Genomic DNA, 575436 nt, shown 5'->3' with positions numbered 1-575436 from the left:
TTGTGTGTGTGAGTGCATGCTGGTGTGTATCTGTATGTGTATGTGTGCATGCTTGTGTGTGTGCATGCTCATGTACACATGTGTATGTGTGGATACTCGTGTGTGTGCATGCTTGTGTGTGTGAGTGCATGCTGGTGTGTATGTGTATGTGTGTGTGCATGTGTGTGGGGGACCAAGTCCACCAATCTTCTTTGAGACTCCTTCCTACTGGGCTCTCCCTGGATTCAAGACGGTGTCTAATTTCCTTTGTATCTCCGAGACCTGGCATGGGGCTTGTCACAGAGTGGCCTCAGGGAATTTGGAGGGAATCAACAAAATGAATAAGATACTGGGGTGGGTGAGAACCCGCTTGGCTGCCATGACAACTGCAGCATGGAGGACTGAGAGCAGCCTGGGTCCTATTGATGAGCTGGAAGATTTTGCAGTAATTTTTCTGTGACATGGCTTGAATAGTGGAAGGCAGTTTCCATTCTCACCATCTTGGAAAGATGGTGCCCAGAAACATGGGGCAGGGTGTCAGGAGGTGACGAGAGTGCTCTCCCGGGAGCAGAGTCCTCCCACATCCATGTCCTCAGCTGTGCATTGCCATAACTACTCCAAGTCTACTGAAGACCTACTATGTGCCAATCTATTGGCTGAGCACTTTCCACTTAGCTGTGGTCCATAAGCCTCTCAAGGGCGGGAGCTGTGTCTGTCTTGCCAATAACACAACGCCAGGCACATAGAAGGTGCATAATACATACTTTGTGAATGAGTGAATGAATGAATGAATGAATGAAATGAGTGAGCCAGTGACTCTGGCTGATGCCTCACATAAAAGATAAAAGGAGGTTAGCCTTGGAAAAGTTAGGCAAAGGGAGGATAGGCAGAAGGGTGACTAGGATGGGAAGAATGTTCCAGGCACAGGAAGCCGCATATGCAAAGGCCCTGGGGTGAGAAGAAGCTTGCAGTTGGAACCCAGGCTCCATAAATGGCACTTTCACCATAGCCCATGGTCCTCTGAGATAAGTCCTTTTATTGGCACCACTCTTAATTTGAAAAGTCCTTCCCATCCCCTCCAAAGGGTCATGGAGAACATATAGAATTGGAGTGCAGGCTGCCTGGACCTGGCTCTGTCCCTAAATAGGTGTGTTTACCTGGGGTTCTTGTTTCAGTGTTTTTATCTGCCCAGTAGGGGCAACAGCAGAACCTACCCCATGGGGTTTTTGTGTCACTAAATGGGCTCATAGAATATATTATTATCTCGTAGGAAGCAGAGCTGTGCTGAGTCAAGCGCAAACTCAGTGCCTTGGTTAGACAACCCTCTTAGCAGGCAGAAGGACAAGAGCATTGGCCATCCCCTGCTGGAGGTGGAGCGTGCAGTCAGGCCTGTTCCAGCCTCTCTCTTCTGCCTGAGTCCCCCACCCCTTGGCATTGATCAGAAAGGACATTGGGGCAGAAGATTTGTCCTTTGCATGAGGCCTCCATGTTCTGAGAGTTGGTGACGGTGACGGTGTACTGGGCCCATTGTCTCCATTTCCAGACAGTTCCAGACAGGACCAAGCATGGCTGCGTCAGAAAAGCATGGAGTGAGACAAAGCTGCTATTTTAAGGCAGCTGCAAGAGCTCCGAGGGTGCGCCTGTGTTCTCCTGTCACAGGCTTGTCAGAGTTGCTGGAGTGAGCCTGGAAGTCAGGGCAGAGGGGGCAGGACAAGGAGAGGAAGGGCCCTCGGCTGACTCACAGACAGACCTGGGAAAGCCAGGGTCCCAGAGGAAACCAGACGCAGCAGGGGGACCCTCAAAAGGGGCATCTGTATATGGGGGTGGGGCAGAGAAAATGTTTATAATCACAGGCTGTGCAAATGGCCATAGAGATTTTTCGGCAAATGCCCCCATTTTACAGGTGAGAAAACTGAGGTGAGAGACGCAAGTGTGGTGGAGGGGCAGAGGCTTCTTTGTCAATTGGTGAAAGCACTTTGTTTTAAATAATCACTGTATTAAATAGTTAAATAATTATGGCACATTAATACTATAGTCTTTTGTCATATTTTAAAAAACAAAAAAGATCTGTGTGAACCAACTTAGATTTCTAAGACTTGTTAAGAGAAAAAGAAGTTGTAAGAGAAGGTGTACAGCATACACTTATTAAAAAAACAGAAACAAAGCAAGATTTCCTATTTCAGTAGGTCCAGGTATGTCTATCAAGGCTTTGAGAAAGTTCTGGAAGGATGTTAGCCAAATGGAGTAGGATGGTCAAACTTCAGAGGGGACTGGGTGGGGAGTGTGGGACAGGGGACCTTCACTTCATCAGGATTGTTGCAATCGTTAAGAGAAACTTTTCATGTGTTACTTGTGTCATTAAAACACAGGATACATAATTTTTTTAAAAAATTGTTTTCCAAAGGCTTGTTTGGCTTTGAGGCTGGATTTGTCCAGAAAAAATTTCTCTCCTGGGTATCAAACCCCCTGAAACCCTGGCCTCTCCTCTCTAAAGCCTCACCCTGCTCCCGCTCCCCCACCACACATTGGATTTTATAAAATACAGAAAAATGATAAAAATGCTAATTAAAAGACATCCACTCAACTCCTTCTGCCCAAAGGAAGGCCGTGAGAAGATGCTTTTTCTCATGGTGCCTCAGGCTTCCAGGAAATTCCCGAGCCCTGGGGGCAAGGCCTGCGGGGGTGCACCACCTCCCAGAGGTAGGGATGGAGCCCCTGCGTCCCTCTTCAGAATGTGGGGTGCTTCCCCTCCATCACTTCCCACACTTTGTCTCGAGATAAGCAGTCAGCACCCTGGACACGCTCTTCCCAGAAAAACGCACAGTTTTCATTATTTAACAATGTTTGTATATTTGCTATTTTTTCAAAATGAATTTTTAGGAGCATGAATAAAATAAGAACACATTCTCCATGATGGGAAAGGGAGTTCAGGAAGAAAAGCAAGCACTGTAGATAAGGCTAAAGTCGCTTCAAACAGCCCCCCTCTCCAGGGGTAACCACTGTTAACAGTTTGGTGCAGATCCTTCCAAACCTTTTCCTAGGTGTTTATGTGGAGTTACTTGGACTCATAGAACTCTATGACGTTGGCGTGTGTGCAAGATGGTTAAACACGACCTCAGCCTGCAGTATGCATGGGGTAATGACAGTTTCCGGTTGCTGGGCTGTGAGCCCCGCATGGTGATTCCATCTTTGTCCTGTTCCTCATGGTTTCCCCCTGCCTGGTGCATGACAGGTGTCTGCGAGGTCCCCTCTCTGCCTGGCATCCATCTCCAGGCACGGCCTTGTGACTGGCACTCTGTTGCGGTGTCAGACCCTGAACGAGCCTCTGTTCCTAACAGTGCCTCAGACGGGAGGCTTGGGGGTATGACCAAGAGGGAAGTGACCAATCAGAGGCACTCCTGGATGGGACAACCCTGGAGATCGGAACCTTATTGGGTGGCCATAAGGCCCCAGAGAGAAGAGAAGTGTGAGGAGAAGGTTTTGTGGAAATCCGGAGGGGAGAGGGCAGGGCTGGGACTCCTCAGAGCTTCCCTGGGGAAGAAATGGCGAGTTTTGATGTGGGAGTGGGCCCTCGAGGGTCCTCAGTGGGGAGGCCCATGTTGGGGGCTTGGGTCACAGCCACTGGGAGGCTGCTGGTGCCCTCCCCAGCAGAAGTCTATCAGACATCCCAAACATGTGGAGAAAGTAGACCTGGTGACTGGTCTGGAAGGGAAAAAGAGACCGTCTTTAGATATGAATAGGCCTCTTGACCAAACGAAATAGGAAAACCCACTTCCCGTGCTTCTGTGGAATTATGCTCGGATCAGCCTGGGCCCTAGTCTGGGCTCAACACTTCCTGACTCTCAGCACTTCATGTTTCCTACCTGGCAGTAGCAGGCTGTGTCCTGGGCACACTGTAGGATCTTAACCAACTTCAACTCACCTGCTCTTCAAGGGCCCTACCACTTGTGAGATGATGGCATTGACTTCTGGAATAGACTTCACTGATTCATATGTGTTGATCATCTGTGTGTGTCTCAGTCTGTTTTGCTATAAAGAAATACCTGAAACTGGGTAATTTATGAAGAAAAGAGGTTTAATTGGCTCACGGTTCTGCAGGCTGTACAGGAAGCATGGCTAGGGCGGCCTCCAGAGACTTAGAATCACGGCAGAAGGTGAAGAGGAAGAAGCATCATCCCAGGACCGGAGCAGGAGGAAGAGAGGGAAGCGGGAGGTGCCACACACTTGTAAACAACCAGATCTCATGAGCACTCACTCACTATCATGAGAACAGCAAGGGAAAATCCACTCTCATGATCCAATCAACTCCCATCGGGCCCCTCCTCCAACATTGGGGATTACAGTTTAACATGAGATTTGGGCGGGGACACAAATCCAAACCATATCAGTCAGTATCAGGGTTCCTTGGTTGCAAGTGACAGAGTAAAAGCTCCTGTGCTCTGCTGTCCAAGGCAGCATCCTCCAGGACTTCTAGGTTTCTCTCCATTTCAGGGGTTGGCTTCTTCAGCAAGGCCTCTGTAGTTGGGCTGACCTTCCTTCTGTGGTCTGAAGACAGCTGCTAGCAGCACCCATAGCTACATCTTCCTTCATTCACATCGAGTGGGAAGAGCAAGCACCTCTCTGCAGCCTTCCCACCACAGTCTTGAGTTTCCTTCTGATGGGTCATCTAGGGTCACAGGGCCTCTCTGGAGCAGGTCAGCTCAGCTGGGGCGTAGGCACTTGAGGTGGCCAGGCCAGTCACAAGTCCACCGTGGAGTGGGGTCAGTCAATTTCCTAGACTGCCTCGAGGACAGTGGGCAGCAAAAGCCCTGCACCCCTGAAGCAACAGGAGCATGGAGCCTTCTCCCTGTGCCCGCGGGTTTGGAAGATGAAGTGGGTGTCAGATCATAGGTGAGGATGGAGGCTCCTGCATCCACACACACCCCCCAGAGCCGGGCTACCTAACCTGGGAGGAGAGGTGCAACTACCCCAGTGCCTTAAATATCACCCTGTGGTGGCCAGGCGTGGTGGCTCATGGCTGTAGTCCAAGCACTTTGGGAGGCTGAGGCAGGTGGATCACCTGAGGTCGGGAGTTCATGGTGGCCAGGTGTGGTGGCTCACGGCTGTATTGCAAGCACTTTGGGAGGCCAAGGTGGGTGGATCACCTGAGGTCAGGAGTTCAAGACCAGCCTGGCCAATATGTTGAAACCCCATCTCTACTAAAAATAAAAAAATCAGCTAGGCAAGGTGGCGGGCACCTGTAATCCCAGCTACTTGGGAGACTGAGGCAGGAGAATCACTTGAACCCAGGAGGCAGGGGTTGCAGTGAGCCAAGATTGTGCCATTGCACTCCAGCCTGGGGAAAGAGAGCAAGACTCCATCTCAACAACAAAAACGAACAACAACAAAAAAGATAAAAATAAAATTACCCCATGGGGATCGCTGCTTTTAGAACCTAGATTCCCCAAGAGAGAATATCAAAATCTATCATTTTATGAGCGAGGAAACAGGAAAGTTATGACTTGCCCGGGTCACACAGCAGCTCAGGGCCAGAGCTGACAGCAGAATTCAGGGGTTCTGACTCCCAGGGGAGTGCTCAGCTTATGGGAGTGGTCAGCCAGGCGTGTGATTCATTGCACCAGAGGCGGGGGTAAATACATGCTCCTAAGTGGTGGGGGGTCACTCCTGCAATGTCTCTTCTATGTCCTGGGGTGGGTGGTGGGGGCTGCCAGGGAGCCAGCTGGGCCCTCGCTAGTCGAGCATGAGTCTAGGCTCTGGCCTGACACAGTGGGCAATCCCAGAAGCTCTCCCAGAATGTGTGGCGTGTCTCCCTGCTGATGTTGAGCTGGTCTGCCACTCTCTAGCTGTGTGACTTTAGGCAAGTTACTTCACCTCTCTGTTGCCTCCTCAGCTGTGTAATGAGACCAACCACCCTGCTTCTCTAGGGGGCTGGGAGGAAGGAATGAGACAAGATGTGTGAAGCGTCCAGCACAGTTACTGTCCATAGTCAGTACTCAGGAACAGTGCGTGGCTCCCCACAGGGGCACAGATGGTCCATCCTTGGGCACATGTGTGCCCTCGGGTAGGTCCTGGCTTAGTCTCAGGACTGGGTCTGAGGGTACCTGGAAAGGAATGGGCATTCTGCCTGGTATCTGCAGGTAAGCAGGAATTGCTTCTAGAATGCCAGGCCAGCTTGGGCATGCTGCTCCCGAAGCCTGACAGCCCACTGGCTGCCCACCCTCTGGGGAGCCTCTTTTCCTGGCCCTGCTTCTGGGGTTCCCAGGGGAGGCCTCGGGGCATCCACTGGGAGCAGCTGCAGGATGAAGACAGGGTGACTCACCTGCAGACAGGGAGGCCAAGTCAAGGGATCAAAACAAGACAGACAGACTCCTTTTCTTCCCTAGGGACAATGAGAAGATCCGAAAGGGCATCATCAGTTATTCATGAGGTCTGCAGGAACTCGTGCAAAAAGTCCAGCTGGGGAGCAGGGTGGGGTGATGGTGAGAAGCCCTTCTGGACAGCTTCCCTCCCCGAGCTAAGCAAAAGCGTTGAGGTGACGCTTGTCACCCATTCCTAGAGGATCTGCACTGAAGGCAGGTCAAGCAGGACCTGCTGTCCCCAGCACGGAGCCTTTCTTTCCACAGCTGCATGCTGCAGTGGTGACACTCTTGAGTATAAGGGCTGGCTAGCCACATTGCATGAATGAGAACACAGAGAGGCAGGGACAAGTGACTTTTCCAAGGTCTCACTGCTATGAAATGGCCAAACCAGGGATGAATGAAAGGAACGCGCTCATCTGAAGGGGAGTCAGTATTTGTTGGGCATCCACTGCCGCTCTGTGTGCTGTGGGTACCGCAGTGAACAAAGCAAAGCTTTTGCCCTTGTGGGGCTTGTAGTTTATTTGTGAGGTAACAGACAGTTAACAAGCACATAAATAGATGCGTGAAATAATTTTAGGGAAGGATAAGTGCTGACCGATGGGCTGAAGGAAAAGAGAGGATGAGAGGTGAGATGGCACGCAGGGCCATGTGCACTGTAAGTGGCTAGGCCTGTCACAGGCCATCCCCGAAGTGGGGTCTGCCAACTTACCTGACTGCTGTGTGGCCTGAGGGTTGGGGACCATGGGCAGAAAAACCCCTGTAGCAGGGACGGGCTGCTAGTTTAGATGGGGTGGCCAGGAAGGGCCTCTCTGAAGAGGTGACATTTGAGCTGAGGCCTGAATGAAGCGAGGGACTGAACTCTAAAGGCCCAGGAAGAACATTCTAGGCAGGATCACAGCAAGTGCAGAGGCCCAGAGGCTGGAGGCTGCTTGGTGTGTTCAAAGTGTGACAAGGAGGCTGGTCTGGTGCAGGGCATGCAGAGTGGTAGGAGATGGGCTTACACTGGGGCTTGGGACCAGAGGTGGGGGCCCTTGGAGGCCACAGGATGGAAAGAGACTTTAGGAGGAATATGAGATGCTGAGGCCCCAGAGTACCCGAGATGGCCTCCTCCCCTTCCAGGTCAGATCATTCCGGGTTTCCTGGTTTCCTTCCCTCCTGAAGAACCACTGGAGGAGCCAGGACTCCTAGCCTGTGGAAGGAAAGGATGAGGGGCCCACAAGTCCGTCTTCACACACCTGAAGAGCTGCTGCCACTGCTCTCTGCCTCATCCCTGTCATTTCTTTCTCTTTTATTTTCTTGAGACTTTCACTCTATCACCCAGACTGGAGTGCAGTGGTGCAATCTCAGCTCACTGCAACCTCTGCCTCCTGGGTTCAAGCGATTCTCCTGCCTCAGCCTCCCGAGTAGCAGGGATTACAGGTGTGTGCCACCATGCCCAGCTAATTTTTGTATTTTTAGTAGAGATGGGGGTTCACCATGTTGGCCAAGATGGACTCAAACTCCTGACCTCAGGTGATCCGCCCGCCTCAGCCTCCCAAAGTGCTGGGATTACAGGCATGAGCCATTGTGCCTGGCCTCCTGTCATTCCTTCAGTGCGATGCCCTGTGCCTGGCCTGAGAAATATGCACATGATCTCGTTTACTGTATGCCCCTCCACAACCCTGGGAGGAGGCACACATACTGTCATCCCACATGACACATGAGAAAACTGAGGCTCAGCCAGGACAGGCTTACTCAAGGCCACACAGCTGGAAGTGGAGCAGATCTGAGCCCAGATGTTGAGACAATGCTCTCAGCCCAGGGCAGGTCTTTGAGGACTCTGACATGTCTGCAGCTGGGACTCCCTCCAGACCACGAGCCTCTCAACCCCTCCCTGAAGAGGTAGTGATGTGCTTTATCCATGGATGCTTGCGTCTCCAGCTTCCCTTCTTCTGCAGTCCAATGCCCTACCCCTGAGCTATACCCTCACACCTTCCCTTCTTCTGGCTTCCGGGTCTTCCAGGAACCTTGGATACCCTGTGAAGCCATTAGCATTATCAGCCTCTAATAGGGAACTATGAGCCCTGCTGACCAGGGAGTCTTTGGTGAGAAATTGCATTCTAGCGCCTTCTTGACTCCTTACTAGATGGGCACCCGTGAGAATGGCAAAGGGGCTTCTTTAAAGTGAGAATGAAGTTGGAGCCATTTAGAACGAGATGTCAGCTGGCTATCGTGGCTGAAGTCCGTAATCCCAGCCACTCGGAGGTGGAGGTGGGAGGATCACGTGAGCCCAGGAGCTCAAAGCTGCAGTGCATTATGATTGGGCCATTGCACTCCAGCCTGGGCAATAGAGTGACACCCTCTCTCTAAGAAAAAAAGAAAAAAAAGTAGATATCAAAAGTCTCAAAATGTTCCCTTATCTCTTGGGCCACTCGGCAATTCTACCTCTTAAAATCTATCCAGAGAAATCGCAAGATATGTGCACAGATAAATGTCTGTGCAGTGGGAACACAGTATAGCCAAACCACTCATTTGTGACCCCTGTCCATTCCAACTGAGCCCAGAGCATACCAGTTGTTACGTATTTTGAAAGTCATCTCTGCATAGAAGGATATTCATTGTATCCGTAATGTCAATAGAGGGGAACTGGAAACAACCTAAATGCACAGTGAGGAGATTGGATAAATAAATTATGGCGCATCCATTGATTGATTACTGAGTTGCTGAGGCGGGCAGATTGCTTGAGCTTAGGAGTTTGAGACCAACCTGGGCAACATGGTAAAACCCCGTCTCCACAGAAAAATTAAAAAATTAGCCAGGCTTAGTGGAGTATGCCTGTAGTCCCAGCTACTTGGAAGGCGGAGGTGGGAAGGTCACTTGAGCCTGGGAGGCAGAGGTTGCAGTGAGCCGAGATAGTGCCACTGTGCTCCAGCCTGGGTAATGGAGGGAGACCCTATCTCAAAAACCAAGACCAAAACGAAACAAAACAAAAATGATGCTTCTGAGGAATATACAGATTGGTAAATGAAAAAGGGTTACAAAACAGCATGTTCCCAATTTAAAGAAACAAGGTAAAGTTTTCTGATCCTGGCAGTATGACAAACTGAGCTGACACTTCTCCTTCCTCGCCATAACTGATGGAAACATCTAGAAGTGCTGGATAAAACAGAAGTATTAAAAACATGTAGCTGAACTGAAAGTAAATAAAGGGAAGCCCCCATTGGGACAGTCAGAGATGCGGCTGTGATGTGCTGTGGTAGCCAGGTAGAAGTGAGATGCCTGAAGGAAGCGAAGGTCTCAGCAAGGCCTGTTTCCTGACCAGACATTTCAGAGCATGTCAATGCCTGTGCAGGTTGTCCAGACTGGCAATGTTCAAGAGATTGGCTGCATCCTCGGCTTTGGTCCCTGAAGGAGGACACAGGGTACAGATCTCAACTGATCCCTGGTAGACATGGAGTATAAGTAAGAAATAGATCTTGATTGCTGTATTAAGCCACTGAGAGCTTAGGCTTGTTTATTACCACAGCAGAACCTCACCTACTGTATTAGTCTATTTTCATACTACTATGAAGAAATACCTGAGACTGGGTAATTTATAAAGAAAAAGAGGTATACAGCTCCACATGCTGGGGAGGTCTCACAATCATGGTGGAAGGCGAAGGAGGAGCAAAGTCACATCTTACATGCGGTGGCAGGCAAGAGAGCGTGTGCAGGGGAACTGCCCTTTATAAAACCATCAGATCTTGTAAGACTTATTCACTATCACAAGAACAGCATGGGAAAAACCTGTCCCCGTGATTCAGTTACCTCCCACTGGGTTCCTCCCATGACATGTGGGGATTATGGGAGCTACAATTCAAGAGGAAGTTTGGGTGGGGACATAGCCAGACCAAATCACATACCCTAACTGCCACAGCATGGAGGGCCTAGAGAAACCCCATCCAAAATATTATCTTAACTTTGGGCTCTGAATGGGAATTAAAAAATATACTTTGATAATTTGAAATCACAGGCCTGCACCATGTGAGTGAATGGAGTTTGAATATTCACTACCCAACTATTACAGGAAGACTGAATCAAAAAAATACTGTAAAAATTGGTCTTAACTAGTGAAAGCTTAGGACACCAGCAGGAGCAAATGGAAAGATGATTTTCAAAAACATTTCCCAACCCAGCATGCATGAAAGTCTCATAGAAGCCACAGCCTGGGGAAAAGGTGAGGTTACAATAAAAAATAATAAACTACACAAGGAAAATGATCACCGTAAGGGAGAGTCAGAAAATAGAACAAATTAAAAGGATGTGTATCTCAATACCATGAGATAACAGTGCAATCAGAGGCTCAAACATACACACTTTTAAAATGATTTAGGATGGTTACTTTAAGAATACAAACAGAGCAACCATGAAAGAAAAAACAAGGCACTTGAAAAACACAGCTACCTGCATAGAAAAAAGACTGGAAGGAAATACATTCTAATTCCAACCGTATCTTTCGGTGATGAGAAAACCAGTGATGTGAATGTTTTTCTGTATTGTTCAAAATTTCTACTATGACTCTCACGTTTGTTTCAGTTCGCATTAAAATCTTTGTTTAACCATGCCGGTGCTACAAATATACAATTAAAAGAAGGTAATACAGGCCAGGTGCCGTGGCTCACACTTGTAATCTCAGCATTTTGGGAGGCCGAGGTGGGAGGATCATTTGAGTCCAGGAGTTCAAGACCAGCCTGGGCAACACAGAGAGATCTTGTCTCTACAAACAATAAAAAAACTAGCCGGGTGCAGTGGCCTGTGCCTGTAATTATAGCTATTCAGAAAGCTGAGGTGGAAGGGTGGCTTGAACCCAGGAGGTGGAGGCTGCAGTGAGCCATGATTACGCCACTGCTGGACACTTAAACCAGGGCTGAGTTTCAAAATAGGGGTTCTAGTTTGCTTCAAGGTCTGGCCACTTCTTAGCTTTGGGAGCTCAGGCAAGTCATGTTTGCTCCTTGGGCCTCAGTTTTTGTGTCTAAAATTCAATGAAAATCTGCTTTGCTGCCTCACAGGGGGGCTGTGAGGATCCAAAGAAAAAAGCTTTGTAAATGGGACAAGATGGGATAGGGGTTGTATTGGCAGACAAGAAGGAGAAGGGCTGGGTGCATTGGCTCACGCCTGTGATACCAGCACTTTGGGAGACCAAGAAGGATGGATCACCTGAACTCAGGAGTTTGACACCAGCCTGGCCAACATGGCAAAACTAAAAATGGTCTCCACTAAAAATATAAAAATTATCCAGGCCTGGCGGTGGGTGCCTGTAATCCCAGCTACTTGGGAGGCTGAGACAGGAGAATTGGTTGAACCCGGGAGGCAGAGGTTGCAGTGAGCCGAGATAGCACCGCTGCACATCATCCTGGGTGACATGAATGAGACTCTGTCTCAAACAAACAAACAAACAAAAACAAACAAAAAAGAAAACAAGGAGAAGGACATGCACCATCTGGACAGCAGGAGTAAGACAGAGAGGTGGACACACCACCTATTTCCCCCAGGCTAATGAGTACCAACATTCTAATGACAGGATCCATTTTGGGGCTCTGATCCTGTGCCAGGCTCTGGAGGCGGTGCTGGGGCCACAGGAGCAACAGAAGTGACATAACTCTGGGCTACATGGAGCTTAGGAGCAGGGACTGCAGTTTAAATTATCAAAGTGGTGTTCTGAAGGGGACACTTGTTTTCGGAGCAGTAACAGGGACCTGAGCCAGTCTGAAGTCAGGAAGGACTTCCTGGAGGAGGTGACCCTGAGCTGAGCGCCAAGAATGGGGGAGGTCACAGGGCCAGCCAGTGGAGGACAAGCACTCTGAGCAGAGAGGTCCCAGCTGGGGAAGCCAGCGCAGGCTGGAAAACCACGTGCTAACATTGCCAGAGGGATCACAGCTCATGGGAAGCAGGGACACTGCTGCCTAGGGACGTTCACTTGTTAGGGCCTCAGGAGGAGCCAGTGAAATAGGGGATCTTGCCCTCCTGGGGTTCTGGGATTCAGAGAGTTTGAGTGCTTCGCTTAAGGGCATTCAGCCTATAGGATAGTTAAGGGAAGGTTCAGATTTAGGGGAAGGTGGCTTGGGAATATACCCCGAGGACAATGAGGATGCAGTTGGAGGGCTGAGGTGGATTTGTTCCTCCAAGCAATGGGGAGCCAAAGATGTCTTAGAGCACAGCAGGTTCCCAGCACCCATGGCAGCCATTTAGCTCCAGTGTCAGAAGGCTCAGGACAGTTTCTGGGGACAACGTGCCACAGTCTGCCACACCACATGCCACGTTTAGTTATGGTCAGCAGTAAACCTCAGCCCTCTTTCAAGGCAGTAAGTGATGGTAGGGATGGCATCTGAGTGTAATTGGAGGTTGTTGCTGTGGCCGCTCTGCCCTGTGGAGGAGGAAGGCCAGCTTCTTCCTGTGAGTTGCCTGTTCTGGGAGAGACTGGGGTGGGAGAAGGGAGCTAACATTTCTATTTCTGAGCACCAACCAGGAGTCAGGAAGGGGTGGGAAGTGCACCCAGGGCAGGTCAGGTCAGCAGGTCAGTGAAATCAGGTCTTTAACACTTGTTTAACCCTCTTTTGCAGCTGCAAAGCCCGACTTTTGGCTTCACTGTATTTATTTTCATGGTTACCTGTTCTATATGGTGAATGTGTTTGGTCTTCTTTTTATGGTAGTGATAGCAAGTTTCATTTCAATACATTTTCAATACATATACTTGAATAATAAATCTTAGGCTATTTAAAGAAGAAAAAAATCATTAGTAAATAACACAGGGAGCTGAAAACTGTGGCCTGCAATGCAGGAATGGTGGAGATCCAGGAAGCCTTACCGCCTGTGGTCCTCATGGCAGCTCTGAAGCAAGGACTGTCATCCCCATTTTACAGCTGGAAAAGCTGAGTCCCCAAGAAAGTAACTTGCCCTCTGCCCCAAGCCAAGTCCGGAACCCAAGTATCTTCCCCCCTCACCCTCCCACCTTCACTAGTGAATGAGCTTCCAGACACTCCTGGCAGTTCAGAAATCTCCTGATGCCGGGGGTTCTAATCCAGGCCCTGGTGCCACCATTGACAAATTGTGGCTTTGTGCAGTTGTCTAACTCTTTGTCCTTGGTTACTGATATGGTTTGGCTGTGTCCCCACCCAAATCTTATTTTGAACTGTAGCTCCCATAATTCCTATGTATCGTGGGAGGGACCCAGTGGGGGGTAATTGAATCATGGGGGTGGGTCTTTCTCGTGTTGTTCTCATGATAGTGAATAAGTCTCACAAGATCAGATGGCTTTATAAAGGGGAGTTCCCCTGCACAAGCTCTCTTGCCTGCCACCATGTAAGACATGACTGCTCCTCATTCGCCCTCCACCATGATTGTGAGGCCTCCCCAGCCATGTGGAACGTGAGTCAATTAAACCTTTTTCCTTTATAAATTACCCAGTCTCAGGTATGTATTTATTAGCAGCATGAGAACAGACTAATACAGTTACTCATCTTAAAATGGGAATAATATGTGTACCTCAGAGGACTGCTAAAAGGATTTAATGATATGATATGTTATTTTTCCTAATTTAAAATGAGACAATAGAATCCCAGAGCCTTGAAGCCACTTGACCAAGGTCACAGAGGTAGAAAAAGGAGGAGCTGGATGCCAATGTAGGTAGATCCAAAAGGCTTCCACGCTGCTGTTTTTAATGATCCCATGGCACTGCCTTCCTTCTATAGAAAGCTGCCTCATGCCTAGGTTGGGAGCTGAGAATGTCTCCAAAGCCCAGTGGATAGAAGAGAGACCTGAACAGTGTGCCCATGTGGAAGGGGCTTGGTTTTCTTTAGGCTGGAGCCTGTGGACTCTGCCAAGGTCCCCAGAAGCAGCGAGTCGGGAGTGCGGGAGGACACTTTCCTGTGGGAAAATGTAGGGTGCTTCCACTTATAGCCTGATAATTGGGCCCAGCGAGGTCTGAGCTCAGATGATGTCATTCATTCTCTGTGGCCTTTGGGGCTGAGGAAGCCTCTAGGGAAAGAGGGGTGGGGGAGGAAGGGCTGGAGAACAGAGAACCTGGAAAGAATGACAGATAAAAACAGGAATCCGAATTTTGGGCATGCATGGAATGTGGCCAAGGGAGCTTTAGAGCCGTTGTGGCGGGACAGTCCATGGCAGGAAGTACTCATAGAATCAAGGGCAGACGGCCCGGGGGCCAGCCAGCCGGAACCCAGTGCTGGCAGGCAGTGCTGGGGGTGAAGGCATGAAAGAGTCGGGATGCGTGAGTGAATGGTTGGCTTTAGTGCAAGATCGAGGAGTGGAGATCAGTTCCTGGAAGGCAGCTGAGTCGGGGGAAGGGGTGCGCAGACAACATTGGACAGAGTTTAAATCCTGGTAGAAATTTATCAGCTGCCTCACTTGGGCTGATATCTGACCCCTCTGAGCCTCCGTGGAGCAGATGCTGTCAATTTCCAACCCGATATCCGTTTCCCAAGTCATCCTTGCCCACAGAACCCTGATTCTACTGAGGGTGATGATGCAGACAGCCTGGGCCCTCTGCATTCCCAGCCTCCTTTATAGCCAGGGGTGGCTTGGCTGAGAGCCTCAGTCACTTCGTCTCGGAATGCAAATGATTATGCCCCTTCTGCAGGGATTTGGGGAGGAGTTAGGCTGGCGCGTGCTGGGTGGACATTGCTGAGAGCGTGGCCAACTTCTGCTGCTGGTGGAGGGTCTGAATTTCTGTCTCTGGCATTTGCATCTCCAAGTGCTCCTGACACCTCTACCTCGGTTGTTCCCATTGCCTGCAATTCAACAAACCAATCAAAACCCTGCCCAGCCATCCCAGCATCCCATGCTCACCCCCAGCCCCCTCTCACCCCCCTCATCTCTGGAGCCAGTGGTGTGGACTCGAAGCTCAGTCCACCACTTCTAGCTTTACATGGCTTTGCAATGACCTGACAGGGATGCTAACAGCACCTACCTCCTGCGAGAGCGAGGGTGAAAATCAGCAATTCCTGTGAGGCCTATTCAGTGCCATGCTTAGCACATAGTGAGTGCTTGTGCAAGCTGTGTTACTGTGAAGAGGAAGGCTGACTCCTTGGCCTGGCCCACCATGCCGGAGTGACCGGGTCCCTCAGCCCTCCCTCACACCTCCAAGGCTTAGTGCTTGCTGGTCTGCCTGGAATGTTCCTCTATTCTTTTGCCCTTCCTTCTTTCTTCACTTGGCTAATTCTGCTTTATTTATTTATTTATTGAGACAGAGCCTCACTGTGTCACCCAGGCTGGAGTGCAGTGGTGCAATCTCGGCTCACTGCAACCTCTGCCTCCCAGGTTCAAGGGATTCTCCTGCCTCAGCTTCCCAAGTAGCTGGAATTACAGGCGCGTGCCACCACCCCTGGCTAATTTTTTGTATTTTTATTTTTTAGTAGGGACAGGGTTTCATTGTGTTAGTCAGGATGGTGTTGATCTCCTGACCTCATGATCCACCCACCTTGGCTTCCCAAAGTGCTGGGATTGCAGGTGTGAGCCACCAAGCTCCGCCTGCTTTATTTATTTTTAAAATAATTTAAAACAAGTCATTTTTGTCCCCTTCTCTGAGAAGCCGTCCCTCGCTCACCTCTTACTGGCTGGGGTTCCACAGGCTTCTGTACGCTGTCCAGTCAGAGGCATTCTCTTAGTGTTGCCACGGTCTGTGGTCTGAGTTTTGGCATTTCTGTCCCTCACAGCTCCTGCTCCGAGCTCTTCAAGGGCTCATACCCCGACCTCATCATCTCTGACCTTCCAGGGCCTGGCTCAGGGTGCCCGGTAACTGTTCTCATGCCTCCTCAAACACAGAAACACCACACAGTAGCGCATCGAACAATATAGCAGCTACCACTCAATTGTATTGACGGCATCCATTTCCATGTTGTGTGCCAACCCTCTTCTCACCACTTTCCTGTGGGGTATGACTGCTCTGATGGTTTGGTCATCTCGGTTAGTCTATTGAGCCCAGTGGTTTGGTCCACTGCTAGTCTAGATATTGCTGTAAAGCCAGGAGTTTGAGACTATAGTGAGCTATGATCGTGCTCCTGGACTCCAGCCTGGGTGACAGAGTGAGAACTGATTAACGTCTATAATCAGTTGACTTTAAGTAAAAAATATTACCCTTGATAATGTGGGTAGGCCTCACCTAGTCAGTTGAAGGCCTTAAGAGTAGACACCAAGGTTTCCTGAAGAAAGAACGATTTTCCCTCAACTGTAGTAAGGAAATCCTCCCTGAGTTTCCAGCCCGCTGGGCCACCCTGTGGATTTTGGACTTACCAGCCCCCATAGTCACATGAGCCAATTCCTTAAAATAAGTATACATTTCTATCCATTCCCTCCTGTTGGTTCTGTTTCTCTGGAAAACTGTAATACAACTGTCATTCCCATTTTACAGATGGGGAAGCTGAGGATCAGAGAAATTTGGTCTCATGGGCAGTGTCATACGCCACTCAGTGGCAGGGCTGGGACTGGAACCCAGGCAGCCTCTCTAGGACCAGCATTACAGATCACCTAGCTGATGCTGGGATCCAGGTCTTTTCACCTTCTTCAGGTGTTTCCAGGTGCCTAGAGCCGGCTTCCTTAGCCAAGGAAGCTGAGTGAAGCAGCCCCTCTTCAAAGTGCCCTCTTCTGTGCACCGTGTTTTCCAGAGAGACCTGGGGAAGCTTCTCTAGGTGTGAAAAGAAAAGAGAAGGGGAGGGCTGGGCGCTGTGGCTCCCACCTGTAATCCCAGCACTTCAGGAGGCCAATGCAGGAGGATTCCTTGAGCCCAGAAGTTCAAGACCAGCCTGGGAGATAGCAAAACCTTGTCTCCACAAAAAAAGTTTTTAAAAAATTAACCGGGTGTGGTGGCATATGCCTATTATAGTCCTGGCTACTGGGGAAACTGAGGTGGGAGGATCACTTGAAGCCAGGAGTTCGAGGTTATAGTGAGCTATGATCATGCCACTGCACTGCAGCCTGGGTGACAGAGTGAGACCCTGTTTCTACAGAGAGAGAGAGAGAAAGAGGGAAGGGGAGGACCTGGGGACCTGGGAGTAAGTCCTTCTTTTCACTTCCTGTCTGTGTGACCTTAAGCAAGTACCTTTGCCTCTCTGAGCTTTGGTTTCTACAGCCTAAAATTACCTCCAGACAGTGGGACAAAGTCAAGAGATTCTCTGTGTATTGATATAGAAAGGCCTTTAAGACAAAATGTAGAGGGAAAAGAGCAAAGTGTAGGACAATGTTTCTCTTTTGTATAAGTAAAGGGGGGACTTTTTTTTCGAGACAGGGTCTTGCTCTGTTGCCCAGGCTGGAGTGCAATGGCATGATCATAGGTCACTGTAGCCTTGATCTCCTGGGCTCAAGCAATCCGCTCACCTCAGACCCCCAAATAGTTGGGATTACAGGTGTGTGCCACCATGCCTGGCTGATTTTTAATTTTTTTTTGTAGAGACAAGGTCTCACTGTGTCACCCAAGCTGGCCTCAAACTCCTGGGCTCAAGCAATCCTCCTGCCTCTGCCTCCCAAAATGCTGGGATTACAGGTGTCAGCAACCACACCAAGCCAGGGGGGATTTAAGAATATATTCTGGTATTTACATAAACAGACTCTTGGGGAATATACTAGAAATTAATAAAAATTATCCTTTAAAGGAGGAGAATAGGAGCAGGATGAGACTTCTCACTGTGTTCCTTTGATTTTTGAAACGTGATTAAATTATGTAGCAGAAAATAAATATTAATAGTTTTAAAATGAGGATAATGAGAGTATCTCCTTCAAATTGTTGTATGGTTAAGCTTAAATGTAAAAATAAATGTAAAATGCAAAGCACGCAGTAGGTGCTTAAAAATGGGAGCTGGTCATCGTGCCACAGTGACCCTCCAGGATGTTTCTCCAGGAAAGAGCAAGATGATTATAATGATGCTTCGATGTCCCACTTGAACCCAATACGTGCTTTCTGCTGAGCTGGGTCCCCTGGGTGACAGAGGAAATAGTCCCCATAGGCCCTTGCTCTCAGGCTTTAATAAGCCATCTGGGGATCCTGGACTAACAGTCATGGGCTATGCAGTGCTCACCATTCATTCACCAAAGATTTGAAGAGAAAGAAGGGTCGCTAATGGGCAAGGGGAGGGGCTTTATCGGATAGGAACAAACATTCGTTGGGCTGTACCGGGTGTTCCTACATACATTCCTCCCGTAATCCTCATATCAACTCTGGGAGGAGCAGTGATTGTGTTCATTTCACAGAGAAGGAAACTAAGGCCCAGAAACTTGAGCTAGTGTGTGCAAGAACACACAGCTAGGAATTGGCAGAGTTAGGCTCTGAGGCCACGTCTCTCCAGTTGCAGGTCTCCTTGTCTTCCTACTATACAACAATGCCTGGCCAGGGTCTAGAAGGATCCGGTGGGTTAAGTGAAGTGTGGGTAGGTGGTGGGATGGGAGTGTAGTTGTAGCAGCAGCTGAGAGTGATCCCATGATCCCCTCTGAGGACCATTTAAACTTGCCAACAACCCTACTACACAAGCAGAAGACATAGTGCTATCTTCCCCATTCCCTCAGGGATTCATTCATTCATTCATTCATTCATTCCCTCAATTTAGCCAATCATTAACATTTTAGTGAGAACTAGTCCTTCCCAGGCCTTATGCTGAGAACTACGGACATCAAAATGAGTGGGTCACAGCGTCTGTACCCAAGGAGCTTACAGTCTAGCAAGAGAGAAAGACCCACAAACTGAGGTAGACAATTGAATGCTGGGATTGGAGATGAACATAGAGCCTAGAGCCTAGAGCCCAGAGGAGGTGACATTGCAGGGCAGGGGGTCTTGGAACATGTATGGGAATTTTCCATGTGTGGAGTGTGGCTCAAAGGGACAGCACATGGTAAGGACCAAGGGGAAGAAAGCACAGTGGGTTTGGGTAACAGCTAAGGCCTGGAGTGATCGGTGGGGTGCAGGTGTGGAGGGAAGAGGCTATGGATGAAGAGTTGGTTTGGGAAGAGTCAGACCATGAGGCATTGTGACAGAGACTGGACACCATCTTGTAAGCCACAGAGTTAAGCAGGGCAGCGGAGTAGCCAGGCCGATCTGGGCTTCGGAGCAACCATGCTGGGGGACCTGGGAGGAAGGGCAGGGACTGGAGAAAGAGGTCCTTCGTTCATCCTAGGGCACTCTCCAGTGCCTTGGGGTCCTCCAGGGTCTTATTTGTGCTACTTTCTCCAGCTTTTGTGTGTGTGTGTGTGAGACAGAGTCTTGCACTGTCGGCTGGGCTGGAGTGCAGTGGTGCAATCTCAGCTCACTGCAACCTCCGTCTCCCGGGTTCAAGCGATTCTCCTGCCTCAGCCTCTTGACTAGCTGGAATTACAGATGCCCACCACCACGCCAGCTAATTTTTTGTATTTTTAGTAGAGATGGGGTTTCACCATGTTGGCCAGGATGGTCTCGAACTCCTGATTCGCCCGCCTCTACCTCCCAAAGTGCTGGGATTACAGGCATGAGCCATCGTCCCCGACCACTCCCTGACTTTTGTATTGATAAACTTTGAGATAATTGCAGATTCACAGTCATAAGAAATGACTCAGAGAGACTGTGCTTTGTGCCCATTTCTCCCCAGTGGTCACATTTTGATTCCTTTGCTGCTTTTGAGAAGGAGGTGGTGGTGGGGGGTTGGGGGTGGGGGGCAGCGGGCACCAGTATGTTGAAGGAGAAATGCCCAGAGAGCTCTGGTGAGAGTTGCCTCCTTCCCCATCACCCTCCCTCTCTGTGAGACAAGACTGTTTCATAGGTGTATCATGGAGCGAGTTTGGGAAGCCTGGTGTATGCAACTCACAAGTTCATCCTATCAACCCCTTACCAATCCCTTTGCCATCTTCTCACAAGAGCCCAGGCCACTTCCCTAGGGCACCACCCTTGACATGGCCCCACCCAAAACACAGTGGATGTAGCTGAGAAGATCAACTGACCAACAGAGGATCAAGTTCCCTTTACACCATCTGTTTGGTTGTGGAGCTGGTTGGTAGGTTCCTGCCCAGCCGGGAACTACATTTCCCAGCACTCCTTGCTTCCCACATGACTAGTTTTCACCAATGCAGTGTGAGCAGAGGGATCCAGGTGCTGTCAGGACGCGGGGTTCAGTAGTGGCTATGCCATCTTCTCTTTCTTCTCCCAGTGGGCTGTTTGGATGACACCAGGACAACCTTGGGGCCACAAGATGGTAGAGGAGCCTCAAGATAGAAGTGGTCTGTGTCTCAGGGCAGCCATTGGAGGAAAACCACCCATGAGAGCCACGAGCCAGGGACACCAGCATTGGACTTTGTATGAGGGAGAAATAAACATACATAAAAACTTCAAATATGCAAAAGAAGCAGAGAGCACACTAGAATAACTCATCCTAGCCATCTATCATTCCGTTTCCAGAAATTATCAACATTTTTCCAAGTCTTCTTTAATATACCACTCTGACCACTCCCTCCCTCTGCCCTTTTTATTTTATTTTGTTTTTTTGACCGAGTCTTGTTCTGTCGCCAGGCTGGAGTGCAGTGGCGCCATCTCGGCTCACTGCAACCTCCGCCTCTGGGATTCAAGCAATTCTCCTGCCTCAGCCTCCCGAGTAGCTGGGATTACAGGCACACACCACCATGCCCAGCTAATTTTTGTAGTTTTAGTAGAGACAGGATTTCACCATGTTGGCCAGGATGGTCTCAATCTCTTGACCTCGTGATCCTCCCGCCTTAGCCTCTCAAAGTGCTGGGATTACAGGCATGAGCCACCGTGCCCGGCCTCTGACCCCATTTTAAATTGTTTGCTAGAGTATTTTAAAGTAATTACCAGACATCATGCACAAGGGCAAACAAAACCAAAAGGTAAACACCCTTTATCATGCTAAGCCACTGAGAGGAGGGGCCGTTCATCACGGCAGTTAGACAGCCCTGACTGATGTGGTGGAGACTCTCTGTACCCAGCTGTGGAATTGGACATAACGGGCCTGTTCTCCTGGGCTGTGCAGCGCGCAGAGGAATGTGTCTGGGCCCAAAGCAGCAAGGCTGCCAAGCCTTCCAGCCCTCCGAGAAGGAGTTCTCTTTGTTCTTCTGGCCCAGCTGCACCCAGCCCCTACCGCCCACTTCTTCCTCCTTCCAGGCTGGGGCTGCCCAGAGGAGAAGCAGACGAAAGGTGGGATGAGAAACAGAGTGTTTTGCAGACCGAGTCTGGCTTGGGCTGGGCTGGGTGTGGCGGGGTGAGGCTGTGCTAGAACAGAGAGAGCAGGCAGAAGGCATGGATATTGGAAAGCCAGGGCCTATAGCAGGGGCTGGAGCCAGGGGAGCAAAACCATTTTTTTGCCTTTTGGCTTGGCCTGTGTTCATGACCCTGAAGCTCAGAAGCTGGATAGAGCTTTGTGGTCAGAACCTCCAGAGAGCTTGAGTCCATGGAAGAAGGCATTACTGGGCACCAGTGGGGCAGCTCTGTGCTGTGGGCTGCATCCTGGCTTAGCTACTCTTCCCAGCCTCGTGACTTCAGAGAGGCCCCTTCAACCCTCTGAGCCACAGGCTCTCTGTATTGAAAGTGAGGATGGGAATATCAATTTTACCTGGTCCTGGGGAAATTAGACTTAATGTACATAGAAAGCCTGATACATAGCAGGTTCTCAATGACTCATAGCCATGGCTATTGATCTCTGTTAACAACATGACACAAGTATAGCAGTGCAAACTTGCATCCATCCACAGAATGGACCAGGGCCCCAGGATGCTGGGCCTCACCCTCTTGGGAGCTGTTTTCAGAGGAGGAGAAACAGAAAATGCAGGGAGCCAAAGGGCTTGCCCTGGGAGCGGCCAGGTCTGGTTTTGTATGTCAGAGGATCAAGGGTGGGTGGAATCCTACAGTTCAGGGACTCTTTCCTGGAAGGGGCTGGATTGGCAACAAAAGACTCCCTCCCTTGGAAAGTAGCCTCACAGCTGTCAGGAAAAAACAGCTGTGTGGCTTCCTGTCAAGGAGGTAAGACCTCAGTCCTGTGGGGAAGCAGAGCAAGACATGATGGAAAACAGGAACTCCCAGGCCGGTTATCTAGCAGCGATGGACTGGGTTCAAAGCCCAGCTCTGCTGCTTGCTGGCTGTGTGACCTTGGGCAAGTCACTTCACCTCTCTGAGCCTTAGTAACATGTTTTAAATGCGGATAATGATGCTCATCTCACAAGGCTACTGGGAGAAGAGGAAAAGATATTAAATCGAAAATGCCTTGCTCAGTGCCTGGTACCCTGGAAGCACTTAATAAATTGTCATTGTAAATCACTCATCCCTAGGGCTTAAAATGAACCCCTGTTTCTTCTCTTAAGAGACTTCTAAATATGGGAGGCTCCATCGTCTCTTGTTTTCCCTGCATCGACTCCCTGGATGGGCTTGTCCTCTTCCACAGCATTAAACACTGTTCCATGACATCAGCTCTGGAGATGGCACTTGAAACCAGACACCCTTGCTATTACCCTAAACGGCACCCCCACCCCCAGCCCTTCCCATTTTGGGAAGGGGCCTCCATTTGGTTGTAAGATCTTTTTTGTGTGTGTGAGTACATAGATAGATAGATAGATAGATAGATAGATAGATAGATAGATATAGATGGGGTACAGGAGATGTTTTGATACAGGCACGCAATGTGAAGTAACCACATCATAGGGAATGGGGTATCCATCCCCTCAAGTGTTTATCCTTTGAGTTACAATTCAATTATATGCTAACTTATTCTAAAATGTACAATTAAGTTACTATGGCTATAGTCACCCTATTGTGCTATCAGATAGTAGGTCTTATTCATCCTTTCTATTTTTATTGTACCCAGTTAAAGGATCTTGATTATTGTCTTTCCCCCAAGCCCTCAAGTCCAACCCACCAGGAGGTCCTGATGGCTCCATCATCAGCATGTATCTCTCATCTCACCCCTCCCCACCTCCACCGCCACTGCGACGGTCCAACCTGCCATGCTCCCAGCTCTCTGCTGCACAGACCCCTCCCCACGCTCCCTGCTCTCACTCTCGCCCCTTCTACAGTCAGCTCTCCACACAGCAGCCTCACCTTTTTCTTTTAACTTTTAACAGAAATCCTAGACTTACAGAAAAATGGCAATAGTACAAAGCCTTCCCACACAGCCTTCCCTCTACTCCCCACATTTGCTTGTCTCTTTCTATCTACAGAAGTATTTTTTCTAGAACATTAGAGTCAGTTGCAAACATGATGCCCCTTTGCCCCTAAATACTCTAGTGGGACATTTCGACACACAAGGACACTCACATGGCCGCAGCACGGTGATCAAAAGCTGCGCTTGTGACACGGTCCTGGCAGCGGATCTGCAGCCCTGTTCACTGCTGCCTGTCTCCCAGAAGGAGCGTCTGGCTCACGCATCACCTTCTGTCCTCCTGCCTCTTCAGTCTCCTTTACCTGGGAGCAGTACCTTTGTCTGTCTTCACCTGTCACGACCTTGGCATTTTGAGTACAGTCCAATTATTTTACAGCACATCCCTCAATTTGGGCTTGTCTAATATTTCCTCACACAGTGAGCTTTTAAAAGGAATAGGGAGCTGGGCATGGCGGCTCACACCTGTAATCCCAGAACTTTGGGAAACCGAGGTGGGTGGATCACTTGAGGTCAGGAGTTCGACACCAGCTTGGCTAACATGGTGAAACCTCGTCTCTACTAAAAATTAAAAAATTACCAGGCATGGTGGCACGTGCCTGGAATCCCAGCTACTCAGGAGGCTGAGGCAGGAGAATAGCTTAAACTCAGGAGGTAGAGGTTGCGGTGAGCCGAGATTGTGTCACTGCACTTTAGCCTGGGAGACAGAGCGAGACTCCATTATAAAAAAAAAAAAAAAAAAAAAAAAGTGAAATAAATAAATACATAAATAAGGTATAGGAGATCTCCTGACTTGCCGGCTCTCAACCCTGCAATGGCTGGCTGCCACATCCTGAGAAAATGCCAACTCCCCACCAGGCCCTTCACCAGAAGGGCTTTGCCCGACTCTCTCCCTCTGCTCTCTCGACACCAGCAATCTGACCTCTGTCCTCAGTGCCCTGGCCCTGCCACTCCTCTCTGGGGACTGATGGGAGGTTTGAGGGGGCTACCTGTCTTCTCACTTCTCACTGACCATTGGCTCACATGAGTGCCCCCTCTCTCCAAGAAATTATCTTAACCTATCCCATGTGATATTGTAGAATTTGTCTTGAGCCCTGGTGTGTGACAGGGAAGACCCAGAAGGGACTCCTTTGTATGACACAGGTAGACCTGGCGTGTCATGCCCTGGTGTTTCTTTTCAGCTGTGTGTCCTTAGACAAGTTACTTAACATCTCTGATCCTCTATTTCCTCATCTAGAAAGAGGGACTAGGAAGAAGAATTGAGATAGTAAACGTAAAAGTACCTGACACGCAACAGGGTCGTCTTGTCTCCGGATGGTGAAATTAGACCCATTGCATCTTCTGGAGGAACTGGAAGGGGCTTGTAGTGGGTTGAATGGTGGCCACCCCAGAAGATATGTCCCTGGAACCTGCTAATGAAACCTTACTTGAAAAAGGCACCTTTGGGCCGGGCACAGTGGCTCACACCTGTAATCCCAGCACTTTGCGAGGCTGAGGACAGTGGATCACCTGAAGTCAGGAGTTTAAGACCAGCCTGGCCAACATGGCTAAATCCCATCTCTACTAAAAATATAAAAATTAGCTGGGCGTCGTGGTGGGTGCCTGTAATCCCAGCTACTCGGGAGGCTGAGGCAGGAGAATCACTTGAACCTGCGAGGCGGAGGTTGCAGTGAGCCAAGATTGTTCCACTGCACTCCAGCCTGGGTGACAGAGTAAGACTCTGTCTCAAAAAAAAAAAAAAAAAAAAAAAAAAAAAAAGAAAAGAAAAGAAAAAAAGAAAGGCATCTTTGTCAATGTATTTAAGTTAAGGATCTTGAGATGAGATTATCCCGGGTTGTCCAGTGAACCCTGAATCCAGTGACAAGTGTCTTTAAAAGAGACACACAGAGGAGAAGACAGACACAAAGAGGAGACGGTGATGTGAAGATGGGGGCAGAGATTGGAGGGGCACATCTACAAGGCAAGAAAACCAAGGATGGCTGGCAGCCTCCAGAGGCTGGGAGAGAGACCCGGGCTGAGATGGCCTCAGAGCCTCTGGAGGGAGCCTGGCCCTGCCGACACCTCAGTTTTGGAGTTCTGACCTCCAGAACTATGAGAAAATAAATTTCTGTTGTTTGAAGCCACCGAGTTTGCGGTAACTTCTCATGGCAGACCTAGGAAATTAACATAGGAATGAATTTGGGCAAAACAACAGCGGAAGGTCCTTGTCCAGTGGAGCCCTTCCTGGATGGCACTGTCCGCACCCAGGACTTCATTCCTTCTCCATAGAGGCAGGAGTGGAGGGGGCCCTGAGGACTGAGAGTAGGAAGTGGCCCAGTCAGAAGTCTTCTGAGCCAGGGGTCTCCCAGTGCCCCCTCCTTCTCTCCCTGGAGTGTCCCTTTGAAAGGGCAAACATGAGAGAGTGGCTCAGTCCCTGGAGCATCCCAGGCTGCTTGGATCCAGGCGGAGTGGAGTTGGGGAGATGGCTGTTTGCAGAGGTTGTTCGGGGGTGCTGACTGCCAGCACCCAGGGGTCTTGGGGATCTTGGGGGCCAGTGGGATGTTATAGTTCCCCTGCCGTGGTGGTGGGAAGAGGGGGCCATTAATCTGTGGAAACAGGGTGGTCCTCCTGTAGCTCACTGCTTAGACAACATGGGAAGACATTCTGGGGTCCTTTTCAGACAGTTCTGCTCATGATACCCATCTGTCTCCAAATCTTCACCGTTTCCACCACATTACACACTCTCCCAGACAACGCTTGCCCAGAGAACTCGGCATCCTTAGCTCGAATCTAACACTTGACTGCATGGCTCATGCCTGGGCTCAGTAATTTCTGTGGAGCTCTAGGAAGCAGGTGCAGGCAGCATGGAGCCCATGGCCACAGGTCCTTGGTGTAATCTGTTGCCCAGGCTTAGGTTTACTCTCATACAGGGATGTCCCCCGAGTCTCTGCCGTCCTCTAAATGAAGGCTCCAAAGCTCTGTGTGAGTAGATCATAGGCGAGGTGGGGCTTGAGACCCCACTTCCTTTGCAATGTTCACTGCCTGAGCTTTTTTCCCCCTGGGAAAAGCCACTCCCCTCTTGGTGCAAGTCAGCTGCGTCAGAAGCAGGCTATGGCACCCACGGCAGCCTCAGATTCTCCCCACCGCGCCCCCACCTCTGTCAGGGCCGGCTCAGGGGCTGCTGCTGAATTCCCATGCGAGGCTCACTCGGCGGTCAGGAAGAGGAAAGCTGCTCTGGGAATAGCAAACTCCAGGGAGCCAGGATTACAGGCACGTGGGGGAGGCAGCGGAGGTGGCTGTTTCACACTCTGTCACAATGGAGGTAGCAGTTTCCTTTTGAGGGACTGGAAATGTGACCTACTTCCTTGTAACAAGGATGCTGCGTCAGCACTTGGATGGAAAACACAGGTGAAGGATGTGCTCCTCCCCAGACAGAACAAGAAAGAAAAAGGTCTGCGCCCTCGTTTTCAGAATGCATTGTTCTCCCTGCCTGAAACACTCCTGCTCAGCTTTTCCATCTGCAAAACCCCTCTTTGTGCTTTGTAAGCCAGCTGGAGGAATTTCCCTAGGGAAGCCTGCCGTGACCTGTCCATGCTCTGCTGCCCATGCTGGGGGAAAAGTCAGAGCCTTTAGAGTTGGATACTGGGCTGTTTTGGCCATCTGAGAAAGGGGCCATGTTTGCTCTGAATGTGGCCCAGCCCCTAGCACTGTGGCCTGCACACAGCAGGTACTCAGTAATGTTTGCTTATCAGCTGTGGAAGGTGGGCAGGTGGATTAAACTCTCTGAGCCTTGGTGTTTTCATCTGACCATAGGACTAGTATATAATAGCTGCCTTTATCAAACCCTTTATATTGACGCATTTAGGAGGTAGGGGCTATGGTTAGTCGCATTGTGCAAAAATGTAAAAAACTTATCCAAGGTCTCACAGCTGGTAAGTGACCAGTATACCTCTTCATACCTTGTTTGAGGACCAAATGTGTGTGTGTGTGTGTGTGTGTGTGTGTGTGTGTGTGTGTGTGTGTATGTGTATCTAATTCAGAGCAGTCAGTGTTTGGTACATGGTAACTGCCCAATAAATGGTAGTTGTTTTGTTTATTACCACTGCTGTCCTACTACTGCTCCCAGCATCTCCCCAGGCACTGATCACATCATGTCATACAGTCTTGTCCAATTCTCCCTGAGGCAGATCTCTGTGCACAGGTCTGCCCAGACTAGATGCTAATTACATGCTAAAGGCATGAATACAATGAATGAGGAGGTGACTTTAAACCCAATTTCAACTCCTTAACTAAAAATGTAGTTCCCAGTGAGTATCGAAGACACTTCTATAAAAGCTCATTGTCATTGCTAAGTAAAATTTCATTGTAATCGTCTCTGCAGTGTGCAGAGAATTTTTCACATTGGAAAATTCTTTCAAAACTGTAATGTCAGTTGATCCACCCAGACATGTGGTACAGAAGGGCACTGTGACTGTTTTGCAAATATAGTTGGCACCTGTTTTGTGAAGGAGGTGGTTAATGGAACTTTTGCTAATTGATGTCCAATTCATGCTCTACAACATCCTCTGTGCAATCTGGGGCAAGTCATTTCTCCATTCTGAGCCTCAGTTTCTACATTAACAAAATGTAAGTAATCCTATGAACTCATGTTGACCTAAAGGAAGAAATTTAGGCAAAATTAATATAAGTAGAGAGTTTATTTGGGTTAAATTTGAGGACTGCAACCTGGAAAACACTTCACGTTACCTTGGGAAGTGCTCCAGAGAATAAAGGAGAGGCCCCAGCTTTAAAAGAAGACAGGGCGAATCAGGAGATGGGGTGATTCCAAAAGGTGTTTCTTGGGAATCCTCATAGGTTAGTAGAAATAACATTGATTAGTAATTGGCTATATATTAATATAGGCTCTGAGTTATAATGTCAATGTGCAACATTGTTAGGTTAATTTATAGTTTCTTGGGGCATTAGTGAGTCTAGAGTCCAAATAACAAGTGGCTTCAGGAGATGATTATTTAGCTCAAGGGAGTGGGGTGGGATGTGACTACTGTCTCATTCCAATGCCTCCCTGGGCCTGATAATTTAAAGGGGGCTCACATTCCTCAGATAAAAAAGTTTCTTTGCTTTCTCACCCAATAGAGCTGCTGTGAAGCTTGCATGAGACACTATATATATAGGAGGGCAGTTAATTAGGACCAAACCATCCAAAGAGGATGATGGGAAAAGCTATATGGAAAATAACATCTTAAATGTATCAAAGAGCTAATAAGAGAATAAAGAATTAGCTGACTAAAATCTAGTAAAAAATGAGAACCCAGAGAAGTAAGCTTAATAGGTAAAGCTGTATTTTCCCTAAGGACATTTACTAATCCAGAAGAAACAGTTATAGTCTTGATGGCCTCAGGAAAAAAATATAAGGTCCAGAGTCTACCAAAAGTGGGGCCTGTGATAACTGTTCCTCTTTCCTCCCTTTCAGCTGGGATCCCAAATGGCTACCTCTGAAAGTTATGATGAAGCATAAGTAAATGAACTCCCACAGACTTATAGGTTCTAGTCATCTGGGTCATCCAGAAAACCACAAACCTAGAACTTGAATTAAGGCGGTTCCATGCTGGTAGAGTTCCCAGACTCTTGGTAAAAGCAAACAAAAATCCTTTCTGCAGAAAAATAGTACCATTTTAGGTAACAAATCATTCTTACAAATAATTTTTCAAATCAAATGTCTGGCACACAGTGAAAAATAGTCAGGTACTTAAGGAAATAAGACACTTGAGTGAGAACAACAGAAACACACACAAAACTTTAGTTATTAGAATTGTTAGACACAGACTACAAGGAAAATGTGTATCATGCTTAAAGAAATACTGGGGGGCAAAAAACTATGAGAAACCATACTGTAAATTAAGAAAAATAAAATAAACTTTGAAGGCTAAATAATAAAAAATTAAGAACTTACAGTCTGTTTAATGGTACAATAGATACAGCTGAAGAGAAAATTAATTAACTGGAAGGCAGATCAGAAGAAAGTATCCAGAATGCATCCTGAGAGACAAAAAGACTAAATATATTTAAGAAAGAATGATAAAGCACAATGAGAACATCTAACTATTGTAATTGGAGTGGAGTTCTAGAAAGAAAGAGAAATATAAAGAGATGATGGCTGAGAATTTTCAGGTCTGTAGAAAAAAACCAATTTGAATATTCATGAATTCAAGAAGCCCAAGTAGGATACAAAAAAAAAAAAAAAAAAAAAAAATCTATATCTAGGTATATCATAGTGAATCTGAAGAAAACCACAAAGAAAACAATCTTAAAAGAAGCTGGAGAAAAGGGATAGTATTTTCAAAGGAGTGACAGAACAGCTGACTTTTCTCAATAGCAACAATGGAAGCCAGAAAACAGCAAAATAACATCTTTGATGTACTGGGAAAAGTACCCCAAACCCCTAACTTAGTATTCTATACCCAGGGAAATATCCTATAGAAATGGAAGTAAAATAAATGCAATTTTTGAACAAACACCCCCCAGATAATTGGTCACCAGTAGACATTCACTAAAGGTATTCTTCAGAGGAAATAATCCCAGACAGAAGATCAGAAATGAAAGATGAGCAACAAAAGAAAAAAATAGGTAAATTGGGTTTCATGAAATTGAAAATATTTTATGCTTCCAAGAACACTATAAAAAAGAAGACAACCCACAGGATAGGAGAAAATATTTGCAAATCATATATCTTATAAAAATGTATATTTAGAATATATTAAAAACTCTTACAACTCAATAATAATAATAATAATAAATAACCCAATTAAAAAATGAACAAAGGATCTGAACAAACATTTCTCCAAGGAAGATATATAAGTGGCCAATAAGCACATGAAAATATGTACAATTTTATCAGTCATCAGGGAAATACAAATCAAAACCCTTCAGATACCTCTTCATACCCACTAGAATGGCTAAAATAAAGTGAAAGAATAACATGTTGGTGAAGATGTAGAGAAACTGGCATTTTCATACACTGCTAGTAGGAAAGTAAAATGGCACAGCTACTTCAGAAAAAGTTTGGCAATTCCTCAATAATTAAACATAGAATTACCATATGACTCAGCAATTCCACTCCTAGGTATATGCCCAAGAAACGAAAATACATGTTCTCCCAAAAACACGTACACATATTTATAGCAGCATTATTCATAATAGCCAAAAGGTAGAAACAACCCATATGTCCAGCAATAGATGAATGGCTAAAAATGTGGTATATCCATACAATGGAATGTTGTTTGGCCATAAAAAGAAGGAGGGGGACTTCTAGTTTCTAGTCCATCATATAAGGAGCTTAGAAGTTGCCACTCTGTCTTAACAAGTAAAAAGCTGAACAAACTGAAAAATAACTCTTTGTGGATCTGTAAGAGAAGTGAGGTCACTGGGCAAACTGCTGCCCCCAAACTGGAGAGACAGATAGGTGAATATAGAGAATCACAACTTACCAGAGCAGAAACCCATGAGTAGAAACCTCCGTGAGAGTCAGTGCCAGGACAGGAAAAACTGTAACTGGTGAATTGCTGGAGGCTTAGTGTGGAGTCTTAGTTTGACAGTTAAAACTCCAGGGGAACCCAGTCATAGAGGGACCACCACACTTTTGGGAGTTTTATCTCCAGGAGCTCTACTAGGTCATCACAGTGAAAAATCAGAGAGAAAATCCCCTCATGCTTCCAGCAGGGGACGGAGAAATGAACCATTTTGAAATACCCCAGAGCAGGGGTCCCCAACCCCCGGACTGTGGACCGGTACTGGTCCATGGCCTGTTAGGAACTGGGCCATACAGCAGGAGGTGAGCGGCAGGTGACCAAGCATTATGGCCTGAGCTCTGTCACCTGTCAGATGGGTGGTGGCATTAGATTCCCATAAGAGTGTGAACTCTATGGTGAACTGCTCATGCAAGGGATTTAGGTTGCATGTTCCTTATGAGAATGAAGGCCTGATGATCTGAGGTGGAACAGTTTCATCCCAAAACTATCCCCTGCCCAACTCTGTCTGTGGAAAAATTGTCTTCCACGAAGCCTGTCCCAGGTGCCAAAAAGGTTGGGGACCACTGCCCCAGAGCATTATGCTCTTAACAGGGGTTACCTGCAGAAGAAACTATTTTACCAGACTCTAATCTGCTGGGCTATGTCAGAGCCTAATTGACCTGGAGAAAGAGAAATACCCAGTTCCAGCCAGCTTTAGTCATCTTGTCACACATGGGGGAAAAAACAAAACTGAGAGGCATTGATGAAGTTCACAGTCCAGAGGTACACGTTCATTAAAAGACTGAGACCTAGGCCACATGTGGTGGATCGCTCCTGTAATCACAGCACTTCGGGAGGCCGAGGTGGGTGGATCACCCGAGGTCAGGAGTTCAAAACCAGCCTGGCTAACATGGTGAAACCCTGTCTCTACTAAAAATACAAAATTAGCTGGGCGTGGTGGTGCATGCCTGTAATCCCAGCTACTTGGGAGGCTGAGACAGGAGAATTGCTTGAACCTGGGAGGCAGAGGTTGCAGCGAGCCGAGATCACACCACTGTACTCCAGCCTGGGCACCAAAAGCAAAAAAAATAAAAAAGAAGATTGAGACCTAATTATGGAACTATAGAATAGTTCCCCTCCCCCACACCTTATTGCTACATCATTAAAGGCTGATTTACTGCAGTTACTTTTACCTAGTACATCAATCACATCCACCTTTCAACAAGAAATTACAAGACATACTAAAAAGCAAAAACACATTTTGAAGAGACTGGACAAACATCAGGACAAGAGTCAGATAGGGCTGGAATGTTAAAATTATAAAACAAATAATTTTTTTAAAAAATATGATTATGTTAAGGGCTGTAATGAAAAAGGTAGAAGGTATATAATAACAAATGGATAATGTAAGCAGGAGGATGGAAATTCTAAGAAAGAATAAAAAAGAAATTCTAGGCATCAAAAACTGTCACAGAAATGAAGAATGGTTTTGATGGGCTCATTAGTAGACTGGACATGGTTGAGGAAAGAATCTCTGAACTGAGAGTATGACAGTAGAGACTTCCAAAACTGAAAGGCAAAGATAAAAAAAAATACTGATTCCCACCCCCCACCCACCCAGAACACACTAACCAAGAACAGACTCTGAAGAACTTACAGAAAGGTGTAACATACATGTAATGGGAATATCAGGAGAAGAGACAGGAGCAGAAGCAATATTTGAAGCAGCAATGACTAAGAATTTCCCCCAAATTAATGCCAGACACTAAACAGATACATAAAGCTCACAGAATACCAAGTAAGATAAACTTCAGAAAAATGGCACCTAGGATATAATACTCAAGTTTCAGAAAACCAAAGATAAATAAAAAAAACTTTTAAAAAAGCCAGAAGGGGAAAAATGCCTTACCCAGAGAAGCAAAGATAAGAATTACATCTGACTTCTCCTCAGAAACCATGCAAACAAGAAGAGAGTATAATGAAATATTTAAAGTGTTAAGAGAAAAAACTCACCAACCTAGAATTTTTTACCCTATGAAGTTATTCTTCAAAAGTGAAAAAATAAAAATAAAAACTTTCTCAAAAAAAAATTGAGGGAATTTGTTGCCAGTAGACCTGCCTTGCAGGAAATGTTAAAAGAAGTTCTTCAGAGAGAAAGAACATACATAGGTTGGAAGCTGGATCTACATAAAGGAAGAGCATCAGAGAACGAATAAGTGAAGGTAAAATGAAAACTTTGGTTTTTCTTAGTCATAACTGATCTAACAGATAAGTTTGTCCAAAATAATAATAGCAACAATGTACTCAGATATATATATATATGCTTATGTATGCTTATATGTAATGACATGAATGACAGCAATGGTATCAGTGACAGGAAGACAGAATCAGGAATATTTTATTACTATATAGTACTTGCACTATCCACAAGGCAGTATATTTTTATTTGAAAGTGGACATGGATTAGCTGTAAATGTATATTGCAAACTCTAGGGCGACCACTAAAAGAGGTAAACCAAAAAGTATAAATGATATGCTAAGAAAGGAGAGAAAATGGAATTATATAAAATGGTCAATTAAAATCACAAAAGGCACTAAAGTAGGAACAAAGAACAAGGGCAACAAATAGAAAACAGAAACAAACACAGTAGATATAATTCAACCAGATCAATAATTACTTTAAACATAAAAATTGGTCTAAGTACACCAATTAGACAGATTGTAAGAGCGAACTAAAAACAAGACCCAAATATATATTGTCTGTAAGAAAACTACTTTAAATATAAACACACATAGATTAAAAGTAAAGGGATGGAGAAATACATATCATGCTCACACTAATCAAAAGAAAGTGGGAGTAGGTATATTAATTTCAGACAGAGCAGACTTCAGAGCAAGGAAAATTATTAGGATAAAGAAGGGTATTACAGGCCCGGCGCAGTGGCTCATGCCTGTAATCCCAGCACTTTGGGAGGCCGAGGCGGGCAGATCACGAGGTCAGGAGATCGAGACCATCCTGGCTAATACGGTGAAACCCCGTCTCTACTAAAAATACAAAAAATTAGCCCAGCGAGGTGGCGGGCACCTGTAGTCCCAGCTACTCGGGAGGCTGAGGCAGGAGAATGGCATGAACCCGGGAGGCGGAGCTTTCAGTGAGCCGAGATCGCACCACCGCACTCCAGCCTGGATGACAGAGTGAGACTCTGTCTCAATAAATAAATAAATAAATAAATAAATAAATAAATAAATATTATTAAAAAAAGAAAGCTATTACATAACGACAAGAAGGCCAATAATCCAAGAAGACAGGAATCTGTAATGTGTATGTAACTAACAACAACAAAGTGTTAAAAGACATGAGACAAAAACTGATAGAGCTGCAAAGAGAAATAGATGAATACATTATTATAGTTGGAGATTTAAACACCAGAAATTGATAGATCCATCAGGTAGGAACATTCTTGAATCTGATAGCACTATCAATCAACTGGATATAATAGACATCTACAGACTACTTCATCCAACAACTGCAGATGATACATTCTTCTCAAGATCACATGAAACATTCGCCAAGATAGACCATATTCTGGGTCACAAAACACACTTGAACAAATTTGGAAGAATGAAAATCATACGATATCTTCTCTCAAACCACAGTGGAATTAAACTAGAAATGAATAACAAAAAAGATAACTAGAAAATTTCCCCCAAAACTTGGACATTAAACAACTTTTTTTTTTTTTTTTTTTTTTTTGAGACAGGGTCTCGCTCCGTTGCCCACACTCTGTTGTGTGGCACAATCTCGGCTCACTGCAACCTCCGCCTCCTGGGTTCAAGTGATTCTCCTGCCTTAGCCTCCTGGGTAGCTGGGATTACAGGCGCATGCCACCATGCCTGGCTAATTTTCATATTTTCAGTATAGGCATGTGCCCCCATGCCTCGGCTTCCCAGAGTGCTGGGATTACAGGCGTGAGGCCCTGCGCCCAGCCTAACAAACTTCTAAATAACATATGGGTCATCGAAAATATCATGAGAAATTGATTAATTGATTGATTGACTGATTGATAAAGTCTTACTCCATCAGGTTGAAGTGCAGTGGTACCATCATGGTTCACTACAACCTCAGCTTCCTGGGCTCCATTGATCCTTCTGCCTCAGCCTCCTGAGTAGCTGGGACTACAGGGGCACACCACCACACCTGGCTAATTTTTGTGTTTTTTGTAGAGATGGGGTCTTGTCATGTTGCCCAGGCTGGTCTCAAGCTCCTGGGCTCAAGTGATATGCCCACTGTGGCCTCCCAAAATGCTGGGATTATAGGCATGAGCCACCATGCCTGGCTTTCATGAGAAATTTTAAAAATATTTTGAATGGAATGAAAATGAACATACAACTTATCAAACCTTGTGGAATACAGTAAAAGCAAGGCTTAGAAGAAAATTTATCATATTGAATACATACGCTAGAAAAGAAGACCTAAAATCAATGATGAAAACTTCCACCTTAAAAAACTTGAAAAAGAGCATATTAAATCCAAAGTAAGCAGAAGAAATAACAAAAATTATAGTAGAAATCAGTGAAATTAAAAACAGAAAATCAATAGAGAAAATCAAAATCAAAAGCTGGTTATGTGAAAAGATCAATGAAGGTTATAGACCTCTAGCCAGGCTAACTAAGAAAAAAGATAGAAGATACTTGCTAATATCAGAAATACAGGAGGGGACATTACTCCAGATTTCATGGACATTTAAAAGATAATAAAAGATATTATGAAAAACTATGCCAACAAATTTGATAACCTGGATGAAATGACCAATTTCTTGAAAGACACAATCTGCCACAACTTACATGAGCAAAAAAGGACAATCTGAATAGGACTATATCTGTTAATGAAATTGAATCAATCATTAATAACCTCGCAAAACAGAAAGCACCAAGTCCAGATGGGTTCACTAGTGAATTCTACCAAGCACTTAATGAATAAATTATATAAATTATCTACCATCTTTTTCAGAAGATAAAACTAGACAGAATACTTCCTAACTCTCTCACTCACTCTAGGTGGTCAGCATGACCTTAATACCCAAACCAGACAAAGACATTACAAGAAAACTACAGACTAGTATATCTCATGAACATAAATGCGAAAATCCTCAACAAAACATTGGCAAATTGAATAAAAAATGTATAAAAATTAAATTTATAGCACACCACCAAGTGGAATTTACCCTAGGTATTCAAGGCTGGTTCAACATTCAAAAAAATCAATTAATGTAATAAACCACATCAACAGGCTAAAGAGGAATATCACATGATCATATCAATAGGTGCCGAAAAAGCGTTTGACAAAATTCAACACCCATTCATGATAAAAACTTTCAAAAAACTAGGAATAGAAATTTACTGAACTTGATAAAGAGCATTTACAAAAAAAACCTACAGCTAATATCATACTTAATGATGAGAAACTAGACACTTTTCTTCTAAGATGAGGAACAAGGCAAGAGTATCCCCTCTCCTTTTCAATATCATACTGGAAGTCCTATCTAATTCAATAAGACAAAAAAAGGAAATAAAAGGTATATGCACTGGGAAGGAAGAAATAAAATTATCTTAGTCCATAGATGATGTGATCATTTATACAGAAAATCCTCCCTCCCAAAATTGACAACAAAACTCTTAAAACTAATAAGCAATTATACCAAGGTTGCAAGATACAAAGTTAATATACAAAAGTCCATTTTTTTTATATTGAGCAAAAAACAAGTGGAATTTGAAATTTTAAAAATTACTATATGCATTAGCACCAAGAAAAATGAAATGCTTAGACATAAATCTAACAAAATATGTACAAGATCTATATGAGAAAAAATAGAAAACTCTGATGAAAGATATCAAAGAAGTAAATAAAGGGAAAGATATTCCAAGTTCATGGATAAAAAGACATAATATTGTCAAAATGTCAGTTCTCCCCAGTTTGATCTATAGATTCAATGCAATCCCAGTCAAAATCCCAGCAAATTATTTTGTGGATATTGACAAATTGATTCTCAAGTTTATATGGAGAGGCAAAAGACCCAGAATAGCCAACTCAATATTGAAAGAAAAGAACCCCATCAGAGGACTGACACTATTTGACTTTAAGACTTGTGATAAAGCTACAGAAATCAATATAGTGTGATATTGGTGAAAGATTAGGCAAATAGGTCAACGAAACAGGTTAGAGAGCCCAGAAATAGACCCACATAAATAGTGTCAACTGATATTTGACAAAGGAGCAAAAGCAATACACTGGCACAAAGATAGTCTTTTCCACAAATTGTGCTGGAACAACTGAACATCCACATGCTACAAAATGAATCTAGACATAAGTCTTAAATCTCCCACAACAACTAATTCAAAGGATCATAGAAGTAAATATAAAACACAAAACTACAAAACTCCTAGAGGGTAATATAGGAGAAAAATCTAGGTGATTTTGGGTATGGCAATGACTTTTAGGTCCAACACCAAAAACATAATTTATTAGAGAAATAATAAGTTGAACTGTATTAAAATTAAAAACTTCTACTCTCCAAAAAATAATGCCAAGAGAATGAGAAGACAAGCCACAGACTAGAAGAAAATATTTGCAAAACACATCTGATAAATGACTTATTCAAAATATACAAAGAACTCTTGAAGCCCAACAATAAAAATAAACAACCCAATTTAAAAACGGGCAAAAGACCTGAACAGACATCTCAACAGAGAAGATATATAGATAGCAAGTAAGCATGTGAAAAGGTGTTCCACATCATGTCATTACAAAAATGCAAATTAAGACAACAATACTACCATTACATCCCTAATAGAATGGTCAAAATACAAAACACTGACAATACCAACCACTACATCCCTAATAGAATGGTCAAAATGCAAAACACTGACAATACCAAATGCTGATGAGGATGTGGAGCAACAGGAATGCTCATTCATCACTGGTGGGAAAACAAAATGGTACAGTCATTTTGGGAAGACAATTTGGCAGTTTCCTCACAGAACTAAATATACTCTTACTATACAATTCAGCAATCATACTTCTTGGTACATCCTCAAATGAATTGAAAAGTTATGTCCACCCAAAACCTGCTCATAGAAGTTTATGGTAGCTCCTATACATGGAAGTTTATGGTAGTTTTATTCATAATTGCTAAAACTAGGAAGCAACCAAGATGTCCTTTGGGAGGTGAATGGATGTATAAACTGCTATATATCTAGACAGTGGGATACTTGTTAAACACTAAAAAGAATTGAGCTATCAAGTCATTAAAAGACATGAAAGAAACTTAAATGTATATTACCAAGTAAAAGAAACCCATCTGAAAAGGCTATATGTTATATGGCTCCAACTACATGACATTCTGGAAAAGACAAGGTTATGGAGTCCCTAAAAAGATTAGTGACTGCCAAGGGTCTGTGTGGAGGGATGGATGAATAGCAGAGCACAAAGGATTTTTTTTAAGGCAGTTGAAACTACTATGTATACTACAATGGTGGATATATGTCATTTTACATTTGTCAAAACCTATAGAATGTACAACTTCAAGAGTGAATCCTAATATAAACTATGAACTTCGGGTGGTAATGATGTGCTAATGTAGGTTATTAAATTGTAAAAAATACACAATGGTGGTATGGGATGTCACTAGGAGGGGAAATTTTGCATGAGTGAGAACAGGCAGTGTATAGAAATCTGAGAACCGGGACTAAATGAGAATCTCTATACTTTCTGCTCCATTTTTCTGTGAACCCAAAACTGCTCTAAAAGTAAAGTTCATTTTTTTTTTAAAAAAAAGGAAATGAAGTCCTGATACATGCTACAACATGAATGTACCTTGAAATGGTTTTGCTAAGTGAAAGAAGTCCATCATCAAAGTTCACATATTATATGATTCCATTCATATGATAGTCCAGAGTAGGGAAGTCTATGGAAACAAAAGGGAGTGGTGGAGAGTAAGGGGTAATAGCTAATGGGTACAAAGGTTTTTTTTGTTTTTTGTTTGTTTTTTTTTTTGAGGTGATTAAAGGTAATAAAATTGGCTGTAGTGATGGTTGCACACAGAAATCTATTGAACTTTACACTTTAAGCGGGTGAATTTTATGGTATGTAACTGAAACTCAATTAAGTTGTTTTAAAAAGGTAAACATAACCTTAACACTAGCATAACACAAAGGAAATGAAAGAAGGAATGAACAGCAAACAAAGTGGTAAATATAAATGAACACCAATGGAGCCTTAAAAATATGTGTAGAATTAAAATACACAGCAACTATAATACAAAAGTTAAGCAGGGGACAAATGGTGTTAACATGTTCTAAAGTCTTTCTACTATTTGTGAGGAAGATAAAAATACAAATCAATTAGACACTGATAAGTCAAGGATGCATGGGTAAGCACTAAAAAGGTATATGACTTCCAAATTAGAAGAGAAAAAAAATCCCAAAGAAGTCAATATATAAGAGAAAATGAAACAGTTATAGGCAGGAAAAAGAACTATTAGCAATTATATTAAATGTGAATGGACTAAACTATTCTCTTAAAAGATTAACACTATCCGACCAGGGAAAATACAAAACCTAACTATATGCTATTTATAAGGGTCACATCTAAAACATAAGAATACAGAATGGTTAAAAATAAAAAGATAGAAAATGAAATACTATAGAAGTGCTGAGCAAGGGAAAACTGATGTAGCTGTGTTAAATTCCTATAAAATAGGCTTTAAGAACACACAAGTGTTCATAGCATAATTTGTAACACCCAAATATGAAATCATCCAAATATTCACTGAGAGTACAATGGATAAATTGTAGTATATTCATACAATGCAAATCAATGAACTACAACTACTCACAACCTTGATTCTTAAAAATATAATGTTGAGCAAAATGGAGTAAGGCACAAAAGCATACATACAGTATGAATCCATTTTTAAAAGCATTAAAAAAACAGGCAAAACTAACGATTTTATTTAGGGAGGAATAACTAGGTGTTTATGAAGGCCCCATTCAACCTGTCCACATTAAGGGTTCTTCCTGCAGAAATACAAGGAGATTTGTGGCAGGCTCTATATCTGGATGGGCTCTGCCCATGGTAATGAAGGGCCAGGGTAAGGAGGGGAACTTTAAAGGCCAGGATGAGCCTAACAACCACATAAAAATTGAGGCTTCTTTGACCACTTATTGCTAAGGGCAGAGAAGGTCTCAAGGGAAGGGATGATAAGGGTGAAGCCAGAGAGGAGAGAACAGAGCCCTTCTTACCTTCCTGGCCTGTACTGTCTGGCCCCAAGGTGCCAGTACTGGGTGCCTTCTTGGGCCACCCTTTGGGCTGGTGTGGCCATATTTAGTATCATATGACTCTCATTCCCAGCTGACTCATCCACTGCAAGCTTGGGATCCTGGACTCCACAGCATGTAGAATTAAAGTTGCGTGGGCCAATTTACCTGCTAGTGCATTGAACAAGGGAGATCTCAATACCTGAATTGCAGGAGCAATTAGGATAATACAATCTCAGGCTATTTCTATAGTTAGGTTGGCTCAGAGTGGAGTTTCAGTAGGAACAGGATTTTCCAATAGTGGCTTCAGTTGAGTCCCCCAAAGCTGATCTTTTCCCTTATCTCCTGTGTCTGATTTTGGCTACATCTGCAGCTGGTTGGGGAGTGTGCCTAAGTGAGTGCTTCCACTCAGACCATCTGATGCTTCAAGTGGCAAAAGCAGAAACTGCTGGTGACATTTTATTTGACCTAGTGATTCTTACAGGGTGAAAGTGATGCATGGCTTCCCTCCCTCCTGCTCTCCTGCATTATCTCCTTTCTTCCTGCCCTCTCTTCTTTTTTAACTCTTGATTCGCATTAGGATCTTAGTTGCATATTTGCAACTGTTATTACAGAAATCAATCTGGACTTACTTGTGCAAAAAAAGGGTTTATTGCAAGGATCCTGGCTTGGCAGCTTGTAGAAGGGCTGAGGGAAAGGCTGGTAGGTCAAGGACACACAGAGATGTCATCCTCAGATCTGTCCTGGCTGCCACTGGCCACTGGTCCACTGGACTTGCAACTCCATTCTGCTGCAGCCCAGTACTCAAGATCCCAGATGCCACCAACTTTGTGATAAAATAGGAAGGATTTCCGCTTCTCTCTGTCCCACATACGTGTTTGTGTCCCAGATGGAGTCACTGGACAGGCTGGCTGAATTGCAGGGGCCAGGAAAACATATGTCTGGCCCATTCGGCTTCTGCAGAGAGAGGTGAGGCTCAATAGGACTTACACAGTGGCTGTTTCTTCAAACCCAGGAAGGGGTTCTGTTGTTGGGCACACAAAAAAGTGATAAGCACAGACTACAGTGTGGTACTTCCAGTGCTGGGCACTGAGGGTGAGAGGAGAGTCAGGCACAGCCCCTGCCACCAGATGGGATACCGATGCATGATACATTGCAACATGGGGATCAAAGGGCCACCAAGTTAGCACAAAGGACAAGGAATCCAGCCTCAGTTTCCCCATCTGTAAAATGAGAGTAGTAGTCATAGTGCTTGTCTCATATCGCTGTTGTGAGGAATAAAAATAGTGTATGTAAAGCACCTTCTATTGTATGGGCATGTGTGGGGCCCTGGACTAATGGCAGGTGTTGGCATTAAAGAGGTCGTTCAGCACAGCGGTTGGGAATGTTGTCATTCTCGCTTTGGGGTCCCATGGCCCTTCTTCAGATACAGAATAGTGGAGTAGTAAAGACCATCGGCTCTGGAGCCAGATTGAAACCCAGTTCTCACTCATACTAGTTAGGAGGCTTTGGCTGACATACTTTAAGTGGCCATGCCTCAGTTTCCCTATCTGTAACGTGGGAGTGGTCATGATATCTCACACAGTTGCTGTGAGGATTGCACAAGTAGCAGCTTTAAAAGGTCTCTGAGGTCGGGCACGGTGGCTCACGCCTGTAATCCCAGCACTTTGGGAGGCAGAGGCGGGTGGATCACGAGGTCAGAAGTTCAAGACCAGCCTGACCAATATGGTGAAACCCCATCTCTACTAAAAATACAAAATTAGCTGGACCTGGTGGTGTATCCCTGTAGTCCCAGCTACTTGTGAGGCTGAGGCAGGAGAATCCCTTGAACCTGGGAAGTGGAGGTTGCAGTGAGCCGAGATTATACCACTGCACTCCAGCCTGGGCAACAGAACAAGACTCCTTTCCAAAAAAAAAAAAAAAAAGTCTGTGAATACTGCCTGGCATGTGGTTACAATCTTAAATAAATGTTAGTGATTTTTATTTTTCAGAGACCTATTATGGGCACAAAGCCCTGACAAACTCCAGACAGCCCTGTTTTGGATGCAGACAACAATCACACATGACAACTCAAGAGGAGTGAGGCATGGAGCTAGTGAAGGCTGAGCATGCTGTTCCGACTCTACGTCAGCAGCCTCAAGCCTCCGGGGCACAGCCCGTGTGTGCCTGCAACCCCACTGGATGCTGCCAGCTTCCACCAAGGTCCTACTGATCCCTACCGGCCTGTTCCACACCCAAGCCTGCCATCTTGGTTTGGCCTTATCACAATTTTCACAGCACACCTGTCTTGCTCAGCATTTTGAATTCCAACAAAGACCTGAGGGGTAATAGATTCGAGTGCCAGCTAGCCCTCTGCCATCTCGCTCAGTCCTGTTCCCCAGACAGCCCTAGGCTCTTTCTTTGTTGGTTGCAGGGCAGTGTGGTCTAATCTTTCTTTCCAAGTCTTTTCTTGGGAGCAGCCTTGCCATCTAGTCTGCCTTCCCCTTACTCTAGGACAGTGCTTCTCAATCAGGGATGACCTGGTATTCCAGGGGACATTTGGCAGTGTCCAGAAACTTTTTTTATTGTCACAATGGGGGCTGGAGTTAGGGAAGTGCCACTGGTATTTGCAGGTAGAAATTGGGGATGCTGCTAAATATCCTATACTATGCACAGGGCAGTCTCCTACGAGGAAGAATTTTCCAATCCCAAGGCCAAGAAGCCCCATTCTAGGAACCGTACTGAATGAAATGGTCTATATCTTGTTACAGTACAAAAGTATAAAGAGGAAAGCAAAAATGCCCCCCAATCTTACTATCCAGAGACAACCAGTCTTCATTTTGGTATCATCCCGCCGATCTGCATATTTACATGTAGATTTATGGATGTGTATAATTTGACAGAAACATGCTCATGCTATATGTGCTGTTTTGCAACCCATTTTTTTTTTCACTCAGCAACATATGATGGGTGTCTTTCCACTGTAAACAAATGTAAATTTGCAACATCTTTTTTAGAAGGCTGCACGGCATTCCATAGTAGGGATGTAACACTTTATTTAGACAATCCCTTATTGATGGATATTTAGATCACTTCCAGTATTTTGCTGTTATAAACAACACTGTGATGAATATCCTTGTATATACATCCTAGTGCACTTGTCTGAGTAAATCCTTAAGATAAATTCTAAGAGTGGAATTGCTGGCCAAAGAATAACATGCCCTTTTTGGACTTTGGATACTTAATGCAGAACTGCCACTTTAAGGCATATTAACTTACACGACTTCCAGCAGGGCACTGGAGTACCTATCTCTCTGCTCCTTCCTCCACACTGGATATTATAAATAGTCTTAATCTGCAAAAGCAATTGTTTAAAGCATTAGCAGAGAAGAGCCAGGAATGCTCAAAGCACAGTGTCTGCGTTTCTCTTTGGCTGTTGAATCCTGGGATTTGAGGTATCCCTTCTGGAGCCTGATTTTATTTTCTCTCCCTGAGCCCCCCTCCCTTTGTGGACTCCTCAGCCAGGCCAGAGCAGAAAGAGGAATTTGGAGAACAGACTGGGGTCCCCACTTTGGGGCTGCTGCTTCCTGGTCCTGTGGACCTCTCTGTGTGGCTGAGAACTCTCCTCTCTTCCTCGGTGGCTGCTCTGCTCCCTGGCAGTGAAGCAATCAGGGGTGTGTTCCCGCTGGGGCCTCCTCTGTCTATGGTCTTAACCATCTCTATCTATGGGGCCACCTCTATCTATGGCCTTAACCATCTCTATCTACGGGGCCATCTCAATCTATGGCCTTAACCATAACCACCTCTGTCTATGGGGCCATCTCTGTCCATGGCCTTAACCAACTCTATGGGGCCATCTCAAACTATGGCCTTAACCATCTCTATCTATGGGGCCATCTCCATCTATGGCCTTAACACGAAGCCTCCCCTATTCTTTGTGCTCAGCGGGACTGCTCCCTATTCCTGGTGAAGTCTTACATAATACTAGCTCATATGGACACAGCGGTTTCAAGCTTAGAGTGTGTGGGGTTTCTTTTGTTCCTGGTTTCCATGATTCCTCCCAAAGAGCCACACGAAGTGGTTATAATTCTTGCCCTTAATTTTCTCAATGCAGTAACTGAAGCTCAGAGAGAGGAAATGCTTGACCTAATCCCACTGCAGGTGAGCAGTAGAGCAGGTGGGATTTGAACTTGCACCTTCTGTTTTAACACATACCCAGGATTTGTTTAAATGAGGTACGGTAAGACCGACAGCTGTCACGAAGGACGAAGTGTTTACACTCACACAGCTTCCAGCAGGGCGCCGGAGTACCTGTCTCTCCGCCCCTTCCTCCACACTGGATAGTATAAATTGTCTTAATCTGCAAAAGCAATTGTTTAAAGCATTCTAGGTCCCTAGAAACAGGAGGCATCGCACGCCAGGCAAGGCCACATGGGGAAGAGCCAAGGTCCAGCAGGAGGTAGAAGGAGTGAGGGAAGGAGTTGTCCAAAAGTCTTGATTGTGGTTTCCATGGGAAAAAATGGGTGAGACAGGTTAAGAAGGTTTAGGACTGGCCGGTTTGAATAATTTCAGTGGGCTCCAGGGTGTAGGGACTGCCCCTTGTAGTCTGATACTTGGCCCTGGATTAATTAGGGCAGGAGGATATGGGAAGAGGGGGCTTGATATGGGAAGAGTTTGATGGGTAGCTGGAAAAAAATAAAGCCCAGTTGGGCTAAATTGATTGATATGCATATGGAAGGGACACTTGCAAAGAAGGCACACTTGTTTGCTATTTCCAAAAACTGGCTAGCCCTGGGAAGGGCAGCCTCTCCCCACTCAGTGGGGCCACAGATGCCAGAGCATCACGCATACAGAAAATAAGAAAACACGCACCTCCCAACTCCGTGGTGCTGGGCTGAACCAATCTCGGCTCAGCCTGCGCACTTTTCTGCTCCCCACACCCATTCTGTGGGTCTGGGATAGCTTTCCTAGAGAGAAACCTTCTCTCCAAATGACCTCCACATATTGAGAGTCTCCTGGGGTGGAACGCTATCAGTGTACTATTTTGCTTCATGCTGGTAATGACCCTGGAAGGAAGCAGTCATTATTCCTGTTTTTCCGGTGAGTCCTGAAGAGGGGAAGTGGTTGGATCCAGGGCACGCAACTGAGCTGGACCAGGTGTCCTCACTCCAGGGCTTTCGCTCAAAGAGAAGGAGCTTGCAACGAATGCCTGTTTCACATAGAATAGGAAAGAGGGGAAGGTATTTAAGAAAGTTACCTTGCACATTTATCACAGCTGCTGATAGAGGAGCTGGCTTTAGCTGACGGAACTTCTTGCTGTTTGGCTTTGAGGCTGTCACCAACAAAAGCCTGTAGAGAGGCTGCTTGGTTTGTCCCTGGTCTTGTCCACACCTCCAGCCCTGTCTCCCTCAAGTCCATGCCTGATATCTTCCCTCTCCCCTAAACTTATCTGTCCAATGCTCTGCCATTTCAGGAGCTTGTGTCAGTAGGAGCCAACTGATGTGAGGTTGTTTGCAGGGAACAGAAACCAAACTCAAATGGGATTATGCCAAAAAGACGGACATTATTGGCTCCTCATAGCCAGTCTGAGGAAAGGTCGGGAATGCAGCTGGCCTTAGGGCCTCATGTGCCACTCGCTACTCCCAACTTTGCCTTTCTCTCTGGCTCTGGCTCCAGCTCTGGGCTCTGTGGCTTCACATCCTTCCAGGTCCATGGCCCAAGGGACAAGAAGAGTTTCTCCAGCAAATCTTGTGAGAAAAAAAATCCCAGAGAAGACCTCTGATTGGCCCACTTTGGGTCACATGTCCTTCTCTGGACCAGTCAGTGGCCAGGGGAATGGAATGCTATGATTGGTCCAGACTGAATCACAGTGCTACCTTTATGGGGAGCAGGGCTAAGATTTGTTGCCAAGAGAAGAAGTCCTGGGGGTATATTTTGGATAATTGAAGACAATATGCTTTTGACTGTCTTACCAAGTAACATAGTCACACTTTCACAAGGGACTTCTGAGGATAGAATGCCCTAATGCAAGGAAATGGAATGGTGGGAATTTCAGGCACTATGACAGGAATTTAATGGAAATATTTTTGGCTTGGGAGAAACTTGGCTTCTAAGCTTGAAAATGACTCCATCCTTTTTTTTTTTTTTTTTTTTTTTTTTTTTTTTTTTTTGCCAGCAGTGCCCCACCAGCAAATTACCAGAGTGAAAACTAGTATGTATATACTGTATTTTAGAATGGTGTGGGAGTTTATGTTTCTGAAATTAGAATGCATCTTATAATTGAAGTGCATATTTAATGTGTTACCAGGCAATAGACTGTATTAGTTAAAAATGAGAGATCTTTCATTGGATGAATTTAGTTCAAATCTTGGTTCTACCAGTTCCAAGCTGTAGAAAAGTTAAATCAAATGACTTAACTCTGCAGCAACCTCCATTTTGTGTATGCAAAACGATGCTGGTAACAATATCTACCTCGCCTAGTTATTGTGAGGAGTAAATTAAAAAACAGTATGATTGAGCATAATGCCAGACACACAGAAAAGCCTCAGCAAATATTAGCTATTATTTTATTTATCTAATATTTGTAAACCTGCAAGCTAAAATTGTAAACCTATAAGCTAAACTCAGATTAATGGTTTAGCATAAGGGTTCTTGATTGGAAGCTGCAGAAATGGACTTTTTTTTTTTTTTTTTTTTTTTTTATTTATTATTATTATACTTTAAGTTGTAGGGTACATGTGCATAACGTGCAGGTTTGTTACATATGTATACTTGTGCCATGTTGCTGTGCTGCACCCATCAACTCGTCATTTACATCAGGTATAACTCCCAATGCAATCCCTCCCCCCTCCCCCCTCCCCATGATAGGCCCCGGTGTGTGATGTTCCCCTTCCTGAGTCCGAGTGATCTCATTGTTCAGTTCCCACCTATGAGTGAGAACATGCGGTGTTTGGTTTTCTGTTCTTGTGATAGTTTGCTAAGAATGATGGATTCCAGCTGCATCCAAGTCCCTACAAAGGACTCAAACTCATCCTTTTTTATGGCTGCATAGTATTCCATGGTGTATATGTGCCACATTTTCTTAATCCAATCTGTCACTGATGGACATTTGGGTTGATTCCAAGTCTTTGAAATGGACTTTTAAAGAGAAAGGGGACTTTTAGAAGGCATATCAGGGCTCATGGAATTGATGGGAGGCTGTAGACTCAGGCTTGATAAATGGGCAGAACAAAATAGATCTGGGGGAGATAAAGAATCAGGAAACACAGTAACAGTCAGAATCAGAAACCACTCTAGATATCTCAAACAGTAGGTATTTACTACAGGGAATTCATTACAAAGACTTTGGAAGGGCTGACAAGCGAAAGAGAAGACTCACAAGGAAGAATAAGGCTGTTTCCTACAGGAGAGGAAGCTGCCACCACTCCCTGGGCTGGAGCCTGAGAGCCCACATGCCCCACTGAGCTGCTGGAGGTGCCACTGTTCCTGCTGTTAAAACCTCCTTACTGTAACTGGGTTGGAATCCCAGGGCCATACTCCTGCAGATACAGCTGAAACTACATCGATGCTACTGGAAGTCCCCTGCAGTTATGCTCAGTTGTTTGCTGCTGCTGCTGAAAGCCATTGCCAGAAACCTGAAAGAAATGGCTTCTCCCTTCTTCTACCTTCCAGCTGCCTGTGAATGTGTCCCATTGGCAGACCCTAATAAAAGGTCATTGCAAGGGAAACTGGGAGAGAAAGTTTGCAGATTCCCAAACCTGATGGTACAGAGGAGGTAGCATGGGGGAGTGAGGAGGTGAGAGGCATGGACACCACTTAGTTTTTGTCCTTATCAGGCATAGGGTGGCCGAGGCACTTTTGTCCTGACCATGGGTGTCCCTCTGGCACTTGGCACTTTGAATGCCAAGCTCTACATAGGAGCACTTCACACACCCTGGTCAACAGGGAGTGGTGAGAAGGAGAGTAGATCCCCATTTAGATTTGGGGGAGGCGTGGGGGCCCTGAATCTTCCAGGAGCATACACAGTGTCGGGGGGTTCCCAAACTGAGGTGGTGGGCAAGGTTCTGAGAAGCCTCCCAAAGGACAAATATTCAACTTGATGAAGCACCTCACAATCAACAGAGATTAATGAAAACACTAGGGATGGTGCTGCCATCTTTACTAGAAGGACAAAGTAGTGACAAGACATTGGGTGAATGTCAAGAGGCAGGAGCTGGCTAGTGACCCCCTAGGAAAGTGGTGAGGGTTAGAACTGCCACTACACAAGTCCTTCAAACCTGCGTCTGGCTTCACTGTGTGTGCAGAGGGCTGAAGGAGGGGCCAGAGGAGCTGGGTCTGCTGATGCCCACTCCAGAGGCAGGCTCAGGGCAGGCCCATCGGCACCACAGCAGGAACCAATAGCAAGCCCTCGGCGGGCACCAGGCCAGTGCTTGCCACGTACTCCTCAGGTAATCCTCGTAGAACACGTCAAGCACACACTATTACCATCTCATTTTATAGAAGTGGAAACTGAGGCACAGAGCTGTGAGATAAGTTATCTAAAATCACACAACCGTTAAGAGGAGAAGCCAGAAGTCACCTATAGAATCTGGAATCTGTTTGATTCCAGAGCCTGTTTACTGATTTTAGGGGTTGGGAAGGTTCAGTAACTCCTTTAGGGTTTTCTGACCTATGGGTGGAGAAACGTGGACATCTTGGTGGGGGTGGGGAAATTCAGCCTACCGATCCTCAAAAATGCGTTTGAGTCCTTTATTCATTCAAGTAATAAGAAGTGAAACTGAAAATTTCAGATGAAGCTCCATGACACAATAAATATCAGAAACTAAATTACATGGCGAGATGAGTTCCCCTGGGCACTTATGAAATGATTCATCCAGCTCTGGTGACCTGACTCTTCAGCCCCTCACTCACATGGAGGCTGTAAAAAGGGAGGGAATGAAGCTTGAGAGAGGAGCTGGGGCCAGAAGCCCCACTCTATCCCAAGAGTACCTTTTCTTTTACTTCAGGTCAAGAGAGAGGAATTTCAATAGACCACTTGGAGGGCTTCATCCCTGTCCCTTGCAGTCAGGGGATACAGTAGTGGGCAGTGTCTGGCTCTCGCTTGGAAAATCTACAAGTTAAGACTATCTTAGTGATTTCACTGACTGCCCTGACAGCAGACGTGAAGAGAGGTTGTGGGTGCATTGGGATTGGCCACCGTCTCGAGTTTCTTGGGGAAGGCATACATGGACATTTCCCACGGATTAGATGGGGGCCACAGGGCAAAAGGGCTAGAAGGAGACCATCCGAGGTCTGTCCAAAAGGCCCCCTCCCCAGGAGGTGGTGAGCTCTCAGCAGTTGGAAGCTGGAGGGGGCAGCTGATTCTGAAAGGCTATCGATAGAGGAAGCCATGAGACTCAAGAGATGACATCACCCACATTGAGGGCCTAGCACTGGGGGGGTCTCTGAAGAACTCACAAAAGCACTCACACGAGTCAGCCTTAAGCTTGCAAGCAGAGGACAGTGTCAGGCAGTCCGCATCAAGTGGAACCTCTCCTGCCCCTGTTTACCTCCCCTCCCTTCTCCCTGCCATCCACATCCTAGTGCAGAACAGTCACAGCAGCTGGCGAGGGAGATGGGGGTGAGCGGGAAGGAAGAAACGGGCCTACCTTACCCTCTTCACAGAAGCCAGGCAGTGTTCCTGCAGCGGGAGGCGGCTTTCAGCCAAGCATCCTGTAAGCATTTCCAGGGCACCTGGTTGACACCAGGCCCAGCTTGGGCATGAAGTAGGGTCATGGGTGAAAGTGAAACGAAGCTGTAACTCCAGCAGAGCGCCTGCCATCTAGAAGCTCCCATTCTAGCCTAAGAGGCTGGCATAGACAAGGCACTTACAGAATGGTGGGATACACAATAACAAAGGCTCATCTTCACTGAGTACCTACTCTATGTGTCGGCACTTTGCCTGAATGCTAACTCAATCCTCCTAACAACCTCTAGATCAATAGTGCTGTGCCCGTTTTACAAAAGAAAACCTTGGAGCTCAAAGAGGTGATGTGGATTTGAACTCAGTGCTGGCTGACTCCAAATGTGTGGTTTTTTTGTTTTGTTTTGTTTTGTTTTGTTTTGTTGTTTTGAGGCAGTCTCACTCTTTCGCCCAGGCTGGAGTACAGTGGTGTAACCTCTGCCTCCCCGGGTTCAAGCAATTCTCTTTCCTCAGCCTCCCAAGTAGCTGGGATTATAGGTGCCCACCACCACCCCTAGCTAGTTTTTTGTATTTTTAGTAGAGACAGGGTTTTGCCATGTTGGCCAGGCTGGTCTCAAACTCCTGACCTCAGGTGATCCACCCACCTTGGCCTCCCAAAGCGCTGGGATTACAGGCGTGAGCCACTGTGCCCGGTCCAAATGGCACGTTTTTAACCACTCTGCTATAACAGCGCACAGAGGAGGCACCCAGGGTGGGTGGGGTGTGGAAGAATGGGGTTTGGGAGGATGTGCTGATAACAGAGAGAAGTGCATTCCAGAAAAGTGAATCAGCATTTTCAAACGCTGTGTAATTGTGTGGGTGCAAGACACTGTTTGTGTAGCTGCTAATTAGCATTGATTGAGCACTTACTGCATTTCAGGCACTTTCCCTGCATTTAATCCTCACAGCTTGCTGTGTATTCTCACCGACATTTTTTATAAAGGAGGGATCTTAGGCTCGGGGAGTTGTAGCCCAGAGACCCACAGACAGTAGAGGAGAGAAACCAGAACTAGCAGTCAGGTCTGTCTCAGACTAGCCGTGTTCTCTCCACTACACCAGCCATGTGGCTGGAAATTAGCATCAATAGGAAAGGACGGGGATAGCTGACTTTTGAGGGAGTTCTGGTTGACCCATTCAACCCCTTTTTTGGAACTAGCCCCGTAATTTGTTTTTAGGAAACCATAGCTCCCCAATCGTCCATCCTCTTGCTTTGAGGGGGACCCACCTGGGGACCCACCCTACTCTCTGCCAGTCAATATACTGACTGCCCCTGGCCACACGACTGATTGGGTCAGAGATGGGCACGTGACCCCAGCTGGTCCAATCACAGGGAGTTCTGGGGCTTGAAAAGGTGCTTCTGGGCGGAGGATTTCTTCCTGCCTGCCCTGGGGGGGGCTGGGCATGAGGTTCTTTCTTTCTTCTTCTTTTTAGCTTGCAAGCATTTATTTTATTCTATTCACACTGTACTGTTGTTATACAACCTGCAAACAGTACAAAAGACTAATCCATGTTTCAATGCCAGGTCAGAGCCAAGTTGCAACAAAGGAAGACAGCACGGACAGATACAAGAAGAGCTTAGGTGTCCCGTACAAGCCACAAGCCTCACTGTCACGTGAAGTATTTAAAGCTGTAAATATCACCACAGGAGAATCTCTGGTCTTTGCAGCAACCACACAGAGATAGGGGTGGGAGGAGGCCTAGGCTACAGCTCAACTGGTGTGCAGAGTGGGGGAGGGGGGCCCATGAGTGGGGGCAGAATCCTGGGTCCTAACGTGGGCATCTGGTGGGCAGCAGGGTCCCTGACCGAACCCGGCAGGCAGAGCCACTGTGGGGGGATCACGTGTTCTCTTTAAGCCGACAGACCATGCTATAAATGAAACTAGACAGAGTCAGGGACTACTTGTACTTTCTCTAATAACCGCCCACCAGACTCACAGACAGAGTGTCCCAGGTGGGTCATCAGGCAACTGCACTTCATGTCACAGTAATAAACAGGAGGCTGATATTACAGTGAAAAATTCAGCGTGGACGTTTCTGTGGGATGGCACAGTGCTTATCACTCGGAATAATGAGGCATTCCTTTCAGTATCTCGAAATGCCAAGTCCTTTCCAGCCTGGGGCTTTGGCACACCCAATTTTTGCCTGGACTGTTTGTTCTTGCCCCATATCTTCACCCAGATCCCCTTATCCAGATCCCCCATGAATTCTGCTTTTCCCTGGAGCCTCCCTGGACCCCTGAGGCTGGGCTGGCAGCCCCTGCCCCTCGGCTCCCATTGTTCCTGGCTACCAAGCAGAGGTCAGCCTGCCTTGTAGCCAGGCTGTGAGCTTTCCAAGAGTAGGGACACCTTCCCTCGTGGTCTCTCCTCTGTCTTCGGTGCCTAGCCTAAGTGCCTGACACATGCTTGTTGCCTGATTACATAAACACAGGGCAGGAATTGTGGCTGATTCATCACTGGGTGGGCATCACCCAGGGCTGGCTTCACGGGCTTGTGACCAGTGCCATCACATAAGGCCCTAGAAAGATGGGGCCTTGGTCACCACGTGTGATGTCACCATCGTTGTCTTGAAATTTTTAATAATTTTTTTTGAATTTGTGTTTTGTAAGTGAAGTCTGATGGGACCCCTGAGCGTGCTTTAGGGACTTGGAGCCTCAGCTCTAGCACAGTCCTGCCTTCCATCACCTCCCCAGGGTGGGTCAGATACCCATCCCGCCACCTCCACCCGCCTGCCCCTGCCCATGACTGCAGCTGTCCTCCACTCAGCAGGCACGCAGAGGATTAGGGGCAGGCATGCACACTTGGTGGCATCTTTCAGTGGGGCATGGCCCGGGGTTAAGCACCACAGTGCATCTGGTGAGTGGCCAGCTGGAGGCTGTGTCTCAACAAGGTCCAGCCTTTGGCCCACCCCGATCCAGGTCCCCAGGGCATGTTGGCCTGGAGCATTAAAGATTCCCAAGGATCCCTGTCTGCGGTGGGTTGGAGAATAGGCTGTGGGAAGAGGCAGGCTTGGCTCAGCTTCCCCAGACCCCGCCCTAGCCAGGGCAGGTCTTGTCAGTCCAGTCACTGGCTGAGGGTGAACCCAGCTGCCCTCAGACTCAAACAAGCCTGTGTGTCCCATGCGGCAGGGTAAGGCCCCAGGCACTTGTGAACTTCTGTCCTCTCCCCGCTAGTATCCCCCATACCAGAGAGAGTATCCCTGTACCCAGGAATGCTCCAGCAGCTGGCTCTGTGTCAGGTGTGTTTGTGTGTGTGTGTGTGGGTGTATGTATGGGTGTGTGTGTGTGTGTGTGTTCCGCTTCTCCTTTCAGCCTTCTTGTGTCTGGCTCGTTTGTCTCTTGTGGCCACTTAAGGCACCCCCATAGGGTTGAGCCACATAATACAAACTGTTAATTTCAGTGATTTTGATAAGGCATTAAATGCTTGCTCTTTTGCATTGAAAACTGGAATTTCACAATATAAAGCTGAACAATAAATTCATGCCAGTAAAAAAAAAATTTTATTCTTTTCTTTACTTAGAACATCAAATAGCAAATGAATAGCATCATAAGAAGTCAAGAGAAAGACCATGGAAGAAAGAAGAACCTTTAACAGCGCTTTTTTCATGATCTTTGAACAAGGAGCTCTAAATTGTCATTTTGCACTGGCCCTGTCCCAGCTCATGTTTGTTGAGTGAAATAATAAATAAATAAATGCATACATGCATATTTATTAAAATGTGGAACACACTGATTATCTTCCATTTCCTAACAACACTGTGTGTAATCAGGATTGCAGGCATGTTATGAAATACTAAAAGAGCTGAATATTAAAATTACTCTGGAATCATATATGCTTATTGTTGGGGTTATTTGTCACATCTCCAAAGTCATCACAGTTTTCTCAGCATCAATGTCCTCATCTCACCCCAGTCCTAGTTCTAGTCTTAGTGGAATAGATTGTATCAGACTAATCCTCTGACAGACAACAATGGTCAACTGTGCATGAAATTTTAAAACAACTATTTAAAGATGCCAGAGAGCAAACAAAAGCAGACAAGTTAGGGAGATTTCAACCCATGAAATCAATAAACATACTGACTGAGACTCATGCACACAGACATTACAGAGGGACCGAAGCTCTATGGGAGGAGGACCCTTGTCCATTTTGTTGATGGCACATAGTAGATGCTCAATAAATTTTTGTTGTCAAATGAATGTTTTGTTTGGCTGACCACATTTGTTGTTTTTTCAGTTTTACTGAGGGATGATTTATGTAAAATAAAATTCACACTTTTTAATTGTACCATTTTATGAGTTTCACAAACATATACAGTTGTGTCTGCCACTATGATCAAGACGTAGAGTATTTCCAACACCATAGAAAGTTCCTTTACACCCCTTTGCAGTTTATCTTTTCCCAGCCCCAGCACCTGGCAATCGCTGACCTGATTTCTATAGCTTTGCCTTTTCCAGAAAGTTGAATAAATGGAATCACACTAAATGTAGCCTTTTGTGTCTGGCTTCTTTCTTTCTTTTCTTTTTTTAAAGTTATTATTTTTTGAGATAGAGTCTCGCCCTGTCACCCAGGCTGGAGTGCAGTGGTGTGATCTCGGCTCACTGCAACCTCCATCTCATGAGTTCAAGCAATTCTCGTGCCTCAACCACCTCAGTAGCTGGGATTACAGGCGTGCGCCACCACACCTGGCTAATCTTTGTACTTTTAGTAGAGACGGGTTTTCTCCATGTTGCCCAGGCTGGTCTCGAACTCCTGGCCTCAAGTGATCCACCCACCTTGGCCTCCTAAAGTGCTGGGATTTCAGGCATGAGCCACTGTGCCTGGCCTGTGCCTGGCTTCTTTCTTTCACTTGTATAATACCTTTGAGATCCATCCATGTTGTTTGTGTGTATTAATACGTTATTTCTATCATGGCTGAGCAGCATTCCATTGTGTGGCTGTATCTCAAATCGTGGATTTTTGGGTTGTTTCTAGTTTCAGCAATGATGGATTAGGCTGCTATATTTGCCTGTGGGTCTTTGTGTGGATAGATTTTATTTTCTAGCAGTGGCATTGCTGGGTCATATGGGTAAGTGCATATTAACTTGGTAAGACACTGCCAAACTGCTTTCAAAACTGCTTTCAAAACGGCTGTACCAGCCATGTAATGAGAGTTCCAGTTGCTCCACATCTTCACCAACACTTAGCATTGTCAGCATTTAAAGAATTTTTTAGCCATTCTAATAGTATGTAGTGTTATCTCATTGTGGTTTTAATGTGCATTTATCTAATGATTAATGATGTCAAGCATTTTTTTTATGTCCTTATTCACATCTCTTTTTTGATGAAGTATGTGTTCAACTCTTTTGCCCATTTTAAAACTTGGATTGTTAATTTTCTTATTACTGAACTGTGAGAGTACTTTATATATTTGGGCTACAAGTCTTCTATCAAATCTGTATTTTGCAAATATTTTCTCCAGCCTGTGACTTGTCTTTTCATTCCCTTAATAATGTGTTTTGTTGGCCGGGCGCGGTGGCTTACGCCTGGAATCCCAGCACTTTGGGAGGCCGAGGTGGGCAGATCATGAGGTCAGGAGATCAAGACCATCCTGGCCAACACGGTGAAACCTCGTCTCTACTAAAAACATAAAAATTAGCCAGGCTTGGTGGCAGGCGCCTGTAGTCCCAGCTACTCAGGAGGCTGAGGCAGGAGAATTGCTTGAACCTGGGAGTCAGAGGTTGCAGTGAGCCAAGATCGCCACTGTACTCCAGCCTGCCGACAGAGCGAGACTCAGTCTCAAAAATAAATAAATAAATAAATAATAATAATGTGTTTTGTTTTGTTTTGTTTTTTTGAGACCAGGTTTCACTCCATTGCCCAGGCTGGAGTGCAGTGGAGCAATTGGCTTACTGCAGCCTTGATTTCCTGGGCTCCTGCAACCCTCCCACCTCAGCCTCCTGAGTAGTTGGAACTAAGGCACTTGCCACCACACCCGGCTACATTTGTGTAGAAAAGGTGTTTCACCAGGTTGCCCACGCGGGTCTCGAACTCCTGGGCTCAAGTGGTTCATCAGCCTTGGCCTCCCAGAGTGCTGGGATTACAGGCACCTTAAAAACATCTTTTGAAAAGCAAAATTTTAAAATTTGATGAAGTCCTATTTATCAATTTTTTTTCTTTTCTAGTTTGTGCTTTTTGCGCCCTAAGAAATCTTTGCCTAACCCAAAGTCACAAAGAATGCTCTCCTGTGTTTTCTTCAAGAAGTTTTAGAGTTTTAGGTTTTATATATTTAGGTCTATGGTTAATTTCAAGTGTTTTTTAATATATAGTATGAGATGGGGTTGAGGTACTTTTTTTTTTTTTTTTTTTGCATTTGTATGTGTAACTGTTTCAACACCATTTGCTGAAAAGACTGTTCTTTCTCCATTGAATTGCCTTTGGAACTTTGTCAAAAATCAATTGGTCAGCTGGGCGTGGTGGCTCACATCTGTAATCTCAGCACTTTGGGAGGTGGATCATCTGAGATCAGGAGTTCGAGACCAGCCTGGCCAACATAGTGAAACCCCGTCTCTACTAAAAATACAAAAATTAGCCAGGTGTGGTGGCAGTTGCCAGATACTCAGGAAACTGAGGTAGGAGAATTTCTTGAACCTGGGAGGCAGAGGTTGCAGTGAGCCAAGATCGTGCTACTGCACGCACTCCAGCCTGGGTGACAGAGCTAGACTCCATCTCGAAAAACAAAACAAAACAAAACAAAAAACAAAAAAACATAATTGGCCATATATCTGTGGATCTGCTTCTACAGATTCTAATCTGTTCCATTGATCTGTGGGTCTACCCTTTTGCTAGTCCCACATTATCTTGATTACTGCAGCCTTATAAGAAGTCCTAAAATCAAGTAACACAGTCCTCCAGTTTGTTCTTCTTTTTCAAAATTGTTTTGGCTATTCTAGTTCCTTGGCCTTTTTATATGAATCTTAATTTATCAATTTCTAGGCTGATTTGGATTTTAAATGCTATTGCATTGAATTTTTGGATCAATTCAAGGAGAACTGACATCTCAAGTATATTGAGTCTTCCAATCCATGAACACAGTATATTTTTCTGTTTAGGTTTTCTTTGATATCTCTCAGTGATTTATAGTTTGATAGTTTTCAGTATGCAGCTCTTGCACATATTTTACTAGATTTATCTCTAAGTATTTCATGTGTTTTTGATACTTTGTAAATTGCGCTTTAAAAATTTTTTAAGTTCCAATCGTTCATTTTTGGAGTATAGAAGTTAAATCGATGTTTATGTATTGACTTTGTATGCTGTGACCTTGCTAAATTCATCTGTTAGTTCAAGTTGCTTTTTCATGGATACTTTGGAATTTTCCAAGAGCAACTGTGGCACTGCACATCAGGATGTCGAACCCTTATACTTCTGTATATCCTTATATTTGCAGGACTGTCCTCATAAAGTGTAACTGTGGAGAGCACAGCTTTGCAGTCAGATGTGGTTGGATTCTGGTCCTTCCATTTCCCAGCTGTGTGACTGTGGCCTAGTTATTTGGCCTCTCTGAGCCTCCATCCTATCACTTGTAAAGTGGGGAAAAAAATCACCCCTCTCTGAGATTATCATTAGAGAATCGTTAGTTTCCAGAAGTGGGATTGTAGGTTAGCAGGCAGTCACAATTTTAAGGCTCTTGGTATCTACTGCCAAATGTTTGAATTGAAGTGCAACTCTTCACCAAGCCCAGCAACGTTGCCACTGCTGTAGTCTGAAGTTTTGTGTCCCCCAAAACTCATATGTTGAAATCATAACCCCCTAAGATGATGGTATTTGGAGGTGGGGACTTTGGGAGGTGATTAGATGATGAGGGTGGAGCCCTCGTGAATAAGCTTAGTGTCCGTATAAAAGAAGCCCCAGAGAGCTCCCTTGCCCTTTCTGCCATGTGACGACACAGGGAAAAGGCAGCCATCCACGAACCAGGAACCCTCATAGAACACTGAATCTCATAAAACACAAACCTTCAGACTATAGCAGTGGCAGTGTTGCTGGGGATGGTGAAGAGTTGCACTCCAATTCAAGCATTTTGGCAATAGATACCAAGGGTCTTAAATTGTGACTGCCTGCTCACCTGCAATCCACTCTGAACACTAACGATTCTCTAAAGATAATTTTAGAGAGGGGTGATTTTTTCCCATTTTACAAGTGATGGGACGGAGGCTCAGAGAGACTGAATAACTAGGCCACAGTCACACGGCTGGGAAATGGAAGGACCAGAATCCAATTCACCTTGATTTTGGACTTCCCAGCCTCCACAACTGAGAGAAATAAATTTCTGTTGTTTATAAACCACCCAGTCTATGATATTTTGTTCCAGCAGCCCAAATGGACTAAGACAGACATTTATAATTATGTGTGCTTTAAAAGATTTGGAGAATAATGTATACATATATCAAAACATCATGTTATACACCGTAAGTATATACATGTTTTTAACTGTCAACTTTAAAATTAATTAACCAATTAATTTTAAAAAGAGAGAAAGACTTGGAGAGACAGTCTTACCCTGTTTGCTCATAATTGTCAGCCAATTGATCTTCTTATATTTCCTGTCTGTTGTTTCTGGCCCATAGATGGCCATCACTGTTGGTTTACATATCTTATTCTTTGATGTTTGAAGTGTTTTCTGATAACCACAAGGGCAAAAAGAATTGACCTTCAGGGAGCACTTCCTCCGCGCCAGGGAGCACTTCCTCCGCGCCAGGGAGCACTTCCTCCGCGCCAGGCTGTGCTTCTCAGATATTAACGAATCTCCATGACAACCCTATGGAGTCTCTTTTCACCTCTATTTTGTAGGGGAGAAACTTGAGGTGAGAAGTCACTTGCTCCAGAGCACAGCTAGAAAGCAGCAGAGTTGGGATTTTTGCCCCCTCCCCGCCCACCCCCTCATTCAGTAAACCTAGATCTGAGCAAACTGGCCAGGGCTGAGACCCATTCCTGTCCTCATGAGCTGGGTACCCGTGAGCTAAGCGCTCAGTCCCTCTGACCCAGCTAGCCCTGTGCTCACAAAATTGTGATGAGTCTTCTGTGTCAGGCTCTCTGTTAAGTTCTAAGCCTCAGTTTCCTCATCTATAAAATGGGCCAAATGATTACGTCTATGGCACCTGCCTGTTGTGAAGAGGGGATAAGATGCTGGGGCCACGAAGGCTTGTTGATGAGCTTATGAAGGTTGGAATCTCGGAAGTTCCTGGCCATGAGTGGGGACCTTTGAGGCATGATGAGGCTCCTTGACCTTGGTCTGTGCCTGACTTGTCTCTCCACCATCTCTTAGTATAAAAATGCCAACTCCGTTCTTTCCAATTCTCACCTTGGGCGGGGAGAAAAGAAAAGTAGTCCAAGTTTCTCTTCCTTGTCCTGAACTGGGAGGGCAGGAGGGTTACCTCAAGCAAGAGGCCGGTTCTCAGGAGGACCAGGTTCTCATCCTTGCCCCACCCTTCAAAATCTGCCTGGCTTCAATCAAGTGACTGCCTTTCTCTGAACTTCCCGTTTCCTCTGCCGCAAACTGGGGAAGATTCTTCTGTCCCCCGCACCAGGGCTGAGTGAGTTAAATGAGATAATGAGTGGGAACACTCATTGTAAACTACAGGCTAAATGCGTTTTTATCATGGGTCTGCTTTGTGTCTCAGAGGCTACGTGTGGTCGGAAGACGACGGGGCTCTCGGCTGGTTTGGCTCTGGGCTCTGTTACTTATCAGCTGGGAGCGTGGCTTTCACCTCCCACAGAGCGGGGATAATACTGGGGTAGTCTGCCTGTGCGGCTCTCTGCCTCCTGTGTACCTGGTAGGATTACACGTGCTGGCCTCCCTGCGATTGAGTGGGGCCATATGACTAGCTGTGGCCGATGAGCTGTGAGCAAAAGTGCCATGTGTCACTTCCAGGGGGAACATTTAACTGCTTGAAATGAATCTTCTCTTTGTGTGTCCTGGTAAATCTGCACATAAATGGGGCCTCAATCTGGACCTCTGAGTGAAGCCCCTTAGGTAAAATATGTATCATCAGCAAAAGAGTAAATAAGCAAACGAACGCAAGCTTTAAAATTTGAAGCTGTTAAAATTGCGGAGGGTTATGGGTTATCATAGCATCGCTGTGCCTATCCTGGCTGAAACAATCTCTCCTTCCCGAGGTGGCTGTGAAACTTCAGTGTGAGGATACATGTAACACTCTTGGTTAAGAACCTGACAGGTAGTAAGCGCCCGTTGAATGGGAACGGTAATTATTACTGTGGTAAGAATACAGCAAGAAATGGTTGGATTCCAATCCCAGCTTTGCTCTTAGCCCTCTGGGTGACCTTGGACCGAGAACTTAACTCTACACAATCTGGGGCTCAGTGGGGGGATCACAGGAGCTGAGCTAACAGCCAGTGTTGCCTTGTAGTTTTAGGGCGCTGGGGCCAGACTGCCTGGCTTCAAATCCTGCTATGACCATTCATTAGCTGCTGTATGACCTTGGGCAAGTCACTTAATCTCTTTGTACCTCAGTTTCCTCATCTATGAAATGGTGATAATAGAAGTACCTACTTTAAAGGGCTATGGGGAGAATTAAATAGGCTAATGAATGCAAAATGCTCAAAAGATTTCCTGACACATGGAAGCACTCCAGAAATTTGAGATCTTATTTATTGTTGTCCATTGGACAATATAGAACTGTGTTTGGGAGCCCTGGCTGGATCCCAAACCTGTGTTTCATCAACTGTGTGATCTTGGGACCGTCATATTACTTCTCTGAGTCTCACTTTCCTCATTCATAGAACAAGGGTAGTAATACCTACTCATAGCTATTTTGTGAGGGTTAAGTGAGATAATGTATGGCACTGGTAATGTATGCAGTGCCTGGTCCTGCGAGAGCTCAGTTGGTGCCAACTGTGATGATTAACACAGGAATGAACACCCAGCACCAAGTAGGTACCTGGTCAATATTTGTCCCTCCACCATCCCTCATCTCGGACCTTCTCTCCAAGGGAAAAACAAGGCTCACCCAGGCAAAGCAACAGCCTCCTGACTCAGGTGTGCTGGTGACCATGCTGGGGCAGAGCTCCATTCTTTGCACCCCCACATCCCCCACCCCAGCTGGAGAGGCCACCATCCTGCTGGCGCTCCGGCAGGCCTCTGCTGCCCACCTGTGCTTTGCAGTGGGATGGTGAGTGGCAGCTGGACTCCGAGGGCCAGGTGGCAGAGGGGCGGGTCTCCCCTGGGCATTGCAGACACTCTAGTTACCCTCTTGGATTTCCTCACTCTCCAGGCTACATGCTGGGTGGGCCTTTGGGGGCTGGTGAAGTGTTCAGCGTCTTCCCTGCACCTTGCTGTTTCTGAGCCCCAGGGGTGCTGCCGGAGCTGGGCCCTTTACCAGGGCCACCATGCAGCGAGCAGGTCCCCAGAGAACCTCTCCCCACAGGCCATGTGGGGGTTGCGAGACCCTGTCCCTGCGGAGTGAGCTGAAAGCCGGGAGCTGCCAGCGGCTGCAAGGTAGGGAAAGCCTCCCAGGCCCAGCAGACAGCTGTCCCCAACATACATGCCTGGGTGCTCCCATCTTGGGGGGAGACTTGGGGGGAATGAGAGGGACCACTTGTTTCTCTCAACCTACCCAAAAATGCACATGGATTGAACCCTGACTCGGACCTGGCCTGATACTGAAGCTTGAGCCCAGCTCAGAGCACAGCTACAAACCCAGGGTCCCCACAAACCCAGGGTCCCTGCAAACTCAGGGTGGGGGAATGAGGGATGGTGAGGAGGAAGGGCTGTTGGAACCTTCGAAATCCTCTTTAAAATTTCTTTATTGGCATATAATAGTTGTGCATATTTTGGGGGTTCATGTGCTATTTTGATACAGTTATACAACATGTAATGATCACATCAGGGTATTAAGGATAGCCATCATCTCCAACATTGATCTTTTCTTTGTGTTGGAATATTATAACTCTTCTTTTCTAGCTACAAAAATTCTCTTTTTAAAAATAGTGTGCACCAAACTAGATCTGTGCAGCACAACAAAAATGTATTGAGCACTGTATTAGTCAGCTCCGGCTGTCACCACCAATTACCACGGACTGGGTGGCTTAAACAACAGAAATGTATTTTTTCACAGTTCTGAAGGCTGGAAGTCTCAGGTCAAGGTCCGGGCTGGGTTCCGGTGAGGGCTCCCTTCCTGGCTTGCAAACAGCCACCTTCTGGCTGTGTCCTCACTTGGACTCTTCTCTGTGCATGCATGGAGGGAGGGCAGTGAGCTCTCTGGTGTCTCTGCTGATGAAGACACTAATCCTATTGGATCAGGACCCCATCCTCATGACCTCATTCAACCTTACCTACTTACTAAAGGTCCTGTCTCCAAATACACTCACCACAGGGGTTAGGGCTTCAGTATGAGTTTGGGGGAGGGGCATAGGCATTCCGTCGGTAACGAGCATGTATTTGAGTCATGTGCCAGCAACAAGACATGCGAAGTTCTCATTAGCATGGAGCTTACGCTCCTGAGGGATGTGTGTGTAGGTGTGTGCACACAGCATGCATGTGTGGACCACTACCAACCAGATAAATAAGCACATGAGTTCACGGGCAAGCTGTGGCCAGGCCTCTGGTTTGCAGTGCCTGAGCGGAGTGGTGAACAGGGCAACATCTTGAGCTGGAAGGACCAGGCTGACTCATCTCCTGGGTCTGACACTTCAAAGTGGCGTGTCCTTGGACTTTCCCTCTCTTTATGTCAGCTTCTTTATCTGTGAAGTAAAATTAGCAATACCCACCACAGAAGGCTGTTGACATGACTGAGAATACTGACTAGTAAATCCTCAGTAAAGGGTTTGGGAGGTGGGTTATGAATAATAGATGGTTGTTATCATCATAAACAAGGAGATTACCTCTAATCGAGGTGGAGGCTTTGAGCTAGAGGCAAACTAATCTTTGAGATCATATGTTGGAAGGTCTTAGCCACAGAGTGGAGTGTATCAGGGAGAATAGGCACTATTTGGGTCTGATACGTGATGCTTTTATTGGGTATGCATCATTCATTCATTCACTCATTCATCATATTTTCATCAAATTTATCCACTACCCCCACAAAGCCATTTACCCACTACCCTCCCAAAGCCACCAAAATCAGCTGAGACCTTGTCCACTTTGCAACCTCTGCTTTGTCACACTGATCTGGCTCAGATTCTTAGAGGTCAGGCAGGGGCTGAGAAGTTTTATTAGTGCAGCTGGCTGCCCACCAGATGCAGACAGATGGAACCTACTTGACACCCATAGCATTGTCCTTGGCAACGCCAGGAGGCTCTGAAGAAGATGCCAACTGCCTGATGGGGCGACTGAGCCCACTCTGAATTCAGGGTTAGCACGCAGATGTCTGGGCAGGAGACGACTTGTCATGCCTTCCAACCCAAACTCTTTAAATATCCATTCAACATATTGAGCAGACTGTGTTCCCTGTGGCGTGGAAGGCAGGGCCCTTCTGGTGGCTGCCATAGCGTCTCCTGTATTGCGGTTGGCATTTGGGCTCCAGCTCCCACTTGGACACTCAGCCACAAAACAAAGCCCCATTGTTCACCTGCTGTCCCTGGTCCCTTCAGAAAGCCTCTCTGTGGTTACAGAGGCTCTCATCTTGAGGACCCAGGCTGGGCGGGGGTCTAACCTCCAACCAGAGGAGTCTGTAGAAGGATCTTTCCCAACCCTTCCAGTCCCTGCCTGAGAAGAGGTCTGTGCTCACCTGTCCCCATCTTATCATATCCTCAGGGCTGCCTGAGCACCCCTTGGAGACCAGCACCTCAGGGCCCAGCCTCTCAACCTTTCCTTCCTGACCTGGGGCCCCTGAGCATTTGCAGGGCAGCCTGGTGCCTGGGAGGGGTGGTTGGGCTGGATGGACCTGCAAGTTCCTTTCCTCTCGGCTGTTCTGAGGTTCTGAACACCCACCCCCTGCCCTTTCCTGGGCTTCTCCCTGGAATTCAGGGAGGGACCAGGCTTGAGCCTGCCCCTGGGAAAAGCACAGCATTGTGTGCCCTTAGCCCACAGCGGAAGCTTCCATTTTCCTCATCTGTAACATGAGGATGACCACAACAGCGCCTGCCTTCCAGAGCTGTGCTGAGGATTAAATGAGTTAACTCACGTGCAGGGCATAGACTAGTCTTGGCACGTGGGGCCAGGATGTAGAGCTAATACAGCTGTTAGCTCTACACCTGGTCTGGGATTGAGCCCATCCAGGAACCAGCGGCGGAGCAAGAAGGGCGCGGTAACATTCCAAATTCTATTGGCGACTGCATTTTCACCTTTGGATTGAGATCTTCCAGCCAAAGTGCTGGGGGAGTTTTGGATCAACACAGTATACAATGGCTAGAGTTCAATCCTTTCAGAGCTTGAGAGTCTGGGTGACACAGATGCATCCATCTACAAGTATTTATTGGCATACCTACTACATGTCAGGCACTGATTTCAGCACTGGGAATACAGCAACGAAAAACATTCCTGCTCTTTTAAAACTTACAACCTAGTAGGGAGGCAAATAGCCAATAAATCTATCTCAGAGGGTGACGAAGATTAAAAACAAAAGTAAAGCAGAATGAGGGCACAGAGAGGGATGGGGGCTACATGGGGCTTTATTTTTTACAGAGAGGCCTAGGAAGTCCTCTCTGTGATGATGTCACTTGAGTAGAGGCTGGAGTGATAGGGCCACTGAGCGATGAGGGCATTGGGGGGAAGGGCATTCTGGGCAGAGGGGACAGTCAGTGCACAGGTCCTGTGGCAGGAGTGTATCTGGCACGGATGAGGCACAGCAAAGAGGCTGGCATGACCCGAGCGGAGTGAGCGAGGGCAGGGAGACAGGATTTAAAGTTAGAAAGGTGTGGGATTCAGATTGCAGAGGGCTTTGAGGGCTGTTACAAGATCCTAGCTTTTATTCTGAGATGGAGGGCTTCTGGGGTGGCAGATGAACAGAGGAGAGGCAGGATCCAACGTACATTTTAGGTAGGCTGAAAAATGCACCCCTAAGACGTCTACAGCCGATCTCCAAACCGTCAGTATGGTTAAAAGAACTTTGCAGATGTGATGAAGGTCAAAGTCCCTGAGATGGAGAGATTACCCACTGGCATAACCACAGGTGTCCTTATTAGAGGGAAGCAAAGGAGATGCTGGTCCAGAGGAGGAGGGGAGGTGATGGCAGAAGCAAGATGTGGAGAGACGCGAGCCGAGGTGGGCAGTCTCCAGAAGCTTAGACAGGGCAAGGACTGGATTCTCTCTGAAGCCACTAGAAGAAACCAACCCTGCTGATGTCTTGACCTTATTCAGTGAATCTGATTTTGGGCTTTGAGCCTCCGAAGCTGTAAGAGAATAAATGTGTGTTGTTTTAGACCATCAGGTTTGCCTTAATTTGTTACAGCAGCCGTAAGAAACTAATACAGATCCCTCCAGCTCCTCTGCAGAAAACAAGCTAAAATTAGTCTTGGGAAGAAGCAGAAAGACCAGTCGGGAGGCTTTTCAACCATCCCCCAGAAAGGCAAGGGGGAGGGTGTGAAAAGGCAGCACGGAGGGTGTGAAAAGGTGGTGGAAAATAGCTGGATTCTGACTCCATGTTGAAGGTAGAGCCGAGGAGAATTAGATACAGGGGGGCCAAGGAAAATCAAAGATGGTCTTAAGGTTTTTGGCCAGAGTAACTGGCAGAGCAGGTGCTGTTTCCTGAGATGGGGAGGGGCAGGTTTGAAGAGGGTGGGGGCAAAATCAAGAAATTAGCCTTGTGCGTATCAAGTGTGAGCTGCTAATTAAACCACCAAGCAGGACATCCAGGAGATCATCAAATACGTGAGTCCATTTCTGGGGCGAGGTCCAGGATAGCGACATAAATGTGGGGGTCTTCAATCCAAGTTCTTGCTCTCTGCCTGAGACAAGGGTGCACTTTTCACTGAAGATGGGCTTTGGGCAGTGGTCCTAAAGAGCTTCATTCATCCGATGACTGCCCTGCTCCAGGCCCTTTGCACATGATGTCATCTGTCCCCACCAAGCCTTTGAGGCACTGTTATCACAATCCGTGTGCTACAGATGCAGACATGGAGGCTCAGCAATGCGACGTGAACTACGTGAATGGCCCACAGTCATCAGGGAGGAAGGGGCAGAGCTGAGATTTGAACCCAGGTCTGCAGGGACACCAGGGAATCTTCAAGGGTTAAGCTGGAGACTGGCCGATTAAATTCCTCCCACTACAGTCTGGGAAGGTGAATGCCATTATTTCCAAACTGTGTTGGCAGCATGATACCCCTTGCAAAGGGAGCCAGGCTTGGAGTGTTTGCCAGGAACCACCAGGAGGAAAAGAGAAGTTGCATGGCCAAAAAACCTTGAACTTGCTGAAGCCCTGATATTTCTGTAACTTTTGCCTTAGGCATCCCAAAAATTGATCACTCAGGAGAAACTGAGGCAGCACATCAGCCTTGTGCTCCCCGAAAGCTGGGCCCAGGTCAGCTCCATCTCTGCCGTCCTCCTGGCACTTAACATGCAGTCCCTTACCTGCAGGAGGTGAAGGGCTTGGTTCTATGGAGCCGCTTGTACTATATTTGGGAAGGGGAGTTGGTCCCCCAGCCCTTCTCTTCTTTGTCCCCTGGTACCCTCACTCTTTGGGCCTTGCCAACTGTCAGGCTGCTGCACACACCGGCACTCTGATGTCCTCACACCTGAGCAGAGTAAGCCAACAGCATGTGCGAGTAGCTTCAGGCAGAGTGGTGGGTGGGAAGTACAACGAGAACTTCACTATCCAGATCCCGTGTCTTGGACAGATGCATGAGCTGTGGCTATCCACTGAGGATGCCTGTCATCTCCTCCAAGAGCTGAGCTGCCGCCCAGCCTCTGACAGCTAGAAAGAACCTTTTGTTTCTTCTGTGCCTGGAGGAAGGCCTTGTGTTGTCTGTTTGTTCAACGAATAGACTCTGCCTGATTGTGGGCCATTAATAAATGCATCTGTTTGGATTTCACAAGTATATTTGAATTCCCAAGTCTTCCATGGCATACTAGGAAGCAAACACAGCCAACACTTTCAGAACTAATACCCAGCAGGAGATGTGAAGGATTAAACTGGAAACCACCAGAATGGAAGTATGCAGAGAAAGCACCTGGCACATAGCGAGGACCTGTTGTGTGTTGGGTGAGGTGGGTAGAGCTGGGCTGCGGACTCAGACAGATTGTGGTTCCAAACCTGTATCTGCCATTGACCAGCGGTGTGACTGTGCAAGGGACTGGCCTGCCTAAGCCTCGGTTTCTTTGTGTGCAGCTGAGAATTTCAACCCCTAATTGCATGGATTGTGTGGTATAACATGTGTAGAGTGGCCACACCATTGCCTCATTTATTCCTTACTCTCTAAGGCCGGTATTAGGCATCACCATTTTGCAGATGAGAACACTGAGTCTCGGAGAGGAAATCAATTGCCCCAAGTCCTACAGCCAGGAATGCTCTGTTGGGTTACAAAGTCACTGCTGACTGCTAGTCTCTGCCTTGGACTAGCCCGTTAGCTCTTCAGTCCTCGTCAACCTACACAGGGACTGGAGCTGTGGGATGATCTTGCCTAGGCCTTGTTATTGGCCAGGCGGGTGGCTGCTGGTGGGCTGGGTTAGGGACTGCGTGGCCTTCCCCTGGAACCCAGGACTTTCCCAAAGGGCGGCTTTGAGCCTGACGGCAGCTCGGCCAATTGTTTCAACACGGCCTGTCTGCTCTCAGCTTCCTGGTCGCAGTTTGAATGGCTCGGTTCCTCCTGATACTGGGCGCCTGCTGGGGGCTTCTCGCCTGCCTCTGGGACGGCCCATCCTGGTGGATGTAGATTTCCATGTATGGACTCAATACGGCTCTTCCCTGACCCTGGGCTGACTGCACACGATGTCTTTTTTTTTTTTTTCTTCCTCTCCTGTAGCTTCCTGGGACATGGCCTGTTTGATTTTTACGGGAGCTGTCACTGTAATGAAACTTCCTTGAGTTCTGTGTGGACCCTGACTCAGGCTTTGTCCCGGAAGGAAGGTGAAGTAGTGTCTCATTTCTGCCTCTCACTTGCTGAATGAGCAACTTACACGAGGGGGTTTTGCACTTGCCCCCCCCACCGCCTCAGTTTCCTCCTCTGCAACACGAGCACAAGGAAACTCAAAGGAGCCAATGAGATAACATTAACTTCATGTTTGCTAGGAGGACAGAGATGGCCTGCACACAGGCCGGCACGGCGAAGGGCACATCCGTGGGTGAGCGTGAACCCCAGGAGGGCAGGGCCTGGGTTGGCCTTGCTCTCGGCTGTGTCCACAGTGCCCAGGACACTTCTGAGCTCCTCATGCGGCTCGGGGAATGTGTGCTGAATGAATAGTTCTTGCCGTCACCTGTCTCTAGGGGCTTCCACTTAGAGCTTCATAGTCTCAGGAGAGCGCCATGAGAGAAGGCGGCTGGAACAGTTCACAGGCAGAGATGCTGCGAGGAGGAAAGGGTGTAATTAAATCGCTGTTTAAGGAGCAGCTTGTCTGCATGCTGGCAGCATCCCTGCCTGGGTCTGGGTGCACATGGCGGGGAGCGGGGCAAAGACCTGGTGCCCCCTGCGTGCCGGGTGCCGCGCGAGGCAATTCGTACACCTTAACTCATTGAACGCTTTCAAGCATTCCTCACAGGTGGGAGGTCATCCGTGTTTTGCTAATTAAGAAATTGAGGTTCAGGACGGGAAGTGACTGGTCCAAGGTCACACAGCAAAGAGGAGGGGGGCCACGAAGCCCGATAAAGTCCCCGAAGAGTGTGTCTTTACGTTTCTTCCCATTGGCCTCTCCTCCCTTTGGGGAAACACCTTCCTCTGCTCCATGACCCAGGCTTGGCCACTCAGAGGGCCACCTCTCTGGAGGCTGGGGAAGAGGGCTCTATCTGCCGGGGTGGCTGAGCTGGCACAGTGGGGTCTGGGGTGCTGCTGCCAGCCATCTTGCCCCTGTGGGGAGGGCCTCCTGAGACTGGAGCCACACAGAGGCACAGCCACACGCAGAGAGGCCCTTCCCGACAACGTGGTAGAGGCCCTGAGGCCAGCTCTGCCCTTGGGCTTTTCGGTCTCGGGAGCCAATAAAGGCCCATTTGGGCTAAAGCTAGCTGGAGTTGGGCTTCTGCCACTGGCAACCAAAACAGTCCTGGCTTGTGTCATCTGGGGTGGGAGACCGGATAAGCTCTGTGAGCTGAAAAACGTGGAGGCCATGGCCTCGTGTGCTGGACTGGAGAGGGGCTTCCTCGGTGGGAAAGGATTTGAACCGTGCCTCCAAGATCTGGGGGAATCCAACCAACACAAATGGCGCTGGCTTTGGTTCTCTCTCTCATTGGGGCAGAATCTGTCACGGACAGTTGGGTGAGAGTCTTTTCCTTGACTGACCGTCAAGCCCACCAAGGTAACACCCTATGAGTAGACTCACTCAGAGCTTTGGGAGATAAAATTACGTCTTTCTTCTCGGCATGAGCTGAGGACTCCGTCAACCTGCCGGCTTCCTCCTGCCTCTGCCTGCCCGGCACTGACTTGCTCTTTGAGAAGAGACTGGGCAAGCTGACTTCTCTTGTGACTGGGCCCCCGAGTCCCCAACAGGGAGATCTGATATCCGGGAAGACCCTGCATTCCCGGCCTTTCCTTCCCAGGGTCCCCAGCCAAGAGCAGGGAGAGTGAGTAACAGCTCGGAACACCCCGGCCAATACCAGGGCTCACTCCTGCCAGGGAGAGCTTGCTCCCTGGAGCCCAGGAAACGCCAGGGCAGCATTCTTGGCCAGCAACCTTCCCCTCTACCCCTCCAGGCTTCCCTCATTCTTCAGCCCCTCCTTCCCCCTCACTCAGAGGCCAGAGCAGCGGTTCTCAGAGTGTGGTCCCTGCACCAGCGGCATCAGTGTCATCCACATACTTGTCAGAAATGCAACATTCCAGCCCCCATGCCAGACCCAGTGTAATAATTTGCTAGGGCTGCCGTAACAAAGCCCTGTAGTTTGGGCGGCTTAAACAGCAGAGACTCCTTTTCTCTTCGTTCTGGAGGTTACAAGTATGAGACCAAGGTGCTGCCCGGGTTGGTTTCTCCCTCCCTCCCTCCCTCCCTCCCTCCCTCCCTCCCTTCCTTCCTTCCTTTCTTTCTTTCTTCCTCTCTCTCTGTTTCCTTCCTTCCTTCCTTCCTTCCTTCCTTCCTTCCTTCCTTCCTTCTTTCTTTCGAGACAGAGTCTCGCTCTGCCACCAGGCTGGAGTGTAGTGGCACGATCTTGGCTCACTACAACCTCTGCCTCCTGGGTTCAAGAGATTCCCTTGCCTCAGCCTCCCAAGTAGCTGGGACTACAGGTGTGAGCCACCATGCCTGGCTCATTTTTTTTGTGTGTATTTAGTAGAGACGGGGTTTCACCATGTTGGCCAGGATGGTCTCGATATCCTGACCTTGTGATCCGCCCACCTTGTCCTTCCAAAGTGCTGGGATTACAGGCGTGAGCCACCGCACCCAGCCTAGGTTGGTTTCTTCTGAGGCCTCTCTGCTTGGCCTGCAGATGGCCACCTTCCTGCTGTGTCTCAGGTGGTCATCCCTCTGTGTCTTGTGGCTGTGTCCTGATCTCCTCTTCTTATAAGGACACCAGTCATACTGGATTAGGACCCACCCCAGGGCTTTCATTATACCTCATTTACTTCTTTAAAGGCCCTATCTCCAAATACAATCACATTCTGAGGTACTGGAGGTTAGGGCTTCAACAAGTGAATTTTTTAGGGGGGATGCAATTCAGCCCATAACACCTACTGAATCAGAAACCCTGGGGTGGGACCTGGCAGTCTGTGTTGTAAGGAACCTCTGGTGATTTTACTACCTGCTCAAGTATGAAAACCACTGGACTGGAGTTTAGATCACCGATGAGGTAACGCCCTGTGCTAGTCACCTAATCAGTCAACAAATGGTGTTAGCTCCTGATTGATGGGTGCTGGGTCACACATAAAACTGCCCCTAGCCTCGTCCTCCTGGAGGGCACACATAGTTTGGACAGGGGGACAGAGGCAACAATTGATTTTAAACATTCCATTAAATGATTACAAGAGAGACCAGGGCTGGAAGATGCTCAGGGTGCCCTGGAGCAGAGGAGGCTTCTTGGAAGAAGCGAGGTGACTGCCTGGATCTGAAGGAAGAACGATGGTTACCAAGGTCGGAAGCAGTGGCTTCAGACAGCTGCCCCAGCCTAGGGATAGCATAGATCAGGAGCCTTGAATGTGACCCTGGGCACCCCAGGGAATGTGCACAGTAATTCCTTGGGGTGCAGGAAGAAATCATTACATTTTAAAAAATCTTGATAAACATTCAATAAAAGGATCAAAATGAGGATCCACCGATGAGGATCAGTGGCTCTCGCTGGGTTCCTTGGGACCCTGGAATTCTGTGGAGATGCCCCACGGGGAGTGGTGGACTGAGCCTTTTTGTTTTCGTTTGCCTTATATGTCTATGTTTTACCTTGCCTTTCATTCATTTCAACTATTGAAGTATACTTTAAGTTTATGCAAAAAATATGTTAGCACAGAAGTACAGGTAGATACTTTTGAAGATAAAAAGCATACCAGTATTGGGGGTGTGCTGAAAATAGTTCTATGAATGTGGTGCTTGTCAACAAAATGTGGAGACCACTGCTATATATACACAAAGGCGAGGAGGCTGGAAAGAACCAGGAAGGCTGGTATGGCTGGAATCCAGAATGGAGTGGGGCAGTACATTGACATGAGGCTGGAGGGGTATCTTAAGGGACAGTGGGGAGCCACTGAAGGTGCTTGAGCAGGAGAGGTGCTCCATATCAGATTTGTGGTTTTATTTCCATTTTTTTATTTTTGAGATGGAATTTTGCTCTTGTTGTCCAGGTTGGAGTGCAATGGCATGATCTTGGCTGACTGCAACCTCCACCTTCCGGGTTCAAGTGATTCTCCTGCCTCAGCTTACTGAGTAGCTGGGATTACAGGCATGCACCACCACACCTGGCTAATTTTCTGTATTTTTAGTAGAGACAGGGTTTCACCATGTTGGCCAGGCTGGTCTCGAACTCCTAACCTCAGGTGATCCACTCGCCTCGGCCTCCCAAAATGCTGGAATTACAGGCGTGAACCACTGTGCCCAGCCAGACTTGTGTTTTAAAAACAACAGTCTGGCTTCCCTGGAGAGGATGATGTGAAGGAGGCAAGGGCAGCTCCAACTTAGAACCTCTGTGCTCTTAGGGGTAGCAGTCTGGAGGGGTGGAGAAAGGATGTGTTCCGGAGCCCCTCGGCCTTGTTTCCAATTCCCTCTCTACTTCTTTTAGTTGTGTGACCTCATTTACAGTGTCCAACCTCTCTGTGCTTTGTTTCCTCCCCCTAAAAACAGGAGTTACTGCAGGGCTATAGTGAGGATGAAGCCACATCGTGCAAATCAAGGACTAAAAACAGAGCCCAGCACAGAGAAGGCGCTCTGTGTGTGTTCGCTGTTTTTACTGTTGTTATTGTTACTTCCGCAATTTGCCTGGGCCCTCCTCCAAGGCAGGAGACTTATCTGTCCATCCCGTGCCCTCAGCAGCCCAGGCTGCTCCTGGTAATGCTACCAACTCTCTGTGTGCCTTGGGGCAAGTCCCATCTCTATTTGGAGCCTCAGTTTCTCCTTATGCAAAATGAGGACCAAAATGAGGATCCACCAGTGAGGATCAGTGGCTCTCGCTGGGTTCCTTGGGGCCCTGGAGTTCTGTGGAGATGCCCCGGGGGAGTGGGGGACTGAGCATTTTCATTTTCATTTGTCTTATCTGTTTGGATCATGTATAAAATTTCATTTGAACAAAGAAATCCGTTGCTTCTAACAACCTTTTAAAAGCTTGAACACAAATGGATGAGCTGTTCCGTAAAGGTCGTCCAGGCCCAGAGTTGATGAATCTTGTTGCAAAATCATAATGGGGTAGCGGCTTAAGTCGCCTGTTATAAATGTCTCCCTGGCACAGAGTTCGAGTTTCTCACGTATAATCCCTGCCCCCATTAGGCCCCGTAATGCCTGTGCACCAGGATGTATAATGCTTCTCCCCCTTCGACTGCCAGCTGGCCCTCAAGATTTATGTGTGGCTCCTGTTTATCCTCATGCAAACGCTGCCCGTCGGTTCCTTCCATCTTTCCTAATAAGTCATCTTCCTTGCCCTTGGTAATCTCTCTCACTTTTCCCTGGACCACCTCCAGCTGGCCTTCGTTTATGTAGCCGGCAGATGCCAGTCGGCAGCATCCAGGGGCTCCGTGTGAAAGGGGCCGCAGTTTAGTGGGGATATTTGAGCCGAGCTTAGGGCTGCAGGTCTCAAACTTTGGTGAACATCAGAATCTCCTGGCGATGCAGTTTTCTAGGCTTCGGGTCTTCTGACCAGAGGCTGCCATGGAGTCCAGGAACCTGAATATTTAACGAACCGCATGTGGGCTTCTGAGGCAGCGTTCCTGAGAGTGTTCTGGGGCTAGGCCTCAGTGTTCTAGAGACAATGTCTTTAGATTAAGTTGCAAATCACTCCCCCTTTCACTCACATCCCTCCTCCATTCATTCATCCGGCCAGTCCGCAAGCTCTCACTGAGCACCCACCTATAGCCAGCGTTGCACTGAGAATAAAAAGATAAGCCAGACCCCGACTCTCCCCTTGCCAAATGCATGGTACAGTTTGGGAGCTTACAACTTTATGTCTAATAGAACGAGGCATGAAAGCAGCAGGTTAAAGAGGAGATGACCCAGGCTTTGGAATGAGACGGGCTGCTCACCAACTTACCGGCTGTGATGGTTAATACTGAGTGTCAACTTGGTTGGATTGAAGAATACAAAGTATTATCCTCGGTGTGTCTGTAAGGGTGTTACCAGAGGAGATTAACATTTGAGTCAGTGGGCTGGGAAAGGCAGAGCCACCCTTAATCTGGGTGGGCACCATCTCATCAGCTGCCAGCATGGCTAGAATATAAGCAGGCAGAAAAACGTGAAAAGAGAGACTGGCTTAGCCTCCCAGCCTACACCTTTCTCCCATGCTGAATGCTTCCTGCCCTCGAACATCGGATGCCAAGTTCTTCAGTTTTGGAACTTGGACTGGCTCTCAGCCTGCAGACGGCCTACTGTGGGACCTTGTGATCATGTGAGTTAATACCTAATAAACTCCCCTTTATATGTGTATCTATTCCATTAGCTCTGTCCCTCTGGAGAACCCTGACTAATAAAGCGACCCTAGGAAAAAAAAACCCTGACTAATAAGGCTTCCTCTGCCATGCTATTATTACAATGGTAATAATAACAGAATGCGCCGCTGGGGGTTATCAGGAAGATTAAACAGGGTCACGGATGGGAAGCTCTCGGCAGATGCCTGGCACATGGCAGTTTTCAATAAACAGTAGTAATTCCATTTTAGGTGGAATTTGCTTTCTTTCTTATTTTTATTTTTATTTTTATTTTTTTTCTTGAGATGGAGGCACGCTCTGTCGCCAGGCTGGAGTGCGGTGACGCGATCTCGGCTCACTGCAACCTCTGCCTCCCGGATTTTCCTGCCTCAGTCTCCCGAGAAGCTGGGACTACAGGTGTGTGCCATCATGCCTGGCTAGTTTTTGTATTTTTAGTAGACATGGAGTTTCAGGCTGGTCTTGATCTCCTGACCTCGTGATCCGCCTGCCTCGGCCTCCCAAAGTGCTGGATTACAGGCGTGACCACTGCGCCTGGCTGGAATTTGCTTCGGTATTTAGTTTCCTCTTTAATCATCCAAGTCATCTCACTGTTAGAAAAAAAATTTCTATACTTTTTGCTTTTTGTATTTCTTTTCAGATCAAGGGTTCCTTTTCCTAGTATGCCTTAGGCTGGGGCGTGACTAATCCTTCTCTAAACAAGTCCATGGCCATGTCCTCTCTTGGGAGAGTGGCTGAGAGCTCAGGCCCTGGTGCCAGGTGGGTTTGAATCTGGTTTCAGCTGTGTGGCCATGGGCAAGCCACTTCACCTCTCTGAGCCTAAGGACAGTACCTACAGCACAGTACTGTTGAGGTGTTACATGCAGTGAGATCTACAAAGCTTATCTAGGTACATATTCAGCAGTCGTAAACTATTAGCAACAACTCGTCATTCACTGAATAGGTATTTATTGAGCACCTACAATCTGCCACACGTTGGACTTTACACCAGAGACAGCAGTTCATTCAAAAACACGCCCAACAACAGGTAAACAAATACAGACATAGATATGTCACAGTGCTGAGTACCATGAAGAAAAACAAAGCAGGGGAAGGGATAGAGTGCGATGGGGGCATGGGTGGGGGTATTTAACCAGGACACTGTAGGAAGTCCTATTGCAAATGGGCTGTTTGAGCAGAGCCCTGAATGAAGGTGGGGAGAAGGCAAGCCTCTCTGTGATGTCTCCCGACCAGGGTCTGGTGGCGGGAGAGACTGGGACTGCAGCCCCGCATTGGCAGCAGGTCTTCCATGATGGGGTGCTCCTCCCAGTTCCCAGCCTCCCTCCTCCTGCTTCTGCTCCCTTTTGGCAACCTAAGAGGCTGTCCTTGGCCACGCTGCTCCCTGGGGCCAGGGTTGTCTCCCCAAGAAGGAACCCAGTCCCTGTGAAGCTCATGACAGTATTCCCTGGGAACACAAGCCGTGGAGACGCCCCAGGAGTTAACAAAGGCACTGAACTATTTAGCTTAATCTCTGACTTCTCTCTCTTGACCTCTCCTCCAACCAAGTAGATAAATGGCTGCGCTCTGTTCAGTGCTTGGCTCGGGTCACAATAAATCAGCTGGCTGCGTATGCGTGCATACTCACCCTCCCAAGCCGAGACCAGCCTTCCTGTGATAAACCACCAGTATTTATTCCAGCCTGTCCTGCGTGTGTCCTGGAAACAGAAATAATTTGGGGTTGGGGTGTGTTTTCAGGTTCATGCTCTGCTCTTCTTATCCCCCAGAGTTTGACAGAGCTAAGCCAAGCCAGAGTTACGCTGACAGACAAAAATGACACAGGCTAAACCACAAACCCTGCAAAGGCTGCTGAGTTTCATCATCCCCGTCCCAAAGGCAAGCCCCTCTTCCCCTGAGTAAGGATACCTGATGTGCATCAGGGGACTCTCCAGACGCAGACAGGAACCAAGCCCCATCCTGCCCTAGAAGAGCCTGCAGGCCGGTGGGGAGGGCAGACAACTTTCACCCAGGACAGAAGTTGCTAAGGGAATAAAGAGACATCACATTTTCCTGAGTACTCACTATGCACCAGGAGTTGTTCCAAGCTCCCAATTAGCAGTAACGCATTTAAACCTCAGAGCAGCTCAACATGGTACAGGTGTGTTCCCGTCCATAATACTGCACTGACACCACACAGCCCGGGAAGGCCGTGGGAGCCAGACTGGGTATGACCCTGTGGCCTGGGGTCAGATGTCTGCAGCTTCCCAAAGAAGAACACACTTGATTGAGCCTTGTTGGGGTGAAGAAGCACCTGACAAGTGGAAAATTCTTCCAGGCAGAAGGATAAGTGTAGGCCACGAAAGGCACGTGTGGTCCTGTGGTGTACTCTCAACCACCCCAGGTCCTATTATCGTGCCCATTTTCAGAGATCAGTGAGGTTGAGCAAGTTGCCCAGGGACACACAGGAGACACTGTTCAGATTTCCACTCCTGGTCACCAACCACTGGGTCTACTGCCTCCAGACAATGCGGGTCACAGCGGCACATCATATGGGGCCTCCTGGTTCTCATCTCAGATGTCCAAGGCATGGCCCAGAACGTGCAGGGCCCTGAGATCTGTGCTCAACGGCTTGCACTGGAGGCTGAGTGGACCAGTTGTAAGCAGGCTCTGGAGGCTATGGCCCCAGTAGCCCTAGTGGCTTAGCAGGAAGACCACAGGCTGCACCAGCCACTCACTTCCAGACCCCACACCAGGAGCCCCTGAAAGGGGGCAGGATGTGCCTCTGGACTCCCAGACACCCACCCCCTAAGATAGTCCTCCAGAGGCCCGTCCATCCCCACAGCCTTTCCTTCTTCCTCAGGGCCTTCGCCCTCCAGAGGGACTTTTTCGTGAGAACACAGCTGCCTTACCCCACCCAGTTCCCCTTCCACAACGGGAAAGCCGGACTCAGACTGCAGGGAGGGATGGAGAAGCCGGAGCTTGAAGGCTGTTGGCATGAACTGGGCTGGGGGTGGGGGGCATTCCTGTAAAGGAGGACTCGAGGCCTCCAGGGGCTGGGGCAGGAGGCAGTCAGGCTGCTCGAGATTCTGGCCACTTGGCGCAGTCATGTTTCAGAGCCTCGGCTTCCTCACCTGTAACTTGGGGACAGTTGTTCCTTGAGTCACGCCAGGAGGGGAGAATGAAGCGGAATACAGAAAGGGCCTGCCGCTGTTCCTGGCACAAGGGGGTTGCGTGCTGGGTCCCCCCGAGGACCTATTTACTGTTAGTATGAGCCATGATAGCAGTCATGTAGCAATGCCTCCTGCGGCACGAGACCAGAATGGCGGACACGGTGGAGGAAGACAGCCCCGGTTGTACTCAGCCGCACCGGGCTGTTTTCCTTCTGCTTGTGGCTGCGGCTGGGGGTGGAGGGGGCGGGTGGGGGCTGAGCTCAGCTCTTAGCTGGAGATGTCTCAGCATCTGATGTGACACTGCTGTTGTTTTTGGCTTCACATCCAAGACTCTTTCGCGGCTAATTACTCACTGTCTTGGGAGACTGGCCCAGGAGCCTGAGAAAGGAGAGAGGAGAGAGAGCGCCGGTTTCTGTTTTGCAACTGGTTAAGGAGGCAGCAGTGCTGGGACCCATGGACCTGGCTGGAAGGAATAAAGTCTTTTGCATGCTCTCAGCTTTACTGAGATATAATCTATGTACAATAAAATTCACAGTTTGGATAAACCTACTAAAAACCTACAAACCCATAAAACCAAAAAATCACCATCCCCATCAAGATTTAGGATCTCTCCAATAACATTTCCTCTTGACCCATCTGTCAGTACCCACTCTGCCTAACCAATTACTAATCTGCCTTCTATCACTATGTGTTGGTTTCACCTTTTCTAAAATTTCATATAAATGAAATCACCTAGGATGGACTCTTTTGCATCAGACTACTTTCAGGCGACGAAATGTTTCTGAGATTCACCTACATTGTTGAGTGAATCGCAGGTCCATTCCTTTTTTTTTTCTTTTGAGATGGAGTCTTGCTTTGTCACCCAGTCTGGAGTGCAGTGGCACGATCTCGCCTCACTGCAATCTCTGCCTTCCAGGTTCAAGCAATTCTCCTGCCTCAGCCTCCCGAATAGCTGGGATTATAGGAACCCACCACCATGTCTGGCTAATTTTTGTATTTTTAGTAGCTGGGACGACAGGGATGTGCCACCACACGCAGTTAATTTTTGTATTCTTAGTAAAGACAGGGTTTCACCATATTGGCCAGGCTGGTCTCAAACTCCCTACCTCAGGTGATCCACCCCCTGGGCCTCCCAAAGTGCTGAGATTACAGGCGTGAGCCATTGTGCCCGGCTGAGTCCATTCCTTTTCAGTGCCAAGTTGTATTGCATTTATGTGGACATGACACAATTAATTTATCCATTCATTTACTAATAACCATTTTAGGTTGTTTCCAGTCTTTGGGTGAACATATGCTCTCATTTCTCTTGAGTAAATACCAGGAGAGTAAATATCAGTGGAGTTATTGGCGCATATTATAAATGTAGGTTTAGTTTTATAAGGAACTTCCAGACCTTTTCCCAAAGAGGTTGTACCATTTTACATTCCCATCAGCAATGTCTAAGAGTTATAGTTACTCCATTTCCTTGCCACCACTTGATATTGGAAATCTTTTAAATCTTAGCCATGTGGTTAGTAGGGGGTGGGATCTTACTGTGGTTTCAATTTGCATTTCTCTGGTGATTGATGATGTTATGTATCTTTTCACAGGCTTGCATCTCTTAGGGGATTTTGAAAATGAAATGTGGGGAGTCTTGAACCAAGGCCTTGACACTCCCATGAGAAGACCTTAGAAATTTGGCAGGGGATTAGAGGATCATGTGCCGTTATCCCTACCTCTCCTAACCTAACTTTTAAAACTGGAATGGTTTATCACATGAGTAATACACACAAATGCATTCATCTTGCAAGAATAGAAAAAATGCCTACTGTAAGACTGGAGACTCCCATGACTGCACAGGGAGATCCCTTCATGACCCCCTATTTCTTCTCAAACGTCCTTCTTTATTTTTATTTTTTTGAGACAGGGTCTTGCTCTACAGCCCAAGATGGAGTGCAGTGGTATGATCACAGCTCACTGCAACTTCCAGCTCCCAGGCTCAAGCGATCCTTCCACCTCAGCCTCCCAAGTAGTTGGGACCACAAACGCATGCCACCATGTCCAACTAATTTTTGTATTTTGTGTGTGTGTGTGTGTGTGTGTGTGTGTATGTGTGTGTGTGTGGAGACAGGGTTTTGCCATGTTGCCCAGGCTAGTCTTGAACTCCTGAGCTCAAGCAATCTGCCTGCCTCAGCCTCCCAAAGTGCTGGGGTTACAGGCATGAGCTACCATGCCTGGCCCCTTCTTTATATTTGCAGACACTTCCCCCCCACCACAAATATCCGGTATGTGTTTTTATGGCTATGTTCTTACATGTATGATAAAATGCTGTACAAATGATTCTTCAGCTTGCTTTTCTCAACCATCAAACTCTCTTAGAGGTCTTCTCATGTCAGTACATGTTGATCTGCCTTGTTCTTTGTGTTGGTTAGAACTCCATTGTAAGGATGAATCATAGTTTATGAATCAATTTTCCTACTGCTGTATACTTAGGTTTGCTTGTGGTGTTTTGTTGTTGCAATGGTGCAGCAAACATCCTTGTCCTTGCTTCCTTTGCTGATATGTGTGTGTTTCTCAAGGCAGATTCCAAGGAGTGGAACCATCAAGTTTTTATATCAGTCATCTATTGCCACAACAATGCTGTGCAACAAACAACTCAAGATTTAGTGGCTTAAAACAACAATCATTTATTCTCATCAGTCAACTGTTGGTTGGGTAGTTCTGCTGATCTGACCTCAGCTTAACTGATCATAGCTGAGTGTTACTTATGTATTCAGGGCTGGCTGGTGCGTCAGCTGGAGGCTGGCTGGTCTTGGAGGGCCTTAGCTGGGAAACTCATCTCTGCTTTATGTGACCTCTCTTCCTCAGTCAGACTGGCTTGGGTTCCTTCTCATGGTGGAGATAGGGGCCTGAGAGAGAGTGGAATTACTGAGGGCTTCTTGAAGTCTGGGCTTAGGACTGGCTCACCACCACTCATGTTCCATTCTATCAGCCAGAGCAGGTCAGGAGACCACACAGATTCAACAGATGGGAAAATAAAATCCACTACAGTCTGTCTCCTGGGCTCAAGTGATCCTCCCACACCAGCCTCCCGAGTGGCTGGGACTACAGGTGCTCATCACCACACTTGGCTAATTTTTAAATTTTTTGTAGAGTAGAGGTCTCACTATATTGCTCAGGCTGGAAAACTTGCTTCTTGATAGGAAGAATGGCAAGTCACATTGCAAAGGGTATGAACACAGGGAGGGGAGGAATGGGGCCATTTTTTGCAGTCTGCCATGGTTTTGAATATGTACATTTTCCATTTTATTGGATGCTGCCAAATTGCTCTCCTAAACGGTTGGTTCAGTCTATACCCCACGGGCAGTGGGCAGGAAGGACCGTTTCCCTATAATGTGTCATGCATAGAGTCTGTGCACTTTGCCAGCATGTGAGCCAGATCTGTGATTCTCCAATATAGTGCAAGAGTTTACAAGGCTACAAGAGACGTGAACTGCACCCTCCAAGAGCCTTCGTTTTACTCATCTTTATGGAGGCAAAAATCCATTTCAAAAAATTAAAACAAACATGGAGATAATGCATGACCATGCAAAATTCATGTGACATTTAAAGATAAACCATAAAATTTCAAAGAAATATCTTGCTAGCAAGGCCAGCTACTTCAGACTTGACACTATACACTCAGAACTTCTGCATTTGTTCATTTGTGTGCCCAGTTAATACTCAGAGATTGCCTCCGGCATACCATGCATGATTCCTCGTATGGGGTCATAGCAGTAGATGTGAGAGTCAAGGCCTCCGTCATATTGGAGCTAAACATATAGGGGGAGGAAAGAGATTCTAAACATTAACAATTTCAGAAAGTAATAAATGCAATGAAGAAAATAAAACAGGGTGATATGATAGAGAGCCACTAGGGCTGGCGGCTGTGACCTTAGTCTGGGAGGTCAGGGAAGGTGATTTGAGTAGGTGACATTTAAGCTGAGCCCTAAGTGACAAGAAGGAGACAGCAGACTTGAAGAACTGAGTTTGGAAGTGTGTACCAGGCTGGGGAAACACAGTGCAAAGGCCCTGGGGTAGGAACAAGCTTGGTGTTGCCTAACAACAGTGGGGAGGCCAGCGAGGCGGAAGCCCGGGGAGCCCAGAAGAGAAAGGCGGGAGAAGAAGACATAGAGCGTGGCAGAGGCCAGATGGCTATTGAGCACGCACTTGTGCCAAGCACTGTGTTAGCTACCTTCACCCTCTTCTGCCCTTGGGGTAGAGAATAAGTCAGCAGACCCTCTGCAGGTCTGCTGTGAGCTGGTTAAAGTGGATTTGCATCACAGGCAGCAAGCACCAGGGGATGGCTGGCAGTGCTCACACTGACAAGATGGTGGTGATCTCCTGCCAGCATTGACAGGGGAGAGGGTGGACTTCAGGTCATGGTTTGCTCCATGGAACTGGAAAGAAAAGGGATAGGTTCAAAAGCAAGCAAGCGGGTTCCAGGAACAGCATCAAAGGCCACTGGGAAGGGGCTGGCTGTGGAGACCCAATGTCAGGTGAACCTGGGAGTGAGGCCAACTCACCCGGACTCCACCAGCCAAGCGCACATGCCCACACTTGACCACTTGGGGAACGGAAAGGAGAGCCCTGGCCAGCATAGGCCACTCCCAGCAGTGGCACATCCCAGGCAAGCCCACACTCCCAGCTGCTGTCCAGGAGAGATCTGCCTTCTGAGACTCTGCTACCTCAGTCCAGTGGCTCTGGGACCCAGGGCAAGCTGCCTCAACTCCCAGCTTTGGTTTTCTTAGTATTCTCAGCCTCAGTGAGAAGACTGTCTCCAACCACAAAGGTATCCTACTGCAACTCCCCTAGAGGTCTCTGTTCAAGTTTTGCCTCGGGTCAGTCAGTAAGCCCTTCTTTCTGTTCAGCCATGGTCTCTCTTGTGGGATCAGAAGCCCTGGGCTTGCATGCTGCCTTGGTTTCTCATTAGCTGTGACTGCCTTTCATGGGCCTCAGTATCCCATCTGTCAACTAAGGAAACTTCCGACTCCTAGATCCCATCAGACAGGAGACCAGCTACCCTCCCAAGGAGATTCCGGAGGAGTGGGGACAGATATGAGCTGATGACAACCTCCTCCCCTGTCCCTCCCATCATGCACAGGGTGGAGTGGGGGGAACAGAGCCAGCAGATGAACATCCTAGAAGCTTATAAGCCAAGTAAACAAGCAAAGAAAACGCCACAAGCTTTGCATACCCAGCCCAGAACCACTCCAAAGGGCTCCTTTGAGGTTTGTACTGGGACTGCTGCTGCCAGGTAGGTCTTGCTCCGGCAAGACACTGCCTGGGAGGCCCCTCACCATTCCTGAGAGATAAAATCCTTTCCTAATCGATTGCCTGAGTAAATGCACGCTAAGCAGCCTGGGTGGGTGAACCGACACGAGCAGCGCTCACATAGGCACACACGGTCTTAGGCAAACACTCGACTTGTTTGTTCAGGCTCAGACGCTGGCTGGGTACCTGCCATGCGCCGGGGGCTTTCCCCTGCATTGTTTCATTTGATCCGCTCTGTGAAAGCTGGGGAGCAGCTTGGCAGAAGGATATACTCTTGGTTTGTTTGTAAATTCCAGCCAGTGACCAGGCAGCAACATATGCGTTTCCTCATTCAAGTCTTCCAACAGCTCTTGGAGGTGAGGATTCCGTCTCCACCGTACAGATGAGGACGTGATGTGCTGTGCTGAGCACAATATGTGCATCCTTTCATTTGCTCCCCCTCAACGGCCCTGTAAAGTGGGTGCTCTATTTACCCCTGTTGTACCAATAAGGGAATGAGGACTCAGAGTGACAATGACTTAGCCAGGGCCACCCAGCCAGCAGAAGCAAAACCAGGATTTGAACCCAGCTCTATGGACATCAGACTCGGTGGCCGACTCCCCAACTGGGGCTGGGTTTGGGGAAGGAGCTGGCAAGAGCAAACTGGGAGAAATAAAGAGTACGGAGCCCACGGAAGACACAGCATTTCTCTTATGACCTATCTCTCTGCAGAGGAATAGAGGCATGTCGCTTGTGGCCCAGGGGCTTTGCAGGAAGTGAAATCCAGGGATGAGGCAGACAGCCAGTCTGAGCCCAGTGGGCCCTGCTACACTGATGGCAGCTGGTGGCTTTTCCCAGGCAGCGCCTGGCTCCGGGAGGGCTTTAGGAGGACTCAGTGCACCAGCTGTAGGCAACTTCCCGGGGAACAAGGACAGCTCTGCCTGGATTGCCACTGTCATGTCCCCTGGATAACAGGAGAGCGTGGTGGTTCTATCTTTGGCCCGGAAGAGGAGGGAATTGGATCTGAATCCCAGCTCTGCCACACCTGAGGCAGAGACCTGTTTTCCTGTTTTCCCATCTGTAAAACGGGGCAATCACCAACCCCTCTAAGGTTGGCAGGAAGATTGAATGAGGACTGAATGAGGATGCTGGGGACTGTCACAGGCTCTGTCTGGCCTGGAAGACTTGCTCTCTCTGGGACCGCCTTGTCTCCTGTGGTCTGCCAGGGAACATTCCAGAAATGGGGTGGGAAAACCCAGATTGCTGGCAAAGAAGGCCTGTCCCTCGCAGAGAAGGCCGTTCTCTCCTGCTGAGGGCTTGCGGAGAAGTACGAGTTTATGAGGGCTGCTGTAGCAACGTGTGACACGCTGGGGACCCTAAACTGCACAAGCGCATTGTCTCACTGCTCTGGAGGCCAGAAGCCCGGGATCAGGGTGCTGCCAGGGTCGGTTCCTTCTGAGGCTGTGAGGCAGGACCTGTTCCATGCCTCTCCCCGAGCTTCTGGCGGTTTGCTGGCACTTGGCGTTCCTTGGCTTATGGACATGTCACCTGATCTTGGCCTTTATCTTCACATCTCCCTGTATCTGTCTCTCTGTGTCTGCGTTTTGTGTTTTTATAAGGACACCAGTCATATTGGAGTATAGCCCACCCTAAAGACCTCATTTTAACTTGATGGCCTCTGTGAAGAACCTATCTCCAAATAAGGTCCCATTTGGGGATGCTGGGGGTTAGGACTCCAACGTGTAAACTTGGGGATGACACAGCTCAGGTCCTGACAGCAGGGGAGGGAAGGAAATGGCCTCTTCCGCCTGCTGTCCTTGGGAAGCTGCAGCAAGGCCGGGCTCCCGTGTGTGGCACCGTCCCCCAGAGACACCCTCTCCCCATGAAGGGGAAGGTGAGGCACTCCGACAGCTTGGAGGAGCTGCCCCACGGCACCAGTGCAGGGAGGTGGGGCCAGCAGAGCTGGGCTGGGACACTCCACCTCTCTGTAGACATCGCCACTTGGCTTAGCAGCTTTGGAAGTTTGTTAAAAGGGGTAGGCAGGCCTGGGTTTTCTGAAACACCTTTCCAAGAAAAAGGCCACCAAATTCTCCTCAAGGTCACCTCCCTCCACCTGGAACACCTCTAGGGAAAGGCCTAGACCTCATTTACACGTGAATCGACACCAACTGGCATAGGGCCTGCCTGGTGAGTGTGAGGAGCTCTGGCTTCAAGTGCCTGTCCTAACTCTTCCTTGCTGTGTGACCTTGGGCAAGCTGCTTGGGCTCTCTGAGCTTCAGTTTCACAACTAATAAAGTGGAGGCAGGAATTGTACCTACTTTCCAATGTTATTATAAAGATTAGCTCAGAGAGTGTGTGAGAAAGCCTCAGCGCAGGGCTGGGCACACAGTAACCACTCGAAAAATATTGACTCTTCTTATAACCGATTATTGCACTGGATGGATGGATGGATGGATGGACGGAATGGTTCTTAAGTTGATTGGTTTCCTGGACATTCTCTCCGTTGAGAACTCATGAAACCTGCTTCTGGCATCAGATCCAAATACCAGCCCCATCACCTATTAGATGTTGTCTTGAGCAGTTACTACCTCCTGACCCTCAGCTACCCATCTATAAAATGGGGAGAAGAAGAGGCCACCCACAGAGAGCTGATGTGAGAATAAAATAACACAATGATGTCTGGAATGAGCTTAACCCAGTGCCTGGCACGTGGGTGCTCTTGGAAAACGCCTGCTCTATCTTGGTGGCCGAACAGGCATTCAGACGAAAGCCGCTTTCATCGACAGGCGGGTACAGAAGGCCACGCCTCCTCCTGCAATAGTGTTTCCATGGCAGGCCCAGGCGCATTCTATTTTCAGATGGCACTCAGTGACATCTTAACAATGCTGGAGCTAGATAGGACCTGCCGAAACAACCGTTTCCAACCAACATCAGAGCCTTGATGGCCAGGGAGGGAGGTGTCCCTGGTTCTGGTGCAGTCCTGAGCTGGGTTCTAGCAGAACAACAGAGTTCGGGTACTGTGGTCTCTGCAGATGACCTCCTGGACCTCGACTCTCCCTGTGTGGCTCTAGACTCACTTTCCACTCAGTTCCCTGACCTGAGCCCATGGAAGCAGACCTCCATGGCCTCTGTAGCAGCTCCATTGCATGGTGACTTCTAGCTGGGTCCAGATGACAAGAGTGTGGCAGGGGCCCGGGCACTGTTGCTGCAGTTGCGTCCCTATAGGGCCACCACAGGCTAGCTTCCGCCCAGGCAACACTGCCTGCAGCCCGGGACGTGACCAGCTTCCCCACTGCCCAGCTCTGGCTTGTACTATGCCATGCTGACTTCCCTACACTCTGCCCACCCCTTTGAAAATAACTGTTCAGATGACCAGATCGAGTATACCTTAGGTTATCTTCCAAATCCTATCTGATGCATTACCTTCATTCACCGCTTCCTTCCTCCCCTCCTCTCCTCCCCTCCTTCCCTGCCACTTCCCCTCCCTTCCACCTTCTTTCCTCTTTCCTTCTGCCATAGATATTGATGGAGCATCTACCCTGTGCCAGTATCTGTTCCAGGTGGCACAACAGTGAACGGACACGGTCCCTGCTGCCCCTGTGGAGTTGACATTCTAGTGGGGAGACAGGCGAAACCTGCAAATAAAGAAACCATTTCAGAGAGTGATGTGTGCTAAGAAGAAATCAAGGAGAGGGGTGGGCAGAGAGGGATTTGGGGCAGGAGAGGTGCTGGAGCGGGTGGCTGGGGAAGGTCTCTTTGAGAAGATGTAAGCTGGACCAGGAGCAGGCTCCAGCCATGGGAGGCTCTGGAGGGAGGGCACTCTAGGCGGGGGAACAGTAAGTGCAAAGGGGTTGAGGCAGGCTTGAGCTCAGTGAGTCTGAGAACAGAATAAAGGCCAGTGTGCCCTTCACAAAGAGCCACGCTCCTTCCTCCGCTGGGTCTTTGCCTGAGCCATTCCCTGGTGTCCCTTCCTCCAGGCCAGGTGAATGCTGACTAATCCTCCATCCCCAGCTCCAACGTCCACCCCTTCAGAAGAGGGGGGCTCTCTATCCTCTTGTCAACAGCCTCATGGTCCTCTGCCACTAAGTCCTGGACTATACTGTCTGCACTGTCACGTCACAAGCCGTGGATGCCCGTCTCCCATAACAGGACAGGGCGGGGGCTCCTTCCAGTCCAGCCTAGACCCAGTCACCTTTGTGTTTTGAGTCCAACAAGATGCTCAGGGTGGATGCACAGCAAACATTTATTGGGTGAAATAAATGTACTGATGGAAAATGTCCAGGGAGTTCAAAGGACAGGACGGTCACAAGGAGCAGAAGCAGTAAGGGAAGCCTTCCTGGAGAAGCGGGGGTTGACCTGGGCCTTGAAGGAAGGATATGGAAGGGACCAGTGAGGCAGTTCCCAGCAGGGAGGGAGTTCCCAGCAGCAGGGATGGCATGTGCAAAGGCCCAGAGGATGGATCAGGGGCCAGTTAATGGCTCTATCAGACCCCAGGAGAAGCTCGGGAGATAAGTTAGAAGAAGAAGGTAAGCTCCTTCTAAGCCTCAGTTTCCCCATTTGGAAATTGGGATAATAATCTTGCGTGTGTTAAATGAGATTGTACACATGAGGCACTTGGTGTGTTATAGGCCTGGCCCATGGGAGGTTATCAGCAAATAACATGGGGTGAGCCGGTGTCACCCCAGTAAGTGCAGGACCCCAGGTCCTGGGGCACTACATGTGCCCGAGTGAGACTCTTGCTTCTCAGGAACTCAGACTGCCGGGCTTCCTGGATCTGACTGAGCTCAAAACCAGCAGGCTTCTGATCCGCCTGCCCTAATCCAGCCCCCATCCACACTCCCAGAAATTCCCAGCTTCCAAGCCCCAGCCTGTGTGGGAAATGCTGATGTCAACAAGGCTTCCCCACAAACACGTAGCAGGAGAGAGGTTCTCCCAGGTCTGCTAGACTTGATTCCACAGTGGATGTGAACTCCCACAGCTGAGTGTTGGAAGCATCCAGGGACCCCGCGGGTGGCTTACCCTCCGGCACTGTACAGCACTTAGAACCCACCAGACTTGCAGGGGCCACAAAAGTGTTCTGATTTACTGTAAAATCGCAAGAGAAAATGCATATAATGTACTCTGGATATATTCATCTCTATACCAATGTATTCATAATTTTCAACAATTTTTTCTGGAGTAAGGGGCCATGGAAATAAATGCCCACAGAAGTCATAACAGAGTCCTGCCCATTGGAAGGTGTGGGCAAACCAAGGGGGGACATGGAAACTGAGGCTCAGACCTGGATAGCCCAAGGTCACACAGTGTCTTAGTGCTGGAGTTGGGATTTGAACCCAGGGCAACCTGGCTCCTAAAATCTTTGATGGTTGTTTTTCTTCAGAGGTCCTATCAAACCTACATGTTCCAGTCTTATTTGAGGCCTCGGATTTCTGACTCCAGCGATCAGGAGGCGGTAGACAGCTTCCTCGCCACCCACACATGCACACAGAAGGTTGCCCCCTCATACCACAGGTATCCTAATGGGGAGAGCTGGGAAGAATCCTTCTGGAGCATCTGGTCTACCCGGCTCACTGCACAGCTGGGACTCCAAGGCTCCACGTGGGGAGGTGCTCTCGTGGTGCTGGGGTGGGGTGGGATCGAGACTACCTGTCACCCAGCGCTCCCTTCCACCCACCACTGCATTTACATTGAGTCTGAGTTAGACAAGAATCTGATGTTGTCCAGATGGAAAAGTCCCCCTGATTTTGGCTGAAAAGCTCCTTGCTGAGGGAACTATTCGAGGCAGGTGTACTACAGCCCAGACCCTGCTGGAAACACTCACCCGGGGTTGGGGTTGGAGATCTGCTTTCTCTCCTGCCCCCGCCCCGCCCCGCCCCGCCCCGTCCCACCTGGCTCGTCAGAACAGCAGGAGCCGGCCAAGAGGCCAAGCCCTGTCCGTCCTGTTCCCCTGAGGGAAGGTGGTGGGTTAACTGTGTTCATTTAAGGGCAGGCTGTCATCCTGGGCAGTGACTGGGGAGGCTTCTCAGCGGCACCCTGGCCTGAAGACATCCCCCTCTTGAGTGCCTAAAATCCCACCATCTGGGCTCGATTCAAAGCAGAAAGGTTGTTTACTGGGCATTTCCTTTAAAGGCAAAGAAGTGAATGACTTTGTTAAGATCATCTTTCCCTGTGGCCACGGGTCTGGGCAGCATGGGGACTCTGAGATTCTGGCTAGAAGTCTGGAGAGGGGGAGGGGATGTCATCACTGCTTTAGCCCTATATGGCCTTTTAGAGTCAACAACTTTGACCTGTCGTGTCCAGGGAGGCAGGAGAGCTTTATAGTTAGGAGTACAGGCCGACCTAGTCACAGTCCTCACTGTGTAGCTCTGAGCCCCTCCCACCTGTCAAATGGAGATGAAAATTTTCTAGGAATATTTTGAAAACATTAAGCCAATACATTTTCTTCTCTCTTCCCTGTTAAAGAGAGGAAAGAAGGAGGGAAAGATGGAAGGAAGAAGGGAGGGATGGAAGGAAGGAGGGAAGGAAGGGCAAAGGGAGGGAGGGAAGAATGGAAGGAAGAAGGGAGGGATGGAAGGAAGGAGGGAAAAGAGGGGGAAAGGAAGGAGGAAGGGAGGGAGGGAAGAATGGAAGGAAAAAGGGAGGGATGAAAGGAAGGAGGGAAAGGGGCGGGGAAGGAAGGAGGAAGGGAGGGAGGGAAGGATGAAAGGAAGGAGGGAGGGATGGAAAAAAGGAAGGAGGGAGGGTGGAAGGAAGGGAGAGAAGGAAGAAAAGATCCAGGAAGGAGGGAGGGAAAGAAGGAGGGAAAGAGGGAAGGAAGGAGGGAAAGAGGGAAGGAAGGAGGGAAGGAGGGAAGGAAGGAGGGAAGGAGGGAAGGAAGGAGGGAGGGAGGGAAGGAGGGAAGAGGAAAGGAAGGAGGGAAGGAGGGAAGGAAGGAGGGAAGGAAGGAGGGAAGGAAGGAGGGAGGGAAGGAGGGGGAAGGAAGGAGGGAAGGAGGGAAGGAAGGAGGGAGGGAGGGAAGGAAGGAGGGAGGGAAGGAGGGAAGGAAGGAGGGAGGGAGGGAAGGAAGGAGGGAGGGAGGGAAGGAAGGAGGAGGGAGGGAGGGAAGGGAAGGAGGGAAGGAGGGAAGGAAGGAGGGAGGGAGGGAAGGAAGGAGGGAGGGAGGGAAGGAAGGAGGGAAGGAGGGAAGGAAGGAGGGAGGGAGGGAAGGAAGGAGGGAGGGAAGGAGGGGAGGAAGGAGGGAGGGAGGAAAGGAAGGAGGGAAGGAGGGAAGGAAGGAGGGAGGGAGGGAAGGAAGGAGGGAGGGAGGGAAAGGGAAGGGAAGGGGGGAAGGAAGGAGGGAAGGAAGGAGGGAGGGAGGGAAAGGGAAGGGAAGGGGGGAAGGAAGGAGGGAAGGAAGGAGGGAGGGAGGGAAAGGGAAGGGAAGGGGGGAAGGAAGGAGGGAAGGAGGGAGGGAAGGAGGGAGGGGAAGGGAAGGGAAGGTTGGGAGGGAAAGGGAAGGGAAGGGGGGAAGGAAGGAGGGAAGGAGAGAAGGGAAGGGAAGGGGGAGGAAAAAGATCCCCGAATACGGAGTTGGAGGAAGGAGGATTTACGAGAATGACCCAATTTAACAAGAAGCAGAGGGAGAAGCCCCCCGTTCCAAGCTAGCTGGACATTTGTGAGTGAGGGACGTTTCCTAAACATTTGGGGTGAGAGATCAGGAGGGGTTCACTCACAGAAACACAGACGCGGTACGGTGTTGGAGTCCCCTCCTGAAAGGGACTTTGAGCCAGCACTGCAGCCCTTCCGCCCTGGCCCTCGTTCTCTCTGGCCTTCTCCCTGCATTTCTTTCTCTCTGTTCCCTGCCCATCTCTTTCCTTCTCCCCTTGCAGAGCCCAGCACCTCTGGGCTGTGTCTCCAGGCACAGTGTGTGCTCCTGCCTGGTGGCAGCCTCTGCACCTGCACCTTCAGTGCCTTGTGAGGTCATCTCGTGAGCCACACCACATCCCTGCCAGGAGGGCACCGCTGCTATCCGCATCCTACAGACGAGGATGCTGGGGCTCAGAAAGGGGAATTCAGTTCTTCCCGGCCTAACTTCTTCTTGCCCAGGGGGCCAGGGTCCTGGGAAGGAAGCCTGGAAAACCCTAGGACTTAAGGGTTTCCATGAGAAGGGGAGCCATCTGTTCCTGCGTGCCTCGCAGCTGAGAGGTAGCTCATTGTGGTGGAAAACAACTATTGTTCAGCCAGGATTTACACTCAAGTTGGAGCTAACAGTCCCCCTGTGGCAGATCTCAGTTCATCTCAATTAAGTGAAATGCGTTGTCTTAATCATAAAGCTAGCGAGGAACAGAGCCAGAATCTTAAGTCACATCTGTGTAACGTCAAAGTTTGTGCTCAACCACAAACGTGTTCAAATTGCAGCTCTTCCTCTTGTAGGCTGTGTGGCCTTGGACAAGTCACTTGACCTCTCTGTTCCTTAGCTTCACCAACTGTTAATAATAGTAACGTTTCTGCCGTTTATGCTTATCTAGAGGATTAAATGAGATAATGTCTAAAGTTGTGTCCCTGTGGGAATTCTGGGGGTTACCACCCAAGTCTCAGCTCCCATGAAGCATTGGTGATGAAAGCTAACATTTGACAGGCACCACTTCACTTTTTCCTCACCACAACCCTAAAAGGTACTGTCTCTCCCCATCTCCAGATGAGAGAACTGAGGCACAGAGAGGCAGAGTCATTTGCCCAGGGGTCACAGAAGCCACACCAGAGGCCTGGGTGTTCTGTGTGCTTAGCCCCATGCGAAGCTGTCTTCCTACATTAAAAACATACATAAATAAAATGTGAATGAATTTAACCCTTTACAAGATGCAGCATTAAAAATAGAGGATCTCAGCCCTTTCCGAGAAACAGAGCCCGGCCATGCAGAGATGCACGTTGTCTGCCAGGCTCCTTGCTAGGACCTGCTGTCTTGGAATTTCCAGCGGGGTGGGAGGGAGCAGGGCTGAGGACAGACGACATACAGAGACCCAGAGGCCCGACAATGGGGCCAGGACAGCGGGCTGGGGAGGGGTGTTGTATGATGCCAGGGCAGGGAGGCATGGATTCAGCCAGGGTGAGGGGCCAGCTATGTGCATGTTTTCGTGGGGGCAGGGGACGTTGAGGGTCACAGAAAACTGAGGTGAGGAAGGTAACAGGTCAGCCCAGTTGGTAGACAAAGAGGGTGGGCACCAGCAAAGCACGGTAACCAGAGAGCTCATGGAGAGTTTGGGGAACAGCTTGGCGGGGACACAGGCTGCTGGGGTAAGGGTGGTGGTGATACAGGTCGGAATGGAGGCTGGAGAGAGATCCTGAGCCCAGGAATCTCTTTTTAATCAGCACCAAGTGCTTCCCATGGGCGTTGTCCAAAGTTTACGCTTTGGGAATCACAGGCTACACCCAGACAACCTGTCCTGGGGCCGCAACTCCAGGCTTGGGAAGGAAAGATGGTGTAGCTCAGTCAGGAGTCAGGAAGACCTGGGGGCCAGCCCTGCTCTGGCACTGCTGGCGGTGTGCCCTTAGGCGAGTCATTTGCTCTCTGTGCCCCAGGCTTCTTGCAGGTAATATTACACTAATATTGAATTTCCAAGAAGGCTGTGAAGATTAGCTCTGAAAAAGATCTGCAAGTCACTGGCATGGTGCTGATTCATAGCAAGTGCAGGAAGCAGCCTTCCTTTCTTTCTTCTTCAGAAGGTGCTACTGTCCCCTCATGCGAGCAAAATCACAGTGACCATCTGAATTAGTCAGGTTGGTTCTATCGTCAGGGACAGAAGCCAACTCAAATTGGCTTAAAAGAAAACTGAAGAGGCTCCCGTCAAAGGGCCCAGAAGCAAAGGAAGCATGTGGGTGCCGGAATCAACATTCTGTCTGTCTCTGCTTCTCTTTGCCGTCGGCCTTATTTCTCCTCCTGCTGCTGTGCTGCCTCCAGGAGGCCAAGACTGAGGCTCTCAGAAGCCACTGCTCAGCAACCCAGGGTAGGGAGAGCCGCAGTCTCCTGATTTCTGTAGCTTAGTCCCAGGGAAGGCTCTGATTGGTTGTGTTTGGGTCATGTGCCCATTCCTTGGGCCAATCACGCTGGCCGAGGATGCAGTATTTTAAGTGGCCAGGCCTCCGGCCAGGGGAGTGCCATCTAGGATCAAGAGAGTAAGCAGCACTCCCGGGCCAGAAAAAAGCCCAAGCGAAACAACTGAAAATCCAGAACCAGCTCAGATGCTTCTTCCTTTCTGTGCATAACCTACCTTGCACAGCATCTTCCAAGCTGCATCTGCATTATGTCTCCACATCCTCTTCCCCCAAATGTGAGTTTCTCCAGATGGGACTAGACCCCACATCTCCAAAGCCCTGATGGGGCTGGGTACAGAGCAGGGGCTGACATGTCTTTACAGCCAGCGTCCAGTGTCCTCTCCACGGCCTCCATCTGAATCCACCCTCTGGTCTCTGCCAGCCTGTGCCCTGCCTTCTTCTAGGCACTGCTCCCAGGACTGCTGTGTCCTCTGGCTGGTAGGCGGACGCCAGCCCTTCCTTCCGTCTGAGTCCCCGAGGTCGGGCTGGTATCCCAGGTCACATGGTTAATTGGCTTCATGGTTGATCCTTCCTTCCTTTCTTCTATCTTTCCTTTCCTTTCTTCTTTCCTTCCTTCCTTCCTTCCTCTCCTTCCTCTCCTTCCCCTCCCTCCCGCCCTCCTTTCCTTCCTTCCTTCCTTCCTTCCTTCCTTCCTTCCTTCCTTCCTTCCTTCCTTCCTTCCTTCCTTCCTTCCTTCCTTCCTCCCTCCCTCCCTCCCTCCCTCCCTCCCTTCCTTCCTCTCCTTCCCCTCCCTCCCTCCCTCCCTCCCTCCCTCCTTTCCTTCCTTTCTTTCTTTTCTTCTCCCTCCCTCCCTTTCACTTGCTTGTTCACTTGGAAGCTCAGTGGTCCTTCACAAAATGAGTGGACTATTTTATGTTCATCTCCAACTCTGGCCATGAAGTTGAGGCAGGGAGGGCTGCTGCTGTTTCTGCGTGGGTTAGGCCGACCCCACTCACAGCCCCTCTTCCTCCTGTGGCCTGAGTATCCTGAAGCCCAGTTGGCTACACCAGAGAAAAAGAGCTGCTGCTTTTCCCCGAGATCGGTTCCCTGTAGATACCACTGGGGCTTTGTCCCCGCTCCCCTCCCCCAGTGGCCGATGCTTCCTTCCAAAGAGACATTCTTTCTTTTCTTTTTCTCTTTTCTTTTTCTTTCCTTTTTTTGGGCACTGTTTAAAAGCGAGTAATATAAGTCTCAGATCCCCTCACATCATGTTAATGTTAAAGTATGACTAAAAATAAATTGTGGGTTGCCATAGGAACCCTGGCTGTTGCTAGGTTTAGTCTGTGGGGGATTGGGAGCCCTGCTTTTTCTGGCCCTGCTGGAAGGCAGCCTCTGTGGCTGCCAGAGCACCTGGGAGGGGCCCCCAGGGCACCACCCCACCCCCCAAACCCCTTGAAAGGTGGCCTCAGAGTCAGTGCTCCACTGGGAGCACTGAGATCACCCTGGAAGGTGGACTGGGTCTCTGCAAAGCCTCTGAAAAGGAATTTCCAAGAAGGGGGTTGGAGAGGGAGAAAATAAAGGAAGGGAAGTAAAGGGAGAGAAGAAAGGGAGGGAGGGAGGATGGACATAGAGAGGGAAGGAAGGGAGAGGGCACAGGCTTGGCTGGGCCTATCCTCCAGCCAGACCCCCTCCAGGTCCCCTGTTGGACAAAGGTGCTGGTCCTCCACAGCCTCCCTGCTGTGCAGATGTCGAAGCAGAGGCAGCGAGAGGGGAGGTAACACGCCCAGTGGCACACAGCTAGAAAGAGGCACAGCAGGGCCCCAGATCACAGGCTTTCTGACCCAACCTGGGCCACAGGGCCTTTTCTGTCCACCCTTTCCCCCTCAGCCCTCTGTGCAGCTAAGCCTCTGCTTCTCCAGTGGGCCTTGGGTCACTCTGGCTCTGTCCATCCCTGCCCGCGAGTGGACTTCTCAACCTCTGTCCCCTAATCGGGGCCCACTGAGGACGCTGTATGCCAGCCCCTAGCTGTTGCCCATGTGCTGTGGGAAGTGCCTCTGTCCCTTCTCAGTCAGCCCCATTTGCAGCACAGCATGGGATCAAGAGGGCTGACTTGAGAATCAGGCAGACAGGAGTTCAAATCCATCCTCAGTGCTTGCTGCTGTGTTACTTTGAGCAATCTCCCTGCCTCTCTGAACTTCAGTTTCCTCATCAGCATGGATTCCTCCCTCGAGGGGTTGCTGTGAGAACATGTGAGAAGATGCCTGTGGGCCCTGGGCCCTGGGCCTGGCACGTGTGAAGAGCTGGCTGCCACTGTTATCTGAATGATCTCACAAAGATACCCTGTGTTGGCAGCCACAGCACACGGCACTAGCCCCACAGGGAGTGTCCCCCAGTCATGTGATCCAGGAACGCATTAGGACACTTGAGTGTTGTGCAAGCAATGCCAAAGAGGTGGAGGACTCAGGGGCAGGCCCCAGGCCGTGGCCCCCACGTGCATTTCTAGAACTGGCCAGAGAGTGCTGCCCAAGGGAGCCCCTTGCAAAGAAAGCAAATGGCAACCAGAGATGAAAGAAGGCTGGCCATCATGCAGATGCCATTGTTACCAGACTTCCCTCCCTCCCTTGCACAGACACTTCCTGACTGGATCCTCAGTGCTGGACACAGTGCCAGGACTCCAGAAAGTGTGAGGACCACTCTGCTTAGTTGTCCATGACAAGTGGAATAAACACAAGGAAGACATCATTAGAAGGGGATTCCAGACGCCCGCAAGCTCAGAGCACTCATCTCCAGTGACAGCCAAAGGGCAGAGGGAAGCAGGGGCTCTCAGGTGTGGGGCAGGCCTTGTATTTTGTCTGTCATAGGCTGGAGCTCATGGGTTCACAGTCCCACTGACTTTATAGGACCTCGATGGTTCTGTCGTCAGGATGCAGTAGGATCTCCTACCAGCAGGGCGGGGCGTATTGAAAAATGACTGTTGTGATCGAGACCATCCTGGCTAACATGGTGAAACCCTGTCTCCACTAAAAATACAAAAAAATTAGCCGGATGTGGTGGCGGGTGCCTGTAGTCCCAGCTACTCGGGAGGCTGAGGCAGGAGAATGGCGTGAACCCAGGAGGCGGAGCTTGCAGTGAGCCGAGATCACGCCACTGCACTCCTGCCTGGGTGACAGAGTGAGACTCTATCTCAAAAAAAAAAAAAAAAAAAAGACTGTCGGAGGTGGCTTCTGGAAAATAGGAAGGCCTAAAAGAGGAGGGAGAGGGAGGCACAGTGGGGAGGGAGCCAAGGTGGGCTTGGGTGGAAGTGGCAGCTTTTTGCTCGGCCATGCAGAGTCAGCCTACCCCATGATCCAGCTGCTGATGAAAGAATGGGGTGAGAGTCAGAGACTGAGTGGGACTTAAGGGGCCCAAGAGGAGTGGGAGAGGACTTTGAACTACAAGAGAAAAAGAACACAAAGGGGCCAGGCGCGGTGGCTCACGCCTGTAATCCCTGCACTTTGGGAGGCCAAGGCAGGTGGATCACTTGAGATCAGGACTTCGAGACCAGCCTGACCAACATGGTGAAATCCCATCTCTACTAAAAATACAAAATTAACTGGACCTGGTGGTGTATCCCTGTAGTCCCAGCTACTTGGGAAGCTGAGGCAGGAGAATCACTTGAACCTGGCAGGCGGAGGTTGCAGTGAGCCGAGATCACGACATTGAATACAGCCTGGGCAACAAGAGTGAAACTCCGTCTCAAAAAACAAAAGAACACAAAGGATGAGCAGTTCCCAGCGGGTCAGCCTTCCTCGTTGCCGGGTTACCCTGCCCTTATCTTGGCCCTGAGAGAGCTACAGAAAGGCAGGCTCTGTCCAGATGAGAAGAGTTTTTAAGGGGGAAGTTTGAACAAACATTGTGCTTGGTGCTTTGCAAATAATACCTCATTTTATCCGCATAAATGTGCAACAAGTGATATTGTTATCCCCACTTTATAGATGGGGAATCTGAGGCTCAGAGAGGTTGAGTGACCTGCCTAAGGTCACGCAGCTATCCAAAAAGTCTCTAACACTGTGCTCTTTTTATGACATCCATTCTTTGTGTTGCACAAGAAATAACTTGGCAAGGGGTTCAAGGAAAAGGGGGAGCATTTACTGATCACCTACCAGGAAAGCCAGGAGCTTTCCTGATTTAAGGGATGTGTCCTCACTTTACAGATGGGAAACAGAAGCCTTGAAGAGACAAAGGCAGGGGACAAAGAGGCAGAGCTGTGTCCTTTTCAACTGCACATCCCCAGCACAAAGCCCAGCACCACGTGCACAAGAGAGGATAGTGTATGTTTGTGGAGCCAAACTTGGGGGCCAGGGTGAGTCAGATTCCTGGATCTCCAGAGTGCCACAGCTGCCTTTTCAGTAGTGAGATGCTCATTTTGAGAAGAATTCAAGGCTCCTGCGTGAAGTATGGTAGAGAGAAAAGGACCATCCAGGAGCAGTTTTCCGTCAGTGTCAGTTTTCAGGTTCAACCATCACCAATCCGCCCTCCACTTGCATTGACACCTAACACTTACCTTTTTATTATCTCCTTTTAAAAAAAAACTTAATTAAATCCATCCTAATTCTAAACTCTATCTTGAAAGCATGTATACGACAGGCTAGTTATGTGATTTTTTAAATGTGTCTTAAAATTAATGCATGTCTTTTTTTTTTTTTTTTTTTTTTTTTTGAGATGGAGTGTTACTCTGTCGCCAGGCTGGAGTGCAGTGTCGTGCTCTCGGCTCACTGCAAGCTCCGCCTTCCGGGTTCAAGTGATTCTCCTGCCTTAGCCTCCCAAGTACCTGGGACTACAGGCGCCCACCATCACACCCAGCTAATTTTTGTGTTTTTAGTAGAGACAGGGTTTCACTATGTTGGTTAGGTTGGTCTTGATCTCTTGACCTTGTGATCTGCCCACCTCGGCCTCCCAAAGTTCTGGGATTACAGGCATGAGCCTTTGCGCCCAGCCAATGCATACATTTTAAATGTTTAAAGAAAAGCTTCTCTTTGCCCCCTAAAATCCTCTCATGGCCCACACCTGGGAAGTGCTGTCCTAGAGGCCACCAAGGGTCCTTCAATCCCTGAAGTCTGGGACTGAGGCATAAATGGAGCTGGAGGGTGGGGTGTCCCAACCTGTGCAGACACAGGCAGGGCCCGGGATCTGAAGGCGGAAAGCTACCCCCAACACACCTGCTTTGGCTCTGCTGGTCCCGGGGTGATGGGGATTTGTTGAGAAAACACACGAGGATAATGGGGAAGCTCACATATGGCGGAGTCCTGCCTGTGGGGATGGGGTTAGCTCTGAGGGACCTCTGGGGGTGGTCAGTGTCCCTTCTTCTGCCCCACTTGGGCAAGCTGAGCTCTCCCTACTCGACTCTGGCTCCCCCTCATTTTATTCCTCCCCTCCCTACTCTCTGCCCTTTTTTCTCATGGCTCCTGCCTCCTTGTGGTTCACTCATAGCTTGTCATGGCCCCTCCTCTCTCTACTCTGGAACTTCACACCTCTGCTCCTGCTGCTTCCAGTTCGAGGCCTCCGCACCTCCAATTCCTCCAGCTCGAGGCCTCCGCATCTCCAATTCCTCCAGCTCGAGGCCTCCGCATCTCCAATTCCTCCAGCTTGAGGCCTCCGCATCTCCAATTCTGGATCTGCAGGCCTGGATCTGCACCAGCCAGCCCTTTCTTGCTGGAGTCAGTCCCCACTGTGACCTGGTGGAAGGGATGGAGAGGAAGTTATGCCAGCACACAGCTTCTGTGTCTGACATCCCCAGTACAACTTCCCAAAGGAAACAACACTGGGACCCATGGCTACAGTCAGAACTCTGTCTTGCCTCCATGGGCCAAAAGCCCTATCTGGGACTTGTCAGAAGTTTCTGGCAGACAGGACACGTGAAGGCAGACAGAGACCTTCGCAACCCTGCTGTCCTCCCAGCCAAGGGCCACCCAGCCCAGAGAATATCAGGTACCATAGGAAGTGGCCACCCACAAGCAGGTCACCAAGGGGGAACTCTGTCTGACTGCCCTCTGCCACACCGCCCCCACTCACTTCCATCCTCACCTGCTGCCAAGTGGGGCTGGGGTAAAGTGCCCGACTCTGAGCAGCGCAGTGTTACCAGTGCTCTTGGCACAGCCTGGCTGGCATCCAGATGCCTGCCTGGAGAATAGGAGGCCAGCCCTCCTCTCCCCTGGTGTGGGCAGCAGCCTGCCAGCTGGACCCCTGCTTTCAGAGCTTCCTGTCAGATGCCCCACCCCTAGAGCCCCCAATGATTCTCCCAATCCGCACCTTGTCATTCACCCACCTGCCCCTTCTAGTAACAGACTGGGAGCCCACAGACCCACAGCCGTGTCATAGGGGCATGACAGCCAAAGCCCTCTGGGACCTGACCTGCCTGGCTCTCTGGCTTCCTACCTGTATATGCCCTGCCTCCTATATGACATGCCAGCAACACTGACCTGCTTAGCTTCTCGTACACCCATGCCGTTCTAGCCTCAAGCCTTTATTTTTGTTGTGCCTTCTGTCTACTCCTCAGACACCTAGACTGGTCTTTCCACTTCCCTGTCGTTGCTTCCACAAACCCTTGCTTCTCTGTAAGACTTGGCATTGGCACCCCCTATGGAAGGGGGGTCCTGTCATCCTCCAGGAAGCCTCCAAGGCCTTTCATGGTGCTTCCCTGTCACCCCCGACTGCACTGTCTGCTGCGTCACCGTCTTCTAGGGATGGATGCCCATCTCCCCAGCTGCTCCTGGAGAGCAGGGGCTTTGTCTGCATCATCTGATTCCCTGGTGCCCAGGGCAGGGTGCAGAGCACAGTTGGGTCCTAAGGTATTTTAACCCTAATCTTCTGCAAGGGGACAGCAAACACATCCTCTGCCTGGATACAGGGTTTGGAGGGATTTTCTTTTAGGCACGGAAGTGGTGAGACATTTCCTTTGCCAAGCTCTCACTGGGTTGCCTTGAAGCCTGGGAATTTGTCTCAGGTCCTCTTGGAAAGTCTGTGTAGTTTGGGGGGGTTTCTATTTTAGTAGTGATAGGATAAATAGATTCAAGGTTTAGAGATGCAGCCATTCCAAAGAGGCCACAAGATAGCTAAACCTGGAAATTTGCATGCTGAGGCCATGCCCACAAGGTTCAGGCCTGCTGATGAAGTCAGAGAAACCCAGTGCAGTCTCACAAAGGGTGCTCAGAGTAGCTGAACCTCTCAATTTATATTTTTTGGGGTTTTTCTGTTTGTTTGTTGTTGTCGTTTGAGGCAGGGTCTGGCTCTGTTGCCCAGGCTGGAGTGCAGTGGTGCGATCTTGGCTCACTGCAACCTCTGCCTCCTGGGCTCAAGCCATCCTTCCACCTCAGCCTCCCTCGTAGCTGGGATTATAGATGCATGCCACCATGCCCAACTAACTTCTGTATTTTTTGTAGAGATGGGGTTTGGCCATGTTGCCCAGGCTGGTCTCAAATTCCTGAGTTCAAGCAGTCTGCCCATCTTGGCCTCCCAAAGTGCTGGGATTACAGGCATGAGCCACCTTGCTTGGCCCCAGTTTGTATTTCACAGACACCATGATGGGAATTGCTGGTTCCTAACAACTTTTCTTAAAGTCCTTCTTTCCTCTTTCATCTGTTGCCTCCATACCAGCAGAGCCTCCAGGTCCATCCCCTCCCCTGTTCTTCCAAATCCACATCATCAACACCCCCAAAGAACTGAGGACAGTAGAGCCTTCCTAGGAGGGTAGGGGAAGGACCTGACTGCCCCTTTCAGTGCAGGGCCCAGACAACAGATGGGACAAGGAACTCCAGTCTCCCAAGGAGGGGTTAACACGGCAACTCTTTGCAAAGTTGCTGAAAACCACAGAGACCATCCTAGGCCTGAAGGGAAGAGAGGAGGTTGCTGGAAACCAAGGAAATAAAAGGTTGACCTCTCTCTCCCCTCCCTCCTTCCCTCCAGCCTCCAGCACTGGCCAATGGGCAACCGACTGGAAGTTAAAGAGGTGCACAGCATGGCATTGAGTAGGGTGGGGAGGGACAGGGCATCTGGAGAGACAAAGACAAGACATCCAAGCCAGGACGCTTTTTAGTGGCCAGGGGAAGGGAAAGGCCAGGACACTCAGACCATCATTTTTGCTTGGCACAAGCGATGAAGGACAAACCAACACAATAAAACAGTTTTTGATAATGATAAATTTATTTTTTTATAATAACGTATTCCCTTCTAAAAAGGGAAGAGTAGCCAAGTCCAAGGACATGCTTTGGAAAGTTCTGGAAGATTATACCATGTGTCAGGCAGCTGATAGGAACCCAAAGGGGGGTTTTTGGAGCAAGCACAAGCCACCTACCTAGCACCATAGAAACCCATTAACCGATGAGATGCTATCTAATTTTCTTTCAACGACATATCCCAATCTAAGGTCCCAACTTCCAAATTTGCAAAATGAAATGAAAATGATTAATACAATCTTCTGCAATTGTTTTCAAGCTTAATATTCTGCCTAGAACCTGTTTATGGAAATGTGCTATAATTGCATTTTAAACCACGAAGTGAAAGAAAGGGGCTGGGGCCAGACAGCCTGAGTGTGGGAGGAAAAGCTCCAGCCCGGAGACCAACTAGAGGCCAAGAAGGAGACCTGAGAGTGCAGGGGCTTCCGGGGAGATTTTCGACAAGTGAGGTTAATGAGGGTAGATGGGAGAGAGAGCCTGGGGAAGGGTCTCACCCCAGAAGCCCTTGTAAGCCCTTGTAAGGAACCAGAGGGACTGGGGAGAAACAGAGACTTTATTACCCGGCACACAATAGGAACTTAAACTCAGTTCCAATGAGCAAATGAAATGAGGCAACAAAGCTGATCAAAATTTTATTTCTCAAAATGTATTGTTCAAACTACTAGTCCCATGAGATGCCTTTGGAAAAGAGGATTTCGTGGTCAAATATCTTGGGGAAGAACCACATGTAAATCACGGAGCTCATTAAGCCATTGAAGGTGCTGAGTGAAAATACATTGAACCAGACACCACAGTGTCCACATATAGAGCCAGGGCCCATGGCGTGGATGGCTGCTAACATCCAGCGGCACAGCTCTGAGCGGAACTTCTGGGTGGTGGTCTTGGATAAACCAGTGAGGAGGAGGCTCCCTGCGGAGGAGAGAGAACCAGGGCTGGGGTTGTTTTCTCCCCGTGACTGAATACCAATAAAATGTATCTTTTTTTTTTTTTCCTGGAAGGATGAGATGGTCATAGGTGTCCCAAATAAGGTTACATCCAACTCTACCTCTTCATCTGCCAGGGACAAGTCCAAGATATGAAGTTCATTCATTCATTCAGCAAACATTTGCTGAGCAACTACTGTGTGCCAGGAACTGTTCTAGGCACTGAATGCATCAGGGCACAAGATAGACAATCCCAGCAGCAGACGAGCTTACATTCCAGGACACTGCTATGTCCCCTCCTTCTCCCACAGCCCTGGAGTGTCCTAAACCCATCCTGCCGCCATTGCTCACTGGGCCGGGGAAGGACACCTGATCCAGGAAGACCCAGTCCAGACACTGGGCCAGGCCAATTCATTTCAGAGCTCAGACCTTGGAGCCCAGCAACCTGGGTTCAAACCCCAACTTCCTTACCCATTAACTAGGTGATCCTGGGCAAGTTAACCCCTCCTAGCTTTTGTTTCCTCGTTTATTATCTTCATAAGTAAGGATGACAATAAAACTTGCCTTGTGAGGTTATTTTGAGAATTACATGAGAAAACCCACATAAAGACCTTGGACCAGTGGCCGGCACGTCACTGGGGCTCTACGAGTTTGCTGTTGGGTCGTGATGGTCATTCTTGCTCCCAGAGAGGAAGAGACTAGATTAGTTGGCTGGGCCTGGGGAACCTGTAAGTTTTGGGAAGGAAGGCTGCCATTTGAGGACAGCCATTTGGGGACCCTCATGAACAAACAGAGGAGTCTGATCTCCAAAGCAGATGAGAAAAAATGGTGATGACAGGAGAGAGGTGGGCCAAGGAGGGACAGAGCGAGCATCTGCTTTGTGTCTGACAGTTTGCTTCTTGCTTTGTGTCTGATGGTTCTTCCTCTTGAGGCCTGGTGGTTCCCCTTGGGTTCCACAACCTTTCCCAGTCTCCCATTAATTTCAGTTATTTTGACTGGGTTTTCTGTTCCTTAGATGCAAGTAGCCCCTGACCAAGCCAAGGTGTCCCAAAAACCCTGCTCAAGAGTGTAACCTAATCAGGAAAAAGAAAAGTTGTTTACAGCGAGCCCAAACTGGAGAACAAACAGGCTTCCTCTGCCTGAGCTTCCCCTCACTACGTGGGGCTCGGCACTGCACCTCCCAGCTCCTGGAGGAGGAAAAGGAAGGAGGCATTTGGAAAGTAGGAGAAAGGCCAACAAGTGGGACCCAGAAGCTCTCCCCACCCAACTCTGCCAGGCCAGACGGAAGACGTCCAAAGCTCATTAGCAAGTCCCAAGAGCCATTTCCTGTGATTCTTCAAGGCTGACTGGGTCACTCAGAGGAGCAGAAGACATCTGCTGTTTCTTCCCCTGCTGGAGATAGAGTCCCTCTCCAGCTAAGGAGGATAGGCCTGGAAACACTCCAGAGAAGCCGTCCCTCTGTTCCCTCTTCCTGGAAGGAGAGCCAGGGACACTGTGCTCTCCACAGTCCCTCTGAATGACATTTCCACTGTGCTGGGAGGCCCGGGCAGTGCTGAGATTAGAGAAGGTGGGAGGGCAGGCAGGCACGCGGGCAGAGATCGACCACGTGGGATTGCTGGGGAAGAAGGCAGCAAGAGGGGCTGGAGGTGAGGAGTTGACAGGCAAGCCCCAAAATGGCTTGGAATAGATAGTGGCCTTGAATGCTATGTCCAGGAATGGGGGAGCCACCGAAGGTCTTTAGGAGGGCATGGCAGGGTCTAACCTGAGTTGTAGGTAGATTGCTTTGGAAGCAGCACAAAGATCTGACCAATGACAAGGTGTGGCTTGGTCACAAAGAATAAGAAGCTGGGTATGCGGCCGAGGGCACAGCATCATCACACAGGGGACCCTGACAAAGCTGATGGGGATAGAGCTGTTGACCTAGAGTCCTTCAGGTCCTTGCCTGCTTCCCCCATGCCAGCCACTGAGCTGAGGGCTGGGACTGCACGTGAAGCCCAGCTGTGCTTCCAGCCTGGCTAGGGAGCTCCTTCATGACAGGCAGTTTTGGGCTAGAATGAGAGATCCGTGAGGAGGCAGGACAGAGACAAGACAATGTCACATGCTGCAGACATGTTTATTCACTCAACAAACACTCGCTACACACCTGGGCTGAGTCCTGAGCAGACACTTCCAGCCCTCCAGAGAGCACTCTTGATGGGGGTATTCTCCTCTTCCTCCTCCTCTTTTTTCTTTTTAAACCCTTGCCCTTTCTAGTACATAAGTAAGATTTGCTCTTTATATTAATTTCTTGTGGCTGCCATAAGAAAGTATAAAAGCTGGATGGCTTACAGTAGGAATTAATTCTCTCGCCATTCTAGAGAACCTGGAAGTGTGAAATCAAGGTGTCGACAGGGCCATGCTCCCTCTGAAGGCCCCAGGAGAGAATCCTTCCTCCCCACCCTCTTAGCTGTTGGTGTTGCTGGCAAACCTTGGCATCCTTGGCTTGGTGACACATTGCTCCAATCTCTGCCTCCCTCATCACACGGCGTTCTCCCTGTGTGTCCCTGTGTCTCTCCTCTTCTTACAAGGACACCAGTTATATTGGAGTATGGCCCACCCTAATCAAGTATGATTTCCATCTTAATGTGATTACATCGGAAAAGATGACAATTTCCAAGTGGGATCACACTCACAGGTAGCAGAGGTTAGGACTTCCGCCTAGTTTTTGAGCACACAATTCTATACACAACAACTTGGGTAGGAAATTGTAGTGAATGCAGGAAAAAACACAGATAAGTAAAAGAAAAAAGAGATAAAAATAAAATTGTTAAAAAGTTGCATTACCCAGAGATAACAACTCTAACCTTTTGGGATGTCTCCTAAATGCTTTTCCCTCTCTACAAAAAGTCAGTTATCCTGTGCACACCATTGGGACCTGCTTATGAAATACAGTGTCTCTTCTCATTGTTTTTCAAGCCTGTGTTAGATCTTCCCTATTACAATTGAGATGTGCTACCTATGTGCCCTTCTTGATGCAGAAAATACGACGGTTCTCGTCTTAGCCTCACTCACTGGTTCCCGCATATGTATCTTGTTAATGTCAATCTCATCACTTCCCTATAGGTCGATATTGTTGGCCCTGCTTTACAGGTGAAGATATAGATTCAGAGGGGTTAAGCACCTTGTCCCAGGTCATGAAGCCACTAAACAGCACACTGGAGATCTGCACCCAGGGCCACCGAAGGGCAGAGTTGTTTCTTTGTGTTATTACTGGAAACTACCTCCTTCGATGGAGCTGCTGTTTGGGTATTATTCTATCAGGGATGCTATTAAGATTCACCTGGCAGGTCTTGATGGATGTGAATGAAGGAGAATTTGCAGGTGAAAAGGCAGGTGGAGGAGGTGTCATGCAAGGGCACAAAAGTAGGAACCAGCTCGCCCTGAGAAGGAAAATAGCTGCTTGCTATGGCAAACGGTGAGGCAGGGCGAGGCGGGTGGGGTCAGCTGGGTTCTGCAAGGAATCTGGGCGTTATCCAGAGAGTGATCGGAGCCCCTGGCACTGTCAGCAGGGAGAGAGGTTGCGTTTTGGAGAGTTCGTTCTGGCTGCAGGGTGGAGGATGGCTGGGAGAGGTTAACCAGGGCAGAGAGATTGGGGAGCCAGGGGGTGAGTAAGGGTGGGGACTTGGGGTGGGGTGGGGTGTGGGTTGACCAGTTGTACGAGGAGAAGTGAGGCTGGGGAAGGCAGAGTAAGACCTGAGGTCCAGCAGCTGCTCTCTGGTCTCCAGAGGAAGCTGAGGTGTGGGCCTTGCCCTGGGTGACTCCACTTCAGCCCTGCTGGCCAGATCGACGGCCTTCATTGTCTTTCTTGGCAGGAGACCTCCTGGGTGGCATCAAGCTAAGCCTCAGGCCTCGCTGGTTGGAAGCTGTGGCTCCACGCCACAGATGGCACAGAGATAAGTGGTGTGGCAGGTGTACTGGAAACACAGTGTTAAACACTTAGGGACTGACAGAAAGCTGCCCTCCGGAGGGTGGGGTATGGGGCCCAGGCCCTGCCTCCTGCTCAGGAAGGCTGGGTGGTGGGGACTGGAAGAAACAAGTCCCCTCCGGGGAGTAGAAGCAGGCTCATCGCTCTCTTTCTGGGGAGTAGAAGCAGGCTCACCCCTCTCTTTGCCCCACCTCCCAACACACACACAGAGGACCTAGCCCACCCTTCCCTCATCCATCCCTCAGGCAAAAAGACGTGCTTGTTTCCTCCAGCCGCCCCCCCCCCCAGCCTTCCTGAGCAGGAGGCGGGGCCTGGACCCCATCTCCCACCCTCTGAAGGCAGCTTTATGCACACATCAGTGGTGCCGTCCACTCTCAGGAGGCGGCACTCAGGTCCCTGTGCAGGCCCTGGAAGTTTGGGCAGAGAACTCTGGGCTCCTGAGTGTCTAGAGTGAGGTCGGAAGTGGGAGAAGGAGGGTTCTGGGCTCTGGGTCTCTGGCTTGGGCAGCTGGAAAGACATAGGTGCTGCTCCCGGGTTTTGAAATTCCAGAAAAAGGAAGAGGCAGCTGGGATGGGGGCGATGATGAATTCAGCGTGAGCAGGTTGCCCTGAGGGGCTTTTGGTCAGAGGAGGCTGAATGGGGGAGCTCACCAGTCCAGGCTTAGCTACAGACCCAGGAGGGCCCCAGCTGCTGACCCCCAGCACCCCAGAGAGACGAAGGATTCCTTCCAAACTCCTGGGCCGATTGTTCCTCCCTTCCAGGTGCCAACTATAGTTACAGAGCTTGAGTCATGGGGGATGGTCAGCCCTGTCCCCTCTGGTCCCTCCCCTCCCTGGACTGCCCTCTGGAAGGTCTCTGGGGTCCTGAGCCTTCCAAGAAGAGGAAAAGACAAGATGTCTCAACTCTAAGGTCAGGGCAATTTTCTAAGGAGTATCTGGAGGTGGAAGAGTAGGCAAAGACATGAAAATGTTAAACCTGGATAGGCCCGAGCATAAAGAGCTCTGGAATAGATAGGAAGGAAGCTGCCATTGATGGACTGACTGACTGATTGACTGATTGATTGATTGATTGTAGTAAGATGCATGTAACATAAAAATTGCCCTCTTAACCATTTTAAAGTGTACAGTTCAGTGGCATTAAAGACATGCACAATGTCGTACAATGCCCACTATGGAGTTCCAGAACTTTTCATCACCCCAAGTGGAAACCCCATAAGCTACCACTGATTCAGGAGAAACTATGCACTGTGCTGCATTCTTCACTCTTATTAGCTCAGCGAACCCTCCTCACAGTGTTGAGAGGAATCTGTTCCACGGATGAGGAGAATGGAGCTCAGGAAAGAAAAGTAAGTTGCTCAAAGCCATACAGGTGGTAAATGCCCAAGACAAGATTTGTGTCCAGGTTTGTCCAACTCCAGAGCCCATTATGTCTGATAGGGGCAGCTGGAGGATGCTGAGACTGGGGGGTAACCCACCCAGCTGCTGCTGCTGCTGTCCACTGGGGTACAGCTGGGCTGATCTGTACACATACCCTAGGAGGTGGTAGAGGACCTAGCAAAGCACTCTGCTATGGGGAGGAACTGTCTAGACGAACCAGGGAATCAGGCTGGAGATGGGGCTTAGCTGGGGGAACAAGGGAGTGGGGCACAGTGCCAGGGCTTGTGACCAGTTAGGGGCTGGCAGTAGGGACCAGGGTCATCCCTATGCTGTGGAGAGCCAGCGTCAGACAGGTCCTCCATGCCAGGCAAGGGGCTGCCAGGAGCACCAGCTGGAGGTGGGGCCTGACTCCAGATCCCAAACCCTTCCCAGCAGGGGTCTGAGTCCAGGCAGGAAGTGCTCGTGGCCCTCAAATCTATGTCTCCCGTGGACTCTGAAAAACTCAAGATTTCGTTGGTGTGAAGGCCTCAGATACGCCCGTGCAGCAGGAAGTCAGAAAAGCTTTCACCTTTTCTCTTCTCTTTCTTCTACGTGTGTGCATGCAAATTCACTCAGATGTAAAAATGGAATCTTATTATACATCCAGTTTTGCCACCTGTCTTTTTTTTTTTCTTACTCAAAAATGTCACGGGAATCCTCCCAAGCTGTTTAGACACCATGCTGTTTAAAGGCAAAGCAGCAGTCCATCGCAGGCTGCCTCCTAGTTTATCTGACCCAAGGTTCTTACTGGGCAGCCTCTGGAGACATTTTTGATTGTCACAACTGGAGGGGCGGGGTGCTACTGGCATCTAGTGGGTAGAGGTCAGAGATGTTGCTAAACATCTACAATTGACAGGATAGCTCCCGGTAATGAAGAATTATCTGGTCTCAAATGTCAATGATGCTGAGATTGAAAAACCCCGGTCAGACCAATATCCCACTAATTAGCATTTAGGCCTTATCCAGTGGCCAAATCGTTTGATTATTACAATGTTGCCATTAACATCTTTTTAACACACACAGTCCATCCTCATTTTTCGTAGATTCCTACTGGCAAGTTTGCCTACTTGCTAAAATTTATTTGTAACCCCAAAAACAATATTTGCTGCACTTTCACAGTCATTCTCAGATATGCACAGAGCAGTCAAAAGTTTGCCTCGCCCAATGCGCACTTCCCAGATGAGGTGGAGCAAGGCCAGGCTCTGCCTTCCTGTGTCAGCTTCACACCGGAAATTAGCGTCCTTTTGCTGTATATTTAGTGCCACCATTTTTGTACTTTTTGTTGGTGATGTCACTGTTAAAATGGCCCAAGCACAGTGCAGACGTGCTGTCTAGTGACCCTAGGCACAAGAAGGCTGCAGTGAGCATTATGGAGGAAAGACATGTTAGAGAAGCTTCATTCAGGTTTGAGTGATGGCCAACAGTTCAACGTGAATGAATCAGCAATTTACACTAAATAAGGTGTCTTTAAACAGAAACACACATACAACGAGGTGGCGTATTGATCACTTGACAAATGTGTTGTGACTAGAAGCTTAAAGGACCCTAACCCTGTATTTCCCCTGGGAGCAATGCTTTGATGTTTGCTAATTTGGTGTTCCCAGCAACTTTAAAGAACATGACTGTCACAAATAATGAGAATTGATGGTACACCATGATTGTGTTCATGTTGTATACCCTGGAAGTGTGGTGGCTGCTTCACAGGGTGAGGTCCTTTTGAGTTTTGATACTCCGGATCAAACTAACATGCAGCAACAATGCTGTCAGTTACACTCTCACCAGTGGGGTATGAGAGTGTCAGTTCCCCACACTCTACTCAGCATGAAGTATGGTTAATTTTTTGCTTTCTTTTCAGCTGTTAAAATTTTTTTGTTTTTTCTAACTATTGACAATTTCTTGAACTCCAAGGGAATGTTCACGGAAAGAAATACAATTTTGTACATTGCCCAACATCTAATTTTTCACTTCCCATAATTAATACTCCTCAAAACAATTTAACATTCTAATAATTAAGCTGCTGAGTTCTTAAAACTTGCGAATTTAATAAATTAGATGTTCCCAAGCATTTAAACTTTGATTACAAACTTAACCAAATAAACTCTGCACACATCTATTATTTCAAATGCTCATAAGTGCTTTAAATATCTTGAAAGGTAGACAATTATATAACGATCAAGCTGACAAGAACGCTTTCACCATAACTGGTGATAGGAGGACCAACACCATGGATTTCAATTTGTCTTTTTATTCTTCTATTCTTATTTTCATTTACAATCTCTTGCTATTTCTGGTTTCTTCCTGGGGCTACGATTTTATTTACCCAACCAAAGAATTGAAGTTTACCTCCCAGGCTGCCTGAGTCTGCAGGTACCAGCCAATGGTAGATGACTCAGGAGCCTGGTTTGTGAGACTCGGGTGCATCTTTCACCCATTATGTTGCTGGGCACACCCCTTTTTAGGACTTCTATGCATTCTCTCTGTTGCATTAGGCCCAGTGCAGTGGCTCACGCCTGTAATCCAAACACTTTGGGAGGCCAAGGTGGGAGGATCTCTTGAGCCCAGGAGTTCAAGGCCAGCTTAAGAAACATGGTGAGACCTCATCTCTACAAAAAATAAAAAATAAAAAAATTAGCCAGTTGTGATGTGCGTGCCTGTGGTCCCAGCTACTTGGGAGGCTGAGGTGGGAGGATCGGTTGAAGCTATAGCGAGCCATGATCATGTCACTGCATGCCAGCCTGGGTGACACAGCAAGACCTTCTCTCAATAAATAAATAAATAAATAAATAAATGAGGTCCCTGTTATTGCCCCCAACCAAACTGATTCATTTCGATTTGTTCACAGCCCTGATCTTTTCCTTGAAAGGACACTTGTTCATTCACATCCCTTACTGCTACTGAATGACTTGACATGGGCATTCTTTGCAATCCTTTGCTCCGAATGCTTCATCTGCAGAGGATATCTGCTCATGACACCATTTCGTAAAGGTTTCTCCTGAAGGTTCTTTCTTCATGATATTACATAACCTGAATGGTTTTATTTTGTAACTGCTTTTCTTGCGAATGGAGTTTACCCCGATACGGACAAATCTAAAGCTTTTGGCTACTCTAATTATAACATATCTTTCTTATCTACCACGAAGACCTCCAGTATTGACAATAACCCAATGGGACACGCCAGCCTTTTTAGGAGCTTCGTAGTGCTCTGCTGTGGGGATGCATCATATTCTATTTAGTCAGTGCTATATTGCTTGACATCTAGTAGCATCTAGTCTTTCGCTGTTATAGTTAGTGCTGCCATGGATATTCTTATGCATGAATCTCTGTGTATTCATCCAATTATTTCCAAAAGTAGAACTGACTGGGTCTAATTTTGAAGCAGTTGCCAACAGTTAAAAATCATATTCTCACGGAAATCTGATTTCTGACTACGACTGACAGGTGGGGCAATCTGGCAGCCCAAACCCATCCCTGAGAGATGATGACCTGGAAGCGGGGTCTGCTCCCTCTAGAAGCTGGTCTCTTGGGAGTCCCACTTGGCTCTTTCTCCCATTTGCATGACCTGCCTGGCGCTTATAGATTCTGAGTATGCAAACCCTGGCATTTGTCGATCTGATGGGTTTAAAATGACATCTGATTGAAGTTGTAATTTTTATTTACTAAACGAATGGTGCAATTGAGCCTGTGCAGTTGAGGAACATCTTCTGGCTTTTATTAGCCATTGATGTGTCTTATTTTGTGACTTGCCTGTTCACGGTCTTTGCTCCAATTTTCTATTGGGTTGTCTGTAAGAGCTCTTTATCCTTTTAAAGTTAAAAGAAGAAAAAGAAAAGCATCTCTACTTTAAATTAGCCTGGCTTGGGCAGCAGACAAGATACAGGCTGTCTCATGCACACCTAGGAGGCTTCTGAAGTTGCCTGAGTCCAGGTTGGAGGGGCAGGAGATGACAGGTGGGCAGCCTGGCACTCTAATAGCCATACCTGGATGCAGCGTGGGCTAGAAAGGATATACAGACTGAAAGCAGGATCTTGGAATAACACTATTTTAGGTCAGCCTATCCCTTGATATGCATACAACTTTACATCCCATGGAATGTTCTGTAGGCAAAGAGCAATGGACTGGGAGTCAACCAGACCTGGAGTTCAGTCCCAGCTCTGCTACCTCCTAGCTGTGAGATGTTGGGTGAATCGCTTCACCTCTCTGAGCTTTTTTATTGTCCTGCCTCACGCTGTCTCACGGTCTTTCCAAAGCCAGCAGGTTCTTGCAACCATGGTTTCAAAAAAAGAAAGCCAAAAAAAAAAAAAAAAAAAAAAGTCTTGAACTGGAAGAAATAAGTTCTGGGATCTAGTCCTGATGCTTACTGTTTCTGGTTCTTAGTTTTTCCCTGTGTAAATGAGGGGCTTGGGTGCCAAAAGCCCTGAGGATGCAGCCATCTCTGGCATTCTAGGATTAAAAAGTGCCTTCTACTGTTTTATCTTGAATTCCTGGTTGGGCCAATCACTTAGACTTGATTCACGCAGCTCAGCTCAGTAGATTTCAGCTTGATTGAAATCAATAGCCATGTCCCAAGCTTCTTCAATGTACCAGGCACAAACTGGGTCAGGGACTTCAGAAAAAAGCAAAACAGATATGGTCCTTGCCCCCATGGCATCCAGGGCTAGACCAAGGGAAATTGATAGGCTGTTAATTTCTGGGAGCCCAGAAGGCATTTAGCTGAGCCTTGGATCCTGGGAGGCTTCCTGGAGCAGGAGCGGTCTGGGCCGAGGGTGAGCCGGAGTCAGATGCCCCAGGAGGGGGAACAGCATGCGCAAAGGCTCGGAAGGAAGATGAGGCATGGTTCAGTGCTGGGAGTGAACTAAGCATGGAGCGGGTGGGTTCAGGGTGGGGGAGGACCACAGAAGTCGGCAGGGCCAGATCATAGCGAGCTTTGCAAAGATGTTAAGGAATCAGGGCCTCTTTCCAGGCATGGAGAATGGTTTTGATGACAGGACTGACAAGTCAGCTTTGTATCTTCGGAAGAGCACCCTGGCTGCTGAGAGGAGGCCCAAGGATGGACTGGAGGGAGGGAGACCATGAGGACGAAAGTGGGATGGAGGAAAAGGGGTGGGGCTGAGGGTTTCCAGAGCCAAATACTGGTGTGGGTGTGGGGTGAGGAAGAGGAAGGTTAGAATGGTGGCCATCAGTGAGGCCTGGCAAGGGTGTGGAAAAGCAGCTTTAGCGGGAGGCAGATGGCCAGCGAGGCGGGGCGGCTGTGGACATTTGGTGGGGATGACTGTCCAAAGGCCAAGAGGGTAGGCTTAGTGGCTGAGAGATTCATTCACTCATTCTTCCTTTGGGGCCCACTTTGGGCCAGGCCCTGGGCTGGGCCCAGCCAGTGAATAAAAGATCACTTGTCTCTGCACTTCAGGTGGGAGAAAGGCAATAATGAAGGGATGTATTCTCCAAGGACTACCAGGATGTGGAGCACAAGGAAAAGACAGCAGAGGTGGGGGGGGTGGGGCTGCCAGGACTCAGGAGGGGTGGCAATTCTACACGGGACGACCAGGGAAGGTCTCACGAAGAAGGAGGCTTGTGAAGAAAATGTGCATCCGTTCCTCCGTCGACCCATCCTTTCATCCGTTATGTCCAACAACACTGGGGGAGGCACCAGTGTGAGGAAGTGAAGGAGGCTGCTGCAGAACTTAACCTGTGAGCAACTGTGGGCATCCGTCCTCTGGGGGTGGGTCAGAGGAGAAGCAGGGGACGAGGATGGGCTAGAGTAGGGAACTCCAAGCCCGGCAACACCTGCCCAGCTTGCTTTTGGGGATCCTCAACAACTACAGAGGGGAAAAAAAAAAGCAGAACCACTGTTGTTTAACTTGGGATTTTTTTTTTTTTTTCGAGATAGGGTTTCACTCCCATCGCCCAGGCTAGAGTGCTGTGGCATGATCTTGGCTCACTGCAACCTCTGCCTCCCAGGTTCAAGGAATTCTCCTGCCTCAGCCTCCTGAGTAGCTGGGACTACAGGCGTGCACCACCATGCCTGGCTAATTTTTTTGTACTTTTTTAGTAGGAACAGGGTTTCCCCATGTTGCCCAGGCTGGTCTCAACTCCCAAGTTCAAATGATCCGCCCACCTTGGCATCCCAAAGTGCTGGGATTACAGGCGTGAGCCACTGCACCTAGCTGGAATTTTTTTCTTTTTATAAATCAAGTCTTCTTTTTTAATGTTATTTCAAAGGTCTGAGGGGCATCATGACACAGGTGCCCAGCTGTTAGCCTGGTTAGCTGGTTAGCCTGCTGTCCTGTCCCCTCCCCAGGGCCAGACTGACCTCTCACCTTTACCGTCTTCAGAATGGCCGAGTGCAGACCTGTCTCCTCTAGTGTGCAGACTGCAACACAAACCATGAGACACAGTCGCCAGAAAATATTGGCCAGCTTTGGGGGCTCAGGCCTTGATTCCAGCTCTTGCTCTGCCTCTGACCCACCATGTGGCCATGAGGCGGCCTCCTCACTTTGCTAGGCCCCTTCTTTCCTCTTTATGATATGGGTCGGAGAGCCCATACCTGCCTACCTCCGAGGGCTGCTGCGAGGGTCAGATGAGGGAATGGACTTGAAGACACCCCAGATGTTTGTTAAGCACCTACTGTGTGCAGACACAAGGCGAGCAGAACAGTCCTGGTTCACCCTCATGGAGTCATGGTCTATGGAAAGGACAGATATTAGTCAGATAAACCCCCGGGATGGGCACTGTGGGCAGGCTCAGGGCACACAGCCGTCCAAGCGGAGACAAGCCAGGGACACAGGAAGCCATTCACGCCCCACTCAGAGGCAGAGTGCTCGGGCACTGCCCTGGCAAAGGAGCTGTGGTGAGGTGGTTGTGCTGATGTCTTGGGAATTAGCTATTACCGGTATCTGAAAATGTAGGTTTTGTCCTTGCTGTTCAGGTACGGTGGGACTAGCGCATCAGGGCTAATTTCCATTGGAAAGCGTGTTTGTGACTCATAGGTCTCAAGAGGAGAGGGTACGCCACACCCCAAAGGACCACACAGAATGCACCAGGGCCAGTTGAGAGGCAGAAGGATAGATGGGAAAATGTGGGCAAGAGCCTTTATTATCACTTTTGCAGGAAGGAACGGGTGAGGCAGGGTAAGCAGGCTTAGGATTGACTAGCTGGAACAGTTTCAGGGGGTTCTGCGGCACAGGGGTCGTCCCTAGTTGTCATTGCCTGGCCCTGGTATGATCAGGGCAGGGGGAGAGTGGCCGTTGTGAGTGAGCTGGAGAGAAGACGTGGTGGATGTGAGCTGTGGGCTGGTTAGTTTGCAGAGGAAAGCCATGCTCTCGAGGAATGGTTCACTACCCCTAGGAATTGGCCGGGCCTGGCATTGTGAGTCTGTCCAGGGTCAGCGAAGCCACAGATGTCAAAGCACCAGAATGACATGGTTAACACACCAAGGTCCCAATCTCTGCTCAGCAATTCACAAGCTTTGTGACCAGCAAGCTATTTGGCTTCTCTTTGGTTCAACTTCCTCTATCATTCTATCATTCTATCAAATGGGAGTGATAATCCCTTTTCCCCAGGGCTGTTATCGGTGACTGATGGAGTGTAAGTGCTAGTAGAGGCTTTTCACCTGGGTGGCTGGGCTTGCTGCTTCCCCATTTCTGGGATGCTGACTTCACTGGTGAACTGCAAGGCAGAGGCTTAGAAGCAACTAATGTCCCTCTGTGACTGTTCTGCTGCCTGGGTCCACAGTCCTGGGCCTGTGGGCAACCTCAACCCCCTCCTTCTGATTGCAAGACTGTGTCCCTTCAAAACGCCAGTTCCCCTATAGCTTCTAGCTTTTGTGCACTGTGCAGCCCCAAACAGTCCCAGGGAAAACCAGCTCCAAATCTCCAAGCACCTGCTATGGGCCAGGACGTCCACAGGCACCACCTCTTATAACTTCATCTCCACAAGACTGCATGGTCAGCATTTTTTCTCCCCATTCTACAGATGGGGAGACTGTGGCTGAGGGTGAGGTGACTTGCCTATGCTGACTCAGCAATTCAAAGCTGTGAGGGCTGCTGTATGTACCTGTGCAGGTCGTCACTGCACAAGGCACCCAGATGCGAGGGGAGCAGGACTGAAGTTCAGCCCATACCCTTCAACCCAGCTGTGTGCTGCAGACTGCCTGTCAGCCGGGAAGAAGGGCACCTTCAGTGTAGGGGTTTTAGACACTAGGGGGTTTAGGCACAGATCCACTGTCCCCTCTGCTTCTTTTCTAGGGACAGGAGTGTAGAGGCAGGTACATCCCGGCCTCCTCAGCAAGGCTTCTCCTTCCTCCGGGCACTGGAAGGATCTGTCATGGGGTCCTGGGTGGGCTGGAGGCAGGAGTTGCCTCAAGGACACAATCTTAGGCCTGTTCTGGGCCTAAGGGTTCATTTCCAGGCAGGGTGTAAGGGAAAACCCCCACATGTATATACACACACACACCACATACACACACCCTCACACACATACACCACACACACACCCGTGCACACACACACACCACACACACTCACACATACACCACACAGACACCACACACACACCACACGCACACAGACACCACACACACACCACACGCACACAGACACCACACACACAGACACCACACACACAACACACACACACACTGCACACACACACATCACACACACACAGACACCGCACACAACTACACACACACACCACACACACACAGACACCACACACACACACACACTGCACACACACACACCACACACACACAGACACTGCACATACAACTACACACACACACCCCACACACACACAGACACCACACACACACACACTGCACACACACACACACACACACACACAGACACCGCACATACAACTACACACACACACACACACACAGACACCACACACACACACACACTGCACACACACACACCACACACACACAGACAGACACCGCACATACAACTACACACACACACACCACACACACACAGACACCACACACACACACACTGCACACACACACACCACACACACACAGACACCGCACATACAACTACACACACACACACCACACACAGACACCACACACACGCTACACACATACACCACACACCATACACACACATACAAACACACCACACACACACACCACACACACACATACACCACACACAGACACCACACACACATGCACATAGACACCACACACAGACACCAAACATATACACACACATACACACACCCCACACACACACACACACACACACACACAGCTTTCCTGAGCTTGCTTTTCCATGCACCAGGGGCAAGGCTTTCCCCAGCCCATGCCTATGGTGACCACGTCCTTGGTGGAACGCTGAGGAGGCGTGTGTCTATGTGGGAGGGGAGCGGGGAACAGGTAATTACCCAGGTGTGTGTGATACACAGGGCACGTCTGCTGTGACGTCCTCTAGAATGTGACCTGGGATGCGGTTTGTGTGTGTCCTGGGATGCGGCGTGCGTAATGCTGCGTGTGGGGTGTGGTACGTGTGCTGTTTGTGGGTGTGGGTGTCACTGATGAGTGGGCAGAGTGCGCATACTGGCAGGTCCCAGGAGCACATGGCGGGTTGGGATGCACCGCGTGGGCAGCCGGCCCAGGCCCAGGAGCAGTTTCTTCCCCCGGAATCAAGTCATTGCCTCCCCGTCCAGCTTATTTCCATTTGCTAGGACCCGTCTGGCGCCAAGATTTTCGGCTAGCGTGATCCCTCAGTTCTGGAGCTTTCCGCAGCCACAGCCTTCATGGGCAAAGGAAGAGGCCAAGAACAATAGTGGCACCTTCCTCTGGGCCCCCAGGAGAGGAAGACCATCAGGTGGGGAGGGCTCTCTGGACACGAGGACAGGGCCAGGACTGACCTTCGTGTGTCATTTTCTTATTTAATCCTTTTCATGCCTGTGAGAAAGGGTCACCAAAATCAGTCAGGGACCCAGCAGGAAACGGGAGATTGCAGAGGAGTCCCAGGGCTGCCAATTGTACCGAGCTGTTACCTCCCTCTGCCTGGCATGAAACTGGCAAGAGCTGGACAGGGGCTGTGGCCACTGCCACCCCCTGATGACCGTCAAGGAGGGGCCGGGGAACCGACGCTGCAGCCTCTCTACTCCCATTCTCCGAGCTCTGTCGGCACTGGCCAGCTCAACCAGAAGACAGAGGGCGGGGGCCCAGGGTGACGGCTCCTGTAGAGGTCAGGCTCTGGGTTCTGAGCAGGTGGGGAAGGGTGGGGAGTGGCTCTGGAGGGGCAAGCAGAGACCTCCCAGAGCAGCTCCCATCCTGGCTTTATGGAGGTGGGCACCATAGTGATATCCACCGCCCAAGGTCTCCCATGGGGAGGCTGCAGAGCCAGAATTGAAGCCTGGCTCTGACGGATGACTCCCGCCCACTGGTAGTCAGTGGGCTGGTCGCACACCCTCAGCCTCCGGTCAGACCACAGCCCCCACGGTCTGTCTCAAGACTTTTGGGAGGGGCAAATGAGGTCTTGAAACTATAGCAGAGGATCTTTGATCTGAGTGGTTAAAAAAAAAAGTTTTTAATGCAGCTGCCAAGGTGACACAGGTGATTACCAGAATAATAAGGGGATGGGATAGGAAAGCCAGGTACTGGGGAACTCAGCTGGAACCTGGCTTTAAGAGGCCCAGAGAAGTTCTGTGGCTTGCCTCAAGGTCCCACAGCATATCGGGGCAGAGCTGGGGCAGGTAACCCTCTCTGTATTACAGGGGAGACCCCAGCCACGGGCTAGGAGGTCTCCTCCAAACATTCTCCCAGAATCATGGATAGAACCCACTCAGGGTCTCTCATCTGCTTGGGAGGGGTTCATTGCAGCCTGACAGGAAAGAATCCAAGTGCCCATCAATAGCGGGGTGGTTAAGTAGAATACAGTCTCATGCTGGAATAAGAGGTAAGTAATGAACAGGTTGAAATGAGTCTATGACTCAGAGAAACCTTCAAGATACAGTAAGACCAAAAGCCAGGCTACTAATCAAGGCCACAGTGAGATGCCACCACGTCACACCCACTGGGATGGTCACAGTCCAAGAAAGAATAACAAGTGTTGGTGAGGAAGTGGGAAAGATGCTGGTGGGGATATCAAATGGTACAGCTGCATGGAAAACGGCCTGGCGGGTCCTCCAGCAGTTAAAAAAAGAGATATCACGCGACCCAGCAGTTCGCCCCCAGGTATATACCCAGAAGAAATGAAAAGGTATGTCCACACAAAAACCTGTAGACGAATGTTTATAGCAGCTTTATTCAACTCAAGAATGATAAACAAAATGTGGTCTATGTTTTGTTTTTTCTTTTTTTTTAGTTTTGTTTGTTTGTTTTGAGACAGAGTCTCACTCTGTCACCCAGGTTAGACTGCAGTGGCACGATCTCGGCTCACTGCAACCTCTGCCTCCTGGGTTCAAGTCATTCTCCTGCCTCAGCCTCCTGAGTAACTGGGACTCCAGGGACGCACCACCACACCTGGCTAATTTTTGTATTTTTAGTAGAGACGGGGTTTCACCGTGTTGGCCAGGCTGGTCTTGAACTCCTGACCTCAAATGAGGTTTCCCAAAGTGCTGGCATTACAGGCATGAGACACTGAGCCTGACTCATAATGTGGTCTATCTATGGAGTGGAATAATATTCAGTCATCAAAAGGCATGAAGTACTGACATCCACTACAGCACGGATGAACCTTGGAAACATGCAAGGTGAAATAAACCAGACACAAAGGACACACATTGTACGATTCCATTTCTACGAAATGTCTGGAGTAGGCAAATCTACAGAGACAGAAAATAAATTAGAGGTTGCCTGTGGCTGCAGAGTATAGAGGAATTAGTGGCTGATGGCCAAAAAGTGCAGGTTTCTTTTTGCAGTACTGAAAATGCTCTAAAATTGATTGTGGCAATGGTTACAGAACTCCGAATATACCAAAAGCCATTCAACTGTACATTTTAAATGGATGAATTTTACGGTATGATAATATTTCAATAAGGCTATTTAAAAACCAGGTAATTGAAGGGTAAGTAGAGTATGATTCTAAATATGTAAGGAAAAGTGCATACATACAAATGATTGGGTAGGCATTACATCTCTCTGGAAAGATGTCATCAACAAACTGTCAGCTGAGGATGCTCAAGGAGGGGCACTGAGTGGGAGGCACGGAGGGCCGCCTTTTCTCTATGAAGTACAGTCTGTCAAATTTTCACCATGTATCTTGCTTTTATAATGGACACATGCCCTGCATCTGGTCCTTGCCTTGGGCTGGCCCGGTCCTCCTTGAGAAGCAGGCCTTGCTCCATGGGAGCTGATGTGTCCGCCTGAGCTCATGGGAGTGGTTCTCTCCAAAAGGGCAGGTCGAAAAGTCCTCCTCCTCAGGCCTGAAATAGATTCCTGTTCAAAACCTAGCAAACCAACTATTTTTGGCTGCCTGGCCTACCAGAGGCGGGTCCGAGAGCCTGCTAGGGCACCATGCCCAGGCTCCCAGGAAGGCTGTCCTAGGGACCATAATCAGTGCACCTCCCTGCCCAGACTCTAAGCAGGAATTGTATCCCACCCATAGGATGAGATTTCAGGGGGCTCCCCTTGTAAGCCCAGTAGCAAGACTGGTCTGTACCCCAAGGGAACAATTCTGGAGCCAGTACATACTAGGTGCTGAGTATTGTGTTAGTGGTGCCAATTATGTTGTGTCTCTCCCAGTGGCCCAGCCAAGGAGGGACTGTCATCATCATTTTACAGGTGGGGAAACAGGCTCTGAGATCCTACGCCTGGAGATGGGTCTCAAACTTAGGCCAGCTACTTCACCCTACTATACCACTTGTATCATTTGAGAACCAAGTGACAAAAACCCTAACTAAAGTTGATGACAATAATAGAGGAGATGTATTGATTTATTGATTCACATAGCTGAGTCAAGAATGGGTGGGCTTCAGGTGAGACTTGATCAGGACGATCAGGACTCCAGCTCCATTTTTCAGTGGTTCTATCAACTCTACCCCCTCTTTGCGTCTGTGAGCTTCATCCTTTTTATTTTTATCTTATTTATTTATTTATTTATTTATTTATTTATTTATTTTGAGATAGAGTCTCGCTTTGTTGCCCAGGCTAGAGTGCAGTGGCACAATCTTGGCTCACTGCAACCTCCGCCTCCCAGGTTCAAGCAATTCTCCCTGCCTCAGCCTCCCGAGCAGCTGGGATTATAGGCACCCACCAACATATCTGGCTAATTTTTGTATTTTTTAGTAGAGACATGGTTTTGCCATGTTGGCCAGGCTGGTCTCAAACTCTTGACCTCAGATGACCCACCCTCCTCGGTCTCCCAAAGTGCTGGGATTACAGGTGTGAGCCACTACGCCCGGCTGAGCTTCATCCTTAAGATAATTTATCTTAAAGTAGCCAGATGGCTTCTAACATCTGTCAGGGGGATCCTCATGCTTCCTCAACATATCCAGAGAAACAGCAAGAGTGTTCTGCCCTAGCATTCTGACCAAGACTCTGAGATTCACTGTGATTGAATGGGCTTAGGCCACTCCTGCCCTTGAACAAATTCCTGTGACCAGGGCACAGGCCTGAAGGCAAAAGGTTCCAGCCCAGAGCTGGGGTGAAGCTCGGCCTTCCATGGAATACAGGGAATTTGGGGGAGCAGATGGGTTGCTGAATAAAAACTAGGAATGGGAGAAAGTGCAGGTATGTTGTGCAGGTAATCATTCAGACCCCCAACCTTCTCCTCTTAGTGAACTACATAAAGACATCATTCTGGGCATATTGCACTGAATAAAATTATTTCCCAGTTTCTCATGTGTAAAATGGTTGTACAGTTGGACCAGGCCTTTATATCTAGGATGATTATTAATTTTTAATCAGTCACACTCTGGCTTGGGACACCATGAGAATAGCTGGATTGGTTGATAGCTGAATGCTTGCCTTTGTTCCCCAGACCCTGGCCTGACCCCCCTGTGAACCCCTCCAGTCCCTGCTTGAGCTCCTCCTGCTACACCTTTGCCCCCATAAGAAGCAATCCAAGCCCTTTTTCCAGGCATCGTGATCTTTGGAGCTCTGCCTCCTGCCTGCTATCCCAGCTACTGTCGCCAAAAAGGAAGAATGGGTCTAGCCTGGACCTTGGGCTTGTCTCAGGTCTCCAGAGGAGTCAGCATCCCCCAAACCATGGGGATCCCTCAACAGAAACAGGAACTGCCGGGAGAGGGACCCAGGACATGGTCACTTAGGGCCAGGTGTCAAATACCCACTCTACCCTATCCTAAGGCCCCCTGGTTGTGTTCCCTTGGGCAAGTGCCTTCACTCTCTGAGCCTCCACTTCTCCGTCTGTGAAATGGGAGCATTGATAACTGTCACCCTGTGGGGTAGCAGTAGGAGGTCTGTGTTCAGCAGACATCTTCCCCTCCTTGTCCTGCCGGAGCAGTGGGGCTGATGTGACAATGGTCGCCTCGCCCTCCTGTACTTCCCTCTCCTCCTCCCTTCTCCCTCTAGGCTTCCCTAGATGCCCCTCATCCTGGTCACCGCTTGCCTATGCCCAGCACCCCTCCAGGCCCCCTCGGCCCACATGGAGGGCACTTTCCCAGCCCAGGCGACTCCAGGACGAATGGATTTTGGAAAGAGCCCAGCCCTGCCTCCTGCCAGCGCCTTGGAGAAGACAAAGAAACAGGGGTCAGGGAGGGGACAGGGAGGGGGCAGGCAAGCCCTGGCCCAGCAGCCTTGGGGCTCATGGCCGGGCAGGGTTTCCGTGAGCAGTTCTCCGTTGCTCCCAAAAATAACCACAGTGTGTATCTTGTCGGCCTCACGCCGCAGATGTTTAGGATAAACCTTCGTAAATCTCTGTCCACCGTCCGTTAGAAAAATGCTGAAAATCAGAGGAACGTGGCAATGGCCACAGACTCACAATTTCTCTCTCTCATTTCTGTTTCTAACTCCATCTCTCTTCTCTCTCCATATCTCTCCGTGTTCTTTCTCTCTTGTTTTCTGAGTGTCGCCTTCTCTCTCTGTCTCACTATCCCTTTCCTTTCTTCCTTTCCTCAGCTCTTTCCCCCATTATTAAGCCATGAGAGAGGCCTCAGCCTACCAGACGCCCACGGAGCACATATTTTAATGCGCCTTCACAGTCTTCCAGAAAAACAGATGCAACATCTATGACATTCTTCCTGCTCACTGCAACAGCAATTAAAGAGAGAATTGGGTGAGGGGGGAGGCCTGGGAAGAGGATGGGGGGAGAGGAGAAAAGAAAAGCTCCTTGTCGGGGCTGCTTCTCAACAAAGGGAGTCGACAGTGCACGGGGCTGCTTGTGTGACCGTCTAGCACTATGACATCTTTCTCCCAGAACGTCAGCTTGGGGAGGGTGGCTGGGCTGACAGTGGTTCAGTCGGCAAAGCCTGGCATGGGAGAGGCAGTCAGGGTAACCAGGGCTCAGGCTGGGGCTTTCTTTGCCAACGTGATATTGGGAGAGAGCACAGGATTCTAAGCCCTGCGTTCAGAGCCAGGCTACTTGGGCCTGTGGGAACCCAGGCAGCTTCAACCCGTTCACTTCCTCACTCATTCATTCATTCCACAAGCATGTGCGAAGTCTACGGATGTGTGGCAGGACCACGGGGTAAATAATTACAGCACAACACGAGGGCAAGTGTGAACACGGGTCACCTGGTGGTCCTAGTGGCCCTCCTAGAGGAGATGGCTCAAGTCTGAAGGGTGAGAAAGGCTTAGGTGAATGGGGTGGGATGGGCAGGGGTCTCCAAGGGGAACTGAACTCCCATAGAGAGCAATTTACAAATGAGAAAACCAAGGATGCCCAAGAAGCTGAGAACCCAATGAGTTTGCACAGGTGGCAGAAGGCCTTCAAGAAGGCATAGAAGGCTGTCCAGACCCCAGCATCATCCATGTCACCATCAACCAGAGTTCAGCCTCAGATACCAACAGGGGAAGACAGAGGCCACAGGTAAGTGAGGCTCACCAGCCAGGTATCGGCACAGAACTCGAGGATGTGCGCCTGTCAACGAGGGTACCAAAGATTGCCATGCGTGACTGATTGCCCAAGTTTTCATGAGAAGATCGGATATGCAGACTTTTTTTTAAAGGTGAAATATTATTTTCAAATGATGGTGACTTAGTCACTCTAAAAAATTGATGGGCCAAGCTATATCCATCGGCAGGGCATGTGGGGTCCTGGGCTGCTGTTTGTTAACCTTTGGTGTGTTCTGAAGTACCAGGTTACAGCAGGCTCCACCTAAGCCCAGCATTTAGGAGGAGGCAGGCCCGATCTTCACGGTCCCTCCAGGAGCCTTGTTTCTAGAGGGCACATCAGTACCCACTTGAGCAAACTCAGGCCTCAGCACCCTGGCAAAGTCGATAGGCCTTGCCTTCTGCTTTCAGCCGTGGGCTTGAACCCTAACCCTGATGCTAAATAGCTGTGAAATCCTGAGCAAGTCCCACATTTCTTTATCCTTTACCTGATTCCAAAGAGTGTTTAAGGTTCTTCCATGAATACATTAGCAGTGCAAAATGTGGCCAGGCGCAGTCGCTCATGCCTATAATCCCAGCACTTTGGCAGGTGGATTCCTTGAGCTCAGGAGTTGGAGACCATCCTGGGCAACCTGGCGAGACCCCATTTCTACAAAAAATACAAAAACAAAAAGAAAGTATCCAGGCATTATGGTGCACACCTGTAGACCAGGGAGGCAGACGTGGGAGAATCACTTGAGCCGGGGAGTCGAAGCTGCAGTGAACTGTGATTGTGCCACTGCACTCCAGCCTGGGTGACAAAGAGTAAGACCCCGTCTCAAAAAAAAAAAGAGGGGGACATGTTATATAGATAAATAGAATCAAGTAGGAAGTCAGAATCTTTGGAAAATAAGAGACGCCAAGTAATGGAAACAAAGGTAAGATTTGTCTACAGAGCATAGGTTCTAATGACCCTGTACCACCAGTAGAGTTGGACTTAAAACATTACCTTGGGATTCCCAGCAGCCAAAGCAAAGAAGAAATCATGTTTTTGTGATTTATTGTCCTTGAAAATAAAAACATACCAGTTGATCAAAGAAGCAGTTTTCCTGGTACTGGGCTTGAGATAAAATTACTTAATGGCTCTCCCTAAAAAGACCTTTGTGTGATATAGTAAACAATAATTCTATGTGCTAGTAAAAACATTTAAGTTTCCTATAGCTATTTCTTTAATGTCCTTCTATACAGGCTGATGATGTAATATCAAAACAGATCAAGATAATGGAAGTGAGACTGAAGAATGGAGTTCTCCATTGCTTTAGTGGGCAAGTTACTTCCTGCCTCTGAATTGTATTTTTTTCACTAAAAAATAGACCAGATACAATGCCTATATCTTAAGATTGCTGAGAAGCTCAAGTGGAATAAGGTAAATAAAATGCCTGTGATGATTTCTGGCACATAGTAGATCTCATGGGATTCACCAGTGAGATTGCTGTAACAAACAACCCCTACATCCCTTAACATAATAACATTTTATGTATTGCTCACATCGTCCTCTAGTGTAGATTGTTGAGGCACAGAGGGCAGGTGTGTTTATAGACGCCGTCTTGAACCCATGCAGTCATTCAGGGATCCAGGCTTCTATGTGTGGTTCTGCCCTCCCCGAGAATGTCAAAGTCTCCATTCAGCAGGTGATGGAGAAAAAAGTTAAAATTGAGTATGAGAAGTTTCTATGGGCCAAGACTAGAAGTGACACACTTTTACCTGTAACCCATAATTTTGCCCATAATCCACTGGCCAGAAATAAGTTCCTTGCCACAATTAATGGAAAGGCAGGCTGGCAAATGTAGTCTGTGTGCTACATGTCTGGGAAGAGGAGGATGACATGGCTGTTGGTGAGGGAGCCTGTTAGTCAGTGCCACTATCAGGAATCAAAATGAAGCTTGATTCCTCATCTTGGCCAGCAGTTAGGCAGCTCTGGAACCATCAAATTTGCCCCGGCTGTCCACCCCTTCTTCCAGACATCCTCACTGCTTTCTGTGGTCTTGAAGCACAGGAAATGTGAGCAATGGTCATTGGCCTTTCCCACATGCAGTTGTTTTTAGTTTTATGGACATGAGAGAGCAGAGACCTCCTGGGTCAGCTATTTCCTCTCCTGTTGCTGAGGCAGGGAGCTTCTTTGAGTTCATTGGCCTTTTGGCCTTTTCATCTACTTGTCTGCTCAGCATGGAATGTGCTGCTCAACAGTGGGGCTAAGGCAGAGGGGGTTGAAAAGTGCCTCAGAGGTGGTTCCTACTGTCCAGGGACTCACACTTTCACTAAGGAGACAAAGGTAGCCACATAAGCAGAACATTCTCATACAAAATACCCAATCTCTTATCAAAAAGATTAAAGGCAGTTTTCAAGGGCACATTTCAAGCAAATTAAAAAGCAAAACAAAACCCTCCATCCCCCTGACTATCACGCTCTTGCTCCTGCTCATCTCTCTGATTTCACCTGTTAACCACCCATCTATCATTTTCCAGAAACCCAGTTGACTTGCAGCTCCTTGAACCCTCTAAGCTATTTATTTACTCGGCCTTTCTCCATGCTCTTCCCTTGGCCTTTTGGCCTTTTCATCTACTTGTGGCCCCCAGGGGTAGATAGGAGAATATTCGGAAAGGAAGATGGACAACCTGTCTTTGACACACACAATCCTTGCTCAACACCGTTTCTTTCAGCTGAGTTTTGACTAAATATTGCTTCACTCATTCAACAAATTCGTCTTGAGGATACACACTGCCAGGCATGGCTCAAAGCTCTGGCCCAACCGCCATGAACATAGCAGAGCAAGCTGCACACATAAATAGCAGAATAAGAGAAGGAACAAATGATAAAGCTGAGGTATAAATGAAGCCATGAATAAACCCATTCACAAAACAAACAAACAAACAAACAAACCCTGATTTCCTAGATATTTGCTGCTGTGGTTGCCATGGAATTGATGTTGAGCTTCCTAGCAGCCAGCATGAAAATGGAAATTTGGTCAATTATACAAATCACAACGATCATGCCATTTGAACAAACTATTTACCCAAGAGAATTGTAATGATAGCTAGCATCTAGTCGGTGTTTACTACTACTTATATACATACACAAGGCAGGGACTATTATTATCCCCACTTAATGGAAAAAGAAAAGTTTACAACTTGCCCACAGTCATACAACTGGTGGGACAAGGATTGGAATACAGATTGTTTAAATTCAGAGCTGGGCTCTAACTCATCTCCTAGTTCTAAGACAAGAATCTCACCAATGTTCTCACAGTGTGGACACTGTGTAATAACCAATATTCTTGCAGTGGTTGCAGCAGAGGTTCCATGTCCTTATCCTGTCTCACCAGATATTTGTGCTTTCCTGCCAACGCATGTTTCAGCCATAGTCCCTGTGGTGAGTCCTTTCTCCCGGCGGGCTCTCATCTGGCTGCCCCCAGGGGTGGATAGGAGAATATCTGGAAAGGAAGATGGACAACCTGTCTTTGACGCACACAATCCTTGCTCAATACCATTTCTTTCAGCTGAGTTTTGACTAAATATTGCTTCATTCATTCAACAAATTCATCTTGAGGATACACACTGCCAGGCACCGCTCAAAGCTCTGGCCCCACCGCCACGAACATAGCAGGCAGAATCCCCATCTTCATGAAGCTTATAGTCTTACAGAAGAGAGAGACATTAAGTGAGTAAAAAATGCAAAGAAAATACATCTTTACGTGTTATAATAAGTCTATAAAGGAAGCATAATGAAGGGGGAATAATTTCATTTGGGTTGGAGTGATGCAAGTCCCTCTGGAGGAAATACCATTTAATCTGGAAACTAAATAAGAGCAAAGATATGAGACAAAAGGCTTCCAGGCCAAGGGAAGAGCATGGAGAAAGGTCGAGTAGATAAATAGCTTAGAGGGTTCAAGGAGCTGTAAGTCAACTGAGTTGCTGGAATATGACAGATGGGTGGTTAACAGGCAAAATCAGAGAGATGAGCAGGAACAAGAGCATGACAGTCAAGGGGATGGAGCGTTTTGTTTTGTTTTTTAATTTGCTTGAAATTAGACTTCCTGGCAAGTGCATGGATTTCAGTAATTCTGTATTGTAGAGCTAAGGATAAGATGAGTAATCAATTTGTTGGAAGGATGAGTGGGTGGGTGGATGGATGGATGGATGGATGGATGGATGGATGATGGACAGATTGATGCATGGATGGATGGATGGATGGATGGATTGGTGGATGGATGGATTGGTGGATGGATGGATGGATAGCAGGCAGGCTGTGTGCTGGGAGACTCATGAAGCCATCTCAGGGAGGGAAGATTGACGGGAGGGACAGGAGGCAGGAGTCTCATCAGGACACTTTTGTCCCAACCCCTGCAAAGTCAAAAAGGACCTGATAGAGGAGGCTCCTGGAAGAAGGCTTTAGATCTGCTCTCAGAAAAGTTGTTGTGTTTGGTCAAATGAAGGTACTGGGGCCAAAGAATCCAAAAGGGGTCCAGTTCATCCCAGAGAAGACTGACTGGAGCTGGATGTGCAAAGTCCACGGTGACCTGCCTGGTCCAGAGCGGAGGGGCTAGAGGAAGCATGAAGGATTGTATGTGATGCTACTACTTCCCGTTCCTACATTTTACAAAGCACTCTGACAGTGTGATGATGATGATGATGATGATTGTCACCTACCGCCCACCTACTATGTGCTAGGCCCTATGCTAAGCACTTAAAATGCTTTGGCTCATTTAATTCTTACCACAATCTTGCATGGGCCATACTATCCCAACCCCACCTTGCCCCCATTTTGCAGATGAGGGCACAGAGGCTCAGAGAGGTGAAGCAACTTGTCCAAAATCCCACAGCTACTGAGTTCTGTCCAACCTTCCACCTCTCTAGGTCTCCTTTATTTGTAGAGCACTTTGGATATTTTGTGCTGCCCAACTCGGCCTTGCCTAAGCGCAGGTCTGAGCTGGTGTCATTTCTCACAGCATGCTAAGTGCATGGTGTGGCATTTCCAGGTGTCCTTGCTGGAAACAAAGGTAGGAGGGGGTGTTGGTATGGGGGTGAGGTAATCATGACAGTATGGGATTGAGCGATGCCTCAAGGTGCCTTCTGGGAAAAGCTTTGATGCTGTTTGGTGGAGGAATGAATCTCCTATTTGATCTCATGAATGAGCAAAGCAGTGCATCAAAGCCATGATTCCAAAGTTGCTTTCTGGACACCTATAATCCCTAAGGGCTTCATGAAATGTCCCTAAAGTTGCCCAAATAACACTTTATTTGACCATAAGTTTATAAACAGTTATTCACTAAAAACGATGCAAATGAAAACAGCAAGCAGCTACTAGTATTCTATCTACCAGATGGGCAAAATTGAAAGCCCTGGTAATAGCCATTGTTGGAGGGGTGGGGAGGGATAAACAGGCGTCTCTCGCACTGCACGAGACTGGGGGAGCACACGCTGATAACATCCTCCTGGAGAGCAAGCGGGTATTGCACATCAAAAGCCTTGGGGTTGTGCATCTGTTTTGACACGGCCCTTTCACTCTGGGGAATTTATTAAGGAAAGAATTAGGGACACAGTTATGAAGAGGGTCATCGGTGGGGTTTTGGTGTCCTGGAGCCAGCTCACACAGGCTCTCAAGGACTGTGCTCTCTTGAGAGCTTCAGTGATGTTGGTAGCTTGAAATCGGTCATGGTGGGAATATTCACACTAAGAAAATTAGCAAACACTGCAAACCAGGGTTCTTCCCCCGAGAGTGTCTAGTACGTCCCAGTTTAACAACCCTGGGTGGTCATAAGAATGTACAATTGGTAACAACCAAAACGTCCCACAGTTGGAAATTGGCTCAATAGAGGAAGGTTCACCCATCCCATAGAATGTTGTGTGGCCATTAAAAATCAGACTGGGGAGGAGTGTTTCTTGGTTGACACGGAAAACATTCTTGAGGGCCACTAAGTGAAGAAAGCATCTGCAGAACCACAGGCACATTTTGATACCAAGCACACATATATGCCTGCACATGCACACGCACACACACGCGCACACACACTTGTACACACGCAGACTCTCTAGAAGTCTCTACAAGCACACATTAGCATCACTTATTGCTAGGGAGCGAAAAGAGGAGAACTCACGCAGGAACAAAATCTTATATAAGCTTACTTTTTACTATAAATTCTTTTTACTGTAAAGGCTTTCCTACAAGCATGCTATCTGTAAACTTTTTTAAACCTACCCTCATTAAAACATCTCTCTGCTCCTTACTAACTCCGGCACAGAAAACAGGGCTGGAAGTATAAACACTAAAATGTTTATACTTTTAAACATTTTAGAGCAGGGCTTATCTCTGAGACTACCAGGGACTTGTAAAGCTTTATTTATTTATTGTCTTCGGGTTTCATTTTCTTCCTGCTTTTCTGGGGTTTCTGCATGTCAGTGAAACATTATGTTTAACACAAACAACGATCCAATTAACATGCCAAGTCTTTTTTTCGAGAGGGACAGGGTGTGTTGGAAGAATGAGGGTCACAGTTCTAACGGGTCAGCAGCATCCATTGGGAACTAAGTAACACTGGACCATGAAAACAGCTTCCCAGCCCCCGGAGTTCCAAGGGGAAGCCTGTAAGATGGTTGAGTTCAAATAAAGGCTAGTGCTGCTCGGGTCCATGATTGTGAGTTTCTTGAGACAGATTTGAGGTGAGGGAATATAGTGACCAGCCTCCTGTGCCTAGGGAAAAAGGATGGGCTTGGGGTGAGGGTGAGAGGATAGATACCAGCTGGGAGGCGCAGGCTTGAGAAGACCTAGGCGTCCCTTGGGGAGGACTCGAGATTTGCAAACCTTGAGGGTGAGCAGGCAGGATGGCTTTGTGATCAAATGTGCATGTATTCTTTCAGTAATTGATTGATTGATTCATTCATTCCACAGATAGTTCCTAGGTACCTCTTCTGCAGCAGACCTGGGTTAGAGCTGACATAAGTTATTGTAACTAATCCTTATAGTCATACTGAGAACTCTGATTCCTATTTAACAGTTGAGGTCTGAGTGCCATGGTTTACGTCTGTAATCCCAGCACTTCGGAGATAGAGGGAGGAGGAGAATATTGAGCCCAGGAGTTTGAGACCAGCCTGAGAAACATAGCAAAAGCCCATCTCTACAAAAAATAAAATTAAAAAAAATTTAGCCAGGCATGGTGGCATGTGCCTGTAGTTCCAGCTACTACGTAGGGGCTGAGGTGGGAGGATCACTTGAGACTGGGAAGTTGAGGCTGCAGTGAGCCGTGATTGCACCACTGCACTCCAGCCTGGGCCACAGAGTGAGACTCTCTCTCTAATAACAAGAAACAGTTGAGGAAACTGATGCCCAGGGATATAAGGTCAGTTGCCCAGGTCTCTCTGTAGATGCAGGTTCTCTTTTGCTGAAAGGACATGCCTTCCTTTTAGACTGAGGGACTCTTGCAGGATGGTCAAGGCTAGTGACAATCATCAGACTTTGGCAATTCATTTTTTCATCCCGTCCTTGTTATCTCTTTGGTAGCAAACATAGTAGTGTCTCAGTGGAAGAAGTGATAGTTTTGACCAAGACCTCAACCCAAACACTCAAAAGGGCCTTCCAGATCTGCCCACTCAGCACACAGATGAATGAGGAGGCTCAGGGAGACAGACCTCCTTCCCTTCGCTTCACACCATAGCCGTGCAGGGCTTAGAGGAGCTGTGGGCATGGGCGGCTACTCCACAGCCCCTCCACTGCCCTTGCCTCTGCTTGTCATCTGCACTGGGCAGCCCCACCCTAATTGCTAAGGCCAGCAAGGCCCCACCCTTGACCCCCAAAACACCAGGGTCCAGGAGATGGGGCAAGCAGGCAGGACCACTGACGTGGATGCCAGAGCCCCCAGAGCCTTGTCCTGTCTCAGCTTGGCCTTCAGTCGCAGCCCACCCTGCAGTTGATGAGTGTGACCTCAGCGCTGGAACCATGAGCCCGAGCTCCTGGCCCCCCTTCTCAGCCACACTGGTTCAGACCAGCACTCTGCCCAGAGGCAGTAGTTGTATTAGAGAGAAGGAACTTTGGGTCAACCAAGCCTGGTGCTAATTCTGGCTCTATCGCTTAGTAGCTATGCCACCTTTACCTTTCTGTGTCTCATATTTCCAAAGGTCTTGGACCCTGAAAAAGGCAATAAGAGTGTGGGGGTTAGTGTAATTCATTAATAACAGCTAATGCGGGACTTCTGCTTCTGATCACAGTAGAATAGCACAGTCTGCACTTACCCTCCCATCTGAAACAACCAAAAGCCAGACAAAATGTACAAAAAGTTGGTTTTCAAGATATTGGTCATGAGGCAACAAAGAAGAGCAATCCTAGAACATCAGGAAACAAATGAGGCCAAGCTTACTTACTGGCTGGAGAGAGTTTCTAGGCCATAGCACAGAGTACAACGGAGACCCCAACAGTCTCTCTGATTGAAGAGATGGAGCTGCGAGTCCGAGGAGGTTAAAGCTGCTAGAGTTTACACAACAGAGTTTTGGACGGGAGACAGCTCAGAGAGAGAGAGAGAGACAGACCTCCAGGGAAACTTGGAGGGTCTCCCCTGAGTATTCAGCTGATCATTGACCAGTGCCTGCACATGAAGAAACTATCTGAGCCAGAGAAAAAGCCACCCACGTGGCTTAGATGGAGCAGCACCTGGTGCTCGAACAGGGCCAGGACCAGTGCCTATTCTCCCCAGCCAGACTGGAAAGCCTCATGATTGACAGAACGTTAGACAGGATACTAACGAAAGTCTTACCTCAGCTGCCGAGAATAGTTGGCCCTGCACTAAACTCTGCTCAGATCCAGCCTATTACATTTTAAAAGCAAGACTTGAAAGGATTAAACTGTTTCTAAGTAACTTAACTTTGTCCCAGAACACAGGAATACTTTAAAAATATCCAGTTCCCAACAAGGTAAGATTCACAATGTCTGACATCTAACCAAAAAAAAAAAAAAAAAAAAAAAAAAAATGACCAGACATGCAAAGAGGCAGGAAAATATAACTATAATGAAGAGAAAAATCAATCAATAAAAACTGACCCAGAACTGACACAGATACTAGAATTAGCAGATAATGATGTTAAAACATTTATTGTACCTGTGTTTCATATGTTTGAAAAGTTAGAGACATGAAAGATATAAAATAAACTTCTAGACCCCATACTCAATGGTGAAAAGTTGAAAGCTTTTCCTCTAAGATCTGGAACAAGACAAGGATGCCCACTCTCACTTCTTCTATTCAATGTAGCACTGGAAGTTCTAGTTAGAGCAATTAGGCAAGAGAAAGAAAGAAAAGGCATCCAAATCAAAAAGAAAGAAGTAAAACTATCTCTGGTTGCAGATGACAAATCTCGATGAGGGCACGGAGGCTTCATATAGAAAATCCCAAAAGGTCCACTAAAAATCTATTAGAATAAATGAATTCAGTAAAGTTACAAGATACAAAATCAACATACAAACATCAGTAGTGTTTCCATATGCTCACAATAAGCTATCTGAAAAACAAATCAAGAAAACAATCCCATTGACAATAGCTACAAAAAGAAATAAAATACTTAGTAGTAAATCTAACCAAGGAGGTGAAAGGCCTGTACACTGAAAACTATAAAACAGTGATGAAAGAAACTGAAAGTGACGTGAATAAATGGAAAGATATCTCATGTTCACACAAGGGAAGAATTAATATTGTTAAAATGTCCATACTACCCAATGTAATTGACAGATTCAATGCAATCTCTATCAAAATTCCAATTACATTTTTCACAGATACAGAAAAACAGTTCTAAAATTCATATGGGACCACCAAAGACCCAAAAGAGCCAAAGCGATCTTAAGCAAGAACAAAGCTGGAGGCATCACACTACTTTACTTCAAAATATACTACAAAGCTATATTAATCAAAACAGCATGGTACTGGCATAAAAACAGACACATAGATCAATGGAACAGAATAGAGAGTCCATAAACAAACCTATAATTTTGGTTTTTTTTTTGAGATGGAGTCTCACTCTGTCACCCAGACTAGAGTTCAGTGAAGCAATCCCAGTTCACTGCCACCTTTACCTCCCAGGTTCAAGTGATTCTTGTGCCTCAGGCTCCTAAGTAGCTGGTTACAAATGTGTGCACCACACCCGGTTAATTTTTGTATTTTTAGTAGAGATGGGGTTTCACCATGTTGGCCAGGCTGGTCTCGAACTCCTGACCTCAAGTGATCCCCTTGCCTCGGCTTCCCAAAGTGCTGGGATTACAGGCATGAGCCACCATGCTTGGCCCCTAAACCTCCACTTTTACAGACAATTGGTTTTTAACAAAGATGCCAAGAACACGCAATGAAGAAAGACAGTTTCTTTAATAAATGATATTGGGAAAACTGGATATCCACATGCAGAAGAATAAAATTAGACCCTCATCTCACACCATACACAAAAAATCAACTCAAAATGAATTAAATGTAACACATAAAACCATTAAACTAATAGAAGAAAACACAGGGGGAAAGCTCCACAACATTGGTCTGGGCAGTGATATTTTCAATGTAATCTCAAAAGCATAGACAACAGAAACAAAAATAGATGTTGGATTACATCAAACTAAAAAGCTTCTGAACACCAGAGAAAACAATCCACAGACTGAAGAGACAACCTACAGGAGAGAATGAAGTCAGTATGTTAAGAGATATCTGCACTGCCCTATTCATCGTAGCATGATTCAAAATACTCAAGCTATGGAATCAACCTAAGTGTCCATCCACTGATGAATGGATAAAGAAAATGTGGTGTATATACACAATGGAATACTATTCAGCATTTTAAAAAAAGGAAATCCTATCATTTTCGACAACATAGATGGACCTAGAAGACATTACGATAAGTGAAATACGCCAGGCACAGGAGGACAAATACCACATACTCTCACTTATATGTGAAATCTAAAAAGGCCAAACTCATAGAAGCAGAAAGTAGAAGAGTGGTTAGCAGAGGCTGAAGGATGGAGGAAGTGGGGAGATGTGGGTCAAAGGACACAAAATTTCAGTTCAACAGGAAGAATAAGTTCAGGAGATCTATTGTATGTCATGGTAACTACAGTTAATAACAATACATCCTATGCTTGAAAATAGCTAAGAGTCTATTTTAAGTGTTTTCAGCACAAAAAATATGTGCAGTAATGCATGTATTAATTAGCTTGATTTAGCCATTCTACAATGTATACATATATGAAAACGTCATGTTTTACCTCATAAATCATACAATTGTATTTGTCAATTAAAAATTTAAAAATAAATTTCATAACAAAAAAAACTCCCAAACTTCTAGAAACGAAAACTTCCTGTGTGAGAAGGTACATTGGATGGGATTAACAGCACAAGAAAATATTAGTGAACTTGAAGACGTAGCAATAGAAATGATCCAAAATAGGCCGGGTGCAGTGGCTCACACCTGTAATCCCAGCACTTTAGGAGGCCAAGGCAGGTGGATCACTTGAGGTCAGGAGTTCGAGACCAGCCTGGCCAATATGGTGAAACCCCATTTCTACTTAAAACACAAAAAATTAGCCAGGCATGGTGGCGGGTGCCTGTAGTGTCAGCTACTCGGGAGACTGAGGCAGGAGAATCACTTGAACCCAGAAGGTGGAGGTTGCAGTGAGCTGAGATTGATCCACTGCACTCCAGCCTGGGCAACAGAGCAAAACTCTGTCTCAAAAAAAAAGCAAAAGAAATTATCCAAAACAAAACACAAAGATACTTTTTAAAAAAATTGAATGGCGCATCAGTGAGCTACGGGACAACTTCAAGCAGCTTAATATACGTGTAATTAGAGGAGTGAAGGACAGAATAAACATCTGAAGAAAGAACAGCTGACATTGTTCAAACCCCAGATCTAATAGTGAATGTTCATAGTTGTTTACTACATGCCAGATGCTAATCTAAGTGCTTATACAGATTAACTCATCCACTTGCAATTCTTACAAAAGCTCTTTAACGCTTGATCTATCCCCATTTTAAAATGAAGAAAGTGTTAACCTATTGCCCGAGGCCTGAAAGCTAGGGAGTGGGTGCGCCAGGAATGGAATCTTGGAACTTCAAACCTTGTCTCTGCGGTTTGTGAATGCTTTCCACATTAGCAAGCCACATCCGTCCACCATTTTTAGTGGCTGCGTAGTATTCCATCGCTGGAGTTTATTTAACAACCCCCCTGTGGTTGAAATGTGGCTTCTAGTTTTTCACTGTTATGAAGAATGCTGCCCAGGATAGCCTTAGAGCTGAGATGTTGATGCCCAAGTATATTCCTTGCCTCAGTTTGTAATAGTGGAGCAACTGGGGTCAAAAGAGCTTCTACTACGTATTGTCCATGGAAAGTTTCTACAGCCCCCAGAAGCCCCGCCACTGACTTTCTGTGCTGCTTCGGACAAGTAACTTCTCTGACCCTCACTGTCTTCATCTATAAAAGGAGAATACTATTCCCTACCTTTTGGGCTGTTAGGAGGATTCAGTGAGACACTGGGGCCAAGTGACTGTCACAGCACGCTGTGTGGCACTCAGTGGGTGCTCCCTTTGTATGACATCAGCGCTGAAGCAGGAGGCGGTCAGTGGAGCTTCCTGGGGAGCTGAGTAGCGCTGGGGGCGTGGGAGGAACGCAGAGGGGCGCGTTCCAGCCTGAGGCCACCCCCGTGAGTCTCCCTGAGAGACCCAGGGCTGCTCTGAGCGGCTCCAGCTGGAGCTCTCCCCATCCTGATCCGCCCACTGACTCACAGTCTCACCCAAGCCCTGGAAAAACAAACCCTCACTGTTTTCTTTCTGTGACCCTTTCCCCGATTCTATCAGCTTCTTTCAGGTAGAGAAGGTTTATACTTCATAGGTTTAACACAAAATCCCCCCCTGCACACACCCACACACAGCCGTGTGTCTCCCCACCCCTATTTTATTCCCCTAGGGACCCACACTAGCTATTTTTCCACAGGTACCTCCTAGGGACACAGTCAATGCCTGGGGTGCCCCTCACCGTGGGATTGCAGGCCCAGGGGAGCTCGGCTGCCTCCCTGTATCTCGAGCTGTACCAGCGGGCCCTGGGCCCCTGGTCATTCCCATCGTGCCTTCCTCACAGTTCCTGTGACTGACCCCAAACAGAATTTCCTAACTCAGCCAGGCGTGGTGGCTCACGCTTATAATCCCAGCATTTTGGGAGGCTGAGGCAGGAGGATGCACTGAGGGCAGGAGTTCAAGACCAGCCTGGCCAACATGGTGAAACCCCGTCTCTACTAAAAATACCAAACTTAGCCAGGCATGGTGGTGGGTCCCAGTAATCCCAGCTACTCAGAACACTGAGGCAGGAGAATCGCTTGAACCCGGGAGGCGGAGGTTGCATGAGCCAAGATCGTGCCACTGCATTCCAGCCTGGGCAACAAGAGTAAAACCCCATCTCAACAAACAAACAAACAAACAAACAACAACAACAACAACAAAAACAGAATTTCCTAACTCAAACCATCATTTCCCACTAAATCGAATTCATAAAGAAATGTCTTCCTCCCAAGCCAGGACACCTGGAAGCCTGGAAATGGTGAGTGTTTGGGGCCAGCTACCTGAGACCCGGCGGGGCTAGTTGGAAACGGCCGGAACTGGCTGTGGCAGGACCCCAAGCTCCCTACAGGCGACTTTGGGGTTTGGGACCTGAGTTCTGGCGCAGCTCGGCCCTCGGGCTCCTCGGCCTCAAGGTGGGGTTGGGCCAGCAGCCAGGACCCCGGGCGTTCTGTCCCCTGCCTGGCGACTGCGGCCCGGAAGCCCTCTCCGAGCAGCTCCGCCCCACAACCTCCCGTCTTCCCAGATTGTGCGGGGGCACACATGACATAAGGAGAATCCTGCCTTGGGTGTAGGGTTCGTGTGGGAGGAGCTGCAGTCCGTGGGGTCCCCAGCACGTTTCTTTTCTGTTAAAAATTAAACTGAGGAGCTTCTGGGTTGCTGAACACATGGCGAGGCTGGGATAGTGGGACGCCCAGAGAGAGCAGGGAGGCTCCGTATCCCCCACTCCACATCTTGCTCTATCATTCTCATCATCTGGCTCTTCATCTATGTGCTTTGTAATGTCTTTTATAATAAATAGGTAAACAAAAAAAATTAAACTGAGGCACTAAAAAAAAAAAGTCTTCCTCCTTTCCCTTCATTTTCTCCTCGAAAAACAGCTTTTAAAAATATGGTATTAATGTGGTTTTTAAAGCCTGCTAGCTAGTGTGACTAGAGATAAAAATCCTATGAGAAACATGTTCTGACAGACTGAATTACATCTTGTTTGCTAAGAAGGGAAGGAACGCTTGTTGAACACGTGCTATGCATCAGGCCTAGGGCCTGCCACTGCCTCCAATCACTCTCTTCATCCTCAACAATGCAAAGGTAGGTATGATTATTTCCCAGGTGAGGGATGAGGCCCAGAGAGCCCAAGGGACTTGCCCAGGTCACACAGCAAGTTGTGTCTGGGCCAAGGAATGGGGCCCAGAAGCCCTGACTCAGAAATGGAGTAGGGGTCTCCTCCTCTGGGGGATGCAGGAGGCTAAATGAGTCCTTTCTGGAAACGCTAGCCCAGTGGCCAAAGATGGTCTTTCCTCACCTTCATCTCACTCTGCTTAACTCAGCTCTGTGCACACAGTAGGTCCTTCTTACCTAATGACTTCTGTGCTTCATCCATCCATTCCTTTGTTCATTTGCTGAGCACCTACTGTGTGCTGGCTCTGTGCTAGGAGCCAAGGACATAGCAGTGAACAGACGCTGTCTTAGTTGGTTTGGGCTGCCATAACAAAATACCAGAGCCTGGGTGGCTCACAACAACAGACATTTATTGCTCTCAGTTCTGGAGGCTGGGAGGTCCAAGGTCAAGGCGCCAGCAGATTCCACATCTAGGGAGGGTCTGCTTTCTGGTTTCAGAGATGGCACCTTCTTGCTGTGTCCTCACACAGTGGAAGGAGTAAGGCAGCTCTCTGGGGTCCCTTTTATAAGGACACAAATCGCTCATGGTCTAATCACCTTCCAAAGGTCCCACCTCTTAATACCATCACATCGAGAACTAGGATTCCAACAGAGGAATTGCTGGGGGACACCAACATGCAGACCTTAGTAGATGGTTGTGGCCACTACCTGCATGAGCTCACACACTAGGGGAAAAGGCAAGAACCAAATAAGCTCATGAATAAATGCACACTGGGACCCATGAAAGCTGCCACTAAGAACAAATGGAGGCAGGACACCATGGCTCACGCCTGTAATCCCAGCACTTTGGGAGGCCAAGGCAGGCAGATCATGAGGTCAGGAGTTCGAGAACAGCCTGGCCAATATGGTGAAACCCCGTCTCTACTAAAAATACAAAAATTAGCCAGATGTGGTGGCGGGTGCCTGTAATCCCAGCTAGTTGGGAGACTCAGGCAGGAGAATCGCTTGAACCCAAGAGGTGGAGGTTACAGTAAGCTGAGATCCCACCACTGCACTCAAGCCTAGGTGACAGAGCAAGATTCCATCTAAAAAAACAAAACAAACAAACAAAATTTAAAAAAAGAACAAGTGGAGAGGGGTCCATGAGGTTGCAGCAAGTGGGGAAGGAAGGGAAGGGAGGTAAAGGCCCTGCTTCCTCAAAGTCTTCAGGATGCTACCTGGGCAAAGGAGGAGAGATGGGAAAGACCAGGTGCCTGGAGAGACAGAACCAAGAGTGGAGAGAGAAAGTCAGAAGATGAAGAGAGGTCAGGCCAAGCCAAGCTCAATGGGCCACAGATGGGAACTGGGGTTTGATCCCAGGATGATAAGGAGTCACTGAAGGGTTTTAAGCATAAGCGTGAGATGATCGGATTTGTGTGAATGGCATTCTAGGTGCTGTGGGGGGGAGAGGTTCTTGTGTGCGACGGGTTAGCTTTAAGTTTGGAGAAGCTGCCTGGATCAGATGCTGGGAAGGCAGAAGGCACTGGGACAACAGACACACAGTGCAGCCACAAGGAAAATCAGTCTCCACTATCCCTCTATTGCACCTGCACCCATGCTCTTTCAGAGACTTGTAAGAAATGTTGGTCCCTTTCATTATTCCTACCAGGGCCCCTGACATAGTCCCCACCTGTAACCCTTACAGGCCACTTCCCCACATTCCAGACATGCTCACACTCCCCAACAGGCCTGAGAGCCAGGTGGTATTTGATACCCATTTTCTAGAGGTGCAAGTTGGAGGTGGAAGCCGAGACATGAACTGCCCTAGGTCATTGGCCTCTAAGAAGTGGAGCAAAAATTGAGGCAGGTTCTAGTGGGTGGATTCTCTCAGGCTCACTGTCAGTTCGTTGGAAAATAAACTTATGCTTCCTGAAAGAGCAGAAGGAAGTGCACGTCCACCTGGCCACAGCCTGCCACTCTCCCTGGCTGCTGCCATGGTAGGGCTATGGGCCCCCTGAGGGCCGGGGCCTGCCTTCGTTCATCAGTGGGCACTTTGTGAGTGCCAGATAGATGGATGTGACATCGCAGCCGCCTGCTCATGGGGGAACAGGTCTCCTTCCTCTCTGTCCTTCAATTCATTTGTCACTTGCTCAAAATCCCTCTCCAGCTCCCATCGTCCTCCGTCAGACCTGTCAGGACCAGAGCCTCTCAGCAGCCAGGCTCTCACTGTCCTCTCCAGCCTCGTGTTTGGGACAAAGGATGTTTGAGGAGCCATAAGAACATCAAGCAAGGCTATAAAAAGGAGAGCTCAGGAGTGAGGCCCAGGCCCTTTGGTTTTTCTATAAGCCATTGCTAGACCACCCGCTAAGTGCTAGGAATGTACACAGAAGCACTGCCCACCCCTGCACCTACAACCAGCAGCTCGCAACAGTGCCTAGAACCCCACCATTAAAGCTGCCCCTTTGCAGCCCTCGGGAACCTGCAGATGAACAACCCACGCCTACACTGCAGACCTGTACACTACTGCCCAGAGAGGGCTGGGTTCTTGGGGAGCTGGCTCGAGTGATGAACAACGCACACCTACACTGCAGACCTGTATACCAGTCCCCAAAGAGGGCTGGGTTCTCAGGAAGCTGCCTCGCAACCTGTGGCAAGCACAAATCGAAGGGCTGTGGGAACAGGAAAACGAGTTTGAACTCGAGTAGAAATGAAAAGGTAGCCAGCCTGGGTACAACTGTGCTATCTGCTAAGAAGCATTTGGGGTGGTGTGCTTGCTATTGTACTGCTTTCCCGCTTTATAACCAGAAGGGCACTGATTGGGCATTTTATAGAGACTCCTTCAGGCCCGTCCTGCTGATCAAGACAACTTTTTTTTTTTTTTTTTTTTTTTTGAGATGCAGTTTCGCTCTTGTTGCCTAGGCTGGAGTGCAATGGCGCGATCTCGGCTCACTGCAACCTCCGCCTCCCAGGTTCAAGTGATTCTACCTGCCTCAGCCTCCAGAGTAGCTGGAATTACAGGTGCCCACCAACTTGCCTGACTAATTTTTTTGTATTTTTAGTAGCGACGGGGTTTCACCAAGTTGGCCAGGCTGGTCTCGAACTCCTGAACTCAGGTGATCCACCCTCCTCAGCCTCCCAAAGTGCTGAGATTACAGGCATGAGCCACTGCGCCCGGCCACAAACTTCGACTCTAAGGCTTAGAGCAGCACTTTGCAGCATTCCCGACAACGGAATCACAGGATGGGGTTGTCAAAATGCAGATTCCAGGGCCTTGCCCACACCTACAGAATCAGGATCTCTAGGGCAGGGCCAGGGAGTCTGCATTTCAAATGCACGGCCTCTCGTGACTCTTATGCCCACTGGGGCCTGAGAGGCCCTGACACAGGAAGAAACCCTCAGGGTGATTCTATCTAACACCGCAGACAGACAGGGGGGATTCTATCTATGTTGCTGCAGACGGACTCATTTGCTCTCCTTGGAGAACTTATTAACCCCTTTCTGGGTCACGCTGCAAACAAGAGTTCCTCCTACTGAGAACTGAAGCTGGGAGAGCCACAGAGGCGGCTGTGTCTGGGCTGGGTCGGGGAAGGCGGACTGTGATTCACCAGGCTGAAGTGGAGCGGATGACCAGAAAGGGCACTCCGGGCAGAAGAACAGCCTGCACAGAGGCTGGAGGCTGAAAGCACCACGGAGAGGAGACGGAGCTATATATACTAAGCGGTCTGGAGGACCGCTGTTGGGGGTCATCACTGGTCCACTCTAAGCAGGATCATCTTTGTGAGATGAGAATACATTTTTGTTTTGTCAATTCTACAAGACACATGGGTTTGCATTTCGACCTGTGTGAGATCAGAATGCCCTTTACAACAAAGAGCATCTTGGGTTGTGCAGTGCCGTGACCATACCTGCCTCCCATGGCCACTGGGAGGATCTGAGGGGAATGGAAGGAAAGCACCTCAGTGGCGTTTGGCAGCGCAGGAGCCCCATCAGTGGAGCTCCACTCTCTCTGAGCTGGTGAGAGCCTTTGGGAGTTGGCTTGGAAATTTCTTAAAGGGCTCCTCTCCTCCCACTTTCATTCCAATGCCCTTTATGGCCCCAGCGGTGCCCTGTAATAACTTGACTTTATGACAACAAGCTCAGGTGAGCTGCTAGTCACAGCTGCTGGCCCGAATGGCACAATCATGTGTGTGGGTGGAGTTCTTGTCCCATCACCCGTGGGCTGGGATCAAAGTCCTGTCCTTGCTGCCTGGCAACCCCCGCACTAGTTAATTAGGAGAACATTCAGCCTGTCCTTCCCTGTCCCACCAGGGTTTATTACTGAGGAGCAAAGGAGGGTGTGGGCTCAGTGCGGGGTTCTCAGCCCCAGCCCCACGCTGGGGCCTCATGGGACCAGGCAGGATGCCTACGACTGGGCTGTTGTGACCTTGGGCAAGTCACTGAACCTCTGAGCCTGTTTCTTCTCTCTAAAATCGGAGAAAGAGCAAAGCTTTGGTGAGAGTTGCTGTGAGGAACCATTCATTTGTATATTGAACAGATATTTATTGAGCGCCCACTGTGTGCACTTAGGCTCCAAAGATACATCTGTGAACAAGGCAGATGAGATGCCTGTCATGTTGCTGACTTTCCAGTGGGAAGGAAGACAATACATGGGTAACCCTATCAATATAGTTTCAGAGCCTTTGAAGAAAATAAAGCAGAGGGCTGAGATAACCCCATGCTGGAGGGAGAAGGAGCAGGAAGCTTAAATCTATCTAGTCTGAGAGGCCCCTCGAAAAAGGTCACACTTGAGCTGAGCCCCTAGTGGTAAGATGAAGCTGCTTTGGAGATCTGAGGAAAACACTCAGGCAGGGGGACGGCAGGTGCAAAGGGCCTGAGGCTGGGTGAAGCTCGGTGTTGCTTAAAGAGCAGAAAAAGGCTGGTGTGGCAGGACCGAAGTGAACACAGGCCAGGGTGGTGGGAGACAGGCAAGAGGTCCGCAGGGGCCAGGTCACACGGGGCCTTGTGGGCAGGCCAGAAAGTGGACTTCTATCCACAGAGCAAGGGGACACCACTGGGGGGACTCGACCAGGGCCATGCCATGGAATGAGGACTCTGGCCCTGAGAGTATGGATCCAGGAAGCGCGGTCCGGTGGTGTAGATCTCACTATGACTGCTATCTCTTCCCTAGGGGATCAGGAGAGCTGGGATCCCTCACACAGACCACTAGGATTAAGCACAGTCCTCCCACACCCACTGAGCTCGCGGATCTGTTCCCCTTATCCTGACGCCCCAAATGGTGATTCACGTAATGCGACAGTCAATAGCTGATGCACTCAGGTTAAATTTATGCAGACCTCGTGTGATATTAAAAATCCAGGGAGCATATATTTTGAGCACAGGGGATGCCAAAATGTATCTGCTTTTATTTCAGGAATTTATTTAAGGAATTATTGGGCTGGTGTGAGCGGATGTTTATCTGAGCTTTTGCTCCCAGTCGGGAAGAAACAGGTATGCACAGCTTGTTTGCTAAAAATAGGGGGATCCTCAGTCTGCTTTCATGTAATGGGTCCTGAAATATCACCCCCCACGTTTCCCACCCCCACCTCGGGCTGAGCAGCAGAGCAGATCCACGGAGATCTGGCTGTGGAAGAGCTTTGCCTGGGAAAGGATTTGAGGCCACAGGGCCTCGCTTCAGGGTCAGCAGCTGCTGAATAAATTCACACACTCAGTGCACGCCTATAATCAGGTCCCTCTGCAAGGCAGGTCATTGGAGTCCCAATCCCCTGCTTGACTCTGACTCTGTTCCCCTGTGTAACCTTGTGCTAGGACGCTGGGTCCAGGTGGTTGCTTCTACTCCTAGAAGACAGGGACAGTGAGGCCCACCTTGCAGGCTGCTGAGAGGCTGGAAGTGGTGATGCTCAGAAGTGAGATCTGTGCTATTAGCAGATCCGCTCATCCCAGGGTCTTCCCTGGTTCTAGCGGGGGCAGGGCCTTCAGAGCCTGACTGCCTTTGGCCAGTGGCCAGAAGAGAGCCAGAAGGAGGGTGAGGTGCTCACTGCTCGGAGAGTCCCAGATGAGTCCATTTTACAGATGGCACAGAGGCCTGGGAGGTGAGGCTGAAGGTGGCCTGGCTGAGCCTGGCCCCGGCCTTCGTCCCCCTCTGACCTTCTCCCCTGAGCCTCCTGCCAGCCTGCACTCTCCACGCTAGCTGTCTGCCTGGGCATTCCTTGCATTCATTCAGTTACTCCATCATTCATTCATTCATTCATTCATTCATTCATTCAGTTACTCCTTCTTTCTTGCATTCATTCACTCACTAATATGCAGCAACTGTTCTTGGGCCATTTCACAGCCCTGGTTCAAGGCCTTAACTGGGGCATCTGAGGCCAGGAAATTTAGACTTCGGAGGGCTTTGCCCCCCAGCTGGGTTGGGCAGGAGCTCCACTCTCTGACAGCGGCTCAGAGTGGCCAGGGTGGGCCAGAGGAGCATTCGTTCTAGAGCCGCTTCCCCAGGGGCCAGCTCAGGGGAGGCTGGGGGACTGGACAGATAGGGAAACGGAGGGAGCTGGGGAGGCCCCCAGGACGGGACTGGGCAAGACTCCTTCTGAGCTCACTTTTCCCTCTTTCCCACAGTCTTCCAGGGAGGGAGGAGCGCTTCGGCCTCTAGTTATGGTGAGGCTGGCAGTCAGCTTCAGCTGGGGACACTTCCGGGTCAAGGCCTTTGGGTGCAGAAAGATCTGGGTGAAATGTCTCAGCTTGGCCACCACCCTTCCCTCAGGTAATACCAAGGTCACTTGAGAAGACACCTCGCAGCTCATGCAGTCCCCTCTGCCTGGTGTACCCTTCCTCACACACCCACCCGCCTCTGCCTGGTGTACCCTTCCTCACACACCCACCCACCTCTGCCTGGTGTACCCTTCCTCACACACCCACCCGCCTCTGCCTGGTGTACCCTTCCTCACACACCCACCCGCCTCTGCCTGGTGTACCCTTCCTCACACACCCAGCCGGCTCTGCCTGGTGTACCCTTCCTCACACACCCAGCCGCCTCTGCCTGGTGTACCCTTCCTCACACACCCACCCGGCTCTGCCTGGTGTACCCTTCCTCACACACCCAGCCAGCTCTGCCTGGTGTACCCTTCCTCACACACCCACCCGCCTCTGCCTGGTGTACCCTTCCTCACACACCCAGCCGGCTCTGCCTGGTGTACCCTTCCTCACACACCCAGCCGGCTCTGCCTGGTGTACCCTTCCTCACACACCCACCCGGCTTCCTTCCCGCCCCCTCACGGATCCCCTCACAGGTCCCCTTTGCAAAGAGGCCTTCTCTGACCACCCTGGCTGGAGGGGCCGCCCCCACCCACACATCATGCTGAGTCGTTTGTCTCACTCCACGTAGCACCCTTACTTAGGGCAGGGACCCCAGTTCCCCTCTGAGTGGGGGAGGACAGTGGTCAGTGGTCAACTTTCCTCCCTATGGGACACACCCACTGGCTTCCACTTTGGTGACGGAGGAGTGGGGAAAGGGGATTCACAGTGTGGAATGTTCTGAGATCGGTGCTATTCCTAGCCCCATTTAGCAGGTGAGGAAATGAGGCTCAGAGAGGTAAAGCACTTGCCTGAGGCCACACAGCAGGAGCACAGAAGGGTAGACACCCAGGTTGGTTGACTGAAGCCCTGGCTATTTTCTCCTGGGGAGGTTTGTGAAGAGGTAAGGGGATGACTAGAACCCACAGCAAACTGGCTGCCGTAGAGACTGACTGAGCGCGCAACATCACTTCCATCTGTCTTCCACCTGGGCATTATTAGAATTTTTTAAAAATTTAACTATTATCTTTTGTATTGGCAGTTTGCTGAGAAGAGATATAAAGGACGGAGTGGCCCAGGGCCTGCTGTGTGAAGCCTCCTACTCGGTCTCTGTCCCCAGGCTGGGTGGCACGGTGGCTTTCCCCTCCCCAACCCCCATCTGGCGAGGACAGGGCTTGTGTTGCTGGGAGACCCTGGCGGTCACAGGGGATGGGGTGGAGGATGGTGGCAGATGGGTGGGCACAAGGCCCTTTCAAGGCAGCTGCTAGGATAGGAGCCTGCTTTGTGGGGTCTTTTCAAGAGCTGCAGCCACACACAACAGGGGACCAGAGAAGGCCCTTTCTTTGCTTTCTTCTTCCACACCTGCTCAGCCACCTGTTCCTCCAAAGGCTCCGGCCTCTCTCCTTCTCCTCTTGCTGACTCCACTGCGCTCGTCCTCCCTCTCCTGAGCCTCTTCCTGCTCCCCCACTGAGGCCCTCAGGGCTCCCTGCACCCCGGACACCTGCTCTTCTTCCTCCCCAAATCCTCAGCACAGTGCACAGCTTGGCTCCCAGGCCTTTGCCTGTGCTGTTCCTCCCCCATGAGTGCCCGTCCTGCTTGTCTTCGCTTGTCAGAGTCTACTCACACCCCCGTTAAGAAAGAGCTCTTCTGGCCTGGCGCGGTGGCTCACACCTGTAATCCCAGCACTTTGGGAGGCCGAGGAGGGTGGGTCACCTGAGGTCAGGAGTTTGAGACCAGCCTGGGCAAAATGGCAAAAACCTTGTCTCTGTTAATAATACAAAAATTAGCTGCGCATAGTGATGGGCGCCTGTAGTCCCAGCTACTCAGGAGGCTGAGGCAGGAGAATCTCTGGAACCTGGGAGGCGGAGGTTGCAGTGAGCCAAGAGCGTGCCACTGCACTCCAGCCTGGTTGACAGTGTAAGACTCTGTCTCAAACAAATGGACAAACAAACAAAAAGAAAGCGCTCTTCGTATTTGGGGTTCACATAGACCCTAAGAGAATTTTGAAAACCACGTCCCCCACACAAACGCTTTTAGTTGGCATCTGAATGTTTTATCCTAAGTGTAAATAGTTGCAAAGGTAATTTCTAGCATGCTGTATGCTTACCATGTGCTTTAAATAAAATCTCATCAAAACTTTGGAGCGTAGGTTCTGCTCACTTCTTTGCCTGAAAACTCTTCCATGCACACTGAGTGGCAAAGCCACACCATGCAGCCAGGTCAGGCTGACTTTCAGGCAGAAAACTATATGAGTTCATTTTCTAATCTACAAACATGCTAATGTGCGTGTCTGCATCAACCCTGTCTTCTGAATTTTATTTCTAAGTCTAAGATGTACAGGGCGTTTGGCACCTGGATGGAATGAGGCTTCATCCTTCTGGCTTTCTTATGATGTTATCTCACTCTCCTGCCTGGGGATGCTTCCTTAGCACCTGGATGCAAATTTCCTTCCATTTAGTGCCCTGCAAGATGTTCTTTTAAACTTCCTATTGTGAAATTCCACACACAGAGAGGGCCCATTGCGTATGGATAAAATTCACATGAAAACTAAAATGCGCAGTTCAATAATTTATCAAAAAGCAATCATCAAGTGAAGAAATAGAACATTTCTAGCTCCCCAGAACCCCGCCTTGGGCCACTGCTAATCACTACTCCTCCCTCCTGTTCAAAGGCAATCACCGTCCTGCATTTTATGATAGCCATTTCTTGCTTTTCTTTTGAGTTTTATCACCTACACATGCTGGGCTTTGAACATCATATAAATGGAGTCACGTAATATGCATTCTTCTGTGTCTGGCTTCTTTCACAGAACATTATGTGTGTGAATTACTCAGGTCGCTGTGTGTAGCTGTATTTGTTTTTTTCTCATTATGGCATAGTATTCCACTTTGTAAGTGTCTCCTAACTTATCGATCCATTCTACAGTGGATGGACATTTGGGTTGTTCTCAGTTTGGGGCCGTTTTGAATAGCATTTGATGAATGCTATGATGCATTCATCAGCAGGTCTTTAGGTTCATATAAGTAAGTATTTCTGTTGGGCATACGCCTAGGAGAGGAATTGCTGGATCATGGGGGTAGAAGTATGTTTAACTATGATAGACACTGCCAAATACTTTTCTAAAGTGGTTGTACCATTTTACACTCCTATCAGCCAGGTAGAAGAATTCCTGTCAACTCTTGGTATTGTCAAAATTTCTTCACATTTCTGTCAACTCTTGGTATTGTCAAAATTTTAAACTTCAGCCAGTCTAGTTGGGGTGCTGTGGTTATTTCATTGTAACTTTAATTTTTATTTTCCTGATTATTGATAAGATTCAGCATCTTTTATATATTTATTGGCTGTTGGAACATTGTTGTTGTGAAGTACCTGGCTTTGCTCATTTTATATTGAGTTGTTAGTTTTTATCATATTTTTAGTTGTGTTTATTCTGGGGGGAAAAAGTAGGCTCTCTTGTAGTTGTATGTGGGCAAAGTATCTTTCCCCACTCTATAACCTGCCTTTTCACTCTCCTATGAATGTCTTTTGACAGAAAGAATTTAAATTTCAATGGAGTTGATTTCATCAATCCTTTTGGTATGGCCACCACTTCCTGTGCCGTGTTGAAGAATCTGTCTACTGCTCTGAAGGCATGAAGCTATTCTCTACTTTCTAGAAGTTTTACATTTTGTCTTTAACATGTATGTCTTCAACTCCCCTGAAATTGATGTTGTGAATGGTGTGAGGTTGGGATCAAGCTTCATTTTTTTTCCATATGGATGGCCAATTGACCCAGCACCAGTCACTGAAAAGCTTGGCCTCTCTCCCACTACTTGGCAGTGTCACATTTGTCATAAAACATGCATCCATTTATGTCTGACTTTTTCATCTATCCCATAAATAGATCTATTTATCTATCCTTGTGCCAACACTGCACTTATTTACCATTGCTTTATAATAGATGTTGATAGCCAGAAGAGCTATCAACTCTTCTGGCTAAAAGTTCTTCCTTTTCAAAAATTGGCTATCCTTTACCGTTTGTGTTTCTACATACATTTTTTTGAAAACTAGAATTTGTTTTCCAAGTCACACACACAGAGACGCACACACACAGACACAGACACACACACACACACACACACACACACCTGTTAGGATTTTGATTAGAGGTGTATGTGTTGAATCTATAAATCAGTTTGCAGAGAATTGACTTATTTAAAATATTGAGTGGTCCCACCATGAAAATTATATATCTAGGCCGGGCACGGTGGCTCAAGCCTGTAATCCCAGCACTTTGGGAGGCCGAGACGGGCGGATCACGAGGTCAGGAGATCGAGACCATCCTGGCTAACCCGGTGAAACCCCGTCTCTACTAAAAAGTACAAAAAACCAGCCGGGCGAGGTGGCGGGTGCCTGTAGTCCCAGCTACTCGGGAGGCTGAGGCAGGAGAATGGCGTAAACCCGGGAGGCGGAGCTTGTAGTGAGCTGAGATCTGGCCACTGCACTCCAGCCTGGGCGACAGAGCGAGACTCCGTCTCAAAAAAAAAAAAAAAAAAGAAAATTATATATCTATTTATTTATTTTAGCATTTTTTGCTTCCTCTTAATAATATTCTATAGTTTTCTGAGTATTTTTTAGGTGAACCAATTTTTTAAAACCTATTAAGTGAGTGATAGTACTGGCAACATTTGGGTATAGCAAAATCATGAAGACAGCTTCTATCCAGCAATGTTTCCAGAATATTTTCTCTGTACCTCCAGCTGGCCTGGTATCATAGGGACTTCAAACTGTACCCATGTCTGGGCCCTGTCACTGGCCCCTCTTCCCCGGCCCACTCAAAGGCTAGCCTAGAGTTGGGGCCCTAATAAACACGTACTGAAGTGAACACTGCCTGTCGCAGGCTCACCCCAGTGTTCAACTCATTACTAGAAAACTGACAATCCAATCCATGCCAACATGCTAAGGACAGGTCTGTTTCAGCTCACTGTATAAAACTGTATCATTTCAAAAGTAGTCTATTGAGTTCTCTCCCATTAGAAAAGTTTTGGTCAGGTGTTGTGGCTCACACCTGTAATCCCAGGACTGTGGGAGGATCACTTGAGCTCAGGAGTTTGAGACCAGCCAAGGTAACATAGTGAGACTTCGTCTCTTAAAAAAAAAAAAAAAAATTTAGCTGGGCATGGTGATGCATGCCTGTGGTCCCAGCTACTTGGGAGGCTGAGATAGGAGGATTGCTTGAGCCTGAGAGCTCAAGGCTGCTGTAAGCCATGATTGCACCACTGCACCCCAGCTTAGGTGACACAGTGAGACTCTGCCTATCTCCAAAAAGAAAAAAAAAGTTTTATACATACTCATTACAGAATATTTAGAAATTGGCCAATAGGTAGACAAAGGTGGAAAAAAATCACCCATATTCCTGTTCCTCAGATATCATCACTGGCCAAGTTTTGCTGTATTGCCTTTCATCTGGTTTCTATACACATTTTGTGTTTGCTTATTTTCTTTTTACAAGCTTGAAATCACCCTGAGTTTAGAGTTCTGTGTTCAGCCTTTCTCACTTAACATTAAAACCCAAGCCTTCTCCCCGTGACTCTAAACGCTTTGGGAATATCACAGCCAGGAGCTTTGTGATTGTATTGAGTGGCTAGCCTGTTTACTAAGCCACTGCGGTAGGAGGTGTTTGTGACTTTATGTGGGTGTACGTGGTGTACAGTGAGCGTCTCTGGCCATCAATTAGCTTTGTCCCTATCTATCTGGGATTACATCCTCGGGACAGGTTCCTAGAAGTGGATTCCAGACTTGAAGAATGTGAACCAAAGCCTGTGAGGAGTTTAATAGCAGGAGTTCGAACCTGCAACCGTGGCTGTCATGGGGCACGTGTTCCTTGAGGATTTACTATTGCCAGACACTTGTGTAAATCCTGAAGCCTTATTAACTCATCTAATGCTCATGGCCCCCTCAGCTAGTTTCTGTTATTTGACTCATTCTACAGATACAGAACCTGTGGCACGGACAGGTCACGTGACCAGCCCAAGGTCACACCCAGTAAGTGCCCAAGCTGGGACTTAACCCTGGACCCTCAGGCTTCAGGACCCTGCCCTGACACCCCAAGCAAATGGAGGATCCCGCTGGCTCTTGAGACACTCGCACCTCCTCTCGTGGGCTTCTTCCTCTTGGCCTAAGGAATCTCTTCCTTCTGCAGGCGAGGAGTCAGTGAGGTGGAGGACGGGCCTGAGTCCCGTGTCCCAGCTGTGTAGCCAAAGGGCAAATCCTTCACCTCTCTGAGCTGCGGTTTCTTCATCAGTGAAACGGGCAAAGAGGGTCCCATAAGGATGAAAAGAGGCCACAAAAGGGAAACGGCTCTGTGAACTTGAAAGTGCTGCCACAGATGGGCTGTCAGCATGAACGTGCTTGGGGGAGGAAGAAGTCTCTGTCCTTGTCACCCACTCCCAGCTGGCCCAGGCCTGCAGCTCTTTCCACTTCACCTTAACTGACTGATTCTCTCAGAGCGGCATCCTGACACCAGCTGGGCTGTGATGGGCAGTCCTTGCTGGTGGCTGAGCGGGAGTGGCTGCTCATCCCGTGGTCCCCAGGGTCTGAAGCTAGGTGCTGCACAGAACAGGTGCTCCAGCAGCAGTCATGGGATGGAGTTTCAGAGAGCCCCCCTGGGATGTCACCCAGTTAAGGGACCAGTGGTAGCAAACAGGAGTGGCAGGGGGCCAGAGATTATCTTTTTACACCTCTGATGACATTAATGACTCTCCTTTATACAGTGTCCTTGTGTCCCAAGAGTTTGGCCTGTCACTGAGACCCCATTGCTCTGAGCAAGCTAAGGTCACTTGCCCAGGTCACACGGCAAGTAAGAAGGAGAGTTGGGATTTAAATCAGGGTCTGTGTGACCAAATGCTGGATTCCCTTATATAGGTGGGCCCTATATATCCCACCTCAGGACTGTGATGCCCACAGCCTCAATGTCACAGTCTCATTAGAATCCCATCTGATCCCCACAACAACCTTGCAGCCCTGATCTTTTCATGGCCATTTTACAGATGAGGACACTGAGGCCTGCCTGAGGTCCCCCTAGATGGGTAAACGCTGCAGCCTCAGCTGGTCCTGGGCTTTCTGAGTCCCAGCCAATGCCCGAACTCCTCCAGCCTCCCAAGACAGATATGTCCTCTTGAGAAGAGCAGACAAAGTGATGAAGAACAGGCCTGACACAGTGGCTCACGCCTGTAATCTCAGCACTTTGGGAGGCTGAGGCCGGCGGATCACCTGAGGTCAGGAGTTCGAGACCAACCTGGCCAACATGGCGAAACCCCATCTCTTCTAAAAATACAAAAATTAGCCAGGTGTGGTGGCATGCACCTGTAGTCTCAGCTACTCAGGAGGCTGAGGCAGGAGAATCAGGTTGAAACCAGGAGGCAGAGGTTGCAGTGAGCTGAGATTGTGCCACTACACTCCAGCCTGGGTGACTGGGTGAGACCCTGTCTCAAAAAAAAAAAGATGAAGAACAAAGACTTGGAGCCTGAGCCAGATTGTGGTAGGAAGGCTCCAGTATGGGTCAGGGTGGCTCCTTGGGTCCCTTAATAATGACTCCTTGGGTCCCTTGTCACAGAGCGCAGTCAGGGTTCCACCGTCTCTCTTGAGATAGTAATGGTGGTTCCCAGAGATGAAGAGTGTGGTCTCTACACTGGGCCATGGGGCAACAGAAGGGACACACACCTGGTTTCATTTATTCTCCCAGTGACCTGCGAGACAAAACCTGCCACCCTCTTCATTCTTCAGAGGAAGAAACTGAGGCTCCGTGAAGGAGGCTGCTTGCCAGAGGCCACGTGGCTGGGAAATACAGAACAGTGCTTTTGAGCCCACGCCAGCCTGGCCCCAGAGTCCAAGCTGTGCCCTGCTGCACTTTCCTTTCTTTTTTGAGACAAAATCTCGCTCCATCGCCCAGGCTGGAGTGCAATGGTGCGATCTCAGCTCACTGCAACCTCTGCCTCCTCCCAGATTCAAGCAATGCTCTTGCCTCAGCCTCCCGTGTAGCTGGGATTACAGGCGCCCGCCACCATGCCCAGCTAATTTTTTGTATTTTTAGTAGAGACGGGATTTCACCAGTTGGCCAGGATGGTCTTGAACTCCTGACCTCAGGTGGTCCACCCACCTCAGCCTCCCAGAGTGCTGGGATTACAGTCGTGAACCCCGTGCCTGGCCCCTTGTGCACTTTCTGAGGCCTGCTGGGTTGCACCCTCCTGATCGTCCACTTGTCCCACCAAGGTCTGCCTTTGCTCTCCTGCCTTTTCCAACCCCACCAGCCTCCTAGCAATACCTCACAAGATGCAGCTGAATCTCGCTTTACACGACAGATGTGCTTTAGAGAAAAAGTGTGCACTACGCTGGATCCTATTGTAAACATGACGGAATTTTAACCTCAGTCTTGACACAGCCTTCACTCTGCACCAGCTCCTTCCCAGGCTTCTTCTCATTTCATTCCCACTCTAGGTGTTTCTGTTCTCACTCTACAGATGAGGAGCCTGAGGATCAGAGCAGGAACATGACATGGTCAATATCCTCCCAGCTGGGTAGAAGGGGGCTGGTTGCATACCCAAGCCAGGGGCCCAGAGCTGGCCTCTGGCCTCTGTGGCATCTGTGCCAGAGCCAGAGGAAGGCCTGCATCTACTCCCCAGGGAGCCCAACTGAGTCCATGGGTGGCACATGAGGGTTGGTCTCCTGGACAAACAGGGCCCAGCACACCAAGGTTTGGTTCAGGAGGACACACATGTCCTTGCTGTCCAGGACCCCGGTTCTGCCCTAAATCCCTCCCAACTTGGGATCCCCCTACTCAGGTTGCTGCTGCAGCTTATGTCACCCTGGGTGCTTCTGTGACTCCCCTGATGCTCTGAGCCCAAATGACCCCAGCTCAAGGCAGCTGAGAAGGCCCGAAAGACCACAGAGCAACAGAGGCACCCAAGGGTTCAAGGCCCATCAGTCATGATTCACTTGCACAGTTCAGTGTGGCATCATCAAGCCCCTGGCTGGCCAACCCCTCTGGTTCCCTGCTTGGGTTCCCAATCACTTGGCTGCTCCTGACCCCGCCCAGCACCAAGACATGAAGACACCATAGTGGTCAGGGCCAAGAGAGGCAACTTCACCTACTGGGCCCGCCCTGTGTCCCCACTCTGTTCTTTTCCTCTAGGAGAAATGTGCCTCCACCCAAGCAACTGACCCCAGGAATAATAATAATTAATAATAGTGGTGACTTCCTTTTATTAAACACTTGCCATGTGCCAAGCACTATTCTAAATACTTGATACATATTATCTAATTTAATCCTCAGAACAATCCTATAGGGCTAGTACAGTTATTAGCTGATTTTACATACGAGAGAAGTAAGCACAGAGAAGTTGAATAACAAGCTCAAGGTCACACAGCTAGATAGGCGGGAAGCCAGATTATGAGCCCAGATGGTCTGGTTCCAGAATCTGACCCCTTAATGAATACCCCATAACATGTGAATGAACCCAGCCCCTGCCACTGGGTTCATCCATCCACTCATTCATTCAGTAAACATTTATTGAGCACCTACTCTGCTCTGTGCTGAGGACTTTCCATGCTTTGCCTCATTGCAAGTTTGCATCACCTATGAGGTAGATACTACTGTCATTCCCACTTTACAGATGAGGCAACTGATGTTCAGAGAGGTTAAATACATGCACAAACATACACAGCCAGCAAATTGTTCAGCAGAGCAGGAGGATGCAAGTGCTCAGCCTTCAGAAGGTGACATGAGCCAGAATATAGTAGACCTGGTGTGCCCAGCCAGGAGGCTTGGGTTTTGCCCTGCTCACGGATGATCTCTCTATGTGGCAGAGGAGGCGGAGTGGCCGCAGAGGACTGAAATAACTTGCCCAGAGTCACCCAGCCAGAGAGTGGCAGAACCAGGACTCAGACCCAGGCTGCTGGGCCCCATCTAAGCCCTCTCTGCAGGGGAAGGGAGTTTTAGCAGAGAAGGGCTGCAATCAGCTTATGGGCATGTAGGGGTGGGTTCGGGGGGAGATCCTGAGAAGGATAAGGCCTTCCCAAGCTCACATCTACTGACTGTTCACTGTGTGCCAGCCCCTTTTGATCCCTGCATCTATTTCTCCAAATGCCATATGACATAGACTCTCAGCAGCTCCATTTTACAAGTGTAGACACTGAGGCACAGAGAGGACATGTAACCCTTAAGGTCACTCAGTGAGTAGCCAAGCCAGGATTTTAGCCTGGGTTCGTAAGAGTCACACGATCCAATATTCCAGTTTTTCTTCGAAAGTCCACGTCCCCCTGGGTGGGTTCTCTGCTGCTCCAGGAAGTCAGGAGGGGACAGCGGTTTACCCCAGGGCCAGGCCAGGGCTGGGTACAGGACTCAGATGAATTAGCACAGCCCTGCCCTCAGGTTGCTGCAGGTAGGATGAGCCAGGCCCTCTGCAAACTCTCAGCCATCTGAAGGGCCAAGAGGAGGAAAGCACAGACTCTGGGATCAGAGTGGACTGGGTTCTAGTCCCGATCCTGTCGCTTTTGGCTGTGTGGCCTTGGACAAGTTGCTTCACCTCTCTGAGCCTCCCAGCATGCACTGTAGAATGGAGATGATAACAGCCCCTACCTTGCAGGAGGAGGTGAGGATTAAATGAGGAGACAAATACAAAAGTCTGAGAAGCAGCTCCTTAACCCTTAACTTCCTTTCCTGCTAATAGGGTTATTATGAGGATGAAAGAAATCAGAACCTAAGATGTTCAGCTAAACTGTTCTCTGCCTACGTGACTGTGGCCAAGCTATGTACACTCTCTGGGCTTCAGTTTCCCCATCTGTAAAATGGGCATGTTGACAGTACTATCTCATAGGGTAATTGTGAGGTTGATACATCTATTGTGAGGCTTAGAACATACCTGGCACTCAATAAATGTTAGCTATGAGGTATAGTCATTATCATTGTAATCATACAGTGGATGCTAATTATTGGGATGATAGATTGATTTCAGTTCAATTCAGCCCCTGCTGCAGGCTTCTATCCCATGCCCATGACACGCATTTCAGAGCATCTAAGCTCTGTCCCTGTGTTGTGAGAAAGTTCACTGTGGAGCACCCATGACCCCAGCTCCCAGCAGGGCTGGCTGCCTCCCTTGGGTTTCAGGAAAATGTCAGTCCTTGGCCTTTTTAGATGTCTAGCATGGGACTATCCATCTAAATGCTGTTGATGTGTCTTTGGCTAGACTCAGGAAGAAGTTCTGTCTACTACTGTGTAGCACAGATGAGCTTCCTTTGGAGCTGGCCCCAGGACCAAGCCTGTGTCTGCATGCACAGGACAAGGAAAACCAAATGATGAGCCTTCTTTCCTTTTTTACCTTGGCTGCTAGGTACATGCTGCCAGACTCTACTACATAAAAGTGACTTGCTCAGCCTGTAATCCCAGGTGAGCAGTGGCTCACGCCTGTAATCCCAGCACTTTGGGAGGCCGAGGCAGGTGGATCACGAGGTCAGGAGATCGAGACCCTCCTGGCTAACACGGTGAAACCCCGTCTCTACTAAAAATACAAAAAAATTAGCCCGGTGTGATGGTGGGCACCTATAGTCCCAGTTACTCAGGAGGCTGAGGTAGGAGAATGGCGTGAACCCCGGAGGCAGAGCTTGCAGTGAGCCGAGATTGCGCCACTGCACTCGAGCCTGGGCGACAGAGCGAGACTATGTCTCAAAAAAAAAAAAGTGACTTGCTCATTGGGGATAGTGCAGTGAGAGTACCAGGGTTTTTTGGTTTGTTTTTACTTTTTCTTTTTAAATTTAAGATTCATGTACAGGGGGTACGTATGCAGGTCTGTTACATGGTTATATTAAGATTCGGGGGTTTAAGATTCGGGGGTACATGTGCAGGTCTGTTACATGGTTATATTGTGTTTAAGATTCGGGGGTACATGTGCAGGTCTGTTACATGGTTATATTGTGTTTAAGATTCGGGGGTACATGTGCAGGTCTGTTACATGGTTATATTGTGTAATGGGGAGGTTTGCGCTTCTAGTGCACCTGTCACCCAAATTGTGACCATTGTGCTCAATAGGTAATTTTCAGCCCTCACTCCCCTCTCATTATAAAGTAAGAACATGCAGTGTTTGATTTTCTCGTTTGTGTTTGTTTGACCTGGAGTCTCGTTCTGTCTCCCAGGCTGGAGTGCAATGGCACGATCTCTGCTTACTGCAACCTCCGCCCCCTGTACTCAAGTGATTCTCCTGCCTCGGCCTCCCGAGTAGCTGGGATTACAGGCAACCGCCACCATGCCTGGCAATTTTTGTATTTTTGTATTTTTTTTTTTTTTGTAAAGATGGGGATTCACCATGTTGGCCAGGTTGATCTCCAACTTCTGACCTCAAATGATACGCCCACCTTGGCCTCCAAAAGTGCTGGAATTACAGCCATAAGCCACTGCGTCTGGCCAGTGTTTGATTTTCTGTTTCTTAGTTATTTCACTTAGGATAATGGCCTCCAGCCCCATCCATGTTGCTGCAAAAGACATGATTTCATCCTTTTACATGGCTGCATGGTATTCCATAGTGTATATGTACCACATTTTCCTTATCAAATCATCGGTTGATAGACACTTAGTTTGGTTCAATGACTTTGCTATTGGAGCGCTGGTATTGAAGCCCGAGGGATGCGGGCTCCTGGCTCCTCTGCTCACTGCTGTGCCACGTCAAGCATGTGGCCTCATCACCTGAGCTTGTTTCCTTTGTAGAGAGGACTAAGAACCCTCTGAGTTCTGCCTCCTTCTAGCTGTGTGACCTGAGCAGCTCTTTTCCGTCTCTGAGCTTCAGCTTCCTCTCCTGCAAAATGGGAATTGACTTGTGTTAATGACCATGCTGCCAGGCTGTGACAAGGATCACTTGGAGGGTGCAACGTGGGGCCCACTATGCGGTTGGCACTTCGTAACCAGCAACTGAAAAATGATGCTTTTTCAGGTAAAGGCCTGTTGGAAATGGAAGGTTTCATAGTCAGGGTTTGCAGAAAAGCAGAGCCCTCCTGCAGCCATTTTAAAACCGAGCTTTGCAGTGTGACTCCAGATACTCGGCTCTTGAGTTGTGAGGAGGAGGCTGGGCAAACAGCCTGAAGGCAGGGGTCATTTCACGCAGGTGTCCACAGTGGGCATACCCCCAGCCTGGCCCGGCAGCTCAGTGTGCACCCTTTTTACAACATGCACCTGATGGCCTGTTATTGCATGGGGCAGAGCCTGCCAGGGCATGCCCCCAGGGAACAATGCCAGGGAGCCTGGCCAGGGCGCTCCCACTACCTAACGCCCTGGGAGGCTCTGCTGACGCTGCATAATCAAGAGAGACAGCCCCACCCAGAGGCCCCTGCAACCCATGTATGGGTACTGGTGCTCAAGGAGGGTGGCACAGTCTGTGCAACTCTGGATGTGATTGGTGGAGATGTGTATGTGTGTGAAAGTCAAATCCAGGAGCGGCTGTGACTGGAGGCTGCTGCCCGGGCCCGAGGATGTCCCCACCCCATGCTCTGTCCCACAGGCTCTATGGAAGCCGTTAGTGTCTGCGGGTTCTGGTTCTGAGACCCCACCCATTCCTCTCCAGCCCCGGGGGCCTGCTGCCTTGGCGCCTGGGCAGAGCTGTCCTCTCTAACTTTAAAGGACACTGCTAAGAAGATGAGGCTTGGATATGGGCACACATAGGTTCACATCCCAACTCCTCTTAGCAGCTGCAGAGCCTTAGGCACGTGACTTTACCTCTCTGAGGCTTGGTGTCCTCGTTTGGAAAAATGGGGATGCTAGAGCCTATCTCCTTGGATGTGGTATGACTATAATATTTGGAGAAGGAAGAGATTCAGATTCCATTCCTGTGGTTATAAAGGCTCCCGTGCAGCAGGCACTCAGGGTCCAACAGTCCCTTCCCTTCCCTTGTTGCTATTAGACATAGTGCCTGGATCCCAGGCCCCTAACACATACAGACAGCAGTTCCACCGTGTCCCGGCCAGCCCTGCTTGGGAGCTAGTGGGAAGAGGTGAGATTGGAAGAGGCGACAAAAATGGGAGGGCCGCATCCCAGGAGATCAGCTTGGTACACAAGCTGCAAAGACAGGGGAGCACCTCTGCATCCTCTCAGTGTCAGTAGAGGCAGGGCCAATCAGACTTGTAAACCTCAAACCATAAATCACCCCCATGGCTTCATGTGGGTTGTAGGGGCTCAATAGATGATTGTACTGGAAGGTATACTTTAGAAGACACGTGACTCAAGAAGCCCCTCCTCAACTGGCTGGCAGGGAATATATGGTTTCTATTTGCACACCTCCTGGAACAGGGATCTCCCTCTCTCCCAAAGCCACCCTTCCACCTTTGTGGACCAGCTTTGTCTTCCTTCTCTAGTGTGGTGCCCAGAGCCAAAGCGACTTCTGGAATGGTTTAACCAACATGCACTGGAGCAACAAGCCCCTCCTTTGTCCTAAAGACTATATTTCTGTTAATGCATCCCCATTTTGCTCATTTGCTTACTTTCCCTACACATATCACTATTCATCAAACCAGGGTGTAGGGCTACTAACAGCTAAAACTCATTCCCTCACAGCCCTTTCTCTCCTCTCCCTTCTTCTCTCCCTCTCTTATTCCCCTTCTCCCTTTCTCCATTCCTTCTTTCTTCCCTCTCTTCTTCTTTCCTGTTTTTCTCTCAGCTCAGGGCAATGCATCTCTGCAGTCAATTTATACAAATGTGTATTGAGCACCTGTGTCTGCCAGCCCTGTTCTGAGCACTGGGGTTTCATAGACTATTACAGCTTGCTTCCTGCCCCCAGGAGCCTCCTGTCTGGCAGTGGAGGGGATAGAAAGTAACAGCTACAACACCTGTCTTGAGGGTGTAATTGAGGGACAGCACAAAGTGCAGAGGGACCTCAGAGGAGTAAGCAACTACTGTATGTGCCCAAATATAAGGCAATCCAAATAAAGGTTACAGGCACTCCCCCTTCTCCCTGTGAGAAGATGCACTTTATTGCTGAATAATATAAACTTAATGGGGTGAAGATGAAATAGACATCTACTTATAATATTTCATTTATTACTTTAGTTATATAAACATATTTACAATTATTCCCATATAAAATACTAATATGGAAAGATCGCTTTTGTCAGTTTCAAATTTCAGGAAACAATTTGATTCCAATTCATTTCTGTATGGCTTTGACACTAGTGTCACCATCGTGTGGGGTGGGGGGCAGGCAGCTTTTTACTAAAGCACGTCCTACTCTCAGAGATCCAGATGCTAACACACAGCGCTTTCGAATCCATGTGTCACGCAACCGCTGGGCACTGTGTCTCCACATCACAGGTCCAATCCGCATCACATTTTGACAGTGGGGATTCATTTGCTGCAGGTGAGCATATGTGATCTGTACAACCCGGCCACTTACTAAGGTATCTGAAAGTGGCCTTTAAAAGGCCTATTCACAACAACCTCTAACCTTTGCCGTCACAAAGTCATGTTTGTTTGGATTGCCTTATCTGAGGAAAATTCCCTCGATTCCCTTTATAAAATTGCAACCTCCATATGCAACCCAATCTCACATAGATTAAAGGAGGATCAGCCGGGTGAGGTGGCTCAGGCCTGTAATTCCAGCACTTTGGGAGGCTGAGGCAGAGGAACTGCTTAAGGTCAGAAGTTTGAGACCAGGTTGGCCAACATGGTGAAACCTCATCTCTACTAAAAATACAAAAATTAGCGGGGCGTGGTAGTGGGTGCCTGTAATCCCAGCTACTCGAGATGCTGAGGCAGGAGAATCGCTTGAACTCAGGAGGCAGAGGTTGCAGTGAGCCAAGATTGTGCCATTGCACTCCAGCCTGAGTGACAGAGCGAGACTGTCTCAAAAAAAAAAAAAAAAAAAAAAAAGGAGGATCATGCTAACGGACCTTTCTCAAACAGAACTTTGGGGTTAAAAATTAAGTCACTGAGCGAGCACCTGTAATATGAGAAATTTGTAACTCAAATACAAGGCAATCTTATGTTCAGACATATGACGTCAGGGTGGGGTGGGGAATCAGGCTTCCCGGAAGTGGAAGCTTGGAGCTGACTTTAAAGACCCGAGAACCCTCTGGGATGGGTCATGTACGGTAAACAGAAGGCACCGGAGATCCAGAAGGCTGTCTCCTGAATATCCCGCTTTTATTCGCATAGCTTTCAGGCCAGTTTTGCCCTGTATCATTGGAAGGTCTTGGGCACCTCTCTTCCACTCTCAGAGCCTCAATTTCCCTATCTGTGAAATGTAAGTAATAATACATATTTCATAAGGTCTCAAGGGATACAAAAGCATGGAAAATAGAATTGAAAAAAACAACTCATTTGGAATCGGGTCTTCTTGGGGAAGTCATTGCCCTTCCTGGGCCTCAGTGTTCCAACCTGTGAAATGGAGCTGGAGAAGGGCACAGCTGCACTTCCCACTGAGTGTGGTCCAGGTGCCTGAATGAAGAATGCCTGTTACTGCCTCTGCCAGGAACACTCTACCTATCTCTTCCCATGGCCAATGCCTTCTAGTCCATCAGATGGAGCTTATGTGCCCCCACCCCAGATTCTCCCTAAGCCCCCAAATAATGTCATCTCATCACTCTACTGGGATCTGTTTTATTTTCTTCCTGGCTTTGATTATTATATAATGTGATCGTAATTGCTTGTTATTTCTATCTTCAGCATGCCATCTCCAGGGCAGTGGGGACCTTGTCTGTATCTACCCGGCCCAGCACAGTGCCTGGCGCATAGAATGTGCTCAATAAATATTTTAACGAATGAGCGAATAAATTAATGAATATGGGTTCCCTCCTCCCAATCTTTGGACACTAGGTTTCTTCTATTCCTCGGCACGTGGCCTAAGGGATGGAAAAGACTCCACCCAAACCCGGGAACCCTGGGTGTACTGTCTCCAAGCCCTTTACGCGGTCCCAGGCGCCCTTCTGCCTCTGTGCAAGTTCCCCCGCGGCCAAAGCACTCTCCAAAGAGGTCTGCCGGGGCTAGGACTTGGCCGGCTGGGGTCCCGCGCCTGGAAGAGGGCCTGGCACACAGTGGGCCTTCTCAAAGTGTTAGAACAAACGGGTGACAGGCCAGCAGACTGCCGATCCTGGCACCCGAGGGCACCCAGCTGCCCTGCGCGCCTTCCCGGCCCGGGCGCGGGAGCGGCGAGGGCGGGAGGCTTGGCTGTGCTTCTCCCGCCGCCTGGTGCAAACTTTCAAAAGATGCGGCGGCCGCGGCCCCGCCCCTGCACTGTTGCAGGCGGTGGGAGGCGGGGGCGGAGCCGGCGCGCCCGGGCCGGTGGCTCCGCCTCCTCCTCCCGCAGGCGCCGCCGCCGCCTCCTTCCCGGCTCCCGCCCCAGCTGCCGCCCGCCGGCTCGCCCGTGCAGCGGCGATGCCCCGGAGCGTCGACCCCGGTCCTGGTCTCTGGCCCGCCGCGTAATTAGCCTCCGCGCGCCCAGAGCGCGCCGCCGCCGCCGCCGCCGCCAACGCCGCGCCCGACGCAGCGATGGGCAACACGGTGCACCGGACCCTGCCAGGTACGCCGGGAAGCCCTGCCCGGGAGGCGGGCGCCGGGCTTCTCTCCTCTGGGGGACCCGCTGGGTGACTCCTGGAGAGCCACCCCACGCCCCTTGGAGCCCTCGGCGCGCAGCGGGCTGGAGTCTCCGGTACCTCCCGGACCCCAGCTCGGCGCGCGCCCCGCGGCTGGGCTTTGCGCTCCGGGAGGGCGGGTGCCGCGTCCTGGTTACCTTGGGGACCCCAGTCCTCATTCTCCCGGCTTTGGCCAGATGCGCAAAAAAGGCCGCTGGGGCGATGCCGCGCGCCCCCTCGCCTTTGTTCCAGCCCGAGGGCGCTGATGAGCAAACTCAAGGCGACCTGGGTGGGGGTGACTGGAGCCAGGCTCGCCAGGGCTTCCGACGGCCAGAAGCCACCCGTGGTGCCGAGACTGCAGCTGCCGAGAGTGAGGGGTGCTCGCAGGGGCACCCCAGTTTCCAGCCTCCCAGCGCCCCCGCGGCACATGCTGCCTTGCTTTGGCCACGTTCCCACGCGCACCCCGGTTGCGCCCCCCTCTGGTGTCCGCTCCACTGGGGACTCCTTCGCCCCCTCGGAGTCGCTGCTGCAGATCGCTTCGCCCCCTAGTCTGGGGGAAATTCCCCCAGAATTTCGGGGACAGGAGTGAGGGTTATCCGGAGCAGGGTAACGGGGTAGAAGGAGGCCTTACTGGAAAATACATGGTAACTGTGGGAACAGAGCAGCGGTCCCGCGCCCGCGCGCGCCCGTGGAGGCTCAGTGCCCAGCACTTTGCATACCCCAGCTCGGTATGCAAAGAAGCTTCGCGATAAAGATGTGTATCCCAGTTTTACAAATAAAGAGATTGAGTGTCAGAAGAGGTGAAATGACTCACCCCAGGTTACACAGCTAGTAGTGGGAGAATCTGGAGTGGGACCTGTGTCTGCCCTCCCTCCCCTCACACGCCCAAGTCTTTAGAAGTATTTTGTCTTAAGGCTGAGCCTTTGTAGCATCCTTTGAGCAAAAGGTGAGAGGAGTGTGTGTGTGTTTAAAGCACAAAGGCTCGGCTCGGTGGGGAAGCAAGTCAGCTGTGAGGTTAATTGAGTGTGAGGTTCTGGAAGAGGGACATATCACCCCATCTCTGCTATAACACTCCCATATAGCTCTCCCTTCTAGGCATTACATGCAGTTAAAGAATAACTTCCCCTGGAGCGGGTTGGAATGGACAGTGCTGAGCCCAGGATTCCCAGGGTCAGCTTAAGGAAGAGGAGCCAACTCCTACTTTACAAGCCTCTGAGCTACTGCACTCAAACGTTCAAGTTCCCAGAGAGCTGAAGTCATAAGCAGAGTCACCAGCTAGTCAGTGGCAGAGGTGGAATTAGAACGCAGGTCTGCTTACTGGAGGGTGGCCTCTACCTCCTGTGGACAGGGCTATTGCCAGGTTGGGGGAGAACCCACCCGCGGGTCAGGAGATAGCTGGGGATGTTGGCAAATAGGGCAGCAGATATTCTCGCCATAAAGACCCTGGGATGAGGCACCTCAGCACAGGCCCGTTTGCTTGGTTTCTTAATTTAAAAATGTTTATACTATTCTAGTAAAAAGCCATTCTGCCACCTGTGGGTCAGCCTTGGGGTGCGTAAAGGGACAGACACACGCCAGGCAGGCTAAATATAGCTGGAGATTTATGTATTCTCCATCCCTCTCAACCCTCTTTCTGTGGGCTGGGCCACCCTAGGCTGGGAGCCTGCAGTTAAGGTTGGTTACCCACTGCAGTGTCTAAGTATGGGGAAGTCAGACTCTCCTCTGGGGCTTGAAGCTTGCACTGAGTTTGAGGAAGGGGTCAGAACTGGAATTCCTGAGTCACATCGGGTGGCTGGTGCCAAGAATATGAAGAGCCGTTAATTGTTTTCCGACCTACCAGTAATGAGTTTCTTTCACACCCTGTGCTGTTTTTTATACCTCTGTGCTTGGCATGTGATGGTCCTCACGCATGGAGTGTCCTTTCTTGTCTAGTCTGCCTTTCAAAATCCAGTTGTCGTTACCTCCTCCAGGAAGCCTTCCCTGACCACCCACAGTCTCATCCTTTGCTCTGCTACCTGGATACCTGAAGTCCCTTCCTGCTCATCGTTGCAATGACTGCATTGTCATTGCCTGTCTCTGTGACTCTTTGGGGTTCCCTGAGGACAGAGCCCTTGTCTTGATCATCTTGTATCCCTGGTTGCCTATCCCAGAGACTGGTGCCTGGCAAGGGCTCAAAAACTGGTGCTGGAGCTCAAATGTTGCCTGAATCTTAGGCTGAAGGAACACTTGGCACAGTCTTGCCCTGTAGAATCCTTGTGCTTTCGTTCTCAGGAAAAGGACACATGCGTGGGGTTCTTTCTGCGGGACTTGAAATAGAGAGCTGGCATTTGCTGAGCACCTGGATTCCATGCCAGGCTTCCTGCATATGTGGCTTCATTTACACGCCAAGCATGCTTCTCCTCAAGGCTTCTGCACTTCCTGATCCCTCTCCCCGGCACATTGTTCTCCCCTCCTCCCCATGGCTCCCACCAGGCTTCCTTGGGGTCTCTGCTTGAATGAGGGGCCTGCTGTTGCCCCAACCCCACTCACTCCTTTGACCCAGCTTTAAGTTTCTCCTTAGCATGTGTCACTATGCGACACGCTGTATGTGTAGTTAGCAGTTTCTTATCTGTCTCCCCAGGGAGATTTTGTCCATTTTATTCACTGCTATATGTTTAGCACCTGGAGCAGTGGCTAGTGCAGAGTAAATGTTCAGTAAGTATGCGTTGGATGGGATGAATGGATGAATTTAATTCTTCTGACATCCCTGGAGTGTAGGCATTATCATCTCCATATTACAGTTGAGAAGCCAAGGCTCAGAGAGGTAAAGTGGCTTGTCCCAGCTCACACAGTTCATCTAGTTCGCAGAACAGGGATTGAAATCTAGGTTAACTTGGCTCCAAAGTCCTGCATTCTTATTCTGACATGCTGTGGCCTCCCAGCCCGTGATTTAGATAACATTTATTGGGTTCCCCACCATGCACGTGGCATACTACACAACACAATAAGGAAATGCCAAAGAAAGGGAAGATTCTTTATGATCGATTGCGGAAGCCTCTTAGCAGCTCTTGCAAAGTGCATCAGCATAATCCGAGAAATGCCCTTTAAACAGAACTGTGCAGCACAGGACCTCATATCTACTAAGCTCCTACTGTGTGCTCTACATTCTCTTTCCAGTTGCAACTCAACCCTGCAAAGTAAGGTGCCATTCTCCTCCATTTTAAAGAGATTAAGACACTTTGCATACAGTTAAACAGCGGCAAAGCTGGGCTTAGAAGACTGGGACCTGTCTGACTCCTAATGCCGTGTAGTCCTTCTCTCTCGAATCCGTTAGCCTTCATCTGGGTTTTTGAAGGGAGAAAAAAAGCATAAGCAGGTAGGGATAGGGGAGGGCAGCATTCCAGGATGAGAGTGAGGGGAGGTGGAGGGAGGGACTCATCCCCTTCTTCTCCTAACAGTACATTCCAATCCCTTCCCTCTGGCCTCTGGGGCTTGCCCGCAGCTCTGGTTGGAGAATACACTAAATTCAAACTACAGGTTGGCTTTAATCATTAAGTTGGCTCACCCTTGGCCAAACCAACAGCTTTTTCGTATTAGCTCAATAATCGGGCATTCCAGAACTTTGGAGTGAGGAAAGTGTGTTGACCCCGCTCTATACCACGCCCTTGGTCAAGGGCTTTACCCACAGTATCTATTTGAAATCCTCATTACAACCCTTTAGAGGAACTATATTTATCCCCATTTTACAGGGCAGCAAGTGGACGCTCAGAGAGGTCAAGGACACAGAGTAAGGGGAGAAGCAGCCTCCCCTAACTTATGTGGACAGTCTGCAAGTGCTGCATCCAGACAAAGAAGCACTCGCCTACCCCAGACACTCTGACATTCTCACTTGCAGAGCCCCTTTCTCTTTTTGGCCCAGATAAGGGGCCATGCGGATGCTGAGCCTACCCGGGACACATCTGCTGCTCCCTGCCTTCCTATCTGAGCCATGGGTGGTGTTGCTCCTAGGGCCTGGCAGCCACTGTTTTCCCTGGATCTGGACTTTCTCAGCTCTTGGGAGGACAGCGACCCTTGTCACCCTCCTTCCAGCCATGGCAATACTGCATGGATGGCCCACGGAGTGATATTGCCTTTCCTCTTTCTACCTCTCCTCCTCCTTCCCCAGTCACCACTTCACGTTCAGTTGGTCTTTACCTTGCTTGTCTTGTCCCATCTTGCTCCCTTCTACCAGGTCATTAAGAACCACCTCTATCAGTGATTCTGTAGAATCAGAATCACTTGTTACCCTCATGAGCTGGCCCTAGTAGAAGGGGCCAACATGCTCTAACAGAACGGGACACCCAGTTGGTTACATCACTAGAGAGCACAAGGTCCTGCTACCCTGTGACTCAGAGAGGGACAGTCAGCACCCAGTGCTCCAAGCAAGGCCTGGCCACCAGACCATGTGGTCTCTCCACCGTGGGTTGTGACCAGCTGTAAAAAAATCTTTAATGACATAGAATTTAAAAAATCTTCTGCATTTATGTAGTAAGAGTATTTTTGCTTCATAAACTTTTCAGTTGCGCATGCGGGTGTGTGTGAGATGTATGTGTGTTTTGTGTGTTGCCATGTAAAATGCATTTCTTTCCCTGGGTCACAGCGGGAGCTGTTGGGAGCTGGAAGGCCCCTGGCCTACAGCAGTGCAAGGCTGGTGTTATGGTGTTAGACTCACATCTTACAGTCAAGCTGCCTGGGTTCAAATTTCAGCTCAGCCAATTCCCAATGGCGTGACCTCTCTGTGCCTCAGTGTCCTCACAGGGAGACTAGGGGTAGCTCCTTCATGGTTGGTAGGGGTGGGAATTATGTGGAATAGAGAAAGTGAGTGTTCAGCACATGCCCGGGATGGTAGCCATCGTGGTTCTGGGAAGAGAGGCCTCGGGCCTGCTCCTGGAGTCCCTGGACTCCAGCGGGTGGCTGACAGGTGCCCTTCACTCCTTGCCTTGAAAACCCTGCCCCAGGTGACCGCAAGCCTCAAACCAAGGGGCTGAAGATGGGGAGGCACCCCTTTCCTGTCCACTGACAGCAGTTCCCAAGGGTTCCTTGGGCTGTTTCCTGAACACCTGATTTCTGCTAAGAAGGATCTACCTGGTGGGTTGCATTTACAGTTCTCCTGTGTTCACCAAACCTCAAGGCCAGGCTCCATGCTGGGCAGGGGAACACAGCCTGGGTTTAGGGACTCAAGTTCTAGCAGGAGAGACCAACAAGGGCACAGCAGTTAAAGTACATGGTGTCGGGGGAGCTCAGGGAGTTGACAGCCCAGAAGATGATGCAGGGGAGGCTTCCGGGAGGAGGCGCACTCTGTCTAGCTCACACCGGAAAGAAGAGACATCAGCTAGGAGAAGGGAGTGAGAAAGGCTGTTCAGGGCACCATGTGCAAAGGCCTGAGGGAGGGGGAGCAGCACAGGTCGGGGGAGCTGTGGAGTTCTGAGGACTCTAGTGTAAATGGGGATGGGATGTGAGGTCACAGCAGTGGGAAAGGCTGGAGGCAGGGGCAGGCGGGGGATAGGTGGAGGCTTCTTATAGGCCGGGCTGCAGTCAGGAGGCTTGGATTTCTCAGCTAGCACACTCCCAACCGGGATAATGTGCTGTGTTTGCCAGCAGGGGCGTAGCATTTTCCCTGGGCTGGACCTCAAGGGCCGCTCAGCACAGGCTGTTTAATCTCCCCCATGGAGAAGAGTCAGCTCTGCCTCTCTTTTGGACCAAAGGGCTTTCTGTACTTATGGTGCTCTCTGAGGGCTTAAAATAGAAGCCCAGAAGCCAGGTGTGTGGTTAGAGCTTAAAGCAGAGAGGGAAGAGGGAGGGCGCCAGGTCGCAGCCTGGCAGGTAGCACACGCTCACCTGGGCAGCGTTGTGGGGTGGTCCAAGCTCGTGCACACCTGCCCCGCACTGGGCCCTTTATCCCATCCCATTGAAACCATCATGAGAGCCTTGCGAGGCAGTCTTCTCATGTCACAGAAGGGGAAACTGAGGCTCAGAGGGGTAGTGAGACCTGCCCAGCCCAGGTGGCCAGGAAGTGGCAGAGCGAATTGGATCGCAGGCATGCTGGGCTCCACACCCCTTCCCCCCATCCCACGGGGCACTGCACCCTGGGGTCCCTTGGGGCTCCTCTTGCTGATTTGCTGCTGCCCCTTGTCCTCATCCTGAGCACCTGAGCCCCACCCTTCTTGCAGGTGCACCCCCTTTGCCCTCTGAAGATGAATTACTTCTGTCCCCAGCAGCCAAAATGAAGCTGCACCTAGAAAAGCCGCCTGCCCCCACCCACCTCAGCCCAGGCCTGCAGACTCTGGAAATCTTGCCCGAGAGGAGAAGGGGTGAGCTGCGTTCTGTGCTCCTTCTTCCTGCGCAACTAGGACTCAGGCTCCTGACTCATCTGCCTGGTAAAAACTGGCCCATGCTGCCACCCCCAGCCCCCAGTGGCAAGCATCACAGTGCTCCCAATACCTTCCCTGGGCCCAGGGTGCTCGCAGGCCCTTCCCCCACCCTGGACCTCCAGGCAGCCCCCAGCAGTCAGTGAGCAAGGGCCCAGGTGAGGGTGAGAGCCCTTTGTCATCCAGGCCCGCATCTGTCCTGCAGGTGAGAAGCATCCTGTCCCCATGCTGTGCCCCCAGCAGCAGCAGAGTAACTGCACGGGCTGGGGTCCTTCCTTCTCGGGTCTGAGTCTGGGCCTTGCCCCTTTTTAACCTCTCTAAGCCTCGGTTTCCTCTTCTACGGAAAGGGGAGAATGATGTTACCTCTCAGGCATGCCAAGTGTCCAGCAGATACTAAGTGCTCACACGTAGCACCTGCTAGGATTATGTATTCACTGGGAGAGGAGCCGCTGCTCCACACTGAGCTTAGGATTGGGTGCTCTTAAGGGAGACAGACACAAAAGAATAACCACTAACTTGTATCACGTAGCCCGTCTGTGCCAGACATGTTCTCAGCAGGCACATCCATGCCTATCAGGACAAGCCCTGTAAGATGGCTCCTATTATTATTGCCCCAACTCTTGGGAGAACATAGGCACAGAGAGGGAAGGTAACTTTCCCAGGGAGCACAGCTCAAGCAGTCCCACATGATTCCAGCTACAGGGAAGGAACGTCAGTGTGGACGGGAGTGTTGGGTCAGGGTGGAGGGTTCCCATAGGGGCCATTTCCCATTTGCACTGGAAGCCCTCATCGTATTTGGCAGAAATCTGTAAGCATTTAGAAATCTTGGCAGGTTCATTTTTAATTGCTCACCTAGTTCTTTTAGTTTTGTCTCACGTCATACCTCTAGGCATGGGTGGGGGCCCTCTCCAGGCAGCCTGTGGGTTCACCATGGAGATTCCCAGCAGGTAGCCCCCAAGGTCTGGTGTGTGGATCTCCAATTCCCTGCCAAGGCAGGTCAGGGGAGAGTGATGCCCTGAGGGCTTTCTGGGCAGCAAAGGCCATGCCATCCCCGGGGAAGAAAAGACTCTCCAGCAGCATAGTCTGGGAGGGCCGTGGTGACCTGAGAGCTGCAGACCTGAAGGGGAAGGGCACGGTGGACCCAGTGCAGACATGACCAGTGTGTAGACATCACAGGAGAGCAGATTCTGGTTCAGCCAGAGGAGGAACTGTCTAACTGTGGGAACTGTCTGGAACTGGAAAACGGGGAGAGCATGCCTGTCACTGGAGTACACAGGTAATTAGCCCAGCTGGGACTTGACATGGTTCTTGCAAAAGCCCTGGAGTATCCAATGCATTTCAGATGAATTGTCCACGAAGATGCCTTTTGACCCTGGGGTCTTCCGGGCAATGCCTTCCAGCGCCCATCTGCTGAACTCCTGCAGAGCCCTTCACTTTTTTTTTTTTTTTTTTTTTTTGAGACGGAGTCTCACTGTGTCTCCCAGGCTGGAGTGCAGTGGCGTGATCTCGGCTCACTGCAAGCTCCGCCTCCCGGGTTCACGCCATTCTCCCGCCTCAGCCTCCCAAGTAGCTGAGACTACAGGCCCCCGCCACCACGCCCGGCTAGTTTTTTGTATTTTTAGTAGAGACGGGGTTTCACCATGTTAGCCAGGATAGTCTCGATCTCCTGACCTCGTGATCCACCCGCCTCAGCCTCCCAAAGTGCTGGGATTACAGGCTTGAGCCACCGCGCCCGGCCTTTTTTTTTTTTTTAGACAGTCTTGCTCTGTTGCCCAGGCTGGAGTGCAGTGGCGCAACCTTGGCTCGCTGCAACCTTTGCCTACCGGATTCAAGCAATTCTTCTGCCTCAGCCTCCCGAGTAGCTGAGACTGCAGGCATCCGCCACCACACCCGGCTAAATTTTGTATTTTTAATAGAGATGGGGTTTCACCATGTTGGTCAGGCTGGCCTTGAACTCCTGACCTCAGGTGATCCACCCGCCTCGGCCTCCTGAAGTGCTGGGATTACAGGTGTGAGCCACCACTCCTGCCTGGCACCCTTCACATCTCACTTAGACAGTCCCCCTTTCAGTTCTAGGAGGGTTTAGAACCACTTTATAGATCAGGACATATAAGGCACAGGACAGTGACGCCACCTGCCTCAGCTCAGTTCTCATACCTCCCTGTGTCCACCCAGCCTCAGAACTTTCAGACAGCGGCAGGTGTTTCTGAGCAGAGTTTGGGACAGCCATCCCAGGACCACAGACCCAGCCCACTCATCCCTTCTTTCATTTTCTTATTACCAGGACTCAGGGCCACCCAGAGCTGGCCTCTTGCCTCACTTCTAGGCAGAGGGGAAAGTTCTTTAATGAATAAGCCATTTGGGGAAATTGGTGGGGTGGAGGTGTCTTGGGCAGTATTGGCACTTGGCAGAATGCCCACAGCTATTAAACAGTGTACTTTGTTTACAACCTCAACATTACACATTGTTTATATCACAATTGCATCCCTCAGGCATGTGTTTTCTTTCCTTCTGCTACAAGGATGATGGATTTATGAGATGGGTCAGCACTGTACTCATGTCTCCATGGCCAGGTCTGCCTGGTAACTTTCCAGTCCAAACAAGCAGATCTCCACATCTCAGAAAAGCTTCACTTCCCTTAAAGTTTGGGCCATTCAAGAGCGGGAGATGGCAGAGTGGAATTTCCATGTCTCTGCAAGAACTTCAGCCCTGCAGATAGGTCACTCAGAGGCTCTGTTCCCAGGACCAGAGGGTACTCCAAATCCCCATTCCAGCTCCCATGTGGCATATGGGGATACTGAGGACCAGAACCTGGCACAAGGTCACCAGGTGATTACAAATGGGGTCTTTCGCTGGAATCTCAAGAAAGGTGGTAGAAAGGGCGTTGGTTTGGAGGCAGTCCCAAGTTTGAATCTCAGTTCCACTGTCTCTAAGCTGTATGATTGTGGGTAGGTCTGTTCCTCCCTGAGCTGTTACATATAAAGTTTCAGTGCTGCAAAAGGAATAGCACTCAAATATAAAATTTTCTTTTTAATTCTCAGCAAGGCAAGTTACTTCTATAGAAGGGTGTGCACTTACAGATGGAGCAATGGTGAGTGCACACTTGGACAAGGGAGGGGAAGGGGTTTCTATCCCTGATGCACGTGGCCCCTGCTGCTCTGTCGTTCCCCTATTGGCTAGGGTTCGACCGCACAGGCCAAACTAATTCTGATTGGCTAATTTAAAGAGAATGACAGGGTGAGTGCTTTGGCGGGAGTCAGGGCAGAGCAGGTAGCAGGTGATCGGAATGAGTCAGGGTGGAGTAGGTAATCGAAAAAGTTTGCTTTACGAGGAAGTTTAAAAGTAGAAGGCAAAGAATTGAACATACTGACATATTAATTATTTGAAAAGAAATTTAGAACTCATATCTGACAACCCCTCCCCTTGTATTTCCTTACAGCTTTCTTTGCAAACTATTTTTTTTAAACATGTCTTGGCTTAGTTGTTTTGCTTGATTTTCCAAAAGCAGCAGCTTCTCTGGATAAGGTGGAGGATAGTTAAGTGAGGTTTTCGTAAGTGCCGTTTTTATGAGCCTCTGTATCAACTTACGGATGCATGGTATGACATAGCACCTGACAAAAATAAGTACACCTATTATGGCTGTGAGGGAAATAAGCATTGAGGGTATTATTCCTTTCCATTTACCGAATTACTTTTTTAGCCATCCTATAAAGAGGTCATTTACCCGAGTTGCTGGCTAACTCATTGGATAGAGCAGTCAGACCTTGCAATGCCTTTGTTATACTTCCATCGGGGCGGTGTTATTTGGGATGAAGGTGCAACATTGAGTTCTAATCATGACGCAGACTCTTCCTCTTTCTGCTAATATCATGTCTAAGGCTATCCTATTTTCCTAAGCCATCTGGCTAGTAGTCCCTAATTGTTCAGCTATTCCTTTAACAGCATCTTTAGTGTAGTTAATACATCGCTGTTGGTTGTAATATATGTAGTTTATCCAATCTACATTTTTATTAACTGTCACCTACCAAAATATTGACTCAAATCCTGCAGCTATTTTATTTCGGGCTTTAAATTGATCTGGTATTTCCCGTGGGACTCCAGTTGCTTTTAAATAGATGTGAGTGTCAAAAGACCCATAAGGGCTTCTCTTGCTTTATGATGTCTTGTTTTTCCTCCCACTGGTTGATGAAATACCAGGGTGAAAGGGGTAGCCAATTGGACTAAAGCACAAGTGCCACTCCAGTTATTCGGCAGAGTGTCCAGTAAAGGTCCACCACAATACCACCATCCATCCACTCAGGGATGAACAAGAAAGGCTGACTTATTGGTAAGCTCTTGAAAGTTCTTAAGCTCACTGCATCCCTTCAGGTCTCCAAGGAAGGCTAAGTTTCCTCTCTGTCATGAGAGACACGAAGTGAACTTATTGGGAGACGGAAGCTGGATGACCCTCGGGGGCTGACCTGCAGGGTTCCGAACTTTGGGATATAGCAGAAAGAGCTTGGCACGACTTATTACTCCAGGCTGTAGAATCCTGGAAAAGAGCTACCATGCAGTCCATGCCTGGTCGACTAGAGGACCACCTTAGTGGAAAGGGGACAATCTGGGCCTCTGGCCTGCCATGTACACAAGCATAACAATTGCTTTTGTTTAACGTGTGGATAGAATATTTAATCCATTCCAACCAGGCATTTGCATCTCGGTATTCTGTCTTAATTGCCAAAGTTTAAGTCTTTAACTTCTATGGTCCTCTAGTAAAATGAATGTATGGTTTTTAGGAAATTACAAAAACCGGTTGGGGCAGTCCATCCTTGTTCTTTAGTGGTCCACGGAACATTGGACCAACTGTGGCATAAAAGCTCTACATCAGGTGGCAAGCCTCCTGGTTGACACTGGGGTCTTTATCGAAATCTCCCCAGATTAAATGGTCCCAATTTACTAATGCCTAGTCTGAAGAAAGTCAGGAGGGACAGCGGCACTTTTCTGAAGTAGAGAGCTGTCTTTGACTTGGCAAGTCCCCACAGGGTATAACAAGGCAAGCATTAAATGCAATAGTTTGAGGCAAAATTGACTCGGTTATGTTAATAACTAGATGGTCAGCAATAGAGTGAGGAAGAAGAAAGTGATAGATGAAAGAGTTTAGCTTTAGTCTGGTAGGGTTTTCTCCTGGGACTATGGTCCACGACTCTGGAGGGGGTGGCGCTTTCTTGACTCGGGTGTGATGAGTCCGTCCCTTTTTCACTGTACGAACAGCAGTCTTGGTGGCAAGCAGCACAAGGTAGGGTCCTTCCCAGGCTGGCTTGAGTTTTCCTTCTTTCCACCCTTTGATGAGAACGTGATCTTCAGGTTGGTGCTGGTTTACCGGAAATTCTAGGGGTGGTACAAGTGCTAAAAGACTTAGTTTTGAGGGAAAGGAGAGTGGAAGATAAACCAAGTATATCATTTCTAAGAAATTGACCTTTTGTTTTAAATTTGGAGACAGCAGTGGACTTTATAGTGCCTGGTGCCTTCTGAGAAATTTCCTTCAGCACCTATTTTTATTAGTTTTTATACTGAAGAAATCCAAACACCATTTTATATTTGACAATGCTTCCTATGATTTTTATACCAGGATAAGCTAAATTTCATCTTTATATTAGTATATCAATGTTAAACTTAGTTTTAATAAAACTTTGTAGACATATTTAATTTTTAATGTCTGACCATGAGGCAAGATTTTTATAGACTCTTAACCTTTTACAATTCTTGTTAAAGAGCAGGTTCGTGCTTTAAGAAAAACCCATTGTGCACTTTGGGAGGCCGAGACGGGCGGATCACGAGGTCGGGAGATCGAGACCATCCTGGCTAACACGGTGAAACCCCGTCTCTACTAAAAAAATACAAAAAACTAGCCGGGCGAGGTGGTGGGCGCCTGTAGTCCCAGCTACTCGGGAGGCTGAGGCAGGAGAATGGCGTGAACCCGGGAGGCGGAGCTTGCAGTGAGCTGAGATCCGGCCACTGCACTCCAGCCTGGGCGACAGAGCGAGACTCCATCTCAAAAAAAAAAAAAAGAAAAAGAAAAACCCATTGTGTTATTTTAATGTCCAGTTCACAGAAAAACTGGATACCCTTTTAACTTTAGCCAGTATGTTTACACACAGAATTTCCTTTATAATTAACATTTTAAAACTTGCTTAAACCTTCAAAATAAAAAAAATTTTTAACCTTTTAATGTAGGTAAAAATCCATTCTTAGGCCTCTTTATAATCCTTTTACTAAAAGTCTATTTTACTTTCCTTATACACCTTGCACATAAACTTTTTTCAATAGTTTTACATTCAGGAGGCTTAATTACTTTTAAATTATACAACATTTCTTGCATAAATTCCTTTTTATAATACACTTTTTCTTTCACGACTTTCATAGACAATTCTTCAACATGCCTCAACTTTCTGACTTATTGCAAACATCTCTTTCTTTAAACAACCAGTTATTTTAGGATAAGAATTTACCATATAACATTCTTTTTATATAAATTCTCCCCGACTTTTTTTTTTTTTTCCCTAGAGATGATAACCATTCTTTCCCAAAGCGAACTTCCTTCGTGTCTGTGGACTAGACTACCTAAAGCCATAAGATTAGAAGTTAGGATAATACATGTTGCACTGTCAACTTTTGGCAAACTTTACTTTTGTTGAAAACTGTATAAGTTTGGGATTTCAACTATCTTTTGCTGTTAATAATACCTCGTTTAGTCCAAATTAACTTAGAATTGGTATAGAGGGTTCCTTCCTGGTTCTGTAAGTACTTTAAGACTTGGCTGAGTGGAAACAGCTCACACTTTGAGCAGACCAATTATCAGGCAATTTTCCTAACTCTGCTTTGACAACAGTTTCCTTATCAATTACTGAATACCTATTGTGTCTTTTTCCCTCATCACCTGGGAGGAGCCATCTATGCCCAGTCCTGAAGGGAGCTCCTCCTAGGTCTGGTCAGACCTTTGTATGGTAATTAAGATTTAGATCCCCTGTTAGGAAACCTGCTGGGTTAAGGGAATTATCAGTGGTTAATGTTAAATCATCTAACAGAATAGCCCCATACTTTAAGATTTTTGAGTTAGTAAACTATTTTTTTTTTTTGACTTAGGATAGTTCTGAACTGGTGAGGTGTGCTCACAATGAGGTTTCCTCTAAAAGTTATTTTTCTACTTTTTTCTGTTAGCAAAGCTGTTGCCACTACAGATTGAATGTATTTGGGCCATCCGCAGGGTACTGGGTTAAGGATTTTTGATAGAAGGCTACGGGTTGTCAGTGGCCTCAGTGCTTTTGGGCTATGCTCTTGTTTACACAGACAACAAAGTGGTACCATGGATTGTTATAGGGTCACGGAGAAGACCTTTAATTATCAATTATAGGTTCTAAATGTACCTTGGCTTTTAAAGGACTAGGGTACGTTATTTTTTTTCTTGACTACTTGTATATCTCTCCCTTTCTCTTTGACTGTGTCTCTCTGACTCCCTTTTTGTCTGTCTCTTCCTCTCTCTCTTTCCCTCTCCTCTCTCTCTCTGCTGGTCTTTCCTTGCCTCTGCCAGCCGCTTAGGCTGCTGTTCTCCCCTCTCCCTCTTCACCTAGGGGAGGGACCGGCGGGAGTGGAGCTACTCTTTCTTCCCCCAAGAAGAAAGTGGGGGTTTGTGTGAGGTTCAACCCTTGAAATTAGCAGAAGGCTCAACCCCTCAAACCAGGGATGTCTCACCTTGCCTGTCCCAGAAGGCTCAGCCCCTCAAACCAGGGGCTGTCTTGCCTTGCTTGTCCTGGAAGGTTGACCTGTTTCCCCTCTTTCCCCCTCTGAAGGTCCTTTGCACACTTCCCACTCGTGCTGTCCTCTCTGGCTGCTCCCCAAGGGAGAATTAAGCTCCTCTTTGTGTTGGTGTGCTGGTATAAATCCTGTGGCAGGATCCGCCCCAAGCCATATGAGGTAGCTATGGAACCGCGAAGAGGACCCACTCTCTCCGTCCAGCAGTAGGACATGTCACCATCCACACAAATAACACCACAAGCAACGTGGTTGGTGATCACTCACGCACACACACATTTCGCCCTCTAGAATGTGACCACCAAGGAAGTACTTTACCAGCTTCCACCGCTTCTCCTTCCTTGGTCTATGCACAGAGTCATCACCGCAGTATGTGAGGATCCTTTAAGCTAGGTTGCTGGCCAATTTTTTGGCTTTTTTTTTCCCACCTACTGAGAGCTCGGGTTATTCCTCACACTGGGTGGGTCTTGATTTCTCACCCTTGAGGCTGCCACAATAGGACGGGGTGCACCTCCTCACGAGAACCAAAGACCACCCCTGGAGGGGAATGTAATCATGGGTGAGCCCCCAAATTGTTGTATATAAAGTTTCGGTGCCACAAAAGGAATAGCACTCAAATATAAAATTTTCTTTTTAATTCTCAGCAAGGCAAGTTACTTCATAGAAGGATATGCCCTTACAGATGGAGCAATGATGAGCGCACGCTTGGACAAGGGGAAGGGGTTCTTATCCCTGACGCACGTGGCCTCTGCTGCTGTGTCTTTCCCCTATTGGCTAGGATTAGACCCTGCAGGTTAAACTAATTCCGATTGGCTAATTTAAAGAGAATGAAGGGGTGAGTGTTTTGGCAGGAGTCAGGGCAGAGCAGGTAGCAGGTAATCTGAACGAGTTAGGGTGGAGCAGGTGATCAGAATGAGTTAGGGGGAGCAGGTGATCGGAATGAGTTAGGGTGGAGTAGATAATCTAAAAAGGTTGCTTTACGAGGAAGTTTAAAAGTAGAAGGCAAAGAATTGAACATACTGACATATTAATTCTTTGAAAAGAAATTTAAAACTCGTATCTAACAACCGCCACGTCCTCATCTTTAGGATGGGGATAATGACAGTCCCTCCCTCCCTAATGGGGCTGTGATGAGGAATAAATAGGAGATTCTAGGAGAAGTCCAAACCCAGCACAAGCTGGGAACTCTGTAAGTGGCCATTACCTTTTTTCCTTGGAGGCAAGGGATCTGTGCTCCCAAAATTGATCTGAGCGGTAGGACCAAATAATCCTGCTATAGACTATTTGAGTCAGCACCTCACATCCCCATGACAGATGACTGGTTGGCTGGGGAAGCAATTCTGCACGATGACCGACAGCATGCATGGGCTTTGGATTCAGACCTGAGTCGAATCCTCACCCTGCTGCTTATCTGCCTCATGAACTTGTGCCAGCCCCTTACCTTCTCTGGGCCTAAAGTCCCTGTTGTGAAATGGGCTCATAGGGCTATAGAGAGGCCCAGTGAACCAAGGACTGTCAGATCACCAGAACTTAGGACACATGGGATGGAGATTCTAATCAGGGCTCCTGTGGGCGGAGGATTACCCAGGTGCCGAGGCAAGAGACTGAAGGCACAAACTGTTTCAGTACAATAAAGAAACTAGTTAGAATAAGAATAGTCATAATACAAATTAGATATAGAGATGATCATGGACAATTATCAATCATTATAAACATTATTAATCATTAGCTTTTAATATTACTGTTTGTTGCATTACTAATATAACCTAAGAATAACCGGCGGGTATAGGGTCAGATATTGAAGGGACATTGTGAGAAGTGACCTAGAAGGCAAGAGGTGAGCCTTCTGTCACACCCACATTAGGGCCGCTTGAGGGCTCCTTGGTCAAGCAGTAACACCAGTGCCTGGGAAGGCACCTGTTACTTAGCAGACCGCAAAAGGGAGTCTCCTTTCCTTGGAGGAGTCCGGGAACACTCTGCTCCACCAGCTTCTTGTGGAAGGCTGGATATTATCCAGGCCTGCCCGCAGTCATCTGGAGGCCTAAACCCCTCCCTGTGGTGCTGTGCTTCAATGGTCATGCTCCTCTTCCACTTTCATGTTCCTCCCATAGTCCTGGTTCCTCTTTGAAGTCCGTAGTAGAGAGTGGTAGAAGGAATAGTGAAAGTCTTGAAGTCTTTGATATTTCTTATAAGTGCATAGAAGAAAACACTGAGGTATGCTGCCTTCTCTCTCTGCTTCAGCTACCTAAGAAGGGCCCCCTGTCCAGTGATCACATGACTTGCTTCACCTTGTCAATCACTTAGAAGATTCACCCTCCTTACCCTGCCCCCTGGTCTTGTATGCAATCAATAAATATCAGCGCGCCCAGCCGTTCGGGGCCACTACCGGTCTCCCAGGCCCAGCTGTTTTCTCTTTATATCTTTGTCTTGTGTCTTTATTTATTACAGTCTCTCGTCTCCGCACACGGGGAGAGCACCCACTAAGCCCCGTAGGGCTGGACCCTACAGGCTGCAGAGCATGCCTTCCAAGCACGTAGCCCTTTACCTCTTGGGGAAGGGACAGAAGGCCATGCGGGCTGCCCGCAGGCATCCCCAGTCCACGCTCACCTGCTCTCAAGAGCCCTTCAGGCATCTGGGGGAAGCCCTGCATGGTGGGTGAGCAGGAGAGAGAAGAGAAGGCTGCATCTTCAGAGAAGGACGAGACACTCATCAGAGTCACTCCCTGGGGGGCCTCAGAGCCGAGCATGGCTGGGAAGATGACATTAGCTGACCTACCTTGTGTCAAGCACTATGCTGTCCTCCTCCCCTGCAGGGATGACTTCTGCACTTTGCCGGCAGGAGCCACAGCATCTTTGTCATAGCCTTGGGAGCCAGGCTGGTATGAGTTCAAACACCCATGCCACAATTCCTGGTCATGGGCAGCTCACCCAACCTCTCTGAGCCGTCCTCCTCCCTGGGAGGGGGTCTGGTAGCCATCACCTCCTCCAGCACTGTCAGGAGGTTCCTGCAAGGTCCTATGGGTGGGGGGGCCATTGTCCCCTGGGAGGTCTGCCTCTCCCATCAGGCCCTACCCCCAATTCTTTTTCCGGCCTCAGGGACACTCAGCCCTGGGGCTCCATCCCCCTGCTGTAATCGTCACTTTCTTCCTTTTTTAGATACTTTGCTTATTGTTCGTCCCAAGTTCCGCCAAACTGTGGTCTTTGAGCAGCTCAAAACAAGCTGATTGATGACATCCACCACCATCCCTGCCGCACCCCCAACCACAGCTTCCTGCCTGAGATGAAGCCAGGGCATTGCTCACCCTCTGTGCCAGAAGGTGGATTAAGCTACTTGTACGTAGTCTAGCTTTCTTCTTGCAGGTCAGGATGTGAGAGACCTTGGGGCCAGCAAGCATTTTGCCCAGCTGTTGGGGTTGTAAAGAACATTTCCTCAGTCCAGGAGCAAGAACAGCATTGCTCCAGGGGAACTTGGGCCAATGGGTCTATTGCTCCAAAAATGCTGCCTTTCAGGCCTTGCAGGTGCTCTCCTGGGGCTGAAGTTGGGAGCAGTCAGGCTTCTGGGCACCACCCAGGCTGGGGGAGTGGCTGTCCTCAAGGCAAAGAGAAGGAGAAACGGCAGGCCTGGCAACCTCAGCCAGCTTATCACTGGGCAGCTGCCAGGGGCTGCCAGGAGGAGAAGCAGGCGCTGAGGGGCAGGACCGCGTCAACCGTTGGAAGAGACGTTCAAAACCTGGACTGTTTTCTCACGCCTGCCATGCTGGGTCACTTTGACTGGCAGGGAAGAAAGGAAGGCCCAGGGTTTCAATCTCATTTTTCAGAGAGGTGGATCCACAGGGGTTGCTTCCCTGATCCAAACCCTTCAGCAGCCCCCAGAACCTTCTGGAGGACTTCAACCTCCCTGCATGGCCTTTAAGACCCTTTGTGATACTGCCCCTGACTCCCACTCCTCTCCCCTCTCCCTTCTGGCCCGTACTTCTTGCAGTTCCCCAGTGCTCTCAGCTGATTCTCATCTCCAGGCCTTTGCGGGTGCTGTTCCCTCTGCCTGAAACACACTTCCCCATCCTTTATCATCCTCCCAGCCCTGCTTCCTCATTCTGCAGCTTCTCAGTTCCCCTGAGAAGCTGTCGCCACTGCCCCAGCCCTCCCTGGCCACCACCCTGTGCAGCCATGGGGTCTGCTTATGTCCATCCTTGCGGCTGGTCTCAGCTCGAGGGGGCAGGGACAGTATGTGACTTGTCAGTGCATGTACCCAGCAGCCAGCGCGGGCCCTGGCCCAGAGCAGATGCTCTGTAAATGTCAGATGAAGGAGGAAGTGATGTACTCGAGAAGGAATGAGGGCACATTCCCCCCACCTCTCACTGTAGTGGGGCCCTAGCCCTGGGAGCTAGCGCCTCTGAAGTTGGAGTTTCCTGGGTCCCTTTATCAAGAAGAGGCCTCAATCAAGGGGCCCGGCAGAGGGTCGGAGTCAGCTTGGGAATCCCAGCCCCTGCTAAGCATGCTTTGAGGGGGCGTCGGGATGACCTCACCCCCTGGGAACTCTCGCATCAGAGCCCACTCAAGCTGAGAGGTCTGCCACTTAGGCCTGGATGGAGTGGGCTTTTCTCCCCACAAGCAGCATCACGACCTCTGGCCTCTCTCTGGGATGTCCTTGCAGCTGTTGACGGGGTTTTGTTTGCAAAGCAAAGAGAGCAGAGTGGCAGTTTCCAGCGCGGGCTGGCCCTTTTCCCTTGGGGATGCTGGCCAACCAGGCCTCTGAAAAAGGGAACAAAGTCCCAGTAAGCTAGTGTCTGTCTCCTGAGTGCCTGTCACTGCCCCATTTGGCAGAGGTGAGGAAGGGTTAGTTATGTTTTTTTCTTTTCTTTTTATTTATTTATTTATTTTTTTTGAGATGGAGTCTCCCTCTGTCACCCAGGCTAGAGTGCAGTGGCATGATCTCAGCTCACTGCAACCTCCGCCTCCTGGGTTCAAGTGATTCTCCTGCCTCAGCCCCCCTAGTAGCTGGGATTATAGGTGCCCGCCACTACGCCTGGCTAATGTTTGTATCTTTAGCAGAGGCAGGGTTTCACCATGTTGGCCAGGCTGGTCTCGAACTCCTGACCTCAGGTGATCTGTTCACCTCGGCCTTCCAAAGTGCTAAGATTACAGGCATGAGCCTCCGTACCCAGCCTGGTTATGTTTTTTTCTAGCCCACTTTTAAACCCATCAATGGAAAATGGAACTTTGTTGGCAAAGGTGACTGGTATCTTGGCCCCTCTGGATATGGCAGGAAGCCTTGCTAACTACCAGCCTTGCCTTTTCTTCTCTCTAGAGCACAGCCTACCCCCCTCACCCCAACACACATGAGCGCCATGTTGCTTCCTACTGCCAACAACGCTGGTTTACATTTTGGACTTGGGCAAATGTCATTTGAACCAGAGATTTCTCACTCAAGATCTATAGTCCAAGGACACATGTTGTGAAGGTCCAGGTCCAGGAAGCCTCTGAAGTTGAATATCAGATTGTGCATGGTGTCTGGTGTGTTTCTGGGGGGAAAGCCTCTATACATTTTATTGCTTCTAACAAGATTCATGAACCATTCCCCACACCCCGCCAACACAAAGGTTATGGCAGTTGCCTTGAAGTAGGGGTGGGATGGAAGAAAGCGCATGAGCCTGCTCCTCTCAGACCCTCAGTTTCCTCATCTGGGAAATCAAGGTGGTAAAGCTCACTCTGGAGAGTTTTACTAAAGATTAAATCCAATCAACCAAGACATGTACCTAGTACATAGCAGAGGCTCAGTGAAACTCCAGTGTAATCCTCACGTTCAAAGGAAGAGGCAGAATAGACCATTCTTCCATTTGGCAATTCCCTTTCCTGGTGGAGAGGAATCTGCCGAAAACCTCAGCCAGCATGCCATCTGCGGAACGCCGGCAGGCTGGAAGCCGGCGTCTCGGGGCCAGAGTATCGGGAGCTGTTGCTTCCTGCCATCCTCCTGACGGTGACTGCCATTTCCTTGGGCTCTTTTTAGATCAAAGGAAGGGCTAGGCTGGGGAGATGAGTGAGGATCATTCAGGGGGTGGCACAAGGCGCATTTAGGACACCTGCTGGGATGGCTTAAAAATAGGCCTCTGTCCTTGGACACCAAGTGGAAGCGACCGCAGGGTTTTCAAGAGGCCTCTGCTGGCCAAGGTTATGAGCCCTCCACGGGAGAAATGTTTCCGAACGTATTTTCCCAGCTGCCACAGGTAGGCATCTCTGACCCAGGAACAAACCTTTCCTAGTCAAAGGAACTAAATAAGGTGGTTAGAGGAGGAGATCAAGCGTTTAATGAGCACCTACTACATGCCACACACTGTGTGTCTGATGGGTTTGCTCTGTGCCATCCTCACAACAACCTTGCAGTGTAGAGATGACTTTTCCTACTTTTCTAGGTTGTTGGGGGCTGGGGGGGGAAGAGAAGTTAAGTATGGACCTCAAGATCACACAGCTAATAAATAAGCAAAACCAGAATTTAAACCCAAGTCTGACTCCAAGCCTGTGCTCTTTTTCACCACCTCTCAAACTGTGATGTAGAAATAAAAAGCAAGAAAGAGATGGAGGTGAGAGGGCAGGGCTTATCCAGCGGTTGGACGTGTTATTTCCCATGGGGAAGGGAAGGGAATGTTGTTTATTCAGCATCTACTATGTGCCAGGACTTCTGCTGGGATTTTTCTAGGCTCTCATTGCCCCTGCCAGCAGCCTGAGACAGGGGTCTAAGGTCACGTGCCATTTACAGATGACAAAACTGCAGCTCTGGGAGGTACAGTGACTTGCTCAAGGCTTTCAGACAAATCAGTAGCAAAGCACAGGCTTTCATCCAGAGCCCATGAAGAAAACTTCACAGCCACTCAGGTAGCAGTTCTTATGTTGACCTGCCTTCCAGAAAGACTTGCAAGGCTGGGCAGTGGTGACCCTCACAGCCAGAGCAGAGTTCCCCCTCCCTAACCACAGGCAGACACTCATCACCCACCCTCCAAATCTCTGCCATGCATTTCGTGTCCGGGCACTGTTTCCTTGACTAACTCCTGGAAAGACGCTGCCCTCTAGACTTGGCGGGGCTGGAGCAGCCTGTGATTAACCATGGAGGTTGGGCTGGGCATGGTGGCTCATGCCTGTAATCCCAGCACTTTGGGAAGCTGAGGTGGGTGGATTGCTTGAGCCCAGGAGTTCAAGACCAGCCCCAGCAACCCTGACTCTACAAAAAAAAAAAAAAAAGAGCCAGGTGTGGTGGCACACACCTGTAGTCCTAGCTACTTGGGAGGCTGAAGTGGGAGAATCACTTGAGCCCCGGAGTTTGAGGCTGCAGTGAGCTGTGATCATGCCACTGTACTCAGCCTGGGAGACAGAGCAAGACCCTAACTCAAGAAAAAATTTAAAAAGCCATGGGATTGACCAGGTGTGGTGGCTCACGCCTATAATCCCAGCACTTCAGGAGGCTAAGGCGGGTGGATCACAAGGTCAGGAGTTCAAAACCAGCCTGGCCAATATGGTGAAACCCTGTCTCTACTAAAAATACAAAAATTAGCCAGGTGTGATGGCGGGCGCCTATAGTCCCAGCTACACGGGAGGCTGAGGCAGGAGAATCGCTTGAACCCAGGAGGCGGATGTTGCAGTGAGCCGAGATCACGCCACTGCACTCCAGCCTGGGTGACAGAGCAAGACTCCATCTCAAAAAAACAAAAACAAAAAAGCCATGGGATTTGGGCCAGGGCTGTCCCTTCTCCCTTCTATGAACCAGAAGGGCAACTGCAAAGGTCTCCACTGAGTTCCCACCTCACAGAAATCGCACCTCCCCGACTTCTTAGAGTCCCTGGACTCAATTCTTGGCCACAAGTAGGGGATGCGGCTCATTGGCTGGGGGCCAGCACCCATCCAAGGCCAGCAGGGCCTCGGTCTTTCATGCGAGGGTGGCCAGTGGGATTTCATCGCTGGTGTGGTTTGGGGGCCTCTTCCTGGCAGATGAGGTTTTATTTTTTTATTATTATTATTATTATTATTATTATTATTATTATTATTATTTTACCAGCGACAGGGTGTCTGTTTGAGTCTAGTCCTGGCGCCAGAAGCTAAGAATCTGCACCCACAGACTTGACCATTTGGGGGAACAGTTGTAGTGACTGCCAGGAGGCAAACGGTGGGGGACATTTGGCCCTCGATGGAATATTCCACAGCCTTGAAACAAGCAGAGAAGGCTTGGGAGCGATGCGGGGAAATGCTTTTGATGTAATGTTGAGTTAGAAAAGAAAAAGCAGGATACAAAATTGGCTATGCATTCTGATGGTAAGAAAGTCAGGCCGGGCACGGTGGCTCAAGCCTGTAATCCCAGCACTTTGGGAGGCCGAGACGGGTGGATCACAAGGTCAGGAGATCGAGACCATCCTGGCTAACACGGTGAAACCCCGTCTCTACTAAGAAATACAAAAAACTAGCCGGGCGAGGTGGCGGGCGCCTGTAGTCCCAGCTACTTGGGAGGCTGAGGCCGGAGAATGGCGTGAACCCGGGAGGCGGAGCTTGCAGTGAGCTGAGATCTGGCCACTGCTCTCCAGCCTGGGCTACAGAGTGAGACTCCGTCTCAAAAAAAAAAAAAAAAAAAAAAAAGAAAGTCAGGAAACTGGCCGGGCGCGGTGGCTCAAGCCTGTAATCCCAGCACTTTGGGAGGCCGAGACAGGCGGATCACTAGGTCAGGAGATCGAGACCATCCTGGCTAACACGGCGAAACCCCGTCTCTACTAAAAACACAAAAAATTAGCCGGGCGAGATGGCGGCGCCTGTAGTCCCAGCTACTCGGGAGGCTGAGGCAGGAGAATGGCGGGAACCCGGGAGGCGGAGCTTGCAGTGAGCTGAGATCTGGCCACTGCACTCCAGCTCTGGGTGACAGAGCCAGACTCCGTCTCAAAAAAAAAAAAAAAGAAAGTCAGGAAACTACTTACATTACTGAGTACTTCAGTGGTACTTATGGAAAAGAGTTAGGATGGGGAAAAGCACGGGCTGGGGATCAGACAGGCTGGGTCACATCTCAGTGCTGCCGCCTTGCAGCTGCGAGGAAATGTCTTTGCTCCCTGGAGCCTTGTTTTCTGCTGGATAAATGGAGACCCCAATCCTGTAGGTGAAGGTTTGTTTTAAGAATTAGCTGATATCATGTGTCAAAAAAAAATCCAGCACAGCCATGGTACATGGTGAGGGCATAGCCCACGGTTCTCATGTGAGATCGATCAGGACTGGGACAATGCAAAATGCAGAGACAGGGTGCAAAAGTGGGGAGAGGCAGCAGGCGGTGGGGTAGATCTTTCTCCTCTTTTCTGAACTTTCTATGATGTGGCTGTTGTGTTTGTTTTAGCAATTTAAATGAGAAAGTTCAGGTTTGCCATTGACATCTCCAAACTAGGATGATCCACAGGGCCCCTGGAGTCCAACCTCCACATTTTTCTGTTTCTTATAGGAACCGCTTTCCCTGAACCCAGCTAAAAGCAGATGCTGGTGTACTATTTGAGATTGCTTGTTGTTTTTCTTTTATTTTAAGCATTTTCAATTTGTGTAAATAACACATCCTCTTAGAAACTTTTTAACTCTAGTTTTCTTTATCTCACGTCAGAGCTCTGGTCTCGGGGGGCGGTGGGGGGCTGGAAATAAGAGTGTTTATCTCTTATTCCCTGAAGGAAGTCAGATCATATAATCAAGATTAAACAAATATGTAAACTTCGCTGGTTTCTTGGCCGCATTTTATCCTAACATATAGTTGGTTTTGCAGGAAACTTCCCCTATAGTAACAAGGCAGTACTTCTCTCCACCCCAGTATTCATTTAAATTGCAGGCCGCTCTTAAAGAACATCTCTTGGGATTCCCAAGCCCTTCTGTAAAGAAACTCTCCGACGGAGAGATGAGGTCAGAAAACAACAGTGAAGGGGAGGGGAGATAAAAATCATCAAATAAGGCTGACCATGGCCGCTGGTGCTCAGAAGGGCTTTTGATGTGTGGTCATATTTAATGTTTCCTGGAGGATTTGGCAGCTGGAGGGGGCCTTGGCCTGCTGGGCACTGGGCGAAGCTGCACCAGGAGCTGAGTGCCTTGTACAAGGCCACCGTGAGCATGGACAGCACAGGCCTCTGCTGTCCCTGAGCTACCTCCGCCGATGGTCTACACCCGGTGCTGCTTCCCCTGCTCATTTGGGATTTGTCCCTTCCTCTTAACCTCGTGGTTCTAGAGATGGCCCACAGCCTGACTCTGTCCACCCTCCTTGCTGCCCTGGAGGCCCCTCCCTGATAGGCAGTGTGGGCGTGGCCGTGGCCCTGCTTTGCCAAAAGCCCTGTAGTAGCTCCCTCTTGCCCGTGCAGTGCAGTCTGAGTCTCTTGGGCTGGCATTTAGGGCCTTCCCATCTGGTTCCTGTGATGTCTGCAGCACCCTCGCCCTCACCTCTGCAAGGCAGTGACTGCCCAACCTGGCACACCCTCTGCCACACCTACCATATCACTTTACCCTCCCTCCAAATTCCAGCCTCTCCCTGCTTCTGCCCCTACCGTTCCCCTTGGCTCCCTCTCTTCCCTCGAGACCTGGCTCAATGGGCATCCCACTATTCCCAGCCCCTAGCTGAGTCCAGGGCCTCCTGCAGGTCCCTAGTCCCCCCAGTGCCATCGCCTGAGATGGTCTTTATTATGCCTGTTGTCATTGGGCATTCAGCTGTGTGTCTGCTTGACCTGGAGAGACTCAGATCTCCACGAAGGCAGGATGTATGTGATCTGCAGGAAGGAGTACTGGATGAAGAAATGAATGAGCACTGGAATGAACATTTTGTCTGCTACCTGTGCCAGTCCAGTGCCTGTCAATTCTGCCCAGGGATGAAGGAAGTCAATAGGCAGCCTCTAGTCTCCCTCTCCTGCCTTAGGGGTCTATGGCCCAGCCCTTCTGTCAATCTTGTGTTGGTTTCTAAAAGGCAGAGAGACTATGGTAAAATGGTAAAAAACAAACAAACAACAACAACAACAAACAGAGCTGGGATCACACACACCTGGCTTCAATCCCTGGTTTCATCTCTGCCCTTAACTAAACCAGCTGTGTGACTTTAGGCAAGTGACTCGACCTCTCTGAAACTCCATTTGTTCATCCATGCTGGGGATGGATAACAGTAGTCCTTACCACATAGAGACACTACTAGGATTAAATGATGAAATGCATGACACATGACCAGCCCAGAGGAAGTGTCTGAATGCGCCGTGATTCTATCAGTCAGGACATTGTTGGTTGCTAGTATCAGAAACCCAGCTCAACCTGGCTTAGAGCAGAAGAGGGCGCCCCTAGCCAAAAAGTCTGCCATCATCTGATTGGCTACCCTAGTCTCTAGAGTTGGAGTGAGGTCAATCCACTAGCTGGCGGAAAGCAAGATCTCCCAAGGAAAACTGGAGCATAGTAGCCAGAAAAAGAGGGATGGATACTGGGCAGGCAGAAACAGCAGGTGCCCCCATGACTAACTGTGGTGGGAGGTGTAGAAAGGCGGAGGCCTTCACCACAGCCCAACGCTGAGGGAGATGGTGCTCAGCCACCCCTCCTGGGCCTTACCCTTCTTGCATGAAAATGACCTCCATATTCTGCCTCCCTGCATCAGGGGTGGCCTGGCCAGAAGAGCCCAAGAAAGGGCTTTCTGCCCTGACCCTGACTGACCTTGAGCTTGGGCAGACCCCTCTCCCTCTGATGGCCCATTTTCCCATCTGTAAAATGGGCTTGTTGGAGAAGACGATCCCTGAGGTCTGCTCAAGCTCTCACTGTAACACAGGCAGCAACTGGTGTTTATCAAGCCTGGTGTGTGCTGAGCCCAGAGAAACCAAAGATGGCATGGACAAGCCCCTGCCCTCCGGGATCTACTACTGGTATCTCCCTACCCTGTCCTTACCACCATTCTGCTTCCCATTCAAGTGTCTGTTATAGAACCAAAAGGTCAGCTGGGTGCGGTGGCTCACGCCTGTAATCCCAGCACTTTGGGAGGCCGAGGTGGGTGGGTCACTTGAGGTCACTTGAGGTTGCCCAGCCTGGGCAACATGGCGAAACCCTGTCTCTACTAAAAAAAAAATTAAAAATAAAATAAAAATTAGCCGAGCATGGTGGTGCACACCTGTAATCCCAGCTACTCAGGAAGCTGAGGCAGAAGAAGTGCTTAAACCCAAGAGGTGGAGGTTGCAGTGAGCTGAGATCATGCCATTGCACTCCAGCCTGGACAACAGAGAAAGATTCCATTTCAAAAAAAAAAAAGAACCAAAAGGCCTTTTTCAATTTGTTTTATCTATTGAATATAGTTGAAATGTCCAAAGCAAGTAGACTGAATGTTTTCTTTTTCCTATATAAAAATGAATGAAAACCTTCAAAGCTGTACTACCTTCAAGACATATCCAGAATCTAACCCCTTCCCACCAGCTTTACTGGTACCCACCCCCGATAGGAGCCATCATGATCTCTGCCATGGAATAATCCAGGAGCTTTGCTGGCCTGAGCATCCTTGCCCCCGCCTCCCAGCAGTCCACTCTGCACACCGTGGCCTGGGCACTCCTATCATGTCTCGCCTCTAAATCTTCAGTAAGGTCTCATCGCATTCAAAGTAAAATGGTTAAAGAAAAATCAAACAGGCTCTCCCCACTCCCCACCCCAGCTCTGATCTCATTTCTACCCGCTTCCCTCCTTGCTCCCACCATTCTGGCTACACTGGCTTCCTTGTCATTTCTCAGCCACACCTCAGGGCCTTTGCACTTGCTGTACCTCCTACCTGAAATGATCTTCCCCCAACCACCCTCCCAGCTCATTTGCTTCCCTCCTTCAGGCTTCGGCTCCAAAGTCACTCATCAGGGAGGCCCTTCCGCAAAGTCCTAAGAAAACAGCTCTCTCTGCCCCGCCTCGTTGACTGAGTTTTACTCTGTAATGCTTCCCACCAGGGAGAGTATGTTTTTTATCGTCTGACTTTGCCCACTGGAATGTCAGCTCCATCAGTGCAACAACCTTGTCTGTCTTGGTGATTGCTGTATTCCCAGTGCCTGGCATGGTGCCTGGTGCATACTACGCACTCGCTTCATATGTGTTAAGTGAATGAATGACTGAAGCCCCTTATGTTCCTTTCTAATGTGGAACCTTGGCTTTTTTATTCCTTATATTTTGTCTTCTGTGGGCCAGCAGCTTCTGTTTGGAGAGCGGCCTCCCAGCTTCCAGGCATGATTTCCTCTCCCCGTGACTGGGCCTTCCTTCTTCCAGGGCCTGGGGAGGGGCTGCATGTCTTGTTTGCCTCGTCATTGCCTCTCCCTCTTCATTTTCCCCTGCCCTAGCTCCCATCAGGCTCAGCACTCCTCGAACCACCCCGCCCCCGCCTGCACTCTGTGGTGCGCCCAGAGCACAGTGCGCCCCGTGGCTGGGCGTGGGAGGAGTGGTCTTTCATTCCCGGGGTCGCCATTCTTCTCATTGTGTGCCTTGGGCGGCCTGTGGTTTGTGAGAATTTGCCATGTAAATTGTAGTCAGCTGCTGGGTGAAGAGCAGCAGAGATTCATGTAGTAATCACCCGCCCTGCCACCCCCCAGGATCCCAGAGCCCCCCAGGAACCGCCCCTAGGATGGGAGGAGGAAAGGTAGGGAGAGAGGAAGAATCCCACTTGACATTGAGCCACCTGGCTTTGTGACCAGGTCCTTTGAAAGACCACCCCGGGATTCCCCAGGTCCTTCAAAGCAGAATGTCTTTAGAAATGAACCCCAAAGGTGTCCGTTCCGGAAAAGCCAACGTTGCTCATAAGCAATGCCTTCATTTTCTGTGGCTGAGGGGAGGGGAAGTCCCTGAATCCTGGCTTGGATGTGCTTTGGAACCTCAGTAATATATATCATCAGTAATAATATCATGATTAATGACTTTTGTTACACACACACACTGTGCCAGGTAGTACTCCAGGGACTTCATCCACATTCTCTTTCAGCAGTGAGTGGAGTCATGTCCCCGTTTTCCAGGCAAAAAGACAAGCTAGAGAAGTGACAGCTCTGCCCCATACCTCCCACCTAGGAAGTGCCAGAGCTGGGAATCAGGCTGCCATGGCCGTTTCTATTGACTGACCTGTCTTAGCTTTTGAATAAAAGCAGGGGAGGTATTTGGATGCTCTGCACAGAGAAAAGCAGCCAAATACCTCCACTACTAACCCCAAGAATCCAGGACTTTTGGAGGCGCTCTGTGGCCCAGAGGTGGCTCCGGAAGGTCCTTGTAGATTTGGAGGGATTTGATGGGGATAGAGAAGTGATGTGGCCCCTGGCTGGCTGTCGTGACAAGCTCTTGGTGTTGGCCCCTCTGACAGTGAAACAGCTCTAGTGCTTCACCACACACGCACTAAACCTTGGTTTGCTTATCTGTGGAATGGGTATGGTGACTGCTGTGGCAAAGAGATTAGGGCCGGTTAGGGCCGGTCGCCGTTTGGTGTAGCCTGGAACCTTCTTATCAATAACCAGTCCAATGAAGATGGAATTTCAAATGAAATTAAATAAAGACCAATCGGGGCCCGCAGGAGTTCGAAGGAGGCCTAACCGTGCTGCCTGTCTCTTTCCGCAGACCCGAGCCCACCGGCGCGCCTCCTGGCCACCCGGCCGTGCTGTGGCCCCGGTCCCGAGCGGCGCCCGGTCCTGGGCGAGGCGCCGCGCTTCCACGCGCAGGCTAAAGGCAAGAACGTGCGGCTGGACGGCCACTCGCGCCGGGCCACGCGGCGCAACAGCTTCTGCAACGGCGTCACGTTCACGCAGAGGCCCATCCGGCTGTACGAGCAGGTGCGGCTGCGCCTGGTGGCAGTGCGCCCGGGCTGGAGCGGCGCGCTGCGCTTCGGCTTCACTGCGCACGATCCGTCGCTCATGAGCGCCCAGGACATCCCCAAGTACGCCTGCCCCGACCTGGTCACGCGGCCCGGCTACTGGGCCAAGGCACTGCCCGAGAACCTGGCGCTGCGCGACACGGTGCTGGCCTACTGGGCGGACCGCCACGGCCGCGTGTTCTACAGCGTGAACGACGGCGAGCCAGTGCTCTTCCATTGCGGCGTGGCCGTGGGCGGCCCGCTCTGGGCGCTCATTGACGTCTACGGCATCACCGACGAGGTGCAGCTTCTGGGTAGGTCGCGGGCGCGGCGCCCCCTGGGGACCTGGCAGCGGTACCCTTGCGCGTGGGTGTGTGTTTCATTAGTAGCCACAGTCACTTACGGAGGGCTCCTTTTGCCAGGCGTGGCACTAAGCGCTTTACGCCTTTTAACTCATTTATTCCTCACAACCTACCCTCCCGTTTTACAGATGCGAAAACTGAGGCATGAAGAGGTTAAATTATTTGTGCTGCAAAGCCAGGATTGGGACCCACATGGCTTGAACCCATGCTCTGGCCCAGGTTCATTCACTAACTCATTCCTTCATTTCCTAGTTTATTTGTTCATTCATTCACTCACTCTTTCATTTACTCATTCGCACATGTATTCATTTGCTCGCTCCTTCGCGCATTCATTCACACACTTCCATTTGCTCATTTAGTCGTTCATTCACCCACTCAGCGTCAAACTTAGGCTCTGATCATAAACACCCGTGGAGTACCTCCACGGCACGTGCAGAGAGGAGTTGGGTGTGGCAAACCCTGGCCCACATTAAGGGGCTTGGGGTGCTGGGGAGGCTGACAGGTGTGAGCCCGATTCTCACGGAGGAGGCAGCCGCTAATGCCCAAATCCTGATGGTGAGAATTCATGGGAGTAGAAGTTTGCTGCCTGTATCTCAAGAGCTTTTTTAAAAAATTGTAAAATTCACATAATAGAACAGCAACCATTTTTAAGTGTACAACTGAGTGGCATATAGTTGGCAACCATCACCTCTATCCAGCTCTAAAACATGTCATCACCCCAAAGGGAAACCCTACCCATTAAGCAGCCACTCCCTATTGTCCCCTCGTTCCAGCCCGGGCAACCACTCATCTGCTTTCTGTTTGAGACCTTAGCGCTTAAACCTACAGATTGCACCGGAACCAGCCCAGCCTTGACCTCTTGGGGAGTAAAGGGAGAGCAGGTTTGTCAGGGAATCTGGACACAGCTCTTGGTGTGGCTTACATGCATTGCTGAAATGCATGGATCTAAAGGTTTGCAGATGTTGACAGACTGATACACCTGTCCATAACCCCAGAGTTGATCCTTCTGAGTCAAGCCTTCTCTTCTCCAGAGGTAGCCACTCTTCTGATTTTTCACCATAGGTTAGTTTTGCCTGTTTTTGAACTTCATGTGAATGGAATCACACAGTATTCACCCATCGGTATCTGGCTTCTTTATCTCAGCATCGTATTTTTCAGATTCATCCACACTGTTGCTGTAGCAGTAGTTTGTTCATTCTTATTGCTAAGTGTGCTAAGCAGTATCCCATGAGCTGGATGACCAGAGTTGGTATATCTGAATGTTTGAGCTATTTCTGGCTTTTCAGCTGCATCTTGTGGGAGAACCCTGGCCTGGGCTTCTTGCTCCTCTACCTCATCCCCTTCATTAGCCCACCATTAGGCAAGGAGGAAAGATTCATGCATCCAAGCTATGCCCCAACCCACAGAAGTAGGGAGACAGTAGAACATCTGAGTGGTCAAGAACAGGGTGTTGGATCACACAGACCTCTGTTCTGGAAGTGACTCTCCATTTGCCAGCTGTGTGGCCTTGGCCAGGTGACTGAACCTCTCTGTGCCTCAGTTTTTTTTTTTTTTTTTCATCTGCAAAATGGACTCATGATAGCACCCACGCCATGGGATTATTGATAAGGTTACATGAGATGATGTCTAAAAGGGATGCAGCACAGTTCCTGGCACAGAGAAGGCACTCAAGAAGTAACAGCTAAGAAATAAGAAGCTCTGCCCATTTGCAAGTGAGCCGGAGCATGTGTCCAAATTCCAGGCTTAGACCAGATTGTGAAGAACTACCCACCCTCCAAGCTGGAGCCTTACTTGGGCATTTTAACTGTGTCCCCTCATGCTCTTCTCCATGAAAGGCTTTGTTATTTCACCTCCAGGAGATACAGGTTTCTGAAACCTAGATTTCCCATCATCTTTTTTGGAGCTCTTTGTTCCTATCCAGCAGGGAAGCAATCCCACCTCATTCACCTGCTCATTCGCAGCCCATGTCTCTGAGTAACAGCCAAGAAATCACAGCCACTCCATAATCAGCTCAAGTGGATTCGGATTTTTTTAAAAAAATACAAATTGGAAGCAGCCTCTGATGACTTAATGAGGCTGCATAAATCTGTGAGGTGAACTCCCCCCCCCACTCCATTTCCTTATTCAGCAAACCCTTATTGAACTGCTACAACATTCTAGGAAGGGAGAGGTAGAGTCTGCTGGAACGTCAGTGTGACATGGCAGACGTGAGCCTCAGCTTCCCTTATCTACAGGTCATCCCTGAGCTGTGCTCATTGATGGAAAGTACCTGGCACAGGTGCCACAGGACAATGATCACAGAATTATTCTGTTTTTTTTTTTTTCTCTCTGCGTCATATGATCTGCAGGAAACACAAACATAAAAGAGGAAAATGGGATTAGAAGGAATTTCATCCATGGGTGATAAGATCATGGGTGAATTTTACTTATATCTCTGAGTCACCTTTTAAAAATACATATATGTAAAGAGCTTGTATTGCTTTTACAGTCAGAAAGAGCAATAAGGTTTATTGTCCTTTCTGAAGGTTATATGAGATAACAGAGGGGAAGTTTCTGACACGTGATTGAGGCTCAATGAGTGTTTATTTTCTTCCCAGAGGAAAAGCAAGTTGTCATTGGTTACATCTGGGTAAAGGGATTATGAGTGACTTTTTTTTTCCAAGATAACAATGATTTATAATCAGGAAAAACGTTACAATAACATAAGAAGCTAAGCAGTCATGATTTTGTATGGTTTAAGTGCAGGAGACAAATACCCTGCTGTTTCCAGGACAGGATGAGGCACCATGAGAACATCAAAAATCCCACCCGCAATCTCCCAATACCTGGGAGGATTTGGCTTCCTGAAGGTGGTGTCCAAGGTACCCAATGGATATGTAAAGAGACAGCCAGTTTCTGTGCTGTCCTGAGCACTCTGAACTCCTTTCCATCGCAGGGAACAAGGGGCTGACATGGTTCCTTTAGAGCTTCCCAGTTGTAAATTCTAGAATTGAAAACCCCTGAGACCCCTTCATTCCTCCCTCACCACAATCAGGTCGCACCTGATAAAGCCTGAAAACCAACAAAAAAAAGTGGCATTTGGGTAAATAGGGTTGTCAAACTAAGCAAATACAAATATAGGACACCCAGTTACATTTGAATTTCAGATAAACAAGGAAAAAAATTTTTTTTGACACAGGGTTTCATTCTTGTCACTCAGGCTGGAGTGCAGTGGCATGAACACAGTTCACTGCAACCTCCACCTCCTGGGGCCAAAGAATCCTCTTGCCTCAGCCTCCCAAGTAGCCAGGACCACAGGCTCATGCCTGGCTAATTAGGAAAATTTTTTAGTACAAGCATATCCCATGCAATATTTGGGACGTACTTATGCAAAAAAAAAAAAAGTGTTTATCAGAAATTCAAATGTGGCTAGGCGCAGTGGCTCACGCCTGTAATCCCAGCACTTTGGGAGGCCGAGGCAGGTGGGTCACCTGAGGTCAGGAGTTCGAGACCAGCCTGGCCAACATGGTGAAACCCCGTCTCTACTAAAAATGCAAAAATTAGCCAGGCCTGGTGGCAGGCTCCTGTAATCCCAGCTACTTGGGAGGCTGAGGCAGAAGAATTGCTTGAACCTGGGAGGCGAGGTTGCAGTGAGCCGAGATGGCACCAATGCACTCCAGCCTGGGTGACAGAGCAAAACTCCATCTCAAAAAAATAAATTAAATAAAAACATGTAACTGAGCATCCTGCATTTCATCTGGCAATCCTTGTCTAAGAAGCATCCACCCCATCTGTGGGGCTGGGGTGTGTTTTATTTGCCCTCGCTCTTGAGCCAAAGTCTCAGAAATAAAAAAGGGCTCGTAGGCCTCACATATTTTTTTTTGCCTGGTGGAACTGTGGGCCCAACCCAGTATCTTCCTGCATGGAGTCCAGCTGCAGCAGAGAGTGCTGCATCTATGGGCCAGACCCTGGGGTGCCCTTTCTAGATAAAGAATCCAGAGTTCCGAGAAGGAAAGTGACGAGCCTAGAACCACCAAGACGGTCAGTGGCAGAGCCAGGACTGGAAGACTGCTGCAGCAGTATTTAGTTCGCATTGTGCTTACCTGGGGAGCTCTGACAATCCCATTTCCCAGGCTGCACCCAGACCAATTAAATCAGAACCTCTGGGGGTGGCACCCAGGAGTTAGGATTTCTTAAGGGCCCCCAGGTGCTGCCACGGTTGTGCTCATGATCCCTTTTGCATCCCCTTTGCGTAGGTGTATATTCTCCCTTCCTTCCTCCCTCCTTGCTTGGGAACCTTGGGTGTCAAGTTCTTCGGACTCCTCTGTCCAGGGGCCATGTAGACCCTGTCTCTTGCTTTAACTGTTTTGCTTCATCCTCAATCCCCACTCCTTTTCATGCCTTCTCCTGACCAGATAGGCATCACTCTGATTCATAATCCCAAGAATGTATCTTTTGGAGTCTCGCTCTGTTGCCCAGGCTGGAGAGCAATGGTGCGATCTTGGCTCACTGCAACCTCTGCCTCCTGGGTTCAAGCTATTCTTCTGCCTCAGCCTCCCGAGTAGCTGGGATTATAGGCATCTGCCACCACGCCCGGCTAATTTTTGTATTTTTAGTAGAGACGGGGTTTCTACTGGGTACCTGTTGGTCAGGTTGGTCTCCAACTCCTGACCTCAGGTGATCCGCCTGCCTCTGCCTCCAAAAGTGCTGGGATTACAGGCATGAGCCACCGCGCCCGGCCAAATGTATCTTTTAAAAATAGGTAGATTTGTTTTATATGCATATATGGATGGTATTGTGCTAAGGATCTTATTCTGTTTTTCTTTTTCCACTCACCCTTTTTTGGGATGTATCTGTACTGTTGTATGCCTATCTGGTTCCTTTCTCCCTTGTGGCCCCTGCCCATTGAGGGACACCTGGGTTACTACCAGTCCCCCAAGCCACACACGCAGATAGTACTGTCGGGCGCATTGTCTCAGAGGGCTGCTCTATGCTTGTTTAATGTTCTCTGGGGTACAGATCAGGAGGGGCTTGTGGGTCCTGGAGTGAGTGGGTCCATCCTGAGAGGCTTAGATTTTTTGAGATGCTCCTCAGGGCCAAAGAGAAGGGACTGGGCACAGGAAAATTACTTTTCGCTGAATTTAGCAGTTCCTGGAGCCAGGAACGGAAGCTTCTGCCGGGCCATGCACTCCTTTCCCTCTCCTCTCCCTGGCTCCAGGAAGCATTTATTAGAGGTGGAGTATCCCTTATCAGAAATGCTTATGATCAGAAGCATTTCAGATTTTAGACGTGTTTGCATTTTGAAATATTTGTATTATAGTTAACATTTCAGCATCACTCATCTGATATCCGAAAATCACTGTTGATGATTCTAGATTAGTGTTTTTTCATGTTTTGTGCTCCAAAACTTCAGAGGTTGTAGCATTTCACATTTCAGATTTTCAGATCAGCGATACTCAACTTATGTCTCTTTTCTGTGGAAGCCCTTTCTGGAGGTCCTTGAGTTCAGGCCCCGTGCTTTTTTGAGGCAGCCCTGCCCCTCTTCCTAGGCAGCTCCAGGGTGGTCAGTGTCAGCCCTGCCGTCCTTCCTCTGCCCAGTGGTGGAAAGCTGGTCAGATTGAACAAGCAATGCCAGTCGAGGGTCGTGGCATATCAGACCATATTGTCAGAAATCTTTGGTTGCAAGGGACAGAAACTCAGTTCAGTCTCACTTAAGGAAAAAAAACAAAAGAAAAAGAAAGCATGTGGCTGAAAATTCCTGGGAATGGTTGCCTTTAAGCCTGGTTCAATGCAGGGACCCAAAGAACAGCACCTGGCATACTTGTCTGTCTTCATTTCTCATTTTGCTGTCTTCTCTGGTGGCCTCATCCTCAGCCGGACTGTCCCTTTGGGGTGGAGGAAAGGCCACCAGCATTTCCAGTCTTGCATCCCACGAGCTTAACAAATCCAACAGAAGAGCTGCTTTCCTAGAAGGTGTGCCCATTGTCTCTAGATGTAGCCTCATGGATCCGGCCTGAGTCACACGCCTATCTCTGAACCCATCTCCATGGCCAGGGGGATGAGATGAAGTGATTGGCCAGGTGAAGGCCCCCCTCCCAACTCCTGAGGCAATGGGAGGTGGGGGTGGGGCAGTTCCCTCCAAAGAAAAGCTGGGTGCTATTACCAGAAGAAAGGGAGTGGATGCCAGGCAGCCAGAAGCAACAGCCCTGCATGGGCCTTGGAAAGGAGTCATTTGCCCAGCTTGGAAGCGCTGAGATCCCTTGTTAAAGATAGTTACTAGGCACTTACTCTGTGCCAGGCACAATGCTGAGAGCTTGACGTGGGTCACGTCTTCTGTTCCTTACAAGAATCCTGTGAGGCAGGAAACTCATTTGCAGACTCCACATGGATAGAGAACTTGACCAAGGTTACATAACTGTTGGTGGTCCTAAAGTCAGAGTTTGTTCATTATTGTTATAAACAAAGTGTTTGATGAAGACTTGAACTTATGGAGCTAAATGCAGGGTTCAGAGGTCTGGGCGCACCATTCCAGGCTGCAGGAGAGGACACTGAGGCCCAGAGAAGGGCAGGGACTTGCCCAAGGTCTCCCAGCTGGTCAGTGGCCATGGTGAGGGAGGGAGGTGTGGAGCCAGGAGCTGTCTCTGTGAGGGGCCTGTAAGCACACCTCAGGCCGGGAGGATCGCTGCTGTGCTGCTGGCTTTAGGCAGAGCCCCAGTGGGAGCCACACACAGTCATTAGCTTTGCGGTTAGTGTTCTTTTTTTCCAAACAGACCAGGCCAGCACCCACCTCCTCACCCCAACATAAATCATTTGCATGGCAGGGTGTCCTGAAGGGTTGTCCTTTCCCAGTCTGGAGCGAGACTGCCACTGCATGGCCGCCAGCCTGTCCCACCAAGGGCTTCTGAAGGCCTGTTCTGTGCAGGCACGGAGCTGAGCGCATCGTGATCCCTGTGTTCTGCCCTCTTTAATCTTCCCCACAGGCCACTGAGATGGGATGAGGGTCCCCACTTTGCAGGTGGGCAAACTGAGGTCACATCCAGAATTGGCCAGGGTCCAAACGAGGCCTGTGTCTGCAGTCCAGCCTTCTCTGGTTGGCAGAAGGGCATCTGGAAAAGCACGAGGTCAGTGGCCCACAGACCTGGGTCCTGCCTCAGCACACCAAGGCCAATGTTTGCCATCTTCTTTTCTAGAACCCCTCTCCCTTGGTGCCCACCCCATCAGCCTTCCCCCCATGGCCATGGACAAGGAGCTCTGCTCCTGTCTCCTCCTGCCTGCTCATGGCCATGGTTCCTGTCATTTGTCCACTTCCTCTGCCTCCCCTGAATCATCCCCGTGAGCACACGGAAGAGCCCCAGTGGCGTCCATCTTTTTAAACACCCTCCGCCAGCCCCTCACCAGCCACAGTCCTGTCTCTCTGCCCTCCCTCCCTCAGAGCAGGTCTTTCTTAAGTGCTGGTTATGCCACCCTCTCCTTTTCCCTCTTAAGCTGTGCCCTGAGGCGTGCGTCCCCGCCCATCACTGACCTTCAGCCTGTCAGACCCGGAGCCTGCATCCTGGGCCTACTACCGGCCCCTCACTTTCAGCCCAGGTGACCTCTCCCGGCTGCTTGAATGTTGCTGCTTGTGGCTCCTGGGCCTTCCCGAGCCCCTGCCGTTCCTCCTGCTTTCCTGGCCACCCCTCGCCCTGCCTGTCCTCGCTATGTTGAAAGCCCCAGGGTTCTATCCTGGGCTCACTCTTTCCTTTTTACATTCTTAAATTGTGTAATACAATATGCATATTGGAAGGCATCTAAGAACAACTGTAGCATTCAACAGATTGTCATAAAGCCAGCCTGTTTCTATCTGCCCTCTTTCTCCAAGTCATCTGAGCCAATCATTGGACTTCACATCTAGGCTGTTGGCTCCCAAACCCATCTCCCTTGAACCCCAGGCCTCCCACTCCTATCCAGCCTCTCCTCCTGCATCCGAGGGGCATCCCACACTGAACATGCTCAGACACAACTCTTGAATCCCCCACCTCCTGCTTCTCAGCCAGCCCCATTGGCAATACGTAGCACCACCCACTTGGTTGGCCATTGGCAGTAAGTGGCAGCACCCACTTGGTTGGTTGGCCAGTAACCCAGGTGTCATTCTTGATTCCTCTTTTCCTTGCCTTGGATCCACTGTGTCAGTGAGTCCTGTCATTTCTGTCTTTAGTACATGGCCCAAGTCAGTCCCGCAGAGACAGAGTGGTGATTGATGGATGGGTTCCTCTGTCTCCAGTTGTCCTTGCCTTTACTTTCATGTCTACACAAAGATGGTTTCTCTTGAGACATACATTCTGCTTTACTTCCAGCCCAGATATATTGGACCTACGAGAGAAAGGGGAGGGGAAAAAAGAGAAGAGCTGGGCCCTGGAAGTGGCTTGGGAAAGTGGGAGGTCAGGGGCCTCCTTGTACCCAGCCTCCTTGCACCTGCCTGGAGATTGCTGCTGTGTGTTGGTGCTCAGTGGGTATTCATGGCAGGGAGGTGGGGACATTAGGCCCAGGGAGACTGAAACTCCGACTTTGGCCCGGTGCTGGGCAGCTCTCAGAGCTGAACGAGAACAGCAGCATTGGGAGGCAGTATTGCTAGCCAGGGGCCTTGCTCTGGACTCAAAGCCTGGGCTGGAATCCCATCTGTCACCCCCAGGCTAAGTGGCCTTCAGTAACTCACTCCACCTCTCAGAGCCTCAGTGTTCTCCCACTGTGAAATGTGCCCATTTTACAGAGTCATATAGGATACTGGTGAGGACTGAAGGGGACAATCGGTGTATGGAGCTGCATCTAGTAGATGCTTGAGAATATGGTTATGTGTGTACTTGTTTCAGCCACAGGTAGAAGCTGGGCAGTCTCGACATGCTTCCTCGGTGCCTCTTGATGTTGCTGGATTTCTGCCTATGGCCGACTGGTTCTCTTTAGAAGAAATGCCCCTTTTAGCAATGGATTCTGAAGTGTCTGGCCTAGGCCGACGCTGTGCTGTCTTGGGCCTCTCTCAATCAGGGCCCATGCCCAAGAGGAACAAAGCTCCTTCCACAGAGAATAAGTGAGGCCATGCAACCTTTTCTGAGGGGCTGCCATGTGCCAGGTACCCAGCACAATGTCACATTCATTGTAACCCAGCCTTGTAGACACACCATGCTTCCGGCACCTCAGAGTCTTCACATGTGCTGTTCTCTGTGCCTGGAGAACCTGCCCAGCCACCACTCTCTTATCTCCAGGTCGCAGCCCGTTGATCAGTCAGGGAGGCCTTTTCTGGCCTGCTTAGTCCCCGTTTTTACACCCTCAGAGAATCCCGGTTCTGTCACTCTCCAGCTCTGTGACCTCTTGGAGCCTCAGAGTTCCCCCACTGACACTTCCCCACATAGGACAGAGGCTCTTGGTGGCACTTGGCACAGTTTTCTGTAAGACAGCTTCATAGAGCCTTACTCTCCCGCTTGAAAGGGAGCTCCATGAGCACAGGAGCCACGCCTGTGTATTCACCTCTGTTCACCCAGCACACAGCAGCGCTGGGCCCACAATAAGTGCTCTATTACATTTTTATGATCATAATTAATGTTTTGAGCACTTAGTGCCATGCTCTGTATTACTCTTCATGAAAGTAATTTCCATAACATGGGGGTGTTTACCATTATCGCTCTATGTTATGCTGAGGGAGCTGAGGCTCTGGGAGGTGAAATGGCATACCTAAGGTCACATAGCCAGGAAGAGCTAAAGCCAGGACTTGAACTTAAGTCTGCTGGTCACCATAGGCCACGCTCTTAATAAGGATGCTGCACTGATGGGCTCTGGCGTGGAGCCGCTGGGGGACAGGAGGAGGAGTTGGGGTGGGGGCAGAGGCAGAGTGTTAGCAGGAGCAGGGTAAGGCCAGCGCCTTTAGGAGCGGGCAACTGTGAGTGGGGCAGGGAGCCCGGGAAAAGTGCGTTGCACCGAGACTTCCAGAAACACGTACTGTCTAAAATGCTTTTTCAAAAAAACTGCCTGTTTTATTCTACCGTTATTTATACGCCTTTTTTCTGATTATAAGAATCAATTTACGTTCATTAGAGAAAAAGAGAAAACTAGAAAACTATAAGCAGCAAATTTCTACCCAGAGATAACCACTCACATTTTAATGTATTTCTGTATTTTTCCTATGAATCCTATGTACACATTTTCTACAAAAGTAGAATCAAACCATGTGTTCAGTTTTGAATCTTTTGTTCATTTAATGTTATAGGTATTTTCCCATATTAAATATTAATTGAAAACTCGATTTTTAAAAATTTTCTTCTGCTAAAAATTTGTAGCTGTATTAGTCTGTTCTCACACTGCTATAAAGAACCACCTGAGACTGGATAATTTGTAAAGAAAAGAAGTTTAATTAGCTCATGGTTCCCCAGGCTGTACAGGAAGCATGGCTGGGGAGGCCTTAGGAAACTTAAAATCATGGCAGAAGACAAAGGGGAAGCAGGCATAGCTTACCTGGCCAGAGAGGGAGGAGGAGGGAGGAAGAGTGTGAAGTGGGAGGCGCTACACTTTTCAACCACCAGATCTTGTGAGAACTCACTGTCACAAGAACAGCAAGGGGAAAGTCCACCCCTGAGCCAATCACCTCCAACACTAGGGATTATAATTTGACATGAGATTTGGGCGGGGACACAAATCCAAACCACATCAGTAGCGTACAAGTTTATTGTAGGAAAACTAAATAATACAGAAATATCTAAAGAAAAGCCTTTCATAATCTCACCCCGAGATAATTACTATTAATATTTTCTTATGTCTGTCTCCAGCACTTGATTTCCTATGCACATAAATAAAATGACACAGACAGACAGATGTAGACAAACGCACACATATATACGTTTTTAAAGAAACAAATTGAAACCCCACTTCTTCCCTCGAGCTATGGGAAGCACCCTCGCTAAGGCAAAGCATACACACTCAGATGCCCACAGAGCCCAAACAAGTAGCTGACACCTTTTGGTGAGACCTTGAAGAGGGCCACCTCAGGGGCATCAAGAGAGATCAAACCACCTCAACACAAGGGCAAGCTTTAGCCCATTGTGGCCAGGCCAGAATTCAGCTCCTACTGCCAGATTTACTGGTTTTCCAAGTGCTGTAAACCCAGTTTAAGTGAAAGGTGTCTGAGGGGGTGCATTTGGACCCACCGGGGCCTGGGTCATAGTTTGAAAAAGCACGTGCATTCTTATGATTTCATTTCATATTTGGAAAAGAGGAAATATTTTTCAAGATACTATAGAATGATAACATTTAACAAAATCTTGGCTCAAAGTGGTCTGTTTAAAAAGTCTAAGAAACACTTACTTTCCTATTAAACAAAAATGTTATCACTAAAAAAATCCTTCAAAATATTTTAATGACTCTTTCCTGATGTTGTTGTTATTTAGCATAGCAGTCTCTTCTAGACCTTATTCATTCATTCATCCAATAAACTATTAATAGTGAAGGCTATTTGCCAAGCCCTGAGAACATGGTGGTGACCAGACTGACACAGACCCTGGCCTCGAGAGATTCATATTCCAGCTAGGGAGGCAGAAAATAAACAGGTAATCTACTAAAGTACGAACACCTGTATTACCCAAATGATTAAGCACTATTTTTGCTTTTTTACCTATGTCATATGAAGAACATTTTTTCAAATCACTAAAAATTACTTAAAAATGTTTTCATAACTCTAACTTTTAAAGAACTTTCCCTTTGGCCGGGCGTGGTGGCTCACGCCTATAATCCCAGCACTTTGGGAGGCCAAGGTGGGCAGATCACTTGCAGTCAGGAGTTCAAGACCAGCCTGGCCAACAGGGTGAAACTCCGTCTCTACTAAAAATACAGAAATTAGCAGTGCGTGGTGGCAGGCACCTGTAATCCCATCTACTCGGGAGGCTGAGGCAGGAGAATCGCTTGAACCCAGGAGGCAGAGGCTGCAGTGAGTTGAGATCATGCCATTGCACTCCAGCCTGGGTGACAAGAGCGAAACTCTGTTTCAAAAATAAAAAAAACTTTCCCTTCATTTTGTTTTACCAACTGAGACAATCTCCTGTAGACTTTTCTGTCAATGCTTAAATACCTGTGCAGGGCCAGGCACTGTGCTCTGTGCTGTGAACACAGCAGTGAGGACAAACCCAGGTCCTCGCTTCTTTCAGAGGCAGCATGTGTTGAAGAGGCCAGACTCTAGAGCCTGACAGCCTGGGTTCAAGTCATGGGTTCAAGTCGTGGCTTTGCCACTGGGTAGCCGTGTGCCCTTGGTCATGTTCCCCAACCCCTCTGCCTCAGTTTCCCTGTGAGCTCAATGGCAGGGAACTGCACATGCCTCACAGGGTGGTTGTGTAAATTAAATGAGGTAGCGTGCGAAAGCTTAGAGGTGCCTGTTGCATAAGGCCACGAGCACAGGTTTGCTTTTTATTGGAGCTTATGTCCTAGCTGGGGAGATGGACAATAAACGATTTTTAGATGCCCTTTTAATAATCAAAGTATGGAAGCCTCGGAAAGAGGAAGAGAAGGGGAAAGGGTAGATAGAAAAGGAGGGATGGAAGAGAAGGAGCCAGGTTTAAAAGGGCCTTATCTGCCCGTCCCAAAGGTAAGAGCATGTGAAGGAAACCGAGGATTGTGCTTAATGCAATTCTGTGCACCTGTGACTCCCTAAATAACACAGATGGGCAAAAGGAGAGTTGGAAGCCAGGGTGGGGTGGGGGCTGCTCGAGGCCCGGCTCAGTCGCGGAGGCCTGCAGGGAGCAGCGGTCGAGGAGTGGCTCGCGACCAGCCTCACGCGCCGCCTCTCCCCACCATGTCCCTCCCTTTGTCCGCACAGAGAGCGCCTTCGCCGACACGCTGACGCCCGCGCGCCTCAGCCAGGCCCGCTTCAGCGCCTGCCTGCCGCCCAGCAGCCACGACGCGGCCAACTTCGACAACAACGAGCTCGAGAACAACCAGGTGGTGGCCAAGCTGGGCCACCTGGCGCTGGGCCGCGCCCCGGGCCCGCCGCCCGCTGACGCCGCGGCCGCCGCCATCCCATGCGGGCCCCGTGAGCGCCCGCGCCCCGCGTCGTCGCCGGCGCTGCTGGAGGCCGACCTGCGCTTCCACGCAACACGCGGGCCCGACGTGAGCCTGTCGGCCGACCGCAAAGTAGCCTGTGCGCCGCGGCCCGACGGCGGCCGCACGCTGGTCTTCTCCGAACGCCCGCTGCGGCCCGGCGAGAGCCTCTTCGTGGAGGTGGGCCGCCCGGGGCTGGCGGCGCCCGGCGCGCTGGCCTTCGGCATCACGTCGTGCGACCCGGGCGGGCTGCGGCCCAACGAGCTGCCCGCCGACCCAGACGCGCTGCTCGACCGCAAGGAGTACTGGGTGGTGGCGCGCGCCGGGCCCGTGCCGAGCGGCGGCGACGCGCTCAGCTTCACGCTGCGGCCCGGCGGCGACGTGCTCCTAGGCGTCAACGGGCGTCCGCGCGGCCGCCTGCTGTGCGTCGACACCACGCAGGCGCTCTGGGCCTTCTTCGCCGTGCGCGGCGGCGTCGCGGGCCAGCTGCGCCTCCTCGGTGAGTCCCCTGCCCCGCGTGCGCGAGGCCCCGCCCCTCTCCAGTCCCGCCCGTTCTCGCCCTGCGGCGCTCCTCCCCGGCCCCGCCCTGCTCGCTAGGCGCTGCACCGTCCAAGGCCAGCCCGCGCTTCCCAACTGAGCGCCCGGCACGATCCACCCCGTCCAAAATTGCCGGGCTCCACCCCGGAGTTCCCAATTCAGTGGGTCCACGGTGCGTTTCTGGCAAGTGCCCGGGGATGCTGACGTTGCGGCTCTCTGGACCACATTTTATAAACCACCGACCTAGATAGGTAACTGGCTGGTCTCCAGGTTTGGCGGGCTGTATCCCCGCAGTAAATGGTCAGTGCGATTTTTAGTTCCGTTGTTATGATTTGCTATATTAGGGTGTTTTTAACATGTAATGCACAGTAAGTGTAGGGAAAAAATAAATTCGACTGCACATGAAAGAGGAAATAAGAATAGTATCGTCCACAGAAAGTGGAATGGAGGCTTGAACCATCCTATTTTGAGATAATTTTTGCCTTAATTCATGCCACAAATAGGCAAAGAGCAGCCACCAGCTGTGGGCCCGGCCGTAGGCACCAGGATAGGGCCAGCAGAGAACAGGACACACTCCATGCCGGTTAGGAGCTCACAGACACCCTAATGGAGAGCTGCACGGTGTGACATTTGCTACAGCCAGGGGCTCTTCTCCCAGCTTGGTGGAGTGAAGGAGATGTTCAGAGAAGCCTTCCCGGAGAGCCTGGCTCCAAGTTCATGGCTCAAAAAGTAGAGTCCAAGCAATATGAAGCAGACAACAGCTCATATGTTCCCTCATTGAATTTTATCCTCCCTTTGACCCTATGAAATCAGTATCATTATCCCCACCTACAGATAAGACAATGAAGCACAGAGAGATTAAATGACTGTCCCAGGGTCACATCGCTGGTCAGCTTTGAAGATGCTGGACAAATCACAGTCTCCTGAGCCTGTTTCCTTTGTGTAGAAAGAGAGGGATACCTGCTTCATGGGGTTGTCATGAGGGTGAAATCAGGTGCATATAATGCCTTGAGCGGGGCCTGACACAGCCCTGGGTTTAATCAGTGGTAACAGTAACAACAGCAGCTGCTGCTGTCTTCATGAGGGCAGAGGAGGAGCCGGGTGGCAGTGGTGGTTATTCAAGGTGTTTTTTGGGGAGGGGGAAGGTTTGTTTTGTTTTGTGTTTTTGAGGAACCATCAGACATAGTCATCATTTCAGCCCGAGATGAAGTGCCCATTATCTGTCCATTCATTCTCAGGTAGGGCAAGGGAAGGGGCATCTCTTCATCTTAAGAAATAACCTGTTATTGTCTGAACCAACAGCAGGCTTGGGGAAGAAAACTCAACCATGTTGAGCACTAGTAGTCAGGGATCTTCTTGCAAGGGGCAAAGCCCCACTCACAGTGCCCTAAGCAAAAAGGAAATGTCTGGGAGTATATTGGGTGAGTTCAGGAACAGCTGGATCTAGATACTGGAAGGATGTCAGCAGGATCCCACCTCTCTTTCCAACTCAAAGCTCTGCTTGCCTCTGTGTTGGCATCACTCTCAGGCAGGCCTTTGCCACAGGCTGGCTCTTCCAGCTCCAGGCTTCCCCCCCAATGAATGGAATGAGTTCCTTCTTTCCTAGTAGTTCCAGTAAAAGTTGCAGACTTGGGTCTCAGGGGCCTTACATGGGTTAAGTGCCCTTTCCTGAATCACTACTACTGAGACCAGGGAGTGGAAGTTCCTATAAGTTCCTGGCCCTTATCCTATGAGGGAGGGCACATTAGTATCCCAAAAGGACACCCCAGGGCTGTTTCTGAAAGAAATGAGAATGGAGGCTGGGTAGACAAAGAGCAGAGGCACCGCACTTGGACATGCTCTTCAGTCCTCAGCAGAGCCCTGGGAGATAGCTCTGGTCCTCTGGTTAGACAGACGCGAAAGCTAAGGTGCAAAGCAGTGAAGAACTGTGGACTAGCAGGGCAGGTCCAACCTCCCACTGCCCCTGATGGAATCTCTTTGGGCCTCAGGTACCCTGCAGTCCAGCCCTGCGACCACGACTCCATCAGGGTCCCTCAGCGGCTCCCAGGACGATAGTGATTCAGATATGACCTTCAGTGTCAACCAGTCCTCCTCGGCATCTGAGTCATCCCTGGGTAAGGAAATGCAAACCCGGGCAGGGGCAGGGGCTGGCAGCTGGCCTGGCTCTTCTGGCTGTGCCAACGGCCTTCCAGGGGCTGAGCAGGGTGGCCGCCTTTCCCCCGCATCCTCTCCTTCCCTCAGCTGTATGCTCAGCGGAGGGAGAAGTAGTATCTAAATAGGACATTCCAAAGGGTGACAGTGGTGGCATTTTATCTTGGTGTTTGGGAATAGAAGGGTAGAGAAAGGTGCAAAACCCAGAGGTAAACTAAAATTAGTATCTCCCAAAAGTGTCCTCCCACTGGTCCCACCGAGAAGCACTGCATTCTTGGGGTTGCCCCAACAGAGCCCACCCAAGAGAGACATTATTAATGTATGTCCTCTTCTCCCTTTCGGCAGTGACGGCCCCCAGCTCCCCGCTGAGCCCCCCGGTGTCTCCCGTGTTCTCCCCACCGGAGCCGGCAGGCATCAAGAATGGCGAGTGCACGGTGTGCTTCGATGGCGAGGTGGACACGGTCATCTACACGTGTGGACACATGTGCCTGTGCCACAGCTGCGGCCTGCGGCTCAAGCGGCAGGCCCGGGCCTGCTGCCCCATCTGCCGGCGGCCCATCAAGGACGTCATTAAGATCTACAGGCCATAGCCTAACCTGCCCACGGGCCTTGGCCAGAGCAAGGTCACCTTTCTGAAGCCCCCCTGGGCTGGGCAACCACGAGGCTGCCAGGGAGTCCACGGGCAGCGGCCGTCTCTCCAGTGGTGGGCAAGGCGTGACAGTCGTGTCGCGAGGCCCCCAGGGCCTCAGCCCAGGCAGGGGTTACTTCCGGCTCCAAAGTGCTTTGCCCCCAAAAGGCCGTCCAAGAGCAAGCTCAGGAACTGCCTGGCAGATCACCCTGTCCCTTGGTGACCTTTCAACTGGGAAACAGCGTCCTCTGTCTGTGCAATGCTTCTTGCTGGGGTTGGGTTGAGTGTGAGAGAGGGGGAGGGGAGGGAGGGAGAACAGAGAGAATGTGTGTGTGAGAGAGAGAATGAACGTGTAGCGATTTTACCAGGGGTCCCGGCTCTGGGAGGGAGCGTGCAATCCGGAGCCCCGATGTTGGCATGACTAGAAGTTGTTTGCTTTCTGGGGATGGGACATAGCTGGTTTTGAATGTACGAAGCCTGACCCTAACAGAACTCCCTGGGGTGGTGTAGAAAAGAGATGCTCAGATTCTCTAAGGGGAGGCAAAAATAACTCATTGTTTACAGCCCCAAAGCGTCAACTCCTTGAGGGGAAGGTGGGCAGAGAACAGAACAATTCACTTCTTCATTTCTTACTGGGTCTTAGAGCTAGGTGTGATGGGCACCGAGGCCAAGCCCTCTGGGTTGTGTCATCTTTTCACCCCTTCACCCCCAGACCGTCTAATAATATACACATCATACCTTGTCTCTGTCTCTAGAGGCAAGTCTCTGTAATGCTCCTCCCCGTCTCCAAGGAGAAGACCAGCGGAGGGTCTGTTTTTCTGTGGGAGAGAGAGAATCCTAGAGGCAGGTGATGCAGCTAGAGCTGGAAAGGCCACTCCACCACGCAGACAGCTCTCTACCTTCCTGCGGTGGCCCCTGGGCTTGGCATTCCCAGGGGACCTGCTGGCAGGAGGAGGAACGAGGGCTTTATAACTTTGGTTACAACTTTTGGTCCTTGTTCTGATTCTCAGTGTATCTTCCTCCGCTGGTTACGAAAGTGTTCACTGATAAGTATGTTAACTAATGATCGAGACAGTAACTACAAATGCTGGCATTGGGATTCTCTCCCTTCCCAGACCTACCTGCTGGGATTTCCTGGGACCCTGGCCCTGACCCACCCCTCACCCCTGCCCATCTCTGCAGACTCGCAGATCATACCTGGGCTGAGGGGCTGGCCCAGGCCTGTCCCTCCCTTCTTGCCCCCAGTTCTGGCCACCTCTGCCCTCTTCTGTGATGTCCCATTAGGGAAGTCCCTTGGCCTGTCTATTTTTCAGTCCCCAATTAGAAGTCTAGAACCTGACAACTCCAAGAGTTCTTGGGAGGACCAGCACAATGTTCTGAAAAGCCTGAGACGGCTTGCAAAAAGCAAGTACCATTTGTATTACAATTCCTAACCTGTTCATGTCCTGCTGAAGGAGGGAAGGAGGGACAGGGGAGTTGATGCATTCATATAATAAACACTTGCTGGGTGTCTGGGTGCCCAGAGCGAAGCTGGGCCCGGCCCTCACCAGATCCAGCCCCATAGACCAGCTGGTGCCCATGCGATGCTGGCGGGTTCAGGGCCTCCTGTTCCTCCTCTAGCTGGGAGTGGTCACGGTTGTCTGACCTGATGCTAACTTAAGGCCCCCACTCTCTTGCCCCCTCAAGAATCCCTGATTATTTACTTTTCCCTAGAAAATCTGGGGAAATTCCCACATTTTAATTTGGCAGCAGAATCTTTTGAGCAGCTTTTGGAACCGCAGTGTTTGCCAAAATAAGAGTTTGAGAATCCAGGCGGCCCTGGGTGCCTGGCTGAATTCAGTTTCCCGCATGTGCTGGGTGTGGGTGGGGCCATGCACAGGCCCTGCATGGGAGGACTCCTCACCCCAGGCCTGTGGTGCTCCAGGCAACCGTCTCCTGACTACTCTGAGACCCAGCCACAAGCTGTGGGGTCTCAGTGGCCTGGGGGAAAGCAGCTCCACTCTCCTGCCCTTCCTCGCTGCCCCTTTGGGTTCCAGCCAGGGTCACGTCCAGCCTCCACTGGGAAACCAGTGACTGAGGCCTGGACCCAGGGATGGACCAGGCATCTCCTGGCGACCTGTGACCTTGGGAAGAAGGGAGTAGTGGCCCATTCAACCTGCTCTGCAGCTGCTATAAATAGCCTCCCTGTTTCCAAGAGGAGGTAAGGGGGTGTTTATCTTCTAAAAACCAGACGTTTCCTGATGCTCTGAGCGTTAGTGCTACAGAGGAGACGCACACATCCCCACTATGTTCTGTCTTGAGAAGGAGACAAGAGAAAGAGGAAAAGGAGCCACTATATTTTATTTTGCACCTACAGTGTGCCTTGGCACTGGGCTAGAGAGGCGCCTTCCTGCGTGAATCCTGTGAGGCAGGTCTTATTGCCATAATAAGTCACATCTAAGACGCTGCCGGTCATAAAACACAGTTTTTACATACCATAAGGAAAAAACGCCGCCAATCTTAACTAAGATGCTAAAACTGTACAGCTCCTTCCAATCAGAGACGTTCACGTGTGAAGAAGAAAAAATTGTGCTACTTACACTCTATGAAAGCTGGTATTATCCCACGTGGCAGGTAAGGAAACTGAGGTCCTGTGAGTGAAACGACCTCATGATCACACAACAGGAGATGGCAGGGCTGGGATTCAAACCCAGGAGTGTCTGGTGCCACATCCCACACTCCCACTGCCTGGCTCCAAGTCCCAGGAAGCTCGAGACTGAGTTTTCTCCCTTGAAACCCACCTGGAGAGAGTCCGGGCACCTGTGCCTATGTGGAGGTTCCAGCCTCAGCCAGGGCCCCTCCGCTGCCCACACCCTGGGAGGGGAAGCGGCCTCCCTTCCAGGCTCGTCTGCTCACTGCCCACCTTCTGGCAGAGCCGAGCTCTGTGAGATCTGGACTCCAACCCAAGGGCCCTCTCTCGTTATGCAGGGGTGTCCACAGTTGGGGAGGGACCTGGGGCCCTGTTCTACCACCTTCCTAGGCCCTGTGATCGCCACCCCCTCAAGCGGGGCCCCAGCCCCTTGAGCACCCCCTCACGTGACCCAGCCCTCGGCTGTTCCAGGCTCACTGCCCATCGTGTGCTCTTCTGGGCCACAGCATCCGGGGCTCCAGGGCTAGGACAGGGGAGACCTGAAAACACCCCATTGTCAATGGTCTTGTGCCCATTCATTCGGAGCCTCCTGAAAAACTGGACTGTTTCCAAGGCAAATCTGGCTCCTTGTCCTAGCAGGTTCTCAGGGGAGTCCCCTGGGATGGAGCTGGTCCCCTCACCGCAGCACCACGTTTCCAGTCCCTTGATGCCCACTAATCAGCATGGCCTGTGTTCAGGACACAGGGTGAACTTTTCTCTGACCCCTGGTGCTGGTCCTGTCCTAACACATAGTAGGTACTCAGTAAAGGTTTGCTGAGTCAACCAGAAATCAGATTCTGAGTGCTCAGGGCTTTGGTAAAACAGCACCACATACACACACAAAGATACTCCGCAAACATTTGCTGAGCACCTAATATGTGTGAGGTGTGTGAGGATAGAGCAGAGAGGACTGTGCCCCAGCTGTGATGCCAGCAGGGGTGACACTAAGAGGGGAGTGGGGTATTTGAGGCAGAATCCACTGGGCTCTCTTGGCCATCTGCTGCCTTGGGTCCGTGGAGGTGGGTGTCCAAAGGCTGCCTTCTTGATCGGAACCTGCTGCACGCTTCACAGAACCTTCTCTGCATTGGAAATGCTGGACACGTTGCAGTCAGTGAGCTGCTGCCCAAACGGCGTTAAGCAGAACCCCCGGAAGCCCCGCGGGTTGGTGACCACCCTCAGGTCCTGCCAGGGAGACGCAGGGGGGAAGTTGGCTAATTGCTGCTTTCAGGCCCTGGAAATCAGTCGCCAAGGCCCAGGAGAACCCCAGTGAGTCCGTCCAGTTGAGGCAGAGAGGCAATAACCTCCCACTTCTCGGCCCTGCCCCTGCCCCAGTCCTGGCACGGGGCACCGGCTCAGGAACACGCGGCCTCCTGGCATTTCTTGGTATTTAACTGTCTCGCTGTCTTATCCGAGTCCCTAATGAAACAACTTGTGCGACAATCTGTCTGTGCCTTACGAAAGTGTCTGTGCACTTTTTATCCTTTTTAAAAGCAACTTTTAAAAGTGGATGGGGATGGGGGGGCTGGCATACGTGGTAGGGTTCTAGAAATCTGTGATCATCGCTGAAATTCTTTTTGCATCCTGTTTTTGATGTTGGAGTGATGAAGTGTACATCCCCCCACCCCACACACCACTACCTGTGTACAGACCTTTTAAAACATGTCTTTTCTGATTCAATACTGTGACCTCTCCAATACAGTCTAATCCTTGGGGATCTGTAATCAAAGTTTTAAAACCTGGGAAGTGGGTTGGGAAGGGTTTGCACTGGTCTTGCGTGTTGTGCTTTTCTGTGTTGTGTGTTTTGATTTTTGTCCGTTTTTATCTGTTTTATATTGACATAATTTTCCTGTTTAAAAAAAAATACAACTTTGGCTTGTTAAAAAAAAAAAAAAAACACTTCAGAACTCAATTTTTAAAATCCCACTTACATACACTGATGGGGAGTGAAGGTGAGGATCCAAATCATTGCCAGCCTTGGGGAAATAAATTGCAAAATGTCTATAGAACACCGACAATGTTTGATGCCTTTGCCAAATAGCAAACTTCTGTCAAAATCACAAGGAAATCATTCTAATCAAGGATGAAATCTACATGTAAAGATATTCACTGCAGCATCTTCTAGAGGAGTAAAAAGTTGTGAGCAACCCTAATGTCCAACAACCAGTGTGTATTCACCAAGACTGTTGGTTACAAGTGACAGAAACCCAACTCAGATAGGTTTTAGGGGGATAAAGAGCTAGGGAACTGAAAAGTCCAGTAGCAGAACCCACTCTGTGTGCAAGTGGAACCAGGGTCTGAAATGCTGCATCAGGACTAGCCTCTCCCCTCTCGCTCAGCCCTGTGATCTGGCCCCATTCCCAGGCAGGTTCTCGAGATGCCTCCTGCAGGGCCACCAGCATCCTGCCTTTGAGCAGTCCCTGCAGGGACCAGCTCAGATCACATGTCCGCTCCTGAACTAGTCACAGGACAGGGAGATACAGGGTTCTGATTGGTCAGACCCAGGATGGGTGCTCACCTGCACCCAATAGCTGCCCTGTCTGAACTCTGTGAGCTGAAAGTGGGGAATCGCAATCTCCAGAGAAAATGAGTCCTGAAGAATGCATGCCAGAGGCGGGCAGATCATGAGGTCAAGAGTTCAAGACCATCCTGGCCAACACGATGAAACCCTGTCTACTCAAGATACAAAAACTCAGCTGGGCGTGGTGGTGCATGCCTGTAATCCCAGCTACTCGGGAGGCTGAGGCAGGAGGATCACTTGAACCTGAGAGGCGGAAGTTGCAGTAAGCCGAGATTGCACCATTGCACTCTAGCCTGGGTGACAGGGCGAGACTCCATCTCAAAGAAAAAAAAAAAAAAAAAAGAATGCATGCAGGTCGGGCAAAAACAACAGGCCTCTGTGTAGGGAACAGTCGAGTAAACCATGATACCGATACATATGGGGCTAATGGCATGGGCATGAAGCCAGACTGCCAGGGCCTCACCAAGACATTGGGGAAGATGCTTAACCTCCTTGTGCTTCAGTTTCCTCATCTTCAAAGCAAGAACAATAATAGTCCCTGATTTTAGAATGGGTGTAAGTGTTACTGAGATCATACAGTGATGTGCCAGGCACAGCATCTGGCACCCAGCACCAAGCAACGATTGTTAGTTTATAACACAGGTTTATGTTAAAATGTGATTTTAAAAAATCAAGATACAAAATTGCACATACACCGTGATCTCATAGATAAAAAAAAAACAGACAAAACACCAACAGCCCAAAAACCTGCCCATGCATTGGAAAGAGCAGAAAGAAAGGAGTGAAATGTCCATGAGGGCTGTGTCTGAGTGATGGTCTTATTGGTGCCTTTTTCTCATACTTGCTCATTATAGAAAATTTCCCAGATTTCCCAAATTTCCATAATGAGCAAGTATGACTTTTCATTTAAACTTGTTACTTGGAAAAAATGATCTCCCTACTCTGCAAAAGCCAGAGAACAGCTGGCCCTTGCTGGAATTTGTCAGGAATTCCCAGGCTGATTGTCTGTGAGTTTAAGATCCAAATTTAGTCATGGTGGAGATAAGGACCTGTAAGTTTCTAGCAGAGGCCAGGCCAGCCTGACCAGTTTGGTTGGGCTTCCTCTAGGCCAGGCTTTGGGGCCCAAATTTCTGGGGTGGAACATGGCAGTGGTAGCAGGAGTGGGAGCGGGGAGTAGGGGAGTGGGGTGAACAAGGAGAGGGAGCTGCCCAGGCCTGCGCCTTCTGGATGGTTAGAACAGCCTGGCTTGGTGACACTGAGTTTTAGGAAGCAATGGGATAAGAGAAACCAGCATTTATCAAGCATCACAAACCACACATTCTCACAATGAATCTTCACAATAGTGTTCTCATTTTACAGGCAAGGAGGCCAAAGGGAAAGCAGGATTGGCCCAGGTGGGCCTGCTCCAGAGTCAAGGCAAAATCTTTCAGATACACGTTTCACACCCCTTTACCAAAGTCTTAGGGGCCGAGGCTGCCCAAAACCCAGGATCCTTTCTCCCCTTCCAGATTTCCTTCCCACAACACTATGTCCTTCTACTGGACCAGGCAACATTTTCACAGATGCTATCTGATAAGACTTTTTTGAGTAAAGAAAAAAAAGGTAGGGCCGAGCACAGTGGCTCAAGCCTGTAATCCCAGGACTTTGGAGGCCAAAGCGGGTGGATCACCTGAGGTCAGGAGTTCGAGACCAGCCTGGCCCACATGGTGAAACCTCGTCTCTGCTAAAAATACAAAAAATGAGCCGGACGTGGTGGTGTGTGCCTATAATCCCAGCTACTAGGGAGGCTGAGGCAGGAAAATGGCTTGAACCCAGGAGGTGGAGGTTGTGGTAAGCTGAGATTGTGCCATAGCACTCCAGCCTGGGCAACAAGAGCAAAACTCTGTCTCAAAAAAAAAAAGAAAGAAAGAAAGAGGAAGGTCTTTTTTTTTTTTTTGAGATGGAGTCTTGCTCTGTCGCCCAGGCTGGAGTGCAGTGGTGCAATCTCAGCTCACTGCAAGCTCCACCTCCCAGGTTCACACCATTCTCCTGCCTCAGCCTCCCGAGTAGCTGGGACTACAGGCGCCTGCCACCACGCCCAGCTAATTTTTTGTATTTTTAGTAGAGATGGGGTTTCACCGTGTTAGCCAAGATGGTCTCGATCTCCTGAACTCATGATCCACCCACCTTGGCCTCCCAAAGTGCTGGGATTACAGGCGTGAGCCACCGCACCTGGCCAAGAAGGTCATATTAATCTAGGCCCACTGCATTGTAAGAGACTGAAATCCAACTTAAGAAAAAAATAAAAATAAAAAGGAGAGGGAGCAGAATGTACTGATTCATGCCCAGAACAGATCAGTCTAGCTTCAGGAACAGCTAGATCTGGGTATTCACATGATGTCCTCAGGCCTCTGCCTCTGTCTCTCAGTTCTGCCTTCCTCTGAGCTGATGGCACTCTCAGGCAGGCTGTCCCTTTTCAGCCACCAGAACATCCTCCAGTGACTCATATCATGCCAGTTTAGTGACCCTTTAAAGAAGTTTCAGGAAAAGTCCCGTGTGCTGCCTCTCCTTTGACTCCTTGGATCAAAAGCTCAGTCTCTGAACCTGTCACATGCCCACACCTGAAACAAAACTAGGTATGTTCTTACCCTCAAGAACCAACCTATCTGGAGGGGAAGGCAGACCCCCAAACAGACGTGTTCAGACCAGTGCACTTCTGAGGTGTGGGACCCATCCAATTCAGGCCATGAGGGCTCGGGATCATTTAGCGGTGTAGTTTAGGCATCCTTCTTTCTCCTGCCCTTGTGTGTTCTTACCGACACCTGGGCCATGCTCCCTGGCACATCCGATTCCTCCTCCAGTGCTGCAGCGCACACACCCTCACCAGCCCCTGCCGCCTGCAGCGCGCCTAGCCTGGCGGTAGGACGGAGGGTTCACTACTGTGCCTGCAAATCTCTTTTCCTCATTCTCTGGGTTCCTGCAGGGCAAGCAATCCTCCAGAAAGATGATAATAATACCGGATCATTTAATGAGCACTTACTGTGTGCAAAGGATATCCATGACATCAGTACATCCTCACAAGAGTTCTCTGAATAGGCTCCATCATTACTTTCATTTTATAGGCAAGAAGCCAAGACTCAGAAGGAATCAGTAACTTTCTCCTACTTTATGTGCCCTCTCAAAGACAAAAGGTTTCTTCTCTTTCTGTTTGTAATTATGTCCTTGGACCTAGACCCCCTGGTTCCCAAGGGCAAATGGGCCTAGAACATTTGCACCTGTGATTTCCCTGAGTCCCACCAGCCACATGTTGTATTACAGTCCCATTTTACAGGGAAGGGAAGGGCTGCCCCAGATCACACTGTTCAGGAGCTGTGGGGCCATGATTTGAACCAGGCCTGGCTCTTTCCACCGCATCACAGCGTGTCTGTGGGCTCATCGTCAGGAGGAGGGGGAGGGGGAGGGAGAGGAAGAAGAAGAATAAGAAGAAAAAAACAGGCAGATTCAGCACCTCGAAGGGCTTTTTCTAGAAGGACATCAGCTGTGTCCTGACTCACACAATGCCTATCCGTTCAATTCCAGGGACAGGGAATCTTTGCTTTTCCTTCAGGCTCGGATCTCCTGGCTCTCGGAAGCTCCCACATAGGGATGTGCAAAACACGAATATTCCAGGCATCGAGCTATGGGAACAGAACCCCAACCTTGGCTGTTAAATACACCTACGGAGAAGCTTCCAGAAGCCCAGTGGCAGGGTGTGTAGGGGAGGAACTGCATCAAACTGAAGTGCCTCGGGCATCCTGATCCCCTCTGCTCAGCCTCCTCCCCTCTCAGCTTGGGCTTTCCCGGGTCTAAACCCTTCTCCCCAGACAGACAGCCTGACTCTCCTGCCTCTCTGGCTGCCCAGGGAAGGCCTTGGCCATCCTTTCAGGAGCACAAGGGCCTGCTTAGGAGGGCTGGGCCAGCCTGACTGAGTTCACATCCATGCTCCACCCCAGCCAGCGGGGGGCCTGCCCTCCCCACCGGGCCTCCTGAGAGGGCCTTTCACATACCAAACTTGATGTGAACGTGCTCCCTGGAGCTGCACGATGGGGATGTCCCCTTCTGAGCCTCCACATCGTGGCCCCTACCTGGGGCCCTGTAAGACCACAGCCTCCCTCAGCCCTTAGGAGGCTGCATCCTGGCATCTCAGCTCAGAGCTGGGGTTTCCAGTGTGATGGGGTCTAGTGTGGTGGCTGAGTTCCCTCCAGCTGAGGGGACAGGCCTGCCTGTGCTGTGGGATCCTGGGCAAGTTGCATACCCTCTCTGAACCTCAGTTTCTGGAGCTTCAAAGGAAGAGGGATGTCAAATTGTGTCAGAAGTGGCTGGCATTTAGCAGGTGCTAAATGCTTTTTAGGAGTATTCTAGACCCTGCTACACCAGCTACCCCTTGCTCATGCCCTCCCATGTCCCATCTGGGCCAGGGGCAGCCTCCATCCTCCTCCAACCTCCTGGGCCTCCCGTGCCACCTCAGTGAGCCTGCCCTGCCTGCGACACTGCCCCTGGGCCTCCCGTGCCACCTCAGTGAGCCTGCCCTGCCTGCGACACTGCCCCCTGGGCCTCCCGTGCCACCTCAGTGAGCCTGCCCTGCGACACCGTCAGCGACATCCACAGGTGACGCTGCACATCCCCGGCTCCCAACACAGGGTCTACCAAACAGTAGAGCCTTAGTGTGTACACCCCTCACCCACACCCAGTGTGGAATTTCTGGCACTAGCACTCCTCCCTTCCACGAAGAATGAACCGGAGTGGTGAGCTGCTGGTAGGGTCGTGCCAGGCCTTGGGGCCGGCCCAGGCCCCCACCCCTTGCTTGTCTTGGCTTCCAGTCGAGAGCTCTGGCCCCAGGCCTGGGAGGCTGACCGACCTTAGACTCCGGGGGAAAGCCACACTTTTGCTCAACTCCCAGGAGCAGCCCCGCATTCCAGGAGGGGCGTGGGAAGCACCAGGCCTTCCCCAACTGAGCTGAGCGGGGAGCTGCCTGCAGCCACACTGGCCCCCACAGCCTCAGCGCTGGCCCAAGCCCACTTTGGGTTCCCCAGGGACAACCACCCCACCTCAGAGGGATGGAGATGGGGCTCTGAGAGATTGCTACTGCCACCCCAGGAAAGAAACACCAGGACGTTCCCAGGGAGCCCTCTCCAGCTTCCCCATCTGTCCACAGTTTCCCACGCTGACTCCGTCTCCTTTTTCTGGTGCCACCCCACCCCGATCAGCATCAGAAGAGTTCCCTGCATGACTCTGAGCAACAGCAGACTCCCTTCCGCCTCCGTCCCCTCTGACAGGTGGTCCCAGGGCTGTCTACAACCCAGTCGAGGGCCATCCCTCCCAGCTGACCTTGCTATCTTTCCACCATGCAGCTATTTCAGCTGGAGTTGTTATGAACACAGACCCAGCTTGGGGGAGCCTCCCGCAGTGTACCCCCCAGCTGGACCTTGGAGGCTGGATGGCCCTCGGCCGGCAGAGGCTCCTCCTGGGCACTCCCTGCAGAAAGGAGCTGCCCAAACGCAGAAGCGGATGGGCCCCCGTGCTGGAGGAGCCCTCCAGGGTGGGGGCAAAGGTCCCAAGAGACATTTGCCTTCTGCAACAAACCAGACTTTCTCCAAGAGGTTCCCACGACCCTGCTGGCTGGCGCTGCTGAGCAGGCTTCCTCCCACAGGGCAGGTCCCCTTGGCCCGCCAGGAAAGGATGGACGGACAGGCAAAGGGCAATGAAACAGCCTGGGCCGGGAGTGATCCTGGGTGAGGGCTCCGTCTCCTCTGGCTTCCCTTACGGCACCCTCACCATAAGGCAGTGAAACGGAAAGTCCTGAAGCACAGGGAGGCGGCTTTCCAGGCTGCTGGGCGGATTGCGCAGGGATCGGACAGTTTCTTTCTAGAAGATGGAGCATTGTCGCCCTCTAGTGGCCATGGTGAGAAGTGGCAGAGACCGGAGCCGAAAGACATTGGTCAAGGTCCAGGTGCTGGACAAATTTACTCCCCCTACCATCCCCCCCAGCACATCCTGCAGAAGCCGCGACGACCGGGAAGCCAGACTCCTGCAAATGGCTTTGTGGATCTGGGTAACCTTGAGGAGGCATGTCAGGGTGACACTGGGTCTGGGTCTGGGGTCAAGTCTGCGTTTGTGGGTGAACTGGAGCTGAGGGTGTGGTGGGCTGGGGCTGGGGCTGGGGCTGGGGCTGGGAAAGGATCTCCCCGCCCCTGCAACGCTGGGAGGATGGTACATGGACACGATGCTTCTTTACTCTGGTCCTACTGATCTGACCTGCTCTGTTTAACCCGCACGTCTGACCCTGTGCCAGGCACATTAGAATAAAACCAGTAGGGGAGGAAAATACAATACTTTTAAAACCCTCAAAGATAGACAGAAATGACAATGCAGCTAAAACTGCACCTTTGACCATCAAAAAAAAAAAAGTGCCTCCCCAGTGCTTGAGATATTTATGCCCCAGCTGCTTCACGAAGCTTGCTCTGGGGCCAGGCATGGTGGCTCATGTCTGCACTTTGGGAGGCCGAGGTAAGCGGATAACTTGAGGTCAGAAGTTCGAGACCAACCTGGCCAAAATGGTGAAACCCTGTCTTTACCAAAAATACAAAAATTAGCCGGGCGTGGTGGCGGGCACCTGTAATCCCAGCTACTCAGGAGGCTGAGGCAGGAGAATTGCTTGAATGCAGCAGGCAGAGGTTGCAGTGAGCCAAGACTGTACCACTGCACTCCAGCCTGGGCAATACAGCCAGACTCTGTCTCACAAAAAAAAAAAAAGTTTGCTCTGGATTTGTGACAAGCTCTGTAGATTGGAAACCTCTGCAGGTTCCGCCTTTCAAGCAGGAGTAGCAGAAACCCAGCACAATTGGCCTGTGTCAGTCTTGATGGAAGGTATTTACTGGCTGTGTGGCACTGAAAGGGGTTGGACTAAATGGGTTTCAAATGATGATAGCACCATCCTCCTCTCTCACTGCCTCTGCACACGGTAGCCCTGACATGCCCAGAATCATATTCTCCCAGATTCAGGTCCAGCCTTACAGCAAGATCTGGGATTGTATCTCCCTGGACTGACTTCAGTATGAGAAGAACATTAATGATACGTTGTTAAGTAAAAAAATGTAAAAGCTACAAAATCATATATACCATATGATACCATTAAAATATACATGAATAATTTGTCATGGGAAAAAAGGCTGAAGGAATGTACCAAAATGTTAACAAAAGTCATCTTGATGGAAGTATGGTGGTGGTGAAGTAAGAGTGGTTTAATTTTCTTCTTTTGCTTCTCTACATGTAAGAAAAAATTTAAAATTCTGTAAGGAACATTTATTGTTATAGTAAGAAAAAAATTGTTATTATTGCTTAATGCAACAAGGGTCTAGATAAAGACATAAAAAAAGAACCGACAAGAGGAGACAATCTTCTTTTTTTTTTTTTTTTTTTTTTTTTTGAGACGGAGTCTCGCTCTGCCGCCCAGGCTGGAGTGCAGTGGCCGGATCTCAGCTCACTGCAAGCTCCGCCTCCCGGGTTTACGCCATTCTCCTGCCTCAGCCTCCCGAGTAGCTGGGACTACAGGGGCCCGCCACCTCGCACGGCTAGTTTTTTGTATTTTTTAGTAGAGACGGGGTTTCACCGTGTTAGCCAGGATGGTCTCGATCTCCTGACCTCGTGATCCGCCCGTCTCGGCCTCCCAAAGTGCTGGGATTACAGGCTTGAGCCACCGTGCCCGGCCAACAATCTTCTAAAGACAATGGTCAGGCCAACCGTGGGGCTCACGCCCGTAATCCCAGTACTTTGGGCTGCCGAGGCGGGCAGATCACCTGAGGTCAGGAGTTCGAGACCAGCCTCGTCAGCATGGCAAGACCCCATCTCTACTAAAAACACAAAAATTAGCCAGGTGTGGGGGTGGGCACATGTAATCCCAGCTACTCAGGAAGCTGAGGCAGGAGAATCACCTGAACCAGGGAGACGGAGGTTGCAGTGAGCTGAGATCATGCCATTGCACTACAGCCTGGGCAACAAGAGCGAAACTCCATCTCAAAAAATAGAAAATAAAAGACAGTGGTCAAAGTACAGCACGGTGAATTAGCAAATCAATCTAACACGACAAATCTCTGCTCTTACCATCCTCATTGTCAGGGACCAGGGCCAGAAATGGAAGCAGAGGTTACAACAGAATGACCAGTGTTCTGGCCAGGGTAAACCCAGGACATTGTGGGAGCCCTGACTAACCCGAGAGGGTCGGGGAGGTGTCCAGGAAGAGGAAACTTGGAGGAGCATTTTGAAGGGGGAGGTGATAGCCTCCAGGTGGAGCTGAGGACGAAAGGATTACCAGGCAGATGGAAGAGCACAGCAAAGGCGCAGGGGAAGCTTATTCCAGCTTGAGTGGCCCATCAGGCCAATAACCACCACCACAACAAAAGGTATACGAAGAAGCTGGTTTGGAGAGGATGCTGAACTCCACCTTGAGGGTTGCTTTTGAATATTTCTTTTTAAATAGTTCTTTTTGCTTTCCTCTCCTCCTTCATGTAAAATAGAAAACACTCTCTGATTCAGCTGCTAAGCCTCTCCCCAGGGGCGTGGTTTGACTAATAAATTGCAAAATTGACCTACTAATGCTAAGAAGTTAAGTCAAATTAAATCACAAGAGAGTTTCCAAGGACTACTTACCATTCCCCACTTGTCTGCCAGGGAAGAAGGAGCCATGCCCTGGGTGTGGATGAGATATGAGCCCTGTCAGCTCTGTGACCCCAGCACAGCCATTGGCACTTGCTACCCTCGGACCTCTAGGAACTGGTAGAGAATAACCCCGAACCACGAAGAGTTTGCCTCTCTCGGGGCTCCAGTGGCGTTATGAGACTCCCACCCCTTAAAGAGCCTACAGAGCCCACCCCTGCTGTAGAGAGCAACGACCGCTGCCAGGCTCAGCCCACCCCCTCCTTCCCGGATAAATGAGAAGGGCCCGCCCCTCCTTCCCGGATAAATGAGAAGGGCCCTCCCCTCCTTCCCGGGTAAATGAGAAGGGCCCTCCCCTCCCTCCCGGGTAGATGAGAAGGGCCCTCCCCTCCCTCCCGGGTAGATGAGAACGGCCCACCCCTCCCTCCCGGATAGATGAGAACGGCCCTCCCCTCCCTCCCGGATAGATGAGAAGGGCCCTCCCCTCCCTCCCGGATAGATGAGAAGGGCCCTCCCCTCCCTCCCGGATAGATGAGAAGGGCCCTCCCCTCCCTCCCGGATAGATGAGAAGGGCCCTCCCCTCCCTCCCGGGTAGATGAGAAGGGCCCTCCCCTCCCTCCCGGGTAGATGAGAAGGGCCCTCCCCTCCCTCCCGGATAAATGAGAACGGCCCTCCCCTCCCTCCCGGGTAAATGAGAAGGGCCCTCCCCTCCTTCCCGGGTAAATGAGAAGGGCCCTCCCCTCCTTCCCGGGTAAATGAGAACGGCCCTCCCCTCCCTCCCGGATAAATGAGAACGGCCCTCCCCTCCCTCCCGGGTAAATGAGAACGGCCCTCCCTTCCCTCCCGGATAAATGAGAACGGCCCTCCCCTCCCTCCCGGATAAATGAGAACGGCCCTCCCCTCCCGCCCGGATAAATGAGAACGGCCCTCCCCTCCCGCCCGGATAAATGAGAACGGCCCTCCCCTCCCTCCCGGATAAATGAGAACGGCCGTCCCCTCCTTCCCGGGTAAATGAGGGTGTGACAGGCCCACCCCTTCTCTGCAAAACGGAATCCCAGGGCTGCTTTGGGATGTGTGGCTTGGTGTTCACAGAAACCTTGGGAGTCAGAACCAGGCTCAGCCTCTGTGGCAGGACATCCAAGTTCTGTCATATCTGTTCCTCTGGCTTCTCCTGCCTCCTGCCTTGCTCCTCCACAGCCCCCACAGCCACCCTGCACCTTGCAGTACCCTAGCCAGCTTGAACCGCCTCTACAGATGCAGATTGCTCGTGGTTCCAGATACTCACTGAGTCCTCTTGACCCCTGGCATTTCCCCTGCTTACCTGGAACCTTTCCCTCCTTCCCTACTCAATGGAAAGATGCCTCAGGGCAGAAAGCAAACAGAAAGGACTCTGGATTTACTGCATAACTGATGCTCTCAGAGCGGCCTGGGCTGCCAGGGGAGCAGGCAGAATAGTGTTCTGCTCCTACTCCCCATCAACGCCTTGGCGCTATACCTCTGGAACTTGGCCGTGACCTTGAGGGAAAGGGCAGGAACCCCAGTGAAATGCAGTCGCAAAATAGAAATTAAGTTGTTGGGAAAGCAAGCTTATTTCATGCATGCCCGAGTTTATGGGTTGGGACTCACACCTGTTGCACACAGGTGTCTGTCTCAGTCTGGAAGTTTCCCACCCGCACCCCAAGTACACACACACACACACGCGCGCACACACACACACTCACATAGCCTGAATCATGCCTACTTACCTGCTCACCATCCAAACCTCAGTTTCCATATGACCTCCTCCAGAAAGCCTTCCCCGACAGACCCCACCCCTGCTCCCACATCACCGGGCTGGGTTAATCCGTAAGCATGTTCTCACTTCTCTGTCTCCTTCCGTAACTAGCAGCTCCTCGAGAACAGGGATGAGATCTAGTTCACGGTGGCGTCCCTAATGCTCAGAACAGTGCCTGGCACTTAGCGGGCACCCCACAAATATTTCTTCACTTAAACGAATGACCACATGGCAGGTGAGGAAGACAGGACTTGGGGAAGGTATCCTAAGAGGAAGCTCTTTCTGACAGCGGCAGACATCAGCGTCAGGCCATGCCTGGGACGTTCCTTCCACCTGGGTGCATGCTGAGCCTTTCGCGCCTCCGTCCTGCTGCTTAGTTTGTTCCACTTCTCCCCTCTCCACTTTTTGGGAGGGTTCCGGGGAGGGTGGGCAGAAGGGGAAAAGTGTAAGAGGTGTGCCGGCTGGGGCTGGAGGGAGGATTTTGCGGCATTTGGAAGACACAGTAGGTGGGAGACGAAGCTAGGGTGTCAGTCCCGTTGATGATGACTGGGAATTACAGTAGAGAAACGGCGCCCTGTGGGCACTGCTGGTTTTGTGTTCACAGGACTTTCCTCACACTGGCACATGGATCACAGCTTTACAAATGCCACATCCTCAAGAAAACACAGCAGACAGTTCCTGCCTCTTCCTCCACCTCCTCCTGAATCAGAAGGGAAGAGAGATTTCTATTTGCCTGGTGTGCACCGCCTTCCATAGCTTATACCTGGATCAGCTCTTCGGTTAATAAACATTTACTGAGCCCCACGTGCCCCAGGTGTGGAAGGTCCTTTATTTTCTTACGCTCTTTATTTGCATAATATTCCCTTTTAGACACACCGCCTTGGTCACTGAAGTGGACAGCTGTTATTTTTCTCCTGCCCAGCGTCTTGGAAACAGCACCTCAGTCTTCCTCAGGGACACCATCCCACCCCGCCCTGTCCCTATGCATCGCACAGGCTGACCTCATTCCCTTGGCCGAGAACTGTGGCCCGGCCCGTCAGTGCCTCCCACCTCCACTGGACCCCGCCCCAGCCAAATTCATTGTCCACGCAGCCACAGCAGGGATTTTTCTTTTTCTTTTGTTTTTGAAACAAAGTCTCACTCTGTCGCCCAGGCTGGAGTGCAATGGCACAATCTCAACTCTCTGCAACTTCCACCGCCTGGGCTCAAGTGATTCTCCTGCCTCAGCCTCCCGAGTAACTGGTATTACAGGCGCCCACCACTAAGCCCAGCTAATTTTTGTATTTTTAGTAGAGACGGAGTTTCACTATGTTGGCCAGGCTGGTCTCAAACTCCTGACCTCAGGTGATCAACCCGCCTGAGTCTCCCGACGTGCTGGGATTACAGGCGTGAGCCACCACACCTGGCCGGGATTTTCTTAAAACATAAAACCAGATTCCATCATTCCTCTGCTTAAAATCCCTCAGAGATTCTCGTATCAAACTCTAAGCTCTTTACCAGGGCCCACAGGGCCTTGCATGACCTGCATAGAAGTCTCAACTGAAATGTGACTTGCTCAGAAGGACCCTTTGTAACCACACTATGGAGACCTTTGTCTATCTCAGCACCCTGCTTTTTTGGTTTGTTTGTTTTGTTTTGTTTTGTTTTTGAGACAGGATCTTGCTGTGTTGTCCAGGCTAAAGTGCAATGGCAAGAACAGGGCTCATTGAGGCCTTGACTTCCTAGTCTCAAGCGGACCTCCCACCTCAGACTCCAAAGTGCTGGGATTACAGGCATGAGCCACTGCACCCAACCACTCTGCTTCTATTCTTTGGAACATTTATCACATTTTGTCGTTTAGCTTCCCCCTCACGACGGAGAGGGTAAGGGAGGGCAGGGACAGCCCTCTCCCCTTCACTTCTTATTCCCAGCACGTGGCACGTGGTAGGTGCTCAATCCATCTTTAAAGAAGGCTGGGATAATGACCTTGGGGTGGGGGAGGCCAAGCAGGGATGTGCTGGGCTAGTGCAGTAGCCCAGGACAGAGATGCAGAAGGTCTGCGCTCAGGGGCTGTGAAGCCAATAGACATAACTCGACGGAGGGTGTGTCTTATCCATCTGGGCTGCTCTGACAGAATACCATAGACTGGGAGGCTTGTCCACAGCAGGCACTTCTTTCTCATAGTTCTGGAGGCTGGGAAGTCCAAGATCAAGGTGCCAGCAGATTCTGTGCCTGGTGAGGGCCACTTTCTCACAGACGGTGACTTCTCGCTGAGTCCGCACATGGTACAAGGGGCAAGGAATGTCTCTGGGAACTCTTTTATAAGGGCACTAATCCCATTCGCACAGGCTTCATACTCATGACCTAATCACCTCCCAAATGCCCCATCTCCTAACACCATTACATGGTGGGCAGTGGGGTTGAATTTAAACATGTATTTTGGAGTGATACAAACATTCAGATCATAGCAGGGAGGATGTATTTTGGGGGCAGAGTAAACAGAATGGAAACTGCCTTTGCAAAAATCATAGCTGAGAAAATTACGACAGTGAAAGATACCAGACCTAACTGACCCCATCTTGCTTCTAACCTTGAAACTGTCCTTGTTCGTTCCTGGGCATAGGCTGAACTCGCTTTGGGAAGGAATTTAGTGTATGGTTTATAAAATAGGCCTTCCCAAAAGGCTAAACTGTTCTTGTAAAACAAATGAAAGGCTACCAGCCACCAAGTCAAGGTGAGAGGGGCTGGAATTCCAAATATTACCAGCCATTATTCCGGAAGTCCTAAGATTTACAACTTCCCCAATTACTCTTGAAGGTAACATCACTATTGTGAACCTACGATTGGCCTTTGGAGGTGTCTTTTTAGGATTTTGCATTTCTATCAACTAAATGGCCCCACCTGGACCTGCCAACCAATTCTGTGGCCCCCACCCAGGAACTGACTCAGCAGAAGAGAACAGCTTCGACGCCCTGTGAGTTCATCCCCAAACCAACCAATCAGCACCCCCAATTCACTGGCCCCCTACCCACCAAATTCTCCTTAAAAACTCTGATCCCCGAGTTTTCAGAGAGACTGATTTGAGTAATAACAAAACTTCAGTCTCCCACACAGCCGGCTCTGTGTGGATTACTCTTTCTCAATTGCAATTCCCCTGTCTTAATAAATCAGCTCTGTCTAGGCAGCGGGCAAGGCGAACCCCTTGGGCGGTTACAGAATGTGCTGGCAGGCTGAATGGTGGGGTGGGGGGAGAAGGACGAACCCTACATTTCCCACTTGAGCACCTGTGTGGGACGGTGGTGCCAGGGCACTTGGGACGGTGGGAGGGCAGGCGTTACAGGAAAACCCACACGTTATGTTTGGGATACATTCATGGTGGGATGTCCGTGAGACATTTAAGAGAGGGGTTGTGTAGGCAGCTAGACTATGAGTCTGGAGCCAGAGGGAAAGTCTAGATTCAAGACATAAGTATGGGGGTCAACAGCACATTGACGGTGCTGAAAATCACAAATGGTGTGAGATCCGTTGGAGAGAGCACGTGTGGAGAGAGGACGGGAGCTCGGGACTGCCCTTGAGGATGTCCAAGATTCTGAGATCACGTAGAGAAAGAGCAGCCAGCAAAGGATCCTGAACAGAAGAGGCCAGTGCAGGCGACAGGAAAACCAGGCTGGGGTGGTGGCCCTGAGCTGAGGGAAGAGTTTCTCAAGGAGAGAGAAGTCAACAGTGAAGACACTGCTGAAAGATGTGCTGAAAGATGGGAATGGAGACGTGGCCTTTGGATTCACAATAGCAAGGTCCTGGGAGCTTGACAAGAGCTATTGCAGGGCCAGGCTCGGTGGCTCATGCTTGTAACCCCAGTACTTTGGGAGGCCAAGGAGGATCACTTGAGGCCAGGAGTTTGAGACCAGCCTGGGCAATATAGTGAGAACCCATCTCTACAAAAAAAAAAAAAAAAAAAAAAAAAAGATTAGGCCAGGCACAGTGGCTCATGCCTGTAGTCCCAGCACTTTGGGAGGCCTAGGCAGATAGATCACCTGAGGTCACGAGTTTGAGACCATGCTGGCCAACATGGTGAAACCCCGTCTCTACTAAAAAATACGAAAATATTAGGCAGGCATGGTGGCACACGCCTATAATCCCAGCTTCTGGGGAGGTTGAGGCAGGAGAATCGCTTGAACCTGGGAGGTGGAGGTTGCAGTGAGTCAAGATTGTACCACTGCACTCCAGTCTGGGCGACAGAGAGAGACTCTGTCTCAAAAAATAAAATAAAATAATAAAAAATTAGCTGGGTGTGGTAGTTCACTCCTGTGGTCCCAGCTACTCACGAAGCTGAGGTGGGAGCATTGCTTGAGCCCAGGAGGTTGAGGCTGCAGTGAGCTGTGATCACACCACTGCACTTCAGCCTAGGTGACCAAGTGAGATCCTGTCTCAAAAAAGAAATGAGTAAAATAAAATAATGAATAAATAAAAGCCATCCCCCATTTTCCAAAGCCCTCCTCATGAGCAATGCTGAATCACAACTAAGAACCATTGCTCTAGTGCACATGTCAACAAACTTGTTCTGTAAGAGACAGATGGTAAAGTTTTTCAGCTTTGCAAGCCATATGATTTACTGGCACAACTATGCAATTCCATCATTGTAGTTTGATAGCAATCACAGACAATTCCTAAGCAAATGAGTGGGACTGTATTCCAATAAAACTTTATTTAAAAACACAATTGGTGGGCCAGATTTGGCCCATGAGCTATAGTTTGCCAGCCCTTGCCCTAGCATGTGTGCTGATGAGGATCACCTAAAGAAGAAGACATTGGTGATGTGGAACGGAGGGAAAACCAAACAAGTGAGGCTTCCAAGAAAGCAGGAGGGGATCCAGGGCCCAAACGCTGTGGTGGCTGTGGTGGGGAGAAGGGCATTTGCTGCTGTATGGCAGGCAGAAAGAAAATGCAGGAAGGAGGTAGGTTTGGTGGTGGGCATATGCAGCTTGCCCCTGGAGACCTTCTATTTTTCCGTGATAAATGAGTGGAAGCCTCAGCTGAGAGTGAGGGAGAAGAAGGGGTTCTGAGAATATACAGACAAGGGAAAACCATCCTCTAGAGAACCATGGTTAGAGTGCAGGGCAATGAGAGACCATTTGGGAATCATAAAACCGAATGGAAAGTGAACTCAGTCAGCTGGGCAGTGGTATTTATGTCTCCTCCCCTCCCAAATTCATATGCTGAAGCCCAAATTCCCAATGTGATGATCCTGGGACTTGGGGCCTTTGAGAGGCAATTAGGTCCTGGTGGAGCCCTTGTGATGGAATTAGTGCCCTTAGAAGAAGAGATATGAGAGCTGTCTCTCACTCTCTCTCTCTCTCTCTCTCTCTCGCTTTCTCTCCCGCTCTCTCTCTCCCCCTGCGCCCTCACCCCCGCATCCCTTTCCCTCTTCCTCCTGTCCCCAACATGGTGTGAAGACACAGCAAGAAGGTGGCCATCTGCAAGCCAGGGAGAGAGCCCTCCCCAGGAACCAAGTCACCAGCACATTGACCTTGGACTTCCAGCCTCCAGAGCTATAGGAAATAACCATCTGCTGTTTAAGCCCTGAGTCAGTGGGATTTTGTGAGAGTAGCTGAGCTGTGACAAGTGGGATTTTACTCAGCAACACTCAGCTGCTCCGGAGTGCCCTGGAAAGGGGAAAGGGTGGGTTTATCCAGGGTCAGGGCTTTGCCAGGCAAGCAAGAGGGAAGAAGCGGGGCACAGCAGGGGGTGGGAGGAAGTGACAAGGTGTGGATGGCAGACCACAGGACCTGAGCTAGGGAAGGTGGGAAATGACGGCTGCCGGGCAGGATGGATGGTGAGAAGAGGATGGGGCCAGTTGGCTGGAGGTTGAGGACCGGGGACTGGACATCGAGGAATCCTGAGCAAGTGGCCTGGAGGAGTGGGAAGTAGTGGCCGAGAACTGGGACCTAGACTTGACACATCAAAGTTGAGGCCCCTTCTGAGAATGGCGGAGAATGGTGCGATGGGGGCAGGTGGCTGAGTGGGAGGAGCAGGTGGCTGCAGGTGAGGAAGGGGTGAAGCTGTGAGGCCTGGGGACTTGCCTGGGTCACTCCCATGTGGATTAAAGTTCCCCCACCCTCCCAGTAAGCTCAAGTCTTCTGTAAATACAGGCGTGGGTCAGGGGCACGAGGTGTCCTGGGGGCCGGCAGATGGCACCAGTGACTTGGGAGAGAGCAGCACAGCCAGACGTCTGCGGCTCCCAAAGGAGAGGAAGGAGCCAGGAATCCACATATCCGCTCCAGCTCCCAGGGCCCCAGTGTGGGGAAACCTCTTCCACCTGAGATACCCAGGGCACTGTGTCCAGGACATAGCCCATTTTAGGCTCAGAGGAGTGGGGCATGAAGGCCTGCTGGACTCAGAGGGGACAGGACGCAGAGGGAGGGGAGCGTGGACTGGGACTGGGGAGAGCACCTGAGGGCAAATGCGCGTGAGCTGGGGGTGTGGGAATGTGCATGCGTATGCCAGTGACTGCAAGTGTGTATGTGAGTGTGGGGGGTGTGAGTAACCGTGTTAGTGTATGAATGTAGATGTGTGAGAGTGTGAGGGTGAATGTGTGTGTGAATGTGTGGGTGGGTGGGTGTCAGTGTGGATGAGTGAGTATGTGGTGTGGGTGTGTCTGCGAGAGAGAGAGAGAGAGAGATAGAAGAAGAGAGAGAGAGAGAGAAAGAGAGAGAGAGAGAGATGGATAGAATGGGGTTGGCTAGCGGGTGGTACAGGGCAGTGCGGGGGGAAATCCAGAAGCTGCTGGAAGGCCTTGAAGGCTGACAGGTGGGCTGGGGTGGTCGGGGGCCTCAGGGAGGGCTGTCACCGCCTCTCCTCCTGAGTACTCCTGAGGCCCCCCCAGCTGAGTGGCGGCTCTGGGGCGGCTGCTCCTCAGAGTTCCTTTCATCCACGCTATTGGCATTTTCTGGATTGCTGCTGTAGGTTTTCCTCGTTAATTTTAAGAATTGCAGCCAGGTGCAGTGGCTCACGCCTGTAGTGCCACCACCTCAGGAGGCTGAGGCGGGAGGATCCCCGGAGCCCAGGAGGTCAAGGCCACAGTGAGCCATGGTCGCAATCACCGCACTCCAGCCTGTACGACAGAATGATACCCTGTCTCAAAACAAAAGACTTGCATGGTATTGCATGGATTGTGTACTGCATTATTTATTCAGCATTCCCCTGTTAATATAACACACATTCTCCTGCTATGCAGAAATGATCAATTGCCAACATCGCTGTCACACAAGTCCCGAAGCCATCTTTTGGCTCATCCCACAATTGCTTCTACAGGATAAATTCCTTGAATGGGAATTGTTAGGTACAAACTCTGCAAAGATCTGAGATGATAAACCTATGTCGCCAAAATGCTCTCCCAAAGGGCTGAGGCAATTTACAAGTAAGCCAGCAATGTGAGAATATCCACTTCTCTCCCATCTCACCAATTCTGGGTATTATTTATTTTTCATCTCTGATCAGTTAGATACTTTAGACATATGGCATCTCATTTTCTTGCAAATTACTGTTATTTGATTATTGGCAAGCACATACATTTTATTATTTGAGTATTGTCTATCTTCCTGTGAATTGCCTTTCTTTGTCTTTTGCTGATTTTGAAGCAAAGCGTTCCTGGTTCGTAAGAATGCTGATAAAAACGAAAATCCTTTGTTAGCCATATATGTTAAAAATATTCCTCCCAGTTTGTTATTTGACTTTCTATACCAATGGGGAAATTGTGCATTTTCCTATTCCCCAAATCCTATTATTCTTTATATTTGAATTGCATAAACATCCTAAGGTAATTACTGAGAATTTATATCTTTCAAATATTAAATTCTCCCCTCCAGATACATAATAGCAATCTCCGTTATTTTTTCAAGTTTTCTTTTTTATTCCTTGTAAACTTTTATTGTTTTCTATGTTAGCTACTTCCCATGTTGCTGGAGGCTGACTACATGAAGATTTCTCCTTCATGGTGGGCGGGGCACTAACTCGGTTAAATCAGTCCTCCCACTTAGAACAACTAGAGAACCTGGACAATTTTTTTTTTTTTTTTTTTTTTTTTTTTTGAGGTGGAGTCTTGCTCTGTCACCCAGGCTGGAGTGCAGTGGCGCAATCTCGGCTCACTGCAAGCTCCGCCTCCCAGATTCAAGCGACTCTTCTGCCTCAGCCTCCTGAGTAGCTGGGATTATAGGCGTCCACCACCATGTCTGGCTAATTTTTGTATGTTTGGTAGAGATGAGGTGTCACCATGTTGGCCAGGCTGGTCTCGAACTCCTGACCTCAAGTGATCTGTCTGCCTCGGCCGCCCAGAGTGCGGGGATTACAGGTGTGAGCCACCATGCCCAGTCCTTGGATGAAATATTTTTTAATCTAGGTGAAGACATCGTGAAGTACCCAAGCAGACAGGCCCTCCGGGGCCAGCGTTTGAGGCTGCCTTTCCCTGAGGGCAGCTGCCTGTTCAGGAACAGCGACCCAGCAGCAGTAGCAGTGGCAAGGCTGAGACAAGCAGAGCTTCCACAGTCTCCTGAGGACAAAATGCAGACTTCAGGGCTGGCCACAGGCTGACGGGAACGCGTGAACACCCCGGGTTTTCCGTTGAGATCCCTCCCAAAGGGAAATTCTCTAGAAATAAGAGGAAATCAGAAATAGGTCAGACTGGTCGGGCACAGTGGCTCACAGCAGTAATCCCAACACTACGGGAGGTCGAGGCAGGTGGATCACTTGAGGTCAGGAGTTTGTGACCAGCCTGGCCAACATGGTGGTGAAACCTCGTCTCTAGTAAAAATACAAAACAATTAACTGGATGTGGTGCGTGCACCTGTAATCTCAGCTACCCAGGAGGCTGAGGCAGGAGAATCATTTGAACCCAGGAGGCAGAGGTTGCAGTGAGCCGAGATCGCGCCACTGCACTCCAGCCTGGGTGACGGAGCAAGACTCTGTCTAAAAAAACAAAAAAGAAATAGGTCAATCTTTAAAATGATGAAAGCCCACTGGCTCGTAGATATTTTCTAATTTTCTTTCAACCCTCCTTCCTTTCCGATTCATGATCTAATCTGTAATCTAATCTTTAATCTAATACATCTATCTCATACCTTTTTATATGTTGTATTTCCATTTTTATTTAGTTTCTATTTCCATTTTTATTTAGTTCCAAATATTGATATTTTCTCTTTTCCACTGAGTTCTTCTTTGACCCAGATTATTTAGAATTGCATTGCTTAATTTCTAAGTAGTTGGGGGTTTTCTAATTATCTTTTGGCTGTTGGTTTCTAACATAATTCTACAATGTTTGGATAACATACTCTGCATCAGTTTGATCTTTTGAAATTTGTTTTTCCCCTGGCACATGGTAAATCTTCACAAATGCTCTGCGTGTACTTGAGAACAATGGATATTTTGACATTGTGGAGTGTGGTGTTTGAAATACGTTAATTAGGTCAAGTTTGTTTATCATGTGGTTGAAATCTATTTTTTTTAATTTGTCATCTGCTTCAGTTGTGTTAAAAGGCTTCCTCTGTGACTGTGGATTGAATACGTCTCCTTTAGTTCTGTTGACTTTTACTTTATATATTTTGGAGTTATGGCATTAAGAGCATAAACACTTAGAATTGTTATAGCTTCATAGTACACTACAATTTTTATCCTTATGAAATGTCTCTATCCTTAGTAATGTTTGTCTTAAAATCCACTTTTCGGGGTCCCTTCTGGCCCAATCTTCTCTAAGCAGCCATCACAGGTGGGGTCAGGATCAGCCCTCACCTCCTCCGCCTCCACCATCACAGGTGGGGTCGGGATCAGCCCTCACCTCCTCCGCCTCCACACCCTTTCTCACCGTGGCATCCTCCCCTGCAGCTTTTTTAATTTTTTTTTGTCTGAGACAGAGTCTTGCTCTGTCGCCCAGGCTGGAGTGCGGTGGCACGATCTCGGTTCGCTGCAACCTCCACCTCCCTGGTTCAAGCAATTCTCCTGCCTCAGCCTTCGAGTAGCTGGGACTACAGATGCGCACCACCACGCCCGGCTAATTTTTTGTTTGTTTGTTTGTTTGTTTGTTTTTAATAGAGACGGGGTTTCACCATATTGGTCAGGCTGGTCTTGAACTCCTGACCTCGTGATCCGCCCGCCTCGGCCTCCCAGAGTGCGGGATTACAGGTGTGAGCCACTGAGCCCAGTCCCTTGCAGCTTTAATAACCCAGGTGACTCCAGAATCCGTTTCTTCCTTGGGCCACTCTCCAGAGCACTGTACCCTGTAGCCACTGGACAGCTCCTCCGAGCCACCAGCTAGGAACTGCAAACCAACACTCAATCCCAGCACCTCCCCGCATCAATCAATTACTCCATCTGTCAGTCAATCAAATAACAACACCCTGGTCCTCATCTTACATTCTCTCCAGCTGAGTAGTCCTGGTTTGTGGAGTCGCATCAGACCCTGTCTCTCCCTAACCCCCCCCCATTCAACCCATCAACCAAGTGCCACTGGTTTTACCTCCTAATTATATCTGGAGTGTGCTCTCCACTGCCCACCAGAATCCTTGTCCACAAGGCCTCCATCTCCCCTCAGGAGGGCTGCAGCAGCCCCTAACAGATCTCCCTGTTCCCATGCTGCTTTAAGCTGTCTCATGCAGAGGCTGGAGTCCTCCTGCCACTAGGATTCTCACCCTGTCACCCCCAGCTCAGAACCCGCCAATAAAAATAACAGCAACAACAATAACACATCGGCCAGGTGTGGTGGCTCACGCCCGTAATCCCAGCACTTTGGAGGCTGAGATGGGTGGATCACCTGAGGTCAGGAGTTCGAGACCAGCCGGGCCAACATTGTGAAACCTCATCTCTACTAAAAATACAAAATTAGCCCTGCATGGTGGTGCACGTCTGTAGTCCCAGCTACTCGGGAGGCTGGGGCAGGAGAATTACTAAACCCAAGAGGTGGAGGTTGCAGTGAGCCAAGATCGCGCCACTGCACTCCAGCCTGGGCAACAGAGGAGACTCTGTCTCAAAAACAAACAAACGAAAAACCCAATAACAAATCTGCCAGCCTTCACTGAGCACTGCCAAGAACCTGCACCATTCCAGGCACGTTACTTGTGCAGATTCATGTAATCGTTACAGAAGCCCTATGAAGGGGCCTCTGTTACCACTCCCATTACCCAAGCGAGAAAGCAGGCACAGAAAGCTTAAGCAACTTGCCCAAGGTCACCCAGCTGACCTAGGTAAAAACAGGACTCAAACCCAGGCAGCCTGGAGCCAGAGATCACCCCCTTAACCACGCATCACCCCGATGTGCCAAGGAGATAAATGAATCTCCTCACTGAGGCTGAGAAGGCCTTGTGAAATCAGGCCTGCCGCCCTCCCAGCCGTTCTTCCACAGCTGCCTCCTCCCATCCGACGTCTCCGGCTTTCACACTCACCAGACTTCCTGCCTGCCCAGGGCCTTTGCACATGCTATGTGCTCTAGGAAAACTTGCTCCATTCCCTGCTCATAACTTCCAATCAGCCCTCTCCCCCGGGGGCCTTGGCTGCCTGGGCCACCGGGCAGTCCCTCGGGCACACGCTCTCATGCACCCTGAATTTCTCCTCCACCCATTTCTAACAAAGGCTGTATTAATACATCTGTGCAGGTGCGTGAATACGGTCCCTGATGGACTGTGAATGTGGCCAGAGCAGCCATCGTGTCTAGCTTCGTCCAATGTGGCCTCCTGTGCCTATCCCAGTGGCACTCAAACAATGCTTGTGGAATGGATGGGTGAATAAAGAAATGAATGCGTCCCCGCAGATGGGGGGCTGCAAAGTCCTGGGGTCAGGCTCTCTGCCTTCCTCGCCTTTGTTCCTTTGTTCGCTGACCGCCAGAGGGCGCCAAAACCCGGGAAATCGCCCGCCTGATGCGCGGGACAGCCGCGTGGACTCCAGGGGCGGGTTCCCCGGCAAGGGGAAGGGGCCGGGCGTCCAGTGGGTGGGCGCCGTGGCCTCCCTGAAAAGCACGGTGGGCAAATAGAGACTAAGGCCTGGTTTGACTGCTTCCCCGGCAGCTTCTCAGCTGTGAACAGCAGACACCCTGCCCCTCAGGGGGATGGCAGAAATCCTTGCTGCCCCCGTAGGAACTGAGCCCAAGGGCCTGGGGTAGGAAGGGATGTGTCTGCACAGCAAACATTCGTGGATGGAGCCAGCCTGGAAGGGGACTTCTAAGTGAGAAAGAAAAACAAATACTGGTCCCTTACTCTCACGTGCCTTCAATCCTGGCAACTCCGATAGGTAGGTAGGCATTGCTGTTCTCCATGTCTGCAGATGGGGAAACTGAGGCACAGCTGTACCCAGTGGAGCATGGCGATGCCTTCCCACCCCTTGCCTGCCTACTGGCCACCCCTGCATCTAGCTGCCTCCACGTCAGTGGTTCTCACAGTGCAGTCCCTGGAGCAGCAGCAACACCTGTCCACCCAGACCTCCAGATTTAGAGACTCTGGGGTTGAGCCCAGCAACCTGTGGCTAAAAGCGCTCCAGAACATTCTGATGTGCAGTCAAGTATGAGAACCTCTGGTCTGCACCAGCCCTTTCTCGGGCCTGGGCAACACACCTGTGAGGACAGTGAGGCAGGACCCTGAGGGAGGGCAGTGAGAGGTCAGGCTTCTCCATGGGACAGGTGAGGCCAGTGCCCCAGGCTGACCAGAGCCCCTGCGTGGGCAGGGCCCACCAGGTGGAAAAGCCCCCGAAGATATCTTGCAGCTTCTGTGCCCACTCAAAGCCCAACAGACAGCCCAACGGCTGCAGAGGGTTGGCAAGCACCGGCCATGCAGGTTCCCAGGACCCTCCCCTGCCTCCTCCAGGGTGGGCCTGGACAGCTGCCATCCCAGCTGGTCCCCAGCCATTCCTCTGCATCCTAACACTGGAGAACTGCAGGCTCTGGAGGTTTTGGACCAGCCAGACCCAGGTGTGAATTCTAACACATCTGTGACCCTATACAAACCCCGTCCCTCCTTTGATCCTTGGACTGCTCCCGAATAGAAGACGGTCATTATGGAAAAAAAAAAAGAGAGAGAGAGAGAGAGAGGGAGAGTGTGGTTTAGAGAATCGGAGGTGGCTTGGGACATTCAGAGCAGGAAATGGGGCTTAGGGGGTGGGACCAGCAGCAGATCACAAGCAATGAATGCTATCCTCAGAGCACGGATTTTGTCCCTGGGGCAAAAGCATTATCCCAGATGGGCAAGATAATCAGATTTGCATGTTCCAACATTGCACCTGAGGGTCTGAGCTGATGAGGAGGCCATCCCTAGTGGGCTCCTGGCACCAGCTCTGGGCCAGACCGCCTGGGTCCAAATTCCTACCCTGCCCCATCCCCACGGCTGCAGGACTTTGTACAACAGACATAACCTGCCAGTGCCTCAGTGGCCTCAGAAGATAAGGGGAGTAGTATTCACGAGCACCAGATGAGAGACCTCATGAAAGTCCATGGCGGAAGGGCCCCATCTGAGGTAGCTGTTACTGTCAGTCAGTGATATTGGCCCCAGTTGGTGGGAGCCAGCTGAGGAGAGCAGTCCGTGAAGGCCCTCTGTAGGCAGCCCTAGGAACAGCATGGCCCCGTGGGCACAGTGTAACAGGATTCCCTCCACTCCTGGGTGCCCCAGGGAGGGAACAGATGCCCGGATTGGACACTAGCCCCCTCCTCCTCCCGAGGCCTTGGGCCTGGCCCTGCACACATGACCCAGCTTCCTGTTTGTGATGCCAGCGCTGGAGGGAGGAAATTCAGTGCCCCCGCCCCGGGGCTGGAGGGCAGGAATGTGGACGTGTTGACGTCAAAGCGTGTCCTAGTTCTGGGGAAGTGGGATGGGAAGGGCTTCCTGCTGAGCCGCCTTTGATTCCAGGTCTGAGCTGGGAGAGTGACCCTGGACAGCCGGCCCAGAGGGAGTTCGGACACCCAGAGCTTTCTCTGATGGCCATGACGGGCGCCAAGCTCAGGGTCCTTCCCCAACATAGCTGTGTGGCCTTGGGCAAATCACCGCGCCCCTCCAAATCCCCCACCTGTAAAGCGGGATTAAAAATGTGTATCTCAGAGCATCAGCCGCTCATCAGATGCATAGTAAGCTCCTACTGTGTGCTTCATCCTAGGGATGAAGCCTGCCCTGGCTGTGGTGGACTCTGGCCAGCATCCCCCAGGCTGGTGGACCAGGGAGTGAGAGGGGCCGGGAGGAGAGGACACTCATAGACAGAGGCACAAAGCATGTCTGGAGGTGGCTGCGAGGAGGTTTCCCAGCACTAGGGCTGTGACTCAGGCTGAAGCCTGAGCCCAGACACTTCCCGGCTGGTGACTCAGTTTCCCCGATTCGACAGCAGCATCACACAACACCTCCTTCTCAGCATCGAAGAGGCGTTGAGGCATGGCCAGTATGTGTCTGGGGGGTCCTTCAAAATCTGATTTGTCAAGCAGTTAGAGGGTGCTCAGGGTTTTGTGTACATGTTTTCTCTCTCAGGTGAGCCTGAAAAGATCAGGACTGCGACTCCCGTTCTACAGAGGGACAACCTGAGGCTCAGAGAGGCGAAGGCATTTCAAGATACTTAACAGAGGCTCCGGATCACTGTGCTAGAAAGTGGCAGGGTGGGGAAAGAGCGCTGGGCTTTCTGACTTCAGCAACACATTCTCCAGTAACCAGACTTCTGAACAGTGGCAGGCAGGGCCCTCAGCCTGGCAAGCACACACCATGGGACCTGTCCCACAGAGGGCCTCCCAGCCCGCTCTGCCAACCTCACCCGCAGGCCCCCGAACTTGATGGGGTTGACATAGGCCGTGGAGACCTGTGCAAATGTCTGTCTTCCCTTCTCCGGTTGACCGCCTGCATCCCCCAGAGAACCAGGCCAGGGCCTGGGGTCACACTGTCCTCTGCCCAGCACTCCCGGGAAGGCAGAAGGTGAGACGCAGGAGAGAATGCAAAGCGAGAGTAGGCATTTATTTGGCACGTCCTAGGTGGGCTGGGCTGCTCGATGAGTTTTTAGGTACATTATCATCTTCAAGAAGATTCTAGAGGTAATGAAACTGGCATCCAAGAGGGGAGGTGACCTCTCCAGGGTCTCCACCCTGTGTGCCTCAGTTTCCCCAGCTGTGACATTGGATGAGGGAGCTCATGCTCAGGGAGGCTGGGAGGGGTCCTGAGGAGGGCTCAGAGCAAGGCCTTGGGACAGCATAGTCCCTGCAAGGGAGTGACCGCTAGGGGCCTTCCTGGGAGCCCTCAGCCCCAGCCCCCCACCCTCCCTGCCCACCCTCCTGTTCACGCTCTTCCTTTCTCTAGAGCACAGTTCAGCCCTTTGGGGTTCTGCACTTTGGGACTAGAGAGACCTGAGTTAGAATCCAGACTTGCCACTCATTGGTTATGCAACCTGGGCTGAGCTGTTCTTTTTCTCTGAGTCTCAGTTTCGTCATCCGTCTGCATAAATAAATGAGGATAATACCAGCCGCATTACAAGGGGTCTGGAGATTAGGACATCATATCTTTCACTAGAAAGTACCTGGTACTAGTACCTGGTACGCTGTCTGACGCAGAGGAACTATTTAATAAAGCGGAGCTGTTGTTGTTGCTGTCACTGTCATTGTTGGCGTGTATTTATGAATGTCCAGGCTGCAGGCAGGCCTTGGTGGGACTGTACGGCCATTTCCCTGATGCCCGACAGGTGGCGCTAGAGACTCCTTATTGGCTCCCAAGAAAGTGCTAAGAATGAAGTCTTCACACCATCGGGAAGAAGCCAGACTTAGGCGCCTGGATGGTTTCCAGCTCTGTTAATTCCCTGGGCAGATGCATCCTGAACACCCCAACAATGTTCCCAGGTCCACTACTGGGGCTGCAGGCCTGGGGCTCCTCCCCACCTGCCACCCCGCCCTACCCCTACAGGCCTCCCTCCACTGCCTTTCTCTCCCTCCCTTTATCTCTCTTGCTTCCTCCCTCCTTCCTTCCTTCCTTCCTCCTTACAAATAGGCACTGCGCACCTACTGTGTGCTGGGCTGGGCACGATGAACTGGGGGTGCCCAGGGAACAAGACCTTTGAAAGGTTGTGCCCTTTGGAACCTCCAGACTACGTGAGGACACAGAAATAAACAAGAGAAAGGAAAAAAACAAAAACAAAAAACAAAAACAAAGATGCTTTCAGATCCTGGCAAGCATTGGGAGAAAACACAACAGGATAGTGGGATAGAGGGATGGAGGAGATGGGGTGAGGAGAAGGCGGAAGGGGGTCAGAGGGAAGGGCCAGTGCGGAGGGGGCCACCGGAGCAAGGACCCTCGGACATGCAGCCCAGCATATCATGGAGAAGAGACAAGAGGAAGCAGTCGGGTGGGGGCAGATGCTGTCAGAATCAGAAGCGGGTCTTCGAGGTACACACTAAAGGGCCGGTCAACTGCTGCAGCAACCATAGCCACCACTAATGCTTTACCGAGCACCTACTAGGTGCCAGGCACTGGCATTGTCCCATTTTATTGGCAAAGAAACTGCAGAAGGGACTGCAGCCAAAACAGAGTTTCCAGGGGTCCTGGAAGTCCCCAGGGCCACTGGTGGAAGAAGGAAGAGAGAATGCTCAGTGAGAGTGGGCATGTATTTGGCAAGTCCTCAGTGGGCTGGGCTGCTTTATGCTATTTTAGGTACATTGTCACCATCAGGAGGATTCTAGAGGTCATGAAACTGGCGTCCAAGAGGGGAGGTGACCTGCCCAAGGTCACAGTCGGGGAGTGGCAACCCTGAGACTTGAACCCAGGTCTTCCCCATTTGGGCAGACGGTCCCCTGTGTCCAGAAGCCTCAGAGCCCTCTGGAAGGCTATCTTCCTTGGGCCTCACAAATTATCTGGCTACAGTTTGCCCATGAGCCCACCTGTCAGCAAATCCACTCCACATCCCTCGGGGATCCCGCTCTATTCCACCTCCAGCACTCCCACCAATCCACATCTCTCCCTGGATGGCTGGATCCTATTTCCTCCGTTCATGACACTCTGACCATCTAAAGTTATCAGACCTACTTGTGTACATTCATCTCCCCCACCAGACTATACCCTGACCCCAGTGGGTCTCCCCAGCCTCCTGCCTCAACCCCCCTAACCTTGCACCCTACCCTTCACCACATGGACATGCTTACATCTTCCTGAACAAGCACACCACTCATGAGAGCAGGCACAGGCCCATCTTCATCCCCCTCTCCCCACAGCTGAGCACAGTGTATGCATGGAGAAGGGGCTCAGTGAAGATGGATGGATGGATGGATGGACAGACAAATAGATGAATGGATGGGTGAATGGATAGAAGTCAAATGGATGGATAATGATAGTGGACAAATGGATGAATGATGGATGGGTGGAAGGATGATTGGATGGATGGATGGATGGATAGGATGGATGGATAGGATGGATGGATGGATGATGGATGGATGGATGGATGGATGGATGGATGGATGGATGGATGGAATGGATGGATAGGATGGAATGGATGGATAGGATGGATGGACAAGATGGATGAATAGATGGATGCATGCATGGATGGATGGATGGATGGGTGGGTGGATGGATGCATGGATTGGATGGATGGATAGGATGGATGGATGAATAGATGGATGGATACATGGATGGATGGATGGATGGATGGATGAGTGGATGGATGGATGGATAAATGGAATGGATGGATAGGATGGATGGACAGGATGGATGAATGGATGAATAGATGGATGGATGCATGGATGGATTGGATAGATGGCTTGGATGGATGGATGGTGGGGTGGGTGGGTGGGTGGATGCATGTATGTATGGATGGATGGATGGATGGTTGGATGGCATGGATGGATGGATGGATGGATGGATGGATGGATGGACAGGATGGATGGATGGATTGGATGAATGAATGGATGGATGAGTAGATGGATGGATGCATGGATGGATGGATGGATAGGATGGATGGATGAATAGATGGATGGATGCATGGACGGATGGATGGATGGGCAGGATGGATGGATGGATGGATGGATGGATGGATGGATGGATGGACAGGATGGATGGATGGATTGGATGAATGAATGGATGGATGAGTAGATGGATGGATGCATGGATGGATGCATGGATGGATGGATGGATGGATGGATGGATGGATGGTTGGATGGCTTGGACGGATGGATGGATGGATGGACAGGATGGATGGATGGATTGGATGAATGAATGGATGGATGAGTAGATGGATGGATGCATGGATGGATGGATGGATGGATGGTTGGATGGCTTGGATGGATGGATGGATGGATGGATGGATGGATGGACAGGATGGATGGATGGATTGGATGAATGAATGGATGGATGAGTAGATGGATGGATGCATGGATGGATTGGATAGATGGCTTGGATCGATGGATGGTGGGGTGGGTGGGTGGGTGGATGTATGTATGTATGTATGGATGGATGGATGGATGGATGGATCGGATAGATGGATAGGATGGATGGATGGATGAATAGATGGATAGGATGGATGGATGGATGAATAGATGGATGGATGCATGGATGGATGGATGGATGGATAGGATGGATGCATGAATAGATGGATGGATGCATGGACGGATGGATGGATGGGCAGGATGGATGGATGGATGGATGGATGGATGGACAGGATGGATGGATGGATTGGATGAATGAATGGATGGATGAGTAGATGGATGAATGCATGGATGGATGGATGGATGGATGGATGGATGGTTGGATGGCTTGGATGGATGGATGGATGGATGGACAGGATGGATGGATGGATTGGATGAATGAATGGATGGATGAGTAGATGGATGGATGCATGGATGGATGGATGGATGGATGGATGGATGGCTTGGTTGGATGGATGGATGGATGGACAGGATGGATGGATGGATTGGATGAATGAATGGATGGATGAGTAGATGGATGGATGCATGGATGGATGGATGGATGGATGGATGGATGGATGGATGGCTTGGTTGGATGGATGGATGGATGGATGGATGGATGGATGGATGGATAGATGGATGGACGGACGGATGGATGTTTGAAAGACTACTTGACCTAAGCCTATGTTTGCTTTTTGACCCACAGGAAGGAGGTCAGAATGAAAGATGGCAGCAGTGACCCAGGTAAATAAGTCCTCCAGTGTGGAGCTATGGTAGGGAAAGGGGGTTAGGTGTCAGTGCTGGGGATGGGCCACCAGCAAATTCTGGTAACATCTAATGTGCAAGGAGCAATGATGAGTAAACCCCAAGACGTGACCTGGAGCATCTCTTGTAAAGAACAGAGAGAGGGTGTAGTCCCTGAAGCTGGGACCAGGGCAGCAAAGCACGTCAAGGCTCTGACTCAGCCAGGAGCCATGGGAGTTTGAGAAACTGGGTACAAACACCCACTCCATACATGAACACAGCCCTGTATAGGCACGAAGGACTCTCACTTGTGGTGCCATGACTAAGTTTCCAACGATGGTTCTTGAAGCCAGTGGGACTTTACTCATGGTGTCACAGATGGAGAAACAGATGCTTCCAGAGGGGAAGTGACTTGTCCAAGACCACTCAGCCAGAAAATGGCTCACAGTTGGCTCAGGTGGGAGTTGGTGGGGTCAAGTGGCTCTGGAGGGGGCAGAGGCTTGGGGTACTGGACCGTGAGGCCAGACTCAAGGGTCCTCAGGTGTAGACTCAGATCTGCCGCTCCAAGCTATGTCCTGAGTACCCTGAGTGCCCTTCCCCATATTCAATCTGACCATATCATGCTCTTTGTTGGAATCCTTAGGTGGCTCCCCAGTGGTGCAGGATCCTGTCCCAGCCACTGGCTTGGCCTTCTGGCTCCTTCATCTCCTGCCCCGCAGACTTCTCCAACCTTGTGCCTCCACCTTCCACTCTCTGCACGCTGCCCTCCACCACCCTGACATGCTTATGTTTTCCTGAATAAACAGACCACATGTGCTTTCTAAGGCCCACACACATTTACACAGGCTGAGCCCTCTGTTGGAAACACCTTACCAACCTTCTTCACTCCAGTAATTACTACGATGTCTTCAAGATGTAGCTCTGGCCTCAACTGTCTCTGATCCACCCACTTACATGTAGGCGGGGCAAGGTAGTCCCACTCCTTTCTGCCCCAATTACATGCTGTGCTGAACTCTACCATCAAGACAATTACCATAGGCGATAATTAGCTGGTTACTAGTCTGCCTCCCCAAATGGACTATGAATTCCAAGAGAATGAGCTTTGGGACTTATTCACCTCTGTATCTGTAATGCCTGGCACAGCAGCTAGTTATTATTTGCGGAAGGGAGGGAGGGAAGGCAGACAGCACCTTACAATCTGTGAAGTGTTCTTTCATGCATCTTATTATTTTTAAACTTGAGGCAGCAAGGAAACATGCTGGGAAGGGTCCGCGCCTCGTGAAAAGTTGTCCTGCAGCAATCCTTTATAAACCTGGTGTCTGGAACTCAAAACATAGAGGAAAATGGGGCCAAGTGTTGGACTTTTGGAATACGGATATGCAGAGAAGCAACTTATGCTAGGGAAAGGGCTCAAGCTTTGGAAGTACTGCAGTTTCAGAATGTTTCTAGCTGCACGAAAGGAAACCCAACTCCAAGCCTCCCTCTGACTTAGATAACAAGGCAGCTTGGTGGCTGGTGTGAGCTGAATCTTCAGAGTGATGCAGGCTGTCAAGGAGCTGGGTGAAGCTTTCGAGGACCTCTGTCCTCTTCATAGGTTCCCAAGTCAGTGTTGCCCTGAGCACATGGCATGTGCTTCTCATTCCTCTATAGGAGGGGACGTATTCCAGTATTCATCCAGGAGTCCATTGAGCAGTTTTTCTGATTGGACAGTCTTGGGTCACATGAGTACCCCTGAACCAATGCCTGTGGCCAAGGGAATGGGAGGCATTAACTGGTTCCAGCCCATCAGAGCCCTCCTTGGAGCTGAGGGGGCTCCCCTCCAAGCATGCTGGCTGTGGTTGGGGGTGGGGGGTGGTAGGTACTTAGAAGGAGATCCGGGGATTTTTAGAAGGAATGGGTACTGGGTAGGCAGCCAACAAGCATCCCCATCTCCTGCGTTCAAACTTTAACCCTGCTTCTTCTGTCACCGTGGGCAAGTCTCTCCACCGCTCTAGGCCTCGGTTTCCCCACCTGTAAAACGGAAGAGTTGTGTTTCCATCACAGAGTGGTCGTGAAGACTCAGGGAGACAGAGTGTAAGAGCCTAGCCCAGTGGGAGGGGCCCAGGGGATGAGCCAGGGTCCCACCTTCCCGGTTCCTGAGGTTCTCAGGCGAGACTACATTTCTCCACAAGGGAGCAGTGGTCCAGCTTATGAGAAACGTCACATGAGAAATATTTCTTGCTGTTTGTGAGACAGGAGAGCACGTTTGTCCCAACGGGGCCAGCCGAGCCATTCAGGGGACAAGAAGGGCCTGTATCTCACCTGGCCTTGGAGTCCATCTCAGCAGCACTGGGCACATCCTCATGCTCAGCCCCTGATCCGTCCCAGACTCACTGGTGTCCCTTGGCACCTCAAGTGTTCTCTTCTGCAAAAGGGGCCTGCCTGGCCATGTGGCCAAGAGCACAAACTCTGGAGCCAGGTGGCCCAAGGTCACCTCCCGGCTGTGCAATTTGGGGGCAGTTAATTGACCTCTCTGTGCTTCTGTCCCCTCATCGGAAGAACAGGGACGATCATCATTCCTACCTCCCAGAGTTGTTACAAAACTTCAAGTAAGTCAAATCTTTATAAAGCATTTTATGAATGGCTAGCACAAAGCTAAAGCTGTTGGACCCGGTTCAGTGAACGCCAGAGCATTATTTTCCAAGCTCAGTCAGTTCCAGAGCACTTTGATGATTTTTGCTAAATCTGCAGAGCACTTGTTTTCAAACTTAATATTTGTTTTTAATTGGCTCACTGAACTAAATGTATCTTAAAAGGAAACGTTGCATCACCACCCTGAATGGAAAACTGGAATCATTTCCCATCAACACAAAAATGAATATAACAAGTGCTTACCATGTGCCAGGCACTCTGCTAAGCACATTAGAAATATTAACTCATTCATCCCCATGAAAACCTTATAAGATGGACACCACTGTATCTTGGTTATATAGAGGGGGAAACTGAGGCACGGGGCTCTTAAGTAACTTGCACAAGGTCACAGCTAGAATACAGCAGAATTATGATTTGAAACAAGGCAGCCTGGCTCCAAGAAACAGATAGATAAATAAAACAAGGTCACCTCTTCTGTCTCAAGGTGGTTGCCTCCTGCAGGCTCTGTGCTAGGGCCCCTCTCTGTTTGTCAGGAAGGTAGATCAGCAAGTGGTAAAGAGGTGTTAAAGCCACAGTAGCACGAACCTGAGACTTTCTCCTTGAAGCAATCAGAGAATGGAAGGACAGCCAGAAAAAACCAAATTTCTCACTGCGGGATTTACTGATGTCCTTAACGCCGAGTGTATATAAAATCGTCTTTCCTGGAACCAGCAGTGTGCAGCCCATATTTTGTGAAAGCCTAAAGCGAAGGGAGTGCCCAGCAGCACCAGCAGCATTTGCATCCCCCCATCCACATCCCTAGCCCCTGGCATTTTTTAGGTCAGGACATTGTTCAACATCGAGATGGGCAAAGCCAAAGACAGGGATTAAGAAAGACATTAAAGCCACTTAATAAGAATAGGCGAAACCTAAAATTAATCACCAGTAAAAGCAAATTAACTACCTGGACAGCAGTAATATCATATCACTGTCATACCACAGAGAGGGGGGAAAGAACAATAACCTCTTAACAGCCTGAAGACTACATTACCCTTGTTCTAAAGGCAATAGAACTGTATTTAGTAGATTTACTGCTCACCAAGCCTGAAACGATTTTGTGGCTATTGTAGCTTTGAGCAAATGAGCAAATATCTTGATGTTAGAGAGTCAAGGTTTTCACCAAGGAAGCTATAGATATGGAATAGCGGAGATAAGAAAGAAGCCTGTGGTGTTGGACTGGAATTTCAGGTAAAAGCATAAGCTCATGACTTAAATGCACCCAAACATACTCTGTCTGCTGCAAGGGCCTGAGCCCAGTGACACCCCAGTGTCAACGAGCCCACCTATCACCCCAATCTTGGTTTCTTTTCTTTTCTTTCTTTTTTTTTTTTATTTAGACAGAGCCTCACCCAGGCTGGAGTGCAGTGCAGTGGTGCAATCTCAGCTCACCGCAACCTCTACCTCCCCCAGGTTCAAGCGATTCTCCTGCCTCAGTCTCCTGAGTAGCTGGGATTACAGATGCATACCAACATGCCTGGCTAATTCTTTTATTTTTAGTAGAGACATGGTTTCACCATGCTGGCCAGGCTGGTCTCGAACTCCTGACCTCAAGTGATCCACCCACCTTGGCCTCCCGAAGTGGTGGGATTACAGGCGTGAGCCACCGTGCCTGGCCCCCAATCTTGGTTTCTAAATCTCCTTCCCCAACAAAAGGAACCAGGGCAATTTGGGGAAATGGACAAGTCCAAGGCTAAAGCAGGAAAGATACAAGATGAGCTTGGAACATCAAGTTTTGCCAAGAAATAAGGAAGTGAACAAAGAATGCTGGGGACACATCAAAAGGACACAGGAGCCGGTTTAAAGAGGCCACTGTTCCAACTGTGGAACAATTTGGGCATTGACTCATCGCGGACAATTGAGCATTGAATAATGATGGCAGTGGATTATAACATATTAAATGAAAGAGAACCCATGAATGCACCCTGGTAAATATAAAATAAAGGGAAAAAAGGAAGGAGAGAAAGAGGGAAGGAAAAGTTTTTCCTAACGGAAAAAAATGCCACTTAATAAATGAAGAGGGAAAAATGGGTTTATACAATCCTCATTTGTGAATTATTGTAGTAAACATTAATTCATTTATCATCAGTGGATGCCGGGGGATCATCAGGTCGGAATCACCCAAGAATGGTGGAGCTAGAAAATCATTTGGCTCTGTAAAAGTAAAAATTGATTTGGTTAAGGGAGAGAGGTTTGTTGGGAAGTGGGCAGGACCTACACACAGTCTGGGAGCATCATCCTCCCTATTGCTTATGGATCCCAAAAGGGAATAGTGGCCCTTGGCAGTGGAGAAATCTGGCAGATACCAGCTTAACCAAGGGATCAGCTGGACCATCCAATGTCGAGCGCCTCTTGATATGATGTGCTAAGGACACGGCCGCACTGCTGTGCAATCCTTGCCAAAAATGTGAACCCTGAATCTAATCATGAGGAAACAATCTAACAGACCCAAACTGAGCTGAAGGACATGCCAAAACAATGAGCCTGTGTTCTGCAGAAAATGTCAAGGTTGTGAATGAGGAAGAGAGCTGAGGATGCAACTACTCCAGATTAAAGCGGGGAAAGAGGCACAGCAGCCGAGCATCGGCTGGACTCCGAGCTGGAGTTTGGATGGTTGAAAGAAGCACTCTCAAGGGTGTTATTGAGACAAAATGGGCAACATCTAAATAGAAACTTATGTACGATCCTCATATCAGAGCAATGTTGCCTTATCAAATTTCTACTGTGATTATGCGGCGGGGGATACTGAAGTATTAATATTTAGAGATGAAACGTCATGATCATGATGTCTACAACTTACTCTCAAAGGGTTAAGCAAAATAGTGTGTGTGTGTGTGTGTGTGCGTGTGTGTGTGTGTATATACAGAGAGAAAGAGAGAGAGAGAAAGCACGTGAGTCAAACATTAGCCATTGGTCAATTTAGGGAAGAGTTTCTCAAGCTTGTCACAACTGACATTTTGGACCAGATAATCCCGTGTTGTGGGGACAGCTGGCCCTGTGTATTGTATGATGTTTAGCAGCATCCCCGGCCTGTACCCACAAGGCGCCAGCAGCGTTCCCTAGTTGTAACAACCAAAACTGTTTCCAGACATTGCCTGCAGACATGTCCCTGTGGGGAGCGGGCATGCCCGATGGCTGAGAGCCACTGGTGAAGGACAGAGAGGTGTTTATTAAGCTATCCTTGGATCTTTTGAAATGTTTCCAAATAAAAATGTTTTAACGTTAGGTTATACTCCAAAGGGAGAGGGCTGCAGGTAGTGGGAGCAGGGTAAACGGAGGGTCATTTACTCCCCTGGCTGAGCTTTTACAGCTCTGCCGCCCCTGCCACCATCAAGCTCCTTGGAGGGAGATGACTTTTTCATCTCCATCGCCCCGCAAAGGGGCTTGGCCACAGTGATGTGCACCAATGCTGAGCAAATTCACAACACTCTCATTTACAACGGGAGGTCAGCTACTCAGCCATCAGATGGGCCTTGTCACCAGTCGATGGAGCCAGCGTCAAGTCAGCAGAGGTGAGGCTGGCGATGGAAGCCAGACCCAAAGGGTGAAGATTAGGCGGACAAGTGCAGAGGGAGGCTCAGAGCCACGGCCTGGACTGGAGCTCCCAGTGGATCCAGTGTGGGATGTGGAGACTTTTGATGGAGATGGACAGAGGGGATGTGAAGTAAATATTGATTGGGGTCTTAGGACCTCAGTCAGACAGAACAGCCACATCTGAGACTGAGGGGACATCAGGCCCCCAAATGCACCCCTCCAAAGGCAGTGAGATCCCTGACTGCAGCCTTCCACCCCTGCAGTCACCATGGCCATCCCAAACTGGACTGATGGAACATTCTAGAAGGAGAGACTCAGACAAGAAGGAGGAGAAAGTGGTGGGGGATATCTGTGGAATCTCAGTCCCTCTGCACAAAGCAGGTGTCTTATCTGGCCTTGCCTGGGAGAAGACTGCTGATTTGAACCTAGCCTTGCTAGAACATCCGTGGCAGTAACAGAGCCCCAAAGACACGGGTCTGGCAGCCCCCCATGGCCTGGCTCTCAGTACCTCTCCGACCTCCTCTCCTAGCACTGCTCTCCTTCCTTACCCTGCTGCAACCACGCTGGCCTCCCTGCTGCTCCTCAGGCTCATTCCACCAGTACCCCGGCCGGCTGCCTCCCTGCTGCTCCTCAGGCTCATTCCACCAGTACCCCGGCCGGCTGCCTCCCTGCTGCTCCTCAGGCTCATTCCACCAGTACCCCGGCCGCAGGGCCTTTGCACTTGCTGTTCCCGCTACTGGGAACACTTTACCTCACATCCTCTCAGCATTCCTCTCTCGCTTGTTTCAGGTCTCTGCTCAAGGATCACCTTCTCAGGGAGGTCCAATCTGGCCACCACCCCCACCCCTACCCCCACCCCAACCCCAACCCCCACCTACCCCAACCCCCAGCCATCCTACCCATCTTATTTTCTTCACAGCACTTATCACGCCCTGAAATGACATTTTCATTGGCTCTCTTGGTCATTGCCTGTCTCTCTTGCTAGCATGTAAGTTTTGTGAAGATGAGGACTTTGTCCTATTTGCAGTCATATAACCTGCACTAGAACAATGCCTGGCACATAGTGTGTGCTCAATACATACTTTAATCAATGAAATGACTTAATTAATTCATTTTCCTTCTGCTCTTTGGTAAGGTTGCTTTCATCTTCAGAGGAAAAATGCGAAACCTGCCTCTCTTCCTCTCAAGTCCTTGCTTGGCCAAACCCTTTTCTCCTACTCCAGGGGAGAATTTGATTAAGTGCTTTTTGTTTTTTGAAGGGTGGGGAGACCACAGTAAGCATGCCATTGAGCCTCACTTATCACCGCTTTGCTCTTGAAAGTAGATCCCTGAATGCAGATTCTGACCAACCCCGGAAAACCCAACATCCTATTGGACAGCACTAGGGCCTGGCTTCTGAGCCCCGCCACAGCTATTCCCTCTGCTGGAATGCCCTTCCCTTGCTGTGTGTATGAACACCTCCTGCTAACAACCCTTTTCACCTTGGCTCAAATGTTGTTTTCTCTAAAAGGACTTCCCCGATCTTCCAGTCTAAATTAATCTCTCCCACGAAAGGCAAATTCTCTTCATTGTGGGGCTCACATTTATAATGAAATACTCTCTGCTCGTTGGTTGATTTTCTGCCTCCCATACTAGACTGTCAGCCTAGGAGGGCAGGGGTCTGCCTGTGCAGTATCCCGCTGCACACCTAGTGCCCAGCGACGCCCTGCAGCAGGTGCTGGCCGAGTTTGTGTTGGAGGAGCTGGAGAACAGCCCCATCCTGGAAGCCGGCAGCCTACAGAGCCCATCTCACTGGTCCTCCTTGGTGAGAGCTCGTCTGGGTCCCGTCTGCCCATAGGGGAGCCCCACAGCCCTGCCGTGCTCCCTGTGTCCCAGGAATTGTGCTGGAACACTCCAGAGACAGGCAGCTTCTCCCCAGCACTGCACTAGGCATGGGATGGAAGGAGGACGCCTCTGGAGAATTTTCTTGAGCAGTAGAAGGGCCCCTCCTGGCCATGGGAGCGGGCACGGAGATTGTCCCTTTAGGGAGGATTCAGCCTCTCAGTCCCCACCCCCCATGGTGCAATAAAGTTTCCAGTTCAAAGTCATGACCTTCACTATTAAGACCTCAAAGGGAACAGGTCCTGGTTCTCATCCTCCCCAACTTTCCAAAGCCCTCCCGAGGCTCCCTCTGGCCCTCAGAGAAACCCCTTAGCCTGACATTCCAGGATCTCAACTGGTGACAGCTCTGGCCTCATTTGCCACCACTCCTCCCTCCCCCACACCTGCTCTGCCACACCTGGCTGCCTAGCATCCCAGGGCACCCGAGCCCTTTCACAACCTCACGAGTCTGCGTGTGTGGAGCCACTTCCAGGACACCCTCCTGACAGGGCAGAGCTGGCTTTTCCTATAGCAGCACACCCTTCGTCCAGCTGGGCCCCGAGCCTCTGCAGCAAAGGCAAACCTGTGCCGAGCACTGACCCATGCTGGACATGGCCAAGGTGCCGCTCATGAGCTCATTCAATCCTCACAACAAACCTATGGGAAGGCGCTGTTCATTCATTCAGCACGTGTTAGTTAAATATTGACTGTGGGCTCCACACTCTTCTAGGTGCTACGGATACGGCAGACAACAAAACACACAGAAACCCTGCCCTCTGCAGCTTCCATTTTAGTGAGGGGAGGCAGTCACTAAGTAAAGTGTAGGAGATATTCAGTGATGATTGGAGTTATGTGGAAAAATAAAACAAGGAGGGTGACAGAGAGATCCTGGGGGGATGGAAACTGCCCTTTAAATATGGGAGTCAAACTCTGGGAGGCTGAGGTGGGCAGATCACCTGAGGTTGGAAGTTTGAGATCAGCCTGACCAATATGGAGAAACCCCACCTCTACTAAAAATACAAAATTAACCGGGTGTAGGGGGGGCAACTGTAATCCCAGCTACTAGGGAGGCTGAGGCAGGAGAATCGCTTGAACCCAGGTGGAGATTGCGATGAGCCGAGATTGCGCTATTGCACTCCAGCCTGGGCAACAAGAGCAAAAGTCCATCTCAAAAAAAAAAAAAATGGGGGTCAAATAAAATGCTTGAAGCAAAGACCTGACAAAGGCGAAAAAGTGAAGGCTCATGTCTGGGGAAGAGCATTCCAGGCAGAAGGCACAGCCAGTGCAAAGTGCCAGGGCAGGACTTGGCCCCGCCAGTGAGAGGGAGGCCAGTGTGGCCCAGACAGAGAGAGCAAGAGCGGGTGGTAGGACACGAGGCAGGGAGGTGAGGGGAGGCCACATGGAGGGACCACGGGCCACAGGAGGACTGCAGTTGGTACTTTGATTGAAACAGGTGACCGCTGCAGAGCACTGGGAATGAGCTATTGGGAGCTGTGGTGGGGAGCAAAGAAAACAGGCAGATGACTCCTGCAATATGCCAGGTAAGAGGCAATGGCTCTGAGCAGGGGAATAAACTGGAAGGAGAAAGACACAAGTGGGCTCCGGAAATATGTGAAGGTAGGGCCACCTGGACTTCCTGATGGATCTGATTTGGGTGTGAGTAAAAGAAAAGAGTTAAAGATGTCCCCCAGGTTCTGATCCAAGCCACTAGAAGGGTATAATTGTCAACTCTTTTATAGATAAGGACACTGAGGCCCAGGGAGTCAAGCAACCTGCCCAAGATCACATAGCTGGTCATTGGCCGAGCTGGGATTTGAACCCAGACCTCTGGCCTTGGAAACTTTGACCTCGCCAATCTGCTCCAATTCACTGTGATGCTTGACAAATGCTGAACTTTGGAAGTAGGGTTTTCAAGAGAAAGAGACACAAAGAGACACAGTCAGTCCCTGATCTTGAAACACGACTGTTTCCAGGGTTGAGATGGAAAGTGTAGCTTTGGAGCACATGGACTTGGGTTTACAGAGCCTCCCCAGGACTGTCTGGTCTACACACCCTGGGCCTGCCCTGGGTCTCACTTTCCAATGCATAAAACAGAAGAATCATGATCACTGCCACCACTTACAGAGCAGCCCCGGACCTACTTCACATTATCCCTCCCAATCCTCCTAACAACTGTGTGAAGTGGGTGTTAACATCCCTTTTTCACTGATGAGGAACCTGAGGGTCAGACAGGTCCACAGCTAAGAACCAGCAGTTTGGGATTTGAACCAGAACCAAATGGACACTGGGGCCTGGGTAACTTAACTCTTGCCTAGAGCTGTCGGAATAGAGGACTGAGTACTGCACACAGTAAGCCTTCAACCCATGCAAGTTCCTTCTCTCCCTCCCCACGTTCCCCTACCCATGACCCAGTGTGGGAGGCATCCACACCCATTTGCAGATTCTCAAGAAAGTGCCTGGGTGCCAGTGCCCAAGACCTAGCTGCCCCTATGGGTTCACTTGGCTGGCCCTGGCCTGTGCGAGCCAGCTGTTTCCTGCAGTGTCCCAGGGATGGGGACAGCACCTGCGGGTGCCTGACACAGAGGACACTCCCTCACCCCCATGCAGCTTGGGGCACCAACACCACGGAGAGGCACCATCACCTCGGAGAGGAACCAACACCACAGAGAGGCACCATCACCTCGGAGAGGAACCAACACCACGGAGGGACACCATCACCACGGAGGGACACCATCACCACGGAGGGGCACCATCACCACGGAGAGGCACCATCACCACGGAGGGGCACCAACACCACGGAGGGACACCATCACCACGGAGAGGAACCAACACCACGGAGGGACACCATCACCACGGAGGGACACCATCACCACGGAGGGACACCATCACCACGGAGGGGCACCATCACCACGGAGGGACACCATCACCACGGAGGGACACCATCACCACGGAGAGGAACCAACACCACGGAGGGACACCATCACCACGGAGGGGCACCATCACCACGGAGGGGCACCATCACCACGGAGGGGCACCAACACCACGGAGGGACACCATCACCACGGAGGGGCACCAACACCACGGAGGGACACCATCACCACGGAGGGGTACCATCACCACGGAGGGGCACCAACACCACGGAGGGACACCATCACCACGGAGAGGCACCATCACCACGGAGGGGCACCAACACCACGGAGGGACACCATCACCACGGAGGGACACCATCACCACGGAGGGGTACCATCACCACGGAGGGACACCATCACCACGGAGGGGCACCAACACCACGGAGGGACACCATCACCACGGAGAGGCACCATCACCACGGAGGGGCACCATCACCACGGAGAGGCACCATCACCTCGGAGGGACACCATCACCACGGAGGGGCACCATCACCACGGAGGGGCACCAACACCACGGAGGGGCACCAACACCATGGAGAGGCACCAACAGGCCTCCGCAATATTTGGGCAATACAAGCTGGAAGGGCTCCTCCTCGTTCCAGGGCCCAGGCCTGGGCACGTCAGGGTGTGGACTTGGGGAGGGGCCTGGGGAATTCTGGGGCGCAGCCTGACAACCCCAGAGGAAAGCAGAATCCACGACTAACACCAGTGGGGTTCCCAGCACCCTCCGTCTCAGCGCTTCCTCCCTCAACCCCACCAAAGAACAATGGCTAATCCCAATTTCTGTATAGGGAAACTGAGGCTCAAAGAGGCAAGGTCACTTGGCTGGAGTGAAACAACCCAGAAATGGTAGAACCAGGATCTGCACCCCAAAGCCTATGCTCTCGCGCTGCCACAGACCCCTCACTAAGCCCAGCACGAGGGTCGTCCATTCTGGCTCACGATCCCTTACCCATAATTCCAAAACCCTGAAAACCAAAAGATAGTTCATAAGTTTGGCCCCAGAGCTCATTTAGCACGACCCAGCTCCACCATTCACAAGCTGTGAGGCCTTAAACAAGTCATGTCATCTCTCTGAGCCCCACAGTCCTGTAAACTCTGTAACACGGGAGTCGCCGTGCTGTCCTCACCAGCAGCCAGGAGGCCTGAGTAACTGGGGGGGCCCAGGATTCTGCATTTAACAAGCCCTCGAGGGACTTCTGCTGCATTCTCTGCTTGGGCACCACTCTTTTAAGTCATCTACCTGACCGTGCCACTTCCACGCTCTGAAGTCTTCCATAGCTCCTTATTGCCTGCTGGGTAAAGTCCAAGAGCCTTAGCATGGCCGGAACTAATGGGAAGCTACATATTGATAGTTTTTATTTTTTTCCACTTTGCATATGCATGCTTTGATGCAGAAACAGCTGTGTGTTTGTTTATGGATGAAGACCATCCATAAATGTGTTAAGTGATAAAGGGTGTGTCTTAGGTGGTAAAGGTTGTACAGTTAACCCTTGAATAACACAGGTTTGAACTGAGTAAGTCCACCCATACGTGGATGTTCTTCTGCCTCTGCCGCCCCTGAGACACCAGGACCAACCCCTCGTCTGCCTCTCCCTCCTCCGGCTGCTCACCGCGAAAGGATAAGGATAACGATCTTTATGATGATCCACTTCCGCTTAATGAACAGTAACTATATTTTCTCTTCTTTATGATTTTCTTAATGACATCTCCTTTTCTCTGACTTACTTATTGTAAGGATATAGTATATACAACATATAACCACAAAATATGTGTTAATTGACCACTTACGTTATGGCTTCCAGTCAGCAGCAGGCTATCAGTCATTAAGTTTGGGGGGCGTCCAAAGTTATAGGTGGATTTTGACTGTGTGGGGGGATCGGCACCCCTAATCCCCACGTTGTTCAACGGTCAGCTGTATTTCCCCTTTTAAAACCTGAAAAACCCAGAATCCTGAAACCTCCAGCCTCAAGATAAGGGATTGTGGGCCCTTAGTATTCTAAGGCACCTGTTGTTTGCTAGGCACCAGGCTGAGCGCTTTGCACAGGTGATCGTGCTTTGTCCTAGCCGACCTAGGCAGATGAGCTGTTATCATCCCCACTGGACAGGTGAGAACACTGAGGCTCCAGAGAGTGAAGCAACTTGGCCAGTTCACACGGCAGTAACAGAATGAGCCTCGAACCACCACCAGGTTCAAACCGCCACACGCGTCATTAGCATGGGCCATCCTTCTCTCCTGCCCTCGCCCCTGTCTGCCAGCCTGGCTGGGCACCAGGTAAACAGGTCTGAGGCATGAGTCACCTCCAGCAGCCTATCATGGGGCTGGGAAAACAAGCTGTCACCTCCTGTCAGCCCGGGCCATAAGGGGAGGGCTTCGAATGCTGGTTAGAGCCTTTCAATTTTATCCAGAAAACAATAGGGAGCCATGGAAGGGTTTAGAGCAGGGAAGTGTTGTGGTTATGTAGATGCCCTAAAGGAGTGGTCCCCAAACCTGAGTGCACGTCTGAATCCCCAGAAGGTTTGTTCAACACAGAGCGCTGGGCCCCACCCCAGGGTTTCTGATTCAGTCGTTCTGAGGTGGGGCTGGGGAATTTTCACTTCTAACAGGTTCCTGGGCAACACTGTTGCGGGTGGTGCAATGACCACACTTTGAGAACCAATGTTCTAGACCAACACAGTGGGGGAAGGGTAGCAGGTGCGCCTGGACTTTCCACTGTAATAAGGGCCATCATTTTGGGGTGCCAGGGATGTGCCACATTCGTCACTTAACCCTCACAGCTCACACATGATGAACTGAGCCTCAGTAAGGAGAAACTGCCTGCCCAGGGCCACACAGCTCGGAAGTGGTGGCCAAGGACTCCATTTTGGGGACTGGGGTTCCAGAAGGATCCCCCCTCACTGCCCTACCTCTTACATGGTACCTGTGACAGGGCCCGTGGGGGACAGCATGGGTGGTCTGTCCTTAGTAAGCTGCGCTGAACTGTTATGGACTAGGTCAAGGCACTCTGGAGTCAATCAAACAGATGTGGGACTTGGCACTTCCGAGCTCTGGACCCCCAGACCCACTCCTCCTGTGGGCCCCCAGCTGCGAAGAGACTGCTCTGACTCCCTGTCACTCAGGCAAGGCGAGGAGCAGTTTCAAGCAGACTCAATTACAGATGCTGCAGAGGGAGGGAGGGAGGGGTCGTCAGAGCAAGCCTGGAGACCTCCATCCCTGGAGAAGCCTCTGCCTCCAATCCCCCAAATGGCTGCATCGGAGAAATCCAGGCCATTTCTCCCACAAGCCCGGATCTCCAGCCGGATCGTGCCCTCGGCCTCCCCTCCGAAGGGCTCATCCTGGAGATGGCTCTCCTCCATGTACCCCCAGGAAGGGATGGCACTGGGGGGAAGAGGAGCCTATCAGTGGCTGTCATGGCTCTGCTCCCAACAAGGACTTGGCTCATCGTCCTGGTCCCCTTTCTGGCTGAGTGACCTTGAGCCCCAATCTGGGCTTCTCTTTCCTCATTTGCAGACTACCTGCCTGCCTCACTGGCTTTGAGGTGTGACGCAACAATATCAGGAAAACCACTGCTCCCTGAGGACCTACTATGCTGCCAGGCCTATTGTCAGAGACCTGCTAGACATTCACAACGGATGTGATGGACATTTAAACACACACAAAGACGCTGTGCCTGCCAGAGCCCTGCTGTTCAGCTTGCTCCCCAGACAGGCCTGGGTACACCCCACCATCACCCCCTGAAACAAATCAGGCAGATCATTAAGGGTTAAATAGGAGTGGCGGCTGTTTGGCTGAAAAATGATTTTCTGAACTTTTCCATATGCTTGAGATATTTTATGGTACAATCACGCCGGCCCACTGAGTGTGAAGCCGGCCTGGGAGAGAGGAGGCAGGATGGAGGAACTGGGTCAGGAGCTAGCCAAGCTCCTGGCCATCCAGATGTAATGGTGGAGCAGATGGGAGGCTGTGAGTCACCGAGAAATGCCCGGATGATTGGGATGTTGCTAAAACTCTGAAGTCCCAGATTCCCTTGTGGGCTCCTGGCAAGGGTGTGGAGCCAGTGAGTCCATCAACCAGCGAAGCAAACCAGGATGTCCAAGGTGACTGAGTCTGGGAGCAGGGACCAGCCAACAATACCCTTCTCAGTCTCTCCACGTGGTGGAATGGGGAAGTGAAGCCATTCCGGGGAGCCCTTGTGGTTCTGTGTCCAGCCTGAACCACAGCTTCACCCCACTGGCGCCGGCCAGGTGGACCTCCTGAGGTCTTGGGGTGGGCCCCTGGCTCCACAAACCAGCCAGAAGCGGCAGATCAGCTCCCAGCTCCTAACCCCTGGGCCTGGCTGGAAAGCACCTCAGCCCCAGGGACGGGTCAGCTGCAGCTTGTTGTGCTGTTGCTAAGTTCTTCGCTGATCAATCCGGGCCTCATGGGTTTTTTCCCTCTGGTTTCATGTTCTGACGGGAACTGAGTGAATCTGGAGCGAGTTAATTGCAGCCACAGCATTCCAGAGGGTGTTACGCTGCAAGTTCCTCCCGGGCCCCAGCTCCCCGAGTCCACACCCTCCCCGGCTGTGGGCTGGAGGCTGGAATATGAGCAGCTCTACAGGACCGGACCCCGAGGGATCCGCTGTCCTTTCTAAACACTTGTCTTCCAGGGAGGAAAAGGTTTAGGGTCAAAACACAGATCTTCTCCTTGGTTCCACAGCTCTCTTTTCTGGCATTTAGGCTCCACACATTTTGTTCCAAAAGTCATCCCCCAGCCTCTTGTCCCACAATGGCCTGCGCTCTCTCTGAGCCAGCCGGACCAGGCTGTTCCCCAGATAAGCCGGCACGGGCTCACCTCTCCTCTCCTTCCTGTCTTTGCCCAGCCAAATCTGACCCTCCCTCACTCCCTCCCTCCCTCCCTTCCTTCCTTCTTCCCTTCCTTCATTTTTCCTTCCTTCTCTCCTGCAGACAATATTTGTGTTGTCATTCAGTGAGACAGGCAATATTGTGAAGCTTAGAAATAATTGATTTATACCTTTCATAAATAAAATTACCAGAGAATATAATTTCAGGTGGAAATGAGCACTTTGAAAAAAGGAAACAGATGAAGAGGGGACTAGGCTGCGTGTGTGTGTGTATGTGTGTGTGTGACATATATACCCTAGTCCCTTCTTTATTGCTTCCCTCCTATTTATTTATTTATTTTTGAAACAGTGTCTGCTCTCTTGCTCAGGCTGGAGTACAGTGGCGCAATCTTGGCTCACTGCAATCTCCACCTGGCAGGTTCAAGCGATTCTCCTGCCTCAGCCTCCCAAGTAGCTGGCATAACAGGTGCCCGCCACCACACCTGGCTAATTTTTGTATTTTTAATAGAGACGGGGTTTCACCATGTTGGCGGCCAGGCTGGTCTTGAACTCCTGACCTCAGGTGACCTGCCCATCTCGGCATCCCAAAGTTCTGGGATTACAGGTGTGAGCTACCACGCCCATCCACCTCCTTAGCTTTATAAAGTGCGTATTTCCACCCAAAATGATATTCTTTTTAAATTTTATGTACGAAATGCACAAATCACTGATTTATAAACTTTACAATATTGTCCATCTCTCTAAAGTGTAAGCTCTATAACTCTATGACAATATATTATATGTATGTGGACTTGTGTGTGTATGCTGTGCCTGTGTATGTATAAGTGTGTGTGTGTATATCTATGTGTATTTGTGTATGTATGTGTGTGTGCATGTGTGTGTGTGTTTGTGTGTGGGGGGGCCAGTTGGGGAGACGAGGGAAGGCCTCTCTGAGCAGGTGAATTTGGGCAGAGACCTGGGGGAGATGCTTGCACTGTGGGGCAGGTGCCCAGGCTCTGCGGGCACCTGGGAGGGTAAGGAGAGTGAAGGCAAGGGAGGGGCTGGCAGGGCCTGAGCAGCGGGGCTTGGTGCACTGGCCAGGCACTGGGGGTGTCCCCCAAGCGTGTTGGGGAGGTGGCACTCTCAGAGTCATATTTTCAAAGGACCCTCTGGCTGCCACGTGGCCAAGGATGGAAGCCCAGGAGGGACTCGAGGCCAGGCGAGAGACAGCCGGGCGGTCCTGAGGGGTGGGCACTGGAGGGGTGGGTGGCAGCTGGGCCAGCATATATTTTGGAGGAAGAGCTGTGAGGCAGCCCTAGGTGGGAGGGAGATAAAGTCATCAAAACAGCCGCAGGCTTTGGGGCTGATCCACTTGCAGGAAGGGATGGAGGCCGCGGTGGGGAAGGTGGGAACAGAGCAGGGTCACAGAGGCAAACCCCAGAGGTGGGTAGGGTTCCAGCCCACAGGGAGCCTTGGGAGCCCCGCAGCCAACAAACAAACCTCCTCTGGACTGCTCTGAGGATAGCAGAGGAGCCACCGAAGACTTGCAGGCAGGAGAGTTCCAGGACAATTCTGATGTGACCTCCTCACAAGAGCCTCTTGGTGCACGTGGCCTCTCCCTGCCTAAAGTCATAAAGTCACTTCATCTGGTAATCTTGACTCAGTTTCCCCAATAAGTTGTTGCATTCTAAAAACTTTTGCTCTGCGTCAGGCACTGGACTAACTTCTATACCAGCGCTGTTGCATGAATGATGAGGTAGAGATTATTTACAACCCTCCACTATTTCACAGAGGCAAAGACAGACACAGAGAGGGACAGCCACTTGCCCAAGGGCACACAGCTGAGAAGCTGGGATTCAGACCCAAGCTGTCTGGCTCCTGAGTCTGCATGTCCAACCACTCCACTCCACCTCCTGGCTCCCCACACACATACACATGTGCACACACACAGAAACATACACACGTGTGTGCATCTGCACGTGAGGCATGGAGAGCCTGTGCTGGATGATGCTGCCCCAGCCTGGTTTTATGTGCAGGGTCCCTCTCTGTGTTTATTCATTCACTGGATAAATATTTCCAGGGGAGGGCCAGACTGGGGCTGCTGGGAAGCTGAGGTGAGGAGCCTGCGTTTCCTGCCTGCACAGGGATAGGGAGAGGTGGGGACCTGGGGCGGTGAAGTTCGTCAGGCAGAATGCTGGGTGCCTGGAGAGAGGGAAGCCCCACACAGGGCCAGGGACGGGCCAGAGCAGGGGCAGGAGAGCATGGGGAGTCACCCCAGCCCTGTGTGACCATAGGCAAGTCACCTCTGCTCCCAGCCCCCGATTCCACCTTGCTGTCATTGAGACAGTGATGCCTGCCTCCTAGAGCTGTTGTGAAGGTTCTGCAGGAATAGTCACAGCACCAAACACTCACAGTTGTTCTTTCTTTCCTACCTTGGTGAAAAAATGGTGACTGTCACACTGCCACTCCATGGAGAGAAGCAGGACTTCTGTTTCACAGACTGGGTTTAACATTCCCAGGGCCTTTTTTTCTCTCTCTCTCTGAGAAGTTCCTTTGCTCAGCAAGGCTGTCGGGGGCACTAGTAAAGGTTGGGTGCACCCCACTTCCCACCCTCCACCCCCCAGTGACTCTGGCAGAGGATGCGGGGACGCCAAGCCACAGGGATTCTCAGCTGTCGCTTGACGCAGCAGATTCAGGGCCCTTATTTAGAACCTTGGCTTGGGGGGCCGGGGCAGACACTCTCTGTCTCAACAGCAATTCCCTTGCTCTCCCCACCTCCTCACCCTCCTGGGGGTGGGGCTCAAGAGCTCAGACTCCCCAACCTTGGGCCCAGGTTCAGAACCTTTCCTGGGCCCTTCCAGAAACCCTCCCTGCCACTGGCTGACCAGTGGCCTGGACTCCTCCACTCAGTGGCTGCTGCAGAGTGAGTTAGTGACCTGGAGAGAAGGAAATAGAGGCTCCCTGTGGAAGGGAGGTGTGTTATCCAAATGTTTCCCTCTGCTGGGACACCCAGACCCCTACCAGTATCACTGGAATTGAACAGCACATTGGACAACATGTGTCTTCATAAGAACATAGCAGACAGCCTAGAAGGAAGACTAGAAGGAAAGATGGCAACACGTTGATATTCCTGTCTCTGGGTGGTGTGAGGTTATGAGTGGTCTTTATTTTCATGTCTTTTTTTTTCTGTATTTGCTAAATTTTCTCCATTGAAAATGTACTACTATTAAAATCACAAGAAAAAAGTACTTTTTAAAAAGGATATAATATTTCGTTAAATGGAAACATAAGATATAAAATATCTCACTTATGGATGCAAAAATATAACATTGAAAAGTGAAAATTATAAAATTGCATATAACCCACATGAGGACAGAATATATGTCAGATCTGCGACTAAAATAATGTGTATGTGCATTTGTAGATTCTGAATAAGAAAATTATATGTGAGAGAGAATGAAAGTACTATGCCCTGTAGGGTCCCCCATTACAGCACAAAGAGAGGGCTCCCATTTATTTATGTCTGACTGTCTTGCTAGGCTGTGAGGCACTTGAGTGTCAAGGGAAACTTTTACTTCTCTCTCTGTCCTTCTGAGGACATTTGTGGATGAACAAGCAAATATCTTCTTTAAAAATAAATGAGCTGGGCGTGGTGGCTCATACTTGTAATCCAGCACTTCAGGAAGCCAAGGTGGGCAGATCACTTGAAGTCAGGAGTTCAAGACCAGCCTGGGCAACATGGTGAAACCCCGTCTCTACTAAAAATACAAAAATTAGCCGGGCATGTTGGTGGGTGCCTGTAATCCCAGCTACTTGGGAGGCTGAGGCAGGAGAATAGTTTGAACCTGGGAGTTAGAGGTTACAGTGAGCTGAGATGGTGCCATTGCACTCTAGCCTGGGTGACAGAGACTCCATCTCAAAAATAAAAAAAAATAAATAAATAAACACATTAAAATTCTACAAACAAAAAGCACACCAGAAGTGATGCACTAATGTGTCTCATAAGTCAGTAAAACTCAGAGGGTTGTATATTTTCAAACAGATATCTTCAAGGGCCCTTGGGCCTGCTTGTGGGCCCTCTGTTGTGCCCACCAGGCTGGGAGGTCCAGGTGGACAGGGGCTGTCTCTGTCAATCTCAGAACCTGAGGCACCCAGTGCAGTTTGGATGTACTTTCGGGTACAATGAAAATACGTGGAAGTGGCCGGGTGTGGTGGCTCACGCCTGTAATTCTGGCACTTTGGGAGGCCAAGGCAGGTGGATCACCTGAGGTCAGGACTTCAAGACCAGTCTGGCCAATATGGTGAAACCCTGTCTTTACTAAGGATACAAAAATTAGCCGGGTGTGGTGGCATGCACCTATAATCCCAGCTACTCAGGAGGCTGAGGCAGGAGAATTGCTTGAACTCTGGAGGCAGAGGTTGCAGTGAGCCAAGATCGCACCACTGCACTCCAGCCTGGGCAACAGAGTGAGACTCCATCTCAAAAAAAAAAACAAAAAAAAAAAAAAAAAAAAAATCATGGAAGCATGTTGACAATCAGAAAAAAGCAATAGGCAGGATGTTCTTTATTTCATAAAAGAGATCAATAGGTCCTCAACATCAGACACAAAGATAGGGGCAGGTGTGTCCCAAGTACAGGCCAACATCCTCCTGAAGATGGCGCTTTCTCTTCCCACTGGGTTCTCCCATGGAGACAAGAGGCAGCCCACACCAGGAATTTAGGGGAAGTGCCATCGGCTCAAGAAGCAAATGCCAAAAGTGAGGAGGACAGAAAAGAGTTCCCTGCTGTCCTTCCTGTGTCCTGGTGCTGGGTTTACTTGTCTGCGTTTCCCTCTAGACTGAGTTCCTTACATGCTGGGGCTAGGGGTTGGGGGTGCTTCTCCATCTTTGTCTACGAAACCCAAAACAATCAATTAAATTCAAGTAGCATTTTTGTCACATTTCTACTCCCAGGCCTTTTCACTGGGGACAACAGAATGAGTGAGCATTTGGGCATTTGTTCGAAAATATTCATTGGGCTTCCAGAATGTGCCAGGCACAGCTGTGGCTTCCACACTTGTGAAGTTCACTTGTGCTATTGCAACTGCAACTGACATTTTAAATCCACTCCACACTGTATGTATTTTGACTTGGGGAATTTTTTTTTTTTCTTTTTAAAAGAAAATAGTGGCCGGGCATGGTGGCTCACATCTGTAATCACAGCACTTTGGGAGGCCAAGGCAGGCAGATCACTTGAGGTCAGGAGTTTGAGACTAGCGTGGCCAACACGGTGAAACCCCATCTCTACCAAAAATACAAAAATTAGCCGGACGTGGTGGTGCACGCCTGTGAGCCCAGCTACTCGGGAGGCTGAGGTGGGAGAATCACTTGAACCCAGGAGACAGAGGTTGCAGTGAGCCAAGATCATGTCATTGCACTCCAGCCTGGGCAACAGAGTGAGACTCTGTCTCAAGAAAATTAAAAAAAAAAGAAAAGAAAACAGATTTCCGCTCCTAGGAATATACTAGGTATATACTCAAGAGAAATGAAAATATACATCCACACAAAAACGTGTACACTCACAAATGTTCATAGCAGCATTCTTTATAATAGCAAAGAAAAAAATGGAAACAACCCAATGTCCACCAATCAAAGAATGAATAAATAAAATATAGTTTATTCATACAATGATGGATATTTGGCCCTAAAAAGGAATACAGTACTGATATGTGCTATGACGTGGATGGCTTAAGAACATGAAGCGAGGTGTAAGGAAACAGTTACAAAAGGTCACATCTTGTATGATTCCATGTATCTAAAACGTCCAGAGTAGACAAAACTATGGAGACAGACATTGGATTATCGGTTGCTTACGCTGGTGGTGAAGGGGAAGAGGAGTGACTCCTAATGGGGTAGGGGTTTCTTTCTGGGGTGATGAAAATGTTCTTAAACTGATTGTGGTGGTGGTTGCACAACTATGAATATACTAAAAACCATGGAATTGTCCATTTTGCATGGGTGAAGTATATGGTATGTGATTATATTTCAATAAAGCTGTTATAAAACAAAAAAGAAAGAAAATAGAGAATTTCCCCTTTCAAGCACGCCAAGTGTCGCGGAAATTGATTTCACAACCGAGTGGTCTGCTTTGGTTTATGAGTGGAATTTTTATTTTTCAACAGCTTTGAGCTCATTCTTCAAGACTCCTTTTCTTAAGATTTGCTTTGTCCTCAGAAGCCTCCGGTTTCCCTTGCCACCACCTGTCCCCAGTCCAGAGAACGCTATCTGTGGCCCCCGGCCCACCTCGTTCCTCGCCCGCCACTGCCCCACCCCCAGTGCCCACCCTGCCAGGCTGCTGCCAGCTCCCAAATGCCAGAGCTGCCACCTGGGGCCCTGGAGACGCCGGGGCCCACAATGTTGTGATGTGTTTGGATGGGGAGTGCATTCGGTGCCAGCGTTACCAGGCTCGAAGGGTGACTAATCTCGTCTGCATTTTTGGTTTCAGCTGCCTGGCCTGCCCAGCTGGAGAACCTCGCATCTGTCAGCTGTTTTCGGAGCAGCTCACCTCACAGTTGTGGATGCCGGAGTGTAAGCCCACTCCCCAGCCCCTCAGCACCACCTACACGTGAGTGTGTGCCACAGAAATCGATTGAACACCTACTATGTGCTGGGCACTGTTCTGAGGACACAGCAGTGACAAGGAAGAGTACTTGCTCTAACAGAATAACAAAAATACATAGGAAGGAAGGAAGGAAGGAAGAAAGGAAGGAAGGAAGGAAAAGAAAGAGAAAGAAGAAGAGAGAGAAAGGAAGGGAGAAAGAAAGAAGGAAAGAAAGAGAAAGAAAGAAAGAAAGAAGGAAAGAGAGAGAGAGAAAGAAAAAAGAAAGAAAGAAGGAAAGAAAGAAAGAAGGAAAGAAAGAAAGAAAGAAAGAAAGAAAGAAAGGAAGGAAGGAAGAAAGAAAGATCTAGATAATGTTAGAGGCTCTGCTCATCTAAATTAAACAAGGAAGCGATTGTGAATACTTAGAAGAATTTCTGATTGGGTGGTCGGTGTGGGGACGCAGCCTCTCTGAGGAGGACAAACTGCGTGAAGATCTGGAAAGAGAATGAGCCAACATGGTTCCTGCCTCACAGCCAAGGGGGAAGGAGAGAAAATGAAGTTGGGGCAGTGGGCAGGCCAGGTTTTCCTTTTTAAATGCAACAGGGCCGGGCGCGGTGGCCCACGCCTGTAATCCCAGCACTTTGGGAGGCCACAGTAGGTGGATCAGGAGGTCAAGAGATCGAGATCTTCCTGGCTAACAAGGTAAAATCCCATGTCTACTAAAAATACAAAAAATTAGCTGGGAGTGGTGGCGTGCACCTGTGGTCCCAGCTACTTGGGAGGCTGAGGCAGGAGAATCGCTTGAACCTGGGAGATGCAGGTTGCTGTGAGCCGAGATCATGCCACTGCACTCCAGAGTCTAGGCGACAGACTAGAAAAAAAAAAAAAAAAGCAACAGGAAACCATTGAGGGGGTTTCACTATAGAGGAACAGAATTTTACTTACATTTTCTGAAGCTCACTCTGGCTGCTGGGTGGGGAGTGGACAGGTATTGGGTAAAGGGAAAGTTGGGACCAGGACAGCTTTCAATCCTGGTTCAGGCCCCACTCTGTCTGCCCCCTACTTCTTCCGATGGGACCTGGGCAAGAGTCCCCGCCTCACTCTGGTAACACTGTAGTGGTTTTTGTTGAGTTTTTGTTTTTGGTTGTTGGTTTTTTTTCAGCCTCGGTTTCTTGCTCTGTTGCTAGGCTGAAGTGCAGTGGTCTCAAGCGATCCTCCCGCCTCAGCCTTCCGAGTATCTGGAGTCACAAGCATGACCCACGGCACCCAGCTAACTTTTTTTTTTTTTTTTTTTTTTTACTTTTTATGGAAGAACAGGATTTTGCTGTGTTGCCCAGGCTGGTCTCAAACTCCTGGTCTCAAGCAATCCTCCAGCCTCAGCCTCCCGAAGTGCTGGGATTATAGGTACTAGCCACTGCACCTGGCCTAACTTTACTTTTTAAAAGGAAATTATATCATAGCCAAAGGCCATGGGTTTGATGCACAGGTTACATATGTTTTCTAATCCACATGAACATAAATATATAACTTTTTTTTTTTTTTGAGATGGAGTGTCACTCTGTTGCCCAGGCTGGAGTGCAGTAGTGTGATCTCAGCTCACTGCAACCTCTGCCTCTCGCGTTCAAGTGATTCTCCTGCCTCAGCTTCCCAAGTAACTGTGATTACAGGCATGCACCACCACGCCTGGCTAATTTTTGTATTTTTATATGACAGGGTTTTGCCATGTTGGCCAGGCTGGTCTCAAACTCCTGACCTCAGGTGGTCCACCCACCTCGGCCCCCACAAAATGCTGGGTTCACAGGCATGAGCTACAGTGCCCAGCCTCCAAAATATGTAACTATTTTGAAAGTTTAGGTGACTGAGTAAATATAGTCTTAATACTAAAGATGAATAGTGAAATTATAAGAATAAAGGTTTATGGGAACACATGGATTTGATACAGTATTTTTTTCTAACATACATTAAAATAAAATAATTATTTTTTTAAAAAGTTAACCCAAGTACCAGTTTGAATCATCTCATGCAAGTTTGGGAAATAGCAATACATAAGCTAGGGTTGGAGACTTCACACCAGCTGGGCTCTGGCTATGGTACTTCCTGGCTGTGAAGCTTTGCCCTGGTTACTTAACCTCTCTGAGCCTGAGTTTCCTCTTCAGTGAAGTGGAGAGAATGACCCAACCTCATCAGGGTGTTGTGAGAATTAAATGTGTGAGAAGTGTTTAGAATGGTGCTGCACAGAGCACTGCACAATATCTAGTTACACAAATCAAACAGGCGCAATTAAATTCCACCAGGCGGCCAGGTGCACCACTGCACTCCAACCTGGGCAACAGAGTGAGACTCTGTCTCAAGAACCACAACAAAAAAAATTCCACCAGGCTTTCCTGAGCACCTACTATGTCCTGGACCCTGCAATAAGGACTAAGGGTCCAGAGGTAAACAAGAACAGGCCCTGCCCTGATACCATTAATCATCTAACTGGAAAGACAGATAAGCCTCTTCGTAATCACAACCCACGGTAAAAGGGGCATAGTAAAAGGATGCTACAAGGGGTACAGGTGGTCCAGAGGAAGGAGGGATTGCTGCTGCCTAGGGCAAAGTCATGGACAGCTTCTAGGAGAAGGTGCTGGTTAATCTGGGTTTTGATGGATGAATAGGAGTTTGCCAGGCAGACAGAGAGGAATCAGAACATTCCAGGCACAGCGAACAGCATATGCAAAGGTATGGAGGCCTGAAGTAGGAAACTACTAGAGCATAAAGTGCAAGAGGTTGATGGAGATACCCCCAGGTCCTACCTTTACCTCAAGCTTGGAAGGCACCTAAATCAATGGGGGCTGTGAACCCACGCCCCTGCCTCCATTTTCTCCTGAGCCTGAGTGGAGATAAAGAAACTGGTGGTTCAAAGATGAATAGAAAGAACTCAGACTCCAGAGTAGATGGCCATGGCGTGAAACCTTTTACCCTGTGTAAACTGGTTTCATATTTTCCTCATCTGTGACATGGGAATGAGGTACCTGATTTGCTGAGCGTTAAACAAGACAATGTGAACAAAGGGCTGGGCACAGGCCTGGCTCACGGTAGGCACTCAATGCCAGGCTTCCTCGTTCTTGTCCCCATCCCCCATCCCACCCCCACTGCAGTGTGTAGCGAGCTGAGCCACCCAGGGAGGGTGGGAAGGAGACTCCCAGCAGTCTGCATGCCCAGCCCAGCAGAAGCCAGACCAGCTAAGCCAGCCCCAGCCTGCCCTTCCCCTGGCCCCACCATGCCACTCTGCATACCCGGGAGTTCCCAGGTGGGCAGGTCATGGTGAATGAGATGCATACACATTGCTAAGGACAGCTGAGTCACCTGTGTGCTCTGGCCTCTGCGCACACGATCCCAACCAAGGACCCCTTTGCTGGATCTTGTCACAGCCCATTTTATCCTCCAGTGTGCAGACAAAGAGGCCTTGCCCAAGGTCACACAGTCGGGATCAGGATTTAAACTCAGGTAGGGGCTCCAGGATTCCTTCTTTGTCTCCTGCACACACAAGTGCATGTGTCTGTGTGGTCTGAGTCCCTCCAAGGGCCCCCCAATGAGACTTTCTGGCCACCAGCCCCACCCCTCGTTTCCTCCCTCACTCCCTCCACCCACGTCATAGGGAACCACTTGCAGTCCCTGAAGACTCTGCTTACTGCACACCCTGTGCCTTCTGCGGGCTATCCTCCACACCTGAAATACTCTTCCTGAACCCTCACTCCCCACTTCACTCCTCTCCCATCTGCCAAACTCCTACTCATCCTTTGGGGCCCAGCCCAATTGCCTCCTCCAAGAAGCCTTGCCCAACAGAGTCAGTCTTATCATCCTCCTTGATCATAGGGTATCTTTAAATCACAATGACCGAAGAGAAAACAGACTTTCAACTTTGATCCTCTTCGTGTCTACTAATCATTTACTTTTTGTTTGTTTTGTTATTGTTGTTTTGTTGGTTTGTTTTTGAGATGGAGTCTCGCTCTGTCACCCAGGCTGGAGTGCAGTGGCTCGATCTCGGCTCACTGCAAGCTCCGCCTCCCAGGTTCACACCATTCTCCTGCCTCAGCTTCCCGAGTAGCTGGGACTACAGGCACCCACCACCACATCTGGCTAATTTTTTGTATTTTTAGTAGAGACGGGGTTTCACCGTGTTAGCCAGGCTGATCTCAATCTCCTGACCTCGTGATCTGCCCGCCTCGGCCTCCCAAAGTGCTGGGATTACAGGCATAAGCCTCCGCACCCAGCCTACTAACTTCTTAATGAACAAATAAGAGAATTCATAAATCAACTACTTTGCCATTGCATGCTTTTAAGAGCTGCAATTGTGTTTATTGATTTTTGTAGTTGTTGAGAGCAGAGTGTGGCACGCTGATGGGGTTGCCATGTGCAACCTCACAGACTGTGCACTGCACAATGCCTTGGGGTGCTGAGCACACAGGCAGCGATGTGAATTACACTGTCTGGAGATGGGCAACATGCCAGCCCTGACCCTTGGCCATTCTGGAAATATTTGAAAGCCACCAGGTGGTGGAGCAAAGGGGGCACAGGCATTGCATTCAGACTTACTTGGGTTCAAATCTCAGTTTTGCCACTTCCCCACTGTGTGCTCCCAGACAAATGACTTAACCTCTCCGAGCTTCTGGGAACAGGCACCCACCTCACAGAGCTTCTGCTAGAGTTATATAAGTCAATAGAAAATGTCTAACATGTAGCAGGCCCACAATAAGTGTTCATTCCCCTCCTTGAACATCTGCAATTCCTGTTCTTCTCCCCTAACTTCCAGATTGTTTGCATGTCTAGGATGCAAATGAGATATCCTAAGCCAGGCTCTTCCTAGACCGGCTGCAATACCTTTTTTGTCCTTGCTCCTCTAAGCTTTGGCAATAGGTCCAGTTCTGACACAAATTAGTAAGGTCCTATTCCTCCAGGAATTTCTCACTGGTGCCCTCACATATGTGCATGAGAATGTGCACTGAAGTATTGTGAATAGAGGCCAAAGATTGGAAACAACCTCCATGCCCATTAGAAGAAACAGATCAATGATTTGCTTGCATGCATGCAGTGGGTGCCACACAGTTGCAACAAAGAGGCAGCTCTCCACAAACTCACAGTAAGTCAACTCCCGGATAACGTAAGAGAAAAAGAAAGGTATGGAATAATTCGTTGAATTGAGCAGCTGGGGGTCAGGGTCTAACCACAGAACAGAGAAAATGGCATGAGGGACTAATGCTCAGCTTGCCCAAGGATGGTGCAGACCTGGTACTGTCGGGATGTAGAGGAGAGAAGTTAATTCCTTACACACTACAGATGACAGGGGGCATTGAGACCTAGTTCTCTTGTGGAAGCCCCCTGAGAAAGCCTGGCCAGACCATCTCTGGAAGGACGTGCAAGAAACTGATAACATCAGTTCCTGGAATAGAGAATGAGGTGACTGGGGGTAGGTTTGCATAGAAGTCACTTGTCACAGATCAGACCCTTGAGTAGTTTTAAGTATTTTGCTATGGATGTGATTTAACCTGTAAAAATGAAAGCAAACCATTTTAAATAAGGATTTTGTAAGGCCCATATGTATGAAATAATAATAACTTGCTGTTTGACCTTGGGTGGGACTCATGGGGACTCCATATCTCCATCTTTGAAATGAAAAGACCATCTCAAGAAGAAATGCAGGCTCCACATCAGAGACCCATTCCTGAGTCCCAGCACCCAGGGCTGTGGGCCTGGGCAGAACATTGCATTTCAGTGGGACCAAACCAATCAAGGCAGGTTTGTCCTCAGAGGGAATGGGACATCAGCCATCCTGAGCCACTCCAGATTCAAGCACACACTTTATGTCCCAATAACAGAAGTTTGTTGCTTACACCGTTTCCAGGGAGCAGGATTACAGCAGCCCCTGGCTCAAGGGGCCTAATTTTAAACACTGGGTTCTGGGCAGACAGAATAAAAAGGCCAGACTCTGGTTACCTATAAGACACACGTACTGAAAAAAAAAAAGTGACCCTGAGGGCAGATAACAGAAAAGAGAAAACAGTCTCTCCCTCCTACCTTTCTCCTCCCACAGACCGACTTCTCCAGCAAGGACGTATCCTCCAGGAGCTCCAAGGAGCAGGAGACAGGCAGATATCACTGCCTTGGGGGCAGTTCCCATTTTACCCAAGTCTCAAAGCTGCCTGATCCTAAGAATTTCATCTGGAACCATTAGCTCGAAACAGATCACTAGGTCCCAGACAGGTGGTTCTTAGGGATCTATTTGAATTTCCTGATTGTATCATAATGTTTTTCATTTGTTTGATTGGTGAGTTTGCTTTACAGTTTGTTTAGATCAGAGTCCTAATGAGATCCAGACATGGTGACTGGTTGACATGTCTCCTAATCTGCTTTACTCTAGAGATGCACCCCTGTCCCGTGTTTATTTATTTACTGTTTATTTATTATTTGTCTCTTTTTTCTTGCATTTTATTTGTAGAAGAGACCAGTTGTTTATCTATAGAATGCCCCACATCTGAAGAGTGCTGACTACATCCCTGTGGTGCCACATAACATGTTCCTCTGTCCCCTGTAGCTTCTGTAACCTGGTTGAATCTAGGGACTTGTTCAGATTCAGATTACAGTTTTGGGCAAGACTGTTCCATGGGCGGTGCCACGTTGTTCCACCCAGGGCTCATACTACCTGCTTCTCTGTCTCTTTGTGATGTGAGCAGCCACAGTTGCCTAATGCCTAGTTCCATTATCCCATCAGGAGTGGAACAATGACCTTCTAGTCTATCATCCCTTCTACATTTTTAAGCAGAAATAGAAACTTCCATTCATCAACCATTTGACTACCTGGAGGTGCCATTTACATAGAAAAGGCAGAATTAATTATTCAAATCCTTTTTGGCACAGTGAATATGAGCTTGCAGTGTGAGTGGGCAGGTTCCTCTGAAAGCCTGTCTCCACAGGTGTAAACTGGAGGTGCTGGTGACCTCACAGCTTTATCCTGGTATCTGGGGAGAGCTCATTCTCTTAGCAAATGCTGTGTGCATATGCATGCTTTCCAGGGCACCTGGCAAGGTTTCCCAGCCTCTTCCCTGGCCCCTGCCTCAGCCCCAAACCCACTGTTGAAAGATGGCCAATGCCAGTAGGACCCTCCCTAAACAATGCACAAATTCTAAGCAAGACACAAATCCAGTTTGCCTCTGTGGCCCGCTCTGCAGATGAGAATGCCAGTGCCTCCCTCCCAGGGTGGTTGTGGGTACCACATGAAATAATGCCCAAGGGCCTGACACTTGGGGAAACCCAGTAAGGAGTCCTCCCTTTTCCCCCTCAGGAAGCATAGGGCTCTAGGGCCCTCCTACCCTAAGGATCGCGCGCGCGGACACACACACACACACACACACACACACACACCCCGGGCATCAGTCCCTCCCAGCAGCCCCGGCAGCCAGCCGGGCAGCCCTATTGTTCAGCCACTTTCCCAGCCCGAAGGGGGCCGTTGGGAACGCGAGGAGGCCCCAGCCCTTCCTGCTCCGTCGCTGACGCGCGGCCTGCGGAAGGAACAGCGCGTCTCTCGGGACCAAACGCATTCCATTCATGCCCCGGCCGGCCGCACGCACGTCCGCACCTCCGCTCCCAGCGCACAGGCTCACTGGCGATCGGGGCCCGACCTGCTTAGGGAGAGAGAGACTTTTTCGGAGAAGTCAGAGAAGCAGATCCCACTTGATCTCCCGAACCCTCCCTCCGGGAGCCCTGCGAGGATGGGCGCATCAGCCCATTCTAAGAAATGTGGAGCCCAGAGGCCGGGTGCGGGAGCTCACTCCTGTAATCCCAGTTCTTTGGGAGGCCGAGGCGGGCAGATCGCTTGAGCCCAGGAGTCGAGACCAGCCTGGCCAACATGGTGAAACTTTGTCTCCACAAAAATACAAAAATTTGCCTGTTATGATGGCGCAAGCCTGTAGTCCCAGCTACTTTGGAGGCTGAGGTGGGAAGACCGCTTGAGCCAGGGAGCCCGAGGCTGCAGTGAGCCATGATCGCACCGCTGCACTCCAGCCTGGGTGACATAGCAAGATTGTGGAGACAGAGAGAGAGAGAGAGAGAGACAGAGAGAGAGAGAGAGAGAGAGAGAGAGAGAGAGAGAGAGAGAGAGAAAGAGAGCCAGTACCTCCTAAGCAGCCAGTTTTCTCCTTTCATCCTCCTGACAACCTGGCCAAATACAGTATCTTTCTAGGAAGTAACTGAATCCAGGTTTTCCTGGGTCCAAAGACATCATTTCTCCATACAGCACAATGGTGGACTCTGACACCAGCACAACAGAACTTAAATCCTGGCTTCATCACTCAGCTAGCGGCCAGGCAAAGGCAAGTTGCAGCATTTCTCTGTGCCTCAGTTTCTTACGCGTAAAATGGAGATGATAACAGTCCGTACTGATAGGGTAATTGTGAACATTCTAGAAAACGATACATGTAGTTCAAGCTATTGTTATAATTTAGCTTCTAGAACTTTATTTATTTATTTATTTATTTTGAGACGGAGTCTTGCTCTGTCACCCAGGCTGGAGTGCAGTGGCCAGATCTCAGCTCACTGCAAGCTCCGCCTCCCGGGTTCACGCCATTCTCCTGCCTCAGCCTCCCGAGTAGCTGGGACTACAGGCACCCGCCACCTCGCCCGGCTAGTTTTTTGTAATTTTTAGTAGAGACGGGGTTTCACCGTGTTAGCCAGGATGGTCTCGATCTCCTGACCTCGTGATCCACCCGTCTCGGCCTCCCAAAGTGCTGGGATTACAGGCTTGAGCCACCGCGCCCAGCAGCTTCTAGAACTTTAAAACCTGTGAAATGGAGCCGGAGTGACTGATTGTCCCAGTTTGCTGGAGCTGAGAACCCTGCACGCAGGAATTTCCATGCTAAAACCAAGACAGTCCCTGGCAGACCAAGACAGATGGTCACCCATAACAAAGCTGTTGGGGGTTTTTTTTGTTTGTTTTTGTTTTGTTTTGTTTTGTTCTTAAGACGGAGTCTCACTCTGTTGCCCAGGCTGGAATGCAGTGGTATGATCTCAGCTCACTGAAACCTCCACCTCCCAGGTTCAATCGATTCTCCCGCCTCAGTAACGAAGCTGTTTTTAAAAGTCCATGCTCCTCTCTAAAGGACAGGACAAGGGCCATTTCATGCTCTCACTTTGAGATTTTCCCAGAATTCCTTGGGCCTCGAGCCCTTTGTCCTGCTCTCCCTGCTCCACCCTTGCTTAGCCAAAGGGAAACCAGACATTCTTGACATGAAAATTTTCCACATCCTTCAGGGCAATCTTTTGGTGCCAGAAATAGTTAGTAGGATTTGGGAGATAGCCCAGGCCACTAAAAATAGCTTTCATTGCCCCCCGGAAGGCCTGCGCCATCTCGACCCCAGACGGCCTATTGAGCTGCCAGCCTGAGCCAGCGCCTTAAATGACCAAGAGCTCTGCTGGTCTGGCTGACCAAGGGCACAGAGGAGGTCAGCTCCCACTCAGCTTCTTCAAACCGGCTATCAGGCCAGGACCACCCAGGCCGCCCACCCAGAGACATCCCCTCCTCCACCTGCTGTCATGGTTATGTCCTTGACTCAGGCAAGCGCAGCACCGTTGCACATGTCCACACCTGGACAATCACCCACAGCCTCACGGGCATCCATACAAACGGGAACACACAGCCACACTCTCCCTGCCTTCTGTACACTTCAACATACACAAAACAGCCACACACATGCATTCACGGCTAACATATCATTTTCACTACATAAATGTCAAGCTGTCCTCTGCATTCCTAACACAATGGTTCCAAACTTCTCTATCTTTGCATCTATTCCTCTGCAACTCCCACTCCATCCCAGGAAGATTTTTGTTAAATTTGCATTTTTCTGTTGGGACCTGGAGCTTGAGAACGAAAAAACAAGAAGTTTGAATATACGTTCTCAAAATATTTTCAAACTGTCTGCTGCTCCCCCCAATCTGACATCTGACCTCTATCTGCCTCCTATCAAATGAATGAGAATCCAAGGCCAATAAAGAAAGAGGATCCGACCCGGTGCGGTAGCTCATGCTTATAATCCCAACACTTTGGGAGGCCAAGGCAGATGGATCACTTGAAGTCAGGAGTTCGAGACCAGCCTGGCCAACACAGTGAAACCCTGTCTGTACTAAAAATACAAAAATTGGCCGGGCGCGGTGGCTCAAGCCTGTAATCCCAGCACTTTGGGAGGCCGAGACGGGCGGATCATGAGGTCAGGAGATCGAGACCATCCTGGCTAACACGGTGAAACCCCGTCTCTACTAAAAAATACAAAAAACTAGCCGGGCGTGGTGGCGAGCGCCTATAGTCTCAGCTACTCGGGAGGCTGAGGCAGGAGAATGGCGTAAACCCGGGAGGCGGAGCTTGCAGTGAGCTGAGATCCGGCCACTGCACTCCAGCCTGGGCGACAGAGCGAGACTCCGTCTCAAAAAAAAAAAAAAAAATACAAAAATTAGCTGGGCGTGGTGGCAGGAACCTGTAATCCCAGCTACTTGGGAGGCTGAGGCAGGAGAATCGCTTGAACCCAGGAGGTGGTGGAGGTTGCAGTGAGCTGAGATCGTGCCACAGCATTCCAGCCTGGGCAACAGAGCAAGACGCTGTTTCAAAAAAGAAAGAAGGAAGGTAGGAAGGAAGGAAGGAAGGAAGGAAGGAAGGAAGGAAGGAAGGAAGGAAGGAAGGAAGGGAGGGAGGGAGGGAGGGAGGGAGGGAGGGAGGGAGGGAGGGAGGGAGGGAAAGAAAGAGAGAGAAAGAAGAAAGAAAGAGAAAGAAAGAAAGAAAGAAAGAAAGAAAGAAAGAAAGAAAGAAAGAAAGAAAGAAGAGAAAGAAAGAAGAGAAAAGAAAGGAGGGAGGCAAGGAGGGAGGGAAGAAAGAAAGAAAAGAAAGGAAGGAAAGAAAGAGGAAGGAAGGAAGGAAGGAAGGAAGGAAGGAAGGAAGGAAGGAAGGAAGGAAGGAAGGAAGGAAATCCTTGGGGAGCACCCATGGGGTTCCAGATGCTCAGCCCAGCCTTGAGGCTTGGCCCTCACAGCCTGGGGAGGGAGAAGGTGGGAAGGTGCCCTGCCCAGGGTGAGGAGCCAGGGCTAGGAGGCCAGGACACCTGGGGGTCATTGTTACACGCAGGAGCAGAAGCATTTGCTGGTGCTTCTGCCTAGATTCAGCCCCAGGCTGCCTGCCTGCTCTCTGAAGGGAAGACAGAAGAGGAAGAAGAAGAGATCTATACTGGAACTAGCCCACCAAAAATGTGGAGGCCACATCCTTGCCCTGTGGAAAAGCAGAGAAAGAAGAACTGCCTGCCAGGGTCTGACAAGACCCCAGCAGCGGGCAGGAAGTGGAGTTCCCGTCAGGACCCTCCCACGCACATTCTGACCTGTGCGGGGAACTTTCCCTTCACTACGCTTCAGCTCGCACTGGCAGGTGGTGTACACAGGGCACCTTCCTGTGCAGACAGCCCATGGTCCTTGCTGTTCATCTACTCATCCATTTATTCCAAAACACATTTCTTGGGTACCCACTAGGTTCTAGTCCTGGGCTGGCGCTGGGAGAAACAACTGTGAACAAGACCACCAAGGTCCCTGCCCTACAAGTGCCTACAGGGCAGTCAGGGAGACAACATGAAGCCACAGTCACCCTTTAACAGAAGCTGGAGCAGTGCCTGGGCCATCGTGTGCTCAGGGTATGCAGGCTGCATGGGACAGCCATGGCTGAGGGTGCTATGGAACCAAGGAATGGATGCCCAGACAGAGGAACGTAGGCCACAGGAGGTAATGCGGTCGATAAGACCTTCTGAGCAGGGGGAGAAGTCAGCCTCACAAAAGGGTGTGGAGAGGGGTGGGAATATGTCGGGTGTGAGTGTGCATGTTTGTGACTGCACATGAGTGTGTATGGGAATGAGTATTGTGTGAGCAAACGTATTTGAGTGTGACTATTACGCGTGTGTGGATGTGTGTGTGATTGCTTGTGAGCGTGTGCGTGTGTTAGTGTTCAGGAATGTGCAGGTGGGTGTGAGCATGTGTGAGCGTGAGCATGCGTGAGTGCATGTATTGGAGCGTGTATGTGAGCATGCATGGTGTGTGTTTGTTGGGTGGAGGGGTTAGAGTTCCAGGCAGAGGGAAAGGTGCAAACGCTCTGTGGTGGGAGTAAGCTCAGTTTCTTGAAGAAATGAAAGAAAACCCATGTGTTGTTTGCAGTGGAAGGGACACTATCCGTAGTGATATATAGTGAGGGCTCACCATGTGCCTGACCCTGTGCTTGTTACAGTAACCCATTTGGCTCTCTCCACAACCTGATGAGCTATATTCTATTACTAACCCATTTTACAGATGAGGAACCTGAGACACTGAGAAGTTAAATAACTTGCCCAAGGTCACAGACATCGAAAGCAACACCACTAGAATTTCAACCACAAGCCTTGCTCTTAACCACTCTGCCAGAGACCCAGACTAGCTGGGCCTATGGAGGACACAGAAAGAGTTGGGCTTTATCCTGGATATGATGGCAAGCCACTGGAAGGTTCTAAGCAGAAATATGACTTCCTGTATTAGAATTAGGTTCATTTCCAATAAAAGCCCAGCATCACACTGGCTTAAACAACATAGGAAGATAAAAATACAGTTTGCTCACACACACAAAAAGCCCACCAGATTCAAGGGAATGAGAAGACAAGCCACAGACTGGGAGAAAATATTTGCAAAAGATATATCTGATAAAGAGCTGTCGTCCAAAACACACATAGAGCTCTTAAAATTCAACAGCAAGAAAACAAACAACTCACCTTAAAAATGAATAAAACATACCTGAGATACCTTACAAAGAAGACACACAGATGGCAGGTGAGCCTGTGAAAAAATGCTCAGCATTATGTGTCATCAGAGAAATACAAATTAAAGCAACAATTACACACTTAGTTAAATGGCCAAAATCCCAAACTCTGATGCCACCGAATGCTGGAGAGGATGTGGGGCAATAGGAAGTCTCATCCAGGGCTGGTGAAAATGAAAAATGCTACAGCCACTTTGGAAGACAGTTTGACAGCTTCTTACAAAACTAAACATACTCTTGCCATGCAACTCAGCAGTTGCACTCCTTGGCATTTGCCTAAGGGAATTGAAAATATTTCCACACAAAAACCTGCACGTGGATGTTTATAGCATCCAGATTCACAATTGCCAAAACCTGGAAGTAAGCATGATGTCCTTCAGTAGGTAAGTGAATAAACTGTAATACATCCAGAGAATGAAATCTTATTCTGTGTTAAAAAGAAATGAGCTATCAAAGCCATAAAAGAGACATGGATGAATCTCAAATGCATACTACTAAGTGAAAGATATCGATCTGAAAAGGCTACATACCATATGACATTCTGAAAAGGCAAAACTATGGAGACAGTGGTTGCCAGGAGTTATGGGGAGGGAGGGCTGAACAGGCAGAGTACAGAGGATTTTGAAGGCAGTGAAACTCCTCTGTATGATACTGCAATGGGGGATACCTATCACTAAACATTTGTCCAAACCCACAGAATGTTCAATACCAAGGGCGAACCCTAATGTCAACTATGGACTTCAGGTGATACTGATGTGTCAGTGTCGTTAACAGACTGTAACAAATGCACCACTCACTCTGGTGGGGAATGTTGATAGTGGAGTCTAAGTGTATGTGAGGACAGGGAGTATATGCGAAATCTCTGTACCTTCTGCTCAATTTTGCTGTGAGCCAAAACTGCTCTAAGAAATGGAGTCCATTGAAAAAAATTTTTTAAAAAGAGTCAATGATGCACACAAAAACATGGATTAATCAAAAAAAGCATGCTAATTGAAATAGACACGATAAAGAAATACTATATAATTCCATTTATAGAAAACTCTAGAAAACACAGCTTTAATCTACAGTGACAGAAAGCATAATGCTAGTTGACTAAGGTGGGCAGCTTAGGGACAGATTGGGAAGGAGCACAAAGGAATTTTTGATGACGGATATGTTCCATATCTTGAATGTATTGGTAGGTATAATACACTCTGTAAGCATTTGTTGAAATTTAAAAATATATAAAACTGTATAAATCTGTCAGAATTTATTAAACTGTAGGCTTAAGTGAGATATATTTATTAAAATAAATACTAGCTCAATGAAGTTAGAAAAAGGAAAACTTTAAAAAGTGCACCAGAGCTAATGATAGTGCTCTGCTCCATGAAGTCCTTGTCAGACATACGAAGAATCTGAGATTTATTTTCTCCCACTTGCAAACTAACAACTGAGCTTATCACAATTGCACAGATGCTAGCAGAAGACACAGGACTCTTAGGTCAGAGACAAAGGACTTTATTACTCACAACACAGTAGGCAGCACAAGCTTTATCTTTGCTCTGGTTTACTTGCCCCCTAAGTTCCATGGGGCTGGAGCAGGAGGCCCAGGTGGATGCCGTGCACACAGTGGGCTCATGTCAGAGCTGAGATATACTGAGCTTAGGAAACTCCTAATCTTATAAGCATAAGAGGCTGATAACAAACCTGGTCAACATTCGACCTGGGGAAAGGCATTATCTTTATAATCCTGGTCTGGAAATAAACCTGTCCTCTGCTCCAGAGTTCGACACTATTCCTGCTCCCCCAGGCTATCTGCCATACAGCATCCTTGAAAAGATGGTTCCACACAAAAGGTGTCACAAGAGGTATAAGAATGCCACGGAGAATTGCCCCTCAACAGTCCTAAGGGAAGGAGACTCCTTCTGTCTTGCTGCTCTGCCAACATTCCCAACATCACTTCATGGTTAAAAATGGCTGCCTCAGCTCCAGCCATCACTCTGTATTCCAGACCACAGGAAGGACAAAACAGGGAGGAAATGTATCAGCCCTCTCTTTAAGGACACTCCCTGGAAGTTGCACACACATTAGGTTTGACTTATTCAAATAGCTATGCCTGGCTGCAAGAGAGGCTGGGGAATGTGGGACATATACCTGGCTAAAAGCCTATTACTAAAGAAGACTAGAGCCTGGGGAACAACCAGCCTTTCTGCTCTACATAGTCAGTGTCACAGTGGTCTGCGAATCTCTACATAGTTAGCGTCACAATGGTCTGTCACAATGGTCTGTGAGTGGTCTATCAAGTGCTGAGGACACATGAAGCTTTATTCCAGGAATCCATGGCGGGAGCTTCTCATTTAGTAGCCATCCTTGGCACTTCCTACCTTCCCCAACCTTAAAGGGGATGTTAGGCCCCTGAGTGAGGGTGGGATTCACCCTTGTCTTGCCCAGTACAGTGGAAGGCCCTGCCAGGCTTGGGTCTTGGAACACACACTGTGTTAAACCTGAGGTATGGGCAAGTCCTCTCCGTCTCCAGGCCTCAGCTACTTACTCCAGAGGACATGGTGTATTAGTTTGTTTTGCATTGCTATAAAGGGATACCTGAGACTGGGTAATTTATAAAGAAAAGAGGTTTATTTGGCTCACGGCTCTGCGGGCTGTAGAGGCAGCACGGTGCCAGCATCTGCTCAGCTTCTGGTGAGGCCTCTGGAAGCTTCTAGTCATGGTGGAAGGTAAAGAAGGGAGCCTGTGTATCAAATGGTGAGAGGGTGCAAGAGGGAGAGGGAGGAAGGGCCAGGCTCTTTTAAACAGCCAGATCTTGGCAGGTGCAATGGCTCATACTTGTAATCCCAGCACTTTGGGAGGCCAAGGTGGGCAGATCACTTGAGGTCAGGACTTCAAGACCAGCCTGGCCAACGTGGTAAAACCTCGTCTGTAATAAATATACAAAAATTAGCCTGGCATGGTGGCAGGTGCCTATAATCCCAGCTACTCGAGAGGCTGAGGCAGGAGAATTGCTTGAACCTGGGAGGCAGAGGTTGCAGTGAGCCGAGATTGCACCACTGCACTCTCCAGCCTGGGTGACAGAGCAAGACTCTGTCTCAAAAAAAGAAAAAAAATGAACTCACTCATTCACTCATTACCCCGAGGACAGCATCAAACCATTCATGAGCCATCCCCATGGCCCAAACACCTCCCACTAGTCCCCACCTCCAATACTGGAGGTGACATTTCAAGGTGAGATTTGGAGAGGACAAAACACCCAAACCCTATCAACGGTTTGCTAAACACAGCAATAAGAAGAAGCCCGTCCAGCAGGCTAAATGGATGTACTAAATAAGTCACATATGTAAAGCACATGCTGGGTGAAACTCTGTCTTAAAATACAAAATAAAACAGATAAGTAGGAATCTGAAGCCCAGAGAGGTGATGTAACTTGCTGAGATTCACACAGCAACAAAGTGCTACACTTGGGGCTAGAACACAGAGCTGCTGCCTGAAGTCTTTGGCGATGGCTCAGGAAGTGTTAAGTCGTTGGTGACGATGAGGATATGAGGAAGGAGAGTGGCCAGTGAAACCTACTACAGACCCTTCCTCTGGCTCGTGGTAAAGGGAGAACAGCTTAAACTGCTCATCCGATGATGACATTGAGGGGAGCTGGGGCCAGCGGCCAGGCTAGTTCTTTCCAGTCCTTCTTCCCAGCCGGTCATTTCCTTGGCTTCAGAGCAGCACGGTGCCCACACTCTGAAACGCCCACCAGAGAGGTCATGGGGCTCTGATCCTTTTTGCATAAAATAGCAGGATAAGGGCAGTGACCCTTATGAGGGCTCTTGGGAATTCAATTCTAGGGAAGAAGGTTGGGCCTGGAACAAGTACTGGGGCCTTTTTTCCTCTTGTAAAATCTACGGAACAGCAGTAAATTGGCTTCAGGTCATCCCTCAGCACTTGAGATGGGAGTCCTTCCTGTGCCATGTGCTCACCCTTCTGGGGCTCAAGGGTCACCTCTTCCAGGAAGCCTTCCTGTATTGTTCTCTCATCTGCCCACTCCTCCCTGCATTTCTTCACCCCCTTGCTCTGCCCACACCTCACCTACAGCCCCAGATCACTGTGCCAAAATCATGGGCCAATGTATCAGTCTCCACCACTTGCCAGGAGAGCCTGAAGTCAGAAACCGTGCCTCCTGCATCCCTGTGCACCCAGCATCCCATGCAGGGCCCGGCACTACTCAGAGCTCAGTATGGTCAGTTCCCTGACTGAACTGTGGGCGGGGCCTAAAGCATGTGTCTCCATCAGAACTGTCTTCCAAAGCCTCCCTAGCAACACCCAGAACAGGACCCCAAACCCTGCCGCTGCCTTCAGGCTCTGCTGGGCTGGTCATATGCTAGAAGGAGGTCCCTCACCCACAAAGTGTTCCTTCCTGTATTCAACCATTCACTTCCTCACAATGTGCCTAGCCCTGCAGTGGGGGCTGGGGACACAGAAATGAAAAAGGCCCGATCTTGCCCTCAGGTGGCTCACAGTCAGGTGAGGGAGGCCAATACTCTCCCCTGCCTCCCTCCCTCCTTGACTGTCTTCCTTTTCCTTTACATATGTATTTTTTGGGCAAGAGACACACAACTACGCAGAGTGACAAGTGCCAGGAAGGTGGCTGTTAAGAGCTCTGCGGGAGTCCCGAGAAGAATCCCCAGCGGTCACTGGAGGCCTTGGCGAAGGAGATTTCCAGGAGACTCAGCACGGATATCAAATCTTCCTATTGGAGGAGAAGCTGTGAGTCATAAGCCCCAAGCAGCCCTACAGACTTCCCCATGAATCACTCACTGCCTCTTCTCTTCACTGGAGGCACACGCCATGGGGAATTCTCCTTCAGACGGGAGGGAGGAAATATGGGGGAAGTGGTGGGAGGACCGGGCTCAGAGTGGAGTCCCCGAGGTAGATTTTCCCGTTATCTTTGTAGACACAAAGCCCTGACCCCAGAAGCTGAGCCCCAGGATGGCCCAGGTCTTGAATAGCCAGGACCCTCGTGTGGCTTCCTGCTTACAAAGTGCTTTCACACACTTTATTTCATCTGCACCCCACTGTGTGTTATGGGAAGGTCTCCAAATTGCTTCATGAGGAAGGGAAAGAGGCTGGTCGAGCAGAAGAGAATCACTTCCCCCTAGCTTGGGCCCAGGACCCAGTCAGAAGGGAAGGGAATTGTCCACAGCCTGCAAAGATCTTTCACTTATCCATCACATTCATTGAGCACTCCCCTGCATGCCAGGCACTGTTCTAAGGGCAGGATGGCCAAGGTCCAGGCAGAAAGAAGAGCGTGGAGTCCAATGCAGGAGTGAACGCTGCCAGTGCTAGATAAAGCAATGAGGCCGGGCTGGCTAGAAGAGATGAGTGAGGGAGAAGAGTGGCAAAGATGCAGTCAGAGATGTGCAGCAAGACCAATATCAGGTCTCGTAGCCTTTGTTAGGATGTGTCTTTTAATCTGAGTGAGATGAGAGCCATGAGAGGGTTTGAATAGAGGAGAAAAATTATCTGATGCGCTAAAAGTTTCCCTCTGGATTTTTAAAAGCCTGACTCCCTTCCAGTCATGGCAGAGCATGTAATTCAGAACAATTCCACTGGTGAGGACAAGGTAAGTTAGACAAAATATTAACATATTTTCGTTTAAAGGCATTATGACACTAAAAGGCAGTGAGGAACTTTGGGATCAAGACCTGGGAGAAGAAAAGTCAGAAGGATAAGCTGGGCACGGTGGCTCATGCCTTTAATCCCAGCACATTGGGAGGTCGACGCAGGTGGATCACCTGAATTCAGGAGTTCAAGACCAGCCTGACTAACATGGAGAAACCCCATCTCTACTAAAAATACAAAATTAGCTGGGCGTAATGGCGCATATTTGTAATTCCAGCTACTCGAGAGGCTGAGGCAGGAGAATGGCTTGAACCCGGGAGGCCGAGGTTGCGGTGAGCCGAGATTGCACCATTGCACTCCAGCCTGGACAACAAGAGCGAAGCTGTGCCTCAAGGTAGAGAGAGGGAAGGAAGGAAGGAAGGAAGGAAGGAAGGAAGGAAGGAAGGAAGGAAGGAAGGAAGGAAGGAAGGAAGGAAGGAAGGAAGGAAGGAAGGATCAGAAGGATGAACACAGCCCTTGGGGCCTCTTTTCCCCAAAGGGTATCTGCCAATTCTAAAATAAAAGGATCAGAGGCTAAGAAGTTGAGTTGAGCTTTTAAAAGACTCATGGGCCTAATGGGATGAAAGTTAAAACTCAGGGCACACCAAGGGGGAACCTGGCACACCCCTATGCTTTTGGGAGTATTACCCAAAAAAAAAATCCAGGCTGGAGGGTCTGGTAAACCCACCAAGCTTTTAGTTGAAACTCCAAAGGGGTACACCCTTGGACTAAGAATGAACCAGTCATAACAGGATCTAAAGCCCAGCTTCAAGTCATCTCAACCCATCTCAATCTCTGATTGGATGAAGGTGATGTGGGGTTCCTAACACCCCTAGACACCTTCTACAAATGGAAGATAACATTATCTTAAGCTTCAAATAATCTCTAAAATTTTTCATATACAATGCCTGACAATCAACCAAAAATATGAGAAAATGAAACATAATCAAAAATCAAGAGAAAAAATAGGCAACAGAAATAAACATAAGGATATAGATAGTTACTGGTTACACACATTAAAATAATTCTGTTTAATAACTAAATTATATAGATGGAGAAATAATAACTGAAAATTATCCAAGGCAAATGAAAGGCATCAAACCACAGATTCAAAAACCTCATGAATCACAAGTAATATAAACAGGAAAAAAAAAAAAACTATAGGCATATTATAAATAAAACTGCTAAAAATCAAAAACAAAGAGAAATTCCTAAAGTAAAGAAAAAAGACAGATCACCCTCAGAGGGACAACAAGGCAGTTAGCTGACTTCTCAGCAGATGTCACAAGTCAGAAGACAGTGGACCGTATCTTCGAAGTTATTAAATAAGGTCAAAACTTGAATTCTTTACCCAGGAAAAATTCTTCAATAACGAGGCCGGGCACAGTGGCTCATGCCTGTAATCCCAACTCTTTGGGAGGCCAAGGCAGGTGGATCTCCTGAGGTCAGGAGTTTGAGACCACCCTGGCCAACATGGTGAAACCCTGTCTCTACTAAAAATACAAAAATTAGCCGGGCAGGGTGGCAGACACCTGTAATTCCAGCTATTCAGAAGGCTGAGGTAGGAGAATCGCTTGAACCCAGGGGGGTGGAGGTTGCGGTGAGCCAAGATCACACCGCCACTGCACTCCAGCCTGGGTGACAGAGCAAGACTCCATCTAAAAAAGAAAAAGAAATTTCTTCAATAATGAAGATAAAAACATTTGTAGGGAAGCAGAAACTAGAATTTGTCCTCAGAAGCTAATGCCCTAAACACAACACTAAAAGGAGAGCTTTGCCTGCTGGTTGAGAATAGACATAGAGGGGCAGTGCTGAGGCAAGGAAGCCAGCTTGGAAGCTTCAGTACTGTAGGCAAGATATGATGGTGGCTGGACCAGAGAGGTAGGTTTGGTCTCAAACTCCTGGCGTCAAGTGATCCTCCTGCCACAGCCTCCCAAAGTGCTAGGGTTACAGGCATGAGTCACCATGCCTAGCTCAGAGAAGTAGTTTTGGAAGTGATGAGAAGTGATATATTTGGGAAATGGATGTGTTTGAAAGTGGACCTCAGCTTGCGTTTGAATTAAACATAGGTTATGAGGGAAAGCGAGGAGTCAAGGATGTCTCCAAAGTTTTTGACCTGAACTAATGGAAGAATGAAGTTTCTATTAACAAAGGTGGGAAGACCGCAGAAAGAGCTGGTTTTAGGTGACTCAAAGGTTTGTTTTTGGAATTGCCGAATTTGGGAGTCTATTTGACAAACAAATGGAAATGTCAAGGAAGCTATTGGCTATTCAAGTCTGCAGTTAGGGGAGAGGTCTAGGCTAGAGATACGGGTTTGTTCCCTTTTTTCGTATTTCCCTCATAATGATGATGATAATGACAATGACAGTTAAAATAGCTAACATTTATTGTTAACTATGTGTCAGGTACTGTGCAAAACATTTCATATATACCATTTCATTTCACATTTCAGCTCACTGCAACCTCCGCCTCCCAAGTTTAATCAATTCTCCTGCCTCAGCCACCCAAGTAGCTAGGGTTACAGGCATGCATCAACATGCCTGGCGAATTTTGTATTTTTAGTAGAGACAGGGTTTCACCATGTTGGTCAGGCTGGTCTCGAACTCCTGACCTCAGGTGATCCGCCTGCCTCAGCCTCCCGAAGTGCTGGGATTAACAGGTGTGAGCCACTGCACCCGGTCATGAAGCAAATACTTTAACTCCCTTTTTAGAGATGTCAAAACTGAGGGTTTGAGAGGAGAAATAATCCACTCAAAGTCATACAGACACTAGTTGGACCTATCAGTTTTGTCCCAGGTGTTTGGAATAGAATCTCGAAATCTGGCCGGGCGCGGTGGCTCAAGCCTGTAATCCCAGCACTTTGGGAGGCCGAGACGGGCGGATCACGAGGTCAGGAGATTGAGACTATCCTGGCTAACACGGTGAAACCCCGTCTCTACTAAAAAATACAAAAAACTAGCCGGGCGAGGTGGCAGGCGCCTGTAGTCCCAGCTACTCGGGAGGCTGAGGCGGAGAATGGTCTAAACCCGGGAGGCGGAGCTTGCAGTGAGCTGAGATCCGGCCACTGCACCCCAGCCTGGGCGACAGAGCAAGACTCTGTCTCAAAAAAAAAAAAAAAAGATTCTCGAAATCCTCTTTGGTGGTATGATTTTCACATCTACTGGGTGTTTTACAAACCATGGGTACTTAAAATATGTTTATTGGATGAGTGAATGGTGTCAATCTTGGTGAAATTTTTAAATCCCATCTTTGCAGTGTGCTCCACTGCAGAGGGCTGTGCAGGCTGGGAAGGAAGGAGGGCCCAGGGGTCAGAAGTATGCGATGCCCCCACAGGCCCTTGTAGGGAACCCATTCCTGCAAGAACCAGTCCCATCTCCGTAACACCAACCGACCTTCTGAAGGTCCAGGACCCCTCACTACCTCTTCCCAGAAAGTGTCTATTTCCTCCCCACTTTGTCTCCCTGAACCAGCCTTCAGGAACCCTGGGGATTCCAGGACCCTCCCAAGCTTGGGTATGGAAGGGACTTAGCACTGGCAGAAGGGTGGGAGAGAAGAATAGATGAGGTTCACTGCAGGTGCTTCTTACACATGAGGGAACTGAGGCCCCGAAAGGGGAAGCAGCTTGCCCCAGGTTAGTGGGGCAGGGCTAGATGGGCTCAGAACAGAGGCCACTTCTCCAAAGCTCTGATGGCCCAGAGAAAAGTATTGTATGACGCGGGCCCAGGGTGTGACTTTGGCGAGGCAGCCCACTTTTGTTTTCCTTTGCCAGACACTCAGGCCGGAGGTACGGGGGTGCACTCCTGCTTGAGGGACAGAATGTGGAGCAGCTGAGTCACAAGAGAACGATATTACTGGGCCATATTACAGATTGGGAAAACTGAGGTTAAAGAGTTTGATAGCAGGCCGGGCGCCTTGGTTCATGCCTGTAATCCCAGCACTTTGGGAGGCCGAGGCGGGGTGGATCACGAGGTCAGGAGATCGAGACCATCCTGGCCAACCTGGTGAAACCCTGTCTCTACTAAAAATACAAAAATTAGCTGGGCGTGGTGGCGCGTGCCTATAATCCCAGCTACTCAGGAGGCTGAGGCAGGAGAATCACTTGAACCAGGGAGTCGGAGGTTGCAGTGAGCTGAGATCCCACCACTGCACTCCAGCCTAGTGGCAAAGCGAGACTCCATCTCAAAAAAAAAAAAAAAAGTTTGATAGCTTACACACCACTAACAGGTGGCAGAGTCAGGACTTGAACACAGGTCTAGTCAACTCCAAATCACGTACTATATCCACCAGTCCACAAACATACCTCAGGTCTTTGCTGCTCTCCTGGCCTTGGAGCCCTCTTCCCAGTTCACCTCTCAAATGGGCAACTGGGTTATATAATTCAGGTCTTAGTTTATCCTACCTTCATAGCCTTCATCCTTATTTTGTGAGTATCTTATTTATATACCCCCCCACCATATATAGTGCCATGAGATGGCAAGTGACAAAGTAAAATTACTTTTGCTGTTTAGTGAAAATAGTAAAAGTAATTTTAGCTACTTATGAGTAGGAATTTTGTCTTGCACCAAAGTATCCCCTGAGACTATATTTATCAATATTTGTTGAACACATGAATGAATGAATGAATGAATGAATGAATGAGTGAATGAATGTGTGGGTCTCCTGCCTAGCTTTAAAAGCCACAGTCAAGGAAAAGGTGGCTATAAGGTTATCTTCCTTGGCAGAGCACCGTTTAGTCCACTGTGGCGCTAGCACGGAGAGCGCACCCTTTGTTCTCCACAGGGTGGAAGACACCTCCTCGGCCGTCAGAGGGGAGCAGGGCTGCCGGTCTGCACCTACAGGCTGTTCTCAAACAGGCTCGCCCCGCAGAGCTCCGGAAAAGAGATGAGCAGCCCTCCCACCTGCTCTCCAGAAAGCAACCTGCAGAGAAAAACAGCCTGGGGTGACCTGGATCCACCCGGCGGGCGCGGGGCGGGGCCGCAGCAGCATTGTTTGCCTCTGTGTATGGCAACCAGAAACCACCGCAGCCAGCACTTCTCAGAGGCACCCCGCCCCCCTTTATTTTAATCTCCTAAACTGATTTGTCAGCAGCAGGAAGTGACATGACAGCTTTCCTCACAAAAGGGAAACTCCTCCGCGTTACCATGGGGATGGAGGCCACTGTAGGATCACAGATTTATATAATCTTAAAGGTGTACACACAATGATGTCAATGATGTCATCCTCCGACGGGCCAGGGAAGGGAGGGAAAGGAACGCCAGAGGCTGCAAGTCCAAAGCAAATTAGCTACGATTTGCAAAATTCCGAGGAAAGGAGAGGATGCGGTGGAGGTGGCGGGTGGGGGGGTTTGGGGGGGTTGGAGGTATTATAATGAAATAATGGGTGCCTGGAAACCACAGAAAAGCATAAAGTATGCATTGATGCATTTTCTACATCCCAGAATTAGAGAGATGGGAAGAACAGTACTGAGATCCAGTGCAAACTGGTCATTTTACAGGGTGGGAAAACTGAACCAGGAGAACTGCCAGAAGTCATTAGGACAGAAACAAGGGGATGGAAACATTTCTCCACGGCCCATTGTGTGCCAGGCACTTTACATTCATTGGCCCATGTCTTTCTCACAAGTGAGCCTCAGCTTTGTCCTCTGTAAAATGGGTATTGCTGTCAAAGGTTACTTAACCTTAGCAGTACCTGGCACAGAGTGCTCACTCTAAAACTGGCAACCATCACTGCCACATTATCAGTATTAAAAGTCTTATTTCAGTCTCTTCCTGGGAAACAAACACGTTAATAGACTTTAAGTATCTTTCTTTTCATCAGGAGGCATTTTTTTTTCCCAAGGAAAGCAGTCTGAGGCCAAATATGACATTCTCTGGAGGGTCTGAACACAGTGACTCCAGTACATGGGGATCGGGGGTTATCATCCCTGGCTCTCAGGGCTGGCATGAGGCAGAGTGGCTTGAGCTGGGAGAAGTGAGTGACTTGTTTTCACTGGCAGCTCCCTTAGGCAGCCGCTGTATTTTTCCACTGCGTGGATCACACTGGAGATTAATTTTGGTTCAGCCAGTGCCTGCCAAGCAAAAAGTGAAGGCCCTAACCCACGGGGAAGTCAGCCATGGCATCTGTCACAGACTCAATGTCGCTGGTACATTTCCACGGAGAGAGATATTTACAATAGTAAATTTCTAGGCTTTGATAAAAACACTGGGTACGATTTGTTTTGATAGGCATGAATATACTTGTAATCGGAAACCCAGCTGAGGAAATGAGCTTGCCAGCCCAGGGTAAGTTCTTAAAACTTAGAACACAGGGATCTTTCAGACCCTGGGAGTCAAGTGGCAGACAGTGAGCCAGAGGGGCAAAGTCAAGGACACTGATTCTGTGTAAAGACCTTGAACAACAGGACAGGACCAGACCCGTAGCACAGGGTGCTCTGGATAAGACAAATGGGGTATTTCCTTTTCTGCTTCCCATAGCACTTTGTCCAGAAACAGAGTGGAGTGGGGCGCTAAGGGGCCAGTAATCCAAGAACTTCACAGTTTCTTAACGCAACATTGTAGACTGGATTACAGGTTGTTAGCAATTACATCTTTTCTGTTTTTTGCCTGCTTGGCAAAGGAGTACAAATTCAGAATATTATCCTAGATCAAGTTAGGTTTAATTGCTTATCTTCAATAAAATTATGAAATCAGAACAGCTGGTGACCTGAAGGAGACAACCAGCAAAAATGCCATGTCTATATGCAGAAACACCAGCGTGAATGTCCTCCACAATGTTAGCAATGGTCAGGTTGGGAACAGGCTGTTGCAGGTGATGTATTTGCATGGTATTTGCTTATAGTGCTTTTTTTTTTTTTTTTTTTTTTTTTTTTTGCCATTCAATGTATTATTTTCACAATAACAAAAGCCTTTTTAAAAGCAAAAAGATAGGTCAGGAGTTCAAGACCAGCCTGACCAACATGGTGAAACCCCGTCTCTACTAAAAACACAAAAATTAGCCGGGCATGGTGACGTGCACCTGTAATCCCAGCTACTTAGGAAGCTGAGGCAGGAGAATGGCTTGAATTGGGAGGCAGATGTTGCAGTGAGCCAAGCTCATGCCATTGCACTCCAGCCTGGGCAACAGAGACTCTGTCTAAAAAAAAAAAAAAAAAAAGCAAAAAGAGTGCCATGAGATGGGCAAATGAAAGTCCGAAACAGATGTAGATTCCAATTCCCCTGTTTCTGCCACTTAGCCATGCTGGGTCTCAGCATCTCATCTGCAAAGGGCCTTGCTGAGTTTCTCTGGGGGCAGGTAGAACACACTGCCTTATATCATGTGTTTGGAAAAACTTTTGTCTCCTCATAACTCCAGCACAGCTCAGAGACGGTCAGGTGACTTTTTATATTAACCTGAGGAGGGTATTAAATGAAAAAGGTAATCCAGGCAAGTGGCGATTTCCTCCTAGCTTTAGCTCTGGGGACACCTTAGCATCCTGGGTGACATAGTAGGTTACAGAGCTGCTAAAATGGGCATGGGCAGACACACTGATCCAATACTAAGAGTTCAGTTGTAGCATCTGGTGTTTCATGATACTCATTTGTCTTCCTCCCTTGCAACCCAGCCATTTCATGGGACCAATGGGCCACCACAGGGATCAGATCTCAACACATTCTGCAGGCCCTTGTCGAAATTCTTCCCTAGTTCACTAGTGGGAGAGGGACTGGGTGTGGTTGCCAAAGAAATAAAAGCATTGAAATTTCAATAGAAATGCCGTAATTTATTCCATTGTATAAAAAAGTTATCCTTATGTAACAAAATGTCTTCTTAGAAGAAGAAATATATTATTTCAGGTCATAAATAATCAGCAAACATACAACTGTTGGCAACTAAAAAAAAACCCCAACACTGGTATTTTCCATCAGTGCTGAAAACAAACCTGCTTACGATATATTTACAGGATAGTACAGTACTCAAAAACAAAAATTGAGGTATTTGGTTCTTCTAGGAGTAGACAATGACATTTGTGGAGGCAGACACCTCCACAAAAATAAATAAGGTATATTCTCATATGTATATGTGTCGTCGGGAATGATAATACTGGTAGGTATGTCAAGCATGAAGAGATTCTACAAAAAACAGGAGCGAGCAAAAAGAAACTGGCTCACACACTGAGTCCTTTCTCTTCTGCCCCATTTTGTCAGAGGGACTTGATGTACCCACTACATATTGGTCCCGAATGTGCTGAGTTCAGCAGATGTCTTGACGCTAAGTCATCACAACGACTGCTTAGGAACCCAGTGGAACTCGGGTGAAGTTAAATAAATAAAGACCACCCCTCTCGAGTCCCTCCCAGAGTTACTGCATTTCTCCTCTCAAGGAGCCTGGAGTCCCAGTGGGATGTGAAGAGCCTCACCTCCCACAGCCTTTCAGCAGCTGGGAGAGGTCGTGATGGGACTCTGAAGGTAGCTCAGCGCACTGTTCGTGGAGTGGACAGGGATGGAGACGGGGAAGTTGAACACAGTGGTGGTGGAGGTGCCTCGGTCGAGCACAGCCATGGCGGGGCTCCCAGCCTCTGCCGAGCAGTGTGGGGCCAGCACCTGGGACTCAAACTGCAGCAGCTGGCCCATGAAGCTGAAGTTGGGGGAGATGATGCTTCGCCTCTGCTTCACAAACTCAAAGGCCTCGTCTAGCTTGACTCGGTTAGTCCTCATGAGGTAAGCAAGGCAGATAGTAGCTGACCGGGAAATGCCCGCCTGGCAGTGGACAAACACCCTTCCTCCAGCATTCTTGATGGAGTCTAGAAAACAAAAGGAGCGGCTGGTTACTGGAGAGCTCAGGAGAACCACCCCAAGCCCAGGTACAGTGTATCTGAGAAAGGTCATGTGTGTCTTGTCTAGAAATGGTCAACATCACCACACGCCATCACATGGCTACTGTTCATGGAAGCAACTTGGGCACTGCGCAAAGGATGGCACAGGATTTAAACTCAGACTGGGGATTTCCACTCAGCAGATAGATCTCACACCAGTCAATTCAACTTTGTGAGCCCCAGTTTGCAAATCTGTAAAGTGGGACATTGAATCAAATTCACATTTTGCAGGAATGTTGCCCACACCAGACTGATACTGAATGTCTGGAAGAAGGCTCAGAAGACTTCAAGCTCTTGCCACAGAGGTTGGGCTTAGGGGCTAAAATGAGAAGAGAGAGGCAGAAAAGCCCCAGGCATCCATTCCATTTACCTATGAAGTCAATGGCCTCGTTGAACCAGGAGCTGATGTCTGCCTTGTGGTTGTCCTCCACAGGGATGCTCTTGTATTGGTAGTGACCCTCAAAATGGTTGGGACAATTGGCTGAGACGTTGATCAAGGCAGTGATGCCCAAGGCATCCAGCATGTCCTTGCGGGAAGCGTGATAGGCACTGCCCAGGTACAGAAAGGGCAGGATTTCCACCGGGCCACCCTGAAATCCAGAAATATCCAACATTCATCAAGCTCGCTCAAAGCCAAGGCCAGTGCCCACACCCACAAAAACTTTCTGCTGGAAAAGTCAATTTCAGATAGCGAGTGAACTCAGTTCTGTTGCTGGAGGATAAATAAATAGTGAACTAAGCCCATTTGCCTGGGCAGGACCAGCAAATTCATTTCTGTAGAGCCTACAATCATATCCCTGTGTCCCCTCCGTTATAAATAATGCTGCAGGTCACTTTCTATATTCTCCCTGGCACTACTCCTCCGTGCCTTTGCCAGTTCTTACTTCTCCCCTGTGGCAGGGACACCTACTAACCTGATCGTAGAGTGGGGTACTGCAGGAACTGCACCCAGATTCCGCGCTGTCAGGGACGCTAGTACTCAGGGGAAGGCTGAGCCCCATGGGGGTCGACTGTTTGCTGCACAGCTCCGGGCAGGAAGCCGAAAACGCTTCGTATCCTCCTGGGAATACAAAGACATTTTTTTTTCCCTCATTAGTGACGCCGGGACAGGGCACCTTCATACGACTCCCCCACCCACCAAGGGCTGGAAGTTTACAGCGGAAAGGCCCAGGCAAGTCTTTGTTCCCAGAGCCAAACAAAGCCAATGACAAGTTCCAGAGATAAATGCACTCCAGCGCCCACACGCTGCAGGTGGGGCGACCCCCCGGGAGCCAAGAGCCGAGGGTACCGGGCAAAATCTCAGGGGTGTGCGGCCCGCCCCGAGCTTCCCCGAGGGCGTACCTTTGAGGAAGAAGACTTGCGCGGCGCGCGCCTCGCGGCAGAGCGCACCGGCCGCCAGAGTCAGGGTGCCGTCGCGCCTGGCGCCGTCCAGGGCGGCGCTGCGCTCGTCCAGCAATACCACGGCGTGGTAGGCGCCGGCCAGCAGGCGGCCGCGCAGCTCGGCGTTGGGCACGATGTGCTCCAGGCCCATGGCGCCCTTGGCCCGGCGCCGCACGATGGTGCTGAAGCGCACGTTGACAGAGCCGGCGATGTGGCCGGCGTTGAAGGCGAAGAAGGAGCGGCAGTCCAGCAGCAGGCATTGCGCCGCGCGCTCCCTCAGCAGCGCCCGCAGGCCTCCAGCGTCCAGGGTGCCCACTTCCATGACCATGGCCGGCCTCAGCGCCCCCAGCGTGATCAGCCCTGCGGTGCTCTTTGTCCTCGGGGCCAAGGGCAGGGCGGCGCCTTTCGAGGAAAGGCGAGACCCCCGGGTCGCTCTGCGCCGAACCAAAAGCTGCTTTTGGACTGAGAGAGGAGCGTCACGCGGGGCTCTGGGCTCCTCGGCTTCTTCGCGGTTGCCCCGACTGCCCCTTCGAACCACGTCGCACACACAGCCCGAACGTCCTTCGCAGCGAGCCCTATCCGGGGAGCTCGTTTATATGAGGCCCCTGGGCGACGGGGCGGGCCTGACCCGCGCGCAGGGGGAGGAGGGTGTTTGTTTGAATGGTGATCACGTGATGGGGCGGTGACGTCACCCGCCCTGCCCGGCCCGGCGCCGCCGAGCTACAGGGGAAGACGTCATCAGCCTCGGAGCTGGGTCCGCTCGCTGCGCGCTGGCTCGCGGCCCGGCCCCCGCCCTGCCGTCCGGCCTGCTCTTGGCGCGTCCCCAGGGACTGGGCCCGCGCCGCGCTCCGGGCCCAGCGGGGAGGCGGAGGGCTCGCTGCCAGCTGAGGCTGACCTCTGGGATGCGAGCGGCCGGGAGAATGGGCGACGTGCCACCTGCCTTGGCCTCGCCGCTCCTCCGTCTCTCCCTCCCCGAGTCCCCTTCCCCGTGCCCCTCGGCCTTCGACCTGAGCCGAAAGGGGCTTCCTGCGCTTTTGCATACTCTTGTGCCCCTTTCTCTCATTTCCTCATCACTAACAGGCGGGGAAACTGAGGTTCCCCAAGCGAAGCTACTGACTTGCCCAGAACCACACTACTGGGGTGTGGGGTGGGGCGGCGCGGGGGGCAGCACAGAGGCGCCTAAGATGAAGTTTGGAGAAAAATGAACAGCTCTGCCGATAGAAAAGTCGTTCCTACCAAAAACGACTCGAGCGAGTTGGGGCGGAGAGGTTCAGGGCAATGCTTTCCTGTTTCCCCGACTTTCTTTAAGGTGGCTTTAAAATATCTACATTTGCCATGAAAGTGTAAGCGAGCAAACCCCCACCGGGAAATAATGCTATTCCTAGTCTGTGGCCCCCGGAAGACTTGGAGCCAAGGAAGGCAGGTCAAGGGGCTGAAATCCCGGTCGGGGGTCGCAAGGCCCCGCGGTGGATTCCCGGGTTTGGCGTTTGGAGGGGTGAGGGGCGACCCGCAGCGCGACTCGACGGCGCCCCCCAGGGGCCGCCCGACACGTTTCTGTCACCTTGGCTCCAGACCGAGCTTCTCCATCCCTTTATTACACAAATAGGCAGTATACTGAGTGAGCGCCCACTAAGCGCTGGGCTGGGGGGCTCCAACCCGGAACAGAAGCCGGCCCCAACCCTCGCTCCCTGTCGTCGCTTCCGTTATAGGCTGAAGGCAAAATCCAATCCCGGGCCGTTGTGGGCGGATTGCCAGGACATGGATCGCAACGCTTGGGAACACCCCCCGCCCCCAACGCCCAGCGATATCCATGCCCTGAGTCCCAGTGACGGCCCCCTGGACAGCACAGCCTGCTGCAGCGACGCGACGCGCTAGGTACACAAACATAAACATTGCGCCACCGGCCCGGGTGCCGAGTCAGGAACATTCTGCGGTTTCCTCCCCTCCTGGGGGAGGGGATTTCACTGGCCACCCTCTGTCGTCGTTGTGCGAGCTGTATCACCAGAGGCAACTTCTGCATTTGCCTCGCTTAGCTTGTGTGTTTTCGCCTGCGCAAACGTTCTGCCTGGATTCTTCTAGAAAAGTTCAGGGAATGGAGTGCTTTTTTTTAAAAGGGCGTTTTCTACCTTCATTTGAACATTGGTCGAGGACAGCAAAGAGGTCCTCAGATAAGAGCAACACCCTCCCTGTATGGAGAGATAGAAGAAAAAGAAATTATTTGTTTATACTACTTATTCAGCTGAGGAACTCAACATACTTTTTGCGTTGAATCATAGAATGTTACAGCTGCTGACTTTTCACTGCATACCGACTTGATTTGTCCCATTTTTTTTTCTCTCACCAAGAGAATTCATTATACGTTTCCCTACTGAAATTTTTCAACAAGAAAACTCTTTTAAGGGCTGGGTGCTGTGGCTCACACCTGTAATCCCAGCACTTTGGGAGGCTGAGGCAGGCGGATCACAAGTTCAGGAGATCGAGACCATCCAGGCTAACACGGTGAAACCCCGTCTCTGCTAAACATGCAGAAATTATCTGGGCGTAGTGGTGGACGCCTGTAATCCCAGTTACTCGGGAGGCTGAGGCAGGAGAATCGCCTGAAGCCCAGGAGGCGGAGGTTGCAGTGAGCCAAGATCACACTATGGCACTCTAGCCTGGTGACACAGCAAGATTCTCTTTAGTGCCATTATCATGGTAGTAGTGGCACAGTCTGGCCCTAGAGCCAGGTATCTTCTGGCCTCTCCTGCTTTTCTCTCTCCTCCCTTGCTGGAAAGAGTATAAAAGTAGACTTGAACCCTGTCATTTTGCTGCTGGATGGTCAGAGGTGAGTCTCGACCCCTACTGAGCCTCCAAGCCCACATCTGTACCATGGGTCTACACTGGCCCACTTTGTAGATGGTTTGAGGCCCAAGTGAGAGATGGGGGGTTAGGGAACCCAGGCCCTACCCCACCCCTGCTCTTTATGATTCACTGTATCTCTCGGGTTTCCCCTTCCCAGCAGAATGGTTCTGTCCCTGTGCCTTTCAGAGACTTGCCTGAGAACCAGGGAGAAGGTCACTGCAAGCCATCTGCTTATGAGAGACATCAGCGGACAGGGGCCCGACTCAGGGAGAGCTCCTCTTTAAGACCCTCTACCACACAGCGCTCACGGTGGGTCACCTGCCTAGAGGCAAGTGGTAAACGTGTAGCCACCTAGGCCCCCAATCCAGGCAGTGGAGATGCTGCTTCTGACTGAGGATGGAGCCAAAGAGAGCCCAGCATCATCTGGTCTCTGTAACCACAGGAGTGGGGGACTCGGCCTTGTGGGCCTGGCCGCCAGAGGGAATGAAGCAGATAAATCAGTGGATGTTGACTCAGGGGAGAGAATTGGGCCTTTCTGACCTGGGCTGTTCCCAGTTCTACCTAGTCCTGCTTAGGAATAAACCTGGAGGCAGTGTGGAGTAGCGGGAAGAAGGGTTCAGAGTTCCATACTCCCCCAAAAGCTGGCCGGGATTCCCTACCTTTAATGTGTGGCCTTGAGTAAGTCCTCCCATGGTGCTGAGCTCCACCCCCTCCTTCCCATGATGGAGAGAATAATAATAACACACACCTCCAAGGACTTTGGGGAGACTGGGTGTAGCCAGGGTTGGCCCTAGCTCATAGTCCCTGTCCTAATCCTGCTCTCAAAGGCGACTTTGGATCTCTCTTGGGATCACAGTTTGAGAAGAGTGGAGCTCCCCCAATGACAGTCAGGAAGAGGCCCCCACTCACTGTCTGCTCGGTGACCTTGGGCAAGCAGCTGACCATTTCCGAGCTTCTGTTTCCCCATTTGTAAACTGGAAATAACATCCATTTAGGACCAAGTGAAACAGTGTGTAAGAACCTGATATGGATGACACCCAAAGGGGGTGTTCTCAAGAGGGGGAGCAGGGTCCCACATTCATGTTCCCTCTTTGAAAACCCACGGCCTTTTTCCTGTCTCCCCTGTGGTGTATGGGGTTCCTCCCCTCAATATCCTTCTACAACTCCCCATTTCTTAGCAAATCCAAAACGCACTGCTACTGAGCCTCGCCATCTATATGGCTCAGCTTCCCACTCTCTTTTCTTTCTCTCTTGTGCTCCAGGAAAATTCTGTGGGCCTGTGTTCCTAGAATGTTCTTGTCCTCTGCCACATCTTTGCTCACATTCCTCCCCCACCCCCTGCCAGACAGTGGCCCCTCTGGGCTTTCCAAGTGAAGACTCCTTGGGTTCCTCCAACTGCTCCCTATTCTTGGCCTGGAGGACATTGTCCATGTATTCTCATTGTGTACAAGTCACCTAGATCTTTGTCGTACTCCCCACAGGGTGTGAGCTTGTCAGCTTGAAAACAAGGGGTGTGTTTTTCTCAGCATTGCACTCCCCAGCCTACTACCTTTGATGTGGTGCCTGGCACATAGTATGTTCACAATTTGGGAAACGGTAGAATTGTTTCAAAGGGTACTGTTGAAAAGTGTCAGAAGGGTGGACGGTGGTCATTGACACTTATTAGGCCTCACCTCTGGGCCAGGTGCATTGCAGGTATCTTTCCATGAATCTGACAGTGATCCTGTGAGGTGCTTGTTGTCCCCATTTTATAGGCAAGAAAAGAGGCTCAGAGAGGAGACATGCCAAAGGTCACATGCCTGAGGTCATAAAGCTGATAATCATCAGACGCAGATCCAAACCCAGCGCCTGTCTGACTTGAGAGAGGGAGCTGGGCCTGGCTCTGTTGAGGCCTCTGCGTCTGCCAGTCTGCCAGCCCCATGTCCGGCAGCACTGCCTGGAGCCTCTGCCTCCCAGCTTCCTGGAGCTCTTCTCACTGGACAGAGTGGTCCCTGGTGTCAGCCCAGCAGGGAGCCTGGAGCCTCCTAAGACTCCCAACTCAGGCCCTCATGCCCCTGCTCAAGAGACTCTGTAGCCACTCGGGCCTACCTTGAGGGACTGGCAAAGGGCTGACATCACCCTCTACACCCAGGCAGTTGGGACAGAGCTAGCTGTCATTGCACAATCCTTACAAACAGATCTCCATGCTCAGACCTGGCAGGGCCCACCAAACTGTGTCATCCTGTCTAACCTCCTCATTTGAGAGACAAGGGCCCAGAGAGGTTAGGCAATCTGTCCAAAGTCACACAGTGTTCAGAACATTCTAACCAGTCAGCATTGTGTGAGCTGTGTGTCCAAACCCTTAACAGTGTTTATCTTTGGAGGGTGGAGTTCCTCTCATTTTCTTCCTTATGACTCTGAGTGATTTGAACTTTTTAAACTTAAATGTGTAACTTTTGTAACAAAGAATAAAAGGTAAGATTAGAAGGCAACCATATGAAGGTAACAGCATTGTCCTTAAAACCAAGTTACAGAGTTAGACCTCCTGAATTAGAATCCCAGCTTGCTTACTCACCAGCTGTGTGTATTTGGGCACGTTACTTTAGCTCTGTGAGACTCAGTTTTCTCATCTTTAAAGAGGGAATAATAATCGTATCGATCTTGTAGGATTGATAGGAAGGTTATATAAGACAGTGATTGGCAAACTATAGCCTGTAAGCCAAACCTAGCTCGCTACCTCTTTTTGTACAAACCACAAACTAAGACTGGTTTTTATGTTTTAAATGGTTGGGGGGAAAAATCAAAAGAAGAATCATATTTTATGACATGTGAATGTCATATAAAATTCAAACTTCATTGTCCATAAATGAAGTTTTATTGGAACACAGCCACACCCATTCCTTTACGTGGTATCTGTGGCTGCTTTCACACTACAATGGGAGGTGTATATTGTGACAGAGACAGTATGGCTCACAAAGCCTCAAATATTTACCCTTATCCCTTTACAGGAAAAGTTTGCCAACCCCGATAGGAGCTCATGGATGAAAAGTACTTTAGAACAATGCCTGGCACAGAGTAAGTGTTTAGAAAACTTTGTTATTATTATTATATAGATATTTATAAAATCTTCTTCCCCTCGGATGTTTTTAAAAGCAGTAATTGCTTTCATCATATAATTCATTGTGTTGAAGGCACAGTTTTCATATTTTAGCATTTCTCAGGACGTAACAATTGGAAGCATGTCATCGTTAATTGACAGCATATTCCTTTCTTAATGGTGCATAAATTAATGAAAGGGCCTCAGAACTGATGACATCTTAGAGCCAGTAGATGCAGTGAAGTGTAAAAGGTTGAAGATGGAAAAGAATTGAGTGCTACAGTCATTCAGTCAACAGCCGTTCCAGTGGTGGGACAGACTTGTTAAGTGCCAGGGTAGAAACTGGGTACCCAGGAAAGATGCCCAGAGGAGAGGACGTCTACTTGGAGATGTAAAGGCTGATGTCGGATAGAAATACCTGGAGGAAATGCCTTTGAGAGGTAGGCCTCAGTTACCTACCACTTTCCCCCTGGAAGCCTCACCTCCCTGTAAAATAAGAATAGTAGTAACCCCTAAAGACCACTTTGTCGTTCATTTTCTTTTTTCTTTCTTTTTTTTTTTTTTTGAAATGGAGTCTCACTCTGTCACCCAGGCTGGAGTGCAGTGGCACGATCTCAGCTCACTGCAAGCTCCGCCTCCAGGGTTCAAGCAATTCTGCTACCTCAGCCTCCTGAGTAGCTGGGACTACAGGCGCCCGCCACCACGCCCGGCTCATCTTTGTATTTTTATTAGAGACAGGGTTTCACCATGTTGGTCAGGCTGGTCTCAAACTCCTGACCTCATGATCTACCTGCCTTGGCTCCCAACATGCCGGGGTTACAGGCGTGAGCCACTGCAACTGGCCTGTCGGTGATCATTTCTCTCTCTCCCACTAGCTTGGAAGCAAGGGCATGGTTTCTTGTCTCTCTTGGTCCCCAGTACAAATCTCAAAGCAAGGCTTGTTGAACAAATAAATGAAGACGAGCCCAGGAGCCCAGGAAAGGGACCAGGAACAGCAGGGCCTCCATGACTCACACAAGCCTCATCCCTGAAGCAAGGATGCAGCTGCCAACAATGGCCCCAAGCCACGCCCGCCACTGGGGGAACTGATGCTGTGGTGAGAAGTGACAGCTTTCTGTTGATTCTTTTCTTTCTTTTTCTAAAACAGAATATGAATTGAGACATAATTTCATTTTCATAATGAGAAAACACTTAGTAACTAATGTTGTTGGAAACAAATGTGAACACAGTTTGTCTGTCCCAAACTCATCTCTGGGAAAAGGAGGAGGAAAAGTTATTGGCACTATGTTCAGAATCATAGCTGAAGATGCAGAAATTGTTCATCCCAATTTTGCCTTTGTAAGTAACGTGGGGGCAGTGCTTATTAATAATTGCCAATCTCTACTAAGACACAGTACTTGCTAGGTGCTTTATATTCATTTCCTGGTGTGATCATGACATTAACCCTGGGAAATGGGTACCCTTACTATCTCCATGTGAAGAAATGGGGAAACTGAGGACCAGAGAGGTGAACTAACTTGTCCAAAGACACACAGCAAGGGCTCTGACTCTCCGCTTTCCAAGTTTTTTGTTCTTATCTTTTCACAGCACATAGCAGGCATGGTATGAGGGTGGCGTGCTGCACAATTTTGCTGTTTGTTTCTTGGAATAATAATTTACAGGGGGCTGCTTCTAGATTCCAAAGGAAAGAGAAAAAGAAATATGCCCCAAACTCAGGCTTTCTGCCTGGCCCTGCCTGACTGTCTGAGCTGCATTGGACAAATGGTTTATTCACTGGCCTTGACCTCAGTGGGTTTGGCCACCCGTTGAGAGTGAAGTCACACCTCCAGCACTGCGATGCATTCATTGATCCGCTCACCTAGCTTCATGGCAGGCAAGAAACAGGCCTATGTGAGCCTGCCCAGGATCAGGGACAGGAGAGCACACAAGTGTTTCTGGATATCCTCAAGCTGTTGCTGGGCTGCTCAGTTCTTCCCTAGGAGATCCTCCGGGGGGGCCTGAATTAGTTTGCTAGGGCTTCCGCAACAAAGTGCCACAGACTGAGCAGCTTAAATAAAAATGTATCATCTCGTGGTTCTGGAGCCTGAAAGTCTGGGATCAAGGTGCTGGGCATTAGGACTTGAACATATGTTTTTTGGGGGCACACTTCAACCCATCGGAGGGCCTGTGCCCCAAAGAGAGCCTCCTTCTGTGTGCAGTGAAGGTGTGAGTTATAAACATGAGAAGAAATCACCCCTTGTTCTTGGATAGGATGACTCAATACCACAAACAGTCCATGGCCCAGGCAAATATATCCATTTAACGTGATCGTCACAAAAATACTGAGGGTGGGTGTTTTTTTCTGGAGTTAAACAAGTTGATTCTGGAGTTGATATGAAATAATAAACAAGCAAAAATAGCAGAATTTCTTTAAAAAAAAAAGGGCAGTGGGGTGGAGGTAAGCCCTACCAGACATTAAAACACACCATAAATCTTCTGTAATTGGCAAGGCACAGTGGCTCATGCTTGTAACCCCAGCACGTTGAGATGCTGTGATGGGAGGATTGCTTGAGCCCAGGAGTTTCAGACCAACCTGAGCAACATAGCGATACTCTATCTCTACAAAAATAAAAAGTTAAAAGCTAAGTGTGGTGGTGTGCACTGGTAATCTCAGCTATTTCAGAAGCTGAGGTGGAAGGCTTGCTTAAACCAAGGAATCTGAGGCTGCAGTGAGCTATGATCACACCACTGCACTCAGCTTGGGGGACAGAGTGAGACCATGTCTCTAATTTTATTTGTTTATTTATTTTTTTGAGATGGAGTCTCACTGTGTCGCCCAAGCTGGAGTGCCGTGGTGCGATTTCGGCTCACTGCAACCTCTGCCACCCAGGTTCAAGCAATTCTCCTTCCTCAGCCTCCCAAGTAGCTGGGATTATAGGCGCATGCCACTGCACCCAGCTAATTTTTGTAGCTTTTAGTAGAGATGGGATTTCATCATTTTGGCCAGGCCGGTCTTGAACTCCTGACCTCGTGATCCGCCCCGCCTCGGCCTCCCAAATTGCTGGGATTACAGGCGTGAGCCACCGCACCCGGCCTCCAAAAAAAAATTTTTTTTTTTAATGTTTTAAAGCCTCTGTAATAAAAATGGTGTACCTGGAAACGCATAGCCAGACAGACCAATGGAACACAATAGAAAGTCCAGAAATGTATCCAAGTACATGTGAAGATTTGGTGCATGGCCAAGGTGGCGTCTCAGGTCACTGGGACATAAGACTTCTTAATAAGCAGTGCTGGAACCATGACATTCCATTTGGAAAAAAGATAAAAGTGAGGCCAGGCGCGGTGGCTCAAGCCTGTAATCCCAGCACTTTGGGAGGCCAAGATGGGCGGATCATGAGGTCAGGAGATTGAGACCATCTTGGCTAACACGGTGAAACCCCGTCTCTACTACAAAAATACAAAAAACCAGCCGGGCGAGGTGGCGGGCGCCTGTAGTCCCAGCTACTCGGGAGGCTGAGGCAGGAGAATGTTGTGAACCTGGGAGGCGGAGCTTGCAGTGAGCTGAGATCCGGCCACTGCACTCCAGCCTGGGCGACAGAGCGAGACTCCATCTCAAAAAAAAAAAAAAAAAAGATAAAAGTGGATCCATACCTCACACCAAACATCAGAATAAACACCAAATGGTCCAGAGATCCAGATTTTTAAAAATGAAACCTTACAACTTCTTTTTTATTTTTCTTTTTTCTTTTTTTAAGACTAGTCAACTACAGTAGTGAGAAGAGGGGAAAGGGTAGAACAAGGAGTTTGATCAGTAACTGACAGTCAACAATTCATTGAGATAACTCACTACCTTTGGACCAGCCAAGGAAAGTTTACAACTCTTTTTTTTTTTTTTTTTTTTTTTTTTTTTGAGACAGAGTCTCACTCTGTCACCCAGGCTGGAGTGCCATGGAGCAATCTCTACTCATTGTAACCTCTACCTCCTGGGTTCAAAAGTCTCCTGCCTCAGCCTCCTGAGTAGCAGAGACTACAGGCACCTGCTACCTTGCCTGGCTAATTTTTGTATTTTTAGTAGAAATGGGGTTTCACCATTGTTGGTCAGGCTGGTCTCAAACTCCTGACCTCAAGTGATCCATCTGCCTTGGCCTCCCAAAGTGCTGGGATTACAGGTGTGAGCCACCGCACTGCCCAGTGTACAACTTTTAAAATAAAACAGAGGGAAATTTATTTATAACCCAGAAGTAAGAAAATTTTTTATTTAGGACTCAAAAGACTCAAACAGTGAAAGAAAATCTTTTTTTTTTTTTTTTTTTTTTTTGAGACGGAGTCTCGCTGTGTCTCCCAGGCTGGAGTGCAGTGGTGTGATCTCGGCTCACTGCAAGCTCCGCCTCCCGGGTTCACACCATTCTCCCGCCTCAGCCTCCCAAGTAGCTGAGACTACAGGCGCCCGCCACCACGCCCGGCTAGTTTTTTGTATTTTTAGTAGAGACGGGGTTTCACCATGTTAGCCAGGATAGTCTCGATCTCCTGACCTCGTGATCTACCCGCCTCGGCCTCCCAAAGTGCTGGGATTACAGGCTTGAGCCACCGCGCCCGGCCAGAAAATCTTGATTAAATTCAACTATATAAAAATTAAACCCGGCCAGGTGCAGTGGCTCACACCTGTAATCCCAGCACCTTGGGAGGCTGTGGAGGGCAGATCACGAGGTCAGGAGTTCAAGACCAGCCTGGCCAACATGATGAAACTCCGTCTCTACTAAAAATACAAAAATTAGCCAGGTGTGGTGGCGGGCACCTGTAATCCCAGCTACTCGGGAGGCTGAGGCAGGAGAGTCGCTTTAAATCAGAAGGCGGAAGTTGCAGTGAGCTGAGATTACACCACTGCACTCCAGCCTTGGCAACAAGAGCGAAACTCCGTCTCAAAAACAACAACAACAAACAACAACAACAACAACAAAAATCCAAATTTGTAGAAAGCTTTTTGTGCCTAAAGCTCCAGAAGCAAAGTTAAATTTTATTTTTAAAAAAGGCAAATGGGGCTGGGTGTGGTGGCTCACGCCTGTAATCCCAACACTTTAGGAGGCCGGGGTGGGCAGATCACAAGGTCAGGAGATGGAAACCATCCTGGCTAATATGGTGAAACCCCATCTCTACTAAAAATACAAAAAAAAAAAGAATTAGCTGGGCACGGTGGCGGGCATCTGTAGTCCCAGCTACTTGGGAGGCTGAGACTGGAGAATGGCGTGAACCCAGGAGCAGTGAGCCAAGATCGTGCCACGGCACTGCAGCCTGGGCAACAGAGGGAGACTCCGTCTTTAAAAAAATAAATAAATAAAAAATAAAGGCAAATGGGAAAAAAAATTGTAATTTACAGATGAAGGCCAATTTCACCAATATTAAAGGAGTTCTTAAAAACAGAGATGAAAAAGCCAAAAATATGATTTTAAAATAGACAAAAACCGTGAGCAGATAGTTTATAGAAAAAGAATTACAGTCCTTCTGAACACGTAAAATGCCCATTCTTTTTTTTTTTTTTTTCCTTTTTGAGACAGAGTCTCGCTCTATCACCCAGGCTGGAGTGCAGTGGCATGATCTCAGTTCACTGCAACCTCCACCTCTCAGGTTCAAGCTATTCTCCTGTCTCAGCCTCCCTAGTAGCTGGGACTATAGGCACGTGCCACCACACCTGGCTCATTTTGTAATTTTAGTAGAGACAGGGTTTCACCAGATTTCACCATGTTGGCCATGCTGGTCTCGAACTCCTAACCTCAGGTGATCCGCCCACCTCGGCCTCCTAGAGTGCTGGGATTACAGGTGTGAGCTACCACACCTGGCCAAGATTCCCATTGTTAATCATAATAAGAGACAAGAAAATTACTTGAGAGACTGTTTCTCATCCATCATCAGATTAGCCAAAATCCAAAAACTTGACAGCACCCTCTGGGACAAGGGAAACCTGACTATGGACTGGATATTAGGTGATATTATGGAATTGTTAACTTTGGTGGGTGCCTAGAAGAACATCTTGTTCTTAAGAGATGCATGCTGAGGTATTTAGCAGAGAAGGGTCGTGATGTTGGCAACTTGGTCTCAAATGGTTTGGGGGGGAAAAATATACACACAAATAAATCAATTAAATGTGGCAAAACATTAACGATTGTTGAGTCTATGTGATGGGCATAAGGGTGTTCACGTGCAATGCTGTTGAGCCCAGAGGGCATTACGGTGAGTGAAATAAACCAGACACAGAACGTGGTCTCACTTACATGTGGAATCTTAAAAGTTGAACTCATAAAACCAAAGAATAGAATGGTGGTTGCAAAGCACTGGGAGATGTTGGTCAAAGGGTACAAACTTTCAGTTACTGAGGATGAATAAGGATTAAGGTTAGGGTTAAGATCGAGTATACCTTATATTTATATAATTTTGTTTGTCAATTATACCTCAATAAAGCTGAAGAAAGCCACCACTAAGAAAACAAAAAGAGAAGCAGCAGACTAGGAGAAAATATTTGCCAAACCAAATCTGATAACGGACTTGTGTCCAGTATTTGCAAAGAACTTCTACAACTTAATAACAACGACAACGACAACAAAGGAGCAAAATCCCTGGTGGTCTATCGGTTAGGATTAAAAAAGAAAGAGAAAAGAAGCAGATATGAACAGATAAGAAAGAGAAAGAGAACAGATAAGAAAGAGAAATGAACAGATATTTCTCCAAAGGAGATATGCCAATAGCTAATAAACATATGCACAGATGCTCAACATCATTAGTCATTAGGGAAATACAGATTAAAATCACCATGAGGTACTACTTCACACACACTAAAATGACTAATCAAAGACAGATAACAGAAGTTGGCTAGGATGTGGAGGAACAGAACTGCTATGGTTTCAATGTCCCCTCTAAAACCCATATTGAAATTTAATTGCCATTTGCAGTATTAAGTAGTGGGACCTTTATAAATTACCCAGTCTGTGGTATTCTGTTATAGCAGCAGAAAACAAACTAAGACGAGAACCCTCATACTTTGCAGGTGGGAATATAAAGTGTTGCAGCCTCTTTGGAAAACAGTTTGAAGGTTCCTCAAAAAGTTAAACATACAATTACCATATGACCCAGCAATTCCACTCCCTAGGTATCTACCCAAGAGAAATGAAAACAGGTACTATACAAAGACTTGTGAGTCACTGTTCATACAGCATAATCCATAATAGCCAAGCACTGGAAACTACCTAAATATCCATCCACTGATGAATGAATAGGCAAAATGTGCTCTATCCATGCACTGGAACGCTATTCAACAACAGAAAGGAGCAAACTGCTGACACACGCTGCTATATGGATGAACCTCAAAGGTGGGAAAGCGAAAGAAACCAGGCACAAGAAACTGTGTATTGTATGAGTCCACTTACATGAAATGTCCAGAAAGGCAAATTTAGAGAAACAGTAAACAGATTAATGGCTGGGGCTGAGGTGGGAACATGATTATCTGTAAGTGGGCATCAGGGAGGAATCTTCCTGGGAACCATGAGAATGTTCTAGAATTTATTTATTTATTTATTTATTTTTGAGATGGAGTCTCGCTCAGTCGCCCAGGCTAGAGTGCAGTGGCGCGATCTCAGCTCCCTGCAAGCTCTGCCTCCCGGGTTCACACCATTCTCCTGCCTCAGCCTCCCAAGTAGCTGGGACTACAGGCGCCCACCGCCACGCCTGGCTAATTTTTTGCATTTTTAGTAGAGATGGGGTTTCACTGTGTTAGCCAGGATGGTCTCGATCTCCTGACCTCGTGATCCGCCCACCTCAGCCTCCCAAAGTGCTGGGATTACAGGCGTGAGCCACCGCGCCCGGCCTGCAGAATTGATTTTTAATTAATTTGTTGTTGTTGTTGTTGTTGTTGTTGTTTGAGATGGAGTCTCATGCTGTCGCCTGAGCTGGAGTGCAATGGTACGATCTCGGCGCACTCTGACCTCTATCTCCCGGGTTCAAGGGATTCTCCTGCCTCAGCCTCCTGAGTAGCTGGGATTACAGCGCACACCACCACACCCAGCTAATTTTTGTATTTTTAGTAGAAACAGTGTTTCACAATGTTGGCCAGGCTGGTATTGAACTCCTGACCTCGTGATCCTCCCGCCTCGGCCTCCCAAAGTGCTAGGATTACAGGCATGAGCCAATGAGCCCAGCCCTTTAATTAATTTTTTAAGAGATTGGATATTGCTCTGTTGCCCAGGCTGGAGTACGGTGGTGTGATCCTGGCTCACTGTAGCCTCAACCTCCCAGGCACAATCAATCCTCCCACCTTAGCTACCTGAGTAGCTGGAACTGTACGCATGAACAACTGTGCCTGATTAATGTTTAAAATTTTTTTTGTAGAGATGGGGTCTTGCCTTTTGCCTAGGCTAGTCTTAACTCCTGGGCTCAAGCAGTCCTCCAGCCTCAGCTGGGATTAAAGGCACAGGCAATTGCTCCTGGCTATAAAATTGATTTATAGTGATGGTTGCACTACTTGGTAAAGTTACAAAAAAACATTGAATTGTATACTTGAATAGGTTGAATTTTACAATATTTAAATTGTACCTCAATATTTTTTAAAAAAGATTCAAGGTTCATTTTTTTATGGTAATCCAGTATTTTATTTGTTCTGCCCATTAATGGCTATTATTTGAGAACATTTACAATATTAATGGAACTTAATCTAAGAGAAATTCAACTTATTTTTTTAAATATCTCAATACTGGGTATTAATTTTTAAAAAGTCAAAATAATTATGGTCAAAATTATGCCAAAAACTTAAAAACAAATGCTTCATATTAGTATGTCTACACACAATTCAGTATTTGGCGTAAAGCTTTTTGGCTGCAAGAAAGGATGTTTGTTTTACTTCACTACGGGGAGTATCTCTTAATGCCTTGGATGGCCTCTTTTGGTATTCCTTTTATTGTTGGTTTTTGGCCTAGTTTTCTGTGATTGTATGAATGGAGTTGAGTGGAGGGGTATCCGTTGTGCTAATTCCAAGTAAGAGTGCATAACTTACATAGTTTGGATATTTGTCCCCACCCAAATCTCATGTTGAATTGTAATCCCCAGTATTGGAGGTGGGGCCTGGTGGGAGGTGTTTGGATCATGGGAGCAGATTCCTCATGGCTAGGTGCTGTGTTCATGATAGATCTGGTCACACCTGTAATCCCAGCTCTTTGGAAGGCCAAGGCGAGCAGATCACTTGAGGCCAGGAGTTCAAGACCAGTCTGGGCAACATGGCAAAATCCCATCTCTACTAAAAATACAAAAATTAGCCAGGCGTGACGGTGGGCACCTGTAATCCCAGCTACTCAAGAGACTGAGGCAGGAGAATCAGTGGAACCTGGGAGAGGAAGTCTGCAGCGAGCCAAGATTGCGCCACTGCACTCGAGCCTGGGGGACATAGTGAGATTCCATCTCAAAAAAATAAATAAAATAAAAGTATATGGCACCCCCCACACCCTGTCTCTCTTGTTCCGGCTTTCACCATGTAATGTGCCTGCTCTCCGTTGCCTTCTGCTATGATTAGAAGCTTCCTGAGACTGAGACCTCCCCAGAAACAGATGCTGGTGTCATATCTCCTGTATAGCCTGCAGAACCATTAGCCAATTAAACCTCTTTTCTTGTAAAGTTCCCAGTCTCAGAATTTTTTTTTTTTTTTTTTTTTTTGAGATGGAGTATCACTGTGTCCCACAGGCTGGAGTGCAGTGGCTCAATCTCAGCTGACTACAACCTCTGCCACCCTGGTTCAAGCTATTCCCCTGCCTCAGCCTCCCAAGTAGCTGGGATTACAGGCTCCTGCCACTGTGCCCAGCTAATTTTTGTATTTTTAGTAGAGATGGGGTTTCATCATATTGGCCAGGCTGGTCTTAAACTCCTGACCTTGTGATCCACCTGCCTCGGCCTCCCAAAGTGCTGGGATTACAAGTATGAGCCACCGCACTCGGTCTCAGATATTTCTTTATAGCAATGCAAGAATGGCCTAACACAATAACTGATTACTAAAATAAGGAATAAGGAGGTAGACAAGTAATGTAACTGCCCAATAATTTTGAGGCCCATAAGTCAAACCTAAGGAGTTTTCTTTTTTTTTTTTTTTTGAGACCGAGTCTTGCTCTGTCGCCCAGGCTGGAGTGCAGTGGCCGGATCTCAGCTCACTGCAAGCTCCGCCTCCCGGGCCCATGCCATTCTCCTGCCTCAGCCTCCCGAGTAGCTGGGACTACAGGCGCCTGCCACCTTGCCCGGCTAGTTTTTTGTATTTTTTTTAGTAGAGACGGGGTTTCACCGTGTTAGCCAAGATGGTCTCAATCTCCTGACCGCGTGATCCACCCGTCTCGGCCTCCCAAAGTGCTGGGATTACGGGCTTGAGCCACCGCGCCCGGCCAAGCCTAAGGAGTTTAACCATGATTCAGGAATAAAGGCCCACACAATATACAGTATGAAGTTAAACTGGAAACAAGAAAAAAAAAAGGCTGGGAACTGTGGCCACACCTGTAATCCCAGCACTTTGGGAGGCTGAGGTGGAAGGATCACTTGAGTCCAGGATTTAAAGACCAGCCTGGGCCACAAGGCGAAACCCCGTCTCTACAAAAAATACAAAACTTAGCTGAGTGTTGTGACACACGCCTCTAGTCCCAGCTACTCAGGAGGCTGAGGTGGGAGGATCGCTTGAGCCCAGGAGGTCAAGGCTGCAGTGAGGCAAGATTGTGCCACTGCACTCCAGCCTGGATGACAGAGCAAGACCCTGTCAAAAGAGAAAGAAAAGGAAAGAAAATCCATAAATGCCTCTTTCTGGCAATAGCAAGGGTGAACCTTCCGCCATTTTCCCTGTGACTTTGGACAATCTCAGCACGTTGTTCACATTGTTCTCAGCACAGCTCTGGCCAGGGAACCACAGGGTCCAGATACCAAGGTTCAAGTTCAAGGATTCAGTGTTGAACACCTGACCCAGAAGGCTTTCTGACTGTGTTAGGCAAGGATAGGACCCAATCCTTTTGCCATGGAACCCTCGCTGTGCGTGGTAGCATTATAGACACCTCCCCACCCCATGTAGGATGGGGTGGTTTATATTCATTTATATAGTCAGCTCTCCACTTCGGTATAAATTTCTGAGGACAAATGGGACTTAATAAAGGCTTACAAAGTTAATAAGCATGATTTGGAAACCAGAGTCAAGCAGAAAGAGAATGCCACTTCTGAATTTTATTTCATCAAGGAAGTCTTTGATTGAGATTTAGTGTGAGAATAATAAAAAAGAAAAAATTAGCATGGTAAAAGTACAATATATTTAACCTAATGTGATTTTATCCTAGATATAAGAGAATGCTGGGCAAAAGGAAAAATAGCCCACTTAAGGTGAACAAAGTGAGCAAACAACCTACTGTTTCCCTAAAACAGGTAGGCAGAGAATGGAAAGTAAGAAAAAAAATAGGTAAATGAAAACTTTGGTTGGAGAAGCTGAAGTATCCAGATGATAAAAACATGTTATATGAAAGAAACAGAGACAGGAAGAATGAATGAAGAGTGTGCAGGAGAGAGAGAGGAGGCCAGTGTAGGGGGACAGCACGAGTGAGGGGGAGAAAGGGAGAGAAAGGAGGAAAGAGGTAGGGGACCAGACTCTGCAGGGCCTCTCAGGCCATCAAAAGGATGGGGAGCTTCTCCCCTGAGTGAAGCAGGAACCCTGGGCACAGTGGGCAGAGCAAGGACAGGATGGACGTGTGTGGTACCGGGACAGTGGGACACACTTCATTTGGGAGGTTGAGGAGGAGATGGGTTCACAGGAAAGTCCTCAGCACAGTGACACACAGTAAGCACCCACTTATATCATGCCCACCACTTATATCATGAGCCCTATTCTATCCCCCAATACCTGCAGGCCTAGAGAGTTAAAACGCCTGCTCAAGGTCACAGCCACAGACACACACAGACACACACACAGACATTTGTCCAGAGGACCGTGGGGATCTGGGCTAAGCGAGCGGGAAGTCCAGAGGGAGATTGGCTGCTGGGCAGGAAAGGGCAGAGTGCATGGTGACCGTGCCACCATTGGCCTCTAAATCTGTTCGTTACCTAGGGCATGGGGGAGTAGCAGTGACACCTCCTACATGAGTCATTTAGGTGGCACACACACACACACAAAGAAACAAACACACAGACACACACAGAGACATACAGAGACACGCATACATACAAACACACACACACACACAGACATACAGAGACACGCATACATACAAACACACACACACACAGACATACAGAGACACGCATACATACAAACACACACACACACACAGAGACATACAGAGACATGCATACATACAAACACACACACACACAGACATACAGAGACACGCATACATACAAACACACACAGACACACACAGACATACAGAGACACGCATACATACAAACACACACACACACAGACATACAGAGACACGCATACATACAAACACACACACACAGACATACAGAGACACGCATACATACAAACACACACACACACAGACATACAGAGACACGCATACATACAAACACACACAGACACACACAGACATACAGAGACACGCATACATACAAACACACACACACACACAGACATACAGAGACACGCATACATACAAACACACACACACAGACATACAGAGACATGCATACATACAAACACACACACACAGAGACATACAGAGACACGCATACATACAAACACACACAGACACACACAGACATACAGAGACACACATACATACAAACACACACAGACACACACAGACATACAGAGACACACATACATACAAACACACACACACAGACATACAGAGACACGCATACATACAAACACACACAGACACACACAGACATACAGAGACACGCATACATACACACACACAGAGAGACATACAGAGACACGCATACATACAAACACACACACACACACAGACATACAGAGACACACATACATACAAACACACACACACACACAGACAGAGACACGCATACATACAAACACACACACACAGACATACAGAGACACACATACATACAAACACACACAGACACACACAGACATACAGAGACACACATACATACAAACACACACACACAGACATACAGAGACACGCATACATACAAACACACACACACACACAGAGACATACAGAGACACGCATACATACAAACACACACACACACACACACAGATACACAGAGAGACCTCTAGAGACACACAGACACACACAGATATCCAAGAGACCTCTAGAGACACACAGACACACAGACATACAGAGACACACGCATACATACACAGAGATACACAGTTATACAGACACACAGAAAGGCATACAGAGACACACACAGACATACAGACACACACAGACACACACATTCATACACACACACAGAAACACACATGTAAACACACATAATACATTAGTAAACTGAACTGCCAAATTGTCAGAATAACAAATTCCAGAATGAGCTAAGTGTTGAAGAAATTCTTCCTGTAGAAATGAACAGAAGGGGTGACACCAGGGCTAACCTACTCAGTGATGACCTGGGTAAGGTCTTCCTAAGACAAGCTGTCACAATCTTCCCACAGAGAGAGAGACTATGCCGTTATGATTAAAATAAAGGGATATTTCCTTGACTTCTCTCCCCCTATTTTCCCAGGCAGAAAGCAGCACAGTGACATTCAGATGCAAGGACACATTAGTTTTCACCTCACACGCCACGTGGAGGGCCCGCTCCGACCCCGGCGGCCAGGAGAAGCCCAGAGCAATACTCCAGCCAGGCTCCTCACCTAGGACCTTTCATGATTCCCGCCACCTGGGTCCCACCTCCAGACTTCTGATGTCACTTACCTGCGGGAGGCCTGGGCATGGGGACTGTAAACATCTTCACAAGGATCCCAATGTACAGTCTCAGGGCTGCAAAGTACTGACTTAAAGGGTTATCTTTCATACCCAGCATACATTATGGAGTGAAAATAGCAAGTCAAGGAATCTGCACGGTGGTTGGCAAATAGTAGGTGCTCAGCATATGTTCACTGGAGGGTTGAAGTATCAGCATGGATTCCTTCCTGTTATTAGACTTGCACTTTTCCATGCTTATGCTTTCTAGCTTTGGCATTCTTTACTCCAAGCTTGTATGCTTTTTTTTTTTTTTTTTTTTTTTTTTGAGACAGAGTTTCACATTTATTGTCCAGGCTGGAGCGTAGCCTGGACACCGCAGGCTCACTGCAACCTCCGCCTCCTGAGTTCAAGCGCTCCTCCTGCCTCAGCCTCCCAAGTAGCTGGGATTACAGGCATGCACCACCATGCCCCCCTAATTTCATATTTGTAGTAGAGACGGGGTTTCTCCATGTTGGTCAGGCTGGTCTCGAACACCCGACCTCAGGTGATCTGCCCACCTTGGCCTCCCAAAGTGCTGGGATTACAGGCATGAGCCACCGCTCCCGGCCACTTGTATGCTTTTTAAAATCAATGATAATGGAGAGGATTTGCCAGCTGTTCAAGGACCCACAGGTCAGTTTCTTTTGCTTCCTTTTTCTTTCCCTATTCAAGGGACAGGAAATGCTCATAAATAGCCATGGAAAGGAAACACCTCAGTGGGGGCTGAATCTGTGAGCTGAAGCCGGCAGGGCTGAGCTGCTGAGCCCTCCAAAACCCCTTCAAGAGTCCCTGAGCAGCCTGGATCCCGCCGTGGGTTGTGGTAACAGAAAAGCTGGGGAGGCCCTGGGGGCTGGTGGCACTGGTGGGGGTTGGGGGGTGGGGGTGGGGGGTGGTCCTGGGTTCCTGAGTCAGCTAGCCTTGGCACTCCACTAGATCAAGGTCGTGGAGACAAGTCATTCTAGTGAGCTCACACTGACACAGCCACCAGGCCCCGCCTCTGGGTGTTTCAGAGAAAACTCCAGGCAGCAGGTACGGAGAACGCTCCAAGGGCTGTTATCTAGGGTAAAAGACATGTGGCGCTCTGTGAGGGCCAGATCAGGGTCCTTGGGCTGCTGATAGGGACACCAAGGCCAGGCTCAGGGTCCCTCAGTGCTGGTCCTAAGCCACACAGGCTCCTGAATTTTAGGACTCTGAAATTCCTGGCATCCTGAGGCTCGGCTCCCCTCCCGCACCGTCCTGGGACTCTGCCTCGGGCTCTCCTGGCTAGACACAGAGCAGGAGCCAGGTCACTCTACAGCCTAAGGAAGACCCCCTGGAAACCTGAAGCATGGGAAAGCAGTGGGAAATCCCCACTCCAGCCCTAAGCCTGTTGGAGCAGGGTCCCAGCAACTGCTTCCCCAACCAGAAGCGTGGCACCTGCCAGGCCAGGAACTTAGAGAAATGAAGGCCTCCCCCAATCCCGGGAGGCAATACTATTATTTCTCCTGTTTGTGGACAAGAACCATGGGGCTGAGCCATTTGGTCTCATGACCAGGGCCCTCCCTGCCAAAGGGGCAGAGCCAAGTCCCCTGACCCCGACGTGCAGGCCTCACAGTGCTTTCAGAGTGCCTGAATGGTGGAGGGGGCTGAGGGCTTTCTTCCCAGCCCTGGTCATCTCGCCACAGGCCTCAGCCTTAGGCATCTACCCAGGAAGGCCAGGAGAGGCAGGCCTGGAGAAGAATCTGGAAGGAGGACGTCCAACATAGGGCATCAAATACTTCATTTCTACGCTGAGCCAAGCTGGGCTGTAGGCCAGGGGCCCCTCGAGGGCAAGCCTCTGGGCCAGGAGCCAGGCTGACCTCTGCCCACTGAGGCCAGGATGAGTATGTCCTTTTCTGCCTCCCTCTTTCTTAGAAGTACTCTCAGCCCAGTACTTCCTGAGATTTCTGCTGCAGTGCCAAGCAGCCTGCTTAACCCCTCACCTCCCACTCCTTCTGAGGAGACTCAGAACCCAGAGGGAAGGGTCACAGGTGTACAGATGCCCAGGGGTTGCAGGGAAAGAAAGCATGCATCTGGGACCCTGGAGGGCTCTATTTCAGCTTCACCTCTTAGCCTATGCCTTAGATGAGCCACTTCACCCTTCAGAGCCTCAGTTTCTTCAGCTGTCAAGTGGAGTTGGCAGTGACAGCAGCCTGGTAGAGCGTGCTTGCAGCTGGAACAAACACAGACCTAGATGGGGCACCAAGCACCTTCTCTGGGCCAGGCACTGGTATTACTGATTGACGTGCATGTCCTATTCATTCCTTGCAATCACCCAGTGAGGTGGAAATTAATATTTCTGTCATTTTTATTTTCATGGGACTAAAGCACAGAGAGGGAAGGTAACCGTCCAAGGTCACATGGCTGGCAGGTGGTAGAGCTGGGGGTAGTTGAGTAGAGACAAAAAGAAGTCTCATTGGCCTCTGATTAGTATTCTCAGCACTTTAGGGGCTTCTGGTAGACTATGGCTCACACAGGGGTCAGGCCTGGCCCATTCACCGTGCATCCTAGCACCAGCATCTAGCAGGATGCCTGGTGCAGAGTCGGTACTCTGAATGGCAAGAGAGCAACAGTGCAGACATAGGAAGGAAATTCCCTGGGCTCTGGAGCGAGGACTCCCCTCCGTCCCCCCATCCCCACTGTTTGCCAGCCCTCTTACTTCTCCACTCTGTTCCTGCCTGATTGCTTCTGCCTCTTGGAACCTCCGTCTCCTCATCTGTAAAATACAATCATAATATAGTACCACAAAGGGGATTGTGAGGATTCCAGGGCAAGAGGCACGTATAAAGTCCCCCTACACCTGCAACGCTTAATAAATGGTACCTGCCATTATTAATTGGAAATGGGGAAGTGTCTGCAAAGGGACTTTGAAGAGCAGACCCAGTGTCTTCGGATATGTTTTGCTGCCATTGAACTTCCTGAGTTCACAGACAGAAGGAGAACTTTCCTAGGTCAGGATGAAGGTGTGAGGGCCTCAGCTCAGAGGAGGGACTCGTAGGGATATTTGATGTCACCTTGTGAGCCAGCGTGTGATGGGGCCAACCAAGGATCCGAGACACAGCCTGAGACTCGGGTGGGGCCAGCCTGGGAGCAGGCTGCCTGCTCTGGCCCAGAAGAACCCGCTGAGGGCTGCCCGCTGGATTCTCAGACCAGAGCCCAAGGCTGATGCCAGCCAGGTCGGGGGCCTCAGGCAGGTCCTAGCCCCACTGCCGTGGCCCGCTCAAAGAGCCTGCCAGGACCACCCACACCCACACCCAGCTGCTTCATCCTGATAGGGAAAAGCAAGGCCCAGTGAGGGGCAGGGACTGGCCTAGGTGCCCAGCAGGCATTCAGCAGGGACCAGGATGCCTGGCTCTTGACCCCAACCATGCCCCTCACCTGGCTGGGCACTCCAACTGAGGCCACCCTGCCCACCTCCAGTGCCCAAGAGGGGACAGACTGTGGACAGGTTGATTTCTGCCCCATGATTGCCAGCACCAAGCTGGTCTTCCCTGGTTCAGGCCCTGGCATGCAGTACTGCTTGGAAATACCTGCTGTGCAAGCGAGACCCTACTTGGCGCTGGCGCAGGGGGCAGGACCCTTGGAGCCTCACAGGGCTGCCCTCAAGGAAAGCTTGAGGTCACAGAGCTGGAAACCATGTGAATCAGTGAGGAGGGTGACACAGGCATGATTTATTAGGGTAGCAGGCTTGTGTGGAGGGTCATGGGCTTTGGGCCACACTGTCCAGGTTTGAATCCCAGTTCTATCAGGGACCAAATGTGGGGCCTTGGGAAAGTGCCTTAGCCTCTCTGTACTTCAGTTTGCTGGGTCCTGGAGTGCTGACCCCATAGGGTTGCCATGAGGATTAGTGAGATGTATGCACTTGGCATGGCCCAGAGTACAGTCAGCACTCACCCAATGGTGGCCATTGTTGCCCTCCACCATCATTGGCTCCAAGCCATGCACGTGCCTGTATATGCATGTGCGGTCCCAGAGAGCCACACTGCTTCCAAAGAGGAGCTGTTACCTCTACTCACTGGGGCAGAGCTTTCTGAAGGGCATCAGCTTTCCCTGCTGCTGCTGTTTTTTTAATTTTTATTTATTTATTTACTAGACAGGGCCTTGCTCTTGTCACCAAGGCTGGAGTGCAGTGGCAATCCTAGTTCACTCCATCCTTAAACTTCTGGGCTTAAACAGTCCTCCCACCTCAGCCTCCCAAGTAGCTGGGACTACAGGTATGCACCACCATGCCTGGCTAATTTTTTTGGTTTTTTGGTCTTTTGCAGAGACAGGATCTCACTATGTTGCCCAGGATGGTCCTGGCCTCAAGCAATCCTCCCACCTTGGGCTCCCAAAGTGCTGGGATTACAGGCATAAGTCATTGCATTTGGCCTCTGCTGCTACAGTTAATTCCCTCTGGATCTTTCCAGATGACTTCAGTCCTTCTGAAGCCCCTTCATTCCTGTCCTGGGCTGTCACCCAGCAATTCCTGGGGGTGGGGGCACTGAGGCCCATGAGCCTCCTTACTCTAAATGGTCCCTGTCTGCTGGGTGAAGTGGGGTCAGCCAAGAGCCCTGGGCGGTGGAGCAGGGCTTCCATCCTGGCTCTGCCTGTAGTTTGCGGCAGCCTCAGGCGGGGCATCTCTCCCCTCGGGGCCTCCACATTCTCGTGGTAAGGTAGGGGATGATCTAAAATAAGATTGTGATCTCCACTGCCTCTTTGATGGCACAGACTCCGTTATTCTATTTTTGTGTCTTCCGTTAATAGCATCGTTATCCTCAACAGTAACGAGCATTTATTGTACACCTGTTATATGGTGGAGACTGAACTTGGTGGTTTGTATCACGGTAGCTATCAGTTACTGCATGCTTGGATCCACCAGCCATGAGCGCGTGGCATGAGCGTCTTACTTAATCATTACAACTCCCTTCTGGGGAGGAATTATGATCATCCCTGCCATAAGGATGAGCAAAGCAGGTTCCACATGATGAGATGCCCTCATTCTGCCAATTTGGACGTAATCACCGAACCATGCCCAAATCCCACTGCTCTGTGAGGGAGGAATTTTCATCTCCCATTTACTGATTAAAGAAAAACCAGAACCCGCTGCCCAGAGAGGGGAAGTGACTCAGCCCACATCCCGCTGTTTGAGATGATGGCCTCTGAGGACATTCTGCCTTTACTCTCTATCTTCTTTGATGCCCGTGGTCTCAGCTGAGGCTTCAAAGAAATGTGCCTGGGCTTTGTGATTCCCAGTTCCTCCTCAGAATTCCTGTTCAGTTACTCTGGGCCTACAGTGAACTCCAGGTAACTAAGGGTCTAGCCTTTGGCCAGAGGTCTGACCTCCAGATAAACTTGAGCTCTAGGGAAGAAAGGCGCAGATCATGGAAGGCCACACACTCCACTGCTCCTTCCTCCCTGAAACCCAAGCAGGGGCTTCATCCCACCTGGGCCACCTGCTCTGTGCTGCACCCACGTTATCTTCTTTGTGGCCTGTGACAATTTGCCAGCTCGGGATGAAGATCTTCGTTTTGCAGATGAGGAAATTGAGGTCGAATGGTTTATCTAAGCAGGGAATCACTGAGTGGTGCCCCAAGCAGATAATATTATCAAGGACGCCTTTTAAAATTCCAGCAGACTGGAGAGGGTGGTTGGTTTTCCAGTTTTGGGTAAGGAATTTGGACTTCAGCCTGCAGGCCCTGCCTTCAGCCAGGCAGAGGAAAAGGTCACGTGAGAGATGCGTGGTTCAAAGGTCCACGTGAGAGATCACTGAACCACGTGAGAGATCACTGGTTCAAAGGTCCCTCACGGAGAAGCCTTGTCCTTCCAGCAGCCGCCACGGAAGGCCGACTTACTTGCTCTTTTCAGGCCTCTACTATCTATCACCTTTTACCCCCAAGAGCAAAGAAAAGAGGAAGCTGCTGTTTGCTTTCCGAAGGCCCAGGCAAAGTGAAAATAGGAGCACCGAAGAGAAAGATGGTGACTCATTCCCTGACGGAGGGACCAGGCCAGCTACAGCAGAGGGGCCTTGGGAAGACCTGGGCTTTTGTTCCTTTTGGGACCAAAATGAATCACTGATCTCATTAAGTCACACCGGCCAGTCCCCAACTTTCCCGGGTAGAACCACTGCAAGCATCAGATCTTAGGTGAGGCCCCATCTATGGGCATGAACAGGAGCAAAAAGGCTGAGCTTCTCCTCGCCCAAGAGGCCAGATAAGACCTTGTTCTCCTTGGAGAAAAGTGGTAGCTGGACCCAGAAGAGGGAGGTCAGGCACGATGTCTCAAACAAGGCCAGTCAGCAAGCTGGTGGCCCCCTACCTGGGCACGCTAGTGCTTTGGGACGCCTTGCAACATGCCCACTCATTTGCCCATGGATTCAGACAGGTAGTCAGCAAACATTGACAGGACATCTAGCTGCTGCCAAGTGTTCTACACGCCATCGCTTCTCCAGACCCTGCGTAAGAGGAAGAGGAGACTCATTTCACAGACAAGAAAACCAAGGTGACTGGGTGCAGTGGCTCACCCCTGTAATCCCAGCACTTTGGAAGGTCAAGGCGGGCTGATCATCTGAGGTTAGGAGTTCGAGACCAGCCTGGCCAACATGGTGAAACCCCGTCTCTACTAAAAATACGAAATTAGCAAAGTGTGGTGGCAGGCACCCGTAATGCCAGCTACTTGGAAGGCCGAGGCAGGAGAATCGCTTGAACCCAGGAAGTGGAGGTCGCAGTGAGCCGGGATTACACCACTGCACTCCAGCCTGGCAACAGAGTGAGACTCCGTCTCAAAAAAAAAAGAAAAAAGAAAACCAAGGGACTGGCCTGGCTCACACAGCCAGGAATCCATCCCAGGGTGGCTGACCCCGAACCTTTGTTCTTTTGATGCTTTCTCTACAGAGACCTACTCTTCATCGGCAGGCACTGAAGGCACATTTCACACATCATCATCTGCGTTGGTCTAGGAGAGCCTAGAAAGCCAGAGATTTTTCTCGACAAAGCAGCCTGGGTTATTTCAGAGGAGGAACCTGCTGCATGGAGAAGCAGAAACTTGGGCCCATCCTCCAAGGCCTCAGCATTCCAGAGGCCAGATGTGTGAGCCTGACGTCACCCACCAAGTCGTGGCCCCATTCCAGGCTGCGCTCCGATGGATTGCGACCCCTGTTCCTCCATGCTCTCTCCTCCTCCCTTTCCTCAGCGTGAAGGAGACTGACTGGTGCTGGCAGCCATTCCCCAGCATCTGGCGGAACATTCTGCCCCATAGTTGAGCTCTTCTCACTCCCCAGCTTCCCCTAGGGATGGCTAGTGACTCATATTTCCATTTTCAGTGTGGGGCCAGGAGCCCGATCTTTCCGTGGCCACCAGGACTGGCTATATAGCGTCGGAATCAAAGACATGAGCTGTGACATCGGATAGGTCCGAGTTCAAATCCTTCTCTATTGCTTGTTGGCTGTGTAATTTTAGGCAACTAACTCATCCTCTCTGAGCCTCTGTTTCCCCATTTGGAAATGCAGACCACAATGATCCACTCTGATGTCTTCCTTCTTGCAAAAGTCCCTTCCCTTTTGCCTGAAGCTCTGAAAAATGAACCGTTCCCTCTATCAGCTTTCTCTTTTAAATATTTACCTTTCATAAGCTAAGGAAAGAGAAAGCTGATATTAGATTTTTTTGAAATGGAACAGTAATATTTATATGCCATTTAATATGTGTAAAGGATCTATTATCAGGTGTTATTATTCACCCCATTTTATAGGTGAGGAAACTGAGGCCCAGAGAGGTAAAGTAGCTTGCCCGAACCAGTAAGTGGCACAGCTGAGATTCACAGCCAGGCTGTCTGGCTTCGGAGTCCGTGCTCTTAATCTCGATACAGAGAAATGCAAGCAAGACGAAATGGGGAAGGCCATGGCACAATGCTGGGCCCACAGTGAACTCCAAGTAAGTGTTTGCTGCTAGTACTATTACTGCTATTACTATTACTTCACCAGCGTTTCTGAGTCTCTCCTTGCACATGAGAAGAAGCAGGGCAGGGATCCCTGCCCTTCTGGCCAAATCCAGCAGTCAAAATGCTCTTGAGTTAAAGAGGGCCAGTTGCTCACCCCAAATGTGGGGGTCCCTTGTATGCCAATGGAATGTTCTTGTCATGTGGCCTGCCAAAAGGGGATGCTCTCCCTTGTCCTTAGGGTGGAAACAGGAGAGGAAGTGCTGGGTGAATATTGCCGCCCCACAGATGTCAGCAGATTGTCAGGTGACCCTCCAGCCCAGGCAGCTCTGCTCCAAGAGGCCAGGTTTCACCACTGGGCTCTCTGCTTCCCCGAGAGACCACTCCTGTCAAAAGGTGAAGCTTGCGATTTGGGCCCCCAAACCAAAAAGCCAATGAGATGCTGGGAACAGAAGCCCTCCCAGAGACAAAGCATCCCTTCGAGGTTCCAAGTGAAAGGCTGGGCACAGGAGTATCAGGAAAAGACAAAAAGAAAGCAGGGCTAACAATATGGATGACAAACAAGACAGAATTTGAGGAGAAAAGCATGAAATTGAGGGACAAGGGGACCTCTTTGTCTCCATGTGCCACCTCCAACTGGTCTCTTGAAGGGGTGGCCTGCCCCTCCACACCTGTGGGCGTTTCTCCTTAGGCGGAACGAGAGACTTGAGAAAAGAAATGAGACACAGAGACAAAGTATCAAGAAAGAAAAAGTGGGCCCAGGGGACCAGTGCTTAGCATACAGAGGACCCACACCGGCACCGATCTCTGAGTTCCCTTAGTATTTATTGATAATTATCTTTACCATCTTAAAGAAAAGGACGTGGCAGGATAATAAGATCATTATAGGGAGAAAGTCAGCAGTAAGACATATGGATAAAGTTATCTGTGACATGAATAAGTTTAAGGGCTGTGCCTTGATGTGCATATGCAAACATCTCCATAAACCTTTTTAGTGCATAAAGAGCAGCATTGCGCTAGAACCAGCAAGCTGCCTTCAGGCACTTGTTTAACAAAGCACACCCTGCACAGCCCAAAATCCTTTAAACCTTGAGTCACCATAGCACATGTCTCTTGCAAGGACAAGGTTGGGGGTAGGGTCACAGATTAACAGCATCTCAAATACAGAACAAAATGGAGTCTCTTATGTCTACTTCTTTCTATATAGACACAGTAACAGTCTGATCTCTCTTTCTTTTCTCCACAGTCTTTCATTTTTATTATCCTTCGTAGACCTGTTCCACCTCATCAAATTCTTCTGTGACCCCTTCATGGCCAAGGCCCGCCCTCTTCATGCCCCACAAGAGATAAGCCAGCCTCCAGGCCTCCCACTGCTGCTTGGTTTCCTTTCTCGGGGACTGCTGGGAGGTTGAGATCCTTTTTTTTTTTTGAGATGGAGTCTCGCTCTGTCACCCAGGCTGGAGTACAGTGGCACGATCTCGGCTCACTGCAAGCTCCGCCTCCCGAGTTCAAGCAATTCTCCTGCCTCAGCCTCCCGAGTAGCTGGAACCACAGGTGTGCAACACCATGCCCGGCTAATTTTTGTATTTTTAGTAGAGACGGGGTTTCACCATGTTAGCCAGGCTGGACTCGAACTCATGACCTTGTGATCTGCCCGCCTCAGCCTCCCAAAGTGCTGGGATTATAAGCGTGAGCCACCGTGCCCAGATGAGGTTGAGATCTTTACTGCTTGGTCTTCTTTGACCAGACAGGGCCATTGTCCCCTTTCTCCCCCTGTTTCCGAGGTTCCAACTCTGCCTTTTCTCAGGACACTAGGGAGCTTGCCTCCCCGAAGGAGTGAGAGCGAGGGTGGACACCCAAAGGCCCTCTGCCTAGCTCTTTGCTCACACAGCTGTCTCCAGCACTGGTCTTTGAGTGCAGGGCCTGGCCCACAGTAGATATCCATAAATGCGTGTTGCATAAACTCAAATGAACCCTTAGTCTATAAAATTTTGTTACTTTAACTTGAAAAAAGTGATGAGGAGGTCTTATCTGACAGTATTCATCCTAAGCGATAGAGATCATTCTAGAAAACTTCCTACCGAATGTTTTCAGCTAGAAAATAAGCTCACTGGAAGCCCCCAAGCCCATGCCTGTCCCTTACTTCCTTCATTCAACGAGCATTGATCAAGATTGCTACCAAGCTGTTGATGTTGTAAGAAATGCAAAACTGTGTAAGGCTTCAAGCTGCTACCACTATAGAAAGGACAGGAAGTCCTCCAGCCATGGGTCGATGCCTATGGAACATCAGCTATTTGCTCCCAGATATCGATTACATACAGTGCAACAGGAAACAGAACGCTTCGTGGAGCTCACACTCTCCAGTGGGGGGTGACAGACGTCAAAACCATAATCACCCCAAGCCCCAGTCTCCTCAAATTCTGTCTTGTCTGTCATCCATATTGCAAGCGCAATCACCCCACGCCCCAGTCACAGTGCCAGGCACCCCATGCAAACAGCCGCCTTTCAAGACACTCTCTTCAGAGTCAGGTTCCGCTGGCTGGCACCTCAGCTGCATCACTTACTTTGTGTGACCTTGAGCAAAAGGTATAAACTCCCTGAGGCTTAGTTTCACTTTCTGGAAAATGTAAATAATACTCACTTTCTTCTGGGGTCATGATAAAAACGAAAAGCAATGACCCAAATAGCTGGCATATCATTATTATTATTATGATCATCATTATGATAATGATCATGATAATATAATACCAGATGAATGGCACAGAAATGGGGGAGGGAGGGAAAACTTCCTGGAGAGAGGGTGGTATGAGGATAATTTTCGGGAGAAGGTGGGTGTTGGTGCTGAGCCCTAAAGGAGGGCTTGGATTTCTATACAAGGAAGTGGCAAAGAGTGAATCAGTTCAAAAGTAGAAAAATGAATGATTCAGAAGGTCATTAAAATAAAACAAATAAAGAATCTAAACCAAATGACTGGGTTCCTTAAAAATAGGACATTGCATTGCCGAACTAAGAAGCATTAGTCAGGCGGAGGAGGTCGTTACTGGGAAATTTCCCCCAGTTCAGCATTATTGAGAAGTTGTGGGTTCCTGAAGCTTTCAGTGGGAGTTGTGCAATCCAGAGGGGTTAAGGTAACACAAACCTTGGTCCAGCGAGTGAAAGGGAAGTGTTTAGGTTGGGTCAATATTAGAAAAAAGCTCCTTGAAAAGCAGAGTGGTCTCCAGGGAAAGTGGTTAAGCGTGTTGGAGGAGTCTGGGGCGGAGCCGTGACAGAGAACATCTGGAAGGCAAGGATGCAGCCCGGGGTCTGCATCTAACCCATTCATTCTCCCCGCAGTGTCTTGCAGTCTCGCCTTGCTTCTCTGCGTGCTCTCCTGCGACAGGCACACTCCACCTTCCCTGTCCAACTGGTGGAGCTTGGTAGATGGGGCTCAAACCCCAGCTCTGCCACTCACTTGCTGTGTGATGCTACGCAAGTCGCCTCACCTCTCTGTGCCTTCATTTTCCATCCGTAAGAAGGCAGATCATAATATCCACATCACAGGATTCTGGTGAGAAATAAACGAAACATGCCTGACACATATAGCTCAGAAAATGTTAGTTCCAGCACCTTCTCCCATTCTCCTCTTTGTCCTGGCCTCATCCTCTCCTTTACCTCTTCTGATGATTTATTGCTGGAAGTGACCATGGATTCTATAGGCAACTAATTGAACACCTCCAGTCTGGTGTCCTGCCAGAAAGTCATTGATTCATCTGTGTCATTCGACTTACATTTACAAATAACTATAACATGATGATGAGCATCGTTCTTAGAATTAAAACAAATATATGATACGCAGACAAATGGACGAGAGGCATACGAGAGATGGAGAGGAAGTGGCCAGGGACTGGGAAGGGAGAAGCCAACATCTGCAGTGCCCTTGTTGTGTGCTGGGCGTGGAGAAGGACCCCCAGGATCAGGAAGAGAATGGGGCCCCGCCTGGGCTTTGGAGGTGCCACAGCGCAGTGAGAGACAGATGCGCAAGCCCAAATGTTGGGGGACCCAGGACAGACTATGGTTTTACTGTCTTGGGTGAGCTGGGGAAGGCTTTTGAGAGGAGGTGATAGAGGAGCTGGGTGCCGAAGGGTGAGTATTTACCAGGAAGGGCATTTTAAACAAGAACGACCCAGGTGAAGGCCCAGTGGCATCAAAGAACAGAGTATTTGGGAAACAGTTGGGTGTCTGTTTAGAGTAAGTGAAATCAAGCCTTTTCATTTAGCATAGGACCAGACACCGAGAAAGTGCTCAGTTAAGTGATTGAGCATTGGTCTGACAGGTTGCTATTGTTAGATGGTCCATCAATTTGCCCCCAGCTCTAAGCCCATATTCCTGTGACAGCCTCATCATCTTCCAGGATGAGGGCAGCCTCAGGGTCAGAGGGAGGAAAGAAGTGAGCTCCAAACAGAGAGAGGCAGTGGAGTGGGACAGGCCAGCGCTTGTTTCCTGCTTCTCAGGGGCCTGCGCAACGTCTTTCCTGCCTGGGGCTGAATGTTCTGTTCCCTTCCCCAGACAGAACCTGAAGGTTGAGCCAGCCCACTGACCCGGGTTCAGCTAACGGGAAAGTGGGCCGCACTGGGCCCCAAGTCATCAGCTCACCCTGATGAGCCGGGCCCTGGAGATTCCGCCAGCCCCAGGCAGCATTTAGAGAAGTACCGAGTCATCAGCAGCATGCGGTCACTGCCTGCCAGGACTGCGCAGGGCGAGTGGGGAAATAAGCAGATTGCGGCACTGAGCGGTGGGAACCAAGCGCCGGGGTACTGGAGCGCTCTCCCTGGGTTTGTTACCAGAAGATGGTTATGTAATTGGCCCACTCATGCCTTCGACAAGCATATATTGAGTGCCGACCGGGTGCCAGGCACTGTTTCTAGGCTCTGGAAATATAGCTGGGACAGATACAGAGACCCTGCCTCAGGAAGGTGACATTCTGGTGGATCAATGCATGTGAACACTGTCCTCCTGCATTCAGTGTTTACTGTAAGCCAAGCTCTGTCCCAAGCACTGTGCTGGGGATATCTCATTTCACCCTCTCTGTCACTGTAGGAAGCAATCCTTATTATTATCCTGTTTTATGGAACACACTCTCCTGCCTTAAGAACCCACCAGCAAGAACCCCCTTCCCTACATCTTCCCGTGGTCCTTCTCATCCTTCAGGTCAAATTACTTCTCAAAAGGCAGTGAGGTGCCAGCACAGTGGCTCACACCTATAATCCCAGCACTTTGGGAGGTCGAGGTGAGTGGAACACTTGAGATCAGGAGTTCAAAACCAGCCTGGCCAACATGGTGAGACTCCCTCTCTACTAAAAATAAAATGTAAAAAATTTAGCCAGGCGTGGTGGCATACACCTGTAATCCCAGCTATTCGGAAGGCTGAGCCAGAGAATCACTTGAACCCGGGAGGCAGAGGTTGCAGTAAGCCAAGATCGTGCCACTGAGCTCCAGCCTGGGTGACAGAGCGAGACTCCATCTCAAAAAAAAAAAAAAAAAAAAAAGAGGCAGTGAGGTAAGGTGGGGCACAAATGATGACACCTCGCCTCACTCTCAGCTCTTGGTGATCTAATGGATCAGGAACGAGGGGCCTGGCATCTTCTGATAACAGTCAGGCCCCACCCACCCAAAGCACTCTCCTGAACTCACTGGAACTTAGAACTTTCAAATGCTATCAGAGCTTTGTAATCATGCCTTTTCCAACATTCCTTAATCATCATTACTCTGGGCTCAGGCATTTAATTGCTCATCAGTTTCTTCATACTTTCATAAATGGAGAATTTCTTCATTCTTTCAGGGCGAGTGCAGGCTTTGATCAAATTGTGCTATAGGTGAGTCCTCCCCACCCCACCGACTCTACCCCTGCCCCATAGCTAATATTCTGCCATATGCCTTCACTCACTCACATGAGCCCTGCTGTGCACCAGGAACTTGGGTCAGGAGCCCCAAGGGAAGCAGAGGAAGAAGCAGCCACCATGATCCGGGGCAGAGGGAATTGGTGAGCCCAGGGGTTGTGTCACCCTACAGGGCTAAGAAAAACATTGCCTGCCATCAGCTACATCTGAAAGGCTAATAGAAGTTATCCAGGTTCAGGGCTGTCTGGGCAGAGAGGAGTGAAAGGACATGTGGCCTTTGGGGAACCTGGACATAGCCAGGGGTGCACCACAACATGTAGGAGGTAAAGGGGCCCAGGCAGCCAAAGGGCCAGCAAAAGAGATGAGGGTGGCCAAAAGGGCAAACTCGTGAAAGGTCTTCAGAGTGGGATTAAGCATTTAACTTATTCATTCAAGAATGAATTCAAGTTGTTGAGCCATACTTCTGCCCTAGGAAACATTCTAGACCTTAGAGACTTGACTACGAAGAAGGCAAGGCCCCTGCCCTCAGGGGAGTCTACCTGGTAGTGGGAGAGTTGAAGCCAGATTGCCCCTGCTCACAAGAACAGGTTGTTTTAGATTTTCAGGAATTTGGAATGCCATGTGACGTCACATTGGTAGCCTGAAATTGGCCACAGTGGGTATGTTTGCACCACAGAAACTGGCAGACGCTATGAGACAGCCTCCCCACTACCCACAACCATCCTGCACCCAAAAGCTGATTGTTAAACATTTGCCAGGATACCACTAGGAGAGACAGACAATAAACAAGTAGGCAGATAGCAAATGTAGTAACAATAGATTGTACCTAAGGGAAAAACTCAGCAGGTCCTTATGGTACAGAGGGACTGATGGGATGGGGGTAACCAGGGAAGACTTCCAGGAAGGAAGTCACCTGAGGCTAATATCTAGATCATGAGGAGTAAGGAATCAGACTTTTATTTTGTTGTTTGTTTGTTTTGTGTTTTTGTGTAGACACAGGGTCTCATTTTGTTGCCCAGGCTAGTATCAAACTCCTGGGCTCAAGCAATCCTCCCACCCCAGCCTCCCAAAGTGTTGGGATTACAAGCATGAGCCACCATGTCCAGCTAGAACCAGGTTTTTGAAGAATTGGGACAGTGTTATAGACTGAATTGTTACCCCCTCGAAATTCATATGTGGAAGCCCTAACTCCCAGTACGTCAGCATGTGAATGTATTTGGAGATAAGGCCTTTAAAGAGGCAGTTAAGTTAGAACGAGTTGTTACAGTGGGCCCTAATCCAATGACTGGTGTCCTCACAAGAAGAGGAGATTAGGACAGACCCCAAGGATGCGTGAGCACAAAGAAAAGACTCTAAGAGGACACAGTGAGAAAATGGTTATCTGCAAGCCAAGGAGAGACCAAACCTACTGGCACCTTGATCTTGGACTTCCAGCCTCCAGAACTGTGAGGAATAAACTTTTGTTGTTTCACTATCACACACTATCCAGTGTATGGGATTTTGTTATGGCAACCTTAGAAAGCTAATAGAGACATATTCCAGGAAGATGGTACAGCAAGTGTCAGCAGCCTGGGGATATGGAAGGAGGCCAGTGCACCTGGAGCACTGTTGGGAGGAGGGGCCTTGATAAAGTACCTTTTCAAAAAAATTTTTTGTGGAGACAGGATCTTGCTAGGTTGCCCAGGCTTGACTCAAACTCCCAGGCTCAAGCAATCCTCCCACCTTAGCCTCCCAAGTAGCTGGGACTACAGCCACACACCACTGTGCCTGGCTAGAGTACCTGGTTTTCATTTAAGTGAGTTGGTGACCCATTTGGAGAGGTTTTATTTTTAAATTCATTTGTGACCTGTTAAGATGACTTTTTTGTGATCTTTCTAATATTTTCATTAAAAACTTTTCATTGGTATTAATATATAATTGTACATATCTATGGGGTACACGTGATATTTCAATGCATGCAGACAACATGTAATGATTAAATCAGGGTAACTGGCATATCCATCATCTCAAACGGTTATTATTTCTTTGTACTGGGAATTTTCAAAATCCTCTCTTCTAGCTGCTTCAAAATAAATAATAAATTGCTGTTAATTATAGTCACCCTGCTGTGCCATAGAACATCAGAACTTATTTATTCTATCTAACCATTTGTACCCATTAACCTGCCCCTCCTTACCCGCTTCTCTTCCCAGCCTCTGGTAACCACTATTCTACTCTCCACCTCTATGGAATCTGCTTTATTAGCTCCCGCTTTTGAGTAAGAACACAGAATTTATCCTTCTGCGCCTGGCTTATTTCACTTAGCAGGATGTCCTTCATTTGGAGAGTTTTAAGCAGCGAGTAACAGTATAGAGCTTAACAATAGTCATTTCTTCTTCTATCATATTACATGGGGGATCCAATGAGATGGTGAGCATTCCAACTGTTAACTGCTCTCAATATGATGAAATGTGAGAGAAATCGGGAGAATGGTAATAAGGGGGAACAATCCAACTTAGAACAAGAAGAGTCAGAGGTAGATGGTTTAATGATGGGAAGTTCTTCTTCCTCTGTAACAAGCCAAGAGGCAACACGCCTGCAGAAATCAGCTTCTAGATTCAATTCACTTCAACAAGTATCTAGTGAGCCACTCCTGAGGTGCCAGGTTTGTTCTAGGTTCTGGGGATAACCGAGACTGACAAACAGCAGACGGTCCGGGTGCAGTGGCTCACACCTGTAATCCCAGCACTTTGGGGGGCTGAGGCAGGAAGATTGCTTGAGCCCAGGAGTTCAAAACCAGCCTGGGCAATGTAACGAGACCCTGTCTCTAAACAAAATACAAAAATTAGGCAAGTGTGGTGGCATGCACCTATAGTCCCAGCTACTCAGGAGACTGAGGTAGGAGGATCACTTGAGCCTTGGAGGTTCAAGGATGCAAAGAGCTATGATTACAAATTAACCAGGTGTGGTGGCATGCACCTGTAGTCCCAGTTACTCAGGAGGTAGATCGCTTGAGCCTTGGAGGTTCAAGGATGCAAAGAGCTATGATTATGACACTGCACTCCAGCCTGGTTGACAGAGTGAAACCCTGACTAAAAAAAAAAACAACAAAAAAAACTCCTAAAAAACAAAGAACAAAACCAGCAGACAAAAATCTGTCTTGTGGAGCTGGCATTCTGGGGTGAGGGTAGGGGAGCTGGGAGACAGCAAACACGTAAGATATAGGCTATGTCAGGTGAGTGTGGTGGGAAAATAAAGCAGGGGAGCATGGGGGAGGGCGCTTGGGTGGAGAGGGGTTGCCATTTTCAACATGACAGCCAGGGAAGACGTCAATGAGAACATAACACTGGAGTGAAGACCCCAAGATGATGCAGATGCTGCAGGGCCTGTGAGCACCTGTGATATGGGGACCGCTGGAGGGTTGTGAGCAGGAGAGAGACACAATCACTCTGAGTGTTTACCAAGAATAAACTCTCACAGGAAGACAAGGAGACCGGGTGGGAGGTTACTTCAAGAATCCGACAAATGCCTTTTGAAAAGATTGAATGGTTGACTGCAGGCCTGTCCAGCCCAGAAGCCACATGTGGACATAGAATCTCTTCAACCTTCAAGAATATGTTTCCAGCCGGGCGCGGTGGCTCACGCCTGTAATCCCAGCACTTTGGGAGGCCGAGGCGGGCGGATCACAAGGTCAGGAGATCGAGACCACGGTGAAACCCCGTCTCTACTAAAAATACAAAAAATTAGCCGGGCGCGGTTGTGGGCGCCTGTAGTCCCAGCTACTCGGGAGGCTGAGGCAGGAGAATGGCGTGAACCCGGGAGGCGGAGCTTGCAGTGAGCCGAGATCGCGCCACTGCACTCCAGCCTGGGCGACAGAGCGAGACCACATGCAGCCAACTTTGGAAGGGATGTCATAGATCATCACGGGCTGATGTAGCTGTCCAAGAGATAGCACTGAATTTAAAAATCAGGTTGCAGAACAGCTTAATCCACTTTGTGCATGAAAAGTGAGTAGGTGATAGATAATAATAGAAGATAGATAGATAGATAGATAGATAGATAGATAGATAGATAGATAGATAGATGATAGACAGATAATCAGTAGATGGTAGGGAGGAAGGGAGGGAGAGGGAGTGAGAAAGGAAGAAGGAAGGAGGGGAGGGAGGGAGGAAGGGAGGGAGAGAGGAAGGAAGGAAGAAAGAAAGGAAGGAAGGGGAAGGGAACAGAAGGAAGGAAGGAAGAAAGGAAGGAAGGAAGATAGGGAGAAGGAGAAAGGAACAGAAGAAAGGAAGGAAGGGAAGAAGGAAGGGAAGGGCAGGCAGGCAGGCAGGCAGGCAGGCAGGCAGGAAGGAAGGAAGGAAGGAAGGAAGGAAGGAAGGAAGGAAGGAAGGAAGGAAGGAAGGGAGGGAGGAAGGCTCAATACCCACTTGGTACTAGCTCCTTCAGCTGCTCTTCTACTGAACTGAGGTCAATCCCACCAGACTCCATCTCCTTCTAAACCACAAATTCAACCCTATAGCATTGCCAAACGTGTGGATTTTAAAAAGTATTTTCTTTATTATGAAATATACATATAATAAGTATATATGTTCAGGTCCACCATATTGCCAGAACCCTATGTCTCGGTCACATAGATTTTACTGCTGGTTTCCTCTAGAGATGGAGGAGTGCGTTACACCACACAAGGCCCATCAGGGCTTCTGAAAACTCCACTTAAATGCCCCTTCTCTTTTCCCCAAGCTCCTCTCTCCACTGCATCCCTGGCGCCCCACCCTGAGCTGTCTGTCAAACGCCCCTCCCAGCTCCACCGCACTCTGGACGGCTTGCTTCTCCTTGCTCTTCCTAACAGTTCCAAAGCTAAGAGACTGAGAAATGGGCAAAACAAACAGTGGGCTGAGGGCCAAACTGGATTGCTGTGGTCCTTCAGGACGTCCCTGGGAGCCTGCTCAGACTCACAAAAACCTCTTTACAGGGGTTACTTGTGGGGAAGGCTCAGGGGCTTTAGCTTACCATTTGCCACACTTTTGAACAATTTCTTCCTTGGAGGTATGTTGGTTTTAGAGAGACAGTAATCATACCCCCACCCAGGCCTGTCACTCTCAGTTTAGGACACAGGCAAACAGAACAAAAGGAGGTCCTCAAGCCCTGCCTACTCCTTCCCTTCCCGCCCCGATCCAGCCTCTGGGAAGCTGTGTAGACAGCCCAGCCTGAACTTGCCTTGCCCACACCCTCACCCCCAAAGCTGCCCTTTGGTCATCCCTCAGCCCAAGGTCTACTCTTGTTTGGTCAGATGTGGAAAGAGGCCTAGGTAGGACCTGGAAATAGATTCGGGGATATTTGAGCAGGGAATTATGTCCTGGGTGCCCAGAGCATGGGGTGTGGAAGGGCAGAACAGGGGGAGGTTAATACTGTGTCCACCCGATGGTAAGATTACCAGCATCTTTCTCCTTTCGCCTCTTCTGTATTCTGTATTTTCTATCCAGCAGAACCCTGATGATCTTTGTGTGGTCTCCAAATTGTGCGGCCACATTTGGAGGAATCAAGCTGACTACACAGTGAAGCACAGTGAAGGGGAGGCCTGAGGAACCACGAAGGCCTGTAACGCATTCTGGATTTTGTCACATCTTAGCCGGGTGCCCTGAGCAAGTCCCCTTGGCTGTCTTGAGCCTCAATCTCCTTCTCTGTAAAGCAGGAATAATAATAACCACTGTGAATAATGGCACAGAGATGTTTAAGATGTAGTTACTACTATTTTTTAAATGTCAGTTGATGCCAGGAATATTCTGCCAGCCCTCCAAGGGTGGTTTCAGCAGGCTTATTTCCTGGTCATAATCACTTCCTCCATCCCCGGCTTATGTCATGCTCAGCCCTGACCTCACCACCGGCCCGCCCTGCCCCTCCCATTGGCTGCGTCACCACTGCCTGCCCCCACGTTTAGCCCAGCCCCCAGCCCAGATCTCAGCCTTAGGTGAACAGTGTCAGCCCGCACACTTTCTGTTTTACCTCCGGCTGCTCTTTTAACCTTTACCCTTTCCCTGCCCCCTTTCAGACCCTCTTACTCACCTCTGCAGATGACGTGTAAAAGAGTTCAAATCAATGTGTTACCTTTCCCGGGGTTATTTCCTTTTTAAACTGAGGTTTCATCCCCTGGTGAGAAAGCCAAAGTACCACTGCAAAGAAAGTCAGCCTGGAAGCAAGAGACTTGGATTTAAATCTTGCATCTGTACTTTCTAGTTGTGGGGTCTCTGATGACTTACTTTAGCTCTCTGAACCTCAGGGTCCTCATCTATAAAATGGAAGAATGTCCAATGCTTTGGGAGGCTGAGGTGGGAGGATTGCTTGAGCCCAGGAGTCCAGGACCAGCCTGGGCAATGTAGCAAGATCCCATCTCTACGAAAAAACCCCCACAAATTAGCTGGGTATGTTGGTTCCCACCCATAGTCCCAGCTACTTGGGAGGCTTGGGCGGCAGGATTGCTTGAGCCCCAGGAGTTTGATGTTACAGTGAGCTATGTGATCACACCAGCCTGGGCAATGTAGCAAGATCCCATCTCTAAAAAAAAAAAAACCACACACACACAAATTAGCTGGGTATGTTAGTTCCCATCTACAGTCCCAGCTGCTTGGGAGGCTGGGGCGGCAGGATTGCTTGAGCCCAGGAGTCGGATGTTACAGTGAGCTATGTGATCACACCAGCCTGGGCAATGTAGCAAGATCCCATCTCTAAACGCACACACACACACACACACACATTAGCTGGGTATGTTAGTTCCCATCTACAGTCCCAGCTGCTTGGGAGGCTGGGGCGGCAGGATTGCTTGAGCCCAGGAGTCCAATGTTACAGTGAGCTATGTGATCACACCACTGCACTCCAGCCTGAATGACAGAGCAAAACCCTGTCTCTTAAACAAACAAACAAAAAAAGAGCAAGAGAGAGAGAATGATCGATTTCTACTCAACAATTTTGTATATCGAACCACCAACATGTGTAAGACACAGAATAGGTGTTTGGTAAGTGATAGGTATGTAACCACCCAATGGGTTCATCTTGCCTGCTGCCCAGGGGAATGGAACAGAGACAGAATTTACACACGCAGAGCCTGCTGAACAGGAAACCGGAGTTTTATTATTGCGCACATCAGCCTCCCAGAAAATCTGGAGGCTAGGGTTTTTTAAAGACAGTTTAGGAGGCTGGGGTGTGGGTGCTGCTGACTGGATGGGGATGCAATCATAGCGGTGAGGAAAATGGTCCTCGTGTGCTGAGTCCACTTCCGGGTGGAGGCCTCAGGACTGGGTGAGTGGAGAGTCAGGGGTCCAGGTAGGGCCATCCAGTTGTCAGAAATGCAAAACTCTGAAAACACATCTTAAAAGGCCAATCTTAGCTTCTACAATAGTGATGTTATTTACGGGAGTAATTGGGGGGAAGTTGCAAATCTTGTGACCTCTGGAATAATGGCTGGTAATCATTTAATGATGTCTACACCTTAGCAGAATTCAGGCCCCTCTCATTCTCCTAAACTGGTGGCCTTTCATTAGTTTTACAAAAGTGGTTTAGTTTTTGGGAAGGGCTACCAAGGTCATTTAAACCAAGCTTGATCAACCCACAGCCCTCAGGCCACACGTGGCCCAGGACCGCTTTCAATACTGCTCAATACAAATTCGTAAACTTTCTTACAACATTGTGAGGGTTTTTTTTTTTTTTTAAGTTCATCGGCTATTATTAGTGTTAATGTATTTTATATGTAGCCCAAGACAATTCTTCTTCTTCCAATGTGGCCCAGGGAAGCCAAAAGATTGGACACCTTTGATTTAAACTATAAACTAAATTTCTCCCAAAGTTAACTTGGGCCATACCCGGGAATGATCAAGAGCAGTTTGGAAATTAAAGGCAAGACGGAGTTGGTTAGGTCAGATCTCTTTTACTGTCATAATTTTCTCACCGTTATAATTTTTGCAAAGGTGGATTCAGGTGGAGGCCAGATTATACAGGGCCTAAACAAGCAGATTAATGAGTTTAGACTTCATCTTGAGGGCACTAGGGAGCCATGGAAGGCTCTAATCAGAGGGTGGCACCATTAGGTGGTATAGTTGAGATATAGAAAGGTTTGCTCAGGTGGCAAGATAGGGAGAGGTAGGAGGCAGGGAGACCAGGGAACAGCCATGAGACCTGAACTCGGGCAGTGGCTGGGGAAGAAGAAACAGATTCAAGGCCCAGCCTGGAGGTGGCATCCTCAAGGGAGGAGGTGTCCTCACACTCCACTCTGCTAGCAACTGGAGGGTCTGTAAGCCCTCAGGCCAACACTGACCACCTGTATTTAGCTCTGGCAAATGAGCGGAAGGAGGAATAGTGTGTGAGAGGGAGAGAAGGTGCAAAAGAAAACAGAAACCCTGATTTTTCTGTCCCAATTTTTTGAACACTGATTTCAGCTAGAACAATCAATATATAGCAAAATAGAAGAAAAGGAAAAGTTTTTGTTGAGAAATGGTAATATATTGCTCACTTTCATTGAGCTCTTGCTGCGTGCCAGGCACCATACTAGGCGTTTGATCTATTATCTCATTTAACCATCACAGTTACCTCACGAGGGAGGTATCCCTGTTCTTTCCTTGTTAAAGATGAGAAACACAAGCATAGAGGGGTTAAAGATGTGGTCTAAGAGCAAGGATTGCAATTCAAGGTTGTCTGGCCCAAAACCCTAAATTCTTTTTTTATTTGATTTTTGTTTGGTTTTGTTTTCTTTTCTTTTTTGAGATGGGGTATCACTGTGTTGTCCAGGCTGGAGTGCAGTAGTGATATAATGGCTCACTGCAGCCTCAACCTCCCAAGCTCAAGCAATCCTCCTGCCTCAGCCTCCTGAATAGCCGGGACCACAGGTGTGTGCCACCACACCCAGCCAAGTTTTGATTTTTCGGTAGAGATGGGATCTTCCTGTGTTGCCCAGGCTGATCTCAAACTCCTGGGCTGAAGCAATCCTCCCACTCAGACTCCCGAGGTGCTGGGATTACAGGCATAAGCCATTGAGCCCAGCCCCCAAACCTCAATTTGTTAGGGGAAAACTAAACACCTAGTGAGACTACAACAAAATGAGAGCCAGAAATGTGGGTGTCCAGTAATCGCAGGTTAGTCACCATAAGGAAAAGAAAAGCACATTACAGGCAGTGTGACTATAAGCATATTTTTAGGAAACCTATACATGGATACAACATAATATTTACAAAAGCAACCACAAATATAAAGTCTCCAAGGTAAGTCATTATGGTGTTATGATCCGTATTGATTTTCATCCACAGTTCCTGGTTCGTAATCCCACAGCCCTAGTTACATTGTTTTATTACGATGTTGGGTGAGTTGGGTCTCAGGAAACAGCAACTCTCCTGCCCCCATTTCACTTACTTCAAGGAAGAACTCTAGTCTTCCCCCATCTTTTTGTCTGTGGGTTGTAAGACCCTCCCCAGAAAGGGTCCTACCCAATATCCTGGAGGAAGGAATGCTGACTGACATCACAAAGCTTCCATAAAAACCCAAGAGGACGAGGTTTGGAGAACTTTCAAGTAGCTGAACATATGGAGGTTCCCAGAGGGTAGCATACCCAGGGAGGGCATGGAAACCCCACATCCCTTCCCCTATACCTCACCCTACACGTCTCTTCTTCTTGGGTTGGGGGGGGATGGCCAGTCTTGGGAACTGACCCCTCACCCTGTGGTATCTGACACTATCTCCAGGCAGATAGTGTTGAAATTGAATTGGAGGACACCCAGCTATTGTCCATTGCTTAGTGTATGGGGAAAATACCACATATTTATTTGGTCACGGAAGTCTTCTGCTGTGTTGATGATTGTTGTGATGGTGTGAAAGCAGAAGAAAAACATGGTTTGACAAAGTTTTTCCCTGCACAGTTGTCAAGACCTCTTTAAGAAAATTGTAAATTGTATTAAGTGGCATTAAAGAAAACCTAAATATATGGAGATGCATACCATGTTCATGGACAGAAAGGCAATTATCTTCAAATTGTCCTAATGCTATTTCTTTTTTTTCGTCTTCTTCTTTTCTTTCTTTCTTTCTTTTCTTTTTTTTTTGAGAGGGAGTCTCACTCTGTTACCCAGGCTGGAGTGCAGTGGTGTGATCTCGGCTTACTGCAACCTCCACCTCCCGGGTTCAAGAGATTCTTCTGCCTCAGTCTCCCAAGTAGCTGGGACTACACATGTGTCCCACCATGCCTGGCTAAGTTTTGTATTTTTACTACAGACGGGGTTTTGCCATATTGGCTAGGCTGGTCTCAAACTCCTGACCTCATGATCTGCCTGCCTCAGCTTCCCAAAGTGCTGGGATTACAGATGTGAGCCACCGCACCCAGCATCCTAATGCCATTTCAACCAAAAGCCCCAAGCTGTTTTTAATATAATTTGACAAGCTGAAACTTCAATTTATATGAAGGAGCAAAGGATCAAGAAAGACTAAGACTTGCCCAAAGCAGAATTCTGGGCAGGTAATTGACCTCCAAATATTGAGATGTACTGTAAATAACCACAATTAAGACAGTATGAAAATGACATAGAGATTGACAAACAAATGATGGAACAGGATGAAGGACCTCAAAATGGATCCATACATGGATCCAGAATACCTGATTTCTGGTGGAGGATGCCCTGAAGACTAATGGGCGAAGAACAATTTATTTCATAAATAAAGCTGGGACAATTGGCTATCCAAATTGGAAAAACAATACCCCTTAACACATAAAAACTCAATTCTAGGCCGGGCGCGGTGGCTCAAACCTGTAATCCCAGCACTTTGGGAGGCCGAGACGGGCGGATCATGAGGTCAGGAGATCGAGCCCATCCTGGCTAATACGGTGAAACCCCGTCTCTACTAAAAAATACAAAAAACTAGCCGGGCGAAGTGGCGGGTGCCTGTAGTCCCAGCTACTCGGGAGGCTGAGGCAGGAGAATGGTGTGAACCCGAGAGGAGGAGCTTGCAGTGAGCTGAGATCCGGCCACTGCACTCCAGCCTGGGTGACAGAGCAAGACTCCGTCTCAAAAAAAAAAAAAAAAAAAAAAAAAAACTCAATTCTAGGTGGATCAAAGTCCTAAATGTGAAAATAAATCCCTACAACTCTTAGAAGAAAATGTAGAATATTTTTATGATCTCAGGGTAGAGACAGATTTTTTAAGCAAAATACAGAAAATGCAACCACAAAGAAAAAGACTGACATTTTCTTGAAACAGTAAGCTTGTGATTAAAAAAAAAACTGGCACATTTGATAAAATAATTTCTGTTCATTAAAAGACATCATAGGTCAAGCACAGTGGCTCATACCTGTAATCCCAGCACTTTGGGAGGCCTAGGTGGGAGGATTGCTTGTGGCCAAGAGTTCAAGACCAATCTAGGCAACATAGCAAGACCCTGTCTCTACAAAAAATACAAATTAGCTGTGTGTGGTGGCATGCACCCGTAGTCCCAGTTACTCAGGAGTCTGAGATGGGAGGATCTCTCGAGCCTGAGAAGTTGAGGCTGCGATGAGCCATGATTACATTACTGCTCTCCAGCCTGGGTGACACAGCCAGACTATCTCTTTAAAAAATTTGTTTTTGGCTGGGCACGGTAGCTCACGCCTGTAATCGTGAAACGGGAATTTCACCGTGTTCGCCAGGATGGTCTCGATCTCCTGACCTAGTGATCCGCCCGTCTCGGCCTCCCAAAGTGCTGGGATTACAGGCTTGAGCCACCGCGCCCGGCCAAGTCTGACAATCTTAAATGTTAGGATGTGGAGCAACTGTGATGACCAACTACTCTTGATAACACTGTGCGTTGGTGCTGCCACTTTAGAAATAGAACACTCACATCTTATGACCCAGCAATTCCAATTCTAATTACATAACTAGAAAAACTCTTGTACGTGTGCATCAGGGTATATATACAAGAATGGTCATAGCTGTTGTTTATTTAAAAATTCTGGAAACAGCTGGGCGTGGTGGCTCACACCTGTAATCCCAGCACTTTGGGAGGCTGAGGCGGGCAGATCACTTGAGGTCAGGAGTTTGAGAAAAGCCTGGCCAACATGGTGAAATCCCGTTTCTACTAAAAATACAAAAATTAGCTGGGCATGGTGGTGCACGCCTGTAATCCCAGCTACTTGGGAGCCTGAGGCAGGAGAATCACTTAAACCTGGGAGGCGAAAGTTGCAGTGAGCCAAGATTGTGCCACTGCACTCCAGCCTGGGTGACAGAGTGAGACTTCGTCTCAAAAAAATAAATAAAATTCTGGGACCATTTTACACACATTAGGATGGCTATGATTAAAAAATATATATTTTTTTAATAAAAATACTGGAAAATGACAGGTGTTGGTGAGCATGCGGGGAAATTAGAACGCTTGTGCACTACTGGTGGGAATGTAGCATGTGCAGAGACTGTGGAAAACACACGGTGAATCCTCAAGTTAAACATAGAATTACCATATGATCCAGCAATTCCACTTCTGAGAATACACCCAAAATAACTGAAAGCAGGGGTCTGGTGTGGTGGCTCACGCCTGTAGTCCCAGAACTTTGGGAGGCCGAGTGTCTCAAGTGTTCATGTGAAGAGACCACCAAACAGGCTTTGTGTGAGCAATAAAGCTTTTTAATCACCTGGGTGCAGGCGGCTGGGTCCAAAAAGAGAGTCAGCAAAGGGTGGTGGGATTATCATTAGTTTTTACAGGTTTTGGGATAGGCGGTGGAGTTAGGAGAAACGTTTTGCAGGCAGGGAGTGGATCTCACAAAGTACATTCTCAAGGGTGGGGAGAATTACAAAGAACCTTCTTAAGGGTGTGGAAGATTACAAAGAACCTTCTTAAGGGTGGGGGAGATTACAAAGAACCTTCTTAAGGGTGGGGGAGAAACAAATCACAATGGTGGAATGTCATCAGTTAAGGCTGTTTTCACTTCTTTTGTGGATCTTCAGTTACTTCGGGCCATCTGGATGTACACGTGCAGGTCACAAGGGGATATGATGGCTTAGCTTGGGCTCAGAGGCCTGACACTGAGGCAGGTGGCTCACTTGAGGCCAGTAGTTCGAGACCAGCCTGGCCTGAACATGGTGAAACCCTATCTCTACTAAAAATACAAAAATTAGCCGGGTGTGGTGGTATGCACCTATAATCCCAGCTACTTGGGAGACTGAGGCAAGAGAATCGCTTGAACCTGAGAGGTGGAGGTTGCAGTGAGCCGAGACTGCGTCACTGCACTCCAGCCTGAGTGACGGAGCAAGACTGTTAAAAAAAAAAAAAAAGAAGAAGAATTGAAAGCAGGGACTCAAACAGATATTTTATGCTGATGTTCATAGCAGCATTCTTCACAATAGCTAAAAAAGGTGGAAGCAACCCAAATGTCCATCAATGGATAAATAAATAAATAAACAAAATATGGTATATACATACAATAGAATATCTTTCAGCCTCAAAAGGGAAGGAAATTCTGACATATGCAACAACATGAATGAACCTTGCAGACATTATGCTAAGTGAAATAAGCTAGACTCACAAAAAGATAAATACTGTATCATTCCACTTATATGAGGTTCCTAAAGTCGTCAAATTCATAGAGACAGAAAGTAGAATGCTGCTTGCCAAAGGTTGCAGGGAGAGAGGAATGGAGAGTTATTGCTTAATGGGTGCAGAGTTTTAGTTTGGGAAGATGAAAAATTCTGGAGACGGATGGTGGTAATGGTTGCACAACAGTGTGAATATACTTAATACCACTGAACTATACACTTAAAAATGGCTAAAATGAGGCTGGGGCTGGTCGCTCACAATTGTAATCCTGGCACTTTGGAAGTCTGAGGCAGGCGGATCACTCGAGGTCCGGAGTTTAAGACCAGCCTGGCCAACATGAAGAAATCCCATCTCTACTAAAAATACAAAAATTAGCCGGGCGTGGTGGCAGGCGCCTGTAGTCCCAGCTACTCGGAAGGCTGAGGCAGGAGAATCGATTGAACCCAGGAGGCAGAGGTTGCAGTGAGCTGAGGTTGCACCTCTGCATTCCAGTCTGGGAGACAAGAGAGAAACTCCGTCTCCAAAAAAAAAAAAAAAAAAGAAAGAAAGAAAAGAAAAGAAATGCTAAAATGGTAAATGTTTATATACAGAGAGAGAGTATAGACATATATACACGTGTATACAACACATACACATGTATATGCTGTATGTACATGTGTATATCACAATAGAAAAATACTAATAATCATTTAACTTAATAAAATGTTTTAAAGATTAAAAAAAAAATTCCTGGAAACTACCCACGTGTGTATCAGCAGGAGCAGAGGTAGAGTGCAGTGTGTTCATACAGTGTATTCTTGTACAGCAATGACAATGAATGATCTAAACCTACACCGTCAACATGGGCAAATCGCACAAACATAATACATGAAAAGGGCAAATTGCAAAAGAATGCAATCCAATTATATATAAAGGTCAAAAACATTACATCATTTTGGGACTCTATCTATCTATCTATCTATCTATCTATCTATCTATCTATCTATCTATCTAATCTATCTATCTATCTACAGTAAAACTATATAAAGAAAAGCAAAGGGGCCAGGTATGGTGGCTCACATCTGTAATCCCAGCACTTTGGGAGGCCGAGGTGGGAGGATTGCTTGAGTTCAGGAGTGTGAGACCAGCCTGGGAAACATGGTGAAACTCTGTCTCTATAATAAATAAAAAATTAGCCAGGCATGGTGGCTCGTGCCTGTAGTCCCAGCTACTCAGGAGGCTGAGGAAGGAGGATTGCTTGAGCTCAGGAGTTCGAGGCTGCAGTGGGCCATGATCATGCCACTGCACTCCAGCAAAGGCAGCGGAGCAAGACCTTGTCTTTCTTTTTTTTTTTTTTTTTTTTTTTTGAGACGGAGTCTCGCTCTGTCACCCAGGCTGGAGTGCAGTGGCCGGATCTCAGCTCACTGCAAGCTCCGCCTCCCGGGTTTCCGCCATTCTCCGGCCTCAGCCTCCCGAGTAGCTGGGACTCCAGGCGCCCGCCACCTCGCCCGGCTAGTTTTTTGTATTTCTTAATAGAGACGGGGTTTCACCGTGTTAGCCAGGATGGTCTCGATCTCCTGACCTCGTGATCCGCCCGTCTCGGCCTCCCAAAGTGCTGGGATTACAGGCTTGAGCCACGGCGCCCGGCCGACCTTGTCTTAAAAAAAAAAAAAAAAAAAAAAATGATTCGCACAAATTCAAGATGGTGACTACTCAGGGTGGGTAGGAAGAGGCGCATGATCAGAGTGGGGCGTGAGAGGGTTTCTTGGATATTGATGATGGTCTATTATTTCTTAAGCTGGGTGATGGATACACGGGTATTCATTCTATATTTATTCTTTAATTTATACATACATGTTACATACACTTTTTGGTATCTGAATGATAACACATAATTATTTTTAAATGCTATATATAGAAAAAAGCCTGGAAGAATTCTAAATATAATGGTGTCTCAGTGGTGGGACTTTCTTTTTAGTTTATACTTTTTGTGTTTTTAAAATAGTCTTTTGTACTTTTATAATGAAAAAAAGTTGCCGGGCGCGGTGGCTCAAGCCTGTAATCCCAGCACTTTGGGAGGCCGAGGCGGGCGGATCACAAGGTCAGGAGATCGAGACCACAGTGAAACCCCGTCTCTACTAAAAATACAAAAAATTAGCCGGGCGCGGTGGCGGGCACCTGTAGTCCCAGCTACTCGGGAGGCTGAGGCAGGAGAATGGCGTGAACCCGGGAGGCGGAGCTTGCAGTGAGCCGAGATCGCACCACTGCACTCCAGCCTGGGCAACAGCGTGAGACTCCGTCTCAAAAAAAAAAAAAAAAAAAAAAAAAAAAAGCATTAAATTACAATAAGAAAAAAAGAAACAAAGAGAGTATTCCCCTCAAATTTGTTCAGAGAAAAGGGAAGTGAGAGAAGATGGGTGAAAGCTCTGGGCTTCCCCCAATGCTACTAGCAATAAAAGATGACATTGGAATTTTGAGGCTAAATGCTACTTAGGAGATAATGAGTTTTAACCGTTATCTTGGGGAGGGAAATGTTCCTCCGAAAAGCAAATTCCCTGGTCCCTTTTCTCAGAAATTCCCTGCCAGTTTCAAGAGTGGGCAGAGAGTTTTGATGTCCTTTGGAAACAAGGGGATGTAACCAAGGAGATAAAGCCACGGGACCCAGCCAGTCCTTGATCGGACTGATTTCAAATGAAAATCTTGACACAAATCCCCTTTCAACAGCCTACAGAGCAGATGAAAGAGATAAAAAAAGGAAATAATGGAGCTAATTGAAATTGTAGAGCTGGGAGATGGCTTGAGAATATATGGCCCAACACAGGTAACATCCTTCTGCCTAGTGCGATGGCCTTTTGGCTAAATTTGATTCAGGACATCTTCGGTTTCTCTTCTTAGTACTACCATCTTATGTACCTAGTCTCTTTCCCCTCATTACTCCCAACACAAGATAACAAACTCAACCATTCTCTCTCTTGAGGCATCTGTGTGCCCCACAAACACGGATGCAGCACCCACCAGGTCTGCAAACCTTGTTCGGCACCTAGAGACACAGGTGAATGAGACAGTGACTGTCCCTTCAAGGAGCTACCCCCTCAAGGTTGGGAGGCAGATACAATGACCATTAGAATGGAATGTACAAGACATTGTGGACCATGGGGAAGGGACTAACCCAGCCTGTGGTAATAGGGAGAGCAACCAAAAGGAGATGGCCCTTGTATGAAGTCATAAAGGATGAGCTGCAATAAGCCAGGCAAAGAGGGGTGAAGGTGAGTTCTTCCAGGCAAAGAGGACTACATGAGCAAAGACACGGAGGAGAAAAACGGCATGGCACGAAGGGAACCACAAGTACTGTAGTTTCTTTCTTTCTGGGAAGGTGACCGTGTGGCAGAGCCTGGCCAGGGGAGGGTGGAGAAAGTAACGGGAGCCATGTCTAGAAGATCCTTTCTCACCAGGTAGAGGGACTTAGACTCTGTTTCTTGGGCACTGGGGAGCCATGGAGGTATTTTAACAGGGAAGTGAGGTGGTCAATGAGTTCTTTGCATTATGACCGGTCTTCTATTTAAATGGCCCTCTTGATGATGTCAGGGAATCAAAAAAAAAAAAAAAAAAAAAGAAAGAAACTATAGGCAGATTAGGTGGAGGACAGATTCATGCTAAACCTGGAGAGACAAATCCTTGTCTGAATCCTGCCTCACTACTCACCAGCTGTGGTGAGTCACTTAAACATTCACTGAGCCTCTGCTCATCTGCAAAGTGGAGGCGGTGTGGGAGCAGCCAATGGAATGTTCCATGTGGAAGGCCTTGGCATATAGGGGATGGGTAGGTTTGTACTCACCTGATCTCCCAGATATATTGTTAACCCAGAAGTTAGGTGGCTGGATAATATGCACATTATCATTAAACTTAAAAGTCTAATGAAGCAAAACACACATGTATGTAAAATGCAGAGAAAAAAGTCAGAAGGAGTCACACCAAATTGAAAATAGGTGTTGCCGCTGGAGAGGTGGAAGGAAGCCAAGATTGGAACTGGAGATCAAAGGGAGATTTAGCCTCATCTGTAGCTTTCATTTGTACAAGGAAAATGTATTCCTACATCACTTTACTTGTGTCCTTAAAAATTAATTTTTAAAGACTGGGTGCAGTGGCTCACACCTGTAATTCCAGCACTTGGGATCACAAGGTCAAGAGATAGAGACCAGCCTGACCAACATGGTGAAACCCCGTCTCTACTAAAAATACAAAAATTAGCTGAGCGTGATGGTGCGCACCTGTAGTCCCAGCTACTCAGGAGGCTGAGGCAGGAGAATCGCCTGAACCTGGGAGGCGGAGGTTGCAGTGAGCCGAGATCGTGCACTCCAGCCTGGGCAACAGAGTGAGACTCTGCCTCAAAAAAAAAAAAAAAGAAAAAAAAATTTTTTAAATAACCTAATCAAAGCCCTTGACAGAGAAAGAGTAGGTGTCCAGTCAGTGTTATCGCCTTTCCTGTCACTTACACAGTAAGGGTCTTTCCAGTTCCACTGCCTAATTTACCCTCATTCCAACTTCAGTTCAAGGCCAAGAGTTATTTCTGGCCCATCATAGTCACTCAATAAATATTCGTAGAAGACCTTCTCTGAAGAGGTCAGTTGATCTCTTGCAAGTGAATTGAAGATTGTCTTGGCAGAACCATAAGCCCAGGGCTTTGATACCCTGGAGACCACAGAGGAACTGAACTAGTCCTCAGCAGCCATCCTGAGCCATACTGAGTAGCTGCCATCCCTCTGGCCTTCTGGTAGACCCTGAACTCCCTGGGAATCGTCCACTCTTGTTCCTTTCAGGATTCAGAGCTCCTGGCTGGGAAGACACAGTAATCTCTGCCTCCATTGCCTTCCCAAAGAAAGGCCAAGATTATCCCTGGCACACCAAAGAGCCCAGTCTAATAAAGGAAACCAGCATGGGTGATAAGCACCTATATATGGAAGGAGAGAGTTCCTGTCCTGCTCACTGAAGTGTCATCAACTTGCTGATGAATGAATGAGTGAACAACTGCTAATCCTCACAGGTCCCGGCTCTACAGTGGTGGCCTTTGCACCAGGGGAGGAGGGGGATGCCAGAGGGATTTCACTTCCTGCTTAGGGATGCTTTTTCTTTTTGTTCTTTTTTTTCCTGAGACAGGTCAAAAATCCTCTGTCACCCATGCTGAAGTACAATGGCACAATCACGGCTCACTGCAGCCTCGACCTCCAGGGCTCAATCAATCCTCCCACCTCAGTCTCCTGAGTAGCTGGGACTACAGATGCATGCTACCACACCCAGCTAATTTTTGTAATTTTTGTAGAGATGTGGTTTTACCAAGCGTCACAGGCTGGTCTCAAACTACTGACCTCAAGTGATTGGCCCACCTCAGCCTCCTAAAGTACTGGGATTACAGGAATGACCCACCACACTTGCCTTCGTTTTTCCTGTTTGAAAAAAAAAATGTTTAAATGTTACTTTTTATTTTTTATTTAGTTTTATTTAGGTCTCTTTTTTTGAGAGAGAGAGTCACACTCCATCACCCAGGCTAGAGTGCAGTGGCACACACTCCATCACCCAGGCTAGTGTGCAGTGGCACACACTCCATCACCCAGGCTAGTGTACAGTGGCACACACTCCATCACCCAGGCTAGAGTGCAGTGGCACACACTCCATCACCCAGGCTAGAGTGCAGTGGCACACACTCCATCACCCAGGCTAGAGTGCAGTGGCACACACTCCATCACCCAGGCTAGAGTGCAGTGGCACACACTGCATCACCCAGGCTAGAGTGCAGTGGCACACACTGCATCACCCAGGCTAGAGTGCAGTGGCACACACTGCATCACCCAGGCTAGAGTGCAGTGGCACACACTGCATCACCCAGGCTAGAGTGCAGTGGCACACACTCCATCACCCAGGCTAGAGTGCAGTGGCACACACTCCATCACCCAGGCTAGAGTGCAGTGGCACGATCTCAGATCACTGCAACCTTCATCTCTTGGGCTCAAGTGATCAGCCCACCTCAGCCTCCTGAGTAGCTAAGATTACAGGCACCGCACTAGGTTAATTTTTGTATTTTTAGTAGAGATGGGGTTTCACCATGTTGGCCAGACTTGTCTTAAACTCCCAGCCTCAAGTGATCCACCCACCTCGGCGTTCCGAAGTGCTGGAATTATAAGCATCAGCCACCACAACTGGCCTTATGTTACTTTTTAAATTAAATACATAGTATTCCTTTGATTGGATGAGACTGGGTGCATTCAGGGTAGATAGAGTATGGTATCCAGTGGAAGTATACGGGGTAGATAGAGTATGGTATGGCCATAAACCATTCTTTTAATTAATTAGTTGATGCAAACAAAAAATAAATTTTACAAATGGAAATTCTATTTTGATAACTCTGATTTAGGCCAAATGAGGGTTCTTGGTGAATATATGATTTGGGGGCTTATAGCAGAAAGAACAATGATCATTTGATGATTCTAAATATGAACAATGGTGGTATTACTTTTCTGGAGAGGAGGATACAGTTGATGTCTGTATCCTGCCCACGTAACTCCTACAGCACTCCCTGAGGCTTGGGTGAGGATTTACTGAATTTAATTCACATGGGAAGCCAAGTCCAGGGTCTGCTAAAAATGTAGCTGTTTTGTATAGGAGGGGAAAAAGTGAAGGAAGATGGGATGAAGCCACAGAGCAAGGAGAGGCCTCGGTTGCTGTCCTGACCAGTCCCCTCACTTCACCAACAAGACCATGAAACCCAGACAGGGGATGTGACTTGAGATCCAGCCAGAGTCAGATCCAGAGTTGGGAGGGCGGGGGTGCTACAATATGATCACAGAATCAACACTTGATCCCTCCCAGCTACCTGGCAAAGTGGGCACTAACTCCATTCTGCAGAGGTGGAAACTGAGGCCAGTGTGGGGAATGGAAATTGACTGGGCTAAGCTTAGAAGCCTGAACTCTGACCCCAAAGCTCTCTCTTGTACCCTTGACCCCTTATCTTGTCCTGCAGCTCTTAAGGTTACAGTGAGCCAGTTTTTCATTTTGCTTTTCTCCAACTGAGGCACCTTGGAAAATGGGGATCTGGCTGGAGCCACCTGGAACATTTGATGATTGGGCTTATTTATATTTGTAATTATCTATAGGGTGATAAGCACTTACATGCGGAAGGAGAGAGTTCCTGTCCTGCTCACTGAAGTGTCATCAACTTGCTAATGAATGAATGAGCGAACAACTGCTAATCCTCACAGATCCCGGCTCTACCGAGGAAGAGGCTGAGGCTCAGGGAGGTGCAGTGACTTGCTTCAGAGACACAGGAATCATGCCAGGAATCGTCAGGCCTCCTTTTTTTCTCAGACAAGAAAGATTGTTTCTGTTTCCTCCTCCGTCATGCTGGGCTTGTAAACCAGCCAGTCACCGGCCCTCCCTGAGGAAGCGCAGCACAGTCACCAGCCAGGAGAACAGACCCACCTGCCCCGGGACGTCAGCACTGCCCACACACGGTGCCACCCACGCACTATGACACACGCTCACATTTGGGCCCCAGACTCCCCAGGTCCAACCAAGGAGCGGGAATGGCAGAGGAGCACGCCGCGGTGGGGCAGGCACTGAACCCCGCTGGGGAATGGAGGGGGAAACGGTGAGACAGGCCCCACCCAGCCCCAACTGTCAGACGACGGAAGAAGGGGTGCAGGTGGGCTCCGGGTTGGAGAGGAAGAAGGTGAGCCAGCAGAGCCGTCACGGCAGCCTGCCAAACCGACTGCTGAGGCAGAGTTAGCGCTGGCTAGATGAGACGCTTCACACTTCACGGCTCCTGAAAAGTGTAGAGGAAATGCCCGCACCCTACATAGACCAGAGGGCCACTATCTGCTTGAAACAAATGGCCCCTTCCTGGACATCCTTTGTTCCCCTTTAGGGACAAAATGCTACTACCTTCACTTACACCCTCCCTGGAGATCCCCCAAAGGAGGAGGATGAGGGAAGCTGCCCTTGGTGGAGTCTATGCTATGTGCCTGACTCTGTGCCAAGCTCCTCCACCAAGTCAGGTGACATGATGATATGGGCACTACTAACCCTGGTTTCCCAGTGGGCAAACTGAGGCACAGAGTGGATCAGTAACTTGCCCCGAGTCACACAGGCTGGTAAACAGGGGAGCCAGGATGGCACTGAAATGCAGGTCTAGCTCAGTCCAAAGCACATCGCGGCAAGGGTCTCGCAGAGCAGGGGTCCCAGGAATGGTTACTGTGTCAGGCAGAAAAGGGCCAGGTAAGCAAGTCTCCAGCAAGAGCCAAGACTGCACTGTACCTTGCCAAGGGCATTAGATGCTTCCAGATTTATCTGGTTTCAATGACAGAGTGAGAACTCATGAAGGAAGGATAAGGTGGGGCTCAGAAAATGAGGGTCCAAAGAACTGAGATCTCATGGGCATTGAAAATGTTAGAAAGTTGTCTCCCAGGGGCTGGTGACAAAGTGGGTTTTGACGTAACTATGGGGGAGCATCTGAGCACGTCATATAAAACGGAAACACTACCCACACACTTATTTGCTCATGTGTGCACACACTTATAGGTGTGCACTCACACGCACATATGCATATGTATCCTCCCACTGGGTGTGCATGTGTGTGGCATGCAGAGGTTGGTGCTGGAGCAAGAGGGGAACACATATCTACCGTCTGTATTCCTGTTACTAATGAGCACCTACTGTGTACATGGAGCTTTGCCAGACACAGGTAGTCCAAACAGGAGTCACTGTGATTCCCGGCTCCGAGGTGGACTATATGTACAGGCACGAAGAGTTAGCTCTTCAGACTTCTCATCACTCTCCAAAGGCCTTGGATTGGTAGGTTGCTTTGTAGCTTCCAAAGCACTTCTATATATGTTCACTGTCAGTGAAAGGAAGAGCCCAGCATGGTGAATGTGGGAGAAAATGTGAAAAATGCCCTGAGCATCAGCACTACGGATGAGTCTTGCCTGAATCAATTACTGGGATGAGTACCAAGTGGTTTTCCAATTCCATCATTCCTTCTATGTCTATTTAGCTGGCATCCTACTGCAAGGGAGAGCTCCCCCTTCTCCCCTATGTAGTGATCCACTTGTTTATATTTGTATAAACCCAGATTCTTATTTTATTTATTTTATCCGTGATCATCATTATTGGTTTTGATGTTGAAATTGTCACAGATTGGCCCGTATATGGCCAGTGGGAGCTCCTTCAAGCTGGCTTCATGTCCTTTCACATGCACGTGACCATTATACCTTGAGCATGTCCTTACTTCTGACCTGAAAAGATGCTCCAGACTCATCTGGCACGTCCCCCCGGCCCAGCCGAAGAATCAGCTCCAGGCTGAGTAGCCTTTATCTGAAATGCTTGGGACCAGAAGTGTTTTGGATTTGGGATTTCTTTTTCAGATTTTGTAATATTATTTGCACATACATAATTAGATATTTTGGCGATGGGATCCAAGTCCAAACATTAAATTCATTCATGTATTATACACATCATATATACATAGGCTGAATAAAATTTTACACAATATTTTAAATAATTTGAGGATTTTGTTTGTTTTTAGTTTTTGTTGTTGTTGTCGTATTTTATTTATTTATTTATTTATTTATTTTTGAGATGGAGTTTTGCTCTTGTTGCCCAGGCTGGAGTGCAATGGCGTGATCTCGGCTCATTGCAACCTCCGCTTCCTGTGTTCAAGCGATTCTCCTGCCTCAGCCTCCCGAGTAGCTGGGATTACAGTCATGAGCCACCATGCCGGGCTTGTTGTTTTTTGAGACAGTGTCTCACTCTGTTAACCAGACTGGAGTGCAGTGGCATGATCTCTGCTCACTGCAACCTCTGCCTCCCGGATTCAAGGGATTCTCAAGCCTCAGCCTCCTAAGTAGCTGGGATTACAGGCATGCACCACCACGCCTGGCTAATTTTGTATTTTTAGTAGAGATGGGGTTTTACTGTGCTGGCTAGGTTGGTCTCAAACTCTTGGCCTCAAGTGATCCTCATCTCTTGCCAGGCAGGATTCACCTGCGTTGGCTTCCCATGATGCTGGAATTACAGGCATGAGCCAGTGTGCCTGGCCAGAAACACAGTGTTTTTTGTTTTTAAATGGAGTCTCGCTCTGTTGCCCAGGCTGGAGTGCAGTGGCGCGATCTGGGCTCACTGCAAGCTCCGCTTCCCGGGTTCACGCCATTCTTCTGCCTCAGCCTCCCGAGTAGCTGGAACCACGGGCGCTTACTGCCACGCCCAGCTAATTTTTTTTGTATTTGTAATAGAGACGGGGTTTTACTGTGTTAACCAGGATGGTCTTGACCTCCTGACCCCGTGATCCACCCGCCTCGGCCTCCCAAAGTGCTGGGATTACAGGCGTGAGCCACCGCGCCCGGCAGAAACAAAGTTTTGACCACATCTTGACTACAAGCCATCTCATGAAGTCAGGTGCGGAGTTTTCCAGTTGTGGCATCACATCAGTGCTCGAAAAGTTTCAGATTTTGGAGCATTTTTTATTTCAAACTTTCAGATTGGGGATGCTCAACCTGTGCTTCTCCATCTAGTGCTTCCTAGATGACAGAGCTAAGAAGATATATGCATATTCACACACACACTTTTCTCCATCTAATCTATCACCTGTCTATGCACATAGTAAAATCCACGAGTTCACACCAATACCTCCAATTCCAATACAAAACAACAAGGCCTCTTCTAGTCTTCCTTTTTTCCGTATTTGCAATTTCCATCTCCAAAGTAAGAACCTGATTCCCACCATCCCCAACACATAAACTTAATTGTTCAATGCTCCAGTATGTAGCAATCTCCCATTAACACAGGCCTCTTCTTTGGCCCTGGCCTTGCTGGACGTGGGGGCCACACAAGCCAAGTTCCTGCTGGCCCAGGTATCACTTCACTCTGATTTACATTCATCCCTTCAATAAATCTTTACCGATTACCTACTGTGTATGTGCCAGTCACTATTCTAGATTCTGGGAACCAAACATGTACTAAAAAATCCCTATCATCATGAAGCCGAGGTTCTAATGGGGAACAGAGACAACACGCAAAACAGGTAGATGAGAAATAAATGAGTGGAATTGTATGTTAGAAGGTGACGGATGCTATGAAAAAAATAAGAGTAGGGTGAAGGGGGATCAGGAGTATTGGGGAGGTATGTAACTTAAAATAAAGGGCCAGGAAAGCCTCCCTGGAAAGATGTTTGAGCAAAGATTTGAAGAGGAGGGGGCTGGACAAGCAGCCACTGGGGGAGAGAAGCAGTGTAAAGACCAGGGGCAGAAGCATCCCTGCTGGCTTAAGGTGTGAAAAGCCACTGCAACTAGAGCCGAGTGAGCAAGGGGAGGGGACCAGGAAAGGAGGTCAGAAGCACACTGAGGCAGACTCTGCAGACTGCAGGCCATCGTCAGGACTTGCTGTTTATTCTCAGGGAGACAGGACCCTCTGGCATGTTCTGAGCAGAGGAGATACATGGTCTGACTTCGGATAAAAGGTCTGTTCTGGCTGTGATGTTGGGAACAGGCTGCAGGTGACAAGACTGAACACAGGAAACTAGATGAATAGCAGTGCCTGACCCAGGTGATCTAAGCCATATGATGATGGCTTAGATCAGGACAGCAGTCACGTGAGGTGGTTAAAAGGGCTGATTCTGGATCTGAATTTTGAAAGCCAAGGAGACTGACATCAGAGTCAGGGTCTGTCACAATTTGATGACCCTGGTAAACCTCCCTAGCTTGGGCTGTGACCCTGAAGGGGCTGTACCCTAGAAGTAGGGGTAAAATAAAAGCAAACTAGCCCTGAGCTTCAGGTCGTGTGGGTGACCTAGTAAATTTCAACCTCTGAACTTGAAATAAGGTGATCCTAGAATGCTGATTTGCCCCAGGTGCCTGGAGAAAGGGAATAAAAAAAAAAATCATCCCAGGCCTGAAATTATTTTTATAAATATTTTTCCAAACACAGTTTTTTTTTTTTTTTTTTTTTTTTTTTTTTTTTTTAGCACATAATCAAAGACAACTAGATTTCATGAGGGGAAAAAGACACCATGAATAGTAACAAGCAGAAATGGACCTCAGGGACTCCAGACTTGGAAATCATCAGACACTGATTATAATATAATTATGCCTCGTATGTTTAAGGAGGTTAAAAGTCATGCCTGAAAATTCTGTAAGGAGACTGGAAACCATACAAAGTAACTGTGTCAGTCATGTTCTGTCCTGAACATGATGGCATAATCTAGGTGGCTGGAGGGGAGTTTAACTAAGGGATGCCTTTATTTTTATTTTCATCTTTTTTTGAGACAGGCTCTCACTCAGTCACCCAGGTTGGAGTGAAGTTGCATGATCTTGGCTCACTGCAACCTCCACCTCCCAGGTTCAAGCCATTCTCGTGCCTCAGCCCCCCAAGTAGCTGGGATTACAGGCATGTGCCACCAGGCCCAGCTAATTTTTGTATTTTTAGTAGAGACAAAGTTTTACCATGTCGGCCAGGCTGGTCTCAAACTCCTGACCTCAGGTAATCCACCCACCTTGGCCTCCTAAAGTACTGGGATTACAGGCATGAGCCTGTAATTTAGATTTATGCTTCCAAATTTATGCACCTGGTCAGATGCTTTTAACAGAATGAAAAGAGTATAGGGAAACTACAAGGGATACTCTAGGGCTAGTACCCCGGAGTAAGTAACAGTGGAGTGCTATTACTATCCCAAGGCCTGAAAGGGCAAGGAGAGGAAGTGGTTACTGGAACTAAGAAGAGTGGACCTAGGTGAAGAGTACCGCCTAATAGAAATTATGATGTTCACTGAGGGACACAATCAACCTGGATGACCACTCAGGGCAGAAGCTGGGCAAATACATACCAAAACTTCATTCTTCTCCTTCCTTCCAATCTACTGCAGGTACTCCTCACAGGCCATAATCAGTCAGAAGCCAAAAATAAGGAGCCATCAAAACAGGTCAACCTCCCAGCACACAGAAAAGGGTGAAGAAGCAGAGTTATTCTGGAGAGACAAATATTTGAAAAAGAAGCAAACACAAATTCCAAAACTGGAAAATACAATGATAAAATTAATCATTCAATGGTCAGGTTTAATAGCAGATTCAACGCAACCAAAGAGAGAATTAGTAAACTAGAAAACACATCAGAAGAAGGTATGTAAAATGAACAGAGAATAAAAGCAAGACAAGAGAAGAGAGATAACAGGGCAAAGTTAATATTCACAAATAAGTAGTTGGTAATTTTCCAGGACATTGAAAAAACGTCAATCCACAGATTCAATAAGTCCAATGAACCTCAAGTCAACACTCATACTCATTATAGTGACTCTGTAGAGACAGAGAGGAGTCAGGGATGATGGTAAGGACAACAGACAAATGGAAGTTAATGGAGTTGCCCTTGACTGAGATGAGGAGACTGAGAGGAAGGAAAATTTGGGAAATTTGAGGAATTGTCTACCTGACCCCTGTAAGCCCTTGTGTTTGAGCCCCCTAGTGCCTGGATCTTCTAAGTAGTTCTACTGCCTCCAGACCCATTCCCCACTCCCACTGACCTGGGCCTACTCCCCATCTCTTCTGAGAAGATTGTAGCAACCTCCTCCTTGGCCTCCCACTCCAGTCCGTTCTCCACATTGGCTGCCAGAGTTATGCTTCTAAAAATGGCAAACTGTTGGTGGTGTGATGTGGCCTAATTGTGGGTGATGTACTTTCCCTACTGCTCTGGTTTCTACAAAGAAGGATCTCCCCTCAAAACCCTGGGCTCCCCTCAAGCCCTACCAGGTAAGATGGGTGAATTCTGACTGGTGAGTGTGGGACTGGAGTCTGAGACAGTGGTGCCTCAGCCTTTCCTTTCTTCTTTCTTTTGGGAGAAGACCACCTGTAGGGAGCTGCATTTTGCTCTCCCCTCCCCAAGAAGGCCTGTACTTTTTCTTTGCGTTTTGTGCCTCCTGTGTGGGTCTGTCTGCCAAATTCTGAGATTCACCATTAGGAAGCCCTCTGCAGATAGAAATCACATTTGTTCAGAGCATTGGCAGAAAATAGAAACTACATTGGGTTCCCCAAAACCCCAAAACCAAAATATTACAATACATCCTAACTTAAAATGCTTCAGGGCCCCTAACTGCCTACTAAAGAAAGTTCACGTTTTTAACACAGCCCTGAAAGTCCTTCACCATCCAGCCCCCATCTACCTACCTCTCCAGCTTGATATTAGCCCAGGCTGTATCCATGCTGTCCTCTCTCCCACCACTCATGTTATTTGAATCCTTACCCAGTATGTAGCCAGTCCTTTGAAGACTACTTTATAAAAGGAACTCTCTTTCCTCACTCACACTGGGGAAGCCATATCATGAGCAGCATTATGGAGAGGTCCATGTGAGGACTGAAGCCTCCGGCCAACAGCCAAGTGAATGAGCGTCTATCCCCTAGCTCCAGTCATCTGCAGGGTCTGTAGCCTTGACCATGCCAGAACCACCCAACTAAGCCACTCTTGGATTCTTGATCCTCAGACATGGGGCCTTAATCAATTTATGCCATGGTTTAAATCCATCACCCAAATCTTATGTATTGGAAACTTAATCCCCTAATTCATGTTGATGGTATTTGGAGGTGGGGCCTCTGAAAAGTAATTAGGATTATATAAGGCCATCAGAGTGGAGTCCCCATGATGATATTGGTGGCCTTATAAAAAGAAGAGGTCAAATGTGGTGGCTCACACCTGTAATCCCAGCACTTTGGGAGGCCGAGATGGGCAGATCACCTGAGGTCGCCAGTTCGAGACCAGCCTGGCCAACATGGTGAAACCACGTCTCTACTTAAAAAAAAAAAAAAAAGCAAAGAGAGGCCTGAGCTGACATGCTCATGCCCTCTTACCATGCTATGCCCTCCACCATGTTATGACACAGGAGAAAGGTCCTCACCAGAGGCAGCCCCTCAGTCTTGCCCTTCCCACAGCCCCTAGAACTGTAAGAAATACATGTATTTTCCTTATAAATTCCCCAGTCTGTGGCATTCTGTATAGCAACAGAAAATGGACTAAGATCATGTGTATTGTTTTAAAATTTTAAATTTTGGGTAATGTATTTTGCAGCAATAGATAACTAATGTACCCAGCCTGTTTCTCTTCCCTTGACTAACTTCTTCAGGTCTCAGCTCAGACTTTTCCTCCTCCCGGATGCTTTCCCTGACTCTGTCCAAGACACCTGATGGTTTAGCCTCCCAATAACTCCTTCTCTGGCAGCACTGCCCAGACTTTTCTTTCGGGAACCACTCTTCTTCCATCTGAGTCTGTGTGTGTAGGATGGGGGTGACTCCACCCCAGGCTTGAGGGCCTGGCTGCCAGCCTAGGCCTGGCCAATCAGCACTCTCCAAACCCCTGGAGCCACTGTTTAGGCTGTGACCTAAGTCAGACCCTTGGGGGTCAGCCCAGGAGCCTTTTAGGAGGTAAGGGGGAGTGGGGAAGAGGTAATCTTTATCTCCTGGCACTGCTGAGTGGGAAAATATCAGCCTGGAGCTACAGGCACACATTTTGCCAGCACAATGGGAAGCCTGCCTCAAGATGAAGCCAGAGGAGAAAAAAGAACCTGGGAATGGGAAAAGACAGATTCCTGATGCACTTGTGAAGTGCCTGGATTCAACTGTGCCTGAAACCCAAATCTACCTCTGGACTTTTGGACTTTAATTTTTCTTTTGTCTTTCTCTCTCCCTCCCTCCCTCCATTCCTTTCTTCCTACCTTCCCTCCTCCTTCCTTCCATCCTTCTTATCTTTGTCTTTCTTTCTTTCTTTCTTTTTTTTTTTTTTGAGTGCAATAGACAGTGTGTGTTGATTTTAGATGATTTCTGTCACTTTCAGCTGACAGAGTTCAGACCAATTCATCCCCATGGGTGGAATCAGGGACTCCCTCCTAGACTCCCAGATTCTCTGGTACCACCCTTGTCACTGCACTTATCACAAAAAACTGCACCAGAGATACGTGACCCTGCCCGTCCCTGATTTTTTTGTGATGGCATCACACTTTTGCTTACCTCCTCCCTTCTTTCTTGAAATTTGAGGTATGTCAGGTTTATTTCTACATCCAGAGTACCTGCCTAAAAGAGGTATTCGGTGAATAATGGTATAATGAACAAATACAAGAAAGGATGAATGAACAAACACACGAGTGTCTTCTAGTTGGTCAAGACACTTTAATAGAGTGAGAAAAGACAGTTGTTTCTCCAGAGACCTACCTGCTATGAGATCTAAGTTACACTAAAATCCTCTCTGAGTTGACAAAGGATTATTATTTTTAAATCTCTCTTCACCCAGACCACAGCTGAACCGGCCGCACCCATGGGACACAAACCAATCTCCCATTACAGAAAAACAAATCTGATCCAGCCATTCTCTGCTTAAAACAACTTTTGGTGACGTTTCTGACAGGAGTGGGTGGAAGGGAGTGAGCATTTGGATTCAGAGAACATTCTGTGTTATAGAACATTCATTTGTTTATTGACTGACTCATTAGGCAAGCAATGAATTAGCACCTACTATGTGTGGGCATTATACATGTTACTCCATCCTCACAGCAAGCTCTGTCTTAGGGCAATGTATTTGTTATCTGCTACTGCATAACCAATTACCCTAAACCTAGGGGCTAAAGCAACAAACATTTGTTATCACACAGGAATCCAGGTGCAACTCAACTGGCTGCGTGTGGCTCAGAGTCTCTTATGAGGTTGCAGTCAAGCTGTGGGCCAGGACTGGGGTCATGTCAAGGCTCCACTGGAGCAGAAGGATCCATTTCCAAATTCATTCACGGGGTTGTTGTCAGGCCTTAGCTCAACCTTGTCCAACCTGTGGTCTGCAGGTTGCCTATGGCCCAGGATGGCTTTCAATGTGTCCCAGGACAGCTTTGAATCCAGCCCAACACAAATTCTTACACTTTCTTAAAACATTATGAGTTTTTTTGTGATATTTTTCCCCTCATCAGCTATTGTTTGTGTTACTGTTTTGTTTGTTTGTTTGTTTGTTTTTGAGATGGAGTTTTGCTCTTGTTGCCCAGGCTAGAGTGCAATGGCACTATCTCGGCTCACTGCAACCTCCACTTCCTGGGTTCAAGCAATTCTCCTGCCTCAGCCTCACGAGGTAGCTGGGATTACAGATGCCCATCACCACACCAGGCTAATTTTTTGTATTTTTAGTAGAGACGGGTTTCACCATGTTAATCAGGCTGGTCTTGAACTCCTGACCTCAGGTGTTCGGCCTCCCAAAGTGTGGGGATTACAGGCCTGAGTCTGTCTTAGAAGAATCGCTTACAAACTCATCCACAGGGTTTTTTCCTTAGGACTGCCTCACAATACGGAAGCCAGCTTATCCAGGGTGACTAATCCAAGAGATAGCAAGAGAGTGTCCAAGACAGAAGTCACCATCTCTTGAAAACCTAATCTCAGAAGCAACATGCTCATCGCTTCTGCCATATTTTGTGCACTAAAAATGAGTCGATAAGTCCAGCCTACACTTGAAGGGAGGAAATTACACAAGGGTATGAATACCAAGAGGTGGGTTAACTGGGGCAATTTCAGAGGCTACCTGCCACAGGTAAGGTATTATTAACCTTCATTTCATACCTAGACACCCAGCTGGTTAAGCAACTGGTCCAGGTCACCCAGCAGAGAGTCATCTGAGTCCGAAGTGATTTTCTATTTCCCCAGGCTGGCAGGGGGTGTGATGGAAGAAGACAGGGAGAAGTTCCTGGTAGGAAAAAAAAAAATGAGGATGGAGTCTCTGTTATTTATCTACTGCTGTGTAACTAATTACCCACAACTTAATGGCTTAAAGCAAACATTTATTATCTTATAGTTTCTATGGATCAGGAATTCTGGAGCAGCTAAGCTAAGTATTTCTCAGGGTCTCTCAAGAGCCTGTGGTTAAGCTGTGGGCTGGGGATGAAGCTTTGGAGACCTGATCAGGGCTGAGCCGCTACTTCCAAGAGAGCCCACTAACATTGCTGTTGGTGGGAGGCTTCATTCCTCACCGACCAGACCCCTTTACAATCATGTTGAGCCTCTTTAGGACAGGGCAGTTGGCTTCCCCCAGAATGAGTGATTCAAGAGTGGCTAAGCAGAGGCTCAGTGTCTTTTGTGACGTAGCCTCAGGAGTCATAACTGTCATTTCTGCAATATCCTGTTGATTACACAGGATAGGTCAGCCCTATTCATTGTGGGAGGTGATTCTAGAAGGGCATGGGAATACCAGGAGATCAGGATCACTGGAGTCTGGTTACCTACCACAGGGTTCCACAAGATTGATAATCCAAAAACCTAACTTTTATTGTCACTCCTCTGCTCAAAGAGACCCAGAGCCTTTCCACATACTGCAGACACAGTCTGATTTTCTTAGCTCCATCTCCCACTGGCTCCTGAGTGGATGGACCATCTGGGACTGACACCCTGATCTGCTCACAGACCTCACCAGTCTCAGAGTGGAGGCCCATGTTAATACCTCCCCTCCCATCCTTTGTTCTGTGGGAAGGCCTGTCTCCCCGGGAAGCCTCCATTCAGACTTCAATGCATAGTTAGTGCACCCCCAGCATGAACAGGCTATGGCAGGATGCTAGGATATGATGATGATACCACCTTCTCTCAAGGAACTGTCTTTTTTTTTTTTTTTTTTTTTTTTTTTATACTTTAAGTTCTGGGATACATGTGCAGAACGTGCAGTTTTGTCACATATGTATAGATGTGCTATTTGTGTATGGCATCATCTTTTGTGTACCCATCAACCTGTCATCTACATTAGGTATTTCTCCTAATGCTATCCCTCCCCTAGCCCCCTACCCCCCGACAGGCTCCTCTCAGGGATCTTTCACTCGGATGGGGAGGCAGTTACTAGCGAATTAGTAATAACCTAATCACACATCATGCCAAGTTCTCCCAAGGAAACCTACAGGGTACCATGGGATTATATAATAGGGGACTGGCCTAGTCCATGAGCACTGGAGCAGTCAAGTAGCTAACCAGGCTGCACAGGTGTATCAGCATTGGGTTTAGGTGTAAGTGTCTGAAAATACAGAATAATAATAGCTTAAATAAGATAGATGTTTGTTTCTCTTGGGCAGGTGTTTGAGGACAGGTATTTTGCCACTCAGAGACAGGAACTCAGGCTCTTTTTGTCTTGTTGCTCTGCTCTGTGTGGCCTCCACCTTATGGTCCAGGATGGTGACACCTACATTCCCAGCAGCCAGATGGAGAAAGGGACACAGAGGGTAAAGCAGACATACCAACTATCCCAGATGCCCCACAAGACACTTCCCTTTACTTCTCAATGCCACATCTAGCTACAGAGGAAGCTGGGAAACACAGCTTTCGTTGTGAGCACCCACATGCCCAGCCAAAAGTTGGGAGCTCTATCCCCACTCAAAAAGAGCAATGATGGTCAACCCTGTCTTGCATTTACTTTGTACCAGGCATTTGCTGACCTTGGAGATCATCCCAAATGCATACTTGATTCAGTAGGTCTGGCCTGGGGACAAGAGTATGTCCTGTGATGGCCATGTGGCTGATCTGTGGACCACATTTTGAGGAGGGAGGATGCGAGGTCAAAGATCCATCATTGCATGGTTTCCTCCCACATAGGGCCAACGAATGGCTATTTGGAAGCAGTGGCTGCTCAGGGCCCCTTAACTCTCCCTGCTGCCACTAGGTTTCCAGTTCAGGCTGAGATTTCCTTCTCTCCCCCAACAGTGTCAGACCACTGACACTGAATGAATGAATGAAGGAATGAATGAATGAAAAGGGAACGCAGAGATCAGGTCCGGCATATGCTCCAGGGGAAGGGTTTGGATCACCACACCACCCTACCCCAGACCCCGTGCTGGTGCTGTCTGTTCTGAATCCTCCTGGAGGAACCGGCACTGCGGTTCCCCTCTATTTACACAGGAGGAAACTCCGTTGACTCTGCTTTTTGAACCGGAGTCCTCACCATTCTCCCCCGGGGTTTTTTCAAGCCCTGTGCCACCACAACCTTGGAGACAGGGCCAGTGACAGAACCTGGGGGAAGTTTAGAGTGAGTTTCCCCTACTCAGGTCTTATGTGACCTCAACTACCATCTCCTCTAATCCAGCAGCCACAGAGGCAGTTGCTCTGTATTCCTGAGGAGGAAACTGAGGCTCTAAGAAGGAGACAATCGGCACAGTCCACGTTGGCCAAGTCACAGTGCAGGCCCCATCTGCCTCTGCCACAACCCTGCATGTTCTGGACGGACCTGGCTCAGAGCAGGTGCTCTATGAATACCCACTGAAGTGAACCACAGGGGCAGATGGAAGCAGGGACAGCCACCGCCAGCCTCGGTAGTTTCAGATGCCCGGCACTGTGCTAAGCCAGTCTCCTGTTTCTCAGCTGGTCCCCAGGAAAACGCCCTCAAGTAGGTGTCACCGTCCTCTTTGTGCAGATGTGCAAAAGGGGCGGGGGGCTCTGAGAAGCCCAGTGGCTTTCCCAGAGAGGCACAGCAGGCGCAGAGGTGGGTCCACCTTATTAGTCTAGGATGCCCGACCTCTTCCCTTCCCCAACAGTATTAGGCCCTCACTCAGAGCTAGACGCTGTGCACGGCCAAAGTCTGTATCACCACCCCCCTCAATCACAGTTCAGTGAAACTGTTTACAAATGCAAAAAACGGGGCTCGGAGAAGCAGAGAATTTGTCCGAGGTCATCCAAAGAGACGGAGAAAAAATCTAAGCGGGAGGCTTGAAGGAACGAGTACTGAGATCGTTGGTGGACTCCCTTCCCTTCCGACAGCCTCGACTCTCCGCCCCTTCCCTGCCGGCCCGCAGGCCCCTTTAACCGGGTGGCGGAAGGGGCGGCCGGGCGGGCGGCGCCCAATGGGCTGCGCGGAGCGTCACTTCCCGGCAGCGGGCGGCGAGTGGCGAGTGGCGAGTGTCAGGGGGACGGCCGGCGGGGGCGGGGCGGCCGGAGGAGGCGTTGGCAGCGGGCTCGGACCCACGCGGCGCCGTGGCCCGCCTGGCCTGCAGCGCTCCCACCCCCGGCGGCGGCGGCACGATGCCCTTTGACTTCAGGAGGTGAGTGTGGCGACCCCGGCCACTCGGGAGTTTCCTTCGCGGGCAGAGGGCGCGCCCCGGCACGCCGCGGACCCCTCCCGCCCTGTATGCAAAAGCGGCCCCCCGCCCTGTGCATACCTCGGCAGGCCCCTAGGGACCCCAGGCGAGCCCCCTGCAGCACACGAAGCCACGCCAGAGCCGCGGAGGCCCCCTCGTGTAGAGGGAGACAAATCCACCCACCTTTCCTCCGCCGAGCCCCCTCCTCAGCCTGCCCTGATACCTTGCATTCCCCTCCCCCACACTAGGAAAGAGATTTCCTCCGTCCCGCAAGATGGGAACAGCCCTTACACCCCAGCATCCCTCTCCTCCCTCTACGGAGACTCCTTGGTGGACCCCACCCCAGCTGACAGGTGGGGCAAGGCACCTGGAATGAGCCCAGAGTGGCCTGAGGCCCCCTGCAGCCTGACGGCAGCTGGAGGGTTTTAGGTTTCTGAAGCCTGAGGCTCCCCCAGGCCGGGCAGATCTAGAGGCCTACCCCCGCCCTTCCCCCTCCCCCCTCAGTCCCAGTCCTGTCCTCTGGGTATGGGGGCACCATGGGAAGGGGAGGAGGCGCCTTGGGCAGGGCTCTGCAGAAGGGCCACCAGGGTCTGGCCTTGGCTTTCTGCAGTCACCACAATGGGCCCTTTGTGGGGTCCAGCTGCCTCATGGTCTAGGTTGCATGGGGCATTCTGGAAGCCTGCGGGGGAAGAGATCTCCACCAGAGGTTCCTTTGAGGTGTGGAGTCCCACGGGATGTTCTGGCCTGAGGCAGCCACACTCGTTTTTTGGCTGGGAAAAGAGCAGGGCTTTAATGCAGGGAGGAGCTGGATTAGAATCCTGGCTCTGCCCTTTCTACTGAACAGCTCGGTACATTCTAGAAGTTAGGGGCAAGGGCTCTGGGTTCAGAACTCCTTGTCGCTGCTCGGCTGACTGACCTCAGCAAGTCTCTGAGCGCTCTCAGTTTCACCACCTGCAAACTGGGGCTAAAAATAAGGTCTCCGCTTGTGACGCCTAAGTGCATGAAACACCCTTAACAGAGTCTGGCATGATTTGGAGCTCAGAGATAGGGCATTAGTGGATGGGGCTGTTTCCCAGGAGGGGTTTTTCCACATCCACAAAATAGTGATTAAGATGCCTGTGCCACAGGAGGTATTTCTACACCTCCTCTTATGTGTGAAGGCAGTGTAAAGTGACAGTCTACCCCGGGAGAAAGGCCCTTAGCCTGCTGTGACCCCCATAGCATGGGATATATTGGGGTTTCAGCCCAAAGAGGACACCGGCCTTGGACCTCTTGATTGGCTGACATGGTTTTCCGGCCTGTCCTGGTCACTGATACCAGTTAGCAAATGTTTGCCGGCTTCTTGCCCCTGCCGGGCAGCCCTGAGGCTCGCTGACCCAGGCAGTTTTGAACAAGGAAAGCCCCTCTGATGGAATTCAAGGCCAGTCCTAATAGCATCATAAGAGCTGTGGTGGGCACATCAATCCCTGGTTCCACAAAGCCTCCCCTTTCCCAGGCAGATCATGGAGATTCCTGCCCCCTCCTCCCTCACCCCTGTGTGATTCAGTAGGTTCTGGTGATTTTGAGCTTGCTGGGGAGATTGATGTTTTTGATCTTTTAATCCTTTCTCCCTGCACCTCACCCTTCCGTCTTTCTGAGGAGGAAATGAGGCTCCAGGGATGAGGCCCTTATCTTGGACTTTATGGGTGCTAAATGGGAAAGGTAGACTTGGGTCTCAGGTCACACATGGCTCCCAACCATGTGCTCCTTGAATTGGTGGCTTGGAGGGGCAGGTAAGGGAAGTAAGGAAAATGGGTGAGGCCAGCCCTAGCCTTTGGCCTTGGAAGGGGCCTGTATCAGGCATTGATATTTAAAGAGAGAAACGCTCAGCTCTGAGAAGCTGGCTAGTCTGGGGCTCCCTTGGCATACTTTAGGTTCCTGAGTGCCCAGATGCCAGGGGGCCCAGCTTAACTAGGAAATACCCCCAGGGCTTGGGTTCTCTGCGGAATGGTGAGAATGGATTCAGTGCTTCACATTTGCACCTTGGAGGATGGCCATGTGTGCCCAGCAAACCTGCACTCTTTAAGCTCTGTGAACTACAAGGCTCAAGGACCTGGGTTCTACAGAAGGTTCTACCATCCCCATGTGTCTTCCTCCTCTTCAGTGTACATTTATCAAGTGTCCACTCCATGCTCAGCCCTCTGCCACAGGCCCCACCGTGGGGAGGTGGGTGGCGTGTGGTCTGGCTCTCTTTGCATTCTGAGAGAAGGGAGGAGGGCTTGATGGGGTCCCAGGAGTGGGGGTGTGCGTGAACTGGCACACAAGGAGGATCTACCGCTGTACACATACTTTGGGGTGCAGACATCGATTCCCTTGTCACCTGAGAGAGGGAGTTTTAATCTTCATTTTAAATCAAAGGAGAGGGGAACTCCACCGAGTGGAAGCCGTTTGCTCTGGCCATGCAGTGCATGAACTGGTGGAGCTGGGATTTGAACTCGGTGCCGTTAGCGCCAAAGCCTTAGATCTGGGAGAAAAGGGAGAGTTCGGAGGGGCCCACCATCCTGTCAGCTCTTTTAAGAATTGTGGAGAGTGGAGAGGGTTATACCATGATTAGTCCTCCTCCCCCAGTTCAAGAGCAGGGAGAAAACCGGTCTTCCTGCTCGTGTTCCTCTTCTTAAAGTCAGAAGCAGGAAAAATAGTGCACTCTTGCGCTTCCCTACGGATATTTCTGATTTTCTTACTGCCTGTAGAGCCTGGCGCAACTGAGTTCTGTGTTGTCCTGTCTGTGAAATGGGAGTGAGTAGAGTACCCACCTAAGTAGAACAGTTGAGGAATGAGGCAGTGCGAAAAGCATTTAGACACAGAGTAAGCGCCCCATCCATTTTGGCCGCCATATTTATTTGTGTCATTTTATTTAAGCACCCATCATCTCCCAACACACTATATAATTCACTTAATTATCATGCTGCTTCTCTCTTCCTCCCATTAGTACATGAGCTCCTGAGGGCAGGATAAAAATCTGGCTTCTTCAAGGTTGCATCTCTAGCACCTAGAACTGTGCTTGAGCCAAAGTTGATCCTTGGAGATGCCTCTTGAAATCTGTCAAGGAAGCCATAGACATGGCGTGACTTAATAAGCCAGCTTCAGTGGGCAGATTTTTCAGCCATTAGTGGAGAAATCTCCCCTCTCCACCCTTGAATCTGCCCTTTCTCGATTGTTTTTGGGGTTAAGGAAGGAGGCAGAGCGCAGGGGAGGGAGGCTGAGCTTTCAATGATTTATTGTGTTTGCTTTGCTCTTGTTAAAGTGTTTCGCTAATGGCTGGATGTTGCGGTTGTGGAACTGACCTTGTGACCCACATCCGTGTGTGTTGTTCCCAGTTCCGGCTGGCCTGGGGCCAGTAGCACCTGCTGCCTCCTGCACACCAGCCCAGGGTGGGTGAGGAGGGAAGATAACGGCATCCGGAAGCTCTGTACCCAGGCGCAGTGGTGCTTGAGCACTGCTTTCCGGGAGGTGCAGGTGGCTGCTGTCCCACAGTGGTAGCCCCCATGTTGAAACCTCAAGACCTGGGGGGTGCCGCTGTACTGGCACTGACCAGATGCGCCCTGGGGACCATTGACTTCCCCTGCCGGAGCCTCCATTTCTTCATTTTAAGGAGGGAGTGTAAACTTCGCTGCCTCACCTGGTAGAGTAGATGTAGGGGCAAGTGCGATGTCCCTGCAGTGCAGGATCAGGTCCATAATTTGTGGGGCCCAGTGCAAAATGAAAATGTGGAGTCCCTTTTTGAAAGAGTATTAAGCATTTCAGGACGGCAGCAGCAGAGCATTCAGCCAAGCATGGACCCCTCTGAGTGTGTGACCCTGTGTACCTGCACAGGTCCTGCGGCCCTGATGGGCTGGCCCTGCTGCAGGGCCTTGGTTTGGCCTCTACCACTTTTCACTCTGGCCTTCCGAGTGGTCTCTCCCCCTCCGGGATAGCCCAGACCTCCGCAGGACTCCTAGTGAGCTTTCCAAAGTTGATCTGATATTTTCATGTCCTGATTTCAGCCTTCAAATGGGTCTCATTGCTCTGAGGATCCAGTGTGAATTTCTTTTTTTAAAAAAATTATATAGAGATGGGGTCTCGCTATGTTGGCCAAGTTGTTCTTGAACTCCTGGCCTCAAGTAATCCTCCTTCCTTAGCCTCCCAAAGTGCTAGGATCACAGGCATCAGCCACTGCACCTGGCCCAGTCTTAATTCCTTAGGCCCCGATAAGGAATGGGACCCTGGTAGCCCCATCAGTTCCTACACCAAGCTAAGCCCCAGCCACCACAGGGGCCTCTGAGCACAGAGTTAACATTCAGTAGAGAGCAGCTAACATGAATGCCTATATTTCTACTTTGTTGTTTCTTCCAGAAAGAATTCCAAGGAAGCTGACAAGAACATATACTTTACGGCAAGTTTTAAAAAATATAAATAGGGGCCGGGTGCTGTGGCTCATGCCTGTAATCCCAGCACTTTGGGAGGCTGAGGCAGGCGGATTACCTGAGGTCAGGAGTTCGAGACCAGCCTGGCCAACATGGTGAAACCCTGTCTCTACTAAAAATACAAAAATTAGCCGGGTGTGGTGGCACACGCCTATAATCCCAGCTACTCAGGAGGTTGAGGCAGGACAATTGCTTGAACCCGGGAGGCGGAGGTTGCAGTGAGTTGAGATTTTGCCTCTACTCCAGCGTGGCTGACAGAGCAAGACTCTGTCTCAAAAAAAAAAAAAAAAAAAAAAAATGTAGGCCAGGCTCACACTTGTAATCCCAGCACTTTGTGAGGCCGAGGCGAGGTGGGAGGAGTGCTTGAAGATTGCAGGAGTTCAGGACCAAGCTGGCCAACATAGCAAGACCCCATCTCTATGGAAAAAAAATAAATAACTGGGCGTGGTGGTGTGCACCTGTGGTCTCAGCTTCTTGGGAGGCTGAGGTGGAAGGATCACTTGAGCCCAGGAGGTGGAGGCTTCAGTGAGCCAGGTTCATGCCATTGCATTCCACACTGGGTAACAGAGCAAGACCCTGTCTCAAAACACACACACACACAGGCTTAAAAATCGGGGCAAAAAGAAAATAAAAATTAGACCAGAGAGAAAATTATGTGAAAAGGTCAGTATTTCGTGTTTATTGAACATTTGCTAGTGCCAGGCACTGTTGTGAGGATCTTACTGTGTCAGCCCATTTAATTCCCCACAGTCCTACAAGGCAGGCACTGTTGTTACCCCACTTTACAGATGAGCCAGTGGAGGTGCCTCAGAGTTCGGAAACACGGTCGTTCCTGTTCCTGGAGCTGGGATTGGAACACTGCCTTTTGGCACCAGAGCTCCACTGTGTCCTGTAGGTTCATCTCTAAAGCTTTCTCTTTTCCATTCACTAAATTCAGAGAGAACTGAGAACTCTTCTAATTGGATTCATTGGATTTCTCTTCGCTAATCCTCACCCAGCAGCGCTCATTAAGAAGCTTAAAGCCATCAACTTTTCCCCCCCAGCCTCATGTAGCCTGACACCTGATTCTGAAATGGTCTTTAAAGACCCTCACGCTGGCTAATGGCATCACCCTCGAGGGGCTCAGTTTTCCCGTGCTGGCCGCTGAGGGTTTTCCAGCTTAGAGCATCGTGTTTACCTGCTTGCTGGGATGTGGAATGAGATGGAATGTGCTCTCCTCCCAAGGCAGTTTGGACTCCTGACTATGGTGCTGTAGTAGCAGGAGACAGGGCTTTAGTCAGCTGTGTCCTGGTTAAGTTGCATTCCCCATCTGGTAATCCTTTCATATTTTATTTGGAGTTACTCCTAGCTAGTTTTCATCAGGCGTGGGTGTGAATAGGGCAGGGATTGAAGAGGGCGTTTGGGGTGAGGCTTGCCCGGTACATCTAAATCATTGAGTCTCAACCCTGGCTGTACATTAAAGTCTCTCATCTGATTCTAATGCACAGCCAAGACTGAGGAGAATTGCTCTGAATTGGGAGAACCAATAGGAAGCAGTGCTGAGAGCACCAGGGAAGCCAGGTCGGTGGCCGTGGAGAGCCTTGCCTCGGGAGGCTGGGGCATGGAGTTGCAGTCCCACCCATCACTCCTGCATGACCTTCGGCAAATCTGTTACCCCACCAGTAAAGTGGACAGTGAGGGGCCGTAACTTTCTACTCATATCCTTGCTCTTCAAAGTGCAGTCCCAGATGCCAGCTTCAGCAGCACCTCGGAGCTTGTTGGAAGTGGAGAATCTCAATGCCCACCTGGAATCTGAATCTGTAGTTTAACAAGATCCCCAGGTGATTCATGTATTCGTTAAAATGTATAAAGCCCTGGTCTGTATGATTGATTTGACTCAGTGTCCACCATTCTGTGTCTCTCCATGCCGCACTGGCTGCCTCACTAAGGGCTCTGAAGAGTCCAGCACTGAACGAACCAGTTATTTGGTTCGGCCCAGCATTGCCACATGTATAGACTCAGATGCCCTGTTGTTTATGGAGCGGCTAGGACCATTTCTCAAAACACAATTTGGGAAACACAGCCCTAATTGATCCTTTAAGGAAGTGGCAATTAGCTTAATTGTCTGTTGTCAACTTTAACTTTTAGGTCTATTAACTTAATTACATTGATTGTGTATGTGGCAAAATTACAGGACAGGAAAAAAACCTCTAACGTTTGGCTGTATTTGTTTAAAAAAAAATCTTGACCCACGGGAGAGGCAGGGTGAACTCAGGGTTCCCTGTTACAGCCAAGAGCCAGGGGACATACGGGGCCCTTTACAGATACCTCCTCTCCCTCTGAGTGGGCATGATCCTTCCTGTTTTATGTCCAGGGAAACTGACCCTCAGAAATACTGGGTCACAGCTGGTGCATCTGACAGTGTAATCCTCATGCCCTGGACACTTAGCCTTCCTCCTGGCACCTGCCAGGCAGCACAGCTACACAGGAAGGAAGATCCGCTTGAAATGGACAAACCATTCTGTTTCTCCAAAAGGTGGGAACCCTATTCGAGATGAGAGGCCTGGCTGTAATTACAGTTAGTATAGTCAGAGGACCCGGATGTCCCTGATGTACTAAGGACTGGCGTTGTGATAGCCCCTCCATACATTAGCTTTCCTTTCCCAGATTCTGGTCTGGGTCTTGAATATCTTTGGAGGAGAAGTAATGCTTATCTTATTAGCAATGCCTTACGGCCCTTCAGCTTGTAATGTCTTGAGCACTGGGCTAGGCATGTCATTGGACTTATAAAATCACACTGGCCTTACAGACAGACACAATGATTCGTGATTTATTTTCTTTGTTTTATTTTTAAAGTTAGCATATGATAAAATTAATGTGTGTTTGTGCACTGTTCTATGAAATTTAAGATTTACCATGTAACCACCACCACCATCCAGATACAGGACAGCTCCATCTCCATCACCCCTCACATCTCATGCTGTGGTCACACCATTAATGTGGTTATTTTTTGTGTGGTAAGAATACCTAACATCAGAGCACCCTCTTTTTTGAGACAGAAATTCGTTCTTGTTGCTCAGGCTGGAGTGCAATGGTGCAATCTCGGCTCCCTGCAACCTCCACCTCCCGGGTTCAAGCAATTCTCCTGCCTCAGACTCCCAACTAGCTGGGATTATAGGCATGTACCATCATGCCCAGCTAATTTTGTATTTTTAGTGGAGATGGGGTTTCGCCGTATTTGCCTGTTTTAGATACTTCATGTAAGTGGAATCAAGCAGTATTTGTCATTCTGTGTCTGCCTTATTTCACATGACATAATGTCCACCAGGTTCATCAGTGGTGTCACAAATGACAGAATTTCCTTTTTTAAGGCTGAGTAATATTTCAGGGTGTATATATACCACATTTTCTTTGTTAATTTGTCCATTAATAGACATTTCGGTTGTTTCCACATCTTGGCAGTTATGAATAATGCTGCAGTGAGCATGGGCGTGCAGATGTCTTTGAGATCCTGATTTCAGTTCTTCTGGATAAATACCCAAAAGTGGGACTGCTGGATCCTATGGTAGCTCTATTTTTAATTTGTTGAGAAATCTTCCTCCTGTTTTCCATAGTGGCTGCACTATCTTACCTTCCCACCAATGGTGTACAAGGGTTCCTTCTCCCCACATCTTGCCAACACGTCTTTTGTTTTTCTGGTAATAGTCATCCTAACAGGTATGGAGGTGCTATTTCATTGTGATTTTTATTTGCATTTCCCTGATGAATGGGATTTTGAGCATCTTTTCAAGATCTTGGCCATTTATATGTCTTGTTTTGAGAACTACCCATTCACATATTTTTGTGCTTTTTAAAATTGGGGGTTTTTTTTGCCCGGGCATGGGGACTTATGCCTGTAATCCCAGCACTTTGGGAGGCCAAGGTGGGTGGATCACCTGAGGTCGGGAGTTTGAGACCAACCTGGCCAACATGGAGAAACCACATCTCTACTAAAAATACAAAAATTAGCTGGGCGTGGTGGCATGCGCCTGTAGTCCCAGCTACTTGGGAGACTGAGGCAGGAGAACAGCTTGAACCTCCGGGAGGCGAAGGTTGCAGTGAGCCGAGATTGTGCGACTGCACTTCAGCCTGGGTGACAGAGTGAAACTCCGTCTCAAAAATAAAATAAAATAAAATAGGGGTTTATTTTTGCCACTGAGTTTAAGGAGGTGCTTATATATTCTGGATATTAGCCCCTTATCAGGTATGTGGTTTGCAGATGTTTTCTTTATTAATTCAATTCTTAAATGGGAAGCCAAGGCACAGAGCTGGAATGGGAATGGCCCGGGACACAGCTGCTGAGGTGCGGGGCTGGGATCCCAGAGCCTGGCACCTCACACGGTGCTATCCTGCCTTGCTGATTTTTCTTCCTGTTGATTTTTATTATTCTTCACTAGATCTTCTCTCCCCTCCAACTTTCACACCAGGAGTTACCGACATATAGAATTTACATAGAGTATCCTTTGAGAACTTTGGGAAACCCTGGTGATATTTGGCTGTGTTGATGTCTTGCGGGGTCCAAGAGTATGTTCATGGTGTGCAGAAAGTATCTCCAAGTCTTCAGGGGAAAGTCGTATGTAGCGGTCCAACCCTGGCCACCCTTTCCAAATGGCCTTCTACCTTGCACACCCCTCTGGGGACTGACCACAGGTCCCCTGGGGAACGATATCAAGTGCCTTTGGAACTGACCCTCACGTTGCACTCATTCGGCAGAGCTCTCTGGATTGAAATCCCTTCCTCAGTGTTTACCAGCTTTGGACCCAGGACAAGACACTTTGCCTCTGAAAGCCTCAGTTTTCCTCATCTGCAAAGTAGGGTGTTCATACTTTCTTTGCAGGGATTTTGTGAGGGTGAGATGAGCTCATGTGGAATGTAAGACAAGTGTACTTGGAGGCGGGAGGACATTTCCCTCCTCTGCCTTTCCTGGCGGCACAGTCCTGTGCACCTCACTGAGCCGTGACAGATGTCAGTGGTGGGTCTTCTGGTAGGTGGACGTGGTAAAACCAGGGCCTCCGGGGTTTGCAGGGCACAGATGCGATCACATGGGGACACCTGGGATGGCCAGACCCAGAGTTAGACCCCTCTCCCTTTGTGGTACCTACACGGCCATAGACGTCAAACACCAATCTGTGGTAAGGGAAAAAGTGGCCAGAGGGTCACACACTCAGGCGCCCCCATGTATCAGCAGGTACCTCAGTAGGTGATTGGGCAAGATGTGGTCCGTGGCCACCTGGAGCGCAAGGCCCTGTAGGGAAGGGACAGCTGTCCTGCAGCTCTGTTGCTTACTGCCTACAGATGCCCTGATTTTTCAAGAGACAGTGAAAATCTGATAAATTGTGTGAAAATGGTTGGCCACTGATCCCAATTTTATTTCTGTTAAACACCAAACAAATCCTTCTGAAGGCTAACGATGGCCTGTGACAGGCAAGGTGCTGCCTCTGTGTCGCACATGGCAGTGTGACCAGGACAAACCCGGGGTGGGCAGGACCTTGGGTTCCTGGGAGGTGGCCTGGTGGGTGGGCGTGGACTTGAGGCTGGAGGCAGAGGAGTGAGGGACTCACAAGTCAATTGCTTTGGGCACAGGCAGTCTCGGGGGCCCATCCCACACTAAGCCCCGTTCCACCCTGGACCTGGCCTGACCCTAGGACCTTGATTCCTTCAGGTGTCAGCTGGGGCTCCCCTCCTCTGATTGTGCAGGAATGGCACCACCGGCCCCTGCCACTGGACCTGCTGGCCTCTGCTGGTCCGAGGGCTGGCCCAGGTCCCTTTAGAATGACACACCCTTTCTCCAGATCCTTCAATATCTTCAGCCCCTGGGGTGTCTGTCAGGTGACTTCCCAGGGCTATGCTGTGACAGCAGTAGGGCCCACAATAGTCCCTACTTATCGAGTGCTAGACTAAAGGCTTTTCTTGGATTCCCTCAGTCCATCCTCAAGTCTGGTAGGAGCTGTTTCCCATTCCCATTTCCTGAGGAGGACGCAGAGGTATAGAGCGGGGACAGGACTTGGCCGAGGTATCACAAACAGCGGGTGACGCAGCTAAGACCCAAGCGCCTGTCTCCAGGCCGAAGCTGGCTTAGCCGGTTTCATGCCCCAGGAGGGGAGGGTTGTTGCCTTGATTTTCTTGCAACCCCTCCATGGATACCCCCCATCTACTCAGTTGTGTTTACAGTCTGTTGCCTTGGGAGCAACGCACTGTAGAAGTCGAAGCCTTGGGGGCCCTGGTTGCTGGAGAGGAGGCCGGGCCTGGTGACCGTTTCCTACCACCCTGTGCATCTGTGGGCAAGAGATGATGCTGAGCCCCTGCCGGGGGAGTCAGGAGGAAATGCAGCACTGCCTGTGGGCAGCGGGCAGGGCTGGTCATCTTGCCGGAGGACGCTCTGACCAGTCCCCAGGTCCCCTGTCCACAGACCAGGAGCAGACTGGGCCATAGAGTCATCTGTTGGTTGAACACATGGATTGAAGGCCTGTGTGCCATGTATCATTCTAGCAACTGGGGACGTAGTGCTGAGCCAAACAGACAACCCCAGCTCTTCAACTCATGATTTAAAATTCATGCTTTAATTCTGGTATTTTGCTTCTCTCTTTTAACTAAATACACTTTTTATTTTGGAATAGTTGAGATTTACAGAAAAGCTGCAAAGCTGGTACAGACACCCTACATCCATTCCGCGAGGGTCCCCACCTTCCATTACCACATTCTCACCACTAAGAAGCTGACCTTTGCTCATGAATATTCTCTAAACTCTGTGCTTTATTTGGATTTTGCCCATATTCCACTGATGTCCTCGTGGCACCCCAGGAGCCCATCCAAGGTCCCACATTTGCATTCAGAGCCCGTGTGTCCCCAGGCTCCTCTGGGTGGGGGTAGTTTCTCAGTCGGTCCCTGTTTTCTATGACCTCGGCAGCCTTGAGGAAGACAGTCCAGGCATCCTGTAGAATGTCCCCAGCCTGGGTTTGTCTGATGTTTCTTCCTGATTGGACAGGGTTATGGTTTTGGGGAAGCATCTCCAGAGGTGAAGTCCCCTTCTCAGAACATCCCGTGGGGGTCCATGGCATGCACTTGACCTCTCTGGTGATGTGGGCCTTCAGTACCTGGTTAAGCCCTCATTTGGGTTGGTGGTCTTTCTCCCCCTCCTGCAACCCCCCGCACCCGCCTTTCCTGTAAACTGACCCTCCTGGAGGGAAGTGGACTGACTCCCAGCATCTAAAATCCCTTGTGTGATGCTACGTGACTTAACAGTGCCTCTTTCTGCACTGTCTGTGCAGGACGCCCAGCACTGGGTACTTTGACTCACTTCTGAGCCCAGCAGCGTAAGATGGGGCAGGAGCAGGAGCTTGTAAGAACCCATTGTCCTGCCCGGCCTGCCCCTTGTGCCAGGCTGAGGTCAGGCCGTTCACAGTTCTGACCTCATTTCACCGTCATTACACACCTGCAGGGTGGGAGGAACTGTCTTGGCTCTGAGTCGGGAGAGGGCAGAGCTAGGGTTGCAGCTGATCTGGGCCCCCACTCCACAGTCTTTGGGTTATGCCCTGTGCCCTTTGTAAGAAGAGCCAATAAGAAGAGCTATAGGAACCATGTCATAAGAGTAACCTTCAAAGGACTAGGAAGGTTTCTCCTGGCACAGGGAAGTGTTTTAAGAGGTGAGCGTGAGACTTGACCCAGAGTCTTTTAGGCCCTTTACGTGTGGTGGGCCTGTCTGGAGCTCATTGCTGTGGATTCCGGAGGTGACTCTTGACTGCCGTAAGGACTACATAAGTTTGCCTCTGAAAAGCTGTTAGAACTGTGCCTGGCATCTGTTAGGTGTTTGGTATCTGTTCGTTACAGAAAAAAACACCAGGATATCCAGGCTGTCAGAGAAGATTTATGGATGGGTAGGAAATTGGACTAGAGGTGCCTCCTTTGTGTTAGCCTGAGTCAGCTAATTCCTGTAAACAACCTGCAAATCTCAGTGTTGTCATGCAACATGCATTTATTTTTTTGCTCAGTGTAACTTATACTGGGACTTGATGACTGCTCGTGAAGTCCCAGCAGAAGATGGGGTGCTCCGCTCCCCCTGGGTACTCAGAGGCCTTGACTCCTTCCGTCTTCTGGCTCTGTCCTCCTCTGGGGTATGCTCGATCCTCTCCTTGGCCTGGCAGTGGTGGGGAGAGAAAGGAGGATGGGGACAATTGGGTGGCAGGTCAAGATGTGGGGCCATTACTTCTGCTCACACTCCTTTGTCCAGACCTCAGAGACCTGGTCACACCTAACTGCAGGAGAGGTCAGCAAATACAGTCTAGCAGCGAGCCCAGGGGACCAGGAAAGAAAGGGCTTTTGTGAGCACCTTAATAAACATGTCTCTACCGTGGTAACTGAAGTCAGTGGTTTTCACCCTTCCACTATTCTGCTAATATCATCACGATTTTTGGCAGATTCCTAAACAGCATATATATACACACACACACACACACACATATATATTTGTTGTTGTTGTTGTTGTTTTGAGAGAGAGTCTTGCTCTGTTGCCAGGCTGGAGTGCAGTGGCGTGATCTTGGCTCACTGCAACCTCTGCCTCCCAGGTTCAAGTGATTCTTCTGCCTCAGCCTCCCGCGTAGCTGGGACTACAGGTGCCCACCACCACACCCGGCTAATTTTTGTATTTTTAGTAGAGACAGGGTTTTGCCATGTTGGCCAGGATTGTCTCGATCTCTTGACCTCGTGATCCGCCCGCCTCAGCCTCCCGAAGTGCTGGGATTACAGGCATGCGCCACTGCACCCGGCCACATGTGTTATTTACTTAATAATTTTTCTTTGAAGTAATCAATTTTTGAACCTAACACTTTTATTGCTGAAAGGTGACCTTATAACATCTTTGAAAATGGAAAAGCAACATCACCTGCTATAAATTGATACACATAATTGCAATGTGTTTTGTTCTCACTAGCTTCTGGTGCCTGGTGAAGTTGCTGGGTCTGTTAAAAAGGAGATATTAGCGGGCCGGGCACCGGTGGCTCACGCCTGTAATCCCAGCACTTTGGGAGGCCAAGGGGGGCGGATCACGAAGTCAGGAGATCGAGACCATCCTGGCCCACATGGTGAAACCCCGTCTCTACTAAAAATACAAAACAAATTAGCCAGGCATGGTGGCGGTCGCCTGTAGTCCCAGCTACTTGGGAGGCTGAGGCAGGAGAATGGTGTGAACCCGGGAGGCGGAGCTTGCAGTGAGCCGAGATCGCGCCACTGCACTCCAGCCTGGGTGACAGAGCGAGACTCCGTCTCAAACAAAAAAAAGGAGATATTAGCAAGTGCTAGAGAAAGGAGGTGTTGAAGACATAGTAGTACTACCCTGAGACTTTCTCATTGATATTCTGAGCATGCTCAAAAGAGAGCTGAACAGGGAATAATTTTTTTCACGGTGAGATCTGATGTCATTTAACCACCAGGGAATTGGGGTTCATTCCTTTTTTCCCTCCATCAAAAATTTATTGGAGGGATTCTGGGGAAAACAAGACAGACACTGTTTCCACCTTCCTGATGATTCCAGGCTGTTGGGGAAGATGGGCAGAACAGCAGGGAACAAATCATTGCCCAGGTGCTTATTTTCCGTTGTGATGAGTGCTGAGGAGGAAGGAAAAGTAGATGCGGTGATGGAGAGTTTACAGAGAAGGAGCTAACTGGATTAGCTTGGCTAACTAGTACTCTTCCTCAAAAGAAGATCTTCCCAGACCGCCTCTTCACCCTAAGCTGGGTCACTTGCCACCCCTTTTCTGGCCGCACCTTTCTATGATGCCTAGACAGGTCCTTCAGATCACTTGGCACAATTAGCACGGTTGCAGTTGTTTATGCAGTTTGTCATCTTATGTCTGTCTTCCTTGATGGAGTCTAAGCTCTCGAGGGCAGGGGCCATATCTATTTGTTCATCACTGGATCCTGGTGCTGAGCCAGGGTCTGCACACTGTCGGTAGTCAGTAAATATTGATTGATTGAAGTAGAGAGACAGGGAGGAAGGGTCCAGCTGAGACCCTCCTGCAATGTGGCACAGGGGTTCACCTCCACAAGGATGGAGGACTTCATTGCCATATCCCTTTGTGTTTGGAAAATGTTTCTAGTTTTCTCCTAAGCGCATCTGAAAGAATTTATTTTGACTGAGTCCCGAGGAATTGGGAAGTCACACATTACTGAGGCCCTGCCTGAAGGAGGGGGGGGTGGCCCACTACCTGTCCTGATGGGAGGCCACCACATGCCACCTCCCCTTGCTTGAAGCCGTGTTAGTCCCCAGAACAGGAGTCAGGCAGTCGGGAGGGAGAAGACACCTGACATTCCACCTTCACTCCTGCCTGGGCGTCATTGTAATTATTCCCATTTTGAGGAAATGGAGACCCAGAGAAGTTGCAGACCTGGCTCAGGGTCATACCTCTGGCAAAGTAACAGACCGAAGCCCTAGCTCTACTTTCTGACTCCCAGAAAGTGATGCTTTCAGTTAGTGCACCTAACCCTGGAAATCTTAGTTGCCTGTTTTTGAGTTGAGCAACTGTGCTCTTTCTAGCAAACTGGCCGGTTTGCCTTATCACCTGGGGCCCTGTGTGGATCCAAGCGAGTCGGATTCAGGTGGCCTGGGAATCTGCATTTTCACCAGTGTCCTCAGTGATTCTTAGGGTCAGGCAAGCTGGGGAGACCCTGAATAAGGGTTCCCCCATTATGTTCCCAGTGTGACTCTGGAACTGGGTACCACAAATTTTTGTTAACCTAGTAATGACCATCACAAAAGCGAGTGACAGGACTAAGACTTCAGGAAACCTTTGAAGATGTGTGTGCATTAGGGATCATTGTTTTCTCTGCAGATGAGGAGCTGAGGCTTCGGGGGGTTGAGAGTTAGGGGTCACACCTGTGGGAACACAGCTTTTCTGAATTGGAATCCCGTACCTTTTCCAGCTGATGGCAGGAGTCATATGTATCTTGGTGAATGTCAGGTCCTCACATACCCTCAGTGACAGCAGCTGTGGATCTCCTGTCTGTCCTGGTGCATAGCACAAGACCTCACCCACGCTGTCTGCACTCAACTTGTTTCTGGAAGGCAGGGAGGAAGGAAGCTGCCAGTGCTAGACATTTGCAGGGAACAGGGGTGAGTAGGTGGTGATAGTAGAAGTGAAAACATTCCCTAAGCATCTCTGGGGTATCAGGAGCAGTGCTACAGACTATAAATATCATCTTCTTCAGTTCTTATCCATGAAGTTGGGGCTTTTATTTGTCTCATTTTACAGGTGAGAGAACCGAGGTGGAGTGATCTGATCTAGTGCTGGGTGTGTGTCAAAGCCCTGGGCTGATTAGAATTAGTAAATACAGAAGCTAGAGGGGTCCCGGGATGGGTTCACTGTCACCCTGATGTACCCAGCAAGCCAGGTGGCAGGAGCTGGTTCCACCTTTCGGGCCTGCCTGACTTTCCCCAGTTTGGCTTCCGTTGGCCAAGCTGCAAAACTGGGTCACACTCGAAGCCAGGTGATTGGTCAGAGCTGAGTTAACCCTGAGTCAAAGGAGGGCATGAGAAGGTTCGCCTACCCGCCTCCTCCCTGCCGCGCCCCACCCCACCCTGGGCCAGGCCCCTCACAGTGGAGCCACACAGGCACGTCACCCTGCTTGGGCCTCCGCCTGCCCCACACTCACCGGAGCATGACGAGTCAGCCACCCGGGATTTGGCTGTTCTAGAGGCACTGTTCCATGCTGCCAGGCAGACCTGGGACAGCTGGGCTGAGGGCTCAGGGGAGTAGAGGGAGGTGGACACAGTGTAGTGCGGAGAGACCTAGGGCTTTGGAGTCTGGTGGACCTGGGTGCTGGTCCTGGTGCTCCCACCCACTCGCTGTGTGTCCTCGGGCAGCTCACTTCACCTCTCTGAGTCTGTTTTCTGATCTACAAATGGGGATATAACCCTGACCGCAAGCGGTTGCTGTGTGGAGTTAACAAGAGCCCCTATAGCCCTAGGTCTTATTTCAGGGTGGGGCCCCTCTTTTCTTCCTGCATTTATGAAACTTCCTGACACATTTGGTCTTCTAAAGCAGAGGGTGCAAACTGGTGGCATCAGAGGTTGAGTTTTGCCCACAAATATGATTATTTGGCCCTTTTAATTTAAAAAATTTGAATTTTATGCCAGCATTTTTGAATGAAAATATTTCACATAAAAATTTGGATTTCCAGCTGGGCACAGTGGCTCACACTTATAATCCCAGCACTTTAGGAGGCTGAGGCGGGCAGATCACTTGAGGCCAGGCGCTCGAGACCAGCCTGGCCAACACGATGAAACTCCATCTCTACTAAAAATACAAAAATTAGCCGGGCGTGATGGCATGTGTGTGTAATCCCAGCTACTCAGGAGGCTGAGGCACAAAAATCACTTGAACCCAGGAGACGGAAGTTGCAGTGAGCCGAGATTGCGCTCCTGTACTCCAAACTGGGCAACAGAGCGAGACTCCATCTCTAAAAATAAATTAAAAATCCAGGTGCGGCCGGGCGCGGTGGCTCAAGCCTGTAATCCCAGCACTTTGGGAGGCCGAGACGGGCGGATCACGAGTTCAGGAGATCGAGACCATCCTGGCTAACACGGTGAAACCCCGTCTCTACTAAAAATACAAAAAAAATTAGCCGGGCGAGGTGGCGGGCGCCTGTACTCCCAGCTACTCGGGAGGCTGAGGCAGGAGAATGGCGTGAACCCGGGAGGCGGGGCTTGCAGTGAGCTGAGATCCGGCCATTGCACTCCAGCCTGGGCAACAGAGCTAGACTCCGTCTCAAAAAAAAAAAAAAAAAAAAAAAAAAAAAAAAAAAAAAAATCCAGGTGCAGTGGCTCGCATCTGTAATCCCAGCACTTTGGGAGGCCGAGGCAGGTGGATCACCTGAGGTCAGGAGTTCAAGACCAGCCTGAGCAATATGGTGAGACCTGTCTCTGCTAAAAATACAAAAATTAGTCGGTGTAGTGGCATGCACCAGTAGTCCCAGCTACTCAGGAGGCTGAGACCGGAGAACCACTCGAACCCTGGAGGTGGAGGTTCTGGTGAGCCGAGATTGTGCCGCTGCACTCCAGCCTGGGTGACAGACCAAGACTGTTTCAATAAAAAATAAAATATAAAAAAAATTGGATTTCCAATGCATCTGGAAAAATGGACCTCAGTGGCCACATGGCAGCCCAGGGCTGTTGCTGGGCAGACCTCTTGGACCTTAAAGCACAAGATGTGAGAGCCAGGATCAGGTTGCAGGGCCTAGCCAGGGAGTGGGGGTGTGGTCACCTCAGGGGCTTCAGGTGCCCGGGGACCCCTCTCAGACATGAGGACGGTCTTCCAGTGTGACTGACTTAATTCCACCTAGTGAGGAGGTGGCAGTTAGAGTCTGCGTGCCCAAGACAGGCTCCCTGGGTAAAAGGACTGCGCTTACTGGCTCCTTGGGCCAGTCACTGACTTGTCTGTGCCGCTTTCTCATTTGCAAAACAAGAGTAACGGGCTGTTAGTGTGAGCGCCCCGATACATGGTCAGCACCCCACTCATGTCAGCAGCTCATATGAGTCCATCCCAAGTAGGAGATTTGCCCGAGATCTTCTTTAAGAGATGTCTTTCTAAAGGTTCCTGGAGAGATAGGCCTGTGTCTGGAAATCCCAGGCTCTGACTGTGATCAGGCCTCCGCCTGCCAGTAGGTGAGCCAGCCGGCACGAGACCGCCAAAGCATCGGGTGCATTGCCAGGTGCATTGCCATCATTTGGTTGGGAGGGAGTGGCAGTGTTGCATTTTTTGTGCCCCCACTTTGAGCCCCGTGCTTAAAGACACCATCAAGGCCACCCCCTGATGGCCTTGGGAATGGATAGAGCTGAAAAGAGTGAGTCCCAGAGGCAGCTTTTCATTTTCCAAAACCCGGGCAGGGTCTGCCCAGGTGCCCTTTGTCAGCTCGTTAGCCTGCAGGAGCTGGTTTCTGCTGGCTGATGTGAAGTCAGAGAGGTCTCCTGGCTCTCACTCAGACGCTTCCTCATACGGTCTTCTTAGTGGGCTTCATGCTGACAGTGGATGCCAGGGACCCAGGCAGGGAAGTGTCCCTTTTGAAAGGAGCCACTGGCCTTTGGGAAATAGTAGAGACCAGTGATTAAGAGCTTGATCTCCAGAGCCCCTCATTAGGCCGTCAGTGACATGAGAACAGAGACCAGCTCAGCCTTGTTCACTGCCAGGTCCCTAGGGCCAAGGACACTGAGAGTCCTTTTTTAAAAAAAGTGTTGAATAGTAAATGAGCAGGGTCTTCCTCTTGTGTCTGAACCTCAGCTCTCCTACTTGAAGCCTGTCTTGACTTGCCAACAACTTACTGTGTCATCAACGGGGATGGTAATGGTACCTTCCTCCCGGGGGACAGTAGAGTGTCAGTGAGATAACATGTACATCACTCAGCATGGCACTCAGCCATGGGACATGCTCAGCACGTGTGGCTGTGTTGACTGTTTGGTTTGCACAGGTATTTCTATGTGTGGACCTTGACACAGGTCCCACACAGGACTCTGGCCCCATGGGTGACGGTGTTACAGCTGTCCTTTTGGAATCTTCACCTCACCTAAGCTCGCTGGCAGTAATAGCCCAGAGGAGAGAGGGCATGTGGATTTGGCCAAGGGAGAGAATCTCTGGGGAAAGTCACCTGTTTGTCCACGAAGCGCCTGTGTGTACGTGTAGGTGTGAGTGTGCAGATGTGTGAAACTGCGTGTTCTTGCCTTTGCTGTGGACTCACAAGGTGGTTTGCCACATGCTGTTGTTGCCTGGAAAGGTATTGCGCAGGATACCATGTGGTATGATGTCCCTGGCCCCAGCAGCCCCAGTGACTGGTGAGCGGCTCCTGGGTCCGCTCCTGCCTCCAGTAGAAGCAGCCCCAGGAGTCCCGGCCACAGTCCCCGTTGTGCTGGGTGCTGGCTTTTGGAAATCCCTGCATACCCGCAAGGGCTCCTGTGGTGGGGATGGAGGTGGAGGAGCTGGTCAGGCCACCCAGAGGCATCCTCCTCAGTGGAGCCTTCTGCCAGGTACCTCTCAGCTGTTTTCCAAATGACTACTTCGCATTTCCCTGCCTCCATTCCCACAGCAGCCCTGTAGGGAAGGAGTGGCCCATTTCACAGATGAGAAACTCGAGGCTCACAGAGTCAGTCTGCACAACTGCGGCTGGGGGCAATGTGCTGGTTAAAATGCAGATTCCTGTCTCCCCCCTCACTCCCCAACCCTGGAGGATGGGATGTGGGAATCAGGGCCCAGGCCTTGGTGTTCTAAGCAGCCTCTCCAAGGAGCTGCGATGTCAGGACAGTGGGAAACAGAAGCAGGAGCTTTGGGCCTTACAGTTCGGGGAATGTGCTCTGGCCCTGCTGTTTGCTCAGTTGGGGTAATGGAGTCAGCTGCCTGGGCTTCCTTCAGCCTCCTCAGCTGTGAGCTGGAGAGAGTAGGGCCCACCTCCGAAGGTCCTGGTGAAAATTCCATGATCAGTTCGTTTATCTCACTTGGGATAGTGGAATGCCTGGAGAGTTCAGTAAAGTGATTTGTTGCTGTTATTCCACATGGGATTTACTACAAAAGCAATTTCAGAAACAACCAAAAAGATATCCATGTGCATAATTGACAGTAGTGTATCTGCTCATCTCCTTCAAAGTGGGAGTTTCACAGGATGGTGAATCAGGGTTGCTCTGCCCCCGTTTTAGAGATAAAACTACAGCAGGCAGGGCACAGTGGCTCACACCTGTAATCCCAGCACTTTGGGAGACTAAGACAGGAGGATCACCTGAGCCCAGGAGTTCGAGACCAGCCTGGGCAACATAGTGAGACTCCATCTCTACAAAAAAAATAATTAGCTGGGCATGGTGGCCTGCACCTGTGGTCTCAGCTACTCAGGAGGCTGAGGCGGGAGGATCGCTTGAGCCTGGGAGGTTGAGGCTGCAGTGAGCTGTGATTGTGCTACTTCCACTTCAGCCTGGACAACAGAGTGAGACTGTCTCAAAAAACAACAAAAGCCGGGTGCGGTGGCTCACGCCTGTAATCCCAGCACTTTGGGAGGCCGAGGCGGGCGGATCACAAGGTCAGGAGATCGAGACCACGGTGAAACTCCGTCTCTACTAAAAATACAAAAAATTAGCCGGGCGCGGTTGTGGGCGCCTGTAGTCCCAGCTACTTGGGAGGCTGAGGCAGGAGAATGGCGTGAACCCGGGAGGCGGAGCTTGCAGTGAGCCGAGATCGCGCCACTGCACTCCAGCCTGGGCGACAGAGCGAGACTCCGTCTCAAAAAAAAAAAAAAAAAAAAAAAAAAAAAACAACAAAAAAAGAAACTACAGCAGGCCCTCAAATAATGTTTTGTTATAAAACATTGATGAGAAAAAAATTATTTCCTGGCTGGGGCCACTGTTTGTGTGGGGTTTGCACGTTCTACCCACGTCTGCGTGGGTCTTCTGCAGGCACCCCTACCCACCTACCCCCGGTTTCCTCCCACATCCCAAACCTGTGCCTGTCAGGTTCATCAGCACGTCTGCATGGTCCCGGTGTGGATGTGTGAGTGTGTGGGTGTGTGGGTGTGTGGGTGTATGGGCGTGTGGGTATGTGGGCGTGTGGGCATGTGTGCCCTGTGATGGGAGGGGGTGTGTGGGCGTGTGGGCATGTGTGCCCTGTGATGGGAGGGGGTGTGTGGGTGTGTGGGCATGTGTGCCCTGTGATGGGAGGGGGTGTGTGGGTGTGTGGGCATGTGTGCCCTGTGATGGGAGGGGGTGTGTGGGTGTGTGGGCATGTGGGCATGTGTGCCCTGTGATGGGAGGGGGTGTGTGGGTGTGTGGGCATGTGTGCCCTGTGATGGGAGGGGGTGTGTGGGCGTGTGTGGGCATGTGTGCCCTGTGATGGGAGGGGGTGTGTGGGTGTGTGGGCATGTGGGCATGTGTGCCCTGTGATGGGAGGGGGGTGTGTGGGCATGTGTGCCCTGTGATGGGAGGGGGTGTGTGGGCGTGTGGGCATGTGTGCCCTGTGATGGGAGGGGGTGTGTGGGTGTGTGGGCATGTGGGCATGTGTGCCCTGTGATGGGAGGGGGTGTGTGGGTGTGTGGGCATGTGTGCCCTGTGATGGGAGGGGGTGTGTGGGCATGTGGGCATGTGTGCCCTGTGATGGGAGGGGGTGTGTGGGCGTGTGTGCCCTGTGATGGGAGGGGGGTGTGTGGGCATGTGGGCATGTGTGCCCTGTGATGGGAGGGGGTGTGTGGGCGTGTGGGCGTGTGTGCCCTGTGATGGGAGGGGGTGTGTGGGCGTGTGGGCGTGTGGGCATGTGTGCCCTGTGATGGGAGGGTGTCCTGGCCAGGGCTGGTGCCCGCCTTGTTCCCGAGCAGCTGGGATGGGCTCTGGCCACCCGTGACTTGGAACTGGAATAAGTGAGTAAACAGTGATCTTACCTGTTTTGACAAATCTTTCTTAAGTGTATGTACAGCTCACATGTATTTTGATGTCTAATAGTAGAAGTGTTTTGATCTTTATTTGGAAGTTTGGTGTTGTTTTTGTGACCAGACATACGCCTTAGGAACTTAACTCTTGATTATATCCATTAGCCTGTGGGGAAATTGTTTTTCATCTTACGCTGTTTCCCTCAAAGTCATGGTTTCCAAGAACCTACCGACAACCTTAAGTGAGGCCTTGCTGTACTGAGGGGCCACTTGGGATTCACATGGGTGTTTAGCTACCAGGGCTCTGGGGCTCCTGAAATGGACCCCTTCAGAGAGCTGCCTGGGCTGTGTTCCCCCAACGGACAGGGGTAGGTGTGGGTTCGGATGTCACAGGTCACTGCACCACCCCCCACCTCCCCGGAGTGGCATTTCCCAGAACACCAGGACACACTGCCAGGTGGGAACGATGACGCTGGTTTCCAGGAGAGCAGTGGGGGTGGGAGAGGAAGCATGCTTACCTGTCTCCCATACCTGATCTGGACCCAGAGAACATGGTCCTGAGGTGCTCCACGCCCCATACCTCTCTGCTAGGGGCTCTACCCACAGCCCTTCTGCTGAGATGATCTCAGGCCTAACCAAGACCTTGCTGGCGCATTTGCTCACTCAGTCGTGTAAGAGGTGTCTGTTGCATGTTTACTATGTGCTGCACCCTGCGCTGAGGCTGGGGTATCCGGCTGACCCCACAGACATGGTACCCACTGACATGGGACTTACACTTAAACAGGAAGATGGACAGTTGGAGGATCGAGAGTTTTCCCAGCAAGAATATCCAGGGAACTCTGGGGATGTTCTGATCCAGACTTGAGCGGGGTGCGAGGAGATCCTCCCCAGGATGCTCAATTCCAGGCCTTAGTGAGGAGCAGAGCTGGTTTGGTGCTGGGGCAGGGAGCCAGGCCCATCCAGCACGGGGTGCACCAATGAGGGAATGCACCAGGCAGGCAGAGCCTTCGGGCGTGGCGAGGAGTATGCCCTGTCCTCAGCACACAGAGGCCAAGCCTTGCGTGGGGGAGCCGGATTCCGTGTGGGCTGAGAGCGGCCCACTCAGCCTGTGCTTCGGAGGCTGGCCTGGGTGCAGCCCGGTGGGGGCTGGGCCAGCGGCTGCCAGCTCCTGTGGCGTCCAGTCTTCTTGCCAAGAGGCCTCTTTAATTCACATTTTCCACATCGACTTGATGTTTTGAAAATGTTGACCTTTAGTTCATCAAATGTCACTTATTAAATCGTAAGTCACATCCCATTCAATTAAAAAAAGACAATGGACTGGTGACTCAATGCTTGGTCTCTTGGCAGGAAAGACCCTGAAGCACTGGAGGCCGGAGGAAGTCACGTGCCTTGTCAGTGATCCCTGCATCCCTCGGGGTGGGCAGCTTGTCATTCCTGTGAGAGGCTGGACTGGAGGGAGAGACTGGGTTGGCAGCCAGGCTGGAGAAGCTGTGACAGGACTGGAATACCAGGCCCAGGCAGGTGGACTTGAAACTTACTCACAAGAGCCCTGTTGGAAAGGTGGGGTTTGGTCTGTCAGGCCAGAGAGGAGTCAAGGCCACGTATGCAATAGTGCTTGACTGGAAAAGAAGCAAATGTGGAATGTATACAGGCAGGGAGTGAATGAGGGGGCTTGCTGGAGGAGGGACACTTGAGAGATGAGTTGGAGTGAAGTCAGTAGAGGTGAAGGGATTCTAGCCAATGACTCTGCAGCCCAAAGAGAGGCTGGGAGGTGGGAAAGAGCGGGAGATCCAATGGGCAGGTGGGATGGGGCTGCATGTGCTGCCTCAGGCACTGGGGAGCCCTAGCAGGTTCTTTTTTTTTTTTTTGAGACAGAGTCTTGCTCTGTCGCCCAGGCTGGAGTGCAGTGGCCGGATCTCAGCTCACTGCAAGCTCCACCTCCCGGGTTCACGCCATTCTCCTGCCTCAGCCTCCCGAGTAGCTGGGACTACAGGCGCCCGCCACCTCGCCCAGCTAGTTTTTTGTATTTTTTAGTAGAGACGGGGTTTCACCGTCTGTTAGCCAGGATGGTCTCAATCTCCTGACCTCATGATCCACCCGTCTCGGCCTCCCAGAGTTCTGGGATTACAGGCTTGAGCCACCGCGCCCGGCCCCTAGCAGGTTCTTGAGCATGCGTGTTGCTCAGGAAGAAAAATAAGATCAAGTGAATGTAAAAGCTCCCTACAGCTTGCAGGAAGGAGAACTGAAAGTCTTTTGGTTTGGGTTAGAACGGTTCCCAAAGGCTGTGAGGGGAGGGTTCTCCCTGCTGAGATGACTACGCCTTATTCAGACCTTCATGGAGATGAAAGACAGATGTGGAGGCCAACCTGAGACTGAACTCTAGCCTTGCGCTCCTACCCTTGCACCTCAGTACCCCCATTTATGAGGTGGAGAAACAGTAATCTGCCTCAGGGTTGTGCGAAACATAATTAAGCCATGCGTACAAAATGCCTGAAGCATGTTGCGGGTGTGTGGACAGCATTGGGGTAGCCAAGGGTTGGGGTCCCTGAAAATCCCACCACAAGAAATTCACAGTTGGGGAATTTAAGAGCTTTTTGAAAAAAACAGTGTTGAGGCCCCAAGGCCACCAGTAGACCTTAGGAACATGATGTATGCTGAAGTTCATTAAAATAACACAGTAAAGAGATTAGCTACCATCTTTTATGTATCTTAAATTAGGAATAAGGGGAAGTTCTTTAAGCTTCAGTTTCTTCATTTGTAAAATGGGGCTGGTGACTGCTTCACAGGGCTATTGTGAGGATGAAATGAATGGGGCTGAGACGCTTGGCATTGGATGTGGCTGGGGTAGGGTCTCAGGTGATGTCCCTGGGATGGTTCGATTCGTTGCCATGCACCATCCTTCCTCACTAGAGGAGTACGCGTTTCTGCTCCAGTAGTTTCAAGGAGATGCTTATAAATATGCGTTCCCTCCTTGCAGACATGCCTGGGCTAGGAGACTTCTCTTGAGTCTGGGACTCACTGCCTTGTGTGCAGCAATGAAGGTCACAGCTCTGGCCCCACCCTTTGCTGGCTTTGGGACCTTGGGCAGGTCCTTCATCACCCTGGGACTCAGTTTCCTCATCTGTAACAATGGGCTAATAATGGTGCCCCCCACCCACCCCCAAGCATTGTGTGAGGCCAAAATGAAAATAGTATACATGAATTGCCAATAAGGGCTCAACCATAGCCACGTGGTCATGGACCCCCTCCTCCTGGGGTCCCACGTAGCCCCAGGACCCCAGGCACCCCTCTAACACGCAACTCGGCTTCCTCCCCGGGTTCTTGTCTTACAGTTTATGTTACGGTTCCTGGAGTGAGAGGAGTAAAATTGGTCTCCCCATCTGCTCTCTGCTTTGCCTTCCTTTTCACTTTTCATCTCCCCAGGCTGTTCATTGCTCATTCATTCATACATTCACTCACTGACACATTTACAAATATTTATTTGGTTTTTTTTTTTTGTTTTTTTTTTTTTGAGGCGGAGTCTTGCTCTGTCGCCCAGGCTGGAGTGCAGTGGCACGGTCTCGGCTCACTGCAAGCTCCGCCTCCCGGGTTCCCGCCATTCTCCTGCCTCAGCCGCCTGAGTAGCTGGGACTACAGGCGCCCGCCACCACACCCGGCTAATTTTTTGTATTTTTAGTAGAGACGGGGTTTCATCGTGGTCTCGATCTCCTGACCTTGTGATCCGCCCACCTCGGCCTCCCAAAGTGCTGGGATTACAGGCGTGAGCCACCGCGCCCGGCCATTTACAAATATTTATACTGGTCACTGTGCTAGGCACTGCCAGACCCACTGGTGAATGGCAGGGATATGGCCCCTGCCCTCATGGAGTCTTGGGCTTCAGCAATTAAACATCCAATTAAATGTATAATTCTCAGTTAACATGAGACTATAAAGGAAAAAAGCAGGGGGCTGTGAGGCCTGCGTCTTCTAGGGGATCTGGGGAACCTGACTGCAGTGGTATTTGACGGCTGTCTGAAAGGTGCTTAGGGTTCACTGGGCCACCGAGAGACAGGGAGGCCCAGGTGGAGGGAGAGCATGGGCAAAGGCCCTGAGGTGGGCGGTCACAGGTTGGCTGACCGAAGTGACTGCTGGACAGAGAGCTGGGGAGTGCCAGGGCTGGAAGACTCAGCTGGCCGGGCCGTGTAAGCTGCACAAAACACCGTAAGGAGTTTATCCTAAGAAGCTTCAGCCCTTACATGGTTGTGAGCAGATCCTCACAAACTCTTAATGGGAAGGGAAGAGTGGAGCCGTTCGGAGTTTCAGGCGGTGTCCAAGCAAGGGGGCGGTGGTCTGCACATCCGCACACTAGGCCCTTCCTCTTCAGTCACACGCTAGAGGAACAACTCACGATTTGCACTTAGTCCTGAATCCTGGTGGTGACACAGAAGAAAGTCATAGACACTCGGGGTGGGGCAGAGGGGCCCTCACTGAGTCCTCTGCTGTCATCCAGCCCTGATGATTGATTCTAATCCAGGCCGCTTCTGAGGATGCGAGGAAAAGGCTGTTAGCATAGGCCCTACTGCGCACCTGGCAGACCCAAGTTCTTCATCTCAGCTGACCTTACCAGCCCCCCCACGGGCATGGGTGGGGGTCCCCTGTTGTCCACAGAAAGAAAACAGGGCTGGGAGCTTGTGAGGGCCCTGCCCAAGATCCCGAGGCCCCTGCCAGCCAGGTGTTGGGGCCAAAGTCCATGCTTCCCTTCCCTGTGGGTAACACAGGGGAGAGCACATTACTGTTTCTGAAGTACTTTGGACAGTCACGCCAGGTCAAAAGCTCTGTGTGGTCAAAAGCTACAAGGCCTGTGGCTGGGGGAGCCGCGCCCCCGCCGAGGACGTGATTTTGAGGCTTTCTTAGTCCAGACTTGCCTTCATAGCTTCCCGGGATCTCCCAGGTCTGGGTGGTCATCGGCGCCCTTACCAGGGAGGGCTCTGCTCCCCTAAATGCCCCTGTGCACCTGCCCCAGCCCCTTCCCTCCTCCTGGTGCTTGGGTCATGCCGTTCCCTGTGCATGCCAGTCCCCTTACATGCACATTTTTCCTCTATGATTTTTCCTGTTTTGATGAGACACTGCTCTTGGCCGTGCTGGTTCCCAAGAGGGGACGAGGCCCCAGCCCGGCCAGCCGGTCATTCAGGAACTTTGCTCCTAGGCCCAGCCCCACACCCAGCCGCATTCCACCAGGGCCAGAACCTTTGAGCTCCATGTGAATGGGGCCTGTCCCACCCACCCCCAACTCCCATGGCCACCTCCTTATCGCCCTTCCCAACTGACGGACAAGGCCATATTCCAGCCTGGAATTAGCTTGCCCCCATTTCTGTTTTCTTCCAGGCTGAAGGGTGGGAGAGTTTCCTAGAGTTCTTGGTCCCGCCGACATCTGAGCCCATGGCGTCGGGACCTGCTTTACAGGCTGCCATGAGGGAAGCAAAAGGAGTGGGGGTGCCTATCAAATATATTAGCTCCTTGGTTTGTTCATTCATTCATTTGACAGATGCACAGAGCACCTACTCTGTGCCAGGCATTGTTCTAGGCACTAGACATTAAAAGATTAGAAATTAAAAAGTGTCCTGGAGCCAGGTGCGGTGGCTCATGCCTGTAATCCCAGCACTTTGGGAGGCCAAGGTGGGTCAGGAGTTCGAGGTCAGGAGTTCGAGACCAGTCTGGCCAACATGGCAAAACCCCATCTCTACTAAAAATACAAGAATTAGCTGGGTGTGGTTGTGGGCGCCTATAATCCCAGCTACTCGGGAGGCTGAGGCTGGAGAATTGCTTGAGCCCGGGAGGCGGAGGTTGCAATGAGCTGAGATCATGCCATTGCATTCCAGCCTGGGTGACAGAGCGAGACTCTTGTCTCAAAAAAAAAAAAAAAAAAAAATGTCCTAAAGGTCACAGTGCCATCCCAACCTTGTGAAGTGTGGCTGCTCTCATTGGCTCCACTTTACAGGATGAAACCGGGGTTCAGAGAGCTGCCACAGATGCCTGGTGCTGCTGGTCGCTTCTCTGCTACCTCTGAGGGAATCACCTTAAAGGCCTCCTCCTTAGGGCCCCTGGAGCCCTCCGTAGCCCTCACACCTCCTGCGCTGAGCCTGGGCTGGATTGCAGCCCTTGCTTCTGTCCTCTGCAGGTGCCCTTGGGCAGGGGACAGCCTGCCCAGCTGTACACGGTGGCCTTGCCAAGACCACAGCATGGCCCATAGGTGGTGGCTTCAGGATTTGGAAGCCGTGTTTCTCTAACTCCAAACTCCAGTCAGTACTTTGGGCTTCTGGATTGTTTGTCGGCTGGGTTAGCTCTGTTCTATTTTCCCAACTGTTTCTTGCCTTTAAGCTGTGCTTTGCCTACAGGCCTTTTCTTCATTATTCAGCTTTGCCAGAGGTGCTTCTGTTGAAAGTACTTGTCCTGAGAAGTTTCAAGCTTTTAATCTTACCTTTGACGCACATTTAACTGTCCCATGCTCCTATGTGTTTGTTCATTTCTTATTTATTCTTTCACCGAACAGCGTTGGTTCAGTGCCAGGGAGGGGCAGGGACAGAGGTGAACAAGACGTGTCTCCAGCCTCAGTCGCTCAGGTGTGTGAGACCGTGCGCTCAAGTGGGCTCATCAGTTCCCTGATGGGGGAGCAGAGGAGGGCAGGAGGGTGTGGAGAGGTGTGGCAACCTTGAAGGACTTTGGTGATGATGACGATCACAGCCAGCCCTGAATAGGGTTCTCTTTATGCCGGCACCGTTCTGCCCCCTCACATCTGTTAACATGCTTCATCCCCACACCCAGTCATTAGGAACAACCTACACATTGGGAAGCCAAGGCACAGAGAGGTTAATTAACCTGCCCAGGGTTGCCCTGAGCCAGGGCAGAGCTGGGGTTTGAACCCAGGCCTCCCGGCTCCTGCATCTGCCCCCTCATCACTGCACCACACTGCATGCACAAGAGCTCCCTGGATGCAGGGTTGGGAGCATGTGTGCAGCCTCAGAGCTGTGACCGTGAAAGAAACAGACTGCTCCGAGGCTTTGCTGCAGAATCTGGGCCAGCAGGTGTCTGGGAGGAAGCCACCCTTGGGCTGGGTCCTGGGGTCAGGACAAGGAGAGGGACTGGTGCTTGAGTGCTTCTGGATCTGCAGATCCACGGTGGGGCTTCTGAATGATCTTGTGTGAGGAAGCAGTCCAGGGTGTTAACCACGCCTGTGTTTCTTTGTGAGCACAAAAACATATTCCACAGCCAGAGTTCCACAGTGTTTGGAGCTCTGCCTGAGGGCCTGGGCTGGCGTTGTGTGAGGAGGAAGGGCCAGCGAGGGCGGATGTAGGCTCAGCCAGCCTCGGCCGGAGACCGGCCCTGGCAGTGACCGCCTGGGGTCACTCTGGGTGAAACTTATCCACCCTCCTGGGCACTCTGCGCTCTGCTTCACATCCACCACCGAAAACAAGCCGAGTCCTGCCGTGGCCTGCAGGGCCTGTGGGATGTGTCCTCCATCCGCCTTGCTGACCTCGTCCCGTGCCACCTGCTCCTCCCTGCGTGCCAGCCGCAGTGGCCACTGCTGCTCCTGACACAGGCCAGCCTCACGCCTACCTCAGAGCCGTGGCCAAGCGCTGGCCATTCCCTCTGCTCAGAATGCTCTTCCCGGGCCCTTGGCAGAGTGGGTGCCTCCCTTCCCTCGGGTCTCTGCCCTGACCTTACCCAGCCTGCAGTGCTCTCCGTCTGGCTCTGTCAGACCCCCCTGTTCTCCTTCATAGCTCCTCCCACTCTCTGGAACAGTCCCATCTCCTTTTGGCTTGTTTATTATCTGTACCCTCCGTGGGAGCCTTGGTTCCTCAGAGCACAGGCCTGGCCTGTCTTGTTCACGCCTGTTGCTGCAGTGCCATCAGTGGAGCCTGGCACTTGTGGATGCTGACTACTCGTTGGCTGAATGAATGAACCTCAGTTGCCTCATTTGTAAAATGGGAAGCATCACACTGATCTACTAACGTTGGGGTAAAGATGAAAGGCATGTTATTTGGGTCAAGGCACCCAGCACCGTGCCTGACACATAGTAGGTACTTAGGAATTGGTAAATAATGCATGTGTCAGCCCAAGTGCAAGTTACTGGCCTTGTTTAGACAAAGTGTACACGGCATAGCTCTGTTTTTTGGCATTGCCAGGACAGCCGGGTGCTCCCCAGCTCTAAAACTCAGGGTGATAGGCAGGGCAGAATAAGGTAAGGGCAGAAAATAAGAAAAGAGGAGGAAGTGAAAAGGAAAAAGCGCTTTGCAGTGTGGACTGCTTTTCAGTAGAAACGTAGAAAGACATAGTTTACCTCAAGGCCTCGTTTTGCCCACTGGAAAGTTTATAAATTCCTGCCAAGAACTTTTATTTATTTATTTATTTATTTATTTATTTATTTAGATGAAGTTTTGCTCTTGTCACCCAGGCTGGAGTGCAGTGACATGATCTCGGCTCACTGCAGCCTCTGCCTCCCAGGTTCAAGCGATTCTCCTGCCTCGGCCTCCCGAGTAGCTGGGATTACAGGTGCACACCACTGCACCTGCTAAATTTTGTATTTTTAGCAGAGGCAGGGTTTCACCGTGTTGGCCAGGCTGGTCTCAAACTCCTGACCTCAAATGATCTGCCCACTTCAGCCTCCCAAAGTGCTGGATTACAGGTGTGAGCCACCTTGCCTGGGCAACTGAGTGAGACTACATCTCGAAAAAAAAAAAGCATGGCACTAGGTAAGGGGGGAGATAAGGAAGTGCAGTAGAGGAAGATGTAAGTGGAGACTTCCTTACGGCATCGAGACCACACAAATGGGCACGTGTTTATAGAAAGGCCTAGTGGTGAGGACGGCAATGGTGATGGGCACTCCTGAGCACAAAGGTAGATGCCCTTCGGCTGCAAAATCTCATTTCCTTGAAGAATTCTCTGCAGCAAGCTGGCTGGCCGGCCTTGACTTTTCTCTTCCTGAAGGGAGCCTGGTTCTCCACTGACTCAGCAGGGAACGTGTCCTTTAGTGGCACTTATTGATGTCAGGATGTGAAAAACTTCCCCAACCTCAAATTTGGGACGTCCTTACCAGTGTTTCTCAAATTTCAATCACTCTAAGGCCACTATCACAGTTTGTGCCGCACCTACATCTACTCATACTGTTATATGCTTTGTGTTTTATTTAAATGGACTCACTTTTTAAAAAGCTTGCATAGATGAATTTTAAAAGGCAAACCCTTTACCTCATCTCTAAATAAATGGAAGACCTGCCATGAGTCCAAGGCACCTGTGAAAGTCAAAGCAGTGAGATGAATGTTCTGTCCTAGAGCTATTGCTGGTAGACGGTTCCGTGCCTGAAGCCTAGCCTTCTACTTATTTATACACACATGTATACCTACATACAAAGTCTCCCTGTGTCACCCAGGCTGGAGTGCAGCGGTGCAGTCCCAGCTTACTGCAGCCTCAGCCTCCCCATTAGCAGGGACTCCAGGTAGCACACCACCACGCCTGGCTCATATTTGTGTTTTTAGTAGAGACAGGGTTTCGTCATATTGGCCAGGCTGGTGTCGAACTCCTGACCTCAAGTGATCCGCCTGCCTCTGCCTCCCAACGTGCTGGGATTACAGGCGTGAGCCATCGTGCCTGGCCTAGTGTTCTTTTTATTAAAAAAGTGTGATTATTAAGTGTCAAAAGACCTGCTGGCACCAAATGAGATTTTTTTTCTAAACTCGATGATGAGAATTGAAAGAAAAGTGGAAAAATAATCACTGCTTCTGTGGGTGATTTGTGTTATTTGCTGCCGTCTCTGGTTTTCACCTAAAACCGTCTTAGGTATACCCACTGCGCAGCCTCCCAGAACCGCCCACCTCCTTCCGGAGGGCCAGGAGACACAGACTCCTTGGGCACGTCCAGTCGCACCTTCAGGCTGAGTGGCCAGGAGTCCTCCCGTGGCCAAGCCCACCTCTCTCTTCCAGGAATTCAAGTCAGCGTTTTTGTTGGTCCAGATCTGAAGCCACTTCTTCCACGCAGCTGCCCCTGATCTCTCTACTTCATAGCATTTTGGCTCTTTAAAAAAGAAAAGAAAAGAAAAAAAACAAACGTGTGACTTTCTTAGAGGTGTTAGAATTATCCTCCTAGTATGTTATTATTCTGACTTAATTCCGAGAGCAGGGCTTTGTCATATGGAGCTGGTACCTACTATGTCACAGCACTGCATGTGGCACAACAGACCAGGGCTTTTAATCGTTTTTGACATCTACTCTCTGAAGAATACATTTTATATCACAACCCAGTGTACAATGTATGAAAACTCAACATGGCCGGGCGCAGTGGCTCACGCCTGTAATCCCAGCACTTTGGGAGGCTGAGACGGGTGGCTCATTTACAGTCAGGAGGTTGAGACTAGCCTGACCAACATGTTGAAACTTTGTCTCTACTAAAAATACAAAAAAAATTAGCTGGGCATGGTGGTGCATACCTACTCGGGAGGCTGAGGCAAGAGAATCGCTTGAACCTGGGAGGTGGAGGTTGTAGTGAGCCGAGATCACGCCACTGCACTCCAGCTTGGACCACAGAGGGAGACTCCAGTCTCAAAACATAAACATCTCAACAGTGCTTCTCTTACTACACGCAATGACAATTAGTTTTTTGTTTTTGTTTTTTTTTGAGACGGTGTCTTGCTCTGTGACCCAGGCCAGAGTGCGATCGCATGATCTCAGCTCACTGCAACCTCCGCCTGCCTCCAGGGTTCAAATGATTCTCATGCCTCAGCCTCCTGAGTAGCTGGGACTACAGGCACGCACCACACCTGGCTGATTTTTGTATTTTCAGTAGAGACGGAGTTTCACCAGGTTGGCCTGGCTGGGTCTCAAACTCCTGGCTTCAAGTGATCTGCCTGCCTCAGCCTCCCAAAGTGCTGGGATTACGGGCATGAGCCACCACACCAGGCCGTCTTTTTTTTTTTTAAATGCTGGTTGCAATCTACTACTTTGATTTCTTAACCCACTAGTTGTCCTCATCTGCGGTTGGTAAAAGCATTGCTGTAGGGGGTTAAAGCATGCACCATATTAACAGGCCCCCCCGCTTTTTTTTTTTGAGCACCTATTATATGCTAGGCACAGTGCTGAACACTGTCTCCTTTTATCGTGGCCACGTTTTGCGTGTCAGCCCACTGAGTCTCAGAGAGGGACACCACTTAAGCCCAGCTCACACAGCAAGTAAGAGCAAATTAAGATTCCAGCCTGGGTCAGCCTGGCTTACTTTCACGTCCTTGGGGCCTTGGAGCAGTTCCCTTGTGTATCTGCCGCAGAGCCTTGCTCAACGCTCTTCCCAGAGGAAGTGATCGAATGAAGGAATCAAATATCAAATTCTATAGAAATTCTTTTTTTTTTGAGACAGAGTCTCATTCTGTCACCCAAGCTGGAGTGCAATGTCACGATCTTGGCTCACGGCAACCTCTGCTTCCTAGGTTCAAGCAGTTCTCTTGCCTCAGCTTCCCAAGTAACTGGGATTACAGGCATCCACCACCACGCCTGGCTAATTTTTTGTATTTTAGTAGAGATGGGGTTTCACCATGTTGGCCAGGCTGGTCTCGAACTCTTTACCTCAGGTGATCCACCCGCCTCAGCCTCCCAAAGTGCTGGGATTACAGGCGTGAGCCACTGCACCTGGCCTATAGAAAGAAATTCTAAAACAGTCTCTTTAATATTAACCTAAGCCAGTGCAAAGAGTTCCCAAATGTGGCTGATGACTTGTTTTTTTTTCTTTCTAAATGTTTAAGGAATTTTTAAATTGAGGTATTGCAGATTGTAACGTGTTCTTAAGTATACAGTTCAATGGCTTTTTACCTGATAGTCCCATGTGGCCACCCCCAGATCAAGGTGCACACCACTTTCAGTGCCCCAGAAAGCTCGTGCTTGCCCCTTCCCCGCCAGCACCCCCGCTGTGGGGTGACCTGTCTCCTGACTTCCCTCCCCTTGCCTTAGTCTTAGCTGTTGTTCAGGTCACATGCGTGGAATCGTACGATCTGATCAGGGTGTGTTGGGCTTCTTTCATCCCACGTCCCATCTGTGGGATCCATTCTTGCGGTCGGATCAGTGCTTCATTCTTTTTTATACCTGATTGGGGTACTTTTGAGCTTATTTTTTATTTCATAGAATATTTTGGACATGTAGAATCACATAAAGAATAATATACACCCACCTCCCATCCTAAGAAGCAAACCTTAAGCTCCTGTATTTCTCTTCTGCCTGCACTTTCCATTTTGACCCATCTCCATCCCATCCCAGGAGAAATACTCTTCTAAATGTGGTATTTATCCTTCCCATGCAAGTTGGGAAATTTGTACTACCTATGTACAATTTCTTAACAGATCCTTTATTTGAATGAGTATACAGTTGCTTTTTCTTATTTTGTATTGCTGAATCCAATTAAACTTTAATGTAAACATTCCAAGTGTTTCTGGGATTCAGAACCTCACCTCCATGCTCTAGAGGTCAAGAGAGTTGGTGCAAAGTCCAGAAGGAAAGGCCAGCTGGGGAGGCAGGAGGAGAGCGGAGTGGGGAAGAGAAGTGGAGAGAAGTGGGAGTGGGAGGGAGATGCTCACAGCCCTCAGACAGCAGCCATGACCTGGTGGGGGCCCCTGCCGCTGCCCTAGATTTTCTCTCATCTTGGACCTATGGGGAATGCACCGTGCCCCTCTTTGGGGCCTAATTTCCTGTGTCCACTGGTGCCACCTCTTTGCAGAGGCAGCCTTCAGAGGGATTTGTGGGGGAGAAGGAGCTTCTCCTTTGGGGAGAAAATGCTTGTGGTCCTCCATGTACCCTACACCCTGCAACTGTGTCACAGGAGAAGCACTCCCCCATGGGGGCCAGGCACTGTGCTAAGCTTTTTCCCTGTACTAACATGCGAACCCCCTCTGAGCACGCCAGTGAAGTGAGCACTGTTTGACAGCCTGAGAAACGGAAGCACGGGGCAGTGAAGGGAATTCTCCCAGGCCACAGCTAGCAAGTAGCAGAGCTGGGACTTGAACCCAGAAAGGGCAACTCCAGGCTCACCGCCCTGTACTCTCCAGCCTGTTGTCTAGTAGAGGCAAGGGAGGCCCAGGGGTCTTCCCCGATGCTTATCTCATTCTGTAACTCTGCATTCTCAGTGGAGGTTTTCTTGACTCTAGCTCCAGGCAGGCAGAGACTGCCTTTGTTTGGCTCCCATTTTTATCATTAGCAGAGCAGGTGCTAGTGATAGTTGCTGAACGGGTGCTGGATGAACGCATGAACAAATGCATGAATGTGGAAATGAAAGGGGATGCAGATGGAGATGATGCAGATGGAGATGATGTAGATGGAGATGATGCAGATGGAGATGATGCAGATGGAGATGATGCAGATGGAGATGATGCAGGTGGAGATGATGCAGGTGGAGATGATGCAGGTGGAGATGATGCAGGTGGAGATGATGCAGATGGAGATGATGCAGATGGAGAGCAGTGGCCATGCAGAATCGTTGCAGACCTTGGCTTCAGGCTGTGGGGGATCCGCAAGCCAAGGGTTTGAATTCCAGCTCCAGTGCTTGCCAGCAATGCCACCTTGGGTGACCTTTATCGTGCTACCTGGAAAGTGGGGTTGCTGGCAGCCCCTCCCTCCTGGCATCAGTGACACTGCATGGTTAGGGTGTGATCCCTTTGGGTACAAGCGGGGGTGGTGGACCTCCCAGGTGGGCAGGTCCAGTTTGGATGAAAGGCCAAGGACAATTCACAGGCGAGCACAGGAGTCCTTGCTTAGCCCCAGCAATTCCACAGAACCTGCTGTGAACTGCTAGCTGCTGCCTGTAACTTTTCCCTGTCCTTATTTCCACTCCTTGGAGGCCGCAAGAACAACTGCTGGCTGGCCTTGGCCACTGCCTCAGTGTTCCAGCCTCTGCCGTCATTTGACACCAAGAAGACAGCCAGGCAGGCCTTGGCTCGCTGCAGAGGTTACTCCACCCCCAGTCCTCGCCGCCCCCCAGTCCTCTGGGTCCTGGCTGGGCTAGGCAGGAGGGCACTTACCTCTCCCTTCTCTCTCTACCGTAGCATGAACCAGCAGAGGGGCTCTCAACCCTGGTGCTGGGCAGCGGGTCTAGATTTCCCTCTCCGTCTGCAAGTATACCCACAATTTCCCTTCCCTGCTTTCTGGGCTCAGCAGGGCTATTCACAGGAAGCACGGAGGACCTCTCCCTCACAGTGAGCAACTGACCTTTTTTGAGCACCTAGTGAATGCCAAGGGTTCTTTCTACATTCCAATTCGTGATCTCATTCGTTTCTCAGGGAGACGTAATGCCCCTCCCCATTTTACAGATGAGTAAACTGAGACTCCAAGAGGTTCAGCCAGTTGCCTAGCAGAGGCAGGATTTGAGCCGAAAGCTGGGTTGTCTGTACTCCCCTCCATGCTGCTCTGCAGAAAAGAGAAGCCCTGAGAAAGCTCAGGAATGTAGTGTCAGTCGCAGTGCTAGCGATGATGTTAAGCACAGCTCACGTCCACCATGTGCTTGCTACGTGCTGGGAGCTGCCATTCATGCCTTACGTGCATTTCTGCGTTCTTACTTCTGTGAGGTAAGCAGTATTTTAACCCCATTTTACAGATGAAAAACACTGGCGGTTCAGAGAAGAATCTGTCTAAAGTCATGCAGCTAATGCGTGAGACAGTAGAGCCCCTGGCTCTGAAAATCCATGGGGATTGAAATGCCAAGCACACTGGTTCATCCAGACAATGGGATATTGTTCAGGATTGAAAGGTAATGAGCTAGAAAACTGTGAAAAGACATGAAGGAGCCTTAAATGCCTCTTACTGAATGAAAGAAGCCAATCTGAAGAGGTTCTATACTGTATGATTTTAACTCTGTGACGTTCTGGAAAAGGCAAAACTATGGAGACAGTAAAAGATCAGTGGTTGCCAGGGGCTGGGGGGAGGGAGGGATGAATAGGCGGACCACAGAGGATTTTTAGGGCAGTGACACTGTGTGTGATACTGCGGTGATTGATACATGTCATTATACATTTGTCTAAACCCAAGGAATGTACAGCACCAAGAGTGACCCCTGATGTAAAGTATGGACTTTGAGAGACAATAATGAGTCAGTGTTCATTCATCAGTCATAACAAATGTCCCCTCGGGTACAGGATGTTGATAGTGAGGGAGGCTGTGCATGTGTGGGGACAGGCAGGATATGGGAAATCGCTATCTTCTGCTCAATTTTGCTATAAACCTAAAACTGCTCTAAAAAAATCTTATGTTTTAAAAGAGGGACAAAAGTTAAACAGGTTCACGATGCACTTGGTGCTTGAGCCACCACAACCCCAGCAGTGATGTGCAGTGGGGTGTGGCTCTGCCTTGTGTGGGGGCTTCCCTGGCTGGCTTAGCTGTGGGCTCATCTTTTCCAGGCCTGCTGTCAGGTGTAGTTTGAAATCCAGTTCAGGAGTGCACCCTGCATGGGGAGCTAGAGGGAGGCAATGGTTGCTGTTGGGTGACTAGCAGAGGCTGAGGGGATGGCAGGCATGCCAGGGCCCTGACAGGGTATAGACAGATCTTCCCCCCTGGGGAGGAGGAAGGAGGAGGTGAGGGGAGTGACAACTGCATTCTTTGGTCCCCATTCCCCAGGACAGTGTGTGCTCAGGGGAGGCTGGCCTCACCCCTGCCAGGGAATTGCAAAATTCAGCCTCAGTTGAATGAGTGTCCTTTGGAAAAGTACATTTTGCTCAGGAGCCAAGTAAAACTGAGGACTCTGCAGCCAGCACACTGAAGTCGCTGGCCATGACTCACACCGAGTGGGATGGGGAGGGCCGAGTTGGGAGGCAAGCCACTGCTCTCTGGTGGGTCCAGGCTCCCTCTGGCGCCAGACCCCTCGGCTGGGCTCACGTCCCTCAGCTGGGATATTTTGTGTGCCAGAGGCAGCAGCCTCAGATGGCTTTGTCAGGGTTCAGACTCGCCTTGCTGTTTAGAAAAGATGTTGCCTCTAAGAAGTCATGGAGAAAATGAATCACTGTAAAAATCAAATTTTCTTATCCACTTGCATTATTGGTTTAGAGATGGCTTCTCTCCAAGATTAATTTTTGGTAGACTGCAGATCAAAATATTTAGGGGCATCTGGGGGTGTCGTGAGAAGAGCCCCAGATGGGACACTCGTTCTTCCTTGTGACATTAGGCAATTTGGTACAGCTTTCTGGATCAGTTTTTGCCTTTAAGATGCATCTGGACTCATCAAACCCAGAAAGTATGGAGCAAATGTTCCTATTGCCATGTCCTTGGCAGACATTGCTAATCTATCTCTGGGCTCCAGCAGAGTCAGGTCTCAGCCTTAGTTAGCAGCCTGGCAACCACTAGACTTGATCCCTGAGATGAAACCTCTTGACCACACAGGAACTCCATGATCTCGAAGCTCCCTTCTGGCTCTATAACTTTTATGTTTCTCTCTCTTCTTGTTATATTTTTCATTCTACTGACTATTCTGACACAAAAATACTTCATGTTCAAGATTTAAGGCCAAGTTCACAAACTGATAATACTCAGGCCACGTCTGACCCACAGAAGTGTTTTCTTTGCTTTGCATATTATTTTATTTTTAAAATACTTGGCATCATTTTTTAATTGGTGATTTCACCTCATTCCCCAGATTTCTGGTTTCGCTTATCTGGCTGCCCTGGGACCCCTTGGTTCCAGCCATGTGCCAAGCTGGGAGGCTTTCTATGGACTCCACAGTTTGCCACAGGCCACACCCAGCCCACTTCTCTACTTTCCAGTTCCTGCCTATTCTCAGTAGACATTTTCCCACGTGAAGTATACTTCTGTCCCACGTGTAAGGCCTGGCCGTCTCTCATTTGCTGATGTGAGCTGCTGGGTGACCAGTGCTTGGGTCTGTTAATTGACTTGGGGATGCTGACGTTTCCTGGAATCTCTTTCAGAGGGAAAGGTGTTTCCTCTCTGTGAATGATAACTGCCTGATGAATTAGTTTTACATTTTTATTTTCTCATGTGGGCTTTCCTTAAAGCAGGGGCTCAGTTATGCCATGAACTGTTGAAGAAAGCACAGGTTGAGGCAGATGTGGGAAATTTAGCAGGGGGAGCGGGGAACAGAGCCCTTCCCTCCCTCTCGCGGCCGCTCCTTTCCTCCCCGCCTGCCTACCTGGATCTCCTCTGTGGAGCCTCGTTGCCGGTGGGTGGTGAGGAAGCCAAGTGGCTCCCTGAGGGTACTCGCCTGCACAGCTCAGGTGAGCTCTTGGCTCAGGAAAGACCCACAGTCTTCCCTGGCTCAGTGGGCCTTTTGCTGCTTAAAGATGACGCTCCCCACTTAAGCTCACAGTGCCAGCCCCTGGGGAACCCCAAGACGTGTAAGACAACCTCCTGCCCTTGAGGAATTCACAGCTTTGAGGGGAAGACACCAATAGTATTAACGGGGCAGTGTGGGCTGTACTGTTCATTTGTGAATGCAGTCCACGCATGCTCAGTGACATCAATCACAGCATGTGCCCAGTAATAGCAGGGAGACCTCAGGGGCTGCAGAGGGCCCCCTGGGGGCACTTCATCCGGCCTGAGGCTGATTGGAGATGGCTTCTCAGAGAAAGGGATGGTGAGCTGAGTTTTCAATTGCCTGAGGCCTCTGACCTCACTGGCCACTCCAGCCATATCCGCCTCCCTGCTGCTCCCTGCTGTTCCAGGAACCTGACGCTCCCTGCCTCAAGGCCTTTGCACTTGCTGTCCCTTCTGCCTGGAATGCTGTTCCCTGGCTATCCCTGTGGCTGTTGTCTCATTTAATTCTATCTCCATTTGCGTGTTATGATCTCCTTGTCTGATGAGCCCCATCCGAAGGGCCCTGGCATTTCACTATTTCCTTAACCTGTTTTATTTTTCTTCATAACGCTTGTCAGCACTGACATATATGAGTTCCTTCACTGTTGGTCTCTCCCACTAGGAGATAATCTAGGTGAAGGCAGGGAGATTTGTGTCTGACCTCTGATGTGCTCCCAGCACCTAGATCAGTGCGTGCGTGGTCCACAGTAAGCACTCGGTGATGCAAAGTACTGTGAGCTGCTGGAGGAGAGGGCGTGATGCAGACAGATGGCACCGCGCTGGAACAGCAGTGGTCTTTGGGGAACAAAGAATGTTGGCAGGCAGTGGGGTGGGAAGAAGGGACAGATAGCAGCCAAAGACAGATCTGCTAAGACAGGCCCTGACTGTGTCTCTCTTTTTATTTATAACCTGCTTATTATAGAAAAACTGACAACACCGAGATACGCCCAAATGAAAGTGATCACCAACCAGCCTCTCAGCCAGGCCGACAAGGAGAACATGCTGACCCCTTTCCTAAGGCGCTTTTGCCTGGGATTGTGTGGAGAATCTCATCTTTTCATTTGTGAGCCAGATCTTGCTTTCTAAAGCGCACAGCTGCCTGCCCCTTCAGGTCTCTTCACTGTGCTCCCAGCTCAGTGCAGTAGCCTTGTGTTCAGATGGACGAGGACATGTACTCCTGCTTGGCCATGAGATATAGTAACCTTGGGCCTCAGGGGGCCATGAAGCTTTGCGGGAACTTCCACCCTTTCTCCTCCAGCCTCGTCCCCATGTGTCTGCCTGTACTCAAGGCCTCAGTCTGAGTCACTGTCTCTACACAGTCTTTCCTGAACCTCAGTTTTCTTTTTCTGTAAAAATGGGGATGAAGCCGGGGTTTGGACCTGAATGGTTTTGAGGATCAGATTTGAGGATCAGATGAGACAATATGAGTTACTACTTGGGTTCATGGGAGGTGCTCAGTAAATATCATTCTCCTTCCCCTCTTAAAATCTTAATCCTGCACTGTGCTTTTACCCCAGGCCTCCCCAGAACTCAGCCTTGACTTATTTCTCAAGGTCACTGAGAGTGTTGTCAAAAGGTGGTCTCAGGCCAGACTCGGTAGCTCACACCTCTAATCCCAGCACTTTGGGAGGCCGAGGCAGGTGAATCACTTGAGGCCAGGAGTTTGAGACCAGCCTGACCAACATGATGAAACCCTGCCTCTACTAAAAATTCAAAAATTAGCCGGGCATGGTGGCACATGCCTGTAATCCCAGCTACTTGGGAGGCTGAAGCAAGAGAATCGCTTGAGCCCGGGAGGGGGAGGTTGCAGTGAGCCGTGATCGTGCCACTGCACTCCAGCCTTGGCAACAAGAGCAAAACTGTATCTCAGAAAAAAGAAAAAGAGAGAGAGAAAAACGGTGGTCTCATAGCACAAAGCAAAGCTGAATCAATTGGGCAGGTGGAGGCCAAGGGACACTTGGGTTTTCCCGAAAGGGGCACCTTTCACAGGTATCTTGGCATGGCTCCTTCCCCTAAATACTCCCCTCCTAAACTTAAAAACACTGACACCAACAGTTTATGCTTTTTAAATCTCTGTGAAAGGCCGTGCCTGGCGGGGAGCCACGGGCATGAGAATCCAGTCCCCGGAATAGCTCCTGCCGCTCAGCGTTTAAATGCCATCTGTATTTTTATCCGATGATGGGTCACTTTTGAAAAACCCCGCTCATGCTCTGCCCCTCTAAGAATACATTTCCATTTATAGCATCTGCACACAGGATGTTGTTGTATCCCGGTGTGGGGCCAGGAGGCCGTGTCCTATTTCCAGTGAGTTGGAAACACTTGGGGGGCTCTTGTTCCCCCCGGCCCAGCACTCCCTGTGGCCTTGACAAGCGGGAAGCCTGACTCCCGGCCAAGCCCTGGCTGCCTTTCCTCTTCCTGTGCAAGCCTGAGCTCATCTGTCTGTTGCAGGTGGGGGAAGTGAATGGGGATGAGGGGCCCCTCTCCAGCCTTGCCCAACCAGGGCTTCCAGGTGACACAGCACCACATTTCCTCAACTCCGTGGACCCTGCATCCTTACCTCACTCACCCAGTGCCACGGCCCGCTGTCAGCATGGGCCCTGTGTGGCACAGGAGGGCAGCGATGAGTACAGAGAGCCAAGGCTCCCAGGGCCCAGTGGGGAGCTTTTGGGAGGCCAGGGAGGATCCGTGTTCAGTCTCCAGGAGGAGGCTGGCCGGGGTTCCAGTCCTGACTCTGCTTCTTGCTAGCTGTGTGAGCTTAGGCAAGTGGCTTGGCCTCTCTGAGCCTCAGTTTCTGCATTTGTTGAAGGAACCTCAGGAGTAGTAGGGAAGGTTCTGTGAATAGATCAGGCCAAGTGTCTAAGCAGTGCTTGGCCCATAGGGTAGGAGTCCAGGAAATGCCAGTCCCCTTTCCCGTCCCTCTGTTGACCTGTGGTAAGTCAGGTGGGTGCGGGCTGAAAGTCTTAGGAAATCTGCTTGAAGTTAGAAATAAACACATGCCTTACACCTTAGGAATTCTAGCTTGCATGGGCGTCTCCAGAACTGTGCTTTTCAGCAAAGCAGATTCCTGCCCTGCCTGCCTTACCCCATACCAGTTCAGTTCATTCTACAGTGGGGCCCTGGAATCTGCAATTTGTTTTCTTTTTTTTTTTTGAGATGGAGTCTCGCTCTGTCCCCCAGGCTGGAGTGCAGTGGCATGATATTGGCTCACTGCAACCACTGCCTCCTGGGTCCAAGCAATTCTCCTGCCTCAGCCTCCCAAGTAGCTGGAATTACAGGCACATGCCACCACACCTGGCACTTTTTTTGTATTTTTAGTGGAGATGGGGTTTCACCATGTTGGCCAGGCTGGTCTCAAATTCCTGATGTCAGGTGATCCGCCCGCCTCGGCCTCCCAAAGTGCTGGGATTACAGGTGTGAGCCACCTCGCCTGGCCGGAATCTGTAAATGTAACCAGCTTCCCACAGATTCTGAGGCAGTGGTCCTTGGACCACACTTTGAGAAATGTTGCCTTCTTCATCCATTGCACAAGTGTTTCTTTTGAACCTACTCTATGCCAGGCACTTTTCTAGGCCCTGGTGATGTAGACAGATGGGGTTCCAGCTGTCTGGTGACTTATATTCTGATGGAGTCAGGCAGTGAGCAGATACACATAACTCAATGTCAGGGAGTGATTTTAAGTGCTGTGAAGAAAGAAGAGGGCAGAGGCTTCGTGTGGTGGCTCACACCTGTAATCCCAACATTGGGAGGCTGAGGCAGGCAGATTGTTTGAGCCCAGAAGCTTGAGACCAGCCAGGGCAACATGGCAAAACCCCGTCTCTACAAAAAATACAAAAATTAGCCAGGTGCAGTGGTGTGCGCTTGTCCTAGCTACTTGAAAGACCAAGGTGGGAGGATCACCTGAGCCTAGGGAAGTCGAGGCAGCAGTGAGCCTTGGTCGTGCCACTGCACTCCAGCCTGAGCAACAGAGTGAGACCCTGTCTCAAAAAATAAAAAAAAAAAATTTAAAAAGAGGGCAGAGTAAGCACAGGCTCCCCCGAGGAGATGACATTTGAAAATAGACTTAAGTGAGGGAGCAAGCCGTACAGAGATGCAAGGGCAGAACCTTCCAGGTAGAACGGCAATTCATTCAAGTTCTCCAGCTGATGAATGGCGGAAAGTCAAGGCCTTTCCATACCTCCTCTGCTTTTTCTTTTACATGCTATCTGTAAGGAGTGCTTTTTTAGCTGAAGTAACAGAAAACTGGACTAGAAGAGGTTTAAATAAGAGTTTTTTTGTTTTCATTTTTTTTTTTTCTCATGTCACAAGAAGACTGGAGGTAGCTTGCTGCTGGTGTTGGCTCAGCATCTCAAGGATGCGGGAGTTTTTATTTCTGCTCTCCGCTGCACTTTTCCCTTACGGTCTCAGAGGAGCTCCCCCAGCTCCAGATGTTATGTCTGCACCCAAGACAGGAAGATGGGGTTGGGGTAGAAGTGTTAGTGCCAGTGATGTGTGACACTTTGATTGATAAAAGCAAATGCACTCTACCCCCAGCAGGCTTCTGCTTCTTATCATCAGTCAGAGCAATGTTATATGGCCACCCCAGGCCACAGAGGAGGCTGGGAAAGTGAAAGTCAGTGGTTAGGGTTAAAGGGAATCAGAATCCAACAAGGTCTACCTATTGCCTATGGATTTTATTGAGAGAGAATCTCATCCTGTTGCCCAGGCTGGAGTGCAGTGGTGCAATCATGGTTCACTAAAGTCTCAAACTCCTGTGCTCAAGTGACCCTCCCATCTCAGCCTCCTGAGTAACAGATTACAGTCATGAGCTGCCACACCTGACTAATTTTTAAATATTTTGTGGAGATGGGATCTCGCTATGTTGCCCAGGGAACTCCTGAGCTCAAGCGATTCTCCTGTCTTGGGACAACAGGCATGAGCCACCATGCCTGGTCACATCCTTTATTTATTGAAGAAACTAGGTCATTTATTCTGTAGAATGCCCACATTATGGATTGGGCTTGTTGAATCATGTAACTTGTTGCTGGTATTTTTTGTAAACTGGTGGTTAGATCTGGAACCTTGATTAGACTCAGGGTCAGTTCCCTTGGCAAGAAGCGTTCCTGGGTGCTGCTGTGTGCTTTGTATTATGTCACATTGAGAGGCACAGAACAACTGGCCTTCGTCTCTTGGAGATGCTCAGATGGATCACTGCGTTCAGGCAGGGGCAGCCTGGTCTATCTGGTAGGAAGTTTCCTGTCATTGCTGGTTATTGTCTAGATCCAGGACTTCATCAGGGGACGCACAAAGAGGATTTTTCTAATTCTCTTAGTCTTTCTGCATATATTCTTTGCAGTTATTGTATAAAACAGAACTTTGCCCTCATCAGCTATTTGGCTATCTAGAAATACATTTTATACCAAGAAAAAAAGTCAGAGTAAGTGCGTTCTCTTTATTTACCGATTTTCAGAATAATGAGTTGGTGGTGTAGGATCTTCAAGGTGTCCAACAAAGCTCGTTACTTGTTTTTAGGAAGTATCCTTATGAACTCATGGATCACTTAATGTATGGGATGTATTTTAATTATGGCTGTTAAAATGTTTTATTCAGACAGCTTTATTGAGGTATAATTGACTTACAATAAATGTCACGTCTGAAGTGTACAATGTGAAAAATATGACATATGTATACATCCGTGAAACCATTATCACAGCCAAGATAGTGGATGTCTACACCACACCCCAAAGCTTGCTCCTCCCTGTCCTTTCCGCTCTCCCTGGGCAGCTGATGATCTGCTGTCACTCTAGATTAGTTGGCATTTTCTAGCATTTTCTATAGACAGAACCATACCATATGTACCCTAGTTCGCCTGCCATTCAGCATCATTATTTTGAGAATCATCCATGTCGTTGCATGTATCAATGCTGCATTGCTTTTTGTTGCTGAGTAATATTCTATTTTATGAATATGCCACACCTTGTTCATCCATCTGTCTGTTGATGGACGTTTGGGTTGTTTCTATCTTGTGGCTATTATAAATTAAGCTTCCATGACTTTTCATATACAGTCTTTGTATGGGCACATGCTTTCATTTCTCTTGAGCAAACGCCTAGAGTGGAATGGCTTGATCATATGGTGAATGTATGTTTAAGTTTTAAGAAATTGCTAGGGCCGGGTGTGGTGGCTCACGCATGTAATCCCAGCACTTTGGGAGACTGAGGCGGGTGGATCACTAGGTCAGGAGTTCGAGACTAGCCTGGCCAACATGGCAAAACCCCATCTCTACTAAAAATATAAAATTAGCCGGGCATGGTGGCGCATACCTGTAATCCCAGATGCTTGGGAGGCTGAGGCAGGAGAATTGCTTGAACCCAGGAGGCAGAGGTTGCCATGAACCAAAATCACACCACTGCACTCCAGCCTGGGCGACAAGAGTGAAACTCTGTCTCAAAAAAAAAAAAAAAAAAAAATTTAATGAAGCCTAATTTATCATTTTTCTTTTATTAATTGAGCTTTTTGGTATCTCATCTAAAAAAGAAAAATCTTTGCCTAACCTAAACTTACAAAGATTTTCCCTTATGATTTCCTCTAGAAGGTTTATAGTAAGTCTGACATCAGATCCAATTTTGTTCTTTTTCACAGTTGCTTTGGCTATTCTAAGTTCTTTGTATTTCCATATGAGTCTTAGAACCAGCTTGTCAATTTCTACAAAAATACCTGCTGGGATTTTGATTGGAATTGAGTTGATCTATGGATAAATTTGGGAAGAAATGCCATCTTTACAATGTTGAATCTTCTGACCCACTAATGTCTATATTTCCACATTGACTTTTGCTTTCATGTCTTTAATTTCCCTCAGCAGTATTTTCAGTATATGGGTCTTGTACTTTTTTCTCAAAGTTATTTTTATATATATATATATATATATATATATATATATATATATATATATATATATTTTTTTTTTTTTTTTTTTTTTTTTTTTTGAGACAGAGTTTTGCTCTTGTTGCCCAGGCTGGAGTACAATGGCATGATCTTGGCTCACTGCAACCTCCACCTCCTGGGTTCAAGCGATTCTCCTGCCTCAGCCTCCCGAGTAGCTGGGATTACAGACATGCGCCACAATGCCCAGCTAATTTTGTATTTTTAGTATAGACAGGGTTTCTCCATGTTGGTCAGGCTGGTCTCGAACTCCTGACCTCGTGATCCGCCCACCTGAGCCTCCCAAAGTGATGGGATTATAGGTGTGAGCCACCGCACCCAGCCATATTTAATATTTTTATACATCTCCTAAGAATAATAGAAGTAACCATTCATATAAACTTTTGGTTTCCCCTTCTGTTGCTTCCTTTTGAAGATATAAGCAAGACCATACATTCATTTTTATCACTCCACCCCACCCCCCTGTCACAGGGACACACACATAAAATGTAACAGAATGCAGCATTCTGCCCTAGCCTTTTCCTCTTACTGTATCCTGGAGATTCCCCATGACAGTGTCATTGTCCCATACAGCTGTATCACCCTCTGCCTTATGGGTGATCTGTAGTGACCCCTTTGGCTGGATGTTTGGATGGTCTCCAGTCATTTGCTGTTACAGCTGGTGCTGTGGCAAATAGCCTTGTGCAGACGTCATTTTGTATTTTCACCTGGAGTTCACTGAGTGCTGTTAATGGGCCAGGCCCTGCATGACCCACAGGAGATTCAAGGACACATCTGACCCAGCCCAGCAAGGGTGGAAGATCCTGCAGCCACCCTGGGGCTGGGCCAGGTATAGTCCCCAGAGCCTGTGGAGATCGGGGAGCTGCCTTGGGATGGGGAGTGTGGTTGGTCTGGCTTTCTGGAAGCCAAGCTGTCAGATTTACTCCTCTTCCTCTTTGTCCAGACTTGGTCTTTGTGGGAAGGAGAGGAGGGGAAAGGCCAAGACTTTGTGGTCAGAGAGGGTTATTACAGATGGGAGAGGTCACATGTGGAGATGATTGGGGTAGAAGTGGAGGCTGCTGGGGCTGGGAGGCCATGCCGTGGGCACCAAGGTCTGGGGAGAGAGCTGCAGGGAGAAAACCTTATATGTGTTGGTGACATCAGCATATGTGCTCTGTATACCAGGAGTCGTCACCTAGATCTCTCATAAATCCAGGCCTTCGCTCCTTCACCTGCCAGCCTGTCTCCCTCTTCCAGGCAGGCATGTGGCCCAGGGGTGAGAAGCAGCGTTCTACTGCCAGACTGTGCCAGTTCAAGTCTTGGCCCTGCCTCTTGGGCAAGTAAAACAGAAAGAATGCTACTGTCTGCCACACAGGGTTATGACAGTGATCTGAGGTACTGAACGCAAAGTGTAAGCCCGAGGCCTTGTGCACAGTAAGCCCTCGCGATGGGGATAGCAGCAGTCATAGCTGTGATTGTTATTATTATTATTATTATTATTATTATTATTCCTCCCTCAAAGCTTCTCCATCTGGGCTAGAGACAGAGCTGGACCTTTTTTCCTTTGGACAGAGGGAGAAAGTGATATGAACTCATCTTAGTAGTATGAATGTCAAGGTCAGGATTTGAGGAGGGCGATGAGAATGATTCTAGGGCACCCTCCCGCCTGCCTCCACTTGGCTGTGGTGTGTTCATTTGCCTGCGTGCCCCCCAACACACATACATGCATGCACACACATCTGCAGGCACACACCTATACTAGTAGAGCCCCCGGCCAGGGGTTCTCAGTAAGGTGGAGGGAATGAGTAGGTGGCCAAACGAGTGAGTTTTTCGCCTCCCTGGCACTCGGCACCGAGGACTCCGACAGGCTGGTGTCCAGGGCTGACGAGCCAGAGTTTCAACTAAAAGCCTTGATGGCTATTTTTGGGACAAATGACCCACCACTTCCAATGACTTGCTCCTAAATGGCATCTAATTTCATTAAGCCTTGGAAACAGTGACATCACAAGTGCCTGCCTGTTAGCCGCCCACATATGGCGAACCACAGAGTGATCCGAGATTCGTCTGCAAGAACAGGGGAGAACTAAGGTCCCAAGCAGCAAAAGTTAAAATAGCAAAGCTGAGGCATTCTGCTATGAAAAGAAATTACAGATGAAATCCATTAGTCAGACATTTCCAGCGGCAGTTTCCTTGCTTGGGAGCAGGGGAAGACGTGTTTATTTGGGGTTGGGCTCCGCAGCCATTTCTCACTCTGTAGGCTAGATGTGGCCCGGAAAGTGGATTTCTGTTAAGGAAATCCTATGTTCTCGTTGACTTTTAGCACTGACCTTCCCATACATTCTCATGGAACTTGCTGTATCCTAAGGCGCAAGGAAGCTAGAGACATGGATTTGGCACCTTTTTGATTAACATAGTGACACTTGTACTTACCACCCCATTATAGTAAGTCACAAAGTAAATTCAGATGGACTTCATCTTTTCCTTGTGGGTTCCTTTGCGTTGTTTTTTTCCCAAGTGAGCGCTGCCTTCTCAGGCACAGAGCAAAAAGGGAGAGGGAAGCACTGCCTAACTCCAGATTGCTGGTCTCCATGGAAGCCATTAAGGCCATGGCCGTGACATCACCCATCGGGGGCAGGAGCAGCTGGAGGCCCCTCAGAGAGAGCATGGGATCAATGGGAAAATGCGTTTCCATATGGAAGGTTTTATTCCACACACAACAGAGCTTCCCAACCTCAACCCTATTGACACTTGGGGCTGGTCATTCTTTGTTGTGGGGGGACCTTCTTGTGTGCCACAGAATGTTTAGCAGCACCCCTGGCCTCTACCCATGAGATGCCAGTAGCACCCCCATACCCAGCGACGGTCCAAAAGACAAATGTCCCCTGAGAGGCAAAACCTCTCCTGACATAAGCACTATCAAGGATTGATTGGAAAGCTTTTTATTGGCTTGTTTTTATTTATTTACTTTGTTATTTATTTATTTATATATCGGAGGCAGAGTCTTGCTCTATCTCCCAGGCTGGAGTACTGCAGTGCCGCGATTTTGGCTCACTGCAACCTCCACCTCCCAGATTCAAGCAATTTTCCTGCCTCACCCTCCCCAGTAGCTGGGATTACAGGCACCTGCCACCATGCCCGGCTAATTTTTATATTTTTAGTAGAGACAGGGTTTTGGCATGTTGGCCAGGATGGTCTCGATCTCCTGATCTCAGGTAATCTGCCCGCCCTGGGGCTTGTTTTTATTTTAAAAAATTATTATTTTATTTACTTATTCTTGAGACAGGGTCTTACTCTGTCACCCAGGCTGGAGTGCAGAGGCATGATCTCAGCTCACTGCAGCCTTAACCTCCCTGGGCTCAAGCATTCCTCCCACCTCAGCCTCCCAAGTAGCTGGGACTACAGGCGACCACCACCACACCCAAATAATTTTTGTATTTTTTTGTAGAGACAGGGTTTCACCATGTTGCCAGGCTGATCTCAAACTCCTGACCTCAAGTGATCCACCCACTTCAGCCTCTCAGAGTGGGATGACGGTGTGAGAACCGCACCTGGCTTTGTTTTTGTTTTTTGATACTCTGAGTTTAATTGTACGTTCAACTGAGCAAGGCACACCTCTTCTTGAGGCTTTGGTTTTCTCTTCTGTAAAGTGAACGGGTTGGACACAGTGATCTCAGAGTCCCTGCGAGAGCTGACCATGAGGAGCATTGAGGGCAGGGGGCCCTATGGGGTCTCTGGGTCCTGTCGCAGCACGGATAATCCACATGCCCAGCTAACCCCAGTTCCCACTCCCATTCCCTTGACCCCTGGCATCCAGGTTAGTTTTTCTTAAGTCCAGTTGGTTCCTCCCTTGCTTTAATTTTGACCCATTTTCCTTTTTAAAAAGCAAAAATGTGGCTCGATGCGGTGACTCACACCTGTAATCCCAGCGCTTTGGGAGGCCGAGACAGGCAGATCACCCGAGGTTGGGAGTTTGAGACCAGCCTGACCAACATGGAGAAACCTTCATCTCTACTAAAAATACAAAATTAGCCGGGCGTGGTGGCACGTGCCTGTAATCCCAGCTACTCGGGAGGCTGAGGCAGGAGAATCGCTTGAACCCGGGAGGCGGAAGTTGCCGTGAGCTAAGATCACGCCGCTGCACTCCAGCCTGGGCAATAAGAGCGAAACTCCGTCTCAAAAAAAGAAAAAAAAAAAAAAGCAAAACTGCCTAAGTATCCACAAAAGTAGAGAAAACAGTACAGGGACCACTGTGTACTCATCGCCCAGCTTCACCACTGCCCATCTTATCTTAGTCTCATGTTTAAGGCCAACCAGTGGGCCTTATGCTTGTACAGATCCCTTCATGGACTCAGTTCCCCAAGGGCCTCGGCTGGGCAGAGAGGAGGGCAGGAGAGGAAAGATCCGGGACCTGCCCTTGAGAACTCATACGCCGGTGGCCAGGGAGGGCTGGGAGGGAGTGTTTCTTAAATAGTAAGTGTTTATGGCCGGGCGCCGTGGCTCAAGCCTGTAATCCCAGCACTTTGGGAGGCCGAGACGGGCGGATCACGAGGTCAGGAGTTCGAGACCATCCTGGCTAACACGGTGAAACCCCGTCTCTACTAAAAAATACAAAAAACTAGCCGGGCGAGGTGGCGGGCGCCTGTACTCCCGGCTACTCGGGAGGCTGAGGCAGGAGAATGGCGTAAAAACCCAGGAGGCGGAGCTTGCAGTGAGCTGAGATCCGGCCACTGCACTCCAGCCTGGGCGACACAGCGAGACTCCGTCTCAAAAAAAAAAAAAATAGTAAGTGTTTATTATCGTCCATCCTTTAGCTTTCTGTGCTTGAGGCTAAGCAGTCCAATTCTTTTTCTTCCAAATATTTTCCACCCAAATGGGCCTGATTTGTCCCCACACTGACCAGGACCCTAAAGTAGATCCAGATTCAGATCTCTGCCATGGCACTTCATAGGTGTGTGAGCCTAGCCAAGTCTCCAACCTCTCTGAGCCTCATCTGTAAAATGGAGCAATAATCCCTCATTTGCAAGTCAGTCAAGACAATTAGATGTGAACATGCTGGTCAAAGGCCTCTGTGACCCTAGGACATAGTAGGTTTGCTGTAAGCATCCCTTTCCCTCCTCCATTCTCTTCACCCTTTCCTCCACATTCTCTTGACGGAGAGCTGGCCACAACTGGTCACATCACCGCGGCGAGGGACTGACTAATGTCAGTCAGGGAGGACGGCTCACTTCCTGGTCTGTCACATGCCTGGGGTTCTCACCAGCCTCCTGATAACCCATTTTCTTAGTGACATTCATGCTGACTCACTTGGCTTGTGGTCAGTTCTGAAACCAGGCTCTTTTTGAGCTCTCCCTTTACCCCACCACTGCTGCTTAGCGTGGCTCTGTGGCGTGGGAATGGAGTCAGCATCACAGTACGTAGTGTTGAGGTGGCCAGTCCCAAGGAGCCAGGAGCTTTGCTAGATGGGCAGCTTCATGGGGTGGTGTCTGCCTTGATCACTTTCATTTCCCCACTCTCTAGAACACTGCCTGATATACTAGGTGCTTATCACATGGCTGGTGAATGAATTAATGAATTTCGAACTGGTCCCTGTCTTCCAGTGACTCTCATCTGCTCTGGGGCAGCATCTTTGGAAAAGCAGATGAACAAAACCTTGAGACCTTCATCTAATTTACCAAAAAGTACGCTCTAAACTGGTGATTCCCAGAGTACAGGCAGTGGAAGGACCATGCCCTGTGTACTCAGACTTGGGTTTGAATCCTAGCTCTGTCACTCACTGGCTTGGTGACTGTGAGCTTCTGTTTTCTCCCTGGAAAAATGAGATATGAGTATTTTCCAGGGTTTTTTTTTTTTTTGAGAAATAAATGCAAATATGTTTGTCAAAGTGCCCAGCAGAGAATGGAGTGATTATGGTTAAGCATCATTTACTCTTTCCTTTCATTGCCTTCTGTAGTTTCGGTCCAAATCTCACCTCCCTCTTAGAGCTTCATCACCACCCAGCCTGCCTCCCTGCCCCTGTCCCCATGCCCAGCAGAGACTTACTCTGCCTGATACCTAGGAGTCAGCAATCATTTGTTAAACCAGCACCTCAAATTCAGATGCCTACAAGGACCACCCATGTGTGAAGACAACAGGCTAAGTGGGATGGTGATGATGAGGATGATGATGGTTACTATTCGAGATGGTGGTCTCACTCTGTTGCTCAGGCTGGAGTACAGTGGAATGGTCATAGCTCACTGTAGCCTCAATCTCCTGGTCCCAAGTGATCCTCCCACCTCAGCCTCCCGAGTAACCGGGATTAAAGGCATGCTCTAAGTGTGAATAAGTGGCATCTCTGTCTTTGATGTTTTTCTAAATTTCCATTTGAAATACTTTTTTAGCTTTTTGTTCTGAAATAATTTCAGACTTTTCCCCCAAACTGCAAAAATAGTACAGAGTTCCTGTATGCCCTTTACCCAAGCGCCCCCAAATGTTAACATCTTACATAATCATAATGCCATGATCAAGAGCAGGAAAATCCATTAGACAGTGCCACCGGCCAGTCTGCAGTTCGTACTCAACTTTCTTCAGGTGTCCCACTGATCGCCTTTTTCTGATCCAGGATCTCATCAGATTTAGTTGTCATGTCTCTTTAGTCTCCTTCCATCTGTGACAGTTCCCCCAGCTTTTCTGGTGCTTTCTGACCTGAATGCTCTTGACAAGTGACAGCCAGTTTTTGTTTTGTTTTGTTTTGTTTTGTAGACTGCCCTTCACTTTGGATTTGTTTGATGTTTTCTCATTATTAGATTGAAGCAGTACCTTTTAGGCAGGATCCCCCCAGAAGTGGTGCTGTGCCCTCCTCAGTGTGGCATATCAGGAGGCACGGGGTGCTGATGTGTCTCCATGCTTCCGGTGTCCACTGTCTTCACCTGGTTAAGATGATGCCTGGGCCAGGCACAGTGGCTTATGCCTGTAATCCTAATACTTTGGGAGGCTGAGGCGGGCAGATCGCTTGGGCCCTGTAGTTGAAGACCAGCCTGGGCAACATTGCAAAACCGCATCTCTACAAAAAAATAAAAAAATTAGCCAGGCATTGTGGCGCGTCCCTGTAGTCCCAGCTACTTGGGAGGCTGAGGTGGGAGGATCGCCTGAGCCTTGGGAGATTGAAGCTGCAGTGTGTCATCACGTCACTGCACTCCAGCCTGGGCGACAGTGAGACTCTGTCCCTCCAGCCCCCACCAAAAAGATGATGTCTGCCGAGTTTCTCTACTGCACAGTCACTCTTTCCATTTTGTAATTAATAAGCATTTTCTGGGGAAGTGCTTTGAAGGTATGTCAATATCCTATTCTTTATCAAACTTTTGATTTGTTCATTTCTTTATTTCTATCTATGTAGATTCCTGCCTTTCTGTTTTATCCAATGGCTTATAATCTGTGATGATTGTTATTTATTTTGATGCTCACATTGTCTATTCTTTGGCCAGTGGGAACCCCCTCGAGCTTTTTTTTTTTTTTTTTTTTTTAAAGACAGGGCCTCACCCTGTAGCCCAGGCTGGAGTACAGTGCTCACCATAGCATTAAACTCCTAGATTCAAGTGGTCCTCCCACCTCAGCCTCTTGACAAGCTAGGACTAGAGGCGCCACCACCACGCCCAACTTTTGTTGTTGTTGTCTTTGTTGTTGTTGTTGTTGTTGTTTGTAGAGATGAGGTCTTGTTATGTTGCCCAGGCTTTTCTTGAACTCCTGCCCTCAAGCGATCCCCCTGCCTGGGCCTCCCAAACTGCTGGAATTACAAGCATGAGCCATTGACTGTGTCTGGCCTCTTGTTGTCCTTTTGACATGTCCTTTTCATTCTTTGAACACTTTCTTGGTTTCTGACATAAGAAGGTGCTCCAGGCCCATCTTGTATTTTTCCTGCCCAGCCTAGAATCAGCCATTCCAAGGAGCTCTGACTGCTTTAAGTAGAGAATAGTGATTAGAAGCCAAGATTTGGGTGCTCGTTACACTCACTGCTATTGGGCTGTTGCTGTTGCTGGATCTTCTCTATGGAAAGAGCGAGGAAATGTATGTATATATGATATGTATATATGCATGTGCATATTTCAGTGTTTGGGTATATTGAAAATGATTAATTCATACTGATATTTCCATTACCACTCTAATACCATGTTTTCACCCCCCTTCCCTGACAGTGAGGCACCTGGCCCCACTATCCTTGTACACGTACATGTTTGACCAGTCTCTCTGTATGTAACAATCTCCTATCTCTTCCTCACCCTGACTGAGCTTAGACACCCTGCCCCGAGCCACCGCTGCCTCCTCACCCAGAGCAGCCTCTGACTTCCAGTTTTGAAACAATGGTTCTTATATTTTTTATTTTTTAATTTTTATTATTTTATGTTTTGAGATAGAGTCTCACTCTGTCACCCAGGCTGGAGTACAGTGGCACCATCTCAGCTCACTGCAGCCTCAACCTCCCAGGCTCAAGTGATCCTCCCACCTCAGCCTCCCGACTAGCTGGGACTACAGGCGCACACCAGCATGCCCAGCTAATTTTGTTCATTTTTTTGTGGAGATGGGGTCTCTCTATGCTGCCCAGGCTGGTCTCAAACTCTTATTCTCAAGCAGTCTTCCCACCTCAGCCTCCCAAAGTGCTGGGATCACAGGCGTGAGCCGCCGTGCACAGCAGTTTCTGTATTTTTTAAATCGCGAGGCCCAGTTTCTGCTTGTCGGCCCCTGATGGTGACCTGGACAAAAGCTGGTTGTTAGCCGCTTGGGGTATCAAGCCCCAGGGCACTGCTGTCAATTCAGCTTTAATCTGTACGGGAACTTTTAGATCCCCTGTGTACCCCCTCATTTAATACTCAGAGAAGCTGAGGCCCAGCAAGGGCCAGGGATTTTCTGCAGGTCCAAGACCAAGTTGGGGTGGAGTGAGGACGAGAACTCTCCCACTGCAGCCCTTCCCCGCTGCCTGGCTACCTGCTACTCATTTCTCCAGTCTTCTTAGGAGAACCCACGTGCCCTCCCCACTGGCCCAGGCTGGCCTTCCTATGACACGAAGCGGACCACATCCTTCTCTAGCTCTGCGGGGCCTCTCTGCTCAAATGGTCACCGCCTAGGCCCCGGGCCTCATGTCATCTGCAGACACGTGTCATTTGTCCTATAGAATGTGGGCCCACCATTTGAGAATGGTGAACTTCCACGTCAAATTCCATTATTTTTGGCTTCTCTTGGAAAATCAGAAGATCTGTCCTCCTGAGTCTGCATGTCTGCCTGGCAGGCGTCAGCGGGGTCTCAGTGACGGCCACCCGCTGGTTTGTTTTCTCTCCATTCCCTCTCCCCACCCCCACCTCCCGAATTTGCTGACCTCTCATAGTCTCCCACAGTAGACCGCCCACCAGCTCCCATCGACACTTGGTGTGAGACTCCCCAGCCACGGCCTGGCCCTCAGGACTCTCTCCTCCAGCCCCGCCCCAGCTTTCCATCCTCCTCTCCCTCCACGCCAGGCCGTGCCCCATGCAGGAGAGAGGACGGTGCCCAGCTTCCTGGGTTCGGTCCTACTGTGTCTTGGCTTCTGCTCCTCTCCTTGCCTAGGCTGCTCTTTCCCTCCACCCACCTCCTCCTCCTGCTCTGTGCACACATCACCCCCTGTAGGAAGCTTCACCGAGGACCCCAGGCCAAGTCAGGTACCCCCTCCTGAGTTAATCCACCACCTCATGATGAGGATGCCACTACCTTCTCTTTCTGTTTCTTTGCCTCTACTGCTAAACTACAAACTCACTGGGCCAAGGGTTGATTTTTATCTCCTTGCGTGAGGGCCTAAAAGAGGGGGTGAGTAGTAGGCGTTGTGTAAATGTTAGTCAAACAAGCGTTAATAATAATAGTAACCACAAATATCCACATGGCATTTCTGGGTGCCAGGCTCCGCCTCAGTACTTTATATGTGCTCAGTCATTCGAGCCTCACCACCATGCTGTGAGATAGTTACTGTTGTTGCCCCCACTTTATAGACAAAGAAACTGAGGCACAGAGAGTTTGAGTGACGGACCCAGAGTGGCACAGTAGTGGTCATGGTTGAGCCCAGGCACCTGATTCCACAGCACGTACTCTTACCTCTCACACAACTCTCTGTGTTAAAGTGGCCCACACTTTCTGACTAAGGGATGTGAGTAAGTATGCACAGGTGAGTTGCAGAGACCCCTGACCTCCTGACCACACCCTAGCCCCAGCTTCTGGTACCCTCAGGGGCCCGAGCACAGGTGACTGGGAGCTAAGCAGGCAGCAGAGAAAGTGGTACCTTTTAACTTGGCAGCCCACAGGAATTTTTCTCCCCTGAGGTCTTAGGAAACTGAGCTTGTTTCACGTGTAATTAGGGTGAGCACACTGATTCAAGCATCAGCCCTTACGCAAGGTTTCCAAGGCATTGCGTCGGGTTTAGCCAGGCACACTCTTGTTTCCTAATCACCAAAGAGGAACCACGCACCAGCCTGTCACCCGCGAGGGCTGGAGCCCCTGGCCTCTCCAGCAAGTCAAGTTCTGTCTGAGAGCTGAGAATGCCGTGTGGACTGAGGAGGGTTCTGTCGATCAAACTCTGCTGTGGGAGAACTGACTGCCGCACAGGTTCAAGTGAAGGAAAGGAAGCCAAGTGCGTGGGGAGCCTCCCCTGTGAGCTCTCTGCGTCACATCCTTTACAGACACTTCTTTCCCTCACCCTGTCCGTGGCCTTGCAGGGTCTAGTGGTAATGGTCCGATATTTACAAAGGCTCAGAGAGGTGAAGTCGTTTGCTGAAGGTCACACGGTGAACAAGAGGACCAGCCGAGATTTGAACCGGGGTAGTCTGAGTCCAGGGTCTTAACTCTTAAATAGCTGCTGTTAAAGCAGAGCAAGAATTAAACCCGTGTCTGTCTGATTCCAAAACCCTGAATTCTCCCACCACACCACACGATTTCCCTGAGCTCTGGTGGGATCCACAGGAAAGAAAGATATCTGTCTGCTTCTGGGAGGGACAGAAACCACACAAGACAGGAACCAGAGCCATCACGAGCTGATGCTGAGCCTGTGGGCTCCTGGCAAGACTTTCTGTTAACCTCATGCCTTAGCATTCTTAAGAAAAATCTCCATGAGGCAGACAGCAGGAGCTAGGGGGGCGCAGCAGGAGTGAAAACAGGAGGAGGCAGGAAAGGGAAGAGGGGGAGGAGAGGTGACGTGGAGCAAGAATGCAGCATCGTCACATAACTCGAGCAGGGCTGTGCGTTTCCCTGCTTCCTCTAGCGTCAGAGTCACCCCCGACTCAGGGGTTCCATTCACTCCTTAATTATCCGGTGCCAACTAGGCACCAGGCCCATGCTAGGGTTTGGGAACGTGGCAGGGGACAAAACCTAACGAGGCCCCTGCCCTTGCGGAAGTCACACTCTGATGGAAGATCCACCGATGAGTGGGAGGGTCATCTGGTGGCTCACGCCTGTAATCCCAGCACTTTGGGAGGCCAAGGTGGGCAGATTGCTTGAGCTCAGGAGTTTGAGACCAGCCTGGGCAACATGGCAAAACCCCGTCTCTACCAAAAATACAAAAATTAGCCAGGCGTGGTGGCGCATGCCCGGAGTCCCAGCTACTCGGGAGGCTGAAACATGAGACTCACTTGAACCCGGGAGGCAGAGGTTGCAGTGAACCAAGATTGCACAACTGCATTCCATCCTCGGTGACAGAGCGAGACCCTGTTAAAAAAACAAAATGTTGGCCGGGCGCGGTGGCTCACGCCTGTAATCCCAGCACTTTGGGAGGCCGAGGCGGGCGGATCACAAGGTCAGGAGATCGAGACCACGGTGAAACCCCGTTTCTACTAAAAATACAAAAAGAAATTAGCCGGGCGCGGTGGCGGGCACCTGTAGTCCCAGCTACTCAGGAGGCTGAGGCAGGAGAATGGCGTGAACCCGGGAGGCGGAGCTTGCAGTGAGCTGAGATCCGGCCACTGCACTCCAGCCTGGGCGACAGAGCGAGACTCTGTCTCAAAAAAAAAAAAAAACAAAAAACGAAAAACAAAATGTTACGAAGTAGAGATGACAAGGGGATGTGATCTAAGGGTGTTGCAGGGAGCAGGGATTCCATCAGAGAGGCCTCCCACCAGGCATCTTGGAGAAAGTGTCCTGAAAGAGCAGAAAAACTGTGGGAAGAACCATGGTTTGCTGAACCATGTGGCACATGAGCCGGCACCACTGCCTGCTGCCTTGAGACCCACCCTTTGTGCCCACCTCACTCCTGTTCCATTTGCTCTCCGCAGGTTTGACATCTACAGGAAGGTGCCCAAGGACCTTACGCAGCCAACGTACACCGGGGCCATTAGTGAGTAGCCATCCTCTGGCCATGCCCTCTGCCGCATCTCCACTGCCCATGCCTGCTCTCTCTGTGCAGACCGTCTGAGCCAGGGAGGAAAGAAGGAAAGACGGGAGGGAGGGAAGAAATGCCGAGTATCTTGCGGGAGCCCTTCAAACATTTCTTCACTTAATCTCTATCCTTACTGTAACCCTGCAAGGTATAGGCACCATCTGGAAGGACACAAAAGAAATTGTCAAGAGTAGGTGCCAGGCCGGGCATGGTGGCTCACGCCTGTAATCCCAGCACTTTGGGAGGCCAAGGCAGGTGGATCAATTGAGATCAGGAGTTTGAGACCAGCCTGACCAACATGCTGAAACTCTGTCTCTACTAAAAATACAAAATTAGCCAGACTTGGTGGCACATGCCTGTAATCCCATCTACTCGGGAGGCTAAGGCAGGAGAATTGCTTGAACCAGGGAGGCGGAGGTTGCAGTGAACCAAGACCACGCCATTGCACTCCAGCCTGGATGACAAGAGCGAGACTCCGTCTCAAAAAAAAAACAAAAACCAAAAAACCAATAGCTGCCCCTGGGAGAGGAATCGGGCCCAGGGATGGGAGAGATTTACTTTTCTCTTTATACCTCAGAAACGATTTGAGTTGTTCACCAAAGCATGTTTTTATCCATTAAAAAAAAAATCACGATCTCATCCAGATTTGGGGTTCTGAAGACCATTCTTCAATAAAAGGAACCACGGCTCCTTGGAGAAGTGGCTGATTTCAGGGCTAGGCAGGGTAAGGAAAGAGGAGCCTGGAGCACCTGGTGTCAGCAGGACCTAGGAGCCAACTTGAAAGCCAGCCTGTGACAGTAATAAAATAAATAATGACATTATTGGCTTAGAAGCCAGAGAATGAAGAAGCAGTTCTGTGAGTCCTAATTAATATCAATAAATGGGGGAGAAGAGACAAATCCTTACCGAAGAATTCCAAAATATACAGGTTGAGTATCTCTTATCCAAAATGCTTAGGACAAGTGTCTCAGATTTTGGATTTCAGATTTTAGAATATTTGCATTTTACTTATCAGTTGAGCATCCTACATCCAAAAACCTGAAATCCAAAATGCTCCAGTGAGCATTTCCTGTGAGCATCACATTGGCACTGAAAATGTTTCAAATTTTGGAGCACTTAGAATTTCGGATTTTCAGATTTGGGATACTCAACGTGTGTGCAGCTTTTCTCCCAGCCAGGTGATAGAGTTTCATTCCCCTCTCCTCGCGTGTGGGCTTAGTAACTCTGTTTCAAAGAATAGAGAGTGGGAAGGAAAAATAAGGCCTTTACTGAGGACATGTGGCAAGTGCCAGTGAGGAGCCAGGTGAGGAAGGCTGGCATCACCAATGATAAGCCACGTGCATATCATGAGCCCCTGACAGGACGCATGGGGGCATCTTGCCTCCATGGGATCGTCCCCAAAAACCACAGTTCAGTCTAATCATGAGAAAACTTACAATCCCAGGTCAGGGGACATTCTATAGGATACTTGACCAGTACTCTTCCAAAGTGGCAAGGTCTTGAAAAACACAAAAGACCGAGGAACTGTCACTGATGAGAGACTAAGGACCCAGGATGAAAATGCAAAGTGGACTCCCGGATCAGTTCCTGAAACAGAAATCAGGAGTTTGTGGGAAAACTAGTGAAGCCCAAATAAAGTCCGTAGCCGAGTTCATGGTACTGTACCAATGTTAATTTCTTCATTTTGACAAATGTAAGATGCTAACATAAGGGGAAGCCCAGTGAAGGGCATATGGGAACTGTCTGTACTACCTTTGCATCTATGATTATTCTACAGTAAAAAGTTTTAAAAACAAACCAAAGCCACCTTGAAAACAGGAGATGCTTTCGCCTCATTTTCCCAATGAGAAAATGAGCTGAGAGAGGTGAGGTGAAATTTCACAGCTCACAAAATATGGAGCCATGACTCATACTCAGGTGGGCCTCCTGGCACCCCACATGCCCCTCAGTGCCTGGTATGGGAGAGAGACCTGCCCCGCTGACGGTCCCAGCCCTGCTGCCTGAGCAGGGTCCTGGGCCGGGCACTCGGTCATACTGGAGTCCATTTCTCCTGGTTCAGGCCGTTCTCAGTTGGGGGAGGACCTTGGGGATCCGCTGGGCCTGTTGAAGCTGCAAGATGCCTTAGAGAGCCCTGAGGAAGGGACAGCACAGCCGCATGGCGGGATGTATGTCACACAGGCTCCGTGTTCTGGTGGAGCAACATTCATCCTCCCATTTAGCAGCAGTATGACTGGGCAAGTCACTCCCCTCTGAGCCTCAGTTTCCTGATCTGGGGATTAAATGTGTCCCTGGACATGTCTTGTGCAGGGCACATGCTAACCCCTCAGTACACGGATGACTCTCCTTCTTATCACTGTCCTCCTGGAGCCTGCAACCCATGAGGGCCTCTGGCCTGAGAAGCTGTGCAGCTCTGTGCCTCGATCCCCGAGGAAAGGATATGGAGGGGACCATGAGAGAAAAGAGACTTGGTAGTTTATGAACCTGTTCCAAAAAAATCAAATGAGGTTTCCTGCCCCATTCCTACCGTCCACCAATGGCTCCATCTTCTTCCCTCTTCTCCATCTTGCAGTCTCTCCCTTGTCTGGTATGTTTAACAGTCAGGTGTGTATTTATTTTTCTAGAGTTTAAAAAAAAAACATTTAGGCTTTTTTGTTTTGTTTTTTTTGAGATGGAGTCTCGCTCTGTCCCCCAGGCTGGAGTGCAGTGGCGCGATCTCGGTTCACTGCAACTTCTGCCTCCCGGGTTCAAGCAATTCTTGTGCCTCAGCCTCCCTGAGTAGCTGGGACTACAGACGCCTGCCACCATGCCAAGCTAATTTTTGTATTTTTAGTAGAGACAGGGTTTCACCATGTTGGCCAGGCTGGTCTCAAACTCCTGACCTCGAGTGATCCACCTGCTTTGGCCTCCCAAAGTGCTGGGAGTACAGGTGAGAGCCATTGCGCCTGGCCTATTTAGGCTTTGATATACGTATATCACTGATTGAAACACAAAAAGGAGCATACTCTGCACACTGTTCTTCCCTTGCCTTTCTTCCGCTGAAACATCCTGGGCACCTTTCCTGCCAGCGGATAAATAGCCACCACATTCTTCTTTCCAGCTGTGTCACATTCTGTTATCTGGCTGACCTACGGGGCCTGTGGCCAGCCCCTGAGGGTGGACATTCCCCATTCTGGTTTGTTGGATATCCTTGTCCACATCTTTTTGTATCCTTGTACAGTTATTTCTGTAAGGCAACTTCCCTAGAAGAGGGATTACTGGGTTAAAGAGTATGAGTGTTTTGAAACTTACAAGGTCCTGCCAAAGGGCCCTCCAGGGACATGGTCTGATAGACAGTTTCAGCCACGGCACAGGAGACAGCAAATTTCCTTACACAAGAGGAAAGGCGTGAGGCATAGGAAACCAGCTCTTAGCTACCATTTAGTGCACAAATATTTATTAACCAGGTCCTTGGGCCAGGCGCCATGCCAAGCCCTGGGACTGTGCTGATGAATGGGCTTCCATCTTTGTCCTTGAGGAGCACACGGCCGGGCAGGGCAGGCCGACTCGGACACACACCATTTCATTACTTTGTGATAGGTGCTATTAATAACTGAAGGAAAGATCAGGGCGTTGGAGACTCACAGCTCAGGGTTTAAATTTTGTCTCCTCCACTTACGTGACTGTGTGACCTTGGACAAATTCCTTGGCCTTTCGAAGCCTTGGGTCTCAGGTCCAGTGCCCCCTTTGGCTGGCCGTACCAGGTTTCCTACCAGCAAGCCTTCTCCTGGGGTCACGTTCCTACTCTCCCAATGCCTGAGTCAGTTTCAGAAGAAGGCTGGAGTCGGAGAGCCATAGAGTCCTGCCCAAACATGGACTGAAAAACCTTCATCAAAAAAAGCCTTCAGTATCAGAAGGCCTTTCTGGTTGAAATAGTTCTTACCTTCTTACCTTCTGTCGTGTTTTTCATTCATTCATTCAACAAATATTTATTTTATACCTTATCTGAGCCAGGCACTGTGCTAGTCCCTGAGGCCACAGTGGCACTGAGATCTGGTCTCTGTCCTCCTCCTCTATCTGGGGTAAGGGTAACACACGCCATGAACGCGTGTGATTGGGACCTTTGGACCACTTGAATCTCTGCCAAGCAGACTTGGCACTTACTGTGTCCACCTGCTGGGCTGACCAGGCTTCAGTCCGAGCCTTGAAAAAGCACACAGATCTCAGAAGGAGGCCTTTCCATCCACATCCCCCCGGCTCTGGTGTGGATGGAATTAGAACCCTGGGACACGTCTACAGGCATGGAGCACAGAAAGTAGCTAGGAGGCCTGGACCCAGCCAAGTCAGCACCAACTTTTGAACACTCCCTGTTTTGTTTTGTTTTGTTTTGTTTTGTTGAGACAGAATTTTGCTCTCGTTGCCCAGCCTGAAGTGCAGTGGCTCACTGCAACCTCCGCCTCTCAGATTCAAGTGGTTCCCATGTCTCAGCCTCCCAAGTGGTTGGGATTACAGGCACCTGCCACCACACCTGGCTAATTCTTGTATTTTTAGTAGAGATGGGTTTTCACCGTGTTGGCCAGGCTGGTCTCAAACTCCTGACTTCAGGTTATCCACCCGCCTTGGCTTCCCAAAGTGCTGGGATTATAGGCGTGAGCCACCATGCCCAGCAACACTCCCTATTTTGTGCCTGTTCATCATTACAGCATCCAATGAGTTGTCAGGGCTTGGGGGAGGAGGGTGCAAAAGATTCTGAAATACGGGTCCCATATGATCCTGGTCAGAAAGTTGCAAGCTTCCAAAGCAAGGATGTTTTGCCTGCTCAGTTTTCCAAGAGGTTTAATAGCCTCAGTTTGCAGATGAGGAAGGGAAGAACAGGAGCCAGGAAATTTGGATTGATAGCTGATCTCTTCCAGTGGATTTGTTCAGCAGCTGGAGAAGACAATCTGAAATTAATCCCTCTGCCATTCGAAAACGAAAGAAAACACAGCCACTCAGTAAACTGATGTAGAACCTGTTTTGAAATAGATTGCTGAGTGAGCAAAGCATGGTGGAAAAGAGTGTGCCCATTACGCTGCTGTTCGCTTAGGGGGATGTATATATATGTTTCAATGTCCGTGGATGGCCACATGAAACTGTAACAGGGAATCGGGGGCTGCAGATCAGGAGAGACACTCACTTTTTTATACAGCTGGATTTTTTTTTTAATATATAATATGCATCGTTAACTTTTATTTAAAAATTTTTGTTTGTTTCTCGCTCTGTCTTATGGTGCTGATGATAACTCCTTTTTTTTTTTTTTTTTTTAAGTAAAACCTTTAAATGCTTCCCCAGTACAACTTTTTCAAAGTTTGGGAGAAACTGGGAGTAATTCTAGTATCCCCCATGTCTCAGGGTGGTTGGAGAGACTCAGTGAGCAGTCTGGGGACATCCTGCCCTTCACTTGGAGCCTAAGTTCTTGAGGTTCCTTTTCTCAGGGCGTTGGCTCTAAAACCACGTGGGTTCCAGTCCTGCCTCTCCTGCCCCCACACGGTGAAGCCTTGGGCCAGCCTCCTTGTCTCGCTGTGCCTCCACACCCTTAACATGGGCACCGCCCCCCTCAAGGTGGGTGGGAGTGTGAGGTGACAGGACATCTGTTAATGCACTCACGACAGGGCACATAGCAGGTACCCAGCGAACACTCTCTTCCCCTTTCCCTTGGAATGCATCTTTGGCTATTTGTTTTGAAGACAGACAGAAAGATGGCTATTTGCTTTGAAGATAGATTGATAGATTGATCAATGACTGTTTGTTTTAGATATAGGTAGATGGGCAGATAGATATACATAAATAGATATGGGCCAGGTGCGGTGGCTCACGCCTATAATCCCAGCACTTTGGGAGGCCGAGGTGGGCAGATCACAAGGTCAGGAGATCGAGACCATCCTGGCTAACACGGTGAAACCCCATCTCTACTAAAAATACAAAAATTAGCCGGGCGAGGTGGTGGGCGCCTGTAGTCCCAGCTACTCGAGAGGCTGAGGCAGAAGAATGGCATGAATCCAGGAGGTGGAGCTTGCAGTCAGCCAAGATTGCACCACTGCACTCCAGCCTGGGCAACAGAGCAAGACTCCATCTCAAAAATAAATAAATAAATAAATAAATAAAAATAAATAGATATGGAGTAAGAAAAATAATAGAGATAACTGGCTGTCACATCCGTGATGCTGGCTCTGCCAGTCCAGGTGCAGGCTGCAGAGAATGCAGCAGAATTAGCAAGAGGTACTGGGAAGTCGTCTTTGCAGGAAACTGAGGGTCAACCAATGTGTCAAATCACTTTCCCCAGGTCACCAAACCGTTCCCACATCTCCCTCATGGAAGTCCTACTCATGAGCTGATGCTCAAGTAATTATTACCTGCCGGGCTCTGTTTCAAGCTCAATCCTTAGGTTACTGAGATCCTCAGAGCAGCCCTATAAGGCAGGCACTACCATTGCTGCCATTTACAGGAGAGGAAGTGGAGGCACAAAGAGGTTAAGTAGCTCACTTAGGGCCATGCAGCAGGTGAGCAGTGAGCGTGGTACTGGGATGTGAGCCCTTGCCCACTAAGCTCCTCTGGGATAAACTTAGGTGGGGCGTATTCAGCCCTCATTTTGTATCCTGGGAGCTGACTCTCTGCTGTACACAATACCTATTAGTGCCTCCCATGTCCCCAGCCCCAGGCCAGGCACTGGAACTCCAGAGTATTTGTCTTTCTGGATATGAATGTAGTGGGGGAAACAGCCACAGATAACCGATAAAATGTGGAACATGTTCAAGTAGAGGCTGGGAACACAGAGGAAAGAGTGACCAGCTCCACCTCTGGGAGTGGGGGAAGCTTCCCATCAAAAGGGACATTTGAGTCGGGCCTGGGAGGATGAGTAGGAGTTCACCAACCAGAGAGGATAACCATGGAGGAGGAGGGATGATGAGTCTAGCAAAGGAACAGAAATGAAAGGCATGTTTAGGGAATAGCATGCAGCTCGGTGTGGCTGGGTGGTTGGACATTGTGGGGAGTGTCAGGAGATGGGGCCGGTGAGTGGAGTTGAGGGCCGGACCCTGGGGCACTTGTTATGTCCTGCCTCAAGGAGTGACTCCAGGGTCCACCAGCCTCAGTGTCCTTAGGCAGATGAGAGAAAAACAGCTGACATGGCCAACTCCAGAATTCTGTTCTACACTGTCAGCATTTTAAACACATTGGACCGGCCGCGTGCGGTGGCTCATGCCTGTAATCTCAGCACTTTGGGAGGCTGAGGTGGGTGGTTCACTTGAGAACAGGAGTTCAAGACCAGCCTGGCCAACATGGTGAAACCCCATCTCTACTAAAAATAAATAAATTAGCTGGGTGTCATGGCAGGCACCTGTAATCCCAGCTACTCGGGAGGCTGAGGCAGAAGAATCACTTAAACCCAGGAGGTGGAAGTTGCAGTGAGCCAAGATTGCGCCACTGCACTCCAGCCTGGGTGACAGAGCAAGACCCTGTCTCAAAAATAAAGAAATAATAAACCTATTGGGCCATTCTTCATTTCCATGAAGAATTATTTCTTCTCTGGAAGCACCGCTGTGTATAGCCTTGTTTTCCTCCTTCTAAGGACGGGGGCACAGTATGGATGGCACCACAGAGGGTGGTGATAAACAGCAATGGACTCTGCCTCAGCCTCAGAACCAGAAAGGCAGAAGGGAATGGTGGGGCCTGTGGCAAACTCGTGGGCTCAGACCCTCTGTGGGAACAAGGGTTAGATGTTCTTCTGGAGAAGGCGGAACGCTGGCCTTTTATGTGAACTATGCTGATTGTTCAAGGTGGACTCCAAATTGTGAAATATGTTATCACTCGAGCCGAACAGAACACATTTGTGGGCCACCGGTTTGCAGCCTCTACCTTTGGCTGGCCTCTGCACTAAAGAGCTCTCCTGGAACGAAGCGGGGCCAACCCCAGGAGGCTTGCTCATGTTGGCAGGTTGATCCACACCTGGAGGCCAGACCAGCACCCCGAAGGCAGGGGGTGGGGCTGCTTCATATTGAGGCTCGAGTCAGAAGGGGCTTTGGAAGGTCTGTGGGCAGGTCCCCACACCCTTGTCCTGGGGCCTCTTTCCTCTTTTCTCTAGGCTGGTCTTCCTTCATCAGTGCCCACCACCCTTAACAGTTTGCATTTCTGTTGTTTCTTCCAGTCTCCATCTGCTGCTGCCTGTTCATCCTCTTCCTCTTCCTCTCGGAGCTCACCGGATTTATAACGACAGAAGTGTAAGTCATACTTCCCCGATGGGGCATTCCAGGATGTTCTGGGACCCCAGACAAGAAGAGGGAGGGGTCTTTGGCCAGGTGGCTCACACCTGTAATCCCAGCACTTTGGGAGGCCGAGGCGGGCGGATCACCTGAGGTCAGGAGTTCGAGACCAGCCTGGCCAACATGGTGATACCCTGTCTCTACTAAAAATACAAAAATTAGCTGGGCGTGGTGGCACGTGCCTGTAATCCCAGCTACTGGGGAGGCTGAGGCAGGAGAATTGCTTGACCCTGGGAGGCAGAGGTTGCAGTGAGCCAAGATTGCACCACTGCAGTCCAGCCTGAGTGACAAAGCGAGACACTGTCTCAAAAAAAAAAAAAAAAAAAAGAGAGAGGGAGGGGTCTTAAAAAGGAGAGAAAGTTCCAAACCTTCCAACTTCTGTCTCCAAGTCTGTGGCATCGGTTGTGCTTCTGTTTCTTAAAAGGACTATAAAGTCAGAGCAAAAGTGAATATTGCCTTGTTAAAGCTGAAGAGAACATTTTGGTTCTGTTCCGTGGGGGTTCTCCTGGGTTCACAGAAGAACAGAAATAATTTGCTCATCTCTGCCATCCCTTTGTTTGGTCAGTGGGCTTTTTTCCCTCTGAATCATCACAGGGTCATTTGATGTGAGAGCTGAAGAGTCCAGAGAAACTAATGGATACAGCTTCCTACCCGAGGGGGCGAGGTTGCTGACATCAGCACCCGGCCCCCTGGACTAACCCCCTTCCCATTTCTCAGGCCCACACTTGGTGAGGAATCGGTGCAGGTTTCCTGGCAGTGGGTGACGCAGTTAATCCATCCCTGATTCCTAGAATTATCTGTTGTCTGGATAACCCAGTAAACGCTCTGGGGTGTGTGTAACAGAATGCCATTGGAATTATGCAGTCACGACCTCATCGGACGCCCCTCTGAGATGGAATTAGACCCAGGAGCTTCCTGCCTTTGGCACTGGCTTGAGGCTTCAAAGCCTCTTCGCTTCTGTGTTTACAGCCCGGAAAGTCATCACAGAGCTGGGCCCTGACCACCCACTCTCCTGCTCAGCACTGGAATTTTCTTTTTCACTAATGGGATTTCTTGGTTTCCTTTGCCTCCACTCAGCCACAAGACAATAGGAAACTAAATACGTAGCTGCTTAGCCCAAGACAACTCTCATTATACAAGCATTGCCATCTTTAGTTCTCAAACAGCCCCAGGAGGGAGCTGCCCCCTCTTTACAAAGAGGAAATTGAGGCCCAGAGAGGTGGAAGGACCTGCCCACAGCCATATAGTTAGGAGGTGGCTCCCAGCCTTCCCTGTCTCCTGAGCCCACGTGTGTTTGACCAGCACACTGAGAGGCCTATGAGATGGGAGGGCTGGTCTCGCCTTGTTTCTGGGTATACCTTTCAGCCCTCCCCTGGTATGGGAGACTTTGCCTTTCCTGGTCACTCTGATCCTGTTTTAACCCTGATGGCACCAAAGCCCAGGGGACCTTTTACAATGGTGGGAAGAGTACTGGTTAAGGCATTGGGAGACCCAGGGCCAGGTCTCTGCTTAATTACTACTTTGCTGTGTGACCCTAGGCAAGCTGCCAAACCCCTCTGGGTCTCAGTATTGGTAGCCAAATGAAGGAGAGTAGACCAGAGTCTGAGCTCCCTTCCAGCTCTGGGAGAGGTTGGTCTGCTTCCCAAGACATGACTGTGTGGCCATGCAGCATTCGAAGAAGGGGTTTTATTCGCCCCAGGCCTCCAATGGGAGATGACCACATCCAAGTCAAGCATCTTCCCCTCTGTACAACTTGGTCACTGGACATCTCACGATCACCCTATCACGAATCAGAGGTCGAAGCAGGGAGAGCAGCAAGGGGTTGAGACTTGCTGATGTTATGAGGTACCTGTTGCATGCCAGGCACCCAGTGGCCTCTGCAGGCTGTACCCCACTCTCTAGGAGAGGACCTGCTTGGCTTGGCAGGCCTGTCATGTTCTGAGCAAGGTGACAGAGGCACACATGTGTCATCTGCTGAGACCAGGCACCGGCAGGTGGCTTTATGTGTTTTGGGTAGGAGCACCAGCAGGTGCAAAGGGCCTGAGGCAGGGATTACCTGGTGCATGTAAAAGGCAGGAAGAAGGCCAATCAGCCAGGACAAAGCGAGCAAGCAGACAGGGTAGGAGATGGAGCAGGTAGGACGCAGACGGGCCAGGTAGAATTGGGACTCACTTCTTTTTTTTTTTTTTTTTTTTGGAGACAGAGTCTCGCTCTGTCGCCCAGGCTGTAGTGCAGTGGCATGATCTCAGCTCACTGCAACCTCTGCCTCCCGGGTTCAAGAGATTCTCATACTTCAGCCTCCTGAGTAGCTGGAATTACAGGTGAGTGCCACCATGTCCAGCTAATTTTTGTATTTTTAGTAGCGACAGGGTTTCACCATGTTGGTCAGACTGGTCTTGAACTCCTGACCTCAGATGATCCACCTGCCTCAGCCTCCCAACGTGCTGGGATTACAGGCGTGAGCCGCTGCGCCTGACCTGGGACTCACTTCTTGATGATGAGCTCGTGGAGCCCAGGGCTGGATCTGCTCACTCACTGCTTTGTGGCTCCACACGTGGAGGAGCTGAAAATGCCAGTGGAGGCCACAGTCAGCAAGCAAACAAGACTAGACTGTATCAATCAGGGGCAAGTGCTCCAAAGACAAGGACTAAAGCAGGGCAGCGGGTAGAAAATGAGACAGCTGCAGGCACAGGATATTTTATGAGGCTCAAACAAGATTATTTAGCTGAAAGCTACTTAATATAGTGCCGGATATACTTTAATATCACAAGGTCTGTAGCTCTTTGTGCATTTATTCATTTCCTACATAGTTCCTGTCTAACTTTAAAGAGGTTTTAAGGCCGCTCCGCACTAGGCATGTAAGTGCTCAGTGAATGTGAACTCCTCGTCCCCTCTTCCGCTTTGAGTTAAGAAGATGCCTGTCTTGCCTGCTGCTGACAGCGTGTGGGGCGGCATTCCCAGCTCATCCCACATGAGGTGGGGCACTGAGGCAATGGGCCGCCTTCAAGTGAGTTTTGACGTCACAGCTTGAGGCTCGAGCAGGTGTGGCCCCACCCGCACAATGCCTGGGAGCACTGGGGAAGGGCCCTTCCAGCAAGCCCAGACAACTCTTGCAGTCTCCCCAGGGCAGGGCTGCTGCTTTCTGACGAGCACTGTGTGTTCCCGCTGCTCCCCATTCCCCTGCGCCAGGACTTCCTCTCCCTGTCTCCCGGGGGCAGCCTGGACGCTCTGACCCCACCGAGTTCCTGGAGAGGTACAAAGCTTAGATGATGAGGGGAGGAAGGGGGCCAGGTGCAGTGACTCACACCTGTAATCCCAGCACTTTGAAAAGCCAAAGCCAGAGGATCACTTGAGCCCAGGAGTTCAAGACCAGCCTGGACAACACAGTGAGATCCTGTCTCTGCAGAAAAATTTTAAAAACATTAGCTGGCCATGGATGCATACACCTGTAGGCTCAGCTACTTGGGAGGCTGAGGTGGGAGGATCACTTGAGCTCAGGAGATCCAGGCTGCAGTGAGCCATGATGGCGCCATGGCATTCCAGCCTGGGAGACAGAGTGAGACCATGTCTCAAACAAAAACAAAGCAAAACAAAACAAAAACATGAGGGGACATTTTTTGAGCATTTGCCTGAAGTCTAACCCTGTGCTAAGTCAGCGGCTGGAGAGAGGGAGGGAGGCAGGGGTGAACAGAGAGGTCTGTCCGGAGCTGAGGCCAGAGGCTTCAGCTATGAAGGTACAGTGACCCCAATGCCCCCTTCCCTCCCTGCTGCCTCCTTACCAAGGTGCAGGAATTGCCCGAAGGGCCTCCGCAGGGTGAGCCCTAGGACTTACTAAGCAATCGAGAGGAGAAAGCATCGCATCTTTGGGGTCTTCCAGTTGTCAGAAGCTTGTGACCCCAGGAAGCCCTGCAGGTTTGGGAAGAACCGAAGGTCACAGTTCTCTTTTTCTGAGTGGCTGGCCCTCTGTGGCAGGTTTGTGGCTACAGTGGGGTCAGTGCCCCCTCCTGTCACTGTGAGATTGTAACTTAAGGAAATGAGGTCACCGTTGGTTGGATCAACATGGCTCCAGCCCCAGCCTGTGGTTATCAGTGACATAAGACGCTTATTCTGGCCTGGGCCTGGTTGCGGGGGAGCGGGAGGCACATTTGTTTGGGTGGTTGGGCTCCAACCTGTCTTTGGACAGGCCAGTAATTATCCCTGGGAAAGAGGCTCCACAGAGTGTTCTGAAACTCTGTGTTTCCAGGGAGCAGGCCCCTCCTCAGGCAACCTGGCCACAGAATGTTCCAGCCTCTGACTGCCCAGTCTCTGACTGCTCTTAATAATTGTTAACCTCACGAGGTGCTGGGATTATAGGCGTGCATACTGTGCCCAGCAGGTCAGCACTTCATGATGGTCATCTCCTTGATCATCGCAGGACCCCTCAAGGTAACTACTACTGTTCACTCCATGTTACACCTGGGGAAACTGAGGCACCAGGCGGCCAAAACCACATGAAGCAGTAAGTGGTGAAACTGTAGTCAAACCCAGGTCTGTGCTGCTAAAGCCCAGACTCAGCACCTCTCCTCTGTTTTACCCCACTTCCCTGCCCCGAGCATTTCAGGGCCCCAGGCTCATGGGAGCCACTGCTTTTTGGTTAGAATAGTTGACTGGAGGACTTGGATGCACGCTTCTAGGGTGAGGTGGCCAAACAGGCAGATGGAAGCCTGGGAGGTGGGAACTTGGAGGTCACCTGGAATCATGTTCTCACAGGCTCCCCATAGGAGGCCGGGAGTGGGGAGCAGCAGCTTAACCAGGAGGAGGAGCTGGAAGTCTTCAGGTTGCCTGCCTTGAGCCTGGGTTGTGAGCCAGGCTGGGTAGAGGGCCCCAGGCGTCCCATTAAGGAGCATGAAGGACATAGCTCTTAGCAGTAGGAGGCCTGAGGGCGTCTGAGTGTGGAGTGACAGGTTTACGTCTCGGGCAGCTCACCTCTTGTGAAGATGGGTTTGGTGTGGGGCCACCCAGAGGCCAAAGCCCTGCTGGGAGCTGGGGGATGACCCAAGTCAGAGGGGCTGAGGGTGCTGGGACTTTGGCTTTGGAGCAAGGGTGGGCAGAACCCGGTGGTTGGCTGCCAAGGGATGTATTTTAGACGTCCGCGTGGTGGGTGCTAGATGCACATACTTCCACCTGGACGAGTCAGGATTTGAAACTCAAGGTTCCGGAGCGCTGCTTGCAGAATCTCCGTCCCTCCCTCCACCCCACCCCAAGCCCTTGCGGCGGGCCTCACTGCCGCCTAAGTTTCCATTTGATCAAATTTTGAAGCATGGAGGTCAGATACTTCTGGCAGGAATCTGAACTATTTAAGGGCTCTTCTAAAAGCAAATAAAATTGTTTTGTATAGATGTCATCGAACTCATGCCTCAGACTAGAATTTCAAGGCCCTCCACCACATTCCATTTACACTCCCCCCACCCACACCTCCCCGGGCCCTTGCGTACCTCTCCCTACAAGGCCACTGCCCACCCGCACCCCACCCTCCCACGCACTCGCCACGCTGGGCCTGACTCCCTGATGCCATCTGGCGTCCCCCACCTGGAATGTGCTCCTGACGGCTCCACCAGCGCGCGCCTTGCCTGCGTCCTGCGAGTTCTGCTGAGGACTTCCTCCTCCACTCAGGCTCATTCCACCGAAGTTTGTGAGCACAAACTCTGTGCTGAGGCTCATGGAGCCCCCGTCCTGGGGGTGTTGATGGGGGTGGGGGAGGCTTGTGGGACAGACGCAACTGGACCCCTAAGCACTCCTGTATCCTGGGCCACGGTGGGGAGGGGGGGCACACCTGAAGATTATGAAAAAGGACTAGGATGCCTGTATCACAAGTCCACTTGAGGGCCACCGGCCCCTCAGTTTTTCACCGATTCCCATCCCATCCAGGCAGTGCAATGCCTTGGAAAGAGCATGGGCTCTGGGCCCCCTGTCCTTGGGCTGGGATCCTGCCTCTGCCTCCTCCTGGTCCTGTGATTTTGGCCAGCCATCTGTGCTCCTCTGAGCCTGGTTTTGTCGATGTGAAGGGAGAACAGTACCCTTATTAAACACTAGATCAACTCATTGAGCATCAATATTAATAATAATGATAAAACAGTAGACATTTATTGAGCACTTACTGTTTACTAAGACCACACTTAGCATTGCACTTGTTCTCATTTGATCTTCTCAGCAACCCCATGGCATAGATACTATGATTGTCCCCATTTTACATCTGGGGAAACTGATGGACGGGAAGCCCCTTGCCCAAGTCAATCAGCCAAGAGGTGGCAGAGCCAGGATTTGAACCCTGGTAGCCTGGGCTTCCCTCGCGATGCTGTATTTTCTTTACCAAGAAGGGTCTGGAATCAGCCCTCGAGAGAGAGGTGAGTCTCACACATGCACACTCACTGACTCACACTAACACACACTCATTCACTCACTCATTCTCCTGCCCTGGGGCAGCCAACAGCTTGACCTGGCAGTCCTCCAGCAGCCTGTGAAGTAGATGGAATCTTTATCCTTATTTTCCTCTTTCTCTCTCCTTACCTCTCTCCCTCCTTCCTTTCCTTTCTTATTTTCTTATTTTAGTGAGGTGTTTGTAACTTACATACAACAAAGTGCACAAATCTTAAGGTAGAGGCCTAATGAATTTTCACCTGTGTTTACACGTGTAACCATCACTCAGATGAAGACATAATACATTCTATCACCAAAGAAGGGTCCCTTGAGCCCCTCCCAGTCAGAGCCCCCACCACTATTATTCTGACTTCCGTTGCCATAGATTAATTTTGCCTATTTTCAAACTGATTGAAAGCTTTTCCAGTTTTACAGATGAGGAAACTGAGGCTGGGAGAGGTGAAGCAGTGTGTCCTGGGTCTCCCAGCTTCTAAGTGGCAGAGCCAGGAGGTGAGCCCACACCTGTCTGCCACTGTCTCCATTGGCCTTCCCACTGCCCACACTGGTGACGGGAGTCAGGCCCATGGAAGTCCTCAAACCACAATGAATCCACAAAAAACATTTCCTTTTCTTCCAGGTGGGTTGATTTCTGGCAGCCCGTTGGCCTTTTAAAATCAGTTCAGCCCTAGCCAATGAAGTTAGTTAGCCTTGGCAGGCCCTTGCCATGGGGTGGCTGTGGGCGAGCTTGTGGCGCTGGCTGGGGTGGCAGGAAGCCAGCAGCCTGGGAACATTTGCCTTGGACACGAAGGCGGCTTTATTGACCTCATCAGGCAGCCCAGGTGATTGAACTGTGTTTATCCCACAGCCTGGGGGCCCTCCAGGAAGGAGCCTGGGAGCAGCCAGTTCTAGCCTTACATAACCAGCCTGGCCAGAGCGCCGCAGGCCGTCCCTGCCCAGCACCGCTGCCCCCTTGTTCTGGGTGGCCCTCTAGTCCTGCGGAGCCTGTTCTGTGCTTATTCTGGTTAGGAAGACAGGGACCCACGCCTGGGAGAGGCTTCCTGGGGCCTTGTGGGTGAGCTCACCTTGGCACCACACCTGGGATTCACTTTGCTCTTGGCTGAGGTCACCTCCAGAGGGTTGCCAGTGGATGACATCATCCCACAATCCCTCAGTGCTGTGTGGAGGCCCAGCCTCGCCAGGTGGGAAAGGTGAGTTGCTTCAAGGAAGAGTCCCAGGCGGCTTCCTGGCTGGGAAGGGAAGCTGAGGCTCTCCTTAGTTGACTGTGTGTTAATCACCCAGCAATTTCATTACTCAGCAGCTCTCCAGAGTTGCAAATTACAGCTGGGGTAGAAATTGGGTGCTGAAGGCCAGGGCAGAGCATTTGGCTGTAGGGAGGCGGATCCTCCTCGGGCCTGTAACCGGCGGGTCTTTGTTCTTAGATCTGGGGTTCTTGGCCTCACGGATTCCAAGGAATGGAACCTTGGGCCATGCGGTGAGTGTTATAGCTCTATTGGAAGCCGTGGATCATGAAAGACAACTGTAGAACCCAGCGACCAGTGTTCAGCTCAGTTAGGATGAACCCGGGCACTTAGCCATGCAGGAACAACGGCAAGCCTCTAGCCCGGTCGGGAGCGGCAATGGGCGCCTGGCTGGATTAGAAGCGCAGCAGACACCCTGCTGGATCCAGAGGGGGAGAAGTCAGCGGCGGGTCTGTGACGGCTGCGATCAGCAGTGGTGGACTGCGAGCTAAAGCTCAGCTCGAGCTGGAACAAACATGGACCAGAAGAGTGTGCAGTTGCAGGATTTAATAGAGTGAAAACAGGGCTCCCGTACAAAGGAAGGGGACTCAAAGGGGGTTGCCCGATTCGGCTCGAATGCCTGCGTTTATATCCCGGTCATTGTCCCTCCCCCTGTGTTCTCAGGCGATAGATGATTTGGCTGTTTCTTTACCTCCTGCTTTTAGCCTAATTGGTATTTTAGTGAGCTCCCTTTACTACCTGATTGGTCAGCTGTGAGCTGAGTTACAAGCCCCGTGTTTAAAGGTGGGTGCAACCACCTTCCGCAGCTAGGCTTAGGAATTCTTAGTTGGCCTAGGAAATCCAGCTAGTCCTGTCTCTTGCCTCCTGGGCTCCTGTTTGCCCCTCTCCCTCCAGCTTCTTCGTTCTTGGTGGCCTCTGATTGGAGCCAACAGTACAAGCAAGGTCAAGCGCAGGCCCGTGTCTCCCCTCTCCCATCCTAAGGCTTCCCAGGACCAGGGCCCTCCTTCATTTTCTTCCTTGACCCTGATGCTGAGGAGAGGGCTGGGAGGCAGCCTGAGCTGTGGAAAGCCCGGGTTGAGATTCTAGCTCAGCTACTTGCTAGCATGTGACCCTGGGGATGGGACACACCCTCTCCGAGCCTGTTTCCTGGTTTTAAGATGGGGCTCAGGGCATTTCACAGGTGCACACGGGACGGCGTGAATGCGTGTAGTCAGCCTCCTAACTTAACGAGTGGGGGCCCATCTGTTGCACACTTGTCTCTGGGAATATCCTTGTGGGCCCCACAGAGAAACAGGTCCTAGGCGTCTTTCAGAGCCCACCGTTCCTTGTGAACAGCATCACACCAGGTGCTAGGGGTGCAAAGATGTGGTCTTAGTAAAAACGAAATTCCTTTGCTTTGGTCCTACTCATTCTTTCCCTAAGATGTGGCCATTTACAAAGCTTTCTTGGAGTCTTCATTGCTTAGATAGAGCAGTTCTCTTTTATTTTACAGCCGAGGGACGGGACCCAAGGGGCCTAATAAATGTTTAACCACAGCCCAGCCACCTGAAGCACTGCCCCCTTCAGCTGCCCCCTCCCCCCGGCCAGGCCTTTAGATTTGGTTCCCTCTGGGTGGGGGGCGTTATTGGGAATCAGATGCGGCCATCAGACATCCCAGCAGCTACTCCGGGATGCCTCCAAGACACCTGGGCTCGGCACAGCCTCTATCTCTCAGTCCCTCTCCCTCCTGCTTGTCCTGCTCCTCTTCTAGAGGCTCTCAGCCCAAAGAATGGGTCCAGGAAGAAACGCAGCAGTGTGTCTGCATTCCCCGCTCACCTCACCTCCCTCTGCCCCAGTCCCATCCATCAGCAAGTCCTGCCTGCTCTAGGTGGGTTCCTGCAGCCCCCCTCCTCTCCATTCCCATCCCACCCCGTCCAAGGCGCCGCCATCCCCCGCCTGGTCTCCCTCCTGCACAGCAGCCCCTCCAGTGGGTCTTGCTCGCAGCAGCCAGAGGGAGCCCAGGAGAGTGCAAGCCTGACTCCGTGGCTGTGCTCCTATCAAGTCTAAAGGCCTCGGCCGGGCATGGTGCCTCATGCCTGTAATCCCAGCACTTTGGGAGGTCGAGGCAGGTAGATCATCTGAGGTCAGGAGTTCAAGACCAGCCTGGCCAACCTGGTGAAACCCCACCTCTACTAAAAATACAAAAATTAGCCAGGCGTGGTGGCGCGAGCCAGTAGTCCCAGCTACTTGGGAGGCTGAGGGAGGAGAATCGCTTGAAACCGGAAGGCGGAGGTTGCAGTGAGCCGAGATCATGCCACTGTACTCCAGCCTGAGGGACAGAGCGAGACTCTGTCAAAAAAAAAAAAAAAAAAGTCTAAAGGCCTCATGCAGCCTCCTTACACTACAACCATGGTGACCTTCATTCAGTTCCCCAAACCCACTGTGCCCTCCCCAACCTCCAGGCCTTTGCACATGCTGCCAGGATGATGCCTACGCATCCCCCAGACCTCAGTCACACCTCAGAGAAGTCTTCCCAGCCCCTTCTCCCCAAAGGTCAGTGGCCCTGTAGTCCCTCTTACAGCCCCCTGCAGCTTTCTGTCAAAGCAGTAATCAGCGCTGGGAGTGGCAGCATATTTATTTAGGAGCTGAGTGATGTCTGGTTCTTGTGTCTATAAGCTTGATAAGGGCAGAGACAGCGTCTGTCTGATTCATTGCTGTTTCTGGCTCCTGACAGGTAGTAGGTACTCAAAAAGTATTTGTTGAGCAAATTTGGATTGCTAACAGATGCCAACACTGTGCTGCTGACAGCAAGGTGACATGGCTGTCTGTGGAGCCACCTGCCCCTAACTTTGGCCCATGCGGTCGACAGAATAATGACTCCCTGCCCCCAGTGATGTCTAGGTCCCTGATCCTGATGCATGTGGCCGTGTTACCTTGTATTCAAAAGAAACTTTGCAAATGTGATTACATTAAGGATCTCGAGATGGGGAGAGGATCCTGGGTTAGCCAGGTGGGCCAGATGAAGCACTTTGGGAGGGTTGTGGGGTGGGGAAGTGCGGAGCAGTGGATCACGAGGTCAGGAGTTCGAGACTAGCCCGGCCAATATGGTGAAACCCCGTCTCTACTAAAAATACAAAAATTAGCTGGAGTGGTGGCGCGCGCCTATAGTCACAGCTACTCGGGAGGCTGAGGCAGAAGAATCGCTTGAACCTGGGAGGTGGGGGTTGCAGTGAGCCGAGATCGTGCCACTGCGCTGCAGCCTGGGTAACAGAGCGAGACTCTGTCTCAGAAAAAGGAAAAAAAAAAAAAAAGGTAGAGGTCAGAGAGGGGGGAAGCTGCTGGCTTTGGAATTGGGAGGAGGGGCCACAAGCCTAAGCAGCACCTAGAAGCTGAAAAAGGCGAGAAAACGCATTCTCCCAGGAACACAGCCCGTCTTAGACTTCTGACCTCCGAAAGCGTAAGACAATGAATGCCTGTTGGTTTAGGCCGTTCACTTTGTGATAATTTGTTACAGCAGCCACAGGAAATTAATACAGCCATCCAGTTGCTTCTCAGAACCGGTTCTGCCCCTAGGGATGAGCATCAGGGAATTCCTGGCTTCCCAGCTGGGGGGAGGGGACCTCAAGAGAGGAGGCGGTAAGGTCCTCTGTGCCTGTTGGCACCAGGCCCTGATCCCTCATAAGACCCCTATTTCTCATTTTAGTGTTCGAACCACCTTATTTGTAGTGGGTGGTGTTATCCCTACTTAACAGGTGGGTTCACAGAGGTGAGCATAGCAAGTACCAGAACCAGGATTTGAACTTGAATCTGTCTGACTCTGAAAGATATGCTCTTACCACTATGCTATCCCCAGCCCTCCTCTCTTTATTTTATTTTATTTTTTTTGAGATAGAGTTTCACTCTTACTGCCCAGGCTGGAGTGCAGTGGCGCAGTCTCCACTCACTGCAACCTCAGCCTCCTGGGTTCATGATACTCAGCCTTCCAAGTAGCTGGGATTTCAGGCATGCACCACCACGCCCAGCTAATTTTGTATTTTTAGTAGAGACGAGGTTTCGCCATGTTGGTCAGGCTGGTCTTGAACTCCTGACCTCGGGTGATCCACCCACCTTGGCCTCCCAAAGTGCTGGGATAACAGGCGTGAGCCACCGCGCCTGGTCCAGCCCTCCCCTCTTGAGAGGTAAGGCTGCATTTGAAGAGTGCAACCTAGACCCATGCCTGAGGGCACAGGAAGTGCAGGCTCTGCCCAGATGGAGTCTGGGTTATCTAAGTTGTGGTCGCCAAGTGAAGTGATCCCTGGCTGTCCCCTGCAGCTGAGATCTTCGTCCCCATCTCAACAAAGGTTCCTATACTTGTCTCTCCCCTAGTGTGAACGAGCTCTACGTCGATGACCCAGACAAGGACAGCGGGGGCAAGATCGATGTCAGTCTGAACATCAGTTTACCCAATCTGCACTGCGAGTGTGAGTACTCCACACAGTCCCTCCCTCCAGCAGGACACCTCCTCAGGGCAAATGCATGTATGCAGAAGTGGCAAGATCTCCAGGACAAGCCAAGCCAACACATGGTTCTCCCCACTCTTTTTTGGAGGAGAATATAATGAGTATGCATGCACTTGGAGGTTTTCTGGCATAAAAAACACAAGACACTACTCATGGGGGTTACCTCTGGAGAGCAGCTGTGTGGGTGCAGCGAGGCAGGGAGTCTCTTAGGGTCATGTTACAGCTTCGCAGCAGAGCCTGAGTCTCATGGAAGTGACTTGTTGAGGGAGGAAGCTGTAAGGGAGTGAGAGATGCAGGATAAGGCAGTGTAAGAGGATAAGCAAAGATGTGTGTTCAGCTGAAGTCCAAACTCAGCCTGATCTCACAGGATACTGGGGGGTGTGAATGACACCATAGCATTTGTCACACCCAGTAGCAATGGGACCAGGCTGTTATTATCCATGTCATTGGGTAATGGCTGCAGAGTGGTGTGTGTGGCAGGGGTCACATCACCTCCCAAGCATCTCAAGCAAGAAGACCTCTGGTCAGCCAAGAGCATTCATCTGGAGAAGAGTGCAGCTCTGAGTCGTTGGTGGCCGACACCTATAGAAGCCGGATTGGTCCACCATCCATGAGAGTGCAGGACAGGGCTCTAGAGCACCTGCGACAGGGGAGGGCTGGGAGATTCCTTTTTTGACTTCACACCTATTTTGTTTTAACCAAAAGAATGAAATCTTTTTTTTTTTTTTTTGAGACGGAGTTTCACTCCTGTCACCCAGGCTGGAGTGCAGTGGCGTGATCTCGGCTCACTGCAACCTCTGCGTCCCGGGTTCAAGCAATTCTTCTGCCTCAGCCTCCCGAGTAGCTGGGATTACAGGTGCGCACCACCATGCCAAGCTAATTTTTGTATTTTTAGTAGAGATGGAGTTTCATCATGTTGGCCAGGCTGGTCTTGAACCCCTGACCTCAGGTGATCCACCCACCTCAGCCTCCCAAAGTGCTAGGATTACAGGCATGAGCCACCGTGCCCGGCCCAGAGTGAATTACTTCTACAAAACAAAACTCATTTGAAGTCTGATTTGGAGTCAGATCCTGGCTCCTTTGCTGGCTAAAACTGTGACCTTGGCTAAGGTGACTCTCTGAGCTTCAGGTTCCTCATCTGCAAAATGGGCTTAGTAATGTCTGTTGTCTGAGGTTCTTGGGAGAATCTAATGCATTGTCCCCAGACTCGTCCGCGAGTAGACTGGGCGCCCTCTCCTGGACTGGGGTTCCAGCCGTCCCTCCTCCCAGCCTGGCACGGAGCCTGCTGCAGGCCCTTCTCTGCCCACCCCCTCTTCCTGTTAAAGGACACAGCTGAGAGAACACTGGGTGCACCTCCGGCCAGAGATAGGGAGAGTCTCAGCCCTGTCATTGCTTTGGGTGAGATTTACGTCACAATTTTGAATCCTCGCTGGGCCCCAAGCCAGGGAACCTGTCGAAATAGGTCGGTCTTATTTTTTGTTATTTTTTTTTCTTTCACTTAGAAAAATAATTCATCTGGCAGGTTCTCATTCAGGAGTGACTGTATCTCTGGAACAAGGAAATTCTTAGTCAGACCAGAGGACTGGGACCAGTGGGGTAGGAAAGGGAAGAGATGTGGTTCCAGGAGGGGCCAGGCAACCTCTACCCCGTGCCCTGCCATGCCCTGCTGGATCTGTGGGCTATAACCTGAACCCCCAAGCCCCTCACCCCTGCTAGAGCCCAGCATTCTGGCTTTTCTTTAAAAGAACATCACATTTTTATTGTAGGAAAAAATGCATGCTCGTCATTATACTTCTCGAAAACACAGAGAAGCAAAAGAGATCACCCGTAATTCTGCTACCTGACAGCGGTGTCGGCATTTTCACATCGTTCTGTCCAGCTGGCCTTCCTCTCTGTGTTTCTCAGCATAGCTGAGATCGTGCTGCATGTATGATCTCATATCCTGCTTTTAAAAATAATATTCTTCATTATACAACTAATAGAAGAATACATGTTAATCTTAAAATAGACATACATTCAAAAATACAAAAATAATATGTTTTTTAAAAAGCAAAAGTACCCCTCCCCTGTCTCCCTTCTTGTCCCAGTATGCCATCTTCCCCAAAGGACACCTCTGCTAGAAGGTGGGTCCCTATTCCCCACCCCTACATGTGTGTGTGTCTGTGAACACATACTGGGTTTGGGTTGTTGTTGTTGTTTACATAATTAATTGGGACCCTACCATGTGGGAACCTTCTGGAGTTTCTGGGGTTTTTTTTTCTAGCTAGTGTCTTGGAGCTGTTCTCATATTACTCATAATATGAGTAAAATAATAACAGCTGCCATTTATTCTGTTCTTCCAGGCCAGGCCCTGCCCTGCATCCTTTGGCTATATTAAATGCATTGGGATTTGAGGTGTCTTAGCAGAATGGCTGAAGGGTGTGGGCTCAGAAGCAAATCCACCTGGATTTCATTCCAAGCTCTGATGTTTCCTAGCTGTGAGGTATCTGTGCCTCAGTTTCCCTAGGTGTAGAATGGGACTGATAATACTGTCTTCCCCACAGGGGTGTTTAAATGGTGTTTCGTTTGTTTGTTTGTTTGTTTGTTTTGAGACAGAGTCTCGCACTGTTGCCGGAGCTAGAGTGCGATGGCATGATCTCAGCTCACTGCAACCTCCACCTCCCGGGTTCAAGCCATTCTCCTGCCTCACCCTCCTCAGTAGCTGGGATTACAGGCGCCCGCCACCATGCCTGACTAATTTTTTGTATTTTTAGTAGAGATGGGGTTTCACTATGTTGGCCAGGTTGGTCTCAAACTTCTGACCTTGTGATCCACCCGCCTCGGCCCCCCAAAGTGCTGGGATTACAGGCATGAGCCACCGCGCCCAGCCAAGATGGTGTGTTCTTACATAAAAGGCACTTAGAAGAGAGTCTAGCACATAGTAAGTGCTGTTTTACTTTTCTTTTCTTTCTTTTTTTTTGAGATAGAGTTTTTCTCTGTCGCGCAGGCTGGAGTGCAGTGGCACAATCTCAGCTCACTACAACCCCCGGCCCCTGGGTTCAAGTGATTGTCCTGCCTCAGCCTCCAGAGTAGCTGGGATTATAGGCACCCACCACCATGCCCAGCTAATTTTTTGTGTTTTTAGTGGAGATGGGGTTTCGCCATGTTGGCCAGGCTGGTCTCGAACTGCTGGCTTCAAGTGATCCTCCCACCTTGGCCTCCCAAAGTGCTGGGATTACAGACGTGAGCCACTGTGCCCAGTCCTGTTTTACTTTTCTTTAACCCTCACAACAAGCCTGTGATAGAAGAGGAAACTGGGGCACAGAGGTTAAGTAACCTGCTCGAGGTCCCAGTGCTAGTAACTCAGCCACTGATCTGCTCTGAGCCTGCTCCATGCACCTGCATTTAGCCAATTTTTTGTACCTGCCTGCTGCACAGCACTGGGAAAGAGGGCTGTTCCACTGGCTCCGGTGACAAACAGTTGAATTGCTTCCGATTGCCACAATTTCAAATGAGGTTGCCTGAGCAGCTTTGCACAGACATCTGGACACACACTGTGTATCTAGAGGACAGGCTGCCAACATTGGAACTGCTGAGTGAAATGGGGACCTGCTTGTGTTTTCTCTAAACTTCACATTTTACCATTGGCATTTCCCGTGTCCTGTGGACCGTGAGGGTCATTTTGAATGGCTCCAGCACGTTCCCTTCTATGGATGGATCCTCATTTACTTCTCCATCCTCATCGAGGAACACAGCGTGGTTCCCATTTTTCCCATTTAAGGTTGGCCCTCTTTAAAATTGCTTCCAGCTGTTCTTCCTCTGTATGGCACCTCCTTTTTAGCGCTCCTGCCAGGGAAATTCCTGCATTTCCATAGTTCACAGGAATCCTCTCACCGCTGGCTAGTTGGACCATCTCTGGGGATGAAGTTGGCATTGGCCTGCCCATTTTACAGATGGGGAGGCCATCTGAGTCACAGTGAGGTGACAGAGGGCAGGGCCTGCCTTTTCCCTTTGTGCGTCCCTGGTGCTTATCATAGGGCCCGGTAGCATAGGCGATGGGTAAAGGAATGTGTGAATGAATGAATAAGTGAATGATGGATGAGTGGATGGGGGCCTGAGCCTATTCACCCCATAACTATCTGAAGGCCGGGAATGGTGGCCCACACTTGTAATTCCAGCACTTTTGGAGGCTGAGGCGGGTGGATCACCTGAGGTCAGAAGCGAGACCAGCCTGGCCAACATGGTGAAACCTCATCTTTACTAAAAATACAAAAAAATTAGCCGGGCGTGGTGGCGGGCACCTATAATCCCAGCTACTTGGGAGGCGGAAGCAGGAGAAATGCTTGAACCCAGGAGGCAGAGGTTGCAGTGAGCCGAGATCGTGCCATTGCACTCCAGCCTGGGCAACAGAGCGAGACTCTGTCTCAAAAAAAATAAATAAATAAATAAAAAGACTATCTGAGATCCAAGAGCTAACATTTATTAAGCACTTTCCACCTCGCATCCATCAGACCCTAAGCAAACTATTTGATCCTCATAATCTTCCAAGGAAGGTTCAATTATGGTCACCCCCCATTTTACAGAGAAAGAAACTGAGGCATCCAGAGGTTAAGTACCTGAGGCAGAACCCAGATTCAGAGGACCAGTATGGCAGACCCCCGGGGTGGTCCCGGGACCCCTACTATGCCCTGCCTCCCCTCAGCCTCACATTTAGCAGAGTCATTATTCTGTCCCCTGTAGTCTTTGGACCCCAGACCATGAGCTCCTGGAGGTCCCCAGCCCGGCCTGTCCCTGGAATGGATGAATGAAGGCTCCCAGAGAGAACAGGCTGGCCCCCATCCTCCCGTGTCTCTGGGTTTGTGACTGTTGTCTCCCTTTGGCTCCTGCAGTGGTCGGGCTGGACATTCAGGATGAGATGGGCAGGCATGAAGTGGGCCACATTGACAACTCCATGAAGATCCCACTGAACAATGGGGCAGGCTGCCGCTTCGAGGGGCAGTTCAGCATCAACAAGGTACGGAAGCCCTGCCTCAGCCCTTTCTACTTGCTCCCCATTCCCGCTGTCTCCTTGCTCCCTGGAAACTGCTTGTGGAGGTACGCACTCACTCGACCTGACCCCGACACAGCCCCCGGCGAGCGAGGGTTCGTGCCCACTTGCCTGGCCGTCCCTGCTGAGAATCTGGATGCAGGCGTCCAGGCTTCCTGCAGTTTTAAGCCCCTGATGGCCGGTTCAGGAAGGAGCTACTCTTCTCCCCAGTGAGGGAGACAATGGTGAGAAGACCTGAGGATTTGCAGCCCCCACCCCTGGGTTCAAGTCCCAGTTCTACCCCCTCTTGGCCCCTACAAGTCACTTGACCCATTTTAGGCTGAGGATGTGATGGTGATAATAATATCAGGATACCACCCACTTCACAAGTTTGTGTGGGGATTAAATGAGCTAATGCACATTCATTCATTCAAAAAAAATTTTTGAATAAGCACCTTCTGTGTTCCAGCGTCGGTGATAGGCTCTAGGGCAGCGTCCCTGGGCTGGTGGGGCTTCCATTCTGGTGGAGGGAGACAGTCTACAAACCAGAAAGCATCAGGGATGCTAAGTGCTGAGATGAGGAATAAAACCAAGGGGAGTGAGGCGAGGCGGGCTTGAAAGTACCTTGTCAGCTCTGAAGGGCCATTCAAGGTTCACTGTTGTTTTGTCCCCAGAACCAGGAGCTTCAGATCCTAAGTCAAGTGGGTGAGCGCAGTGCCCTTGGGAGGGCCGAGGCACCCGGTGGCAGCTGGCAGGGTTTTGCTCAGCACGTGCCGGCCCTCCTCGAAGCTCGGTACTGTCACAGTGGAGCCTCTCAACAACGCTGTGAGGCAGCACCATTTGACAGGTTAGGATGCTGGGGCCCAGAGAGGTTAAGTGTCTTGCCCAAGGTCACACAGCAATCCTCCTGTCCCACAACTCCCCTTCCCAGCCCCAGGCAAACTGAGGCACTTGCCACTCCTGGCTTCTCCTTGTCCCTCCTGCAGCCTCTGCTCAAAACGCCCTTCCTCCGGTCCCTGACACCTGAGCTGGGGTTGCAAACTCAGTGGCCACATCCAGCCCAAAGATAAATTATGTTTGTCCAGTATAGCATTTAACTGTATCAGAACCAGTATGAAAAGATCAGGAGTCCAAATTTCTGGCTTTTAAAAGTCAGAGGCTCTCACTACATTGGGTCCGTGTTCCCATTATGGCAATGACCTGGCACCTGTGGACAGTGCTCCCCTTTAGAGAGGGCATGTGCTGTCCCTTCCCACAGTCCTTGGCGGGCGGGCGGAAGGCCAGGCCTGGTCATCTTTCAAGCAGGGCGGACTTCTTACGTGACGGTTCAGGACTCCGTTAAGTGCTAAAGCAGAAGCCGCAAGGCCTTCTTAAGGTTTCAGCTGTTGCTGGGAGAAACCTGCCGCGTGTTATGAGTTAAAGTGAGTCTCGTACCAGCCCGGGCCTCAGGAGGAGGGACTACCGAGAGGCAGGGATGCTGAGGGTCGCGGTTCACTGGGGGCTGTCTCTGCCCATGAGCTGCCACACAGCACTTTTGCCATGCCCCGTAATTTGGATTTTATGGTGGTTGTGATGGAAAGCCATTTGAGGGTTAAACAGGGAAGCAATGTAATCAGATTTATGCTTCAGAACTGTACTATCCAATAGGTTGCCACCAGCCACAAAAGGTTATTTAAATTAATTCAAATTAAATAAAATATACAATTCAGTCATTCATTCTCATCAACCATATTTCAAGTGCTCAAAGCCATGTGCTGGCTGGGGCCGCAGCGCTAGTGCAGATAGAAAGAAAGCACTTCCATCGCTGAGGAAAGTTCTGCTGGACAGCACAGCCTTAGAAGGATGGCTTTCGCGGCCGGGTGCGGTGGCTCACGCCTCTAATCCCAGCACTTTGGGAGGCCGAGGTGGGCGGATCACGAGGTCAGGAGATTGAGACCATCCCGGCCAACACAATGAAACCCTGTCTCTACTAAAAACACAAAAAAACAAAATTAGCCGGGCGCGGTGGCGGGTGCCTGTAGTCCCAGCTACTCAGGAGCTGATGTGGGAGAATGGCATGAACCTGGGAGGTGGAGCTGGCAGTGAGCCGAGATTACGCCACTGCAGTCCAGCCTGGGTGACAGAGTAAGACTCTGTCTCAAAAAAAAAAAAAAAGGTTGGCTCGGCAGCTCCATGGGGCTGGGCCGGAGGGGGTGGCAGGTAGTGGTTGTGGCAATGGAACTGGGGAGATATGGTCGGATTAGGGAGGTAGAGTCAATAAGACTTAATGAAGAATTGGATGCGGGATTGAGGGCACATGTGGAATCAAAGAAACCTTTGACATCTTTGTCTTGACAACCAGGTGGTCCTGTTTCTGGATGTGGAAGCTTAGAAAAGCCTGGATTCTATGGGAAGTAGGTAGGGCTGGGCATTGCTCATTCCACTCTGGCTTCCTTTGGGGTTCCCATTAGGTGTCTACAGGGAGAGGTGAAATTGGAAGTTGGAGGTGTGGAGGGTTCAGGAGAGGGTTCTGGACCACAGATGTTGAGGTGGGAGTTGTCAGTGAACAGATGATGTTGGAAGTCACGGGTCCTCAAAGTGGAGGCTCCTCAAGCCCCTAGGCCAGCAGCATCAGCATCACCTGGGATATTGTTAGGAATGCAGATTCTCAGGCCCCCCTCAGACCTACTGACTCTGCTAGAACAAGCGCCGCACCCCCCCCCCCCGCCATAGATTCTGATGCCACTGAAGTTTGAGGAGCATTGGTTTAAGCAAGATTACCTAGGGAGAGGCCGTAGATCCTTGTTTTAAACCTGGGGTCCACAGACACCCCCAAGGAGAGCGGATTGAATGCAAGAGATCTATGAAGTTGGATGGGGGAAAAACTGACGTCTTTGTTTTTGCTAAACTCGAATTAAAGTTTAGCATTTCCGTCTGCGATGAATGTAGGCCACAAACCATAGTAGTATTAGCAGTGCCTGGGACCTCATCACCAACAGAAATTGCCGATATTTATAGCACGTTACAGTTGTTGCAGATAATTTCCAGAGACTGTTTATATGCATCACTGTTTTAAAATTACAGTGATTGGCCACGCGCAGTGGCTCACACCTGTAATCCCAGCACTTTGGGAGGCCAAGGTGGATGGATCACTTGAGGTCAGGAGTTCAAGACCAGCCTGGGCAACATGGCAAAACCCTGTCTCTACAAAAAAATACAAAAATTAGCCAAGCCCGTGCTTGTAGTCACAGCTACTCGGGAGGCTGAGGTGGGGGGGGCGGTCTTTTGAGCCCAGGGAGGTGGAGGCTTCAGTGAGCTGAGATTGCACTACCACGCTCCAACCTGGGTGACAAAGTGAAACCCTGTCTCAAAAAATAAATAAATAAAAATTACAGTAATTATTAGACCCACCACTGGGTCTTGTTATTTGATGCATCAGTAAAGCAGCATATTCAAATGTGTTTTTAAAAATATTTTAATTACTATTTAAATATAGTCTCTTTCCTTTGTAATCCTATGCATTTTATGCATTAAAAACATTTTAAGCGTTTAAAACATAGGTATCATTAGACTGGCAAAGGGTCATCCGTGGCACCAAAAGCCTTAAGAACCTAAGGTGTGGAGAGAAGTGCAATTTGAGGACTGAATTCTGGCGCCCCCTCCCCCCAGTCACTTCGAGGTGGGGAGATGAAGCTGGATGGGGGAAAAACTGACGTCTTTGTTTTTGCTAAACTCGAATTAAAGTTTAGCATTTCCGTCTGCGATGAATGTAGGCCACAAACCATAGTAGTATTAGCAGTGCCTGGGACCTCATCACCAACAGAAATTGCCGATATTTATAGCACGTTACAGTTGTTGCAGATAATTTCCAGAGACTGTTTATATGCATCACTGTTTTAAAATTACAGTGATTGGCCACGCGCAGTGGCTCACACCTGTAATCCCAGCACTTTGGGAGGCCAAGGTGGATGGATCACTTGAGGTCAGGAGTTCAAGACCAGCCTGGGCAACATGGCAAAACCCTGTCTCTACAAAAAAATACAAAAGGTGCAAGAAGGGGCAGTCAGACAGGAAGGAGGAAGCAAAGGCTGGGCGGAGCCTGCAGCCTGGAAAGGAACATATGTATAGATATCAAAGAGCAGGGCTGTCGCTGCCAGGCTCAGGAAGGCAGGGCCGGAATGGACAGTGATCAGTGCTGCGGAGAGTGCTCCAGAAAACGCTGATGATGGGGAGTGAAGGGGCCGCTGGCTGCAGGAGCCACGTCCTTACGAAGCAAGGGGAGCCAGATGCAGGCCGCAGTTGGGGGTTTAAGGCCTTGGAGAGATTCACAGTGCGCGCAGGCAGGTGGGGGGATTGGTGGGGGACCTCTGCTGGGCCTCCATACCCTCCCTCTGTCCCCACCTCATCTTCTGGGGAACCACTGCTCACCCACAGGCCTCAGCTAATGTGGGTCCCTCAGGGGAAGTCCTCCCTCCCCTTCCCTGCGCACCCACATTCACTCCCCACCACGCCCCTCATCACACTGCGGCTGCTGCCTGTGCCTCCTCTTTGACTTGCCCCTCCCTTTAACCACTCCACTCAGGCTTCTGTGCTACTGAGCATCCACCTTACGCCTGGCTCTGTGCTTGGTGCTGGGCTGCAGTGGGAGAGAAACAGCCATGCTTCCCGCCCTTGGTGACCCGGGGTCTATAGCTGGGGGGAAAGCGAGTGCTCAGGTAAACAGGAAATGTGTAATTTTGATAAAGCAGCCATGAAGAGAATGACGAGGAGAATGAGAGTTGGAGACCCCTAAAGTTACAAAGGCAGCCCTGTCTGAAGACTGAAGATGAAGCTGAAGATGCACAGATGAACAGACGTACACGCACACCCTCATTGTGGGCCCCCCGCCCCCAGGGAGATGCAACCACCTGGGCTGAAAAAATATATATGCCCCAGATGGTGATCAAGAAGGGATCGTGCTTATTCAAGCACCTGGAGTGACAACCCACGAGACAGCCCTGCCACCAAGCCCTCCCACCGCTTGGCAAACATGCCCCAGGCTGCAGTCTGCTCCCCTTTGAATGGGCTGTGCTGGTGCCCCCAGCCAGCTCTGGGTGAGCTTGTCCTTTGGGGTCAAACAGACCTGTGGTCAAGGATCCTGGCTACCATGGTCACTGGTTGAATGACTCTGGGCAGTTTATTTTCTCTGAGCCTCAGGTTCCTCATCTGTAAAATGGAGACAGTGATACCTCCCAGGCTGTGAAACATGAACAAACTCTGCAGTAGAGACTGGACAAGCATCCGGGCCTGCCTTATCTCCCATCAGTGCAAAGTTTCCATGACCTCATCAGCTGGCACACACCCTGCCAGTGCGCCTGTGAAAGGCACGGGGAGGGTGTCCAAGAAATGGGCCTTCTCTGGTCAACAGAGTGCCGGGGAGTCTGTGAAAGACTCACAGCAGCCTTTCTTAAACCCGTGTTACTGCCACGCACTGGGTTCTTACCCAGCCCTTTCCACATACGAACTCCTTTAGTCTTCGCAGTAGCCCGGAGGAAACTGAGGCACAGGAGATTAAGTGACCTGGTCAAGGTCACGCAGCCAGGATTTTAACACAGGCAGCCTTGCATCAGGGCCCTGACCCCCCGAGCCCACTGCCTGTGGCTGCTGCTCCCAATGTCTTGGTTACACATGTCATGACCAGCTGTGTCTGTGTGCTCTGGGTCACAGCCTCTGCCCCAAACTCCTGGAGGGAGTAGAGACCATCCCCTACCCCAGCCCAGCCACTCTCCCTCGTTAAAGATCTGTGCCTTTGAGGAGCTGCCCATCAAGAGGTGCTCAAAGAAGCCAGCGGTGTCCGTGTGCTGACGGCAGGGTCAGCAGCCAGCCCCCGCACCTCTCTCCCAGCATCAGGCTGAGACTTGTCCCATGGCCTCCTTATCCGGCCCCCAGGAGGTTGGCCAGCAGCCAGATGTCAGAGTTTGCGTGTTTTGAGCAGCAGCGGTAGCCCCACCTGAGACCGCACGGTGACCTCGTTTCATCAGCCAGCCCCGCAGGAGGAGGACAGGATGGGGTGAGGGGTATGGGGCCTGGCTGCAGCTATATGTTTTTAAAATCCATCAGAGACACTGACGTAGGTTCCTAAGTCACAGGCTCTAAAAGCGTTGCTGTTTCTTTCTTCAGCCCAGCATGTGCTGGCATGAGTCAGCCACCTGTGATGGATTTGGTGTGGAGCGGGAGTGGGTTCCTGAGTCACAGCCTTGCGGGGCTCGGCAGGGGTGGCAGGTGCTGAGGGGCCAGCCTTCTTGACTCACTTCACTCCAGGAGCACGAGGCCCAGGCCCCAATCCCAGTTCTGAACTCTGCCATGGCCCGATCGGCGGGAGGCCCTGTGTCACCGCGTAGAAAACCTCTGGGAGGACACACGCCTTATGGCTGTGGCTTTCTTACTCCCAGGGATGCTCAGCAGCAGGGTCTTTAGTCTGACTGTGTCTCGTGACTGTTTTATCATGAAAATGGGCCCAGGCATTATTTTTATCGGTGAAAATGAGGCATGAATGTGAAAACCCAGTGGGCTTTCCCTCACGCCCTGCCTCTGCGTGTTGCCTCTTCCGGCAGGGCCCTTCTTGGTTGGCTCCGATGACAAACGTATTCACCCTACAAACCCGACCTGAGGCCAGCTGCGGGCTGCTTTGCGTGCATCACCTCCATGAATCCTCCCAGTAACCTTCTGGCTTTATGCCCATTTTGCTGATGGAGAAACTGAGGCATGGAGTGGTTAGTGACCTCGCCTAAGGCCCCCCAACTAGGAAGTGGGCTGGGCTTGAGGCCACATGTAGAACTCAGAGCAACCACTCTACCGTGGGTTACTGGGTCCCTGAAGCAGGTGATGCTGTCCCTCGAGGGAGATCTTGCCACACTGTTGTTTCTGCTCCGCTCCTGACCCAGCAAGTGTCCCTTCTCAACTGTGGCCTGCGGCATGCTCCACTGCAAGTTTGCTGAGGCTGAGGCTGTGGGCTGTCAGCTTGATGCCTCCCCTGTCAGTCACAGGCTCGGGCCCTGCGGAAGTAGGAATATTCCTGCAGGAAGTCCACAGCTTTTGAAACAGACATGCTTACAAAGTCAGACTTCGACGCGCTGCTGCACAGTAAGCTGCGTTCCCTCCTCAGACACAGCTCGCACACTCTTCTTCATTGGGCTGGGATAAGGTAACCCCTGAGTTTTTCAGTGTGGCATTTGGGAGCCTTTGATAAACAGCCCCAACTCCTCCCTTGTGCCTCTTTGTTTCCTGCTGCTGCCAGCACCCTGACCCCCATCTCATTTGAAGTTCAATAATACCAGACTCTTTTAGTTCCTTAGACATGCCCGCATGCTGGGCAGTTTCTGTCCTCTGCACCTGTTCATGCTGTTCCCTCTGCCCAGATGCTTTTCCCTCTCTTCCTGAGTAATGCAGACTCATCTTCAGAGCCTTAGCACAGGATGTCCTTTCCCCTGGGAAGCCCTCCCTGAATACAGCCTGCAACCTCCATTGAGTTGGGGGCCTTCCCTCTAACCCCCATGGTCTGCAGATTCCTCTGGGTCAGGGTGGATCCCGCAGAGTCTCATTGTTCCAAGTCTGTGTCACAGGGGCTTGGCCAAGGCCCGATTCTTGTCTGCTCATCTCCCCAGTCCTGGCACCTCCTGAAGGACTGGCGCCATGTGGCCATCAGCCCAGGCTGCGGAGGTAGATGGCATCCGGCACCAGAGGAGGGAGCAGTGTGTCCAACAGACGTGAGCTCAGACTGCAGCTCTCAACATGTGACCTTAGCAAGTTTCTTCACTGCTCTGAGCCTCCATTTTCTTTTCTGTAAAATGGGAATTATCAGATCGCAAAGTCGAAGGATTCAGTGTTGTTTAGTCGTTCATTCATTCGAGAAGTGTCTATTGAGTGCCTGCTATGCGTCGGTGTCCAGGGAGCACAGCAGGGTGTGGACCTGCTAATGCAAGGAGGCAGATGAGAACCAGACGGGTATGAGATAGCAGGTGATCCCAGAGGCTGTAGCAGGTAAGGGGATGGGGAATGGGGTCAGGATGCTCTCGTGCACAGGTGGACATGGAGGGCCTCTCTGTTGGGCCCTGAGGGGCCGAGGGAGGGCCATGTGGAAGAGGGTCCCAGGAAGGGGTCAGGCACAAAGGCTTGAAATGGAGCCACACTGGATGCTGTTCCCAGCACGGCAGGGAGATCATGCAGGAAGCAGCAGAGGACGTGGCGGCAGGAGGCCAGGAGGTGGGGACATGATGCTTGACCAGTGGCCAGATGTGGCCTGTGGGCCACCCCGAGGACATGGACTTGGACTCTGAGAGAATAGAAGCCGTGGAGGGTTCTGGGGCAGAGGAGTGATAAGATCTGATGTAGGTTTAAAAAGATCTTACCAGTCATTATTGGGGAAAGGCCCAGGCTGTGGGGAACGTGGAAGCTGGCAGCCCAGGGAGGAGCCTGCCATTCTTCTCTATGAAGAGACGACCTTGGACCAGGGCAGCAGAGAAGAGCTCAGGTGCCAGGTGTGTTTGGAAGGTGGACTGACAGGGTTTCGCCTGAGGGATGGGATGTCAGGAGTGAGACGGGGGTTCCGGGATCATACCAAGAGTTCTAGTCTGAGCATCTGGGAGGAGGAGAAGGAGGAGGGGGAGGGGGAGAGGGAGGAGGAGGAGAAGGAGGAGGGACTTTGTGCTGAAACAGGGAGAAGCTGAGGTGGCTTCTGCCACATGGCTGTCACCAGCATCCTTCGTTCTATAAATACTCATCTGGCACCTCTTGCTGGCTTGGCTCTCAACGGCTTGAGACCTGGGGAAGAGATGAGGCTGCCACAGTCTGTCTATCAGGGATCCCCTGTCTAGCGCACTGGGGCAAACTTGGGTAGGAAATGATAGGGATTTGGAGTCCGAGGAAGCCCCATTAATCTGCAGGCTCGGAGGTCATCCCCCAGCCCACTGTGGGGTCAGCCATCTAGAATCCACAGAGCTGGAGGGGGAGCAGCTGCCATGAGGCCTGGCTTTGTGCCCGTTGCCCAGGTGGGCACTTCACATGCCCCCTCTCACCAGAGAGTCCTGGCAGCACCCTCGGAAGCTATGGTAGTGCCCCCATTCTGCAGATGAGGAGCCTGAGGCCCGGAGAGATGGGATGACTCCTTTGCACAGTTGAAAATGATACAGGCAGGATCCAAACCCAGATCTGCCTGATTCCAGTGTCCTCCCTGGATCACACAGCATGAAGCCCCAGTGTTCCTCCCCCTGGAGAAGGTGACCAGACTCCTGAAACTCAGCATTTCTCCCCCAGGTCCCCGGCAATTTCCACGTGTCCACACACAGTGCCACAGCCCAGCCACAGAACCCGGACATGACGCATGTCATCCACAAGCTCTCCTTTGGGGACACGCTACAGGTGAGCAGGGGACACTCGAGATGGCATGGCTGGGGGTGGGCCTTCTGGGGCTCTGTCACTCAGTGCCCTCTGTCCTCTCTGGGGACAAGGAAGAGCTACCCTTAAAGTGACATCTGAGCCAAGCCTGGAAGGGTAAGAAGGGTTTCACCAGGAACAGAACGGGGAAACGGGTCCTAGGCAGGGGGTGTCTCAAACATCACCCCTCTCCTACAGCACCCAGCTGGTGGTTTTCATATGAAAGACCCTCAAGGTTACTTTCAGAAAAATGGATCAGTAAGCGTATGTGGCATGGCATGTTGTTCTGTGCCGAGATGCCAGAGGCCCAGGGCACAAGGGCTCGCTTGACAGCTGAGAGGGCCCAGAAGCACTTGCCTGAATTGGGAGCCGGGAGGTGGGGTGTGTGGGGTGCGAGAGACCCATGTTAGATTGAGGAAGGTGGAGACTGAAGGTCTGGTTGGTGACTCAGAGCACCCATCTGCAGCAAGGAAGATGGACCCAGGAGGCAAGAGTATAGGCAGGGAAGTGAGAGAAGGGCCCAGACCAAGGCAGGGTGGAGGGGAGAGGAGCAGAGGAGGAGCTGAGGAGGGAGGAGCAGTGGTCTCGCATTGCCGCACGCAGGGGCAAAACAGAAGGACACAGAAACTGCGGTCCCAAGTTTAGTCATTAGTGGGTTGGAAATCTGATTTTTAAAAAAATGTACAAAACGGCCGGGCGCGGTGGCTCACGCCTGTAATCCCAGCACTTTGGGAGGCCGAGGCGGGTGGATCACAAGGTCAGGAGATCGAGACCACGGTGAAACCCCGTCTCTACTAAAAATACAAAAAAAAATTAGCCGGGCGCGGTTGTGGGCGCCTGTAGTCCCAGCTACTCGGGAGGCTGAGGCAGGAGAATGGCGTGAACCCGGGAGGCGGAGCTTGCAGTGAGCCGAGATCGCGCCACTGCACTCCAGCCTGGGCGACAGAGCGAGACTCCGTCTCAAAAAAAAAAAAAAAAAAAAAAAAATGTACAAAACTTAGCTTAGGGCCCATCCATCCATTCATTTTCTGTCCATCCATCTATTCAACAAGTATGTATGAAGTACCTACCATGTTCCAGGCCTTGCATACCTCGGTGAGGACAAACATGGTCCCTGCCCACCCAGAGCTTCCAGTCTAGAGGGGAAGACAGATGTTAATCAAATAATGGTACAGGCCGGGCGCGATGGCTCACGCCTGTAATCCCAACACTTTGGGAGGCTGAGGCGGGTAAACTGCTTGAGGTCAGAAGTTTGAGACCAGCCTGGCCAACACGGTGAAACTCTGTTTCTACTAAAAATACAAAAATTAGCCGGGCGTGGTGGTGGGCACCTGTAATCCCAGCTACTCAGGAGGCTGAGGCAGGAGAATCGCTTGAACCCGGGAGATGGAGATTGCAGTGAGCCGGGATCGTGCCACTGCACTCCAGCATGGATAACAGAGTAAGACTCCTCTCAAAAAAATAAAAAATAAAAATAAATGGTACAAATAAATGTGAGATAAAGCCATGACGCATGACAATGGAAGAGAACATTCTAGCCTTCTTGTCTCCGTAACCACGGTTCTCATGGGTTAGAAATGAAGCCTTCTCATGGTCAGTCTCAAGACAGCAAATAGACAAACTTCCTTTTCCTTGTTGAGGAATTGCAGCTCCTTCCACGTGTTGAGGAATTGCTTGTTGAGAACATGCAGTTGTGTGAAGTGCTCAGTAAACATCAGCCTCCTGAGACCAAGATCAGGGATTACACCATCCTGCTGCTGCCCGCCGCTCCTGGAGTGGCCATCTCCACAGAATCATGTCCCCGCCTACCTCTCTGATGTCTCCTCCTTCCTTCTATTCAGACACCTCACTTCCTTCCTCCTGGGGGCCGTGTGGGCCTGTCTCCAGACTCAAGCCTTTGTACGTGCTGCTCACCAGTTTAACTTCCCACTTTCCTCCAGATCTTGGTGTCAATGTCATTTCCTCCAGGAAGCCCTCCAGGGTGTCTAGCTCAATAACCCCTGTTAACTATGCCCATGGTAGCATGCTCCATTTACCAGGTATGCCTTGTCCTTCTTTAGATGTTCCTTGAGGCCAACCTGGTTTCCCATTGTCCTCAGAGAAAAGGTGGGATGTGGTTTTCAGTCCCACTCTACAGCAGCCCACCCCGCTGCCCGGAGGAGGGTTCTGTTCACACCTGCTGTGTGTTCTCTGCAGCAGACATGATGGGGGGCCCACACGCTGGGGCACCCCTGCCTGGACTCCTCTATGGACCTTTCAGAAGACCCTGGGATCTCAGGAGAAACCTTCTGGACTCAGAATCCACGTTCACTTGAATTTTCTGTGTGGCTTCATGAAAAGAGTCCAGCTTAGTGTCAGACAGACCTGATTTCAGAGTTTAGCTTAGCCACTTACCAGCCGGGCAAGTTTTGGTGTCTTTCCAAGCCTTGAGTTGCTCTTCTGTGAAATGGGCCCAATGATACATCAGTTGGGGCATGAAATGAAATTATATGAAGGGGCCAGGATAGAGCATCACATAGTAGGTGCTAGAGATGGGAAACAAGCTTGTGCCTACTGTGTGCCAGGCCCGTGCTGCCTCTTGCTCGCCACAAATCTCCTGGAGCCCCCTTTTACACACTGGTAGGGTTCCTAGACCAGGTGGCACCTGGCCATCCCCCACAACCAGGGCCAGGCCTGGAGGTGGAGGTGTCCTGGGGACCATCCCCTCACTGAATTTTTCCACAGGTCCAGAACGTCCACGGAGCTTTCAATGCTCTCGGGGGAGCAGACAGACTCACCTCCAACCGTATGTATCCCTGCTGGGAACAGCCTTCTGCTCCAAGATACCCAGTACAGCAGGCAGGGATGGGGGAGGGCAGAGGGGTGGGGGTGCCTGTCCAGCACCCACTCCAAGGCAAGGAGGCTGCTCATGCTCCATTCCCACAGCTAGCCAGTGGGAAGGTGGACCCAGCCCCATCTGACGGAGAAGGAAGAAGGCTTGTCAGGGGAAGGTGCATGCCATCCCTTGGCACAGTAGACGCACGCACACAGTGGATACCAGCTATTACCATTATTGTTGCTGTCATCACAGCCACATCATCATCCTTAGTTGAACTAATTACCTAAGATCCCACAGGGAGCTACAGCAGAACCAGAATCTGTTCTGGCTCCAGGTCGCATCGTGAGAACAGGTCTGTGGGTGGCCCAGTCAGGTCTGACCACATGGCTGCTTCCCCTACACCTCACTCTCCTCCTGCTCAAACTCCTCCCATCGACAGTGGCTCCCCTAGAGTCCTCACCCTCCTTAGCTCCCTGGCACCTTGGCCCAGATCAAAGACAACAGCATATCTCCACACGCAGACAGGAGAGAATGCATACCTGTGCGTGCACACCAACACACATGAGCTCACATGGCCTCAGACCCGTGCACAGAATGGGCCCGGGAGGCCTGTCTGCTCAAGCAGACCCGCAGACCCACTGCTGCACAGGGTACCTGGATTTTTCTTATTTCCTCATCTGAGCTCATCTTTTAATCCACGTCTTTTCTTATCATTTCCTGAAATGTGTTTGCTCTCCCATTGTCAGGGATCGAAGGCAAAGAAAACATTCCTCTGTGACCTGCCCCCTGACAAATCAAACCTCATTTTTCTGTGTCCCTGTGAATCCTTGTCCATAAGCAGAAGTCACTTTTCTTTTTTTCCAAGGCATGGATTGCAGTTGACTGTCTGCTTTCTGTACCTGACCTTATTACATAGCCATGATTTTCTTACTTTCCAGTTGTAATGGGAGCACAGTTGTCCATCTTGCAGCTCTGCTGTGCTTTTCTTTCTTTCTTTTTTTTCTTTTTGAGATGGAGTCTCACTCTGCCACCCAGGCTAGAGTTCAATGGCACAGTCTCGGCTCACTGCAACCGCAGCCTCCCGGGTTCAAGCAATTCTCCTGTCTCAGTCTCTGGGTAATTGGGATTACAGGTGCCCGCCACTATGCCCGGCTAATTTTTTGTATTTTTAGTAGAGACAGGGTTTCACCACATTGGCCAGGCTGGTCTCGAACTCCTGACTTCAGGTGATCTGTCCGCCTCTGCTCAGCTTTTCATTTTTTTTTTTTGAGACGGAGTCTCACTCTGTTGCCCAGGCTGGAGTGCAGTGGCCGGATCTCAGCTCACTGTAAGCTCCGCCTCCTGGGTTTACGCCATTCTCCTGCCTCAGCCTCCTGAGTAGCTGGGACTACAGGCGCTCGCCACCTCGCCTGGCTAGGTTTTTTTTTTTTATTTTTTAGTAGAGACGGGGTTTCACCGTGTTAGCCAGGATGGTCTCGATCTCCTGACCTCGTGATCCGCCCATCTTGGCCTCCCAAAGTGCTGGGATTACAGGCTTGAGCCACCGTGCGCGGCTCTGCTCGGCTTTTCTAAGGCATTGTCTTCTCACTGGGAAGCAACTGCTGTTTTCTGTGTTTCATCGTGGCAGTAATGCCTCTGATATGTACAGGGTTGGCGCTGTATTACCCGATTGCTTTTCAGCTGTGTCTGGTTCCCATTCATGCTGCCTCCAGCAACGGATAAGTAGACGGCAGCACCTCCTTATTTGAATGCAAATGTCTGGTAGTAATAGAGGTAGATGATTCTTGGTGTGGTGCTGTGGTCATTGTCGTTTTGTGTCATGGTAACATGCCATCCCACGTTGGCCGTCCACAAATGTTCGCAGCTATGATGGACGCCTCAGCTGCTGGACAGGAAAGAGGATCAAGCTAAGAAGGCCCAGAGCGTGCAAGCAGAGAGGGTGTGGACAGAAACCTTGCCTTCTCCAGGGCTAGTGACGAAAGTCATCTCAGGCTGGCTTAAGTGGAGAGAAAAAGTATGAGATCAAGCGAGGGACAGCCGGGGAAGGGCTGGCTTTTATTTCCTCGGCTCCCAAGCTCAGTCCCCGGCACTGGGCCTTTGCCTTTGGAGGTCCCTCTGTGCCCAGGTCTTGCTGTGGGGGTTGCTTCGTAGCATTAAGGTCTCAGTTCAAATGCCACCACCTCCAAGAAGCCCTCGCTGGTCACCCTATCTAAAGTAACCCCCACTCCTAAGGACAAACCTGTTTTTTCTTCCTAGCATAGACCACTCTCTGAAATCACCTTGTTCTCCCAGTCATCTGCTGCCCTTGGCTGTTGCACCAGCTAGAACATAGCACTCTGCCTTGCCCACTGCTTTGTCCCCAGGACCCAGCCCTGTGCCCAGGGTATAGTGGGTGTATAATCGATTATTAGAGGCCTGGAGGCCACCGTGGAAGAGCTCCTGCCAGATGGTGGTGCAGTGCGGTCGTGAGGACCTTGGCCTCCAGTGTCCCGCTCCACTCTTTCCCAGCCCTGTGGTCTTGGGAAAGTCATTTAACTCTGCTAAGCCTCCGTTTTTGCATCTGTAAAGTGGGAAGAATCCTCTCCACCTTAAGCCTTGCCATGAGGATTAATGAGATGCATGTACAGAGTTTAGTACACGGCCTGCCACATTGTGAGCGCTCAATAAATGTTGGCCGTTCTCTTCATTGTTGTCAACAGCTAACTTCAGGAACGAGATCCCCTAGGGCAGAATCTAAGGAGAACCTTTCCTATATCGAATTGTGTCTTGTATTGTGATACTGAATTGTTTAACTGGTCCCAAATGACATAACTGGGATGAAACCAGCTTGTCATGTATATGTAACACATAATATGGGCTGTCACATATATGTGTGTGTGTATATGTGTATGTAAGTATACACACACACACACACATATATGGGCTGCTGGTATGTAAGTGTACACACACACACACACACACATATATGGGCTGCTGGTTTAAAAACGCAGGTTCTGGGCCCCACTCCAGTGGCGGGATAGGGATGAAGCAAGATTGGCCAGACGTCGGTAATTGCTGAAGTTGGGAAGTGGGTACGTGGGAGTCCATTATACGATTCCCTATGTTTTAGATTTGGATTTTTCCATAAGAAGATTTTGCGGGTAAGGGAGGAGGGAGTGAGCCTGAAGGGAGTGTGGGCCGACCTAGACCAGGTTGGAGCCAGCAGTCTCTAGGAATGGTCAACTCACAAGGAGTCCACATGGGTCTAATTAACTGCAGTGTCTCCAGTGGGCACTTGGCAAATTGTATCAAAGGCCTTAAAAATGGTCATTGCCTTTGAGTCATCAATTGTACTCATAGGAGAGTAAGCTAAGGAAATAATTAAGAGAGTGTACAAAGATCTAGGAAAACAATGTTCATTAGGCCATTGTTTGTAAGAATGAAAATGAGGAACCACGTCAGTATTCAGGCATGGGGGTTGATTGAGCGTGGTACCTGCCCAAGATGAGCGAGGAGTGTCAGGACCTTGCTGGCAGTCGGGCAGCAAACATTTATTGAGCACCTACTATATACTGGGCATTGGGCTAGGTTCTGGGGATAGAGAGATAAATAAAACAAACCTCTATGGAGCTTATGTTCTGTGTCTTAGACCTGAAAAGTTCACGATGTTCAGTTCTTACAAAAAGATACAGTATGGTGCTATTTTAGGAAAATATAAGTGTATATATAAACATGTCTGGCAGTTTATATGTAAGAATGAGAACCATAGTTTTCTGATGGTGAATTTATGGGTGTTTTGTTTTTTTTTTTTTTTTTTTTTTACCCTTGGTGATCACCTGTGTTTTGTACAATTTTTTTTTTTTTTTGAGATGGAGTCTCGCTCTATTGCCCAGGCTGGAGAGCAGAGGCGGCTCACTGCAACCAGCGATTCTCCTGCCTCAGCCTCCCTAGTAGCCAGGACTACAGGTGTGTGCCACCACGCCTGGCTAATTTTTGTATTTGTAGTAGAGATGGGGTTTCACTATGTTGGCCAGGCTGGTCTTGAACTCCTCACCTCAAGTGATCCTCCCACCTCAGCCTCCCTAAGTGCTGGCATTACAGGCATGAGCCACCATGTCCAGCCTTGTACAAATTTTAGCAAGAAATATGACAGGGGTGATTTTGATAAGGCATTCACTTTTTCATTGCTTCAAGTTTTTAACGTAGGGCAATAGGCATTTGGACACCACTGTCAAGCGTGGTCTTGGGCTCTTGTTTTAAAAATGTAAATACTGAGCTCCACCCTTGACCCATTTAATGGGCTGCTCCTGGAAAGAGGCCCAGGTGTCCTTTAATCCAAATGATTCGACTGCTTCTGACATCTGAGAACCATTACGGGGTTGAACAGAGGGATGTTGGAGTCTTCATGGACTTGGCTTGGCGGCTGCAGGACTTGTCTCAGGTTTTCAGAGGAACCCACTCAGAACAATTCAGGAAGCACTTCCTTTGCTTACTGAGATGTGGCTTTGGCAGGAAGGGACAGGAAGGGAGTGTCGGGGCAGGGAGGGAGTGTTAGGGCAGTGAATGCTGTCTGCATCCCCAGCCTTCTAACAGAAGAGGACTGACTCGGCTATGCGACCAGGCTTAGAACCCACAGGCCTAAATTGCTGTGTTCTTTTAGCTCTGTAGTCCATGACCCGAGATTCTGGAAGGCCCATGAGCTTCCTGTAAGCATCCCAGAAGGCCCAGGACAGTTCATACCTTTCCTGGGTGATATCTGGCCGCTCTGGGCCAGCATTCTATTAGCCCAGCATTGGACTCCAGTTACCTCATGCTTATCAGCAGCTGATTCATCTGTGCTTTCATTCATGCCCCTGTCCAGTCATCCTTCCATCCGTTCATTCATTCAGTAAGCATTTGCCACGGTCCACTTGGTACCAGGCCCTGCATGGGGCTCTGGGGACACAGAGATGAGTAAGGCTCCATCCCTGCCTCCAGCAGCTCCCCCATCCAGGAAGAACTGATCTGCCGTTGATTTCTTTCCCCATTTTCAGTTACTCAGTGCTTCATCGGTGCAGTTTTTCTGGTTGATAGGCTCTTTTCTTTTTAATACTGAAACATAGTTTGTTTTAAAAGTAAAACTATTCAAACAATATCAGAGGCTGTACAATGAAATGGGATCTTTCTCAAATCCTGCCTTCCTCCCCAGAAGCTAAAGCTGCCCGTGGTTCCTTGGGCATCTTTCCAGATAATTCTCCTATATATTTACATGGATAGAGAGTGTCTCCCCGTACCCCAATCCACGACTTGGTTCTTTTCCCTGTTGGAGAATAGCTGCTCCTAGCACCCACTTTTTTTTGAGACAGAGTCTTGCTCTGTCGCCCAGGCTGGAGTGCAGTGGTGTGATCTTAGCTCACTGCAACCTCCGCCTCCCAGGTTCAGGCGATTCTCCTGCCTCAGCCTCCTGAGTAGCTGGGATTTTTGAATTTTTAGTAGAGACGGGATTTCACCATCTTGGCCAGGCTGGTCTCAAACTCCTGACTGCAGAAGATCCACCCGCCTCGGCCTCCCAAAGTATTGGGATTACAGGTGTAAGCGACCGCGCCCAGCCAACATTCACTCTTTCATGGTTGCTCTGTCGATGGACGTTTGGGTTGTTTCCAGAAATTTAATAATGTATACAGTGCAGGAGAAAGATCCTGATGGATAGAGTCTCCCAATTCCCCGTATCCAAGGGGAGATGAAGAGCAGCTGGTTGGTGGTAAAACTGTGGGGAATGAGCCCCCTGTTGTGCCCAGGGGGTTTAGGATTAGGACTGAAATGACATAGAGCTGTCAGCGGGCAGTGCCTGTCCCCCTGCTTCATTCTGCTGTGTCCTTCCCGCAGCCCTGGCCTCCCACGACTACATCCTGAAGATTGTACCCACGGTTTATGAGGACAAGAGTGGCAAGCAGCGGTACTCCTACCAGTACACGGTGGCCAACAAGGTGCGCGGGCGATGGCTGGGCCGAGCTCTGTGCGGCGGCGCCCTCTGCTGACCGAGAGCAGAGACGACAGGCGGCTGCACCGACGCACTTTCTTCTGGTTCCTTTCTGGAGGCCTTTCCTGGGGGTTAGGTTGGGCCAGGCTCTGTCTCTGGGTAAAGGTGAAAGGCCTAGTCCCTGCCATGTGGCAGTCTCAGAGTCAAGGAGAACAGATCTAACCAGGAGATAGGGTTTGAGAAAGAGCAGGTAGGCTCCGTCCTACAAAGGTCCTGGGGTTGCAGGGCTGTTTCTCAAACAGCCCTGCATCTGGTCCGAGTCCTTTAGACACAGACCCCAGGGTGCTCAACACACACAGACACTGCTGCTCTCAGGGCAAAGGCACTTTACCCAAACTCATGAGGCTGCTGAGTCACACCAAGATGGCTGTTGATTGATTTGCTGTTGATTGACAGGGGTGTCCCCAGGACCCCAACACTCAAAGTCATGGAGAAGACACCAGGCCTTAGTGGGCAGCAGAGTATGGTCAGAGTCTGCAGAGTGGGATGGCCCAGAAATTAGTAGTCTCAAGCCAAGACAGGCTTGGGCTTCCCCAGGGGCACCACACCAATGGGACATGAATACTTGAAGCCTGTTGGTTGAGATGCCCCTGCTAAACCCTGGTGGATGGGTTTTTCCCACTTACCACCAGGACTGTCCTTTTTCTTGCATTCCAAGGCTGCCCAAACCCCTTATAAGTGATACCTGTTTAGTTCAGTTAATTATAACAATAGTAGGAGGCATAGCTGTCAGTCATTGAGTACTTCCCGGGGGCTAGACATGCTAAGCTCGCTTCTTCCATCTTCTCAATCATCATGACAGCTCTGATGTTGAGACTGTTATTGAGCCCATTTTGTTGATTTGGCCATTGAGGCACTGAGAGGTGGTTGTAGAGCTATAAAGTGGCTGAGTGGGGATTAGAACAGGTTTTCCTTGAGCTCCAGAGCCTGGCTTCTTGATCACCTCATGCCTCAGTCTAAGGAAGGGGCTGTGAGTCTGCCCACCTGCAAGCTGCTCTCTGTCCAGTGACTTAGTCCCTCTGTTCTGACTCGCCCTAAATTGATGTTCCCGGGAGCTCTGTTTCTTTTATTCACTGTTTCACAAGGGGCATCTCATTGTAACCCTCACATGCTCATAGCAACTAACAGATGGAAAAGCACAGATGCAAGCTCAGGACCACACTGCAGTTCAAATTCCAGCTCAGACATTCACTAGCTATTGACCCGGGACATGTCACATAGCCACTTGTGCCTCAGTTTACTCATTCATAAAATGGAGATGATACTTTATAAGATTGCTGTCACATGAGGCAATGTTTTCAAAAATGCCTAGCCCACCAAAAAAAAAAAAAAAACCTTTAGGTAAATGATACTGACTGTTGCTATTTTTCACTCTTTTTCTCTGTCCCTCACCTCTAGGCTGTGACCCAGACAGTCAGCCTACCCCAGAAGCTCTCCTAGAGAAAGCTGATCTTCCCTTACTCAAAGCTCCTTTTCCCAATGCTTTGGCGAGGCCGAGCAGCCAGAGCAGCTTGCTCAGCTTCTCTGCGGCTGCATCCGCACTCTGCCCTGGGAGCAGGCAGCAGTGACCCAGTGGGAGGTCAGGGCTCAGTGTTACCTCTGGAGCGGCCTGGGCTCCTCAGGCTCAGCATTTGGGGTTGGGGGTACCCCAGTGGTTCAATACAGTCTCCAGTTGTTGCAGATTTTAGCACCTTGAAGTGCCCAAACTGGAGAGATCCCAGAGGTCATCATCCCAGGCCCATCAGTGTTTAGATGGGGAAACCAAGTCCCTGAGGGAGGGAGGGGCTGGCCCAAGGACGCACTGTTAGCTCAGCCCCTTAGTATCCTTAGTCCCTGCTGTGTGCATTCTTGGGAAAGTTGGTGGCAGGGCGGGGCCTTCTGGCTTTGCAGTTCGGTCCATTCCTCTGAAGAAGCTAGCCCACTCCCCACACGGGGTTTACACCCGTCACACACACACACACACACACACACACTGGGTCTCCTGTTTATCCATCATGTGTGGCTCAGAATGTCCCCTCCCCAGTCTCCCAGATGCCTCCCAGGAGAATGGGTCATTTGTTCATTTGTTCATGGCCCCCTCAACTCTCCATGTCCCTCCATCCAACATGCGTGATGTCGCAGTGTTAGGGATATTCTTATGTCTTCCTCCTTCTGCAGACTGTGACTCCCTCTGGGGAAAAGGCGGGACTTGCTCACCTCGGGTCCCCAGCAGCCAGCCATGGGCCACCACAGTGGAGGCGTTCAGCAAACCATTGTTGAATAAATGAATGGATTTCGCATGGCCTAGGGGTTGAAGGAGGCCATAGGCCTTTACTCAGCCAACAATTACACTTTTCCTTTTACAGCTCTGCTTCCTAATGTATTTTCTGATTCTGGTGCTGCTTGCAGCTCACATGGTCAATTTCTAAACAACCAAGGGGGTCACAAATGCCCAGGTGTGCTCAGCGGAGTTTAGGGCCTCCAGGGGAAGGGATGTGAGAGAGGGAGTGGGGGAGTCTGGCTTTGTGGAGCAGAGAGGGAGGAAAGTCCTTTCTGGAGGGTTACTGGGGGACCCACCCACCCTGGGACACAGTTTGTACTTCTGATTCTCATATCCTCTACCCCAGGAATACGTCGCCTACAGCCACACAGGCCGCATCATCCCTGCCATCTGGTTCCGCTACGACCTCAGCCCCATCACGGTCAAGTACACAGAGAGACGGCAGCCGCTGTACAGATTCATCACCACAGTGAGTGGCCTGGGGCAGTGGGCTGGGCCCTGAGCCAGCCACCCTGCGCCTGCTCTGGGCCCCTTTCCTTAGTGCCCCTCACCTGTTCTTGCTGAAACAGGATGCAGCCTACAGGGCTAGCGGCTCTGGTTGCGCACAGGAGGCTTCGACCCGAAGGATGCTGAGAAATGTTCTCAGAAACACATCAGTATCAATGACGTTTTGTCTAGAAAGTATTTTCCAGAGGAGAATGCCCCGAAATCCATTTAATTCCTGAAGCAAATCTCCATATGGTTCCAGGAGATGTTTAGGATTTTCTCCAGTTTTTTATTGTTATGGAAATTATTCTTAGGAGAGTTTATCCTTTAATGTGTAAATTTTACACCAAAGATTTAGCTCATTTTTTTTCAGGTCTAATTTCCAGTTGTAGCTGCTGATAGGGTCAGATTTTTCTCTTTTCCTTCCTCCCTGTTCTTTCTTTTTTGCCATGGTCTTTACCACGTCCAGTTTTCTCTAGGGCAGCTTCAAGCTGATGTTAGTTTTCCTTTATGCTGATTATTTCTATCACGTCTACTGTTTCCTGGCCTCCCATTCAGAAGGTCCTTGGGGTCAGAACAGGAGGGCCAGGATGCCCTCCTTCACCCAAGAGGCCCAGGAGGCACTGAAGAAGCCAGAGTTAGCTGAGATGGAAGAGACAGGGTGGCTATCCCTACTTCACAGATTTGGAAACTGAGACCTAAAGATAAATATAGCATTGGGAGGCCCTTATTTTTCTGTACTTCTTTATACTTGTAATGATGGTTCAAGATCAAAGGTCTTGGCTCTTTGATTTCCCACAATAACTAGGTCAGTATTAGTCAGGACTCTGTTACCGAAGATCCAGAACCAGACCTTGAGCTGGCCTAAGGAGTAGAAGGTCTCAGGCATGGCTGGATCCAGCCTCAAACATTGCCAGGAATAGGTCTGTGTCTTCGGATCTGCTTTCCTCTATACTGACTTCATCTTCAAGTCAGTAGAAATGGCCTCGTTCTCAGTCATTCTAACCAAGTCCTAGATAGGACAGTGCTCTCACTGGCCCTGCTCAGGCCTCATGCCATCCTTGTGGCCTGGGAAATCAAATGCTCTGGTTGTCCAGGCTTAGGCCCTGTACCTGCTCTGGTGTCAACCCCATCCAAACCACAGGGACAGAGATTGTGAGGAATGAGTTTCCTCAAGAGAAAAGGCAGGGGCCAGCTACTGGAAGAGGAGAGAGTGGGTGCCAGGAGGCAGAACAGTGGGATGCTGCGACAGGGCCTCTGCCTTCTCATCTGCGTCGTAAGAACGATCATCTCTGTTCCTGCCACCTCCCAGGGCCTTGTGGGACTCAGGAGATCGTGAAAGGAGAAGCTCTTTGTAGATATGAAAAGCCAAGTAGGACGGGGCACAGTGGCTCACACTTGTAGTCCCAGCACTTTGGGAGGCTGAGGTGGGAGGATCGCTTGAGGCCAGGAGTTTGAAACCAGCCTGGGCAACATTGTGAAAGCTTATCTCTAAGAATCTTCTTAAATTAGCTGGATGTGGTGGTGTATGCACCTGTAGTCCCAGCTACTTAGGAGGCTGAGGTAGGAGGATCGCTTGAGCACAGGATTTTAAGGCTACAGTGAGTCATGATCATACCACTGCACTCCAGCCTGGGCAACAGAGCGAGACCCTTTCTCTAAAAAACAAAACAAAAACCCCCACAAAACAGACAGAGACATACAAAAGGTGTCATAAGTCTGGTGCTTACATGAGCCTCAGACAGTTTTTTGCTGTTCTCTTTGACCACATAAAAGTTAGAAACTTCTGTTCAACAAATGGCACATAACATAAAGCAAAAACGCCACATGCAGCCTGGGAAGATACTGGCCACACATATGGGAAAGAGGCAGCCTTCAGAATTCATATGTAAAGAACTCCTAGAGATCAGTAAGAAAAAGTTAACCACCAGGGCGCGGTGGCTCAAGCCTGTAATCCCAGCACTTTGGGAGGCCGAGGTGGGCGGATCACGAGGTCAGGAGATCGAGACCATCCTGGCTAACATGGTGAAACCCCGTCTCTACTAAAAATACAAAAAACTAGCCGGGCAAGGTGGTGGGCGCCTGTAGTCCCAGCTACTTGGGAGGCTGAGGCAGGAGAATGGCGTAAACCCGGGAGGCGGAGCTTGCAGTGAGCTGAGATCCGGCCACTGCACTCCAGCCTAGGCGACAGAGCGAGACACTCCGTCTCAAAAAAAAAAAAAAAAAAAAAAAAAAAACAAGAAAAAGTTAACAACCAAAAAAAAGTAGACAAGGCCAAGGACCAGCTCTTCACAGAGGAGATGATACTGGCAGTGAAAAGATGCTCAAGTTCACTAGAAATTGGAGGGATGAGATTTAAAACAAGACTCAATTCAGGCCAGACATAGTAGCTCAAAGATGTAATCCCAGCACTCTAGAGGGGTGGAAGCAGGAGGATCACTTGAGGCCAGCATTTTGAAACCAGCCTGGTCACCACAGCAAGACCTCATCCCTACAAAAGAAAAGTTAAAAAATTAGCTAGACATAGTGGTGCATGCCTGTAGTTTCAGCTACTTGGGAGGCTGGGGTGGGAGGATTGCTTGAGCGTGGGAGGTTGACACTGCATTGAGCCATGATGGTGGCACTGCACTCCAGCCTGGGCAACAAAGTGAGACCTGGTCTCAGAAAAATGAAAAAATTAAAAGACCCAATTGAATCCTATTGGACTGACAGAAATTGAAAACTTGGCCGGCTCACACCTGTAATTCCAGCACTTTGAGAGGCTGAGGCAGGCAGATCACCTGAGGCCAGGAATTCAAGACCAGTCCAGCCAACATGGCAAAGCGCTACTAAAAATACAAAAATTAGCAGGGCATGGTGATGTGCACCTGTAATCCCAGCTATTTGGGAGGCTGAGATGGGAGATTCACCTGAACCTGGGAGGCAGAGGTTGTGGTGAGCCAGGATCACTCCACTGCACTCCAGCCTGGGCAACAGAGTGAGACTGTCTCAAAAAAAAAAAAAAAAAAAAAGGCCAGGCGTGGTGGCTCATGCCTGTAATCCCAGCACTTTGGGAGACCGAGGCGGGTGGATCACGAGGTCAGGAGATCGAGATCAACTTGGCTAACACGGTGAAACCCCGTCTCTACTAAAAATACAAAAAATTAGCCGGGCGTGGTGGCGGGCACCTGTAGTTCCAGCTACTGGGGAGGATGAGGCAGGAGAATGGCATGAACCCAAGAGGCGGAGCTTGTAGTGAGCCGAGATTGCACCACTGCACTCCAGCCTGGGTGACAGAGCAAGACTCTGTCTCAAAAAAAAAAAAAAAAAAATTGAAAACCTGCTACTACAAAGATTGGGAAGATGTAAAGCCATGGGAACCCACATGTACTACTGGTGTGGAGGGACATGGATGTAGCTACTCTGAGGGGAGATGCACAGACGCCAGGACCCAAAAAATCAGGGGATTTGTGAGCAAATGATTTCACCCAAGACCCCACAGGTAGCACACCCCAAGTGGGTCTTGGTGCTGAGTCTTACTCCAGCTCTCCTACTTCATTCCCACGATAAGCCACACACAGAGGTACAAGTAGGTTCCCTGGTGCCTCCATGCAGGTCTAGACCACTCCTCAGAGGCCCTAGCACCTGTAGCATTGACTGTAGCAGAGAAACCCCCTCCATCCATGCCTCCCAGTAGGGTTCAGAAGGCTCTTCTCTGTCCCTGTTTCTGTTTGCTGTTGTATGGAAAGCAGCTGAGACTCTGGGCATTAAAAATCACCTGGTAATGGCCGGGCATAGCGGCTTATGCCTGTAATCTCAGCACTTTGGGAGGCTGAGGCAGAGGGATCACTTGAGGTCAGGAGTTCAAGACCAGCCTGGTCAACATCGCAAAACCTCATCTCTACTGAAAATACAAAAATTAGCCAGGCATGGGGGTAGGCATTTGTAGTCCCAGCTACTCGGGAGGCTGAGGAAGGAGAATCACTTGAACCCAGAAAACGGATGTTGCAGTGAGCCAAGATCATGCCACTGTATTCCAGCCTGGTGCCAGAGCGAGACTCTGTCTCACAAAATAATAATAACTTGGCCGGGTGCTGTGGCTCACACCTGTAATCCCAGCACTTTGGGAGGCCGAAGTAGGTGGATCACCAGGTCAGGAGTTCGAGACCAGCCTGACCAGCATTGTGAAACCCCATGTCCACTGAAAATATACAAAATTAGCCGGGCATGGTGTTGCATGCTTGTCGTCCCAGCTACTCGGGAGGCTGAGGCAGGAGAATTGCTTGAACCTGGCAGACAGAGATTGCAGTGAGCCAAGATCACGCCACTGTACTCCAGTCTGGACAGAATGAGACTCCATCTCAAAAAAAAAAAAAGAAAAGAAAAGAAAAGAAATCACTTGGCAAGTGGCTGAGAAATGAAGGGACTTCATTTATTCATTTAACATTTGCTAGAATTCACCATGTGCCGACCTCTGTAGCAGGCACCAGGGTTAGCTGAATCATACACAGTCCCTGCCTTCAAGGAGACCCCGCTGGTGGAGCAGATGAGTGAGCGCAGGGAGCATTGACGGGGCTGTAGTGGAGATGTGTGCCTGACACTGCAGGCAAACGAGAGGGCGCCATCCCCTTTGTTTGGGAAGCTCCAAGAAGGGAATCCTGTGATGGGCCTTGAGCTGAGGAGAAGGGGCCCTGGGAAAGGGAATACTATGTGCAGAGGTGCCCAGTGTAACGTGTCCTATGCAGGCCGTGCCACCCCCTTTGGCAGGTGACAGACTCCCCAGTGAGCCGCTGACCTTCTGAGAGCAGGAGGCTCCCAGAAGCCACAGGGAAGACGCTTCCTTTGTCAGAGACCCAATGCCTCCATGATTCCTTCTTCTCTTCCTGTCCTTGGCCACCAGCCTGTCCTCCATCTCTGCCCCACCCACCTCTGCTCAAGCATGGGCTGACAAAGCCCCGGGCTCGTGGACCACACTGCTGCAGGGAACCTCCTGACATCATTAGACTGGTGGTTCTTCTGAAGGCCCCGTGCCACCACCTTGGTTGCCATGGTAACCGTGGGGGTCAGCTCTGAAGGAGCCAGCCGGCCGGCTGTGCCTGGCAGATGGCGTCATTGTGGAGCTTCAAAGGCCCTTGTCACAGGGCAGCAGATGTGGAGATGACGCCAGCACTCAGACACACACATACACACACGGCACAAAGATCCCTGGGAGCCCTCGGAGGGTGGGGTGGGGCCGGGATGGAAGTGGAGGCACCTGCTGTGGCTTCTCTTTCTCTCTTTTTAAAATCAAACACTTGCGTGCAAAGCCCCTAAACGGCAAATGGGGGCCTCTGCAAATAGCTCCTTAGAGGGGCTGGAGACGAAGAGGGGCTTAGGTCAGGATGTCGTCATGTGGCGGCTGTGGGGCTGGGAGGCAGCTGTGGGTGGGCTGGAGGGAGGGAGGGTAGAGGCAGGTGGAGCCTCCCAGATGCATGGCCAAGTGTTAAGTACCTGGCTGCTCCCAGGTTGCCCCCGCAGGGTCTCATTGTCCCGAAAGGGCTTGTTTATCCCCAGCCTAAACAGTTTTTCCTCCTGGAAGTCTTTGGCCAGGCTTCCTGGAGCTCCTCTCTCGGCACGTGGGGCACCTTGCTCACAGCGATGTTCTGTGCTCTGTCAGAACATTCCAGTGCTAAGGGAGTAAACAGATCATATTTGACGACATGCAACTAATCCCCTCCAAAGTGCTCCCCTCCCACACAACACATTTGTCCCCTGCCACTTGCTGAAGCTCCCTTTTTGAGATTGAGATTGCATTCAAGTGGGTTGTGGTGACAGACTGGATGGCTTCAGAGGTGTCAGATCTCTTTCCTTGCGTGGTTGATTTTATTTTGGAGGAACAGCCAGAAGTCCATTAAACAAAGTGCCAGTTGGGCCAGTATGGCTGGGATGGTTTTTGCCCACCAAGAAGTACCGGATGGCGATGACACCCTCCCGTTGCGTGCTACTCAAAACTTATCATTCTTGAAGATTTGTGCAGCTCACTTAACTCGAGTGGTGCTCAGGACCCTTGGCCAGGGCTTAACTTGGGTATGAGGGAGAGTTGCTACAGGGAGCCCCACCCACAGACGTTCCTCTCTGCTGCCCTCCTTCATGCTTTCTAACCAGGGGACTAATCCCCCAGACTTCAGATTGCCCTGCCTGGTTGCCAGGCCTGATGATGACCTCCAGGTCTGACTTACCTGTGTCCCTAGCATCCAGTGAAGGGCCTGGCCTGGACACAGGTGCTCAGAAATGTGTAAGGGGCAGCTGCCTAAAGAAGTGATCATATTTTCAGCCGGGCGCAGTGGCTCACACCTGTAATTCCAGCACTTTGGGAGGCCAAGGTGGGCAGATCGCCTGAGGCTAGGAGTTCAAGACTAGCCGGGCCAACATGGCAAAACCTTGTCTCTACTAAAAATACAAACAATTAGCCAGGTGTGGTGGTGCATGCCTGTAGTCCCAGCTACTGTGGAGGCTGAGGCAGGAGAATCACTTATACCTGGGAGGTGGAGGCTGCAGTGAGCCAAGATCATGCCACTGCACTCCAGCCTTGTCTCAAAAAAGAAAAAAAAAAAGATCATATTTTCCCTAGCCAGACAGGATGAGGGGAAAAAGTGATCATATAGCTACCCCTATTAAGCACCTACTATGTGCCAGGTAATTACATAGTTACCTCCTTTAACCCTCCCAGCAACCCCTCAAGGTAGATGATTTTGTTCCTCTTTTATAAATGGATTAAACTGAGGCTCAGAGAGGTGAAAAAACTCATCCAAGAACACACAGCCAGCAAATGGCAAGGCTCGAACGTGACCCCAGTGCCTGCCTCTGCAACATCCCCTACCCCCAGCACTGTCTCAGGAGCCTCTGTCTTCCAAAACAAGGGCTGTCAGGGGTGTTGCAGCAACAAAGCCCCCAGAAGTCATAGAACTCCTGGTAGGACAGACCCCAGGATCATTTGATACAGTGACTTTCATCCTGGGAATCAGGAAGAAATATTAGAGCAGGAAACAAAGTTTTATTTTATTGTGAATATGCAAGGTGAAATCACAGCTTCACACATACAAACCATTAAAAAAGCCATCATCCATCTGAGGCAGATTGGCTGATAGTTTGCATGTTTTCCTCCCCATATCTGATACCTTTTGTTCATCTGTTTAGGCTTCTGCAAACATTTGCCAGAAACTAAGGCAGCAAGGGCTGGGGCAGGAAAGAGGGCAGTGGGCGTTAAGAAGAATTGACAAGGCTGGGCTCGGTGGCTTACGCCTATAATTCCAGCACTTTGGAAGGCCGAGGAGGGTGGATTATGAGGTCGGGAGTTCAAGACCAACCTAACTAACATGGTGAAACCCTGTCTCTACTAAAAATACAAAAATTAGCCAAGCATGGTGGTACGCACCTGTAATCCCAGCTACCTGGGAGGCTAAGGCAGGAGAATCGCTTGAACCAGGGAGACGGAGGTTGCAGTGAGCTGAGATCGTGCCATTGCACTCCAGCGTGGGTGACAGAGCAAGACTCCATCTCAAAAAAAAAAAAAAAAAGAAGAATTGACAAGAGCCAAACTTCAAACTGAGAAGGTTCTACCCACTAAGATGATGTGAGTTGGAAAAATGACCGTCTTGGCCCTGGAGTGGCAGGACAGCCTTCAGAGCTCCCATATGCAGCCTCGGTTCTCTGCTCTCTGCCCCCACTACCCTGCTCAGAGTTCCCTCGGTGTCACCCTTCCTTGGACCATGAGCTCCAACAAAGCCAGGTTTAGTCATCGCTGATCTCTAGATCCAGTGCGTCAATGTGGGAATAAATAGGTGTCAAACAGTGAGCAAATAGAAGGAGAGTTGTACGCCTTGGTACACCCCCCACCAAGACGATTTCTGTTCTCCAAGGGACAGAACAGAACCCATATTAGGAGCTTGGTGATTCAGGTCTGGAAATGTGCGAAACGCTTCAGTTCAGATCCTTCCGTGGTATTCCGAGCTGAACTAGATCTTCAAGAAGGTTGTGTTCCAGAAACAGATTGCTCCAAACTGGGTCTGCACACAGACAGGGCCTCCTGGCGCGCGCGCTCCCAGAGCAGGTTCGGAGGCGGAAGAGGAACATGAGACCGAGTGGGCTCCATTTTGCACACCAGGCTGGTTTTTATAGATGCACAGCTTCTTACTTCACAGCCCTTGCTGACGGGGATCCCTTACGTCAGGAAATTTGGTACGTAAACCTTGACAGAATTGAGAAGACAGATTCCCTGCATGGAAGCTATCTGTACATGAAGACAGGGGCTAGGAAGAGTCTTCTGGCTGGGAATGGGGCAAGGTGGGCTCAGAGAAAAAGCAGGCCCTTGGCAGCCTCCCAATAGTCATCCTTGCTTACTCGGTAGCCCTGTGACCGTGGACAAGTCATTCCCTCTCTGACCTTCTGTGTCCTTGTCTGTGAAATGAGGGTCACCTAGCAGTGGCAAGGATTGAATGAGAAAAGAGGAGAAGGTGCCATCTCAGACCCAGCACATAATAGGTGCTCAACCAAAGTGAGGTTCTTTCGAGGTGGGGTGGGTGGGTATTTTGCAGCCCATAGGAATTGTGAACATGTCAGGGGGAGGCCTTTACTCTCCCGAGGCCCCCGGAGCTTTGGAAGGCCTGATACCACACCCTCTCCTCCCCCATTCCCAGCCTTTCCAGGGCCCAGTCAACCACTTCCCTTCCACGACTACACCCCCAGCCTCTGCCTCCTCCGCGACTTTGGCGTTCTCATCCCTGGCTCCAGCCTGTCTGCCGCTGCTGGAGCCTGATGAGACTCCAATTCATTATTTATTTCCTCATGCCGCGCTTCCTCCACACGCTTTTAAAGCAGTGCTGACTGAACAAGGAAAGTGACTGAACAGTTCCTGGGCGCTTAGGGTGCAGCAGGCAGCTGGACAGTGTCATCTCAGTCCCTGCAGTGGGCCCCATTCTACAGATGGGGGAAACTGAGGCTCAGAGAGGTAAACTGGCTTTCCCGGCCAGGGCCACAGAGCTGGGATTGGACCCCAGGAATGTCTAATCCAAAGCCCACAATCTCACCTCCCACGGCGGTGTGTGTGGTGCTTCTCCACTGCACACTATGGGAGAGTAATGGGGAGGGGAGTACTAATGCACTGGGAAGGCGTTTGTGCTGGTGGAAAAACAGGCATTTAGCTCCCCCTCCAGTGTGGCTAACACATCCTTCCCATAAGGAATTAAGAACCATAATGAAAATGTAAGGGAAACACACACGCACCTCTTTTAAAGGTAGACATGCTGACTTCATTCTAGTCACAGTGGGAGGCCAAGAAGCTGAGAGCCCCTGGGAGGAAGTTGCTGGTGGGCACAGAGGGGCATTATCGGATGACGTCTGATGAATGCCACTTCCTGCACTGCCCTCAGACTCACTGGGGCCCAGGTATTGAACTGGCCTTGTTTCTGTTTCTGGAGCTGTGGCTGCTGCCCAGAGCAGTGGTGCGTGCACTGGCCGAGGTGGCCCTTCCTGGCTCAGCGGCCCTGCTTCCTCATCCCCTACAGGGAAGACCCCGCCCCAGGTTGTCCCCAAGCCTTGAGGCCGAGTTGGGAGATACAAGAGCATGGCAGCGGCAAGGGACCAAGCCACTCTCAGTCAATGCCACCACAGTCCTAGGGTTTAAGCCTTCCCTTTTTTTTTTTTTTTTTTTGAGACAGAGTTTCACTCTTATTGCCCAGGCTGGAGTGCAGTGGCGTGATCTCGGCTCACTGCAACCTCCACCTCCCGAGTTTAAGCCTCCTGAGTAGCTAGGATTACAGGCACCTGCCACCATGCTCGGCTAAGTTTTGTACTTTTAGTAGAGACAGGGTTTCACCATGTTGGCCAGGCTGGTCTCGAACTCCCAACCTCAGGTGATCCACCCGCCTCGGCCTCCCGAAGTGCTGGGGTTACAGGCACGAACCACCATGGCCGGCCAGTCTTCCCATTTTAAAAAGCCACAAAACAGGCACCGGGAGCTAGGGTGGCACAAGAGCACATGGATGGGAGGGGTCCAAGCCAGTTCTGCCAGCCTCCAAAGCCCAGGCCCTCCATGGCATCGCTTTCCAGGTGCAGGGTCTCCAGGCGCAGCGACTTAGTGGAGAGGGGCACCTCCTGCCTGCCCCGTCCGGGGTCTCCCCCTCCAGGCCCACCTTTTCATCAGCACTGCCTTCCCCACGCCCCCGACTGACTCCCCTGAGCAAGTCACCTTTGCCCCTGCCTTGGGTGTGGAACTCTGTCCCTTTCCTTAGCAGGTCATTCATTCCCTCACTCTGGAACCCACCCATCTGCTCCTCATTCTTTCACTCATTCCTTTACTTATTCAACAAACGCGTCTTGTGCACCTCCCATGTGGTCCGTTGTGTCTGCTATCTTCTCTCCCTTGGGCATTCAGGAAAATGAGAGTTTTCCCGATAGACTTGAGGTGGTGAGATTTAGGGAGCTCCCTCACTGGCCAGAGGATGGAACCCACTTCTGGCCTAAGGTGCTTTGCCCCACAGGGATGTTCTTCATCACAAATACATCTTGGCACTCACCTGAGGACACCCTGTCTAGGCCTCAGCTACCCGATCTGTTGAATGGGTTGCTGGGCAACTTCAGAGGGCTCTTAGAGTGTGTGGGCCCCCGGTAGCCACAAAGAATCTGCCCGTGGTGCCTGGGACACTCTTGCTGTCCTGTTCTTGTATGACTCATCCTGCCCTCTGCTAAAAGTGCCAGAGAGAGAACGGAAGTTGAGACCCAAAGGCGTGCTCTGGGGAATAAGTAGTATTTTACTGATTTTTCTGGTTGAGTGGGTCTCGGGTTTAGAAAATTCCATATCTTAACCACAAGGTTAGAGCCTTCCAGTGAACTGAAAGATCAGATCAGGTTTCGTTTACTGAACATCTAAGTGCGAGGTGCCCCAGGTGTGTTTTCAGCAGAGCAGCAGGGGTTTTCCCGTTTTATTTTTGTTTTTATTTATGTATTTATTTATTTTGGCAACAGTCTTGCTCTGTCACCTCGGCCGGAGTGCAGTGGCTGAATCTCGACTCACTGCAACCTCCACTTCCCGGGTTCAAGCAATTCTCATACATCAGCTTCCTGAGTAGCTAGGCTTACAGGCGCCTGCCACCATGCCCAGCTGATTTTTGTGTTTTTGGTAGAAACAGGTTTCACCATGTGACCAGGCTGGTCGCAATCTCCTGTGCTGGGATTGCAGGCATGAGCCACTGCACCCAGCTGGCTTTCCTGTTTTATAGATGAAGAAACTGAGGCCCATAAAGGCTTTCCCACAGCTAGAATTAGCAAGTGATGCCACGATGCAGCCTCCAAAGGCTGGGTGCTCTCTGCTGCCACGACAGGAAAGCCGGGTGGACTCCCCAACCCTCACCTCGCGCCACTCTCACCATGTCCAACAGGGAGGTACACACCTCCCAGCCCCAGCTTTGCCCTGGGCTCCCCTGGAGAGGCCTCGTTTCTCTGTGTGAACAACAACAGGCTGTGGGAACTGTCAGGACTGCAGTTTGCTTTGTTTTCATTTTAATTCATTAGTGTTCCTCCCAGGCCCCGTCCCCACAGCCCAGGGACATGCCAATCACTGTCTTCCCTCCTGCCAGTGGCACCCCTGCCCTCCCCTTGAGTTCCTGAGATCCCGCCAGCATCTCCTCCAGCTTCAGAATATCTGCTGTTAGATCCCATTGTTCCCACATCATCCCAGGAATCCTCAATGGCAAAGCCTGTCATCTTGCCGCCGCCCATGTAGGGCCTGAATTCCAAGGCAGACACACCACCTGGCACAGCCTCGTGGCTGCATCTCCCCATGTTCCAGCAGGCATGGTGACCTTCTAAGACAGGGACAGCCATGACCAGCCACTTCCCTGAGCGGGTTCAGGTGTGGGAACGCCTTGGCGCTGGACATTTCTGAATCTTTCCATGTCGGAATCCAGGAAGTGCCACTCCTGGGAGGGCCAGAACCCCCTCCTGTGACTACGTCACCTCATGCCAGTCACCTCCTACTGACTGCCAGTGTGCTGGGGAGGCCTGAGGGATGAGAGAGAAAATAATGAAAGCAGGGCCGTGGCAATGTGGGCCTGGCCGCTAGAGTTCTCTCAGCATTTTTTGTTTGTTTGTTTTAAGTCACGGGACCAGGCATGGTGGCTGACACCTGTAATCCCAGCACTTTGGGAGGCCGAGGCGGGCAGATCAGTTGAAGTCAGGGATTTGAGACTATCCTGGCCAACATGGTGAAACCCCATCTCTACTAAAAATGCAAAAATTAGCTGGGCATGGTGATGGGCACCTGTAATCCCAGCTACTTGGGAGGCTGAGGCAGGAGTATCTCTTGAACTCTGGAGCAGAGGTTGCAGTCAGCCAAGATCACCTCCAATCTGGGTGACAAGAGTGAGACTCAATCTCAAAAAGAAAAAAGACATGATCTTGCTCTGTCACCTAGGCTGGAGTGTAGTGGTGCAGTCATAGCTCACAGCAGGCTTGACCTGGGCTCAAATGATCCTCAGGCCTCAGCCTCCAGAGTAGCTGGGACCACAGCCACCATACCTGGCCAATTTGTTTTTATTTTTTGTAGAGATGGGGATCTCATTGTTTTGCCCAGGCTGGGCTCAAGCTCCTGGACTCAAGCCATCTTTCCATCTCCCAAAGTGCTGAGATTATAGGCATAAGCCACTGTGCTGGCTGAGTTCTCTCAGCTTTGAGGAAAGCCCCGCAGAATGTGTCAGGATTTCCCCTCCCTTCACCTCCTCAAGTGAACAGTGACCAGCCCCTTCAACAGATGCGGGGTGATGGGGGCACACTGACCAGTATCAGTAGATACTCAGAGGGAGTCTGCCTCAGGGTTCCCCCTTAGCCTTCAGGCTTGCAGTCACTCACCCTGTGACTGAGCCAGTTGCATAGCAGTTTCCATGCCCCAGGGCCTCAGTTTCCCCTCAGGCGATGTGCTTTCCTGTGTACCTCAATACACACATTGTCTCCCTCTGGTGTGGGCCAGCCCCATGAAAGGAGAGTTGAGACTGAGTGCCAGGTGTCTGTGAGTCATAAGCATTCGGGTTCCAAATTGTGTGTAGATGAATACAGATGTGTGTGTGTGTGTGTGTGTGTGGTTATTTTTTATTTTTTGCTTCATTGCTCGTAAGTCACATTTTCCTATCTTCTGATCCAAGCTCTAAAAGCGTTTTGTGGTATAAAATCTCCCATCATCTGATCCACTCTACCGAAATAAACCAGCTCCCCTGCCGTCATCTTCCCTGAAAAGTACCCCTGCGTCATGCTCTAAGGCCGGCAGGGAGGGGCCGTGCCCACTTAAAACACTTCACCATAATCCCTCCAGCGCCCCCCGGTCCTCTCCACTCCCTGGGGGGCCGCTCCAGTTTCCTGGGCTGTTATTACTGGAGGACCAGCTGCTTCCTGCCACCCATCCATACAGACCTGGTCTGTCCGTCCTGGGCCTCACAGGCCTCCGCTTAGCTCATCTCATGGAAATATCATTTTAAAAAATAAACACTGGTTTGATTCGCACTTCCCTCTCGCCTTTGCTGGGTCTCCTGGCCTCCCACCACTGGGCACCACTTCATCTATTAAGGTGTTCTTGGCTCCCAGAGTTCCCCAGAGGTTGCGGGTCAGTGGCTGGCCGTCCACCTGTGGTGCCTCTGGGGCCGCTAATGGCCTCTGGGGCCACACAACTGATTATTTCTTCTGAGTCCTGTGGTCATTTAAATGCCCCTTAAATGTGGCATGGGGGGAAGAGCGAGTGCCACATGTACTGTGTGACCTCGGACAGGTTATTTCCCTCTCTGTACCCCATGGGTACTCGGTGAAGAGCCATCTCCCTCGTGGGCTGTAGGACACTGTTCCTCCGAGACCTATGGCCGCTGCTAGGATAGGAGGTGTTGGTTCTTATGAATGACATAAAGTAGATGCCGAAGAGGAAAATATGTTTAAAGTTTTCTTGCAAGGCCTGGAGCAGTGGTTCATGCCTGTAATCCCAGCACTTTTGGGGGCTGAGACAGGTGGATCACTTGAGCCCAGGAGTTGGAGACCAGCCTGGGCAACATAGCGAGACCTCACCTCTACAAATTAAAAATTAAAAAAATTAGCCAGGCATGGTGGTACCACCTGTCATCCTGGCTACCCCGGAGGCTGAGGCAGGAGAAGCACTTGAGCCTGGGAGTTGGGGTCTTCGGTGAGCTACGATCACATACTACACTGCAGCCTGGGTGACAGAGTGAGATCTTGTCCCTACAAATCAGTAAGTTTCCTTGCAAACCTTCTATGAACTTCAGTTGTCTTCCATCATCCATGCTTTGATTCTCTGAAGTCATCAGAAAGCAATTTGTAGGCCATAACATTTTGAGTAAAACATAACATTAGTTCCATTAGTCCCAAATGGTGTCCTGACCACTGCAAAGCTTTGTGATTCAATTAGGTGGGTGTTCTGCGCCTGAGAAGCAGCAGTGTGTCACATTAAGAGCAAAGACTCCAGGCCGGGCGCGGTGGCTCAAGCCTGTAATCCCAGAACTTTGGGAGGCCGAGGTGGGTGGATCACGAGGTCAGGAGATCGAGACCATCCTGGCTAACACGTGAAACCCCGTCTCTACTAAAAAAATACAAAAATTAGCCGGGAGCGGTGGCGGGCGCCTGTAGTCCCAGCTACTCGGGAGGCTGAGGCAGGAGAATGGCGTGAACCCGGGAGGTGGAGCTTGCAGTGAGCTGAGATCCGGCCACTGCACTCCAGCCTTGGGGACAGAGCGAGACTCCGTCTCAAAAAAAAAAAAAAAAAAAAAAAAAAGAGCAAAGACTCCAAAGTTTTGAACCCCTATTCAGCCACTTGCCGTGGCATTGGACAAGGGATTCAGGGTCTCTGTGCCTCAGTTTCCCTGGCTGTGAAATAGGTCTAAGAATAGTACCTACCGCCTAGGGTTGAGCTGGGGATTCACTGGGAAGGTGCTGTGTAAGTATTGTGTATTTTCTGGTGGTTAGTATATTATGATGTGGCAGTTATGAAGTACAGATGTGACAGGTGACATTCATTATCTCCCTGCTACCGCTGTTCTCAACCAGCGGCAATTTTGACCTCTGGGGACATTTGGCAATGTTTGGAGACATTGTGGTTGTCACAGCATGGGGGAAGGGGGATGACCGGCATCTCCTGAGTAGAGGCCAGGGATGCTAAAATCCTTCACTGCAAAGGACAGTCCCTGTGGCAAAAAAATTCTCTGGCCCCAAATGTCAATGGTGCCATTAGAAACCTTGCCCTAATAGAAGCTTTCTGGTAGCACCAAAAGCCTCTCTCTTCTTTGTAGCACTTGCCTTGGTTATAATTTTGCATTTATTCATATGATAATTTGCTTACTACCCATCAAATCCCAGGATGCCACTTCTTGGCTGTGTGACCTTGGGCCCCTGGGACTGCCTCTCAGAACCTCCATTTCCTTCATCTGCAAATGGGATTGTAAATATGTGATAAATCCAGAGTTGAGGTTAAGACCACAGGCTCCAGGGTTAAGACGTACCTGTGTTCAAGTTGCATCTGCTACTTATGTGGTGAACTTAGGCAAGTTACCTGATAAACCTCGGTTTCCTCCCCTGTGAAATGGGTCTAATAACTGCCTTCCTCATTCAGAGGGTGAACATGGGAATTAAAGGAGCTCATAATGGTGATAATTATTTTATTATTATTAAATCCACCATCCAACAACTGGTTTCCTTTGAGCCCTAAGTATGTGCCAGGCTCTTGGTGACTATGTAATGGGCATTATGGGCTTAACGGGGCAATGTCTACCTTGCAGAGCCCATCATCTCATGGTGTGGGAGGGGTCTGGCCTGATGCATCCTCCAGCACTGACCTCTGACACTCCCACCCCACCCCTGCCCTCTTGCAGATCTGTGCCATCATTGGCGGGACCTTCACCGTCGCCGGCATTCTGGACTCATGCATCTTCACAGCCTCCGAGGCCTGGAAGAAGATCCAACTGGGCAAGATGCATTGACGCCGCACCCAGCCTAACAGCCGAGGACTCTGGGCATCCCCAGCCTTGCCTCCAACGCCCTGTCTCCTTTGGCCCTCAATCTGGCCTCAAATCTGGCTGTGTCCCAAAGTGTGTGTGGGAGGTGGGGGGAAAGTAGAGGATGGCTCGATGTTTCGCAGCTACCTCTTTTCCCCGTGTTTCATTTTAGACAAATTACACTGCCTGAAGTTGCAGTTCCCCTTTCCCTGGGGAGCCCCAAGAGTAGAGTCAGGCAAGGGGTGGGGAGTCCAGGGATCTTGGGGACCCCTCCTAGGAGAGCTGCAGTCTCTTCCCTCTTAGGGGAATATCCCAGAACACATATCGATCAGCTCGCAGCCAGGCTTCGACAATCTCGTGGCCCCCACTGTGTGGACACACTAATGATTTGGTTTCTCCCCTGGGCAGCCAACCTGCCCCAGAGGCACCAGACCTGGGCTGTCAGCTTTGGGACCAAGCTACTCCTTTATACACCCGGCACCTTCCACGAAAGATGGTACTTCCCCAGCAAACCCCTACAATTTGTCACTATAGATGGAACCCTGACTTCTGCCCCATCCCTTCCTGCCCAACCTAGAGCCCAGGCCTCAAGCCTTTACCCCCACCCCTGTCTTGTTCTTCTAAGACGCAGATGCCCAGTTGCTCAGCAGCAGCGGTAGAGACTTGAATCTGCCCACCAGTCACAAGGCGGGTCACAGATTCCTCTTCCTCTCTTCTCCTTGTTCCTCTGAACCCCCCACCAATGTGCCTCAGCCTGTGTGCTGTGTGGCAACAGCATTTCTTGGTGAAGGGGCTGGTTCCCACTGCCAAGACCTCCCACCGCTCTGCTGGAATCTGCAGTGGTAGGGAGTGGGGGTTGTGTGAAGGGGAAGTCATCTTTTGAGATCCAGATAGACATGGTTAGTGCACTTATGTCCAGATGGGAAGCATCCTTCCTGCAACCCTAAAATCATTGTGCAGCCTCTCTCAGACGGACGCCATCAGTCCCAAGGCCTTAGGTGGAGGAACAAAGCAGGCCAGCCCTGTCCTGTCCGTGGACCTCTACCTTCTGGACTCCCTATGGGGGCAGAGCACTTGGGTCTCTCTACAACCCAGTCTTGGCCCACTTGCCACTGTGCTCCCCCATCAGCTGGTCACATGCCAACACATTCCCAGCCCCTGGGGCAGCTCCAGGGTGCCCCACCTGCTCCTGAGGTGGGTCCCTACCCTGCTGCTCCTCTTCATCCTTTCCCTTTTGTCCTGAAAGGGAGGGGCAATGGTCCAGGCATTAATTCCACCCAGGGAATTTTAGCTATGCCCTCATATCCCAGGGAGAGAGCCACACGCCTGTTTTCCATTTATAGCAAGATTGTTTGCATACTTTTGTAATGAAGGGGAGTGTCCAGTGGAAGGATTTTTAAAATTATCTTATGGATAGCTCAAGTCTCTGCCATTTGTAATTTTTGGCTCTAAGCTCCAATTGGAGAAGCTTCTCCTTGTGCATATGAGTTGACTGATGTTGTGAGTGTAAATGCATTTGGCTATTTCTGGTATCTGTGGCCACTTGGATGGATTTCTTTTTTTACATTCTGTTCCTCAGTTACAGAAAGGAGTCCCTTTGGTGTGTGAATATGTGTGCCTGTAGAGGGTGGGGCAGGGTGGGGTGGGGATGGAAATGTGTGGCATGCACATGAGTTGAAATTCTACTTTTATGCATTTTTTTGAAAAAAAAAAAACTCAGAGGACATAGGGGATGTCAGTTTCCTATGGAAGAGACACCTCTGACCTGTTATTCTTATAATCAAAATCTCAAGGGGAAAAAATGTTTTAGTTCTTTCACCACTCATTGGGTTCAACTAGATTAAAAGGCTGATTTTCAGAAATATTATGGTGTGATTCTGTCTACCTTGATTGGGGCTGGGTAACCCAGAGGCTGGAATCACAGCCAGAATGGAATTCACTTCTAGAGGAGAGAAGATAGAAGAGTTGAAAAGGAGATCTGTGAGGATGATCAGAAAGTCAAACACCCTCTGGCCAGGCACGGTGACTCACGCCTGTAATCCCAACACTTTGGGAGGCCGAGGCGGGTGGATCACCTGAGGTCAGGAGTTCGAAACCAGCCTGGCCAACATGGCGAAACCCCATCTCTACTAAAAATACAAAAATTAGCTGGGCGTGGTGGCAGGCACCTATAATCCCAGCTACTGAGGAGGCTGAAGCAAGGAGAATCGCTTGAACCTGGGAGGCGGAGGTTGCAGTGAGCTGAGATCACACCATTGCACTCTAGCCTGGGGAACAGAGTGAGACTCCATCTCAAAAAAAAAAAAAAAAAAAGAAAGAAAGAAAGTCAAGCCCCTTAGATGAAGCCCTCCCTTTATTGAGCCCTCCAGAATGTTCCTGGGTCTACCACCTTCTAGCTATGCAGCCTCAGTCCAGGTCCTTAACCTCTCAGTGCCTCAGATTTGTTGGGTGAAAACGAGGATGGTAATAAAGCTACCACATAGGGCTGTTTCAGAAATAGAATCTCTAATATGTGTACAGAAATATCAGAATGAGATTGTGTGTGTAGAAGAGTGTTTATTGCTGGTACACAGTAAGTTTTCAAAAATGGTGATTGTACCATTACGAGCATTCCCAAATAGGATATAGTCTTCTTGAGAACAAGAGTAACCTTCTTCTTTAGAGCTCTGAGCTAAGGGCTCCAAAAATGAAAGGGATTCGTAAATTCTTGATTTCAAAGGACCTGGCGCTCCTTCTTCAACCCTAAGCTCAGCAGTGAGAGATCATCATCAGCTATGAGCAATGGACTTCCATGGATCTTTCCCATCTTACTGCCCAGTCCTACAAGACTTTCATCGGAACAGCACTAACGCGGATGAACATACCAGAGATGAATGTGAGAGGGAATCAGTCTGCGAGAAACTCTTCACTAACTCTCCCCATGCTCTCGCTCTTACATACTGATACTTGACTTATGTGTGTTCCCAAACCTGTTCATACCAGTTGTGCTTTTATACTGGTAGGATGTGATTTGGGGGACTATTAGTTAAACCAGTGAACTGTGAGAAATGAACCTAGTGAAACTAAGTTGAATGCTTTAGAGAGACTTGATTAAGGTGAGTTGTTACCCCTCCTCCCTCAAAATGTCACTGAATTAGAAGTGAACAAGACTACTGTAAAAGATTTGGAAGACCAGGTGCGGTGGTTCACGCCTATAATCCCAGCACTTTGAGAGGCTGAGGTGAGAGGACTGCTTGAGCCCAGGAGTTTGAGACCAGCCTGGGCAACATGATGAAACCCCATCTCTAAAAAAATACAAAAAGTAGTGGGCGTGGTGGCACACGCCTGTAGTCCCAGCTACCCGGGAGGCTGCGGCGGGGGAAGCGGGGGAGTGGTGGAGGCTGCAGTGAACCAAGATCTAACCATTGCACTCCAGCCTGGGTGACAGAGTGAGACTCTGTCTCAAAAAAGAAAGGGAGGGAGGGAGAGGGAAGGGGGCTGTGGAGAGGGAGAGAGACAGGGAAAGGAACAACTGAAGCTTTCTGGTTGGTTTATGTAGGGAAAGTGAAGGTGAACACCGATACAGGTTTCTCAGTGGTAAAGCCTTAGCCCAGGGTCATTGTCGAATGTGTTTTACGTTGGCATACAACATTTAAGGGATGGATGCCATTTTTTAAATTTCTCCTTTCAACGAACTTTTCCAATTGTCTAACCAGACGTGGATTACAGGGGTTTCTTTTTTTTTTTTTTTTTTTTTTTTTTTTTTTTTTGAGACGGAGTCTCACGCTGTTGCCCAGGCTGGAGTGCAGTGGGGCGATCTCGGCTCACTGCAAGCTCCGCCTCCTGGGTTCACGCCATTCTCCTGCCTCAGCCTCCTGAGTAGCTAGGACTACAGGCGCCCGCCACAGCGCCCGGCTAATTTTTTGTATTTTTAGTAGAGACGGGGTTTCACTGTGGTCTCGATCTCCTGACCTTGTGATCCGCCCGCCTCGGCCTCCCAAAGTGCTGGGATTACAGGCTTGAGCCACCGCGCCCGGCGGATTACAGGGGTTTCACATAAGAGGCTTTCTAAATCAGGATTACAGAGCAAAACCCTACAGGGGTGTGTGATAGGTTGGGAGCTGTCGTGGTCCAGGCAGAAATGGCTTCCGTGGGAAGGTGTTGCAGAAGAGGTGTCTCTGGAGACGTGCTTCATGAGGAGAGAAGCTGAAGTGTTGCAGCCAACACTGGCTGGGGTGGGTGAAACCTGGGAAGAAATGGGGTGTGGCACTAGGGTTCATAAATAGTAGCTGTGGTTAGTCTTTTTTGTTTGTTTGTTTTTTGAGATGGAGTCTCGCTCTTGTCGCCCAGGCTGGAGTGCAATGGCGCGATACCGGCTCACGGCAACATCCGCCTCCCAGATTCAAGCAGTTCTCCTGTCTCAGCCTCCTGAATAGCTAGGATTTCAGGCATGCACCACCACGCCCAGCTAATTTTTGTATTTTTAGGAGAAACGAGGTTTCACCATATTGGTCAGGCTGGTCTCGGACTCCTGACCTCAGGTGATCCGCCCACCTCAGCCTCCCAAGGTGCTGGGATTACAGGCGTGAGCCATGTCACCCAGCCTGTGGTTAGTTTTTGTTACTATATGTTACAAATAATTTTTAAGTTCTTGCCAGAAACAATGTGGCAGGCCACTGGAAGTCTGAATCCCTTCTTAAGAAACTTTTTGTTTTGTTTTGTTTTTTGAGACGGTGTCTTGCTCTGTCGCCCAGGCTGGAGTGCAGTGGCCGGATCTCAGCTCACTGCAAGCTCCGCCTCCCCGGTTTACGCCATTCTCCTGCCTCAGCCTCCCAAGTAGCTGGGACTACAGGCGCCCGCCACCACACCCGGCTAATTTTTTTTGTATTTTTAGTAGAGACGGGGTTTCACCGTGTTAGCCAGGATGGTCTCGATCTCCTGAGCTCGTGATCCACCCGTCTCGGCCTCCCAAAGTGCTGGGATTACAGGCCTGAGCCACCACACCCGGTAGAAACTGGTCATTTATTCCAGAAGGTTCATCAGCTGCTGCCGCAGTTAGATGCAGTAGTCCAGGAACGTGAGTGGGGATGTGTGTGGACAAGAACACTCACTGGAGACCCTTTTTTCTTGCCCCAGCAGTTGTTTCCTGTCAGTTATGGAGTGATGAGGTCATTCACTTCATTCTGGCCAGTCATTGATATGATTTGGCATTCTCTGCATGCCAGGCAAGAGTGACTGCTCTTCAGGCCAGATCTTCCTTCGAGATGGATGTTATCTCCTTTTTAGGAAGGAGGAAACAGAGAGACCTCGTAACTTAGCGTGGCCACACAGTGAGTCACGCAGTTAGTAAGGATGGAATTCATACTCAGGTCTGCCTGACTCTGGGATTATGAAGAATTACGTGGTTCCACCTCAGTCCCAAGGTCATCTTTGCTGTGCCAAAAGGGAAAACTGGAAATAGGGGTGGTCAGAGCAGGAGGTGCTTTTTTTGGTTTTGTTTTTCCTTTAAAACAACCTGCAGAAAAAATCTAAAACATTCGCAGGGATAGCGTTCTTCACAATTTTTTAAATCTTCAAAATGTAATTTTAATTACACAAATAACACAGGCTCATAAGCCCACTGGAGGAAAATCATAAAATACTAAAAATAGTAAAAGGGGAAAAACGAAAGTCACCCATAATCCCACTAATCAGAGATGATCTTTTTTTATTATTATTATACTTTAAGTTCTAGGGTACATGTGCACAACGTGTAGGTTTGTTACGTATGTATACATGTGCCATGTTGGTGTGCTGCACCCATTAACTCGTTATTTACATTAGGTATATCTCCTAATGCTATCCTTCCCCCCGCCCCCCGCCACAATAGGCCCCGGTATGTGATGTTCCCCTTCCTGTGTCCAAGTGATCTCATTGTTCAATTCCCACCTATGAGTGAGAACATGCGGTGTTTGGTTTCAGAGATGATCATTTAATGATGACATTTTAGTGATGCCTTTTGATAAGCAAAATGGGATCATACTGTTCATATTACTCTGTAGCTTAGCCCTCTCTTAACAGACATCCTTCTAGGTTAATAAATATGGATCGCATTATTATCCTTATGGGCTGCAAGATAAATAATAACAATATTGAGCATCTAATGGTAGATTATGTCCATCGTTTGTTCCCATCTCACTCAGAGCCTCAGTTTTCCCACCTGTAAAAGGGACGATTCATACCGTTAACAGGCTGAAATGAGGTAATGCTTGTAAACCTGTCAGCACAATGCCTGACAGTAAATGCTCAGCCCATTAACAAGAGCTATTATTATTCATCTAATAAATAAATAAATAAATTCCAACATTCATTAAGTTCTTCCTCTGTACCAGGTATTATGCTAAGGGTTCATTTAATCCTGACACCAGGCTGGATTACAGGTGGCTCACACCTGTAATCCCAGCACTTTGGGAGGCTGAGGCAGGTGGATTGCTTGAGGTCATGAGTTCAAGACCAGTCTAACCAACATGGTGAAACCCTGTCTCTACTAAAAATACAAAAATTAGCCGGGTGTGGTGGTGTGCGCCTGTAGTCCCAGCTACTCAGGAGGCTGAGGCAGGAGAATCACTTGAACCTCGGAGGTGGAGGTTGCAGTGAGCCGAGATTGCACCACTGCACTCCAGCCTGGGCGACAGAGTGAGACTCTAGCTCAAAAAAAAAAAAAAAAAAAAAGGCCGGGCGCGGTGGCTCACACCTGTAATCCCAGCACTTTGGGAAGCCAAGGTGGGCAGATCACAAGGTCAGGAGATTGAGACCATCCTGGCTAACACGGTGAAACCCTGTCTCCACTAAAAAATACAAAAAATTAGCTGGGCGTGGTGGTGGGCACCTGTAGTCCCAGCTACTGGGGAGGCTGAGGCAGGAGAATGGCGTGAATCCAGGAGGCGGAGTTTGCAGTGAGCCGAGATCGCACTACTGCACTCCAGCCTGGATGACAGAGTTAGACTCCGTCTCAAAAAAAAAAAAAAAAAAAAAAAAATTCCTGACGCCAAACCAATGAGGTAAGTACTTTGTTATTCCCATTTTCTCAGATGGGAATAAAGTGAGTGACCAAAAGGCTGAATATCTTCTCCAAAGCCAAAGAGCCAGGAAATGGCGGAGATCCAATGGCCCAGGCAATTTGGGTGTCAGGGCTCAAGCACCTCCCCATGCAGCCACTCCCTCCGAGAAATAAAAGTACTCACCAGACACTTCCTCTGTGCTAGGCGCTTGAGTTCCTGTGCATGTTTCCAGGGGTGGGCATGAGACAAGCCAGCCAGTCCCACTACATCATGTAGTTAGAATGAGAGCCTCCAGCTCTTGTCATCCAGGATGTCATTGTGCCTATTTTAATTTTACTGAACCACACAGCATGTTAAAAACAAAACAAAACAAAACAAAAATCCTTCCCTGCCCTGCTTGATCATGGATACTCCTTGATGATCTTGGGTTCACAAGATCTATCTTCACATGGCTTTCCTTTACCAGTGAGGCTCTTAACTTCTTGGGAGCACTCCTTCCCAGATCTCTTTAATCAAGCCTTGTACCTGGTCCATGTGGGTACCAAATAAATTGATGAGCAAATGAATGAATGTCTGAGTAAATAAGTAGGTGAATGACAATAAATGGATATGTAATAGAGAAGTGAGTGAATAAACAGAACCAGTGAGTAAGTGAAGGAATGAACGAACTCCTTGGGGGCAGGGCATGGGTTTGACTGACACCTAAGGATTGTTCTGAGGAGAACCTCTGACCTTTTCTGTGTGTGCACTGTCAGGCCAGCATCTGCTCCCGGGTTGCCCATGGGAAATGACTTCCTTTCTTAGGACTGCCAAACGAAGAGGCACTTGGGTCCAGTCTGATTCTACAACCCCACTCTTCCAAACAGAGCCAAACAACTAGGGGGGAGTTTTGCAGAGCCAGGTGTTTGATTCACAACAATCCTCAAGCATTAGCGCACCTCAAAATCTTGGGGGGTAGGGATGGGGGAAGAATGCTTGCTTTAAATTCAGATGTGTCCCATCCTACCACTGTCTGGTTTTGTGGGACGGTGGTGGAGCCTGAAAATCTGTAATTTGAACAGGCTTCTCAGTGATTCTGAAGAAGCCGCTCTACAGATGGCATTTGGAGCCTCATGATGTTTAAAACAAGGGACAGGCGGGGCACGGTGACTAAAGCCTGTAATCTTATCACTTTGGGAGGCTGAGGCAGGAGGATCACTTGAACCCAGGAGTCCAAGACCAGCCTGGGCAACATAGTGAAACTCCACCTCTGCAAAAAATAAAAATAAAAAAATTAGCCAAGCTGGGCGAGGTGGCTCACGCCCGTAATCCCTGCACTTTGGGAGGCCGAGGTGGGCGGATCACAAGGTCAGGAGATCGAGACCATCTGGCTAACACGGTGAAACCCCGTCTCTACTAAAAATACAAAAAATTAGCTGGGTGTGGTGGCGGGCACCTGTAGTCCCATCTGCTGGGGAGGCTGAGGCAGGAGAATGGCGTGAACCCAGGAGGCAGAGCTTTCAGTGAGCCGAGATCACACCACTGCACTCCAGCCTGGGCGACAGAGTGAGACGCTGTCTCAAAAAAAATAAAAAATTAGCCAAGTGTGGTGGCCTACATCTGTAGTCCTAGCTACTTGGGAGGCTGAGGCAGGAGGATTGCTTGAGCCCGGGAGGCTGAGGCTGCAGTGAGCTGTGTTTGCAGCACTGCACCCCAGCCTGAGTGACAGAGTGAAACCCTATCTCAAAATATAAAATAAAAAAATAAATAAAACACCAGACAATATATACGCCTAGACGACCTCTGCAGCCTCCTGCGCGGAGAAAAACGGGGACAAAGAGAGTTTGCGGTAGTGAGAGACTACTGACAGGTGTGCCTATTAAAAGAACACCCGTAAGCCTCTACTGCAGGCCCTACACAAGTAGGCCCTTGTTCTCACTGGCATCGCGCTCCCGGGGACCCTAGGAACGAGACACTGCGATCCCACCCCAAGCCGCATGGGGCGCCATTCTGCTTCGCTCTTACGGAAATGGGGCTTCGATGTCTTTCTGTGCTTGCGCGGCACGGAAACTCATTTCCGGTCCTGCGCACTCAGGGTCTGAGGCCCTGGTGGCCGGGTGAGTGAGTGGAGGTTGGAGTTTTCTCGGACTCTGAAGCCCACTGCCCTGTTAGACCCTGCCATATGTGTGGTAGGGACACATGTCATCCCACAGCTCTCTTTGCGTGATCTCCCGACCACTCATTCCTGCCTAACCCTAGTATTCCTTCCTTAGCCTCAAGGTCCCAGTGCCACCCTCTCCCCACGACCCCTTTGGTCAGGCATGCGACCTCCACACGTCCCACTTTGTGTGATAGACCACTCGCATCTCTCTCTCCTCCCTTAGTTGCCTTTTCAGAGGTCACCTCCCCCGTAGAGCCTTTGTGCGGGGATGAGGAGGAGTGTCTTGGGTCGAGAACAGGCCCCTGTAACCCACTGAGCGCCCCTTCATTACGTCTCTCTCCGCCCTTTGTAGAGGGTCACCATGAAGTTCAATCCCTTCGTGACGTCGGACCGCAGCAAAAACCGCAAACGTCACTTCAATGCCCCCTCACACGTGCGCAGGAAGATCATGTCATCCCCGCTCTCCAAGGAGCTGCGGCAGAAGTACAATGTCCGCTCCATGCCCATCCGCAAGGACGACGAGGTCCAGGTACGTCTCCCTCCGGCTCTAGTGGCGCTCGGGCACCTTTGCCTGAGAACGTCATGTGTTCTTGGTCATGGAGCAGTCACAGACTCACGTGCCTCAGGACTCTGGCAAATAGTGTGACCCTTCAGATGTGTTAGGCCAGAGATAGGGTTCAGAGCCACCAGAGAGTGCCTGCGTTGCTTTAGAGCATTTAACTATTTAATAGTTATAGTAAAATTTAATAAAGCAGTATGTCAGCCAAGCAAAATCCTGCTTTTTTGTTTGTTTTGTAGACATAGGGTCTTGCTATGTTGCCCAGGCTGGTCTCGGAACTCTTGACCTCAAGTGATCCTCCCACCTCAGCCTCCCAAAGCACTGGGATTACAGGTGTGAGCCACCGTGCCCCGCCAAAAATGCTTTTGATTTAAACTTCTGGCTGCTAGTTTGCCAAGTGTTGTTGCCCAAGGTGGCTTGTTGAAGCAGACTTTGTAGGGGAAAGTGTTGCAGTGAGAGTAGTGTTCTAGTGTATTTGGGTGTAGTGGGATTGATGGACAGGGATTTGTGGGAGCTGGCCATGTGATAGCATTGGATTTGGCAGGAGAAATGGTCAAGATGCAGCGAGTCACTCTTTCATAATTTCTAAAAGAGTGGCCCATGTGAGAACGTGCAAGCCTTCTGTTCTCTGTGATGGGAGCTTAGAATGCATGAAGGGGGAAGGGAGCTGGCCATGAGTGAAATAAGCAGGGGCTGGATTCATTCCTCAAAGGAGTATTTATGGAGCACTTACCAGACATTGTTCTAGAACAAGATTGACAAGGCCCGTGTTCTCATGGAGGTCATGTTTTAGAGCAGGGTTTCCTAGCCTCAGTGCTATTGATATCTTGGACTGGATAATTGTTGTCGGGGGGTGGTGAGGGGCTCTCCTGTGCATTGTAGAATGTTTAGCAGCATCCCTGGCCTCTCCCCACTAGATGCCAGTGGCATTCCCTCCGTTCACAGTTGTGACAAGCAAAAATATTTCCAGATATTGCCAAATGCTCCCTGGGGGGCAAAATCAACTCTTCCCTCACTCAGTTAAGAACTATTGTCTTAAAGAATGAAATGACATAAGGTGATGAGGCCTGGTGTATCATCTGAGACACTGGGACTCTTTGAAGGTTTGGGGATATGTTAAGGAGGAAAAAATGTGGAGTTAAGCTGGGAGTGTGACAGGAAGAGTGGAAAGAGTAGTTCAGAGGTATGTTCAGCAGTTTCAACCCCCTCTGCCCTGGATCCTTCCCATCAGACATGTTCTAGAATGGGGGAATTGCAAGTACTTATAGGGGATGGGTAGGGATAGCTCTCACTTCCTTAAATAAGGGAAGTGAGCTGAAAAGAAAATGGCAAACTGGAAAGCTCAAGCCTCACATATAAGATATAATCATCTACCTTTAGCCCGTGGGTGCCTGGGGGAAATGCAGGCCCATTGTTAAATTCTTGGATTTTCAGAGAGAGCTGGAAAATTTGGATTCATTTCCCTAGCCCCATATTTCCTTCCAGCTATTACTCTGTTCTCTATTCATAACCAACCTCCTCAAGAGAGCTGTCTCCACTTCCTCATCTCCCATTCACTCTTGGATACTCTTCAGTCTATTCCCTGTGCCCACTGCATTATAGAACCTACTTTGGCATAGATCACCAATAACATCTTCGTGACTGAATCCAATGGATGTATCTAGCATCTCTTTCTGCTCTGTGTTCTCTATGTAGGTAGAGAATAGGTAATAATCCATTCTTAGAGCTTTAAATATCTGCTCTGTGCTAACAACTCCCAATTTTATATCCCAGTCCAGACCACTTTAGACAACCTATACATCTGACTACCTACAACACAGACCTATAGGTCTGACTATCTACAGAACATCTCTATTTAGGTAGCCCATTGACATTTCAAGCTTCTTATCCAAGAGTACTCTTGATCCTAAACCCTCTGCCTCCAGAATCCAACTCTCCTCCCATCTTCCACATCTCCAGTAAGTGCCATTTGTATCTCCCCAGTTGCATATGCCCCTAAACCTTTGTTATCTTTAACAATGCTCCTTAACCCCCTCTTGTTATCCACCATCAAGGCTTGTTGATTCTACCTCCAAAGTAAGTCTTGAACCTATTTCCAGTCCAGTTCAAGGCAGCATTGCAGCTCCCTCTCTTACCTTTGTCCATTTTCCACAGAGTGGTATTATTTGCAAATCAGGTCCTATATAAAACCTTTGACAGGCTGGGCATGATGGCTCATGCCTGTAATCCTAGCAGTTTGGGAGGCCGAGGCAGGTGGATCACCTGAGCTCAGGAGTTTGAGACCAGCCTGGGAAACATGGTGAAACTCCATCTCTGCTAAAAATACAAAAAATTAGCCGGGTGTGGTGGTGCACACCTGTAATCCCAGCTACTTGGGAGGCTGAGGCATGAGAATCGCTTGAACCCGGGAGGCAGAAGTTGCAGTGAACCAAGATTGTGCCATTGCACTCCAGCCTGGGTGAGAGTGAGACTCTGTCTCAAAAAGAAAAAAAAAAAAAAAAAAACGGCCAGGCACAGTGGCTCACGCCTGTAATCCCAGCACTTTGGGAGACCGAGGTGAGCGGATCACAAGGTCAGGAGATTGAGACCATCCTGGCTAACACGGTAAAACCCGTCTCTACTAAAAATATAAAAAATTAAGGCCGGGCGCAGTGGCTCAAGCCTGTAATCCCAGCACTTTGGGAGGCCGAGACGGGCGGATCACGAGGTCAGGAGTTCGAGACCATCCTGGCTAACACGGTGAAACCCCGTCTCTACTAAAAAATACAAAAAACTAGCCAGGCGAGGTGGCGGGCGCCTGTAGTCCCGGCTACTTGGGAGGCTGAGGCAGGAGAATGGCCTAAAAACCCAGGAGGCAGAGCTTGCAGTGAGCTGAGATCCGGCCACTGCACTCCAGCCTGGGCGACACAGCGAGACTCCGTCTCAAAAAAAAAAAAAAAAAAAAAAAAAATCAGCCGAGCGTGGTGGCGGGCGCCTGTAGTCCCAACTACCTGGGAGACTGAGGCAGGAAAATGGCATGAACCCGGGAGGTGGAGCTTGCAGTGAGCTGAGATCGCGCCACTGCATTCCAGCCTGGGTGACGAGCGAGACTCCATCTCAAAAAAAAAAAAAAAAAAAAACACCTTTGGCAGTTTTATATCTGCCAAAACTGACCTGTGCATTTTACTATATGTAAATGATGCCTCAGTTAAAAATAAAACGATTTGAAATTGTGTTTATTGCTGTGAAGAAAATACAAAGGATGCTACCATATTAATTAAAGGACCTGAAAAGGCTTCTCTGAGGAGCTAATAAATTTAAGAGAAGACCTGAAAAGTGAGGAGTTAGCCAGGTGCTTACCAGTGGTGCCTGATGTGCTTATAAAATCTAAAATCATGGCCAGGCGCAGTGGCTCACACCTGTAATCCCAACACTTTGGGAGGTTGAGGTGGGTGAATCATCTGAGGTCAGCAGTTCAAGACCAGCCTGGCCAACATGGTGAAACCCCGTGTCTACTAGAAATACAAAAATTAGCCAGGTGTGGTGGCACACGCCTGTAATCCCAACTACTCAGGAGGCTGAGGCAGGGGAATCGCTTTAACCTAGGAGGTGGAGGTTGCAGAGAGCCAAGATTACGCCACTGCACTCCAGCCTGGGCGACAGAGCGAGACTCCATCTCAAAAAAAAAAAAAAAAAAAGAAATCCTGGCTCCACACCTACACATTTACCTGTAGTTCCGCCCCTCTTATTTTCTTTCCCTCCTGTTACAATAAAAGAAACATCCCAGGCCTGGTGCAGTGGCTCACGCCTGTAATCTCAGCACTTTGAGAGGCCAAGACGGGTGGATCACTTGAGGCCAGGAGTTCGAGACCAGCCTGGCCAACATGGCGAAATTCTGTCTCTACTAAAAATACAAAAATTAGCTGGACATGATGGCACATGCCTGTAATCCCAGCTACAAGGGAGGCTGAGGCAATGAGATATCACTTGAACCCAGAAGGCGGGGGTTGCAGTGAGCCAAGATCACACCACTGTACTCCAGCATGGGTAACACAGCAAGTCTCTGTCTCAAAAACACAAAAAAAGAAATATCCCTATTTCTCCCTAAGCCTAATTCATCTGCCGCTGGGTGCTGCTCCATTCTTCTCTTGGAGCTTTTTTGGTCCCTTTTTTCTCTGTAGTTTCTTTTACCCTCTTGCTCTATACTTGTTCCTTCCCATCAGTATTTAGACACAATCATGTTTTCCCTTCTTTAAAAATAAAAAAAGTTCCCTTAGCTTTCCATCCCCCTCAAACATCTATCCCCTTCTCATCTTCAGAGCCAAGCTCCTTTGGACTGTCTTTTCTCACCTTCACCTTCTCACCTGGTACACTCATCACCTTACTGTAAATGGCTTCCATCCCACCGCTCACTGAAGGCATTCCAGCCACAGCCACTGGTGATGACCTTGTTGTCAGATCTGTTAAATACCTTACCCTCTCTGTACTTGATGGTCCCGCAGAATTTGGCATTCTTCTCTTGGCTGCTGTAACACCACACTTACATGGTTTCCTGTTCTCTCTGGCCACATTAATTTCTCACAAGCTCTTCCAAAATGCTGGCTTTTCTCACATGTGTATATTCTGCCCTTTTCTCATACCATCAGCTCCTTGAGCAAAATGAAGCTTCTGATTGCCTCTCTGTGGATGACTCCCACGTCTCTATTGCTGGCCCAGTTGGCATTCCAGCTGTGTCTGAATTCTCTATTAGAATGTCCCCAGATGCCTCAAATTTAGCATGTTCCAAACTAAACTATTTCCTCCTAAAATATGGGGCTTCCCCTATGTTCCCTGCATCTGGCAAAGGCATTTCCATCTACCTGGTTGCCCAAGCCAGACTCTGAGTATCATCCTTCCCTCTTCATCCTCACCTCTCCAGTCCAGTCGATCAGCCCGGCCCCTGTGCATGGTGTTTAATAAGCTCTTGCAGCTGGGCATGGTGGCTCACACCTGTAATCCCAGCACTTTGGGAGGCCGAGGCAGGTGGATCACTTGAGGTCAGGAGTTCGAGACCAGCCTGGCCAATATGGGGAAACCCCATCTCTACTAAAAATACAAAAGTTAGCCGGGACTGCTGGCGTGTGCCTATAATCCCAGCTGCTTGGGAGGCTGAGGCAGGAGAATCACTTGAACCTGGGAGGTGGAGGTTGCAGTGAGCCAAGATCATGCCATTACAGTCCAGCCTGGGGGACAAAGCGAGACTCTGTCTCAAAAATAAAATAAAATAAAATAAGCTCCTGCTTCCAAGGAAACCCTCATCTAGTTGGTTTTTTAATAGAGTAGATTTTTAGTACAGTAAAACAGTCCGTGAGATTTTAAATTTTTTTCTGACTTTAAAATATTTATATAAATGTAGAAATTGTGAAATTTAGAAGAATATAAATCTAAATAACAGTCATCTATAATCCTACTTCCTGCCTAATGGCAGCTGTTACCAATATTTATATATATTGTATCCCACTGTGTCATGCGATATATATGAAATGTGTGTGTGTATATATATATGTATGTGTGTATACATATATGTATGTATGTATATACATACATGTGCACATATGTAATATATATTATATATATACACATACACACATAACAGGTTGAGTATCTCAAATTCAGAATACTCCAAAATCTGAAACTCTGAGTGTCAATGTGATGGTCAAAGGAAGCGGTCTTTGGAGCTTTTGGGATTTCAGATTTTCAGATTTGTGGTGCTTAGCTAGTGATGCAGATATTCCAAAATCCCAAAAACCCTAAATCCAAAACACTTCTGGTCTCAAGCATTTCGAATAAGGGATACTTGACGTGTGTATACATATAGTTCGGAGTGTATTCTATATGTAGTTTTGTATTCTCCTTTTTTCTCTAAAGCTCATATCGCACATTTCTGTGGGATTCAGGTAAAAAGATCTCCACCCAGCCATAACACAACACAGATTTATACCAGAAAAGTAGCTAATTTTTGACTGCCAGGATTAAGCTGCTTTTGTGCATAGTTATATGTTTAGCCCATGTGTTCCTGATGGTTAGCTTCCTCATTATGATCATGCATTACAAATGGAGAGGGATTCTCTTTTGTATTTTCTCTTAGGTAGTTCGAGGACACTACAAAGGTCAGCAAATTGGCAAGGTAGTCCAGGTGTACAGAAAGAAATATGTCATCTACATCGAGCGGGTGCAGCGTGAGAAGGCCAACGGCACAACCGTCCATGTGGGCATTCACCCGAGCAAGGTATGGTCAAGGACTGAGTGGCAACAGCAGCCATGGAGTGTGTCCATACTGTTAGAAGTTATTGGTGTTCGGTACTCCCTGCACAGGTGGCTGAGGCAGGCCACGTGGACTTGATTGATTCAGTAGCTTTGTGATATCATCAAGGATCCAGATTTTTCTTCTCTTTTCTATTTTGCCTTTCTTGGTGATGGTGTCTTTTTTTTTTTTTTCTGAGACGGACTCTCGCTCTGTCGCCAGGCTGGAATGCAGTGGCACGATCTCGGCTCACTGCAACCTCCACCTCCTGGGTACAAGTGATTCTCCTGCCTCAGCCTCCCGAGTAGCTGGGACTACAGGCACCCACCACCACGCCCAGCTAATTTTTATGTTTTTAGCAGAGACGGGGTTTCACCATGTTAGCCAGCATGGTCTCGATCTCTTGATCTCGTGATCCACCTGCCTTGGCCTCCCAAAGTGCTAGGATTACAGGCGTGAGCCACTGCACCCGGCTGATGGCTGTCTAAGCTGGTTGCAAGAGGCTTCCAAGTGTTCCAGGCATCACTTCCTCCAACGTATAATATTCAGAGGGATAAGAGAGAATATATCTTCCTGTAGCCCTTATGCCTACCTAGTGGAACTGCTACTTCTCCTTTGTGTTCCTATTTTATATTGTGTTATAGGATCTGTTTTCCTTCCAGAGTTTCAGTTCCTTAAAAGTTGAATGACTGGCGGGGTGCGGTGGCTCATGCCTGTAATCCCAGCACTTTGGGAGGCCGAGGCGGGCGGATCACGAGGTCAGGAGACCATCCTAACACGGTGAAACCCCGTCTCTACTAAAAATACAAAAAAATTGGCCGGGCATGGTGGCGGGCGCCTGTAGTCCCAGCTACTCAGGAGGCTGAGTCAGGAAAATAGTGCAAACCCAGGAGGCGGAGCTTGCAGTGAGCTGAGATCACGCCACTGCACTCCAGCCTGGGCGACACAGCGAGACTCTGTCTCAAAAAAAAAAAAAAAAAAAAAAATGCTGAATGGCTGAGGTCTTACTTATGATATCTATATTGCTCAATAGCTGGTGGCGATGTGGCAATAAAGATCTGTTTTCTCACTCCCAATAGGTGGTTATCACCAGGCTAAAACTGGACAAGGATCGGAAAAAAATTCTTGAACGCAAAGCCAAGTCTCGACAAGTTGGAAAAGAGAAAGGCAAATATAAGGAAGAACTTATTGAGAAAATGCAGGAATAAATAGAACCTGTTGTGCAACCATGGTTTAACCGGAGATTTTGAGGCTAGTGTGTGTTTCTTTCTAACTTTTCAGAATGTCTCTGGAATATTTCATTTCCTGTTTTGTTACCTGTGGCTCTGTAAATCTACTTTTGCAATTTTAATTAATTTATGATTAAAAATGGGAAATGCTTCCTAATTCCAAATAGTATTTGCATTGTTTTATAAATAAATTCCACTTACTGGCCAGGCGCAGTGGCTCACACCTGTAATCCCAGCACTTTGGGAGGCCGAGGCGGGTGGATCACAAGGTCAGGAGACTGAGACCATCCTGACCATTTATTATTCATAAATAAATAAATAAATAAAATAAATTCCACTTACTATCAATTCCCCTTTGCCAGTCTTTTCCTATTTAATGTGTGGAATAGCAAAATCGCAGGGATAGGGTGAAATGGCCCTCCTCTTGCCTGGACCCTTGTGCCGATAGAGTAGAAAGGGCAGGGCTCTAGTCCTGAAAAAAATATATATATAGACATAGAATATATATAGATATAGAATACATATACTATATAGAAATATATATACATATAAAATAGAATATATATGTATATATCTATATAGAAATACATCTATATCTATATAGAAATACAGATAGATAGATAGATAAATAGATAGATAGATAGATAGATAGAGACAGGTCTCATCATCTTGCCCAGGCTGGTCTTGAACTCCTAGGCTCAAATGATCCTCCTGGGTGCCTCTCAAAGTGTTGGCATTACAGGCATGAGCCACCATGCTCTGGTCCTTGATGCAGGGATTTGCTTCACTCAGTAGCAGTCATAATGTGCACTGGCGCACTCAGGGCCCCACTGTCACATCGCAGGCCTGACAGGTTGCTCTCTGGCCTCCTGACTTGTGTTTTCCCAGCTTTCTCTCCAAGTGCCAACTAAACCAAATCATGTAGCAGCTCCCTGACCAGGCTCATCTTCCCAAAGTTTTGACTTTGCAGTTGCCATTTTCATGTGACTAAAATGCCCCTTTTCCTCTGGAACTAACTTGAGAAACTGGCAGCCTACAGGAAAGATTTAACTGAGATACTGTTTTTCCCTATATTTTATAATTTTAAAAAATTTCCAACATTTAAAATGTGGGAGACTCCACAGAGAATCACCTGCTTCACCTGGCTGCACGGGGCTCTCCTTGTTTTGCAGTGTAAAGTGCAGCCGAGGGCTTAGCGGTTCCCTATCCCACCTGTGTTGCTTCCATACGCTTCTTGCCTGGCCTCCACTGGCCTCTGCATTAGACTCCTGCTCTAACTTTCATTCTTCAAAATTTAGTTCCTTTGGCCACGCACAGTGACTCAAGCCTGTAATCTCAGAACTTTTGGACACTTGTGGGAGGATGGCTCGAGACCAGGAGTTTAAGACCAGCCTGGTTAACTACTGAGACCCCACCGCTACAAAAAAATAATAATAATAGTAATAATAAATAATTTTTTTAATTAGAAAAAAAGATTTGGTTCCTTTGAGAGATATGTAGTGAATAAAGATTTTTTAAAAATTTATCTCCAGGGCCACATTCAAAATCCTCTGTCCCTATGGGAAAAAAAAAATTTTTTTTTGCAGCCAGTAGCGCTGCTTAGTGAGAAAAGCATTATCACCAGCCATCGAGGTCTAATCCTAGCTCTGCCACTGAGCAGTCATCAGCCTTTAAGCAAGTTACTCATCTCTGGACTTGCAAACAGATGATAATACCTGCTCTGCCTTCCTATCTCATCAAAAATGTAAAGATAAAATGGCAAAAAACGGAGTCTCCCTCTTGCTTAGGCTGGAGTGTGGTGTCACTATCTCGGCTCACTGCAACCTCTACCTGCTGGGTTCAAGTGAACCTCCTACTTCAGCCTCTCAAGTAGCTGGGATTACAGGCATGCGCCACCACGGGGTTTCGCCATGTTGGTTAGGTTGGTCTCGAACTCCAGACCTCAAGTGATCTGCCCGCCTCAGCCTTCCAAAGTGCTGCGATTATAGGCATGAGCCACTGCACCTGTCCTAAAAAAATACTTTTTTTTTTTTTTTTTTTTTTTGAGACGGAGTCTCGCTCTGTAGCCCAGGCTGGAGTGCAGTGGCCGGATCTCAGCTCACTGCAAGCTCCGCCTCCCAGGTTCACGCCATTCTCCGGCCTCAGCCTCCCGAGTAGCTGGGACTACAGGCGCTGCCACCTTGCCTGGCTATTTTTTGTATTTCTTAGTAGAAACGGGGTTTCACCGTGTTAGCCAGGATGGTCTCGATCTCCTGACCTCGTGATCCGCCCATCTCGGCCTCCCAAAGTGCTGGGATTACAGGCTTGAGCCACCGCGCCCGGCCAAAAAATACATATTTTAAGAGAGGGTCTTGCTCTGTCACCCAGGTTGGAGTTCAGTGGTGTGATCTCAGCTCACTGCAGCTTTGACAGCCCAGGCTCAAGTGATCCTCCCACCTCAGCCTCCCAAGTAGCTGGGACTACAGGCATGTGCCACCACACCCAGCTAATATTTAAAATTTTTTGTAGAGATGGGAGTCTCAGTATGTTACCCAGGCTAGTCTCAAATTCCTGGCCTCAAGTGATTCTCCTTCCTTGGCCTCCCAAAGTGCTGGAATTAGACATGAGCCACCGTGACTAGCCTAAAAAATAATGATGTATTGATTAAAATGTATCAAACAGCCTTTTATGACTTTCTAGTAGCGGCTTATCTGACACACTAGAGTTTCTTAATAAATGTTAATTGAATCAGTGTTGTTTCCCATTTTGACTGATGAAGAAAATGAACTTAGGTTAACTGTCCAAATCATAGCATAAGAAATGAAGCCAAGATTTGAACCTGAGCCTGACTGCATCAAAGGCCATTCACTTCCCACATTAGCCACTTATCTTTAGTCTTCCTTCCTTCACTCTGTCAGCCTTTCACTGGAGTCTGGTAAGACACTGGACATTTATGTGAAACAGACAAGAACCTATGTGTTTGCAGCCAGTAGCGCTACTTAGTGAGAAAAGCATTATCACCAGCCGTCGAGGTCTAATCCTAGCTCTGCCACTGGGCGGTCATCAGTGTTTGAGCAAATTACTCATCTCTGGACTTCCAAACGGATGATAATACCTGCTCTGCCTTCCTATCTCATCAGAAATGCAAAGATAAAATGGCAAGATCAGGTGGGCCGTTTTTGAGTACTCTTTGAAAGCTGTGAGTATACAAATGTTAATTTCACTATCACTGTTCAGTTTATTTGTATGTACAATTCTGACATTCACTCTGCACTCAAAGAGGCAATTATTTTTCACAAAAGAAAATAGTGAGTTTGGTGGGGCGCAGTGGCTCACACCTGTAATCCCAGCACTTTGGGAGGCCGAGGCGGGTGGATCACTTGAGGTCAGGAGATCGAGACCATCCTGGCTAACACGGTGAAACCCCGTCTCTACTAAAAATACAAAAAAATTAGCCAGGCATGGTGGTGGGCACCTATAGTCCCAGCTACTTGGGAGGCTGAGGCAGGAGAATCATGTGAACCCAGGAGGCAGAGTCAAGATCACGCCACTGCACTCCAGCCTGGGCGACAGAGCGCAACTCTGTCTCAAAAAAAAAAAATCAATGAGTTCAAAAACCACAAAACTCAAGATGTGTTCTCTGACTTGGCATTGATACATTGAACTCAGTGACACAAGGTAGACAGATACTGTCGTGTCCCTGGAGTCAGACAGATTTGGGTTCAAATCCTGCTCTTGTCCCTGGGAGGTCATTTTTCTGATTCTCTGTTTTTCTATTTATGTAAAAAGCTGCCAGGCACAGTGGCTCACACTTGTAATCCCAGCACTTTGGGAGCCCGAGGTGGGAGGATCGCTGGAGCCCAGGAGTTTTGAGACCAGCCTGTGTAGCATAGTGAGACCCTATATTGCCAAAAAAATTTAAAAACTAGCTGGGTGTGGTGGCCCATGCCTGTAGTCCCAGCTACCCAGGAGGCTGAGGTGGGGAGGATTGTTTGAGTCCGGAAGGTCAAGATTGCAATAAGCCACGAAGACACCATTGCACTCCAATCCGGGCAACAGAGCGGAACCCTGCCTCAAAAATAAAATAATAAAACAGTAGGTGTCCATCATACAGCAGCTGTATAATCATTAACATGCTGAGTTCTGTATCTAATGAATATAATGAGTAGGTTAACTAGTAAATTCTGAAATTTATATTTTCTAATTTGATTCTTGTCTTTGTTCTCAACCAATACATATTTTAGGACTGCAAGAGTTGTATGAAAGTCAGATTTCATACTAAACTCACAGCTCCTTACTCTGTAGTCTGATACCTGGTCTGAGCTCCAGGCTCCAGCCATTACTTTCATTAGTAAATGTAAGTTATGATATCGTCTAGGAATCAGACTTGGCTTGTTTTCAGCAATTTATTCCAACAAAAATGACCAATAAGAGCTTTGAGAGCTGTAATCCCCCTGTAGGTATCCAAATCATACCACACTGCTTATACTGAGCCAGGTTTATAATAATAATGCGTGATCAAGAGCAGGAACTAGGCCTCAAGTTGAGTTCTAATCTTAGCTCTGTCAGTTCCTAGCTGTGTGACCTTGGACAAACTGCTTAACCTCTCTGGACCTCAGGTTTGTCATTTATAAAATGGAGATAAAATTAGTACTTATTTCATAGAGTTGTCAGACTTATTACTTGAGATAACTGTGCGTAAAGCACAGAGTGCTTAGGAAGTTGTAACTATTGTCTCTTAAAGGAGATTGGCAATGGAGTTCTTTCACAGGAACAGAAGGAAAAGTTTTTCTCTAGGGAGTTGAGACAAATACTGATTCTTGAAAAAAGGGAAGAGTTTAAGGGCAACAGTGATGTGTTTGGGCTGCTGCAGGAAATGAGGATTGGAGAATGCCAGATGGGTGGGCCTGCCTAACAAAGTTCAGGCCATGGGGTATTAGCTTGTTTTCTGGAATGAATGAATGATACAGTTTTCTACTGACCTTTTCATCACATTTGCAGATGTCCATTCCCTTGAGTGGTTCCCTTCTGCTATGCTGGGAAGATGCCAAACTTTTAAACTTCAGATAACTGCTTTTGAATATCTGCTTTCACATTGCATAGGCGTGAGATGTTCGGCCACATCATTTCTTTTCTTTTCTTTTTTTTTTTTTTCACACAAGGTTTCGCCATGTCGCCTAGGCTGGAGTGCAGTGGTATGGTTTCAGCTCACTGCAACCTTTGCCTCCCAGGCTCAAGCGATCTTCCCACCTCAGCCTCCCAAGTAACTGGGACTACAGGCACATGCCACTACTCCCAGCTAATTTTTGTGGTTTTTGTAGAGGCGAGTTTTCGCCATGTTACCCAGGATGGTCTTGAACTCCTGGGCTCAAGCAATCCGCTTGCCTCAGCCTCCCACAGTGCTCGGATTATAGGCATGAACCACCGCACCCAGCAGCCACAGAACTTTTGATGTGAGTTGGATGGGCAAGTAATTGAATCTTCCAGGAACCAGACAGAGCCCTACTAACCAAGAGCCCGCCATTCTCTGATGCTGCAGACTTGGAGCAGTTCCTATCTGATAGTTTACTGGAGGCTTGTTCATTGTCCTTTTAAACTGGTATTTTCTTAATTAGGTAAGTAGTGCTTATATATGGTACAAAATTAAAAGGTAAAACAAAAGAGTAGATGGTGAAAAGTATGTATCTTTGTCACCTTGAGTCTCAGTCACTCAGTTCGCTCCAGAGGCACTGTTTCCAGTTTCTTTTGTATCCTTCCAAAAACAGTGTTTATTATATTCATATACAATTGAATGGTCATTGAAAGTTTGATCTATGAGAAAGTCCTCATGAGAAAAGCAGGTCATCCAAATTTAACAGCAATATAAGGTTGATTTATTGTCTGAACACCATAATTACAAAAACTTGCAGAGATATGAAAATGTTATTTGCCCATCAGAAATAACTAAATTGCCGGGTGCGGTGGCTCATGCCTGTAATCCCAGCACTTTTGGAGGCCGAGGCAAGTGGATCATGAGGTCAGATCGAGACCATCCTGGCTAACATGGTGAAACCCCGTCTCTATTAAAAAAAAAATACAAAAAATTAATTGGGCATGGTGGTGGGTGCCCGTAGTCCCAGCTATTCAGGAGGCTGAGGCAGGAGAATGGTGTGAACCCGGGAGGCAGAGCTTGCAGTGAGCTGAGATCACGCTACTACACTCCCGTCTGGGCCACAGTGCGAGACTCCGTCTCAAAAAAAAAAAAAGGCCGGGCGCGGTGGCTCAAGCCTGTAATCCCAGCACTTTGGGAGGCCGAGACGGGCGGATCACAAGGTCAGGAGATCAAGACCATCCTGGCTAACACGGTGAAACCCCGTCTCTACTAAAAAATACAAAAAACTAGCCGGGCGAGGTGGCAGGCGCCTGTAGTCCCAGCTACTCGGGAGGCTGAGGCAGGAGAATGGCGTAAACTTGGGCGGCGGAGCTTGCAGTGAGCTGAGATCCGGCCACTGCACTCCAGCTTGGGCGACAGAGCGAGACTCCGTCTCAAAAAAAAAAAAAAAAAAAAAAAAAAAAAAAAAAAAAAGAAAAAGAAATAACTAAATCAACCACGTTCCAGTCTATTCTTAGCAGGAGGGCGGCTAGTGCTAGAACAGGCTTTTAAAGGTCTCATCTTATGCAGCAGATGATGTCTGAATCTTGTGAAGTTGTGTGTAATTTAGGATTCTTTGTATGCTGACTTATTTCTTGAAATAGGAGAGGCAACATGGCTTAGTGGAAAGAACAGGAGCTGTGAAGCCATGTTCAGATCCGAGCTCTGTCACTGAAAACAGCTATGCTTTGGACAAGTTACAAATCTAAGCCTTTTTAGGCTGGGCGCAGTGGCTCACGCCTGTAATCCCAGCAATTTGGGAGACTGAAGCAGGTGAATCACCTGATGTTGTGAGTTCGAGACAAGCCTGGCCAACATGGTGAAACCAAGTCTCTACTAAAAATACAAAATTAGCCAGGTGTGGTGGCGGGCACCTGTAGTCCCAGCTACTCAGAAGGCTGAGATAGGAGAATCGCTTGAACCCAGGAGGCGGAGGCTGCAGTGAGCCAAGATCGCCACCACTGCACTCCAGCCTGGGTGAGACAGAGCAAGACTCTGTCTCAAAAAAAAAAAAAGAAAAAGAACAAAAAAACAAATCTAAGCCTTTTAAAAATATGTACAATAGATTTTAAAATACCTATATTTAGTGTCATGAGCATTAAATGAGACAGATAATTCAAAGCACCTAGTGCAATGTCTGGCAGGTGGCAATCACTCCAGCAGTGGTGGCAGCAGTAGTATTGGTGGCCATACGTAGTGTACATTCCATATACACTACCTGGCAAAGGAGTAATAAATCCTGCTAGGGTTTTCAGCTGCCCCAGTAACTTCCAAGCTTCCAGAGTAGCTTGGAAAGGGGCTCTATGACAGCATATCTTCATGACTCTGCATGCCTGTTTTTACCTACAGGACTGCATTTAGGAAGGAAGGGCTCCTCGGCTCAGTGCACAATAGTGTTTCAGTCAATTCTTGTTTACCTGATGCTGCTGGGGGGCCTCTGAGGCTTTTCCTTTAGGGGTGCTTCTCAAACTTTTTGGCCTCAAGACCTGTTTACACATTTAAAAACTATGGAGGACCCGAGGGACTTACATTTATATAGGTTATAGCTATTGATATTTGCCATGTTAGAAATTAAAACATCAAATTTTAACATATTAATTGTATTATTATTATTATTATTTAAGACAAGGTCTCGCTCTTCACTCAAGCTGTAGTACAATGGTGCAATTATAGCTCACTGTAACCTTGAACTTGCGGGTTCAAGCAATCCTCCCTCCTCAGCCTCCTAAGTAGCTAGGACTATAGGAGATAGCACCATGTCAAAATTGTTTTTTGTAGAGATGGGGGTCTCACTGTTTTGCCCAGGCTGCTCTGGAACTCCTGGCCTCAAGTGATCCTCCTGCTTTAGCCTCCCAAAGCGCTGGGATTATGAGCGTGAGTCACTGCATCTGGCCAACACATTTATTTTAAATTCATATAAAAAGAGCAACAAGAAACCCACAACATGTTACCATAACATTTATATGAGAAATAGCTGTTTTTTCCAAAACTAACAAAAAATGGAAGAGTAACATTGTGTTACATTTTGGGAAAATTCCTTGATCTCTGGCTTAATAGAAGACAAATGCATTCTCATAATACTACTGCATTCAATCTGATGTGATGTTGTTTTAGATTAATTACAGGAAGAAAATTCAGCCTTACAGAGATTCACAGTTAGAAAAGACCTGCTGGGGTGGCCGGGCGTGGTGGCTCATGCCTGTAATCCCAGCACTTTGGGAGGCCAAGGCGGGTGGATCACAAGGTTAGGAGTTTGAGGCCAGCCTGGCCAAGATGGTAAAACCCCGTCTCCACTGAAAATGCAAAAATTAGCTGGGCGCAGTGGCAGGCACCTGTAATCCCAGCTACGCGGGAGGCTGAGGCAGGAGAATTGCTTGAACCTGGGAGATAGAGGTTGCAGTGAGCCGAGATCATGCCACTGCACTCTAGCCTGGGCGACAGAGTAAGATTCCATCTCAAAAGAAGAAAGAAAGAAAAGAAAGGAAAGAACCTGCTGGGGGAGTCTCAGGGACTCCCCAGGGTCCTTGGACCACACCGCCCAGAGTTCGATTTGTTTCCTGAAGACTTTAGCACCTTGAAGGCAGAGAATATTTCTTCATTTGGTGGGTCACTGAATGGGGATAGTTTTCATTCAATGTGTGATAAAATGCTTTTGACAGATTGACTGATAGAGGGAGCTATAGACCAATACTAGCCCAAATATATTAAACTGAGATACTAACTTTTCTCATTTCACAGATGAAACCAACAGATGTAGACAGAATTGGTGTCTAAAGAGTTACCTCCCTGGCCGGGTGCAGTGGCTCACACCTGTAATCCCAGCACTTTGGGAGGCCGAGACAGGTGGATCACCTGAAGTCAGGAGTTCGAGACCATCCTGGCCAACATGGCAAAACCCCATCTCTACCAAAAATACAAAAAAAAAAAAAAAATTAGCTGGGCATGTGGCACGTGCCTGTAATCCCAGTTACTCAGAAGCCTGAGGCAGAAGAATCACTTGAACTCAGGAGGTGGAGGTTGCAGTGAGCCGAGATTGCGCCATGGCACTCCAGCCTAGGCAACAAGAGCGAAACTCCGTCTCAAAAAAAAAAAAAAAAGAGTTACATCCTTGCACTTCCAGACATTGCTTCTCAAAGAGGCTGCCTAGAAGATAAAGCAAAGGTTAGACATAAAAATGGATCAATTTAAGACAAAAATGTGCATTTGTTTAAGAAATGGGAAAGAATTCACAATAACCAAAAAGTGCAAGCAACCCCAATGTCCATCGATGGATGAATGGATAAACAAAATGTGTTATATACACATATGGAATGTTATTCAGCCTTAAAAAGGAAGGGGACAGGCCGGGCGCAGTGGCTCATGCCTATAATCCCTGCACTCTGGGAGGCCGAGACGGATGGATCACGAGGTCAGGAGATTGAGACCATCCTGGCTAACACAGTGAAACCCCATCTCTACTAAAAAATACAAAAAATTAGCCAGGAGTGGTGGCGGATGCCTGTAGTCCCAGCTACTCGGGAGGCTGAGGCGGGAGAATGGGGTGAACTCGGGAGGCAGAGCTTGAAGTGAGCCAAGATCCTGCCACTGCATTCCAGCCTGGGCACACGCCACTGCACTCCAGCCTGGGCAACAGAGCGAGACTCTGTCTCAAAAAAAAAAAAAAAAAAAAAAAGACATTCTGATACTTGCACAACATGGATGAGTCTTAAGGATATTATGTTAAGTGAATAAGCCAGCCACAAAAGGACAAATGCTATATAATTCCTCTTGAAGGAACCTAGAGTAGTCAAACTCATAGAGACAGAAAGTAGAATGGTGTTTGCCATGGGCTAGGGGAGGGAATATGGGAGGTGGTTGTTTTGTTTGTTTGTTTTTTGAGACAGAGTCTTGCTTTGTCACCAGGCTGGGGTGCAGTGGCGTGATCACAGCTCACTGCAGCCTTTACCTCCTGGGCTCAAGCAATCCTCCCACCTCAGCCTCCGCAGTAGCTGGGACTACAGGCATGCACCATCATGCCCAGCTAGTTTTTGGTTTAAATTTTTTGTAGAGATGGGGGTCTCACCACTGTACCTGGCCAGAGGTGGTGGTTTAAGGGATATGAAGAAGTTCTGGGCTGGGCACAGTGGCTCACGCCTGTAATCTCAGCACTTTGGAAGGCCTAGGTGGGCAGATGACTTGAGCTGAAGAGATTGAGACCATCTGGGGCAACATGGCTAAACCCCATCTCTACAAAAAAATACAAAAAATTAGCAGGGCGTGGTGGTGCATGTCTATAGTCCCAGCTACTGGGAGGCTGAAGTGGGAGGATCACCTGAGCCTAGAAGGTTAAGGACTGGGTATGGTGGCTCACACCCCGTCTCCACTAAAAATACAAAACTTAGCTGGGTGTGGTGGCACACGCCTGTAGTCCCAGCTACTTGGGAGGCTGAGGCAGGAGAATCATTTGAACCCAGAAGGTGGAGGTTGCAGTGAGCCGAGACCACACCACTGCACTGCAACCTGGATGACAGCGAGACTCTATCTCTAAATAAATAAATAAAATAAAATAAAATAGGCCGGGCGCGGTGGCTCAAGCCTGTAATCCCAGCACTTTGGGAGGCCGAGACGGGCGGATCACGAGGTCAGGAGATCGAGACCATCCTGGCTAACACGGTGAAACCCCGTCTCTACTAAAAATTACAAAAAACTAGCCGGGCGAGGTGGCAGGCGCCTGTAGTCCCAGCTACTCGGGAGGCTGAGGCAGGAGAATGACGTAAACTCGGGAGGCGGAGCTTGCAGTGAGCTGAGTTCCGGCCACTGCACCCCAGCCTGGGCGGCAGAGTGAGACTCCGTCTCAAAAAAAATAAATAAATAAATAAATAAATAAATAAAATAAAAAAATAAAATAAAATAAAAAAGTTAAGATAGTAACTTTTATGTTACCCGTATTTTCCATTATTAAAAGGAAAGGGCCTGAATGCGGCAGCTCATACCTGTAATCCTAGCACTTTAGGAGGTCAAGGCAGGAGGGTCCCTTGAGGCAGGAGTTTGAGAACAGCCTGGGCAACATTGTGAAAACCCATCTCTACACACACACACACACACACACACACACAAGCACACACACACACAATTAGGCCGGCATAGTGGCATGCATCTGTAGTCCTAGCTACTCTGGAGGCTGAGGTGGGAAGATTCCTTGAGCCCGGGAGTTCAAGGCTGTAGTAAGCTATGATTGTACCACTACACTCCAGCCTGGGTGACAGAGCACGACTGTCTCAAAAAAAAGAAAGAAACGGGCCATGCGTGGTGGCTCACTCCTATTATCCCAGCACTTTGGGAGGCCGAGGCAAGCGGATCACTTGAGGTCAGGACTTTGAAACCAGACTGGCCAACATGGTGAAACCCCGTCTCTACTAAAAATACAAAAGCAAAACAAACAAACAAACAAAAAAACCATCCGGGTGTGGTGGAGGGCGCCGGTAATCCCAGCTACTCAGGAGGCTGACGCAGTGGAATCGCTTGAACCTGGGAGGTGGGGGTCGCAGTGAGCCAACGTTGTGCTACTGCACTCCAGCCGGGGCAACACAGCGAGATTCCACCCAAAAAAAAAAGAGAGAGAGAGAGAGGAAGGGAGGGAGGGAGGGAGGGAGAAATGAGCTGAAGTTCAAGTTAAAGTTCAAGTGGAAAGTAGAAATGAACTTCTTTCTCTAATTTTGTTCTGACTGACCTCACCCTTCTTAGCTACTCAATTCAATTGCACAATTATTTACTGAGCACATTCTATGTATAAAGTCCTCCCAGAAACAAAGATCAGTGAAACAGTGCCTATTCTCAAGGAGTTGGCCCTCTAGTAGAGCGTTGGTCAAGATACATATACAACAAGGCCAAAGAGATGCACTAGCAGGATGAAATAGGTCTTGGAGAAGGTGGTGCTTGGACTAGAACTTAAGGACCATAGGATTTCTGCTGGGGCTAAGTTTTGGGGAAGCATTATGAGCACAAAGGAGACAAATTAGTTTCCTACATTGCTGATCAGGTTAGAGGCTTAGAATCATGTCTGAAAAGTTGGTGCAGATGTTGAAGATTATTGGTCCAGTTTCCCATTTAATAACAGGAATCCATTCTACTTGATGAAAGAAATCAGGAGGTAACGCAATATGGCTATTGCAAGGAAACCATGGTCCCTGGTAAAGCACATTGCATTTATAGACCTGCTTTCTATCTTGCTTTCATCTGTAAGCTTTATCATCAAGCTCCTCAACCTCTCTGAGAACTGGCTTCCTTGTCTATTCCAAGCTTGGCGCATACTATAACTAACATGTGAAAATTCTCAGCAAGTGTTATAAGCCCTGTTTATCAGCTCAGCACGGTGGCTTATGCCAGTAATTGCAGCACTTTGGGAGGCTGAGGTGGAGGATCTCTTCAGGCCAGGAGTTTAAGACCTGCCGGGGCAACATAGCGAGGCTCTCTCTCTACAAAAAATTTTTAAAATTAGCCAGGTGTGGTGGTGCACACCTGTAGTCCCAGCTCCTCAGGAGGCTGAGGCAGAAGGATGGCTTGAGCCCAGGAGTTCCAGGCTGCAGTGAGCTATGGAGCACCACTGCACTTCAGCCTGGGTGACAGAGCAGGGCCCTGTCTCAAAAAAAAAAAAAACAAAAGCAAACAAAACTGTTTTACTTTTTTGTTTTGTTTTGTTTTTTTGAGGCAGAGTCTCATTCTGTTGCCCAGGCTGGAGTGCAGTGGTACAATCTCAGCTCACTATAACCTCTGCCTCCCAGGGGTTCAAGCGATTCTCGTTCCTCAGCCTCCTGAGTGGCTGGGACTGCAGGTGCATACCTGGCCAATTTTTGTATTTTTAGTAGAGATGGGATTTCACCATGTTGCCCAGGCTGGTCTCGAACTACTGACCTCAGGTGATCTGCCCGCCTCATCCTCCTGAAGTGCTGGCATTACAGGTGTGAGCCACCACGACTGACCTGTTTTTCTTCTTACTATTCTGGCTAATTTCTACTTGTCTTTCAAGGCTCAGCGAGGACTAGTTGGGTGGAAAGCCTTGCAGGGTCGTCCACTTACTTTCACACGCATTGAGTGGCCTGTTTGCAAGGCCATCGGCTCCCCAGAATGTGAACTCCCTCAGGGGTGCCTGATTGACTTCTGTAACTCCAGAACCTGGCACAGTGCACAAGATAAACAGTGGTGCACTAGTTAAGAGCTCTGGCCTTGAAAATCAGATCATCAGGGGTTGAATCCTGGCCTTGCCACTTACTATATGACTTTGGGCAAGATCCTTAGTCTCCTCCCTGGGCCTCAGTTTCTTCAACTGCAAAGTGGGAATAATAATTACAATTACCTCATAGGCTGAAGTAAGGAGTTCAACACAGGTTCATGCACTTTCTTTTTTTCTTTTGAGACAGAGTCTTGCTCCGTCACCCAGGCTGGAGTGCAGTGGCAGGATCTCAGCTCTCTGCAACCTCCACTTCCCGAGGGTTCAAGCGATTCTCCTGCCTCAGCCTCCTGAGTACTGGGACCACAGGCGTGCGCCACCACACCCGGCTAATTTTTGTATTTTAGTAGACAGGGTTACACCATGTTGGCCAGGCTGGTCTCGAACTCCTGACCTCAAGTGATCCGCCTGCCTCAACCTCCCAAAGTGCTGGGATTACAGGCGTGAGCCCCCGCCCCCGGCCTTGGGTTCATGAACTTAAAGATCATGACCCAATGCCAGGCACACGGGAATTCAGAATAGTAATACAGAACTATTGTTAAGTTCTCTATGTCTGTTGCATAAGTAGACGAGGCTGTAAATAACTACACTCTTTGTCTAAAAGGGCCAAGTTCGCATCAGAACACTTTGCTGAGCCCGTGGTGACCGAACCCCTGGCTCTGGGGTGAGCGACATGCCTCTAAGGAGCTGCAGCCAGGAGACAGCCAGGCGAAGGCGGGGCTCTGCCTCTGGGCTCCTCGAGGGGCGGAGGCCGGCGCGCAGGTCACGTAGGGGCGCGGGAGGCGGGGCCTGCGCACGCTGGTCACGTGGTCAGCTATTGACACTTCCTGGTGGGATCCGAGTGAGGCGGCGGGGTAGGGGCAGGCGCTCAGGCGGTGACCATGGCGTATCAAGGCCTCACGGTGCCTCTCATTGTGATGAGCGTGTTCTGGGGCTTCGTCGGCTTCTTGGTGCCTTGGTTCATCCCTAAGGGTCCTAACCGGGGGTAAGTGCACGAGGCCCGCCTTGGGAGGAACGCGCGGTGAGGAGCGAGCAGGCCGGGGCGGGGGAAAGCACGATCCCCACACGGGTCAGAGAACGTTGCATGGGCGCCCCCCGCCCTGCAGAGTCAGGCCTTCGCCCCGGCGGAACTCTTTGTGTTCCTTTTCGCAGCAGCTTCAGTGTCCTCCGGCCTGAGCGAGTGGAGGGTGACCTTTGGTGAACCCTCCTTGGAAACGAGTTTCAGGGGAATTTTTTTCTCATCATAGTCCTGTGTGGGGAGGTGCAGTCGGAAATGAGCAGGCCGAATCTGGGAGACACTGGGGCTTGTCCCCAGTCGACTCTTCCCCCTTTAGCCCTGCCTTCCACCCACGTGAGGCCTCGTTTGCCTGAACTTAAGGATCAAATAAATAAAACAGAAATTGCCCCCCTGCCTCCCATGCTGTTGCGTACAGAACAAGCTCGTTGGACGACATTGAGCCCAGGCTTGCATCTAGTGGGCTCCAGGAGGCGGTTGGGGCCTGATCTAAAGCGAGATTAATTACCAAAGAGCAGGAGGTATTGTTGAGAAAGCTGCGTCATACCTTTTGGAGGGCGCTCCGGCTCTTGTATGTGAGTGTGAGAAATCCTTAGAATGATTGGCTAGGAAAGATTTTTTTTTTTTTTCAGACTTCTTTGTTGGATAGAGCTTTGTCTATTTTGGAATTAAACTTTTTAACCGTAGTATAAAATGAGCCTTAATCTTCAAAGGAGCCTTGGAACGCCCTCTTTCTGGTTCCTCTTTTGCTTTTTAGTCATTTTTTTCTCAGTTCAAGATGATGAGAGGTGAAACTTCGACTGAAGTCAGTTTGTCAGAAACACCATCTCTTGCTTTATTCCTTCAACTTAATTGGTGGCTTCATAGTGCCTGGTTTTCACAGTACCTTGTATGCACAGGAGGCACCCAGTAAATACCTGTTGAGTGGATAGTTCTACTGTCTTTATTAAAAGAAAAAGATTTGTGGCCGGGCGCAGTGGCTCACGCCTGTAGTCCTAGCACTTTGGGAGGCCGAGGCGGGCGGATCACCAGGTCAGGAGATCGAGACCAGTCTGGCTAAGATGGTGAAACCCCGTCTCTACTAAAAATACAAAAAATTAGCCGGGCGTGGTGGCGGGCGCCTGTAGTCCCAGCTACTTGGGAGGCTGAGGCCAGAGAATGGCGTGAACCCGGGAGGCAGAGCCTGCAGTGAGCAGAGATCACTGCACTGCACTCCAGCCTGGGTGACAGCAAGACTCCGTCTCAAAAAAAGAAAAAGAAAAAGATTTTTATTACTTCCCTAGTATTTTGTGACCTGAACCCCTTTTGCTACCTGGAAGACATTTGCTTTATTAGTTTAAAATTATATTTTTTTTAAGAAAAGAAACATGGTAGGTGAATTTTTATCGTTTTTAAGTATCAAGTTCCTCCTCCCTGGTAACACCAGCTATATGGGGTCATCTCCCCTACCTATAGAGGTTGATGAACAGAGTCAGAATTCTGGCATTATTAAAGCAATTGTATTAACCAAATTTAATTAGACTTGTTTTTGCTACTGGAGTTAGAGAACAACAAAGTGCTGCTTTGATAGCAGTGACAATTCCTTTCTTAAAGAGCACTCTCTCCCCTTCCTTTGGATGTCATTGCCATTATCCAGGGTAATGAAATCCATCCTATTTCCACTCAGTTTCTAGCCCTAGTGAGTGTCATGATTCAGGTATTTGACCAGCTAGTGATATATAGACGTGTCACTTAACAAAAGGGATACGTTTGAGAAATGTGTTAGTAGGGCTTTTGTGTGAAGATCAAAGAGTTTACTTATGCAAACAGATGGTACAGCCTACTACGCACCTAGGCTATATGGTAGAACCTGTTGCTTCTAGGCTTCACACCTGTACAGCATGTTACTGTCCTTAAATACTGTATAGGCAAATGTAACACAATGATATGGAGCTTGCAGGACTGGAAGTTGCTGTGGGTGAGTCAGTGACTGGTGAGTGAATGTGAAGAACCAGGACATTGCTGTACACTGTGATGGACTTTGAAAACACTGTACACTTAGGCTACATGAAATTTCTGAAAACATGTTTTTCTTTCTTCAAAAATAAATTAACCTTAGCTTCCTGTAACTTTTTTACTTAAACTTTCGAATTCTTTTTAACTTTTCGACTCTTTTGTACTAACTTGGCTTAAAACACAAGCAAGGCTGGGCAGGGTGGCTCACACTTATCATACGCAGCACTTTGGGAAGCCAGACAAGAGGATTGCTTGAGGCCCGCCTGGGCAACATAGCGAGACCCTATCTCTCAAAAAAATTTTTTAAATTAGTTGGACATGGTGGTGCACACCTGTGGTCCTAGCTATTGGGGAGGCCGAGTGAGGAGGAGTGTTTGAGATCAGGAGTTCCAGGATGCAGTATGATCACACTATTGTACTCCAGCCCGGGCAACAGTGAGACCCTGTCTCTTCAAAAACGAAACAAGACCAGTGGCAGAGTCTGGGGAAGAGGCTGCAGGCACCATGTCCACCTTCATAGATGGCAGGAAGAAGCCCCTGAAACAGCCCAAGAAGCATTTTGAGACAGAGTCTCACTCTGTTGCCAGGCTGGAGTGCAGTGGCATGATATCGGCTCACTGCAACCTCCGCCTCCCGGGTTCAAGCAATTCTCCTGCCTCAGCCTCCCGAGTAGCTGGGTTTACAGGCGCGCACCACCATGCCCAACTAATTTTTGTATTTTTAGTAGAGACGGGGTTTCACCATGTTGGCCAGGATGGTCTGGATCTCTTGACCTCCCAAAGTGTTGGGATTACAGGCATGAGCCACCACTCCCGGCTGGAAGATACGTTTTTTAAACAAAGAGAGGAGCAGAAGAAACTGGAGGAGCCGAAAGTGAAGGCCATGGGGAAGGGGCCCCTGGTCATAGGTGGAATTAAGAAATCTGGGAAAAAATAAACTGTTCCATGTGCCTGAAGTGATCGATGGTGACCCTTGATTCTATTTGTACTTAAACATCTGGATTCCCAGCTATAACTTTTTTTTTTTTTTTTTTTTTTTTTTTGAGGCGGACACTCACTCTGTTGTCCAGGCTGGAGTGCAGTGGCACGATCTTGGCTCACGGCAACCTCTGCCTGCCGGATTCAAGCAATTCTCCTGCCTCAGCCTCCCGAGTAGCTGGGATTACAGGTGCCCACCACCATGCCTGGCTAATTTTTGTGGTTTTGGTAGAGAAGGGGTTTCACCATGTTGGCCAGGCTGGTCTCAAACTCCTGACCTCAGGTGATCCACCCGCCTCAGCCTCCCAAAATGCTGGGACTACAGGTGTGAGCTGCCACACCCGGCCCCTGCCATAACATCTTTGCCACCTATACTTAGAATGAAGTGTTATCTTGGAGCCTGTTGTACATTGTAAAAAGAGTAAACTTTTGAAAACAACACACAGACACATTGTACAGCTGTATAATTTTTTTTTTTTTAAGAGACCGAGAGTCTCACTTTGTCACCCAGGCTGGAGTGCAGTGGCTCCATCATAGCTCACTGCAGCCTTAAACTCCAAGGCTCAAGGAATCCGTCCACCTCAGCCTCCCCACTAGCTAGTACTACAGGCATGCACCACTACACTCAGCTAATTTGTTGTTGTTGTTTTGAGACAGGGTCTCTCTTTGTTGCCCAGGCTGGTCTCCAACTCTTAGCCTCAAGCAGTCCTCCCACCTTGGCCTCCCAAAGTGCTAGGGTTACAGGCATAAGCCACCTCACCTGATCTATTTTCTTTCTTTATATCCTATCCTTTAAGTTTTTTTCCATTTATATATTTTTTAACTTTTTAAACTTTTTTGTTAAAAACTAAAACACAAACACATTATTCTAGGCCTAAACAGGCTCAGGATCATCAAGATGTCACTAGGTGATAATGTTTCAGCTCCATTATCATCTTATGGGACCACCTGTCTTTATGCAGCATTCATTGACTGAAAGGTCATGAATTGACTGAAAGCTCAATTGCCAAGTGCCTGTATTATCTGGGTCCATTCACAGCCTCTGCTGCAGTCCTTGCTTTTCCTGCTCTTGGCTGGATTGAGCAGGTCTTGAAACAGTGTCCCCGCCCCCCCGCCAAGAAGAGTTGCTGTAATACATTTTGAGAAACACTGCACCTAGGCAGATGATGCCTGTGACCTTGAACAATTTAGTTAACTTTTCCATGTTCCCATTTCCTTATTTTAAAATGGAAATATGCTTTTCTGTAGGGATTTTTTTAAAAAGGAAATGTTAGTGCACAGTTTAGTTAACTTTTCCATGTTCCCATTTCCTCATTTTAAAATGGAAATATGCTTTTCTGTGGGGATTTTTTTAAAAAGGTAATATTAATGCTGAATTAGTACTAGTTCCCCTTTACCTCTTGAAAATACTGCAAATCAAATTTTTCAGGATAGATGAAGGAGCTGAAGTGCTTCACACTATGGTGAGTTGTTTTTGGGGTTTTTTTTGAGACAGAGTCTTGCTCTGTTGCCCAGTCTGGAGTGCGGTAGTGAGATCTCGGCTCACTGAAACCTCCGCCTCCCAGGTTCGAGCGCTTCTCATGCCTCAGCCTCCTGAGTAGCTGGGACTAAAGGCGCATGTCACCACGCTTGACTAATTTTTGTATTTTTAGTAGAGATGGGGTTTCGCCATGTTGGCCAGGCTGTTCCCGGACTTTTGGCCTCAAGTAATCCACTCGCCTCGGCCTCCCGACGTGCTGGGATAACAGGCTCGAGCCACTGTATCTAGCTTGTGGTGAATTTTTAATACAGGGGAGCATTTCTGATTTAACTGATCAAAAATATCTTCAAAAAAATAAAAATGGGCCTGACATGGTGGCTCACACCGGCACTTTGGGAGGCCAAGGTGGGAGGATCACTTGAAACCAGGAAATAGAGACCAAGCCTGGTTGATAAAGCAAGACTTAGTGTCTACAAAAACAAATTTTTAAAAAAATTATCTAGGCATGGTGGTGTAAACCTGTGGTCCCAGCTACTCAGGAGGCTGGGTGGGTGGATTATTTGAGCCCAGGAGGTTGAGGCTGCAGTGAGTATGATCATGCCAGTGCATTCTAGCCTAGGCAACAGAGTGAGACCCCATCCCTTAAAAAAAATTCCCTTCTGCCCTTTCTTTTACCTGCCTCATCAGGTCCTATAACCTCCTAATTACCCAGCTTTCAGCATTCTGGTGTGTAGGGGTCTCTTGAGGAAGACAATTTAACGTCAGATACGCCTCTGTTTTTCTCCCTTCTTACCTCCTCACAGGATTCCTTCATTTATCTCCTTACTGAAGATTTTTTTTTTTTTTTAATTTGAGACTAAGTCTTGCTCTGTCGCCCAGGCTGGAGTGCAATGGCACGATCTTGGCTGACTCCAACCTCTGCCTCCCAGGTTCAAGCGCTTCTCCTGCCTCAGCCTCCCGAGTAGCTGGGATTACAGGTATGCGCCACCATGCTCAGCTCATTTTTATATTTTTTAATAGAGATGGGGTTTTGCCATATTGGCCAGGCTGGTCTCGAACTTCTGACCTCAGGCGATCCACCCACCTTGGCCTCCCAAAGTGCGGGGATGACAGGAGTTGGCCATCATGCCCGGCCGAAGATTTTCTTAAATTTGTTTTTTAAAACAGCGTCTTACTCTGTTGCCCAGGCTGGAGTGCAGTGGCACAGTCAATCATAGCCCACTGCAGCCTCAACCTGGGCTCACACAATCCTTCTGCCTCAGCCTCCAGCATAGCTGGGACAACAGGCATGCACCACCATGCCTAACCAATTTAAAAAAACGTGGTAGATACTGGGTCTCATTTTATTGCCTAGGCTGGTCTTGAACTCCTGACTTCAAGCAGTCCTCCCACCTTAGCCACCCAAAGTGCTAGGATTACAGATGTGAGCACTGTGCTCAGCCAGGAAAAATTTAATGAATCTTTTCTTTTATTAAAAAAAAAAAAAAATAGCCTACGATCACTTGGAAAAAACTCTTCAGAATTTATGGATGACCTAAATAAAGCCCCTTGCTCTTTATTTTTGCAACTGAAAAGGGCCAGCTAAAATCAGGTCTGTGCCCGGAATCAGCTTTCCTGCCCATTCCAGTTTTTCATGATTTCCGTCTTTTCTCTACAGGAATCCGTAGATTCTCTAAAGCGTCCGTTTTCTCACAATGGCTTCCTAACCAGTAGATGTGGGGGAGGAGAAAAGGAAAGAGCGCAGAGATGAGTTTGCCAGGAGTTCACTCAACTCCACTTTTCTGTTTTTGTTGTTTGTTTTAATTATTTTTATTTTATTTTTATTTTTTGATTATTTTATTTAAAAATAATAGAGATGGGCTGGCCAGGCATAGTGGCTCATTCCTGTAATCCCAGCACTTTGGAAGGCTGAGGCAGGTGGATCACTTGGTCAGGAATTCAAGACCAGCCTGGCCAATGTGGTGAAATCTCGTCTCTACTAAAAATACAAAAATTAGCCGGGTGTGGTGGTTCACGCCTGTAGGCCCAGCTACTCCAGAGGCTGAGGCAGGAGAATTGCTTGAGCCCAGGAGGCAGGGGTTGAGATTGCATCACTGCACTCCAGCCTGGGCGACAGAGCGAGACTCCGTCTCAAAAATTTAAAAAAAAAGTTTTAAAAAATGGAGATGGGATCTCGCTCTGTTGGCCATGTTGGTCTTAAACACCTGGCCTCAGCCTCCCAAAGTGCTAAGGTTACAGGCTTGAGCCACCATGCCTGTTTTTTTGTTTTTTGTTTTTGTTTCTGTTTTTTTTTAAAGGGTCTCCCTGTGTTGCCCAGGCCTTGAGTGCAGTAGCATGATCATATCTCACTGCAGGCTTGATATCTTGGGCTCTAGTGATCCTCCCGCCTCAGCCTCCTGAGTAGTTGGGACTACAGGCATGCCACTGTGTCCAGCTAACTCCCCTTTTTTCATGAACGCTTTAAAACATGTAGAAAAGTAGGAAGAATAGTACAATAAGTGCCATATATTACCTCCTAGACTCAGTCATTGTTTGACATATTCAGATTTGCTTTATCTATGAGTGTGTGTATATATAATTTTGCTGAACCATTTGAAAGTAAATTGCAGTTATCGTGGCATTTCACTACTCAGCATGCAGCTCCTAAGACCAAGCACATTAGGAGCTGATATGTTAATGAGGGAGCTTTTATATGAAACTGTTAATATTAAGCAGGTAATACAAAGGAGCCTCAGCTCTTTCAGTTCTATGACATGGGCTTTTGGAGAAGAGAGAAGACAGGGAGGAGATCCCACAGTGGAGCACGGACTGGGGGAAGATGAGTAAAGGCTTGGAATTGAGAATCCTAGATATAATGTGTCTTGGGGGACAGTGAAGACGCCTACCTTCAGGAATGAAGGACTGATGTTTAAACGTAGGGGGAGGTGAGAGGGGTGGGTGGAGGGAGTCAGTTACAAATGAAGCGGGTGACTTGATTGTTTAGGTCTTTAAACATTTTTATTGTGCAACTGTCAAAATCTCTTTAGCACAATCCCCCATACATATTTATTTCTATTTTATAAGTGTGATATATAACTTATATATTTCAAGGAATCTGACCAACTCTTACGACCTGCACTGCTGCCAGCCTGATCCACTTGGATTATTATAATTCCTCTCAACTGGTTTCTCTGCTTTCTTTTTGCCCCTCTTCCTCCAGCCTCTTTCATCCCAGCAGAGAGATCCCATTAGAATTGGAATCAGATTTAGTCAGTCCTCTCCTCAAATCCCTCCAAAGAACTTCCCTTTTCTTTCTTTATTATTTATTTATTTTTGAGACGGAGTTTCGCTCTGTCGCCCAGGCTGGAGTGCAGTGGCGCCATCTCGGCTCACTGCAAGCTCTGCCTCACGGGTTCACGCCATTCTCCTGCTTCAGCCTCCTGAGTAGCTGGGACTACAGGCGTCCGCCACCACGCCCGGCTAATTTTTTTGTATTTTTAGTTGAGACGGGGTTTCTTTTTTTTTTTTTTTTTTTTTTTTTGAGACGGAGTCTGGCTCTGTCATCCAGGCTGGAGTGCAGTGGCCGGATCTCAGCTCACTGCAAGCTCTGCCTCCGGGTTTAGGCCATTCTCCTGCCTCAGCCTCCCGAGTGGCTGGGACTACAGGCGCCCGCCACCTCGCCTGGCTAGTTTTTTGTATTTTTTAGTAGAGACGGGGTTTCACCATGTTAGCCAGGATGGTCTCGATCTCCTGACCTCGTGATTCGCCCGTCTCGGCCTCCCAAAGTGCTGGGATTACAGGCTTGAGCCACCTTGCCCGGCCGAGACGGGGTTTCACCGTGTTAACCAGGATGGTCTTGATCTCCAGACCTCGTGATCCGCCCACCTCGGCCTCCCAAAGTGCTCGGATTACAGGCGTGAGCCACTGCACCCAGCCATAACTTTGCTTTTCACTCTGAGTCAAAGCCTTTTAAGAGTGAAAGTCCTTTCAGAGGCCACATGGCACCTCTTTGACCTCACCTTTCCCCAGGCTCCTTGCTCTGCTTCAGCCACACAGACCCCCTTCTTCTTTGAACTCCAGGTACCCTCTCATTGAACTCCCATGCCCAGCCATGAGGCAGTGGTTTTTATCTGTTCTGTTTATTTTTCTCTCCCCAGAGCCTAACACATATACTGGACACTCAGCGAGTGAAAATCTGTCGAACGAGTAAATGAACGTGGCAATATGTTAACCAAAGAAAATACACACACAGTGGCTCATGCCTGTAATCCCGGCACTTTGGGAAGCATAGGTGGGTGGATTACTTGAGGCCAGGAGTTTGAGACCAGCCTGGACAACATGGCAAAACCCCACTACTAAAAATACAAAAATTAGCTGGGTGTGGTGGTGCATGCCCATAATCTCAGCTACTTGGGCTGAGGCAGGAGAATCGCTTGAATCTGGGAGGTGGAGTTTGCGTTGAGCTAAGATTGTGCCACTGCACTCTAGCCTGGATGACAGAGCGAGACTCTGTTTCAAAAAAAAGACACACAGAACTTCTAAAGGATAACTTAAAAATAAATAAAAATAAGAGTTCTGGGCCAGGTGTGATGGCTCACACCAGTAATCCCCACACTTTGGGAGGCTGAGGCAGGAGGATCACTTGAGGCCAGGAGTTCAAGTACAACCTGGTCAACATATTGAGAACCCCCCGATCTCTACAAAAAAATTAAAAATATTAGTGAGGCCTGGTTGTGCACACCAGTAGTCCTAGCTACTCGGGAAGCTGAGGTGGGAGGATCAGTTGAGCCCAGGAGTTGGAGGTTACAGGGAGCTATGATCATGCCACAGCACTCTAGCCTGGGCGACAGAGACCCTGTCTCTAAAAAAACAGGAGTTACAATATTTGGTTCCTAAGTTCTAGGAAATGGTCTTGCTGTACTTAGGGTGTGGACATGCCTCTTGGAAACCAAATGATGGATGATGGAGAGGTGCCGTCAAAAGGTCTTAAGTGGAAAATCCTGGTCTTAAGTGGAAAATCCTGTTTATAGCATGAAGGAGAAGGAGGAAAATTTGAATCTGCCAGCAATTAAGCCAGGAGAACCAGCTGAATTTTGTTGCTGACAGTGGGAATAGGAAGGAAGAAATACACATGGGGAGAGATGCTTTAAAGTATAAATCCACAGTATTTGGTGACTGTGGAGGTGCAGAGGAGGCATGAGCAAAAGATGATGGATTTGAGGGTGGGTCGGATGGGTGAAAATGGCAGAGCTGCTTCTGAGGAGTAGGAGATTTAGAAGGGGAACTTTTAGAAAGAGAGATGGGAAGAGAATAGCATGAACTGAGGTTTAGAAATGTTGAAATTCTGCTGATGAGAGATCAAAGTGTAACTTTTTCAGACATGAATGGAGATGGGGAGAGCTCATTGCTCGAGAGTCATATTTTTAGAAGTACAGTGTTAATTTCATTACAGAGAATACTACCAAATAGGGTAATTACTTAGGTGTTAAAACTAATTGTCACTGCGGCATTTCCTGTTCAGTTTCAGATAAATTTTGATTGGACATCTACATGATGGCATTAACACATCTGTCTTTAAATACAAATGTTTAGTTACATAAACTTTTCCCAGGTGCACCCTGGGCACACTGCAGTTTGCTGGATATTTGAGCAGATACAGATCCATTTTCTTGGTGTGCAATCCATGCCAGTTTGATAATCTGGAAAGGGGACTTAAACCATTCTGTGATGTTGGCATAGTTTGCTAGTTATTTAATGACATTTGCTTTTCTTTTTTCCCCTAGAGTTATCATTACCATGTTGGTGACCTGTTCGGTTTGCTGCTATCTCTTGTAAGTAATTTTTTCTTAAAATAATAAGTAACTATTCTTGGTATTTGTAATGTGTGTGATTTACACATTTGTTTTATTGGAGCTCATCCCTCATGTAATATCTAGAAATAGTGTCCTAAAATTGAAAATATCACACTTTTCATGTGCTCAGTATATTTATGTAGAGTTGTACAAATAACTCTATTCTTCTGGGAATACAGTTGCAGTTTAATTGGCACAAATATAAAGCTTATAAATAGCTGGAAATTATGATTATACTACTTTATATTTTACTATGGTGAAGTATTTATTTATTTATTTATCTTTTGAGACAAGGTCCCGCTCTGTCATCCAGGCTGGAGTGCAGTGGCGTGATCTCAGCTCACTGCAACCTCAGCCTCCTGGGTTCAAGCGAGTCTCATGCCTCAGCTACCTGAATGGCTGGGGTTACAGGCACGCGCCACCACGCCTGGCTAATTTTTGTATTTTTAGTGGAGACAGGGTTTTGCCATGTTGGCCAGGCTGGTTTCAAACTCCTGACCTCAAGTGATCTGCCCGCCTTGGCCTCCCAAAGTGCTGGGATTACGGCGTGAGCCACCGTGCCCGGTGTACTATTGTGAAGTATTTAGATCTACTTATTTCACTGAAATATCTCACTAATGGAGCTAATAAAGCCATTCGTTACTGTGACTTTTGTTTATCTGATGGACAGAAATAGAGGTAGAATTATAACCAAGTAGACTAAGGATAATTTTTTAACAATTCGTTGTAAGTTGTGTGGGGAAAAGAAATAAAGATCAGACTGTCACTGTGTCTATATAGAAAGAAGTAGACATAAGAGACTCCATTTTGTTCTGTATTTGAGATGCTGTTAATCTGTGACCCTACCCCCAACCTTGTCCTTGCAAGAGACATGTGCTGTGATGACTCAAGGTTTAAAGGATTTTGGGCTGTGCGGGGGTGTGCTTTGTTAAACAAGTGCCTGAAGGCAGCTTGCTGGTTAAAAGTCATCACCATTCTCTTAATCTCAAGTACCCAGGGACACGTACACTGCCAAAGGTCGCAGGGACCTCTGCCTAGGAAAGCTAGGTATTGTCCAAGGTTTCTCCCCATGTGATAGTCTGAAATATGGCCTCGTGGGATGGGAAAGACCTGATCGTCCCCCAGCCTGATACCCGTGAAGGGTCTGTGCTGAGGAGGACCAGTACAAGAGGAAAGAAGGCCCCTTGGCGGTTGTTGGCAGTTGAGATAGAGAAAAGCATCTGTCTCCTGCCCGTCCCTGGGCAATGGAACATCTCGGTGTAAAACCCAATTGTATGTTCTGTTTACTGAGAAAGGAGAAAACCGCCTTAGGGCGGAAGGTGGGACTTGCTAGTTCAATGCTGCTCTTTATGCACTATAAAGGTTTATGAAAATGTTTGCATATGCGTATCAAGGAACAGCACTTTTCCTTAAACTTATTCATGTCACAGAGATCTTTATTCATATGTCTTACTGCTGACCTTCTCCCTACGATGATCCTATTACCCTGCCACTTCCCTTTTTCTGAGATGGTAAAGATAATTATCAATAAATACTAAGGAAACTCAGAGACCGGTGCCAGCGTGGGTCCTCTGTATGCTGAGCGCCGGTTCCCTGGGCCCACTTTTTCTTTCTCTATACTTTGTCTCTGTGTCTCATTTCTTTTCTCACGTCTCTCATTCCACCTAACGAGAAACGCCCACAGGTGTGGAGGGGCAGGCCACCCCTTCATCTGTATCAAAATATATGTATTGATCACATACCATAAAAATAGTCTTAGGGATTTCTTTCAATTTAGGTTTTTGAGACAGGGTCTTGCTCTGTTACCCAGGCTGGACTGGCTCAATCATAGCTCACTGCAGCCTCAAACTCTGAGGCTCAAGCGATCCTCCTGCCTCTGCCTCCCAAGTAGTTGGGACTATAGTCATGTGCCACCATGCTCAGCTAACTTTTTTATTTTTGTAGAGATGGGGTCATATTGTGTTACCCAGGCTGGTGTTGAACTCCTGGCCTCAGCAATCCTTCCATCTTAGCCTCCCAAAGTGCTGGAACTACAGGCATGAGTCACTACACCCAGCCAGGATTTCTTTCTAGAGTTTAGAACTAGTGGTTCTCTTTTTTTGAAGAGAGCTTTCTGGCTTCCTGAGACTTCAGTGGCATGGAAAGTGTTGGTGTTCCCCGAAGCGTTGTTTAGTGCCCATGTGAGGTAGGAAGCAACAGTTCTGACCCATCCTATAGATGAAAGACCATGACTCTTTTTTTTTCCAGAAATATTTTAATAAAAATTGCCCATTTCCAAGAAACACCCACTGCATGCCCATCAATAAAAGAGAACCATAACAAAATAGAAAATTTACCATATAGCTGTGATTTAAAGAGAAAATGCAGACACCAGCACATCAGCAAAGTCCAGTATTAAAGTCACATTCCTGCCAGGCGCGGTGGCTCGCGCCTGTAATCCTAGCAGTTTGGGAGGCCGAGGCGGGTGGATCACCAGGTCAGGATATAGAGACCAGCCTGGCCAACATGGTGAAAACCCTTCTCTGCTGAAAATACAAAAAAAATTTGGCTGGGTGTGGCGGCGCACGCCTTTAGTCCCAGCTGCTTGGGGGGCTGAGGCAGGAGAGTCGCTTGAACTCTGGAGGCAGAGGTTGCAGTGAGCCAAGATCGTACCACTGCACTCCAGCCTGGGCGACAGACTCTGTCTCCAAAAAAAAACCATACATACGTACATAAAGTCACATTCCTTCTTTTTTTTTTTTTTTTTGAGACAGAGTCTTGATCTGTCACCCAGGCTGGAGTGCAGTGGAGCAATCTCAGCTCACTACAACCTCTGCCTCCCAGGTTCAAGTGATTCTTCTGCCTCAGCCTCTCGAGTAGCTGAGATTACAGGCACCCGTCACCACGCCTGGCTAATTTGTTTTGTATTTTTTATAGAGACGGGGTTTCACCGTGTTGGCCAGGCTGCTCTCGAACTGACCTCAGGTGATTCTCCCGCCTCAGCTTCCCAAAGTGCTGGGATTACAGGCATGAGCCACCACGCCCGGCCCACATTCCTTCTTAGGGGCTATGATTAGGAATCTGATTAGATATCAGAGTAAAAATAAAAATACAAATGCTGAACTATTTAGGTCAAAGAACCTCTATAAAAGCATCTTCTATAGAAGATGGAATGTCTTCAAAGGCATTCCAATTTGTGACTCAATTTTAGAATAAGGCAAACAGAAGACATACAAGGTGATGAAAGAGGGATTCTACAATTTTCACATACTCTGAACCTAATAAAACAAATCTAGATTCTTAAAAAATTATTTTTCTTTAAACAATTGCCAAGACTGAAATCAAAGATAAATAGAAGGCACAACAGTTTTGCTCTGGTTGTTATCTGGGTTTGGGGAATATTTTTGTTTTCCTTTTTTTTTTTTTTTTTTTTTTTTTTTTTTTTTTTTTGAGATGGAGTCTCGCTCTGTCGCCCAGGCTGGAGTGCAGTGGCCGGATCTCAGCTCACTGCAAGCTCCGCCTCCCGGGTTCACGCCATTCTCCTGCCTCAGCCTCCCGAGTAGCTGGGACTACAGGCGCCCGCCACCTCGCCCGGCTAGTTTTTTGTATTTCTTAATAGAGACGGGGTTTCACCGTGTTAGCCAGGATGGTTTCGATCTCCTGACCTCGTGATCCGCCCGTCTCGGCCTCCCAAAGTGCTGGGATTACAGGCTTGAGCCACCGCGCCCGGCCTTGTTTTCCATTTTTTTACAAATAAATATTAAACATGAAAAAACTCTATTTCAAATAAACTAACAGTTGAAGAAAAGCCTATCAGTTGCATTCTAGACATTTAAAACCTATATCACAATTTAAATTTCAATGGTAAAAAACAGTAGGTTTTAGAATTGTTTTGTGATCCTCTATCAAAAGAAAAATTCTATTCTTTTAATTCAGTTTTTAAACATACCAGTGAGAATCAAAATTGTCACCTTTTCCAATGACAAGTTCTCCACACCAGAAGGTAGTCATGACTCTCAAAGAAGAAACAATTTGGGTTTTTCCTGCCTTCAAAATGTTATCAAATCCTGTATTTCTCATATACTCTTGAAACATGTAGAAAATAAGAAATATTCCAATGAATGAAATATACCAAATGTCAGTAATACACAAGACACATTCCTTTGGGGAAATGGCCGTTAAAAAAAAAAAAATCCAGTCTGTATATGCAAAGTAAGCAAGGAAATTCAGTCTTTTTTTTTTTTTTTTTTCTTCTTTAAAAATCTGTTACTCCTAAAATGTAATTCCACAAAATTGGAAGTGAAAAACTAAAGGTCAGGGACCAGGTGCAGTGGCTCATGCCTGTAATCCCAGCACTTTGGGAGGTTGAGGTGGGCGGATCACCTGAGATCAGGAGTTAGAGACCAGCCTGGCCAACATGGTGAAACCCTGTCTCTACTGAAAATAGAAAAAAATTAGCTAGGCGTGGTGGCAGGCGCCTATAATCCCAGCTATTCCGAAGGCTGAGGCAGGAGAATCGCTTGAACCCTGGAGGTGGAGGTTGCAGTGAGCTGAGATCGCACCATTGCACTCCAGCCTCGGGGACAAGAATGAGACAGTGGCTCACGCCTGTAATCCCAGCACTTTGGGAGGCCGAGGTGGGTGGATCACGAGGTCAGGAGATCGAGACCATCCTGGCTAACACGGTGAAACCCCATCTTTACTAAAAATACAAACATTAGCCAGGCGTGGTAGCGGGCGCCTGTAGTCCCAGCTACTTGGGGAGGCTGAGGCAGGAGAATGGCAGGAGGCAGAGCTTGCAGTGAACCGAGATCGCGCCTCGCACTCCAGCCTGGGCGACAGACTAAGACTCCGCCTCAAAAAAAAAAAAAGAGTAAATGAGGGCAAATAAATGTATCATCAAGAACTTATTTTAGTACGGTGACTGACCATCAGCCTATCCTACTGAATCACCTATGGAAATCAGAATAAGGGAGCTCCATATCAATCTAGGTGTCAAGGATTGGTCTGTCATTGAAAAGGCCTTTGTTTTCATTGCTTTGAAGATCTCTGCGATGTGGGCAGCAAGGTCAGTGGTGGTACCTTATCAAAAGGAAAATGGGGACTGGGCGTGATGGCTCACGCCTGTAATTACCCAGCCTTTTGGGAGGCCGAGGCGGGCAGATCACGAGGTCAGGAGTTCAAGACTCCTGGCCACTGTGGTGAAACCCTATCTCTACTAAAAGTACAACATTAGCCCCGTGTGGTCGTGGGCACCTGTAATCCCAGCTACTAAGGAGGCTAAGGCAGGAGTATCACTTGAACCTGGGAGGCAGAGGTTGCAGTGAGCCGAGATTGTGCCACTGCACTCCAGCCTGGGCAACAAGTCTCCATCTAGGGAGAAAAAAAAGACGGGGGTAGTGGGGAGAATGATTGCACAGAGAAATGACTTGAGATTTTTTTTTTTTGAGACACATTCTCGCTCTGTTGCCCAGGCTGGAGTGCAGTGACGTGATCTCGGCTGCCTTCCGGGTTCACGTCATTCTCCTGCCTCAGCCTCCTGAGTAGGTGGCGCCCGCCACCACTCCCAGCTAATTTTTTGTGTTTTTCAGTAGAGACGGGGTTTCACCATGTTAGCCAGGATGGTCTCAATCTCCTGACCTCGTGATCCACCTGCCTCGGCCTCCCAAAGTGCTGGGATTACAGGCGTGAGCCACCGCGTCCGGCCAGAATGACTTGAGATTTAAACCAAAAAAGGACCAAAATATTTTGTGACTTCCTGGTTCTCCGTGGTCTTTGAAATATGGTTAATTTTCATGATATTCTCTTTAAAACAAAAGAAAACCCTTTCCCGTCAGTCTCATGTCTTGTATTTCCACTTTTTTTTTTTTCTTTCTGGACACAACATCTTGCTCTGTTACCCAGGCTGGAGTGCAGTGGCACTACCATAGTTCACTGCAGCCTCAAACTTCTGAGTAGCTGGGACTACAGGCACACACCACCGCACCTAGCTACTTTTTAAAATTTTTAGTAGAGACGAGATCCTGTTGTATTGCCCAGGCTAGTCTTGAACTCCTGAGCTCAAGCAGTCCTCTCACCTCAGCCTTCCAAAGTGCTAGGATTACAGACGTGAGCCAGCACGCCCAGTCATATTTCCACTTTCAAGTATAAAATGAATAATTGGATTTGAGCCCTTGCCTCTTGCTGTGTAGACATTAGTCCATTTTTTCCTTTGTTCCCAAGTTCTGGTGACTCCTCTACTGACAGTGGATCAGCAGTGTTAGTGGTGTATTAATAAAGGTCGTACACAGTGTTCCAACAGTAAATGCTTCTGGAGGCCATTTTATTGGGAAATCAGCTGGATAGTATTGACTTTATGAAATCATTTTTCTTTTGTTTCTTTGAAATCTAAACATCCTTTTTAGCATGATATCTGAGTGAAAAATGTGGACGGAATTCAAACCCCAAATATTTTACATACTTTATTCCACAAAGGAGTGAGATTCTATTAAAAAACAAAATTGAAATTCAAAGGAAACTTCACTGTTTGGCACTGGTACATTTTCTTGAAAATGCCCCTTTTCAAGTAAGGCACACCCAAAGAGCCTTCGGCTTTCCTAAACAAAGTCATGTTTTGAAATGCATTCATGGACTTTTAAATTGCCTTCTGTTTGTTGCAGTTTTTTCTGTTGCCAGTTTGTTCTAGTTTAAAGTTTGATTCCGTGAGGTTCAACTTGTTTGAGCTCTGTATAAATTAGGTTCTCTGCCGGTAGAACCCAGTTTCTGTTAATAGTTCAGCGGAGGAAAATCTGAATGTTACATCTGGTACCCTCTTTAAGGCACAAGAAGATCACTTTTGTCTCTTAAACATACAATCTTGTTAAGTTACTATACTCTATTTCTGGTCTTAGGTTAATTTTTAATGTCGAATTATGTTGTTGTTTTCTCAGAGTCACCAAGCTCACATGAAATTAGAAATGTATTGCGAAGACACAGTTGTTTCTTGGAAAACATGCTATGTCTTAGCACTTGACTAACTGTAAATCTTACTGGCATCATGATATAGGAATATAAATACTAAGAATCAGGAGACCTAGTTTCTTTTAGGCAAAAGGATACTTGGCACATTTATGTTGTAGGGTGGTTTTGTGAGTTTTAAGTAAGATGCTGTGTGTGAAAACTTACAGTAAAGCACAACAAAAATTAAAGTAATATTATCAGTGAATTTTTTTTTTGTTTTTTGTTTTTGTTTTTGGTTTTTTTTGAGACAGAGTCTTACTCTGTCGACCAGGCTGGAGTGCAGTGGTGAGATCTCAGCTCACTGCAGCCTCCACGTCCCAGATTCAAGTGATTCTCCTACCTCAGCCTCCTGAGTAGGTGGGACTACAGGTGTGCGCCACCATGCCTGGCTGTTTTTCATATTGTTAGTAAAGATGGGGTTTCACCATGTTGGCCAGGCTGGTCTCAAACTCCTGACCTCAAGTGATCCACCCACCTTGGCCTCCCAAAGTGCTGGGAATACAGGCGTGAGCCACCAACCCCAGCCAAACAGTGATTTTTAAAATAATTAATTTTAATTCAAAGGACTGTGTTGCTTGTAAGCACAGTTTGCTTACAGGGCTGGTATAGTGAATATTTTACTTAGCCTTATTAGAATTCATGCAGTCAACGTATATTTATTTAGCATTAGTAGGCACTGGATCTGGACACTACTAAAAATACAAAATTAGCTGGGTGTGGTGGTACAGTGTAGCAGTGAATAAACAAAGCAGACAACCTCCCTGTCCTCTTTAATGAAGAGAAGCAGATAAAACAAATCAAGAGCCAAAGAGGCCCAATTACTCCCCTCATTGTCCTTCATTCACTTCCCAAACAGGTTCCCCCATCCACTCATTTCCACAAATACTTACTCAGTTATGACCTCAGAAGATTCCCCCTTACCCATTCATTAGCCCCCTGTTGCTGTCCATCACACAGGGACCTGCATAGCCCACAGAACCTCAGCCTTACATGTCTAGGAATTTGCAAATCCAGAGCTGAGCCTCACCTCCCTCACTGGCCTTTCTGGGTCCTGGCTCTAGAGCTAGTTTGAGCACAGGGTATAATCACCTCTCAGGGGCCTGGGTGCACTGCTTTGGTTTCCAACCAAGTAGCCACACGTGGTGGCTCACGCCTGTAATCAGAGCACTTTGGCTTATCGGTTTCAGGGCTGCTCTTTACTTTAACATCTATTTCCTTTTTAAACTTTCTGGTGTTGAGCTTTTTTTTTTTTTTTTTTTTTGAGACGGAGTTTCAGTCTTGTTGCCCAGGCTGGAGTGCAATGGCTCGATTTCGGCTCACTGCAACCTCCGCCTCCCGGTTTCAAGCGATTCTCTTGCCTCAGCCTCCCGAGTAACTGGGATTACAGGCATGTGCCACCACACCTGGCTTATTTTGTGTTTTTACTAGAGACAAGGTTTCTCCATGTTGGTCAGACTAGTCTCAAACTCCTGACCTCAGGTGATCCGCCTGCCTCGGCCTCCCAAAGGTGTTGAGCTTTTTAAACATACTATTTTCTCTCTACAAAAGTGGAAAGATGAGGATAATGACCCTTCATTTGCTTACCACCCACCTTCAAAAATGATCAGCTCATGGCGAGTCTTGTTTTATCCCCACACTTTTCCTCTCCACCCCAGATTATTCTGAAACAAATCCCAGACATATCAGTTCATCTGTAAACATTTCAATATGTGTCTCTAAATTTTAAAAGTACAACCACAATACCATTATGCACAAAAAACTTAATTTCTTTATATCATCAAATATCCTCTCATATTTAAATTTCTGTAATTGTCTCATTATTTTACAGCTTGCTGGAATCAAGGTCCACATAAAGACCACACATAGCGATTGGTGGATATCTCTCAAATATCTCTTTATAGGTTTCTTCTCCGTATCTTTCTCTTTTTTCTTGGAAATTTTAATAGAAAAACTAGGTTGTTTGCCCTTTAATGTTGCAGTCTGGTCTTTGTTAATTGCCTCGTCATGGTGGTAACACATGCTTCTGTATTTTCTGTGAATTGGTAGCCATAGCTAAAGGCTGATCAGATTTAGCTTCAGTTTTTTGACCAGTCTCCTTCATAAGTGGTATTGAGTACTTCCAAGAGGGGTACATAATGTCTGATTTTTTTTTTTTTTTTTGTATTATTGGCCATCATTTATGATATTCTGTTTCTGTAACTTCTTATTCACTAATTAGCTAGACTATATCCAAAACAGAAGCCAAGTCTGGTGGCTCAAGTCTGTAATCTCAGCACTTTGGAAGGCTGAGGCAGGAGAATTGCTTGAGGCCAGGAGTATGAGACCAGCCTGGGCAACATGGTGAAACCCTGTGTCTGAGGAGGAATCAACCATAGGGGAATTGGAGGCAGGGCTTTCTGCAAATGCAAAGGCACTGAGGGGTAAAGAGCTTGGGATAGCCGGGGACAGGGGTATCACACCTGTAGTCCCAGCTACTTGGGAAGCTAAAGCAGAAGGATCGCTTGGGCTCAGGAGTTTGAGACCAGCCTGGGCAGCACAGCAAGGCCCTGTCCCTTTTTTCTTTTTTTTAAAGCAGCTTGGAATGTTCTGGCAGGGTAGTGTTGAGCTTAATAGTGAGGTGGGGAGTGGTAGGTTCAGAGTTTATGTAAGACCCCGGCCAGGTGGGATTTTATGGGCTGTGCAGGTCCTTGTGTGATTGACAGCAGTAGGGGTCCGAAGGACGAGTGAGGGGGAATCTTCCAAGGTCATAACTGAATAGGTATTTGTGGGAACAAGTGGGTGGGGGAAACTGTTTGGGAAGTGAATGAAGTGGTTATGAGGGGAGTGATTGGGCCTCTCTGGCTCTTGATTTTTTTTTACTGTCTGCCTCTCCTCGTTAAAGAGGACAGGGAGGTTGTCTGAGTCGTTAATTCATTGCTACACATCTAGTGCCCAGATCCAGTGCCTGCTGATGCTAAATAAGGAGTTTAGGTTTCATGTTAAGTGAATAGGAGATGTTTTAAGATTTTTAATGAAGGAGTGATTTGAATGGGATGATCACTCTGGCTGCTCTGTGGAGAACAGACTGTTTGCAGGGAGAATGGAAGCAGGAACACCTGTCAGGAAGTGACTGTATGCATGCCAGTGAGAGATCACCATTTTTTGGTCTGAGGTGAAGGGAGGCACACAGATTTGAGAGCAAATTTGGGGGGTAGAATTTATTGGTTGTACTGATGGATTAGATGTAGGAAGAATCAGAGATGGCTCCCAGTTCTAGGTTGGGCCATTTACTAAGATGATCCTGACTTGGGACAGGATGAATTTGAAGAGAGATTCAACTGGTACATGCTAATTTGGACTGAGATGGCTGTAAGATGCCCAAAAGTTGTCAAACAGGAACTTAGCTATAAGCAGAGATATTTGAGGCCATGAGAACACACAGAATTACCTAAGGCAGTGGTTCTTTGCTGGGGTTGCTGTTGGCATCCAGGGATAGAGGCCAGGGATGCTGCTGAACATCCTGTACTGCACGGGACAGCCTCACTTTCCCCCATTGAAGAATTGTGCAGCCCAAAATTTCAATAGTGCTGAGGTTGAGAAACCCAGACCTAAGGGAAGGGGTGGAAGAGAAAAGAAAAGATCTGACCAAACCTGGGGAATGCCAACATTTTGATGTTGTGTAGATGAGGAAGAGTCAGAAAAGGGCAAGCTTGAGCCTCCTTTGGTGAATAAGGGTGGTGACTGGGAAAGCATGAAGGGATCAGGGTGGTAATCAGCAAGTTTGCACTTCATTTGCCTAAGGATGTGCGGTTGCACTTCTTTAGAGTCAGCTTTTCACAAGGATGGGTGAAAATTGTTAGGAGGCAGCACAAGGGGAGCAGAAGATGTTACTAACCCCAGTCACCAAAGCCTGAGATATCGGGTGTGTAAAAATAAGCAGCCTTCTCTGCTTGAGAGAGCCTGGTGAGAAGGGATGGGAAGCTGGGTTTCAGTTAAGCTAGAGGGAAAGTGCTGGAAGAGAAGGAGATACATAAACAAGTAGCAGATCATTGAGCAAGATTTACAAAGAACACAGTGGAAGGATTTGGAAGAAAGGGGAAGATTTGGAAGAAAAGGAAGTGATGCACCGTTGTTGCATCAAATGGTGAGATGAGCACAGAGCAGTCTGGGGATGGGATCATAATAGATGGTCAGGAGGCTTCAAATGCTGGTAAAAATTGAGGTAAGGAAAGATATGAGACCTATTGAACTTAGTTTGTATATTCCATTATTAGGCGAGAACTGGAACCTGAAGGCTTTCCACAATAGCTTGGCAGGGGAGAGGATTTTGGCAGTTAGGCATGACTGCTTCTTAAGGCTGTAGGCACTAAAATGGTACAGGTCATGCCTTGTTTTTATTTTTCTGTTTTCTTTTGCTTTTTTCCCCCCAGTATAGACATCCAGTTGTTGCTGCACCAGCTTTTGAAAATCCTTTCTCCGGCCGGGCGCGGTGGCTCAAGCCTGTAATCCCAGCACTTTGGGAGGCCGAGACGGGTGGATCACGAGGTCAGGAGATCGAGACCATCCTGGCTAACACGGTGAAACCCCGTCTCTACTAAAAATACAAAAAAAAACTAGCCGGGCGAGGTGGCGGGCGCCTGTAGTCCCAGCTACTCCGGAGGCTGAGGCAGGAGAATGGCGTAAACCCGGGAGGTGGAGCTTGCAGTGAGCTGAGATCTGGCCGCTGCACTCCAGCCCGGGCTACAGAGCAAGACTCCGTCTCAAAAAAAAAAAAAAAAAAAGAAAATCCTTTCTCCGTGAAACTGCTTTGGCATTTTCATCCAAAATTAGTGACACTGTCTCATGAGTCTGGCTCTGGATTATCTCTTCTGTTCATTGATCTCTGGCCTTATGATAATATACTGTCTTGAGTATTGCAGATTTATGTTAAAATTAGAAAGTGTGAGTCCTCCATCTTTGTGCTTCACGATTGTTTTGGTTATTCTAAAATAGCCACATATATTTTAAAATCAACTAGTCAGTTTCTACCAAAAAACAAACAAACAAAAACCTGTTGGGATTTTAATTGGGCTTGTGTTGAATATATCAATTTGAAGAGGACTGACATCTTAATGATATTGAGTTTCTAATCTCACTGGTGTCTCCATGTCCAGCCTCATGGGATCTCTCCATTTATTTAGGTTTTCTTTTGTTTCTCTCAAAAATGTTTTGTGGTTTTTGGTGCAGAGATCTCACATGTCTCTTGAGTTTTTGGGGTTTTCATTTTCAACAGAGCAGGATGGTCTCGATCTCCTGGGCTCAAATGATCTGCCTGCCTTGGCCTCCCAAAGTGCTAGCATTACCGGCGTGAGCCACTGTTCCTAGTATGTCTCTTGTTATTTTAATGTATCAAATATTTTAATGTATTTCCCCCCGTCCCCCCCCCCAGACGGAATCTTGCTCTGTCGCCTAGGATGGAGTGCGGTGGTGCCATCTCGGCTCACTGCAAGCGCTACCTCCCGGGTTCACGCCATTCTCTTGCCTCAGCCTCCCCAGTAGCTGGGACTGCAGGCGCCCGCCACCTCGCCCGGCTAATTTTTTTTTTTTTTTTTTTTTGAGACGGAGTCTCGCCCTGTCGCCCAGGCTGGAGTGCAGCGGCTTGATCCCGGCTCACTGCAAGCTCCGCCTCCCGGGTTCTCGCCATTCTCCTGCCTCAGCCTCCCGAGTAGCTGGGACTACAGGCGCCCGCCACCACGCCCGACTAAGTTTTTGTGTTTTTAGTAGAGTTGGGGTTTCACCGTGTTAGCCAGGATGGTCTTGATCTCCTGACCTCGTGATCCGCCCGCCTCGGCCTCCCAAAGTGCTGGGATTACAGGCGTGAGCCACCGCGCCCGGCCATTTTAATGTAATTTTTGATGCTCTTTTAATGAAGTAGTTAGTAATTTATCAATTTTATTAATCTTTTCAAATAATCAAATTTTTATCTTGGTTACTTTCCTATATTTTTTTGTCCTTCTATTTCATTGACATCTGCACGTTATTATTTCCTTCCTTCTTACTTTGGATTTAATTTTGTCTTTTCTAGTGTAAACATTTATTTAATACAGTAAAATTCCCTCTAAGCACTGCTCAGCGATATCCCACAAATTTTGATAAGGTATATTTTCATTTTACTCCGTTTGAAATATTTTCTAATTTCTCTTGTAATTTCTTGGACCAATTGGTTATTCAGAATTGTGGTGTTTAATTTCTAAATATCTGGTGCTGTTCTAGATGTCTTCTTATTGTTAATTGATTTCTCATTTAATTCCATGTGGTCAGAAGACATACTTTCTAAGATTTCAATCTTTTGAGATTGGGACTTCTTTTATGCATATGGACTATCTTGACAACCATTTGTGTAAAGTTGAAAAGAATCTATATTCTGAAGTTGTTGGTTGTAGTATTCTGTATCAGGTCAAGATGGTTCAAATTTTCTATGTCTTTTTTTTTTTTTTGTCTACTACTTTTAATTATGAAAAGAGGGATACTAAAAATTACCAGCTATGATTGTGGATTTTCTTGTTTCTCCCTTTCTTTCCTCTTGAGTTCTGATTGATTTATCCTTAATTCAAGATACAACCCTTTAGGATCCTAGTTGTTGGAGGAGGTGAAGATTTTATTAAACTCTACTCTGGGCCGGGCGCGATGGCTCACGCCTGTAATCCCAGCACTTTGGAAGGGCTGGGGCGGGTGGATCACGAGATCAGGAGATAGAGACCATCCTGGCTAACACGGTGAAACCCTGTCTCTACTAAAAACACAAAAACAAAATTAGCCGGGTGTGGTGGTGGACACCTGTAGTCCCAGCTATTCGGGAGGCTGAGGCAGGAGAATGGTGTGAACCCGGTAGGTGGAGTTTGCAGTGAGCCGAGATCATGCCACTGCACTCCATCCTGGGCGACAGAGCAAAACTCAGTCTCAAAAACAGAACAAAACGAAACACTCTTCTCTGGATGGGCCCTGGGTTTTGTCTGCTGTTTCCTGTGCCCTGTGAGATCTGTAAACAAAAGCTCAAGTCCATCTTGTTTGTTACATACACCCAAGGTGTAGAAAGCAACCTGTAGTCACCTTCCTCTCTGAGTACTTGCCTTCAGTTGGGTTTTGGGGGTTTTTTTGGCCTGAGAATTGCTTGAATTTCTTTTTTTCTTTTTTTTTGAGACGGAGTCTCACGCTGTTGCCCAGGCTGGAGTGCAGTGGCGCGATCTCGGCTCACTGCAAGCTCCGCCTCCCGGGTTCCCGCCATTCTCCTGCCTCAGCCTCCTGAGTAGCTGGGACTACAGGCGCCCGCCACCGCGCCCGGCTAATTTTTTTGTATTTTTAGTAGAGACGGGGTTTCACTGTGGTCTCGATCTCCTGACCTTGTGATCCGCCCGCCTCGGCCTCCCAAAGTGCTGGGATTACAGGCTTGAGCCACCGCGCCCGGCCAAATTTCTTATGAATACATTTGAGATGTTTGTTTGTAGGGGACGGAAAGGGAAATCTAGGCACCTGGCCCAGCGTATTACTTGCTATATGGAAAAGTTTATTTTTCTTAGTCTGACTTTATGTTTTCCTTTATAGTCTGGCAGATAAGAGGAATTTTTAGACTTTGAGCTGGAAGGTCTGGTATAGAATATAAGTATGGAGAGAAAAAAGGAAAGGTATTTCACATTTGGAATTGGCAAAAATAGGGTATATTCCTTTGGTAGTGAAATAGCCATAGGCTGGCATTAGGTTAATGGAAAACACGTTTATGACTTTTTTCATTTTTATTGAGATGGGGTCTCGCCGTGTTGCCCAGGCTGGTCTTGAACTCCTGAGCTCAAGCATTCTGCCTATCTCGGCCTCCCAAAGTGCTGGGATTACAGGCATGAACCACCGCAGCCGGTCATGTTTATGACTTCTAATCTGAAGCTTGGTCTTCTCTTCCAAGCTCTTATGGCTGTCAGAATTCAGTTCTATGTGCTTATAGAGCCGAGATCCAGGTTTCCTTGCTGGCTGTTAGTTGGGACCACTCTCAGCTCCTAGAGGCCACCTTCATTCCTGGCCATATGGCCCCTCCATTTTCACAGCAGGAAAAGAGAATCTCCTTTGTGTCAAATCATCTCATCCTATAGCAGTCTGGAGTCTAATAAGGAGATAGAAACCACATAGTCAGTTAAGCAGGGAAAGATTAATATAAAGAATTATTTTTTTTCTTTTGTGGATTGGGTAGCCGCACAAACCAAAATAGGTTGAGAGAGATTTCAGAATTATTGTTAATTATGGCAAAAGAGTTACTAACAGATATAAAGAAACTATATTTGGTTCCCTAGGACTGAGGGAGAGTACCCAAAGAACAGACTTGGAAGGGATTCAGACCTCACTAGAGAAAGTATGGTTGAACCCACCAGATAGCAAAGGAGTTTGTTGGTTTGGCCAGACCAGGGTTTGCCTGGGTTTCTGGGCAAGCAGTTGGCCTCTTCTGGAGTACAGGCAGGGGGAGAGGTCATCGTGGGCATGGATGTAGTGGAAGTCCCCGTCCCTGTATGAGCAAGAGACCTTCAAGGCATGTATGCCGTGCAGGGGCTTTGCTTAACATGTGGAGAAGGTTCTGAAGTTATTGCCAGGCCGAGGCTACAAGATCAAAGAGGTACCACTTCTGGCCTCAAGCCTTAGTAGGCTTCACCAAATGTCCTCACACCCACTCCACAACCTCCAGGCTACGCCTGAAATGTCCCTCCAGCTTCCTCTACTGAGAAAGCTTAACAGCGTGCTCACTTTAGAGGAAAAATAAAGTAATTCACTTGTTTATCACAGAGCACACATTGAATTGCACTTCATTTGCCTAATCTTCAGAGCTGAGAGGCAATAAATTCGTGACTGAAACACACACTCCAAATGTCTTCGTCAGGGACGGTCCTGTTCCTTCTTTTTTTTTTTTTTTTTTTTTTGAGATAGAGTCTTGAGGTCGCCAGGCTGGAGTGCAGTGACGCAATCCTGGCTCACTGCAACACTCCGCCTCCCAGGTTCAAGCGAGTCTCCTGCCTCAGCCTCTCGAGTAGCTGGGACTACAGGCATGCACCACCATGCCCAGCTAATTTTTGTTGTTTTAGTAGAGATGGGGTTTCACCATGTTTGCCAGCATGGTCTTGATCTCTTGACCTAATGATCTGCCCACCTCAGCCTCCCAAAGTGTTGGGATTACAGGCGTGAGCCGGGCGCAGTGGCTCACGCCTGTAATCCCAGCACTTTGGGAGGCCGAGGTGGGCGGATCACAAGGTCAGGAGATGGAGACCATCCTGGCTAACACGGTGAAACCCCGTCTCTACTAAAAATACAAAAAAAATTAGCTGGGTGTGGTGGCGGGCGCCTGTAGTCCCAGCTACTCAGGAGGCTGAGGCAGGAGAATGGTGTGAACCCGGGAGGCGGAGCTTGCAGTGAGCAGAGATGGCGCCACTGCACTCCAGCCTGGGCGACAGAGCAAGACTCCGTCTAAAGAAAAAAGAACTCAACTGAGGGCTGGATGGGTGGCTCATGCCTATAATCCTAGCACTTTGGGAGGCCAACGCAGGCAGATCACTTGAGGCCAGGAGTTGGAGGCCAACCTGGGCAACGTGGTGAAACCCTGTCTCTAATAAAAATAGAAAAATCAGCCAGGCATGGTGGCATGCACCTGTAATCCCAGCTACTGGGGAGGCTGAGGCATGAGAATCACTTGAACCAGGAAAGCGGAGGTTATGGTGAGCCAGGATCGCACCACTGCACTCCAGCCTGGGCGACAGAGTGATCCTGTCTCAAAAAATACAAATTAAAGAAAAAAAAAAACTTGTCTGAAGCCACATCCAGTGGTGGCACCTCATGCCTGCAATCTCAGCTACTCAGAAGACTGAGATGGGAAGATTGCTAGCGGCCAGGAGTTCAAGACTACCCTGGGCAACATAGCAGGATTCTCATCTCAAAGAACAAAACAAAAATTCATCTGAATAGGTCACATTCACTCAGGATGGCCACTTTCCTTTTTTTTTTTTTTTTTTTAATTTTTAATTTATTTTTTATTTTGAGACAAGAGTCTTGCTTTGTCACCCAGGCTGGACTGCATTGCGCAACTGGGCTCCCTGCAACCTTCGCCTCCCGGGTTCAAGCAATTCTCCTGCCTCAGCCTCCTGAGTAGCTGGGATTACAGGCACGTGCCACCACGCCTGGCTAATTTTTGTATTTTTAGTAGAGATGGAATTTCATCATGTTGGTCAGGCTGGTCTCAAACTCCTGACCTGGTGATCCACCTACCTTGCCCTCCCAAAGTGCTGGGATTACAGGCGTGAGCCACTGCTACCAGCCTGGATAGCCGCTTTGTTAAAGCCAGCTGTATCAGATAATATAATCTAACCATGGAGTGACTGTCCTGTCAGATTCTCTGAGTTTTATACAGGGTGTATACTGAGGGGTGGAACCTCGGGAGAATTGAAATCTGTCTGCCACAGAGTGGGTGGTCGCGGGAGAGGAGGTGGAGATGAGAATGACTCAGTGCTACAAGAGAAACTCCTTTGTGAAGTAAATAGGTTGTAGTTCATTCTGTAGCTTGAATACATTTTTAGCTGTCTTACAGAGAAAGAGAAGGAATAACCAGTGTTTATTGAACATCTATTTGTCAGCCACTGCATAGGGCACTTTACTTATATTATCTCTTTAAATCGTAATACCTTGAGGCAAGGATTATTATCACCATTTTACAACAGGAGACACTGGGCTTGGGGTTGTAAGGACATTTGCCGGGATTCAGTTCACCAATATTTAGTGTTGCTGGAATTAAAATCCAACTCTGTCTAATACTGAATCCCATGTTTTCTAGGAGCATCTAATAATGTTGCTCCTCTGGAAAGTATTTGTATCATTCAGTTGGGATGAGAGGTCGTTTTAGTGGCGCTAGGGCAAATCACTTTCCTGCATTTCTGCTGTCTCTCAAGGAGCTCACCGACAGAGGTCACTGCTGTCATGGCCCTGGCTGGAGGGACAGTGGATCAGAAGAGAGGTCCTGGCCAGGCTTCCCCATTCCAGCAGGGAAGCTGAGACTGCTCAATCTGTGTGTCACCGGGAAGTAACCCGTGCCTTTGTTCCCTGTTCTTATATCTGAATGTGGAACAGAAGAACAAAGCAGGGCTTGAGAGAGCTGAGTGTAGTGGCGAGGGCATGGTTTATGCTGGGAGAGTTCTAGTAACCAAGAGCAGAGCTCCTAAGAAGTAGCCAGGGAGGGTTTATAATATGAAGGCACCCATGCATATCTCTATGAAAACATACTCTACTACTCTCCTTGGTGTATTTCTCACAGCTCGTGGGTCCCTTTGGGTTGGCCCCTCAGCCAGCTCCTTTTCACATCCTCAGAGGCTGACATGGAACATGGCACTGCTAAATGATTGTGGAATAAATGAAAGAATCCCTAGGCTGCCTGATTTATCTTTTTTTTTTTTTTTTTTTTTTTTTAAGACAGGGTCTTGCTCTGTTGCCCAGGCTAGAGTGCAATGGCATGATCATAGCTCACTGCAGCCTTGACCTCCAGGGCTCAAGTGATTCTCCCACCTCAGCTTCCTGCGTAGCTGGGACTATAGGCATGTGCCATCAAGCCTGGTTAATTGAAAAAACAAATTTTTTTTGTAGAGACGGGGGTCTCACCATGTTGGTCAGGCTGCTCTTGAACTTATAGGCTCAAGCAATCCACCTGCCTCAGCCTCCCAAAGTGTTGGAATTACAGACATGAGCCAGCACACCTGGCCTGTTTCACCCTTAATACCTATAGAAACAGCCTAGTATAATGAGACTGAGGAGTCCTGGATTCCCCCCTTCCAGCTTCCAGCTTCCAGCTTCCCCCTTCACTAATTCGCTGTGGGGTATTAGTAAGCTCACTAGGACTTCATTTCCTCATGTTTAAAATGCAGAACTTAGACTTGACCTCAGATCCATTCCAGCTCTGCAGTTCTCTGAAGACACTGTTGCACCCTAGCTGCCTCAGTTGTTTGAATAATCTCAGATTGGTTATTAGGCTGGCCCTCAGGTTATGAAGACATGCGGTACAGTTTGGGCAAACATGAAAGGTACATTTAGTTCCTTTTCTTGTACACATGAAGTAATAGATTCATTGGAATATGATCTCTTCCTCCACCCACTTCCATCAGTTCAGAGTGGATTTTTTTTTCCCTTCCAGTTCTCTGCATGTTTATCAGCTTTAAAGGGAAATTTTAAGTCAGGAGGTAGTCAGAGGGGCAGGCACAAAGTTCAGTGGGTTAGGGGGGTAAATTCCTCTCTGAAATTTCAAATGAACCGGACTAGACTTTCCCAGGTAATTTTTTTTTTTTCCTTTTTGAATCTTGCTCTGTCACCCAGGTTGGAGTGCAGTGGCATGATCTTGGCTTACTGCAACCTCTGCCTCCCAGGTTCAAGTGATTCTCCTGCCTCAGCCTTAAGTGAGGTGTGGGTGTGTGTGTGGGTGTGTGTGTATGTGTGTGTGTACTTTGATAACCATATACAGAAGAGTGAAATTGGACCTTTCCTGTCACCATATACAAAAGTCAACTCAGGATGGATTAAAGATTTAAATAAGGCCCAGGCACGGTGGTTCACACCTTTAATCCCAGCGCTTTGGGAGGCTGAGGCTGGCAGATCACCTGAGGTCGGGAGTTTGAGACCAGCCTGACCAATATGGAGAAACCCTGTCTCTACTGAAAATACAAAAAATTAGCTGGGCGTGGTGGCGCATGCTTGTAATCCCAGCTACTTGGGAGGCTAAGGCAGAAGAATCACTTGAACCTGGGAGATGAAGGTTGCAGTGGGCTGAGATCGTGCGCCATTCCACTCCAGCCTGGGTAACAAGAGTGAAACTCCATCTCAAAAAAAAAAAAAAAAAAAAAAAAGAGAAGAAAAGATTTAAACATAAGACCTGAAATTATAAAACAACTAGAAGCAAACATAGGGACAACTCTTCAGAGCATTGGTCTAGGCAAAAGTTTTATGACTGTAAGACCTCAGAAGCACAGGCAACAGGCTGGGTGCAGTGGCTCACACCTGTAATCCCAGCACTTTGGGAGGTTGAGGTGGGAAGATCAGTTGAGCCTAGGAATTCGAGACCAGCTTAGGCAGCATAATGAGACCCTGTCTCTACAAAAAATTTTAAAAATTAGCCAAGGATGGTGGCACGTGCCTGTGGTCCAAGCTACTCAGGAGGCTGAGGTAGGAGGATCGCTTAAGCCCAGGAGCCTGGGAGATCGAGGCTGCAATGAGCTGTGATTGTGCCACTCCAGTCCAGCCTGGGCAACAGAGTAAGACACTTGTCAAAAAAAAAAAAAAGGCAGAGGCAACAAAAACTAAAATAGGTAAATGGGACTATATTAAACTAAAAAGCTCTGCACAGCAAAAGAAACAATCAGTAGAATAAAGAGACAACTTACTGAATGGGAGAAAATATTTGCAAACTACTCGTCTGACAGGAGACTAAGATCCAGAATATATAAGGACCTCAAACAACTTAACAGTAAAAAAACAAATAATCCCATTGAGAAATGGACATGACTAGATATTTCTCAAAAGAAGACATTACAAATGGCCAGCAGTGCTCAATATTACTAATCACCAGGGAAATGCAAATCAAAACCACAATGAGATATCATCTCACTCCAGTTAGAATGGCTATTACTAAAAAGCCAAAATATGGCCGTGCATGGTGGCTCATGCCTGTATTCCCAGCACTTTGGGAAGCCTGGGCAGGCAGATTATCTGAGGTTAGGAGTTTGAGACCAGCCTGGCCAAACCATGGTCAACATGGTGAAACCTATCTCTACTAAAAATTTAAAAATTACCTGGGTGTGGTGGTGGGTGCCTGTAATCCCAGCTACTCCTGAGGCTGAGGCAGGAGAATCACTTGAACCCAGGAGGTGGAGGTTGCAGTGAGCCAAGATCGTGCCACTGCACTCCAGCCTGGGCCGTAAAGGGAGACTCCATCTTTAAAAAAAAAAAAAAAAAAAAGCCAAAAAATAACAGATGCTAGCAAGAATGCAGAGAAAAGGGAACTTTTATACACTGTTGGTGGGAATGTAAATTAGTGCAGCCAATATAGAAAATGGTATGGAGATTTTTCAAACAACTAAAAATAGAACTACTATATGATCCAGCATTCCCGCTACTGGGTATTTATCCAGTGGTAGAGAAATCAGTATGTCAAAGGTATACCTGCACTCGCATATTGATCGCAGTGCTATTCACAGTAGCAAAGATAGAGAATCAATCTAAGTGCCCATCAACACATGAATGGATGCAGAAAATGTGTTATATGTACACTATGGAATAGTATTCGGCCATAAAAAAGAATGAAATCATGTCATTTGCAGGATCATGGGAGGAACTAGAGGCCATTATCTTAAGTGAAATAAGCCAAGTGTGGAAAGACAGATATCGAAAGACAAAGTTCTCACTTGTATGTGGGAGCTAAAAAATTTGATGTCATAGATGTGGAGAATAGAATGATAGATATGAGAGACTGGGAAGGAAGGAAAGTTGTAGGGATAAAGAGTAGTACAATGGGTACAAACATTAAACAGAGGAAATAAGTTCCTTCTGTGTTTGATTGCAAAATAGGGTGACTCTACTCAGCAACAGTACTTTGTGTATTTCATACCAACTGGAAGAGAGGACTTGAAATGATACCAACACAGAGAAATGGTAAATGAGAAGAAAAAGTTTCTAAATACTGACCTGACCAAGAAAGTGGTCTTCATTCTTGCTTCTGGATATTCTTTAGCGAAGGTACCGAAGGCTTGTGTTGCACTTAATCAGTGCTCAGCGGATGGATTCTCATTTTCTGAATTCTCTATTTAGATTTAGCTAAATTAATGCCTTCTGAAATGTTCTCAGTTAACGTATTCCAGAATGTCACTTTTTGAAGTGGAAACATTAATCTGATTTGATTCCTGGTCTAGGATCTACTACTACCTAATTAGCATTGTGACCATAAGCCAATCACTTAGACTTTCTGCCTGTTTCCTAGTACAAGAATGAAATGAAAGGTTATATGTGAAGTTGTGATATTGTGAAATATAAATTTAGTCTTTGTCTCCATCCTAAAATCCTTAGCATCTCCAAAGTGACTTGTTTATATGCTAATGATTGACTGATGATTGACCAACCCCTTGGTAGCTCCAGGATGGGATCTAATTACCAGACAACCAAGGAAGGATTAGAGGGTTGGGACTTTCAGCCCCATAGCCAAACCTCAGGGGAAGGGGGAGGGGCTGAACCTTAAATTGATCACCAATGGCCAGTGATGTAATCAATCATGCCTACACAAGGAAGCTTCCATAAAAATCCAAAAGGATTGGGTTCTGAGAGGTTCGGGAAATCTGGAAGCTATTCCTAGAGGGTGGTGTTCCCAGGAAGAGTGTGGGAACTTTGTGCCCCTTTCCATAGCTCACCCTGTACATCCCTTCATCTGTATCTTGTGTAGTATCTTTTGTTTGTTTGTTTGAGACAGTCTCACTCTGTTACCCAGGCTAAAGTGCAGTGGTGCGATCTCCACTGCAGCCTCTACCTCCCAGGTTCAAGCGATTCTCCTGCCTCACCCTCCCAAGTAGCTGGGACTACAGATGTGTGTCACAATGCCCAGCTAGCTGACTTTCATATTTTTGGTAGAGACGGGTTTCACCATCTTGGCCAGGCTGTCTCGAACTCCTGGGCTCAAGTGATCCACCCACCTTGGCCTCCCAAAGTGTTGAGATTACAGGTGTGAGCCACCGTGCCCACATTGTAATATCTTTTATAGTAAACGAGAAAAACATGTTTCCCTGAGCTCCGCGAGCTGCTCTAGCAGATTAATTTGAACCTAAGAAGGGTTGGGGCCTCCCCAATTTATAGCCAGTTGGTCAGAAGCACAGGTAGACTTGCGATTGGAATCAGAAGTGAGGGGCAGTCTTGTGGAACCAAGCCCTCACCCTGTGAGATCTGATGCTACCTCCAGGCAGATAGTGTCAGGATTGAATTGGAGGATACCCAGCTGGTGTCTGCTGCAGAATTGATTGTGTGCTTGTTGGTGGGGAGAAATCCCCACACATTTGGCTATAGAAGTCTTCTATGTTGATTATTGCGGTGTGAAAGCAGAGGAAAAGGAGTCAATGTTTTTTCCACTCTCAGAAATAGCATCAGTATATTTTAAAAGTTCCCTGAGTGATTATAATTTGCAGCTGGGGAAGAGAACCACTCCGCTACAACATCCTACAAAGTGCTAGGAAGTGGTGTTTTCATTCTGTGCTATATGTTCTTGGTTACAAAAGGAGATAGGGGCTAGTTTAAATTCTAATGGATTTTTTATTTAGTATTTCTAGGCATTGGCCAGTTGTCTCAGTCTCTTACGAAAGTGTTTTTTTTCAGGCAGCTGGTATTGCCTGCCGGGATTGGGGAAGTCCTCGGTTAGTTTGGAATTTTCCATGACTCTTAGCTCTGCACCATTAGCGTCGACTGCAGTCACAGAGCTCTTCAGTGTGTCTGCCTGTGCTGTTCTCCTCCTTTTTTTATAATGTCAGATGGATGTTGAATCTCAACTACAAGTCTTAGTATTGTGTTTGTGTTTAATACCCTCGTTCTAAGGATGGATCAGAAAATATCATCTGAATGAACTTTTTGTTTATTAAATGAGTCAGCGTGAACTATCTGTTTTGGCCTGGTTTCCTCAGGTGTCATGTTTCCTGTCACAGAATCACCTTTTGTTTCTGTGGGCACAAGCTTCTGATGTGGCACTGGCTAATTCTCCAGCAGTCTCTCCATTGGTGATCAGAATCAGCTCTAAAAAAGCTCTAAAAATGACAGTAAATGGAAGAAAAGAGATCCACCCAGATAATGGCCTAGTTAGGGCTTGGCTAGTTCCCCACTTACAAGGAAATAGAAAGTCCCGAAAGTTTAAAAGGAGACTGCTGTAGTGATATATCTACTTATCCTTAGAAAGCGATTCCCGGCCGGGCGTGGTGGCTCACGCCTGTAATCCCAGCACTTTGGGAGGCTGAGGCGGGCGGATCACCTGAGATCAGGACCAGCCTTGCCAACATGGTGAAACCCCGTCTCTACTAAAAATACAAAAATTAGTCGAGTGTGGTGGCAGGTGCCTGTAATCCCAACTATTCGGGAGGCTGAGGCAGGAGAATCGCTTGAAGCTGGGAGGCGGAAGTTGCAGTGAGGTTAGACCGTGCCATCGCACTCCAGCCTGGGTGACGAGAGCAAGACTTCGTCTGGAAAAAAAGCAGTTCCCGGCCCAGTACAGTAGCTCACGCCTGTAATCCCATCACTTTGGGAGGCTGAGGTGGGCGGATCACGAGGTCAGGAGTTTGAGACCAGCCTGGCCAACATAGTGAAACCTCGTCTCTACTAAAAATACAAAAATTAGCCGGGCATGGTGGCACGCACCTGTAATTCCAGCTACTCGGGAGGCTGAAGCCGGAGAATTGCTTGAACCCAGGAAGCGGAGGTTGTGGTGAGTTGAGATCATGCCACTGCACTGCAGCCTGGACAACAATGAGACTCCATCTCAAAAAAACAAAACAAAAAAGAAAAGAAAGTGATTCCCTCGATCCCAGTGCACCATACAGACAGTATAGCAGTATGTTACCAAATTTCACTCTCCCAGATCAGTAGCTGGAGGTTGGTTGGGCTTGTTTACCTTAACCCTGCCCTCCTCCCCACACCACTGTCCACCAACAAAAGAAGTTCAAATTCATACACAGTTGACCTTTGAGTAATGTGGAAGTTAGAGGTTCCAATCCCCTGCACAGTTGAAAATCCATTTATAACTTTTGAATCCCCCCAAATTTCCCTACTAATAGCCTACTGTTGATCAGAAGCTTTACCAATAACATAAACAGTCAATTAACACATAGTTTGTATACGTTTTATATCCTGTGTTCCTATAATAAAGGAAGGTAGAGAAAAGAAAATGTTGAGAAAAGCATAAGGAAGAGAAAATATGTTTACTGTTTATTAAGTGGAAGTGGATCGGCATAAAGGTCTTCATCCTTGTTGTCTTCACACTGAGTAGGCTGAGGAGGAGGAAGAAGAGGGGTTGGTTCTGGTGTCTCAGGTGTGGTAGAGGCAGAAGAAGAGGTGAAGGAGGTGGAAAGGGAGATGGAGGCAGGCGAGGCAAGCATATGAGCAGACCCAGGCATCCAAGTTGACCTGCATGGTTCAAACCCATGTTGTTCAATGGTCAATTGGATTTTGAGTAGGAACTAAAGGCAGTGTGTATTCTGCTTCATTCCCCTGCCTGTCCTCCTCCTTCCCTGACCACCTTGTCGAAGTAATGCCCCCAGAAGCCATTCTCTATTCCTTCTCCCTGCTTGAGTTCCTTCATAACAGTTATCACCTGACATTCTATTATATAAGCTCTGTGAGGACAGTGACATTTCGTTTTTCTCCATTGTATTTCTGAGGCCTAGAACCTAGTAGGTGCTCATTAAATATTTCTTTAGTAAGTGAAGAATGGTTTGAATACCCAGATATTTGCATATTTTTTTTGTTCTTTGCTTTTGTCTAAGTGATTCTTAAACTTTATTTGGCATATGAATTACCATATCATATATAAGACCCTTTACACAGAACTTTGTGAGCAATATAAGAACATTTTACAGGTAAATCTATGCTATTTTTCTTTTCTTTTTTTAGAGACAGGGTCTCGCTCTGTTGCCCAGGCTGGAGTGCAGTGATGTAACTATGGCACTGGAGCCTTGAACTCCCAGACTCAAGGGATCCTCCCACCTCAGCCTCCCAGGTAGCTGTGACTACGGGTGCGAGTCAGCAAACCTGGTGAATTTTTAAAATTTTTTTGTAGAAATGGGTTCTCACTGTGTTGCCCAGACTGGTCATCAACTCCTGGCTTCGAGTGATCCTTATCCTCCCAAAGTGCAGGGATTATAGGCATGAGCCACCGCACCCAACCTATTTTTCACTTTTCACCCTGAAGTAAGATGTGGCACCATTGTAATTCCTTTATAGTTAGTCTGTAATACAGAGGAATGCCTCGTTATTTAGATTCTGAAGTAAACTGGGGAGAAGGTAAATGCCCATTTTGTTAAGTTCCACAGTAGGATGTGTTACGTATTTTCGTGGTGGTGGGGATTAGAGAAGGGGACCTTATGTGTTATAGTCTAACTGGAAGATGATAAGCTGCAGTCAACCCTTGTCTGTACCCGTAAAAATGGGTGTGTCATATAGGTTGTGGGTCTTAACATTTGGAGAATGGATAAAATAAGACATATTTTCCCTGAGGTTGGAAGTTGTGATGATGATAAATTGAGATTAGGTGAAAACACTTTGAAGCGAAGATACCATGAATTCAGGAAATCTTGGATACTTAGAAAGGATACTTAGAAAGGTAATCGGGTAATAAGAGAAAAGTCAGAGACTTACTGTGATGAAGCCTCACTGCTTTGTGATATGTCTCAAGATGAAGGCAGGCTACGTCCTGGGAAACGTTTTGTTATCAGACAAGCTGCTGTTAGTTAGCACAGTGTATATGGAAGGTTTGGTGTGAATGCAGTAGATTTAAGTTTTGCTAGTGTACTTTTTCCATGCTAATTGAAACTGGTCATGTTCCAACATGATTTCACCACTTTGTTGTTGTTTCTCTCCCATCCTTCTTTTAGTTGGCTGATTGCAATTCTGGCCCAACTCAACCCTCTCTTTGGACCACAATTGAAAAATGAAACCATCTGGTATCTGAAGTATCATTGGCCTTGAGGAAGAAGACATGCTCTACAGTGCTCAGTCTTTGAGGTGACTATGCTCGTGACCTTTCTTATCAGTATGGTCAGGCAGTCAGAGTTTGCCTTGACTTTTTCTCAGCATTTTATGGCCATTTTAACACATGGCAAGGGCAAGCTGCTGAATGCAAACACGATCTGAAGAGCAGAAATAAACTTGGAACTTAAGCCTTCCTTACCTAAGTCTCAATAAGATTCTTTTTAGATTCTGCTATTACCCTGCCTTTTTAAGTAAATACAGTTTGATTTACAAAATTAAACTTGCAGGCACTCTTTCAGACACAAATCAAAAAAGTAACTGTTTATACTTGGCATTGTGAGATCCAGCAACTTTAAAAAGTGGCTGGCAGATTTAAAATTGAGCAGGTTTCTTTCCAGCAGTAGTCAGCCGTCCGGACAGAACCGTTCCTGTGATGGTGTTACACTGCTGGGAGAGGAATGTCTTGTCTTCATCCGGTTGCCTGCGCCACTGTTCTGGTGGCGTCTGGCACTGGTACAAGATAGAGCTGTGCTTCCCCGAGAGTGTGCTAAGCATTCACTTTGGCTGCTTAGTTCTAGTCTGGGAGCAGACAGAGAAAACAAAATTAAGAAGGTTTTTGAATGCTTTGGATGGAGAAAGGTGCCTGCGTTCGTTTTTGTGTTGCTATAAAGGAATACATGAGACTGGGTAATTTATATTTGGCTCACATTTCTGCAGGCTGTATAAACATGACACCCGCATCTGTTTGGCTTCTGAGGCCTCAGGAGGTTTTTACTCATGGCAGAAAGCAAAAGGGGAGCAGGCGTGTCATACAGCGAGAGAGGGAGCAAGAGAGAGAGAAGGAGGTGCCAGGCTCCTTTAAACAAGCAACTCTTATGTGCACTAACAACTACTTCACTCATTACTGTGGGGAGGTGTATTAGTCCATTTTCACGCTGCTGATAAAGACATACCCGAGACTGGGTAATTTATAAAGAGAGAGAGGTTTAATGGACTCACAGTTCCTCGTGGCTGGGGAGGCCTCACCATAATGGCAGAGGACGAAAGGCAGTTCTTACATGGTGGCAGCAAGAGAGAATCAGAACCAAGCAAAAGGGGTCTCCCCTTATAAAACCATCAGATGTCTTGAGACTTATTCACTACCACGAGAACCGTATGGGAGAACCACCCCCATGATTCAGTTACCTCTCACCGGGTCCCTCCCACAATACATGGGAATTATGGGAGCTACAATTCAAGATGAAATTTGGGTGAGGACACAGCCAAACCATATCAGGAGGGTACCAAGCCGTCCATGAGGAATCCACTCCCATGACCCAAACACCTCCCACCAGGCCCCACCGCCATCATTGGGGATCACATTTCAACATAAGATTTGGAGGGGACAAGCAATCCAAACCATATCAGTACCTTTTGAAAATCAGTCTTAAGGTTGCAGCTTCTATTCGTCCTGAGGATCAGAGAGGTTAGTAGTAGTATAGTGGAAAGATTTATTCACTGGCTGAGAGTCAGGAAACCTCTTATTTAATCTGTTCTTTGTTTTTATTATTTTGTTAAATGGAAGTTAGCTTTAAATGCCTTGACTAGATTTAGGTTCAACGCTTTTGGCTCTTTAGGTGTTACTGTAAACTGTGTATTGCCTCCCATCTGGAGAAACAGGCTGTCTGGCTCTCCTATTTTTAGTAATGCTGATGTGATCGCTGAGTTCAGGTAATGACAGCCTGGTTCCTTCATTTGTAAAGTTCTTCTTATCAAGTGATTTTATCCATTGATGATCATAGCCTGAATTAATCGTTTTAGGTGAAATGGCAAATGGTGATTTGCTGCTACTGCTGGTTTTTTTTGTTTTTTTTGTTTTTTTTTTCATTGAGACAGAATCTTACTCTTGTCACCTAGGCTGGAGTACAGTTGCACAATCACGGCTAACTGCAGCCTTGACCTCCTGGGATTAAGTGATCCTCCTGCCTCAGCCTCCCGAGTAACTGGAATTACAGTCTTGAGCCACCATATCCTAACATTTTTGTTTTTGAAACAGAGTCTCTGTCACCCAGCTGGAGTGCAGTGGCACCATCATGGCTTACTGCAGCCTCACACTCCTGGCTCAAGTGATCTTCCTGCCTCAGCCTCCTGAGTAGCTGGACTACAGACACACACTGCCATACCTGGCTAATTTTTTAATTTTTAAGAGAGACAAGGTCTCACTATGTAGTCCATGTTTTGGCTAATTTTTAAAATTTTATTTATTTTTTATAGAGAGGGTCTCTTTCCGTGGCCCAGGCTGGAGTGTAGTGGTGTGATCATAATTCACTGCTGCCTTGAATTCCTGGATTCCAGAGATCGACCTGCCTCAGCCTCCCTAACAGCTGCAGGCATGCAGCACCACATGTGACTTTTAATTTTTGTAGAACCGAGGTCTCACCATCTTGCCTAAGTTGGCCTCAAAACTCCTAGGCTCAAGTGATCCTCCCTCTTTGGCCTTCCAGAGTGTTGGGATTATGGCCATCAGCCAGCATGCCCGGCCACAAATGATGATTTTTCCAGTTCTATTTTTATTTATTTATTTATTTTGAGACAGAGTCTCGCTCTATCACCCAGTCTAGAGTGCAGTGGCACGATCTCAACTCACTGCACCCCCTGCCTCCTGAATTCAAGTGATTCTTCCGCCTCAGCCTCCCAAGTAGCTGGGACTACAGGTGTATGCTACCACACCTGGCCAATTTTTGGTTACTTTTAGTAGAGATGGGTTTTCACCATGTTGGCCAGGCTGGTCTCAAACTCCTGACTTCAGGGTGATCCACCCGCCTAGGCCTCCCAAAATGCTGGGATTATAGGTGTGAGCCACCATGCTCGTCCGATTTTTCAGTTGTATTATTACCTCCGCATCTGATGAGCTGAAATGCTTTAATAAAAATAACTTTCCTGCCGGGCACAGTGGCTCAAGCCTGTAATCCCAGTACTTTGGGATGCTGAGGCAGGCAGATCACTTGAGCCCAGGAGTTCAAGACCAGCCTGGGCAATATTGTGAACCTTGTCTCTACAAAAAATACAAAAATTAGCCAGGCAAAGTGGCGCACACCTGTAGTTCCAGCTATTCGGGAGGTTGAGGTGGGAGGAACACTTGAGCCTGGGGGGTGGAGGTTGTAGCCAGCCAAGATCGCACCACTGCACTCCAGCCTGGGTGACAGATCAAGACTCTGTCCCAAAAACAAAAAAAACCTTTTCCTCATCAACAGGATGATTTAGTAGACTTGAAATACAGATCATGGGACTGGGCATGGTGGCTCACGCCTCTAATCCCAGCACTTTGGGAGGCCAAGGCAGGCGGATCACTTGAGGTCAGGAGATCAAGGCCATCCTGGCTAACACGGTGAAACCCGTCTCTACTAACAATACAAAAAAAATTAGCCAGGCGTGGTGGCAGGCGCCTGTAGTCCCAGCTACTCAGGAGGCCGAGGTAGGAGAATGGCGTGAACCCAGGAGGTAGAGCTTGCAGTGAGCCGAGATTGCACCATTGCACTCCAGCCTGGGCAACAGAGCAAGACTCCGTCTCAAAAAAAAAAAAAAAGGAAAGAAATACGGATCATTTTTTACCCTTTATATGGTTGTGTTTTTTTGTTTTTGTTTTTTGTTGGTTTATTTTTGTTTTGTTTTGTTTTGTTTTTTGTCTGTGAGAGCCTGTTTAGGATGGCTTCTATGTACTTTTGATGTTAGTTTTCAGTAGTTTCCTTACTTTCTGGCCGTATCCAGGCAGCTCTTGTGTATTTTCTGTCCCAGACTTAGATTTAGCTGTTCCTTGAATTGCTTTCTGAATTCCCCAGTAAAAGGATGTCTGATTTACTAGTCAGTTCTCAGGCCCATTTGACCCTGGTTCTGTTCAGTGGAAATGACATTTAAAAATCACGATCTGAGTGCTATGTGTGTTCGTTGCTGCTGGGGTATAATTGCTTCTAAGCCTTTTCAGTGGGAAGAACCAGGAAGTATGTATTTTTCAGAAGAAAAATAATCATAAGTTTGCATTAGTATTTTATCTTCAAATATAACATTACAGAGTTTTTATTTCTTTGGTCATTTTTTTTCTTTTCTTTTTTTTGAGACAGAGTCTCGCTCTGATGCCAGGCTGGAGTGCAGTGGTGTGATCTCAGCTCACTGCAACCTCCGCCTCCCAGGTTCAAGCAATTCTTCTGCCGCAGCCTCCCGAGTAGCTGGTGTTACAGGTGCTTATCACCATGCCTGGCTAATTTTTGTATTTTTAGTAGAGACAGGGTTTCACCATGTTGGTCAGGCTGATCTCGAACTCTTGACCTCGTGATCCACCTACCTCGGCCTCCCAAAGTGCTGGGATTACAGGTGTGAGCCACTGTGCCTGGCCTTTTTTTTTTTTTTTTTTTTTTTGGAGACAGGGTCTCTGTCACCCAGGCTGGAGTACATCACCACAACCTCTGCCTCCTGGGATCAAGCGATCCTCCTACTTCAGCCTTCTGAGTATCTGGAACTGTAGACGTGTGACACCACGCCTGGCTAATTTTTTGTATTTTTGGTAGAGACAGGGTTTCACCATGTTGCCCAGGCTGGGCTCAAACTCCTGAGCTCAAGCCATCCACTTGCCTTAGCCTCCCAAAGTGCTGGGATTACAGGTGTGAGCCTCTGTGCCTGGCAAAATACTTTCAAGATAATACCAGTATAACTAATAGATATGAGTTCATCAAGTGCTGTTTTTTGAGGTCACGTAAAATAACAACTGGTACAGTGTGGTATGTGCGTGTAATCCCAGCTGCTTGATGGGGTGAGGCAGAAGGATCTCTTGAGCTCAGGAGTTTGAGACATGCCTCGGCAATATAGCAAGACCTCATCTCAAATAATAATAATAATAATAATTTTTTTTTTGAGACAGGGTCTCACTGTTGGTCAGGCTGGAGGGCAGTGTTGTGATCTTAGCTCACTGCAACCTCCGCCTCCCGGCTCAAGCAGTCCTCCCACCTCAGTCTCCTGAGTAGCTAGGACTACAGGTGTGTGCCACCATGCCTTGCTAATTTTTAAATTTTGTATGGAGACAGTGTTTTGCTGTGTTGCCCAGGCTGGTCTCAAACTCCTGGGCTCAAGTGATCCACCTGCTTCGGCCTCCCAGAGTGCTGGGATTACAGGTGTGAGCCACTGCATCCGCCCTGGCATTATTGTTATTATTTCCCCTGGCAGTTTTGTCACCAGTTTGATAATACAGTTACACTAAGTTGTTTGTGTTCAAATTATTGTATTTTTTTCTGTCTTATTTGCTGCTGTTTTTTGAATATATAAAACATTTCCAAAGTCAAATTATGAACAAGATATATTCAGAGAAATCTATCCTTTCACTGTTTCATATTTTGCAAAGATTAAGCAAATACATAATTCATTCATATGTACATACACACTGCTGTTACAGAAAAGGTATCAGCTACATATACTATTCTGTGCCTTCGTTTATTCATTGAACAATATATACTAGAGATTGCTGCATACTGATGTATAGAGATCTTTCTCATCTCTTTAGCCATTGATAATCCTTTTGGATTATTTCCAGTCTTTTGCTATTACTCATAAAGTCACAGTGCCATCCTATGCATATGCCATTTTCTGTTTTTGCTGTTGATCTTTAACATAGCCTCCTTGAAAATGGAATCTCTGGTTTAAAGATATATATAATTTTTCTAGATACTGCTGCATTGTGTTCCATAGAGATTATACTGTTTTGCATTCCCATCAACAGTATATGAGTGGCCGGGCGCGGTGGCTCACGCCTGTAATCCCAGCACTTTGGGAGGCCAAGGCAGGTGGATCATGAAGTCAGGAGATCAAGACCATCCTGGCTAACACGGTGAAACCCCATCTCTACTAAAAAAATACAAAAAAAATTAGCCAGGCATGGTGGCAGATGCCTGTAGTCCCTGCTACTTGGGAGGCTGAGGCAGGAGAATGGTGTGAACCCGGGAGGTGGAGCTTGCAGTGAGCCGAGATTGCGCCACTGCGCTCCAGCCTGGGCAACACAGCGAGACTCCATCTCAAACAAACAAACAAATAGTATATGAGTTTCTGTTTCTCCACAACCTGAATTTTGCCAATTTAATTTCCCCTTCAATATATATATTTTATTTATATGTTTATACATATGTGTCTGTGTGTGTGTGTTTTAATTTAAGAGATGGGGGTCTCACTGTGTTACCCAGGCTGGTCTCGAACTCCTGGCCTCAAGCAATCCTCCCACCTTGGCTTCCCAAAGTGCTGGGATTAGAGGCATGAACCAGTGTGCCTGGCAATAATACCAATTTTTTTTAACCTGCCTTTTTCATCAAGTTATGTTTTCTACTCTTTATTTCAACTGTAGTGAGTGTTAGGTAAGGCTGTTGATTGGGGTTTAAAGCTGAGAACTTCAGGCCTCAGTTGGATCTAGTTCCAGCATTGCTTTTCACTTCTTTGAGTTTCATTTCCTTCCATGATAATGAGAGAATTGGGCCCTTTGACACTAAATAACACTGAGTGGGTGGATCTGAAGACATTTTATCTGCTTATTCTTTTCACTGTCATATCTCTGTCAACCTGATTAATTGACAGATTACTCATGTTTTCACTCTAGTCCACAGTACATACTCGGACTGCTTGAAACCCTTATACTAAACATGGTTCCTTTAAAAGCAATATGCCAGGAAGTAGGAGGGCAAGCCAGGAGATCCCTAATTATGAACATCATGTCATGCCTATTCTGCGTTTAACAGAATTACAATGGTATCGTAACCTAAGACTTTGGAGTTAACACATCAAAAGATCTAATCTCTGCCTAGCATTAGAACAGACAGACTCTTAAGACAGGCTGACTTCACTTTTTGGATGGTAAAGTCAAAGGATTGAGCTCTGTTTAACCTTTTGAATTTTGAACTTTTACCTAATGGTGAGATGATAAAGGAGTTTAGAAAGTAGATTTAGGTCTGACCTCACCTGATAAGGAAAAATGTTTGATTTTGTACATGATTTCTTTTAAGAGGCCAGATTTGGAAAGTAGGTGTAAGCCAGACATGGTATTCAACAGAGAAAAATGAGGACCAGTTATGAAAGCTTTAGAATAATTTTATATTGATGAAATGGAATCAATCCAAAGAACACACTGTTAAATACGTAGCTGATCTTTTGCTGCTTTGATCAATGTAATTGTCATGATTTTCTTTCCCGAATTGAAGAACCGAACCACAGCCTGATGAGAGACTGAGTTACAGCACGTTATGTTTATTGGCTGGAAGTAAATGCGTCCAGTACTCCTAAGAGCAGTGCTCACTCCATCCCTGGCTTTGCCAGCCTTGTTATCTACTTCCCTTAGATTCCTGAGTGTGACTTCATAAGATGTATGTGGGACTCTAACGTCAAGGTTGCTGTTTTTGTTGATGTTCACTTCCCTACAGCCTTGTGGCGTGTGCTGCTACTATGGAATCTCCTTGAAGGAGTGGCTTCGGCTTCAGACCCAGTGTCCTGGAAGTTACTTGGTTTAGCACAGCATTGTTACCTGATAGATGATCTGAGATGGTTGACCACAGTCTGAAGGCATAGAAATGCTATCTATTTTATTATAAAGTCCGAGCCAGGAAAGAAATAGAGGATATTGATAATTAGGCCTCTGCCCTGTGGGAGCTGTTTTTCTATGCATTCCAAAAATGCTTGAGTGCTTGTGAGGTGTATAGTACTGAAGTAGGGATTTCAAAGAAGACTGGGCTGCAAAGGGGTTTGTGATCTGTTGGGATGTAAATTAAGCCATACTTGGGAGAAGTTCAACAGTGCAAGGTGTTGTGTGGTTAAAAAGTTTATCTTTTACTCTGAGTACTCTGGCTGGGTATTCTGCTGCCATTTCAAACTTAGCTATGTCTCCATTTCAGTTCCCAATATCATAGTTTGCCTTGTCAGGGTCAGAACCTGTCACGTCATTTTTTTTCTCCTCTTCCTCAAGTCCATCTGCTCTCATTATATCTCTTGTGTCTGCCCTTCCCTTCCATTCCTCCTTCAGGCACCCTCATTTCTGCCCCCACTTACTACAGTTCTGAAGTATGGCAGGGGCTCATCTGGTCTCCCTGGCTCTACCCTCATCTATCTACAGAACACCACCCTGTTTATCTTCCTGGTGGAGGAACTTCCTGAAATAGATCAGCTTGCCTCAGAAACTGTCAGTAGCTCTCTGTGGCCTGCAGCAGGGTTTTTGGTTTTGTTTTGTTTTGGTTTTTTGTTTTGTTTTGTTTAACCTAAGGTCTCTGACTGTAGAGAGTACATGCCCCTTGAAATGCGATATAAAATGTTGTAAGCACACAACTTTTGCCAGGGTCACCAACAGTCCGATGAGCCACAACAGAGAAGAACAGCTAACCTGCAGGCCATGTCCAGCTCTCTGACTTGACTGTCAAGGCCTTCCCACCCCAGTCTGCCTTCCTTCTCACTACTTTCCCCTCCAGGCCCTAGTGGTGTGGGCCCTACTGTTTTCATGTTCTTGACCTCATTAGCTTTACTTGGTTTTTCCTGACTCTTACTACCCTACCATATTCATTAACTTAGAACACAACTTAATAAATACACTCTCCTGTCAAAATTCCTTCTGCTTTCTTGCCTCAGTTCACCCGTTCTCTCTTAATTCTTTCTGATGCTTTCTCTTTCACTGCCCAGCTGGCAAATCCTAGCACATCCTTCCTTGGCTACTTTGTTTCAAAGTGATTTCTTTTCTTTCTAAGCATATTTAGCTCTCCAGTTTTTGCCATTCGTTTGGTACATTGCCTTGAATTGTTAAATACATGCTTAGCTCCTTGTATTTAATCTCCTACAATATATAACCTTACATATCATGGTAAAGAAGGAATTATTTTGCAAATTTATCTGAAATTTTTAAAAAGATAAAATTTAAGCCTAATATATTGTTTAATAAATATGTTCACTTACTCTTCCCCAAACAGATTTCTTGGTTCTAGACTTAATATTTTTATGTTATCTTCATTGCCAGTTTTGTCTCTTTTTTTTTTGAGACAGTCTCACTCTCTTGCCCAGGCTGGAGTATAGTGGCACAGTCTTGGCTCACTGCAAACTCCACCTCCTGGGTTCAAGCGATTCTTGTGCCTCAGCCTCCCGAGTAGCTGGGATCATAGGAATGTGCCACTATACCCAGCTAATTTTTGTATTTTTAGTAGAGACGGGGTTTCACCATGTTGTACAGGCTGGTCTTGAACTCCTGATCTCAGGTGATCCACCCCGCCTCCCAGAGTGCTGGAATTGCAGATGTGAGCCACCGCACCTGCACATTGGCAGGTTTTTGTTTGTTTATTTGAGATGGAATCTCGCTCCATTGCCCAGGCTGGAGTGCAATGGTGCGATCTCGGCTCACTGCAACATTGACCTCCCAGGTTCAAGCGATTCTCCTGCCTCAGCCTCCCATGTAGCTGGGAATAGAGGCACGCACCACCACACCTGGCTAATTTTTGTATTTATTTATTTATTTATTTGAGACGGAGTCTTGCTCTGTCGCCCAGGCTGGAGTGCAGTGGTGCGATCTCGGCTCACTGAAATCTGCCTCCCGGGTTCACACCATTCTCCTGCCTCAGCCTCCCGAGTAGCTGGGACTATAGGTGCCCACCACCACGCCTGGCTAATTTTTTGTATTTTTAGTAGACACGGGGTTTCACTGTATTAGCCAGGATGGTCTTGATCTCCTGACCTCATGATCCGCCTGCCTCGGCTTCCCAGAGTGCTGGGATTCCAGGCATGAGCCACAGCGCCCGGCCTAATTTTTGTGTTTTTTTTGGTTTTTTTTTGTTTTAGTAGAGATGGGGTACATCATGTTGGCCAGACTGTTCTCAAACTCCTGACCTCAAGTGGTCCACCCACCATGGCCTCCCAAAGTGCTGGGATTACAGGCATGAGCCACCGCATCCGTCCTTTTGTCAGTTTTATCTGATAATAACCTTATGACTCCTTTATTTTGCAAAATGAGAACATGGACCTTTTGATTAAGTTCTCTAGCCCCACCCCCAATCAGCTATTTCATAACAAAGATGATAAGAATACGTGCTTCCTTGCTGGGCACAGTGGCTCACACCTGTAATCCCAGCACTTTGGGAGGCCAAGGCAGGCAAATCATGAGGTCAGGAGATTAAGACCATCTTGGCTAACACAATGAAACCCGGTGTCTACTAAAAAATACAAAAAATTAGCCGAGTGTGGTGGCAGGCGCCTGTAGTCCCAGCTACTCAGGAGGCTGAGGCAGGAGAATGGTGTGAACCCGGGAGGCAGAGCTTGCAGTGAGTTGAGATCACGCCACTGCACTCCAGCCTGGATGACAGCGAGACACCATCTCCAAAAAAAAAAAAAACTACATGCTTCCTTAATGTACTCCAAAATCAGCCGGGCGCAGTGGCTCCCACTTGTAATCCCAGCGCTTTGGGAGGCTGAGATGGGCAGATTGCTCGAGGCCAGAATTTCGAGACCAGCCTGGGTAACATGGGGAAACCCCATCTCAACAACAACAAAAAAATACAAAAATTAGCCAGGTGTGGTGGCACACGCCTGTAGTCCCAGCTACTTGGGAGGCTGAGATGGGAGGAACCTGAGCCTGGGAGGTGGCAGTTGCAGTGAGCCATGATGGTGCCACTGCATTTACTCCAGCCTGGGTGACAGAGCAAGACCCTGTCTCAAGAATAAATAAATAAAAATAAAAATTTATTCCAAAATCAAACTACATGACTTTGCCATGTAACGTAATGCACATTTACATTTTTTTAATTAATTAATTTATTTATTTTGAGACAGAGTCTTACTCTTTGACACCTAGGCTGAAGTGCAATGGCGTGATCTCAGCTCACTGCAACCTCTGCCTCCTGGGTTCAAGCCATTCTCCTGCCTTAGCCTTCCAGTTGGCTGGAACTACAGGCATGCACCACTGTGCCCGGCTAATTTTTCTGTATTTTTAGTAGAGATGGGGTTTTACCATGCTGGCCAGGTTGATCTCGAACTCCTGACCTCAAATGATCTGCCTGCCTCGCCCTCCCAAAGTGCTGGGATTACAGACGTGAGCCACTGTGCCCGGCCTACATTTATTTTAAACTGGTATCATTGATTTTGAGTGAAAACTATCCCCCATTTGTATATGGTTTTTCAAAAGTGAAGGCCTATTTTTCCCTTTTTTGATTGTTGCTTTGTCAAAAAATGCCTGTACTATGAAGTCTAATCAGTGTGTGCTTCATGGAAAATTAACAGACAAACCATACATATTCACTACTTCGTATTCTCAGATAAAATTTATTTTATTGGCTGGGCATGATGGCTCATGCCTGTAATCCCAGCACTTTGGGAGGCTGGGGTGGGCAGAATGCTTGAGCCCAGGAGTTGGAGCCCAACCTGGGCAACATGATTAAACCCTGTCTCTACAAAAAATATATAAGAATTAGCCGAGTGTGTTCGTGTGCGCCTGTAGTCCCAGTACTTGGGAGGCTGAGATAGCAGGATCATTCGGGCTCAGCAGATTGAGGCTGCAGCGAGCCAAGATCCCGCCGCTGCACTCCAGCCTGGATGGCAGAGCAAGACCCTGTGTCAAAAAAAAAATATATATATATATATATGGTGTTGAATTTAAACTGCTAGAAAAAAAGAAAAGTGTCATTTGTCACCTACACTTGATATAGCCAGAACGGGGAGCAAGCTAGCGGGCAGCCTCCAGTACGAGACCAATGCAAGGAGCCCGCTCCCCAGGAGCCTGGCCCCAGAGCAGAGTTCGCCGTGCCTGTGGGAACCTCCCCTCCATGCTGTAAGAGGGAAGGGAAAAATACAGACTCTTGAAACTGTGGTGAAATCATTAGATTCCAGCACCATCAGTCTCAGTCAGCTTCATTCTTCCTGCGTCCTGTAACATAGAGTGTTACTTGTGCTCCTCATTTCAGCAGTGTCCTTGGTTACTGGACCTTTTGCCACAGCCCTGCAAAACCTGGCCAAACTTGTGCCACGTTGATTATCCTGTGTTTCATATTTTGTTGAACATCTATGCGTTTTAAAGTATTGGCCTGGTTAACTTTCTTGATGTTAACTTTTTGCTTTCCTGAGGAATGTATGAGGACTAGTTACCAGAATGGTTTCGTTTTGCAGGTCACGAGAAGAGAATGCCTTCTAGATGCAAAATCACCTCCAAACCTGCTACCTTTCTTGACTTGCCTGTTTTGGCCATCAGCTGCCTTAAACGTTAACAGCACATTTGAATGCCTTATTCTACAATGCAGCGTGTTTTCCTTCGCCTTTTTTACACTTTGGTGAATTACGTGCCTACGTAACCTGAACTGTGCCGACTCCACAAGACGATTATGTACTCCTCTAAGATAGAAGATGCTGTTCTTCTGAGCGATACATTACTCTCTCCTTGGAATCTGTGGATTTGAAGATGGCTCCTGCCTTCTCACATGGGAATCAGTGAAGTGTTGAGAAACTGCTGCAAGACAAACAAGACTCCAGTGGGGTGGTCAGTAGGAGAGCACGTTCAGAGGGAAGAGCCATCTCAACAGAATCACGCCAAACATACTTTCAGGATGAATTTCTTATTTCTGCCATCTTTTGGAATAAATATTTTTCTCCTTTCTATGGAAATCTGGGTTCAGTGTTTGTAAAATTCATTTTTATAAGCTTTTCTATCGCTACATAATGCCTTTTTAAAAAATGATTTTGTAGTCTAAACTTAGGTTGGGTATATAAACCCTTCCATGTAGCTTGAGATGCCTGAAAAGACTGGTAAGTGCTTTTCTTAATCATTCAGTAACCATTTGAGTGCCTGCTGCAGCCAAGGCACTGGAGGGATCAAAGATGTGTAAATTGGAGTCCCTGCAAGTCCAGAAGCTATTTGGAGAGATAAGGCTAGTATACACAGAACTGTAATATAAGGCTGTGTTGGAGCATTGTCCTTAAAGATGGTAGCATGATGAACAGGCCAAGGATATCTGTCAGCCACAGAACAAGGCAGCAAATGCTCCTGAAATGGAACCATCACAGCCTCAGACACAGGACTGAAGAAGTCAAGAGTGATTAAAAAGCCAGGGACAGGAGACAACAATTTTGTGTTTCAGTAGCAGGCATCTCGATATACTAATTTGAGGGCTTTATGACTTTCAAGAAATTAAAAATTAAAATGAACCTAAATTTTTACCAGCTCATGGCTTTTTGACAGCTAGCCAAGAATGGATTTCCTGTTTTGCAGTTTGTACTTTTCTATTCCTCCCAAACTGTCTGAACTCATTACTTTGCTATTCTTATGACCAAAGTGAGTTTCAAGTTGAAGTGACTCTCCTGCTCTCATTTCTTTTCATTCTTTTCTTTTGTTTTGTGCAGTCTGTTAGGCAACTCCATACTTTCCATTTCCAGCAGGAGGGCCACATTAGCTAATTTCATGGAATCCATGAAACATTGATGATTTAAAGTTGAAGGGGCCATGGTGATACAGGCTAACCCCATCATTTTATAGATCAGGAAGCTCAGCCCAGATGGGGAATTTCTCGCCCAGCTTAATGCAGTTGGTCAGAGGCAGACAGGGGAGTAGGATCCATGTTTTCTTTCTTTTTTTTCTTGAGACAGAGTCTCGCTCTGTCGCCCAGGCTGGAGTGCAGTGGTGTGACCTCAGCTCACTGCAACCTCTGCCTCCCGGGTTCAAGCAATTCTCCTGCCTCAGCCTCCCAAGTAGCTGGGATTACAGGCATGTGCCACCACCCCCAGCTACTTTCTGTATTTTTAGTAGAGACGGGGTTTCACCATGTTGGCCAGGCTGGTCTTGAACTCCTGACCTCGTGATCTACTCACCTCAGCCTCCCAAAGTGCTGGGATTACAGGTGTGAGCCACCACGCCCAGCCAGGATCCATGTTTTCTAATTTTCACACTAGAGCACTTTTCACAGGCTACCCTGCCTCCCTCAGAGTTGCTTTGGCCAGGAGCCAACTCTGGGTCTAGGGTGGGAGGGAAGAATTCTGCCATTACAGATTACCAAGCTGTCTCTCACCAGAACAACTTACATGACCCTTAGTATTTGTCATGTAAGAAAGCAATGCTGGTGGTTACTGCGGCTACATAAAAGGATGCCACAGTCTTTGAGCGCTGACGGTGTGAGGAAGTGTGACTCCAATGCAGCTGTGTTTCCAGATTCTACAAGTCAAGCCCTGCAGCCTGTCATCACTGGGGGTCAGTCTGAAACCTTCCCCACTCCCACCCTACACTGCTTTCCAGCAGATTGCAAGGTTTTTGAAACAATGTTTTCCAAGTTGAGCCTCATGGTGCCTTCATGTGGCAGCACTTGCCTTAAGTGTGGCTTTTGTGTATCTTGAGTTGAGTTTATGCATCCGCTGACAGGGAGCCTGCCTAGGTTCGGCACAGCAGATCTTAGCTGTGGTGCGCCTTCCGCTAGTGATGGAGGGTAGCTTTGGGGGTTTCTTCGCATGGTTATCACAGTTTGGTGCATTTTTAATTACATGGCACAGTTGAAGGCAGAAGCCATGACCCTGACTGATTCAGGGTTATGAGTTCTGCCTTGTTCTGTCAGTTGGTAGCGGTCCATTTTTTTTCAGAAGCCCCATTTGTCTTGTCTTTTTTTTTTTTTTTTTTTTTTTGAGATGGAGTCTCGCTCTGTCGCCCAGGCTGGAATGCAGTGGCGCAATCTCGGCTCACTGGAATCTCCGTTTCCCGGGTTCACGCCGTTCTCCTGCCTCAGCCTCCTGAGTCGCTGGGACTACAGGCACCCGCCACCACGCCTGGCTAATATCATGTATTTTTAGTGGAGATGGCATTTCACTGTGTTGGCCAGGCTGGTGTCGAACTCCTGACCTCAGGTTATCCACTTACCTTGGCTTCCCAAAGTGCTGGGATTATAGACATGAGCCACTGCACCCTGCCATCATACTATTGTTGAAATGGGGAAATGACGAAATCACCTCAGGTTTTGTGAGAGGAAATTCGGTAAGTCTCCTTTGCCCAGGAAGTCACTTTACCCTTGAACCCTAGTTATCTCATTTATTAAATTCTTGAGAAGATTCAATGCCATTAATACATAAACCCAGACATATGTTCTCTCCTCACCTCACCCTTAATAATGGAGCTATTTTGTTACAACATGATCAGGCATCTGAGACGGATGTTGGTGAATCATATTTTCCTAACGCCTGGCCAGAGTATCATATTTCCTAATACGCCCGGCCAGAGTATTTTCCAAATAAATGACCAAATCCCCAGGGCGCATTGACAGTACTTTTCTCTTAAGATAGGACCCAGAGAGGGGCCGGGCGCGGTGGCTCACACCTGTAATCCCAGCACTTTGGGAGGCCGAGGCAGATGGATCACGAGGTCAGGAGATCGAGACCATTCTGGCTAACACGGTGAAACCCCGTCTCTACTAAAAATACAAAAAAGTAGCCGGGCGTGCTGGCGGACACCTGTAGTCCCAGCCACTCGGGAGGCTGAGGCAGGAGAATTGCTTGAACCGGGGAAGTGAAGGTTGCAGTGAGCTGAGATCGCGCCACTGCACTCCAGCCTGGGTGAGAGAGCAAGACTCCGTCTCAAAAAAAAAAAAAAAAAGATAGGACCCAGAGGGAGAGCCAAGTGCTTTTTTTTTTCTACATAGGATTACACTTTGGGTTTTTGTGTTTTGTTTTGTTTGAGACAGAGTTTCGCTCTTGTTGCCCAGGCTGGAGTGCAATGGCGTGATCTCGGCTCACTGCAGCCTTCATCTCCCAGGTTCAAGCAGTTCTGCCTCAGCCTCCCGAGCAGGTGGGATTACAGTCGCCTGCCACCACGCCCGGCTAACTTTTTGTATTTTTGGTAGAGACGGGTTTTCACCATGTTGGCCAGGGTGGTTTTGAACTCCTGATCTCAGGTGATCCGCCCCCTTCGACCTCCCAAAGCGCTGGGATTACAGGCGTGAGCTACTGTGCCTGGCCTATGGTTACACTTTTGATTAGTCATTTGTACCTGGAGGTAGAGGTTTACAGAAAAATAAAAGGCGCCCTTATTAGGCCCCCAGGCTTGAGTTCAGAACCAGAGCCTAAGTGGCTGGACCACACCCTTTCTGCCCTTCCAGGTTCTACCAACTCTTATACCAGGATGGAAGTATTTCTGGCATGATTTTGAAGATGAAGTGTGAGGATTGATTGGTTTCTTTTAGCACTGTTTTTGTTGTTTTCTTTAAACATACAATCATGTCTAGACATGTGTCACTACCCCAACTTAATATTTTATCTTTGATGTTGCTTCAAAAGTAGTACCTTTTTGTTTAGCCTTTTTTTTTTTTTTTTTTTTTTTTTTTTAAAGCAATGGTAGGTGTTTGGTCATGCTGAAGTAAATTTAGAATTTGAGAAATGATTTAAAATTGTTGCCAAGAATCATGAAAAATCTGGCAAGAGTTAACTGCTCCTTTATTAACATAAATTATATTTTAAAATATGTGTCTACACATTTTAGAACAGTTTCATACTCCCATCCTCCATGCAAAAATTCTTTTTGGTTTGGGAGAACATATGTGTTTAATACGGAGATGGAGGCCAGGCGCAATGGCTCACACCTGTAATTCCAACACTTTGGGAGGCCAAGGCTGGCAGATCACCTGAGGTCGGGAGTTCAAGACCAGCCTGACCAACATGGAGAAACCCTGTCTCTACTAAAAATACAAAATTAGCCGGGTATGGTGACACATGCCTGTGATCCCAGCTATTCGGGAGGCTGAGGCAGGAGAATCGCTTGAACTCGGGAGGCAGAGGTTGCAGTGAGCCAAGATGGTGCCATTGCACTGCAGCCTGAGCAACAAGAGCGAAACTCCACCTCAAAAAAAAAAATTAGTCCACTATGGTGGTGGGTGCCTACTAGGGAGGCTGCCACTAGGGTGGGTGCCTACTAGGGAGTCTGAGGCAGGTGAATTGCTCGAACCTGGGAGGTGGAGGCTGCAGTGAGCCAAGATCGCGCCACCGCCCTCCAGTCTGGGCAACGCAGTGAAACTGCATCTCAAAAACAACAACAAGAAAAATGGAGATGGAGACTACAGCAAACGTTACGTGTTACTTTTCCCCTGGCCCTTTTATTTCAGCTTTCAAGAGTTGAGTGGATGAAATTAATTGCAGAAAATTCATAATTTTCAAAGGAAAGCACAACATAAAACATTATTGTAAAGAATGCTTATCACAGTACAGTTAACTAGAAATAACCTAATGCCGACGTAAGGAGCTGTTTAAATCATGTTGCTGCATCCAAATGAAGTAAAATCAATTTTGTTTTCAAAATATATGCCTAGAAAAGAGACAGAAAAGAGAACAAAATTACTAGCATTGCTTGCCTCTGGATGGTAATTACAAGTCATCTTATTTTCTGTTTTCCTTTTCAGCATTTTTTCCAATGAAAATGTAATAGTGTAGTAAAAAGAAACAATAGAAGTTACCTTAATAGCAAAAGATAATGGTCAGAATATTATGTTACAGGAAAAAAAAAAAACAGAATTTCTATACACAGAAAAAAGCCTGGTAGGAAACAGACCAAGATGTCAAATGTGATTATGTCTTTTACAATATTGTGTCTTCCAAATTTTCCATAAACAGCATGTATTACTTTTATAATCAGGAAGAAAAAAAGTATATTTTTGAGGGCATCATTGTCAGAAGTGTTAGTACTTCCTTCAGATATAATTTAGTGCACACATACACACATTCAGGGTGAGGGGAAACGAAGTCAGCTAGATTTATTAAAACATTGAAGGTACTATGAAGCAATGAAAATCAGTGAGTTCACACAGAAATTGTGATCGTTTTCATTGTGCAGGACAGAGCACTGATCATTCCGTGTATAAAACTCTAACCTTTTGTATAGGTGCTCACAGTGACTGCAGGGGGAAATGAAAAGGGAGCATTGATTTTGATTCTTTCCACATAGAAATGTGGAAGCCTAGGGTATCAATGCTGTGGGGTCCCACACCGGTTAGAGAAAGCCCCACTGTTCTTCCATGCCCAGCTGCTCCAAGCAAAGCTTTCATTCAGGCTGCCCCTGCTTCAGTTAGAATCCCATCTCAGTGAAATGTATTGGCCCTCTTTTCCCAACTCCCACTGCCCCCAAGCCAGCTCCAAAAGAAGAGGGTATTCCAGTAGCTGAGGATGCTCAGCAGCTAATACTGCCCCCCGGCATGAATGCAGTCAAGATTCCATTTCTGTCAGGACGTTGACATGGTTTCCCTGGTTTCTTTACGCTGTCCACAGTGTGGTACTACTGTGGGTTGCCACTCCAAAACAGGACAAGCAGAGCAGATATTTTGTCAAAGTAAGCCTGTATTTGAGGAAGGGTAAGTTAAGAAGCTAAGTGTGACTTTGTCCAAGCTGCAGATGCTTTTCAACAACAGGTTGAAAAAGTAGTTCAGCCAGATTCAACCAGGTTGCACAGATATTTTCAGCTCCTGTTTTTTGTCCTGATATTAGCTGCTTGAGCAAAAAGACTCAGCAACCTGACTTCCTACAGCCTAGAGTTTAGCAAGGAAGAGAATTCAACAGTAATGATGAATGGTTATTTATGCTACACCAGTGCTTCTCAAATGGTAATGTACAGATTGCCTGGGGATTGTGTTTTAACAGATTCTGATTAAATCAAGATGGGAGCAATGATTCTGTAGTTCCAACAAGCTCCCAGGTGCTGCTCGTGCTTCTGGTGAGTGGACCGCACGGGAGCAAGGTGCTATATGTTAGGGAAGTACAGGTTTCTAGGTAAGAGTGAGCCCTAGAAACATTAAACTTGTGGTGGGAGGAAGGGTTATTGAAGGAAATGACCTTTCAGGGTAAACCCCAAGGATGAGTAAGAGCTTAGCAGAGAGGATCGGGCACGGTGGCTCACACCTGTAATCTCAGCACTTCTGGAAGGCCGAGACGGGAGGATCACCTGAGGTCAGGAGTTTGAGACCAGCTTGGCTAACATGACGAAACCCCGTCTCTATTAAAAATACAAAAATTAGCCAGGCGTGGTGGTGTGCGCCTGTAATCCCAGCTACTCAGGAGGCTGAGGCAGGAGAATTGCTTGTATCTGGGAGGCAGAGGTTGTAGTGAGTCGAAATCACGCCATTGCACTCTAGCCTGGGGGACAGAGTGAGACTCCGTCTCAAAAAAATTTTTAAAAATTTAAAAAGAGCTTAGCAGAGAGGAGTATCTGAGGTATTTCCAGCAGACCTGTGAAATTGTTGCAGGGGTCCAGGAGAGGTAGGTGCCCCAGAGTGTGGTAATGGAAATGAATTAGGAGAGGAAGCTACAATGGGGCCATAATTATTAGTTCATACACATAAACTTCAGTGAGTGATTGGTTATGTGGGGGCAATAAGGGACAGGGAGGAGTTGAGAATTACACCAGGTTCCCACTGAGTGATGGAGCCCTTTACTAGGATGGAGGCACAGGGGATACAACAAGCTTGTTATAGCCTGATGGATTCTTCTTGCCTGCTGCCCAGAAATGCCAATGCACTGAAAACAGCTGAAGTGTTGCAGCAGAGAAACAATTTAATATTCAAAATGCCAGTCAAGCAGAAGGACTGGAAATCATTCTCAAATCTGCCTCCCCGAGAATTCAGAGGCTAGAGATTCTATTTTATTTTATTTTTTATTTTATATTTTATTTTATTTTATGTTATTTTATTTTATTTTTGAGGTAGATTCTCGCTCTGTCACCAGGCTGGAGTACAGTGGTGCAATCTCAGCTCACTGCAACCGCTGCTTCCTGGGTTCAAGCGATTCTCCTGCCTCAGCCTCCCAAGTAGCTGGGACTACAGGCGCGTGCCACTGCACCCAGCTAGTTTTTGTATTTTTAGTAGAGATGGGGTTTCACCATGTTGGCCAGGATGGTCTTGATCCTTGACCTCGTGATCCGCCGACCTCGGCCTCCCAAAGTGCTGCAATTACAGGCGTGAGCCACTGCACCCCGCTGAGGCTAGAGGTTTTGTTTGTTTGTTTGTTTGTTTGTTTGAGACGGAGTCTTGTTCTGTCACCCAGGCTGGAGTGCAGTGGCGCGATCTCAGCTCACTGCTCCTGGGTTCACACCATTCTCCTGCCTCTGCCTCCCGAGTAGCTGAGACTACAGGCGCCTGCCACCATGCCTGGCTAATTTTTTTTGTATTTTTAGTACAGACGGGATTTCACTGTTAGCCAGGATGGTCTCGATCTCTTGACCTTGTGATCCGCCTGCCTCAGCCTCCAAAGTGCTGGGATTACAGGCGTGAGCCACCATGCCCGGCCCGCTGAGGATAGAGTTTTTAAAGGAAAGCTGGGTGGGCAGGTGGCTAGGGAATAGGGAATGCTGACTGAGTTGGGGATGAAATCATAAAGGGTTGACGTTGTCTTGTACTAAGTCAGTTCCTGGGTGGGGGCCACGAGACCAGTTGGGTCTGTTTCTTGGTTATAGGTTACCCATCTGAGTGGCACCAGCTGGTCCATCAAAATACAAGGTCTGAAAGATACCTCAAACACCAGTCTTAGGTTCTACAATAGTGACGTTATCTATAGGAGCAACTGGGGAGGTTACACATCTTGTGACCTCCAGCTACATGACTCCTGAACCATAATTCTGACCTTGCGGCTAATCTGTTAGTTTTATGAAGGCAGTTTGGTCCCTGTGTGATGAAGGGATTTGCTATCTTTGTTTTAAAGTTAAACTATAAACTAAATTCCTCCCATAGTTTTCTTGCCCTACACCCAGGAATGAGCAAAGACGGTTAGCTGGTGAGGTTAGAAGCAAGATGGAGTCAGCAATGCTGGATTTCTGTCACTATCATAGTATTTGCAAAGGTGGTGTCAAGCTTAGGGACACAGTGGAGTCCAGCTGGGGACAAAGAGTTTCAGGAACCTGAGGTGTCCATGCAGGGACACCCCCAGTGGACAATTGTTATTTGGGCCTGGAGGTTAGAATGTGGGCACCAATGCAGAGATAATGGAAGCTGTGGGTGTGGATAAGGGCCAGGAAGAATGTGTGTAGAGTGAGAGGAGAGGCTGTCTAAGCTGCAGGCCTGAGGAGCACCCACTCTTAAGGGGTGGGCAAGGAAAGGGGAGGACTCTATAAGGGGCAGCCATTGTAAATGGCCCTGGTTTGGATAGCTGTCAGCACCACCATCGCCCCCAGCTTATTAAGTATTTTACATACATTATCCTAGGAAGTAAGTGGGACACATATTGCCCCTCTTTTATAGCTGGAAAAACAGATCAACAGTACTTCAAACCTACTGTCATTCCAACAGCTTGGCTGCCCTTCAGCTGGGATGTTTACAGGGACTCCACCCTGCCCTCACTCAACCGACAGCCAAGCTGCCCATTTCTGAGATTCTAGGAGCGGCTTACAGCTGTTTTTTTTTTTTTCTACTTTTTCTTCATTGTTATCAGTCCTATGGCTAATAATAATACCTAACACACAGCAGTTCCACATACAGATGTTACTTTTTTTTTTCTTTTTTCTTTTTTTTTTTTTTGAGACATAGTTCCACTCCTGTCCCCCAGGCTGGAGTGCAATGGCATGATCTCAGCTCACTGCAACCTCCACCTCTGAGGTTCAAGTGATTCTCCTGCCTCAGCTTCCCAGGTAGTTGAGATTACAGGCATGCGCCACCATGCCCAGCTAATTTTTGTATTTTTAGTAGAGATGGGGTTTCACCATGTTGGTCAAGCTGGTCTCGAACTCCTGACCTCAAGTGATCCACCTGCCTTGGCCTCCCAAACTGCTGGGATTACAGGCGTGAGCCACCACACCCAGACCACAGATGTTATTCTTAGTGTTTTACATATTTTAACTTGTTTAATCCTCACAACAACCCTATTAAATATATTTATTATCTTCATTTTATAGATGAAGAAATTGAGGCCCAATGTTCCAAGCTATTATCAAAAGACCAAATTATAACAAACTAGTTTAAAGATTTCAATTGGCTTTATTTGCAATTCTAGAATCAGGCAACACTTCATTCCATAAAACTGAGTGAGTTCCAAAGAGCTGAGGAGAAGGACTTGGCTTTATACACAGAGAAGGGCTGAAGAAAGCAGAAGGAAGGAACAGAGCATATTAGTTACTTTTAGACAGAACTATAGAAATGTAACTGGTTAGTAACATTGGGTTACTTCAGGCTACCTTTTTTGTTTAAGGATTAAACAGAGGAACTTCCCTTATCATACTGATTGAAGATTGGAACTAGCCTGCTTGGGAAATTGGTTGTTGTCTGTCCCTCCTGTTTTCTTGCAAGGTCAGAAAACTCTTTAGGTTTGGTGATCTGGAACTTTAACATGGCTGACTCCATTTTGATTTTTAGGCTGGTCTGTTGGGGCCTAGTGCAGGAGCTTATTCCAAAACAATGGCCTCCTATAATGGTTTATTGAACAGTGTTAATTAGAGGAAATGGGGTTTAAACCTAGGGGAGTCTGACTTTAGGGTTCAGGGCTGTCACTGAGCCTCCATTTTTCTGAGGTAAAATTCCTCACCTTACCCACTGATGATGGTCTTGTAGTCTTAGCTTCTTGGCCACACTTTCAACCTTTCAGTGCCTATAGTTGTTCCTAGCCCGGAAAGGTCACATGGTTCGTATACTACCTTCTGTTGAGAAGCCAATAGCTTTCTGAAAATAAGGCCAGAGGCCATTTGGAGAATCCTAAACCTGCTGCCTGGGAATGGGCAGGGTCTTGTGCTTCTCAATGTCCTCAGAATGAATTTCCTGCCATGCCTGGGATTCCAGCTCCCCTCTCTCCCCAGCTCCCCACAAGACAGGGTTGGAATTGCTAATCCCCTGCCTTTGGGACAGACTATCAGACCCAAAGGTAGTTCTTTGTTTGTTTTTGTTTGGTTTTGTTTTGTTTTCCGGTGACACGTCAATGCCCTTATGCAATAAAGGGGATTGCCTTGATTTTCCTGAGTTGCCCAAGGGGGCTGGTACCTGCATGTCCCAGGGAGGGTGCGCACTTCATGCTCTCTGCCAGCATTTCTGAAGCATGGGGTCGGAATGGGATTTTCCAGTGTCACATTGCATGTGGATAGACGGTGCTGAGAAAGTACCACCCCATCTCACCTCCCTCTGCCTGGAAACTTTCACCCCTCTCAGCTCGGCCCCAGGGGCACGTCTTGGAGGCAGTGCCCCGCCTCCTTCCCTGCAGAGGTGTGCGCTCTTTGCTTCCCACAGCAACCTTTGCTTGTCTCCATTATCACAATTGTACGTAACTCTCATGTCTTTCCCAGGGCCTGCAGAAGCTTTACTGGGCAGGATCCCTTGTTTGTTCCGGTTTGATCCTACCATGCACAAAAAGGTGTTCAGTAAATGTTCATTTACTGAAAGTTGGCTTGGAAAAAAAAGTCTTGTGAGAGATCAGCTTTTTTTTTTTTTTTTTTTTTTTTTAAATTCCAGTCTCTAGGTATTGAGTTTTCTTAAAGGATGGTAGAACTGTCTGACCTGGCGCTCTAAGGTCTTAGACGGTGAATTTCATGGGGCAGTCACACAGGGACCCTCGCTTAGAAGACCCCTGCACTGGGTTTGATGCTCTGCTCTTGTATTGATATTCTTAGTAATTTTTTTTTATTTCTTTTTTTTGAGTAGGGGACGGAGTTTTGCTCTTGTTGCCCAGGCTGGAGTGCAATGGCGCAATCTCACCTCACTGCAACCTCCACCTCCTGGGTTCAGGCGATTGTCCTGCCTCAGCCTCCCAAGTAGCTGGGATTACAGGCATGCTCCACCACGCCTGGCTAATTTTTGTTTTTGTTTTGCTTTTGAGACGGAGTCTCACTCTGTCACCCAGGCTGGAGTGCAGTGGCGCGATCTCGGCTCACTGCAAGCTCCGCCTCCCAGGTTCACGCCATTCTCCTGCCTCAGCCTCCTGAGTGGCTGGGACTACAGGCGCCCGCCACCACGCCTGGCTAATTTTTTGTATTTTTAGTAGAGACGGGGTTTCACAATGTTGGTCAGGCTGGTCTCGAACTCCTGACCTCATGATCCACCTGCCTCGGCCTCCAAAAGCACTGGGATTACAGGCGTCAGCCACCGTGCCCGGCCCAACAATAGCCATCTTTTACCTAGTGCATATTGTGTGCCAGGCCCTAAGGACATTATGTAACTGTGATAAGGACAGGAGGCAGGAAATACTGGGTAGAAGAGAGTGGTTCTGGCCGGGCACGGTGGCTCAAGCCTGTAATCCCAGCACTTTGGGAGGCCGAGACGGGCGGATCACGACGTCAGGAGTTCGAGACCATCCTGGCTAACACGGTGAAACCCCGTCTCTACTAAAAAATACAAAAAACTAGCCGGGCGAGGTGGTGGGCGCCTGTAGTCCCAGCTACTCGGGAGGCTGAGGCAGGAGAATGGCGTAAAAACCCGGGAGGCGGAGCTTGCAATGAGCTGAGATCCGGCCACTGCACTCCAGCCTGGGTGACACAGCAAGACTCCGTCTCAAAAAAAAAAAAAAAAAAAAGAGAGTGGTTCTCTGGTAAAGGCCTACCCACAACCCCAGGCCTGGGGCCCTAAATGAGAACTTCATATCCCTAATTTCCCACCTAAATGTTGGTTTTTCCAAAACCACCCTGGCCTGCCAGACCCCCCATCCTGTACCCATAAGAACCCCAAACTCCACTGGCAGAGAAGCAGAGTAGCGCGGCAGAGGAGAGAAGAGAAGAAGCATCTGAACATCAAAGAGGCAGCTGATCGGCTGATGAGTCCCCAGCCAAACTCATTCCCACTCTGTCCACTTTCCTGCTCCCCATCCTGCTGATAGCCACCTTCATCACTCAGTAAAACCTCCACAT

General features: G+C 48.9%; 5 protein-coding genes and 1 non-coding gene across 56 annotated transcripts; 5 read left to right on the top strand and 1 right to left on the bottom strand.

Annotated features, from left to right (window-relative positions):
- The first annotated feature begins 161490 nt into the window (after positions 1–161490).
- Positions 161491–212924, top strand: NEURL1B (neuralized E3 ubiquitin protein ligase 1B). Of its 2 annotated transcripts, XM_050793214.1 has the most exons (5): positions 161491–161674; positions 190468–191013; positions 203867–204586; positions 206613–206738; positions 207121–212924. In XM_050793214.1, exons 1-5 carry the CDS (start codon positions 161644–161646, stop codon positions 207363–207365), a joined length of 1668 nt encoding a protein of 555 aa, XP_050649171.1. In that variant the 5' UTR covers positions 161491–161643; the 3' UTR covers positions 207366–212924. The 2 variants fall into 2 exon arrangements, with proteins under 2 accessions (XP_050649171.1, XP_050649172.1); XM_050793215.1 differs by lacking the exon at positions 190468–191013.
- ATP6V0E1 (ATPase H+ transporting V0 subunit e1) lies at positions 182311–563282 on the top strand. The gene is made up of 5 exons (XM_050793375.1): positions 182311–182320; positions 513461–513654; positions 523899–523946; positions 550568–550697; positions 562791–563282. The coding sequence occupies exons 2-4, from the start codon at positions 513551–513553 to the stop codon at positions 550659–550661; spliced, it is 246 nt and encodes an 81-aa protein (XP_050649332.1). The 5' UTR covers positions 182311–182320; positions 513461–513550; the 3' UTR covers positions 550662–550697; positions 562791–563282.
- Positions 211587–499555, top strand: RPL26L1 (ribosomal protein L26 like 1). Of its 49 annotated transcripts, none has more exons than XM_050793324.1 (5): positions 211587–211593; positions 491243–491259; positions 491656–491832; positions 497969–498109; positions 499204–499555. In XM_050793324.1, exons 3-5 carry the CDS (start codon positions 491665–491667, stop codon positions 499330–499332), a joined length of 438 nt encoding a protein of 145 aa, XP_050649281.1. In that variant the 5' UTR covers positions 211587–211593; positions 491243–491259; positions 491656–491664; the 3' UTR covers positions 499333–499555. The 49 variants fall into 49 exon arrangements, with proteins under 49 accessions (XP_050649281.1, XP_050649307.1, XP_050649329.1 ...); XM_050793350.1 differs by lacking the exon at positions 211587–211593 and adding an exon at positions 216781–216784; XM_050793372.1 differs by lacking the exon at positions 211587–211593 and adding an exon at positions 220871–220874.
- DUSP1 (dual specificity phosphatase 1) lies at positions 290722–293809 on the bottom strand. The gene is made up of 4 exons (XM_050793234.1): positions 293176–293809; positions 292749–292894; positions 292205–292424; positions 290722–291762 (listed from the first exon to the last, which is right to left on the bottom strand). The coding sequence occupies exons 1-4, from the start codon at positions 293540–293542 to the stop codon at positions 291392–291394; spliced, it is 1104 nt and encodes a 367-aa protein (XP_050649191.1). The 5' UTR covers positions 293543–293809; the 3' UTR covers positions 290722–291391.
- Positions 361159–484006, top strand: ERGIC1 (endoplasmic reticulum-golgi intermediate compartment 1). Of its 2 annotated transcripts, none has more exons than XM_050793246.1 (10): positions 361159–361362; positions 419686–419747; positions 427948–428020; positions 440062–440156; positions 445064–445188; positions 454471–454575; positions 457315–457375; positions 463253–463353; positions 466013–466135; positions 482022–484006. In XM_050793246.1, exons 1-10 carry the CDS (start codon positions 361343–361345, stop codon positions 482127–482129), a joined length of 873 nt encoding a protein of 290 aa, XP_050649203.1. In that variant the 5' UTR covers positions 361159–361342; the 3' UTR covers positions 482130–484006. The 2 variants fall into 2 exon arrangements, with proteins under 2 accessions (XP_050649203.1, XP_050649202.1); XM_050793245.1 differs by lacking the exon at positions 361159–361362 and adding an exon at positions 397543–397985.
- Positions 551058–551258, top strand: LOC126957760 (small nucleolar RNA SNORA74). Its single transcript, XR_007726929.1, has one exon. It is a non-coding gene; the product is annotated as a small nucleolar RNA SNORA74 (small nucleolar RNA).
- Positions 563283–575436: the final 12154 nt, after the last annotated feature.

This window comes from Macaca thibetana, chromosome 6 (genome assembly GCF_024542745.1).
Source record: "Macaca thibetana thibetana isolate TM-01 chromosome 6, ASM2454274v1, whole genome shotgun sequence".
NCBI lineage: Eukaryota > Metazoa > Chordata > Mammalia > Primates > Cercopithecidae > Macaca > Macaca thibetana.
Note: the sequence above shows the minus strand (reverse complement) of the source record. Positions and strands in the feature narration are given on the sequence as shown.

Bases quoted from the DNA above. Each gene is read 5' to 3' on its own strand.
- NEURL1B (XM_050793214.1), top strand. From the start codon at position 161,644: ATGGGCAACACGGTGCACCGGACCCTGCCAG. The intron at 161,675-190,467 runs GTACGCCGGGAA...CTCTTTCCGCAG, and splicing joins GGTGCACCGGACCCTGCCAG to ACCCGAGCCCACCGGCGCGC. The intron at 206,739-207,120 runs GTAAGGAAATGC...CCCTTTCGGCAG, and splicing joins GGCATCTGAGTCATCCCTGG to TGACGGCCCCCAGCTCCCCG.
- DUSP1 (XM_050793234.1), bottom strand. From the start codon at position 293,542: ATGGTCATGGAAGTGGGCACCCTGGACGCTGGAGGCCTGCGGGCGCTG. The intron at 292,895-293,175 runs GTACGCCCTCGG...TTGTATTCCCAG, and splicing joins GCAAGTCTTCTTCCTCAAAG to GAGGATACGAAGCGTTTTCG. The intron at 292,425-292,748 runs GTTAGTAGGTGT...TCTGGATTTCAG, and splicing joins GTACCCCACTCTACGATCAG to GGTGGCCCGGTGGAAATCCT.
- ERGIC1 (XM_050793245.1), top strand. From the start codon at position 397,921: ATGGGGATTGAAATGCCAAGCACACTGGTTCATCCAGACAATGGGATA. The intron at 397,986-419,685 runs GTAATGAGCTAG...TGCTCTCCGCAG, and splicing joins ATATTGTTCAGGATTGAAAG to GTTTGACATCTACAGGAAGG. The intron at 419,748-427,947 runs GTGAGTAGCCAT...TGTTTCTTCCAG, and splicing joins AACGTACACCGGGGCCATTA to TCTCCATCTGCTGCTGCCTG.
- RPL26L1 (XM_050793319.1), top strand. The intron at 491,833-497,972 runs GTACGTCTCCCT...TCTCTTAGGTAG, and splicing joins GCAAGGACGACGAGGTCCAG to TTCGAGGACACTACAAAGGT. The intron at 498,110-499,203 runs GTATGGTCAAGG...CACTCCCAATAG, and splicing joins TGGGCATTCACCCGAGCAAG to GTGGTTATCACCAGGCTAAA.
- ATP6V0E1 (XM_050793375.1), top strand. From the start codon at position 513,551: ATGGCGTATCAAGGCCTCACGGTGCCTCTCATTGTGATGAGCGTGTTC. The intron at 513,655-523,898 runs GTAAGTGCACGA...TTTTTCCCCTAG, and splicing joins CCTAAGGGTCCTAACCGGGG to AGTTATCATTACCATGTTGG. The intron at 523,947-550,567 runs GTAAGTAATTTT...TCCTTCTTTTAG, and splicing joins TCGGTTTGCTGCTATCTCTT to TTGGCTGATTGCAATTCTGG.